The 525448-nt window shown below is 37.5% G+C and overlaps 1 protein-coding gene and 2 long non-coding RNA genes across 21 annotated transcripts; 1 reads left to right on the top strand and 2 right to left on the bottom strand.

The window, feature by feature from the left end:
• Positions 1-24944: 24944 nt before the first annotated feature.
• LOC112132016 (uncharacterized) lies at positions 24945-69260 on the bottom strand. Of its 4 annotated transcripts, none has more exons than XR_008522448.2 (6): positions 69135-69260; positions 65222-65311; positions 50087-50156; positions 48274-48454; positions 42814-42920; positions 24945-25057 (listed from the first exon to the last, which is right to left on the bottom strand). It is a non-coding gene; the product is annotated as an uncharacterized LOC112132016 (long non-coding RNA). The 4 variants fall into 4 exon arrangements; XR_008522447.1 differs by lacking the exon at positions 24945-25057 and adding an exon at positions 37569-37950; XR_008522449.2 differs by lacking the exon at positions 65222-65311 and having other exon boundaries at positions 24951-25057.
• Positions 69261-129092: 59832 nt separating this feature from the next.
• On the top strand, positions 129093-461370 carry SLC8A1 (solute carrier family 8 member A1). 16 transcript variants are annotated; one of them, XM_054545983.2, is made up of 11 exons: positions 129121-129325; positions 134531-134765; positions 150500-152331; positions 395410-395516; positions 398618-398638; positions 399038-399055; positions 403525-403593; positions 408913-409043; positions 413046-413145; positions 434144-434419; positions 457894-461370. In XM_054545983.2, exons 3-11 carry the CDS (start codon positions 150524-150526, stop codon positions 458268-458270), a joined length of 2907 nt encoding a protein of 968 aa, XP_054401958.1. In that variant the 5' UTR covers positions 129121-129325; positions 134531-134765; positions 150500-150523; the 3' UTR covers positions 458271-461370.
• A 5111-nt stretch (positions 461371-466481) lies between these two features.
• On the bottom strand, positions 466482-486607 carry LOC134759714 (uncharacterized). Its single transcript, XR_010136311.1, has 2 exons — positions 486556-486607; positions 466482-468511 (listed from the first exon to the last, which is right to left on the bottom strand). It is a non-coding gene; the product is annotated as an uncharacterized LOC134759714 (long non-coding RNA).
• Positions 486608-525448: the final 38841 nt, after the last annotated feature.

The following is a 525448-nucleotide window of genomic DNA, read 5'->3' on the forward strand; positions in this document are numbered from 1 at the left end:
GAAAAACCTTAGAGAGGTTTAATTAGGAAAAATAAATATAAATAATAAATATGAGAAATATTGATCCTAAATCCACTAAAATATAAGAATATATTATGAACAACTTTATGCCCACACATTAAGGAAGTTAGATAAAGTTTGTAAAGTACACAAGAAACATAACAAAATGACACAAGGAGAAACTGAAAAATTGATTAAACTCATAACTAATAATGAAATGTTGTTAACTAATTAAAGACTTTGTTCAATGAAAATTCGATGCCAATATAGCTTTACCAGTAAATCATCTTAAATATTTAAGGAAGAAATACGAATCTTACATAAATTCTTCCAGAAAAAAAGAAAAAATATTACCCAATTTATTTCATGTGGTCAAAATAATTTTGATGCCAAAAATTGAAAAAAGATATATAGACTAATGTCTCATGAAAATAAATGTAAAAAACATTAAAAATTTAAAAATTAAAAACTGTAACAAACTCTTATTAGAATATATTAAAAATAACAATACATCATGATCAAGGTGGGTTTATACTTGGAATGCAAGGCTCGTTTAACAACCAAATCAATCAGTATAATTTAACCATTTAAAAAAAACATTAAAAAGAGAAAAATTATGTTAACATTTTCATATAGGTAAAAAAAAATTGATACAACTCAACTTTAATGCATGAAAGCTAAGATAAAGAAGAATGTCCAGATATCTTATAAAAGAAATTGAAAAAATACTTGTAGCATATCAGCTTGAGCTACTATAACAAAATACCATAGACTGGGTGGCTTAAGCCATAAACATTTATTTCTCACAGTTCTGGAGTTTGCAAAGTCCAAGAACATGATGACAGCAGATTCAGTTTCTTGTAAGTGTCCTCTTCCAAGTTTGAAGATGACCTCCTTCTTACTGTATCTTCACATGGTAGAGAAAGAGAGAGCTCTGGTCTCTCTTCCTCTAGTAAGAACACTCATGTCATCTTGAGAATCCCACCTTCATGACCTCATCTAAGCATTACTTCCCCAAAACTCCATCTTCAAATATCATCACATTGTACATTAGGGCTTCCATCTGTGAATTTGAGGGGTATACATACATTCAATTAGTAACAGCACATCATGATTAATGGTACAAGATGGAATGATGTTTGCCTGAAATTGGGAATGAAATATAAATGCCATTATTCCCACAGCAAATCAACAATATCCTGAAGGTTCTAGTCAGTAGAGTAAGACAGGAAAAAAAATCTAAATGGCATAAGAACTGGAAAGAAAGAGATAAAAGTGCAATTATGCACAGTCAATGTGCATATGAATAATGATAAACATAAAACATATTTAGATAGCTAAAACATCTCAACTTAAAAGACAACATATTGTGAGAACGCTTTCAGGAACTTTGACAGAAATGCTACATCCTTAAATACAAAGAGTGCTAAAAATTGAGATGAAAGTCATCAATAATTAATTTGGCAAAGGATGCAAGTAGACAACTTATATGGAAAAATGAATGTGTAGTAGGTTTAATACAGCAATTAATTAAAAAATTAAACAATGTAGCTTCTCTGTTTTTCCTTTTCAAATTAATAAATATGTCTAGTTGTTGAGAGTGAGGTAAAAATGTAACCTCACAAATTAAATATAGGATTTTAAATCAGCTTAAGCTTTCTGGAAAAATACTTGATAATTTTGTCAAGAGTCTTCTAAATATTCATATATTTTGGCTAAGCTCTTTTTCTTGTAGGAATTTATCCTAAAGAAATTCTCAGTCAGATATACTGATGTGTATTTATGTATGGAGATTTTTCATCAAAGTTTTTTTATAATGTCCCAATATTAGAAATTAATTCAACAACAATAAGAAAAGTATTAAGTAAACATGAAGATGTATGCACAGGCATAGCTCAGAAATACTGAACGTTCGATTCCAGGCCACCACAATAAAACAATTTTACAAAAAAGCGAATCACACAAATTTTCTGGTTTTCCAGTGCATATAAAAGTTATGTTTACACTATAGTATAGTCTATTAAGTGTGCAACAGCATTATATCTAAAAATATATACATACCTTAATTGAAAAAATACTTTATAGTTAAAAATGCTAATAATCATTTGAGCCTTCAGTGAGTCATAATCTTTTTGCTGATGGAGGTTCTTGCCTTTACATTGATTGCCGCTGACTGATCAGGGTGGTGGTTGCTGAAGGCTGGCATAGCTGTGGAGATTTCTCAAAATAAGACGATAAAATTCTCTGCATTGATTAGCTCTTTTCTTCATGAAAAATTTGTCAGTAACATGGGATGTTGTCTGATACTATTTTACCCATAGTAGAATTTCTTTCAAAATTGGAGTCAATCCACTCAAAACCGCCATTGCTTTATCTGCTGTTGATGTAATATTCTAAATGCTTTGTTGTCATTTCAACAATGCTCATAGTCTCTTCACCAAGAGTAGATTCTACCTAAAAAAAAAAAAAAAATACTTTATTTGCTCATTCATAGGAAGCAAATCCTCCTCTGCTCAAGTTTTATCATGAGATTGCAGCAATTCAGTCACATCTACAGGCTCCACTTCTAATTCTAGTCATCTTGCTATTTCTACATCATCAGCTACTTCTTCAGCTGAAGTCTTGAACCTCTCAGTCATCCATGAAGGCTGGAATCAACTTTTTCCAAACTCCTGTTAATGTGGATGTTTTGACCACCTCCCATGAATTATGACTTCTCTTAATGGCATCTGAAATGATAAATCGTTACCAGAAGGTTCTCAATTTACTTTGCCCATATCCTTCAGAGGAATCACTGTATTTCTGAAATAGTAAGACTTGAAAGTCAAAGTTACTCCTTGATCCACGGGCTGAAGAACGGATGTTGTGTTAGCAGACCTAAAAACAACATTAGTCTCATTGTACCTCTCCATCAGAGCTCTTGAGTGACCAGGTCCATTGTCAATGAGTAGTAATAATTTAAAAGGAACCTTTTTTCTGAGCATTAGGTCTCAACAATGGGCTTAAAATATTCAGTACACCATGTTGTTAACAGATGTACTGTCATCAGGCTTTTTTTTTTTTCCATTTATAGAGCACTATAGAGTAGAATTAGCATAATCTTTGGGGCCCTAGAACTTCTAGAATGGTAAATGAGCATTGACTTCAGATTAGTTACCAGCTACATTAGCCCCTAACAAAAGAGTCAGTTTGTCATTTGAAGTTTGGAAGCCAGGAATTGACTTCTCTCTAACTATAAAAGTCCCAGATGGCTCCAATATAGGACCATTTTATCTACATTGCAAATCTGTTGTTTAGGGTAGCCACCTTCATCAATTATCTCAGCTAAATCTTCTGGATAACTTGCTGCAGCTTTTACATCAGCACTTGCTGCTTTACCTTGCATGCATGTTATACAGATGGCTTCTCTTCTTTAACCTCATGAACCAAGCTGTGCTGATGTCAGACTCTTCTCTGCAGCTTCCTCACCTCTCTCAGCCTTCATGGAATTGAAGAGTTAAAGGCTGGCTCTGGATTAGGTTTTGCTTTAAGGGAATGTTGTGGCTGGTTTGATCTTCTATCCACTAAAACTTTCTCCCTATCAGCAATAAGTTTGTTTCCCTTTCTTATTATTTGTGTGTTCACTTGAATAGTAAATTCAATTTTTGTCAAGAACTTTTCCTTTGAATTATCAACATGACTGTTTGATCCAAGATGTCTAGCTTTCAGACTACTTCAACTTTTGACATGACTTCCTCACTAAGCTTAATGATTTCTAGCTTTGTATTTAAATGAAAGACATGCAGCTCTTCCTTTCACTTGAATACATAGAAGCCATTTTAGGATTATTAATTGACCCAATTTTAATATTATTGTTCTCAGGGAATGGAGAGGCCCAAAGAGAGGGAGAGAGACGAGACAGGAATGGCCAATTGGTAGAGCAGTCAGAATACACAAAATATTCATCAATTAAGTTCAGCCATCTTAGATGGGTGTTGTTTGTGGAGCCCCAAAACAAGTACAGTAGTGACATTAAAGATCACTGATCACCAACCACCATAACAGATATAATAATGAAAAGTTTGAAATATTGTAAGACTAACAAAAATGACACAGAGACATGAAGTGAGCAAATGCTGTTGGAAAAAAATGGCATCAGTAGACTTGCTCAATGCAGGATTGCTACAATCTTTTAACTTGCAAAAAGTGCACCTGCCAAATGAAATAAAGTAAAGCACAGTAAAACCAGGTATGCCTATATAACATTTGAAGCAACTGAAACAGTGCTTCCAAGAATACATCATAACATATGAAAAAGCTCATATTTAATTAGTGGTTAAATATCAACTTAATGTAACAGGGATAACATTCCAAAATATAGAAATCATATTTGCACAGCTTGATGGATTTTCTTAAATTGAATATACCCATAGACTCAGCATTGAGATTTTTAAAAAGTTGTAAATAACTATCCTGATTTCTGATACCACAGCTTTGTTTTCTCTGATTTGAATTTAATATAAATTTACTTACACAGTATATATTCTTCTTTGGCTACTTTTATTTGATACACTATTTGTTAGATTTAGCTCTTGCTTGTTCAGTTGTCCCATTGGCATCTACAAGAGATTCATTCCAGGACCCCAGTGGATATCAAAATCCAGGGATGCTCAAGTCTCTAAATATTAGAACTTTAATATATCTGAAAGTTATGTTGCTATGTGTAGCAAAGGAAAAATAAAGTTTTTTTCCCAAAATAGCCAATTAATTAAATCCCACTAAGTAACCTTTTTTCACTGTTTTTTTGATGCAATGTCAACAATAGTCCATTTCTTACTATAATTTGTATAATTCCCCTTATGACATAGCTCTCAGTCAATTACCTAAAACAATGTTTTTATTTATTATTTTATTTTATTTTAACATACAATAAGATCAGCTTTACCCCATTAAATATTTTTTCCTAAGAGTATTTAATTGTTTTACTCATTAGATGAATTGTAGAATATTCTATGAAGTACTACCAAACATACAAGCAACCATCCAGATACCTACCGAATATCTTAAGCTATAAAAACTTATTATAACTTACTGTAATAATCTATAATAACTTATTGACATCTCAGATATCTAGTCATTTTGTTTTGTAATAAGGTGTGTTTATTATTATTTTCTTCTTTTGTAATCCTAAAAATGTTTGAGCAGTTTCTACTGTATACAACAAATACATATCTTTTTAAGGCCCTTCTAATTCAAATAATATTGATTTTTATTGTTACTAGAAATGTATGTTTTTAAATACTTTTATTTTTCTAAAATTATATTACTGATAAATAGAAAGTTATAATACCTATATCAAAGAAATCAAAATAAAACATTTAGTGTTAGTGTTTTTTGTTTTGTTTTGTTTTTGTTTTTTTTGAGACGGAGTCTTGCTCTGTCACCAGGCTGGAGTGCAGTGGCGCCATCTCGGCTCACTGCAACCTCTGACTCCCTGGTTCAAGAGATTGTCCTGCCTCAGCCTCTCCAGTAGCTGGTATTACAGGCACACACCACCATGCCCAGCTAATTTTTTGTATTTTTAGTAGAGACAGGGTTTCACCCTGTTGGCCAGGATGGTCTTGATCTCCTAACCTTGCAATCCACCCGCCTTGACCTCCCAAAGTGCTGGGATTACAGGCTTGAGCCACTGTGTCCAGCCAGTCTTAGTTTTTAAGCTTTGTTTAAAATAAACTCCCTTTTTAGGTAGGTAATCATATAAATTATAGGAGATTTTTTTTTAAAAAATCATCCCTTTGGAAATAAATTTTTGTGCTATATTCAGAGGCACTTTTGTGCTTATAAATATTTTGTGCTTATCAAATATATCATGTTGGTGAAATTTGTGAATCTTGAACTAACCTTTGTTTGAAAAGAACACTCTACCAGATGTTCATTTGAAAACCATTTAATTGTTTTATAGATGGCTTAATATATTTTAGTTAGCAATTAGATGTTCTATGCAAATACCATTCTATTTAGTAATGGAGAAAGAGAAACCAAGACTCTAAGCAAAAAAATAAATGATTGCTCTGAATTGAGGTATCACAAGGAATAATTTTGCTAAGTGTTCCTTTTTACTGCAAAGAGTAACCCACAATATTTTATTGAACTGTTACATGTATAAAGAAGACATATAACTTTCATAATCATATGCCTCTTTTCAGGAATAGTAACTATTGTCCAAAATCTCTATTATTCAAGCAATCCTTCTGTAGGCAAAGACTACCGGTACCATGTGTGAGTTGCTATTTTTAATTTTTTTGATAAGTGGTGCTTTAAAACTGTTCTTAGAACATTTGCATTTTCTTATAGCACTGGACTTCTCTTCTATCATAGTTATAGATTATTTTGTTATAAAACCATTTTATTTGGCACATATGGAGAGAAAAGTAGCAACTCTATTTATATTTTATTAAATAAAAACCACAAGTATTTTGAAAACACTAACTTGTTGTTAAAACAAGTTGTAAATATGTCAAGTGATTTTTTTCTATTTTCTATTTATAGTTTATTCGTCTTTATTTAGCTTGCTTTTCTCTCTCTCTTTTTACCATACACATTGGGTTCATTGCTGAATTTCAGGAATTCTAAATAAATTATAAATTGGGATACCTAAGCAAAAATTTTGAAAGACAATGATAGTGATGATAATAACAACTAGCATTCATTTAGTTGTTTATTTAATCCTCACAACCCTAGGAGACATAAGTTGTTACCATCCTCATTTTACAGGTGGAAACTGAGGCACAGATAATTTAAATGACTTTCAGTTCTCAAAAGTCATTTAAATTCTTAAATGACTTTAAGTTAAATGACTTTAAGTTCTCAAAGGTGGTAAAAGGCAGAGCAGGATATTAGGCCCAGGAAGCTGGGCTCCAAAGGCTGCTTATAATTTTATCTTTTGAACCAGGAAAATTTTGAGAGTAAAAGGATACATTAAAAAATAAAATTCGTCAACTGTTGACACATTTTTGACAGGAAATTAATTTCATTATATCAAAAGCCTTATAAAATGATGTAGTCAACAACTATTTTCGTTTTTTTTTTTTTTTTGAGACAGAATCTCACTCTGTTGCCCAGGCTGGAGTGCAATGGTATGATCTCAGTTCACTGAGACTTCCAGGTTCAAGTGATTCTCCTGCCTCAGCCTCCCGAGTAGCTGGGATTACAGGCACGCACCACCATGCCCAGCTAATTTTTGTATTTTTTTTTAGTAGAGATGGGGTTTCACCATGTTGGTCAGGCTGATCTCAAACTCCTGACCTCTTGATCTGCCTGCCTCGGCCTCCGAAAGTGCTGGGATTACAGGCATGAGCCACTGCCCCCAGCAACTATTTTCAAAGATAAAATTCCTTCTAAAAACCAGCACATAACAAAATACTACTTTTAATTATTAAAATATATAAGAATAATTAATAATAGCACTTAATCACAATCCTTCTAAATTGATTCCTTACTTATATCTCTACTTCACCTGTAACATTGGGACATTTTCTGAAGAATGCATTTTTTAAATATGGTTTTATTATTTATAATTTTTCATAAAATATACAATCCTCTTCTATGTTTTATTTTATAGTAACAAACATGAGATTGTTTGTTGGCATCTTCAGTTGTCTCCTCTCTAGAGAGCATATTAGTTCTTAATGTAAATCCTTTCACTGTAGGTGCTGAATACTTAGTAAGCTCAGAGCAAATTGTACTAAAAGAAGAATATTCTCAATTCAATCTTTAATTAAAATATGTAAATATTTTAGTCTAAATATTTTCACAGTTACTACCTTTTAACCTTCATGCCGAGTACGATTTTCTGACAAATATGATTAAATGTCAAAGCTCATCAAATGATTTTCACTTATTTTTGATTCATTTGAATACTTAGTCAAATGTAGTTACCGATGCTGGGGGGGAGGAGCCAAGATGGCCGAATAGGAACAGCTCCAGTCTACAGCTCCCAGCGCAAGCGACGCAGAAGACGGGTGATTTCTGCATTTCCATCTGAGGTACCGTGTTCATCTCACTAGGGAGTGCCAGACAGTGGGCGCAGGTCAGTGGGTGAGTGCACCGTGCACCAGCCGAAGCAGGGGCGAAGCATTGCCTCACTCGGGAAGCGCAAGGGGTCAGGGAGTTCCCTTTCCAGGGGTGACAGACGGCACCTGGAAAATCGGGCCACTCCCACCCGAATACTGTGCTTTTCCGACGGGCTTAGGAAACGGTGCCCCAGGAGAGTATAGCCCGCACCTGGCTCAGAGGGTCCTACGCCCACGGAGTCTCGCTGATTGCTAGCACAGCAGTCTGAGATCAAATAGCAAGTCGGCAGCGAGGCTGGGGGAGGGGCGCCCGCCATTGCCCAGGCTCGCTTAGGTAAACAAAGCAGCCTGGAAGCTTGAACTGGGTGGAGCCCACCACAGCTCAAGGAGGCCTGCCTGCCTCTGTAGGCTCCACCTCTGGGGGCAGGACACAGACAAACAAAAAGACAGCAGTAACCTCTGCAGACTTAAATGTCCCTGTCTGACACCTTTGAGGAGAGCAGTGGTTCTCCCAGCACGCAGCTGGAGATCTGAGAACGGGCTGACTGCCTCCTCAAGTGGGTCCCTGACCCCTGACCCCCAAGCAGCCTAACTGGGAGGCACCCCCCAGCAGGGGCAGACTGACACCTCACACGGCCGGCCAGGTACTCCAACAGACCTGCAGCTGAGGGTCCTGTCTGTTAGAAGGAAAACTAACAGAAAGGACATCCACACCAAAAACCCATCAGTACATCACCATCATCAAAGACCAAAAGTAGATAAAACCACAAAGATGGGGAAAAAACAGAGCAGAAAAACTGGAAACTCTAAAAAGCAGAGTACCTCTCCTCCTCCAAAGGAACGCAGTTCCTCACCAGCAACGGAACAAAGCTGGACAGAGAATGACTTTGACGAGCTGAGAGAAGAAGGCTTCAGACGATCAAATTACTCCGAGCTACGGGAGGATATTCAAACCAAAGGCAAAGAAGTTGAAAACTTTGAAAAAAATTTAGAAGAATGTATAACTAGAATAACCAATACAGAGAAGTGCTTAAAGGAGCTGATGGAGCTGAAAACCAAGGCTCGAGAACTACGTGAAGAATGCAGAAGCCTCAGGAGCCGATGCGATCAAATGGAAGAAAGGGTATCAGCCCTGGAAGATGAAATGAATGAAATGAAGTGAGAAGAGAAGTTTAGAGAAAAAAGAATAAAAAGAAACGAGCAAAGCCTCCAAGAAATGTGGGACTATGTGAAAAGCCCAAATCTACGTCTGATTGGTGTACCTGAAAGTGACGGGAGAATGGAACCAAGTTGGAAAACACTCTGCAGGATATTATCCAGGAGAACTTCCCCAATCTAGCAAGGCAGGCCAACATTCAGATTCAGGAAATACAGAGAACGCCACAGAGATACTCCTCGAGAAGAGCAACTCCAAGACACATAATTGTCAGATTCACCAAAGTTGAAATGAAGGAAAAAATGTTAAGGGCAGCCAGAAAGAAAGGTCGGGTTACCATCAAAGGGAAGCCCATCAGACCAACAGCGGATCTCTCGGCAGAAACCCTACAAGCCAGAAGAGAGTGGGGGCCAATATTCAACATTCTTAAAGAAAAGAATTTTCAACCCAGAATTTCATATCCTGCCAAACTAAGCTTCATAAGTGAAGGAGAAATAAAATACTTTACAGACAAGCAAATGCTGAGAGATTTTGTCACCACCAGGCCTGCCCTAAAAGAGCTCCTGAAGGAAGCGCTAAACATGGAAAGGCACAACTGGTACCTGCCACTGCAAAATCATACCGAAATGTAAAGACCATGGAGACTAGGAAGAGACTGCATCAACTAACGAGCAAAATAACCAGCTAACATCATAATGACAGGATCAGATTCACACATAACAATATTAACTTTAAATGTAAATGGACTAAATGCTCCAATTAAAAGACACAGACTGGCAAATTGGATAAAGACTCAAGACCCATCAGTGTGCTGTATTCAGGAAACCCATCTCATGTGCAGAGACACACATAGGCTCAGAATAAAAGGATGGAGGAAGATCTACCAAGCAAATGGAAAACAAAAAAAGGCAGGGGTTGCAATCCTAGTCTCTGATAAAACAGACTTTAAACCAACAAAGATCAAAAGAGACAAAGAAGGCCATTACATAATGGTAAAGGGATTAATTCAACAAGAAGAGCTAACTATCCTAAATATATATGCACCCAATACAGGAGCACCCAGATTCATAAAGCAAGTCCTGAGTGACCTACAAAGAGACTTAGACTCCCACACATTAATAATGGGAGACTTTAACACCCCACTGTCAACATTAGACAGATCAACGAGACAGAAAGTCAACAAGGATACCCAGGAATTGAACTCAGCTCTGCACCAAGCAGACCTAATAGACATCTACAGAACTCTCCACCCCAAATCAACAGAATATACATTTTTTTCAGCACCACACCACACCTATTCCAAAATTGACCATATACTTGGAAGTAAAGCTCTCCTCAATAAATGTAAAAGAACAGAAATTATAACAAACTATCTCTCAGATCACAGTGCAATCAAGCTAGAACTCTGGATTAAGAATCTCACTCAAAACTGCTCAACTACGTGGAAACTGAACAACCTGCTCCTGAATGACTACTGGGTACATAATGAAATGAAGGCAGAAATAAAGATGTTCTTTGAAACCAACGAGAACCAAGACACAACATACCAGAATCTCTGGGATGCATTCAAAGCAGTGTGTAGAGGGAAATTTATAGCACTAAATGCCCACAAGAGAAAGCAAGAAGATCCAAAACTGACACCCTAATATCACAATTAAAAGAACTAGAAAAGCAAGAGCAAACACATTCAAAAGCTAGCAGAAGGCAAGAAATAACTAAAATCAGAGCAGAACTGCAGGAAATAGAGACACAAAAAACCCTTCAAAAAATTAATGAATCCAGGAGCTGGTTTTTTGAAAGGATCAACAAAATTGATAGACCGCTAGCAAGATTAATAAAGAAAAAAAGAGAGAAGAATCAAATAGATGCAATAAAAAATGATAAAGGGGATATCACCACCGATCCTACAGAAATACAAACTACCATCAGAGAATATTACAAACACCTCTACGCAAATAAATTAGAAAATCTAGAAGAAATGGATAAATTCCTCAACACATACACCCTCCCAAGACTAAACCAGGAAGAAGTTGAATCTCTGAATAGACCAATAACAGGAGCTGAAATTGTGGCAATAATCAATAGCTTACCAACCAAAAAAAGTCCAGGACCAGATGGGTTCACAGCCGAATTCTACCAGAGGTACAAGGAGGAGCTGGTACCATTCCTTCTGAAACTATTCCAATCAGTAGAAAAAGAGGGAATCCTCCCTAACTCATTTTATGAGGCCAGCATCATCCTGATACCAAAGCCTGGCAGAGACACAACAAAAAAAGAGAATTTTAGACCAATATACTTGATGAACATTGATGCAAAAATCCTCAATAAAATACTGGCAAACAGAATCCAGCAGCACATCAAAAAGCTTATCCACCATGATCAAGTGGGCTTCATCCCTGGGATGCAAGGCTGGTTCAATATACACAAATCAATAAATGTAATCCAGCATATAAACAGAACCAAAGACAAAAACCACATGATTATCTCAATAGATGCACAAAAGGCCTTTGACAAAATTCAACAACCCTTCATGCTAAAAACTCTCAATAAATTAGGTATTGATGGGACGTATCTCAAAATAATAAGAGCTATTTATGACAAACCCACAGCCAATATCATACTGAATGGGCAAAAACTGGAAGCATTCCCTTTGAAAACTGGCACAAGACAGGGATGCCCTCTCTCACCACTTCTATTCAACATAGTGTTGGAAGTTCTGGCCAGGGCAATTAGGCAAGAGAAGGAAATCAAGGGTATTCAATTAGGAAAAGAGGAAGTCAAATTGTCCCTGTTTGCAGAAGACATGATAGGATATCTAGAAAACCCCATTGTCTCAGCCCAAAATCTCCTTAAGCTGATAAGCAACTTCAGCAAAGTCTCAGGATACAAAATCAAAGTACAAAAATCACAAGCATTCTTATACACCAATAACAGACAAACAGAGCCAAATCATGAGTGAACTCCCATCCACAATTGCTTCAAAGAGAATAAAATACCTAGGAATCCAACTTACTAGGGATGTGAAGGACGTCTTCAAGGAGAACTACAAACCACTGCTCAAGGAAATAAAAGAGGATACAAACAAATGGAAGAACATTCCATGCTCATGGGTAGGAAGAATCAATATCATGAAAATGGCCATCCTTCTCAAGGTAATTTACAGATTCAATGCCATCCCCATCAAGTTACCAATGACTTTCTTCACAGAATTGGAAAAAACTACTTTAAAGTTCATATGGAACCAAAAAAGAGCCCGCATCACCAAGTCAATCCTAAGCCAAAAGAACAAAGCTGGAGGCATCACACTACCTGACTTCAAACTATACTACAAGGCTACAGTAACCAAAACAGCATGGTACTGGTACCAAAACAGAGATATAGATCAATGGAACAGAACAGAGCCCTCAGAAATAATGCCACATATCTACAACTATCTGATCTTTGACAAACCTGAGAAAAACAAGCAATGGGGAAAGGATTCCCTATTTAATAAATGGTGCTGGGAAAACTGGCTAGCCATATGCAGAAAGCTAAAACTGGATCCCTTCCTTACACCTTATACAAAAATCAATTCAAGATGGATTAAAGACTTAAACGTTAGACCTAAAACCATAAAAACCCTAGAAGAAAACCTAGGCATTACCATTCAGGACATAGGCATGGGCAAGGACTTCATGTCTAAAACACCAAAAGCAATGGCAACAAAAGCCAAAATTGACAAATGGGATCTAATTAAACTAAAGAGCTTCTGCACAGAAAAGGAAACTACCATCAGAGTGAACAGGCAACCTACAAAATGGGAGAAAATGTTCGCAACCTACTCATCTGACAAAGGGCTAATAACCAGAATCTACAATGAACTCAAACAAATTTACAAGAAAAAAACAAACAACCCCATCAAAAAGTGGGTGAAGGACATGAACAGACACTTCTCAAAAGAAGACATTTATGCAGCCAAAAAACACATGAAAAAATGCTCACCATCACTGGCCATCAGAGAAATGCAAATCAAAACCACAATGAGATACTATCTCACACCAGTTAGAATGGCAATCATTAAAAAGTCAGGAAACAACAGGTGCTGGAGAGGATGCGGAGAAATAGGAACACTTTTACACTGTTGGTGGGACTGTAAACTAGTTCAACCCTTGTGGAAGTCAGTGTGGCGATTCCTCAGGGATCTACAACTAGAAATTCCATTTGACCCAGCCATCCCATTACTGGGTATATATACCCAAAGGACTATAAATCATGCTGCTATAAAGACACATGCACACGTATGTTTATTGCAGCATTATTCACAATAGCAAAGACTTGGAACCAACCCAAATGTCCAACAATGATAGACTGGATTAAGAAAATGTGGCACATATACACCATGGAATACTATGCAGCCATAAAAAATGATGAGTTCATGTCCTTTGTAGGGACATGGATGAAATTGGAAATCATCATTCTCAGTAAACTATTGCAAGAACAAAAAACCAAACACCGCATATTCTCACTCATAGGTGGGAATTGAACAATGAGAACACATGGACACAGGAAGGGGAACATCACACTTTGGGGACTGTTGTGGGGTCGGGGGAGGGGGGAGGGATAGCATTGGGAGATATACCTAATGCTAGATGACGAGTTGGTGGGTGCAGAGCACCAGCATGGCACATGTATATATATGTAACTTACCTGCATGTTGCGCATATGTACCATAGAGCCTAAAGTATAATAATAATAATAATAATAATAATAATAAAGAAATAAATAAATAAATAAATAAAAAATAAAATAAAAAATAAAATAAAAAAAGTAGTTACCACAAAAGGAAAGCTCTCCTCATAATGTACATAAATCCAATCTATATCTATAAGCTCCATTTAAAGATTTGTTTTCCAACAAGTCAAAGTATAACCAAGCACAATTACATAATTATAATATTAAATCTTACATATGGTTTGCTCTTTGTGTTTAATTTGTTCCATTCCTCCTTGCTTTTGTAGGGATTTATTTCCATATCTTCCTGTTTGCTTTATTTTCAATGAGTAAAATTCACTAAAGCTTCAAAAGCTGAAAATTTAGCACATACTCTTCATTGAATCCTTTGCTTACATGTCATCAATTAATTTCAAAACAATACAACCACAATTTATAAGTTTTGTTTTCAAAACTTAACAATTTTATCTAAAATAATTGTCAAATCTTTCACCTTTTACTAAATTAACTTCCAAAGCATTACTATGATTTTATAAATTGGATTAAAAATTAAATTATTATTGGAATTAATTAATTTTCTATTTGGAATCAGATGACACTGATAAAATATTGACATCATTTAACTCTACCAAGTTCTGTTCATGGAGTCAACATTCTAACACTTTTCATACATGCATAAGAAAACTTGAAATTAAAAATCAATGAAATTTATAAAGAACAATGTTTTTATGTAAATAAAAAGTTGTATGCAATGGTATGAACATGCACTTTCTGCAGCTCCAAGTGGTAAATTATTATTATTTTCTACAGTGTTCTGAAAATGATTATTAGCTTTTGAAATAGATGCAAATGCTTCTTAGGCAGCTTTTTGTCTTCTATTTAACGTTTACAATGACATTACCACAACCCCCATGAAAAATGATACATGTTTTGAGAAGTGTCTGTTCATGTCCTTCGCCCACTTTTTGATGGGGTTGTTTTTTTCTTGTAAATTTGTTTGAGTTCATTGTAGATTCTGGATATTAGCCCTTTGTCAGATGAGTAGGTTGCGAACATTTTCTCCCATTTTGTAGGTTGCCTGTTCACTCTGATGGTAGTTTCCTTTTCTGTGCAGAAGCTCTTTAGTTTAATTAGATCCCATTTGTCAATTTTGGCTTTTGTTGCCATTGCTTTTGGTGTTTTAGACATGAAGTCCTTGCCCATGCCTATGTCCTGAATGGTAATGCCTAGGTTTTCTTCTAGGGTTTTTATGGTTTTAGGTCTAACGTTTAAGTCTTTAATCCATCTTGAATTGATTTTTGTATAAGGTGTAAGGAAGGGATCCAGTTTCAGCTTTCTACATATGGCTAGCCAGTTTTCCCAGCACCATTTATTAAATAGGGAATCCTTTCCCCATTTCTTGTTTTTCTCAGGTTTGTCAAAGATCAGATAGTTGTAGATATGTGGCATTATTTCTGAGGGCTCTGTTCTGTTCCATTGATCTATATCTCTGTTTTGGTACCAGTACCATGCTGTTTTGGTTACTGTAGCCTTGTAGTATAGTTTGAAGTCAGGTAGTGTGATGCCTCCAGCTTTGTTCTTTTGGCTTAGGATTGACTTGGCGATGCGGGCTCTTTTTTGGTTCCATATGAACTTTAAAGTAGTTTTTTCCAATTCTGTGAAGAAAGTCATTGGTAGCTTGATGGGGATGGCATTGAATCTGTAAATTACCTTGGGCAGTATGGCCATTTTCACGATATTGATTCTTCCTACCCGTGAGCATGGAATGTTCTTCCATTTGTTTGTATCCTCTTTTATTTCCTTGAGCAGTGGTTTGTAGTTCTCCTTGAAGAGGTCCTTCACATCCCTAGTAAGTTGGATTCCTAGGTATTTTATTCTCTTTGAAGCAATTGTGAATGGGAGTTCACTCATGATTTGGCTCTCTGTTTGTCTGTTATTGGTGTATAAGAATGCTTGTGATTTTTGTACATTGATTTTGTATCCTGAGACTTTGCTGAAGTTGCTTATCAGCTTAAGGAGATTTTGGGTTTATGCAGCCAAAAAACACATGAAAAAATGCTCACCATCACTGGCCATCAGAGAAATGCAAATCAAAACCACAATGAGATACCATCTCACACCAGTTAGAATGGCAATCATTAAAAAGTCAGAAAACAACAGGTGCTGGAGAGGATGTGGAGAAATAGGAACACTTTTACACTGTTGGTGGGACTGTAAACTAGTTCAGCCCTTGTGGAAGTCAGTGTGGCGATTCCTCAGGGATCTAGAACTAGAAATTCCATTTGACCCAGCCATCCCATTACTGGGTATATACCCAAAGGACTAGAAATTATGCTGCTATAAAGACACATGCACATGTATGTTTATTGCGGCATTATTCACAATAGCAAAGACTTGGAACCAACCCAAATGTCCAACAATGATAGACTGGATTAAGAAAATGTGGCACATATACACCATGGAATACTATGCAGCCATAAAAAATGATGAGTTCACGTCCTTTGTAGGGACATGGATGAAATTGGAAATCATCATTCTCAGTAAACTATCGCAAGAACAAAAAACCAAACACCGCATATTCTCACTCATAGGTGGGAATTGAACAATGAGAACACATGGACACAGGAAGGGGAACATCACACTTTGGGGACTGTTGTGGGGTGGAGGGAAGGGGGGAGGGATAGCATTGGGAGATATACCTAATGCTAAATGACGAGTTGGTGGGTGCAGCGCACCAGCATGGCACATGTATACATATGTAACTAACTTGCACATTGCGCACATGTACCATAAAACCTAAAGTATAATAATAATAAATAAATAAATACAAATGATAAATGTTGACAAAGCATTTATTCAATTTACAATCATTATCAATTTTCTTGAGAAATTGAAATGTATTTATTTTTTATTGTACATGCACTTTCCTTTTTGAACTCATTGCTGCTTAAATGGTATCTTTCAAAAAGACAAGTAAATATTGTAGATTTATAGCACAAAACTATTATAATAAGAGATTTTAGACTTTATAAACCGTATGGCAGAACTACCTGGCCTCTATTTCCTATACATATTTCAGATGTAAGTAATCTAGAATCTCCCACATTTTCCACTGACTTACTAACTGGCTGTCTGGAGGCTTCATGCTTTTGAAACCAGCAATGTAAGCCATGGCACAACTGTCTCTAGCACCAAGTACCTGGCAGAAGCAGCAGAATTGCCCACTTTTTCCAATACAAACTAAAACCAGAAAGATACAGTACTCCCTAGCTTTCCCTGTCAATACACACTGTTTCATCAGCAAGTACCTGCTGACTAATACCTAAAAAAGAGATGTTTGTTCAATTCTGGAAAGGAGTGGTAGAGGAAAGTTGGGTTTATCGTTCATTTTCTTTAAGATTTAATGAACTATATTCTATAGAGTCCTATAGAGTGTGAACTCTATTCACTGTATATGCACCTCAAACATGCTAATAGATAAGACCATGACACAAGCTAGAAGTACAAAATGCAAGAATAAATTCATTCTGATTTATTTTAATGTAACCAGTACTAACAATGTAGTTTTAGCTTTTTAAAATGTGATAAATGCAAAATTAAACAGGATGCTGGGGATAGGGAGGTCATGAACTAGAACCACCACATGCAAAAGAGAATTTGTACAATTTGTAAAAATTTACATAATTTGTAAAGCAAAATTTTTAAAAAATGCTTCTCTCATCCATGGAAACCAACAAATACTCTCCAATTCTTTGAAAATTTAGAAAAGCATCTGGAAACTTACACTGTCCTCTAGGTTGAAGTTTAAACATCTTTTATGCGGGTCTCATTACTTCTTCCCAAGAATGGGTCAAATCATTCCATCTATGTGAGAGAAGGCAGTATCCTGATTTTACAAGAGTTTTTGGTCATTATGCCTGTGCTTGAAGCCACTGTTCCAGGTACTAAGCTAGTTCTTTAAAACAGTAGGTGTAGTTCTTTAAAACAGTAGGAACAAAAAGTTGAGTGTCCTGAGTCATATGGGTTAAGTGGTAAGATATTGGAGGGTCTCTGGTATCTTTTTCACTTAAGATATTAATATTTTTTATTTAAGAAGTTTTCTACCAAAAGTCTAGGAACCTAACAATAAAATTGTTCACTCCGCCTCCCCAATACCAACCCTCTTAGACATCAATCTTTCCTTCAGTTTCTCTTGTTACTTTATGCTCTCATCCCTCTTCTCATAGTAGAATAATGGGATCCAAGTTTGAGCTTTGGAAGTATATCTAAACTGGCCCTTGAGGCTGCTTTGCTTCTAGACCATTCAGAATGATTTGGCTTTGGTAATGGCATTCTCCATGGGATCCAATGTAGCTCCTTGGAATGTTCCAGGGGAATTGGGTAAAAAATCCCATCTGGTCATTAAGGATGACTTTGTCCTCCTTTTCTTCCTTAAAGACCTCCTTAGGAGAGGTGATTGTTCAACATCAGAATACAAATATTCCTATGTCTCTTGGTTAAATATTTCTACTACCCATCAACATCCTCAATGCCTTAGAGAGAAAATATGCTGACATTCATCAGATGAATACACTTTACATATTATCAAAACTTGATAGGATATAGTCTAAATTCCTTAACAGAATGTTCAAGCTCTTCATGGTCTGAATCTGCCCTGTACTGTCCAACACAGTGACCACTAACCTTATGTAGCTACTGAGCACTTAAAATTGAGATGTGCTGTAAATGTAGCATACATACTGAATTTTTGAAACTTAATATGAAAAAGAAGATACAAATTCTTGTAAATATTATTTATATGAATTACATGTTGAAATGGTAATATTTTAGATACATTGAGTTAAATAAAATATAAAAATTAATTCATTTTTTTTTTTGCTTTTTTAAAACATAACTACTAGGAAATTTAAAGTTTCATATGTGGATAGCATTTTATTTCTATTGGACAGCACTGGTATATGTTTTGCTCGTCAACTTGAAGTCATTTTCTGCTTATTGCCTTGGCAATGGATTTATGCTTCAGTACTTTGCAAATAGTGTTCTGAATCATGTTTTACAATTGTTCTTCCTCTTTAACTTTCACCCCATTATACCCTATTGCACAAATTGATGACCATGACATGCAATAGATCAATAGCTAAAAAGCATAGTTCATATGTCGCTTCCTTTGCAAAGTCATCTCCGTTCCCTAAGACAGTTAATTGTGCTAATCCTAGCCTTATGTCTACACTTACTGTGAATTTGTGCACTATACTGTAATTACTATGTACATGTGTGTCTGTTTACTTACCTACAAGCCCCTTGAAGTCAGGGACCATGACATATATACTTAACATAGTACATAGTTTTCAATGAATGCTTCCTAAATGGAATCAAATAGTATTCCTCTATATCCTCTGGTTAATCTGCATGAATATCAATACATAGTCTATGAACATTACATCAACATAAAGTGGTATTGAGAAGTTATGATACTGCAGAAACTAAAACATCTACTTAAAAATAATTTATATTCCCCTTTCTGTGTCAAAGTGTTCTCATTGTTCAATTCCCACCTATGAGTGGGAACATGCAGTGTTTGGTTTTTTGTCCTTGCGATAGTTTGCTGAGAATGATGGTTTCCAGCTTCATCCATGTCCCTAGGGGGAAGGGATAGCATTAGGAGATATACCTAATGTAAATGAGTTAATGGGTGCAGCACACCAACATGGCACATGTATACGTATGTAACAAACCTGCACATTGTGCACATGTACCCTAGAACTTAAAGTATGATAAAAAAATTAAATAATTTATAAACCAAAACTGAATATGGTCATCAATAATTATATAATCATCATGAACTGTAGCTGCATTTATATACAAAGCAAAATGACTACATAAAAGTAAACAAAAATTTCTGAAAGTTAGTAATTCCTGAAACTTACTGAGTACTCAATATGTGCATCTCACCATATGAAGAATATGCTATCTCATACAATGTTCATAATGTATTTTTGTCATTCCGGTGTTAGAATAAAATAGGGTAAATCTGACATTGGACAAAGGTAGTCTGACTTTAGAACTCTTGAACTTCCAATCTTTTGGAAATAAATTATAATATGGGTTTCCCAATAGGTTCAAAGACCACTAAAAATGGAATACTTTGTCACATTCAGATAGACAGGTCTATTTTTCATTATCTGAGTCAAATTCTTTGTCCTTGGTTTGGCTAAGAGTTTTATGGGCATCACAAACATCACTGGGACAGTGCTTTGTAATAAGGATGAAAGGCAGAGAGAAAAATCCCAAAATACATTATCTATCAGACTCTCAGGTCAGAATATAAACAGGAAACTGGCAGAAAGAAAAGAAGGATGCTACCTTTAAAAATAGCTGACAAAGCTCATAAGGTAGCTATCTGTTTTGTCTTGAACTGAAAATTCAAAATCACGGTTTAGAATTTTTATCTTTTCTACTTCCCTATGCTATTTTTGGTTAGTATCTATTATGCTTGTGTTATTGAATCCTTTCCTCACTGAATTTTTCTTCCCTTTCCAAAGAAATCTGAAAAATATTGCCAGATTAGTATTTCTGAAAACTGCTTCACATAAACCAATTTTAGGCACAGGACAGCAAGTCCTATGTTGTGTCTAAAATGATCAGGCAAGCAGTGGACTGGAATTGCTTCTGTAAAGCCCTTAGAGGTTCGGCACTATCTATAGAATAAAGTTCAGTGTCCACCTTCCACAGCCGGACACTGCCTCTTTCCAATGTTCCAATACCCTGCTCTCTTCCCCTATATCCATGTACTTGAATCCTCTGCTCCAAGGTTACTAACCGAAACAGCCTTCCAAACCTGTCATCTACATTCTTATTACCCTGTCCTTATTCATAGTATTCTTTCAACCTAAAATGTTATTCAGGACATTTATACAAAACTTATCTTTTCTTACTGAGACAGTTCAAGTCTACTGCTTACCTGACCATTTCAGACACAACATAGAACTTTCCCACCCTGCACCTAAAAACTGAGCTGCCTTATTGTTATTGTTGACATCGCTTTGTGTTACATTCCATACAAACAGACTTTCTTTTCTCAAATGAACAACTACTTTAGGCAAAGTCCATTGGCTATTCCCTTAATATATTTTACGACACCAAATTCAGGTCTGCTAATATAGGCAGAACTTAGTACACCTTTATTCTGTTAATAAAACTCATGATCTGAAATCAGTCCAGAATACTATATTAGTCATCTTTTTCTATCCTGAGTACGTACTAGGAAGGCATGCCATCAACTTCTCTCCAGAAAAGGAAGAATTTATTTTGGCATTTGGTCTCCCTTGGTCTATAATGTTAAAAGGTTAAATTAGTTATAATGAGGTAATATGGTTTAGATTGCTTTCAGTAGAGCTGTGATTTTCTGAACCAAAATGAAAGCTTTATAACTTCATCATTTAAAAGGAGGCAATGAAAAGCAGTGTTATATAACGAAGGAAATAAAATTTCTTAAAAGCCAAGAAATAAAAATGTTAAAATGAGCAAATTAAAATATTTTTATATTAGAAAAATCCAAATAATGATTTATTACGGTTTCACGTTCATTCAAATCTGTGTTTCGGGAAATGAGGGGAATTTTTTAATATGGAAAGGAGATAAAATAGCAAAATTACTTTAAAATTGTTCTGAGTATACATAGAAGCAAATACATAAATACTGACACAATTGGAGGAAAAAACTGAAGTGGTTAAAAATATGGCACTGCAATTTAAAATACGTGGATCCAATTTCAATTTTCCCTTTCCAGACACTCTCCTTATATCTACCTCCGCCCACTCTCCTATGCATAACCAAACATACATTATAAAAACTGTAGGTATCTAATTCAAATCTCTCCATTTTATGAGTCTTCAAACAATTTCTATAACATAATAAAAGTAATTTTGTTTCCTTTTGTATTTTTTGGACCCTAAATGTTATTAATATATTTCTGAATGAAAGGATGTCTACACATAGAGCCATTCAGTTTTTCTCTTCATGTTTTCCTCTTAACAGTCAAGGCCTCCCTCTTCAAAGCCCTAGTGGGGCGAGAGGAAAGAGGAACCATGACAATTCCGTGGGCACCCACTTTGCTTTTCAGGGATGCATTTCTGTGTAACCACTGAGCTCCTATTTGCGAAAATGCAGAGCTATGTCTAAGAACCACAATCCCTATTTTCCCTTACTTCAAATGCTAACTTCCTGATATAGACATATTTTCATTTAAAATGTTTTCAGAGGAAAGATGGGAAGTGGGAGTGAAAAAATGTAATTTATTTTATTTTGACTTTCATCCGCAGTTATATCCTAGCTAACCAAGTTCTCTACCACCTTTACCTCAATGATTTACTCCCTGTGTTCAAGGCCTTACTATGACCCCTTAGACATCCAGAGCAGAAAACTCTGGGTAATACGGTGTGTTCAGCATCTTCCAAATGCTCTTATTTCCTATCTTAATCTATGGCTTCTACCTCCAATGTCAAAATTGGCATGCTCTGTTATAGCTTTCTCAATTTGTCTTCTGTGATTTGTGATAATGGATTTCAGACCAACTATCACGTTAATCATTCCTAGAATTTACATTATCTTACTTGTGTCACAGAGGTATGTTTGTGTTTGTTTGTTTTCAGAAATCAACCCAAGGAGCCACTAGTGAGGCAAATAGGCCTTTTGATACACTGAAAGACCCTTCAGAAAGATATCTCATCTTACTTCACTCAGAAGTAACAAATGTATTATTTTTCTTTTATCACATCAGTCAGTTGTGAAACATACAGTCGAATTTTTACAGTTACAGCCAAATCAAGGTTTTCATTTAACTAGCATAAGAAAAAATGGACCTTATTGGTAGTCCCTATGTCTGAAGAAGATTTAAGAAAGTAGTACATATTAACTTAAATTTACATCATAAATATATACTTTAAGGATGTCTGTTCACAGTAAATAGTCTATATCCAGGGGTGAACAGATTGCACAAAACATAACAATGGTTCTCCATTTATTTATAACATAAAATATATGCTAATATATATAATGTTAAAGGTACTTTTACTTAAAAAAATCAGACATACACAAAAGTAGAGAGAGGAATATAGAAACACCATAGATTCATCACCTAGATGTAATAATAATTATTTAGGTTTGCTACTCTTGCCCAATCTTTCTTTTTTTCAATTTTTTTTCTTTCTCCCTAGGCCTGAAATATTTTAAAATATCCGACATCATGTCATTTCACTCCTGTGTATTTCAGTATATTTCTCTAAAATAGAGGAATATTTTCTTATATAATTACAGTGCCATTATCACAATCAACAAACATTAGCAGTAATTCCTTGACACTGTTTCATTTCTAATCCATATTCAAATTTCCCTGTATTTTTTGCAAAATGTCTTTTTGAAGCTGATTTCTTCAAATGAGGATCGAAATAAATTCTACATGTTATGTCCTTGGAATATCCTTTAATTGAGAATAGGGCCCCTCCACCTTTTTTTTCCCCTCCTTTAAAAATTTGTTGAAAACAACTGACTTAGTTGTCTTTTAAAGGGATTCACATTAAAAGTTTTCTTTTTCCTTGCAGTATCTGATAATGTGTTTCTCTATCTTCTGTATTTTTAATAAACTCAAATTTAAGTACTTTTGGATAGAACAATTTCGTAAATGGCACTATGGCTTATTTACATGGCTATCCTATGTAGCTGTGGATATTTAAACAGGTGTTTTTGTCCTTTGCAACTGACAGCCACACATTTGTAAAATGTGCCTCAAATTTTCTTGCCATTAGGAGCTTCAGGATCTCGCTTCTATCATTGTCTCCTTGAAGCTGTTTCTTCTCAAATTGCACCCTCAAGAAGTGATGTCTCTATTCTCCTGGGTGTCCTCTTTTCCTCTCTCTCTTTCTGCACCAATTATTGTGCTTTCTTTTTAATGTTTTATTTCTATTTCCTTACATTGAACAGGAAGTATAATTTCTTCCCATATTCCCTGTCCATTCATGCAAAACCCTTATTATCAAAGACAAGACCACTACGATTCATTTTGACTCAGGTTCCAAATACACATTTAACAAACATTTTTAGGTGATTATTATGTGCCAGGCTCTCTGCTAGCTTTGAGAAAATAGAGTTGAATAACTCAAAGACCATTCACTCCAGTGGCCTACAGGGGAAGATAGGCAGCCAAACACACCACACAATATGACCTCAGTGGTACAATGCCAATGCCAATGCCAATTGAGTGCTGTGGAAACAAATGCTTCTAGCCTTTGTAAGGCCCATGAGTGGGTTTATGGCTCTTTATAACACAACGTTATAGACAGCACCTGCCAATCATTTGATACAGATTTGCAAGAAAAAAGAGCCAGCACCACATTTTCTGCTCCGTTCCATCCTATGACCTTTTTTATTTGTATCTACCTTTGACCACACCCCTTGCTTTCTCCTTGTCACCACACCCTGAGTTAGATCTCCCATCATATTGCCACACTTCATATTACACAACTGGTTTTTGCTTCTCTGTCTCTTCCCCCACTGCCCCAAGAGGAGCAGGCACGTGTTAAGAGATGAAGCTAGTTTCATTTCTTTTTATTTCAATACAATAAGAAATAGGGAAAAGTAGAGATAGAAAATGGAATGTTTGTGTTTATAAATGAGTAATTAATATTTATAATTTGTTAAAAAATTAATCAAAGAAAATTTATTTTGGACTTAGATTTCCTAGCCTTATGCCCATCTACACATCAAGCTCACTTGCAGCCGTTACCAAGGAAGAAAAAGGGACTCATCATTAGCAGTTTTTCCTCTCCCCTGTCTAGTATTAGTTTGACAACCATATGGATACTGAAGAAGAGTATTTTACTGGATATCCGTATTAGGTTATTGGACCCTCATTTATAATGCTGCAAAAACCTCAAAGTTGTCCAGCATAGTCAAGGTCAATGTTCTATTGTAGAGACTACTGCATTCTATCAATAGCCCTTCTATTTAGTAAAGATTTCCCAAATGCTCACCTGAAAGTTTATTTTAAATAGATGCAGTTGGTTCCCTGGAGAGAAGTCCAGTGTCACCAGCTCTGGATAACAGTTATAGCTTCTAGTTTCATTTAGCTTCACAGGCCTTTTATCTGGAAAAAGAAATAAGAGCTAGAATGATACATAAGGAGGTGACTGCAAAACTGCTTTTCCCTGGGAAGATTTAGAAAACTGACAGGCATGATGTTAAATCTGCCATATGGATGATAACATCAACTGGAGGAAATATTGCAGATGTTGTTAATATCTGAAAAAAAATAAGACAGGAAAAAACCTTTTGTCAAAGAATATCTGTCCTACTAAAAATAGAATCTAAAGCTAGGAAAGGATTTTCCACACAGGTCCTTGTAAAGGTCATATGACCCTCCACCTTGCATTCTCTTTATAGATGAATTATATTTCTACTGTGATTTGTGCAATGACTGCTATTATCCTGTATAAGAACACATTTAAATACCATGCCAGCTCAAATTAAAATAGCTGGACTCTTTCCTACCACTTCTGTTAGAGGAAATAACTAGCATGCTATAAAACCTGCTGTTTGGCCCCGAATTTTGCATAAGGTATATAATGAGCTAAGTTGAAATCTATTATATAGTAGAGCTTAAAGATGACAAACAGCTTTTAAATCTTGGTTATGTTAAAATAAGAGCATATACATTTATTTGTGTGTGTGTGTATTTGTGTGTGTAGGAGTGAGTACCAATGGGTATGCAAAAAATTTTATAGCACTTCTTTTCTACAGTTCATTCAGGTATGTGGCAAATCACTCGACCTCCAGTGAACTCATTTATAATGGGTTGAAAATATCCAAAGATGGGAAGACTGCCGGGAAGATAGCAGGAGATGCTGTAAGTGCAGCAGTACTTCCTGCCTCATTGTTCTTTGACCTTTTCTTCATTTAAAGTGATATTGGTACCTGGAGCAAGGCTGCTAGATTAGCAACATAAGAACTATTCTCTTTTCATTCAGTGGAAATATACCTGGTATATTATACCAGGTATGTTATGTAAAGTAATGTTAATTTGCCATTTGTACTAACACTATCAGAAAAAAACTAGGGGACATAATAATGTGGTATAGAACTTACCTAGGAGTGTTCATCCTAAAATCCCAGTCACAGCTTATTTGTTTATTTGCTCTATTTTGTATTTAATGATGTTTGGCAAACCTTTAAGAGAAGAGAATTGAAATCTGCTACTCTGCCTTCAATACTTGCTTGTTGCTGTCAGGGTATAGGATTAAAGGCACTCACAGTGGGGGAACCACAAACTTCAGAATTTCTCTGGACCCAAGGGTTAGTTATAATAGTCCTGGTATTATTTTGTTTAATCTGTCAATAAACCAATGATACCTGGTTGCTTACCAATGGGGCGAAGCTGGGAAAAGACTCACTGCTACCCTCAGTGTCCAAAAAAAAAAAAAAAAAAAAATCATCACCATCATCCGAATGAGTGATCCTAGTGTGAGGCCAAGCACTTAATGACAATGGGGCACTCCTTAGTCAGCAGACACAGTCAGGAACAGTCAGAGTTAGCTCTAGTTTAGTAATAGAATCTCCATTCAGAATTCCATTCATGTGAACAGTCTCCGTGAAGAGCCAACAAAAAGTATTCCCTAACAGAAAGAGAAAACGTCACCCAAGAAGAAAGAACACAAGCATAACAGTTATGGCTGCTATACTTAGGGTCGGGGCAGATCTCGCAAACTCTCTAAGTAGACACTAGCTCATGGGAGTTTGTGGATAAATCCAGGGCACAGCAAATGACACATTATTCTCTAGACTCTGCCAGTGCTTGAGGGTCCCCACCTGCTTGCTAATACTATAGAGCACAAAGGACAACATCATCAACCATGGGCAAAGATAGAGCATGCAGGGCTGCGGGCCCATGGCATTCACCATAACGGGTCACTCTTCCCTTTCTCCCTGGTTCATTTGGCCATTCTGTCTAGAGAGCACCACAGACGCTGTGCACAACAGAGGCTTTAAGTAGCTACTTCTCCACATCCAGAGGTTTAGAGGATTGAGTAAGAATCTAACTTTATATGCTTTTAATATAGCTAATTACAAGGACATGTGTTGTTAGGGCCTCAGTTATTTGGTATATGGGATGTCTTTTTGATATATACTCCTCCAGGGCTTATCTTTCCTTTCCTACTGTTCCCACCAACTTAAGGTCAGATTTACCTGAAAGGGATTTTGGCTTATGCATCTATAAATATGCCTATTAATATTTTTTCTGTAAATACAGAAACAACACGTTAGCCTTATCAGTGAAACCTTGGGCCTCTTTACTATCAGATTTTCAGCTTGCATTAGGATCATAGTAAACTAGCTAAAGGAAGAAAAAATAAATAAACTGTCATTCTAAAGGTCAGCCTTCTTAATTAAATGAAAACTCAGGCAGCAGCATTAGAAAATGAAGTGACTGTAGCCTGTGCTCTTTGTGAGGGGACCCTACACAGTATCCAGCCCATACTGCCAAAAGCATGGCAAGCTGAATTATCCCTGGATGGATAAGAGGCTGCTGCGTCACAATGGTGGTTTTTCCTTTGCAAGCAAGTGGAATTGATTGTGTGTGTCTGTTCTTGTAACTGTTCCATTTCTAGCCCACCTCATTTTCACCTTCTCTTTGATTTACCACCACCACCTTGCCATTCCCTGGAGCTTCCTGCTTTCCCTACCACTGTCTTTCAGCTGAAGCCAATGTGGAGAAAAAAAATCAGTAACAAGGTTCTGGTTCAGGTACTTTCACATTTATAAGTTCATTACCACCTCTTTTTATAGAAAAGCAAACCAAAATTCAGAGTTGTTAATGATTTGACCTAAGATCACACAGCTAGTGAAGTATGAGAGTAGACTGATCTATCTCCAATGCCCATTCTCTTTCCCTAAGAACAAATGTTTGTATTGCTCTCCTTCCATTCTAGTTGGTCAGGAGCTCTGTGAAGTCCTCACACGAGTCAATAAAGCCAGAGGTTTTCCAAAGCAGTGAGAAAACTGCACGTTTTGAGATCGGCAGTTCATTCTAATGCCCCTCATTTCATGGTTGTATCATTTCTATCGTCCTCCAACAAAATAGCTATGAATAGTCACATCATGACATTGCCCTCCATTTCAAAAATTAAAATATTCTCAATCTGTGATTTTTTATTGGTTATACCTATATTCAGTCAAATACATTGATTATATCTTTTCTTGATAAATATAAAAACAATATGATAAAAACTATCACATAATCCTAATAAGTTAGAAAATTTTTCCAGACTCTCATTTTTTTACTATAAAGAAGGGCTTTAAGTTAATTATACTTATTAAAACTCTTGGATTTGAGGGTTTTCCAGAGGATGAATGTGTGTTTAGGCACAGCTGCCACACTGCGCAACTCCACAGTGCACTATCTGCACTATCTGCATTGAGCTCCAGGGGGAGCCATTGAGATTGTGATTGTGATGGTATCTTCCAAAGTAGAAGATAGGGAAGTGATAAGGTTTGAAAAGGTGGTGTGCGTATCTGGCTGTAATTAGAATTATCAGGGGACCTTTTAGGACTGAGTTTCACTCAAGGCAATTAAGCCAAAATCTCTAGGTGGATCTAGGCATCAGTAACATTTCAAAACCGCTGGTGTAGAGCGTGAGATCTTGGAGACGTGAAACCCAAAGTTGAATCCTAGTTTTGAAACTCTCCAAGCTTCATTTTCTTCATCTGTAATAAAATAAGGCTATGAATTGCTCTTACTTTATAGAATTGTAAATATAACCCTTAGCATTGTACTTCTAGTTAACATTTCAAGGTAATTAGTAATCACTACTGTTATTATTATGAAGAAACATATCACTACTGTTCTAATACCTCAATGTCTTTAAAAATAAAAAAGGGTAATATACTACCAATTAAGCCAACTCTCTTCTCAGAGATTCAAAGGGCATGTAAAATATAATTTATATTGGATGAGTCAGAAGATAATTCATTCAATTGAACCTGTAGAAATCCTACTAAACTGCGAAAGTGGAGAATTCTACCAAAGATAGCACCTTCTACAATATGACAATGAAAACCCTGCCATTGCAGTTTGCCTTTGGTTAATTTATCTTTTCATTCTAACCACTCTGCACTTTGTCTAGTATATCAATGTTACTTTAACTCTCTCTCAAACGCCAAGCATGAATTTATAGTGATTTGTTAATTACCCTAGTGATTTCAGGTACTTCAAAGTTAACCTCCTAAGCAAACCCCTTCACAATTTAAGCCCAACAAATAGAAAGCCCTGTCAGTTACATTTCATGAACATCTGGCAAGCATTAATCCTCTTCTCCATCTTCTCTCCAAGGCTAGGAACATCTCTTTTTTTGTACTGCTTTACCTGCTACTGATTCCTAATTAATCCTCATATGCTAGAAATAACTTCGTAAAAAACAGATATTCACAAATCGCTTCTGCTTTAAATTTCCTTTTACTGCCTTATTACCGACAGAATCAAGTCCAAAGTCCTTAGAGAATAAAAACCTTCAAGATCAGACTTTCATTAAACTTTTCAGAATCCTCCCTCCACCCACCGCTTCTTGATAAATGTCCTGATCTAACCACTCTGAATTCCACATGATCTCTGAATATGACAATGTGTCTTTGCATACAGTCACCATTTTCTTTTCCTAGCTAACTGCTAATTATCTTTCAAAGCTGAAATCATGTGTAATTTTGGGGGTGTTCTTTTATTACTCTTCTAAGCAGCATGTGTCTTTTCCTCTTCTGTATTATTATGGTACTTACTGTGCTTTAATGAAATTGATCATTTATATCCTTCTCACTCAATGGTCTGAAGGCTCCTTGAGAAGAGTCTAGGACTAACTTAGTGTTCTTAACTTTTACCTGACAGAAAGTCAAATGGATTTAGTTAAAGGTTATTTCATTAGAAATGAGACTTGCTGGACTGTGCTGAGGAACTAAAAATTCTAGTTGTAACAAGAACTCAGAACAAAGATTAATAAATGAACTGTTGGACACATGGATATTTCATTCAGTGTGGATTGGGAAAAATCCCTGTTGAAGCAGAAACATTCTACCCTCCCCGTCTACAGCTCCACATGAGCTGGAAAAGCTGGGAAGCGTCTAGAAATGATCTTGAGTTTACTGTGGAGCTAAAGGAAAGTGAAATTGTATACCACTCAGCCACTGGTATTGACACAAATACATACACTAAAGAAAGCAAGATCACACATTATTCTCTAGACTCTTTATTTTTAATCATCTGTAGTGCATAATGTTTGTGCATGAGTTTTAAATTTATACATGTTAGATCACAAGGAAAGCATGTAAACATTTACTGTACAATTTGTTCTCCAATATAACTTTGCTTTTGGACAATGGAGACTGAAGAAAGGCTTTTAAAATGATAAGACATCTCTTTCAAAAAATTTTCTTCCCTGGAATTCCAGATCAATCATGTTTTTAGAAAGCTAAATTAATTAATAGGATATGGTCTTCACTGAGACTATTATAGATGAACTATTCATAACAAAAAATGATAATGAATTAATGGTTATTGAAAAATAACCACTAAAATTTAACCAATTAATATTTTGCAAGTATTCCTCATGTATGACATTTAAAGCAAAAGCTAAGTTATGCTGTGATCATCTAGAATAGCTGGGAATCATACAAATATCTAAGCCATTTGAAAAATGATTATTGAACCAAGAATTAAAGCGAACATGGTAGAATCAGCTGGTATTACAATGGATACCCATTAGCATTGGTTTTAGACTCCCTTTCTTATCCTCAAGCAAGTATATTTTTCCCCAAAAAAGAAAATGGAAAACACACACACGCACACACACACACACACACACACACACAACTGAGAAACCCAAATAAAAAAATAAATAAATAAGATGGGAAATGAGAAAAAGGATAAAGAAAATGATGGAACAAGACAAGCAAAAAGCAAGAAACAGTCATAGTAACTTGTCATCCAGCAATAAGAAGCCTGTACAGGACTTGGACCCTGAATCAGCTCTCACGTTACTCTTCTGACATTTCACTTATCATTGCAAGGGACACTGCAGGCTGGTATGTCCACCTTAGATCCCCTTCAGAAAACTGAGGGACTATGAATAGAGCCACCGTGAAAAAGAGGAAAGGGCATATTATCACTGACCCTGAAGTAGATGCACATAAAACTTCATGACCAAAAGAAGCTTTCTTGGCAGGTTACCCAAGACCATTGATGTTACAAACCACTGTTTCTCAACTGTGGCCACAGGCTCAAATCACCTAGGGAGCATTAAAAAATATATATCCAGGCACCTCCCTCAGAGAGGGGTTTAATTGTTTTGAAATAGGATTTGCTGTTTTATTTCATTTTTAAAAATTTCTGAATGATTGTAATGTGATGTGGGACTCCATCTTTACACAAGAAAAAAATTCAGAAAATATGCTGCTGGCTTATTTATTGCTGAAACAACTAATTCGAACTATTATGAACTATGAAGTATTTATTTTCTTGAAAATCATGGGCATTTTCTGAATGCTTTGATCTCATTCACCTGACAACATAAAAACAATTTATTTAATTGTTCTGAGCACATGTTCAAGGCATCCTGCTACCCTAGTCCCTACCACTGGTAGATTCTATGCTGTTTGTACTGAATGAAATAAGCCAATATTGATCCCATAGCAATCTCATCCTTTTCTCCTGAATTCACAGAAGAAAATTTGCCTATTCTGTCAGAAACATAACTACCTACTCCTACTATTCTTCTCATGTCTGCTATGGGGGAAGCTTCTGACAGTGTTAATCACTCTGCTTTTGAGAAGATACAGTGAGGGGATACGTATCTTTGCTAAAGTTTTACATCTTATTTTAATATATTAGCTGTTAACATTCTTAGTTGTCATCATAGCAAAGCTTTAAGATTTCTCCTTTTTTCATAATCAAAGTACTTCATGAAACCCTTGCATGAATGACGGGAATTCCCAAAGACAAGTTCAGGCACTACCGATAATAGTCCCAGAATAGAGATGTTGGAATGAACTAATGGAAAGAATCCTGGAGCTGCATTTGGAAGATATAGGCTTTTAACTGGATTGGAATGTTTCCAAATTGCATGACCTTGAGCAAGTTATTTAACCCTTATGAGCCCCATTGTCTTTACCGAGGAGACGGTAAGTCCTGTCCTAGCCAGCCCACAAATGGGTATAGTGAGTATATGTAAGAGGCCATCTTTACAAGGACATTTTGTACTTTTGCAAAGCACAATGAAAATTGATTTTCTTTCATTTTCTCTCTGTCTCTTTTCTCCACTCCTTTCCATGAGGTACCTGGACTTCCCAAGCACAAACACCACAGGCAGATCTGTGGGAGCATAAGACCCCAAATAGTCAAGCAAGGCACCCAGCACAAACAGGCTGGGGCTGGAAGTAACCTGGGATAAAAGGACCGGAGAAGATCATGGTATAGTGGGGTAAAATAATCAGAGGAAGTTAATTCATACCCCTACTATGCTTTCTAGAATTTCTTTTGCAAAATACTAAAATTATTTATTTCTCATAAGGATACATGTTTGATGATACTGAATTTTTCTTTATGGAGTAGTCAATGGATTCCAGGGAAAAAAGGGACAAGGCTATTTAAAAGGCTAAATGAAAAGCTAATTTTAAAAGACTAAATTATATTGGGAGAAAAAAATCAACACTTGATCCTCAAATTCTGTAAATATCTGGCCAATTCTGACCAACAGTACAGGATCAGGAACAGAACTAAACTAAGGAAGACAGTGGTAAGAAGCCCAATGTGCTTATTGACATTTGTCAGACTAACTAAAGGAAAGAGCCTGAGGCAACATAAAATAAGTATGTTCCTCACGTGCAGTCATAAAACAGCATGAGCCCAGGGAATCTTCTTATTTGTAGCTTTAGTCTGCATATTAAATTAATCATTAAATAGTGGTTATTGTCCACTAACAAATAACTATGGGGCAAGAGCTGTTCTACCGTTATCTCAAATAATCCACTATATCTCTCAAGGTGATCACTACCCTGCCCTTTCCCCACCAGCATCTGCATATTGGGAAACTTAGACTCAGAGAGGCAAAGCACTGAAGTGTGCTGAGTCTAATGAATTATGTGTTTGTTTATTATCCATTCTTCCTTTTGGAGTCAAAGATTTGCCTTTGCTTAGTAATTAACCATAGAAGGATACACTTTTTCTTTTAATAAGCTATATTCTTCACAAATAGTAAAATCATAGATTGCAAAAATTCTATATATATGATATATAATTCTATATATATGATATATAATTCTATATATCATAATATATAAAATAGAAATATGTATATATTTATTTCTTGACAGATTTACTATAAACCAAGGAGATACATACGTATCTCCATTCTAGTAAGTTAAAATTGGGGAAACTTTATTATTTTTATAGCCCAAACTCTTTTATTGTAGGTAAGAAATTATAAAAATTAAATGTTTAATCCAACGAAGCAAATTTTAGATAAATGATGGAAATGTTTACTGTTATTAGTAAGGAAATATTTATTTATTAGGGGAAATGAACCAGCTGCATATTTAATCAATTAATATGTTAATATGTATGTTACAGAATTATTCTTTAATCCACATTTAGAGAAAGTATAATGCCTTTAACAAGAACACTTGTATTTTGCAATAAGTATAAAAATAAAAATGAAAAGGATGCTTATGTAATTTCTAATGCTAAAATAGCACTGAACTATATCATTGGTGGTATTTAAAACCCTAAGAAATCATTTAATGATAATATTAACAAATACGGCATATCTTTCAGTCAGCTTGACACTACTCTAGACACAAGCATAACTGATATTCCTTTGGTAGAATGCAGGGCAGAGTCTATGAAGGAACATCTGATGTCTATAGTAAAATTAAGGTCAAGGACTTGGCAGAATATGTTACAGATTATAACAGATGTTCCCAAATTAAATCATATTTTTATTAAAATCTATAGAGATGTTCAGTCAGTAGAACCTAGAATCACAGAATTGTAGAACAAGTGGTAATATTTAGAGGCTAGTCATCCCCATCATTTTAAAGGTGAAGAAACTGACACTCAAATAAGGTTAAGTGCTTAGCCCAAGGTCTCAGAGTTGGTTAGCAGTATTTGAATCAGAACTGAAGTCATTTCTGCTATCACAGGTTGTCTCTCATTTGCAACAAATGAAGAAATATTTTCTTTACATTTCAAAAATTTAGAATATATTATATTCTGTGGTAGTATTAGACTAAGGAATAATAACAAAATGAACCGCTGCATTATTTGGACCTTTTCTGATTCCTGCTCCTGAAAATTGCCCAGTTGTTATATTTTCTATTAAAGTCCAAATGGCAAGGAATGTTACCATTCACCAGACATTAAACAGATATCAAACTAATATTAAATCTGCAATGCACATAAAAAAAATTTAGTAGTACCAAAGATCAGCAAATATTAGCACCATGCTAGCATGTGGGTGGTACCTTTTAAAATTCAGTTAATAAGTAAACACTTTCACAGTTGAGACTTTCACAAGATTTAACATTATCCAGAGTTTGGATGCAATGCTGAACTTCCATGAATCACAATAGATTTGGCAACAAATGAGCATATTTACCCTAGCAAACTCAAAAACACCACAGTGAATTTCACATGTGTTCTTTTATGGATACATCAAGTTGACAATACAGCAATAATGCACGTAGAAATATATATATGTATATATATATACACAAACACACACAACACATATATAAATATATACACATATTTATTCTAAATATATATACATAGATATTCTAAATATATATAGATATTCTAAATATCGATATATATTCTAAAATGTCATAAATTTTTCACTTGTGATTTTTAAGACATTATCATAGACACACTGGGAATTAGAATATCCAAGTTCTTTTATAATCTGTTACATATCATGTCAGGAGGAATTCTGGCTTTAACTTTTCTTTTTTTGAGACCGAGTCTTGCTCTGTTGCCCAGGCTGGAGTGCAGTGGCGAGATCTCAGCTCACTGCAAGCTCCGCATCCCAGGTTCACGACATTCTCCTGCCTCAGCCTCCCAAGTAGCTGGGACTACAGGCGCCCACCACCACACCAGGCTAATTTTTTGTATTTTTAGTACAGACCGGGTTTCACCGTGTTAGCCAGGATAGTCTTGATCTCCTGGCCTCGTGATCCGCCCGTCGCGGCCTCCCAAAGTGCTGGGATTACAGGCGTGAGCCACCACACCCGGCCTGGCTTTAACTTTCAATGGCAAACTGAGATAGATTTTGCAGAGTCCAGACACCAAAATCTGGGGAGGATACAAGTGAGTTTCATGCCTGTCATAAAGCTGTAGGGCTAGTTATACCTCCCCACATTAGCTAATAACCTGATAGCTAAAATGTACCCCTCTGTTGTGCTCTTCTAATTTTTATTATTGAGCCAGATCAAGAGTATATCTCACCGCCTTACTTTACTTCAGGGGTCCTCAAACTTGTATGGGTTTCAGAACTTCTCGAGGAACTTGATAAAAATAAAAAGGCACAGGATCTATCCTACTTCGAGAAGGCTGGGCCTCTGTGGGCTTTATGACCTCAACCAATGATTATGATAGGCACCAAATTTGAGAAGCACTACTTTAGTGTATGCTCTTAATATTGACTTCCAGATTATTTCATTTTCTTTTCATTGGTCTGTCTGATTACAGTTTCTTTCTGCATCAACTTATTCTTCATCCAGTCAACAAATCTGAACAAGTCCAAGTTTGTTAAAAGTAATAATAGTGATAATGGTAATGACTGTTTATCACAACGTACAAAAGTCTAAATTTCCTATGGTGCATTTAAGACCCTTTCAAGACTTGCCCTTTGCAGTCTTCTCCCGTCACAGTTTCATCACTCCAAATGACTTGCACTTTCCCCTAATGCAAAATGATTTCTCAGAGTCTGAGTTTTCTTATATTCACATATTCTTTCAAAAATTATTTACTGAGCTCTTACCGCCTATACAGCACTGGATCTAACATTGAGGCTAAAGTAGTGAAGAGATGGAAATCATGCCAGTTCTCAAGAAGTGAAAAACATAAGAACAACAAACACATTTAACTTAATTAGAATTGAGATAAATACTGTAAAGAGTAACTGTCGGGTGTCATGACAGCATATAACAGGGACCACATTTGGTCTAGGAATTTTCATGGGCAGCTTTCTCAAGGAAGTAATTTTTGAGCTAATGCTTGAAGTATGGATATAAATCATCAACATAAAAGACAGGCCATTCAGATGAATATTAAAGACAGGGAATAGAATGTGCAAAGGTCTTGGAGTCAAAGAAGAATAACTTTTCAAGGAACTAAAAGTAGATTATATAAGTTAACATAAAAAAAAGAGAAGGTCAGTAGCTAGAGATAAAGTTCATGAAACGGGAAGTCTATGTAAGAACATGTTAGCCATGGTTTTTCTTTATCCTAGGGAAAATTGAGAGTGAAAAAATAGTTGTAAGCAGAGAATTTGTCTCAGATTTGCATTTTAAAGATCATTCTGACCCCAGTGTAGAGAATGGATTAGATGATGAAAAGCACAGATGATATACTACTTTATAGGAGGTTACTGCAAGCAGCCTGGAAGAAAACAGCTAGTGGTTGGATTAGACTTTACACATTAGAGCGGTAGTAAGAAAAATGATGAGGGAGGACAGATTGAACATATGCTTTTCATTCTACTCAGATAATCATGTTTTTCCCCTTCTCTCTCATGGTTTCATCCACAATGCCTAGATTAAATTCAGGGTTGCTTTAGCATTGAGTATTTACTATTGCTACATGTTAAATATCGGTTATACACCTTTCTCCTTATACTAGAATATATATATATGTGTGTGTGTGTGTCTTTCTTCTTATACTAGAATATATATATATGTGTGTGTGTGTGTGTGTGTGTGTGTGTGTGTGTAGATCTTTTTTTTTTTTTTTTTGAGATGGAGTTTCAGTCTTGTTGCCCAGGCTGAGTACGATGGTGCGATCTCGGCTCACCGCAACCTCCACCTCCTGGGTTCAAGTGATTCTCCTGCCTCAGCCTCCTGAGTAGCTGGGATTACAGGCTTGCACCACCAAGCCCAGCTAATTTTGTATTTTTAGTAGAGATGGGGTTTCTCCATGTTTGTTAGGCTGGTCTTGAACTCCCAACCTCAGGTGATCCACCCACCTTGGCCTCCCAAAGTGCTGGGATTACAGTCGTGAGCCACCACACCTGGCCTAGAATATAAATTATTAACGTGTGTGTTTTATTTATCTATTACATCCACTGCCTGACTGATTCTGTTTTAATATTTTAATGAATCAACCATGAGTTGACCAACCATGTGATCTTAGGCAAGTTAACCTCTGTGGATCTCTATTTTATCACTTAATAAGTAATCTCATCCCCTCACCCACTGTGAGCCCTTTGAGCCAAATCCTGGCAAGAAAATATCATTTTCTTGGCACGAAAAGTATACTAAAGTCGAATTGGACAGATCCCAGAAGGAAAGATTCAACTGAAAGCTATTTAATGAAGGAACTTTTTATTGATGTTGGGGCAAGGTTCAGGGACCAACAAGAATATATGAGGCACTCAGGAACTCTGATATCAGGAAACTTTTATCACCCCTACACAGAAAGAGATAAGGGCGAGGGACAGTGTTAATGAAGCCTAGTTGAAGGATGGAGTTGTGGATGTGGGCCTGTCCAAGAGTAGTTGTGGCCATAATAAGAACAGCCACTGCTAGGACCATGGCAGGTAATGAGATGAGAGTGGAAGGGATCTTGTACACCAATCTTCCTCTTTTCCCAGCTGTCAATTTCTTTCCAGCCTCTCACTGGCTGAGCACATTTGAAAGCCAAACGGCAAGGAAATCCAGGTGATTTTGCTTTTGAGGTCAATCTTCCAGGCCGCTGAGCAAAGTATAGGAAAAGGAAGGATGAATCTAGAGAGGCAAATGGGGAATAATGAGAAAGAGAGAAAAGATTCACACAACTAACTCTTCAAGAAAACCATAAGATATTGAATTGAGTGGACGAAAGAAGTGACTCTAATGAATAATAATGTGGGCCAGATATGAACAAAAATAATTCAGAACATGGAGTACTGAGACACGGGATTACAGAACCGTGGAAATAATGGCAAGGAAGGATGAAGGAACTGAGCAAAGGGAAATACAGTCTAGCCAGAGGCTCAGGCCTGACTCTTTTGCCATCTTTCACATTTATGTCCCCATCTCTATTTGAAGAGCAATAAGACCCTTTCCAGTCAAAAAATTAAGTGAACTCCATATTAACATAAGTTTATGTAATGCTATTATAACTGTAATAAGATACCTTTCTACCACAACTCAGAGACTCGGGTCTCATATACTCTATTTATTGAAAATGAAACCACCTTCACAAAATTATAACTGAGGAAATTATGACCGAAAGAAATCAGACCTAACTGACTCTGTCTTGCTTCTAACCTTTAAGCTGTCCTTGCTCATTCCTGGGCATAGGCCGAACTAACTTTGGGAAGGAATTCAGTTCATGGTTTGACTCTGAAACAAAATTGATAACAGCCCTTTCCCAAAAAGACCCCCTTCTTATCTGGGGTCAAGTCTGCCTTTGCAGGACTAACAAATTAGCTACAAGATTAGAAATTACAATTTAGGGGTCATGCAACCTCTGGCTCCAAGAGTCTGAACCTCCTTAAATTGCTCCTGGAGATAACATCACTATTGTAAAACCTAAGATCAGTGCTTGAAATATTTTGCAGACCCTGCACTCCATGGATCAGCTCACACCACCCAGACCAGTAATCTGACCCAAGAACAGAAGACATTAAGAAAACCTAACTTCAACCCCCTGTGATTCCATCTCCAACCTGACCAATCAGCACTCCCCACTTCCCAAACCCCTACCCACCAAATTATCTTTTAAATCTCTGATCCCCAAATGCTCAGGGAGACTAATTTGAGTAATAATAAAACTCCGGTGTCCCACACAGTTGGCTCTGCATGAATTACTCTTTCTCCGTTGCAGTTCCCCTGCCTTGGATATATCAGTTCTGTCTAGGCAGCAGGCAAGGTGAACCCTTCAGACAGTTACAAAAACTCTATGATCTAGAAGTATGAAACCAAATGAAATTTGGTATATCCAATATCAATTGAAAGATTCTTCATATTGATACACATAATTACTATTGATCTACTATCTACAGAGAATTTACTCTTTATTAGGGGAGATTAGAGGCTTTATAGATCTCACTGTCTCATATTATAAAAACAACACATAGATGATATTATAATGCATAACTTTCTGGAAGAGCACCTGTGGCCTAAAGAGAAACATAACACAAGTAACACACCCTACATGGCACAGATAGAAAGTGGAAAAGCCAGGGTTCACATTCAAGTCTCTGACTCAGCAGCCCTTAGTCTTTCTCCCATATATTGTAGTCTAATGAAGCAATGGAGCTGCCTATAGATTAAAGAAGTAATATTGATGAATTCTATGTTTAGCTATAAGAACACGAATGGAATTTTCTAATTACTTAGGAAAAATATCAGAAGAGATGGAAATGTTGAGCTAATTGGTTTATGGAAATGAGATAGCTTGGTTAGGCAAGAATTCATGATATCGAATGGGTGTTTATTACGGAGGGAGATAAGCCTCACCTAGAGTACTTGGGAGAGCAGGCTGGACCTGAAAAGTGTGGTTTTCACAGAATGGAAAGATTGGTGGTGAGATTGTAAAAGGAGCTATTTAGCCATGAGCAATTGTTCTTAAGAAGGTGTGCTTTGTAAGTCTGCCTTCCCAGCAAACCTCATGCAAATTCTTTGCATCATTTACCTACTTGTTTTATTGACTCATACAATTCTTTATTTAATTTAAAAAGCATTTTCTACATCCCATGCCCACTTGTAGGTTCTGGAGGATATACAGTCAAAATGACACACTCTTTCACCTTCACAGAGTGTTTATATCTAGTGAGAGACACAGAGTCATGCCCCAGCGAATGTAATCCTGTATGACAGGTGCTAGGATATTTTCTGAGGATGCCTTGGAAGTACAGATAAAAAAATATATCTTTATCATTAAAAGGTTGGGAACATTCCTTTTAAAGATCTTGAAGGATGAAAATTAACTGGGTAGAGAAAAAAAAAGTAAGATTTTAAGTAGAAAGAATGACACCTATGGAGACCATGAGGACAGAGGCAATTTTTTTTTTTTGGAAATCACTTTGCTTTATTGCAGAAACCTCAAAGACTTTTACTGAATAGCTAACAGAAGGCTATGGTATGTATACAACAGAGTCCTCTTTTCAAAGAATAGCAATCAGTTTCTATTTTCTGTTCATTCAAATAAAAGCTATGTTCCTGATGGTTTTGAAAGAACATCAATACTTTTCTGTGTGAGCTACTTTGTGTGAATGAGTATATTTAAAAAGTTTAGGCCAGGTGCGGTGGCTCATGCCTGCAATCCCAACACTTTGGGAGTCCGAGGCAGGTGGGTCACTTGAGTTCAGGAGCTTAAGACCAGCTTGGGCAACATGGTGAAAATCTGTCTCCACCAAAAATACAAAGATATCAGCAAGATGTGGTGGCACGCACTTGTGGTCCCAGCTACTTGGAAGGCTGAGGTGGGAGGATTGCCCGAGATTGGGAGGTGGAGGTTGCAGTGAGCCGAGGTCACGCCACTGTACTCCAGCCTGGGCGACAGAGTGAGACCTCATCTCAAATAATAAAATAAAATAAAATTTAAATTAAAAAAAGTTTAAATGACAAGACAAAACAGATAGCTATCTTGTATGCGATAGACCTTAAGTGTGAGATGGGGCATTCTGGTTTTTGTGTTTTTTTTGAGACAGTCTCACACTGTTACCCAGGCTGTAGTGCAGCGGCGTGATTTCTGCTCACTGCAACCTCTGCCTCCCGGGTTCAAGCAATGCTCCTGCCTCAGCCTCCAGAGTAGCTGGGATTACAGGCACCCACCACTATGTGTGGCTAGTTTTTTGTATTTTTAGTAGTGATGGGGTTTCACTATGTTGGCCAGGCTGGTCTTGAACTCTTGACCTCGTGATCCACCAGCCTCAGCTTCCCAAAGTGCTGGGATTACAGGCGTGAGCTACCGCGTCGAGCCCGGGGCATTCTTTTTTTTTTTTTTTTTTTTTTGAGATAGGTTCTCTCTCTGTCTCAGATGCTGAAATGCAATCGCATGATCATAGCTCACGGGAGCCTCAACCTCCTAGCTCAAGCAATCCTCCAACCTCAGCCTTCTGGGCAGCAGGGGCTACAGGCGCACACCATCATGCCCTGCTAATTTTTTTTTTTCTTTTTTAATGTATAAGTGGGATCTTGCTATGTTTCCTAGGCTGGTTTTGAACTCCTGGTCTCAAGCCATACTCCCACCTCAGCCTCCCAAAGTGCTGGAATTACATGCATGGGCCACCATGCCCAGCCAACAAGATTTTCTTTATGTTATGTGAACTCTAGTTTTGCAAGATTTTAATAAGTATTCCATGAAGAAAAAGAAATGCAGTCAAATAAATTTGAGAAATACTGGGTTAAACACCTGAGGTCAAGAGTTCCCTGGCCAAACCCCGTTTCTACTAAAAATGCAAAAGTAGCCAGGCGTGGTGGCATGCTCCTGTAATCCCAGCTACTCAGGAGGCTGAGGTGGGAGGCTGAGGTGGGAGAATTGCTTGAACCCGGTAGGCAGAGGCTGCAGTGAGCCAAGATCGCACCATTGTACTCCAACCTGGGTGACAGAGTGAGATAGCATCTTAAAAAATAAATAAAAATAAAAATGAATAAAGAATGAAAGACACTTGATGGCATGATACACATTACAATATATACCATAATGTTAAGTGCCATTTACCTAAGTGTGTTTCTCAGAACATTAGTTCTATATAACATCTACTGTAAAATGTTCCAAAGTTAAATATATTTGAGGAATGTTGCACCCTTACCCTTCTTTCAGAAATGTATGATAATATTAGAACATTAAAGTCTCCAACAAGTTCTGGAAGAGGCAAACATTTTGATGTGAGTGGAGAGGAAGGTGTTTATGGCACAAGGATGGAAGATAAACCCAGAGAAGCAGGCAATGCCAAATCTTGAAGGGGTTTGTATACCTTGCTCAGGAATATGACCATAACCGTGAATCTGTGGGAAGCAGCTGAATGATTTAAATCAGCAGAAAGATAAAATCAGACCCAAGCTTAGTAAAGACCACATTGGATACAATGTGAAAAGGAGCAAGGAGGACCTCCAGGCAGAAGGCCCAGAGACCAGTTGGTTAGATTGGTTCCAAACCTGAGTGATTGTGTAAGTGGTTATGATAATTACGGATATGGGAGCAGAGGAAGAAGAGCAGGCTGAATTAGAGAAAATAAGGATGTTTCAACTTAATTATTTTTCCATAAGTTCTCATCTTCTTTCCTTTAACATGTTAAGAAATAAAAAAGTTTATATATATATATATATATATATATAAAATTAATAAAGAGTATATATAATTGTGGCCAAAAATGTTAATTTTTTGGCCCTGAACCTAACATAGGCTCCTAGGGAACTGTGTTTATTTACATGCACAGAAGAGGCAGAGATGAACCAGTCTAGCCCTTAGCGACAAGAGCGGTGATAGTCACCCATTCTCACCTCTTGCTCACTGATCCCATCCCCCATGATTTCCAAAAGTAAGAAGGCACCTCTTCACACTCACTTAGTGACAATATTTGCAGGAAAAGAGACCTAAGTCTTTATTAGGAATGAATGAACTCACCAAGAATATGGTTTTTACTTGGGTACACTTACCTTTTGCCAAGTAGTGTCTGTTATGCCAAGATCCACACTAGCAGGCAGCATGCAGGAGGAAAAAGCAGCTTCTCTGCCACTTCGGAATGGCTTTCTTTCCTACATCACTGAAGATAAGAGACATTGTTGATTTTATTAGGGTAGTTCAATTAGCAGAGCAAACAGATTTCTAGACTGGAGAAAAGGCTAAATGACTTGTCCTTGATCTAGAGAAATTACCTAGGCAACCAGCACTTCACTTTCTGTCATAAATAGGCCTGGTGGTGAGTGATGTGTTATTTAAATGAATGAGTCCCAAACCTAGGTGAGTCTGATGTGGTTTGCGAACCACTGGCACAAATATAGATCATAGGAAGCTTTTTAAGTGCATGTAATTCATTTGGCCAAAAAAGGGGGGATAAACACAGCCCAGGAAAAATATGTGGAATCAAGCAAAATGTATAATATCTCAGTAAACAATGTATAGCAATTTGAAGAAAATATAATAGTATTGTAATAAACAATGCTTGATTCCAAAAATGTTTGGTTATTTTAAGGTATGACTCAAATGGGGTAACAGTACCAACCAATTATAACACTTTTTTTTTTTTTTTTTTTTACTCTTCTGTAGCAAGCAGTGTTCTTTGGCTGCAGTGTGAGAAGCAAACTCTAAGCAGAAAATAAAAATTGTGGAAAGTCATAGGGTGGTTTATAGGAATAAAGGGTAAGACAATGAGGAAGCTGAGTAGAGACATGAAACATTTAGCTTTAGAGATCTGAGTAGTGGTACCAGACAGAAGTTTCTCATAGGAGGACAGTGAGAAAAACAAGCTTCTTTTTAAGTCAAGTGACAGCTTTTATCAATGATATTCAAAGAGGAAAGAGCCTGCATGATGAAGAATAGTATTTAAGAAAGGGAAAACATGTACTTTAGAACTCCTGTAGCAGAGTTGATCAACATCCTTGCACTTTAGAACTGATTCCTTAATAAATTATACTTATTTAAAATTGGAAAGAGCCCAATGAGTATTCTATACAGAGAATATACCAGCCGGCCATGGTGGCTCACTCTTGTAATCCCAACACTTTGGGAAGCCAAGGGAGGGGATCACTTTTAAGCCAGGACTTTGAAACAAGCCTGGACAACATAGTGAGACCCCATCTCTACTAAAAAGTTAAAGCCAAGCCGGGTGCTCTGGCTCACACCTGTAATCCCAGCACTTTGGGAGGCCGAGGTGGGCAGATCACAAAGTCAGGAGATCAAGACCATCCTGGCTAACACGGTGAAACCCCATCTCTACTAAAAAAATACAAAAAAAAAAATAAAATTAGCCAGGCGTGGTGGTGGGCGCCTGTAGTCCCAGCTACTTGGGAGGCTGAGGCAGGAGAATGGTGTGAACCCAGGAGGCAGAGCTTACAGTGAGCCGAGATCATGCCACTGCACTCCAGCCTGGGCGACAGAGCAAGACTCTCTCTGGAAAAAAAAAAAAATATTAAAAATTAGCTGGGCATGGTGGCACATGCCTGTGGTCCTAGTTACTCGAGAGGCTGAGGTGGGAGAATTGTTTGGGCCCAGGATTTCAGGGCTGCAGTGAGCTATGATCACATCACTGCACTCCAGCCTAGGAAACGGCAACACCCTATCTCTGATTAAAATATAGATATAGATATAGATATAATCTTAAAAGAAGGCAGCAAGAGAAGTAATAATAATACTTTAAAAAAACCTGGATATACTACCTTTACATTAATCAAAGTGATGCAAAAAGGCAGGTAGAGTGCAATGATAAGCTTACTAAGGCTGGTAAGCTACAATAGGTGACTGGAGGAAAAATAAAAGAAGGAAACAGCTTTTAAGTGGAAAAATAAAACTTGCTTTGGTCAGAATTTAAAATAAACTCAAAATTAATTCTTTTTGATGCGTATGAAATCTTATTAAAATGAATACCCTTTACTGGATCATGAGGATACTCAACCCTAGTCAATGGATCATTTTAGTTAACTGCTATTTAGTTCAACAGAAATTTCAGACAGTAATTTGGATGATGCTTTGGTGTTGTCATAGAATTAAATCCAAAAGCCTTTATGATACAATGATAGAGTTTATAAGAGTAATTGCATGAGTAGTATGTCATTTTCCTAATACCACAGTAGGCAGAGTATTTTCATTGTGGGGCCTAGTATTCAATTATATACTTATTATCTATTTGGCTTTAAGCAGGCATTTTAGCCTTTTTGATCCTTAATCTCCTCATACACATGGAGACTAGTAAGTAATTACTAGCCCTGCCTAACTCACAGGGTTGCGAAGTAAGTCAGGCAAAATTATTGGTGGTAAAATCACTTTGCAAACTACACAGCATCCTACAAATGTAAGGGTCAATTATATTTATGTTGACATATTATTTAATAATGAGCATTAGGAGAGATGTAATGCTTTGAATTTCCTTACTAGAGATGATAAAAGCAGTATTAATAGAATTCAAGTTGTTAACAATCATTTGGAGTAATGCTTCACAAACCAAAACAACTTTTTTAAAGTTACCTTCAATGTATTAAGTATATATTGTATGTTGTTAAAAAGTAATTTGAGTCTGTGATACATGAATCTTCACAAGCAATTTCTTCTTAAGACCATGTGAAAAAACAATTTTTAAAAAAGCTGCAAGCCTGGGCAACCTAGAGACACCCTGTCTTTACAATTTTTTTTTTTTTTTAATTAACCAGGCATAGTGGCATGTGGCTGTAGCCCCAGCTACTGGGAGATTGAGATGAGAGAATCGCATAAGCCTGGCAGGTTGAGGCTGCTGTGATTTTGCCACTGCACTCCATCCTGGGCAACAGAGAAAAACCCTGTCTCAAAAGAAAAAAAATAACTGCAGTTGCAACAACACCATTGACATGACAGAGCGTGAGCATAATTAATACTGCATACAAATATAATCTCAAAATATTAGAAGCAGATTCACTGCTCAATTGTTCAGAAAATGATAGGGTATGTTTCTTTTGGGTCAAATTGCTGAGAATTTTTAAAAATTGCCCTTAAATAGAAACTGCACTGTATTTTTATCTGGAGAAAACAGTCTGTGGGAACCCCCTTCTGCCTCCTATATCTTGGCAGTGGGAACTACTGCCTCAGATTAGGACTATTTATTTACTGACACCTGTGGCAACAATGTGCTTTATCTTGCATAAATCCTAATATCATAAGAACTCCGTTGTACTTTAGTATGGTATATGATCCCAAAAACAAAAATCTTGATGTGAAATATAAATGCTTCAATAGAATATTGTTAAATAAAATATTTCTATAATGCCAGAGAGTCTTATGCAGTCTCTTCACCAGATGTCACTTTGGAATAAACCCTCTGCCATTTCTGAGTAAAAGTCACTGGACCTTTCAGTGAAGTGATTGAGTTAAAGTCATCCCCTTTAATTTGTTACTGAGTGCATTCAATAGCATATAGAAATGTCAGGGCTGGGGCTTTTAATGGTGTCCCTAGACAATGTAGCAACACTTCGTGGAGACACTGCCCAGGTGCCTCATTTCTGTAGGTTTAGGGACCATTCCCCTGTTGTTTTTCAGGCTCACAATAAGAAATTGAAGTTAGTCAAATTGCTAAAAACTTCACCTACAGTGAGACCTGATCACTTTCCAGGTTTCTTGATTTGTTAAAGCACACTGGCTAAGATTCCAAATGTCTACAAATGAAGACTAAGTTAGACCCATAAATTGCTTCGGGGTTCTGAAAAGAAAAACGCTGTATGAATACCAAGCAGTGATATTATCAGTTTATCTTATGGCAATATCTGACACTTCTCAAGCCTACAGGATTACACACATTTTAATAAAAGTAGTGTTCTATAGAACTTACTTTCATATAACTACATTATATTTTTATGTTTGGGAGAATGTAGGTGGTAGTAAAGATATTTTCTTTTGACGTCTTCCCTCCAATGTTTCAAATGCATTAATACTCAGCGGGTGAAACTGAAATACATTTTATTCTTCAGAATCATTCTCTTGTGAGATCTCAAATGATTGTTAAATCAGGGTTGAGTGAGCTGCAACTGGATGTGTCATTCATTGATTTTTTTTTTTTTTTAGTAGTGATTTGACATTTCTATGCATGTTAACACCCTCTTTTGGTAATAAAACACTTGAGGCCAACTCTTTCTCTGTTCTGTCTTGAAGACCTGCTGTTCTTTCTCATTTTTCAAGTGCTTCATGAACAAATAAAGTAACTTGACATCGTTGTTAAGAGGAGTGTTTCAATACTCTGGACTCACTGATTGTGCTCTGAATAATTTGCCTCGCTTTTTGCATTATAAAAGCAACCAGATGAAAAAGAGCCTTACATCTAAGCATAGAAGAGTTCTAACAAGTGTAAAGGCTTCCCAGGCTCCAGCTTGCCTCCCAGGATTCTAAAATAAGTGCTTAAAAAATGGCATTGTCTAGTGAGACTGCTAGTTGGGGAGGATTGGGTGAAGAAAATAAGTGGATGTTAATCTCCCGGAAGTCAAGAACTTCATCTTATTTACGGTTGTACTCCATGTTGTGATGGGCCTCATCAGTGTCTTACATAGTTATAGGAACCAAAACAGAAAAAGAAAAAAAAAAAAAAACTATTTCTGAATCATCAAGTGGTCTTTTTTGTAACATAAAGAGGAGGGAAGGTTTTCCAAATGAAAATTATACTGGTAAGAAATCCTAAATGAAGCACAAAATATGAGTTTGGGGAATACTGTTTATGTAGTTATTTGTCTGTCTGTCTTTCTGTGTCTATGATATTTGTGTGTGACATACGAGGTATGACTATAAGGAGACTTAAAAAGCACACAGTTTCGACAGTTCATATTGTGACCGTGTGGTTTAACTTAATAAGGTATGCTAAAGTGCTTTGCAAACTGTAAAGTATTATCCAAATATGACACATTGCAATTATAGTTTGTCCTACAACAAATATTTATTGAGCAGTTCCTAATGTCTATATCAATAAAATAACTACATTGGTAGGGACCAGGAAGAATACAATGACTTTACCCATAACCATACAACTACAGAAAAGAGAAAACAATGAATATAAACATTGATGACTGACCATAGAGGAAATGTGTATTAAACAATACTTAACCAGGAGGTATGCTTACCCGTCCAATATACAAGTTGGCTTTGTAATATATTGACTCTTTTATTCTCAATTGTAATATATTGAATCTTTTATTCTCAATTGTAATATATTGAATCTTTTATTCTCAATTGTAATATATTGAATCTTTTATCCTCAAAGCGCCACTTTATCATTGTAATTTCAAAGCATAATAGCTCAGAAGTTTTCATTAAGAACAAGAATAAGAATAAACAGAAGGACTTTTTCTGTCCTTCATAAACAGTATCGCAATCTGTGGATGCAGTGTAAACGCGGCTGCAAAAAGAGAAGAGACGTGAAACTTTCAAGACAGCTCTCAATAACTGCATACCTGGAGTGACTATTGATTGTGTTTCCATTTATTCTCAGCTTCAATCACTCCGTCTTGCAGTTGGACGACACCTCTCATTCAAAATAAACCTTCAGTTCTTGATTGTTCCATATCAGGTAGCTGCCATTTCCAGACATTTCTTGATCAGAACACATTGCTTTGAGTTTTTCCTCTTTACATCCTTGATACAAATGCATAAGCACAGGGATGACACACTTTGGAACACTATGAAACACCTTCCAGAACTTACCAGTGTTATTTCACTCCATAACAAGTTAAAAACAAATCACAATGACTAATGCTGTCACTGATGAGCTATAGTTGCCATTTACCTCTATCTGTGGATAAGACATTTGTTGAGTATTTTGGCCCAGAGATTCACTTCCTCTGTCAAATGTGGTTAAAATTTTACATGCAGGATGAAAAGACCAAAGAAAAGCAGAGTGATTTACTGAGCTTGCTTTCCCTCAGAAAACAGCCTCATTAGAGTAGTTTGTCGACAGTTCTAAACTCTCTCAAGATAAGCACTGGTTTGGAAAAACATATGTCTCCATGTAATGTCTGTGCATTTAAAAATAATGTACCTTTTTCCTGTGTTAATAAATAGCATAGATGTCATGTTTAATAGTTTATGGGTTTAGGTGGCTGTGATGAGTTTCCAGACATCCTAAAACATGTTTAATAACATGGCATTTTTGCAGCCTTTTATTTTCCTTTGGTACCAATGGCTGAGTGAGTACTGAGAGCTACCCTGCCTTATCAGGCTCACCATCGCTACTCAACTATCCTGAATTAGTACCAAACTAACCTATCTTATTCAAACTAGCTTTAACTAGCTTAACAGGATGCCTTCTTATTTATCAGTGCCTTTAAATCACCCTAAGAACAAAATGTTCCCTGGGGTTCATCTAGGCCACTGAGAGAGAATGCTTAGGTATTCCAGCATTTTTCCCTCCACTCACTTATCCAGCAATTCCAATCAAAATATCTTTGAATTGCCTACCTTTATTTTAGCTCATCTCTTCAAGCTCTTTCTGTTACAACTCAATGAAACAAAATGCAAAACAAAGAACTAACATGCAAAAAAAATTACTTTTCTTCATTGTACTTTATTTAGCATTAATGTCTCTGCGTGTTCTATACAGATAGGCCCATGGACATAATCAGACCTAACTAGGCTGTCTGCATAGGAAGCTAGAATAAACATTAAATGATACGTTAGTATAAGTAATTAGTAAAGGCTTTCAGCACTGATTTTTATAGTCAATATCCAATGACAATCTCATTAACTGCACAATAAGAATGAATTAAGGGAAATATCATTTCACAAATATTTATTTAGGAACTTATTTAAGAATAAGAATACTATGTTAGGTACTATAAACAGATTATAAATTTCATAATAGCTGCAGTTCCTGAGCTCAGGAATATGCTAATTCAGTTAAAAAGGAGGATCTCCAGTTCCAATAGAGAGCAGAAATAATTGAATGCTGGGGTTTTTCTGTTTTGTTTGCTTTGTTTTGATTTTTTTAAAATGAGTTATAGACTTAAATTCTTTTTGTCTTCTCCTAGAGGGAGGTGCCTTTGTACCACACAAAGGCAAAAGAGTCTCAGTGGGGCTGTCTATTCTATTGTTCAGGGGCTCATAAATAGAAGCTTGAGCAATATCCTTGCAAATAAAGAGAAAACATTTCTTGCAGATCATGGGACATGAGTTTGGAATGAAGTGGAAGCAAGAGAGCCTCTCATTTACCATGACACAAAAGGGCAAAATTAAACTCTGTGAGGCGATTTAAAAATTAGGTGAGTTTACCAAGATCATCTCCATGGTTTCTGCCAGGTCATTTAGATCCAAATTCACAATAATGACTTGATCATTTAATCTGAAATACAAAAATACATAATGCATATTATCAAATGTTTTAACAATACCAACAATACATGAATCAAATGTTTCTATTATTTAAGGCTATTAGAATGTTTTAAGAGACTCCTGGATGCTATGTCTTATGGTAACTACAAGGATTCTGGTTTCCAATGCTTTGGGCAGAATTTAAAATGCAAGTGATCATATAAGCACAACTAGCTGAAACCTGAGCACTTCATTCTGACCAGTGATTACACACCACTATATCTCTCTTCCTCCTCCTTCTCCTCTAATATGTTTCATATTAGATTGAGTAGCTAACTTGGAAAGTAAGTCGTCCCTTTAGGAAAAACAAAAATGTTAGGTATTTTCTTCCAGAGAGTACCAAGTGAGAACTCAACAGACTACTTGTCTCTGCAAACATGTGACTTTATGATTACTCCAGTATTCTGTCATCATCAAATCTCATCAACCAGGAACATTAAATCTTATAGAAAACAGCAATCTTGATAATGTCATAACCGCTTCATTTAACACACCCAAAGTCAAAGTGCTGAGCTTGCTACACGGGCACTTTGGTTTTCTACCACTCCCTTCCATTATTCTAGGCTTCAGACAAAGAGTAAACTGTTCACAATTGCCAAACAGATTCTGTACCATGTTGCTTCTTGGCTATTATTCAAACTCTTATGTCCACCTGGAATTTCTGCATTCCCTTTTACCATTCATTCACTCAGGAATTCAGGGCATGTGTGTTTGTCACTTGATCCGCACCTGTCTAAATCCTACCCCTGCTTCAAGACCTAGAAGTCTTATTCAAAACAACGAAATTACCCCATGAAATCTTCATTTATCCTTCTGATCAGAACTGGTTTATTCATCCATCCATTCACTCACTTAAATAAATATTATATTAAAAACCTACTGTTGACTGGGCTTGGTGGCTTATGCCTGTAATCCCAGCACTTTGGGAGGCCAAGGTGGGTGGATCATGAAGTCAGGAGTTTGAGACCAGCCTGGCCAACGTGGTAAAACCCTGTCTCTACTAAAAATACAAAAAATTACCTGGGCATGGTGGTGCATGCCATGTAATCCCAGATCCTCCAGAGGCTGAGCCAGGAGAATCGCCTGAACCCAGGAGGCGGAGGTTGCAGTGAGCCGAGATCCTACTGTGTACTCAGTCCTAGTCATACAAGTGATTGTATTGTATTGCATTGTATTGTATTATTTATCCAGATACTTACTGAAACTAGAAATCTATGGGGCAAACATATAACCACCCTCTCTCAATCTCTTACATTTAATGCATCAACTCTCAAATTTCTTTATTAAATATATCTAGGATCCATGGACTTCTTTTTACCTCTGCTGCCATGATCTTAAGCCATAATCAACCAAGATATCTTCAGGATTGTTCAATAAAATGCTAACCTTTCTCCTGTATCTTTCATTAAGACAACAGCATGAATGATCCTCTAAAAATGTAAATCTCATCATATTGTGCCTTTGCCTAAAATGCTTCATTGACACAATCCTAAATAAAGTAATCTAAGAAGGTTCTTCTGAGAACTTTATGTCTAAAATGAGACCCACAAGATTTACAGATGCTAGCTATTCAAAGAACTAGGGAAAAATCAGTGACATCATCAACGGAGTGAAAAAACAAGCCTCAGAATTGGAGAATGTATTTATAGCATTGGGCTTATTACAGAATTAAAATAATAGAAGGCACAATTGTCAGCTCCTCCACAACAGAGAGTTGAAGAATAACAAGTAACAAGGAACATAGCAAGATCCCAGTTTAAAGTATGCCCAATCTAAATAGAAGGATAGGATGCAGAAAAAAACATAATGCCCAGTGTTAGGATATAGGACTGGATCTCACCAAGGACCGGTGATCCAAGCAGCACCAATCAGTGGACTGAGAAGCTCAGAGTTTTAAATGTGTAAAGCTTCCATCTAAGAATGCCGGCAAAGTTGAAGGGTTCCACTTCATCCAGACACTTCAGTGCTTAATCATAGAGTAGAAGAAAATGACCTCAGAGTTTCACTAGCTAGTACGCCACTGGAATAAAATAAAACTTGTTTTCCTAAAAATGAACGCAGGTATTGGAAGATGATATATGTTGTTAGAATCAAGGCATGCAGTCATGGAAGATGAGATCACAATCTCACATATTACAAAGAAGTTACATTTTAGACCCACTCATGTTAATATATAAATGAAATGATGCTTCATTTGCCATTTTATGCCTTGTCCCTAGCTCCATGCCTGCAATCTTTAATGACTATTTTCAGGTACCCTTGCTTTTGGGTTGTTTATAAGAGCAGAATATAGATGAGGGTGTTTGTGCAGCCCTGCAAAATTAGGGCTATGGTTACATAGCCATCAATCTGTGGAGACCTCGCAGAAAATAGAAAAATGTGATTAAATGTCATTCAGTCAGTCTGAAGGAGAAAGGCCAGAGAGAAAAGCACATAGATTGACATGAGGGAAAATTGAAAGTCAGAAGAAGAATCAAAGAAAAGTTTGGAAGTTTATCTCCATAAATATTCACTGTAGACACCAGAGGCAGGAGAAGCCTACTCTCTACAACATGCTTAGATTTGTAAGAGAATGAGCCAAGTCAGGAAAGTACCAGCCTTGGAACTATATTAAATACATACAGCTTTGTCAATAGATCTGTCTTTCTCATGAAATTTTAAAAAATGGTATATTATCTACAGTCTCTGGCTGAGGAAATTTAGCAGTGAAACATGCACTGAAAATTATGTTTTAAAAAGGTTAATTGAGTTTTGGTGTTAAGGTTTAGAGGTAAAATTAATCTAATTAAAAGGGACCAAAAAGGCAATGGCTCTCAATCCTGGTGGCACAAAGAAAAATTTTGAATATCTTGACCATTTCTCCGAAATTCTGATTTAATTGGTCTAGGGAGGGTGCCTGAACATAGTCCTACTCCTCCCTTCCTTCATTTTTTACTTCCTTTCTTCTTCTCTCTCTTTCTGCAGCTATTTGGACGTGAGGCAATAAGGGCCTGAAATAGAATAGTAGCAATCAAAATGGAGAATAAATTAACATAAAGAGACATTGTTAAGGAAAAAAAATGACAGCTATCTTGACGACTAAAACCTAGCTGAACTTAGGGAAAAAATCTTTCATACATCAATGAAAACTACAGTCTTACAAGGCTAGTGGTCTATTTTTCCATTAGAGAAAAGAGAGACGATGATGGTTAACAGTAAAGTAACCAAAATATTTACTAAATTACAAATTAGTATCAATAACAACAGAAAGCCCCGCCTACCTCAAATTTTTCACTTACTTGTTTGAAAAAACCTTCTGGCTCCCCATTGGCTCTGGTAAATTCTAATCCCCTTAAGCTGTCATATAGAGCCTTTCTTTTATTTTTTATTATACTTTAAGTTCTGAGATACATATGCAGAACCTGCAGGTTTGTTATATAGGTATATAGGTAATATAGGTATATATATACCTATATATATATATATATATATATATATATATATATATATATATATACACGTGCCATGGTGATTTGCTGCACCCATCAACCCCTCATCTACATTAGGTATTTCTCCTAATGATATCCCTTCCCTTACCCCCCACCCCCCAACAGGCCCCAGTGTGTGATGTTCCCCTCCCTGTATCCATGTGTTCTCATTGTTCAATCCCACTTATGAGTGAGAACATGTGGTGTTTGGTTTTCTGTTCCTGTGTTAGTTTGCTGAGAATGATGGTTTCCAGCTTCATCCAAGTCCCTGCCAAGGGCATGAACTAATCCTTTTTTATGGCTGCATAGTATTCCATGGTGTATATGTGCCACATTTTCTTTATCCAGTCTATCATTGTTGGGCATTTAGGTTGGTTCCAAAGCTTTGCTATCATCAGAGTGAACAGGCAACCTACAAAATGGGAGAAAATTTTTGCAATCTAGCCATCTGACAAAGAACTAATATCCAGAGTCTACAAGGAATTTAAACAAATTTATAAGAAAAAAACAACCCCATCAAAAAGTGGGCAAAGAATATGAACAGATAATTCTCAAAAGAAGACATTTTTGTGGCCAACAAACATATGAAAAAAAGCTCATCATCACTGGTCATTACAGAAATGCAAGTCAAAACCATGATGAGATAGCATCTCACACCAGTTAGAATGGCAGTCATTAAAAAGTCAGGAAACAACAGATGCTGGAGAGGATATGGAGAAATAGGGACACTTTTACACTGTTGGTGGAAGTGTAAGTTAGTTCAGCCATTGTGGAATATGGTGTGGTGGTTCCTCAAGGATCTAGAACCAGAAATGCCATTTGACCCCAGCAATCCAATTACTGGTATATACCCAAAGGATTATAAATCATTCTACTATAAAGACACATAACTGGACGGAATATCAACGCAGAGGAAATTTAACCTTGGTCGAAATGTTTTTAGCAGAACAATAAATTGGAGATTTACTATTGTTGATGATGATGTCATTATGAATTCATACATTAGAAATGTAACTCAAGTGGAGAATGAACTTATATAGGATTCATTTGGAATGAATAGGAAAATATATTGAGATGAATGGGAAAATAAGCCTATATGGGATTCATTTGGAATACTTTGGAAAAATCAGAGCAGAAGCTCTTTCCAAGAAAGAGACAATGGACATCATGGGAACAGTGTTGGAAAAAAAAATTCTACTGGATTCAAGAGATATTTGTAATGAGCTTATGGAATTTGTGGTGACTTAAATGATTGGTGGGTAGAGAAGGAATGAATGTCACTGAACTTTCCAGTTTGAGAGACTGAAAGAGTGGCACCACCATTTGTAATGAATGAATCAATAAGACAATGAGAAATGGTTTGATTGGGAGAGAGTTAAGATGTTTAGATTAGGATTTGTTTTACTTGAGGTCACTGCAGTAGTTCCTGGAGAAAAGGTCAAATACAGTGAGAAATGTAGAGTACAGAAGGAAGAGTGTTGTAAAGAGAAACAAAGATTTAAAACTTCGAAGCTTATTCATTGTAGTTGTGATCATGAAAATTAATGAAATAAGGGCAGAGAAAGAAATAGAAAAGAAGCTAGAATAGATGTTGAGTTTTGTACCTGACACCTAGTTGATCTTCAAGTCAGATATTCAAATTGAAAGCACAGGCCTTTATTTTTAGAAGAAAGCCATAAGAAAGCTTGTGGACCTGTAATTTGTAGATTAACTGTATTTTTAAATAATGACATAGATTTTGCCACATTTAACAAAAAATGTTATCTAAGGAGATAATTGAAGTAAACTGACAATTCTTAACTTTCTGTGGAATTCAACCTTGAATGTTAGCATCCAAAAATGTGAGGATTAAAACATTTTATTGAAACTCTAATTAGTTTGAGGTAATTAATAAAATTTTAAGGTAATTAGTAAAAATAATAAATATAATAGTTAATAATAAATTTTAAGGTAATGAATAAAATCATTCCAGTGGAAATGATTACCAAATCCCAAGGTCTATTAAATTTTAGCTATGATAGGGTTGGTCATAATATTGATGCTTCCACAATCTTTCTGACTTGACACAAAATCTACAGCTATGTCCAGGAATTCTCGTATTTTTAATTTATTTTTATTTATTTTTTTGAGACAAGGCCTCACTCTGTTGCCAAGGCTGGCCTCCAATACCTAGGTTCAAGTGATCCTCCTACCTTAGCCTCCTGAGTAACTGGGACTACAGGTGCATGCCACAGTGCCAGGCTTCTCAATTTTTTTTTAGCCCCTGGATTGAAAATCGAAACGTAGTACAACATAATGCTAAAAAGCTAAAAAGCTTGTAAATATTTTTTTTTTGAGACAGAGTCTTGCTCTGTTGCCCAGGCTGGAGTGCAATGGCACAATCTCAGCTCACTGCAACCTCTGCCTCTCAGGTTCAAGCGATTCTTCTGCCTCAGCCTCCTGAGTAGCTGGGATTACAGGCGTGCACAACCACGCCCAGCCAATTTTTCTTTTTTTTTTTTTTTTTTTTTTTTTTTAGTAGAGATGGAGTTTCACCATGTTGGTCAGGCTGGTCTCGAACTCCTGACTTCATGATCCACCCGCCTCAGCCTCCCAAAGTGCTGGGATTACAGGTGTGAGCCACCATGCCTGGCCAATAATTTTTAACTTAAATTTCTAAATAGCTCCTATTATGCTCAAATTTATATATCATCCTTTAAAGTTGCAATCTATTTTGTTTGTTTTGTTTATATTTTCTCATTTGTCTTCTTCCTGGGAATATTTATCAAACCTAATGCTAACTAAAGGGATGAGGCATTTGATTCCCTCAGTCATAGGGCAAACACAACTAGTTTTACGTGTACTTTGTGGTAGAAAAACGAGTAAGTACTTCTGAAGACATAGGTGGTTGAAACTTCTCCTTCCAAAAAGATGGAATAGACATACTTTTCCCTGTTTCTCACACTAAGTACAACTAAAAACCCAAGACACTATACAAAAATGAACATAAAACTCTGAGAAGTAGAGAGAAGAAAGCGGGCTAGTAAGGGGGTCTTAAAACCCATAAATGACATGATAATGAGTTCCCTTTTGTCCTCTTTATATCATATATCCCCAACTTAAAGCCAGACATAAGAAGAAAAAAAAAGAAAAAGTCCTAACACAAGTCTGCTGTCTTTGGCCAAAGGACAAATAAAGGAGTTGAATGGAAAGACAGAAAAATTTTAGACAATAACTTCTTACTTCAGCTAACTAGCACCTCAACAAATGCCAGCAAAGGCCAAGTAGAACATTTAGACTTCCATCGTCCCCAGTCTGTCATGAGGGCCCCACAACATCTGCCAAGGTGCTGCCAGAGAAGACTGAGTAAGCAGTTGGGACCTTCATAGTCAGCACCTATAACCATCTCATGCCCCAGTGAAGGTCAATGGAGAGAGACCACTTGGAGAGCCTGGACTTCCACACCCATCAGGTAGTATGAGCCATCCCTACTTCTCTTCACTAGGGTGATTGTGGAGGCATAGAGAGAGGCAGAACTTTCACCATTGCCCAATGGTAATGGTGTTACTTCTCCTTCATGGTGTCATGGATACCATAGGGGAAGCATTTAGTACAATGAGTCACTATAACTTCTTCCACTAGGGAGTATCAGTGGAGGCCTAGTGGAGAGCCAACTCTCTTACCTACAATCAGCAGTAATGAAGACCCATTCCTCTGGTGTCAATGGAGGTCTAGTAGAGAACCTTGGCATTAACTCCCACTTGGTAATAATTAGCCAGCAATTCCCCATCCCCACCAGCATCGTGTCAGAGGAATCATGTTAATACAGAGATTTATGTGAGATTCAGTGTTATAATATAAAGCTCAAACTGTCCATATTTCTGTCAAAAATCACTTGTCATATCAAGAACTAGGAAGATCTCTGACTAAGTGAAGAAAAGACAATCCAAGACGCAAGCAATGAGAAGACAAATATATTAGGATAATCGACCAAATATCTAATGCAACCATATGAAAACATTTCAGTGAGCAATTACAAACATGCTTGAAACAAATGAAACCATGCAAAGTCTCAGCAAAAATATAAAAGATATAAAGAAGAAAAATGAAAAGTTTAGAGTTGAAAAATATTATAATGTAAGAAGCTCAATGGATGAGCTTAACAGCAGAATGGAGGAGGCAAAGGGAAAATTAGTAAATTAGAAGGTAATTAGAAGAAAAATATAAAAATTACCAAATTTACACAACAAAGAGAAAATAGACTGGAAAACAGTTTACCCTCATGGATATGTGGAACTATAATCTGACTTTGGGTCATTGATGACTCAGAAGGAGAGGAGAAAAAGGATGATGGGAGAAATTAGAAATAGAAGAAATAATGGCTGAAAACTGCCCAAATTTGACAAAAGATGTAAATCTACAATTCAAGAAGCTGAATGAATCCCAAACAGGATAAGCTCTCTCACACACACAAAAAGCTACATAGTGAAACTTCTGAAAACTAAAGGAAAAGAAAAAAATCTCAGTTGTGAGAAAGAAATAACACTTTTCTTTCTAAGGAAAAAACTACTTGAATGACAGTGGATTTCTCACCAGAAACTATGGAAGACAGAAAGAAGTGGCAGATAATTTTTAAAGTGATATAGAAAATAATTTCTTAAGCCAGGATCCTATACCTAGTGAAAATATCTTTCAGAAATGCACAGGAAATCAATATATATGTAGACTAAAACAAACAAACAAGCAAACAAAAAAACAGAGGCAATGCTTCCTGGTAGACGTCTCCTAAAAGAACAGCTAAATGACGTTCTTTAAACAGAAAGCAAATAGGTTTTTTTGTTTGTTTGTTTGTTTGTTTTTTTAAAAAGGAATGTTCAAATATCAGGAAAGAGGGAAGAACATGGTAAACAAAACTATAAGTAAATTAGTACAATTTTATTCTCCTCTTCTGTTTTCTAAATTATGTTTGACAATTGAAGTAAAAATTATAAAACTACCTGGTATTATTTTAAATCTATGTAGAAAAAAATATTTAAGATAATTGTAATATAAATGTGGGAGTGTAAAAAGATATAAAGAAAGGTAGAGCTTCCAAATTTCACTCAAACAAATAAAATGATGACACTGGTAGACTGTTATAAGTTATCTATATACAATATATAGTAACACCTAAAATAATCATGAAGACAACAATACCAAGAGATATATTCAAAATATTAAAGATAAATAAAAATTGAATTTTTAGAAAGTTTCATAAATGTAAAGGAAAGCAGAAAAAACAGTAAATGAAAAACAAAGAAAACAAATGGAAAACAACGAAAAAAGAGAAACTCAACCTCTAGCATATTAATACTTGCATTAATGGGGTAAACGTTCTAAATACATCAATTAAAAGCCAGAGATTGGCAGAGGTGATTAAAAGACATGATCCTGTCTACAAGAAACTCACTTCAAATGCAACAATATAGGAAAGTTAAAAGAAATGAGGGAAAAATACACATCATGCAAGCATTAGTCAAAAAAAGCAAGTGTGGCTATAATTATTTCAGATGCAGTAGGCTTCAAAGCAAAGCAAAGCAGCAGAGACAGAGAATGACAAGGGTCAATCAACCAAGAAAATATTGCAATCTGAATTGAGACAAGAAATAGACAAATCAACAACTACAGTTAGAGACTTCAACACCCGTCTCAAAAACTGATATAATAACTGGATATAATATCACCAAAGAGATAGGACTTAAAAATACCACCAAGAGTTGGTGGGTGCAGCGCACCAGCATGGCACATGTATACATATGTAACTTACCTGCACGTTGCGCACATGTACCATAGAGCCTAAAGTATAATAATAATAATAATAATAATAATAATAATAATAAAAAGAAAAAAAAATACCACCAAGAAAGAGAATCAATTCCTTGAAAAACACAAATTACCACAATTCATCTGATACAAAACAGATCACTTGAATAACTCTGTAACTACTAATAAAGTTGAATATGTAGTTTTAAAATTCCTCCCCCAAACCATCTCCAGGCACAGATGGTTTCACTGGAAAATTCAACAAAATGTTTAAAGAAAAATTCACACCGATTCTATACAATCTCTGCCATAAAATGGAAGAAGATGTAATGCTTCCAATTAATATTTTAAAGTTAATTCACCCTAAGTCTCACAACTTCTGCAAAAATTAACTCAAAATAGACCATAAACTTAAATGTAAAACATAACAATATAAAAGTTTTAGAAAAAAATACGAACAATCTTCAGGGTTTAGAGCTAGCCAAAGGTTTTTCTTAACTAAGCACCCAAAAAAAATCCATAAATGATAAAATTGATGAAGTTTTATGAAAATTTAAAACTAATCCTCTGTGAAAGTCTCTTAAATAAATAAAAAGGTAATCTATAGACAGGAGAAAATATTTACAAGTAATATACCTTTCAAAGGACTAATATCTGAAAACTCAAAATCAACAGTTTAAAAAATCTAATTAAAATATGGGCGAAAAAATTGACATTTGATCAAAGAGCATATGGCAAATAAGCACATAAAAATTTGATCAAGTATTAGCCACTGGAGGAATGCACATTAAAACCACAATGAGATATACACTAACCAGAATAGCTTATAACCAAATGATTACAAGGTTATAAGAAAACTGGATCAATCATATGTTGCTGCTTGGAATGTAAAATTATATAGGCACTCTGGAAGACAGGAAGTTTCTTGAAATATTAAACATGCTGTCACCATATGACCCAGCAACTATAATCCTGGACATTTATCCTAGAGAAATGAAAAGTTTATGTGTACATAAAAACCTTACACAAATGTCCACAGTAGTTTTATGTGTGATAGCTAGACAGTGAAAACAACTCAGATGATCTTCAGTAGGTGAATGGTTAAACAAACTATGGCATATCCCATATAATGGAATACTACCAACAACAATGTCGAAATTTCCAAAAATAAGAATTACAGCAAAAATTGAGAAGAGAATGTAACCCTATAATCTGGACAGCTGAAGGTGCTTGATAAAACATGTCTTTGGAAGCTTAAACTGGCAGAGATGTGTACGATATCCTGGAAATAGGATAATTCTTAAAAATTAGTTGTCCATTGTAAAAACGGAGGCTGATGTGATAATTGCTGCATTATTTCCCCAGGTGATCCCAAAAACAGCTCTGGGGTCTGATCATGTGTGCCTTTTTTAGTTGTTTTGTTTTTTGTTTGTTTGCTTCCTTTTTCCTTTTTTTTTTTTAATTTGTACAGATTAAAGAGTACATGTGCAGTTTTCTTACATGAATAAATCACATAGTAGTGAAGCCTGGGCCTTTAGTGCATTAATCACCCAAATAATGTACATCGTACCCATTAAGTAATTTCTTATCTCCCACCCCTTCCCACCCTCCCACCCTTCCAAATCTCCAATGTCTATCATTCCCCATTCTATGTTCATGTGTACACATTTTTTAGCTCTCACTTATAAGTGAGAATACACAGCATTTGACTTCTTGTTTCTGCATTGATTGTTTTGCTGAAAATAGTGGCCTCCAGTTTGATTCATCCTTTCTCTTCACTTGTAAAGTAGACAAATGGTAAATTTTGGCCAAAATAAATCCTTACTTAGATTGGCCTTGTCAACTAATACTTTCATCATTTTCCCTGGATTGAGCGGGATTCCTAGTTGCAACTTTCTTTAGTTAGATTATCCAAGCTTTTTTGGAACAATATAGACAAGTAAAATTTGTAGAAATACATTAGTGGACAGAGAAAAGATATGCTTAGCTTAGCAAACTCTTTAATGAAAAGCTTCTTGCTTCCAGTTTTAGGGATCTACAGCTTTCACCTGTGTACCAGATGTGTTGAGAGCCTTAGAAAACATCTCTTCCTTATAATTTTTGGACTGAGGAAGATCAAATTTCAGGCCTTGATACTTACAGCAAGGACTAATATTTCTGCTGTTTATGAAACAGATTTCTTTAACTCATGACTTATCTTAAAGACAAATGGGGAAAAAGGAAAAGTTAACAGCTATGGGAAAAAATGAGTATGCTGTCTTTTGAAAAATTCGCTGGCTTACCATATATTCATAGGTAAATCATTTTACTTCTCTGACTCTGTATTCTAACTTGCAAATGAAAATAAGATTTGGTGAAAAAATTAAACAGCAAAAATGCAACCACTCTGAAGACTTCAAAACATAAAAATAAGGACATTTATGCTTTATTTAAATATAACTCAACAAAATTTAATTGATTAGCTCATACATACCAAGGACTATCCTAAGCATTAAGATCTAATACATTTTTTATGCCTTGAGATCACACCATATATACAACCTGCTATGGGTTATAAAAGAAGTTTAGGCTAAAGACCAACTTCTGGCATGACAATATTTGGAGCTCCACTGACTCCAATGAAACCGATAAAATAATATGTTTTTAAAGTCATCTTGAAAATTGTGCTAAAGGCAGACAGCCAATGAAGAAACATCAATTCAAAGAAATTTCTAAAAATTCAGTAAGAAAGGCGAGTCCGTGGATACTTGAACAAAGAAAGTCCCATCTCTCCCTCTACCCAGCTCAGCAGGGTAGAGTCTCCATTCCAGACTTCTGGAGCCAAGAATACAGGAATTCTACCACTCCCACTCTCCATCTAGAGGGATTGATTCTTAGGAGGAGCGGTACTTCAGTGTTTCTCATCCTACCTCCAAGTGCCTATTGCTGAGGCTAAGACCTGGGTAAATACGGTCAAGAACAGCAGTTCCCTTTCTCTGCTCAATCCCCACTCATGGAATATACAGCTACCTGTTGAGAATACTGAGATCCTTATAGCCCTTGCCCCAGAAATTGAAGTGATAATTGTTCTACAACTGGAGAGCTAAACTAAGTGACCTCCGGCTGCGCAGCTCTCCCTCCCTGCATCAAGTTCTCAGTTGCTGAAACAAGAATGTCACTCAAAGAGAATCTTGTCAATGTCCCAACTCTCAGCTCTAGGGCCTTAACCCAGAGATTTTGCCTGGTAGGAGAAACAGGCCACAAAATGATGACTCTAAATTCTTCCCAAAGGAGCTGACTTTATTTTCAACAAAACATGAAGAAACTGAAGCCAAAGCACAATCTCAAAAACAGTGAAGGTTACAGTGAAAAAATATTGGGAAGAGTTTTATGATCTGATAAAGATACAGCCTAGTTTGTAGGCCAACTAGTTTGCAGGAGAAAACCGGGCAATCTGACAACTTGAAGGAATGCTCCTGAGGTCAAAACAAATACTAAACAAATCATTAAAAAGAGACAAATGAAAATTCTGGAGCAGAAAACTATAATAACTGAAATAAAACATTTATTAGAATTAATATTAGACTTGAGCTGGAGGAAGAAATAATTAGTGAACTTAAAAATAGATTGATAGAAGTTAGGCAAGCTGAAGAACAGACAGAAACAAGAATGAGGAAAAATGGATACTCAGAGAAATATGGAATACCATTAAGTGCATCAATATACATATAATGGGATTATCAGAATAAAAGAGAGAAAGGAGAAAAACATATTTAAAGATATGGTGGCTGAAACTTCTTACATTTATTGACAATAATTACAACGAACTTCAAGTAGGGTAAACACAAAGACTCAGACAAATGATGTAAAAATGCTAAAAGTGAAAGATGATGGCAACTCTTCAAAGTGATAAGAGAAAAACAGTGTGCTACTTTTTAAAAATAAGGCAAAAAAAGACTTTAACAGATAAACAGAAGGTGAGGAAATGTGTTTCTAGCAAACTCACCTGGTAAGCAATACTAAAAGAAATTCTTCAGGCTAAAAGCAATTGACACCAGATTGCCATGTGGAGTCAAAAAAACAAACAAAGAAAACCAGTAAAAGTAATTGTGCAAGTATAAAAGACACTATAAATGAATATTTTTCCTTTCTTCTCCTGATGGATTTAAAGAGAAATTGTAAAAACTTTTATATATTTTTTATATATAATGTGCTATTTATAATATATGTGTAATATATTTGCTGATAATAGCACAAAGGAGGTAGGGAGAGTAAAGCTGTAATGGGCTAAGAAAATGACTACATATGGTAGAATAATAATTATAGAAATGCATTTTGAGGTTTGTAATATTAATAGATGTAATACATAGAACACCACCACAAAAAAGAGGAAAATGAAATAAAGCTATATATCACTGGAATTAGGCTAGTTTAAATCTAAAGCTAATTTTGATCAGTTAAGATGTATATAGTATATTCTAGAGTAACCACTACAAATTAAGTCAAAAATATAGTGAAAAAAATTATTAAAGAAATTAATATGCAACATTAGAAAATGTTCACTTAAAGCTAAAGAAATCCATATGGAGGAATTGAGACTCAAAAAAGACAACAGACATATAGAAAACAAAAGTAAAATGTAAAATATAAATTCAAATATATAAATAAAAACATTAAATGTCTGTGAATTAATTCAATCAGAAGGCACAGAGTGTCAGATTTGATTTTTTTTAATAAAGAAAACACTATCCATGTGTAAGTTTAGAAAAGAAGATATACTTAAAGTATAATAATAATAAAAAAGAAGATATACTTTAGATTCAAAGACACAAATAGGCTACAAGTAAAATGATGGAAATGACATATCTTGCAAACAACAACTGTAGGAAAGCTGGAGTGGTTTTAAAAACTTAGACCAAATAGACTAAACCAGAAAATGTTACTAGAGATAAAGAAAGGCATTTTATAATTATAATGGAGGAGATATCATGACTATAAGCGTACATTGATAAATGCTTAGCTAGATTGACTAAGACAGAAAGAGAGGACTCAAATTGCAAGACTGAGCAGTGAAAGAGGGGACATTATTACAGACCTTACAGAAATAAAAAGAATTAAAACAAACACTGTAAACAACTATATGCAAACAAATTAGGTAATTTATATGAAATGGACAGATTCCTAGAAAGATACAGAGTACCTAAACTGACTCAAGAAGAAATAAACAATGTGAATAAACCTATAACAAATTAAAATATTAATTTAGTATTCAAAACCTACCTATTAAGAAAAAGCCAAGATCCACATTGCTTCACAGATGAATTTATCAAACATTTAAAAAAGAATCAATAGAAATTATTTACAAACTCTTACAATAAATATACTGAGAGAGAAGACTTCCCAATGTATTTCATTAAGCCTGTTTTACCTTGATACAAAACAGACAACAAAATCACAAGAAAACTATAGACCAATATGTTTATGAATATGAACACAAAAATCCTCAATAAGACATTGGCAAACTGAACCCAGCAATATATAAAGATAATTATACACCATGACCAAGTGGGATATATCCCAGAAATGCAAGTTTGGTTTAACATCTAAAAATCAATTAATATATTCTACCATATCAAAAAAACCCCACATGTTCATCCCAATAGATGCTAAAACAGCATTTGACAAAATTCAACACATTTTTATGATTTAAAAAAGAAGACAAAAAATCTCAACAAACTAGGAATAAAAGAAAATATCCTCAAAATAATAATGACATATAAGAAAACCTCACAGCTAATTTTATACTTACTGGTGAAAAACTGGATGCTTTCTCCCTAAGTTCAGGAACAAAATAAGGATGTCTGTTTCACCACTTGTATTCAACATTGCACTGGAGGTTCTACATAGGCCAATTAGCACAAAAAAAAAAAAAAGAAATAAAAGAGATCAAGATTGTATAGGAATAAGTAACATTAGGACTCTTTGCAGATGGCATGATTTTATGTATAGAAAATTCTAAGAAATCCACCTAAAAGTATTAGTACTAATAAATGAATGTATTAAAGTTGCAGAATACAAGATCGATACACAAAAATCAGTTTTTATTTCTTTACACTTGCAGTGAACAATCTAAATATGAAATTAAGAAAACAATTCCATTCATAACTACATCAAAAAGAATAAAATACCTGTGAATAAATTTAATAAAAAAAGTGTGAAACTTATATTCTGAAAAATACAATATATTAAGAAATCAAAGAAGATCTAAATAATGGGAAAAGACCCCATGTTCATAGATCAGAAGACTTAACATTGTTAAGATTATTCCCTAAAATCATTTACAGATTCAACATAATTTCTATCAAAATCCTCGCTGATACTATTTAGAAGTTGACAACCTGGTTCTAAAACTCATATTAAATTTCAAATAACCCCAAATAGCCAATCAAATATTGAAACAGAACCAAGTTGAAGGACTCATAGTTCCTGATTTCAAAATTTACTACAAAGCCACGGTAATCAAAACAAATGCTACTGGCATAAGGATAGACCTGCAGATCAAAGGAATAGACGTCCATTCAGAATTCCATTCCAGAAACAAACATCCAGAAATAAATTCAGCATCTAGAAATAAGCCCATACATCTGTGTTCAATTGATTTTCAACAAGGATAGCAAGTTTATTAAATGGAGAAACGAATAGTCTTCAACTAATGGCATTGGGACAACTAGATATTCATGTGCAGAAGAATGAAGTTGGATTCGTATCTCATATTAGACACAAAAACTAACCCCAAATGGATTAGAGACCTAATTGTAAGTGCTAAAATCACAAAACTCTTAGAAAAAAACATAGGAGTAAATATTCATGACCTTCCTTAGCTTTGGCAACAGATTATTGGATATGGTACCAAAAGCATGAGCAAAAGAAATAAATAATAGATAAATTGGATTTCACCAAAATTGGAATGGCTACAAGAAAAAATAAAAATAAAAATAAAAACTTTTGTTCTTCAAAGGCCAGCATCAAGAAAGTGAAAAAATAATCCACAGAGTAGAAAAAAGTATTTGTAAATCACATATCTGATAAGGGTCTTGTATCAAGACTATATAAAGACACTTATGACTCAATCATAAAAAGACAAATAACCTGATTGAAAATCGGCTAAGGATCTTAATAGACACTTCACTAAGAAAGACATACACCTGGCCGATGAGCCATAAAAAAAAGCTACTCAACATTATTAGTTATTAAAGAAATGCAAATCAAAACCACAATCAGATGCCACTTCAAAGGCACTAGGATAGCAAGTATCAAAAAGATAACAAAGTGTTGGTGAGTATGTGGAGAAATTGAACCCTCCTACACTGTTGATGTGAGTATAAAATGGTGCAGCTACTTTGGAAAATAATCTGACAGTTTCTCAAATGATTAAACATAGAGTTTCCATATAACTCAACATTTCCACTCCTAGGTATGTACCCAAAGAAATAAAAATATGTGTCCACACAAAAACTTGTACATGAATGTTTTTAGCAGCACTAGTCATAGCAGTCAATAGGCAGAAGCTACTCAGATATTCATTAACAGATGAATGGACAAACAATACAAGGTATATCTATACAACGAGATTTTATTCAGCCACAAAGAGGAATGAAGTACTGATGCATGATACAAATGAATGAACTTTGAAAACACTATGCTAAGTGATAGAATCCAGAGATTAAGTGGAAGCCTTGTTTAATCTCTTTTTTTCATTTCTAGTCTTTATATGTTCTCTTTCTGCCCTGAAAGAGAGCCCGGATGATAGATTACCTTTATCCTGGATTCAGCCTCTGAGTCATAATATTAGTAGAAATTAAAAAAGAAAAATATGCATGGAAATTTTTGCCTGAATTTTTTTCCTTATTGGTTAAATATAATTGTTTTTAATGTCAAAAGAGGGAATAAATATTTCATTACTTATTCACCTTCAAATTCTTTCAAAACTTGTCATGTGCCTTAACAAGTCTTTCATCAAAGATTCCCCCCATATTCTTAGACTAAAGGAAGAAAAAAATTAAATTGCCAAGGATTGAATATTTGTAATCTTTTAAAAGATTACAGTACTTGCCCCTCTCTTTCATACTAAAAATCTGAGTCAGATATCCACTGTAAATGATCTGTCCTAATATAATGGTCCTCTGCCTTGGATAACTGGAAACCTTAGATAATCTGCTCAGTTAAATTAGAATGATATTAATATTTTGTCACACTCTATTTTCTGTCTCCTTTTAGTTGACAGTCTTTACCCACAGGGCAGTGGGGTACTTGAGATTCTTGAGCCTTATGCAACAGGGAAAGCTGTCAGGCTAATGGTCACTAGTTGAGAGATACAACCATTTATCCATTTTTCAATCACATTTTTCAATCACTTAGCAATGAATTTAGTTCTTCAACAATCTTAAGGTTTGTTTTCTATAGGACAGACACTATAATGGATGCTGATGATACAAAAGCAAATAATAGAGCCCCTGTCCTTTGGCGCTCACAGTCCAATGGCCAAATGCAAAGAGGAGACGGGGGCAAATGTACAACAATATGCTATATATACTTCAGAATACATGATGGTGAAGTCAGTAAAGATTTCAGAAAAGAAGAGGCACTGAGCTGAATCTTAAAAGACTGAGGATATGTTCTTCCAGCAGACAAAGGTGGAGTGCATGTACAGTGGTGTACATACTCTTAGGAGGAGGTGGAGTCTATTTCATTGAAAGAATCATCCTGTAACCCACAGGAAAAGAGAATGCCCAGATGACTACATCCTTCCCCATGGAGTTAAGCAAATCAATGTCAATACATTAAATCCTGACTTCCACATTTACCAAGCTCACAGAAAATCATTTAACCTCTTTCTTTGGAGATATGATAGGTCTTTAACCTCTTTATCAGGAGATCTCTTCCTGCTCATGAACCCCACAGCATCCTCCAGAGTTGGGAATGAGTGTCCTGAGCCTTCCTGGTGGTGATAGTGGTATAGTGGTTAGCATGGCTGCTTTCCTGAGCCTTTCATTTTTCTAGGAAAAAGTAAAGCCTAGCCCAGGTGAAGCAGGAAATTGGCCCACTTCCACTGTATACCTCACCAAGAACATGCCAACTCAATCTGGCCCACCCAACATGGGCAAATACATTTTGGAATACACAAACACAAACGTCCTCTACCTTGGAAGTTCCTAACTTCAGAACAGAATTCCCAAGAAGTTTGAAATTAAGCCAGTCAAAGGAAGTGTCTGCAAATTCTTCTTTGAACGGAAAGCAGACTCCTGGGCACTGTTATATTTAACTGTGGAGTCACTGTGCATCCTATGTATCAACCACCTGGCATGTTAAATAAGCAACATCTTCCATTGATGTACTCTCTTACCATGTATGAAGATATATAACATGCATTATTTCATAGGATAACTCTAGGCTAAAGAAGTCAAGTGTTCTCTTGAGTCACAGAGGAGGGAATAGAACTCTATGACATGATCAACGTCACTCAGGTAGTATGTAACAGAGTCAGATCCAGAGCAGAGCTTTTTGGTTCCTGGGTTCATAATGTAGAATCTACTTTTTGTATTAACTATAATTTTATTTTTATCACATGACACAAAGTTTAGAGGGACAATTTAGTGTTGCTGTAGTGACTCAATAATACTGCCAAGAACTGCAGTTCTTTCTATCTGTTCCATTTACCTTACCTTGTAGGCCTTTGTCCTTGTGTTTGCCCACTCCTGGTCACCAAATGAGTGCTGCAATTTCAGCCTTCAATTCTGCTCTCTGGGAAGGAAAAAGATGGAAGGGGTGCAGGAACAAGAGGAGCAAAAGCTGAGCCTGTCCCTTTTTTTTTTTTTTTAACAAATATGAGTTTCCTGAAGTCCCACCCAGGGGACTGCTATTGACATCTGTTTGGACAATATTATGCTGCCTGGTCATCTGTAGGTGCGAGGGACAGTAGGAAAAAACATTTTGCTTTTGAACTTCTAAAGTAGAAAAAGTAAGGGAAGAGAGGATATTGAATGGCTCCTGGGTAAGAACCCATCTACCATGTCTAGCACTGAGCTGCATTAGGTTGGCTTTTTAAACATTGTATCTTAATTTCCATTAGATATAAATTATTATTACATAGAATAATTGGAGGTACCAAGGAGGAGGTTGGAATTTCAGAATATTTTGAATTAAAAAACACAATCTCATCCCTTCTTGTTCTGACCTAAATTCTTTGGCAAGAAAATTACTCAAATCTAGGAATACTCACATTTGCCATTAATACATCCGTTTTGTACTTCGTGTCTTTTTTTCACACATCTGTTTGTTGTTCTCTTTTCTCTCTTTTCCTTCAATTTTTAATACAAATTTTAAACAGACACTGATAAATAGAGATGATAATATAATGAACCCCTATGTAACTATCAACCACCTGCAAAAATGAACATTTTACCAGCCTGGCTTTGACAATTCCCTCCTTTTATCTCTCCTGAATATTTTAAGAAAACTCATTTTATTTCTGCCACACCAAAATGACTTATGTCTGTATGTATCCCTCTAATTTATTTTTGCTTCTTCAAACAGAAGAACTTAAAAGGGTTTTAACATGATTTCGAAAAAAAAAAATCAATGGAAAATTATTATTTTGAAATTCTCTCTCTTCTTTCTGTCTATATTTTGACCTCTTGTTGCACAAGATTAACAAGTTGGAAAAAATGAGAGAAATAAATGTTAAAAATGAGAAGCGAAATTTCTAAAGAACTGGGGTGTTAAGCAGAGCTTCTGCAACCCCCTAAGGGAGTACCTCTCCACCACGCAGAGCAGAATTTATCCCCCATCTAACGTTTAGGTCACAGATATCTGTCATTTAAACTATCCTTGACAATTAACAAATGTAACAATTAGTATTCTATTCATATTTACATTATTTAATTTTTAAAAAAATATTATAAATCTTAAACCATGTTCTAGAAAGTAGTTTAATGGGAACTGCCACAATACCCTATATGAGAAGCTGTTTAAAATAACAGCTTCTTCTCTCTTAGAGATATTGATAACTTTTACCCTGTGCTATCTTTTCCCTGAAGGCAAATAATCCAAAATGTTAACCACTATTCCCAGTTAAGTAAATATGTAAAGTATGTATTTTTTCATTCACATACAGTGTTATTCATCTGTTCAGCCATTCGCTTATAAATTCATTCATTCATTAAACATTTCACAGGTCCCATATGCATGCTGTCACTAGAATCTTTAAGGATGAAGACTCTAGTAAGGAACCATAATTGTCTCTGTTTCCATAAAGCTAGGCGAACCCATACCCTAAAAGCTTCATGTGGGAATCAGGTAAAAATTGGTTATGATCTAAATATTTGGAGAGTAGAAATGCCAATCTCAAAAGTGTTTTGGAAAAAAAAAAAGCATAGTGGCAGGATCATGTGGTGGGAAATGGGCCTGGCTGGAAGAATCGCTATATGTGTATTTTTATCATCCATGTGTTGGATGAAGCGGAGAGCTGCCAGATAGCTTCTTTTCGACAGCTTGGAGTTACTGTTGGGAACAGATCCATGTATGGAAGCGAAAGCCGAAAGGCACAGATAAGCTGAGATCCAGCTATGCAAACCATGTTTAGAGACACTTAAAGGACAAGCATCCCAGGTCCTTTCTTCCTGGTAAATTTAGAGAAGCCATCATACTGGGATCTTTTTTCACATCCAGCCCATGCGGACTGAGCAGCCAAAGCTTGACAGAGGTAGGTGCCGGGCTTTTGTGCTGGAACTTCTATAAAGGATCATTTGCAAATATTTCCTCCAGAGCCCTTGATGTCCTTTAAGGGAAGGTGCCAGATAATATTTTGAAAAGAAAAACAAACAAACAAAAAAAATTGGTTGGGGCTAGTGACTAAGAGGTATTTAACAGCTCTGCCTCCGCAAGACAGGGAAGCTTTGCTACGGAAGGAAAGTGACAACACAGATTTGCTGCCAAATAAAATCCCTCTGTCCTGGGTCACTTACCATTTGGAATTTTGTGGATACAAGTCTTCCTCGATATTGCCAGCACCTTTAGAAATGAGCCACAGCTTCCGCGGGGTTCTGAGACTCACTGTGTATTTTAGGCTAGGGTAGGTGGGATTTGTCTTTTTCCTTGCTTGTTCTCAAGCCAGCAAAAACTCGCATGTGTGACTAGTTCTTCCTTAGACATAGGAAGAGCTGCTTGTAAATGACATTATTTTTGGCAGCTGAAGTCATTTTTGCAATATTTCTCAGCAGATCGGAGGTTGATTACATCCTGTTCAAAGATTCTTGGGTTGTTTTCACAAACATGGGGTCTTACGCAAGTTGAAGTTGCTGAAACCAGCTGTGAGCCCTGGGCTTTTCTCAGCACCTTTAAAATTTTGTCTTCTTTCTTTTTTTTCTACTGACTGAAAACTTTAGAACTTGAGAGGAAATGTTTCCAAAGATTATTATCGTTTTGTCATCAGTGATGTTTTGAGAGTAGATTGTGGCAGAATATCAAAAATTCTGTGTCTCAGGAGTGATGCAAGGTAAAAGTGTGAATATGAACAGAGTAACAACACCAGTATCTATACGACTGTCCTGTATTTTCTAGAATACAGATAAATCCAGCCAAATCATATCAATTGCATTTTGAAATGCGACTCCAGCTAATTACCAAATTGTAGTTATTAAATTAAAGCCTATCTGTTAAAATTGTTAGCAAAGTCTGTGAACTCCTGCCAAACACAAAAGTCAAGAGAAAAAATTATAGGTCGTATGTTTAAAATATGCATGTTTTGCCAAGATTGAATTAAAAAAAAATTTACACAAGATAATGCAATTTAAACTCAAGATTTATTTTACTGAGAATAATGTGTCCATAATTCAAATAAGATTTGAACCAATTCTTTTTACTTAGCTGAGTTTTCAATCTAGAATATGAGTGGGAAAAAAGAAAAGAGAAATGGAGAAATATTGAATGTGACCTTCCTTCTCTGATGACAAATGTGACATGGAAAATTATTAATAAGCAAGTGTGAGAAAATAAAAACAATTTGTAATACTGACCAAGGAGATGTTCTCTGGATAATTTAGATGTCTGGGAAAAGCAATTCACTTAACAGATACAGATGAAATGACTACTTATGTGGTGGTTTCTTTCAAGCTCTGAATGTCCCATTACACCAAAAAAGTGGCAGAGAAAGAGGAAATGTGTTTCTATTTCAATAGTGCACTATAATTATTAAAATAATTACAATACTAAAGGATTGTTTCCATCAAATTATTCTTTTATATGTCTATTTACATTGAAAGCACATTAAAATAACACATTTCTGTATTTCTAAAATAGGCTATTTTACTTAAAAATACTAATATTCTGTATTTGTGAGAGAGTTAGAAAGAGAGAGAGAGAATAAACTATGCCTTCTTTTTTTAAACTAACAGAGACAAGCTGTCATAACTTTTGCTAAAGTGGAACAGGCCTACGAAAAGATGGCTTTAAAATACTTAATTAAACACTACATACCAGCCGGCTTCTCAAAAGAAACAGCACAGCAGGAGTCTTTGCAATTTTCAATATGTAAAAGGTTGACATAAATGGTGCCACTAGTGTTTGTGAACAGATGCAATGCATATATGATATCAGCTACTATGTTCTCATTTGCCTACTGCCAAGTGCATTTCAAGTGTGCACTCCTCATGAGAAATGTCTGCTCCTGTTTTTTCTCTTGAAAACTAATCCAAGAAGCATAATATAAGTAATAGACAATGACTTACTGCTAATTTTGTATATACTATGTCAACATTTGTGGAAGGAAATTCATGACAGTCAAGCTACTTGCCCTTTTATCTCATGACTTCTTAAGCATTTAGTGATGACTATACGTCTAGAAAATCTTAAAGAAATCATATTTTGAGAGGAAAATTAAAGGTGTTGGCGGTCTTACGTAAAAAAAAAATAAATAAATAAACAAAATGGCGGCCGGGCACGGTGGCTCACACGTGTAATCCCAGCACTTTGGGAGGCTAAGGAGGGCAGATCATGAGGTCAAGAGATCGAGACCATCCTGGCCAAAATAGTGAAACCCCATCTCCACTAAAAATACAAAAATTAGCCAGGTGTGGTGGTGCATGCCTGTAATCCCAGCTACTCGGGAGGCTGAGGCAGGAGAATCGCTTGAACCTGGGAGGCGGAGATTGCGGTGAGCCGAGATCATGCCACTGCACTCCAGCCTGGGCGACAGAGCGAGACTCCACCGAGGAAAAAAAAAAAAAAAAGGCTGTTAATGATCTGTGTTATAGTTAGCTGAGGTATGAAGCAAATTCATGGTGGTTAAGTATGATGAAAAAATTTGAAATAATTCCAAATAGCATAGAGCACAGGTTGGAGGCTTCTGTCTACATGATAAGACCTGTCTGGATAGCTGTGGGCCTGGTCTATGGTGTGACAATGACAAGAAGAGGAAGCACTTTTTAGAGGAATCGATGGGGAAGAGTATTTCTGAATGCTGGGAGAGAGTTTGCATGAAAGTAAGAGTAGGAATGTACTCTTCCAGAAGCCTGGAAAATTTTGGCCCACAGAAAAGGTCATTATGTTTCAAGGGAAAAGATATTATTGGCAATTCTTAAAGAAAAAAAAATTCCAAATCCCCTTGATCAGGTGATTAAAAGCTGGGAGACACTGAGTGGTCCCTGATAGAATAGTAAAGATTTTAAGAACGTTAAAAATGACACAAAAGGCCTGAGACTAGGCAAAGGTGCTGGTAAGGAATCTGAAGGCCAGAGAGGCTATAGGATTTCTCCAACTTCAATCATTGGAAGGTGAAGGTTTCCTAGGATCCAGTTCACCTGGTATTCTGATCAGACATGATCTGCCCATGAAGAACCGCTTTCAATTTTTTATCTTAAAGTTACATGACATTTTCAAGTCTCATGGCAAGGTATTGGAAGAAAATTGAGATATACCTAATGCTAGATGACGAGTTAGTGGGTGCAGCGCACCAGCATGGCACATGTATACATATGTAACTTACATGCACATTGCGCACATGTACCATAAAACCTAAAGTATAATAATAATAATAATAATAATAATAATAAAAGATGTCCTCCAAAAAAAAAAAAAAAGAAAATTGTATGCCAGAGAATTTTCAATGTAGTTTTAAGGTCTGTGAAGTAATACAAGGGAAACAAATTCAAGAGGCACTTGGTACTGTTGAGGAGAAAATGGCCTCTCTTATCCCATTGATTTATTTCCCTGATATGAGCCATGGTTATCAACTCTGATTGCACATGAAAATCACTTAGGGTAGGTGATGCCCACATTGCACCCCTGAGGAATTAAATATGTTAGTGGGGTCCAGACAAGGGTAATTTAAGTCCCTCCCATGAAGTTCTAATGTGAAACCAAGATTAAGAATCATTTCCTTTATGCAATTAAAGAAAAGTGGTTGCCAGTCTAATTTATTTCAGAAGAGGAGTTAACAAAACCACAGCTGAAGATTAGGAAAAAAATGTACTTTCTCCCAGAAGGATAATTTCTTTGGAAGTTTTATTGACAGTATATTCTTTGCTAACAGAGAATCCTTATTTTAAAAGTTTCGGCATGTTTAAAAGGAAGTTTTCTCTGTAATAAAGGATTGATATGTGTCTATTTGATATCTATCATACTCCTTAGCTTGAATACTATGTGAATGCTACCCACAATTATTGAAAGCTATAAAATATATATATGTGACATTATGGTTCTTAATTACAGACACTAAATGAAATTTTATATTGTTTTAGAAAATCATCAGACAGACATATTGAAAGGGCATGTTAATTTTGGATAACAACAATTTTCTAAAAAATTGGCAAATTTATTCTAAAAAAGGAAAGTCATGCTTTTTTTTGACTTTTACCTTTCTAGGAAGTGTCGAGAACTTCCTGAACTTTTAAAAATGAAATCATACCTTAACAGAAATGATGAGGATGAGGAAATGTCTTGAATCATTTTCTGAACCAGGTGTGTTTTAGGTAAATGAGAAAGAAGACTCCATTGAATATTTACTCTATTCTGAGCAATGTGTTAGATTCCAATAAATAATAATATACAATAATCGTTAGAACTCTAGTTCCTTAATTTTCCCAGCAGCTTGCCTTCTGAGAGACAAAGTGCAATTATATATGAACTGATTCTAAGAACCATTGCCAATTGCAGGCTATTGTTTAATTTAATGCAAAGAAACACAATTCTAACAAACTATTTTTAAATCTTTACTACTTTTATTGCTTCACTTATATAGATAAAATACACTCTATGAAATAAAAAGTCTTTTTGTTGTTGCAGTTAAAATCCTGAGTTCTAGATTCAGACAAATCTGTGTTCAAATCCCAACTATGCTACTTTCTGCCATGCTGGGCAAGTCACCTAAAAACTATCTTGATATGTATGAAGGTTTTACTATTTTCCAAGCACACTTCTAAGCAAATTACAGGTATTAATTTATTAATTCTGACAATTAACCCTATGAGATAGTCACGCATTTTACAGATGGAAACACTGACACACAGAAAAGTTAAATAATATGCCCAAGATCACACAACTAGTAAAAAGAGGAAGTAGGATTTGAAGCCTGCATTTAAGCTCTGTTCTACACTGCTCCACAGTCATTTCCTTGCCTTTTAAAAATGAAAGCAAATAATACAACTAATGTGTGAAAGATATTCAGTAGTGTTATGGCAAGGAGTAGAGCAAAATAATATTATTATTATTCTCAGATTACTGTCCCTTAGTTTAATAAGTAATCACTTGAAAAGTTTTTGTGAATACCAACTCTATAAAAAATAACATTAAACGCTCTTTATGAACTAACATTTTCAAAGTGTTGAGTAGACATTTTTTGAATATCAAAATTAAATTATTATTTTGTGGCCGTATTTCATCCTTTTAGTCTCCCTGCCTATCATATTAATCATGTTTCAATCAACGTATGTTGAAATGTTTAACACCCTTCCCTTCACTCTTCAACATTATGTAAGTAAAGACGATTGGAAAATGAGATAAGAATCATTTAAATGAAAGTTAGTATTATATTGAGGGACCTGTCACCCATACATGCTAAATTTCATTTAATTTTCAATTCATTAATCTAAAGTGAACAATAAGAAATCCACTCGACAATTAACTTACATTTGCTTATGAGCATACGACCTTTGGAAATTCAACATACAATTTTTACCAATTTTGTGAGTTGTGCATTTAGTTTTGTAAAAGTTATAAAGTAATAATTTTACATATAAGGTGTAGGGAAATTGGTCAGTTGTTGTACTTTTGTAAAAGGGAATGAAATGAAAGCTTACCTCTTTTTTCCTCACAGTCTATCAGACATGTGTGGAGGAATAGAGGTCATGTCCACCTTCTAACCCTATTTTCACTCTACCACACATTTAAGAACGCTTATTATATCATTTTCCCAGAGATGATTTTGCTGCCATTAATATTTAAATATTCTTTTGCTTAAAAAGATAAATATCTACTGCCCTACTACAGGCAGGGGAAAAGAAAAACAACTAATGAGATTAGAGATTTAAACACAAAATTGAATTCCTTCAGGTCCCATAAATTTATAGACCCTGATAGATTACATTTTTTAAAATTATCAACAACCATGTCAACAATAAACTAGAGTAATTTATAAAATTATACCTTCCTGAGGAATGTAAAGATTTGGAAGACAAAACAAGAACCCAATATACTGAAAACCAAATCCCAAAGTTTTGTTATAAAGAAACTAAATTTACGTAACATTTATGAATTTAGCTTATGTTCAATACATGTGTCCCTGAGCCAAGGTAAAAGTCCATGCTCTTTTGGGGAACACAGACTAAATAGATAACCATTCTAAAGAGTATATGCCCCCAAAACTTGGTTTTTCTTCTCAATAATCCATTTGGGTTACCATGCCCAAGTTACTGGATAATTGTATCTACTTTTCGAGGAAAGATACAGTGAATATTCATTAAATAGGTGAGAAACAGACCTCCAAAAATTCACCAACGTTGTAACCTTCCAAATCACAGTTTTCAAAATTTGGTTGGGAAAGAATTGTCTTTTCATATCTTTGGTGAAGTAAAGCTTTCCATGGTGAAAAAGAAAAAAGGATCTATGAAATATTGCATAAAATGTGTCTCCATCTCAGGTGTCAGAGGGCACACTAACACATGACTAGCTCTGAGAAATTCTGCAGAAGGTAATCTGAGCACAAGCTTTTTATGTTCAACGATGGTTTAGAATCCAGACGAAGAATAACTGATTTGGTGTGCTCCCTAACCTCTCAGTACTGAAATTAGGCTAACTCAAGATTAGTCATTTATCTAAGGGAATTAATTTGACATGGACCTATGGTTTTAACGTCTGGGACAAGTGATTTAACGGGTCTACATGTGAAAAGAGTGGGATGCCTAATTTACAGAATGCCTATTTCAGCTCCATTGACATCTTTAACACCAGCACTCCGAATATGTATGCATAGCGATTCTAAAAGTACAGATAAGTCTTCTGAATATTGTTATTGTTGTTGTTGTTGGGGAGTGACAATTGCACAAATCAACTGCTCTCCTTTTACTTATATTCAGCCTACTATAGAAGATGTTTGAGTATTTGTAGGTGTGTGTGCATGCACACATTTATTGTGTTTCCATAGCACCTAGAATTGAGCTCTATGAGCATTTTCCACCAATGTGATTTTTTTTACTTTTTTCTATTTTTGTAATTTTTAAAAATGTTTTGTGAGTACACAGTATATATATTTATGGGGTATATGAGATGTTTGGATACAGGCATGCAATGTGAAATAAGCACATCATAGGGAATGGGATATCCATCCCCTCAAGCATTTATCCTTTGAGTTATAAACAATCCCATTAGACTCTTTATAATACTTTAAAATGTACAATTAAATTGTTATTGACTACAGTCACCCTGATATGCTAGCAAATAGTAGGTCTTATTCATTCTTTCTAACTATTTTTGTACCCATTAGCCTTCCCCACATCCCCTAACTACTCTTGCCAGCCTCTGGTAACCATCCCTCTATTCTCTATGTCCATGAGTTCAATTCTTTTGATGTTTAGAAACATTAAAACTAAATAGTACACCATTGTGTATATGTACCACATTTTCTTTATCCATTCATCTGTTGATAGACGCTTAGGGTGCTTCCAAATCTTAGGTATTATAAGCAGTGCTGCAACAAACATGGGAGTACAGATATCACTTCCATATATTGATTTCCTTTTTTGCAGGGTATATACCCAGCAGTGGAATTGCTGGATCATATGTATCTCAATTCTTAGTTTTTTGAGGAACCTCCAAACTGTTCTCCATAGTGGTTGTACTAATTTACATTCCCACCAAGAGTGTACAAAGAGTTCCTTTACACCACATCCTCACCAGCATTTGTTATTGCCTGTCTGTTGTGTATAAGCCATTTTACCTGGAGTGAGATATCTCACTGTAGTTTTGATTTGCATTTCTCTGATGATCAGTGGTGTTGAGCACCTTTTCATATGCCTGTTTACCATTCGTATGTCTTCTTTTGAGAAATGTCTATTCAAATCTGCTGCCATTTTTAAAAATCTGATTATTAGAATGTATCTCATAGAGTTGTTTGAGCTCCTTATACATTCTGGTTATTAATCCCTTGTCAGATGGGTAATTTGCAAATATTTTTCTCTCATTCTGTGGGTTGCCTCTTCACTTTGTTGATTGTATTATTTGCTGTACAGAAGTTTTTTAAATTGATGTGATCCCATTTATCCATTTTTACTTTGGTTGCCTGTGCTTGTGGGGTGTTGCTCAAGAAATCTTTGCCCAGACCAATGTGCTGGAGATTTTCTTCAAGGTTTTCTTGTAGTAGTTTCATGGCTTGAGGTCTTAGATTTAACTCTGTAACCCATTTTTATTTGATTTTTGTATTTACCGAGAGACAGAGGTCCAGTTTCATTCTTCTACGTATGGATATTCAGTTTTCCCAGGCCTATTTACTGAAGAGACTGTCTTTTTCCCAGTGTATGTTCTTGGCAACTTTGTAAAAATGAGTTCACTATAGGTGTGTGGATTTGTTTCTGTGTTCTCTATTCTGTTCCATTGGTCTATGTGTCTGTTTTTATGCCAGTAACCTGCTGTTTTATTTACTCTAGCTCTGCAATATAATTTGAAGTCAGGTAATGTGATTCCTCCAGTTTTGTTCTTTTGCTTAGGATAGCTTCAGCTATTCCGGGTCTTTTGTAGTCTCACATAAATTTTTGGACTGTTTTTTCTATTTCGGTGAAGATGTCATCGGTATTTTGATAGGAATTGCATTGACTCTATAGATTGCTTTGGGTAATACAGATATTTTAACAATATTGGTTCTTCCAATCCATGATTATGGATTAATTTTCCATGTTTTGTTGTCGTCTTCAATTTCTTTCATCAATGTTTTATCGTTTTCATTGTAGTAATCTTTCACTTCTTTGGTTAAGTTAATTCCTAGGTATTTAATTTTATGTGTGGCTAATGTAAATGGGATTACTTTTTATTTCTTTTTTATATTGTTCACTGTTGGCATATGGAAATGCTACTAAATTCTGTGTGTTGATTTTGTATCTTGCAACTTTACTGAATTTGTTTATCAGTTTAATAGCTTTCATGTGGAGTCTTTTGATTTTTCCAAATATCAGATTGTATCATCTGCAAACAAGGACAGTTTGACTCTTTCCTGTCAAATATGGATGCCCTTTATATCCTTCTGTTGTCTGATTGCTCAAGATAGGGCTTCTAGCACTATGTTGAATAAAAAGTACACCAGTGTAATTGTGTGACTATCTCACTATACCAAGTTCATTTAGTAGCTGGAGACATGGTTCTGAAGAACTTAGAGTACGCAAAAACAGGCCGTTGCAAAGCAGTTCAGTGAGAACTATGAGATAGAGTTAATGGCACAGACCAGTAGAGACGTGGGTTGAGGGAGCAGCATATGCAAAGTCTAGAGAAAAGGGAAAATTAAGACAAATTATGGATGGGAAACTAGAAATAGTTCATTATTACAAAAGGTACTTTGTTGTTTTCTTTTGTTTACTCTTTATTGTGGTATATTACACCTACAGAAACATGTGATTATGCAGCTCAAGGAATTTTCATAAATGGAATTGACCCATATACCCATCAAATAGATCAAGAAACAGAACCATCCTCAGCACTTCAGAAGGCCACTTTATCCCTCTTCCCAGACCATTTTCCCCTCAAGGATAACCACTAGCCTAATCTCTATTAGGGTTTTGCTATTGCTCGAGATTTTAGGTATGAGATAGTCAGGAATAAGATTGAAGCGGCGATGATGAGAATCCCGTATATTGCTAATAAGTTGAAACTTTGTTCTGAAATCAGTGGCTGGAGAGTAGGAGGTAAGGGTTCTAACCAGGAATGTGATCAGATCTGTGACATCTTCCTTAGATTGCGTATGGACTGCTATTTCCTGACCCAAAGTAGATAATTAATGTTTGATGAATAATTAAGTGAATAAATGAGTATTCTTTACTTAATCTAAGTAATGTGTTTATTATTCAAAATCACATGAAAGTATTTGAATGCTCTAATAAATCTTTACAACTGTATTAAAGGAATAAAAATATTTTTAAAATGCAATTATATTCTTATTGTAAGAACCAATGAGATAAACTATACATTTAGTTTTTGTCACCTAGTAATTACTCAATAAATATTAGTTATTATTAGTCACTTAACAAGCATTTACTGGACATCTACTATCCTTCAAACACTATATTTTGGTGTATAAAATGATGGCGAAGACACAGCCCTTACCGTCAAATAATTTATTAATGAAATTTGAGAATCTAAAGAAAAGAAAATTGCAGAGGTTAAAAACTAGACAATAGTCTGTAAACCTGGGAGGGAAGATGGAAGTCTGGTTAAATGATTGTGCCTTCTTCAGTGGGTTAGATGAATGACATGAGGAAAGGGAAGCTAAATCGGGAAAATAAACCATGTGGCAATGGGGAGAAATTTTTCTAAAGAAAGTTTTGTAATGACTATAAGTTCAATAGTATTTAGATCCATTTCTAGGATTATATTCACTTTGTTTGCTTTTCTGTCTATATTCATTGGCCTATAAAGACCAAATGGAACATATCAGAATCCTATTGGAGGATTGCTATGGATGCTGGGCAAGGGGAGATTTAAATTCTTCTGAGGATGATATTAAGATGTCTAGAGATGATGAAAACAGTCTTTGATGCTTCGTGGTAAGATCTTGATTGAGGGTGCAGAGTACAGCAGAGTAGAAAGATAGAAGGAAAAGTTCCTTTGACACTTTGATTCCCTGGTTATAAGATAATCTGAGACCTGGGACACTCTGCATCCACAGGGAGATGACATATTCTTGTTGTAAAGCTTTTGTCAGGTCCCACATAAGTAGTAAATGAGATGAGGCCTTGGATTGAGATCCCTACTAGGTGGGCAAGGGGCAACTCCCAAAAGGACATGATGAAGCACAAACCAAAATAGATGTCCATCCACACATTGAAGTACATGAAAGAAACATTTATCTTCCTTAGTATATTTCCGTATCTGACCAGGAGGATGCAATGGGTGATTTCTAGAAAGCTCCTTTCCTCTAAGTTACTGATTTAGTTACAGATACATTTCCCAAAGTGAGGGTAGATTGCATCCATATTCATCAAAAGAAGCATACAGGTCAGAAGAGAGTGCTTGTGAATCAAAATATCCAGAAATAAGGAAGATAAATGAAACTTGACAACATTATTTAAAATGTCAATCTTCTAAAGTGAGCAAATATATGCAATTATTTCCTATTTTTCTAATTTACTTGAAGAACTGAAAATAGTAGAAATGTTATACAAAGAGTACATAAATACATCTTAATGAAGTTTCCAGGGTGTTAATGTCACAGGGGTGTTTTATATGTAAATCAAACAATACAGAAAACAAATACAAAGTAAAGAAGGATAAAGAGATAGAGAAGGGTAGAAAAAAGAAAGCACGTTTAGATAAGGTGATCACAGGAAATAAAATTTGAGCAGAAAACTCGATAAAGTAAGGAAACAAGTCATGTGAATAACAGGGGAGATTTCCAGACAGAGAAAATGCAGGAAAGGAAAGGCCTTGAAGTAGGAACAACTTGATATGTTCTAGGGACAGTAAGCAGCCCTGTGAGAACAGGTAGGAGAGTTTTTCGAACATTACATCAGAGATACAGCCAGCAGCTAAATCACTAGGTCTTTGAGAGCTATAGATTTGGCTGAGGGTCCTAGAAGCCATTGGAGGATTATGAGCTGAGAAATAAATGATCTAGTTTACCTTTGTAAAAGTTCTTCCTGGCTGCAGTAGGCAGGATAGACACTAGAGAGGCAAAAGCAAAAAAAAAAAAAAAAAAGTCAGATGATAATACCTTACCTTATAGGTTCAGTGTCTATGTAATTGATTATCAGAACAATTATATTTTTCAGAGTGAAACAGGGAGCTATTAATAATGACACTGGATCAACATCAATGAACTGGGAATGTCCCAAGAAAATGGAGACATATGTTTTCCCGAATTAAAAGCCTCTTTTCAAGAGTAAATGAGTACTTAGTTCAAATAAAGCCTGCTAAAATTAATAGTTCCATTTTTTCACCAAATATTAGATTTATAAGATATTGATGGACCACAGGCCAAAAATAACTTTATGAATGAACAAACTAGCAACTACTGGGTTAAACTCAGATAAATTTATTCTAGAGGAATTTATTCTGGAGGAATTATTGGGGCTTTTAATAAGTTAATCAGTCTTGGGAATATTGAAGCCACTGCTTATAGTAATGCAATGTTTCTCAAGGCCATTTGTCCATGGATTTCATTGTTTTAAGGAACAATGAAATGCAATATGAGTGGAACTCAATGTGAGAAAGGTATGGTCCATAGATAGAGTGGAAAGGATGATGAACATGATTCAAAGATCTGACCCAGAAATTTTAATTAGATTGCTGCGTAGATAACTCAGAAGTATGAGGTACTCCAAATTCTGGGGGTTTTGTTGTTGTTGTTTGTTTGTTTGTTTTTTAAAAAGTTGACCGGTAAAGATGGTATATATTTAATGTGTACAAGATGATAATTTGTTACATTTGTACACAAACCACAGTCTAGAAACGACAACACACTAATGTAGCTGCTAGTAAAATCTCAAGGTTGTTCTGATCTCAAGATAGAAAGAAACCTTTTCCCACTTTTTATAAAACATCAAATATTTGCTTTGTGCTTGTGGCTCCATGGACTTCAGTTTATACCCGAGAATACTTTAAATAAAGGCTTATTGCTTCATTGCCCTTATCCTCCAGCAAGGACTTGGGATCAGAGGCAAAGACTGTGTTCCAGAAAAACAGATTCTGACTCGGTTATTGACACAGAAGCCAGAAACATGTATGGAAAATTAAAGTATGAAGACTAGAAGATGAACTTGGCAATGACAGGAGTGCCTGAGCTGGTCCGATAACCAACCAGAAGATTGTCCTAGGTCCTGGGATGAACGCTGTTGCCTGCAGCTGGCTCCCCCATAAACTCTGATGGGGAGTGTGTGGGCAGACAGCCTCTAGGACAGTTGGGAACTGTCACCAACTCACAGACCCTGGCTTACAAATGACCAATAATTTTTTAAAAGCTCCTTGAAGCATATCTCTCTAATTCTCTTATTCCTTGGGGAAAAACTCACCTCTTGCTCCTGGTAACAGTGGAAGCTAGCACAAAAGCAATTCCTATGTACCAGACACTTTTCTCAGTGATTTACATATATTAACTCACTAAATCCTAACAATAACCTTATGAGCTGGATCCTATTATCATCCCCATTTTTAGATGAGGAAAATGAGACAGAAAAATGCTAAAGAATTCTGTCCAAGGTTACACAGCTAATTACAGTAGAGCTAGAAAAGTCTGACTCCAAAGTCAATGTTATCCTCCACTCCACTGTGAGCAAACGCAGCGCAGAGATGAACTGAGAAAGGTATCTTGTTTTTGTCCAACACCACTAGTTCCAGTCCTTATGATTATATATAACACGATTCTTCCTCCATGTGACAGTCTTTGAAGTCTCCACAGAACAACAATTATTTGTGTTTCTCTCGAATTTTCTCTGTAGCTCCAGTTTCTTTAGTCTGTCCTCTTATCATGTAAGTGGATTCTGGCTTATATCAGTGCCTGAAGGTTTTTCTTTGAATGTGCTCTCATTTCTATTTTATTATTAATTTAGTTTGTATGTTGAGCGAGTTGACAGCCCCAACTCAGCCAAGAAATAGTTTTTAGGTAATTTTGAGAGCTCAGGTGAAGGATCTTCAGATCTACCCCTATTAAATTTCCTCTATTAAGATTTCTATGGATTCTAAATGTCATCTAGCCTGCTTTCAGTCTTCAACTTTGATAACCATTGCAAATTTAGTGAAAATTGATTTTATATCTTCATCCAATAGTTTGGCAAAGTATTTGGAGAAAACCAAGGACAGAGCCTTGCAGCACATCACCCACTCACTATTCATCTAGAGTCGGCAATCTTTGAGCACAGTTGTTAGGGAGGATTACACTAAATGGTATTGTTCAGTCCCTATTTCTCCATTTGGCCTTAAGTAATTTTAGGTAGTTATGTTAAAAATCCCAGTGAAGGTCAGAAACCAACAGCATTTATCTGTCTGATAGGTTTTAGATCCCTAAAGTTTATGAAGTTAGAATGACTTTAATTTGAACATTGAAATTATACTTGCAATCTTGTGGTTCCTATTTCAACCTCTAGAGTCCCTTAAAGACTACTGATTGGTTCAATGTTCTCTTATAAAAAGGTTTCATACATTGGCATGTAATTTACTTTTGCAAAATGTCTGAACAAATTTAGAGCAGCCAGGTACTGTTTTACCATCATTTTTATCTTTGACTTTAGTTTCACTTTATTAATGTTTCTTGTTTACCCTCCAACCAATATATGCAACTGTCTATTCAGCCCATATCTGCAGAGCCTGAAGACTCAAATTTAACATGTTGTGATTTAAACTGATCGTCTTTACTATCCATCTGACTGACCTCTCTGATTTATCTAACTCTTTGGTTAACTGTAAACTAAAAATCAGCTTAGATCCCCTTTTTTACTTAAGTGTCCACAGCACATCAAATCAGTCCCAAAATCCAATAGTTCATACCTCCTGAATGTCTCTCATATCCATTACCATCTGCCTCTTATATTACATAAGTTATTGCAATAGCATGCTAAGAGATGTCCTGCCTCCACCCTGGCTGCTCCCTACTATTCCCCACGTTGTTGCCAAAGTAATTTGCTAAAACACAATTTTTATCAAGCACACCCACATGTAAAAATCTTTCAATAAATCCCTATAACTCTCAGGATAAAATTCAAATTCATTAACTTAATACCAAAGACCCTTGAAATTGTAGTTCTGCCAGTTATTATCAATTGCTAGTAGCCCTAAGTTTGTCTCTCACTGTCTCCCCATAAGCACCCTTTGTCCCAGTTATACCAAACTACTTATGATTCACTGAACTGGTCAGAGTGGCTCAGATCTCCATTTCCTAACATATTTAATACCTTCTTTCTTGAGTGCTTTTTTCCCTCCTTTTTCACTTGACGAACCCTCAATAGAGCTTTAAAGAACCGTTGTTTCTGTGAGGCTCCTCTCCCCCTTACCCAATACCGATTTATATTCTCCCTTTCTGCTCCCACTGCCCGCTGTGGATATCTCTGTAATGGTACTTAATATTGTCAACATGTATTTTTCGATCTCTTCATTAGACTCTAATCATCACTGGCCATCAGGGAAATGCAAATCAAAACCACAATGAGATACCATCTCACACCAGTTAGAATGGCAATCATTAAAAAGTCAGGAAACAACAGGTGCTGGAGAGGACGTGGAGAAATAGGAACACTTTTACACTGTTGGTGGGACTGTAAACTAGTTCAACCATTGTGGAAGTCAGTGTGGCGATTCCTCAGGGATCTAGAACTAGAAATACCATTTGACCCAGCCATCCCATTACTGGGTATATACCCAAAGCACTATAAATCATGCTGCTATAAAGACACATGCACACGTATGTTTATTGCGGCACTACTCACAATAGCAAAGACTTGGAACCAACCCAAATGTCCAACAATGATAGACTGGATTAAGAAAATGTGGCACATATACACCATGGAATACTATGCAGCCATAAAAAATGATGAGTTCATGTCCTTTGTAGGGACATGGATGAAATTGGAAATCATCATTCTCAGTAAACTATCACAAGGACAAAAAACCAAACACTGCATGTTCTCACTCATAGGTGGGAATTGAACAATGAGAACACATGGACACAGGAAGGGGAACATCACACTCTGGGGACTGTTGTGGGGTGGGGGGAGGGGGGAGGGATAGCATTAGGAGATATACTTAATGCTAAATGGCGAGTTAATGGGTGCAGCACACCAGCATGGCACATGTATACGTATGTAACTAACCTGCACATTGTGCACATGTACCTTAAAACTTAAAGTATAATAATAATTTTAAAAAGACTCTAAGTGTCTTGGGTGTATATCAATCTTACTTATCTTGATATACTCAGGACTTGACACAGTGTCTGACACACAGTGGGTATGCTTGATAAATCTTTATTGAATAACAAAGCTAATAAGTCAAAGTAATCTCATTGGATGAGACACTAGAAGAAAATGGATGCTTAGAAGTTAATTTTTTCTTTTGTATTTCACATGCCCCAAGCAGGAGGTCTTTCCCTTCTTTATTTAGCTCCATACTGTTAAACTAATTTTAATAATCCTATTTTTTCTTTACATTCTAAAGTCCACCTGACTAAATTCTAAACAGATTTTTTAAAATTACTCATGCACATTTGGAAGGATATGTAGGCTGTGGCTGAGTAACTGCAAAATATGCAGTCTATTTATTGTAAGGACTATATGAACTCATCAATCTCAAAAACTGTCAATTTTACCAGGCTCAAAGTGAGGGGACATTCACAGAAGAATAAGTAATTGGAATCTTTCTCTTTTAATTGAATACCCTGCTTGTAATGATTTCATCTTGTAATATGCACAAATATCCTTAGAATAACTTTTTAAAAGTCAAGCTCTGGTTTATCTGGTTATCAAGGGCAAAATCCACACATGGTGCCACTGAGAATCTTCCATTAGCATTTTTAGCAACATTATTCAGATCTTGATCCAACTGTTCGAAATACGTGCCATACAGCCGTGTTGTCTTTTCAGATAGTTCTGAAATCCTTTTGAATAATACTTTTCCAAATGAATTTTAATCAGATAACATCAGGCACTGCTTGATTCCTCCACCCATTTGGATCTGGAAACTTGTCCCAGTTTTCCAGTGTGCACGAGCAGACATGCCAAGTAAATCTAGCCAAGTAATCTGTTTATTTAGAGCAGTGTGAGCATCCCAAAGGTACCAGAGTCATATACTCAGATGGCATCTGAAGTTTGATTTGGGCTTTGTATTCTTGCATTTATTAGAGTCAAAATGTTTCTTGACAGTGAGCAGGCAATGATAATGAGTGGGCACCTCATAACTGCTGAAAGAATTTTCCCAAGAGCACTTCAAATGGAGCCCCTGAATGAGTCTTTTATTTATCTAAATAGATTAGACAGATATGTAAATGATTGATTGATAGATAGATAACTTTTTGTCGCCTGAGAATCACATAATTTCTGGCATCTACCAGCTGAATCATTGACAGTTCTTTATGACGAAGCCTAATCCTATCAATAAAGAAGGTAATTCTTTAAATGGGGATCACTTTCATTGCCTGGAGACTACAAGGAGAACTACCATCCTCAAAATCCTGAGTCCTGGCTACAAGTTCCAATCCTGTCACAAGACATGTAAATTCAGTCATTGATCTTCTCCATACCTCTGTTTTTCCTGTAGAGTGAGGAGATTGGGCTTTATAACCACTGGAATGACTTCTTATTATAAAGTTCACTATCAACAGTTGTGCAAGATAATAGATTGGTAGATTTTGCCACGAAGTTCTCATTGTACATGTTGATTTTTAACTCACCAACAGTTACATCTGTGACTTGCTCCTACACACATTTTTCCCTGATACTCCTTATCAATTTTACTTATATTGTCCTAGTCATTCTCATCTCATGAAAACATGAGGAGGCATAATTGAAGAAGAAGGAAAAAACACTGTAAGAGTTTGTCCTGAACTTGGATCCCTCGCTTTCCTCCTACATTTTTAATATGGGATACACTTTCCTCATAAAACACTTTTGCTTTCAGGCATAGAGAGATTAATAACAACAATAATTAGTATGACTCCATTTGTTGACCTACTACATTATAAGCAAAATAGCCAGAATTTAAATGTATCCCCTGACACTAAAATCTACACTCATTCCATGATGTCTTGTGACTCAGATAATCATCATTCATAATTATTTTTGTTATCATGAACACAAGAAATCATGCATCAACTGAGACATCTTTTAACTTTTATTTACCTGTAGGGCTTATGTTAAAAGTACACGGACTACAAAGTTGACAAACCCAGTACCAAACCTCACCTCCCAGCAGTATGATATTTTTGGGTACCAAACCTTACCTCCCAGAAGCATGATTTTTTTACTTCAATCTTAGCTTCAGTTTTTTCATTTGTAAATTTTTGATAATAATAAAAATATCACTAGGTTTAGGGTTATAGGGGCAAACAAGAGAGTAGATGAGAAAGCATATAAACATGGTACATGATAAAGTGTTGTCCCTCAGTTCCTTAGAAATATAACTAAGATCATCCAACAGGTAGAAGCACTTGCTTCAAATGCCAGCTCTGCCAATAGGTGACACAAATTACATCCATTAATGAATGATATAAATATTTCTGAGCATGAGCAAAAGAAAAAATGGAACAAAATAATATCTAGATTCCATTTGCTTTTATATATATATATGTATATATATTATACTTTAAGTTCTAGGGTACATGTGCACAACGTGCAAGTTTGTTACATATGTATACATATGTGGCGATTCCTCAGGGATCTAGAACTAGAAATACCATTTGACCCAGCCATCCCATTACTGGGTATACACCCAAAGGAATATAAATCATGCTGCTATAAAGACACATGCACACGTATGTTTATTGGGGCACTACTCACAATAGCAAAGACTTGGAACCAACCCAAATGTCCAACAATGATAGACTGGATTAAGAAAATGTGGCACATATACACCATTTGGTTTTAAATGTTTATCATTTATTTAGTCTCAAAAGCAATCTCTCATGTTTGTGTTTCCTCTTTGGAAGTCGGAGTTTATTTTTAATGATTACATTGAACAAGGTTTTCTTAAAAGCTATTGGATTGACGACAAAATAATGTCCAGGTAGCTAAAAGCAATTACAAGTGTGATAGGGGAGTCACCACATGGAAGTGGGACAGCCAGACCAGTCAGAGTTTATTATTATTATGATGATGATTATTATTACAAAATGCAAGTCAAATGATTCAAATATTTTATTGTAGTGATTGCAGAGGCCTGTAAAGGAGAGAAAGCACACACTTTCAGGTAGATTAGGAAAAAAAAAAGTTTATCCAAGTTGCATTAATATTTGAAGAAGGAAATGATGTCAAGTGAAGAAGAATGAAAGAAGAAAAGATAAAAAGGAAGGAAGGAAAGGAAAAAAGAGGAGAGGAGACGAGAGGAAAGGAAAGGAATGTTGGGGAGAGAAAAGGAAAGAGGAAAACCCATTACAAAGGTGGAACATAGCTACTGACTGGTTGTCAATAGACATAGATGGTGGCACATGCCTCTAATCCCAGCTACTCAGGAGGCTGAGGCAGGAGAATTGCTTGAATATGGGAGGCGGAGGTTGCAGTGAGTTGAGATCACGCCACTGCACTCCAGCCTGGGAAACAGAGCAAGACTCTGTCTTGGAAGAAAAAAAAAAAAAAAAAAAAAAAACTGAGGAAAGATTTCCGGATTGTAATAGAGGGAGAACTGTGGTTTAGGCTTGGTTTCCCAACTCTCAAGTTTTGTGATCTTTGTAAATTTATTTACACTTTCTGAACCTAAGCTTCTTTGACTATAAAATAAGAGCTTGAATTAGATGACTTCCTAAGGCTTTCACAACTGTTAAATTGTAGATGTAGGAGAGAAACAAGTAATGTTTTGAAATACTGGACTTTTTATAGAGAGAGAGCCACTTTCGTGTTGGTTTTAACATTCTTATGTTAAAGGAATATAAATTCCATAGAAGGTACAGTGAATGGCACGGTTAAGTTGAGATTTCAGAAAATACTGCTTGTCAATTCTTCATTATTCCTGATTTGTGGATCTTTTTATTTTGTATCTCAGTACAATGCATATGATTCTCTATAATATAATCAGCATCTTTTCCCGTATGTTCCAGCTGGATTTCAGTCATTATAAAACTTTACTGCACTTTATAATTTTTGCTTCTTTTCACTAGTGTTATTAATACCTTGTGTTCAATATATTTGCCAAGTTGACATTAGAAGTCTTTCATTTTGAGTTTTATTCTTGGACACCCCTGGTTATCCAAATAGATAGTTGTGAATCCACTACTCCTACTCATCCCCACAAATCATCTAAAAACATTGTTATATTATACTCAACTTTGCATCTTCAGCATATATGTAAAATTTTAAATGTATACAAGATTCATTTAATACCTAAAGGACGCTCACTTTTGTTTCCTCAAAACTTATTGAAATACTGGGTTCTTATCAGTCTTAATATATTTATACTTATACAAACAAACATTGTTTATGCATTCTGTATATTAGTGGAAAAGTTGGAGAAACAATTATAGCATATGAAATGAGGACTAAGTGATCTGAAAGCTATACAACAAAATTATTCTGTGCTTATTTCCTTTTGAAATACTAAAGTGTCTGTTTAAAATCCACATCAAAAATCAAAAGTTAAAACAGTAACAAGAAATTTGTCTTGCCATGCTTTTTAATGAACCACATGCTTCAAAGTCAAGTACATTGTATCTGCCCTTATAAATACGTGATTGTATATTCCAAATGATGGATGTTTAGATGATGCATAGCTTCCTTGAAAATAAGTAAGATATCCACACAATTTCACTAGTTTCATGGTGGAAGAAAATCTTACATATGCTTAATGTCATTGAAATTGTCAGGAGTGTTTTTTGATAGGAGAGGGAAAAGATAGTTTTTGGTGTTTGTTTAACACAGATTTAGTGACACAATGTAAAAATGTTAGCAGTGTATCATCAAGTGAACGTAAGGGGGCTGCCTGTCTTCACATCAGCCTGTAAAATCTGACTAATGGCTTCTTAATAAGAGGATACTGTTTTGGCTTGGGGGGATTTAGAAAAGTGTTTTATTGGCTAAGGTTTGGGGATTGTTCCTGTGGCAGCAAACCTTCTGATCCTTTCCCATGCTCAGAGACTAACCCCAGGGAATGTGGTCAAGAAGCCACTTAATGGTTCTCGATGGAGCTGAAGCCTCAAGGTTAAGTACCAAATCTGTATCAAAGGAGAGAGGTGAGTGGGCCTGTTCTTTTGTCTTCAAGCTTTCTGCTATCTTCTCTCCTTCTCCAACTAAAGTGTTCTAATCCCAAAGTGAAAGTGAAACTCTACTCTACTCCGCTTCTAATAGCATGTCACAGTCCTGTTACACCAGCCGGGAAGAGCTGCGTTGGTATCTCTAGTGAGTAACACTGAATGTCAGAAAAGTGAGAACAGACTCTCGGTGGGTGAAAAGGCACAGACCGTGACCATGGAAAGAAAAGTTCCTTTCTCTTTTTTCTGACTTGCACCCCGCTTTGTGTAGAATCCATTTTTGATATTGCACCTCGTCTATATGGCATGTTCACCTTAATACAATGCATTTGCACATATCCTTTTTGGTTTACGGGGCTCATGTAATCCCATTTAAGCCTGGCAAAATTTGAGGTAGATTATACCTTTGTTTTACAGATTGTGAAATGGAGCAGACAGACTTGATTATTAATTATGTTTCTGTTATAAATTGCTAGCAATGTGTTACCTTAGGCAGGTTTCTCTTGTTCTGTAAGCTTCAATGTGCTATCTGTAAAACAGAAACTCAGACAGCCTCCTTGGGTTGATGCAACAGTTACATGAGAGGATGTTGGTAAAGTAGTTAATGTTGTTCCTGACACAGAATAAGCACTCAATCAATGACAGTTCTTATCATTAGAGTATGATTGTTACTATAGTTAGGATTATCTTGTGGGACTCTGACACAGGTATTCTACTTCCAAATCCAACATAATTTCCTCTATCCCAGGGATGTAGTTTCATGTAGCAGTGTAAGTCTCTCTCTCTGAAGATGGACATCAGTCACAAAGCATTTCATATGCTCTCTTCACTCCTATTGAACTATTTCAATGAAGATATTCAGAATTATAAGACATAAACACAGTCCTGAAAAATCTCAGACAAGCAAAGAAATCAAATTGCATATAATACTAAAATGGCACAAAGAAAGAACTCATGTGAATTTAAATAACCTTTAAAATCCAAGACAATTTCAGGTGGGAAGAATTAGGAGATTCCTGGCTTAGTACAAAAATGTCTGTTTTTCTTTTCCTCCCCCCAACTCTTTGGTCACTTTATTTAAACACACACGGAGTTGGTTTTGCTCAAAAGCACACTGTCACATGAGACTTCCCTTTTAACAGTTAAAAGGGAACATGTTCATTTTCTCCACGTGCTAAATGGGCTTAAAATACACACACGCGCGCACACACACACACAAACTAGAAAGTGGGTAGCTTGGGAATCATGTTTCAAGAGAGTCTGCCCGCACATCTATGAAATAAGATGAGAGAGTACGAATGGGCCTGAATCTCCCAAATTATATGGCATGGTAATTCCTTGACATTTATAGGCTTTCACCAGCTTCCTCGGTGAGCTAGCAGAAAGGGAGAGGAGGATTATGCATTAAAATCCTTTACTTTTGTTTCAGTCTATTTTTTTTTTCTGTCTATAGAAGGTGTCCCCCTTGTGGTTATAGAAAATGCTGGACTGGCAGTTTATCTCATCTTGTGAAATTTCACACATGGACAAAGACCTTTAGTATTCTGTCTATCCACCTTTTAGTAGCTCTTGCTTCTAAAAGGGTAAACTTTTACTCAGATACTCATTTCTATCTGAAAGTTAATGCTAAACTCAAAGCCAGATATTCAGTCAGCTGGCTTTAAACTTTTTAACCCCACTTATGATTATGTTTAAAATTCTCTTTCCCTGTGGCTGGTGGTATCGTTTTTCCATGAAGTGGTATCAGAGATTAAATGGTGTTATCTGTCCATTAACAATTTACTTACTGGAGCATGAAAAAGTGATTAAGTATGTGTCTGTTTCAATGCCATGACTGACCATTAAGTTCTCTCAAGTATGCAACCCAGCTTGGCCTTTTCAGCAGCAGTGAGGAAACCAGTCTGAGTCAGCAGGTTCCGCAATGGGCTTCTTTCACTCCTGTTCCTGTCTCTTGGAGTCAGAGTAAACACTAAACTAGTGGGAGTGGACAGTTTTGGTTATTAAGGAAGTATCTTGGTAGAGCTGCTGTTTCTCTGTTGAGTAGGAATTAACTATTTTCCCCCCGACTACTGTGTTAATATATCCAAATATCTTTTCCAAAACTATAGGATTAGTAAAGGTTTTACATGCCACTTTGATAAAATTGCTTTCACAAAAGCAGTTTTTAAGAAGACAGTTAAGAGCTCTGAGACAATGGTTTCATAAAGGAAATCCAATTAGAGTCTGTCTTAATTGCAGAATTTTTAAAAAAGAGAACAAGAGATGTGAAATATTCCTCTCAATCATCTGTCTTCTGTAACATACAATTCTGGAATTCTTAGGAAAAATGCACATTAGATATCAAAAGTGTTAAAATGTCAAATATTAAGGAGAAAAATCTAAGTAATAGTAAATCAGCAAAGTATGGATTTCTACATCTTACCTATTTTACCTCACATGCTACCTCCTCAGAAAGGCCTAACAGTATGATTTTCACCACTGCTGACTTGGTAATCAGGCACATTTCCTATACATACATATTATAGACTGAATAATTGAAAAATGAAGTGGACATTTAAACAATACTTGGTTTATTTATACCAACTTCTGCTCAAAAGGGATTCAATGCAACTTTATTGAAGGCAGTATTACATAAAAACATATTAAGCCCCGGTGTGTGATGTTCCCCACCCTGTGTCCAAGTGTTCTCATTGTTCAATTCCCACCTATGAGTGAGAACATGCAGTGTTTGGTTTTCTGTCCTTGCAATAGTTTGCTCAGAATGATGGTTTCCAGCTTCATCCATGTCCCTACAAAGGGGTGGGGGGAGAGGGGAGGGATAGCATTAGGAGATAAACCTAATGTAAATGGTGAGTTAACAGGTGCAGCACAACAACATGGCACATGTATACATATGTAACAAACCTGCACATTGTGCACATGTACCCTAGAACTTAAAGTACAATAATAAAAAAAGAAAAGAAATTAAAAAAAAATATTAAGATACTACTAATAGGAAACCTCATTAACATGGTGTTGTTAGACATATTTTCCTTTTTCCTACACATTCTTTCTAACTTTTATTCATTGATATATTATCTGTGTGTTTTAAAAAATGTAACAATTTAAAAAATCAAATACAGAGTGTCATGTTTATAAAACACACTATGGAGTATGAAAATTATTTGTTAGAAAGAGGAATATATCTTATTGTCTAATGGCAGAATTGTGTTTCAGGGTACTTGATCTGATTAAGCATCCAGATCCAAGGGCATGCTGAAATAAGTTCTACTGTGTTTGATAGTCATACTGAAGCAGAGGATATCAGTACTCTCTTTCACAGCATATTATTTCTTTTGTATCATAAGTGTATTTTTTCAGAAGACATTAATCATGTATTAGTTTGTTCTCATGCTGTTAATAAAGACATACCAGAGAGTAAGTAATTTATAAAGGGAAGAGGTACAGCATGGCTGGGGAGACCTCAGGAAACTTAGAATCATGGCAGAAGGCAAAACGGAAGCAAGGCACCTTTTTCACAAGGCGGCAGAAAGGAGAACTGCCAAGCAAAGGGGGAAAGCCCCTTATAAAACCATCAGTTCTCATGAGAATTCACTCACTATCACGAGAACAGCGTGAAGGTAACTGCTCCCATGTTTCAATTAACTCCCACTGTGTCCTTCCCACAATATGTGGCCATTATGAGAACTACAATTCAAGATGATATTTGAGTGGGGACAAACCAAACCATATCACATCATTTTAATAAGTTTGTATAAGGGCAATTTATGTATCAATTTATTCTTTAAACAAATATTGAGTGTCCAATTTAACCAAATCATATATGGAATTTTCTACACAGTATTTTTTGAGCACTGCCAGAAAGATGCTACATATAAAATGCCCTCTCTCTTTTGCTAGAAATTCCATGATTGGTGAAGTTTCTTGTTATTAAAGTGGTCTTCTTGAGGATTTCTTTGAAGTGGTAATTACTCTAGAAGGCAAGAGTTTTATCAACGAATAAAATACTTAAGAGTATTCCATTTTTAGTGTGTGTTTTCATCTGATGGGAGAAATCAGAGCAAAATGACCACAATTATTGTTGAGATAAAGATGAATTACAGAAAAGAGGGAAATAACCAGAGTGAGGAAGAATATATCACCTGGCTCATTGTTTGCTTAAAATCCCCAGGCATTTAAAAGTAACTGGCAGTTGAGCAAGCAAGAGACATAGGGAATAGTCTTAAAAGAATAGTGGAAGGAAAAAGCATGTTGCTTTTATGATTATTTCCTATGAGTCCTGCTTGTTCAAATCAGTTATTTTTAAATGCCCACTATTCTTTTACCTAGATATAAACCTGGCCAATAAGTAGTAAAAGGTTTTTGTTAGGAGAAGTTCTACAATCACCTAAGACAACGATAGTTCCAATTTAGAAAGCAGAATGTCCGGTTCCATATAATAATCACATTAATTTGATATATAGTTAAACCCTTTTCCCTTGACCCTGTTGAGGTTGTCTGTGGCGTGAAGGTGGGGGGGATTGTTGTTCTCTCCTTGCCTGCCTGCTTCTACTCCTCCTCCTCTATTTTTGCTAATCCAAGCAGATTGAATGTGGCTGGGGAAGGGAAAGAAGGAATAGAAATAAGAAAAGGCCAGCAAGCTCTTATTCTTTAGTATGATGACTTCTTGGAATTTAGCAGATGTCAAACTCTTTTATAAAAATTTTCTTGAATTATTCAGAGACTTCATCACAGAACATTAAATTAAAAGTATAGGATACAAGCAATGCACTTCTCTCTGGCTTGCCCTTCCACCTCCAGCATCCTTCTGCTGAGATTTCATTACACATCAAGTGACCCGCATGTATAGAACCTAACACGACCCTCCACCAGCTCCTCTGTGTTAGTGGTCCACATCTAGTCCAAAAGAAGCACTTATCGCATCCTTGGAATGTGCCTGCAGTTGCTCACTTTAGTCCTAAATGCTGGCCTCAGCCCTCCTTTCCTTATTCCTTGCTAACTCAGCTGATAGTACCAATCCTCACCTTCAATGTTTCTGAAGGTAGGTCAAACACTGTTCCCCGTATTCCAGAAGATACATTTCAGCCTCTCAAATTTGAAAGCCCCTCGTGTTAGATTCGGGTGATAGCAACAGGGAGTGCTAAGGGGTGCTATTTATGCAGAATCATCAGGAAAGGCCTCCATGAAAAGGATACATAAACATAATCTATTGTAAAGATACAAGAAAGCTCACAGCATCCCTGAGAAGAGTGGAGCAGCAGGCTTGGAGCATGGGTAGAAACAAGGACAGGCAGTCAGATCACATCCATCACAGATCCCTGGGTGCTAAAGCTTGGACCACAGTTCCTCTGGCATTGGATAATGCCAGTCCTTCCAAATGGCACTATCATCACTGCAGTTAGCTGGAAATTGGATGTTGCTGCTGCTCCCACTACCACTGTCAACACAGTCTCAAAGGAAAAGCTGTAATACTCATCTGACTAATGATAGTGTGATTGGAATAATATTTTCTCCCAAAGGGACAGCCCGTGAGGGATAATTCGGATGCGTTTTAACGTATTTATTTTAAAATACATAGTCATGTTATATTAGTCACAACTATACCTTCTCTATGCAATGGAAACTTTTTAACAGAATGATGGTTGAGGTCAGCATTCTCAATAAATATTTGTATCCATTAGGACTATGTTCAGCTGCAAATGACAGAAATTCACAATAAATGCTTTCTAAACTAGATAGTGTTCTGTCTCTCTCTGATGATCACAATCTGGAGATACGCAATTCAGGGCTGATACAGTGGCTTATAATCACCAGGATTTCTTTTATCTTGATATTTTGTCATTCTTAGTGTACTGTCTCGTGGACCATGATGGCTGCTCAAGTTCCAGCCATCAGCCTGCATTCCATCCAGCAGAAAAGACAAAGAAGGAAGAGAAATAAGCAAAGGAAGTACGTCAGCCATCTTTTAAGAAGGTTTTCTGAAAATTGCCACATGAGACTTCTGTTTACTTATCAGGCAGAACCTAGTCATGTGGCCTCACTTTACCATAATATAGTCCTTATTCTGAGCAGATAAAATTGAGGGATCTGTTACCAACAAAATATTGGACTAGACAATTAGCAGTCTCTGTTAGTTTTTTCTTCTGTTTTGGCTTTGTTAACTGTAGCTATTCTCTTGTGGAGGTTAGGATTGTGCTTTCTCTCCTCTCCAAGTGCTGAAGCTTTCAAATACTTCCTCATGCTGTTTGTAAGTTTATACCTATCTCACCCACCCTCTCCCTCTACTCACATCCTTGGTGTATTAGATTATAAGCTTCTGGGGGCCAGATGTATATCTTCTTTATCTTTTAATCACATAGAGACTTCATTAATTATTTATCATATATATGTATATTTCTCAACATATATATTTTCAGTGATTGTGAATTTTACATATAGATTTTAAAATATAAAAATACATAAATACATAGGGTAATTTAATAACATTAATAATGCAAAAATGTTCAGCTAATTATTGTATATTTTTATTTATTGTCTTCAGCACTTTGGTTCATTCATTAAGAGTGCTAACTGTGGGCTGGGCACGATGGCTTACGCCTGTAATCCCAGCACTTTGGGAGCCCGAGGCAGGCGGATCACGAGGTCAGGAGATCGAGACCATCCTGGCTAACACGGTGAAACCCTGTCTCTACTAAAAGTACAAAAAAGAAAAAAAAATTAGCCGGGCGTGGTGGCGGGTGCCTGTAGTCCCAGCTACTCGGGAGGCTGAGGCAGGAGAATGGTGTGAACCCGGGAGGCAGAGCTTGCAGTGAGCCAAGATTGCGCCACGGCACTCCAGCCTGGGTGACAGAGCGAGACTCCGTCTCAAAAAAAAAAAAAAAAAAGTGCTAACAGTGGCTTCTGTCATAGAAATAAGGAAAAACATTGTCTCTCTATGGGTTTCACAAAACAGGAAGTGTCTATAAGTGGCATTACGTTGTCATGGCACAAAGAACAAAGACTGGAGACAGGCTGTCTGGATTCAAATCCCCACTCTGCCACTTACCAGCTGGGTGACCACAGGCAAGTTGCTTAAAGTCTCCATTCCTTCATTTCTTCATCCCATAAAATAGAAATAATAACAGGGATGAATTGTCATAGGTGGTACTCAGCAGTGTATATAATATGAAGCTTATGCTTCAGGGACCCTAAAGACATGAGTTCCTTCTCAGGCCCTCGGAGAAGCCCTAGCAATATGTTCACATGGCCATGTGCTTGGCAACATTTACAAATGCAAAATTTTTAAAATTTGTTTTCTTAAAGTAGGCCCCATATTGTATAAGCTTCAACCCTTACAAAACCCAAAGCCTCCCCTGGCAGTTCTGCACTGAGTCAGAGGCTATGAATGACCCCGCAATGTGTGAAAAGTTGATTAGAAAGACTTTAAGGCAGTAGTGCTCCCTCTGGAGAGTGGCCCAGCTAAACCAGAGACACTTGGGACATTTGTTTTTAAAATGTAGAAACTTGGTGTAGCTATAGTCAACAATATTTTATTGCACGCTTAAAAGTTTGTTAAGAGGATCGATTTCATATTAAGCATTCTTACCACAATAAAATATATATTTTTAAAAAATGCAGGAACTTGGGACCTTTACCTCCAGAAAGAGAATCTTTTGGGACAGGTTCTGCAAATCTCTGTTTTTATCAAGACTCTCAAATGATTGTAATGTGCCTTAAAACTTGAACTATTCTATAATAGTTCTTCCATCCCTGAAATTCAAATTTTGATCTATATAATCCTGATTCAAAAATTACCAACTAAAAGGGTATAGAAGAATTGCAGAATTTGTCCAGGGAAAGGAATATTCTGAACTGTTAAAGAGACAGAAACAATGGAGACATGAAGAACTGGGATCTCACTTTTCAGCATGTAACAACAACTTGTCTGAAAGAGTTAAGACTTAGAAATCATTAGTTTTCCATTGGTATATTTTCAGGAATAAAAAATTATGATTCTACTTTCTCCCCCTACTCACAAGCCTAGTGGTAGAGATTATGATAATTCTATTCAGTATGAGATTGTATTAGCCAGATCAAACTATGGTTCTTACAGAGAAAGAAGAAGGATCTAATAGTTGTCAGACATCCTACTAGAAGCTAAAAAAATCTGGTTGCATTCTTACAACAGTTCTGTAAGAAAAGTGATATTCTTATTTTTATAAATAAGAAAACTAAAGATCAAGCAGACTCAATAATTTTGCATAAAATCACACAGCCAACATGTGACAGGAATTTAAAGGCAGGTATGGCTGAATTCAATGTCTCTTTTGTCTTCTTTAACACTGTGCTGCTTTCAAATAAATACGGCATTAATTTGTGTGTGAGGTGATATAAAAAGCGTGAACCTTGGAAAGCTATAGTAAGATATGCCACAGAACAAATTAACCACCTTTTTTATATCCATTTCTCCCTATGGTAAACTATGTTCTTTAAAATACTATGGTGTATGAGCAAGTGTGCACATGGATGCACAAACATACACACACACACACTCTTACACATACACACACACAAGAAAATATGCTTCCTTTTGTAAAATGACTTTGTGACTGATGTCCTGTTTTTCCACACAGTTACATCTAAGGTCAAATAATACACTCCTCCCTTCTTCTCCCACATTAAAGGATATCATTATAATTAAAAGGCTGTGTTTATGATCTTTTATATTCTTAAGTATTTGTGTTTAAACAGCAGTGCGATTTTTGGCTACTACGAATCTCTTCAAAAAATAAGTTGGGCTGTGTTTGTAAGTCAGAGGCTGGCTGGTCTCAGATGATACAGTGACTCCGAATTAGCCTGTATAACGTCATGGTCTTCGTCTTGTAGCAGATTAGTGAGCTCATTCATTCCCGACAATATGTGGACTGGGAGGAGACTCATTTTCTAGAGCACTTGACACGCCCGGCACAACTTGTTAAATTATGTCCTTGAGTCCCTTCCACTCCAACAAGAATTTTTGGTCAGGATTCAACTGATACACTCAACCTCCTTAATCTAAGCAAAGATAGGACAGTGTCTTAGTCCATTTAAGATGTTATAACAAAAATCCCATAAACTGGCTGCCTGGTCAACAATCAAAACTTATTTCTCACAGTTCTAAAGCCTGGAAATCCAATATCAAAATGCCAGCAAACTCCGTATCTGATGAGAACCTGCTTTCTGGTTTGTAGAGGGTGCCTTCTCTCTGTGTCCACACATGATGCCAGGGGTGAGAGTCTCTCTGGGACTTTTTTTTATGAGGACACTAATCCCTTTAATGAAGACAGAGCCCTCATGATCTCCCAAAGTCCCACCTCCTCATACATCACCATGGGGGTTAAAATTTCAACATATGAATTTTAGAGGGAACAAATATTCAGACCATAGTAGACAGCTTCATCTTTGATGCAATAAGTAGTTCACATTTGGGGAAGAGAGCAACTTTTGCCTTCCTCTTTCAATGTTTCATGAGGTTTTGGGGTTTAGTTCTGAAGATTAAATGTTTCTGGCCTCTCTACTGGCACCAGAAAAAATCAGAATCTAATTTTTTAAAAAAACAATCAACGTGCACTGTTTTCAATTTTACAGATGTTTCTTGACCTGTGTTAATCCCATCCTGCAGTAAAATCAAGTCACTGTGGAAACCTTATCATAGGTGCTCAGTTAGTTTTCATAGCTGTATCAGCAGATTGTGGTGTCAGGAAGAAATTACCCTGGTACATTAATTACTGGCCCATGGAATGGGAGCTGAGGGTAGGCAACTGCACAGCTAGTAAGTGGATCACTATGAAGGGACAAACAATGCAAGGGATACTAACTGGGCTTATATTTTTCTCCCAATATTAATGGTTTTTTAATTGTTTTTTACAAATCCAGGAATGTTAAGATGCCAAAGTACCTTGTTGCCGAAGCTGAGATGGAAACACTCATTGTCAATACTTTGGTACTTACCTTCCCCAGTTAGAGACAAAACCAGTATTTTAACAGATAGGGGCATGAAAATTTCACTTACCACCCCTGAAATATTTTCTCTTTCTAATCAAGACAAGAAACTTCTGTGTTTCCTCATCTATAGAATATATAAATACCTACTACTATTACGTCCAAATGAGAATACCTTGAGAGAGAAAGTAATATCCAGCCAGATGACCAAGATATAAATTGTTATGAGCTTAAAAAAAAGTTATTTTTTGCCTAAACCTGAGAAAATGCATGTTCAGAAAATGAACTGCAAATCAAGAATTTGGGTTCAAGTTCTAGTAGAACAATTAATTAACTGTGACTATGCTAAAATATAAAATAATTAGACAAAGACAGTAATTTTAAATTTAGAAGTTGAAGTTACATACAAAAGATACAAATTTTGACAGCTCTTAAATATTTATTTGAAAAAGATACTAATTTAAAATTGAATTTCCACCAAAAAGCTCCAACATTCAGTCAAAAATATGTTAACTGTTTATTCAACAACAGTCACATGTCTGAATTAATGGTGTGAATTGGTGAAATTTATACGTTCTCCCGAAGTTTAAAATTAGGTGGCTGAGGCCGGGCGCGGTGGCTCACGCCTGTAGTCCCAGCACTTTGGGAGGTCGAGGCGGGCGGATCACCTGAGATCAGGAGTTTGAGACTATCCTGGCCAACATGGTGAAACCCCGTCTCTACTAAAAATACAAAAATTAGCTGGGCGTGGTGGCGGCCGCCTATAATCCTAGCTACTTGGGAGGCTGAGGCATGAGAATTGCTTGAACCTAGGAGGCGGAGGTTGCAGTGAGCTGGGACTGCGCCATTGCACTCCAGCCTGGGCAACAAGAGTGAAACTGTCTAAAAAAAAAAAAAAAAAAAAATTAGGTGGTTGAAAATGAAATGTAACATCCAGGGAAATTGATATAAATTTCCTTCAGAAAGTCTATCAAAGTATAAAAGTCAAATTAAAAACTTAGGTCTATGAGAGATTTTGGAACTCATCAGATATTGATTTTTCAGAAGGGAGAGATAAATACACTCTATATTTATAGGAGAATATTTTACTGAAAAAAAACTCAGTGAAAAAAACTACCTGAGCTTTTTACCAAAGAAAATCATAAACTTTTAAATAGATAGCACATTTGACTAGCTAACTTATGTTGCTTTAAATAGTTATTTTTTAAATATTTGGGTTTGTAGATACAAAAATGATTGCATATTGCAATTTGTTAGGACCTTTAGATCTGTAAAGGTCATACTGAGTTTAACCTGCAAACAGGACACAAAAGACACATGGTTCAGCCCAATACTCTGCTAATTAAGGCTCAAATAACAGTTGTCTCGCCATGACAGGTAGAACTGCCTTGAACAGGTAACTTGTTTGGTTTTTCAGAAAAATGGTAATAGACTCTGTCTGATTGTGTATGAGGGTGGGTGGGTGTATCAGCTTGTGTGGAGATTATCGATTAGGAAAACTGGGTGAACAAGGGTTTTATCATCCCCAGCCAAGGCATAGCTGAGTATTTTCAGAAAACAGAATAGAGATATTAGAGAACAGGAAGAAAAAGAAAAAAAGAAAGTAAAACGGCTCTTCAGAAACCGTATTACTGACTTTCACAGTTTGATGTCAAAACCCATAGCCAGAGGAGGCAGACTAGAATAATAAAAGTGCCATTTATTTGTACAGTACCTTTTTCTGAGAAGCTCTTGATACATTATGGTCATCTGGTTATTCCCTGAGCTTCAGTCCAAATAGCTCCTAAAAAGTACCAAGTCACAACTACTCTGGAAAGTAAGCCACATCAAGCTATGCTAAGAGGTGGCTGGAAACTTGGTTATTCAATGTCTTTGCGTTCATTCCCCATGTTAGTCAAATCTCCCCCTACACACACATGCACACACACATACACATAACACACTACACACAGGCACACACACTCATATAACTCACACAAACACACACTCATCTTTATTGAAATTCAGTAGTTCAACTCAAAGGAAAATTACTCATGTGGCTTACGTGTACAAAGTGGAGAAAAATGCTGTGAAGTCCAACTTCAGCCAGAGGAAGGAAAACTTTCTATGCCAAACCTCTGATTTTCTTCCTTCCGCAAAACATCAAGAGTCTTTGGCATTTGGGTGGTGCTTGAAAGTTGAGGGTTCGTATCTAAGACATTGTTTAAGTGACAACAAATTATCTTCTTTTCAACCGTGTAGGACAAAGAAATAGGGAGGGGGCTGGGAGAAGGAGCAGGTGGATCATTTTACAGACAAATAACCAGAAGCACATAGGATTGAACTGATTTACTCACATGTGTTCAGAAGGCTCTAGAAATAGGGAGCTGCAACACTTCAGCTCTCAATCCAGGACTATAACACAAGGCTTTCTCTCTTGTAAGAGAAACAATGTTTTCTTCAGATACCATGGTAGTTCAGACTACTAAAAATAAACTGAAAAAGATCACGTTGCCCAGGAAATTTATTATTTAATGGACTTTCTGTTTCTGTTTTCAGAAAATAGTATTAAATGTTTTTAAACATTTAACTTGACAAATAATGCATGACATTGTTGTGGACAGTATTATGTTTGCTATAGGAAAAATGCACCCACAAAAACAACCATTCCTGTATTTTCCAGAACATCCTCCCAAAAAAAATTAGAGACAATAATCCAATAACTCTTATTCATTGATTTACTGATTCACTCACTCTTCAAAAATATGCAGTAGGCATTAAATTTGATGCCATAAATAAAGGAGTGAACAAGACTCACTATTGAAAGTTGATTATATCAGAAAAATCTGAAAAGATGATCACTCCTCCTAGATATTCTGCCAATGGCTTTTTGCACTCTCATAAAATTGGAATGCCTTCCTATGATGTTCAAGGCTCTATATGATCTATCCCTGAGCTATGCCACCATCCTTTACTTCTGAATCTCTACCATTTATTTGTCACTAACCACACTTGCTCCCACTATTTCCTCTAAAGCGAATAGGTCAAGTTTCTTCTGACCTCAGGAAATTACTATTTTCCATGACCTCTTCCCAGACTAATCTTGCCCCATAATGGACTCTCCCTTACTTTATTCAGGTCTCTGGTCAAATGTGATCTGCTCAATGAGGCCTTCACTGAGCACCTTACCTAAACCTCCTCTCAGTCATTCTATTTCCCCAAAGCTTGCTTTTCTTTTTTATATGCTTTATTAGTATCGAACGTTAGAAATATATCTTTGTTTATTTTCAGTCTTTCCCAGCTGAAGGCTAAGACTTTATTTCTCTCTCCCTAAACGAATGAATTGCCTCCAGCAGGTATCAAGAATGCCTGATATCCAGCAGGTATGAAGAAGGGATAAAGGTCCGAGGCATCCCTGGGAAACTGAAACAGCACTGCTTTAGGCCTTGGGTCCAGAGTTTCTATAGGCTCCCCTTTGAGAAAAACAAGTGAAAATTGGTTGTTGCAAATTAGATAATATGAGGAATATATGAATATCAAAGAGTCACAGTTCTGTAATAAACTTTTACACTTGCATAGAAAAATCAAGAAGTTCCACAACTAACCTCAAAATGCTTTAATTGACTTAAAAATAATGCTTTCTATTTGTCATCATTTATTTATTTTCATGCTTTGTGCCAAAACCATACCTCTCAAAGAAAAAAATGAGTTTGGGAATCTGTTAAGGTTATTATCTTTTGAACAGAAAACTACTCAGAGCAGACAAATTCTCCCAAAATCCTTTTCTATGATGTGACGCATCATAGAAAGTTATGTTTTTGGGGGGAAAATAGTACTAAAGGTAGGAGAATCTAGGGCTTAGGTAATGATCTAAGAGAATGCCCTAGGGTTTATCTCATTTTTTTTCCTAGCCAGTCATTCTAAGATGAAAGTTCTCAAAAGTGTGATTTTGAGACCCTTCAGCAACTAAATAGCTTTATTTTGGCAAATGTAGTTATTTTTGTAAAAAATATGTATTTATATATTTCCATAAACATGTACATGTATGCATATGTACATGTCTGTGTACATGTATGTATATGTGCATGTACATATGTCATGTACATATGTATTTATGTTAATGCATAATGGGTATATTATTATTTAAAAATGAATTAAAAACTAAATATTTAATAAATTCTCAGTTTTAACTTCAAATACAATAAATACCTACAGATATTACCTATATAAGCAAAAGTTTTTTGGGTCCTCAATAATTTTTATAGCAGAAAGAAGTTCACAAGTTTTGAGAACTGCTGCTCCAAGACATTAAGATTCCAACAAATCGATTCCTAAATAATTTTTTTATAAGTTAAACTTAAAACAATGAAGACGTATTAGTAACCTCGATCACTTTAGTTATATATCTTTACCAGGACTCCAAACAAATAATGTGGTTTTTTTGCATTTGTTATGTCTTATTCTTTCAGCAAAGGTTTTTAATGTAGACTTAGATGATTACTCCAAACTATTTGCATATTCAGTTAAATAAAGCCTTACAAACATGAATTTATGGAAACCAATGAAAAGTTTCATGATCTAACATTGTAGCCATGAGCACAGGCTCCCAAACCAAACTGTCTGGATTTACTCAATATTTCTGTGCTTCCGTTTCTTTAAGTATAAAGTATGAATAATATTAGAACCTAAATCAGAGGGCTTGTAAGATTAAGTAACTTCATACTTAAGAAGTATTCAGAACAGTACTAGGCACATGAATATTTGTTAGCGACTGTCATAGCTAATTTAGTATTGTTAGCTACTGTTACCACCATTACTGAGAATAGTACCAAAATACTAGCAGGAACTCTGGAAGAAAACAGGGAAGCTGACATTAAAACCTTAGGAAGTAGTGAGGTGTCAAAAAAAATTAGAAATTGAATGGTAAAGGTAATCTTGCCATTGAGGTTTCTTTTCTGAGAAACCATTTATGTTTTTGTCCAAGAGTAAACTTCCTTTTCCGGTACTTTAACCAGTAATCATGTGATACGGCTACATTATGTAGATTAAATACATGTCCCAAAGAATACAACAAAGACTGAACTTATGAAAATTAGTATTTACAGGAAAGACAATCTGTTAATTCCTAAGTATATCATCTCCTGATGTTTCTCAAGCCAGGATGCCATATATTTAAAATCATATTCCTAGAGAACAATTGTTCTGACACAGTATCATGAGAGTCAATGAAAGCCAATCTTGTAAGGAGATAGTCTATTGAGAGAGGCAGTTCTCAACATTTGCACTGCAGAAAGGACAGCAGAGGGAATAATCTTAGATGGAATGTTCTAGATCATCTAACTTATTTTTCTACTTGCACTATGACTATGATTTGTGGACGTTACATTTTCGGCAAGTTTTTGATACTAAATGAGTTTATGTCTATATTTGTATTGAATATCAAATCATATTAAAATTAGGATCACTAAATCTACTTTTCAAAGTGGAAGAATTTGGTTCAATGTAACAATAAACTTCAAAATAGAGTTGTCTACCCAAGTTGTTTGAGGAAATGAGTTCCCCACCACTGGAGGTGTAAAAGGAAAAGTCTATATATTTCTATCAGAAAAAAATATAAGTCAGTTTAATTCTGTTTCTTACCCATCTCATTAATACCGTAATAAAAAAAGCCCAGTATCCTTTGTCTTTGACAGACAAGACTGCTCTATGTGGCAACCCATTTCATATTCTGAATAACTTTCACTCATTTGTTCAACAAATATTTATGGGCCAGACACACTTCTAGGAAGTTGAAATATAGCAATCAACAAAACATGTAAAATGTTTGTCTTTACAAGACATATTATTTGGGGAAAAAGCAGATTAATAATAAATAAGTTAACATTATGTATGTCAGAAACTGTTATGTGCTATGGAGAAAAATCAAGTAGGGGAGAGGGAAAAGGAATGTTGAGATGGAGACGGGGAGATGTTAGCTGGTTAAATAGTGAGGGATGGATATTCCCAGGAGCAATAGAAGAGGCGGGAGTGGGGATTTTAGGAAAATTTTACTTGGCCATAGATTGAAATTTGCTTTCTGGAATCATACCAAATAAGTTTAATTTAGTTATAATTAGGTATTTTTCTATGTCTTTCATCTTCCAGGTGGAATATCTTCAGTTCTTTCTTCATTTTCCATGTGCTATGATTTTTAGGTCGTCTGTATCTCAGGTCTTTTTCCCTTGGACATGCCCAGCCAGGGAACACTATACTCTGGAAACAGAGTAGAATGTGAAAATTGAGACCCTCCTGCCCCCTACCGCCATTCTGGCTTCTAACATGAGCAGCACTGCTCTCAGGTTATCCTCCTGACTTCCAAATCTGAGTTATCTGCCTCCTCTATGTATTATCTGTGCTGTATTATTCTGTATTGTAACTCACCTTAAACTTGACAGTCTTTGGGAGCATTCTAAGCCATGAGCTCCACAATAACAGTCAGTATATTCTACTTCATCATTGTTCTTGACACATAGTAGGTGCTTCTAGTAGACTTAGTTGCATGAATTATCTCTCACAAATCTAGTAATCCATAAGTTTAGATTCCGCTGATTGGTTATGTTAACTCCATGAGGACAGAAAGTTTTATTATGTTTATTGATATATTGGCAGTGCCTAGAATGGGTATGGGCCATGGTAGGTGTTGAAAGCACATTTGGGCTGGGCATGGTAGTTCCCATCAATAATCCCAATACTTTGGGAAGCCAAGGCAAAAGGACTCCTTGAAGCAAGGAGTGAGTTTGAGACCAGCCTGGGCACATAGTAAGCCCTTGTCTCTAAAAAAAAAATATTTTTTAACCAAAAATCCTACATTCATTGAAACATCTTTGTTTCATCTATGAAACAGCTAGCTGTGTGTTCAGTGACAACACATAGGGTTGTGATAATTGGCAAACAATTCTAAAAATTCAGACATGTTAATATAGTGCTTTTATATTTGATCAAGTGTTTGTCATGTGTGTTCTCATGTCATCTCCAACTCCCTGGAGTAGGGAAGATGGAATGTTTCATTTCCATCTTATAAAAGGGGCAATTTTATGAAGCTCACAGAGATTAAAGGAATACATAGAAGTTGTTAGGCTTAAATCCACATCTTCCAATTCAAGTTTTTCTTCTTTACTCCGCAATATGCGTGTGTAAGTTTACTGCAAGGTTGTCATATAAAGTGGACATTTTCTTATATGAAAATCAGAAGGTCACCTTTGGCAGCACTTGGCCTTCCATACCACTTTGATTCCTCCACTTCCATGCCCCATGTTTACAATTCCCCTGGTTCAGACATAGGTCATGTTTGTTCATAGTCAACCACAGTCTCCTCCTTTCACAAGCAGGAAGAGGTCTCTATCCTAATGTGATTGATGCCCTGCCTTTTACATCTATTAGATGATGCGTTGTAGCTGGACGAACGTATTTTAAATTTCTTACTTCTTTAAGATTTGCCAGCATGATATAGAAATATAAGTTTTGAAGTTTTGTCTTAGAAAGTTTTTATTAAAAAATGGACCTTGTCCTATCTTGCCAAAGGTAGCTGATGTTTTTACTATTTGTAATTTCAAAAAAATTGTTTCCATTTATTGCAATTGCATTAATCATTTCTGATTTCCTGTCAACTTTATTTCCTTGGGTTACATGAATAGGGTATTTCCAGACAGATGCCTGAGGTCAGTAACTTCTTATTCTAATGCGGGTTGTGCTTCCTCTATATGACTGATGGAGAAACATTATTTTTAGGCAGCAAAAGCAAGTCAGTGTGCTTAGCTTACGGTTTATTACTGTCTCAGTCCATAGGATGGGGGGTGGGAGGTAGTACACCCCTATTTCACAGGGACTGAAACTGTGCTAATGCCATGAGAGTTTAGACATTGATGGATGAGGTAATCTATTCCAACCTCATATGGTGATAGAGAATTAAGTAAGATGTTGTCTGTGTGATTGTCACACAGGCTTGTCAGGTAGGACTTCCAAGGTAGAAAAGAAGGAAATGCAGCTGAAGTGGAAAAGCAGTGGTCAAGCAGGTAAAGAACGGACATTGGAGTAAAAAAAACCTGGGTCCATGACCCTGCTTAGGAGCTGAGTGACATGAACATTTTTCTTCCCTATAAAATAAAGTTATCAATACTTACGTCACAAGGTGGTTCTAAAGATTAAATTGCATAACATGTAGTCTCCATTAGCAGTGGCAGAGGTTTGCTCTTTCAGAAACTAAGCCTCCAGTGAAAAGCTTCCAGCAGCCACTTCAGTGTAAAATCAGCAATTTCACAGATGAAAAAAAGCAGCAAGTCTTCCCATTTTAAAAGTTGGGTTGTAGAGCTCATAGTAATAGCAAAACCACTTACATGTTTGTAATCTGTACTGTGAGATTTAGGGGAAGAAGATACAGTGGTATGTGATACATTTAAGTGACAAGGATCTTTTTTATTTCCACATTGAAAATTGATTTTACTGTTTATTTGGCAATTAAACAATTGTTGATTGAAAATACTTCCCTAATTATAAAAGATAAAATTTTAATTTTATTTTTATTGTTAATTATGAAAAAATTAAGTCTTAATGAAAGTAAATAAAGTAGAAAGAAAAGATTATTCAAAAGCCACCATCCAGAAGTTGACAAACGTAGGAAACAGTTGAGGGATAGTCTTTCATTTTTTTCTATGCATATATCTATAGCTATACATATAAAATTATTCTTTTTACAAATATAGGATCTTATTATATGTAATGTTTTATAACTTGCTCTTAACACAATATGTGTTTATGTTAATATAGATCTATATTAATCAATACATCATTCTGTTCATGTCAATATAGATTTACAATCCCATTTTTAATGGGTTTCCATGGTTATCATAATGTCTTAGCCTACTGTTGGACATTTATATTGTTTTCAGTCATTTTTGCTATAATAAATAATGCCATTTTGAACTTCTTTCCCTTTATATTTGTGCATACTTTTCAATTATTTTCTTAGGATAATTTACTTCTAGTATAATTATTCTAAGGCTATGCTTATTAAAATTTTATAAAGTTTGCTAGATTGCCCTACAGAAAAACTATTTTGATTTAAACACAATGGGAAATGTTTAAGTTTTCCTAAAGTGTAGAGCTTTAATTGAAAGACACTGAGTTTTAATGCTGTTGTCCAAAGGGAAAAAGATACATTAAAATGTGGATTAGTTAAAATAAGAAGAGTATGTAGAAAAATAGGGAAAGAGTGTGCATAAGTAGAAATCCATGAAAGTAATAAAACAATGTTCAAACTGAACTTTAGGGTAACTAAATAGTCGATGAGAGAAAGTTCTTTTAAAAATCCTGGTTAATAATGATAAAGTAATTATAGTTTTAGGATATGAACATTTTGAAATCACCAAGGAAATAAAGGATTAGGCAATAATTAGCAACAGTTGCTGAAAACATTCGATGGGAAGGTTTATAATAAACGAATCAAGTTGACAATACCTGAACACATTGACAATTTTAGCAACACAGAGTGTAAGCAGACATTATTTTCTTTTTGATATGACAAAATAAAAGATATATACACAACAAAATCCATGATACATTCAATAGCTTATAAACATATATAGGAAAGACAGGGGACAGAGAAATCCATGAAAAGAAAACACAGAAATGCAATCAGCAAATTCCAGAATGTGTGAAACTTGATGGAACAAAAACTTGATTTCCTCAAACATTAAATTGCAAAAAAATAAAAATAAAAAAGATGGGGGAGTGGAATTTATAAACATTGTTTTGTGTATTATTCTGTTTTCACATTACTATTAGGAACTGCCTAAAACTGAGTAATTAATGAAGAAAAGAGGTTTAATTGACTCGCAGCTCTTCAGACTTAACAGAAAGCATGACTGGGAGGCCTCAGGAAACATACAGTCATGATGGAAGGCAAAGCAAGGACCTTCTTCACATTGTGGCATGGGAGAGAAAGTGAGGAGGGAAGTGCCACACACTTTTAAACCATCAGAACTCATTCACTATCATGACAGCAGTATGGGGAAATTCACCCCATAATCCAATCACCTCCCACCAGGCCTCTCCTCCAACATGTAGGTATTACAATTCCATATGAAATTTGGCTGGGGACACAGAGTCAAACCATATCATTATGTATGTTTAAAAAGCATTGCAAACATATTTAATGCTTTAATGCTACTTGAATCATTATTCTTTCAAACCAACTGCACACACACTGTTAATGAGACCATCAGGGATCTTTGATGAGATTATGGAATTATTATTAACTTTTTAAGTGTGGTAATATTTTTGCACTTATGAAATACAGACTTCTTTTAGAAGTATATATTGAAATATTTACTGATGAAATAATATTATATCCAGGATTGGCTTTACTTTTATTTTTGATTTTCTTTATTTATTTTAAATATAGAGATGGGGTCTTGCTGTATTGCCCAGGCTGGTATAAAACTCCTATGATTAAACAACCCTCCCACCTCAGCCTCCCTAATAGCTGGGATTATAGTCGTAAGCCATCATACCCAGCCCAGGATAGGCTTTAAAGTCGTCGAAGGTTAAAGGTGAAGAAGAGACCCAGATGTAACAAAATTGAGTACCAGTGGACAACTGGTGAAGCTAAAGATGGGTATATGGGATTTGTTCCACTATTCCTTCTACTTTGTATATGTTTGAAATTTACTATGATAAAAAAGGAGGAAAAAAGTATCTAAACATAGATTACTATATAATTAAGATTTATGCACACTGGGAATACACAAAATACAGAAAAGAAAAGTAACTTTTAATTAAGCAGAAATTAAAAATAGAAAATTTTAATAATCTAAAAATTATTCATGTTTCAGAAGGCGCTTATTTAAACTTAATGAGCAGTGCTAAGAATTATGTAGAAAGACATAAAAAGTCTTCATAATTAAAATAAACTGAGTAATTGTCAATTAGAAGAAACTGCTTAAGGCCAATAATAGTAATATGTAGAATATACATAAACACCACTAAACGCCACTTATTTTTAAATATGTAAATGCTTACTAAAGTTAGTAATATCTCAAAATTATTTTTCCAGAGAAAAATGAATGACTATACTTTGTACATGATAAAATAATTGTCAGTAGTGGAGGGAAATAATAATAATTCCATATCACCTTGTGAGTAAGGTATAATGTAGATCAAATTAAAATAAATGTGTATATTATGTGTAGGAACCATTGAAACCAAAAGATTAAACAAAGATTTTATATCATAATATCTCAATGTTTACCTGGGTAAAAGAGACTGAAATCAGTTCAACATTCTCATTTTATAGACAACCAAACTGAGATCTAGGAAGCTGAAGTGATTTGCTTAAAGTTATACCCATATTTAATAGTGAATACATTTGGCTTATTTATATGCAGTCTTATGATCATGCATGATACAATTCTTTACTCCAATTTTGTTGTCAAAAATCACTTTGTGAAGATTGCAAAGGTGGTAACCATAAAATTTAATATCACTAATGCAATAGATAAAGATGGTGAACATAGTAGTGAATGCAAAAGTGTTACAGAAAACCACCATTGTTTTCTTTGGGAAAAGAGGAAATTAATTGGGATTTAATTAAAGTGGGCAACATTCTGACAGGAATAACAAGACAGACACTATGCAGTTATTCATGAGAATGTCAAATAGAAAGACATACTATATGACCTTTAATTAAGAAAGAAATTGTCTCTAAAAGGAACAAAAAAAATCATTATTCTGTAGAAGGAACATAAAAGGAGACAATAGCAGCTGCCAATGTTTTTAATTGAGAGAAAGATAATTTAGAGAAGTGAATAAAATTGTTTTGACTTTTGTCCTCTCTCCATCTGTACTGAATAGCAGTTAATAGCACCTTCACCCCCAGCACCCCCATCAGAAGCAGCTCTATAGGGTAGCGCTTTATAGGGCAAATCATTTCACTGAGTTGCTCCTTTAGTAACAAAATTGAGTTCACACACATCAGTGCTCCAACACACTCTCAGCTGTATGCAAAAGGACAGCATTTTCAGATAGGCAGCTTGGGGTTAATAGTGGAGTCTTTGGACAGGTAAAAATTGAAGCTAAGCAACCCTTCTGGGAGTCAGATCCATATGCTAAGGGACATCACAAGCACTGTGCTCTAGCCAGCTTAGCCTCCAGCCAGCCTTGGGGATCCTCTCTGGTCCTTTCTACAGAGGCTTTAATTAACTGTCCCCCTGGTGTGCACCAGGTGGGATTTCACTCTCAAATTAATCCATCTTTTAAAGCTCTATGTCACTTCTCTTCCGTTCTCTGCACATTTTTTTTTTTTTTAGATAACTAATTCCTGTAAGGTATATAATTTACTAATCTCAATATCTAGGCACTTTTATATTTAGTGCTCTCTTGGCTATTTCTAATGAGTTGATGTCAAGTAATCATATATAGTTTTTCAGGTGTATAGATATGTGAATGAAAAAATCAAGCAGCATCTATTGGAAATATAGAGTCCAAGTCACAATTTTCAGCATCTATGCTCCTTAGGGAGAAAAAAGAGGACACATTCAACGAACCAACATGAATTATTAGGTATTATAATATGCACAGCATTGGCCTGGGTACTGTGTAATGCAAGAGGGTAAAGAATTGTATTTCCTGTCATTACAGAGCACTTTATCCTTATTGCACTACAAGATCCTCGTAATATAGAAAGCAGCAGATTAGCACCCTCAATTTGCAAGGGAAGCAAGGCTCAGAGCAGTTGTGGATTTACCAGCACCTAATTAGTAGCAGAACTGAAACTACATATTTTCTTTTCATAGACCTCAGACTTATGGCAGGCAGCTGACCATCTTATTGGATGTAAAAGCTGTAGAGGACCTTTAAGACATGTTTTAATAATATCCTCGAGTGTAGCCCCTGTGAAGCTTCTTTGCTGCCCCAGCTTCCTAACGGGTGTATCATTCCAGAAAATTTTCAGTCACTTTTGATTGAAAGAGCCCCATTTTTGAAATTGACTTAGTCCTATTTATTGTTAAATGTCAATGTCACAATCAATTCCAATTTCTTTCCCAACCCCTGCCCTTGCCACAGTGGACTATATTTCTTTAACTCTAGAGATTTATAAATGTGAGGGTATCAATTCCTTCGGACTCAATTTCCCCCTTGTTTTAGTCCATTTTGTGCTGTTATGAAAAAATACTTGATACTGGGTAACTTATAAAGAACAGACATTTATTTTCTGATAGTTATGGAGGCTGGAAAGTCCACAATCAAGGTGCTGGCATCTTGTGAGGGCCTTCTTGCTGTGTCCTCACATAGCAGAAGCCAGGAGGGCAAGAGAAGACGAATACTGTATCCTCACATGGCAGAAGGGCAGAAGAGAGAAAATCCACTCCCCAAAAGACCATTCTATATTGGTGTTAATCCATTCATGAGGGCAGGGTTCTCATGACCTAAACACTTCCAATGCAGCCCCACCTCCCAATGCTGTTGCATTGAAGATATGTTTTCCAACACATTTTATTTTAAAAATAAATTTTAGGGGACATATTCAGACCATAGTACTCCTTTTATAAAAAAATACGCTATCGCATCTTATTCTGAAATAAAATTAAGAATATAACATATTCCATGTATATATATTTAAAATTCTTTATAATGACCTAACTATAATATACAAGGGAAATAAATGGTAACATTTTATAATAAATTAATATGTTACTTAATGTATAAACACTCAGATAGAACCACATTAAAAGAGACAATGTAGTAATCAGATGCTTGTGCCATTCTGTAGAACTACCCCAAAGGCAACAGCTATAAATGCTTGCTAACCGGCAACATTGCCATCAGTGAAGTGATTTTTATCAAAATGGTGAAAAACTCTTGTTAAATTCCAAGTAAAACAAAGTACAATTTTTCTTCAATATACACAGTAGTTATATTTCTGGAAAAATCAGTGTAAATGTAAGCATGCCAAAAATACTATATATATGTAATAGGTTCCTCATCTACATGAATGCCCTGTAAAACACTTGAAAGCTATAAAGCATGAAGGAAAATTGTCTATGGTAGGAGACTGTCCCATACATTGCAAGATGTGTTGTATCCTTGGCTCTAGTCAAATAAATATCCATAACAACTTTCATATTATCATGACAACCACAAAATACCCCATGAATTTTAAAATTGCCCCTGAGGGAGTGGTACAACCCCAGTTGAGAACTTCTTCTCTAGAGATTTGGAAAGAAGAGAGATATTATCTACCCTCTCACCCACCCTTTTTCCTCTGTGCTTCTATAGTGTTCTGGCACAGCCGGGGGTGGGAGAGGAGTAAGGAGAGAATACCTCTTGTGGCAAGGTTGCAGCTCCTTCATATTGGCACCTGCTTCTGATCAATCTCATTTATTATCTAATCAGTGTGGTTGGGTCAAATACTCAACTGTCCCCACTGAATCAGGACTCTTTACTCAGCATCTCCTCCAGGCACTGGGGGAACTTACATGTAACCAGATTATTCTCATAGGTTGACCCCCACCAACTGGTGGCCTCACTCAAAATACATCCTGTGTCCTATAGTAGAGTCCTTGGCAGGTCTGCAGTTCCAATGTCATGCCCCCACCACAGCCCCACTTCTCAGACTGTTTTAAATACCTCTCCAGTGACAAACCCCACACCACTCCATTCCTCCTCTGTAGTCTTTCACCAACTCCAGGGGTATATGATACAGAAGAAAGCTGGGAGCTAAGATTGGGAATCAGATGCCAGTCTCCCCTTCTTACAATCTGTAAAGCAATTCTTTTGGAACCTCTTCCCTTTACCTCAAAGAGGAGAAACAAATGGGTCCTCTCCTTCACAACTCCTAATGGAGTGCACAGTAGACTGGGTCTAATTGTTGTTTTGCTTATATGCCACAATGGAGAAACCTTAACTGCAAACAAAGAGGTAGAAATGAAAGAATCTTTTAAAGTTATGAAATGCATTGTCTCTATGCTAGAATTGAGCCAGTGCTGTTTTTGTTTACATTGGCTACCAATATTTCTTTAGGGAATCTCTCTGAACCTATTTGGTTCAGGGAACTGCCTGAAATATATATATATATATATATATATATATATATATCCTCTTTTGGCCAGGTGCGGTGGCTTACGCCTGTAATCCCAGCACTTTGGTGGGCTGAGGTGTGGATCACCTGAAGTCAGGAATTCAAGACCAGCCTAGCCAATATGGTGAAACCTGGTCTCTACTAAAAATACAATAACTAGCCTGGCGTGGTGGCATGCACCTGTAGTCCCAGCTACTCAGAAGGCTGAGACAGGAGAATTGCTTGAACCTGAGAGGTGGAGGTTGCAGTGAGCCAAGATCACGTCACTGTATTCTAGCCTGGGAAACAGAGCAAGACACTGTCCATCTGTCTCTCTCTCTCTATATATATATATATATGTGTGTGTGTGTGTGTGTGTGTGTGTGTGTGTCCTCTTTAATCCTCCTCCCTTGTCTGTAAGTCTGAGAGTAATTTAGAATAGCATATCAAGAAGGGATATGGGCAAAAAAAGAACAAGATTCCACCAAGCAATCTGAAAAGCAATCTGGTGGATAATTCTGGTCGTTGTGGCAATTACTAATAATCATACAGGAGACCCCAGACAAGGCATAGCAATGAAAGTAAAACCATGCCTAGAAAATATGAATTAATTTGTTTCAATCTTCAGTTGTCAATTCTCCCCTTAATAATTAAATTAGAAGGAATTTCACTAAATTTTGTATCAGGGAGAGAAATGAAAAAGGCAGAAAATTTAGTTACTGTAAGGCTAATTGTTCTATAGTGGAACTAAGGCAATTCTTTAGAATGAAGCAGATACCACCTTGATCTTAGGAAAAACAAAAGCAAAAAATTAAGTCCTACAAGTTCAACATGGACTCTGCTTATCTTGCAGCCCCTGCTGACACTCCTTCCTCACTGGCTGCGTGCATTAGAACCGCTGGCCTTTCAGTTCCTCAGCTGCATCTCATCTCAGGGCCTTTGTATCCGAAGCTGCTTTTGTCCAGGGCTGTACTGAACTCACTTCACTCCCTCCTTTCCTAGCCAATGCTTAGTTATCTTTTGGAGCTTTACAGAGTCTACTAAAAAAGGTTAGCTCTCTCTCTTAGAAAACATCTAAGCCCACTGTCTGTGTCTTCTTGCTGCCACTTACCACAATGTTAATTAAAAACTGAATTGTGTAATTTGGTTAGTTTTTTCCCCATGATGAAAGCCCCATTTTTTTTCACTGATAATTCCATTATGTCTAACACAGGACCTTGCTTAGTGGTCACTCAAAAACTACTCAATAAACAAATGAGTGAATGAATGAATAATTTTTATCTATCATAACACAGCTAGCAGGCAACTACCAAAATTCAAGTTTATTCCCACAAAACTCAAGCTCATTCCTGCTGTTCTATTTTATTTGAGACTGAGTCTCACTCTATCACCCAGGCTAAGTGCAGTGGCGTAATCTGGGCTCACTGCAGCTTCAAACTCCTGGGCTAAAGCAATCCTCCCACCTCATCCTCTCAAGTAGCTGGGAATACAGGCATGCACCACCACACCCGACTAATTTTTGACTTTTTTATTGAGATGAGGTCTCACTAAGTTGCTCAGGCTGGTCTCAAACTCCTGGACTAAGCGATCCTCCCACCCAGGCTTCCCAAGGTGCTGGGATTACAGGCATGAACCACCATGCCCCGCCTGCTCTGATCTTCTCTGAGACACTGCCTCTCACAGGAAAAAAAAAAAAAAAAAAAGATTCCCAACTTATCAGGAAATTCATTAGGTGTTTTTCTAACACTAGGATTCATATATAAATAGAATGTTATTTATTTAAATAAGTTTACTTAAATTTATTTAGTTATAGTTGATTAAGAATTAAAAAGTATTAGATTTATTTAATTAAATGTAGGATTTTATGGCTGGGCACAATGACTCATGCCTGTAATCCTAGCATTTTGGGAGGCCGAGGTGGGTGAATTACCTGAGGTTAGGAGTTTGAGACCAGCCTGGCCAACATGGTGAAACCCCATCTCTACTAAAAATACAAAAATTAGCCAGGTGTGGTGGTGCATGCCTGTAATCCCAGCTTTTTGGGAGGCTCAGGCAGAATTGCTTGAACCCAGGAGGCGGAGGTTGCAGTGAGCCAAGATTGTGCCACTGCACTCCAGCCTGGGTGGCAAAGTGAGACTCTACTTCCAAAAAAAAAAAAAAGGAGGATTTTACTTTAAAATGAGAGGATAAACATCTAAAAATCTAGCATATTCTTTTCATTTTATAAATATATCTTATAATGTCAAGTACTGTTAAATCAACACTAGATTTCTTATAATGATGAATGTATACTGTTTTAGTTTGTGTCAGATTAAGACTGTCAGAAAGATGTCAAAAATACACATGAAAAATCAAACAATTTTTTTTATCTTTGGACTTGTTATCTAACAAATAAGACTGCTTTTAACAAAACAATGTTCTTCTGAATATATATGATCAAAAGACAAAAAGATTTGATTAAATGTTACAAATATATTAGATTTCCTTCACTGGTCTTGTATATTTCTGAAATAATAGTAAAATCAGTGGCAGTTAAGGGAAGTAAGAGGCTCTTTATAAAATCCATCCTTTGTCAGACTTGGCTTTCACTCACAGTAAATTTAAATGTCTGGTTGTTGTGCAGGGGCGCGGAGTGGGCAAGGGTTTTTTCACCTCCTCCTTACTTGCATGTCAGTTCTATGTCATAGAAAGAAGACCGGGTATTCTCAGATTACTGTAATCTGTTTTAGAAACACCAGCACACTAAGGGGGACAGGAGTGGGAGCAGTAAATCCACGTTGCAAAGGATCAGGGGGTGCATTGTGTGTAGAGAATTTAGACACAATAATAAAACCAATGAAGGGTCTGTCTGCTTTTTATTGCTTCCATTCATCATCTCAGTGGTGAAATATCCTCTCTGCCTGGTAGAGCAGACTAGAACCCTCCATCCCCACCTTGATATGCCAGTCTTAAAAATGATTTTTTTTCCTATAATAGTAATGACTTCATAGAAATTATACGTGTTCCACTTGAAACAATCCAGAATGATTCCTCTCAAAATGAAAACTCAGTACTTTTTTGAAAGATTGAGCTGAGAGGTAATAGGATTCTGCTAAGAACTGGGCCAAAGAGAAAAATGGCTATATTCTTCCTTTTCGCCCTCAGTAGTTGTTTAGAGTCCTTTTATGTGAGTTTCTGGTCTCTTTATCCTTGCTCATGCCCACTTTAAGCACATCTCAGACACACTGTCAAGATTTCACCTTCATAAAGTGCATATGTGGCCATAGCACTAACTTCTTCAAAAATCCTTATAGTCAGCCAGACGCGGTGGCTCACGCCTGTAATCCCAGCGCTTTGGGAGGCCGAGGTAGGCGGATCACCTGAGGTCAGGAGTTTGAGACCAGTCTGGCCAACATGGTGAAACTCCATCTCTACAAAAGATATAAAAAATTAGCTGGGCATGGCGGTGCCTGCCTGTAATCCCAGCTACTCGGGAGGCTGGGACAGAAGAATCGCTTGAACCCAGGAGGTGGAGGTTGAAGATCATGCCACTGCATTCCAGCCTGGGTGACAGGGCAAGACTGTGTCTCAAAAAAAAAAAAAATGAAAAAAATGAAAAAATACTTAGAGTCTAATTTTACCTATAAGACTAAATTCCTAGAGGCCATGGATAGTGTCTAATTCATTTTTTTAATCACTACAGAACTTAGTTCATGGCTCTTAATGGAGTAGTCCCTCCCTATTTGCAGCTGGAATGACTTAAAAATTAAACCAGTAATCTGCTACAAAATATACATGATTACCCTATAAAGTAGTATGTTCCATTAAATTGCATCATTTATTCAACATATATTTATTGATCATCTGTACAAGTGAAGTATGCACTTTGCTGTGTTGAGTAATTTTCTATCCAAACTCTGCTTTTCCTTGGGCAACATTCAGAGATTTTTATTTTTCTTTTTACAAAAGAAACAATAAGAGAAAAATTAAAAACCTTTCTTAAGATCCACGAGATACATAATACATATATCTATTTTAGGCTTCAAATCTGATATCATTCATTTCAAAAAAGCACAGTATATGAGTTGTAATCTGCTTTAGGCCCTGAGTCTCTAAGTAGACTCAAAACGAAGTATATAAGACTCTGCAAATAAAAGACCATTGAGGTTAAATAAAATTTACAAAAACAAGAGGTCAGCTATGATTTCCATGGGTATTTGCAAATTTGCAATTGGTGATTTTTCAATAATTAAATATTTGGCCATATTTACAAGCCATTTATGCGAATGAGTATGTGAGTTTGTGTAAGTGTGTGTGTGTTGTGTATAGTATAATTTCAGGTAAGAATTCAGGAAAAAGGAAAAGGAGGTATGATGGACCCATAGAAAGCAGTACTGGGACCATCATTAAGTTACACATACATGATTCCCACGGCCTCCCCCAACACCACCCACCAATGCTGTTGACTTTGTGGCAAGAGGTTCACCCACCAGGGTGAACCTTACAAAGTTGGTCATCCAGGTGCATTAATAAGATGCTATAATTTAAACCAAAGAGGCACTCAGAATTCTTGTGGCAACTGTGCCTTAGAAGGAACAGTTATTTTTATGTGCAACCCCTGGTGGCAGTCTGTCTTTTTGAAACAACTCTTGCATGTATTTAATATGAATATGCTCCAAAACACAGTGGTACAAGTGATATGGCCATGCCTCCGCTGCTGACCCTGATAAAGTCCGATGGCTTTGAGGCAGGAATTCCTACAAACAAAACAAAACTCAATACAGGGCAGAAACTAATTTTTAAAACAAAAAAATATATACTGTTCTATATTATTTTATCTGTTTGGGACTCTCAAAAAAGGTTTGGTGGTGTCAACAGGAAATCTTAATTCAAGTCTCTGCAGAACTGACCACCTAAACTAGTACTTTCCCTAAACCTTCCTATTCCATTTTTCCCACTTTATGAGTTTCATAGCAGTATCTCCATATGACACCCTACAATGTGTTAATTTGTTTATTTTGCTTGTTGCCTGTCATTTTTTCACTAGAATGTGAGTCCCAGGAGAAGAGAAACTTCCACTGATGTTTTCACTGCTGTCTCTCCAGTGTCTGAGACAGTGCCTGGCCCGCAGTCCATCCTTATAAATATTTGTTGAATAAATCCATAAAGAAATGAGTGAACAAATGAATTCATGGCTACTCTCAGCTGTGTTTTATTTTTCTCTGTTCTACCCAGTTTTTTTCCTTTAATAAGAGTTGCTTGATGACCAACGTTGGACATAATCAGGAAACTTACATATTCCTTGAATCTTGAAAAATAATAAATAAGAATACAAGAATAATGCTCATAAACCCCATGCCTAGTGAACCCTTCTTAATAGAGGAAATAAGAGATTCTCTGACTTAGTCACAAATTGGGCCAAATAAGAGCTTGTAAGTAATTCCTGAGATAACTGACAAAGGGTTAGTTTACAAACTCAAGCCTGAGGCTCGGTCAGACTGCTGTCTCTGTGTGGTTCCTCCTCCTGCAATGTCACAGACAATCTGTCTGTCAGCGCAGAGCAGGTGGCCAGGCAGAACACCAGTGTAGATACGGTGACTGTGTCAGCTAACCAGAGCCTGCACTGCAGCTACAAGGAGACCATTGCTATTAAGTTGCAATTTGCACTGGAGAGAGGCCAAAGAGTTTACCCTATCACCGGAATCCTTCTTTCCATCTATACCAGTCCCCTTACAGGGGACAATACGTGTTCTACTAATTCATGTCCCATGCACCAAAAACTGCTCTAGATGCTGAGGAATAAATGTTCAAGTAGAAGGGGGCCCCACAGTAATGGACTGGACTTTCTAGATCATATCCTCCAATCTGCCTAAGTCAGGTGAATTATATTACCTGCCCCTTAGGGACTTAAAAAGGCCCTTAAACGTTTGTAAGTCCTCTTAAATTTCCAAGAAAAGTCCTCATTTTTATATTCTATTAAACAGTGAAATTCGATAGAGCAGCAGAAAAGAAACTGAGTTGTGCCAGATGTAAAAGAGCTTTATCACTTGTCTTTGCCACAAATTAGCTATTTGACCTTAGGCCAGTGGTTTTCAGCCCTGGCTAAATCATAGAACCATCCCAAAAAACTTGAAAACAAAACAAAACAGTGCCCAGACTCAACTTCTTACCAATAGAGACAGAATGTCTAAGGGTAGGACCCAGCTTTCAGTATTTTTTAAATAACCCAGCTGATACATGCGTACAGCCAGGATTTGGCAAATCCCTTTGTACTTTCTTTCTCAGTCTGTAAAATGAGAGTAATCACAGCTGCCCCAACTAGTTCATAAGGATTTCTTACATAAAAATTAAATTGGAGGTGGCAAAAAATGTTAATGTCTATACAAACAATTTATCCTTTGTTTTGATAAAGACATTCTTAGGAATGCTGAAACAAACCCAAAGGTGACTTTTGTGTGACTGGATAATACTTTTAAAAGAATGGGAAAATAGAATGCAGTTTCTAAGTATTACTTGTTTGTGATTACTAAGGATTCTTTAGGTCACACTGTATGAGTCTACATTTTTAAAGAGACGAGAGCATACAGTTTCATTATTTCCAGACACTTCCAGTAGTAGCAGAATCAGCATCATTAAAATCATAGATTACAACACCCATAAGTTTAGTCTATTTTCCCCTTAGGTTTCATCTTCAAGGGCTACTGTCTGGGCGTTGTGGTAAGCACTAAAACAGTGGCAGCTCTCAGAAGAGTCTAATCAGTGACCAGCAATTGAAGATACAGCTAGGGAGCTATATATCATAAACGGTGCCTTGGAAAAGAGATTTATGAAAAAGGCTGAAGTGTAATCTCGTAGGGACATTGCTTCTGAACTGGATTGTAGGGAACAACTGCCTGGTACAAAGCACCCCAGGGAGCTTATCTTGAGTCCCTATTTGATGAAGAGTCCTTGAATCAATGTTGAGGAAAGTGTGTTGTGTAAACTTAGTGAAGAAGTTTATGCCCTATAGAAAAAGTTCCCAGTTAATAAAATTAATGTAATGTGATAATCAACATTTCAGTTGTAGCAGGATTTGTCTAAAATGGCTGCCTTTGAAATTCTACCCTCAGTTTATAATAGAGATAAGATCAAATTGATACCCAGACATAAGGGAACAGAATTATTGTGAAGGAGAGAATAATTCATTGCCCCTTTTAATCAATCACTAACCACACTCTGTACTTACAAAATCAGAAAGTTCACAAGCAGCTTTTTTCATTACAGAGAGGAAAAATACTCTCTTGATGTAGAAATGTATATTTTTCTGGATTATTCATTGCATAGAACTCTGTATAACAAAAACAATAGCATAATCAATATCAATAATGGGATGACCTGATTATGTAGAATCTAATTATATAGAAATTTTAAAATTTACATTGATATCATGTTTATGAAACTTCACCAATAATAATAACAGCAATATCATTTGCTGAGCAATTGCTATGATCAGGAACTATGCAAAGCATCCTATATACATTTTATCCTTCCCACAGGACCTTGAAGGAGAATTTATGATCCATGTTTTCCAAACAAAGATATTGAGATTTAAGAGGTTAAGAAGCTTCCCCAAGGTCACACAGCTGGATCTGAGAATCTAACACAGATATTCTGACTCTTAACCAATCTGCTATTATTTTCTGACCTCTAATTAACAGCTCTAGATAATGATTCTGCCATTGAGTTACCATTGATAAAGTTGCAGGATAGAGACTTGATATTTCCTTAATTTAATAAGGGGCAGAAATGGAAAACAGAAGTGTCAGGATTTTGTACAAACCCAATTCTTTTTTTTTTTTTTTTTTTTTTTTTTGAGACGGAGTCTCACTCTTTCACCCAGGCTGGAGTGCAGTGGTGTGATCTCTGCTCACTGCAAGCTCCGTCTCCCGGGTTCACGCCATTCTCCTACCTCAGCCTCCCAAGTAGCTGGGACTACAGGTGCCCACCACCACGCCCGGCTAATTTTTTGTATTTTTAGTAGAGACGGAATTTCACCATGTTAGCCAGGATGGTCTTGATCTCCTGACCTCATGATCCACCCGCCTTGGCCTCCCAAAGTGCTGGGATTACAGGCGTGAGCCACAGTGCCCAGCCCAAACCCAATTATTTAATATCAGTTGCTCAAATGTAGAATTGCAGGCCCCTGATGTCCAAAGACTGTGACAAATTCATTGGCGACTCAGAGGAAGTGGTTGACCCCACGGTAATGCAGAGAGAAGGAGAGTTGTGACTCTGAATCTGCCAGGAAGGCTGCCCCAGTGTGTGGACTGTTGTGCAGTAGCAGGGCTTACAAATGGGTGAGGTACAAGAGTGGTGTTCCATTGGTCAAAACAAAACAGAGAAGTAAAAGTTTAACTGCAGGAACAAGTCTCCAGGGAAGAGGAACAACAGCACTTAGATGTCAACAAAGAATTCTCAAAGTCATCCCCAAAGCAAAGAACCCTGGATCTACTCATCAGCAAAGAAAACGTAAAGAACAAAACTGGGAACCCAATGGTTCACTTGAGATTCTTAGGTATGGAAAAATGGCTAATTCTAAGCTCCACTCACTGGCCAGGCTAGGGGTGCTATTATATAATAACATTTTCTTATGTAGAAATCACTACGAAACTGAGCCTGTGAATGAACAGATAGGTGATTAGTGAAGACTGGCAGAGTAAGAAATGAGGTGAGGGATGACTAAGACTATATTAACATACTTCAGAAGCCCCAAGCAATGGAAGAGATAATAGAGGTACCTCTGATTTATGTAATTCAAAGTAAAAATGAAAGGAATTTAAATAGAGTATTGTGCTTGTTTTCCCTATGATGAAAACATATTGAGTGCTTTAGTAAACTATTAAATATTTTTAAAAATCTTGATAACCTGATCACATTTCTAAATTTTCTATAGACTAGATAAAAAGTAGGGCCTAATTCACAATATTTACACTTGGTCTGAAAATGAGTTTGCTGACAGATCCCCTGAAGTTTTCCTAGGAAATAGTTTGTGAACATCAGAACATCTTTCGAATATATCAAATCTTAGTGATATCCCTGTGGAGTCCCCTGAATGATTGTGTCATATTGCTTTGGTTAGATAACAGTGGAGACCCGGTGACTCTTAATTCCAAGTCCAGAGGAAAGAATGGCAATCAATGTGGAAGACTGCAATTAAGAAACATTACTGCTATTAGAATGTAAATTACCAGCTTCCTCCATTCAACATTTCTTCTTTCCAAAGCCACAGACTGCAGCAGCCTCACTTTTTCCTTTCTTAGAGCCATAGTCTTCCTCAGCCTTGTGCCTGTGATGTAGCCTTTGATAATTCTCGCAATAAAAACTCACTCATGTATGACATTTAGGAGGGAGCAAAAGGTTTGATTTGCCTTGGGGCCCTGGAACCATTATAAAAATGCCTTTAAAGAGAAATGAAAGGCAAAGAAAATTAGGGGCTCAGAAACTGACTGAACCAAAAAGGATGCCAAATCACTAGGCACTAGGCTGCCTCTTCAATAGTTCTAGATAAACAGAAGACCATTTAATATTGTTTTTTTTCCAAGAATCCAAATCAGTCAAAAAGCAGTTTCGATTGGAAAAGAGGAAGAATCAAGTGGCCGAGATGTAGCCTTTCAGTTTCAATGGTCAAAGCAAAAAAAAAAAAAAAAAAAAAAGTCTTAAGACAGACTTTGGGCATCACTGGAATATAGACATTTAAAGACCAGGGTTCTTGTCACTCCATGTCACAAACATGCCTAAAATTTCAAGAAAACCTCAGCTTTCAGTAAGTGGCCCATCATAGCAATAAAAGGCTACACTCTTTCCACAAAATCTATTCCAATGAAATATGGCCCACTCACATTTTCATTTAGCTTTCTCTTGGTTCCTTCATTTAGATGTGTTCTATTTCTTATTGAGTGGAGTCTTTAGTTATAAGCTTTCCTTAGTGTTATTTAGAAAGCAGCCACTTTTCTCTCCAAGCCCCTTTCATTGCGTGTGAGCCAAATATCTGCTACTCACACTGCCTTAAATTCAGGGACTCTAAGTAATTTTTGGTAGAGGACATATTCTAAAAGGGACAGTGACCTTCTGTCTCTCCCCACAGGTCATTCTGTTTATATCCACTAGTAAGTGCAGTCTAACCAAGTTTGTGTGGAAAGTAGCTTCCAAGGAAATTTAACTTATAGCAAGGAAAGAAAAATGTTCTTAGGCAAGAACGATTCCTGCAAATTTATAAGACATGAAGCAGCTTAGAGTGTCCTCTACAAAGCCAGTATCCATGACTGCTGGCAACAGACCCGACTAATTAAAGTGAGGTCCTCATTCAGACAGCATCAGCATCACTTCAACACTTGCCTACCCCAGGCCTACTCCAGGTCTATTGAAAAAGAATCTGCAATCCCCATGTGATTCATAGTCACATTCATGTTTGAGGAGTATTGGCCTAGAGCAGTGGTTCTCAACCTTCATTGCACATAGGAATCAACCAGGCATCTTAAAAACAAATTAAGGCTGTCTGGGGCCCACCTGCAGAGAGTCAAAGTTAATCAGTTTGGGGGTGTGGCCTAAGCACTGGGATTTTTAAAAACGGCCCAGGAGATTCTGAGGTGCAAATATGATTGAGAGCCACTGGCACAGAGGCAGAAGAGGCTATTTCTTCCATTCCGCCCCTTCTTTGTTGCGGAGGCAAACTGAGGTTCCTGGAGTCAGAATCTATCATTTGTGGTGACTGCCCTGGTTGCACTGTAAGTACGGGGGGACGTCTCCACGAAAAAAAACTTTCTGCCTGGTGCTCTATAGGTTCCTCCTTCTCCCACCTTCCCCAAGCAGCTGCTCCTGACCCCCCCTCCCCCACCCCGCCACACCTTGGCAAACGACACCAGTGGCCGATAGCAACTGGTGTTTTAAAAATACTAATTTGGAGCCCCGTTTGAGACCTACAACAGGAGAGTCTGCATCAGATTCGGCCTCAGATTCTACAGCATCTGACTACATTCCCAGGTGTGTGTGATGCGCAGCCAGGTTTGGAAGCTAGTGAACTCCACAGTAGATCTAGCCTTTCACCACGTGAAGTCATTAAGGGTTTGTAAGAATGAAGGAGCTGTCAAGAGAGGAAAGGCCTGGTGCAGTGCTCCTTTATTAATTATGGGGAAAGTGATTTATTGGCAATGATAATGCTTCTCTTGGAAAGGGCAAAGAATGGTTCATCGATTGCTGCATTAGGTCTTTCCCCACTCAACCTTAATGCTCGGCTTTTACTCCTCACTCTAGTTTAAAACCAGCACGGCTTTCACATGAAACAGACTCTGGGTCTTTATTCCCAGGTGAGCCGCATCTTTGAGGGAAATACCAACACAGAGACTCTTTCCCAGTTCTTGGCCGGGGGACACCCTCCCCCCAATATCCCTGTTTGCTTGTGTCAGCATCTAGTAGCCAACGTATAGTTGTGCATATCTGATACGTAGAAAAACACAGGGTGAAGATTAAAAAAAAAAATCATTGATATATGCCCAGATCCTTTTGCTAAAAGAAAGCTTCCTTTAGCAGAAGGGCAGGAAGTGGGGGAAGAAAGACAGTTGGATTAACAAAGTCAGAGGTGAGAAACGGGTAGGCGAATTGGGGGTCAGGGTTCTGTCTGCGGAACAGGCGAAGAGGGTTCAAAAGAAAAGTTGCAGCGCCTGTGTGCGCGTGTCATCGATGGGCTGGGTGCGGGAGACAGCGCTAGCGCGCGGCCGCAACGCACTGCGGGGCCGAGAGCCGGCAGGAAATCGAAAAAGCTGCTCGCCGGCAGAGGCTGGGAGGCTGGAAGGGCTCCCCACGCGCTCGGTGCTCCAGAAACGCGCCGGCTCTGCCCCGACGCGATCGCCCGGGGAGCCCGAGGGGCGCGCAGGGGGGTCCGGGGCGCCCGGCGGCCGCGGAGCCGAGCGCGCGTGTGAGCGAGTGCGAGGCTGCGGGCGGCGGGCGGGCGAGTGTGCGCGGGAGGGAGGGGGAGCGCGCGCGCCGCCCGGGCCCCGGCCCTCCCAGCCTCCCGGCCTCCGCGCCTGCCTCCCGCCCGCGCGCACCGCTGCCCGCTGCCGCCGCTCTCGCTCGCGCCGGCGCTGCACGGGAGTCAGCCCGCCGCCGCCGCCTGCTTTGTGCTTCCCACAGAAGATGGGAGCGACCTCTTCCTGATCGGGAGCTGTTTAAAAGGAGGGAGTGCGCCGTATTTCCTACTAGCGTGGAGGAACAGAGGAAGAATCCATTCACACTCCCCAAACCAGGTAGGATCTTATGATGGGCAGGCAGAAGGCATTTGGTCGGAGACCGAGAACTATTTTCCATTTGCTGCTCATAAGGCTACACTTCCCTCTGCTTTGGCAAACGAGCGGCTTCTAAATTCGTGTGTGTGTGATGTGGTGTGTGCGCGCCTGCACATTTTTCTGGGTGTCCGCGCTTCCCAGAGTAAAATTGCTCGGGCTGGTGCGTCTGGGCGTGAGGGTGCTTGCCTGCCAGTGCAGGCTGCCAGAGGAAGAAAGGGCTGCTAAGGAGAGATGCTGCACCCTGCACCGCGCTGGGCTCTGAGGATTCAGGGCGCGAAGAGCTAAGTCCACCCCGAATGCAGCGCTGCTGGGGATCCAGGCGTCCCCACCCACTGGACTCTTCGCCGCGGACATCCCTCCTTCCGGTAATCCCTGGGGTCTTTCCCCGAGGCCACATTTCCGAGCCCCTTGTTTTCCAGCGGGCGTTGGGTGCTCATTCACCACGGACTGCGGAGAGGAGGGAGGTGTGGCGGGGCAGAGACAAACGAGGAAGAAATGTAGGGGGTAGCAGGGAGTGGGCTGCGGGGTCCAAGTCTCTGGGCACTGTGCCGTGGTGTGCTTTGGGGATTCTGCACACACAGGCATCTTTCCCCAAGAGATTGGAAGGGAACTTTGCAGCTGCATTCTCTGCCTCTGGAGCTTTGCTGGCTCTTGGGGGAAATGGTTTGTGTTCTGAGATGTGAAGATATCCTTTTTGGCTCCTCCTTAATGAAGAAGAGGGCGGTCTTATAGCTGGACAGCCGGCCAAAGAAACCAAATCCGCCCAGGCGATGCTCTTGAAAATACAGTACGTGTGCATCCTTGATTCTTTAAATCCACCCCCTGCATCACCCCCGCCCCCTCTCTATCCCCCCCACCACCCCGTGGATTCTGTTGCTGTTTGATGAATGGCTTGGGCTGGCAATTTGTATTTCCCTCTCCAAAGTGGTAGTGGTTGAGTTGAGAACAGGGGTGATGAAATTTAACAAAGCATTTTTAGAAGAGAGCAATGTGCGTGTTGTATGCAGTCATTGGAAAGTCATGCTTTGCTCTAGGTATCCTTTTGAAGCCCCCGAACCTGGCTCTCCTGAAGCCGCTCTCTCTCTCTCCTGCTAGTCAGCTACTAGTGGTTGTGAATATAACAATACAAACTTTGTCCTGCTGGAGGTGTAAAGACTAAAAAGAGAAAAAAGGATATCAGTGGGAGGTGTAGTGGAAGAAGCTTTTTTAAAAATGACAGATGTGGTGAAGACAGTACAAGCGTCCTGATCATGGAGGAGCCTCTAGCTGAGTAGGTGGAGATTTCTGATCAGATCTGGTTAAAGGCATTGCTGGAGTATCTCCAGATATGAGCAGTTGAACATGCACAATCTGAGACTTGTGCGAAGATTTCCCAAGGGAAAGAGGGAGCCACCAGGAGAGAATTCTGAAAGTATACCTCTGTTTCCCATGCTCCCAGCAGCGCGCGCGCGCGTGCACACACACACACACACACACACACACTCACACTCACATGCTTTCTCTTTCTCTCTCAAAGCTACTCCTGCAGCGAGTCAGAAAAAAAAGGGAGGAAAATGAATCTAGATGTTTCATTCATTTCAAATAAGAAGACAAAGCCGGAAGAGGGATGATTGGTTTTAGGTTCCTCTTTCAAATCCTGTGTTACTTGGATTGAGCTCCCTGGGTTTGCTAAACTTGCTTAACTGGGAGGTTAGGCGGGTGTGAAAGCAGGAGGAAGGAAGGGAAAACTAGCTCCATCTTTGGGGCCTTGTGAGTGAGAAGGTGGGGGAGGACAAACTTATTTCGTCAAGAAGCAAGATGTGTGCTCTTAGATGGTTTTCATTTTACAAATTCTGCCTGCTTGAAGAATTCCATTTGGATCTCACAGCTCTTTAGCTAAGATTTCTCACACCTGCTGTAAAAGAAGCCCTGATTTTGTCCCCTTAAAATGGTTGTTGTCTTTAAAAAAAAAAAAAGAAATGCTTAATTCCTAGAAAAACAACAGCAACAAAAAGGACTGAACAGAGATAAACCATTATTTATTGTTGAGCTGTATAGGACTACAAAGGATGTAAGAGTGTCATGACAATCAGACTTAATCTACTGTCTCTAAAGCTTAGGGCTGAAGGAGGAGAGTAATGAACTAAAATATGAAGGCTTATTTTCTTATCTATCTACCTATATATTTATGTTATTATTATTATATAATGGTTTCTACTGTAATGTTTCAGATTAAGAACTACATAGCCCTTTTGTTGACCAGGGGAAGAAAAGAGCATGGGAGTAACAGTGCTTTGACTCCCGATAAAATTGCAAAAGGAGAGTGAGGTATAGTCAGTAACACCTATAGGACTATTTGCAGGAATTATGTTAATTGCTCTGTTAAGCTTTCTGTGTTTTGAAAAAATAAAATATATTCCAAGAGAACTTCAGCATCTGTTAAAAAGCTATGTTTAACATGCTTTTGCCAGGCAAAAATAGACTTTTATTTACTTGCAAAATAAACGCATGATTCCTCTTAGTATTCAATCTATTCCTTTGACAAAATAAATGATGAGAAAAGCTGTGCAGATCCAAGGAAGTTGCATTTCCCCTTTAAAAAGCAAGCCAAAGCATTCATTTAGCTCATAGATGGGGTTGTCTCAAGTGCATTTTGGGACATTAATGTCTGTGTTTTGTTTTTTTTTTTAATGTTGCAATTCAGTGAGACAAGTTCTTTCTTTCTGATGCCTTTTAGGTACAGGGAGGATAGTATATAGGTAAGAAGTAGACTGCCCTAAAAACATGGCAATAGACAAAATTCAAACTGAAATATAAATTAAATCTGGAAAAAGAAATGCAGCCTCTAGAAGAGGCTGTTAGAGCACATATGTTGCATGTTTTATATTTTTGTAGTATGTGTTTATGTTGCTTTCAAGTAAACATTAAATTGTCACTTTATATTTGCTAAGAATTTAGGAATCAACATGCTATTTTCTCTCTACTCTTCCTGGTCCCTTTATCTTTTTTTTTCCCCCGAGGATAAATGTGTTTTGCTAAAATATTATCCAAATATCACCCATACTTGTAGTTAAATCCTTCATCATAACCTCCCATACCTCATAGACCCCTCATCATAACCCCTACCAAATGGTCTCCCATCTGACCAAATTCTACTGCTCCCTCTTGTGGCAAACGTTCTCCCTGACTTTCTCTGGGTTCCAGAATCCTGTCTGACATCACTTACGGCTCCCTTAGCTGTCTATTACTTTGGCTCTAATTCGTGGTAGTAACGGTGGCTAACAAAACCAGTGGATTTCTGTAGTAGCTGTTTCCACTTTTCTTTTTAAACCAAGATATTTCTGTTCCCTAGAGATATAGCTGAGATTTAGTGGAAATAAATATCAGGTGTTTTCTGACCCATTGGGATGGACTAGATTCTGAGAATGTGAGCTTTCAGCATCTGCCTTTGAGATTCGGATTTGGATTCAGGACTAGTCCAGTGGGGCCTCATTAAGTGCAGTGGGATTACTTTCGGTTTTCTTTCTTCCTCTTCCAAAATCTTTTTCTCTCTCTCTCTCTCTCCCTGGCCTCCCGACTCTGTCACCTTCCATCTCCAGTCCTCCATGCACACATATACGTTACAAAATACGTTTTACACAATACATATTTTGAAGACCTAATCAATGACTAGGTTCTCAGTAGTACTTATTAATCAAACAGTCCATTTTCTGTTGTATTTTCCAGTGTATTGACTTAACTTATAAGACAGTTGCTCGTAGTCCTTGCTGCCTCAAGTGATTTTTGTAGGTTCTCTTTGCAGGGACTATATTGGACAGTAGGTGTTTTAAATGTACATTTGTGATTGTCCTTTGATCTGCCCAGCCAAGAGTGTAGACAGTAACAAGACAAAAGTTTAAGTGAATCACATTTCCACCTTACCTGAAACTTCCTAGTGAGTTTCAGTAGAAGGAGGGGAACATGTGGAAGAGGAGAAGCTCTGGCAGCTGAAGCAGAGAAAATGCTTTTGTGATCAAGGGCAAGTGCATTGCAGGCAGCAGTCTATACAGTGATTTGAGGGTGGGCAAAACATTCCCAGGTTCAAAGCATTTATTTCTTGGGCAAAATAGGATCTGAAACTTTCACAATTAGAACCAGTCATTTGAATAAAGGAATTCTATCTAATAGACCCTAATAAAATGAAATATTATCCGAGAAGGAGCTACCATTAATTCTCAAAAATCATTAGTATATGTTCATTTTTTTTTTTAACTTGGATTGGTTTATCAGGTCAACTGGCAGACAAAGTCCTGAGGGCCTGGAACACAGGAAAATACAGAGAATGTGAAAGAGGTTTAAAACTAGGTTGCTGCCCAGTTAGTGCACTCAGGGCCATTTTGGTGGGGAAGTTTGGGGGGATGTGAGTGCCCAGGAATGGGGCTGTTGATGGAGGGATAGAGAGTAGCCAGACAAAGGCAAAGATAAACTCCAAAATGTGGCTTCTAGAGCAACAAGGGTAATAAAAATTTGATACTTTCTTGAAGATTTAGCCATTTAAGTCCTCTGAGGAGTGGGCAAAATATTTTCTCTAGAGTGAAATTATATCCTTAAAATCTTGAATAGATTCAACTGTATCATTTTGCAATAAGTATTTAATGCCCGTAACCTAGAAAATGCTAGTGTGATACCAATTCAGACAAATGGTTTCTTGTACATGTAATAGATCTAGGAAACTAGATGTAAATGTTAAAGATCATCTTAATTTTTCAAAAAAGAGTAATTACTTTGTTGATGTCATTGCATGGTAACTGAGAACAATTAATAATGTCCTGGTTAGATCCAATGTGAGAGGCAAGTCAAACAAACAAGGTAGTGATTCAGCAATTTACTTCAACCAAACCATGATATTTATGGAGCACTAAGTGTATACAAGGCCCCGTGCTTGGCTTTTCAAAGAATGCAGATGATGAAGAAAAGTCAGTGACATTTGTTGAGCACTTTTTATGTGCCAGGGACTAGTCTGAATGCTTTACATACATTTTCTCATTGGATGCTTATGAGTATCCTGCAGGATAAGGAAGCATCATTATTCTGACTTAAGGATGAAGACTATGGTTCAGTGAAATAACTTGGGCCAAGGGCTAACAAGTAATGGTTAATAAGGAAGGCTCTCCAAAAGCCATGGTCTACACTGTTCTCTGTTCCCAGGGATGTCATGGTCTAGAACACCTATACTGAAGTACAAGGCTGAGCAAGAAAGATCACTTCGCTGCAACTGAGCAAAGTGCTGAAAGAGTTGAAAGGAAGAAGAGAACATTGGACGTGGCTGCACGGAGGAGGAAGCATTTTAATTTATTCAGAAAGAGTGAAAAGGATTTTGAAAGCAAATAAGGCCTAGCCACTTTTGAAACATGTCAAAGAGCCCCAGCTTATTTATGACAAGGTAACCGTGGAGAAATGTTAGGGCAGTTTCTAGACCCTTTCATTGTATTCTGTGTCCCAGTCAGGACCATGCCACAGAAACGGGATCTGAAACAAATAATAACATAAGCCATTGTACAAATGCATTTTGTACTTGAAACCAAAATGTAGGATGAACTTCCAGCATGGCCTTGGAGGAGAGAGGCTGTACCAGTCAGAGGTGAGGCAAGAGACAGACCACTTGCTAACTTGTTCCTTTATTAAAGGTGATGATTCTGTTTCCTCTACTAGGGTAGGTGGTTTTTATTTATCTGTTTAGCACCAAATGGTTATGCTGGTGCTTTTACAGTTGAGCTTCTGGAACTTCTCTAGCTTCCCATTTCTTCAACTTTCCCTTAAAGCTCAGGACCCAGGGCCACCCTTTGGTTCTCTGCTGTGCTCCATGAATAGCATCCCATCCTGGTAGCAGGTTGAGAGAATCAGACTGCTTACTCTACATCCAAGCTTTAACTTCCTCTGGGGGCTGTGTTAGAGCCCCAACTGTGGGTGGCATCGGACAGTTTGGAGAGGTACCCATCAAATGTGTCTCAGAAGTTTCAAGTCACTCTTCCAAAATGATCTTTCAAATGTTGGGGGATATGGACCCTCCAAAGCTGAAATTTGTGAGTCGGTGTTGGGCAGTCAGTGCTTCTTTCCCCGACTCCTCCCTGTCTGCGTTTCTTCCTCTGGACATGCAGCTAGCTGTCAGAAGTTCTTTTTAAGAGCTTCTCTTTATCAGTCCTTCTGTTGCTTCATACCATGGCTAGCACTGGAAGAGACATCTGACATCACCTAGTTTTGCTTTGTGTTTATTTTTATATTTTACAAATAAGCAAATGGAGGCCATATAAAATTAAGTGATTCTATAAGACTGAAATAGGAGATAGGAGAATCCAGTTCTATGACTCTGAAATCATTTCATCGAAGTTACCTCTTTTTCTTTTTCTTTTCCTGTGTATAAAGCCTCCAGAAATTTGCCTGTGTTTTCTGGGCCTCAGGAATTCCTGAACGTCTAATAAGGATTCTTCAGGATGGAAAGGGAAGTACGACTTTTCATCTAGTTTGAGAATACTGACCAACAAAATGAACCACCCTAGGGTCCTCAGACTAAAGGTCTCTGAGGTCAGCAGACATATTCATGATAGTTATAACATTCGTTTGAATTCAAAAGGTGGCATATTTGACATTGTGCTAATTACTTAGCCTTCTCCGTGTTTACTTTCCTCATCTATTAAATGGGAATAAAAATATTAAAAAGGCTTGTGGTTTTTTGTGAGGAGTAATAAATTAATATTAGTAAAATATTTGGAACAGTTTCTGACACATGGGTGCTCAGTAACTGTTAGCTCATTACTGAAGATATAAATGGTGAGAGAGAGCCTTGTTCCTGCCTGTGTGCCCCCATGTGAATACACTGATTGGTGTGGTGAAGGGGTTGCCACAGGAAGGTAAAGGAAGATAAGTACCCACAAAATGACATATACCAAAGATCAGAGAGCTGATTTTTTAAATGGCCAGATAGTCAGTATTTCCGGCTTGGTGAACTATAGGATCTGTCATAATTTATCAACTCTGCTGTTATAGCAAGAAAGCAATCATAGATGATATATAAGTGAATGGGTACGACTGTGTTCCATAAAATGTTATTTGTGGACACTGAAATTTGAATATCACATAATTTTCACATCATGAAATATTCTTTTTTTTTCCAGTAATTTTAGAAGGTAAGAAACATTTTAATTTTGTGGGCCTTACGAGAACAGGTAGCAGGTTGAATATGTCCCATTAACCATAGTTTGCCAACTCTTGACACACACAGTATAGATTATGAGAGACACAAATGCAACATTGATGGGCTTGGGGAATCCTAGCAATTGGTGTTGGTGTAGTGTGAAGAGAAATGGCCTAGAAATTCACAGAATTTGTTTTAGGGTCCAGCTCCATCACTTCTGAAATATGTGGCTTTGAAATGTCTCTTTCAGTTATCAGGCCCCAAGTTTTCTTATTGGGAAAGGTGGGGGCTAGGGAGACAGATGACTTTTTTATTTTACTTTAAGCAGGGTCTCACTCTGTCACCCAGGCTGGGGTGCAGTGGCATGATCATGGCTCACTGCTGTCTCTACCTCCTAGGCCCAAGTAATCCTCCTGGCTCAGCCTCCTGAATAGCTGGGATCACAGACATACGTCACTGTGCCTGGCTAATTTTTTAATTTTATTTTTGTAGAGATGGGGGTCTTGCTATGTTGCCCAGACTAGTCTTGAACTCCTGGGCTCAAGCAATTCTTCCTCAGCCTCCCAAAGTGCTGGGATTATAGTCATGAGCTACTGTACCTGACCTAGATGACGTTTAAGGGCCTTCCTAGCAATCAAAGTAGTTTTATAAGGGAAACTTGACATTTGAGATGGGTCATGGAAGATAACTATAAAAGCATTAGAAAGGATGATGTGGTACATATTTGGGTAATTTTCATTTAGTAGCTCAGCTGACTACTAGCTGATATATTGACTAACAGTAAACCTGCACAGATGGATAGGTGTTATATTATAGATGACCTTGAATGCCAAAGTGTAGGATTTGAATATCATAGCTGCAGACTGTTAGCAGAATTTCCCAGTTTTACAGATGATACTGAGAGAGGGAAAATGACTTCTCCAAGGACATATGACTGGTCAGTAGAGCTGAGACCAGCACTCATTTCTTTTAGTCCCTAGACCAGTGAACCTTCCGTCTACCACATTGACCCTATAAGTGTGGTACAATGCAATTAAATGCAGTTGCATGGCTCTGACCTCAGAGAGCAAAAGTCTTGTATAAATTATAGAAGCTACTTTTTGTCCCTTCCAAACATGATCTCATACCCCAGCATATCTAAGAAGGTAGGTCTGTGAATAATCCTGTTACAGAGAAGGGTAATTACAGAAGTGTCCACCTAAGACCTTACAATTCAACAACCTTTTGGCTGGTTTCCTGCAGAATGTCTTTTAAATCTCAGCTTAGATGTTATTTTTCAGCTGAACCTTCTCTAATACTCTGGTAGGTGAAGTCCTCTGTTACTTAGTTTTATAGAGTCACATTTTTACTTCCACAGCCATTTATTCGAGTTAATAATTATGGATTTCTTTTTTTACTTTAAGTTCTGGGATATATGTGCAGAGTGTTCAGGTTTGTTACATAGGTATAGATGTGCCATGGTGGTATGCTGCACCTATCAACCTGTCATCTAGGTTTTAAGCTCTGCATGCGTTAGGTATTTGTCCTAATGTTCTCCCTCCCCTTGCCCCCACCCCTCAAAAAGCCCCAGTGTGTGATGTTCCCCTCCCTGTGTCCATGTGTTCTCATTGTTCAACTCCTACTTGTGAGTGAGAACGTGTGGTGTTTGGTTTTCTGTTCCTATGTTAGTTTGCTGAGGATGATGGCTTCCAGCTTCGTCCATGTCCCTGCAAAGGACATGATCTCACTCCTTGTTATGGCTGCATAGTATTCCATGGTGTATATGTACCAAATTTTCTTTATCCAGTCTCTCATTGATGGGCATTTTGATTGGTTCCAAGTCTTTGCTACTGTAAATATTGCTGCAATACACATATGTGTACATGTGTCTTTATAATAGAATGATTTCTGTTCCTTTGGGTATTTACCCAGTAATGGGATTGCTAGGTCAAATGGTGTTTCTGGTTCTAGATCCTTCAGGAATCGCCACACTGTATTCCCCAATGGTTGAACTAATTTATAATCCAATCAACAGTATAAAAGTGATTCTGTTTGTCCACAGCCTCACCAGCATCTATTGTTTCCTGACTTTTTAATAATTGCCATTTTGACTGGTGTGAGATGGTATCTCATTGTGGTTTTGATTTGCATTTCTCTAAAGATCAGTGATGATGAGCTTTTTTTCATATGTTTGTTGGCTGCATAAATGACTTCTTTTGAGAAGTGTATGTTCATATCATATCCTTTGTCCACTCTTTGATGTTTTTTTTCTTTTTTGTAAATTTAAGTTCCTTGTAGATTCGAGATATTAGACCTTTGTCATATTGGGTAGATTGCAAAGTCTCCCGTTCTGTAGGTTCCCTGTTCACTCTGATGCTAGTTTCTTTTGCTATGCAGAAGCTCTTTGGTTTAATTTCATCCCATTTGTCAATTTTTGCTTTTGTTGCAATTGCTTTTGGTGATGTAGTCATGAAGTCTTTGCCCATACCCATGCCCTGAATGGTATTGCCTAGGTTTTCTTCTAGGGTTTTTATGGTTTTTAGTTTTACATTTAAATCTTCAGTCCATCTTGAGTTAATTTTTGTATAAGGTGTAGGGAAGGGGTCCAGTTTCAGTTTTCTGCATATGGCTAGCCAGCTTTCCCAGCAACATTTATTAAGTAGGGAATCCTTTCCCCACTGCTGGTTTTTGTCAGGTTTGTAGAAGATCAGATAGTTGTAGATGTGTAGTGTTATTTATGAGGTCTCTGTTCTGTTCTATTGGTCTATATGTCTGTTTTGGTACCAGTACCATACTGTTTTGGTTACTGTATTCTTGCAGCAGTATAGTTTGAAGTCAGGTAGCGTGATGCCCCCAACTTTGTTCTTTTTGCTTAGGATTGTCTTGGCTATACAGGCTCTTTTTTTGTTTGATATGAAACTTAAAGTAGTTCTTTCTTTTTTTTTTTTCTAATTCTGTGAAGAAAGCCAATGGTAGTTTGATGGGAATAGCATTGGATCTATAAATTACTTTCACAATATTGATTCTTCCTATCCATGAACATGGAATGTTTTTCCGTTTGTGTCCTTCCTTATTTCCTTGAGCAGTGGTTTGTAGTTCTCCTTGAAGAGGTCCCTCATGTCCCTTGTAAGGTATATTCCCAGATATTTTATTCTTTTTATAGGAATTGTGAATGGAAGTTCATTCATGATTTGGCTTTCTGCTTTTCTATTGTTGGTGTATAGGAATGCTTGGGATATTTGCACATCAATTTTGTTTCCTGAGACTGCTGAAGTTGCTTATCAGCTTAAGGAGTTTTTGGGCTGAGACACTGGGGTTTTCTAAATATAGAATTATGTCATCTGCAAACAGAGACAATTTGACTTCCTCTTTTCCTATTTGAATACCGTTTTTTACTTTCTCTTGCCTGATTGCCCTGGCCAGAACTTCCAATACAATGTTGAACAGCAGTGGTGAGAGAGGGCATACTTGTCTTGTGCTGGTTTTCAAAGGGAATGCTTCCAGCTTTTGCCCATTCAGTATGATATTGGCTATTGGTTTGCCATAAATAGCTCTTATTATTTTGAGATGTCCCATCAATACCTAGTTTATTGAGAGTTTTTAACATGAAGCGATGTTGAATTTTATCAAATGCCTTTTCTGCGTCGATTGAGATAATCATGTGGTTTTTGTCATTGGTTCTTTTTATGTGATGGACATAATTATGGATTTTGGGCAGTAATTTAAATGAACATCTGTCATCTGTCTTCCTAGCTAGATAATAAGTTCCATAAGGAGAGAGATTACGTCTGTCTATCTCATGGTTCTAGCCCCAATGCCTCACACTTTGCTATATACATAAAAGACATTTGATTTTTTTTAATGAATGAATGTTCTGTCATTAATCATTGATATTGATGAAAATAATTGTTGCATTAGCAAAGGTTTCATAGATAGAAATTATCTTCAATTGCTAATTAAATTATTAAATAGCATTTCTTCCTCCAGTGACTTTTTCCTCTACCTTTTTCAATGGCTCCTTTTAGGACCACTTTCGTGATAGATAAATTCACATCTATTATAATCCTCATCTATCACCAAAAGACAATAATCTAGCAGTGTCAGCATAGTTACTAACATTAAAACCATACCACTTAAGCCAATTTTAATAATTTTTCAAACACAGGTATATAAGATTGGTTTAAAGAACATATTCACTAGATGCCCTAGCTAGTAGAGAAAAACCGTGTATTTCTCTACTAGATTTCTGTAAGAATGTTGTGTTTTCCCATGTCACCAACACTCTCTTTAGTCCTCTAAATAATAAGATTTGACTAGTTTCTTTCTAAGGTGTTTTTCATTTTTAAAGTGTATTGTAATATGTAATATATAATATACAATATTGTAATATGTAAATAGACACTTGGTGTTAGAACCTTGTCACTGAGTATATTGTCAGGAACTTTAGAAAATTGTAGCATACAATACTGATGGAGAGTCACCCTTATGTGAGCACCCATCACCTTGACTTTTTAAAATATGTTTCTTTTTACTTTCTACTTTTCCACTCTTTTCAAGAACAGCTTATTCTTTCAAGGACTGTAATTTGAAACTATGCAGGAAAATGTAAGACTTACAAACCTCAAGTTGATAGGATTCTGTCTTCTGAAATGCTATCTACTTGAAGATGAATCCTAATGACTCATGGAAAAAGCTGATGAAATTCACCAGCCTCTGCTCACACAACCAGCATTTACCTTGTTAAAAAAGATTTAAAAAGAAAAAAATCCTGCTGGATTGACTGTCATTCAACTTGAAATTGGATTCTATATTAAACATCCCCAGTTCCAAGAGGCAGGCCAGAAAGAAGAAAGAGTGACCACAGAGATTCATTCTTGAGTTGAAATGAAGAAAGAGAGTAGGGGCTGCCCCCTAAAGAACCTGTCATTTGAGGAGCACAGCTTTCCTTACCACCCAATACTTCATTTTGGGGTTCATGTTTCTGCATGTTTTCTACCTCTACTTAGGGCTTGGGTATAGAAACTGAATAGGTCTCTGAAGATGTCCCTTTATCCTAAGTCTTTGTCATCTGCCAATGTAGTGACCTAACAATCCTTGCTTGTTTCTTCTTAGAGAAGACAAAACACCTGCAGCAACATCATGAAGTAGGAACTTTATATTACTTCCAGTGCTTTAATCTCCCTTTTGGGGCCCCTCTTATCTCCTATTAAGATCTGTCCTCCTCTGCCCTCTAGTCCCCCACTTCCTGGACACATATTCACTAAGGGGCTTCATATTTTGATCCTGCCCGGAGACCCATTCTGTGAGAGGGAAAGCACAGCTGACATATTACTTAACATCAACATCTTACGGATATTAGAACAAACACTATTTTCTGATTTTCAGGCATGCACTTCCAGTCTGTTTGCTAAACAAGCCCCATGCCCTGTGTGCCGTTACTGTGCTTCTACTGAGTTCTGCTCTTTCTGCCTTACACTTCGCAAAGGGTGGTCCAAGACCACCCACATCACAATCACCTGGGATTGTTGTTAAAATTCAAATTTGGAGATTCCTCAACTGTATCTGATGATAGAGCCCAGTTAACTGCATTTTAATTAGTTTCCCAGGTGATTCTTAGGTGAACTGAAGTTGGAGAATCATTGCTCTATGTCTTTGTCCATATCATTTCTTCCTTTTAGAATGTCCTGTCACATTCTCTAGCCGTTGTCATCCTTCCCATCCCTTCCTTTTATGGAATTTTGTCAATTCTTCCTAGTATTAATGGTCATTGGAGTAACTGTCGCTTGCAGACTGTAAATTTAGTAAGTACAGGGACCATGTGTCAATCATATTTGCAATCCCTGTAGTGTCTGTTATGGTGCTTTGCACATAGAAGCTACTCCATAGAGGCTTGATGAATAAATGAAGGGTTCATTCATTCTCTAGAACTAGAAACATAGGAAGGGCTCACTATATATACAGATTTTTAAGTTTAAATGTCAACCAGCTATTGGGGAAATACTTTTAGGTAGAAAATCCTTTTTGGTGACCTAGATATAAAAGCATGTATATGGCCTCATTCTTTTTCAGTGTGTAAGGTCAAACATCAAAGAAATGCTGCTGTTTCTCTTCAGGGTTAGTGGTGAACAATTATTATGAAAAAGAATTACCATTGTCTATCAGGAGGCTTCTGAAAGATTTACAGAGTCCAAGGCCCTGCCTCTGGGAGCTCATTATAATTGAAATCTCTAGCTTGCAGGACCACAGTCTGAGCAGTCTGAGATTTCTAGAATGCTGGGTTTATTAACTCAAGACCCAAGGTACATTAACCTGGAGACTAGGTAGTCCACTTCAGTGCTCAGTGTCACTGTTCAAATGCCTGGAAAGTCTCTTCTCTTCAGTGAATCTCTAGTAATGGAAGGGTCCTTGTTTCCACAGAAGGGACTCACTCCTTGACTCTGGCAGTGCCCCACTAGAATACAAGCTCCTTCGGAGATATGTTTTATTTATCTTTGAAACACAGTGTCTGGCATATATGAGTGGCTAAGAAAAGCTTGGCAGATAAAACCATAAACGAATGTGTTGTTTTTGCATTTCTTTGGATTACTTATCAGCTTAAATTTAAGATGTTAAAAAAAAGACCCCCAAGACAGTAAATTTTTGAGCTGCAATGAAATTCTTTTTTAAAAAATACTGAATTATTGTTATTAGAGCAAAGTGTTAACCTACTTGTTATAGCAAAATTCTGTATCATTCTCCCTGGCTTCCATTCATTATCCATTCCCCTCTTTTATTTTAGTTTTGCTTGCTTACTGCTAGGGATTCTTTCTCCATTTGCTTTTCTCCTGACCAAATGGAAAAACCTTGAGTTTACTACATGAGTTTGGAGTCATTTCAGACCTCTGTCTTCAGCTGATGATCCTCCACATGGCTCATCTTTCCATTGCTATGTGATGAATAGAAGTGCTTACAAAACTTACTTGGGGAGTGGGAAGGCATCAGGCAGGAGTGGAAACATGTGAGGCTCCTTGATGAGATAATGCAACCTACACACATTTATTCAGGTGGGAAGAAGGGGCAGCATGGGAGGTTAAGTAGCTAAATCTTGAGCTCTTTGTCCCCAGAAAACATTGTTAACTTATTGTTGCGACAATAAAAAGTTTCTGCCATTTTGGAAATCGTTATAGTTTAATGCAAAATGCCTGAATTAAAATTCTAGTTCTGTCACTTAAGTCTATATGACTCTAGCCAGCTTACTTTCATGAACCATTTATTTTTCTCATTTGTAAAATGGGAATGATAAAATCTCCTTGTAGTATCGTCAGAAAAGTCAGGGACAGTGAATACAAAGTAATTAGCACAGTACCTGGGACAAGTAGATGCTCAGTCAATGATTTCAGTCATTAATGCCATCAGTGCCCTGAGTAGGGCCCTTAAGCCCTGCTCTGTGGCTCTGGCATAATGAATTAGAGGACAAACCTGGCTAACTTCACATGGAGCCCAAGATTATCAGAGCATCTTCCTTCTGCATTCTTTTTTATTTATTTTCTATCGAAAGACTCTCTCTTTTCCAGCTTTCTTCTTTCTACCCATATTTCCATGTTAGCATGCAGATTAATATTTAAATTTAAATGCTTGGTGTTCTTTCCCTTCTGTAGGGCCTCTACAATGAAGGTGATTTTTGTTGTGTTTGAATATGTGTCTTTTAATTGTATTGGAAGGATGGGAAGATGTACTTCCTTGAGTATGTCCAAAGTGTTAGGGCCCTCTTAACAGAGCAGATAAAATAAGCAAGCCAGGGCTGATGTTGGAAGACACACACCCAGGTTGTGGGGAAAATGTCAGGGCCCGGGTGCTCTCTTTATGCTGGAGATCAGTTTTTCCAGCCCAAGGGTCTTTGCTCATGAGTCTGAATCATGTGTTTCCTCTCTTCTTAACACTGACATTGACTACAATCTGATTTTGAACTCTGCTCATGTTAGGGTGCAACCATTTCACACAGACAACATTTTTTAACTGCAAATGCTTAGGCCCGTTTCCCAGATTCTGATTTACCACTGGAGATTTGGTGAATCAGCACATGACCCTGTGAGCTTTACTTTACTCATTTAATAAGCAGATGTTGTGCATCTTCTATGTGCCAGGCTGTGCTGTAGGAACTGGGAATACATCAATGAAAAAAAGAAACGAAAATCCCTGCCCTTAGAGAGTTGCAACTTTTGGAGAGAGAAAGACAATAAATAGAACCATTGAATAAAATATATAGCATGTAAAAAGTAATAAGAGCTGGCCAGGCATGGTAGTTCATGCCTGTAATCCCAGCACTTAGGGAGGCTGAGGCAGGCGGATTACCTAAGGTCAGGTGTTCAAGACCAGCCTGGCTAACATGGTGAAACCGTGTCTCTACTAAAAATACACACACACAAAAAAACTAGCCGAGCATGGTTGGCGGGCACCTGTAATCCCAGCTACTTGGGAGGCTGAGGCAGAAGAATTGTGTGAATCCGGAAGGCAGAGGTTGCAGTGAGCCGAGTTCATACCACTGCACTCCAGCCTGGGTGACAAGAGCAAGACTCTGTCTCAAAAACAAAACCAAAAAAGTAATAAGTGCTATCTAGAAAAATAAAGCAGGGGAAAGGGCCAACAGTGCATCTCATGAGTTTTCAACAACTTCATTATTTTATATCCTAAGTCTATCTTTCCTTTTGTGACCACGTTGCCTACCTTCACCCTAGTTTCTTCCTTTCCTGGACAGTTTCAGCAGGTATTTTTGGACATAAAGTAGGGGCCTGACTTCTGTTTTGTGAGTTTCAGAGAAAGGCTTGAGCCTGTGATGTGACCACTCATAGCCCATGCCCTTCAGGACCTGTCCCAAAGTATTAAACAGCAGAGAGGAAACTCTTTCTTTGGAGGGGAATATTAGGTATTAGCAGAGAGTCTCTGTGTAAATGAGGTTTTCTTTTTTTCCTGAAGTCTGGCCATGGTCTGATAGCCTGAGGCTGGAGCCAGGGCAGTAATTTTCACTTTAGGTGAGATGGTCAGATGAGAAAAGCCTTCATCCTCTGGCATCATCTCTTTATCTAGAAGCATTTGGAAGTGCTTGCGTTGGTAGTGGATAAGGATTTATGGTTGCTTTAATGTTGCCTTAGAAACAGATTAATTGCTTAGCTTTGAGGCTTTCGGTCAGCAAGAATTACATAGAAGGGAATTCCAAGTACTGATGAAGGCCATCAAGGAGTTCCTTGGAATAACCCCAGCTGCCAATCAAGAGGATGCCATTAGGCTGACTGTCCAATATATTGGGCTGGTAGGAATGCCAGCATATGCCTTTGCTCTGAGTCACGTCCTCCTTGGTAGTCAAAACTGGCTATAGCTTCCAGCAGGGAATGGTCACTATGCTGCCAACCACTCTTCAGGCCTCTGTTCCAAAAGCTCTCCCTCATCCTTTGCAAAAGCCGTTTGATCTATCTCTTGCAGATGTGGGTTTCTATTCCTTGTAGCTGTGACCTCTTCCTCTAACACAGCTGGCTGGACTATTCACAGCTGGATATCTTTTTACCATCCTTTGTCAGTGCCATTTGGGTTTATAATCTGTAGGTGATGGGTTGTGTGTTGTTTTAAAATAAATAGTGATAAGAAGATAATTTGGGTATTCTTGATACTGTGCTGAAGTCTCATTTGGATGATGTAATGGGTATTTTAAGTTAGTACTGCTCATAGTTGTACGAGTTGATCTGAATCCACCATAAAAATCAGCCTATACTTTGTACTGGTAAATTAAGGCAGAATATAAGAAAGCCAGGCAGCAAATCAACATATCCACAGTCTCTATTCTTATCTTTCTGCTTAATTTGTATGGAAATATATATTTGAGGGAAAATGGGGAGAGTTAAGTAGAACTACTTTGAATCTGATAGAGGAAAGACCCTGAAGGAAAGGAGACAAAAGGATGAAGAAGGAACTCACATTTAGATAACACCTATTCCACATCTTCATGGGCATTTGGATTTGGCATTAATTTAATACGAAAAAGAAATTCAAGTCCAGAGAGTTCTTTCCAATTGCTTCATTGCCAATAAGCTACATCAGTGTGCTGTGTCCACTGTTCACAAATTATAATACTGCCCTCTTTTGCATATAATTGTAATGTTTTTAGTTAACACCGGAAGCCCCCTTCCTTTTTCTCTGATAATGATGATGGATTTTTACTGATCTGTCTACCTTTAGACATCTGGTGACCTTTTGGCTAAGAACATATTGTGGGATGTGGGCTAGGGAAGGGATAAAGGGCAGGGCTTTTTCTTGGCTGGCCTAGGAGATTGCCCTGACAGTGCATGCAGGAAGAGGTTGCCAGGCAATTGCTAAAAGACCAGATTGAAGGGCAGCTGTCTCTAGGAACATGCTAGCCCTCATGTTACATCACAGTTATTGATGCTTGTCTGTTTGAGTCTAATCCATAAGATGAAAGCCAGGCTACTGGAAACCTTCCACAAGACTTTTGCTAACTAGGCCCTCCTGACTCTGCATGGAAGCCAAGAGGCTTTCCAACGGGCTAGTCCAAGCCAACCCCAATAGTTCTCAAAGATTACTTCACACACTATCAGGGATGATATAATGGAGCAGTTAATTATATCAGTCTTGGAAAAAGACCAGGGGTTGAGTCTTAGTTGAGGGGTTTACTGTCTGTATGACTTTCAGCAAGTACTTAACCTATCTAAGCCTCAGTTATCCAACCTCTAAATGGGCTAATAATACCTACTATTTAGGATTATTGTTAGGGTACTGTGTATTGCACAATTCCAGGGGTGCTGTTCTCATGGACTATAATGGAAATAGCAACACTAGGCATTTTGTAACATAGCAATGCTGGCTAATGGAAATATTAAATATAATTGATATGTATAGAGAGAATTTAGCATGGTGTCTGTGACTGTTTAAGAATGGAATCTAGTATTCTCTCAGGAAATTGGTTATAATTTGGTGTTGAGCTCTTTTGAAACTTGCTTCTAAGAAGGAAAAAGCAAAATAATTTTGGATACAGAATCCAAAACTTATATCCAAGATGTAAGAAATTGTTACCTAGTTCAGGGAATGGGAATAATTTCCATATTCTGGAGCTCAAATGCCAGATCATAAAAGGTCTTAGAAAGCCTGTTGAGGGGTTTGAGCTTTGTCCTCAGGGAAGCGGGAAACCAATGAAGAGTTTTAAGGGACGTGAAGAGTGTCAGATCTGCACTTTAGGAGTTTCATTTTGGCTGAAATGTGAAGAATGGAATGATGCGATTTGGCAGTAATTTGAAGGGAGTGGTTAATTATATCAGTCTTGGAGACAGACACAGGTTTGAATCTCCCTTCAGTGTTTATGTTCAGTACTACTATTTATTACAAATATTTCACCTTTCTGATTCTTTCAGGTCCCCAAGACATTTCTTTCACCATTTTAAATGTTAGATATCTTCTGTATCATTTTGTATACCTGCCAAGTATTGGGATCACTTATAAATTAGATTTTATATAGTAAGCAAATGCTGGTCTCCTTGTTTCCACCCTTGCCCCTTCAGTCTATTCTGCACTGAACCAGCACAGAGATCCTTCTAAAAGAAAAATCAGATCATATCACCCTCTGATTAGAACCTCCCAGTGATTCTCATCTTCTACCCCATCAAAGCCCATGCCTTATGGCAATTCAGTGTTCCCTGATCCATTCTCACTCCTGAGCCCTGCCCCCTTGGTCCATTGCCCTCATGCTACATTGGTTTTCTGTGTTTCTAGACTGTGCCAAGCATGATTCCCATTAGGACCTTTGAACTTGCTAGGAATTCTTTTCCTACAGATATCCACAAGACTTGATCTTTCGTGTCCTCCAGGACTTTGCTCAAGTGTTACCTTATCAGAGAGGCCTTCCTTAACCATCTAATATGAAATCATGCATGCCATGTGTATACACACTGACACACACACACACACTCCCACACTCCTTGCCTTCTATAGATTGCTCTGCACACACATGTACCGTAGGACTTTTTAAGCTTCTGATATTTATATTTGTTTGTTTCCTCCACCATTAGAATATAAGCTCTGTGAGGACAGAGACTTTGTTTTATCACTGGTGAATTCTCAGGATCTAGAAGAGAGCCTAGCAAGTCTTTCTAAAATACATATTAAGCATGCATAAATATTGTGGATGAAATGGATACACAAGGGAGTTGGAACTAGATTTTCCAACATTCTTGCAGGATGGTTAAATTTCACTTTGTTTCAAGCAGAAATCTCAAAGCCTTTCAAAGACTGAACAAACAGACATACTGACCAGAACTTTTGCATATTTTGAAAATATGCTGCCTCTATTTTTCAGCCTTTTACTTAGTTTCAAATTCTACTGCTGTAACCCTCCTCTGGTTTTCTTCAGTATGGGAAAAATGTCAAAGAAGCTTATCTCCCTGTAGTGATGAGCTATAAAGGGCTTTAGGCTATGGTGGGATCTCTGAGGGTCTGCCAGAATGTCCTAGGCAAGGGTGTTCTCCTGGGCCCTGGTGCAGTTTGCAGTATAAGCCATCAGCAGCAAACATAAGCCAGAGAGTGTAGGCGAATGTGGGGTGGCTCTCAGCCAGCCCGAAGCTATGAAAGCCTCTAATCCAGCTCCTCTTTTAACTTTTTCCAGGACATAAGGGTATGTTCTGACTCAGGGCTTCTTCCTATTGCTGCTTTATCTGATGTCATAACTTGGTCTGTCCTGCAAGGCCTGGGAGACAGTTACCTTGACTTGGAGCAGACCTTCCTCTACTTCAGTTTCCCCTCACCTCCGTCCCAGGTTCTGGAAGCAGAGGGGATGTAAGGTCTGAGTAGAGTTTTGCTTGAGCTGGTGGGTGAACTTAAGGCCGTGGTGGTTGAGTCCACCGCTATGCCTACCAAGCTTTGTGTGCTGCTCACTGACTCTGTTGCCATGGCCCTCCTTGCCTACCGTCCTTCATCATGTGTATATTTTGTGGTCACTGTTGTCATGCCACATGAGCTAATTTAAATGGAATTATTGGTCCTGCATTTTTTGGTCACTTGAACCCTCGACAGAACTAATATGTATTTTAGAATGACCATGGAAAATATGACTGACACCGAGAAGGAACATTTTAAGGTTGGTGACGCTGATTCCACAGCCTGCCAGGCTCTTTCCCACAACTAGGCCTTGGCCTGGTTATCTTCCTTTCCAGCCTGCAGAAAAGCAGGCTCTGTACACAGATGTGAAGAGCTGTGCTTGAAGAACCAGATGCCCAGCTGCTAATGTATCAGCAGACCTGGGCTGGCTGAAAATTAGGAAGAAATGTGCTCTCATCAAAACATGCTTTTAAAAACTGTACTTAATGTGTGGGAATATTGCATTATAGCAGAATTTTTTTCTCCTCAAGAACAAATGCCATTGAGCTTTCATTTCAGGCAAGCTTGAAGTTTTGTGTTTCCAAGTAAGTGTGGAGCAATAGGACATGATTTCATGAAATACAGTGTAAGATGCTCTCTGGCATTTAAGATAATCACCAGGCCTTGTGTTGGTGTTTCAGAGTCTGATTTTCAAAGCATCAATTGTAATAAGGTGCTTTTGGCATTGAAACCATTTTTGGAAGATGATGTACCAACACAAATTTAGAAGAAAATCTGCTTTAGTCAAAAAGAGGAAATTGTTTAATGCTTCAAAATTCCTGTGTTTTTTGGCTATTAGCATGCATAAATGTGTGTTTAATAAGGCAAGGCTATATAAATTGAACTTTTCCTTTCCAATAAGTCAATTGTGTATCTTGCTCAGTGAATGGATACTACATGTAGTAAATTCACAGCAAGATTGAGTTGTAAACTTTACAAAGGATTGCTTAGTCACTGATGGAGTCTTAGAACAATCATTCACCATAGATTTTGTGATGGTCAAATATACACAAATTTTGGTAAGAGTAATAAAAATAAGTAATTAGTAATGCTTTGGATGCAGCTCTAATGACATGACTTTTTTTCTGCCCTCTCCCCCATCTTATTTTTACCAGTAGGTTGTGACAGTTGGAAGTGTCATGTACAACATGTGGCGATTAAGTCTTTCACCCACCTTTTCAATGGGATTTCATCTGTTAGTTATTGTGACTCTCTTATTTTCCCATGTGGACCGTGTAATTGCTGAGACAGAAATGGAAGGAGAAGGAAATGAAACTGGTGAATGTACTGGATCATATTACTGTAAGAAAGGGGTGATTTTGCCCATTTGGGAACCCCAAGACCCTTCTTTTGGGGACAAAATTGCTAGAGCTACTGTGTATTTTGTGGCCATGGTCTACATGTTTCTTGGAGTCTCTATCATAGCTGATCGGTTCATGTCCTCTATAGAAGTCATCACATCTCAAGAAAAAGAAATAACCATAAAGAAACCCAATGGAGAGACCACCAAGACAACTGTGAGGATCTGGAATGAGACAGTTTCTAACCTGACCTTGATGGCCCTGGGATCTTCTGCTCCTGAGATTCTCCTTTCAGTAATTGAAGTGTGCGGCCATAACTTCACTGCAGGAGACCTCGGTCCTAGCACCATCGTGGGAAGTGCTGCATTCAATATGTTCATCATTATTGCACTCTGTGTTTATGTGGTCCCTGATGGAGAGACAAGGAAGATTAAGCATTTGCGTGTGTTCTTTGTGACGGCAGCCTGGAGCATCTTTGCCTACACCTGGCTTTACATTATTTTGTCTGTCATATCTCCTGGCGTTGTGGAGGTCTGGGAAGGTTTGCTTACTTTCTTCTTCTTTCCCATCTGTGTTGTGTTCGCTTGGGTAGCGGATAGGAGACTTCTGTTTTACAAGTATGTCTACAAGAGGTATCGAGCTGGCAAGCAGAGGGGGATGATTATTGAACATGAAGGAGACAGGCCATCTTCTAAGACTGAAATTGAAATGGATGGGAAAGTGGTCAATTCTCATGTTGAAAATTTCTTAGATGGTGCTCTGGTTCTGGAGGTGGATGAGAGGGACCAAGATGATGAAGAAGCTAGGCGAGAAATGGCTAGGATTCTGAAGGAACTTAAGCAGAAACATCCAGATAAAGAAATAGAGCAATTAATAGAATTAGCTAACTACCAAGTCCTAAGTCAGCAGCAAAAAAGTAGAGCATTTTATCGCATTCAAGCTACTCGCCTCATGACTGGAGCTGGCAACATTTTAAAGAGGCATGCAGCTGACCAAGCAAGGAAGGCTGTCAGCATGCATGAGGTCAACACTGAGGTGACTGAAAATGACCCTGTTAGTAAGATCTTCTTTGAACAAGGGACATATCAGTGTCTGGAGAACTGTGGTACTGTGGCCCTTACCATTATCCGCAGAGGTGGTGATTTGACCAACACTGTGTTTGTTGACTTCAGAACAGAGGATGGCACAGCAAATGCTGGGTCTGACTATGAATTTACTGAAGGAACTGTGGTGTTTAAGCCTGGTGAGACCCAGAAGGAAATCAGAGTGGGTATCATAGATGATGATATCTTTGAGGAGGATGAAAATTTCCTTGTGCATCTCAGCAATGTCAAAGTATCTTCTGAAGCTTCAGAAGATGGCATACTGGAAGCCAATCATGTTTCTACACTTGCTTGCCTCGGATCTCCCTCCACTGCCACTGTAACTATTTTTGATGATGACCATGCAGGCATTTTTACTTTTGAGGAACCTGTGACTCATGTGAGTGAGAGCATTGGCATCATGGAGGTGAAAGTATTGAGAACATCTGGAGCTCGAGGAAATGTTATCGTTCCATATAAAACCATCGAAGGGACTGCCAGAGGTGGAGGGGAGGATTTTGAGGACACTTGTGGAGAGCTCGAATTCCAGAATGATGAAATTGTGTAAGTTCTATATTATATGTGTGTGTGTGTGTGTGTGTGGTTCAGTGTGTTTATGAATGTGAGTCTGTGCATCATTTTTTAAATTAAATAGCATACAACGAATGGAATAGCTTTTATACAAGATCTCTTTCAAGATACCAGTCTTTGCTTGGGTGCCAATTAGCAGTATGCTCTGCACACAGAGATCTGAAATTTATTTACATCAGAATTTTATTTTTACTTTTATACATTTACACATTTTAAGTACATGGTGACTATGATAAAATGAGTGATGGGACACAGTTTATCAGATGACTTAAGACAGGCTAAAAATGTGTCTTCTATTTCGAATTACACGGTATATACTCAGAAAAGGAATATTTAAAACATCACAATAGGTCTCTAACTTCATTTCTGAGTACAAATTGGGAAAACCCAAAAAGGAAACACCTCTGAAAAGAATTTCTTGGCTACCAGGGCGGGCTGAAAATATTTTTGTGGCTTTTATGTGACATTGTGCTTTGTGACAATATAAGTTAATGTTTCTGCTTAAATGCCAATGCTAAATTATGACCAATCCTGCTTCTTCAGTGTTATGCCAACATGGGAAAGGCCATCCAGCCCTTTTGTAGTTCAAGTCTGGTTTTATTTTACATCCTTATTAAACAAACCCTCTACCCTGCTGATACAGTGATGGAGAGAGAAATAAGTTTCTGTCCACATGTCTAGTTGTCAGGCAGCAGGTGAGAGAAAAGAAGGAAAAATTTATTCTTCCTCTTGGTACTTTACAGTGGCACTGTCCTCATGTAGTAATATGAAGTACCCAGTTGTTAAGTGATTCTTCCACTGAGAGATGATATTTAGAGGGCTGTTCCCCCTTTGCCTAGGAAAGTGTGTTGCACTCAGCTCACCAAAAGCACACCAGAAAATCTGACTGTATGAACAATTTCTGGGGGGGAGGGAGGGAGGCTGGCAGGGAGGCTGGCTATAATATCTGCAGTACAACAAAGGACGTTAAAATGAGTGATTATGTTGGTTGAAGCATTGGACATTTAGAAATTTCAGGGAAGAAAAATGAATATATAAATACAGTTCTAAAATAGTTAACTCTTATGATAATGGCATATGATATGCCAAATGGTGAATGCATGCTCTTTAAATATGAAATTTCTCCTACTGAAATTGAGAGAAAGAAAACAAACCAAAAAGGGGGAGGGGATGGGCAGAGAGAACAGATTTTCCTGAAAGAGCCTTCCAGTGTCTTTACATCTCTTTGTTGTTACACTATAGTGATAAGTAGTGTCGAGTACAATATCACAATGAAATCAAGCAAAGCAGGGATTATAATATCCATCTTCTGATGTGTGTAGGGAGCATAGTGTTTTGATTAATATCTGTTTTATGTTAATTATAATGTTGTTAGTGTTCCACTTATTGAGATGTGTTTTGTTGGGATACTCATTTTACTGAAAGATAGTGATCTAGTAGCAAATTAATATCCTTCATATCCAAGAAAGAATTTTTTCAATGGTCTTGCATTGGAAAGTTCATGTGTGCCCAGGTTAACACAAGTGAACTTTACTCCTTTGCTAGGAATTCTTTCCCTGTTGATTATATTTTCCCTAATGATTATGTTTTCTAATCATTTCAATTATGAACCCTTCTGTAGTAGATAGCACTTGTAATCCATGTAAAAGTGTATTGCGTGTTGTTAAAGGTATATTTCATGTTGTTAAATGAACTCATAAGGGTAGCCCTTAAAACACCTTTAATCTATGTTTTGTTTTGTTTGTTTGACTAAGCATATTTTCTTTTGAAAATTTAATCTTACCTTTTCTTAAGAATAAGGACTCTATACTGGTTTATTTGAAAAGCAGTCTTTCCCTATCTATTCTGCAGTTCAGGACTTTTACCAAACCATAAGTAACCTTCTTTTGGGTGGTACAATGCAGAAGAATAAGGAAAAGGATTTTTAAAAAGGATTGACATTGATTTGATAGAATAACTTATTCTGCCAAGTTCCATTTAAAACATTCATCCTATGCAATTAAATTGGAAGGAATATTGCCAAATTCCATCTTTAGAAATTTAGATTTCTTGTGAGAATTGGTAAACGTTGGTGGAGTTGGTGAAAATTGGCTAATAATTCATGCCATCTATATATGTATGTTCTTAGGAGTATTCAAGATCAATCGCAAGTTTCTTGCTCTATAAAATTGTTACTATACTTCATTTGCTCAATTGAAATGTGAAATTTTAGAAATGGCAAAGCATTTAATTTATAAGTGGAATGAAATTACAGCCCTACATTTTTCTTTTTTCTAGATTTTTAATTTTGAAGAGATTTCATCTTGACTTCCTAGAGTTTTATTACTGACAAGCTTTGTAGATGCTAAATAGGTCTATTGATTGTACAAATTTGTTTGGCTGGGACTTAACCTTAAATTAAGCACCAGGATTCAAACACAAGGTTTCTAGAAAAACATTATCAAAGATTTGTTGATTGCATGTCTTTGCTATTGGGAATAGTGCTGCAATGAACATACGAGTGCATGTGTCTTTATAATAGAATGATTTATATTCCTTTGGGTATATACCCAGTAATGGGGTTGCTGGGTCAAATGGAGTTGTGCTGCCCTCTTAGCAGCTTAGAAAACATTATTTTTTTATGGATCATTTTTCCTTTGGCAGTTGTCTTATTTCCATACAGTCAGATCCAAGTGAAAGAGTTTGTCATCATGCAATGGAGTCAGACTATGTAGACTAAACTCAACTTATCTTTAAGAATGAATTTATATCTCATTAAATTACATAGTTAATCTTGAAAGATGTCCTCCTTCAAAACCTACAGTACTTAAACAAGGCTGATGGTGCCACCAAGCTTTATTAAGTACTTTGGAAAAAAAAATGTTTGTTTAATGTTGTGCACAAAGCCAGACTTTACTATTCTTTCCAGAGCACCATAAAGAGATTCCTGGAAAAGCCTAAATTTAAAGGCTAATTTTAAGAAGTCCCTAACCAAGGTAGAAATAAGGTCCAATCTGATCAAAGATGGAGAATAAGAGGCAGTACAGCTTTAATGATTGTTGGATTCCAAAAACAAGATAGATTCCTAATCTTTGATCTTATTTTTAGTGTAGAAGTAGCCATTTACATTTATAATATAAAAATGTCTATACATATTTATTCATATTCTCACATAAATGAGTTGAATTATTTCAACTTGATAAGTGATGCTTGTCATTTCTAATAAAATATATTCTCAGCAAAACATTTTAAAATTACAAAGCAAAATCCCATTAAATAGATATAATTAACAGCTAGCACATGCTTTTTTATAAACTCAATCAATGACACATACTAAACCAATGCCAACTAATTTTGGCTTACAACAGGGAATTCTGTCTAATGTTAACAGCTAATAAAAAATAAATGAAGAATATGCTAATTTGATTTGTGGTTTGGTAGGTAATATCTACACATTTGAAGTGCTGTTAATGATTGTTCTTTAATGGTTCTAGTTTAATGGTAATAATTATTACAAAATATTGTTTGGTATTTCAAGGTCTAACATTAGCTTAACTGTTTTGGAAAAATGATAAGGCTAATTAACTAATGTAGATACAAATCAAATTTAATTACTTAGTTATAGCCCAGCAATAGTATTATTTTTGGAAGACAATTCAAAAGATTATGAGCATTTAGTATTATATATTTAAAATACAGAGTTGAAAAATCAGAGTATGTAAGTTAGAATATTTACTTAATATACTCCTTAGAATATCAGCTTACCAGAGGTTCCTAGTCATAGTATAACATATTAAACAACGGGCCTACCCAAACTTAATTTTGTTTTAACAACTATTATATTTTTCAGTGTAGTTGTAACTTCATTAACTTTAGGAAATAGTATGTGTAAGACATCTTAACAAATATAGCTGTCTGATGCTCAATATTTATATCACATTTTACTCTTTTTGGAAAAAAGACTAGAAAGGAAATAAAATTTCAGTATTATATGGGTTCTACGGAATTATTATTATATTCCAGGGAAAATAAATATTTTGTTTTTGCTATTTATGGGACCTGTGTTCTTTTCTTGTTCTATAGAATTCTCATTCTAGAGAATTCTATAGAATTCTCTATAGACTTAGCTATATGAGATGGCAATTCAATTCTGAAAGTAGAACAAAATACAATAAGACAGCCAGATGTAAACAAGGTGAAATGAAGATATTAAGAAAATTTGAAGTGATCAGAACAGAAGAAGAATTGTGTGGAGAAATCAGAAATGATGAAAAATATTAGAAAAAATATCACAAGAAAAGAAAGGCTGTTAGCACATACCAATTTTTGCACATAATTTAATAACTCCAACATATTCAAGCTTTACTTTATAGCAGTAGAATTTTATCTGTTACCTTTATAGCATACTATGGAGGTATGATATTTTATATTGACATATAATTTTCCTAGGTAAGATACCAATGTAAGAAATTTGTATGGAATAACTTTAGCATTTGAATGGATTTCTGCTTTAGTGGATTCTCTTTTCAGAACAGAATATTTATCTCTTTTTAGAGCCAAATCACATATAATATCATCTGCAAACCTAAATTATAACTACAAGATGTTTTTATAAATGCATGTTTTCTAAATGCATAGCTATTATAAAAAATAAGATAGGATAAGAGCCAAAAAACATTTATGAGTCTGAATTTAGTACTGCCAGGAGCCTAAATTGATTATGTGCAGAAAGGTTGTTTATGGTGTCAACCAGATTGCCATATTTGCTATTATAATCTTATTTTTCCAGCACTAATTAAAGCTTGGGGTTATAATATCATTATGTAAAGGAATTTTGTCTTAGCAATTGAGATTTCATAGTTCAGCCACATTGAAATGTTTAAATTACGGGCTCTTTTCTTAGTCATCATTCAAGGCCGTTACATAGAAGGCTGATTGCTTTACTGGGTTAGGGGCAGAGGAGAATTTATATATCGGTTAATCTGCACATACTTAATAAGCTACAGATTTGTGGCCATCAGTGGGCTACGAATTATAACGGAAATAGAGAAAATATGCTCCTTATACTCTAAAATGGGAGATAATGAGATGCATATTCTGTTAAGTAGAAATTTCATTTAAAATTTCATTTTAAAAACATTTTGTAAACTATAGGAAGCCTTGATTTTAGACAAAATATTTCCATTTGCTTTTGGAGGACAAAAGCATAATTTAAAAGAAAAATGGGATGTGCATTGTAAGATGGACTCATACCTTGGTAAATCTAAGAGTATGGGCAGTTTCAATAGACAGGACCATTATCAAAATTAGTGAAAGGCTAAGTGAAAGTACATTTTGTATAACAGGATTTTAAATCATTATGAGGGTACTTAAATCAACCTGAATACATCCTTTAAAGGATTATTATTTGTAGAACGCTTTTTGTTTGTGGAATGTGTAGAAACAAAATTTGGAAGACTAATGGTATTACTGTGTTGTTTTCCAAGCACGTTCTCAAATGCTTTTTATACATGTGATATTATAATGACCCAAGGAAGTAAGTAAGTGACCTTGCAGATGAAAAAACTGAAACTTAGAGAGATTAAGTAATTTCTTCAAAGTGCTAATAAATTATGGATCTAGGATTTGAACGCTTTTCTATTTGAAATAAAAGCTTATGTGCTTGTTCTTCCATACTGCTTTGCCTCTTGAAGGTCCTGAAGAGAAATTAACAGATTTGTAGTAGAATATTGTTAGTACTTTATTTTTCTCTTTGTTAACTAGTCCTTGGGTCTCTAGGAATGGTTCTGCTTTACTTTAATCCTATGGATATTGAGCAGCTTTTGAGGAGTCCTTAGCGATTGACAATTAGCTATTGTCACATCATTTTCTCAGAGTTATTGCTCTGCCACCATCTTGTAATCTGAGTGGATTTTACACTAAGTTGTGAAATGGGAAGAGGTTTTCTTCGCTTTACTTTCCTTAGGATACCATTAACCAAGGGAAGGAGATTTAAATATACTTAATTCTTTTGAGTAGAGCAACCTTGAGGGTCTAAGACATAGAAGAGGTTATTTGTTGTTTTGCTTCTCTGTCAGCTAACAAGGCTGAGATGTGGAAAATTGCCTATAGGCAACATTGTAATATCATGGGAACCATTGAGGTTTTCCTATAAAATATCTTCATCATATTCCCTCCATGGCTGAAATCTGACCTTGGAGATTTATTGTTTGGGGTAGAACATCGATTAGTCCCTTATTACAATATAAATGCCATGAAACTCAGAAGTTTAGCCTTGCAACGGTAGAGTTAAATGGCTCTGGGCCAGGTGGCAGGAAAGGGTGAGAAGATAGCTGAATGTACTGTGGGTAAGTGGCATATGAGATAATCTTTGTAACTGCCTTGGGTGAGCCCGCTGAGGGTCCCAGTGGAAGGTGCTGTGTGGGCAGGTAGGACTCAAGCTGCTGTCTTCCCTCAGTGCCTTGCAGTTCCTGCCCTGGATTTCTGGTGGGAAGTCCAGAAGGCCCTGGGAGGGAAAGCAGCAATTAACAATAATATGGGAAGAATTAGAGGAAATCTCCATTGCCTCCTCTCCTGGCTCGACACGCTGCCTACATAATACCCATCTATTTGCCAAAGGTTGAGCCAAGCCAGGGCCCTTTCTTTTCACAGACTTATACAGCTGTTTCACTATAGAGCCAGGCTAAATAAACAATTCTTTTTCATTTCCTGCCTTTCTCCTGAGGACTTGGTGCTGTAGATGACAATTTCTTTCTTTCCTACAGTGTCTCCACAGGGCTAAATATGGAAATAGGCATTGTGTTCTTTGGTGACAGTTGAAGATATGAAGGTAAGAACGAAAAGCAGAACCTGAGTCCCTCACCTTTCAGGCTGGTGCTCATGATAACAGGGCAACCGGGTGTTGCAGTATACTTAACAATTCACATATTAATAAAATACCCTAAGATATTTTCCAGATAGAGTTTTTTGATTTTATTTTTGCTTTTCTATGCTTACGTATGAGATATCTGGGGTCCTAGGTATTCTGAAGCCTTGTGGTGACCCTTGAAACCAAGGCCACACCATTTTTCCATGACAAATTTCCTGAGATAAAGATGGGCTTAGGAGGATCGCTAAACTTGGAAATTTGAGCTCTCTGTCCCCTACCAGCTTTGTGCCTTTCAGCCAGTTACTGAGGTTCTGAGTCAACTTTCTCACCTGTAAAATGAGGAAGATGGTCATAGTGCTGTTGGTGATGGTGATTTTGGAAATAGTGGTAATGGTGGTGGTGATGGTTGTGGTTGGAATGGTGGTGGTTCTGGATATGTTGGAGGTGGTAGTGGTGGTGATGCTGATGGTGTTGGTGGTGATAGTGTTGGAGATGATGGCGGTAGTGGTGATTATTTTTGGTGTTGGTGGTGGTAGTGGTGGTGATGATGGTGATGGCACTAAGATTTATTAAACAACAAGTTTCATGCTATTCTTAAAGTATCCGTATGACTTAATCTTTGCAACTATATCAAGTAGCTACTCTTATTATACTCATTTTACAGATGAAGAAATTGAAGCTTAGAGATTTAACTTTCTCTGGGTCACACAGCTAATAAAGGGTGGATCCAGAATTCAGCAGCACTGCTTGACTGTAATTCCCATAAAGTCTTATTCAGGACTGTTTCTTCCTTTGAATGGCTTCCATACACAAGGAGGAATATGTTTCAGGCTGTGGTGCAGTGACACTAACCTCAGCACATGCTCATGCTGCTCAGAAGATGAGAAACTAGAGCAGTCATTTATCTTTTTCTGGGATTCTAGAACGTGTATTAACCACATTGCACCCCGTGCCCCACTCTCCATTAACCTAGAAGACCGTGAATAGCTGAGTATGAGAGGCAAGGGAATGCTAAATGTTTTAGTCCCTCCGTGTAGCTGACCTACCTAGTTATTGTTGGTTTTGGTTTGTTTTCTCTCACACAATATTTATTTCCCTTTGTTCCTAGTTTTTAAAAAGAAACTTCTTTATTCCTAGTTTTCTGTCATTGCCTGCTTTGGCGCTGTACCATTTAACTTCCTTATATGGCTGAATAATGAATGCAGCTTTTCTTCGTACTTGAAATAGCAGTTTTTTGGTCTTTTTTTTTTTTAATATGTTACCAGACAATCTAAATTAATGACAACAAAGAATTAGTATCAGGGGATGCTGTTCCCTTGTGTCAGCACTAAAAAGAGGTTAAAAGATTATATTCTGTGACCCTGGAGGTGGTTAACAGTAAGAATTATTTATTAGGAGACTTTCCTAGAATAAGTGACCTGCATAGCAGTTCATCTTATAAAAAACTTAGAATTCCAACCTCCGCAGCACATAGAATTTTTAGATATATTTTTTAAATGCCCAATTCCAAGTCATTCTTACTTCTGAATTCTCTCTGGAGGACAAGAACAAACAAAAAATTCTACCTAAAATCACATGAATGTCCAGTTACATCTTGCATATACTTTATACAAAACCAATGTTCAGGTGTTTCTATAACAAATTTGTTTTTGAACAAGGTGGTTTTTTTAAATTTACCTTTTGTAGGCAAATTATTGGTCTATTTGGAGTAAGCCTGATAGCAATGTGTTTATAAATATAATTATAACCTTTAAAAGAAGCCTGCAACTGTTAGCTTTCAACAAAGAACATTTGTCTTACACACACACACATATACACACAATTATTAAGGAAAAAGTGAGAACGCAAAATTAAGTCCTATTTGCACAGGGTTTAATTCTTAGGGCACAATTAAAGAAAAAGAAAAATCCTAATGTTACAAGGACAAGTTTCCTTCTTGCACACTAACCATTACAATCTTGACACAGTTTTGAAAAATGAGCTATTCAGTTCACTGTGTATATCTGTGTTTCTGGGATTTGTATATCACAGAGAGAGAAAAAGAGAGAGGGGCAAGGATGGAGGGAGGCAGAGAAGGAGGTGGAGGCAGGGTGAGTAAGAAGGAGGGGTAGGCAGAGAAAGAAGGAGGGGACGAGAAAGGAGGCAGACAGAGGGACAGAGACAGAATATACAGTCCTGATTAGATTTCTGCTGTGACTAAAATGAACTGAAGCCTGGAATTAGTCCATACTCTTGCTCACACAAACAGAAGACAGTATGAGAGTAAGGAAATAGAAATGGGATTCACTCAAGCTGCTTCTTTATTAAAAATAGACAGCAACTTTGTCCTTGAAATCAAGTGTATGTGCCTGAGTGTGTTTGAGAAGCCAGAAGTAGCCTGTGGAATCCAGAAGGGCTGGGCCCTATTCATTGATTCCTGCTTCCAGCAAATATTCTATGAGCATCAATCCCATGCCAAGCCCCTTGCAAGATGCTGTGACAACAGTGGTAGCTAAGACATAGCCTCTGCCATAGAAAACCTCAAGCTTTACTAGAGGAGATGAATGTATGAATGTTCAGTCCTACAACAGTGTGTATGTTTAGTCACCCTAAAGCTTCTCTGTGCCTTCTTTGGCCTCCTTCTCTCAATGCCACCTGATGGGGCTCTTGCCGCTGGTGTTTAGGCTGAGAATAAATGATGATGAGCTGTCAGTGTTGTTGCTGTCCGCTCTAGGAGCAACCCACCCCCTGTGCCTGCTTTTCCCCAGAAGAAAACTACAGGGCTCTCTCTCCTCTCCTGTCCCCATCCCAGATGGCTCCTGTCACAGTTTGGCTGCCCTCTCTGATGGAGACCAGAAGAGCAGAGATTAGGAACAACTCAAATCTGATTCATTTTTCATAGCAATAATGAACTCAGAAGAATGTGAAGTAGGGAGAGAGTTTTGTCTTCTACTTCGCTTCTTAATCCTTTGCATTACTAGGGGAAGCATGTGTTACTCACACCTGAATCCTTTCTCTAAAGGGTATGAGTTTATTAAGCATAAGCAAATGAGGCTACTACAGACATTGAAACTACTTAGCCAGGAATCTGATGAGCTGAGGCTCAGTGCTTTTGGGGTCTTAGGCTCAGGTGGCCTAGTACCTCAGAATATCCTGAAATGTTGTTGAAGTAGGCCAGACAGATTACCCAGAAAAGACAAAAGATCAGACATGGGAATCTTTCTGAGCTGTTTTATTATGCAAAAAAGAACCCTATGTGGGTTGTTTCTCGGATGCTATAAGCTGATATATTCTAGGAAGTAATTTATCTGACCTACACATGGTCTAGTAAAATGGAATAATATTAATATAATGTAATATAATAAACAGTTAATATGAATATATAAGTGTAGAAGTAAACATAAAACAAATAAAATAATGTAAAGAATATTAAGTCCAGATATTTATCTGACAATATCTAGAGCTAAACTATCCTGCGGTTGTTATTTGTTTGGATAATTTAAGTGTCCTCTATAGGTTTGAATTATTTAAGGAAGGAACATCTTTCCCAATATTTCATGACTCCTATAGCTATTGTAAACTATATTCTCTTAAATCGACCTGGTTTTGATTATTTGGTTATTAATTCTATGGTCGATTCTTATATATGAAGCACTTGAAACATTTTGAAGTAGATCTGGGTCTTCGACCCTGAAGTTTTCCAGCTTACTGTTTTATGACTCTGTGTGTTTACCTTTTGTGTGTGTGTGTGCGTGTGTGTGTGTGTGTGTGTGTGTATCCATCCAAGCTATCAGTGTGCCTGACTCCAGCTATCTTCGTTTTAAACATGTTGCTTCCTAAACATGAACATGGAATAAAAGTGAATGGTAGATGTTCATTGTGGACACTGTGCCATCCAAAGGCCATTTTTGCTGGTGACATAATGACTAAAGGCACACGCTTTGGGGCCATACTAGCCTGGGTTTAAATCTTCATTTTATCTCTGTGGCTTATGCCTGCGGTCTCAGCTACTAAGGAGGCTGAGGTGGGAAGATCACTTGAGCCGGGGAGGTCTAGGTTGCAGTGAGCTGTGATCACACCACTGCACTCCAGCCTGGGTGACAGAGTGAGACCTTGTCTCAGAAAAACAAAAACCAAACAAAAGAAACAAAAACATCAAATTCTTCAGCAAAACTTATCCTAACACTTGCTTTGAGAGCCAATAAAATGTTGTAATAGATTGAATATTAAGAAACATGTCTTGATTATGTTTTTCTTGTTTAGTTTACAATTCCCAATGATGTCTCATGGACCAGCCTTCCCAAAGTTGTTGCTCTTCTTTGATATTAGGGAGAGGATCAGAAAGAAATATCTATTTGGTACTATGCATATTACCTGGGTGATAAAATAATCTGTACACCAAACCCCCATGACATGCAGTTTACCTATATAACAAACCTGCATATGTACCCCAAACCTAAAAGAAAAGTTACATAAAAAAATAAATAAAAATAACAATTGGTCATACTGAAGACAATCACAAGACTGAGAGATAGGAGAACTCTGCATAATCTTCAAAAAGCAATCAAATATCAATAGCCTAAGACATTTTAAAATGCTCATTTGCAGAGACCTCTGTACTTTGCCTCCTGAGAGAGAGGTTGGTAAATTATCATTTTTATTTTTGGTCCTTTGCTTTTTTATCTACCTTTTTCCAGTGGGAAAATGTGATGCTTAGGGCAAAGCTAGATTTTGATGAAGTTCTTCCTGATAGGAGGCTTCTATTAGGTTGGTGCAAAAGTAGTTGCTGGTTTTGTTACTACTTTTAAATTAAAACCAGCAATTACTTTTGCACCAACCTAATAAAATAGACAATATAATCCAGGAGACAGAATGGAATGCAGAATGAAACAAGTATTTAGGAGTCAGGAGTTCCAGAACCAACTTGTCTCATTAGGCTACCGGTCTGGTTAGTTGGTCGCTACCTAGACCAGCAGCTTTGGGCGAGTCATTTCATTTCTCTGCAGTGTTCTTGATAGTAAAATTAAGGCATTGAAGTAAATGATCTATGGGTTTTCTTCCATCTCAAAAATGTTTGCTGTCCTAAGAGAAAGCAAAATTTTTTTAAAAAGTGATGTAACACTGAATAAGATTGAAAGTATGAGGAAACGATATTTATTTTTTTATTTTCTAAATTAGTCTGTGCCTTACTTTTTAAAGTAATTTGCCAAAAGGAAACATTTTGAAAGACAATAAATATATAAAAATAGCTTAAATCTTTGTTTCTTAGTGAGTCTTGATAAGTTATGAACTTGTAGAATTATATATGTTAAATGGATGATCTACTAAAGTGAATTTTGTCAAATTTGTTTTAGTGTCTTATATAAGTTGACATTCCTGTCACAATGTATTTAGGATAACAATATAACTTATTGTCCAAATCAGAGCACTTTTGTGAGTAAAAGAGGGCACTATTAATAATTATGCAGATACATAATTAAGAAGTATGGCATAGTCAACCTAATTTGAACATCTCTGTGCTTGCTGTCTCAGAAAAGTGGAGAGGTTGCTTTTTTAAAAAAAAAAAAAAAAAAAAAAAAACCAGAGTCTCTCTCTCTCGTCACCCAGGCTTGAGTGCAGTGGCATGATCTTAGCTCACTGCAACCTCCGCCTCCCGGGTTCAAGCAATTCTCCTGCCTCAGCCTCCTAAGTAGCTGGGATTACAGACACCTGCCACCACGCCCAGCTAATTTGTGTGTGTGTGTGTGTACTTTTAGTAGAGATGGGGTTTCACCGTGTTGGCCACCCTGGTCTTGAACTCCGGACCTCAGGTGTGACCCACCCCTGGTCTCGAACTCTGACCTCAGGTGACCCACCCACCTCGGCCTCCCAAAGTGCTGGGATTACAGGCCACACCTGGTTGAGATTGCTTTTCTTTGGAGACATGTGGAATAAGAGAGCAATAGTCCTTTGAAATGAAAGACTTTGCATTTGATGTTTCCGTTTGTTTGCTTTACCTACCCACATCCTATCCTTTTTTGTAATACAGCTTGGCTAGTAAACATGCCTGCTGGAATGGAGACAGATAGGGGAAAGTAATTAGATTAGTGGCAATGGAAGAAGTAATCCATTATGCTTAAGCTACAACTCCAGTGGTTTGCTAGTCAAACCACATTGGCAGTTTTCTTTTTTTTTCTTTTTTTTTTTCCATATGGATTAGAACAATTGATTTTTCTTCTATGTCTTCAGGAAAATTGTAGTTACAGGTGAAGTAGATCTGTAGGATTGTGAGCAAAGTGTTGCCTCTGCAGCAGTCAAAACCATTACCAATTATGTCTTTAATTTTTCTTTTTTAATGAGAGACTCTCTGAAGTCCCCTCCAGCTTTGAAAAGCAGTTATTCAGCAACATCACCACCTCTCCAGCCCTGAGACTTCCTGACCTTGTCTTACCTTATCTTACTCTTAGACTTGGTTGTTCAAGCCTGGAGAAATAGTTGGTGCACTTCTACTATACTACTATACTGTGCCTCATAGGCTATCCTCATCAGCCTTCTTCATGTGTTCCATGAATAGTCCTTAGAGTCCTGTCCTTAAATACGCTTTCATTCTCCTTTACAACAAATTTCTGAGCCATGTATTTCATTCTCTTTGGTATCTAGATGACATAAATCTGTCTGTGGCCTTCTTTCCCAATGTTGCCAGCTGCAAAGAGTTTTCTCCAGTTGATACCTATTGTCTTATAAATATGCATCATTGTCTTCTTTATTTAACCAATAGTATTTTTTTCAAGGTGATTTTGTAGGAATAGAACAATATTGATCTCTAGGCATAAACCAATTTAATTCAAATCAAGTTAGCTATATGTTTCCATAATAAATATATTGAACTGTCATAAATGTATGGCAAATTAATCATATTTATTGATTTTTAAACAAGAGAAGAGTTATTGAAAAAGCACCTGAGCAATGAATAAACCTCCAAGGGACTAAAACAAGTCCTCATTTAAACATGACTTAATTAAAGAATTTAATATTTTAGTTAAGTGATAGATAATGAAAGATCAATCAAGGCAAGAACAGTGAAGAATTTAGCACGAGGAAAAATAAATCACGCAAGTACAGGATCAGAATTAAGCTTGAAAACATTAAGTAAAATAATTACTGAGGGCTTTAGTTATCCATACCCTCAATGATACTCAGCAGATGTACAAATAACACTGTGTGCTGGTCCCAATGTGCTAGGGACACATCAGACACACTGTCTCATTGAAACACACCTTGTTGCTAAGTCTCATGAGGGACCTCATATATGGCTGCAGATGTGTACAGATGTTTGCTTCCCCATGGTCTAGCTGTCTTAGTGGCCAGAATCTCAACAGTTCCAAGAGTTTTGGTCTTAAGATACTGTTTTCCAACAAAATCAACACTGAAAATAAGAGACAGCAAATAATACAATTTCACTCGTTAGTTGTTCTGTAATGACTTTGATTCATGTTTCATTTCATAAAATGCTTGAAGAGCATGAATAATACATTTATATTAGAGAAACCAAGGTATTGACTTTCTGTTTCTAAATTGTTCATGCCATTATGATGCCATTAAATGTTAGGTCATTCTCTTACATAATTCTTACAAATTTTCTTTTTTAATTAGTATAAAATATGATGCTCAACAAATTAATTTTCTTAACTGTTGGTTGGCAAATCAATCTGTTTTACTACATGCACACCTAGTGAGACACATCATCATGTGCTTGCAATGGATCAACCCATAGTTTAAGAGAACATAATGCTTCTTTTTCTATGTATTTATGTTATACTTGTATTTATCCACAGAGTAGTAAATATAAAAATTTGCCTTATTAACAAAGGAAATTTAAATGAAACTTCTTGGCATGTCTTATACTTCTGTATGCCTTTGAGCTCCCTCTTAAAGACATTAATTTGTATCATGCTGTGCAGTGATATTATATGTAGTAAAGTCTCAAGCTACAGGACATGAATATTTTCACTTGCATTTGAAATAAGACTTTCATATAATTTGGAGGGAAGATAAGTATAGGATGTAAAGCAGACCGGTGTTATTAACTTCTGAATTCCACCTTTATTAAGAAAAAAGGGCTCTGCTTATAAAGATTCTTAAATAGATCATTTTAAAAATCAGCAATGGTTCCCAGCTTCATCCATGTCCCTACAAAGGACATGAACTCATCATTTTTTATGGCTGCATAGTATTCCATGGTGTATATGTGCCACATTTTCTTAATCCAGTCTATCATTGTTGGACATTTGGATTGGTTCCAAGTCTTTGCTATTGTGTATAGTGCCGCAATAAACATACGTGTGCATGTGTCTTTATAGCAGCATGATTTATAAACCTTTGGGTATATACCCAGTAATGGGATGGCTGGGCCAAATGGTATTTCTAGTTCTAGATCCCTGAGGAATCACCACACCGACTTCCACAATGGCTGAACTAGTTTACAGTCCCACCAATAGTGTAAAAGTGTTCCTATTTCTCCACATCCTCTCCAGCACCTGTTGTTTCCTGACTTTTTAATGATCACCATTCTAACTGGTGTGAGGTGAGAGGGGGGAGGGATAGCATTAGGTGATATACCTAATGCTAAATGATGAGTTAATGGGTGCAGCACACCAACATGGCATATGTATACATATGTAACAAACCTGCACGTTGTGCACATGTACCCTAAAACTTAAAGTATAATGAAAAAAAATCAGCAATGATAACCAGAAAAAAATACCTAGATTACACTCCAACATTTCAGAGGGCATTTAGATGGAATCAATAATACCAAAAATATCCATCAATAGCTTTCATCCATAGTAAAATGAGGTTGATGTCTTCCTAGTTGAGCTTATCATGATAATATTCTAAATTATTATCATGACTGACTCATGCCTTCACTGTGGTTTTGTGGACATAATTTTAGCCAGTGAATTTAGCAGGAATTTCTGAAGTCAATAACATTACCTGTGCTGTCTTTGATCTATATAGTCAGTAGTGCCTAAGAAGCATATTCTAGCAGGGAAACAATCTGAATCTCTTTGCTCGTAAGGTAGTGCCTCCATTCCCATGGTCAAGAATCTGTTTCGGTTAAAACCGTATGCCCACTCCAAGGTAGTGTTAAATTTATGGCAATGAATTCTATAGCTTGCTAGTTATTTCCAGTTTTTAATCCAGTGCCTAATATACCATAAATGGTTGTAAATATATGATTACAAAATAGATGTAATATCCCTCTATGTAAAACAGCTTTTGTATTCTTGGGAAGGAGAAGTAACACATTCATGAAGACTAGTTATATGTGAGTTAAGCTAAGTACACTTAATACACCATCAGTCCATCTCACCAAAAAGGTTATAACATTTTATAGATGTGGTCGCAGTTGCATGAGATCACTTTCCCCTTGACATTAATATATTCTGACATATTGCTAAGCAGCCTGTGTAATATGAACAGTATAGCAATGCCATGAAGAACATGAGTTCTGGAATCAGGCCATTTGGTTCAAGACCCAGGTCAAATATTTATTTGGAAAGTAATATTGGGCTAGTTATTTAATATCTCCCTGCCTGTTTCCACATATAAAAACAAGATAAATTGTTCTATATCAATGGTGTTTATGAAAAGTAAATTACATAGTATGTACAAAAAGATTAGAACTATGCCTGACACATGCTAAAAATTTAATTTTGACTGTTGAGTTATTGATTATAAAATAACTTAGATGTCTGTGTAAAAATAGGATACCCAATATAAGAAATTTTTAAACGACAAGGAGAAAATTGTAATTTCACAAACCAGAGATGGCTACTTTTTACATTTTAGTGTGTACGGGTATAATCTTTGTTTTACTCTTGCTGTTTTGTGAAGGTTTGCGTTAGAAGTTTTCATTATGTGAATAAAATTCTTTAAAGTCTTAATATCTAAGTATTATTTCATTAAATGAATACAATTTATTTAATGAGGCACCTATTGTTGGTTTTTGTTTTGACATTGTTTTTGTTTTTTCAGGTTTTTTTTAAAGAAATGTTTATACATAAATAATATCATAGTAAACATTTTTGAGAAAGCAAAAAAATCATGGCTCACATTTTAGATTAGTTCTTTAGGCTAAATTCTCAAATTGGAATAAATAGACCAAAATGTATAGACATGGTAAGGCTTATAATAACTTTCACAAAGCTATTTAAAGAGAATCTGCCTGAATTTGCATTCCTAATGGGCATGTGTAATTTTCTGATGAGACTGGTTGTTAGAAAACCTTACCAGTGCTTATATATGGAAGTACTTTAAGGTTTTTTGCTAATATTTACTGAGTGTATGCTGTGTGCAAAGTGTTATGCTAGCTATTATTAACTTTAAATCAGTTACCTTTGAAATGTGTCTAGATTTGAATAATAACTATTATTGTTCAAAACCCTTCTTAAAATGCTCTTTGAAATTATCTTCAGAGCCATAGATAATACCTGTTTTTCAGAGTTCCTAATGGCATTATCTTACCTGATCATTTATTTCATACGAAAGTCTTAGTGCCAAACAACTTTAGGCTGGCCCCAAAATCAAATCCAATCTAAAAAAGTTTAATTATTTTTCAAAATCATTTATCAAGCCTGCAGCTGTATTGCAGTACTATAGAAAGAGCATATTCTTGGGGTCAAAAAATCCCATTTTGAATCCCATTTGCTGGTATTATGTGCATGGCTAATTTAGTTATATATTCTTGAACTTAGTTTTCTTTTCTGATAAATGGTGAAAAGAATTCTCAAAGTGCTATAAGTATCACAAGATAAGGTATGTGAAAATGCTTTTTTAATAAGAAAATGACATGCAATTGTATCATCAAATTTTGAAGAGAACTTATACATGAGCTCACAGAGTGGGAAGATATGTTTAAATAGCAAGTCACCACAAAAAATGATAACTGTGAGGTAATGCATAGGTTAATTAGCTGGATGTAACTATAGTGTACATATACTTCAAAATATGTTATACATGTAAAACGTTTTTTTCTAATTTTTAAAAAGTAAATACATTTTAAAAATAATTATAATTACTATATTTTCATCATAGGAAAATCTTATAATTTTGTTTTTCCCCTGAAATATTTGCAAATAGATTATCTCTAAAGTTTTCTTCTTTCCTGTAGTACTCATATACATTAAACTATAGATAGAATATATGGGCTTCTTTTACCAATCACCATCTGGAAAGTTTTTAATGAAAATCAAATGAAATTATTTTCAATGTGATCTCTAGCACTGGATGTTATTTTCCTCCTAATTTGGCCAGTAACAGGTCATATTGAAAGATTTTGCTGGTATTTCTGGTAAGTCAGGATAATTTAGTGTTCTGATGGCCTGATTTTTTTCATTACATCCTTTCATTGCCCTCAGAGGGGTACTGTAATAATCAAACAACCCATTTCCAAGATTTATTGTCTAAAACTTTAAAGAGTCATGTGTTCTATCCCTTGCCCCATGATTTATTAAAAAGTTAAAACATAAAGTTTTTATTTCATAGGTTTTCTTTAGTATTTGCTTCCAGAAGTTGCCCCCTTTTTTCCCTGTATTCCTTCTCCCCTCCCCCTTTTTTTCCCTTCTCACTCTTAGTCCATGGTTGCTCCTATTCACTAGGTTATTTTAAACTAGCTCACAGAACTCCAATTTTGGTGGGACAGGGGTGCCAGATATGCAATAGCACCACTAATAAGTTTTCAGATTAATTGGTTGGTTGGCAGACAGTAGTGAAATTGAAGGCAAAGCAGGATCAACGGGACCACACATAAATGACTACATTCTCACTGCCATTTCTGTGTTTTAGATGGATAATGGTGGATGATGTGGCACTGGAATGCATAAATCCCACTATATTTTGAGCAAGATGATTTCTACTGTAATCATTTCCAAAACCTTGAGCATGCTATTGCTCTTATTCCTTCCCACTCTCCAGCCTCATTATATGCCACCATCTCCAGCACTTTTTCTATTCAGCAAGCTATACAGTAGATGCACGTTGGGCTGTAAGAATTAAAGAGTATTCTCAAGGAATGACTGCATACCTGCTCTTGATAAATGGAAGCTCTGATGTGGTGTTATGTGTGAATGTTTCTGATTATTTGTGAATTTAAGAATCTTTGGGGGTTCAAATTTATTTCTGTCCAGAAGCTTGCTCTGGACAATTCTAAAGTAGGAAGTTCTTGACAAAGAGCCTAAGAATCCATTATCTTTTGGGCATAATGCAGGGCAGAAATCCTGATTTTTCTCTTTACTCCAACTATATTCCTGAAGGCTGAATCTACAGATTTGTTTTTTCCTGTAGGAAAAAAATTAGAATATACCCTAGTAACAAAATATGATTGGGAACTTACAGGGGTATTTTAGTCAATTAATAGGTTCTTTTACATGAATACCAGAAGCTGTACCGATGTGACTATTGCAGGGAAATTTGTTCTGAGAAAAGGACCTTGTATTCTTGGCTCATTGTCTCAAAATACAAATGACTACAGAAAAAGCAGCATTTTACAGGTCTGTCTTGAATTGGTATATTTGTAATGTCAAAAACAATATTTACATATAATCATTGACTCTTATTTAAAACGCTATATAATTACAACTTTTTTTCATTCCTATGTAGTTATAGTTACCAAGAAAATTTTGTTTTTTTCTCTTTCTTTTGTTCCATTTTTCTATGGTTCTTATGGCTATAATTTTTTTCTATTTCAATGTCTTTGGATTCAATACTTAAGTTGAAATGTGCTCAAATGCTCTATCTTTCAGCATAACAGAATTAGTCAAGTGCAAGGGATAATACATTTGTATGACTAAATCTTGACCATACTCGTGAGTTTTAAATATCTAACTGGGGGCCCTTCAAAATACAGGTCTTTCATGCTGTTTTACCACTGTTGTGTGTGTGAAGGCATGCTTCTCTGTGTAGAAACTTGTTCATTAGAAGCTGTTATTGTAGTTTCAGTTCCCACAGTTGGGCCACCTACTTGTTACTCTCTTATTTTTCCAAAGCTATCCTAATTGCTGTCTCCCTTCACCCAGATTCAAGCAGTTGAATTATGTTTTACTGTGTCCCTTGTGTAAAAGGCATGTCCAAAGTGCCAAAATTTCCTGTGGTTTTAGGAGGAGAACGGAGAAAATGAAACAGGAGAGAATCTCTTCACTTAGTGCTTCCAAATTGGCCTTTGTTTGTGTGAATCTGCAGAGGTGTGCTGCGGTGAGGATATCCACAGTCTAAGCTAATTTATCAAACTGTTGATAAGTTAAGCCTGGGAGGATTATTTGAGTACCTGTGTATCTCACAGAGAACAACATAAAGACTTTTGAAGGTATAAGTTTAGATCAGGCGTATCTGGTTCAACTCTGAAGAAACTTTTGGCAAAAAATGTATTGAACTATATTTGATGCCCCAAACTACATTAGGAGTTGGGTGATAGGGAAGAAAGGGTAGAAAAGAAACTAGAGATTGTAGAAGAATATATAGGGCTGTTTCTGTGGCTAAACTCACATTCTGGCATGCTGGAGGATTATTAACTTGTTATGGGGGTAACATATTTGTGACTTTATCATTTATGGGATATACTCTGTGATACCTAACACGGTTGTATATGTGTCCCTGCATTTGTGAGTGAATAAATGCAAACTGGTTAGTAGTTACAGTCACCAGTGAAGATCCACAGGATAGAAAAGTCACCTCAGAAGAGATTGAACAGGAGGCTGGCTCCTTAAGAGAGTTGGCCAGAAAAGCAAAGTGCAACTCCTCTTGACCATCTCCTTTACCTGAAGGGTGCCTCCAAGAAAAGGTTAGGAAGGTCAAGTATTTAAAATATATTCACTGAATATTCACAAAGTGCCAGGAAGTTGGGGACATAAGGGTAAACAAGGTAGAGGAGGTCTTTTTGGAAAGAAGTTGACAGTTTATGCAGCACAGCAATCAAAATGCAGTGCACCAAGAGCTGTGGGAGCTCCGATATAGAGCTGTGATATTCTTTCAGGACAGAGGACCTGTCGGTATGGAAGGAAAGGCTTCACTGAGGTGGAGGATTAAAAATTCGTAAAATGAAAATGGAAAAATGGACACAGGCAAAAGGCAGGAAGACAGAAAACTACCAATAAAAAAGAAACCACTGACGTTTGAAGAAGTAAAGGAAGTATAGATAGCATCTAATAAATCATCTCATGTTTACAGATAAGGAGCCAGTCCATGAGAAATCTGGTGAGTAAGGTGTGGTGGCTCATGCCTGTAGTCCCAGCACTGTGGGAGGCCAAGGCGGGCAGATCACTGGAGGTCAGGAGTTCAAGACCAGCCTGGCCAACATGGTGAAACCCTGTCTCTACTAAAAATACAAAAATTAGCCATGCCTGGTGGTGGGCACCTATAATCCCAGATACTCAGGAGGCTGAGCAGGAGAATCTGTTGAACCTAGGAGGCAGAGGTTACAGTGAGCTGGGATCGCACCACTGTACTCCAGCCTGGACGACAGAGTGAGACTCCCTCTCTCTCTCTCACACACACACACACAAATCTGCTGAGTGACATACTAAGATCACATAGTTAGAAAGGGGCAGACCTGGGCCTAGAACCTGGTAATCCTAGTCCTCAGTCCACTCTTTGCATTGTAATCATGAAGTAAAAAAAAATTGTGGAGAAGGAATTGAGAGAACACAACACAGAGGATTGCCTTGTTACTATGCTATGTATATGCATGTGACGTAGATAGGGGGAATGCGTATCATATATGGTTTCAATCCAAAGTGGCAAGTTTGAGAAGTTAGGTCCCTCTGAGCATTGCTTTTACGTGAAACAAATGGGATGAGCTGACAATGGTTAGATTGTAGGCTTGGATGGAAATGCAGGATCACGTTGCTTTCTCCGTGGCTGACCTCTCAGCACTGCACACACAGCCTTGAGTAACAGAGGGCCTTGGGTTCCCACAGCTCTGCCACACTGATCTTATCAGTCCACCTGGGAAGATATTCCCCTCTTCTAGCTTACTAGTATACCGTCTGCCCTTAGCCTTCACCTTAGACCGTGTGTTGGCACATTTTCCTACCCTCACTTGTCTGATAGTGAAAAGCTGCAGACTTTGATAGCTCAATAACCCATTTAGAAGTTTTACAATTTTCTGACATTTATTTATTATACATCCATTATACAATAAATAAGTAATCATGTTTATTATATAGTTAATAATAGAACTATTAAAATGGCCTGGGGAATCTTCTAGCATCTTGGAAAAATAACTATGCATTCATGAAGAATTACAAAGTCTAGGAATCCACAAAGCTCCAAGAACAGTGATATATTCTCTTATTTTTACATTGCCTAACAAAAAGAAAATGTTCTATAGGGAGATCATATTTTGCATAATCTTTGGCATATATGTTTAAATTTTTGAGAAAATGCAGAATTTAAAACCCGGAGCCTGTGTCCATGTGCATTTGAATATGTGTATATTTTGTAAAGGTGACTGACAACAAATGAATCCAATATTAACTGCATTTTTCCATGAGTGGAAACAATTTGGAATTTCAGTGCTATAGAAAGAGGATGTTGTATGTATAGAATACAGTGATGGACGACATATTACATAAAATGATTTTGTGAAGATTATAGTAGTCTTTGAAGACTCAGCTAACAGATTTTTCAAAGTCATGCTAATCATTTTCAAAACAGCAAATTTATGGAAAGGTAAGTTAGATTTCAGTTAGATACTAACCTGATTTCAGGTCAAAGCTTATTCATACCATCAGAATAATTTACAGCTGGAGTGTTGCATGGATTGCCCAGAATAGGAGGACAAGGGAAGAAAGAATAGCCAAGGAAAAAAATAAGGCACCTGTTAGCTCAAGCATAAACATTGGAACTCATTAAAATCATTAAAGATTGAGTCAGTTGAAGAATTACCTCATTTTTCCCATTCTAACATTTCTAAAAAAGAAACACACACAAACCAACCATAAACCACCATGCAAGTAAGTGCTGGAATGCAAAAGTAAAAATGTGAATTGCATTCTCTTTGTTAGAAATTGGAAAATGAATTGTGGCATGGGATCTCCCAAGAATTCTAGTTAGTTGGATGTGCTGGAAAAGGGGACAACTGTTAGATCATGACGCATCCATTGTATTTTAAAGACAAGCTCTTTTAAAATACCATTTTTGAGGTATGGAAACATTCATGCACTTTTCTTGAGCACTATATATTTAAGACCTTCCTTGGATTTGATCCATAATGTTTCCCATATTTATTTAAATTTTTCTTGCAGAAATTGCTTTAGCAAGTGTAGGTATATGTCTCCTTCTAACTCTAAGCCACTAGTCTTGCCCTAGCATCTTCTCCACTCGGTAATAAGAATGGGATTCATTTATGCTCTGAAATTTGGCACTCTGTCCAATAATTGGGGTATTTCTTATGGGAACTAAGAAGTATGTTCCCCTGACACTTTTCCCCTTCTGCCTTATAAGGACTGCTTCATTTACATCATTGTCTCCAATCCTCTGTTGAAATGAATTACATCCTATGGGGCTGGGGAGGGGGAGTAGCATGGACCTGCTCAGTGGTTCAGTAAATTACAGAATTTTCATGGGATTATAAATCCACTTCTGGATACAAGTATTTGACAAACAGAAATAATTGCTGTTACCCGTAAGCTTTCATGGGCTTTGAAAAGAAAGGAAAATTAGTCTTTGTCAATTGCTTGGATGTAGCTTGTCTATAAAACAAAAAAATCACTGTGGCACCCTACTTTTCAGCATTCATTTGAACAGCATTGGGGCCTTTTTGGATAGCCTGTTTAACTGCTCAACAACTAGCTTTCTGGTTAATTATGCATTTCAAGCTAGGAAGCAACGCACTCGTGCCAACTTGAAACTGCTGAAATGCTCTAGTTTTGCTTTCAGATCATGAAAATGCAAGAAATGGCACCCTAAGTCAGACCAATGGTCTTTAGAGCCCATATTCTCTCTCTTAATAAATATAGTACATGGAAGACCAGTGAGAGAATGATGATTCATTAGTTTAATTAAATATTTCTCGGATTTCTTTCCTCAACATGCACAAACTCTTGGGATATTGAATTTTACATATTTGGTAGGTGTTGCATAAAATCATATATTTAAATGTGTTCTTTTCAAATTACCATATCTATTGCAAAAAATGTATTGTCATAATTACTGAAGGCATCAGCAAAATTGATGAATTACAGAGGAAATGTAGAATGGTTCTTAGTGTTTGCAAGTGAGAATAAAAATGTTAATAGTCCAAAGTTTGACCATCATAGGCATACACAACTAAAGAAAAAAAGATATGTTGTCAGATATGTGTACAAAGAAGCCTTTCTTCCATTAAAGTTGGACAAGTGTAAAAGCTATAGAGAATTATGCTAGGCTGGGTGCAGTGGCTGAAGCCTGTAATCCCAGTACTTTGGAGGCTGAGGTGTAGGATCACTTGAGCCCAGAATCTCAAAACCAACCTGGTCAACATAGTGAGACCATATGGCTTAAAAAAAAAAAAAAAAAAAAAAAAAAAAAAAAGAGAAATATGCTGAAATTCATGGATTTGTTAATATTCTCTATTAGATACCAGTGTATCCGCAAATCCATGGATTTGTTAATATTCTCTATTAGATACCAGTGTATCTGCAAATCCATGATAATCCTAAGTTAATGAAAAGTTACATAATGAAATAATGACAACTAATATTCAGAAAAAAAGCTTTTTACTTATTTCCTTTAGGGTACATACGGCACTGTCAGGAGTTTATTTTTACTTCATAGCTGTATTTTTGTGCTCTTGCCTTCGGAGACAATGCTATTATTATTCATTATTAGTTACACATATGTTTTGGATGCCAAAATGCTTTCTAAGTTCTGTACCTTATGAATCTTGCACAATAAATGTTCTTCAGCTAGTCTAAAGCTCATGTTGAAATTCAAGTTAGCTGAGTGTTAATAGAGGAATGACAGAGGGAAGAAATTATAACTGCAAGGTCTTCCAGACTACTGACAAGGCTGCCTGGAATATTTAATGAGTCAGATGGTCCATGACTTGACTGTTTCAGAATTATAGGGTTCTACTGAATTTACTCCTGCAGGGAAAGTGTGGGCAAATACCTAAGCTCTCCCATTGTGGTCAGTAGTGTCTTTTTTGGTATGGATAAAGACATCAGCTCCTGTTGTGTAGAAAGAGGGTGGGGGATGGGGAATGGGGAATAGAGGCTGGGACTCTTGAAACAGGAGCCATTGAGAAAGCTCCCTGGATTGTTTACATTGATAACCTGCTAAGCATGAAGCAAGAGCATTTCCTCCTTAACTAATTAAGATTTTATTTCTTCTTAATGCCTGGGTTTAATGGGAGAATTTTTGCTTTGCAAAAGGTTTGCTTTTGAATAAAGTGAATTGACATGCTGTACTGAATAATGCCAAATTGCTTGGTATTTTTAAGCTTGCCTTTTTAATGTTTCATATTCAATGAGGATTAACTTTAAATACCAATTTAATCTAAATTTAAATTCCAAAATGGTTTCATGTGGTGTTTGTTATGTGTATTGTGCATATAGCCTACATCTTATACATTTGAGTGTCATTTGTATGTAAGTGTCATTATGGAAAGCACAAATGTCTAATTAGGGGAAAAATTCATGACTTTAATTTTTGTTAACTGTGGATCAGCTCTGGAACAGTAAGTCACAAATACAAAATCAAATGGCACAATTGTGTTGGTAGCTAATAGCAATGGCTTTCATCTGAGAGAGACAGTTTACTGAGCACAAAGTTAAAGGAGTAAGTGATGATGGTCGAGTCAAGTTGAGTAGTTGAATGATGACTACAGACACTTGCAAGCTTTCCTTTTACTTTCCTGTGATGGAAAACAAGATTGGGTGGAAACTCTGCAGAAAGACGTGGTGAAGAGTTTTTCTTTTGCACTGGAAAAGATGATGGCCATAATTAGGGAAAATATGGAGATTTATCCAGGCCATGACAAAAAAATCAAAGGAAATTTGAAGTTCTGTTTATCACCTATGTTTCAATCAATAAAAGCCTACAGTTGTGTTACTGGAAAGGGGTGCCAATCCAGACCCCAAGAGAGGGTTCTTGGACCTTGTGCAAGAAAGAATTCGGGGCAAATACATAAAGTGAAAGCAAGTTTATTAAGAAAATAAAGGAACAAAAGAATGGCTACTCTCTACTCAGAGCAGCAGCATGGGCTGCTCAACTGATTATACTTACAGTTACTTCTTAATCATATGCCAAGGGGTGAATTATTCCTGAGTTTTTTGGCAAAGGGGCGGGCAATTCTTGGAACTGAGGGTTCTCCCTGTTTAGACCATACACGTTAACTTCCTGATGTTGCCGTGGTATTTGTAAACTGTCATGGCGCTAGTGGGAGTGTCTTTTAGCATGCTAATACATTATAATTAGCATATAATGAGCAGTGAGGAAGGCCAGAAGTCACTTTCACCACCATCTTGGTTTTGGTGGGTTTTGACCAGCTTCTTTACCACATCCTTTCACCAGCAAGGCCTTTGACCTGTATCGCATCCTGTGACTAAGAATGCCTCACCACTTGAGAATGCAGCTCTGTAGGTCTCAGCCTTACTTTACCCAGCCCCTATTCATGATGGAGTTGCTCTGCTTCAAATGCCTCTGACAATTGTACACTTAAAGTTAGAAAATTAGATATGGGGCAATCTGTATATGTATTTTTTAGTACCCAATTACAGTTTTTTATGTGTACTAACTTCTGTACTTAGACACATGACCCATACACTCAAAAAATCATTAAGAGCCTTTACTCATTTTAATAAATTCACCTCATAACCACACACCCAAAATGTAAGATCAATATATAAAAATAAGTATAGATAGTTCCCTCATAAACTTGGGATATAGTATTCAGTTAGCAAAATCTTACACTAAACGTAAATAGAATCTGCTTTGGTTTCATGACTTTGGGGAACTTTTTTTTTTTTTTCACTTAATGTGACAAAAAATACATATTAAGAACTCTCAAAGCTTTCTTTTCTTTCTTTTTTTTTTTTTTTTTTTTTGACTGGCCTATTCATTCAAAACTAATTTCCTTACTATGCAAGGAGCTTTACTAGGCAGTAAAATGAATACAAAGTTAAATTTAGTATGGGAGAAGAAATGTTTGTAAATATCTGTAATACAAAGAATCATGTTAAAAAAATAGCATAGAAGAAAAACAGGTAACATGGAGATTTAGACCTTGAAAGGTTTGGGCAACATTCTAACAGTCCAAGTTGGGTACAGAAGTTTAAGCGGTAGAAATAGTATGAACAAATACATAGAGGCAGGAAAACTTGTAGCATGTTTGAAGAATGGTACAAGTACAGTTTCTCTGAGGTGTAGGGTTCTGAAAGTAGATGGTGTTTGGAAGATAACACTGCAAAGTGCAGGCATGCCGCAGAGAAATGTCTTAGATGTAGTAGAAAGAACAGACCCACATAAGAAGACTTGCAATCAGGTTTTTCCCTTATTTCTGGGTGATAATTCCTCAACTGGAAAATAGTGTTAACTGTGCCTACCTCACAGTGACCTATGATGGTGTCTGTGTTTTCTAAACTGTAAAATACCATGCAAATACAAGATATAGATGTCCTCCTCCTCATGGCACCAAAATTCTGTGTGGCTTCCTTTTTCTCCTCCTCTCTCCCAAGTTTTTCAAATGTGGCTTTTCCCACTGAGTTTACTGCTCCCTGCCCATTTCCTGCCTTTCCTTATTACAAGGAGAACTGACTCTCTGGGCAGTGCTCCCTATGCCAGTTGGCAGACAAAGTCCTTAGAAGGCAGATGCTCCAATTCTGACATCACCACCAAAATCTCTTCTAGTTTTCTGAGAAGAGCCCTCTCCTGCCCCCATCTTGCAAGGGAACTGGCACCTTTCTTTCCGTGGCTCTCTGTCCCTCCCACCTCATTTTCCCTCTGAAGGAGGTAGTTCATTCCCCACTGAGTTTGCCAGCAGGAACACCCTCTCATTTCCTCCCTGTCTGCCTGCCTCTCCTTCTCCCCTTTCCTCCTCATCTGATCCATGAAAGTTTTACAAAGGACTTTGACTCAGGCCAAGAGAAAACAAAAGATTAGAAAAGAAGAGTCTAGTGAATGCATGGTTTGATTTGAAATACATTTGCCATGTTGCCAGGAACATTTTGACTACACAGCTTCTAGTTTCCTTTGTGAATTCTCAGATAGCCCCGTCTGACTCATTTTCTTTTTCTTTCCTGGGTAAGTCTTCCCTTCAATTATGTACCCTCATCTTTCGGTTCTAGGATCGGCCTTCAGCCTCTGACACCATTCTCCCTAAACTTAAAGTATCCATTTGTTTAATGGAAATGAATGTAGTGATGAATGATGCAAGTTGTTATGTAGCAGGACAAGCCGCAGACAAAACTCCTCAGACAATGAGTTAAAGAAGGAAGGGGTTTATTCGGCCGGGGGCATCAGCAAGACTCCTGTCTCAAGAGCCGCGCTCCCCGATTGAGCAATTCCTGTCCCTTTTAAGGGCTCACAACTCTAAGGGGGTGCACGTGAGAAGGTCGTGATCCATTGAGCAAGCAGGGGGTACGTGACTGGGGGCTGCATGCACCGTTAATACAATGTCTGTAATCTATAGATAACATAACTGATTAGGTCAGGGGTCGATCTTTAATGACCAGGCCCAGGGTGTGGTGCCGGGCGGTCTGCTTATGGATTTCATTTCTGCCTTTTAGATTTTACTTTTTCTTTCTTTGGAGGCAGAAATAGGGCATAAGACAATATGAGGGGTGGTCTCCTCCCTTAGTTAATTGGCTAAGGAATTTAGAAAGATGGTGGTTTTCATTATGTCAGTTTCAGCAACTTAAGATGGTTTCAGTTATTCATCAGTGATTTTTTTCCCCCAAATGTCGTTGGTAAAAATGACAGGGGCTATTTACTTAATATTAGTATTTCCCACAGCATAGCATTTTTGGTAACATAACAATTTAAGGCCCCTAGGGAGCATTTAGATGGTTTTTCATTCTGGTAAGAGTCAGATTAAAAATTGCAGTCTTTTTATTTTTTGGATCTAGACCTCTAGAGACGAGACCATTCCAGACCTGCATAAAATTCCTTCAGCCAACTTCTCCTTCAAGGATTTTGAGAAGGTCATCCTAAGAGCCTAGCCTAAGCTGCAGCAAGGTTACAGTGGCCATAACCTACCTGGCATGTTGTTTCTGTTGATTTTTCCCCAAACCTCTCTGATCCTAGTGTGGGGTATGTGAAAAAGGGGAGACAAGGGGTAGAGGAGGCCCTCACAAGATAGTGTCAGTGAATCTCGTGTTTGGTTTCCCGAAGGCATCTTGTTAGCTGCAGACTGCTGTCTAGATTTCTTGCTGGGAAGCTAAATCTAATAGAAAAATCTTTCAGCATTTCTGCAGTTCTGTTCTAAATCAATGGGAATCAGATGATACTTTGGCTGTTTTACCTGTTCTTTCCTCTTATATGACCATGAAAATGTTAAAATAATAGGTACCCCTGACTGATGAATCTCTGACAGATGCTTTCTCACTTGGGACCCTGGGCTGTTTGTGCCTTCACATTCCTTATTTAGTTTTTAAAAGTCATTTTTCAAAATGTTTTGTCAAATATATAGATGATAGATAGATAGATAGATAGAGTCTATTTCTTGATAAGCCACATTGACAGATTTTGCAAACATCAGAATCTGTTGCTTCTTCCTAGACCAAGGGAAGTGTGTCATTTATCAATCAAACTGGGTAGTAGCAGTTGACGAAGAGCTTTAACTGTCATCCTAGCATAGTTTCTAACAGCAGAATATTCAAAACAAGCTAAATATTTATCAATATGGGGATGGTTATGAAAATCACAAGGAAATACTATACAGCCATTTTAAAAGAATGTTTCAAATGAATAATTATTTACAAAAAGATGTTCACATTTTATTTCATAAAAGGGACTTTTTAAAATCATATTGACTATTCTATGATTGCATTTTTATAAAAATAAAAAGAATATGTGCATAGGAAATTTATTTGAAAGTTGTGTTAGTTGGTAACCTTAATGGTATGATAGTGGATATCATTTTCTTCTTTCTGTTTATCCATATGTTCTGCTTTTTATAATGAAATTGTATTGCTATTGTAATTGTTTATTTAAAATTTAACAACATACAGTAGAAAAACAAATATACCACCAATAACCAGGAACAAGACAGTAACATGACATATGGTGAGGAGTGGATCTAGATATGATACACGTGTTAGTGACATAGGTCAAAAAACTCCTGTGCTGGTAGTGCTGAGAGACTCCTCTAAAAAGCCAGCCAAACTGGAGGCCAGATCAGCAAGAGGAATTGAAGAAGCTGACCAAGACTAGGGAGAAGGCACCAAGGCACATTGTACTTCTCTTGAGCCTGGAATCAGGTTTGTATTGAAAATAAGCTGGAAAAGAAAAAGTGGCTCCATATTTTAAGAGCCAGAAGACTGTGGGTACTTTTGGGTTACTTTCTTTCAATAACTGCAGAAGAAATGCTGTTTTTCCAAGCTGGCACTGGTGTCAAATGAACAGAGGGTCTCCCCATTCTGTTATTTTCCTGGCAGTTGAAACATCCGTTGGCTCAGCTGTTTAATGTGTAAGTTCAGTGTCCCACAGGCCATTCTCCATAAGGCAGCAGCTACCCAACCATGATAAATTTAGTGTCAGGTCTGCATTCAGAGCACACTGTGTCCCACTTTAAGAAATTGCCCTGGGTCATGTAGCTAGTTGTAGAAATCTGCGCAAATGCTGGTGATTCCCAGGGAAGAAAGATAATATTTTTCTTTGACCTGGATCTCTCTTTCTGTTGATTCACAGAGTGGTTCTCCTGATGAGAATCCTTTCCACTTCTGAATGCTTTGTGCCACTTGTCTCAGGGTAGGGCCTGAGTATTGTCATATTTATGAAAGTATACATATGTGGTTCTGATATGCAGCTAGTGTTCAGAAGACTGATCTGGAATGGTCAGGCTCGGCAAATGTATGTGGATAAATAGTAATGATAACATGAAAACTTTCAAGTGCATAGATGGTGTCACACCCACAATCAGTTGACAATGCTTCTTGTGTTGATTACCCACCTGTGAAAATGGATTTGCAGCAATTCCTCTTCCCTAGTCCTCATTGTGAGCAATGGAAAACTTAGTTGAGATGAGCTTTGACTATGGAATGAGACAAGCCAATTATTCCATGTTGGAACTGCCTCTGAATGTTATTATCCATAATACTTGTTTTTATCAACTTAGAAAACTGACCTGAAAGTCATAAGCGAAACCATCAATGGGCGCATTAGCTCATGACATGTATACACTAGCACATAACAGTGGAATACAATTCAGAAAGAGAGGAAGGGAAGGGGTGGAGTCAGACACCTTCTTGGAAATCTACTGTGTGCCAGGAATTACTTTAAACACTGTGTATCTGTTCTCAATCAATCCCTACAACAATACTTCACCTTTTTTCTGTTCAATAAAATTAACCAATCCATGGATCCACTCTTTGCAAGCACTGAAATATTCTCATCAACAACTTTCAGTTAAGCAATATTTAGACATTACTTTTCCAGGGCCATAGAAATTGCAGATTTAAACCCTAAAACCTGTCAAACCTTGTGCAAACTGACAAAGCCCACCTCCCCTAACACCATCCTGAGCAGTGGATCCCTGTGGACTAGCTAGAAGACCAACCCAAAAAGTCAGGTCATTATCACTGGAATAATTGTCATTGACACAGCAACCTACAGTTTCTCTTGCTGGTTTGCTTCTTTAACTTCTCTTCTTGTTTTATTTAGTTATTAGAGATGATGGGGGTTAAAAGGGTGCTGCTTAACAAAGATAAAAGCTCACTTAGACTAGTAACCATTTTTTCTTTTTAAAGAAACATAAGGTTACAGAAAAATTTAATGAATTAATAAGGTACTTCTCAACACAGTTTTTTTCATTGCCAACTAGTTTTTCCAGGTTATGTACATAATTGAAAAAGTGTTGTGTTGCGTGTTATGCTTTGATGCAGTCTTGTTTTGTAATCCATTGCTTTCAAATTTCTATCATCTTCTAACGATCTTAAATTTGCACTGCGCTACTAGAATAGACTGATGGTATTATTACTGTTATCATTGGCAGCAGAATTGAAATCTGGAGTATAAGTGGTTTGCAGACCATTCATAGATTTATGTAACTATAGAGATTCGTGGTTGAGTAGTTGAGCACCTGACTTCTATGGGAAAAGCGGTGCTCTTCAAGTTGCTGCCTAATTAACAAACACACTCCATGGATTGAGGATTTAAAGGGGAAGAATGGTTATGCTTAGTACAATTGAATGCATATTTGCTACTAATTACATATACCTCACATTTTCTCTTAGAGACCGACTGCTTTAAAAATATTTTATTGAGTGTTTTTGTTATCCTAACAGAGATACATTCCTTTAAGGGTGTTTTCAGCAAAACATTCAAGGTTTCAGGAAGTATTATCTTTCTTTCCTTTTACCCCTTTCCCATTTCCATGAAGTTAAAAGGAAATGCATAGCCAAGTCTTTGTTCCCAGAAGAAAATAATAAGAAATATGCTGATTTTGCAGAACAATATGAACAGTTATAAGGGTCTATGTAAAAGGCAGCATGTGTTCATTCTCCATGCATATATTAGTAGAAATGAATGGACTTTCTCCTCATCTGTTTTTATTTAGAGCAGGACCTTCTTGCATTGAATTTGCTATGTAAGCTGTGTTCTAATTCTGTAAAGCCTTTGGTTAAGGAACAGCTTTGACTCTATATACCTATCTTTTCCTTTCCCATGTCTTAATTTTGAGTTCTTATCACTCTGGTAATAAGCAGACATTTCTGAAAATCAAAAATCCTGCAGTTCCACTTTAGTTTTTCTTTCTCTTCCATTACCTTTCTTCTCTTAGAACAGTAAATATGTCAGACGGGAACCTAAAGTCAACCTTTGTGCTGTCTTGCTCTGACTTAAATGCTCTCATCCAAGTAGGTGGCATTTCTCATGAGGGGCCAGACATATTTATGGAACACCACAAGCAGGGCAGCCTTCGGATTTGACTTGAGAAATTAGGAAGAATCTGGTGGTCCTGACTAAGAGAGCCAGTGATAAAAATCCAGGTGAGCACAGACCATTGTCATAAGACAGGCCTGCACGCAGTTCTGGATATGTATGTTTACAGGAGTTCATGGTCTGAATAGCAGGGCTAGATCAGATGTGAGATCTGATTTACCTAATACTAGAAAGAATGTAGTCAATCAGGAGACTCAGGCAGGACTTTTTATTTGATAAAGAAATGAAACTTGATTTTGGTTTCTTCAGTAGGATTTCTCTACTTCTCTTAGACTTCTCAAAAGGTTTTTGTTTCTTTAGTTGTTGCTTTTGTTGTTGTTCCCCTACCCTCAGAAGTAAGTAGATTAAGGTAAACTTTTGTCTTAAAGAGCACTGTGTAGTTAGTCCCTGTTTTCTGGACATCAGTGGTCTGTTAAATCTATAATCAGTAGGTGAATTTGTTTAGACAGACATGAGCATTTGTGCACATCTCTTGTGGGACTTTGCAGAAAAGAAGAGAGACCTTACCTCCTTAGCTCCAGAATCTTTTACTTCAGTGTCTCATTTCCTCTCTGGGATTGGGGTAGAGTTCTTGGCACAGAAGATGCTAACAACTGACTTTCTGGGAGTCTTTGCACAAATGACAACCTCTGTGGCCTTCAACTTCCACAAGCTAGCATGATGGGTAGATTAATATGTTCCTTTTTGGCAGGAATGGGAACTAATTTTTTTTTAAAGAAGGAGGGAAAAAAAACATGTTGTGCTAAATCAGTGATTACTATGGCAACAGGCACTCTATACATGTTAGAAAAAAAGAAGAAAAATGCAATCACAGTTCTCTAAAGAGGAAGATAGCAGAAATCGGTTCACAAATTTTTTTTTCAAAAATCAATAAATATGTAGTAGGCATCCACTATATGCTCTGTATAATCTTATCGAAATGTCTAACAGAAACTTGATGATAAAACCAAATCTGCCATTTGCTTGCTACGTTTCTGTTTCAGAAATTCATTCACACACCACACACACACACACACTCTCACAGAAAAACCACAAAGAAAGAGTATGTACCATATTTTAAATAAAATAGTTAAATTTCAGTGCCCTGATGAATCCAGGTTAGAAAAAGCAAATATCTTACTAGCTTATTGGGCAGAAGTACCCAAGTTAGAACAAATTACTCTCCTTAGAATGGCTGTATTCACCCCCCACCCCACAAAATGCAGGTATTTGCATAACATGTTGCAACTGTGTTGGACACATAGTTCTTAATGTTAGTGCAGGGTTTCTCAACTTAAGCTCACTTAGACTAGTAACATTTTTAAGCTCCGTTGACATTTTAGCCCAGGTCATTCTTCTTTGTGGGGGCTGTCCTGTGCGCTACTGTAGGATGTTTAGCGGCATTCCTGAGCCCTACCCAAGATGTCAGTAGCATTCCCCAAACTGTCACAAGCAAAACTGTCTTCAGACATTGACACATGTCACCTAGGGGGCAAGTCACCACTGGTTTAGAGCTACTGGTTTCAAGTCACCCAGCTGTGTTCTCAGGGCTTGTGGTGGGATATTTGAAATAACCCATTGCCGTGAAAAGGGTAATAGGCATAAAAATAAAAGCTGAACTTTATAATATTTTGGCTGATTGGGTGATTTAGGTTATGACTATTGGTGATTTTGCCAGTTTGGCTCTTTTGTGACAGATCCTATTATATACATAAAATCACTAATTTTCCAACCGTAGTATCTAACTGTTACAAGCTGAATTCTGGCAAATCAAAAAACACAAGGATAATATTCCAAATCTTTATTTTTTCACATTACACAGTTATCCCCCTAATTAGTTTTGCTGGGAGCACCCTCATATGGGTTTATATGGAATTGGAAATGATGTTGGTAAATTAGAGAGTACATTCAAAATTATGACTACACAGTGGAAATAAGAATGTAATAATCTTTTACAGCAAATGGCTGTACAGATTGTTTTAAAGGATTAAAGAAACAGTGAACTAAGGGATGACAGAAAATCATTTGGAACATAGCAATTCCTCCCTTGAACCTGTAAATATCACATTATAAATTTTATATGTGAGATTTTCATTGTATTATACTACCAGGTAAAGCAACCGTAAACATAGATTGCTAGGTTTCTTAATGCACATGCTTTGAGAAATGACCTCAAAGCACAACCGGATAGCTGTTGGGATTTTTTTCCTAAGTAATACAGAGCTGTGAGGTTTGAAGTGTGTTCTAATCATTGCACTTTCGGAATTTTCAGAAAAAAAATAGAGGTGATGCTAACTTGTATGTTTTGGATTTTGTAACTTTGTTCTTGACATGTTATAACTCTGTAAAACAGAGCTATAAAATAGATTAGACAGTTTACATATTTTTAAAAATCTGAATGAGTTCATACAGTTCAGCTAAAGATGAAACACTGATAAAATTCAGTCAGTATCACCACTGATTTGACAACATATTTCTCCTGCTCCTGTTTTGTCTGCTGACTCGTGCCAGCAAAAGAAAGTAGATTTACTAGTACATTGTAATCTTTAGAGTTCTTACAAGGCACAAACAGTAAGTATTTAACTCTATGCAGAGTAAGAATAAGCGAAGCGGGTAAAAAGTAGTGTAATCTGTCCCACTTTAACATAAACATTAATGTAAATATTAATGCTGAAAGCCCTCCTTTGCTCCACAAATCATAACCATGATTTTTTATTGTCCTCTTCTTCATTTTCTTTTTTCCAGTACTGTGATCATTGGCATTTCATTACTAACAAACAAGAGGGAATGTGAGGAAGGCAATTTAAAGGTTATATCCAGGAATACAAAATCTTGGAAGGCTGTGGAACTTTCAAAGATACTTTTAGTAAAAGCACACAGCAAATTTGGTAGATCTTCAGCAATTAGCACTTACCTACGACAATTGATGCCAGCCTGTTATGTCAAGCTGCTTGTGATACCACATAGTGTTACTAAGATGCACAGGATGATTTCATTTTGCCCACTTTCATCAATAAATGAGCCTAAACATTTATGTTTCCTAAACTTCCGGAGATGTTTCTCTTCCTTTCTTGAAAATCTTTAGGAATAGAGGAAATTCCTAGCTATTGGTTCTCTGTTGAGTAATGCCTAGTGGGAACGGGTAGATAAGATGGCCTCTTGAGATTTACTCTTATTTGAATGTGATGATAAAGATCTTTAGGTTTTCTTGCTTGCTTGCTTGCTTTCTGTTCCTTTCTTCTTTCTTTCTCTTTTTTCTTTTTCTTTTCTTTCTTCCTCTCTTCCTTTTTTTCTTTCTTTTCTTTTTCATTCTTTCTTCTGTTTGTTCATTTGTTCACTCTTTGTTTGTTCTTGCTTTCTTTTTTATTTTTCTCCTTCCTTCCTTCTTCTTTTGTTTGTTTGTTTGTTTTTTTAAGAGAAGGCAGCCAGCATTTTGCTGTTTCCACTTAAGGACTGAATGAGAAGAAATAAGTCAAATTTGATCATTGATACTTTAGTTTAGTTCTGCATAAATACATTCTAGTGACAAAGGACATTTAGTCACTAGTGTGATATTGGTAGAAATGAAGCCTAGTGACATGAGGCTGAGGGTTCTGCCTGAAAATGTGGAGCTCTGGGTTTTGGTCTTTGCATGATGTGGATAAGACTTTTTGTCTACCTGATTTATTTTGTCATCTGACATGTGAAGGTATTTGGTTTCAGTGCCCCCTAAATTTTTCTTCAGGTTCTATAATTTGAGGGTCTGGGACTAAGAGTTCCATGGTGTGGATATGGAAGCAGAATGATTGCTCTAGGGGCTCTTCTAATCTCAGAAGACTTTGAAGTAAAGACTCTAGGAAAGAAAGAGCATGAAAGTCATAATGCTCTTATAAATTTTTAAGGATTTACAGGAGAAGTATTTATGGTTCGTGTCAAATTCCTTATGGCTCTATGACTACCTCACATTGAATGGAGGGAGAGAAATTTGGCTGTAATCTCCTAGTTTGCCATTAGCCAGAACAATTGGATTTTCTTCAAATAGGAGATTAGAGCTTCCAGAAAGTATTTATAGTTCCATATGCTGCTTTTTTTTTAAAGGACACTTATTCCTATTTATTCAAATCCCTTTATGTCCCACGAGCATCACCTTCCCTTTCTGAGTAGCAAATAAACTGCTTTTCTTCAAAGCCTTTCTCCCAGAATGGAATTACTTAAATATTTGTGAGTGTGCATATGTGTATATGTACACACACACATACACACAGACATATGTGTGTATATATATACACACACACATCTACATATATATTTTATATATATATATATTTTTTAAGGAGAATAGAATGCTCAACAGGAAGGATTAGTAGAGAAGCATACTTTAAGAGCAATATTTTTCAAGTTAGAAAAAATCCAAAGGTAATAAAAGCAACTTTCATAAAATGGTCGATCTTGTCAGTAATCTGTCTAGAAACATCTCCACAGCATGTTAAACTGCCTCCAAATAAATCTACAAAGAGCCATGCGGTAGCTCCCATACTTATTGTTTGCCCTTTCAGGCAATTTGCTACCTGAGAATAGAAATGCCAAAATAAGATAAAATGTCTATCAAATGGGGTACACAGATCTTTTTAAAAATTTACTCTACATTTTCTTAGGCTCACTTGGAGTGATTGGACAAAAGTGTTCAGATTGAAATGGATGCAGTCCCCTGATGTTAAAATGTTGCTGGGACAAAAGTTACGTATCAGGTTGTTAAAAAATGTGGCGGAAGCCTCAGTGGACTATGTATATGTGAAAATGGCACACTTCAACAGCATGATCTGTGTATAGGACAAGATGGTGGTTCTTCAAGTTGAGGGGACATCAGAATAACCTGGAGGTTTGTTAAAATACAGATTGCTGAACCTCATCCTCAGAGTTTATGACTTAGTAGACCTAGATGGTATGTAAGAATTGACATTCTAGTAAATTCTCAGGTATTTCTGAAATTGGTGGTCCAGGGGCCCTACCTGGAGAACCACTTGAATCATAATTATGTTTCTATAACTGTTTAGAATAATTAGCAGGAAGCATGTGAGAAATTGCCACAGACTTTGGAGCTGAGGTGAATCAGCCTCATTTAATAAACGTTTTATCCACAATTGAAAGTTAAAAAAAAAGTGGTGAATAATTATATGATTCCAAGCCAAGTGACAATTGCAAGCTGAACAGAACCAGCCCCTTAAGGAATATGGTGAAGAGTACAGGAAACGATAGGTGAATCTGTCACTTCTAAAAGCTTCTAAAACAATTACACTTTCTACTAATGCTCTTACTTTACTACAGTGACTAGGCGCTATGTAATCCAGATTTTCTAGTAAAATGTTTCTTCCATTGCAATTGCCTAATAATACATTACAATATATCTATATTATGGAATATTATACAGCCATTAGAAAAAGGAAGATTGAGGAACTTTCAATGAGGAGGGAAAATGTTTATAACATGTTAGTTGGTAGAATACCAAATTCACTGTGTGTGTGTGTGTGTCTATAAATTGGAAGAAAATATTAGCTTTGGTGATTTGGGGAGACTGGCTGATTATAACATTGATTTTATTTGATATATATATATATATATATTTCCCCAAATTTTTAAGTGTCCATCATAAAAAAAAAGTATGTGAAAACAATTTCTCATAATTTAAACTTTCTTTTGCCTCCCCACACCTAAGTATGAGACCCACAACTGACATGGGAATTGGAAAGGGAGTAACATGAGAGTGGGGGTAATTTTCGTGGCTCATTCAGTTGGATGGTCTGGGGTCATAGTTTTCACTGGTGGGACACAAAAGTAGCCTAAGTGGTAGACTTGGGATTTTTGGTAACTGACACAATGATTTTTGTAACCACCTTTTGTCTCAGTGTAGTAATTTTATTTGCTAAAACTTAGGATTAATGGTACATATTTTAAAATGTCTGTTTTATCTTTCAGAGTGAGGAAAATCCTGGAAGCTTAGATTAGATTGTAAATATGAAATATTGCAAACTGATGGCTTAAGGCTGGCACCAAAGGGTTTGAGAGTTGAATGTTCATATCACCCTCTACTAAATATATAGGACACTTACCATGAGACTGGGGATTAGGAATTCACAACATTATAAAGGGTAAAAAAAAAAATCCTTTCTATAACAGCCAACTATTGATCTCTACAAATTGTCCATATAGCCTCTTTGTTAAATAGGCCTATAAATAGGATCAAATTTGAAATAGAAATATTTTAGGTTAAGCTTCAGGCCATCCCTGTGAACATTATTTACACACACACACTCAAATATATATATATAAAAACCTGCAAAAAATATATATCCACATTTGTGTAAATATAAATATATATACACACATATATACATATGTATTTATATACACATTTCTAAGACAGTGTGATTGGTGAACACTTAGGTTTCCTAAACTTTAGCTTCATTATGTTATCCTTTGTTCCCTAGATTCACTAAATATTTAATAGTAGGCTCAAGGTCTTAAGCAATTTTCTTATCTGATTTTATTCGTATTTAATAAATCACACCCATTATTTGGATATTTGGATTCTACATGCTTCTCGATTTATTTACTTTCCTTTCTAAGTCATGTTGTTTATTAAAATTAACAAAATGTTTTAGAGTTCTCTTTGTTTTGCACGTCACCAAAAGAGCGTTGTTCACTTTGGGTTATTTGATTTGGTCCAAGCTTCTGAATAAAAGAGGAAATTTATAAACAGAAAATTTCCAACAAAATTGTCAGAAACCAGTGTATTTAACAAGAACATTTACCCAAAGGACATAAATTAGTGATGACACTACATACTGTTGCTTAGATGCATAGAGTGATTTTCTTTGGTCCACTCTCATCAGTAAATGAGCCTAACGTTTTAAATGGGTCCTTCTCATGGTTTAGAAGCTTGAAGTTAGTATCAAAGGAGATGCTCTTCGGTATTTTCTCTATCATTAGTCACTTTTTGCAATGCTGTAGAATGAAAAGTAAGATATTGGTTAGGTGAACGTCATCTTCTAGGAAGCGTGCTGTCAGAACTCATTATGCAACAACAAATATATATCTTACGTTTCATGGGGACACACACACATTAATGTGATCCATAAAACATTTCCAAATGGCTTGTATATTTTGTAGCAATTCAAGTTTAAGCACTTTTATGCATTTAATTATACTCTCAAATGTTCTGCCCTAATCCGTAAAGCAGGTTTTGATGATTTCTAAGGGGCACTACTCATCAGTGGCGTAAACATTTGTTTATTTGGCTTAAGAGGGAACATTTTTCACCATAACTTGCTTTGAAAAGGGATTATATACTTTTCAGTCTCAATTTAGAGATGCCAATTTGAGATACAAAGTAGCTAAATTGATTAACTGGTATGAGAGATTCCCTTAGTAGCCCATCCGTCTCAACTAATTCTTTTTTTTTTTTTTTTTTTTTGAGACAGTCTCTCACTCTGTAGCCCAGACTGGAGTTCGGTGGCATGATTTCGGCTCACTGCAGCCTCCACCTCCCAGGTTCAGGCAATTTTCGTGTCTCAGGCTCCAAAGTAGCTGGGATTACAGGCACATGCCACCACACCTGCTAATTTTTGTATTTTTAGTAGAGACAGGGTTTCACCATGTTGGCCAGGCTGGTTTCAAACTCCTGACCTCAAGTGATCCACCACACTAGGCTTCTCAATGTTTTGGGATTACAGGCATGAGCCACCACAACTAATTCTTAATTACCCCAAGTTAATATCCTCCTGATAAGTCTAGTTCAACATAATTAGCATAGATAGTTTATTATAAAAATATAGCTATAAGGTCTAGGATGCCCGTTTCTTCAGATAAATAACAGTGAGAACAATGCAGAAGGAATAATCAAGGTACTCTTAGGTAGTTTGTCTGCAAAGTTTTGTATCTGGTTTCAATTAGCTTTGCAAAAATTATGGAAAAAAAATTTGAATTTTGGAAACTTTAGCCAGTTCATTAAAAGTTTGTATCTTCCCATCCTACCCCTGTGTGAATAGAATATACCAATTTCTTTCTTGTCTCGTTTGCTTCTCTTCTACCTGCCGCAGTAATGGGAAGCTAAAATAAGGTGGTGATCCATACTTGCAGCATTTCTCTAGAGAGAAGGCACACAAAGAGGAACAAAATATCCAAGTAAGGACGTAGAGGCTGGAAATGCAATTACTACAGAATAAACCTAAATAAAATACAAGGAAAGAAAGACAGATGGAGGTTGAATTCTGAGGTCCAATGCTCTGTGAGGTCAGCCTTTGGAACATACTTGTTTCCAATGAATCATTCATTCTTTGGATCTTCATAAAGGTTGTTATGCTCATGTACAATTTCATCTCTGTGAATTTTAGGATCCAAGTTACTTAAGATATTCTAGTTTCTCTTTATTCAAGTGTACACCATTGGAGAGTTTAAAGATAATATTTGGGGTGAAGTGATCTCCTATAGTAGAACCACCACATATTGAAGATAGACAAGGAAGACAAAATGGTGGTTTGCTGTCATTCATGGTATTTTAGGGATACATTATTTATGTCAAGGGGCAAAACTCACAAAGCCACAAAAGAAGAAAACTGGCCTGCTTGCTTATTAAACCTCCAGCAATGAGGAGTAACCAATGCTCATCAATCATGGGTTCTGTTTCCATACATGAATATATGGACTTACTGACTTTTCCTACAATTATTTATTAACAATATAGTTAGAAACTTAACTGCATTGTTTTCCCTTTATTTTTTTCTTTTGATTTTTAAATTTCATCAAGTAATTAGACCCAACACCTTGCTTTGTATATCATAAAAGTGTAGTCCCATTATTCATTTTTATCTCTTTTTTCATTTGCTTAATGTTAAATAAAAATCCTGATCTAAAATACCTTATAGGCTTTATGTTTCATGCATTCATTCTTTGGTGAGATTAAACAATGTAAAAGCCTTATATTATTTCTCAGACCTTTGTCCCAAGGTCTGAGAAGAAGCCTCAGGTTTGAGCCAAGGAAAGGAATTCCGCTACATTGACCTTTATTGCTCTGTTATACACACACACACACACACACACACATTTACCATTTAAAAGTAAAATAGACTCATTATAAAATTCTGGAAAATATCTAAACTAAAATAAAATAATAGAAATTATCTCCAGCTCTATTAATAACAGGTAGTCATTTAAGATTTCCATGTATTTCCTAACAGTCCTTTTTGTTTTTGTCCATGGACATATGTTAACTTATATTTCAAAATTAAAATTATACTTTATATCTTGATTATATTGTAAGCATACTCCATGCTATCAGATATTCTTTTAAAACATATGGTAACATTTATTTGGAGCTCAAAAGCAATACCAGTTCAATAAAGAAAACTCGGAGAATTTAAAAATTTATAAATATAAAAATGAAAATCACCTATTATAATTCAGAAGGTTTACATTTTTGTGAATGTTCTTTCTACCTCTCAGATCTTTGTAGTGGTGGAATAATATTCTATCATCAAGTGGATTATCATTTTGTGTCCAATTTTTTTTTATTTGGACATTTTATTATTTCCAGGACTATTTTAATTTTAAAAACCATTGTCATTACATATTTTACACTTATATTTGCCAGGCTTCTGTTTTAAAATAGATTCGTTTAAGGGGATTTACTGAATCAAAAAGCATAAAATTTAAAACTTTTTAGTACAGTTTAGCAAACTACTCTCCAGAAAGACATTTGAAAGGTGGTACATTAAGTGTTCAGAAGTTTCCTTGGCTTCAGCGTGCCAAAGTTTAAACTGTCTATTTTATGTTGTTCCCCATAGTACATTTTTTTCCTTGTTGATACGATAACTTTTATATTAATGTTATTATTATCATTATCCCATATTTATCTCTATTATAAATCTCCTCACCTATATTTATACTTCTGTCTTTTCTTAGTTATTGATACAGAGTTTCCAAAGAGACAGATACTTTGAAAAATGGTGATTTGAGAGAGATTAAAAGAGAAAGGCAGGAAAAACTAAATGAATGTTTTAAATACAATATTCAAGACAACTTTGTTTAAGCGTGGCTGATCACTGAAGGAGAAGGCGAAAAGCCCAGAGTTACAGCAGTATATCTCAAAAACTGTTACTTATAAAACTTGATTAGAAAAAAGGAGTTTCCTCCTTGACACTAGGATGATTCCTACTGCATCTTCTATTTGCAGAAACAGTTAAGAACATACTCGCTCTTAAGAAGGTGATAGCAATTAATGACCGTACTATTTGCAATTTTCATCACTACAGGATCAAAAGTACTATAGGAGTTGAATTTTTGAGTACTATAGGAATTGAATAGTGGCATGTCATTTATGATTATTTTAGAAATATATTTTACGAGAAAGTACTAAATCACTTAGATTTAGAAGAACTCTATATACTTAAGGAGAAGTGGTGGCAGGCATTAGGAAAGAGATTTGACCTTGATTACACAACCCTTGTGAAATTACAAGTGCTATTTTAAGTAACAGTTGTTAATCTACACAAGTAAAGCCTTGACTAATCTGACCACAGAAAAGACGATAATTGCAATAGAAGATAAAATGCCGGGAAAAAATTGTAAAAGCTAATACATTTTTAAATGCCCAAATGTGAAAGTAATGAGAAATTAGGTTTTTAAATATTTTTTGGTTTCAAAAGACTTTCATCCAGTCCTTGAAATTTTTTAACAAAACCTCTCTGATACATAATTAAAAAGTATAAAATATTCCACCAACGATCATGAGAAAATACAACTATAATGTCATGAAGAAATGAGCATAGTAGAAACCAATAGGTGGTGAAATGATGGCCAAGTGAGTCCATTTCTTATTTATAGAAGAATTTAGTTCTGTCTTCTATATTCTTTTTGAATGATGATGATGTTGATGTATAGTGTACCTTCTTTCAAAAATAGAGACTCTTGCCTTCTATACCCCTGATTCATGATGCAAGGTTCTGTTCTGCTTGAGACTGTCTCATTGTATTTTCATCAAATTTCAACCATCTACAAAAGACTGTGCTCAATAACATACAGAGTGAATCAAGAAAGTTTCTAGTTAATACAATAAATAACAGTTTAATAATGCTTAACATTTTTTAAAATGTTATTTATTTATTTTAGAGACAGGGTCTTGCTCTGTCTCCTAGACTAAAGTGCAGTGGCACATTCTTAGCTCACTGCAGTCTCCAACTCCTGGGATTCACACGATCTTCATGCGTCAGCCTCCTGAGTAGCTGGGACTACAGGCCCACCATGTCTAGCTATTAAAAAAAAAAAATTGTGGAGATGGGCTCTTGCTGTGTTGTCTCAGCTGGTGTAAAACTCCTGCCTCAAGCAATCTTCCCATTTCAACCTCCCAAAATGTTGAGATTACAGGTGTGAGTCACTGCACCTGGCCAGTGCTTACCATTTATTACTTTATAGTGAATTGTAAAGTTCGCAGATGCCCTGTTACCAGATCTGTGAATGACTGAAGGTTGACTCTTGGATATAGGACTACATTGTATCTCTAAAATTTCTGTTAAGGATAATGTTTACAGATGCTATTAATTATGACAATTTCCCTACCATACGTATGCATCTCATATACCATAGTCTGTGACTTCTGTGGATCTGTACCTTTGTTAAATAGTGTCTTGCCAAATAAATTGACAAAATCCATCAAATGGATTTAAGTGACAACTACTTAATATTTAATACTTGTTTATGTATTAAGTATTACTTAATTAGTTGGTGTGACCTTGAGCAAATATTTTTATCTAAGATTTAATTTTTTTCTCTGTTAGTACCTACTTCTCTAGTGAGTACTATCATAGTTGTAAATCTAGAAAGAGATAATTTAAGTATTTAACACAGGCCTGTCACATGGCAAATATGGTCATTGTTATTATTTTTATTACTGAACTTGAGTGATGCTCTCTACCAAAATATGAAGCAGAATGACAGTCACCAAATGTCTTTGGGATGGTTCCTGTGTCAAATGTTTCTTATAAACATGGCGAAAGATAAGAGCAATTCTAAAATATAATGTTTGTTATTTTGTTGTTCAACTAAGGACAAAAAACATATATCACATTTGTTCCGGTATGTAAAAGTTATTAAGTGACAAGTGAGATATACGAACAATACCCTCTCCAAAGTTGAAAAAAATGTTAAAAATTTATGAAACATTGCTCCATGATTTATATTTATTATCTACAACATGTCTGTAATCTTTAATTTGCCATTTTTTGAATACAAGGATGTGTCAAAAGAGAACATATCATTAAAAAACAAAATCAAAGTAGGGATAATAGGTCCAGATTCATTTAGTGTTTAATCATTGGGTACCTAATTTGCCAAGCACTATGTGCCACATTTATATGTCAACAATAAATGGCGTCAGACAGGTTGTGTATTAAATAATATAAAAGCAAATATAGTATTCATCAAGTGTTTATTCAGGTGAACTAATGAATGGATCACCCAAGAAAGACATAAAATAATTATAATAGAATCCCTCTTATATTCCTGGTAGTTAATCAAAATGTCAATTAAAGTAGGAATTTTAAATAATTTTAAAATAGACATTCTATTAACTAGAACATATAAATGTACATTTATTCCCTTCTATTTTAGTAGAACAATTAAAGCTTTTCTTTAAGCAAAGGTCTACCAGTTGTAAATTTGTGTTTTCTTATTTGCTTAAACCATACCTATAATATATGATTTTCAATTTTAGTTTAAGATGGTTGCAAGGCAATCTAATTGCAGAGTTCATACATATTTTGCCCTCTTTTATAATTGTCTTCTTTACATCAAATCAGGCAGTCAAAAGAAAATAATACTAGTCTTTACTGAGTGTTTATTAGTATTTACAAGGCATTCTGCTTGTTTCTTACAGGGATAACTGTTTTAAAACACTCATATTTTATTGATTCGAATAATATTTAATCAAATTATGGAAATTACGGTAACAAAAGTGATGTAAACAGGTTACGGAATAAAAATACTGACCCTTGGCAACTGTGCAGTTCTACCATCTGGATGTACCTGAAGACAGCCTACTAGGTGTATGTACTCACTGTGCTACGGAGAATGTTCAGTTCACCAATAAGTCATCATTAAGTAGAGATTGGTTAGGAGAACTTCTACTGTCATGCCTTTCTGAGCTATAATATGCTAGACTCTGTGACAGGTCATTAAGCTTGGCCTCTTTGGATGAATTCACAGTCTAGTGAAGAAGATATGTAAAGTAATAATTAAACTAATTACAATATTAGTGCTACAGTAGAGAAATGTGTGTTACTGAAATGCCAGGGGTTCTGGTTAGGTCCTACTGCTTGTTACACAGAAAATCGATCACTGAGACAATGATTATTGTCAGAGAAGAAAGCTTTATTGGGTGCTGCAGCCGAGGAGATAGCAGATCAGTCTCAAATCCATCCTCCTGACTGACTAAAATCAGGGGTATGTAGAGCAGGGAAGAAATGTAACTACATGAGGAGAACAGGAATTAGGGAGGGGTAAGGAAGAGGAGTTGGTCAACAGGAAGCAGGTGGTCAGTTAGGCAGTCATGATAGGTGAGGGGTGTGGCTTCTCTTTGTCCAGATGGTGATCTGGAAAGTTTCAGTTCCTTGATACTGTCTAGGAGGCCCAATGGTTGGTTTCCTGAAAAAGGAACTCAGATAAGACAAATGTAACTTTCTCAAGTTTTAAGACCGGGAGAGTCAGCTTCTATGTTTATTTAAAAGAAACCATAAACATCTGTTCTATAGGACAGCTGGGTCCATTTCATAGTTATCAGAGATCATGAAGGAAGGTTTGACTAACTTTATGGAGATGGGAAGAATGGGTCCAGGTAAAAGACATTTGACCTGAATTCTGTGAGATTAATAGAATTTTGACAAAGTGAAGAGAAAGAAATCTGTTCTAGAGATATGAATTGAAGGTTCGTAAACTCATGGAGAGATGTAATAAGAGAAAGGAGTTGTGAAGTTTGTCCCACAGGAATCTCTAAGATACTAGGAATCCTGTTACACTTACTTTAAGAGAAGTAGACAAGGAGTGTTGTGGAAGGACAGGGAAATGGAAAAGTTAATTTCAGCCAAGCCTGTGGGTTGGTGGGTGGAGCATGTGGTGGATTGGGAAAGGCTTCCTGGAAGAGGTGACATTTCAGCATTCATCATGCAGTAAACCATTTCAAGCAGGGCTGGTGGTATTGCTGAGTGCAGCCAACCCCCGATTTTGATGTTTGGAGCAACCAGCTGAGGTTGTTGATGTGGGTATACAATCTAGAAAATTTGGCTCACCTGGTTGGTGGAAATTTTTCTTTAATCACATTCTGCCATAGGAAATGAAGAGGTTTGGGAAATTGACCAATCCTAAGTTTCTTCAGTCTAAGAAAAACTTCAAACTCAGACACTGAAAGGTGTGGAAAATCAGTGAGTCAGAGAGAGGAGAAGAATCTGGCATGTCACAGAAAGCGAGACATTTTTACTGCCCTACTTTGGATCCCATACGCAGGGTGATTTGTTGAAAAGTAGCACATTCCCTGAAGAAGTAGAACACCTGGTAACCCTCATTTTATTAGGGAGGCCAGATCTAGCTGTAGCCAGGTTAGTAAGTATTTTCTCCTTTTCCTTTGTGAAAAGCCCCCTCAGATCCAGTGTGGACCCTCATTGCTCAGGAAATTCTGTTAAGTTTAATCTTTGAAATAGCAGTAAGTGTAGCAATAACATAATTAAGCACTCATCACTTGCCATAAGCTACTTTATTTTGCTTTAGAATGATGAAGTGTTCTTCAAGTGCAGCTGGTGGAACCCACTTGTGCTGAAGAATTAGTAATGATTTCAGTCAATCTTCAACCAACAAATCAAAAATTATTTTGCATCTATCTCATAGTCCTTGGTGTTAAAAAAATATGAGATAAAACAGATAAGTTTGTCTTTTTTTCTAGTGAAAGTTCCTTGTGAAGACTATAGAGATTCATGAAGAAATTGAATAGGCTGTACATCCATTGCACATTAATGCCTATGCTAAAGGCATTTCATAGCAATTCTTAGGATTGATTTATTATTCTTCCAGGCTGTTTTGTAAATAGACTGTGAAGGCAAGGGCCTTGCATCCTTGGCATATGTATGAGTGTGACTCTTGCTGTCTATCAGCATGGCCTGGGGGCAAGCCCTTGACCTCTTCAAGCCTCAGCTTTGTTATACGGAAAATGAGTACGAGGATACTCGTTCGGTTTACCTCTTGGCATTGCTATTGAGATAGAACAACAAAGAGTGCTTGTAAACTGCAAAGCACTGATCAAGCTAAATGTAGTAAGTCAAAATTTTCCATGATTTTCATTGTAGACATTATGATATAATTATAATGTCAGAAAACATGCTGACATGTGGTATCAAGTGACATAAATAAGACTTGAAGTATTTTATTAATTTTCACATCTCTAACAGTATGAGACCTACTAGAGCTCTTTCCTAATGGCTCCATATTGGCAAAATATTTGAGTGAGCCATTAAGTTTTTACTGTGAGTATATGTTTTACATGAAGTTTAGCCTGAAAACTTTAATAGATTTTTAAAAAGACTTCAGGAGACTTCAGTGGCAAGTTTTGAAGATGCTGCCCCAAGGAAAATGTGGCTCTGGGAAACTGGGCAAAGAAGAGAAGCCTCTTAGAGCACCAGTGCTGACATAAAGGCACAGGGTCCCAAAGGTGATGGTGATGCAGTAAACAGACACATTCTCTGCAGGGAAAAAAAAAAAAAGGCAAAATCATGAAGGCTGTGGAAACATTAGTCTGGAATGAGATTCAGTGAAATGACTGCACGACATAGTCAAGCTAAGGACAGGCAAGGGGGCGACTTGGGTTAGGTGACCAGAGGGTTCATGGGGGACCCTTTTGAGAAGCACCATTTGCCATGCTTCTAAGTGGGATGGATAAGCCTGTATTTATAGATCTCCTTGTTAAGACAAAATTTAAGTATCATCTTATTATGGTTGAAGGAAGAAAACAAAAATCATGTGAAAAAATGAAGAAAAAAGAATTCAAGTCATCTACATTAGCAAAAACTTCTTAATTGTAACAGAAACTAGCGAGGTATAGAACAGTAGTTTTCAAAGTGTGGCCCATGGATCAGTAGCAAGGACATGACCTGGAAACTTAGAGATTCAAATGATTAAGCACCACCTCAAAACTGAATCAGAAATTCTCAAGAGAGGGTCCAGTAATTCATGTTTTAACAAGCTTTCCAAGTGGAGTAAATAACAATAGGGATTTTAGGTATTTGCATAACTAAAAAGTTATTAAAATGGCATCTATTATGAGCCAGATGCTATTCTGGAAACTGGTGGTAAAACAGTGACAAAGATGGACAAAGAGCCTGTTCTCATGGAGTGAACATTCCAGTCTGGGAACAAAACAGCGAACAAATAAATAGTGCATTGTAAAGTGGTGATAAATGCCTAGCATGAATACAAGTTAGGCAGGATAAGGAGATAGAGTGTTTGACACTGCTACTTTAGAATATGATCAGAGAAGCCCTCTCTAGGAGGTGGCATTGAGCTCAACCTCAGCAAAATGAGGGGCAAGGCCATTTTAAAGAGAGAAGTGAGTTCACTGGGCCAAAATAGGAATTTAACAGGAACAGGAGCATGTGTGTGATACCTGGCTGAATTCTTTCTTGCTTCTGACCTCTACTTCTCTTCATGTGTCTGACTCATTCCTCTTTCTCTGCAGATGACGGGCAGCTTTCTCTTCCACAGGAAAGGTACAAACTACTATCAGCTATACGAACACTCTGACTTGGTTCTAGTTTAAAACTCCCAAGAAATAATGCTGATTTTCCCAGACACTCCTCTGCTCAAAACTCTCCACTAGCTTTGCACTTCATTGAGAGTAAAAACTCCACAAAGCCTGGCCTCCTGTTACCTGTCAGACCCATTCTCCCCATCACATACTCTACTTCAGCCATCTGGGCTTCCTTCAGTTTTTCTAGGTCTTGTACTGCAAGGTTTCTACTCATACATAACCTTTGCATTTCTTCATCCTTCTGCCTGGAACAATTTTCTTCCAAATATCCGCTTAACTCACTCCCTTCTTATCTTCAGGCTGTTACTCATATGGCACTTTTCTACAAGAGATCGTCCTGAAATCTAGGAAATTGCGGCTCCCATGTCCTTCCATATACTGCTTTTCCCCTGAGCACTTATCAATATCAAATATACTAGGCATTTCAGTGGTTTTGCTTATTGCTTATTTCCCTTTCCCCAGAATTTAAACTCTATAAAGACATGGATTTTTATCTGTTCTGTTCAGTGATTTATCACCAGCTCCTAGAACAACACATTGCATACAGCAGGTGATTAAGGTGATTAATAAATATTTGATGAATGAATGAATGGATGACAAAGAGTATAGGATAATTTTCTTTAAAACCTGTGAAATGAAGTTGGAGTTTATGGTAGAAATTATAAGACAATAAGAAGACTTTGTTACAACAGGGTGAAATAAAAACATTGTGAATTGATGACCATAGGACACAAGATTTCAGTCTTATTCTGCAACTGAATGGCCTTGAGGAAGCCACAGAAACTTTGTAGGGCTCTACTTTGTCATCTATAATAGGGAGAAGGTAGTAGAAGTAGACCTGATTGGAGAGGCAGGAGAAGACTAAACAATATCTGCAGTGCTTCCAGCTCCCACTCATACTCGATGATGTTGAATCTAGAGACTAAGACCAGGTATGTGGACCAGAGTTTTTTATTATCTATGGTGGAAGTCTATTTTAAATTACTTGAGAAGAAAACAGGTGGTGCATGTGTGTGTAGATTCACTTTGAGCTCTGCTCTAGGGCTGTGAGTTAGCATCCAAAGCGCACAATTCAGAAGTGAGACTTCAAGCACTTTTATATTTTATATAATATTTTTATATTAGCTTTTTGTTGGTGCATGGAAAATTACCAGAAATATAGTGACTTAAAACAACATACATTTGTTATCTCAGTTTCCATGGATTAGAAAACCATGCAGTGTTTAACTGGGCTCCCTGCTCAGGGTCTCACAAGCCTGCAGTCAAGGTATTGGCCAAGGCTGAGGTTCTATCTGATACATGGGGTCCTCTTCAAAACTCATGTGGTTTTTGGCAAAATTCACTTTCTCGAATCCATAGACTTCATGGTGGCTTGCTTATTCAAAGCCAACGGAGAATCTCTTTGAGTTTCTTCTTTCAGTGAAGCCCTGGACCCTCTTTTTAATGGGTTACCTGATTAGGCCAGGCTCACTCAGGATAAACTCTTGATTAACTTAAAGTCAAATAATGAAGGACCTTAATTACATATGCATGCTTTCGTCACTTTTGCCATACGAAATAGCCAAAATAGTCTTAGGAGTGACATCCCCTCACCTTTGCCATATTCTATTGATAAGAAGCAAGTTGTATGTATTGTTCCCACTCAAGAGAAGGGAATTACATACATGGTCATGGTTCATGGGGGTCATCTTAGAATTCTACCTATTGCATAATAGAGGGCATGGTAATTATAATAGACATATGGAATAAGTTTCCATTTTGGAAATTACAAGTATTCAGATTATTTAGTTGACAGGAGAGATTTTATAAGCTCTACTCCCCCTGCATTAAGGACATACAGAATCTGCTAGCCCAGCTGCTCAATACCTTTGAGGAAGTTAATACAGAGTCAAAGCATCATCGGTCCTTGTCTCCCATTTCACTGGGGCCTCCACTGGCTAAGTGACTGTATGGTTGCCTGGTCCTGTTGTTGGTTGGTTGCATCTGCCACAGCGTGAACTTTCCTTTCCTTTTCCTTTTCCCTTTCCCTTTTCCTTTCTTTTCTTTTCACCATTTTTGAACTTGAGTGAAATGCATGAACATTTCTTATGAGGTAAATGTCAGAGTGACTGACAACAGAGAGTGAGACCTCCTCAGATTCACAATGTCTATTTTGTGCCTGTTTGTAAACAAATATGGAAAGTTCAGCAGAATTTAGTCTGAGACTTGCTTTTATAGAACAGAACATTTGATAGTGAAATTGTAGGCGAACAGACCATAGCTACTGTCTATCTCTAATCCCAGGTGACCATGATTATTTACCAAAATATTGACAAGCAAAATTGGCTTAGGTTAGCTTATCTGAGACAGAAACCATTGAGGTACAATGTAAATTGTACATTGTTAGATGCTTAAGGTTGGCCACAAATACTAGACTGCTAGGTTAACAGTTAAATCACAAACTTATATTGCAATCAGTGAAACTTAAGAGGAATGACAAAGATGTTGGAAAAAAATATATTCTGGAAGAAAATTTTAGGTTTGAGAGTCTACCTCTTTATTCAGCATTCTAAATATACTGTTGAAAAAGTCAACCTACAAATTATAACTTTTTTTTTTTTTTTTGAGACAGGGTCTTGCTCTGTCACCCAAGCTGGAGTGTAGTGGTGCTGTCTCAGCTCACTGTAGCCTCTGCCTCCTGAGCTCAAGCGATTCTCCCGTGTCAGCCTCTGAGTAGCTGGAACTACAGGTGTGCACCACCGCGCCCAGCTAATTTTTGTATTTTTAAAGAGGCAGGGTTTCCCTGTGTTGCCTGGGCTGGTCTTCAACTTTTGAGCTCAAGTGATCTGCCCGCCTTGATCTTCCAAAGTGCTGGGATTACAGGCGTGAGCCATCACTCCCAGCATAAGCATGTAACTTGATATAGTTGTCAAGTGATTAACTTGCTTCAGTTTCTTCAGGAGTGGGTCTTAACTCACCTGAAATCCTTAATGTCTTTTAGGAGAATAATTGACTAGACCACTGTTAGCCAATTTTACTTAATTCTATCTGCGGTAATTATCCTGGAGTCATATACATAAAAGTTCAATGAGGACTTTATGGTATTTGATACCATGTTGAAAATGAAACATAAAATTCTTCTAATAAAACTATCCAGTTAAGATGCTTATTTTTTTAAAATGAGCTGCACTTTACTAATTGGATATATTGTAAGTAAGTTTGTTAGGAAAATTCACCCTGCTCCAGAATCCACTGGCTTAAAATTCCCTAATTGGATTGGAAAATAAACCAAACAAACCAACAGGAAGATAAATATTACCCATATTTTGAGTCAGTTCTGTCTTGAATTCATCAAAGCCAAAGGTACTAATATCTGTGTTTATGCTGTTCTTAGGGTTTCTGTTTTTTGTTTGTTGTGTTTTGTGGTTGTTAATTGACTGAGCATTCCTTCAATCTCTAAATTTCTTAAAAATATCAAGTGTGTCTTGTGGCCACCATCAGCTGCAAACACAGCATCAATTAACTTACCAAAACAGAGTCTTTGGTGATTAATCCATAATGACAGGGCTGTTCTCCCGACTGATTAAATTCATTATCAAGCAGCCAGAGGTAGAGAGCTCTCCATGGAAGATTTATTACTCCAGAATTACCTTTCTAGTTTATACTGATGAAGCTAGCTTTGGTAAATAAGGAAGATGAAAATATAAGGGGCTCCTTTTTAGTGGATAATGATGAGTACTTTTAAAAATGGCTAGTCTGTATTTTCAGTGTCTCAATTCTTAAAAAAAGTCCTTAAACATATGTCATCTTTGGTCATTCACAAAGCAGTTGAAATGGTTTATTATCACCATATGGGATCAGCCTCTAGAAGAATCTTGTGTGTATCAGGCCAGGCTGGGAAAGTTATTGTTCTTATTCTGTCTGCTACCATCACCTTGGTTCACTTTATCACCAACAAAGCTGGATTTGGGTAATAACTTACTAAATGGTTTCTTTACCTAGTTCTTTCCTTTACAAGCCTATTCACGGGCAGGTTAATTTCCCTTGCTGTAATCAAGTCACCCCAATGTAAAATGTACAGTATATAATTCCAAATACATACATATATATACACACACACACACACACCTGAATAGCCTGAAGTCCTTTCCATATATAAATTATTCATTCCACCTTTTCTTTTTTTTAGATTTTGTTTTTGTTTTTAATATAAATATAGAGACAGGGTCTCCCCATATTGCCCGGGCTGGTCTGGAACTCCTGGGCTCAAGGAACCCACCTGCCTTGGCCTTCCAAAGTGCTGTGATTACAGAGATGAGCCACTGTGCCTGGCCTTATTTCATCTTTTCTTTAAAGTTTTCCTGTTCACCTGAGCACAAAGTGACTTCCCTCTCCTCATGAGCTGTATGACTTTTGGCTTTAAAGAGCTCTTTCTGTAACTTAACATTTTTTTCCTGGATGTGTGGTTTTAATCCTCAGTGGATTTGTGGGTGCTCTGAGGGTGGAAAAGTCCAAACTTTACCTCATTGCGTCCTGTGTTTCACACTGGGTCAGGCAAGGAGTGTATCTGATACCTCGTCTCAGATTTCTTGAGAAGAGCACATGAATTTATTTGCTCTATCAAGTTGCCTTCTAGTCCATTTTATGCACACTTGTTTGGAAGATATGTGAAAGAGAGTATCTAAACCTATTGTTTTAGGTGCACTGTCAGGGAATATGGAGCACAAATGGCAAAAGATGGGGGAATGGAGGGTGCAGATACATACAATGAAATTCAGTACTCTCATGCCACCTGCCATTAAGCCTTACATGAATATTTTGTTTATCTACTGTTTGTTTGTAGGAAGGAAAAAGTGGGAATTCTGAGCCTCAGATCCGACTGTGCTATTTGGTTAAGTTCTCTCAGCCTTCATTTCCTTATGTGTAAATTAGATAAATTAGTACTATTCCACTGGATTGTTCGGCAGGCTAAATAGGGTTATGTAAGTAAAAAAAACTTGAAAAATGCCTAGCTTAAAATAGGTACTCAAGAGATCTTAGTCCCCACCTCCCACAACTGTAAATTAGTCTTGGGGTCATTTTAGGGGAAGGGGAAAGAGAGTGACTATAACTTTTTATTTGTCATTATTCATATCGGCATTGAATTATAGGCTGTACATTTTGAACATGGGAGATTTAATCACAACTGTGATGATCTATTTTTGAAGAGTCATGCTTCTGCTGAGATTGACCCTGGCAGAGGACCCGTGGGTGGAAAGTAGGTGTAAATCATTCAAGACAGTTTTGTATATTAGTAAAGAGATAAATTTACCCAGAGATAAATTTAATTTTGCAATTGACATTCACTCTTTTATAAGTCACTTTTAATATTACAACAACACAAAACCTGGTAAGAACAGCCTTTTAAAGAGACATCCTTCAAGGCAAAAAATACTAATTTTGATGATTGTAAACATTTTAACATTTCTGGACTTCTTTCTTCAATTTATGGCTAGGGACATAGCGTGATTTTTTTTCCCCCCTTAAGTTGGTTGGGTACATTTTGATGGGGATTGCAAGACTGCTCTTGGTATTTTGTAAGAATTTATTTTTTTCCTTTGTATTCCCATAATACCTCTCTTGATAAACCATCAGGGATTTCTCTTCCATTCATTCACTGGTAGAGTGAGGCAATTTGCTATCCCTTCCTATGTTAAGACCAAAGCCAGAGATAATGACTTTCCACTGTTACACTGGAGACATGAGTCAAACAACAAAATACCACGGTATAAGCGATGGCTTATTAACTACAGGGGAGGAAGTATCTTCTGCAAGATTCCCTAGAACTCAAACTTAGTCTGGAAGTGTCTTCAACATGGAAAGAATGCAGGAAAATGTTGCAATTTCCAAGAATAGTTGAATACTTTCAAGAAACAGTCTTTCTAGCCTAAAGGCCAAAAGAAGTAGAGAAAGGAGAAAAAAAGGAAGAAGTCAACCACAAGAAAAGTTAATATCGCTTGCCTTCATGGGGCGGTCAAGCCCACAGTATATGGAATCCAGTTATTTTTTATTTTTGCCGTGGTAGTATTATCTATGAAGAAAAATCCTCAGCATGACAAACAGTGAGATTTCCCAAAGGGAGAGGAGTTTGTGGCTTCCACTTAAAAAGGAAAGTGTCACGTGTACTTGTGTAAAGTTGGTTAATGCTTCTTACTTGTAAATTTTGCCAAGGTTAACAGATCTCTGTGGTAGAACACACACACAAATTTAAGAGACACAGCAACTGGGTGTTTGTTTGTTTGTTTCTCCCCCTCTTCTTTTCTTTTTCTTCCCCTTAGGATTTCTGTGACCATATATAGACATGGCATCAGTTTACATTCTGGAGGATTAAAGTTTTCTGTTTAGATTCTTAGAGGAAAGTCTAGGGTTGAATGTGATTATTATAAATATTTCTTAATTTCTGGTAGCAAGCTATCTAATCTTGCCTGCATTAAGAGGGGTTTATCATAATTTTCTTCTTTTCAAATTACTTGGCCTTTGCAGCTGTTCCTTGGAAAAGCATTTCATTTGCTCCAAAGAGAATAAACAATGCTTATAAATTAAGACATGGGTAGGATATTACATCCCAATTCCATGTATGAATATAGTCCTGGTTTTTTGTCTCAGTGCCTGGCCCAGGAGACCAACTGGGGACCTGGTTCTGTTGTAAAACCGTGTTGTCTGGCTGCAGGGCTGCTGCCACAGCAACAAGAATCAGTGATGTCACAGCCTCAGAATCTGCCTGCCAGAGATCGGGTTTCCAGAGGATATGATCAACTCTGTCTGCTGGGAGACAATTTTGCACATCCCATCTCAAAGACAGTTTAAACCTTTGTTCTCTCTTGTTTCCTCTTTAAACATATATGTCTCTGTTCTATCTCCAAAATCAGATAAAATCTCATAATATAATAGCAAGAGCTAGGATTTATTGAGCATTCACTATGTGCAAATTGACTATGTATTGTGCTTTACCTTCATTAGCCTATTCAGTCCTCACAAAAACCCTAAGAGGTAGAAGATATTAACATCTTCTGTGTTTTAAGAGTGAGGACCCTGAGCCTTGGTAACATTGTAGTCAAACTTTGCTACACATCAAAGCCTATGTTCACAATGAGAAACTACTGATTTTCCCTGTCAGATCCATGAGAGTCAAGAGGACTGCCCCTGGCCTCTGCCTAACACCATTTTCTCCCCTCTTCTTACCTAAAGTCCACCCTATTTCTGAAGCTGTAATGTACATTTGAAAGGCAACAATGAAGGAATTTAACTTGAACAATTTTCTTCTACTTTATCAAAATCTCAACCCCTACACTGAAAGGAAAATGTGAGCCTGTACTAAATCTAGAGTTTCCTGTGAAGACCTGAAATGAAGGCTCATGGGGATCATTCCAGGGGCTGGGCCAGGGACCACCAATATCATACTAAGAAATCCTTGAACCTTAGGCGTAATTTTGCTAGAAAAGATCCCTTCTAGTTTTTGTCCCCATGTGGAAAAACCTTTCTGAAAGTAAGAGAGACAGCCTCTTAGGTACCCCAAGTCAGAAAATGAAATGTAGGTGGTCTTTATAGAAATGAATGTCTAGGGGTACCTTCAAATAGCAACTAGTGTACTAAGTCATGCTAAATAAAATGCACTGACTTTGGCATCATGAGCTTTGGGGTTTACTTTCTCAGTGTCTCCAGTTCCTTCAATAAACCTTCAATTTCCTTATTTGTAAAATGGAAATGATAATAGTAATACAGTATTAGTAATGCTGATAAGTAAGAATACAGGTATGAAAGTGCTTTGTAAATTGTAAAATACTGGAGTTGGTATTCGTTTCATGAGATACTGACTCAAGAATACAGTAGAGGCTCTCTTTGCTTTTTTTGTAATATATTTATTGAATTAGTGTCATTTGTCAATTTAACATATTTTATAATTCATTATTCAAGTTAAACATAGTTTTGGCAGAAAGCTCAAGTCATTCTGATAAGAATAAGATATCTAAGAAATGCAGTTTTTTCCAGGATGTTTTGTTAGACGCAAGGATAGTTTAGCCTGTCAATTACATGAGAAAAAGTAAAGTCACTTTACAACAACACTGGGAAAGTGAGGCCAACACACAAGTCTGAGGCAAGATGAAGGGGAAAAGAGAAAAGAGGCACCAGAGAGCCTTCGCTATATAAGAAGTTGGGGAGAAGGTGGTGTGGGTGCTGGAAGAAAAGTTGGAAATGTAAATTGATTCCCTAGGGATCTGGTATCCGGTACCCTGTTTAGTTTCTAGAAAAATGTCAGCTCTCAGAACTCACCAACTGGGGTTATGGTTCTACAAGAAATTCTGTAAGGGTGATCACTCCTGCCCAGGCAATGAATGACTCACCAACAAACGTACAGAAATGAGACCTTTTTCCTTAATTTTAACTGGTATTCTGTGTTGAATCTGTTACCTAGATTATCTAGAATTTACACATGTGAAGCTATAAAAATGCCATGTCTCCCTGTATTGTGTTTGCTAAGACTAACAGCAACACATAAGATTTTACAGTTATCTCAACTTCTCTCAACTTCTCTCCATCTTCTGTCATCTTTATTTTATAGATCTTTATCTTTACAGAAATATTACAAAGATATTAAAAACAAAGAATAAATTTTGAATTATGTCTTCAGTGTCTTTTAAGCAGTTGTTTTTGGTCTTTTTTCTTTTCTACACCAGCAGTGGTCATAGGAAATTCTTTTTCGTGATGTTCAGCTCTCAGAATTGGCTGTCAGGCCCAACCACAGATGATTCCTTAATTGGCTCTGGCCAATGGCTCAACAATTTAACTGGAAACACTTTTACAAGATATGCTAAAGAAAATCCAGCTTACCTGCCAGAATGTTGTTCCCTGCATACTCCATGGTATTGGTGCTAACAAGTATTGAAATGGCTGATAGACATAGATGGACAGGACATTATAGCTGGCTAATCCACAACCCAATAAGCGTTACTTAAACAACTAAGATTTGACTGGAGTACAGTAAAACATCCAGAGACAACTGGTGGATGAAAAACAGACAGAACTCAACATTAGCAATGTTAAGTCTATTCATTTTCTCTTAGAGTGGAATTCTTGAAGTTCATGCATGTTAACGAGAGATTCTGCACTGAGACTTGTTTCCAACTTAATGCTTTATGCATTCCGCTAATGGTTTTCATATCCCTTAACACTGAGGTTGCAGACACACTAGAAACAACCAGCTCAGATGATGATGAGGTGAAAGTGGTAAGAAATGCAATAATAGTTTGCAAAAATTTTCTCCTATTCTGTAGGTTGTCTCTTTACTCTGTTGATAGTTTCTTTTGCCTTGCAGAAGCTCTTTAGTTTAATTAGATCCCATTTGTAAATTTTTGCTTTTGTTGGAATTGCTTTTGGCATCTTTGTCATTATATCTTTGCCCCAGCCTATGTCCTTAATGTTGTTGCCTAGGTTGTCTCCTAAAGTTTTTATAGTTTGTGGTTTTCCATTTAAGTCTTTAATCCATCTTGAGTTAGTTTTTATGTATGGTGAAAGAAAGGGGTCCAGTTTCTGTCTCCTGCATATGGCTAGCCAGTTATCCCAGCACAACTGATTGAGTAGGGAATCATTTTCTCACTGCTTTTTTTGTCAGGTTTATCAAAGGTCAGATGGTTGTAGGTGTGCGGTCTTATTTCTGGGTTCTCTATTCTGTTTTATTGGTCTTTATGTCTATTTTTGTACCAGTACCATGCTGTTTTGGTTACTGTCACCCTGTAGTATAATTTGAAGTCAGGCACACAGAGGGGAACAACACATATTAGGTGAGAGGAAAGAGAGGATCAGAAAAAAATAACTAACGGGTACTAGGCTTAACCTGGGTTTTGAAATAATCTGTACAACAAACCCCCATGACACAAGTTTACCTGTGTAACAAACCTACACTTGTACCACTGAACTTAAAAGTTTTAAAAAAACACAGTAATTGAAAATATTTACCAATTTTAATAATAGGAAGATAATTCTGTTTTTTTCAATAAAATTAATAAATCCCAATTCTTGTAAATAAAAAGTGGTAAATCCAAGTTCTTCCCAATAAAATTTACATACAAAACATTAAACAGGTAACTGAAAGACTTAGGGGTTCAGAAGAAACTAAAATAGGTTTGTTAAAACTCCATGTTAAAATGAATTTATTTATTTATTTATTTTTTAATTATTATTATACTTTAGGTTTTAATGAATTTATTTTTATTTTTGGTAGGGTTACTAAAGAAATAACTTTGTTTAAAAATTTAATTTTTGCAAAAGCGTTGAGAAAATCTTTTATGATATTATTGTAAATAAAAAGGGAGCCTATGGCCTAGATGTTGAAATGAATTTTCTGTAGTTAGACATCCACAAAAAGTTTTGATAACTGGCTCACCATCAAACCATGAGTGGTCCTTAGAAAGTGTTAGGGATTTATCCTTAGTGTCTTCAACGTTTTTATCAATGATTAAAAGAAGCAACAAGATAACTGCTTAATCAGAGCTACAGATCACAAAAAGTTGGGAGGAATATGTAAATGTGCATGGTAGATTAAAAATTCAACATGTTCTTAACAGGCTGAAACATTTGACCTAAACCAAAGGTTTAAGATTCCGTGGGGAGAAATATGAAGGACTGAATTTAAGTTTTTGAAAAATACCAAGTGTCCTGTAAAGATATGGAAGACCTGGCATGCTACCAGTTTTTGTGAACAAGATGTGGGGGGTTGTGTTGTCTTCAGGCTTCATGTGAATCAGTGGTGTTATGTGGCTGTGAACAAAGCTAGTGTGATGCTAGACTACATTTTAACAGAAGGGGTGTATTCAGATCCTGAGATGTTATTGTCTCACTACACGTTGTACTGGATAGGCCACAGCTTGAGTATTAGATTCCATTTTGGACCCACATGTTCAGATTTCATTGACAGTCTGGTGGCATCTAGATGAGATGGCGAACAATTATGGCGGAGCAGCACACACTGATAACAATGTACGTTTGTCTCACTTGAGAGTGGGTTGTCGGTTTTCAATAGGGCAAGGAAAAGACTTACTGTATAGTTTGGTACATTGTGTTTCTATTGGAAGAAACAGTTTACCAATACTTATTATAAAAGAGCAGAGGAGGAACAAATATAGGTAACTCAGTCAGGGAAAAAAGGGATGTGTGGATACCATGGATGCAGAGGGTGCAGCACAGATCAGTGAAGTGTTAGAGTATCATAGCAGAATGGATGAAAAGGTGTCAGTCAGTCAGTGTCAGGGAATTCCAGGTTGACTAGAGAACACAGGCAGAAGAAGATTCTGAACTATAGACTCAGTATTTGATGTCTAGGAGACAAATGGAAGCAGAGACTAGGAGGCAGAACAAGGATGCCATCTGCCTGATTAAGCAAGAGTTAGTATGAATCCTTTGCAAAGTGACAGCTTGTCTTTGGGGATCAGCACACTGGCAGGTTGGGGGCTGGCCTCTCTAGGAAGATCTTATGACTCTGGTTTTTATGAAAAATCCCTATGAAATCACCCAGAACCTCAGTAATTCATTTTTTTGACAACCACACCCTCAAAACTTTAAAAATCAGATGCTGAAGGTTAATCTCAGGTGGAATTTTAAGATGCTTGCTTTTAATATACCGAACCTAAAACTAAAAGATGAAATCCTGTTCAGAGGATGTTGGATTGATTCAACTTGTTAGTTTCTGCCATGGGATTGCTGCCACATTCTCTTTTTTTAATTTCTTGGCGATGGCAAAATATCCATAAAATGTAAAGTATATTTTCATCAACATTTTCAAATGGAATTTGTGAAAAAAAAGCATAAGAATACTCAGAAATAACATTGTAGGGAGATCATATCTCTGTATGGAACAGAGATCGGAAAGAAGATACTGGAGTCAAAGGGACAAAAAGAGACCAAATTTTTGGTCTGTGTTTTCCTCCAAACCATCTAAATGACCTTGAGCAAGTTATATAATTCTCTTTAAGCCTGTTGCCTCCTCTATAAAATGAGGGTAATTGCATCTCCAGAACAGCCTGTTTGTGAGGATAAAGTTAGAGAACAAACATGGTAATTAGCATTTATTTCACACCTTATAATTTATAAAGCATTTCTGACATATTATTCCATTTGTTCCTCACGGTAGCCTTGTCAGGCAGCTATTATTATTGTGGGTTTTATATTCTTATTTTTCTGGTGAAGCAACTTCTTCCAAGATCACACATTGGCAAAACTGAGATTCATTTAACATGTGCCACACTAACACTTATTTTGTGATTACCATGTGTCAGCACTATTTTAGCAAGCACTAGCAACTGTAACATAATAAAACTTAATAATGTTAAAAAGTTAACATTGTTGAGTGCATACTATATGTTGCTCTAAGTACTCATGTGTATTAGCCCATTTGACAGTGCCCTTATGAGTTGGGTGCTCTTATTATCCCCATTTTACAAATAGAGAACGTAGAGATAAAGGAAGCATATTCATCACCAGTTTTCAGGTAGCTCATAATGTACAGAAGAAGAATGAAGCCCTAGTTCTCTGGATCCAAATTTTTTTATTCTTAATCTTAAAAATGATTTTTTTTTTCAGACAGGGTCTTTCTTTGTCACACAGGTTAGAGTGCAGTGGTGCCATTATAGCTCATTGAGGCTTTGAACTGCTGGGCTTAATCAATCCTGCCTCAGCCTCCCTAGTAGCTGGGACTACAGGCATGCACCATCATGCATATATATATTTAATTTTTTGTAGAGATGGGATCTTACTGTATTGCCCAGTTTGGTCTTGAACTCCTGGCCTCAAGCGATCCTCCCACTTCAGTTTCCCAAAGTGCTTAGATTATTGGTGTTCCAACTACATGTGGCCAAATAAGCAAGTTTTAGACTGACAAGTTAAATGCAAATGAATGACATGTTTGTGTGTGTAAATGTAGGTATAGACAGGTCATCAACCAAACAGAAAACCTGACCCATGCCTTCTGCATAAGAAGGAATATTTCTGAAGAAAGCTTCCAAATGGGATTCAGAGCCCCTCACCTTGCCCCCAACCATAGTGATTCTTGAGCAGTGCTGTTACTTCTAAGAGTACAGAAGGTATAGATTGTTAGGTGAAAAGTGAAATGGGCAGTTAATTATTTCTCTGTTATGCGTGAATACCAAATATTCGGATAATTGTAAACACATAAATCGCTGATTTTATTTTCCACAGGTCATTTAGATGTTTGGATGTGTAAAGATATAGCCCTGAAGCAAATGCACAATAAATTAACTATAAAAATATGATATGTCAATGTATAGCTGATAGAAGGACCACCAGATTCTATGGTAGAAAGTCTGAATTCTTGTCCCAGTTTCATTTTTTTTTTTTGGTTTAGTCATATGTAAAATGTGGGTATAATATCTTTCCTGTCTACCCTCTGGTTTTCAGAGGTTCAAATAAGGTAAAGCATTTATATACACTCTAAAAATGGTAAAGTACCATAAATAATTCATGGAGAACATGGCCAGTGTGGGCCAGTCCCAGAGAGGCATCAGGGTTCAAAGAATACATGCCATGCAATACAATAATACCATAAAATAACTCAGTTCTTTACTTGATTTCTTGATTAGAGAGACATGTGCCCCAGCAACAAATCTTAAAATCCCTCTTTTTGTCTTCCATCTGTTATCTGCACACACTCCAAAGCTGTTCCCTGTCATTTCTCAAAAAAAAAAAAAAAGAAAAAAAAATTGCAGCACTTTCACTTTCTTATCCTCATCACTGTATTCTTTTCTCCTAACTTTCTGTTTAAAAATAATTCAAGAACTGGGCTGGCAAGTAAGGGCTTTCCAAGAGGGCAGGCTTCTCTTTAATGGGCAGAGGGAAAGAAAGGCTGAAAATGGAGTTAAATTTTTTCTCATTAAATATTAGTAAATGAATGGATATAGTAGTACTAACAGCTGGTACATTTCTCATCTGCCAAACAAAAGGAATCTGTTTATCTGAGGGTGGAAAAATAAAATTGAAAGTATTTTGTGAAGACATGTGAACAGAACAAAATAATTGCCTAGGGACAAAACAACAAAAAAGGGATTCAATTTTATTAGATTGTAAAGTTTTCATAGAAATCTTCTAATTGTTTTTTTGTTTTACTTGCCATACTTTCCAGCTTACTGTATTTACATTTTTAATGAATCAATAAAGTGTATTACCCTAAACATACACACACACACACACACACACACACACACACACACAAATTCGTAGTGATTGCATAATTCCAGTGAGTTTGAAATGTTTGAAACTTGATGGCTTAAGAGCTATTTTTCTTCTAAATTGTTTTGTTTCTCTATGTTCCCATCAGTTAATTCATATACTGAGCATTGAGAAAATGATATCAGCTGATATGTTTTGGTATGTTTTGTTTTAATTATCTGATACTTCTTTAAAAATATCTGAAAAGTGTGCTATACTAAGAGCAAATACTTATCAGGCAGTTGCACATTTTTACTATTCTATTGAAAGAAAATAAAAGCTTTTTAATTAAAAATTGGCTATAGTGATATGAGTACAGAGGTAACATGGTGAAAAAACATCCAGGGTTATTCTGATTAGCCCTGTTTTTAGACCACTTACATTGTGCTTTCATTTTTTTCTCCCTGAAGTCACAGGCACACGTGTAAATGCCACTAAATAAATAAATAAATTAACCTCCCTTGGAAAAACGTCTTGCGTAACTCAACAAGCAAATAATGTGACTGTCCAGAGTCAATCAGCCTTAAAGAAATGAATGTTATAACTCAGGGCCCAAATACAATACTGTATTTGCGTCAGTAGGCAGAGTCCTCATAACAACTGGTTATTAATCATCTAAGCGAGGCGATGTCATTATTACCTGCCACAAAGGGGTAAATTTAAAGGAAGTCTTTTGCTCTGATGGGCTTATTTGCATGCATATTTTAAGAAACATATTGTCTGTGGTATAAATAAATAACTACTGAACAACTGACATAATGGTAAGGCATGGTTTTTTGAGTTATTGCTTCAGGGTAGCTTGGGATTTAATAATAATGATAGTTTTTGTTTTTAATCATTTACCATGTGCCAGTTTATTTCTCATTGATCATCTCTAATCTTCACAAGTGCTCCACAAGTGAGTTCGGAGGTCTGTTTTGTAGCTTACTTGCATTTACAGCACATAGTTTAGTAGTGGCACAAAATAACTGTTTAAGTAAATGTTAGTGCTATCATCATCATCATCATCATCCCTGCAGTGGTTCTTTTAGAAACCACTTCAGAAAAAGGGAAAGGAGGCACTTTTTATTATCAGTTGTTTCTTAGTCTTTTGTCAATGAGCTTTAACTTTAAATTAAAAAAATAAAGCATGTTGAATGAAGCTTGTCTCTGAGCTTAACTTATATGGAGAAAAATGATTATAAGACTCATCTAATACCAACCTTTAGTAGTAAAACCTATTTCTTTCCTGTAGATCAGATGTACAAATTTGATACAAAAGAGTTGTAATCTGTAGTCCTGAATGAAAGCAGAACCTTCTAGGGGTGGTGGGGAAATGATTATGGATATTTATGGGGACATGTTATGGTCACACTAGGGACTGAGGAGGAACAGAAGGGACATTTAATCAGAACTAAGGGGCTAGATAAACTGTATTGCATGGGGTAGTCTCAAATAACAAAAAATTTCTTTGAGTTCTAGGTCACTCTGAGCATTCCCAAGAAATCCAAAGAAGTACAAGTTCAGTTCATAATTATGAGAACACAGAATTTAACTTGTACAAAAAAGATATAGTTTTTACAATGTTTTAATTTGTACTGAATGTTTGAGGGATGCAACTATCATGTAAATTGAGGAAAGATTATACTTTATTTGGTTTATAAATTTACCAAAATTTATTCACAATTTTGGAATATTATACCCACCCAAGACAACATTTCCTGATATTTCAGTCACCAAGACAACACCTCTGTATTGATTTGCAACTGTAATTGTCACATGAAGATATATCATTTTATTAACATAGTGTATTATTAATGATTAAATGGTAAGATGTGTAGCATTTTAAAATATTTTGAATTTGCTCCCCTATATATTAAAAAAATAGTAGCACAATGATAAATTCTTTCTTCCTTTCTTTATTTTGATAGTTGGTAATTTGTCTTGCAAGTGTTATTCCTACTTTAAATTGAGATTATTTACCTGTATACCTTTTTAAGTACAAATAAATCTGGGCTGTCATTATTTATGCTAACACTGGTTTTGTTTCCCTGGAATCTATCTATCTAAGTTTTTTTTTTCTTTTTTTCTTTTTCCATTTTCCAGTGCCTATTAGACAGAATGGCTTTCAATTTTTTCTCTTACTTCCAAACTTAGTCATTATAAGAAGATGTAGACCAGGCGCAGTGGCTCATTACTGTAATCCCAGCACTATGGGAGCCTGAGGCAAGTGGATTACTTGAGTCCAGGAGTTCAAGACCAGCCTGGCCAACATGGTGAAACCCCGTCTCTACTAAAAATACAAAGATTAGCTGGGCGTGGTGGTGCATGCCTGTAATCCCAGCTACTCAGGAGGCTGAGTCAGGAGAATCACTTGAACCCGGAGGCAGAGGTTGCAGACAGATTGTGCCACTGCACTCCAGCCTGGGAAACAGAGCAAGACTCTGTCTCAAAAAAAAAAAAAAAAAAAAAAAAAAAGGAAAGAAAAGATATAAACATCTGACTATCTAGCATAATTATTATTGAAAAATTATGCATTTCAGTGCATAATAATCTCTTGTAAATGAATTTATTTCTCATTTATATTAGAATTTGGGCAGAGGCAGTCCTTTCTACCCATTATGTGTGGCCACTTACCACATAGGGCATTTGGTCTACCTCCGTGTGTTCCCAGTGACTGCAGATGACAGCACTCAGTAGAGAAGCATCATGCTGCTCTTAGTTTACAGGCAGTGAGGTACCCTACAGATTAGATCACCTCATAATGAGGTCTTGATTGCACTTCAGATTGTCTTGATGGGGCACTAGATGAGGTCCCTTTGTATGAAATGGCCAGATACTGAACATGTTCTCAAGTGTTTACAATAATATTAAGACTATTCCAAAAAAAAAAAAAAAAAAAAGGTTCCTTCAGGAACTCTACTAATGTGCATAACAATTTTAAAGTGTTGGAAGAAGTGAAGTGTTCATATATAGACCCACATGTGCCCAACTGATCTTCCAAATCATAGCAATAAGCCCTCTTACATATCACAATTGAAAACTTGTAAGTAATTTGACACTTGAAGTAACCGGCACACATCAAATGCGTGGATGTCTGGTTGTAACCATCCCATTCATTATGTGAACTCCTAGCAAGCACTTATTGCCTAGTGTGCTTAGAGAGTATCTTAGCCATTAAACTCCATTCGTGAACAAGGATCTCTTGAATTCACTGTTAACACCCGACTGCCATGGTTTCTGCTGTTGGGAAATCTTCAACTTACTAAGTCCCTTGCTTCACCTCTTTTCTCTACTCTATTTGATGTCACCATAGACAAATGATAGCTTCCTGCTAGTGGACATTTAAAGACTCAGGGTAAATGTGCTCTTTTCATGGAATGAGATCCACACGAGATCCACAGGCTCTTTTTGTGCTCATTTTACTCTGACTCTCCAAATGTCTGACCACAATTTATCCTTGAATGATTTCCTATATTTACAAGGAGGTGCCCTGATAAACCACAACACTGTGTGGCCCCAGGAGAGGGTGTTGGACCAATGGCAAGAGGGCAGACCTTGCCCTAATACTAGGGAGATCTTTGTAAGAACTAGAGTCTCATGGAGTAGTGGGCTCCGTCTCATAGTGGTTGAGAGTGTGATGCACATTATAAAATTAGGTTCCTTGGGTTTGATGCCTTTACAGCTATGCGACCTTGGGCAAGTGACTCAACCTCTGTATGCCTCAGCTCTGTGTACCTCAGTTTCCCAATCTCTCAAATGAGAGAAATCATAGTATCTATCTTGTAGGGTTGCTGAGAATGAGGCATAAATAATACAAGCAAAGTGCTTAGAACAGGCTGGCACACAGTACGTTCTCAGGAAGTGTTAACTGTTCTTGTTATTCAATAAGGTAGAGGATAACCACCTGTCACAGATAAAGGGCTCTTATATAAATACCTGTTAGCCTAACCACATATAAATATATAAACTATGCCTAATTCTATTTTTAAAAAGCTTGAACTTAAATGTACTTGCTATCCAATATATTAAAAAACAAATGGTAGCATGATGATACCAAATTTAGATAAGCAAGGTTGGCACTTGGCTCTACCTCTTGTGAGTTGTTTTAACCTTTATTTACAGAGTGCCTAGCATATGCTGGACAGTGTGCTGGGCATTAGGAATAGAGTGGAGGGGCAAAATAAAAATGGTTCCTGTCTTCATGGAACTTCAATCAATTTTGAGCCTCATTTTACTTACCTCTAAAATGGGGATAGTAACATGACCTTGTAAGGTTTTTGGGATGATTACGTAAATTAAACACATAAAACTTATGGCACATGCTAGTGGGCACTAAAGAAACGTTCTCTTTCTTTTCCGTTTCAAGAGCAGCCCTACCACAGACTCTTCTTGCACAGTCGTTACTCATTATGTATCTTTTTTTTTTTTTTTTAAGTTACACTCTGGGTAAAAGATATTTAAAACCAGAATGCAGATTTTTGATGAGATGTTGATTTTTAATGAAGCCTACCTTAAAAGCTGCAGCAGCAATATTTTATCCTATGTAAAGCACACACTTGCTTCTTACTTTGTACCCCTACTGCACTGAATCCATCCCTCTAGTATAGGACTTACATTGTATATTTCCATATACTGTGTATCTTTGTTTTCCCAGTGCAATTTCTGCCCTTTGGGGTTTCTCAGTAACATACTCAATTCATTACTAGAGCCTGTTGATGTGTTTCTTCCTAAATATCTCTCAAATCCTTCCACTCCTCTTATCTCAACTTCTTGACCCTAAACCAAACTGTTATAATGCAGTACACAGATGATTTTTCTCCATCGCCTCCAGGTGCCTTTTAATCTCTTTTCTACCCAGAAGCTGCAAAGATCCCATCATCTCTCTTCATAAAGCTTCCCAATGTTTCTCATTGCATTCAGGACAAAAACTCTTTTTCAGACTTAAAAGGCTCTGCATGTACTTACTACCAGCACTGTCCAAGAAAAATATGAGTCGTGTATGTACCTTTACAAATTCTAGGAGTCGTCTTAAAAAAGTGAAAATAAATAGGTGAAATTAATTTTAATAATGTATTTTTTCAAACCCAAAATATCCAAAATGTCATTTCAATATGTAATCAATGTATAAAATTGAGAGAGTTTCATTTTTTCACAGTCTTCAAAATGAAGTGTGTATTTTACATTTACAGCCCACATATTTTGAACTAGCCCCATTTCAAGTGCTCAATAGCTGGGTATGTGCTAGACACCCCTTCCCCACCTTCAGCTTCACTTTCACTTCTTTCCTGCCCAGCTTTGTATGTTGACCTTCTTTCCGTTCCTCCAGTCACCGTGCTGTCTCCTGTTCTGAGGTTTTTGCACAAGCCGTTCCACCCCCATCCACCCCCACACCTTCTCCCAGTAAGCTCTCGTTTTCCTCTCAGGTACAAAGCGTCTCCTGCTCAGTAAAGTCCTTCCTACATTCCTGTTTTTGTGTGGTTCTTTGATCAGTCTTGTAGAAGCATATCCCTCCTTCAGAGTGCACACTTCAGTGTGTCATTATAAATTCATTAGTGTTGTTGTTTATCAGCCCCTGGCTGTTTAATAGACAAAAAACCTTATGAGAGTAGGAGTCTTGCCTGTTTCTTCTCAAATTTATAATCCTAGCAGCACCTCGGACTGTACCTAGGCCATTGTAAAGGTTGTTGAATGAGTGAATTAATGAATCAGTCAATTGAATGGGTGAATGACTACAAGCAAGAACCAAATGGTTATGCTTGCATTAATTTAATTGATCCTCAGTTCAGCTCCACAAAATAAAGAGAATAAATAGGATTAGACTGGATTAGGTTTGAAAATTAAGATGTTCTTACTCCAAATCCCTTATTCTTTCCTTGATGCTTCAATGAACTAAAAAACAAAATTTGAGAGATTTCTGATATATTCATTGCCTTTTATGTTCCTAAGTACCTGAAACGATAGTACTGTTCTTTTGCTGTCAAGATGTCTATGAAAATGTCTATGTGGGCTGCAGATGTTTCTACAACGACATTTTTTAGAACATATTTAAATATAGGCACAATGTGGTGGGTCTTTTTTTTTTGTCTTAATCTGTCCAGATTAATTTTAAAAATTATATGCATTTGAGAAATTATCTAAAAACCTTAAATAGCTACTGAATTTTTTTCTTGAATGAATAATGAATGAATGGGTGCATGAGTGGATGGATAAATGCTTTTCTTAGCCTTTCTTCAGTTTCCCATTCATAACAGGAATGAGGGCTAGGTCACCACCAGCACCCCCACCTTTTTTTTTTTTTTTTTTTTTTTTTTTTGCTTCAGTTGCATGTATTGTTTGGTATTCACTGAGCAAAAATAATTTTGTGACGGATTTCCCTTTATCCCTTTTTATACAAACACATCAGGATAAAATATCTGGCAGCACAGAGGAACCATGCAACTCAAAAACAATGATCTGTCTTCCTAGCAGCTTACGTCTCCCTAAAGTTAGGAAACAGGAAAGATGAAAAGGGAGAGAGAAGCCATCAACTGTACTCTCCTTAGACAGGGTGATGTGCACTAAAGGAATGTCATATAAGCTAGGGCTTTTAATCCATTTGATTAGCATCCAGTGATGTAGCTCAGCATTCTATATGCTGGTTATTAATGAGAGGAGGTTACTTTTTTAAAAATTATACTTTAAGTTCTGGGATACATGTGCAGAACGTGCAGGTTTGTTACATAGGTTTGTTACACATGCCATAGTGGTTTACTGCACCCATCAACCTGTCATCTACATTAGATATTTCTGTGAGAAGATTACTTCTACACTGAGCACAGAAATATTACTGTTTACATCTTGTGTGTGTGTGTGTTTTTTTTAAAGACAGGGTCTGGCTCTGTTGCCCAGGCTGGCATGCAGTGGCATGATCATAGCACACTGCAGCCTTGACCTCCTGGGCTCAAGCAATCCTCCTACCTCTGCCTCCTAAGTAGTCAGACTACAGGCACCCACCACTACATTTGGCTAATTAAAAAAAAATGTTTTGTAGAGACAGGGTCTCACTATGTTGCCCAGTCTGGTCTCAAACTCCTGGGCTCAAGGGATCCTCCTGCTTCGGCCTCCCAAAGTGCTGATATTAGAGGTACGAGTCAGCTGACCTGTTTACATTCTTTAAGGAAAAATAAATATATTTTTGAATGTTTTTTCCATGGTATGTGACTATTATCAAAATACACTCTGCAGGTTGTGTGCTCTGATGAAGCTGGAACTCTCTTTCATGTCCCTCCTACCCTACTATACCTACATTCGTAAAAGTTCTTCTTGCTGTGTTCTGCAGATGTAACTGGCAGACTGAGAGAAGTTTATTATAATTAGACTCTGAATACTCATGGTGTGTTCTTGTTTATAATAGGGCAAGATGGTTGGTGACAAGAAGCAGAGAAAACATGGCATGTGCCTTGTCATTTTTTTTTTTTTATAATTGAGGCTTAAGCACATGTAAGGTTTGTGTTTCTGTAATTAAACTGGAAATATGACTGCTATAGTCTCACATTGGTTTCTCCTCACATTAACAAGGCATGTGGAAGCTGCAGAGTTGGGAGAGTTGACAGCCTGAAAAAGCAGGCCAATTTAAGTAGAAATAAGTGCTTGTCTCTCTTAGCTGTGTTTTAGTCTTTCCTACATCTGGGCCCTTCTCTGCATGGGGCCATAAGTGATTTTGAAACCAACATCTTAACATTATCCAATATCTTTGACAGGCAGTTTCTTTTTTTTCTTGGTATCTTGGACCATAAGTGATTTTGGAACCAACATTTTAACATTATCCAATATCTTTGAAAGGCAGTTTTTTTTTCTTGATGTCTTCTAATGAAAGGCAAATTTGAAAATGTATTTATAATTCAAAAATATTTGGAAGTATTCATTCAGTTTTTATTTAAAGCATCATAAATGCATTATAAATTGTTTTATAGCCATGTAGAAAAGTTGAACTAGATTCTCTGTGGTCTTTCAGAGCAGGAATTGGTTTTTCATACCTTGATTCAGTCAGTCAATCAGTCATAAATCTGAGTACTTCCTATGTGGCAGTCACTACAATTGATGCTGAGGAAATGAAGATTAAGGAATTAGCCTTCGCCCTTGAGGAGTAGAGATACCCTCAAGGAGGGAAGCACGCATGCAGGAATATAAGGGTAATGTTTGATATCTGTTGAAGGAACTGTTTAACTGGGGATGGGTAGGACACATAATCCAGACTGAGAGGAGGTGAAACTCAGTAAGGCTTCCTGGAGGAAGAGGCATCTTAGCTCATTTTTGTGGAAAGTGTGGCAGAGCATGCAGAAAGAACAGCATGTGTGTAACCATCAGTGACTCTACCTCTAGTCCTCGGTAGGTGCTTGGCATGTTGTAGGTTCAATCCATGTTCATGCCTGAAGGGGCCAAGGGGCAAAGCAGAGCATCAACCTTTCCAGCAAATCCCACTTAATGGGGTTTGTAGAATACCCCAGGAAATGTTAATAATTGAGTGACATTGACAGATCAGGATCTCTATTGTTGTAAAATGACACATAATACCAGAAAAAGCAAATGCCAAAGAAACAGAACTCTTGGGACCACTGGTGAGTTTATACTGACATTCGAATGATGACCTGGAGCAGTGGACCAGTGTTTGTTACGTGCATGGACTACAAATTAAAGCGAGCTGGATTTTGACTGTCTTAGTGACCTGGCCTCAGGGTGAACCACTCCCTAGATGGGTCAGTTTGTGGTAATCAGTAAGAGTGTGGGCTCAACATCTGTAGACATAATGAGGATTCATGTCAAGGTCTGTATTATATTTTATAAGAGAAAACCCCTGATCTTTCTCAGGATATTTATCTTGGCATGATAGAAGTACTGTCTCTCCCACCCCTCCAACAGTGCCCTTGAAATGGACCAAGAAAGCCACTGGCTGAGCTAACAGGAAGACCTGTCTTCTGCAGGACACCCCTCCTTATAGGTCAAAGTAAAAATGGAAAGTGACCTTTTAGAGTACCCCACTTTACAGATGAGTAACCTGAGCACTGAGAGGCTTTGTGACTGAGAATATCATGCATGTTGTTGTCAGAATCAAAAAATCATCGGAATCACCTTGTTAGATGCTTTTCCCTCTGCATCAGCATTTTCCGACATTATCACAGTACCAGACTCTTGATTGCTTTGGGGAGAGAAGGGGTTTCTGCAGCCAAATTATGGTGGGAGACACTGATTACTTTAACTCCTCCCCATAGTAAAGGCTTTTTGAGTTCTTGCAATACAAGAGCTTGCTTATCTTTATTTCATCCAGCATTTCCCATACGTATTTGAGAACAGAACACTTTTTAAAGTACTTATTAACAGTTAATAGAAATTTTATGTCAAACACTCTTCAAAAAGCATTTCTCTATGCGTGTTCGTTATGCCACAATTGCCTCATCTTAAAGTTTCCTAGGGATATTTCTAGAGGTAATCTGAAAGGGAGGGGTGCATTATCAAGGTCCTTATTATTACACATTTGTAAAAAAAATAAACACTACCACTTCGATGTAATAAGATGTGCCTAGAAATAGTTCTATAAATCACATTGTCAAATGTGAGAACTTTTTACTAGCATTCCCTTTCTTTTCTCCCTTTTTCTTAAGATTTATACAACTTAAAACACTCTGAATATTATATGTTAGAGGAGAAGACAAGTCATCCAGGCAATATCCCAAAATAGCATGAGATGTAAACTTACAGAAGAAGCAACCCCTCCTTACTACTGTGCTCTGTAGAGTCACCTTCACACACTTCATTCAGCTTCTGCCAAGCCATTAACTAAAGACTGACTGTGTGAATTATGATGCCTTCTAGGTCCTTTGCTCCATTGACACAAATGCCACAACCACCCCCATTTAGTCCCAAAACATGTGTAAGCAGCATTGACCTCTTACATAGGTCAGCAGATGGGTGGGCCGTGCATAGAGTGTGACTTGAAGGTAAAAAAAATAGTTCTTTGGATTACAAAATGCCTTCTGCCAAATGCAAAAATTTAAGGGAGAATACAGATGGCCCTTAAACATATGATCACCTCAGTTATAATAATGCAAATTCAAATCACACTAAGAAACAATTTCTCTTTCATGAGATTAAAACAATCCAGCAGCTTAAAATCATACTTCATTGCAAAGTTGGGAGAAAACAAAGGCACTCATACATTCTAGGGAGAGTGCAAAGTGGTATGGCGCATATGGAGGGAGATCTGAAAATATTTAACCTAATTACATGTGGATTTATTATTTGACTTGCAACCCCATTTCTGGGACTCTTTCCTATAAAAACATCTACACAAGAATAAAATGACTTGTGTATAATGTTCAACCTGGCATTGTGTTGATTTGATCAACCACTTATTGTGTGCCTTGTAGGTAAAATAGTACGCTTATTCAATATCTACTTCCCTTTTCCTTTTCCAAGGAAGACAGACCGGGCAGTGAGGAAGTAGATTCTAATCTGGTGCCTCCCTCTTCTTAAGAGGTTTACCTCTATTGAAGGGTGTGCAGGTAGCAGGATGGTAGAGCCCTTCACCGCCATCGTGGATGGACTGGGCAAATGAAAATGGGACACAAGTTTCTAAAAGGATATGCAGAAGATGACTTTGGGAGAAAGAGTACAAAGGCATGTAGGCAGCATAAAGAAGGGGGCATATGTGAATTACATTTCTTTTGTTATCTCTTAGTTTTCAGGCCTAGAATTATAGCATGCTTAAAATTTACCACAGTCGACCGTTCTCACAGTTCACAGTCTCAGATCATTTTTTTTTTTTTTTCTGCTTGTAATATTAGAATGTTGGGCTTGATGTTAGCGATGTTGTAATGAGGCATGGGAGGAGGGAGGTTAAGGTGGAAATTGCTTAATAATGGGTCAGAGCCATTTTCCTTAATGAAAAATCAACAGGCCTTGGAGAGCCTGTGGAGAACAGGAGAGGGTCACAGATGAGGCCAAGTTTTTAAGGTTGAATGATGCAGAAGGGTGGGGCCCCCAGCAGTGAGGGCTGTAGGAAGATTGCTCTCTTTGCTCCATTTTTTTCTTTAGCTGTCAAGAGTTGGCTCCTAAGGAGGCTCAGAGACATAGTTATGACAGCAAGCACATATTTGAGGAACAAAATTTGAGCAGGCAGGAGAATGCTTCCAGAAAAAGTTCTCATTCTCAAAAATTTCTTTATCCCGTGCTGAAAACAATTTACCCCTTTGATTCCCAAGTAATTTCAGTTGACAATAGAAAGTTATAGGTGCACAAGGAGTAAGTCAGAAGTTGAACATGAAAGCAAGGCTGTGAGAGCTCCACCCCTTCAGGAAATCAAAGATAAGGCCTTAAAAATAAGGCTGGGGTGTGGACCTTCCGTAAATGAGCTTTATGCCCTGCCAGCTTTTAAAACCCTCCCTGGTTTCTCGTAGATGTGTTAGATAAGCCACAAAGAGTTGGAAAGCTCTTACTGGATACAGAAGTGACTGGAGAACGGGGAGCAGCCCACCTGGATGCAACAGACATATAGAGGCCTCTCCTTAGTAACGTAGAATCCTGGTGTTAATTTAAAGCAACATCCTACTTCTGAAAGCAGTCAACTTGTTTGGAAAAAAATCATTTTACTGACTAAAATGTGACTGCCTCAGTAATACTTTTCAAAAGAGGCAGAGTAGGCCAAATCTTGGAGGCTAAATCCTAAGTACACATAGAAGTCCTCTTCAAAGGTCACTTAAGCCACTCTTTGCCTATAGCCAAAATTACATCCAGAGTTTTACAGACCAAAGATATGTGCTATATTTTTCCTAATCTCTAGGAAATTAAATTTCACACTCAGTTTTGGAAATGAGTTTTGATGACTCACAGGCTTCTTTGAATTCCTGAGGATTATAGAAAGAGAACTCAACAAGCCTTTGAACAATGAATAGAACATCCATTTCCCAATAAAATGAATAACACGGGAAGCATAAGGTAACCATTTGAGACATTGGTTGAAATCAAACACTTTTCAATAAACATAATGGCATATTTTTAGCTTTGGAAAATGTTATTTCAGAGATAATGTTCTTAATTTTCTGGGCTAAATTTAACTTCTGCTTTTTTAATTCCCTAAATGAGTGTATTCCTAAATTGAATTGTTCACATGACACACTGGCTCCAAATTGCAATACAACTGCAAGTTCCTTCTCTATGAACTCCTATGAATGAATTTTTAAACAAGAAAACTGGATAAATATGAAGCATTAATCTATTTATTTCCATAGGAAATAGCTTGTTACAATTTCTAGGCATAGTTATTATCTAGATTGACTTAAGCAATGTCCATTGGTTTTAGAAACCTTTTCACATTTCCTTATTTTAGCTTTTTGCTTCTTTTGGATAAGATTTGGATTCTTTATGAATGCACATATACCCTGTTTTAAATAATATAGGAGTGGTCTGCTCGGAAAACCATTTAATTTGAAATTGTTGTACATCACCTTAGGATCAGTACTGCTTATTAGTCTAGGTCATGGGGAGTCCCTTCAATTTGTTGGTTTGAATCTTTCATTCCTACCATCTCTACAACCTCAAATACTTAGGCAAGCTATTGTCTGTAATACATAGAGCTCTTTACTGTCTTTGTTCAAGCTCTTTCCCCTATCACTGCCTTTCTTCAGTTTATTTAGAAAGGGGCAGATTTTAGTGCATGCATGCAAAAAGTTGTTTGTGAGTTCTTGATCTGTCTTGGTTGGAAACTGAACATTCTAGTTTTCCAGCTTTTTTTTTTGGATGCAACATTCAGTATGCCAATCTACTTGACTCTAGTGCATTGATAAGGACAGATGTTAGATTTGGAGATTAGAATACTGGAGGCATCACAGGAGGGGCAGAAAAGGAAGTCTCTGTGGAAAAAGTAGTAGTATGATGAAGTCCTAGTGATTGGTATGTTCTCCCTTTTTCAGGATATCTCACTGCAAACACTGTCTCCACATTCCCCATCCCTTGAACTCAATCTTAACCATGGAGATGGGAAAGTAGGCGAGGAGTGGAAGAGGTGAGGTGTCAGGAATCATGTATCATCCACAGCATGTTTCAAATCTGTAGTATTTGTTTATTTATTCAGTGAGAGTTTAGATGTCTGCTCTGTACAGAAATAAAATTCACACTCAATCTCTGTGTTAGGTAAAATATGGTTCTTAATATAAATAACTGACATACAAATGTTATAAAATATGACACAAAGTATGATGGGTGATCCCATTCCCAGATAAAATCCACTTATAATGCTTTACCTGAGATTGTCTAAAGTTTATTGGATGTTACTTAGAATAATAATTTAATCTTGCATTATAGGCAATGGGATAAGAATGAGAATGTGAAGTTTAGACAGAGCTGCCGTCATTTCTCAGCTCTGCCATATACTAGCCTCATGCCCTTTGACAAGTCACACAACCTCTTAAAGCCCCAATTTTCTTATCTATGAAATGGCAACATTAATAATATTCTTTACATGATTATTTTGAGAATTATAGATAATTTATATAGAGTGCCTACTACACATTCTGGCTCATTGTAGGTACTCAAAAAATGGCAGCTTATACTCCATAGATTAGTGACGTGCCAGGCAGTTTTTGTGCTTTTATAATTTATAACATCTTTTAGCTTTTACAATAAGAGATATACTTGTATAAGGTTAATGTTAAGACAAATTTACATATAGAGTAATAATTCAGCCATACACGGAAATGCTTTTTTTTTTTTTTTTTTTTTTTTTTGCTTGTCTGGGTGCATGAGAAGTAATGCTCGCTTGGGGCTATTTTAAATGCACAGAAAATTATTTGTAATTTGATAAATGCCATTTGATAAATGGCATTTTTTTAGGGGGACAGAGTTTAACTCTGTCACCCAGGCTGGACCGCAGTGGCACAATCATAGTTCATTGCAGCCTCAACCTTCTGTGCTCAAGTGATCCTCCCACCTCAGCCTCCTGAGTAGCTGGGACTACAGGTCTACACCAACACAGTCAGCTAATATTTAAATTTTTGTAGAGACAGAGTCTCCGTTTGCTGCCCAGGTTGGTCTTGAACTCCTGGGCTCAAGCTATCCTTCCCACTCAATCTCCCAAAGTGCTGGGATTGTAGGCATGAGCCACCATACCCAGCTGATAAATGGCATCGTTGATAGTTTTAAGAGAATTCTGAGTTGTTTAGATCAAATGGATTTTAAAACATCATATAAATATGAGATGCAACATATAAACACAAACATCCAAGTAAGAAAAACAACAAAAAATTAATAAAAGGGTGGCTAAGCTATGAATTTAGGAAAATGCATAGTCTAGAGCAAAGCTCAGAAGTTCTAATCTCTGATTTTTAATGATCTCTGGAAATGAATACTTTCCATTAATTTGGAGCTCCATTTTAATATTAATATTACTGCTTATATTCCCCTCTTAGGGAAATAGAAACAATGTTATATTTATGAATAAATATCATATTTCTCTTTTTGTCTTTCTTCAAGCTTTTTTGATTTGTGAATTAATCTTAAGTTTTTCAGAATTATGTATAATTCTAATATTAAAAGGATGATATTTTTTCTAAATTGGTTAGTTTTCAAATCCTTTTTAAGGCTGGCACTTTTGCAGATAGTACCATCTTAAGTAGGCCATAGCTTTGATTCTTGATGAATACCTCACTTACTGAACACTTCTTACATGCCAGGCACTGTGCTAAATGCTTTTCAGCTATTAGCTCCTTCAAGCCTCACAATAACCCTGTGAGGTAGATACTCTTATTAACCCCATTTCACAGAGAAAACAGCTGAGGTGCAGAGAGGAACTTACCCAAGGTCAATTAGCTGCTATGAGGAAGGAGCAGGATTCATATTTGTGTCTCTCTGACTTCACTGGTGAGTGTAAAGTCTTTTATTCTGCTTCCCTTTAACCTCAGAGGTATTTTTTTGAAATAACATTTTCCACAGAAATCCTTAAATCATTCCTTTTCCTTGCCTCTTTCTCTTTCTGCCCACTCTGTCTTTCCTCAACGACCATGATTCAAAGTGTTGACTGTAACCAATGAGCAGGGCACCATGCTGCTGAGACTACGAATTTGATTCAGACGTGGCTTCGGTTTTTTTCAGACTTGACATATTTGATAGAAAAACAGGCTTATACCACATTTGTGATGTGCTCAAATTGTGTCTATTTTCATAAACACTTAATTTTCCTTCATTTAGATGAAGGATTCTTACCCTGTTAGCCCCTGAAGAATGAGAATGGGCATGAAGGAGTCTAGGAAGCCCTTGAAGCTGTGTGCACAATTTTGTGCTTATGTGTATTTTGTGGGAGAAGAAGAGCCACATTCCTCAGATTCTCAAAAAAGCCCACGGCACCATGAAATTAAGAAATCATTTATTAGTGGGAAGATTCATTTATTTTGAGTCATTTTTCTCTTCATTAGGTCAATGTGTAACAACAACATGAAGGCCTGTTCCTGACAGATGAAAGCATAAGAGGACTGTGATGCATGTGTTATGACTGTGGGGAGACTGACCCACTTCTTTCCTGCAGACCGAATACCGCTTCCCTCTGTCTTTCTGGTGAAACCACCAAGAGTCATTAAGCGCAAGGCATGGCTCTCTTCATGTCCTCACTCTTTCTGGTCACATTTCAGCACTAGCTGCCCTGAGACCCCGGAGTGCAGAGGTTCTGCAAGAGCCATTCCCATACTTCTGAGAACACAGCCAACCCTGGCTCAGCCTAAATCTCTAATAAAAGTGACCACTAAGGATGGAACATATGCTGATAAAATGCATTATATTTGTGTTATATGTTTCTTGGGCAGATTTATCTTTTTCTTGAAGTTATACATTTTAAAAACCAGAGTTCAGAAAAAAAGCTTTTTTATTAGATGTATGGGTTTGGCATTTAAAATGTCTGAAACAATAGATAGGTTCTTTGATGGGATAGGAGATCTGATCTTCTCTTTTTGGAGTCACTGTGATCTTCCCTAACAATTCTCAAGACCAGCAAAATATAAAGCTGGAAGGAGCCGTGCAGTCAGCTAAGCCAACCCCTCATTTTGAGAGGAGGTGGTTATGTCTTCAGAGCAATTAAAATGACTTGCCCTGTGGATTCCAGCTGGTGGGAACTGCAGTTTGAACTCCGATTTCTTCATGTGCAGTTCAACCTTCTCTCTGCACACCACGTTGTCTTCCTGTCACCACGCCATCTTCCAGCCCTTGAAAACATTTCAGCCCATGTAAAAATTAAGAAGGAAACACACTTCAGCTTCTCTGTGACTCCCAAATTACTGACCTCCTTCCTTCAGTAAATATAGAAGCACTGGAGCAAATACAGCTGATTTTTAAAAAATTGAGAATATGTTTTTAAAATTCTAATTTAAATTGCTTATAATTTCAAGTGGGCCATCTTAGACAGAAAAGAATGTGTGCACTGTAAGCCATTGTTTTGTTTTATCTTCTTATCTTTGTTATTAATGATATGGTTGATTTCAAGGTGCAAATATATGGACATTGAAATTAGAGAAATCTTGCTTTAAATTCAGGATTAATCACTAAAGATCTCTTTTTTTGGCCAATAAAACTTGGACTTTGTTTCAGGTGTCATAAATACACAATATTTTGAAAGTATTTCATTACTTTTATTTTAAAATTGTTAGTATAACATTCGATTAAAGCCAGTAGATGTTATAGACAATTAGAAGTCTTAGTATCACTAAAGGTAAATTATGGATTTTCTCATGGAATATTCCCAACACCTCTGCGAAATGGGTATTATGATTATTTTGCAGATATGGGAACTGAGGGTCAGAGAGGATAACTGAGTAACTTGTATGTCATGTACACAGCAAGGCTGAAGCCAGGCATTGAGCCCAAGCTGTCTGGCTCTGAAGCCTGGATTCTCTTCTTTCTTTGCTGACTTCTATGATAGTACATGCAAAGGCCCTGTGACGGGAAGGAGCATGGCATATGAGGTTCTCAAAGGGAGTCTGCCTTTTACATGGTTAGGTTGATAGTTTAGAAGAAGCAAGGGGCCCAGGATGGTGCTTCACCCTTGTAATCCTAGCACTTTGGGAGGCCAAAGTGGGAATCATCGTTTGAGGCCAGTAGTTTGAGGCTGCAGTGAGCTATGATTGCACCACTGCACTCTAGCCTGGGCAACAGGCTACAGAGAGTAAGTCACCACCTTTCAAATAGCCAGTAAGTAGCAAAGCCAAAATTTTGAACCTAGGCATAGAAGACACACCAACCTTCTATACAAAGTGCCATCTATTGCCTTGGTGCTGTGGAAGCATTCCTGTCACATGCTGTACTTTGATGTATATACAAAAGGAGGTGTGGGAAACAGAAAATGAAATAAGCGGGTTTTATTTTATTTTATTTTTTTCATTCCTAACCTGCTTGTGTGTGGGCTGATTACCCAGGGGAGTAAAAGTCAGACTGAAACTAAGTGGAACACAGACAGATGCTGGCTGAAAATATGCTCAGATTATTGCTCAATTTAAAATTATTCCAAACTAGAAAGATCATTGAGCTACAAGACTTTTTTTCCCTTTCCCTTAGTTTATTCTCTGTAAATTTTGGTGCCTTTAGACAGGATGCAGACAAAACAATTTAGCCATAGAGGTCATTCTTCTCTGTTTGGCACTCAGACTTTTTCCCCTCTCTGCCTTCCTGTGTCTTGCATTCCATTTTTGGGACTGTACTTGAAAGGCCAGACTTGTAAATTCCATTAGAGAACAAGCTCTTGTGGAATAGAGTAAAACCTTGACTTAGGCTTGCTCTCTTCCCAGAGAGGGTCAAAATAACTCTGACGGCAGCATGGTCCTAGGAGGAATGGTGCTGTAGCCATAAAGCAGCGCTGGTCACAACACTGAATGTTGAGTCCTGTGCCCAGAGATACTAATTTCACTAAGTATGAGGTAGAGCCCTAGCATATATATTTCTAACAAGTCCCAGGGATGCCAGTCCACTTTGAGTAGCATGGATTCAAGTCCATTTTCTCATTATATGGTAAGAAATTGCCCATTCCAACTCTACGAAGGCAAGAAAAGCTTAGGAAAGGGGAGTCTCAGTCATCTCGTCACTCCTCCTATCAACTTCTTACTGTGTGCAATAAAGGAAATCAACCCTAAATATAGAGATGTACAGCCAGGCTTTCTAAGACGTGAATCCATTCAAAGTCTTAAACTCTTTTTGGTTCTGAGCGGTGTGGTGAGGGGACCACAGGAAACTTGAGGGTTTTCTTTTTCTTTCTTTTTTTTTTTCTGTTAATGTTGATGAGTGTGTTTATTTTATTTATTTTAATTTTACTTTAAGTTCTGGGAATACATGTGCAGAATGTGTAGGTTTGTTTCGTAGATATACATGTGCCATGGCGGTTTGCTGCACCTATCAACCTGTAATCTAGGTTTTAAGCCCCGCGTGCATTAGGTATTTGTCCTAATGCTCTCCCTCCCCTTGCCCTCCACCGCCTGACAGGGCCCAGTGTGTGATGTTCCCCTCACTGTGTCCATGTGTCCTCATTGTTCACCTCTCACTTATGACTGAGAACGTGCAGTGTTTGGTTTTCTGTTCCTGTGTTAGTTGGCTGAGAATGATGGTTTCCAGCTTCATCCATGTCCCTGCAAATGACATGAACTTATTCTTTTCTATGGCTGCATAGAGGGTTTTCAAAATGCAGATTTTTTTATCATTATAAAGCATATTGGCTCAGAGTCAGGGATACTTTACCACAAATTTGCTGTTTCTTTTTTTTATTCATTTATTAACAACTCTGGGAATAAATCAGTGGCCCTGTCCATCTCAGAGTTGAAAGGTAGAATCTTTCATGTTCTTAATGGTATGATTTTTTTTGTTCTGACAATCTCCTTGGGCTATGTTGCTCACATGAATCTTCTGACTGCTTCCCTACATGTGGTATAAAACATGTTTTATACCTTATCACACTTCAATTTTCTTTGCAAATAAATGGAAATGTGATTTATGAAGCACTTTAACATTTTCCTAACATGTTTATTACTAAATACAGATGTTGTTATTGATGAGGTAGGAGTGTAGTGAGAGGAGCAGCAGGGCCCCTAGTGAAATTTCTTGCTATGCTTTGATTGTGGCCACAGGAGACGGAGTGTCAAAACATCTACCCTTCACTCCTATCATAAGCAACCACCATGTACAGAGTTTCTTGACTCTGGAGTAGTAAATTGGACTGGAAAAATGAAAATGAAGACTCTTGGCATTCCAAGCTTGGACTTAATCAGTTACAAAATTAGAAAATCCATGGCTTATAACCTCTTGTCACTTTTTGAAAACAAACAAACAAAATACGGAAGATGATTCCCAGAGTCCTCTAGAATTTGTCTATCCTGACCTGTGCAATATGTTCCTAACGTGGGTGTGAGAGGAAGAGAGATTGGGTGGGGAAGTATATGTACCCTGTGATCTCATGTGATTACCATGCTGAATGTTCAGTTTTGAGTATCAGGTCCATGAATTCTTAAGATTAGTCTGGGAATTCAGATGCTGCTAAGTACAGGACCTGATGCCAATTCTGAGTGAGACTTTCCTAGGAGGGCTGTCCTCAACATTTTAAACTTGTGTACACAGGAATAGATTGATGAAGACTAAGGGCAATGGGAGCCCTGAAGCTCTGTGAATTTTTTTTCACAGCATTTAAATATTACTTCATAGGACTGGTTATTCTCAACAGATGCTTTTTGAGTATACTTCTCCCAGACATTTTTCTCTCTAATAGTTTACATTAAAATAAACAGTGAGTCTGGGTGTCTTACTCAAAGATGAACTTTCCCAGAACCAAAGCCACTATTGTATGTTTGTAGTACACACCTGGGGTAATCTTGTTTCTTGTCCCTTTCTTTTTGTGTCTATAGGGACAGTGGGTGGGTTAGATAGAAGTCCTTTACAAGTTTAGGCTAAATCTCTCCCTCCAAAGCATGTTCCTTCATCTACATTGTCATAGGCCCAGTGCTTGACACCTTACAAGAATCATGCAAAAAAATCCTAGACAAATAGTGCATGAAATCAGCAGAGCCTCCTTCTTTGCATTGTCTCAGGAAAAAGGAGTTAACTTAGATACTTTGCTGTTGACATCTTGATATTTTAAATAGTTCTAGTGGAATATGTTTTTCATGCCATGCCCTCAGCTGACCTCCTTCTTACTCAAAAAATGACTTCTCTATGGCCTCACTTATTTTCCCTGGAAGCTTTCCTTGACCATCTCTCTTGTCATCTGGCTGCCATACTGCTGATTCATTATATTGCCATTGTACACACTCTCTTTCTCATAAAGCTGTGAACTTTCTGAGACCTCTATCCCTGTACCTGACACGGGTACTGGCATGTAGTTTGACCTTTAATTGATTATTGAATGGATTTGTACATTATAGTCACTTAAAAATTCTATTATAAAAAATGGAAAAGGGTATTTGTGAGAGTCATCCAGTCATTAGCAGAAGTTTAGAGTTAGCCTTTGATTCCAAATTACAAGTACAGTAGTTTGAAAATAAATACATTTCCCAATGTAATTTTCAAATTATGTTTCCCATTCCTATTTTTCTCAATCTTTCGTGAACAGCTTTATCCTTTACACTACAGAACTTATGATATGTCTATATTTAATTTATAATAATCTGTGCTTTAAAAAAATTGTAGCCACATTTGCATAATTACCAGGAACAATTTTGTATGGCACAGATATTTAATCTTACGGACCCTAATAAATACAAGGCTGACATTCATGAGCTCCAGCACTGTCACCTGATCTCAATAGGTTGACACTTTTAAGTGAATAGAACAGTACCTTACAAATAGTAAGTGCTAAGTAAATTTAGGGTAATTTGTGATGTTAGCCAAGTGATAATAGGATGTTAGGATTCCAAATGACCTCAGAGATGATTAATCCAGAAGTTCCCAAAGAGTTACTGACAACTTGAGTTTTAAGTTCATGGTGACATTCATAGACATGTTTGCAGGTGATGGGCAAGAAAAGACGGGGTGGAAGTGAGTTATCCTATGGCCAAATAAGATTGAGAAAATGCATAATTAAACAGAGTTTAAAAGAGGTATTCACAGCAAAAACTCTTAGAGGCTGTACTGTATGTTACTCTGCTTCCCTTTTTAAGTAATTGTTGCCCAAGTTTTACATTGAATCATTTATCTTTTGTCTTCCTTTTTTTGTATAGAATATCACCCGAGAAAGAAGAAAATAATTTATTCCAATATCCTCATTTTACTCATAATGAAAATGAGATTCTGAAAGTTTAAGTTTATGCTTATGCAACAATTTCAGATTATGACTGGAATCGTGGTTACCATCTCTTATTGTACACTGTGAGGGACCTCTGTGCAGATACATTTTACCCAGTTATAAATCTTTTTTTTTTTCTTTTACCTTCATTTATTTCTACTGGCACTCTTCATTTCTTTATGTAAATCCAAACTTCACAAAGTGGTTCACCATCGCCATAGGTCAGTTTTAGAATATTTTTATCCCTCCAATAAAATCCCTCATGCCTATTTACGTAAATTACTGTTTCCACCTTTAGGTGATAACTAATCTTAAAGTGATCAGTACATTTAACACAGTATCAAGAACCCCGAATACTCTATTTTGGTTCACGTTTGTTCATATTTGCAGTGAGTGATCTCTTTAGTAACAAGCAAGATTCCCTGGGTCTCCATCATTTGAGATATAAAGTGTAAGTAAATGGCAATGCACCTTGAAGTTTATTCTGTGAGACTTTAGTATCATTGAATACAATTGCAATAGTGTATATTCCGATTATTAGAAGGATCCACTTTTTAAATAAGTTCCCTAACTTCCTTGTCATCATAAACTATCTAACAGCATGTTGACCCCTGGGGGAAATAGAAAGAAAGCAAATTTTAACACTGTTAATTTAAAATTTCCAGAAACTCTTTGTTTCTAACTACTTACTCATCCATCTTTCTTCCCACTTACTTTTTACTACTATTCTTTTCAATATCAGAATATATTCTACCATCTAACAAATCCCACTCTAATTATCTCTACAACAACAAAATTTCTGTATCACTGTTAATATGGTTTTTAAAACATTAAAAATATGATTTGCCTACATCAAATGAGCACACGTCAAATAGCTTATTCATTTATTAGTTAGAGATCCAGTAAGAATGGTAAGGCCAGTTTAAAGAGCATTTGCAGAGCTAAGTATATATAGGCCATTTAGTAAATCTTAGAATAAGATTGCAGTGTTAGATATGAGTAGTTAATATCTACAGGGCCATAAACTAAAACCCTTGGGTTTATCTTTTCAACTGGACAAAAATTATTTGTATCTCTACCAGGCAAATTTCACTAGGTTAACAAGAAACTTTACTAACTCTTGGACCTTTATCAATAATAAAGTGAATCAAACAAAATACACCTTCTCTAAGTAACTAAATAACCTTTGATTAGGTCTATAGCTCCCATATGATGCTGAAAGGACATGCTACCTACTTTTTAATAAGATTTTAAATACTTTCTCTTAATATTCTAAGCAGTATCCATGCTCCAGGCAGATAGAATACATAATTTTGGAAGGATTTGCTTAAAGGTAAATCTGCTTCAAGAACAAGAATTAATGGACCTTGATGGTCCATGCAATGGAATTTGACCCATTATCACTATCATCTTGTGAATGTTAGAAGTCCTGCAAAAAAACAATATAACTAATAATAGCTTTTGCAGAGCCCCAGAGTTTAAAAGCATGCATTCATACACATTTATATAATCTTGAAAACAACCTTGAGAAGCAGGTACATTAATCGCAATTTTTACATTGAAAGAAGTGAGGCTTAGGGTAATTAAGAAACTTTCCAAAGAGCATGATTTGTTTCATATTTTGAAAACAATAAAACATTTTTGCTAGCAAAAGATCCTTAATTCATAGAAGACAGGCCAAGGAAAGACCTTGCAAAATCAACAAAGCCACAGAAGGAACTCTTTCATTTTATAGAGTAACCTGCAAGGATGCCCAGAACTACTATCTCATTTACTTGATTTAGACTCCACAATAGTTTCAATGAGTCATGGTGTTATGATTCTAACTAGAAGTTAGTCAGGGCCAAGTAAGAAGACAGCTGTTTTTAGCCACTACCATTTGCTTTATTTATTTACTTATTTACTTACTTATCCAAATTCGAGACATATATTTGAAAATGCTCATTAGTGCTCTTTGAGATTTTTTTCTGAAGATGAATTGACTTGTTTCACGAAGCCAACTAATTTTCAGTCTCACACTCCCCGTATGTAAAAAAAAATAAGGCACAGAGAGCCAGGGAGTACACAAAGCAAAGCTAGTACACACCAAACAAGGCAATAGGGTGAGTTACTTTCTGGTTGGGAAACAAAACCCCTCTTCTCTCTACTACTCCATTCCTTTCTACTCTTAAGCATCTGTTCCTTCAAATGCTTTCTCCACTATGGATCTCATAAAGCAATTCATAGTAGGATATGAAATCATCAATAAAAGCTCAAAGGTTAAATCTCTCATGGGAATGTATATTTGTGTAGGAATCAAAGCCTTTAGTACAATTCTCCAGTGTATTTGGGTAGAGAGAGGGGTGCGTGCTATCTCATTGTCTCTGAAATAACTCCTTCAAACTTTTTCTTACCCTCAGGCCTCTAAGGCTTACCTGCATGATGAATTTCCATTTTCCTTACTCTCACACCCAGCTTTCAATTTAGCAAGAATTGGATTTGCCCAGGCCAGACTCAAGAATTAAACTCTGAAAATCCTGAGCCTTGTGGGGTTCTCCTGATAAGAGAGTTCTGTATCAAAAATCCTAACCCTAAACCTGGGAAGGACATGGGTAACTGTGTTTGATATGCCTAGTCCCCCAACTCCCTTTCTCCCTTCTTCTTCTTTTTAAGGAGTCTCACTCTGTTGCCCAGGCTGGAGTGCAGTGGCATGATCTCAGCTCACTGCAAGCTCCACCTCCCGGGTTCAAGCGATTCTCCTGACTCAGCCTCCTGAGTAGCTGGGATTACAGATGCCTGCCACCATGCCCAGCTAATTTTTGTATTGTTAGTAGAGATGAGTGTTGACCATGTTGGCCAGGCTGGTCTCAAACTCCTGACCTCAAGTGATCCACCTGCCTCGGCCTCCCAAAGTGCTGGAATTACAGGCACCTGGCCTTGACTCCTTTCTTGACCAGCTTGCCAAATCAACTCACAGAAATAGGACCAGAAGTTTGAAATAGACATGTTTCTTATGGTTTTCAGAGGTTCCATGGTGATCAGAATCAGAAACCATCATTTTTAATCTCCAAGAGCATACAATATATCTTGACTTAAAAGAAAAAGGGTCAAATTTTAATAAGGATATGAGCTACAATGACCATTGAGAGTTTTTGGGTTTTTTTTTGCGTATGAACATTTGTATTCTGCCTCATATGACTACTTATAGTCAGTGGACATCCACAGTACACATTAAAAGCTCTGAAAAGTCATGCAGTGATGAAATACATTGTGCTTGATTGACCTAGCTTTGTCACCTGAATTTGTGAAAGTATACACAACAGGTATGCAATAGGATACATTGCATTTTGAATATTTGTTTTCTGCATAATGATGTATGTTCATGATTTTTATAGTTACAAAGTAACATCTGTCTGTCTTTCTATCCATCCATCTATTTAGATACATCTTAGAAATTGAAAGTATTTCACAATGCCCAACTCATACTCCCCTACCTCAATTCATCACTAAGAACTGGGAACTTAATCAAATTTTCCTATGCATGTGTCAGACATTCATTGGTGATATTCACAATGGAATCATAAATTGCGTTCTATTTCATAACCTGTATTAGTTAATATTTACTGAGCAGTTTTTCATACATGTATATACTTATTTACTTTGTACTTCAGTTACTATCTTTTCACAATCTGGTACAGTGAAAATGGTAAAATATATGTTTCTAGAACAAGTTCTAAAACCAAGTGTACATAAAAATGGTAAAGTGAATTCTGGCACTGCTTCACTTTAGAGAGCCCTCAACTTCTCTGTAACTGGATTGCCACAGCTCATGAGAGAGGCTCATAGTGCTGCTGCCTTCTGATATCCTTTCCTCCTGCCGCTGTGTAGATGAGATGTAATGAGAGAAGGCACATCACCTTTATCTAATCACTGGTCATCTTTAAACAGAATACTCTGATCTGACATGAAGCATGTGCAGGCTGCAAGACAGTGGTTGCTACAGATAATGACATCTTAGGAATGAATAACCTATCATTTCAATGCTTACTGAGAACTAAAAGAAACATGAGAGAAGAAGCCAGAGGCGCATAGTGGGTATTTGTTTAGTAATATCAATCATCTTGGTTCTTGAAAATCAGACAGATCCTAGGTTTATGTGATCTGAGTTGTGGGTTGTCTTATTTTTATTGACACAATAGCACAGAGCAGCCCATCATCTGAGGCCAACACTTTGCTTTCCAGGGAAGTTCACTGTCTCTGGCTTGGAGAGACTCTAGTAGATCATAAGCTAATTGATAACTTAAATTTTAATTTCTGATTTTTAGTTATTCTCACACATATAAGATACAGCATGCTGTTTTCAAATATTTCGAGTCACAGCTATGTGTAATTAACGTAGCATTTTACTGAATTCCTGTAATACATATGATACCTTTCAGGATCTATTAGGAAATTTCTAAAAGAAGAAAATCCAATTATGGAAGATAATTGCCATCTAATTTCAAAGGAAGAATCATCCCTAGTGTCTTAACTTGTTTTGTTGTTACTTATGGATGAAAAACATACCTATAGTCTTGTTGATTTTGCTTAGTCTCAGTAATCATTGACTTATATTTGTTGAATGATTTCAGTAGGGTCTGATGCCATATAAGGATGTTTACAGAGCAGAAATAAAATGAAAGACGATGGTTTGTGGGCCAGGAGGGTTGACTTGTGCTGCATTTTACCTCAGAGTAATCTTCCATCAGCAGGCTCAGAGTTCTCAGAATAGCTGGTATTCATTCCCTATTACCCAGTTATAGAAAAGAAGCTTTAATTCATACATACACAGTGATACACATGTATGTATACATGCACACATATATACACACACACACACTGTTGTTTGTTTGTGTTTACAGGTTAGTAAAACCAGTGCCAAATTTATTTTGATATATGTCAAGACTTGCCTTGCAGGCAGGATATCCAGGCTTCTCTTGCTATGAATCCTTGAATATGTCTGTCTTCTGAAAAAGATGCATGATGCTACCCCACTAAGATTATCTACTGGCTGAATTGCAGCCTTATTGGATAGAGGGAGAGAGAGAGGGAGAGGGAGAAGAGGGATATGGAGGGGAGAGAGAGAGAGAGAGAGAGAGAAACTTAAGACAGAGCCCTTTCAGACCCTCATTATTTCCTAAGTTCAGATGCTGGCTTTGCTTCCTGAGCTGGGTGATGTTGTCCATATTGCTGTCTCTCTCTCTGCCTCAACACCCTTTCCTCTACATTCATACCTCAAAATGACTTTTTGAACTAAATACTGGTAAGACATCTAACTTACATGATTTAATATATTAAATAGTAGGTAGAACTGACAGTGAAAAAGAAGAATCAAGGAAAGTAATGTTTATCGTGGACTTTGGAAGACGTACAATAACTGAAATAAGAAAACTTCCTAGAATCATCAGGATAGTATATTTCTCCATGAATAGAAGGAATTATTTTGCATTTTCCTAGGGACATAAGTAGGAATACAGGAGTATAACTCACAAGAAAAATAAATGGAATGGAAACCTAGGCGGAAAGGTTTAGGAGATTGTGGTTAAAGTATACAGAGAAAAGCAAAACAGAAAATAAAGAGATTAATCCATACCAAGTAATACCATTGAGTGCCACTGAGTATCTGGTAACTGGATCTGCTAACTACCATTGCATTGCTAAGTGCACTATGGAGGTGAGTAGTTTGTTGTTTTTCTTGCTTTTTTACCTGACTTCCTTCATGGGTTCCCTGTAGAATCAGGTACTTCCTTAAAGTTTATAGAATTTAGGGTCATCGGGTGAGAAAATAAAACTATTCTGTATGATTGAGCTGTCTTGAGTAGTAGTATGATATTTACAAAACAATATCATTGTTTATGATGATGCATAAACATACCTAAAATTTTATACCTAAGAAAATACTACAATTGATGTATAAATACCAAAATACCATTTCAAAACAGTGCATTTATTTACTTCCCCCATTCTTAAAAAATGTGTTTGACATTTTTGAACTTACACAGCAGCTGTAAACTATGGTCAGCACATTAGTTAAAACGCTTACACAATTATCATGCTTATATGTAAAAAGAAGCAACATTTGCCTTGTTTCCAACCATGTTGAGAAAAATTGGTTGGCTTCTAGAAGTGCATTACAAAAAGGTTCATATTTTCTTAGGCATCTTTAAGGATGCTAGTTATTAAATATCAATTTGGTGCATTATGCCAGGTGCATCTTATTTTATATTCACCACCCCTATAAAGTAAGCATTATTATCCCCATTTTCCAGGTTAGGAAACTCTGGCTTAGGGAGTTAATTCACCCAGAGTTAAACAGAAAGTGGCAGAGTCAAGATTCCATCTGACATCTCTGACACCACAATCTATAATATTACCATGGACTTTATTATTTTTTTCATGAAAAAAGAAAACATGAATAAAAATATTAAGGTATCCTAAAACGGAACATGCTGGCAGTACACAGGGATTCATGCCTGTATTTTTGTGAACAAAAGTGAACTTAACAGTCTGTATCTATGATAGGCTATCATAGCATCTTCAGAAATAAAGCCTAGACCAATGACTGGAGGATTCCCAGGGGAAAGGGTCAGTTTAGATAACCTCCCTAAGGGATGTGACACTATTTTTTCAGAAAAGAGCAGTATGGTTAAATAAGATTTATCTGGAACTCTTGAGGAGCCCTCTGTACTAGTTTAGGCCTCTCAGGAGTACCCAGGCCTGACCATGTATAAAATGGATATTCTGAGATTTTTAGTGGACAGTAATTACAATGAATTGCAGACAACAGAGGCCCCTGCAAGGCCTTTGTTGTCTTGGTTAAATCCTTATCATTCATTGATTTGTTTACTCATTTGAGTGTATAAGATATACTGGACATTGGTACAGTGTGATATAAATATGTTTCCCACCTTCAAGTGAAGGACGGACAATTACAATGCAATATGATAGTTGCTGTACCAGTGATGCTCAGATGTCTTTAAGGTTCCACATGAAGTGGAATTAGGATGGCCAAAGTCATCCTTGAGATTGGAGGGGAATGGAGCATTGTAGAGAACAGCCATTTACTCTTCACCACTGGCAGGGATTTCCTTTTTAAGCCGTGGCATGACATCATAAGGAACTATGCCACCCTATCTTGTCTGCCTTGTAAATCCCAACTTGTTTGAGGTGTAGTTCTAGCATTACCCACTTCATAGACTTTTCCTTTCTCCCCACTCACTTTCTAGTACTTGGTTCATATACCAACTAGTAGTGTAGTGTTTTCTAAACTTAATTCACTTATCTCTTTCTTGAATTTCTCCGATAGGCTCATTCCACTGATATAAATTGGATTAGGTTCCCAAAGAGCCTGTATTCACATAGAGCCAGGTAATCATGACAAAGACAGCCTCAAAACACATTCATTTCCTGTTAATAAAAGGATTACCTTATTTCAATCACTTGTCAGTTTCATGACCTATGTAGTTTGTAGCAAAGGGCTGTTCCTAGACTGGCCCTGTGGGCCATGGAAAACACCCATTTCTGTTCTTTTAGGGCTGTCATAACATAGATATTTTTGTATTATTCACATGATTCTTAAAAATACAATTAAGGGAAAGGAAGCTATGTTCATTGTATTTCTTAAAAGAAGTTAGTTTATTAAGTCAGTCATTCCCATCCAATTTTCCTGGTTATACACAGTATTCACAGTTTTAACCTGACAACACAATATAAATTTAATTATGGTTATAGACTAACCACTTTTGTTTAATTACAGGGAGTGTGCCTTCCAGATGAAGCCATATCTGAATTTGAAATACGTCACTATATGGTAGATGTTACTTCTTTCAGTGCTTCTTTATATTTTGATATTCTAGGAAATTAGAAAAATACATGAGCACATTGCTAAACTTTATGGCATACGTCTATTTGCTTTGTCTTTACAATATTTAAATTTCTAAAATAATAGAAAAGAAAGCCAGTTGTAGGATGATAATTATACAGATATTATCGATCTATATTACATCCACATCCAAAAGTATTTCTCTATATCTATTTATCTTAACAGGAAATTCATTTGGAATTCAGAATATGGCTGTTTACAAAATGGGAGCACTAATGACCTCTTTGGAGAATGAGATCCATGAGTTGATATCAGTAGAGTTTTTGGCTTTTTGGCTAAAGGAGGGATGACCAAATTTACTGAAGGCCTTGGTACAGGTTAGGGGGAAGACAAGCACAGTGGTAGGTGACACGAAGCCTACTGCTCCCCCCTCACCCCCTAAAGGCTGAGGGACTAGTTTTAGGCTGAGAATGAGAAAGCAGTATGGCCGAGGGACTGGCTCAACTGTTCTTCTTTAATATATTTATTTTAAATGTCCCAGATGCAAATTAGGTTTCTCTTTGCTTTGCTATTATGGTATTGCCTGCCTGAAAATAGGACGTCATTTGATCTGATAATTTTGCCATTAGTGCGTAACCCTCAACTTTGGTTATTCATATTTATGGCTGAAAAAAATGTTTTCAGGACATTTTAAGGGCATGATTCCTGCCCTTTTAGTGCATTGCAGGACATACCCTCCTTCCTTCTCCATGGTAGAATCACAGATAATGATTTTATTACTGGTACCAATAAAAAAAGCTTTTAAGAATTTTAATGCACATATATATTATCTAAATTGTATTAATACATTTCATTTTCTAGTATGATTTCAAAAATATGCATTGGCTATAAAAAATATTGTCATTGTCCAGATATATGGCCTTAAACTACACTTAAGTCATGTATATATAAAACTGAAATGGTTATGCCTTTGATATTAAATCGCTGAGTATTTGACTGGGCTAAAAGTCATCAAAAGCCTAATACAATATTCAGTACATGGTACTTTTTCTTTCCTCCATTGATAACATCACATTGGACTGGAATGCAGAGAAAATCACTAACTTCTCTAAACCTCATTGTATTTACTTCAGAAACAAGGCAGGTGGATAGTCTCTAAGGCTCCTTTTAACTAATTCTAACACTTGTGTTTCTATAGATATGTTGATGATGTTGCAACAACATGGATATACATGATAATGCATATTGATTTTTGTTGTTGTTTTTGAGATGGAGTTGCTCTCTTGTTGCACAGACTGAAGCACAATGGTGCCATCTCCGCTCACTGCAACCTCTGCCTCCCAGGTTCAAATGATTCTCCTGCCTCAGCCTCCCAAGTAGCTGAGATTACAGGTGTGCACCACCATGTCCGGCTAATTTTGTATTTTTAGTACAGACACGGTTTCACCATGTTGGTCCGGCTGGTCTCAAACTCCTGACCTCAAGTGATCCACCCGCCTTAGCTCCCAAAGTGCTGGGATTACAGGCAGGAGCTACTGTGCCTGGCCCATATTGATATTTTTTGTGTGATGATTATTGACTCCAAGCTAATAGGGGACAAGTGATGGTATGTTACAGTAATGATAAGGAGACTCTTAAAATTGAAATTGTTCTGTTTATTCTTGTTTATACTATTAAGAAGATATTAGAGACAGAAAAATGTATATATTTTCCACCACAAAGTAGAATAAGCTCAGTGGGATACCTAGGTCTTGAATAAAATGAATAGACTTCAGATTACCTCAACATTCTTATGCTAGCTTGGAAATAAAAGACTTTTTTCTTTTTTTTTTTTTTTTTTTTTTTTTTTGAGACAGAGTCTCACTCTGTTGCACAGGCTGGAGTGCAGTGGTGCGATCTCTGCCCACTGCAACCTCTGCCTCCCAGGTTCAAGCAATTCTCCTGCCTCAACCTCCCGAGTAACTGGGACTACAGGCACGTGCCACCACACCTGGTAAAAATTTTTCGTATTTTTAGTAGAGACGAAGTTTCACTGTGTTAGCCAGGATAGTCTTGATCTCCTGACCTCATGATCTGCCCGCCTTGGACTCCCAAAGTGCTGGGATTACAGGCGTGAGCCACCGCACCCGGCCTAAAAGACAGTTTTGAGTGCAGCAAGTATTTTCGATAAGAGATTTTTTTTCATAATTTACCATTCTGCTGAACCAATTTTTAATCCAGTTGGAAGCTCTAAAATTCTAACATAATTCAGAAGCATTAAAAAAGAAGACCAAGGAAGAGAAAGCTACATATTTATTTCAGCTTGTATTGTATTGTGCAGAAAGAAAAATAGTCTAGCTAATTTACTTTTTCTATGAAAAACCTTAGGAGGTCCAGAGGGCATCTTTTAAGCATTTTGTGCTCCACCATGCCATTTGGGTCAAAAGGATTTACTTGAAATATATTGGTTTGTTTATCTGATAACACATAACTCTGGAAAAGCTAATCAATCTACTTTATTCACGGAAATATTAAAATGATTCAGCTGGATGGTTAATTTTGGTAGTCAGGGATTATAAACTCACTTCACAGGATTTTTAAACAGGTTTGACATTCCTTTCCCATAAGAAAGCCTGTATATATTTGACCTTTGGATTTCAGCCAACCCTGTCATTTATTTTCTGCAGCTTGGTAGAGAATTATGTTCCTAAGCCATTTTTGGCTCACCAGCCTTTTTTCTCCCTGGAGTCACTACTTAGTACTAGAGCACAAGGTCAGAATAAGGAAGTTGAAGGAAGACTGGAATTCTTTCATTAAAATGAACTCACTGGATAAAGATACATAAGTAAGGGGAAACACCGCCCCCCGCCCCCACCCTCCCCCCACACACATGTTGCCGAAAGAGGATATCATTTGGCTGTTTGAATTGAATTATGTAGTGAAGTAAAGGGTAAATCCAGAGTCAGGACTTGCAGTCTCAGAGTTCAAAGCCACTTAATGAAAAACAGAGCTCTCCACCATCCTCAAAAAGCATTTTCTAAACAGCCAACTGCATGTGGTGCTGTAAAGGGAATTACATAGACCTAGCCTGTGACCTTTAGAAAGGCATTCAAAGTTTAGAAATAAAATACTTACTAGTGTTGCCAAGTCACTACACAAGCCTTTTAGTAAATCTCTATTTAGAAAACTCACTGCCAGGCACTATGGGTGATGCCTAGAGTCCCAACACTTTGGGAGGCTGAGGTGGGAGGATCACTTGAGCCAAGGAGTTTGAGGTTACAGTGAGCTGTGATCATACCACTGCACTCCAGACAGTGTGATCATAGCTCACTGTAACCTCAAACTGTCTCAAAATAAATAAATACATGGAAAGAAAAAATTATCATAGATGAAAATATTTAGAAAAGCCATCCTAGGCCGGTCACAGTGGCTTATGCCTGTAATCCCAGCACTTTGGGAGGCCAAGGCTGGTGGATCACCTGAGGTCAGGAGTTCAAAACCAGCCTGGCCAACATGGTGAAACCCCATCTCTACTAAAAATACAAAAATTAGCTGGGCTTATTGGTGGCCGCCTGTAATCCCAGCTACTTGGTAGGCTAAGGCAGGAGAATCGCTTGAACCGGGGAGGCGGAGGTTGCAGTGAGCCAAGATCGCACCATTGCACTCTAGTCTGGGCGACAGAGCGAGACTCCGTCTCAAAAAAAAATAAAAAAAATAAAAAAATAAAAAGCCACCCTAATGAAAAATAATTGATGAGTTTTAGTACAAAACTCATCCTATTTAATGCAGTTAGCTCACATAAAATTTTGCTAACATAAAGGACACTTTTTTATTCTCCCGGGAGGGTTCTTTACTATAGGGTTGCATATACATTAAAATGGGTCATAGAAGTGAATCAGACAAGTACCAAATATAGTAGGCATTATGTGTGTGTGTTTTATGATTCTATGAATATTCTGTAGAAAATGAAGTTAAAAGCATTAGTTAGACTTTTCACTTTTTAGCCTCTCACTAGTGGTAATAAATAATGACAATAGTAATGATAAGACACATTTATTGATAATGTATTATGTGCCAGACACTAAGCTTAGCACACTATATGGCAATTACTGAATTATCTCAATAAATTCTTATAACAATCTCATACCATAGATAATATCACCCTCATTTTCCTAGGGAGGAATCAGAGGCTTAGAGCCAAGATTTGAACCCTTGTCTGCAGGCCTGCAAAGCCGATGCTCCTAGCATCTACGTGTACTCCTCAGAACCTATCATAAGATTTTTATTTCATTTGGAAAAGAGAAAGTATTTATTGTCTTTTGAGACATTTTTATTCATTCAATTTTGTATGTGGCTCTGGTTTGCAGGTAACTTGATTGTATTAGATTAGATATTTATCTGTAGTTACAACAAGTTATATTTAGCAAATGCCGTAGATTCCAGAGGCAGTAAATCTTGCCATTTGTCATTTTTCCAGAATGCCTCAATTTAGTTGATTAATCATGATCAGTCAATTATTTAGCAGTCTGTGCAAACAAGAGAATATATTTTAACTTTATTTTTCCTTTATGAGCTGGTAATTGGTAAAATGATGAGAATTTCCACATTTACCTTTGCAACTATAAGCAACTAGTAGTATATTTATTTTGTATATAGACAATTACCTCTCTTTATAATTGTAATTTATTGATGGGTGTGTGTGTGTCCCTGCTTGGAATAATGGACTGATGTGTAAATTCAGGGAAAACATCAGAAATGACTAATTAGAAAACATAAAGGAATACTACTCTTGTATTTCTAGTTTTCCACTTTATTTTAATATATCAAATGTAGTCAGCCTTAGACGTTGCCTTTATTATTCATTGGTTGGTTTTATTCTTTTCTTACATTTAGTCCGACAACACACATAGTTTTCAAAGAGGTAAAACTAAATTTTATGGGAATTCAGCTTAAAGGATGGCAGAAAGGACTGGCCTTGATGACACATGATCATTTATCCTCATCATTTTAATGTGTTTCCTTTAATAGTCTCACTTTAGGCAAAAACATATACTATCATCCTGCCTCTACTATGCAAATGGAAAAATATGGTACCTTCTAATGATCAGAAGTTAGAACGGGTCTTGGGAATAACCCTTAGTCCTAATAAATAGGGTAGGATAGTCCATTCAAAAATATTATTCAAAATTCATTTTTATTAAGATATGCATCTAGCATCTACTTTTTGAAAAGTTTTAAGCTCCACACCCTTTTTTAGTTGGAAACATTAGTTTATGCTTCTGAAGTTTCAGCTCCTGCTCTTTAAATAGCTTGGCTGTCTTTTTTTTTTTTTTTCCCCCTTTTTATTACATAGTACTTTCCCAGGGTAAGTGATAAATAAAGCTGGAGGGTTGGTCATAAATTCCCTTCCTCTCTTTCCCCTCTATCCTACCTCAGGTTATTTTTATGCTAGGATCTGTGACAGTGTGCCAGGACTCCAGTCAGCATCACATGCAGTGGGATGGGATTGAGGAATACTTGCAACCTGGGAGTCTTCCCTGCTTAAAGCTCTCACTTTAAGCCTAAGCAAGGGCCTGGGATGAGAGCAAGAGCCTAAAACAAGAAATTGAATGTGCAGCACCCTATCCTTGCTAAGGGACTCGTCATGACAAGTGATGAGAATTCTTGGCCTGGTTTTGAAGATACATCATAGGGCTGATTGGAAAGAAAAATCATTAGTAACTTAAATCCTTTTCTCTTTCCGTCTCTTACTCTTCCTCACATCTGTGAATGAGGATTCTGTTGAACATCTTAAACACTTTCAGGTTTAGCAAGAGATCTTCCAATAGCCATTTAACAAACAGCAAGAGGAAGTTCAGCCCTTGGCCAAAGAGATTAAAAAATTTAAACACACTTGGATGTATTGAATTTATTAACTTGGCCTCCAGAAAGGGAACATTGTAGTTGCACAGGCAGCAAGAAAATTAACTACTCAGTGCCGTAAAATACAGGAAGTTAATAGTACTTCAGATTGTGGAGACAGAGGTCTGGGAAGGATTGTTGGAACTGATAACATTTGGTTGGACCTAACAGTTGCATAAGGTTTCAATGGGCCAAAGAATATGAGAGTATTCATTCAATGGAAACTGCAGGAATAAAGGTTGGCTGAGTGAAAGTTTATGTCTGTTTTCAGTGAATTTTAAATAGTCTAATGTGTGTGTGTGTGTGTGTGTGTGTGTGTGTAAGTGTGTAAGGTTGTAGTGTAAGGAGATGAAAATAGAGAAGTAGCGTGAGTTGAAACCATAAGAGACCAGGAGAGACACATTAATGTGTCTGGATTGGGGTTTGCTGGTTTTCTAGAGTTGCTGGAAGTCCTTGGGCAGACAAGTGACATAATCTACTCTGTGCTCTTAAAAGGCAACTGGTAATGGTGTAGAGCACAGATTGAAGGGTCTGAAGCTGGAGGCAAGCAGATCAGATGGGAGCCCTTGCAATAGTCCAGGTGGGAGATTTTGATCACCTACAATAGAGGGAAATTGGAAGTCACTGGGAAGCTGGGACCAAATTTGGAAACTGATTCAATGTGAGCTATGAAGATGAAAGAGACCTGAAAGATGACACGCTTGCAAACTGTGGTGCTTTCAGATTATCTAGAGACCACAGAAAGAGTTCAGTTTTGGATGTCTAGTTTAAACTGCTGTCAGAGGCAGTGGAAAATGTATGTATGAGACCAAAAATGAGAATTGAGAGCTGAAAATAGAGATTGGGGGGTTTGCAGCAAGAAGTAATGACAAGAGCTAAGTCATCAGGTGACATTACCTACAGAAATATATAAAGAAGAAGAAAACTGCAGGAGAACTTTGAGAAATGTTCTCATAGTGGTGGTTGGAGGAAGATGAATTTAAAAGAAAGAAGATAAGAACTGATTAGAGGCAGAGGAGATAAACCTCCACAGTATCACATCAAATGGAACAGGGGAAGTCGATGTTTCAAGGACAAAGGTGAAAGAATAACTATTACTAATAATGGAATGATCCTTCGGGAGTCTATATGGACCAGGATAATATGTTAAATTTAATCGCGTAGTGCTTTTAAGTCACAGAAAATTCCTTGGAATGGTTAATTTCTTTTCTTATTACTCTATTTATCAACCTGAATAGTTTCTACCTCAACTCATCCAAACCTAAGAATATCCCAAAAGTCTAACTCTTTACCCTCTTCTGCTAAATATGATCTTTTTCCTTCTTCCCTGAATTCCTGTGGTTGGAATAGTTAGTTCTCTTTTCACATGTGTATGTCTTATTTCCCCAACTGTATTGTATTATATGATTTTCAGGGCAAAAATACTGCATTTTTTTTCAGTTTTATATCTGCATGTATTTATTTATTTACTTATTTATGAAATAATTTCAGCTTTTATTTTAGATTCATGGGATACATGTGCAGGTTTGTTACATGGGTATATTGCATGATGCTGAGGTTTGGGGTATGACTGATCCCATCACCCAAGTAGTGACCATAGTATCCAATAGGTAGTTGTTCAGCCCTTTTCTCCCTCCCTCCTTTTGGAGTCCCCAGTGTCTGTTATTCTCATCTTTATGTCCATGTGTACCCAATGTTTAGCTCCTACTTATAAGTGAGAACATGCAGTATTTGATTTTCTGTTCCTGCATTAATTCACTGAAGATAATGAACTCCAGCTGCATCCATGTTGCTGCAAAGGACATGATTTTTTTTATGGTTGCATAGTATTCCATGGTGAAACACTGTATTTTAAACTCATTCATTTGTTCCTCACAGTCTAGCAAAGTGATTTGCAGAAAGAACATGCTCAAAACGTTTTTTAAAAAGCTATGCTGTGAAATTTGGCAACATGTATTAAGTGTCATGAAACAGTTATTTCCTTTGACACATAATGCCTCTTTTGGGACTTTATTCTACAGGAATAATGTGAAATGTTAAAATGTCATATGCACAAACGTACTTCACAGAGTTCTTTCAAAACAATTCAAAGGTCCAGTATTGTAACAGTGGAATGTTCATGTGAATTGTATTAAGTATGTCATTCAATGGAATCATGCAACTTTTAATAACTATGACAACTCTCAAATTAGAAATGTAATTACCATTTAAGAAGAAGCAGGGCATACAATTATTTGTGCATTATAGGTTTCAAATGTATAACATGCATTTGAGAAATATTGAAAGGGAATAAATTAAAATTATAAATTTTAAGACAGTAGTAGGATTGCAAGTAGTTTCTTTTCTTTTTAAAATAGCTATATTATATTACTATTATTGTTACAAGTTGTTTTACACAAAAGTAATGTTTTGTTTCCTATGGAGGACCTAATATTGTGCAAGTGAGCTTGGAAGATTACTTGGACCATTAGAGATTTCTACTAATGAGCCCTGACTTTGGGATCAATACCTCTGCAGTCTGGTTAGGATCCTTCTCTTGTTTCTACACAATCATCTTTAAATTTACATCGTTAGTTTAAATGGATCAAATAGATTAGATTAAGAGAATACTTAAAACACAGGCCCTCCTGGAGGTGACTGAACGGAGTCCTCTTTAAATATGCCAGTCATTACTAGGCTGTCAAGAACCGTTAGTAGCCCGTAGTAGTGATGACCATAACCATTGATCAATACCAGAAATTTGTTTCATCTCTTAATTTTGGACAAGGGGACCACCTTGTCCTTTGACTCTTGGCAGTTCGAAAGTTAAAAGAGAAAGACAGGAAGAGGATAGTTAAGAAGGAAGGTGGTGAAGCAAAATGAGTGGGCTGTGACAAGAAAAGACCAAGGCAGAGAAGAAAGGTTTTTAACAGTAAGATAACTCTCTGATGTTCCCTTTGTTCACCTTTTGTTTTTTTTTATCTCTTCCCTGCTGCTCATTGGAGCCTTTCAAATAGAAGCACTGTGGTTTCAAAAGCTATGACTATTTTTGATCTTTCCTCTAATCTATATTATGAGGTGGTCTTGGCCAGGAGATCTGTTCTCTTGATTTACATAGTACACTGTACCAAAAGTAGGAGGTTTAGCAGCACAGGTAAAGACAAGTACAAAATAAGGGATAAACAGAATACAGAGAGTATGGGCAGGCACCCCAGTAGTCTTTTCCACGCTGCGGACCCTAGCTCTGAGTTCGAAGAGGCTGGTGCAAATGAGTGAGTCCTATAGCTTTGCTACCTAGGCCTGTCTCAGAAATCCAGACAAGATATCCTCAATTTCACCACTGTACAGATTGCGCAGCTGCTGATAGAAGATGCAGTACATCTGCTTGTCAATCAGCTCAGGACAGGTGAGTTGCTGACTTTCCCTGTGGGCGAGTGAAGAAGGCAGCTCATGCTTCTTGACATTATGGAGGCCCAGCAGTGAACTCTCATGTGTACATTAATGTGCATTTTACCTTTTTACCCATTCTAGGTAACCTATAAAGGACAGTGAAACTTAAAGAAATATCGAATATCAGTCCCAAGTAGCTGGGACTACAGGTGCCTGCCACCACACCCGGCTACTTTTTTTGTTTTTTTTGGTTTGTTTGTTTGTTTGTTTGTTTGTTTGTTTGTATTTTTAGTAGAGAGGGGGTTTCACCATGTTAGCCAGGATGGTCTCCATCTCCTGACCTTGTGATCCACCCGTCTCGGCCTCCCAAAGTGCTGAGATTACAGGCGTGCACCTGGCCCAAGAGACGCTTATTTTTTATAACTGAAATCAAACACCTATTATATAGATGCAGGTTTTAAGACTGGATCTGAAAGAAACTGACCCAATTTTTTAATGGTATTATAACATGTAATATAACAATGAAATATAAAATATGAAAAGGTGCAGCCTTCTCATATGTTTAGGTTGCTCATAAATTGAATAATGAGTTTCTAGAAAATGTAGTCATTATGCCTCGCCTTTCTCAGGGTTATCATTAGCCCAGTTATTTATCTGCTCCACTGGTTTGCAAGGGAAAAGCAGCATCCCTGGGCCAGGCTAGGACTTCTTCCTGGTTCCAGGGGCCTGGCAGCCCTCTCAAGAAACATTCTCTTCCTGCTCTACCTCAAAAGGTCAAGTATTTTCATGGCACTTACTAGGGCTGGCAGAGTTGTTCTCTTTCTACATCATTGAGCATCAATCTGAAGCCTCACAAGGAAAACTGTCTGCTATTTTTCTGGTCATAAAAGAGAAAATACAAGTTGTTTTCTCTATAAGGAATTAATTGTAGCTTTTTTTCTTCTCCACAGACTCTGTCTGTGGGGAGGAAGTGGGCCTTCACATAAATAAATTGGATCATTATTAAGGAAAGAGTGAGAAGGGATGTGGTGGGGATTCCTTGGAGAAGAGAGTGTGGAAGTACTGTTAGGATACAGAAGGGCTCATGGAGAGGAGAGATCCAGGGCCATATCTCAGCCACATCATCTTTGCAGTCATTTGGTTGTTGCACTGCAAGGAGGTCATCTGGAAACAACTGCACCATCAGAAGATGTTCTTTTCCTCCAGGTGTACTTTAATAGCAAAACATGCTACTGCGACATTTCTAGTTCAACCAAGAACTTGTCAAGATGCAACCTTTGTGGGCAATCAAAAGTAGTATGTTTCTGATAAACTTTAGATTTGAGACGTTGATGCCTCTGAATAAAAGAGAGAGAGAAAGACAGGGAGGGAAGAAGGAAGGGAAGGGAAAGTAAGGGAGAGAGGGAGAGAAACTAATAACTTAATTCTCTCCAGTGGGTGAACAAAATGGCCACTTTGTGGAGACTAAAACCCTACATTTTTAATAAACAAATGAGCTACTTCACTTTGAATCATATTTAGAACAGGGATCTATGACATTTCCCTTCATAGTGATAACAAGGGGAAGAATACTTCTGAGTTAGGAAAGAAATGGAATGTTTGATCCTATTTAAGTGTACAACAGGAAATTTAAATAATCTTGCCATGTAGGTTTAGGAAGTGCCTCTGAAATAGCGCCATCTTTATTTGAACCCCATTTTATAGTTGTCTGTTCAAAATCAGATGTAATTCCCACTCCTTGACTTTTCTGAGCATTTCTTCTCTTTAAAAATGTAAGCCCTTCTTACCTTTTCACTTAGAGTATCAATTCATGCTACCTCTACTTTTAACCCAGTATCGATCTAAAAGTTAAAAGCTCTGCACTAATTCTTTTTAGCTCATCATATTTCAATTCCGTGAATTTCTGTTTAGAATATCTCCATCACCTTTTTACATAAATGTATTTATAAATAGGGCAACTATATTCCGCATTTTTCATGAGACAATCTTGGTTTACACATATTATAATTGTTAACAGTCCCCCCCCAACCCTTTAACTTGCTAAGCATTGCAATTTGGAATATAAATGGCATAGTAACTCTATTTATAAGTTAGGTATGCATGGAAATGAGCAAAATTTTGTACAGACTTTAAAAAAATTCTTATGATTTTTTTTAAATTAAACTCCTGAAACACCTTTCTCATACTATTTTCCTATCTATTCATAAGTGAAATATATGCCTTGATAAGAGACTGGGTTTTCTGGCATCACTTCACATCACTTAAACATTTAAAAATATTTCTAAATCTCAGCAATGGATTTAGGATCTAGTTAAACACTCTCGGAAGCTGTTTGGGTAGGAGGGTTTGTTCTTGTTGTATTTCCCCCTTTAAAAACTGGGCATTGGGACAGATAATCATTGAGTTGCAGCTGTTTTGGTCATATTTCTTTATAGTGCCACTCTGTTAATTTTGCATTATGCTGTTTCCTGGTACTTGAATTTTGCCAGACAAATATTTATGGAATGAGTGTTAATAGAAATTTAAATTGGGGATTGAAAAAAGAAGTTAGGATGGGCAAGTAAGTCAGAATCCCGATTTGTTTTATGTTGACTAGATTAATCACTCAGAGTTATTTTTAGCTAAGGAAATTGACCTTTTTTAAAAACCAGGTGAAGAAGTAATTTGAGACTCAGACATGACAATTCTATTTGCAAGACCTGTGAGCTTTTTATGGACAGTAATAGTGTCTTAAAGTCTTAAGTTACATCCATTTGTATATCAAATTATGAAAGGGAAATATTGATAAAATCCAGGATGATTATTTATCAAGGAAACACTGCAATGGATGTCAGTCTTCACAGCCATTAAAGAGAAATTATTATCAATCTTGTAATTTTTCTATGATAACGACACTGGAAGCTTGAGAACAAAAACATTATAGTTGCCTATATGATGTTGCTTTACAAATAAGAATATTTCTGTAAATACTCCTACCTTCTGTCAGTAATCTCTGTCCATCGTTAGTTTAAGTGTTATATAATCCTTGAATTTTAAATTATAGAAATTATTGAACTAAAATTTTAGCAACAATGAAATGGAATGTGCCTCTTCTTTTCTGAACAATGCTAAATATGTCTCTATTTATCTTTAAATATGAATTATAAAACCTACTAGAGAGAGTTGCTCTAAGGATTAAATGAGATTCTGTGTGGTGTATGTGTGTGTGTGTGTGTGTGTGTGTGTTACCCAATAAATGGTGGTAGGCACTATATAGGTTGCATTTATTATAATCATCTTATTTCTTATTAAATTGATAGTGTTCAAACTTGGTTTTATAGATACTTGTGAAGGCATTATTATTTTTGTTATTATCATTATTATTATTTTTAGAGATAGGGTCTTGGTCTGTCACCCAGGCTGAAATGCAGTGATGTGATCACAGCTCACTTGCAGCCTCAGACTCCTGAGCTCAAGTGACCCTCCTGCCTCAGCCTCCTGACTTGCTGGCACTAAAGGTGTGCACCACCATGCCCATCTAATTTTTTTTTTTAACCTTTTATAGAGATGAGGTCTCTCTATGTAGCCCAGCTGGCCTTGAACTCCTGGCCTCAAGCAGTCCTCCTACCATGGCTTCCCAAAGCACTGGGATTACAGGTGTGAACCACACTGCCCAGCTTGTGAAGGCATTAAATGTGAGAAAATTATGGTGTCCTTTTTCTTCAAAAATTATATATGGATTACCTACTGAGTTGAAGATATTGGGGTAGTTCCTTGGAACGAAGAAAAAAAGGTGAATAAATTAGTTTTCTGATTCAAGAAGTTTAGCTGATGAACCCAGGGATACCTGGAAAACCTGTTTCTTATTACGCAAAACCACACAGCAGCCTTCCTAAAATTATTACTGATACAATCTTTTCTTAAACTCATCCAGTGCAGTGTAATATGGGTAAAAAAGGTCAAAGAAACTGACTTACTGCTAAAAATATGTGAACTTTGTGAATAATTGCTATGTCAATTCTAGAGAGAGTCATCATAGGCCTTTCCATTTGCTTAGAGATTCACCAGCATACCCTAAGGTGACTAATGAGTGACAGCAGAATTTCTTAGTTGAATCAGACAGTAGAGGTTTAATAAATGCTTATGAATTGATTAAATGAGTGGAAAATACTTTACATACTAGTATCTCAGGTGATTTGTTACATGGATGGTGATATGGCTTGGCTGTGTTCCCACCCAAATCTTATCTTGAATTGTAGTTCCCATAGTCCCCACGTGTCATGGGAGGGACTTGGTGGGAGGTAATTGAATCGTGGGGGTGGCTACCTCCATGCTGTTCTTGTGATAGTGAGTTCTCACAAGATCTGATGGTTTTATAAGGGGCTTTTCCCCCTTTTACTCGGCACTTCTCCTTTATGCCACCATGTGAAGAAGGATGTATTTGCGTCCCTTTCTGCCATGATTGTAAGTTTCCTAAGGCCTCCACGGCCCTGCAGAACTGTGAGTCAATTAAACCTCTTTTCTTTGTAAATTACCCAGTCTCGGGTATGTCTTTATTAGTAGCATGAGAACAGACTAATACAGATGGTAAGGACCCACAGACCCTATGCGTTACTGAGAGCCTTCTGGTCTGTTTTTAGATCACTGTCTGCCTTAGCATGCAAATCTTGAGGTTCAGTTTCTTTTCTGAAAAATATAATCCCAGTTAGAAATGATATACAAGGTTATACTGGTTATAAATGTCTTAATTTACTTGTGTAAACCATACACCAAGATTTCAGAAAAAACAATTACATTCCTTAACGGATGTTTTTCCATGAGATGTTAAAGTCATTATTTGAAAAGGAAAATATACAGCTGTTGGATTTGTATGACAGAAACACTTTGCAAATAAAGACGTCTCATATCCCCTTTAATTTGTAGATGAGGAAATTGATTCATTGGCATCATAAGTAGATGTATGATCTTGAAAAATATACAGAGCCAAATCGAACAAAGGGTTTTTAGCTCCCAATTCAGGGAGTTTACAGCCTTTTCCCTGTGGCTTGCACGGCTCTTTCTCACACATAATCCCCCGCCTGCATGGTTAGAGTGGGCAGTCCAGGGATCCAGGCTATTGGAGTGAAGGGATAAAAATTGTTGGTAACTCACAGCCAAATTGGCTAATTTGTTCTGAGTAGTGACTGATAGAGTGTTCTGAGGCCACAAGGAAAGAAGAGGTCAGCCACATTTTATTTTAATGCATTTCCATTAAAGAGTTCATAAATTGCTCTTTTGAGAAGACTCTTAAGAGATCAAGTTCAGGAAATATTGAAAATGGAGGAAAACCTCCATTTTAAATATGATCTCCTGTGTTACATGATCCATTTAACATCAAACCATTCTTCACTTGTCTTAACACTTTTCTTAACAATGAGACACACATCAAAGTGAATTCAAAACAGTGTTAAGAGTTTTAAGATACCTAATATAGCTGAAAGCTATTTCCTTGTTATTTAATAAACCTCTGATCTTAGGCAAATCCCATTCTTACTTATTTTTTGACATCAAATTGTAGTTTGACATTTATTTGTTTAGGGTTATCCACAACATGAAACGCACACAACTTGTCAAAAAAGTAAATTATATTTTCAGAAATCCATCAGCTAATCCCGGGTAAACTGGACCAGTAACTAAGGGCAGTGGACATAATGGTTTGGAGAATAATGTCATGTTGGAGGACAAGGTTGACCCCTGTTCCCTGGCTAATATTTAATCTATATTTTAATGAAGACATTGGATGTTTATTTTTGCATTGAAAAAAAAGAATAAGTATTGAAATTTTTCTGAAAGGGAAAGAACAATGTATGTGTATTTACAAATGTAGTATGTGGCACTTACATTAAATAAAAAACACCTGCAACTATACAGGCTGTGAGAGACTTAGGTAATATGAAGACGATGGTAATAGTAATGATGATAATGATGACACAAGACAAATACCAATATTTATTGAGTCCCATCTCTTAAACTGTTGTGCCCTTGGCATTTGACCATCATTCTATTTCCATGTAACAGCTTTAAAAGGGAGGTGCCATAATCCCTATTTAGGATGGAGAACCATCCACTTGTTCACATCAGCAATATTGTGTTCAGTTTTTAGTGCCACTTTTTAATAACGACATTGGCGAGCTCTCTCCACAGAAGGAGGAGCAAAATTGTGATATATCTAGAAGTCATATTATTTAAGAAATTGGTAAGAATGTGGAAGAATAATTAGGACTTGGGAGTTCATAATAACTTCTTTCAGCTACTAAAATGGTTGTCCTTGGGAAGCATTGTTTGGAGAGCTCTCCAAAGGCAGAATGATGGCTAATGGAGGAAAGTCAAATGAAGATTTCATGTTACTGTCATGCCTAACATAAGGAGGAGCTTTGCGACAGGCAGAATTGCTCATATATAATATATGGGAGTATGAGATGTGCTGCTTAGTGAGGCATATACTCTTTCATTCACTTAATCATTTGTTCAGGAAACGCGTTTTGAACATCTCTGATAAAGAACACATGGTCTAGAGAGGAATTCAGTACTATCAAAGCTGGATCAACCAGGTGACAAAGGAAGCTCCAAGAATTAATTGACTAGGAACTGCAAAAATCCATGCTTCAGAAAACCAGTGAGAAGACTAAAAACCCTGATGATATTAAGTGAGGCATAGTGGGTCCCTTAGTCCTGTACCTCCAAGCATAGTGAAAGAAAGCAAAATTAAAGAGAGTCAGTGTTGAGCTATGTGTGTTGCATTTAAAATGGTGTGACCTGCTAGAAGCTTCACGAACACTTGCTAAGTGTTCTGTTCAGGAAACTGGAAATTCTCATTGTGATCACAGGCATCTCATAAAACAATTCATCACTTGGATTTCTCTCAGAGGTGAAATAAAGCCATTCCCACATTGCCTGTTAACAGAAATATGCCAGGAATTAAGGCTTTCTCATTGTGTCTACCTAAATTACCTTCTCAGCTGGGTATTCCTGTCTTACTTTCCAAATCCTGTTTCCTGGGAGTTGAAAGCTTTCCAGTTGGTGTGTTTATAGCAGTGGCAAATCCATAGAATCATTGTTCACATTCTAGTAACAGTAACATCTGCAGAAATTCTTTGCCCCAGACAGCAATTTTACCTCAAACATTGTATTGAAAAGTTGAGGGGAAAAAAAAGAACAACTTCCAGAGAATAACTTTCCTAAGCGTTGCACATAGTAGGCACTTGATATAGCTTGTAGGCTTTCGTCTGATAGAGCCTTGTGTAACTTCTGGAGTCCTAAAGACTGAATTTCAATGCATATATTTTCCTCATCAATTGCAGTTAGTAAATAAAAATAGCAGCACTATTTTGGGACTGAATTTTATAAATATCTCTAGGTGCTACTTAGACAGCAATGGTCTACATTTATACGGGGCACTATACTCCATATGGTTGGAGGCAGTTTGTATAAGAATTAAGTGTGTGATTTGAAGTCAGGTGATTCTGGTTTCATCACTTACTGGTCACATGGCTTTGGAAACGTTGTAAAGTTTTTTTTTTCTTTTCTGTAAAATAGATATAAAAATAATACCTAAATCCTAGAATTGTAGGATCATTAGTTAATGTAGTACATAGAAATGATTTAGTATGATCCTTGGTACGTAGTAAGTATGAGTCAAAACTAACAGCTCTTGAGTAGTGTTGAGTAGAACAATACCCTGGAATGAGGTTTTTAAAAGACAGATGCCCAGCCTCTTTCAGGAGAGGCTCTAATTAGGTAGTTTTGAGATGAGGCTCAGATAATCGTATTTTGAACCATTTCTCTAGGAAATTCTGATGCACACCAGAATTTTAAAAATCACTGGATGATTATGACTTTTTGTTTTTACCACTCCTAAACTTAGCCCGGTTCCAGCAAGTTAGCTTTGCCTGCTTAAGATGTAAAGAGACAAAGAAAAATAATTAAGTGTTCCATGTGATAGTACTTGTTGCCATGAATCCATATTTAGGGCCTTCTTTCAAATCAAAGCTTGCACTGGTCTCTTGTTATATACTTCAGTGTTGCTCTCCAATCTTCTCAGCCCTGACCCACCAGGAAATCTGCACTGTTAGTACATACTGAATATCCACAGCAATGACCTCACAGAACTCTACATACCACATCGAGGAGTGAAGCAAAGGTCAGCATCAGGTTTTCAGTATGATGAAAATAAAATGCAAATTTCAAAAATTGGGGACATAACACAAATTTACTGTTTTCTTTAAACATTGCCATAATTTTTAGATAAGAATAAATTTTTTAAGTAAGGGCAACTTAAGGTAATAGACTTACAGAGTTTGGAGAATTGTGTGTCCTAATTACAAATTGAGCTTGCTTCATTTTTAAATAGCTTTTATCTTTAAAAAAGCACAATGCAGTACAACATTTTAAATAAATATTCCTATTTTTCTAGTTATATATTCTGTTGTTTAGTTGTTGACATATAGTCATTTTTTTAAAAAGTATTTTTGTTTTAAAGAAGACCGAGTGAGCCTATAATTAATCAGTGTTTGTGTAGAGTTGTTGCAAGTTTTCTCTAATAAAACTTGCTTTAAGCTTTTTATTTCTATCAGTGCTTGCCTTGTCAGTGATTTGTTGACATGAGTCAGAATTTTTCTCCAGCTTAAACCAAAACAACTATTTTCCCTAATTCAGAAAAATATGATTCATAAAACCAATATGATTACATGATGTATGTAGCTTATTTTATTACCACTGCCTTGCATCAGTCTGAGAAGTGATGGATACTGTCTGTCTCCAGTAATAAATAACAGAGGGGAGTTAGTCGAACAAGAGAATTGAGAAAACAATATCTCTGCTTGAGTCAGAGAGAACTAACCTTGTCTCTGCCAAGGATACCTTCAAAGAAGCCAAACTATTCAGTAACATATTATGCAATCTTAATTCTAGAAGATGTATTTTTAATGCTACTAATCCTACTAAAACTGAATGCTATTAGTTTAACACAATTTTTGAGCACTTACTGCATGCCAGTGAACAAAGCAGAAAAATTCCCACCCTTCAGGTGTGCTATTTGAGTGGAAGGCTATTTATAAATAAATATATGAGCCAGATGACGACATAAAGCATGGTAATACGGGGAGAGGGACTTTCAGGGAAGATTAATGCCCTGAGGTATGGTTGTTTTCCTTTATCCCTATGAGACTGAGATTACATGTTGGGCACTCTGAGATGCTGGACCACCAAGGGTAATGTATTGAGATAAAACACAAATTGGGGGAGGGAGGTATTTTGGACAGCCAGGTTAGGGCCCTGCATATAAATCAAGATTTGCATTAGGAAATAAGCTCAGAGAAGATCTGAGAAAAAGCAGGAGTGATGAGGTTTGTATGAAAATACTATCATGCAAAATCTGCAGGAGGGCAATAGACCCTGACCTAATACGTTATTGTGTTGTGAAAAGTTGTTTTGTGAAAACTCATGATCTCAGCTAAAGCTTTATCAGGCTTAAACAAAGAAAACATGTTCCTAATTTTAATATTTATAATGAACCAAGTGGACTTTTTAATACCAAACTTATCTATCAATATTTAACCAAATTTTGTGTTCATATACAACATTCAAATTAATAGGAAAAAATCCTTCAGTAAGCTTTTTGAGTGTATTTAGGTCTTTTCCAGTAGAGAGAACATACTGCTTTTTGGAGGTAGTAAAAGTTATTCAAGTGGTGTTCCTTTCAATAAATTTCTTTTCAACATCCAAGTTGCAAGCCTACTCTTCAGTTTTCTTACGTCCTTGAACCACAAAGGACAGTTGAGTCCAGAATGATATCAGTGTCATTGGATCCAGGCTTATAGACCAAATAGGTTTTTACTGATCATGATCACAACTAATTGACACTTTCTTTTTCACCACATATACTACGTCAATGAGGTACCCACAGAGGTTGTCTTATCAACAGACATTCAGGTCCTTCTTGGGGAACAAAAGACTTTCATATTACGTTTTTTGCATGTGATGCTTGTATGCACAACCTATGGACTATTTTCTACATAGTAGGTCTATAGTACACAATTTAAATTGGCCTGAGACCAGCGTAATTACTTAACTTGGTTGCACGCCCAGGTCCGTTTCATGACACAGACCAGTGACAAATGTTCTCATTGCAAGAAGCTTTTGAGTGTTTTCCCCCTTTTGTTTCTTAATGCATTATAACCATGTGCCAAAGGCTATAAAGAACTTAGATAACATTTAGATAAATTTCTATTTCTGGTACATGTTACTGGAAAATAAGTCTCCAAGATGATTGCACTTTAGCTACATGAAAAGACTTCAGATAAATATTCCTGAAGGTTGATTTCAGACAAGAGAGTGACATTAAAGAGCATGTGATCCATTTTTATTTATTTTGACCAATTCTTCAAGCAGGGATCATGATTTGGGGTCACATTTTAAGTTACATACCAACTTTAAAATTCACTGTTCTTTTTCCTTTTTTGAATGCTAGTTCAGTACTAACCCAGTTGGATCTAGCAAATATAGATACAAAAGCAGTTGTAGCAGGGATAGCCAACTGAAATTCCAAAAAAAAAAACATTCTTAGGAAGGAAAATGGTTATTTACCTTACTCACTCTAATCTAGTATCATTGAGGCACAACTTTGACTAACCTTCCATTTTTCTAGAAATTATTATGTCTTGGAATTCAGCATTAATACTAATAAAATGTTAACCGTATTACTGTATTGATAACCACCATACTGACGAACTAAAAAAGGGAAAATACATGATCATCTCAATAGATATTGAAAAGGCAATCAACTAAACCCAACATCTGTCCCTGATATTAAGAACTCTCAGAAATATTAGGAATAGTGGGAAGTTCTTCAACCTAATAAAGGACATATATGAAAAAACTAAAATTAACATCATGCTTAACAATGAAAGACTGAATGCTTTTCTCCTAATATTGGGAATAAAGCAAGGATGTTTTGGCTGTCACCACTTTTATTCAACATTGTACTAGAGGTGCTAGCCAGTGCAATAAAGCAAGAAAAAAAATTACATCCAGATTGGAAAGGCAGAAATAAACCTCTGTATTCATAGACAACATGATTATTTATATAAAAATCTGATAAAAATCTATAAAACCACTAAAACTAGTAAGGGAGTTTAACAAGTTTGCAGGGTACAAGATTAATATGCAGAAATTAATTGTATTTCTAAATACTAGAAACAAATGCAAACTGATATTAGAAAAACAATACCATTTACAATGTCATCAAAAATATAAAATACTTAGGGATAAATCTGAGCAAAAGATGGGCAAGACTTGTACACTGAAAATTAAAAACATTCCTGAGAGTAATTAAAGAAAACCTAAATAAATGGAGAGATATGCCTTTCACAGGTCAGAAAACATCATATTTTTAAGATAATAATTCTTCCCAAATTGATCTAGAGATTCAATATAATTCCAGTGAAAATCCCAGTAAGCATTTTTTTTTTTGGTGTAAATTTTTCAAGCTCTTTCTAAAGTTCATGTAGAAATACAGAGGACCTAAAATAGCTAAAATACCACTGGGAAAAAAAGAACAAACGGATAAAACTACTTGATTTCAAGATTTATTTTATTGTTTCATGTACCAAGCTAGTGTGGTAGTGACATAAAAATAGAAATAAGTGATTAGAATGGAATAAACTATGGAAATAGATCCGCACATATATGAATAAACTGGTTTTGGGTTTTGTTGTTGTTATTCTAACAAAAATACAAGGCAATTCTGTGCAAAACAAATGCTTCCAGAAATATTGTATATTCAGCAAATAAAAAATGAATTTTGATCTATTACTTCACACTATATGCACAAATTCCAAATATATCTGAAACCTAATAAAAAACCTAAATTATATTTTTTTCAAAAAACGGTGAAGAAAGTCTTTGAGAACTTAGGTTAGGCAAAGATTTATTAGATTCTTTATCCAAAACATTATCTATTTTTAAAAATTGATAACATTTAAAACTTTCACTCTGAAATATGTTGTTCAGCGAAGGAAAAGACAGGCTAGACTGAAAGAAAATATTGGCAAATAGTATGTCTAACAAAATATTTATATCAGAATGTTTAATTAATACTCAAAATTTAACAATTAAGAAAACATACCAAAAAACTGATCAAATATTTGAGCAGATATTTCACTAAAGAAAATAAATGTTAACAAATAAGCACATGGAAATACGCTCAACATCATTTAGTCACTAGGGAAATGTAAATTAACCCCAATGAAATAGTAATGCACACTGAATAGATTAGCTACAATTAAAAATTGACCATATCCGGGTACTGTGACTCACACCTGTAATCCCAACATTTTGGGAGGCCGAGGTGGGAGGTTTGCTTGAACCCAGCAGTTCAAGACCAGTCTGGGCAATATAGGAAGAACCTGTCTCATTAAAAAAAAAATTGAACATACCAAATATTTATAAATACATGGAGGAACCCAAACTCGACTACACTGCTGGTTGGAATGTAAAATGGTACGACTAGCTTAGGAGACAGTGTTTTTAAAAGTTAAACATACGCTTACCATATAATCCAGCCATTCTACGCGTTGGTGTCTACCCAACAGAAAAGAAAGCATATAGCTATACAAAGACTCATACAACTCAAAACAACCTAGATATCTATTAGCAAGTGAATAGGTAATCAAATTGTAGCATTTCCATACACAGCAATACTACTCAGCAATAAAAAGGAATGAACTATTTATATATCACACAACATGGATGACTCTTAAAATAATTAGGCTGAGTGAAAGCCTGACTCTCCTCCTTCCCCTCCCCAAAGTACATAATGGATTATTCTATTTGTGTAAAATTATTGGAGATTCATACTAATCCACAGTGACAATAAGATTATTGATTACTTGGAGAGGGAATAGGTAGAGAAGAGAACTTTGGGGGGTAATGGATATGTTTATTATCTTGATTATGGCAGTGGTACATATATATGTGTGTGTATATATACATAGTATATGCAGTGTATGTATACATATACTTCATACACACATATACATATGTGTGTATATATTTCAAAACCCATTAGATTTATCACATTGAACATTTTATGTTCAGTTTATTATATGTCATTGAGACATCAAATAAAGCTGTTAAAAAACTGGAACAATAGATCTCTAGAACATGGGAGTAATTGTGAAAAGAATATACAATGTAAAACTAATCTATAGTTTTCTACAGTTGATAAAGTTTGGCATTATATCTGGCACACTATGATTCCAAATCTAAAAGTAGGAGCTTCTGCTTCTATTTATGTGATTAACTTGGTATCCAATCTTATCTTGTATTTTCCAATGTATGTGATCTGTTAGTTTAGAATCAGAAGTCCATCCTTATAGAAACTTATGAAATATACAGGATATATAGAAAAATTTGCTTCCATATACAAATTTATACCTATATATTTTATTTATATTTATACTTGTACTTATCTAAAACCCTTTATACTTTTATAATTTGTGGAGAAAATGCCCTTCAGAGTCAAATACTGAATATAAAAACAGAATTTGATTAAAATGTTACAGGGTGAAGTTTCCTGGACCACTGTTAGCGGATGTGTGATGAGCAAAGTGGCACAATTAATATAACCTATGATGAAAATAGTACCCCTCACAGTTGCGCATCATGATGACCCTGATAGTTTGTTTTATTGGAAAATAATCATGATCTATTGTAGCTTTCAACTTCATGAATAAACAAAGAAGGTGATTCAAAGTCCTTTACTAATAGGGCTTTCCTATGAGGTAAAGATGGATAACAATAAGCTCAGCAAGTGTGCTTATTGAGGTGATGTTCCTGTAAACTTTGCAACAAGACAGAGATGACTTGCTTGTTTCAAATACAATGTAGTCAGCCTGAAGCTTGAGGGTAAATCCTAACCATGAATTTTTTGTCTAGCCTAGGGAGAAGATGGTGATTTAATAAATCAAAAGGAGTGAGAATGAGCTGTATCTCTTTGAGATGCAAGGGAGGAGGGAAGGGGAGTAGGTCAAGTCCCCAAACATTTGTTTCCTTTCACAAGTGCCTCTTTGTACTGGTTTATATTTGATGTAGAACTATTTTCTGAGTTTGTGGAGATGATAAGGACAACTTGCTTTTATTTTTGTTATCGATTCTAAAATGATATTTGTTGTAGAAACTGATAATGAACCAGTCTTGCAAACACAATATTCAAAACAAAGTCTATTTTTAATATTTTAATTATGCAAGTAATCCATGTTCATTCCAGAAAAAAATAGAAGATAAAGAGAACAAAACAACAAAAAATTGTAGAAACTAAATCCTTATATAATTCCACTACTTGGGGATACAATTGTCAGTACTTTATGGATGTCCTTCCAGATATATTCTTTGTATATACACCCAAATATAAATAAACACACTTGTAAGATATATAAAGACATCAAATTTTAAATGTTCTTCTATAGTTTTTATTTCACTCAACATGTTACTAAACTTTTGAGTTCAGTAAATATACATCATACCACCATATTAATGCCTTCGATTTTCTCATATGAATGCATCAAAATTTTTTGACTACTCTGAAGGCTATTTTTAAAATTTATTTATTTTTAATTTTCTTTTTTTTTCTGAAGAAAAAATGATTTTTTTCTATACAATGATGCCAGAAGAAACTGATTTAAAAGTTGCAGCTTTGAATGTTAAATGATGAAGGGTTTTGGAGTCATTCCTTTTGACCTACTAATTTTACAATTCTGTTGAACACCAAGTGTTTTTTAGTGGTCATTACATGATATTTATATGCATATTTTGGGCATCACTGTTCTAATTCCCATTGACTGACGTGTTGGGGACCTCATTCATTTCTTTCAGTTCTTAAACCTATAGATTGATACTAATCTATTAAATGTACTTAAAATGTAAAGGAACCCCAGATGTTTAGAAAACTAACCAATAAAAATTATTTCTCTCAGTTTCTAAACCTATAGATTGATACTATTAAATTTATTTAAAATGTAAAGGAACTCCAGGTATTTAGACAATTAAACCAATAAAAATTAGGTCAAAGAACATCAAACTTTTCTTTTAAGCTAATATAAAAATATCTAAGACATTCTGCTGATTGTCACATAGCATAAGGGTATGTGAGTAAATGGTTGCTAAACTGCATTTTGGCACTAACATATGACCAGATCCATCTGTTGGGATCCCATGCCATGGTCCTGTGGCAGTGAGCTATGGTGGAAAATGTATTCTACTGAGAGGAGGGAGATGAAGGAAGTGATCACTAAGGTTTGTGAGCTTGAGGGGAGGTCTCTTAGCCCCTCCAGAGCTCAGATTGTTCATCTTCAAAACCATGGTGCTAAAGAATATAGCTCTAAATTTTTCTCCAGTGCAAATATTCTATGCTTCTGTGACAGAGAACTCTGAAGTCACATGGCCTGAGTCAGAGCAGCTGCTACAGACCCAAATACTACAGATCATTGGCTGCTTGGTGTACATCCCTGGCCACTGACCTCTTCTCACCCACTGTTCTTTCTCTCTTAATTGATTCTGTCCTGACCCAGGACTCAGATCTTAACTGTGTATCTGAACACCTTCTTTGGCTTGCACTTTCTTTCCTCAATTCTCAGTTATGACCTGTTTCTTGCTTGTGTTCTGGGCAGTTTTCCATGTCTCACTGGGTTAACCCAACTACTTGGGGTTCCCATAACCCTTAGGGCTACACCGTAAATGTGCTGTCTGTGACCATGGCATCCAAGGCTTGTCATAAGGCTGGACTGGGTCTGCACCAACTCCATACATCTGGAAGAAAAGAAAAGCTTCAACACCTCATTGCCTTGGACACAGTAATTACTTGGAAGATGTTATTACAGATACATGTATGACATGAATAAACTTAAAACCATTCTGCTAGGTGAAAGAAGCCAAACACAAAAGGTGACATATTGTATGATTCCATTTATATGAAATAATCAGAAATAAAAAGTAGCCTAGTGATTGCCAGGGGCTGAGGGGAAGGGAAAGCAGGAGTGAATGGTTATTGGTACAGGGTTTCTTTTGGGGCTGAATACAATGTTCTGAAATTAGAGAATGGTGATGGTTGCACAACCTTATGAAAATACTGAAAACCACTGAATTATACACTTTTAATATGTTGGATTTTATTATGTGTAAATTATATATCAATAAAAAATGGTTAGGACGGGAACGATGGCTCACGCCTGTAATCCCAGCACTTTGGGAGGCTGAGGCAGGCAGATCATGAGGTCAAGAGTTTGAGACCAGCCTGGCCAACATAGTGAAACCCTGTCTCTACTGAAAATAGAAAAATTAGCTGGGCATGGTGGCACGCACCTGTAGTCCCAGCTACTTGGGAGGCTGAGGCAGGAGAATCTCTTGAACCTGGGAGGCGGAAATTATGGTCAGCTGAGATTGCACTTTTGCACTCCAGCCTGGGCAACAGAGCAAGACTCTGTCTCAAAAAAAAAAAAAAAAAAGTAAAATATTCAGGTGACCATTCATTTACACAATATGGCCTGCTTAGACATTTGAGAATATTTCAGTAACCAATTTTAGGGAGATAATAGAATCAGGTAGCTCCAGCCAAAAACACGTATCCTTTTTATCTGTGCGCCTTCCAAAGCCTGAAGCACTCTTTCCCTAGGGAAGAAGCTACGATGATTACTGTAGAGATAGCAGCAACAGGGAGCTGCAGTAAATATCTACAAACATTATTCCTGTGTTGAAAATGTAGCTCTTGCCTAAAATATTAGAAATACCTCTTGAATAAGAAGATAAATAAGGAATAAACAAAATTTACCTAAAGCACTGTCACCTTGGTATGTGTCCCCTCAAAAGCTAAATGCAGTAAAAATAATGAAACATCAACAGTAACAACACGGTTTGATTTCACTGGTGAGGCTTTTTTTTTCACTGCAAAATAATTGGTTTTACTAGTTATTTCACCAGGTCTAAGCATTTTAGGTTGCACGAATGCAATTTCAACATCTCCAGTTAACTATGGAGACCAACTGTCCACAGGACCCAGTCCCCCAAATATTTTGGAAGGTTATTTCTTCCACTCCTCCCCCGGAAGATTTATACTCTGTCTTCTCTAATTGCTGAAAGCAAGTCCTATTTTTAAAAGCCTCTGGAGAAGATGCTTCTACAAAGAGATGGGATGACAAAGTTTTGCCCTTTGCAGCATTCCCGGTGGAGCTAATCAGCCAGGTGTCTGATCTCCATGGCGTCTTCCTGACTCCCTTTCCCCCATAGGACTGAGCCCCTATCGGAAATAATTGTGAGCCCAGTATACCTTTAGAGGTTTGTTTTTATTTTGTTTGATTTTTTTTTCCCAACAGAGAAATTCCTTCTGCTTACTGAGTAAAGCATAGCGCTAGGATATTGGTGGTGATTCCCAGAAGTCTTGGTAGCTCAGAGCCTTAAACATCACTTAAGAGAAAACCTTCCAAGCTTCTTCCTGACATTTACTGCCTAGCAGAAATGGCCCAGGTTCCCTCAAACCACGAAGTCTTTGGTTACTTTCTGTAGCATGTTGTATCAGCATATCCAGTGACCTTTTTACTGCACCTTTGCTGTCCCTCGAATCAGATCTGAAAAATGTCTACCTTTGCAGAAAAAACAAATGAAGCACAGTTTTGCCCAGGATAACCCAGTAAAGTAGTGATTGGCTGAGAATGCAGATCTGAAGGTTCTAGCCTATTAAGTTTATATCATTCCAATTTGATTCAAGGTTTTTTATTCATAATAGGAAAGATAATGGCACTGCCATGAATCATGAGGCACCTTCTCCTCAGAAATTAGCAAAACGCAGATGCCACACTAAGCACTTGGTGCTTTAAGGACCAGAAATTCTCTAGTAGTCTGGATATTGGGCCAAAATGGGGTTTCTTAGGCTTGAGAAAGAAAACTTGCTTGAAAAGTGTTTGTTTACTTTTATTTATATTATTTTATTTCATTCCATTTCATATTATCTCAGTATTTCATTTATTTACTTATTTTTCTGACTCTTTTAGCAGGTCTTCTGCTCCTGCTCTTCATGATGCAGAACTGGCAATTATTTTCAGTTGTGGCTGTTTAGAATGTTACAGGATCAAAAATCAGTGCTTCCTATATAGGGCAGCCTACATAGAATGAAGTACTAACTATCCATTTCCCCCCTGGAAGGTTCTGATGCCCTTGCTGCTATCCTATGCCACTGAAAGGCACAAACTTCATAGAATGGGGGACATTTGCACACTTGGTTCGTTTCTGTGAACAAAGTGTGTTACTGACCAGACACACCTCTGGTAACTAGGAGGTTGGCTACTTATGCAAAGAAATCTCATCAGACACTGTACCCCTTTAGCCGAATTCTAATGCTAAAACCAAAATGGGATGTTATTTTGAGGCTTTTGTTTCCTTTTGCTGAATTATTTCTATCTTTTTAAAAACTTTATTGTAGTAAAAAATATAAAATTTACTATCCTGACCATCTTAAGTGTACAGTTCAATAGTGTTAAGTATATTCACATCGTTGGGAAACGGATCTCCAGAACTTTTTTGTCTTACAAAATTAAAACACTGTACCCATTAAACAACTCCCCCTTTCCCCTTCTCTCAGCCCCTGATAACTACCGTTTTGCTTTCTATTAATTTTACTACTTCAGATACTTCATATCATGCAATCATATTTGCCTTTATGTGACTACTATATTTCACTTAGCACAATGTCCCCAAAGTTCAACCATGTTCCATGTGACAGGGTTTTCTTCCTTTTTTAAGGCTGAATAATATTCTGTTATATTGTATGTGTGTGTGTATGTATGTGTGTGTGTGTGTGTGTGTATATGTGTGTGTGTATATATACGTATATATATGTATATATATGTATATATGTATATATGTATATATGTGTATATATACACATATATGTATATATGTATATATATACATATATATGTATATATATACATGTATATATATATGTGTATATATATGTATATATATATGTATATATATATATCACATTTTGTTTACCCAGTCATCTGTTTACTGACACTTGTTTGCTTTCACCTCTTGGCTATTGTGGACAGTGCTGCTATGAACATGGATGAGCAAATATCTCTTGAAGACCTTTCTTGTGAATATTTTGGATATATGAATTCTATATATTGATTTTTTTCAACTTATGGACTAAAACAGAACAAGCCTTTACTATAGTAAATGCAGTGATACTCTTCATTAAGCAAACAAAAAAAATCAGATATTTATTCTCTGACTCATCACAATATTCCTTCAGCATAGATTGGTGGAAAGTATTACCTTCCCCATTCCCTGGATAGGAAAATTGGAGCAGAAATGTTCCTTCACCTAGCCAACCAGCCATGGAGCCTGGCCTTGACTTCAGATCTGCTGATTTCTACTTGTGTGCAGTAATTGACATTGGGGCTTAATTAAGAAACTGTGTTCCAAACAGAAAGGTTTGCCATTATTTGGGCAAAGGCTTGTTGACTCTGGCACGAGAACCAAGTGTCACACTTTCCTTTGGCAACTGTGAATATTCTTGTCCAGTTGGTATATATTTCCAAGAATGTTTCCCATTGGCCTATTTTGGATTCCATTTATAAAATGTTAAGGGATAATAACATTTACCAAGTACATGTCTGAAAGTTTGCACTGAAATATTCCACGCTCTGCCCCCCCACAACCATTCCTTTTTTTATTTATCCTTAAATGCCCTTACACCTTCAGTATTCTCACAGCCCTTTTGTTCTGCCTCAAAGTCAGACCCTTCTCAATTCCTGCCTCTATATTAAGATAAATAACCAAAAAATCTTCAACTTGCCATCTTGTTATGTAAGTCCAATGCTGACATTATTTCTTTTCTCAGCCCTGCCATTTGAGGCTGAGATTTCGAGCTGCTGCTCAAAATGAGCATTCTTCATCTCCTTTCCATTTCATAAATGTGGATGCTCACTGGTTTTCCTCTTATTTGGGTTCCCCAAGCTCATCTGCTTACTGGTTTGCCTTTCTATTTATGCGTGGTCGGATGTCAAATGCATCTGTATAAGAGCATGAGCATCCCAGAATAGACAGTTCCTTGGAAATACATTCATCCTCCCAAAACCTGTAAGGGAAAAGAAACAGCTGCTTAGGAGCATGCATTTAAGATGTGCCAAGCAACAAAATGCACCATCCTGCTTGAATTCATTTACCAAGTAATATGTACAATGCTTCTCTTAGTTGTTGTCTGATAGGAACATGTATATAATGTCAAAAAAGCAGTACAAACTGCCTGTTTGTTTTATAAAATATATTTAAGTGTCTTGTTTTCTTACAAATGTCTATACTCTATCTGCATTATCCTAAAAAATAAGCGTGCTTCTTTCTCTTGTAATACACTTGGCAAACATGACCATGAAAGTGAATTATGTCAGTAAAGTAGATGCTAATCTTTGGAATGTAAAACTATCTTTTCTATTAGACAGTCAGAAAGGTAAACTGTTATAGGAAGTGTGGGGACATCACAGTGCATTTGTGTATCTAACAAACTTATTGAGCACATACTGTGTGTCAAATGCTTATCACAACCTCTGAAATATTAATAATCCCTTTTCCTGAATAGTGTATACATAGCTTCTATAACTTGATCCATCCTCTCATTTATTAATTTATATACTTGTCTCACTCCCTATACCAGTGATTCTTAACTATCTGGCAATGTCTAGAGACATTTTTGATTGTCAAAACTAGGAAGATGCTATTGATATCTAGTGGGTAGAGGTTAGGGATGCTGCTAAATAACCTACATTTCACATGACTTCCCTCACAACTAAAAATTATCAGCCCTCAACATCCAGTGCTGAATGAAAACTGCTCCAGGCTATGAACCCTGGGGAGCAGGGACTGTGTCACGGTCATCCTTCTATCTTCACTGCTTCACACGTAGAAGGGGCTTCCCAAATGGTGGCAGTGAAACTGCTGTGGAAATTTCAGGCCTGCAAAGATGAATAGGACAAGGCTGTTTCCTAGAGCCTTGCTACTCAAATGCAATCCATGGACCAGCAGAATGGCTATCACCTGGGAAGTTGTTAGAAATGCAGAATTTGAAGCCCCACACCAGACCTACTGAGTCAGAATTCTCATTTTAACAAAAGTCTTAAGTGATGCAGATGCACTTTAAAGTTTAGAAGCACTGACCTAAACGTGTTAGCGTCAAATGGATGGGGTGGGTAGGCTGAAGATTCTCAAAAGCAGAAGTCCATGTTCACCTGACAGAAATAGGCAAAGGAATTCCACCTGGATTCATCTCTGGCGGGTGCATGAGGTCTAGGTGAGCATAGATGAGCCCAGAAAACAGCTAGCGTTGGAGATCTCAGAGCTCCAGTTGCAAACCCAGGTAAAACAATGCAGCACCAACAGATTAGAAGACAGTGGAGGTGATCAATGAGCAGACACGGCAGCACACGAGGCAGTGGCTGGGTCAAGAAAAGGGGCACGATGAGACTCTAGGCAGTTCATGTTGAAGAGGATGCCAAACCGCGCTGAAAAGGAGGCTGACAATGGGAAAGGACAGGCCATGTGCCAAACCCAGGAGAGGCCAAAGCTCTGAGACTGCGGGGGTGAGAGGCAGCAGCCCAGACTGGCTACAGGCTGTTCATTCCATCGTCTGGGTGGCTCAGGTTCATTAGGAGAATCAAGTTACTCAGAATCCTTATACAATAGTCCTTCCAGGACTTGATAATGTGGTAATTAACATGGGGATTCCAGAAATGCCTTGGATTTGAGTTCTGTCTATAACAGGGCGATGTGTCTGGAATCTGGATATTGAAAATTGCTATTCCAACAGCTTCCTTATTTCCTTCAAGAAGGATCAAGTGGATTAAAAATCTAATCAAAAGGGCAAATATGGACCACATGGAAGGACATCTCTGAAGGGCCAGTTATTATAGCATTTGTCAGATTTTCCAGGGGCTCTTCTGTAGTTACCATTAAAACACTACCATGTGTTTGAATATTATCACATTATTAAAGTTTATGAGAGATTTTAAATGATTCAAATATTGTGCTTCTGTTATTTTGCATTTATTCAACAGCTCCTGGAGCCCTTTCGTAAGGAGATGTTGACCTCCAGCTTATCTTGGTAAATGACGTCTTGTTGATCTGGGTGCCTGTCACAACCTAAACATGACGTAGAACATTTTACTTGCTCTGAAAGAAAAAGGAGAATTGTCAGCTGCCCATATTGTGGTTAGAGGAAAACACAAGCTTCTTTAATAGAGCAACTGGCCTTCCTTTTCCTGCTTCACGTTACCTTCAGCAATTGTGTATGTCTCAGGCTTTATCTCAGACCTGAACAAAGTGAGGTCTGGAAAACCCAGAATCACCCTCGTATTGAAAAGAGGACAAGTGGCTCAGTCTTCTGGGAAATCACCAAGGTTTCCTCCGAGTCCATTTTTATAGCAAATTTTACATCTGGATTGTACCTAAAACTTTATTTCAGCTTATAACTAGGCCTTGCAAGTCAACTCATTGCCATATGTTTTTCTCTTCCCCTAGCGCCTTTAGGAGCACACAGGAACATATGCAATCAGATACCTAGAGGTTCCCCAAATTTGAGATGGTCCAAGAAAGACAAAGTCAAGTTAGTGAGTATTTTGTCTTTAACATGGGCTGTACTTGCCAGAACTCAGTGTGTTGTGCCCGTGCAGTGCATTTTGTAGCAAAGCTATCAATGGGTGCCTAAAATATATCTCTTCCTTCCACTTTCCCCAGCCAGTGCTGGCCCCCTGAGAACTCTAGCCACCAATCAGACTCAGAATGTGATGAGTGTGTGTGCAACTAAGCGGATAATAACTCTTGAAGTAAAATCTCCTCCTCTTTGGGAAAGCTTCTTTCCTGCTACAGGGGTGTGGCAGGGCAGGGTGAGGGACTTCAAAACCTAGAATGGCTCAAGGTTTTTAAATTGAATGAACATAGTAGTGTATGGTCAGCTGAAAATTGTACTTCTGGAAATCATCTCTTATCCAAAATAAATCAGATTTTGGCAATGTGTAGTAACTGTATACAGATTCAATTCATTTTGCTAGTGCTTACAGTCTACAAGAAAGGAAGAAATGAAAATGTCTCATTGGTTTTCCCTCTTCTAAATGTTTAGATCTCCATGGGCTCCCAGGGCTTGCTTGACAGACTTATAAGATCCTATGGCCTAGTTTTAGAATGTTGTGGATAAGGCCATTCTTGTAGGAGTAAGGTGGTATCACATTGTGGTTTTAAAGGGAATACTTCTTCACTGCTGGGGGGAATGTAAACGAGTACAACCACTATGGAAAACAGTGTGGAGATTCCTTAAATAACTAAAAGTAGAACTACCATTTGATCCAGTAATTCCGCTCCTGGGTATTTTCCCAGAGGAAAAGAAGTCATTACAGAAAAAAGATACTTGCACATGCATGTTTATAGCAGCACAATTTGCAACTGCAAAAAATATAGAATCAGCTCAAATGCCCTCAGTCAACAAGTGCATAAAGAAATTGTTTTTTATATATATCATATATATGTATATATGATATATATGTTATGTAGGTATATATACATATATATGATATGTATGTGTATATATGATATGTATGTTATATACACAAACACACACACACACACACACACAATGGAATACTACCCAGCCATAAAAAGGAATGAATTAATGGCATTTGCAGCAACCTGGAGGGAACTGGAGACTATTATTCTAAGGGAAGTAACTCAAGAACAGAAAACCAAAGATCATATGTTCTCACCCATAAATGGGAGCTAAGCTATGAGGATGCAAAGGCATAAAAATGATACAATGGATTTTGGGGACTTGGAGGGAAAGGTGGGAGGGAAGTGAGGGATAAAAGACTACAAATTGGGGCTGGGTGCAGTGGCTTACACCTGTAATCCACCGGGAGACTAAGGCAGGTGGATCACTTGAGATCAGGAGTTCAACACTAGCCTGGCCATCATGGTGAAACCCCTTCTCTACTAAACACACACACACACACACGCAGATTAGCCCGGTGTGGTGGCAGGTGCCTGTAATACCAGCTACTTGGCAGGCTGAGGCAGGAGAATTGCTTGAACCCAGGAGTCAGAGGTTGCAGTGAGCTGAGATAGTGCCACTGCACTCCAGCCTGGGCAATAGAGCAAGACTCCATCTCAAAAAAAAAACTGGGGTTCAGTATATATACTGCTTGGGTGATGGGTGCACCAAAATCTCACAAATCACCACTAAAGAACTTACTCATGAAACCAAGTACCACCTGTTTCCCCCAAAACCTATGGGAATGAAAAATTTTTTTAAAAAATTTAAAAAAGATTTTTATGGATAAGGAACTTTCCATATCTGGACCTCAAGTGATCCACCTGCCTTAGCCTCCCAATGTGCTGGGATTACAGGTGTAAGCCACTGCACCCAGCCCCAATTTGTAGTCTTTTATCCCTCACTTTCCTCCCACCCTTCCCTCCAAGTCCCCAAAATCCATTGTATCATTTTTATGCCTTTGCATCCTCATAGCTTAGCTCTCATTTATGAGTGAGAACGTGTAATCTTTGGTTTTCTATTCCTGAGTTACTTCCCTTAGAATAATAGCCTCCAGTTCCCTCCAGGCTTTTCAAAACCTGAAACTTTGAAGACAGTTATAGCCTGAAGGTAATCAGTTCGGATTCAGTTGGGATAAGTTTTGGATTCTTATTTATGTTCTAATACTAACTTAGCCACTAACAGCTCTGTGGCCTTGGACAAGTTATCACAACTTCAACTTCAGTTTCTTTATGTCTAAGATGGGACTTATAACATCCAGTTTATAGTGTTGTTTTAAATCTTAAAGGAAATAATACATATAGAGCAGTTAGCAAATTCTCAGCACATAGAATTCAGTGAATGAAGGTTATTATCACTATTTTTATCATTGTTATTATCCCAGGTCATGGAGCTAGTTAGTGCAAAAATCAAGATGCAAAGCTGAAGACCACCTATCTTCAGCCCTCTGAACTTCCTTGACCGTTTTTCTTCCTCTGTATCCAAAAAACTGTAGGGATCAACCACATTTTCTTACCTCTTTTCACCTTGAAATATCCCTATCCTCAAAAAAGGACAATTACATATAGATTATTACTAAATATCAAGTAAATCGTCTTAATCTACTAGTGTGAGAAATGTGTTGGTAACTCATCACAGTTCTTTGCTCTACATATTTGGTTAAATACTTTGTCCTGGATTTTTAAGATCATTCTGCAAAAAAAGATACCCTGTAAAGCAAAATGACTGCTGCAGCTGGATTAATTTCTCAACGGCTGCTGGTGTCTTCACCCTTTTCCTGACTTTGCTCCTGGGGAGGCTTGTCATTCTTAAGGCCAGAAGGGCTAGGTTTCTGGTCTCCAAAATCTGAGCTCAAGTTCTAGTCTGTGGTGAAATTGAAGCCTCAGAGCATGAGTCTGAGGTTTGAACTGTGGAGAATTCCTGGGGTCAGAAGGGCACAGTGGGGCTCAAGAAACTAGTTTACCATCCATGTCTTGTTTCAGACGTATGCTGAGGCTCTAAACAATACTTTGTTTTTATGGGCCAGCCTAGGAAACAAATAAGAAACGTAGAATGTCTTTTTTTATGGAATGGAACATTCTGGATTTTAAACACTCGAACTTCTAAAGCAGTGAAGCACATCCTGGCTCCACAGTTTGCTAGTCACATGACCTTGTATTAGTTATGTGACCTGTCTAGATCTGCTTTCTCATCTGTCAGATGGGTGTGATAACAAGAATGACTTTATAGGATTGCAGTAAGAATGGTACGAGATAATACTTAGCATTGTACTTAACATATACTTAGTATATACTTGGCGTATATTTAATATGGGGAATGAAGCCCCAACTGCTATTTTTTATTTTTATTTTTGTCACCAAAGCAAGCAGCATAGATCTTCATGGGCCCTCAGGGCTGGGTTGGCAGACTTAGAAGATCCTGTGGCCCAGTTTCAGAATTTTATGGATAAGGAACCTGAAACTTTGAGGACAGTGATAGCCTGAAGGTCTAAATACTTTGGAAGTATTGGTGCTGTATGCTCACTTCCTTTCCCAAAAGCCAGGAATGTGATAGAGGTATCTATGCATGCATGGGATGCAGGAGTTTGGGAGGCTCAGGGAGGCTCATAGGGAGATTCTTCTGGAGATTTTGCCACTATTTTGTCAGCACAACTCTAAACCGATTAGTAGGGAGAGAGGTCTGCTCCTTGGCCATTCACTTTGTTTCTGTCGTAAGCATAGAAAAAGGCCCAGGGATTATTATGCTAAAACTCTCTTTCACCGAACTGCATTTCCACTTTGGAGGCTATTTGGGCAGAGGCAGATGGGAAGCTGTTGCAGGTGTAGCATAGAGCAATGGGATTGAAGGTGGGGGAGGATGTAGGCAAAGAGCCCAGTCCCCAAATTCCTGGATCATCACCCTTACAAGTCCAAATGTTTGCAAATCACCTCTGCAGTACCTCTTCCTGAGAACTGAGCCAGCAATTTGTCACTTTCTTACATCTCCTTTGCCTTCCTCACGTCATATCCCGTTTCAGAACAGATTTTCCAGGGCTCCTTCAACTCAAGACAAATAATCCAAGTAGGAGATGAGTTCAGCCACAATTCTATTAGAGCATGAGGGAAAGAAAAGTCAAGAAAGGAGGAGAGTCTGACTGCTGACAGTGCAATCTTGTGACTAAACCTATCTTTAATAAGTTTTTCTCCACTCTGTAGAATGCAGGCAGATCACTGAGGCAATCAACTCCCTTCATGGATAATGAGTGTGGACATCTTTCCTGGATCCTGATGCCAGGAGATGTAGAAATAAATTGTTTGTGACACAGAGTCACAGAGCCATTAGCTGGTAGGTGCAGCCCAACGGCCTCACATGGCTCTGCCACCCAGAAAGGTGGGGTGTGCAACACTTGCCAACCTCAAATCCAGGTCACTTGGTGAGAAATACCCCAAGTAACTGTGTTGCTTGAGAATCAGGAGCCTGGAACATTGTGTTTTTCTTACTCTTTGAATAGCCGAGGCCTCCTCCCGAAGTAGATCCGGGTTCATTGCCCCTCTCTTTACTCCCAGTATGTGGCCACTTTTGGGGGGAGTTAGATTAAAGGGGTGGGGTCAGCAAGGAGGGGAAGGAGAAGTGATAAGGCCAAGGCCAGAGTGTGAACATCTAAATTGTTTATTCTATGTAGTCTTCAGAAACATCCATAAGTTCTAAATAAAGGAACATCTATTTTATTTCACCATCAGTAATTACTATACAATTATATTTAAAATCCTGTAAGCTTTTACAGTTTTCTGCATGCTTTCCTTTACCATCTCTTATGTCATCCTTACAGCAGTATTCCAGAGCACGTATGTTACCATTTTACAAGTTAGCGAAAACTTGAACATAATGTTGAAACCATAGCCTTCTAATTTCTTTCAAAATATATTAAATGGTAGGATTTATCTGGAACTAATTGAGAAGATTAATTCATCAGCTTGAGGGACAGAAAAATATTTGTGAATATTTTGTTACGTATTATTTTTCCTGAAATGAGTACTCCCCTGTGTGCCTCATTCTCCTACCCCCAAAATCCCTTAACTAATTACCTTTTTTATAGGAAAATATAAAGACTGTCTTCATAAAACCCATTACGTTTAATCTGTTGAAAACAAAGTATACCCGGTTTTCCAATTCTATAACCAAATCCATTTAGGGAAAGAAGAGAGCCAAGTAGTCAGTGTAATGCGATTCCTAGCCGGAGCTTTGGTGGAAGCAGTTTGCTGGACAAAGTAGCCAATTTGTGTTTGATATGTGTGCCCAGTTTTTATCACCCACACTAATTAGCCTCAGTCAGCAGAAAGAACACTGGGGTTTTTTAGAATGTACAGACCAGGCATGGTGGCTCACACCTGTAATCCCAACACTTTGGGAGGCCGAGGTGGGTGAATCATCTAAGTTCAGGAGTTTGAGACCAGCCTGGCCAAGATGGTGAAATTCTGTCTCTACTAAAAATCACAAAAAAAATTGTCAGGAGTGGTGGTGCACACCTGTAATCCTAGCTACTCAGGAGGCTGAGGCAGAAGAATAGTTTGAACCCGGGAGATGGAGGTTGCAGTGAGCCGAGATCGCACCACTGCACTCCAGCCTGGGCAACAGAGTGAGACTTTATTTCAAAAAAACAAAAACCAGAATGTTAAATCATGTATCTTCATCTTGGTTGTGTTTGGAATTTTTCAGCTTAACATTTTACAATAGTAGCCCCTCCTCTTGAATTGAAGATGAGTCATTAAAGTTTCATTCATTTCTTGAGACTGTTACTCTACCAATGCTAAAATCACTGCACTTTCAATAAGGCATTTTAGGATTTCTAAGTTTATGTATGGTAAACAGCTGGATGAAAAATTCAATTGCATTGTTTTTCCAAACTTACAGATGATTGGTATAAAGAAGATTAAGTCTTTAGATAAGTAATGAAAATGTTTGCTTTACACAAAGTAGAGACTATACAATGTTTTATCTCAGGATGTATTGATGTACTGAAAAAATGCATTTTAAATTTTTTCCAGAAAACTACCGAGTCACAAAAAATGGGTCATTGTCCCACTTTGTTACACAGTGGAAATGACAAATCTAGGTAGAATTGTTTGCCTGAAAGAGAATCTTAAAATGTTTCAGCACATTTTTGTTTCAGATTTAGAACTCAGGTTCTTGGAGACTATGAAATGTGTCCAGAGTCACAGAGCAAGAAAGTGGCATAGCTAGGACTACAAAACAACTTTTTCAAAATCCTGAGACTCTCCCAATAGTTTATGAACATGTATTTATGTATTACATATTTATTATTGAACATGTATTTCTATGTCTTGCAGTCACTGGTTTTGAAACAGAATTAGGGGATGAGTAGGATATAATGTCTGCTCTCAAGGAACCCAGTTTCAGTTTCTATGTCTTTTGACACAGTGCCTAGTGGTCAGGTCAGGAGAATACCATGAGTATCTTGTGCCTTCACTTCACCAAGACGTGTAAGAAAAAAAATTAATTATAGTCACATGACCAAGATGTAGAAATATGAGGTCAAGGAGGGCTGGATTATGTAGCTCATTACCAAACAATGTGTATGGCTTGATGTCAGCCTGGTCTCGAGGGAGTTTCTAGTGGAGAGCCATAGAACAGTCCTTGGCTAGGCGCATCCAATGCTTTGTCAACTACCTGGGTGAAAATATAGGGTAATTGGTGAACTTGATGATGACATAAGTGAAGGAGACAGAGCAAAGATAGCTCATGGCAATTTCAGCATCAACAAACATTTCCCACAGAATGGGGGATTAGCCAAACATAAAATAAATAAAATATAACAAGAGTAAACATAAAATACTAGCATGACAACAAATATAATTTATTAAATGATTTAATTTTTATTTACATTGAAAATTTTAGCAGAGTTCTGTCTTTAACTTTGTTTTATTTGGTATAAAGAAAAATTTAAAACTAATCAGAAGTAGGATTTAGGAAAATTGTACCATAAATTGGATTACAAATAAAAAAGTGAAAATTTTGACTTTAGGAACTTCAATTATGCCCAGTTCCCTATGACTTACTTCATTTCTTAAAGGTGTTTTTAGCATTCTATATAGAGGCAAATTTTCACTTTTTTCTGTTTGCCCTAAAGCAGCAGCCTGAATTTTGTACATTGAATAATGAATCCCTTATATTCCATTGGTCTGTAGCACCTTCAAGTTGCTCAGAAGAAGGAAATGTCATTCCTAGCAATTTTGAGACCTTGTCATTTTGCCCTTGGGGTCTCCTAGTTAAGGAAAAAGTAACCGAAGCACTTTCTAGCGTATATTTTTTCTAGAGTCATTTTTAATATGTTTCAGTTGCTACAGAGGGAGTACTAACATACATTGCAAATCAGATCCAACTAAATGAATTAAGGAGAGTGAATTAAGGCCCATTTCTTATTTTCTTGAAAAACTGAGTAAATTATTAGGTTTTTTAGCCAAAAACCCAAGAGCAATAACAAGTTCTATAGACAATAAAGGCAATTCTCAAATTCTCACTGTGGTGCCTGGGCACTAGAAATGCCTTTCTCTCTATACTACCAATACCCTCCTTTCCTTGGGTACACTGTCTCTCTTCCCTTCCCCTCCTGCTCACAAAGGCAAGCTCTTTCAGAAGTAGGCAGAGAGGGTGATTTTGGCCTTCAGTTTTAATGATAGCTATCTTTAGACATAATGAATTCTAAATGTAGACTATTCATGGATGGTCTGAGAGTCAAGTTTTTGTGTTAGTAGGGGCTTGTTAAATATATTTCCTTTATAGGATTCATAATCTTTCAATCACATTATCACTATATAGGAGTTAATAAAATCCAGCGTCAATATTTCATGATTCACAGGTGTTTCTTGTGCCTCATTTCATTCTATCATCAATATCTGCTGGACTGTAATCCTCCCTTTTAGCATCCATCACATAAATGACTTTCTGTATGATGCTAATTAAGTAAAATGAATTTCAGGACAAAGAATTTTCCCACTTCTTTACTAATGTTTATAGATAGATATTTAGAAGGAAATGCATAAACTATTTTAGAATGACATAGTATATACCAAATCATTACAACTTTTATTATGATTTTTACATTCAATATGTTACGTTTTTGGCCGGACACGGTGGCTCAATCCTATAATCTCAACACTGTGGGAGGCTGAGGCAGAAGGATCTGTTGAGCCCAGGAGTTTGAAACTAGCCTGGGAAACATAGCAAGACCCAGGCTCTGCAAAATAATTTTTAAAAATTAGCTGGGCATGGTGGCACATGCCTGTAGTCCCAGCTACTCGAGAGGCTGAGACTGGAGGATCACTTGAGCCCAGGAGTTTGAGACTGCAGTGAGCCATGATTGCACCACTGCACTCCAGCCTGGGTGACAGAGTGAGACCTTGCATCAAAAAAATAATAATTGTTTCTTAAATAACTTTTCAATCCATTCTTTATTAAACAACTTTATAGATTCTCTGTAGTTATCATTTTTCTCATGTATTATGCTGTGTGTCTAAAGATATTTGGGAAAAGTTCTGAACTTACCATAGTATAACTTTTTTCTGTTCGTTTTTTCACCCCAGTGGAAGCCATCTATTCAGAACTTTATATGTGCTACATACAGATTACACGTACATGTGACTATAGACCATATTAAATTGAATTCCTTAATAACATGTTTTAATTGTTAGGAAACAAAATTATGAACAGTAAGTGCTATACCTTTATAGTTGTTTTTAAGGTGGGGGTGAAATTGCATTTAACTTTATTTTATAAAACCAGGCGTACATAACTTTTTAACATTTAAAAATATAAAATTAAAACAATTGAGACGTTTTTTAAAGAGTAAAAGGGGATAGTTCTCTTCAAGCGTCTGCTTATAAGCAAGAGGTGACTGCGCTTGGTTGAACAGATTCTTCTAGACCTTCGTAAGGCATGTATCTCTCCCTCTCTCTCTCTCTCTCTCTCTCCATATATATATATGCACCTTGCTTTTATTCAACCTAAAAATATGTCCTAGGTGTTTTAATCAGTAAGTTTGGGTCTACTTCATTTTTTAATGGCTGTCTGAATTCAAACCCTAGCTTAGCCACTAAATACCTCTGTGGTCCCCTACAAGTTACTTTACCTCATCTTTAAAGTAGGGAAAGTAACTGAAGATTGTTGTTGTTTTGAAGACAAATTGAGTTATTATATGAAAAGTGCTTTAAAACAATTTCTGGCAGATAGCAAATAATCAATATGATAGGAAAAAAGAAACCTCAAATGATGGACATTAAGTTGTTTCCAACTTTAAAAAAATGATGCTGCATTAAAAATCTTTATGCACTTGTGAAACTTTATCTGTAAGATAAACTCTTAAAAGTAGCATTGCTAGATCAAAGAATACACATAATAGTCTCCTTGTCCATTTTGAGCATAAAGATATCTCGGTGCAGTTTGAGGTGAATGAGCAGCAAATTCTAGTTGGTTTCCCTCTTATCATTCAGTGCTTTATTGAAAACTTAAAACTGGTTGCTATGGATTCTGTTGATCTCAACAATTTCTATACTCCAGACTCACTAAAGCTGCCATATACACCTTGATCTTTGCACCCAATCAATGCTGTTTCTAAAATAACATCTGGATACTCATTTTACGACTGACTCAGTAATGTTACAAGTTTGATTTTTTTGTTTTTTATGACAGAAAATTATGTAAATGAATATACCATAGATAAGTCTGCATAACCTACTCCATCTATATGCCTCTGCACTGATAGCAGTAGAATAGTCACTAACAAATTGCACCTAATCGAGGACTTTTCAATTGCCTTGAAGTAACCAGAGAGAAACTAGGTCAAAAGCTTAATAGAATTGCTTTCTCTGCCCTTCACTTAGCATCAGTAGAGTGATTTTCCTTGCTCTTACAAAGCCCTGTAAAGCTAGATATTAAGTCTCTCATATTAAGGGAAGAGAGCAATGTTTAAATTTTACCTAAAGGATATGCTCCTGTTTAGAAAAATGTGATTTAAAACATGAATGATTGAAACTTCCAGTGACTAGTATACAAACTCTAAAGCTCCAAGTTTAGATTAAGGTTTATTTAACTGAACACAGTAGCATCAATACAACTTTATTTACAATCCAGAGTTATGGCTGTCAATTTTTTGCAGAGTCTTCATTTATTTACTCTTATTTTTTTAAAATTCTTTAATATGACAAATATTTATGTAGCTCCTACTTCATGTTAGCATCCATGTTCCCTGTCTTTGTGAGGCTTTCATGCCTTTGTGAGACTTTTAGATGAACCAAAAGTACAAATGCAGATTGTGAGAAAATGCTATAAAAAATTAATGAGGTCAATAGACATTGAATAAGAGAATCCTGAGTTAAATTAGGTGTTCAGGCAAATGAACAGTGGAGGAAAAGCATTCCAAGGAAGAAGAAACAGCATGTGTAAAGATTATCTGGCAGAAAACAACAACAACAAAATAAGGTCTACTCTAAGAAGGAAAAGAAGGCCTCTGAAATGAGGAGTAGAGTGATCGAGAGTTAAGATGGAAAGGCACACAGGTCCTCTTTTCCTGTGATCTGTGGTTTCTCAAAGGCAGTTGAGATCAATTTCCAAATGCGTATTCTGTGTGCCCTACCTGACAGTTCACTAGATGAAGGAATAGATGCTGTTATTACAGAGTTTGGTAAGAGAATAGACAGCATAATAGAACTTTCTTTTTCTATTCTGTTAGCACTATTCGAAGTCTTAAATCTCCCAGTCCAGCAGCCTTTTCCTCAGGGTGACTTAACAAAAGACAAATAAAAAAGTACAGTGGTGTGTTGAGAGGGGAACCATTATTTTCTGAAGTCAATTGACAGAAGGCTTCCAAGGTCTTACTGATTTAATAGATCACAGTCACTCCTGTGGGTGCACTTCTCTCCATTAGGTCTTCAAGCCACACTGTATTATATTCTGAAATGAGCCTTCCTGGGATAGATTTGTACCCATGATGGATAATCATGTAAATCCTGGCAGGTGACCAAGTATGTCTCTAGAGGGGTGACTCTGGAAGCAGCTGTTCCGCAGCAGCATAACCCAAAATCTAGCTTAGACACTGGAGACAAAGCCCAAAGCTCTATGTGCGAGTCCCTGTTTGTTTGGCAGTTTCATTGTCCGCCCCTCCAAAAGGCCATCAAATTATGAGGCAGGGGAAATCATGACAGACAGGATGCATCAGTAGTCTGACTTATCAGCAGTAGGCTTTCGACGGCTTCTCTTGTGTACATTAGCATCAGAGGTACAAAAGTTCTGAAAAATATATTTTCTTTTGTCAATGCCCTAATGAGAGCGCATATGTCATAGAAAGAGAAGAACCCTGTATATTGGTCTCATGGTTTAGTTTTTCCTCCCTCTTTTTAAAATTTCTTTCCACTGTACCACATGTAAAACTCTTTATGTGGTTTCTATTTAACTGACCATGTACTTGTAAAGACTAGAAATAAAATAATAATTAGCTACCTAAATGTGCTAGAAATTAATATGATGTTAGATCTCTGACATACATTGATTATAAAGGTGCTTTTAATGGTTTGTATCTTGTAAGGATTTAGAGCTCGTGGTGCTAAAAAAAAAAAAAAAAAGCAAAGATGTCTTGTCCAGCAATCAGGGTGTTGTGACTGAATATGACTTCAACCTCGCAGTGAAATTTAAGAGTACATCCATTTCAGCTCATCTAATGAAAACATGATAAAAATGTTTATATTAACTGAAAAATCCAATGGATAAATACACTAACATAAAATAATAAAAGGTGCATTGAGAGACATTGGAAGTTATTCTTTAAATATTTGAGGTCATGTGGTTCTTTCAGAGGTGATTTTAGTAGTACTTCTCTGGACTGGCAGGTGGGCAAAGTTGCTCATGTGGCATTTTCAAAATGCACATTCAAATTATGCCATTTATAGGAGTCCACTCCTCTTTCCAAAAACCCCTGCCTCTTTGAGTAAAACTATCCTAGTGACTCATTTACAAATGGGAGTGGATCACATCACGCTGTTGGTGCTCTGGGCTTTTTCAAGGAACTCCCAGCTTGAAACCTAGGAAACTTTGGGAATTTGAGCAAGGGAACTTATCTTTCTACTGCTAATGCAGAGCATTGATTTACTTTTTAAATTTTTTATTTTATGAACACAGTGAGAAACTCAGCTATAAAGCTATGTCATCATACCAGTAACTTCCATAAACTCAAAATCACTGATTGAACACTTTGGACAAGCCTTCTCGATATTCATCTGTGGCTTGACATTTTAGACTGGAAAGTTTGTTTGAGAAAATATTCCTAATAATCAACAGCACAAAGCTTCATCATGACTGAAAAGAAGGGTCTCCTTAGAAAGATTGTGATAAAAATACTGGAAGAAGTTGCCTACATCCAGTTCCCTTCCTTATAAATAAAACTATAGTTTGTACTATCATCACTAAACACCTACCAGAGATTCCAATCCTGTTGTTCAATTGACATAAAATTTACCTGCTGTAGATTACATTAAATTTTATGTCTAGAAAGTTTGCCCACTGATGAGACTTTTCTGTCATAGGCATAAACCTTTTCATCAAAGTTGCCAGGGGAATCAATTAGAATTTAACCAATTTGCTTGAAACTTTCTGTTTAGTTTTTTAACTGGTATGTATGAAAAGGGAAGACAGGGATATACCTATATAGACTGAAATATCCATATGGGATATGCATATAGGACTTTCAAACATCTAAGAAATAAAGAGAAGAAAGTTGTTACTACTCATTATTATAGCTATAGTAATGGGTATTTTAGGATCCTTCAAATCCTGTTGACTAACACATAAAATTATCTCTGGCAACTAAAATACTTTTTGTTTTCTGGATCCAAAAACAGGTACCATTGTTTTTCAAATATCCATTTTTCTTCGCTATAATTCTATTTTTGAGTATTTAACATGGACTCATGGATAGTTAACCAGGCAAATGTGAGAGCAGCAAGATCTCCCAGGACGTACATTATGGTAAATCTAGCCCAGATTCTGCTGCCGTCTTTTTCTTTGAGACAATGCATCTGCTTCTATAGAAGCATATATTCTATAGAAGGGGATGAAGAAATTGTTGTGCAAAGAAAATAAAGTTTAAAATCTAACGCTATCTCCAAACTTTGTGAGAATCAGTGCTATATATGGGTCAACTAGACGATGTAGAATTTGCCTGAATCTACTAAACCAAGATAAAAACAAAGAAACCTTTTTTTTTTCAGCTGCAGTTCTTTGCCTTTCGTACTGTGTTTCCCATTCTTTCACTTTCATTTCATCCAGGCACCTTGCAAGGCACAGTAATGAAGAGGATATGGGGTCTCCTCGACTTAATGGAACCAACAGTTTAGGTGGCAGTCCAACCTGAGACTAAATAATAAGCAAAAACTCCTCCTCCCTCCTTTCCCTGCCAAATTGACTTATGTCATTTTAAGTTCACTATTACAGGCCTTTTAATTCTCCAATAAAACACTTGCTCAAGACTTCTCCTAGCACCAACTACCTAAAAAATATGTTTGTCCTCTAATCTACTTCCTCATCTCCCATTCCTCTCTGCTAATCTGATCATTTTTCCTCTTTATTTTTTAATTTAATTTAATTTAATTTTTTTTTATTTTTGAGACTGAGTCGCACTCTGTCGCCTAGGCTGGAATGCAGTGGCACGATCTCAGCTCACTGCAACCTCCACCTCCCAAGTTCAAGCAATTCTCCCTTCCTCCCCTCCTGAGTAGCTGGGATTACGGGCATGCACAACCAAGCACCACCAAGCCCCTCTAATTTTTATATTTTTAGTAGAGACAGGGTTTCACCATGTTGGCGAGGCTGGTCTCCAACTCCCGACCTCAAGTGATCTGCCCACCTCAGCCTCCCAAAGTGCTGGGATTACAGGCATGAGCCACTGCACTGGTCTGTTTCCTCTTTTTTTAATAACTTTTTTTTTGTTACCTTTCTAGGGAACCAATATATATTTAATGGGATTGTCTGGAGACAGTAGCTCAATTCCAATGACTGGCTACAAAATAAGGCATTTAGGGATTCAAAGCAGTCTGGCAAGAAAGTTGTTAAGGTTTCTTTTCGTTTCTCTCACAACTCCCAAATGTGAAATCACATTTGTAACCTGAATAGAGAAGTTGGATTTTTTCCCTTTGCATTGTACTATAAACTAATAAATTTTCTAACCAGACCAGAAACATTATTACAAATAGTTCAACAATATTTTTCAGCAGACTCTGTCAAAGTAACTTATTTTTTTTAAAAAACAGGATTTGGTTAATCTATCTACTTTCTTATCCTTTTGTAGCTTATATCCCTCTACTTTCCCCAAAGGGGGAAAATGATATTGTGTAAAAGTTTTATAATACATTTAACTGAAAAAAAAAAGAATCAATCATTGTATTTTAGCATTACATTTAGTTCTGAAACTAATATGGTTTATAGAACATATGATAATATTGTCCAGTCAAAAGATATGGTCATTTTGGCACAGTGGCTCACGCCTAATCCCAGCATACTGACATTTTGGGAGGCCAAGTTGGGAGGATCACTTGAGGCCAGGAGTTTGAGACCAGCACAGGCAACAAAATGAGATCCCATCTCTACCAAAAAAAAAAAAAAAATATATATATATATATATATATATATATATATATATATATATATATATGATTACTTAGTAGAGACATTTTCGAAGTAAAGTATTTTTTAAGATTCTGTGGGATCAAAAAAGTATTTGTTCACTTTTACCCAGTGGTGTGCTGATAAACTAGCTCCAAACATCCATCCCCAAAGAAAAGTCTTGATTTGTAGCATTTGCCTATACCCATGATGTAAAGACTATGTGGATGATTTCTAGCCACCAACATGAAGTCACTAAACACGGAACTGGGGAGAGGTATACATAACTGACTCCCAGGATGAACTGGCTGCAGCACAACACAGGAGTTATTCTCCCTGTGAAGTTTTCCTTGGCTTGGGTGTTTCAGCTGAGGTAGAAGTGGAGGGGAGAGGAGTAGGGGCTGGGGAGAATATTAGCCAAGCCATGATCAGCAAGAATATCTCACACTAATGAGGTTGTACTGAAGCCAGATCATCCCTGGTGGAACTCCTACCATTTCGCTTTTCCTTTAGCTGAGCATATATTCCCTCTGAAGCCTATTGTAAAACCTTATCTCTGTTTCAGATTTTTAAATAGCAAATGATTAGCTTTCCTAAAATGTTATTCTGTTAAATAAAAACAGCAGGTGAAAAGCTGATTTTTTAAAGTTTCATGTCATATGTGTGAAATCCTAGGAACAATTCTTGAGGGGTCTATTATTTGTTTTTTGATGAAAATTCATGAAAACACTATCATGAATGCAAACCCCAAGGCACTTTTATTACCAGAACAGACCCTCTTGCCTGAAGCAGTATGCAAGGTTTGCAGAGTCTGCAGGGAAGCAGCGAGGATCAGGACAGCAGAAGGGGAAGGCAGAAGTGGTTTCCAAGCCAAAGGACCAGGAACTGCTTAAACACTAAAATTTACTTCTTTTTATTTCCCTGGTTGCTTCAGGACAATACCCATCAAAGTCTCATAACGTGTGTGTTCTTCTTCTTTCCAGAATCCCTACAGGAACCCTGATCAGAGCTGGGATTTGGTGAGGCAGGGTGTTGTGAGTGACAAGCAGCAGAGCAAAGGGAAAAATGCCTTCAGTTCCCACACTTCCTCTCTGCCCTCTAGGACCAGGATGTCTCTTCATTATCACTGCTTACAGAGCCCCATGCCAGTTTCCCATCCTCGAGTCCCTATCACTCATCCTCCCCTGTTCCTCACTCCAGCCTTCATGGCCCTGTCCTCCCAGTATAGTAAGCTTGAGCTAAGATGCCCCCTTGTCCCTGCATGCACACACACACACACACACATCATTCCTCTGCCAAATCAGCTGAGAGAATGAGGAATAGCATTGCCTTCTGCAGGGAGCTTTGGGCAGGTGTATGTCTGGCATCCCAGATATTATTCTTATTGGAACGATAGAACATCATGAGTTTGTATGCTGAAGTCTATGATTCAGGGTCATTATGGATAATGTCAGCTTCTGTGAGTGCCTGACTCCTATTACATCACTGAGAGCACGTATAGACTGCTGCCAACATATTTTGGAAACACAGCTGTTTTCTAAGCTCTTGATTCACTGACATCTCAACCAGCCACTGAATTCTACACCTAAACTTGCTTGTATTGCTCTCTAATTATTATATTTGTGTTTGTCTTTTCTACTAATTTAGACATCAAATACTGAATATTATACTTTTGTCTCAAAGTGGTAAATATTTACTGACAGACTGGTAACATGATGAGTCTTACATATTTTTTAGTGTTCTCTGCCAGACAGACAAGCTCAGTGTAACATTGCTTACTGAGTTCCAAATTGTTTTAAATTCCTTTGATGGGAGGTAGATGACCTGTTACTCCTATGAAAGAGGGTGGACATTACTTGAGAACCCTCAAAGTCATTCTTAAAGCCTAACTCCATGTCTCAAATTGCACTCAGATGGCCCAAAGGCCTGATTCCAGCCTGTCGTGGTTGCATCACCTTTCACTTGAACGTGCAAGGAAGAATACAGGTGCAGAGCTGGTTCAATCATAACTTTGATCAGACCAATCAAGCACATGTGATGTGTAAGACAACATGATCCACAGAGCAATGGTATTATTGGTTGCTCCATGTGTCACACAGTAGGTCCCTGGTTGTTTGGTTGCAGCTGAAAATTACTTTCAGAACGGTTGTGAGGAGTGTGTGTGAATATAGTTGTCCATCAGCTCCGGACCATGGAGAAAGTCATCAGTGGAACAGAAACACCAGTGTAAGGGGTTTGCTTTGTTTCTTAGGCTGGCCTTTAGTCCATTTGCCTTAGAACTTAAACTTCCCATCTTACAGACCAGTCATTAAAGTGAAGCCAAGTCTTTTCTCTTTGTCCATCAAAGGCTGATCCACAGAGTTCACTGGTCACAAAACTGTCTTCTCCAATCAGGGATTGCACTTTAAATAAAATTCATGTAGTAGTCTTAACATAAGCATGTTTCAAGCATGGTTACCTCTCAAAATAAATGGTCTTAAGGCAATGGCAACCTAGAGGGGGTGCCCTCTCTCTTTCATATCCTGGTCTGATTTGTTGTATAGATGACAGTATGGAAGCTTGAATAAGAAACAGCTGAACAGAAGATGCCTTCCTGTGAACCTGGGGTTATCCCTATAGTGAAGCCTCTTCTCTTGAAGATAAAATGGAGTAAAAATAGTTTGAATGAAAGAGTCCACCTCCAGAAGCTGCAGAAGGCACCAGAGTAGGGAATTATATTCATTGACTGGACAGATATCTATTGGCTACTATGGTCTGTCATGTACCAGACACTATTCTAGGCACTGGGTACTGAGCAGTAACTAGCACAGAGAACCAGCCCAGAGTTCTGAACTCTGGCTCCTAGAGAGCACTTCCCCTGGTCCTAACATTTTCCTCTTAAGAGTTTTCTGCCATACTACTTGCATTTCAAACATTATTTTGGCAGTTATTCTCTAATCAGAAGATCATATAAGGAACTTCAGGCAAAATATTCTGTTATTAAACAACATGAAAGAAAGAAATAGACAATACAAAGTTCTATCTAATATATATTTTTTATGCACAGGGACCAGTGTGATTTTCATTTCTATCTCAATTAACTATTTTGTTGTTAAAAACCACATTATGAATGACTAGTGAAGAGAAATGAACAAAACCAAAAGCACTGCAAGTTTCCTTACCTTGTATGAGCAAAATACCTTGTTTAACTGAGAGAGTAATTAACTTGGCACACAAGGCTTAGCAGAAAAGCCAAATTATCTCATGTGTAAACACTGCTATCTTCTTCTTGTCTGTCTATGGTAATGGGCCACTCTACCATTGTTATAGACTTGGATGAATCACACTCAGCATTTGTGGGGTGTCATATATAAAGCTTAATATTTAGAACAATTGTTACTATACTACGGGAGAAAGAGAGAGAGAATGTGAAAGAACCAAACAACAAAAAAACACTAGAAATTGGCTGCCTAAATCAGCCCCATAGTTTATGATGCTGTTATCTTTTACACAGTGTTTACTACTGAAAACATGGGTCTGTCCTTACATAGAACCCTTATCTTATAGTCTTGAAAGGGTTAAAGAGAACGTCTGTCAGATGTATATTGTAGTGATCAAAAAATAAAGGCTTTGGAATCAGCCCTAGGTTAAAGATCCCACTTTGTCTGTCTCTAACTGCGATCTTCTCAGGTTTCTATTTCCTCACCTGTAAAATGAGGACAATAATACCCAATTCACAGAGTTGCTACCAGAAGCTTAATAAATGTCTCTTGAAGGAAACAATGCTGCCATCTCTCTGTTCCTGGAGTCCAGCTGACCATTTTTCAAAGATGATTGTGTGAGAGGCTGTATTCTATGGCTTATAAGGCTTATAATCATGTTATTGACTCTGACATTCTCTGGTTATAAAACTAGAGTATCAAAATGCATGAGAGTGCCTGCTCAGATAACCATCAGATGAACATGAAGCTTGCTCATCCCTGGGAGTACAGAGATCAGCTCCTTTTACCTCTTGAAGAAGTGGATACAGCATCCTCTACTGCTCAATTGCATAAACCAGCACTTGTCCTTGGTGAGCAGTTGTTTGCAAGGATGACATTTCTAAGACAAACTTCATGGGAAAAGAGATTATAGTGGCAGACTACACTTAGGAATTTAGAATAAGACCAAGCAACAAAAAATGAGAAATGGTATATATATATATATTTATTTATTTATTTATTTATTTATATTTTTCCCCAAAAGCTTTCAATTTAATTTATATATAATGTAATAACAAAATATCTATATATAGATATATAACAATATCTATAACAACATATATATAAATAGAGATGTTATAGATATTGTTGGCTATATATAGAGATCTATATATCTATAAATATATGTATCTATAGATATATATTTATATATAGATATATAGATCTTTCTATATATTTATATATAGATATATAGATCTTTCTATATATGTATATGTATATATCTATATATATTTATATAGAGAGATCTATATATATGTCAATATAACATATTTCTCTAAATATATAGCGAGATCAGAGATGTCTCTATATATTTATATAGAGAGAGAAATATGTTATAGATATTGGCATATAGATATAAACAACTTATAGAGATATATTTTTATAGATAGCTATATCTATATACACAGATATCTAGAGAGAGAGAGAGAAAGCACACTTTTGGAGAAAATGGAAACAATGTAATTCGTGTGCAAGACTTTATACAGATAAGAAATAGTTTTTTTAAATTAACCTCCTTAGGGTCTGAGCTATATTTGCAGAGTCATTCCATAATATGGCCAAGCCCACTGCTTCTCCTAAACCACTAGAACTACATTAACAATTACAAGCCTACTTTTTCTGGACTCTGCCAAAATACAGCTTTGCTTTTCAGAAAAATAAAAGGTGGGGGGTAGTAGATATGCCAGACCACTGACTGTTCCAGTTTTTATTTTTCTTCTGCCTGATCACAGTTCTCTATTCTCCAGCCTTTCTTGTCAATGAAAGTCTAACCGTGTTCTATCTTTGGTGTCTATTGTTAAGAACGCTGTCAAGGATATAGTGGGCATTCAGATTCTTCTAGAGAATGGAGTTGTTTTGCATTTGGCAGAACGGAGAGCTGCAGTGAGCTGTGATAAAGAGCATAGAGCTCTGACTTTGATGCGTTTCAAGCACTGGGTGCAAGAAAAAATTAAGCAATGTTCATTTTTCCTCTTTGTGCTTTGCCTTTGTTTTTGTTTTCTTTCGTAATTTTGGAAAGGGCTGTCACAAAAACAGTGCTGGGTATGTGAAAATCTTCCTCAGTGCTATTGGCAGCTGATGACTCTTGTGTAGGTGTCTTTGAGAGGGAGGCTCTGACAAACACCTTTAAAGTGATCCCTGATGAACCATCTGGGTCTTAATACTCTTCAAATAACTGTTTGTTATTCTCTTTTATAAGCCATTGTCTGTCAAAGATCCAGATGTTTTACCATTTGTTGAACTTGTTTTTCAGGTTTATCAAAAAATCAGAGATAATAATAGCATCAGGCTCTTATTATGACACCAGCATAGCTGGAAGAGAAGTCATGAAATCATTGGAAACACTAGCCTTACTGTATCTTCACTTTCACATCCTCTTCCTCTCATTAGAGAACAAAAAGGAAAACATTTAATGTTTTTGGATTTTATTTTATTTTAACAGAGTGGACTAGTTGTTCTCATATCATGTTACAACCTCAATAGCTTCTAAATCGTCTTGGAATCTAGTAAAACAGTTAACTAAGTAAAATTTGTGGCTTGATAAAGAATAAATGCTTATTTGAGAATAAGTTGTGGTGAACTAATAAAAATCATGTCTTTTCAGGAAGAACCTTTAATAAGTCAGGATCATTTGGGCATTAGCACAGGCCATCACTATACAGACGAATAAATGATAAGGCTAACCCCAGGGTCTTCAAGATTCACTGGGAGTCCGGGGTATGGGATGGGAAGGATGTCTGCATCTGATTGGGCTTATAGTGGTTCAGAGTTCAACTTCCCCTTGCAGCCAGCATTTGGATACTTTTAATAGCTGTTCTCTGTTACTGGGCAGGACTGGACACAGAGAAAATGATGACCCTTTTTAAAATTCCTGGCAATTATTTCCTGCAAGAATGAGATTCCACCCCGGTCCCAAAAGCTACGTCATGTTTTTATTTCAGTACTAAACAGAGCAAAGGAGCATGCAAAAATGAAACTGATGCATCTCACCTAGCATTGCAGTTAATAGAAAGGAAATCTCTTGAGAGCAAAGTCTATTTTTTGTTTTTAATCTTGGGTAATAATAAAGGTGGCAGTCTATATATGCCTGAGTGCGTAAACAAATGTACATAGGCAAACTTTCAAACTAGACATCCTTTGTGTCAATAAGATGGATGCTCAATGTCTTGGGTAATACAGAGATACAGAAGAGACAGTCTTTACCCTTGCTGAGTGTGAAAAGATCCTTCGTTTAGTAACTGTAACAACCATTCTTTTTATTGTCTTTTGTGTCTGGGGTGAGCAAGCTGAATTCTGGATTTTATTCCAGATCAGAAATTACTCCTTATTACTAATCCAGTCTTAAGGATTTACAGAATGTTTTTCTTTCAGATTTAGTTAAATTTCCCAGCATGCCTCTGAATGAGGTAAGAAACATACAATTTGGATAAAATGGAATAATCCTTTGAAAAATAAAAATAACACACAATGAAAAAAAAAAAAAAGAAAGAAACATACATGTCCTAGAAGAAAAAAAAAGTCAGAAAAAGTGGCATTTTACTGCATTTCAATTATTTTGTTATTAGAAGGAGAGGACAAAATTTGATAACACCAGCATCAGTCATAAAAGGTACACTCTTGTCTGGGGGAGCTGTGCTGAAGGGATAGAAGCCAGTAGCTAATCCACTGTTATACTTTTTTAGAAGAATAAACAGACTCCTGTGAACTACCAACTTTGAGTATTAGATTAGGATAAATCCAGGAGGGCTTTATTCCACCCAAAATTCAAGTGAAGACAAAGTCTCAAAAAGCCCCAGGATGAAGAATCACTTCCTGAGAATCAGGGAACATTTACCTTTATTAACCATCATTAGCTGATTCCGGCTTACAGAAATTCCCCTGAGAATGGGTGTTGAAATAATCACTGCTCTCTGCTCTACTTCCTTAAAAAGAAATCAGTTTTAAATGACGGGTCTTCACTCTTTCCAGACATTCCCAGCTCCATAGACTTAACAGCTTTTCTTTGTAAGTTGCCTGAAGGGAGCAGGGCTTGAAATCAAACTCATTCTCCATTAGACTTGCCAAGGCCCCAGGCGGTGCTGGGGAAAGGTAGATCCCTTTGGAGCATAACTTTCACGAGTGCAAGTTGGGACTCAAGTCCTGAGACAGCTCACAAGCCCTGGCTGATTTAACTTGCCACTTTGTAGCTATTCTTGGCACACAGCCTGCATAGATTTGGCCTATGAGACTTTTCTCTGTTTATAGCACCTTTCAACTCAGGGACTGAGAATGCTGACCAACAGTGTTGCTTTTTTTGTTCTTATTGCCCTTTCCAGAAACTATGTAAAATGAAAAACAGTTCCCATTTCTCTCATTCCAGCTGTGCCATCTGGGAGCACATTTCTCAGAGCACCCCCCCCAACCCTTTTTTTTTTTTTTAATACATGACCACAAAAATGTCTCAGGAATGAAATTCTTTGAAAAGCTTAGACTTTCTTCTGCCCCATCCCTGGTAAACTCTGTTTGTTAATGAGTGGTACCATGGGTGCTTTGGTGAAGTATGTTTCACAGGTGATTCTTGTGAAATCTTACTGTCATGCATTGGCTCATTCCATCAAAACTATGCAGGCAAGTTATAAGGGCAAGACAAATGGGAGGTACAAAGATGTATCAGCCTGCTTCTAGTAGGCTACAGTCCACCAGGAAAGATGAGCAATAAAAATTCATTCTATTCATGCTAACAGAAGTACAGACAACATGCTGAGTTACTGTATAAAGAGATTGATTAATTCTATTTGAGAAAACTGAAGTAATGTTTTACCCATCTCTGCTTTTGCACAAAACATTCTTCCTGCCTAGAGCACCTTTGCCTGGCTATTGTTACAGGGTCTTCAAAGACTCCATTCAGATGTCACCTCTTCTTAGGAGTCTTTCTTGAAACTTTTGGTCTGGATTCATTGTCTCTTTTTACTTCATTTCTGTATTTATATCTGTGACATCATATATTAATTATTGATGTGTGACCTCTTTGCTGAAGTGTAAGACCCCAGAAGGCAGGGATTCAATCTTTTATTTCAGCATTCCCAGTGCCTGAATGTCACTCTGCTTTCAAAGAAAATGATTAATAAATGAATTAGTCAATTTAGCATGATGGTATTGCAATTTGTGTGCTTATCAGAGTTTCATGATTGAAGGCAAATGCGATATTTGTATGTTTTGACCACCAGTGTTTTACATCAAGACAGAATAGTTATCCAAAAATGGAATAGATATTTCCATCTACTCATGTGAAAAATTATCTGTGGGGTTTTTCAGAAAATGGGCTTTTGTTATTTTTCCATTAGGACAGATGTTTTATCCTGTGACAGAATGGTAAAATTAAATTTCAGGACTTTTAAGGAAGAGAAAATAACCTGTTTTTTTTTTTTAGTGTCTATTTCCTCAGGTTTTATCATTAGATTCTTTTATAATGGCAGACATTCATATTTTAGAGTCATATTTTAGTCAGGTTTACACTATCAATATTCATGTCTGTTTTTGCAATCCAGAGATAATCTTTAAAAGCAGAAATCTATCTAAAAGGCTAGGGTTTAAAGTTCTTTTCATTTTCACTAACTGCTTAATATGGTATTCAGTGTACTCCATAGCTTGCAGTTCACAAATGCTGTATCTACATGGTCTGCCAATACAGATGCAATTGTATATTAATCAGAATTTTTAAAATCAGAATGGAAAAGAGGCAGGGAACAATTTTTAAAAGTCTAATAGATAAAGAAACAAAGAAAATGTAGGAGAGCTGAAGACTAAATAACAAATGCACACAATAGGAGATTGGTGAGCTAGAGATTTTTAGTGAAGCGTGCATGTTGGGGGCACGTTAGAGCTCACCTCCCCTCAAAAAAACAGAATGTACCAACTTTTCACCCTAGTAACAGATTTTACTTTGCATGCCAGTGTACTTTACAAGGCTGATGTAATGACTTCTTCCCCTAAAAGAAGGACTGAAATAGGATTTCCAGAGCACACTTGGGAAGAGATATGCCAGACCCTATCAAACGTGGAATCAAATATAGCACCTCCGAAATTATGTCCCTGTGCAATGAAAGTTGGTTAGTTTGCCTTAATAGGTCTTGCTTTCTTCCTCAAGAACAATTAGGAATTGTTCCATTATGTTTCAGATGTCACAGTGCCCCAAATTGATATTATTCTAATCACTTCTCCTTATACTAAAGATCCTAGTTTAAGGAATTTTTTCTCAGTTTCTGGCACCCACTGTTGTATTCAAGAGCCACTTTCTGTTTTAGCAGCATTTGAATAAATCGCTTCTTTCAAAAACCTGTATTATAGAATATTGCTAAATTGTCCAAGTGCCCTGTGCCTGCTTGAATGCTGTGAGGCTACAATGTAGTATAAGGGAGCCAGAAAATTGCTAGTTGAAGGAAAAGCTGTCTAAAGTGAAAGTGATATTAATAGCAGTCCCAGGAGGATCAGATCGGCTCCTGGATTCTCCATGGTCTTGGGCACAAAGAGACAACAGCTGTAAACTACTCATAAATAGCTATGGACCACACATTTCAAAATGTCTTCATCAATGGGAAAACAGTTTTGATTCTTAAAATTGCAGACTTGAATCAGGGTTTTGGCCTTGTAAAATAATCAAGCTGTCACATCTTAAAAATCTGAGATCAAATTTAAAATTCCATGGCTCTGGAATAACCATTAAAACCCAAAGTAACCAATATTTAAGCATCTGGGCTTTGAAATTTTAGGGTAAATCATTACCAAATAAGAATTTTAAAAAAACTTTTTAATAAGTAATATTGATGTAAATTTTACATGTTTTTAAAGAGTTTCGATGTGAAGTGGGGGTTTCTGTTTTTTTATTGTGGCATTGGTAGAAGAATAAGGGCAAGGTATGCAGAAAGAAAAGCGAAGTGAAGTGCCATCTTGTCCTAAGTCCACGTACCCCATCAGTGTGCCTCATAAGAGAAAATGAAGGAGAGACCAGAATGCCCTTAGCCTCCAGCACTTACTCTCTCACACTGAGGTATGTCACTTTGCCCACATTTGGCATTAGATCCTTTTATTTGCACATGTGAATGAATAATATGCAAAGTTACTCTACTCTCCCCTTACCATTTTGTGATGCATTTTCTTTCTTTTTTTTTTTTTTTTTTTGGTTTTTTTTGAGACAGAGTCTCGCTCTGTCGCCAGGCTGGAGTGCAGTGGTGCAATCTTAGCTCACTGCCACCTCTGCTTCACAGGGTCAAGCAATTCTCCCACCTCAGCCTCCCAAGTAGCTGGGACTACAAGTGCGCACCACCATGCCCAGCTAATTTTTGTATTTTTAGTAGAGATGGGGTTCCACCATGTTGGCCAGGATGGTCTTGATCTCTTGACCTCATGATCCACCCGCCTCGGCCTCCCAAAGTGCTGGGATTACAGGCGTGAGCCCCTGCACCCAGCCTGTGATGCCGTTTTTTAGAGATACAGGTAAATAAATTATAGAGTTAATGGCTACAAAAATAACCATTGTATATTAAAAGTATAAAAACCAGTGATGTGATAAACAAGGTTATAAAAACAAAAAAATTATTCAGTCACTTCAGGAAATACTGAGATACCTACAGATAACCTGGTCAAATCCTAGTTCTATCATGTAGACTTACATAAGTTACTTTGCCTTGGTTTCTCTGTATGTAAAATGGGGATAACAACATATTTACATTATGATGTTGGTGTTAAAATTAAATACATTTTAGATGTAATGCTTTTATATCCTTAGGACAGTGCCCTGCACATAGTAAGCAACTATATGTTACAAATATATATATATATATATATATATATATATATATTTATACATATGTGTATGTATATATGTATGTATATTGCTGTTCCTAGTTTTTGGTTTATTTATGTAGTCAAATGATAAGTATTATTGATTTTATTACAACCATTATTTGTTGACTGTTTATGACATTTCAGATGCTGGGCTAAGGTCTTTGCAGTGATTATTTCACCTAAGTTTTATGAAAACCTTATAAGGTAGCTACTTTTGCTATTATTTTATTATTATCTTTTTTGGTTTTTTTTCTTGAGACAGAGTCTCACTCTGTTGCCCAGGCTGGAGTGCAGTGGTCCTATCTCAGCTCACTGCAACCTCTGCCTCCCAGGTTCAAGTGATTCTCCTGCCTCAGCCTCCTGAATAGCTGGGATTACAGGCACCCACCACCACGCCTGGCTAATTTTTGTATTTTTAGTGGAGACAATTGTTCACCAGGTTGGCCAGGCTGGTCTCAAACTCCTGGCCCCAAGTGATCGCCCGCCTTGGCCTCCCAAAGTGCTGGGATTACAGGCGTGAGCTACCGTGCCCAGCACTATCTCTATTTTAAAAATAAAAGAAACTGAGGCATAGAGAGGGCAAGTAACTCATCAGAGTGACAAACTGACAAAGCAAGTGGTATAACCATACCATGTAAATATGTGTTATTATAAGTATAAACCATATATTATGGTTTTTATTATAGTAACTTTCTCTTCCTCTATTCTTGCACCTTGAACTGTGATATTCATGCAGCAGGATTCCATCATTGTTTTTAATTTACATATGGCATATTTTTCAGATGAATATCTTTAGGCTAATACATAGAATCTCATTGTCCTTCTATTTAGACTTTCTAACCTTGGTCATTTGACTCAAGCCTTGATCTCTTGATGGTCTCGAACCATCATAAAAGGTGAAGTTTTTTCCACAAAATTCTCATAGAATGTAAGTTGGGCCTTGTCAGCGTCCACAACAAATGTAGATCATTTTGGCCATGGACAATGTCAAGTATAGATTTTTAAAAGCAGAGAAATAAAGAATTCTTGCAACCTAAAATAAAAATGTCCAATAAGAAGAATGGCCTCTTTAAAAATGTATTTTGAAAGATTAAAGAAGTGATAGCTTCCTGAAACCATAAACACACCAAATAAGTCAAAGAAAGAAGAGTACTGCCCTTGACTGCAACCTCCCTGAATATTTGTATCATCTACTTTGCTGGCTTTGATGTAAGTAGAAGTCACTCAGTTGCTTTGATAGATGAGAGTCTCTGTCCTTTAAACCTGTAGTTTCCATGAAGAAGGAATAAGCTGGGCACTTTCTTGTGTTGGCTAGAGAATAATGCATTAGGAATAGACATTCTCTGAAATGAGGAAAATATACCAAATCTATTTAACACCCTTTGGGGCTTGCTTGTTGTTCTCATTAAGCCTGTGAGATATGAATGCTAACAATCTCAGTGCTTGTTTTCTCAGTCCGTCACCACATACTTCAACAATACTTCCTTTATGAAGACACTCAATTAAGGAACATGTAGTCACCAAAAGAAGCCAGTGGAGATCAGGCAGCACATCAGAAGGTCCTCTGTCTTGTCTTCTTGCCCTGGCTTTGTAACAGGGGAAAGAAGAAGGCAAAGCAGCTGATCATTAGATCTCAAATTCCAGTTTTCCCAAATGATTGCCCAATTTTCCAGTCTTCTCAAAAGCTTGCCAAATATGCCAATCAAACTGGCAAAATTTAGATAGACAGTAGATTTCACATGTTTCATTTTTACAAGTAGCTGCATACCTCTTTTTGAAAGTTAGAATATAAACATCTTTGGTGTTTAGTCAACTCTACTGATAGAGTACTCAGGAGCTGTGGCAAATGAATCTTTCAAGGAGACTAAGTGAAGTCTGTGGGTACAGGGGTCCCACGTGCAGGAGAGTCAGCCCTCAAGCCTGGAATAGGAAGCCACCATGCCCCACTTCACCAACAACATCCATCCAGCCTGACCTCCAGCAGAGCATTCAGCCTCAAGAGTCAGTGCTGCCTTGTGCCCTGCCTCATTATAGTATTTTTCAGTTTACAAAGCACCTTTCACATAATTATCCCATGTGATGCTCACAACAGCTCTGCCAGGTAGACAGGACGAGGATCATTTTTAAATGATCTTCATTTTAAAGCCAGGGGAACTCAGACTACAGAGAGGCCTGTGGGTTACTCAAGCTCATGTAAAACCAAGGTAAAGAAAAAACATCATCAGACCCAACCCTTTCAGCTTTCAACCCAGAGTTCCTCCCGGACAACCTGCTAATGTGATGAGCACAGGCTTTACCCTAAGGACCACACAATATGTTTCTCTTTGCTTTTGGAGATAAACCTCAGAGTTGTTCCTCATAGGTAGAGCAGTTTGTTTGAAAAAAAGTAATGTACTCATTTAAGGTTCAAGTGACACTTGTAGTTAACAGCTAACTCTTTGGATCCTTAACATAAGTTAAGGATAAGTTAAGAACATAAGTTCTCTCCTTTGGTCAGATAATAACAAAAATTTGAGTCTTATGGCCTCTCTGTCCTGTAGGTCCTCATGGTCATAATTAGTTACTTACCTGCAAAGGTATATACAGATTACTCAGTCATCTGTCTATACTTCTGTTGCTTGTTCCATAATAATAAAAACTGCAATACAACAGCTTCAACTCAATTATAAAATGTGAGCATATAATTCTATTCACTTCAAATTAAATAGGAAAATTTAACCGTTTGTCAATTATTTTAATACTAATTTGATTAGCTTTGCATTTTAAATAAAAATGCTTCAACTTTGATGCACTTTTGCAGTAAATAACTTAAATTTTCCTAGTCAACCTACTGCTGGTAGGAAATGGGCAGTCTGTGTCATTATAATTTTGTATCTATATATAGCTTCCATTTAATATAAAGAATAAACAACATGAGTGATACACGACACAGCTTCAATCCTTATCCATTTACAGAGAGAGACCTTCTGACAAGCCGCCTCCACTTGTAACAACCAGATTATATGTAGGAGCACTTGGAAATTTTAGAAATGTTTACTGTTCTTTCTCTAGGGGAGATATATAACTTCTTGTCACTTATATTTACAGAAGTGGCAATGTAGAATTTTGATTTACTATCAGCAGTTAAATGAATTTTCTAAAGAAAATAACAACCATCCTCATTTCTGGGTTCCCTACAGTAAAAACGGAAGCCTGTTGATATGCTTGTATCATCATCTGATCTTTTGCAAAATGTCTATTAACGAGCATTTAGATCAAATGATCAAAAGAGTTGCATAAGTGTACACAGGCAGATCCCCATCCTACACACAAGCATTAAACAGTTTCTCTGGCATGCTCATTTTCCAGAGACAGTCCCATTCCATGGCTTTTCATCTGATACTGCTGGAAAATTTTAGAGCACAACTTCCATTGCCCTTGAGTGTGGGGCTGGACAGCCTAGTTTTGCTGTTATTAGATTATTTTTAATCCCAGAAATTATGTGTTTATTTACAAAATAAGCAAGTTCAGATTACTCAATACATTTATGTGGGGCTACAAATATGATAAGATGCTGTGCCCAGGTTTCCTTGGTAGAAATCTAGTATGCGAATGTGATCATGGAGAACAAACAGCTAGAAAGCAACAGTGCCCAGTCTATTCCATCCACAAGGGCTGTTCCACATCTTCTGGGGGCCCTCTGACTCCAGACTCTTCAGCCAAGGAAATTAGAAAATATGATGAAATGATCTAAAAGCAGTGCTTGATGCCTTCTTTATAAGGGGACAGACAGGCTGCAGCTGGGGCTGTGGAGAGAGGGGCACAGTCCCTTGCCTAAACACTGACATGCAGCAGCTTTGGGGGACAGAGCCCCCTGGTGAAGTAGAAGCACCTCTCTCTGGTCAAGAGAGAGGCTGACAGCACATCTCAACTAAAATGAAAAAAAAAAATGACTTGGCATATTAACTATGTTTTCCTCCTTCCTGCTTCTCCTCTTTATCGTGCAGGTGCCCCTTAGTGAGTGCCTTATCAGGAATTTCACTCTATCTCAGGCATTAAGCCAGAAAGAGGACAAAATCAGTCTGACCTAGAATTACTGTAGTGTCATTTAACAACCTTATTTTAGTTAATTGCTGATTAATGGGCCACACTTTTAAAATGTGGAGAGGTATGAGTTTCAGTTTTAAAAGCCCTATTATACCTAATAAATAGCATCTAATCTTGGACATCCTATAAAGTACTTTGGGGCTTTCCATACTGCTTGTCCTTCAAATCAAGCTCCTCACATCAAGCTTTTTTCTCCCAAATTAATGAGCAGCACTAGGATATGTGAACTTTGTGTAGCTTTTTCTTGACTCATCCATTTGTAGGAAGCTTCATCTTAGACTTCTTAATTTATTAGGAGTATTTGGGGCTGGGCATGGTGGTTCGTGCCTGTAATCCCAGCACTTTGGGAGGCCGAGGCGGGTGGATCACGTAAGGTCAGGAGTTGGAGACCAGCCTGACCAACATGAAGAAACCCCGTCTCTACTAAAAATACAAAAAAAAAAAAGAGTATTTAGAGGGCCAGGCATGGTGGTTCATGCCTGTAATCCCGGCACTTTAGGAGGCCAAGACAGGTGGATCATGAGGTCAGGAGTTCGAGACCAGCCTGACCAACATGGTGAAACCCCGTCTCTACTAAAAATCCAAAAATTAGCCGGACGTGGTGGCGTGCGCCTGTAATCCCAGCTACTCAGGAGGCTGAGGCAGGAGAATCACTTGAACCTGGGAGGTGGAGCTTGCAGTGAGCCTAGATCCTGCCAATGCACTCCAGCCTGGGTGACAGAGTGAGACTCCATCTCAAAAACAAAACAAAAGAATATTTGGAGTGTGTACATGTCCCTACATATAGCCCAAACTAACTTTGCATAAGACATCTTGTCATGTACACAGGCCATGTGTCAGTGCTCCAAATCGTACTTGCCAGAGTCTGTGGCAGCAGAGTGAGCTCAAGGCTGAAATTAGCTCAGGCTAATTTAGAACCATTTATTTAGCATATCTTCTTTAAGTAAAACATAGAATTGCAAGAACAATGGTGAACAAGAAGTGAAAAATGTTAAAAGGGCATTGCCTGATGCACTGCCAGCTCAGCCTGCCTGGGAACTCGAACTGTGTGCTTGTTGTGACTTGGTTAGTGGTGAGCTCATGAGAGCTTCTCAACAGATATGGCAGGCTCTGCACAGGTGCAGGGACCTGACCCAGTCCTCAGAGCACAGGCTCTGCAATGTTAGCCCCCTATGGACTCCTAGATTACTGAAATCTTTTGTTTACCTAAGGAGCTTCTGTTATTACTCTAAGGGGCTTTCATCCTTGTCTGCAAATGAATTCAGATGAAAAAAAAGAGGTCTTTAGGGTAGGAGGGAGAGAGTAGTGGGAGTGTGGGTAGAACCTTTCTCCCTCCTTATCTCCCTTCACGTAATGGCCACCAGGAAAAGAACCCTCCCAAACTGATCATGTTCTTGTTTTAGGGACTGTGATCTATTATGGACCTAGCTTAAGTTCTCAATAAGCATGTGTTGAATAGATTAATGAATAAATGAATAAGAACAAAGGGGAGACATGAATTTAAAAATAAGTTTTGGCCAGGTACAGTGGCTCATATTGTAATCTCAGCACTTTGGGAGGCTGAGGTGGGAGGAACATTTGCAACCAGGAGTTCCAGGCCAGCCAGGGCAACACAGTGAGACCCCATCTCTATAAATAATACCAAAAAAATAGCCAGGCATGGTGGTACATGCCTGTAGTCCCAGCTACTCAGCAGGCTAAGGTGGGAGGATTGCTTGAGCCCAGGAGATCGAGGCTGCAGTGAGCTATGACAGTTCCACTGCATTCCAGCCCGGGCAACAGAGTGAGACCCTGACCCTAAAAGACATAAATAAATAAAATAATAAAAATAAACTTTGGTCATCAGTAAAAGTTGACTCTGGAAAGAAAATGAGTCAATCCGTGGGACACTGGGGAAAGAAGGGTAGACCATGTCTGTCTTTTCACTGTTTATATCACGGTGTCTTTCATGTAAAAGGGCTCATCAAATATGCATTGAATTTATTCATTCAACAGTTATTTGAATACCTCCAATGTGCAAGTCACTGTTCTTGGCTCCCAAGGAGTTCCTTGCCCTCAAGAAACTTTTTCTTCTGCATTCTAGTGGCAGAGACAAATAATCAATGTGGAAAATAGGCAAACAAATCAATGTATAATGTAATGTCAGGTCGTGGTAAGGACTGTGAAAAATAGGTTCAGTGAGGGGGTAGAGAGTGAAAGAAAGGGTTGGTATTTTAGTGAGCGTGGTCAGAGAAATTCTCTGAGGAGGTGGTATTTCATCTGGGCCTGGAAAGAAGGGAAGAAATTAACCATGCAAAGATCTGGGGTCAACCCTTCCATGCAGAGGGAGAAACAGGAGCCGAGACACAAGCTGGCTTGGAGAGTTTGAGAAACAGCAAGGGGGGCCATGTGGCTGGAGCCGGATAACACCTGGGAGAGGAGTGGGAGGGGAAGTGAGAGAGGAGTCATGAGCCAGATCATGTCACTCTCTGTCAGCCATGATTATGGGGGCTTGGGGGTCTTGTTCTAAGTGATAGAAAGCCATTAGAGAGTTTTGAATATGGGAGTGGCATACTGTGATTGTGTTTTTAAGGATAACTCTGGCTACTGTGTGGAAAATAGCCTGAGGAGAAGCAATTTAGTACATGAGACCACAGGGGACCAGTGAGGAGGATTAGGGTATAGGCCAGGATGAGGATGGTGGCAGTGAAGGTGATAAAATGAAAGAGGGTGTTAGAAAAACCAGCCAGAACTCCCTCAAGGGTCCTGGAAAGATAGCTCTAGCCTGAAGCCTCACTCCCTCCTGCTGCCAGCTTCTTATCTTAGATCTTTTCAATCTCTGGAAACCTCCCTTCTCACTACCTCTTACCAGCTGTGGTAGGTGGAATAATGATCCCACCCAAGATGTCCTTGTTCTCATTCCCAGAGCCTGTGTATCTGTCACCTGACTTGGCAAAGGGGACTTTTAAGGTGTGATTAAGTTAAAGTCCTTGAGATGAGGAGATTGTTCTGGATTTTTCAGTGGTTCCAATCTAATCACACGGGTCCTTAAAAGCAGAATGCTTTTCCTGGGTCGAGTCAGAGGGAGATGCAACTATGGAAGGACAGTCAGAGAGATGCAATGTTGCTGACTGTGAAGATAGAGGAAAGGGCCAAAGGCCAGGGAATGCAGGTGATCTGTAGAAAGTGGAAAAGGCAAAGAAACAGACTCTCCTCTAGATTGTCCAAAAAGGAACACAGCCCTGCCAGCACCTCAATGTTAGCCTAGTAAGACCTGTGTCAGACTTCTGATATACAAACTATAAGATGATAAATTTGCATTGTTTTGCACCAATTGTGAAAATTTGTTACAGCAGCATTAGAAAAGGAATAGACCTTCCTACACCATCCTCCTTGGTAGTGCTTCTGGCACCACTGTGGATCTGAAGCTAGGGCTGGAAGGTCCCTGATCCTATGATGGAGAAATTGAACGTATCCTGGCATAAAAAACTGGACTTTTGAATTGTCTCATAGACACAGTGGTAGTCATTCTGGGGCTTTGCGCCCTTCCTTATGCCTCAGGGATAGCATAGCTTACATGAGAGCTAGCTTGAAGACCTACTGACCATTTACTGTAAGAATTTTGTACAGTCGCCCACTCTAGACTAGGGATTTTGATTATCTTAATTAAGGAGCTATCAGGATCTCAGACATACCAAAAAGCAAATAGTGTAAAATATGCCATTCACCCTGCATGCCACATGCCCTTGAAGACTTTAGTTCTCCGCCTTTCTATTCCTCTGCTTACTTTGTGCTATAAAAACAGCAACAGTCAAAGTGATCCACGAGAAAGGCAACACAGCGATGGGGAGTAACAAGGTGAAATGCTGCTGAGCACAGTGACCACCTCTGTGTGGTCACTTCATGCTCCCTTAGAATCAGTGGCTTCCTCCTCCAAGATGTGACCAAGGTTCAAATCCAGATTAAGCCTGATAAATCCTCTTCTTGTTTTAAGATTCATCATGTAATCTTCCATCCTATGTAATCTTCAGGTCATGAACCTATGGGAAATAAAGCGTTCTGCTATATTAATGGATCTTTCTGATCAGTTTTATTATCTGCCCACCTCTGCCAACTTTTTTGCTACCTTTCCATTGACCTTTGCTCAGAGAATTTTTAGTTTTTTTCTAAGTCAAAGAGCAACAGAAAAGTCCATTTTCTTCAAAGTGGAAGGTACATTCACAGGGTGTTTTATTTCTAATAAGCAGTGTACTGTAAGGTAGTACAAAAGCATTGGCCTTAATACCATAAGACCTGAGTTTGAATGCTAGATCTTAATAGTTTTTCATCTTTGGAAAGTCAGAATAAGCTATGTTATTATAAAGTTAGAATAAGCTAACAGTCCTATAATTTCTATAATAAAGACAAAAACCTGGATTGATTGATGAAGTAAAGTTCTTAGTCTATAATAGAGTTGAGTTCTGGAAGCCTTATGAACACTCATTACTTTTTAACACCAGATTATCTGACTCTCTCAGGTCTCATAGACCCATGATCCTCGTGGTTTTCATAGGAGCATGAGTGCCTGTAAAACCCTTGGACATCATGAGTTCATATTTGGAGTCCTTATGTTCTCTGAATTGTGTTCCTTAATTTCATGCTGCTCTCCAAGCTGCAACTGAGGTTACTCTGGAGTAGAAATGTGTTATTTTGAGAGGTTAATAGCTTTTAACAAGTTTATTCCACACTTTGTCCTTTGGGAATAATTTGTTTTATGTGTTTTATTGTGATTGAAACTTTTTTTCCTTAAATGTTGGACTTTCTCTGACCTCTCTTAGTTCTTGGGCTGCCACTCACTGAGAGCCAGGAGAGCAGGAGCGCTTTCAGGACTTTGGAGTTTGCTGATACAATGGAATAATTCCCAGAAAGTAGCCTACCAACTGTGACCTATTTTCTGCCCTTATACACGTACATAGGAATCCAGATGGTTGATTAAATACAGCCTCTCCTGGTTCTAAAGGGAACACTTTTCAGCATGGAGTATAGAGAATGATCCACATGATTCCTGTTAACATTAATGGGGGGTACCAAGGCATTCCCCATATCCTGAGCTGCAAATGCCCCACCAGTGCTTGGTACAGGGAGATTTCTTCCATTTGTAGACCATCTGGATCCTAGTATTATCCAAGTGCATGAAAAATGTTAGAGGCAACTGTACCTAGTTCAGTGTTTCTCAAACTTTACTTTGCATTAGACCCACCTAGTGAATCATTGAAAATGGAGATTCATAGAGCCATTTTCAAGAATTTCACTTTAGTGAGTATGGCGTAGGGACCAGGAATCACCTGGTCCCTGCCATTATCAAGCATTCTAAATTTTTAGTTGTACTACACTCAAAGGACACTGGAGGGGAAAGAAACACACAAACACACACACAATGGAGTGGAATTGGAATTCTGGCTCTTCACTGTGGAAAAAGTCACTTTATATCTCCTAACTTTTGATTACTGATTTTATTATAAGAATTATGTCAGCATCAGAGATTTCTTTTCACGATTAAATGTGATAAAATGTGTAAAATGCCCATCATAATTCAACAATTGTGTTTTCCTTCTTCTTCTCATCCCACTGTGCAAGAGATAAGTGCTCAACAGAAAAGGCTGGCTGTCAGCAAATCTCCCTCATGTCATCCTGCGTACTCAATGAGGGAGATACTCAAGGAAATATGTGGGAAAGGCCTTGACTGTCACAGAGAAGGGACTCTCTGCAAAACAGTTCCTTGTGTGCTGGATGCACACCTGAAACTCACTGAAGCTCTTTATTCTCCTATAATGTCAGGAAAATAATATCTACCTTGTAGAATTACGAGGATTCAAAAATATGGTTAGTGAAACACTTAGCACAACCCTCAACCTGTCATACTTTGTAGTAGGGGATTAATAAATGACAGAATTTATAATTTTTTCCCGTTCACTCATTCCACAAATAGTTACTGCATACCAGGCATGGCAATGGTTGCTGGGATAGACAGTCAATACACATATTTCCCGCTTTCACAAAGCTTACAACTGAGTTGAGGCAAACAAGCAATTAAATACTCCGTTGAGTAATTAGCGTCTTTCCCAGGACTGGCATTCTTAGAGGCAACTACAGGACTCAAGAAGAAAAGCATAGTACACAGAATAGTGGCATGACAGGAAAATATTAATGAAAAAATTGGTCAGTCGTGTGTGTTACAAGCTTACTCACTAAGTATGTTACTAACTTTCTAGGATATTGGTCCATATTTTCCCAGCACAGGTCCCTCTGTTACTTAGAAATGATAAGGGTTGTGACTGAAGTTATCCAGAGACACAAGACTCATCCAGATGACTCAGGCAAGTAAGGATCCAGGATCCTGCTAATACATCAACAAACACCTTGTTACTTTGTTTTCTTGTTTATACTCTAGTTAATGAAATTGCTTCACCATTATTGTGGTACCAGCCCTCTTTTATTCCTACTCTATTTTGAACAGCTTTGCCTACTCTTTTGTCCAAGAAACTTAATAAACTGGGCTTCACAAGTTTGCTGATGAACCCCACATACAAACTACAAACAGAAGGGAAAGCCCTCACCCCCTCATTTACCTGTACATCCAGTTCTATGGGACCTAACAAATAACCTGTATTGACAAGATGTTTCATCCTCAGTCATACCAGTTCAAGCTATTTCCTAATAAGCCAGTCATGCCTGTTAAATAATCCAACTTAGGGTGGAAGCAGAGTACCAATTTTATTCACAACCCACTTGAGGGATGTGGCCATGTTTAATGATACAGAAAATAGTGGTCCATAGTCATCAGCCTACAGTTTAACCAATATCATTAGCCCAGTAAAGAGAAAGTGAACAATGATCCATGGAGAAGGATGAAGTATACAATGTGCATATGAGTAGTCTCCAGTATGGAGTGGGTAACTGACCAGTCTGGCTCTCTTAACTGTTTCCTTGGGAAAATTTGTCCTAGAAAATGATAGGAGAGAAAATAGCAGGCATCATCATGCATCATTCTCCACAGCCGTCTAACATTCTAGTGTCTAGAAGCAATGGGCAGAGCTCATTCCAGTGGTCTGAGAATAGTGTCTACTCTATCTCCTTGACATCCAAGGTCTTTACCCCAACCTTAATGATCACAAGATGCAAGGCACATGGAAATTTACCTGTCCTTATCAAATTATTGTGGGCCCTAAACTAGGGGCTTCAGAGTGATATAGCTGGTCATAAAAATGTGAACTTTACCCTGGGTGAAATTGTTCCTTAGATGTGATTGGACCTATTAGGCTCAGTCTGGCAAGCTGGAGAATAGGAGGCCTGAGAATATAGTACTTCTGTAGTTTTAAAAGAAAGAAATGTCTACATATGGTGGCCCAGAAAAGGCATCCTTATAGCAATTTTTAAAAATGCACACATATTTCAACTTAAGTTGAAGTAAGCTATGTGCACCAATTTCTAGAAAATTTTTAAACTCAGTCTTCTGGGGGAACAAAAACCTAAGAATTCTAAATTCTTCATTCTCCCATTGTTGAAGTCAGGAGTTAGTATGATTTGATAGAAGAATGGCTCCCCTTGGGAAATTAATGTGGCTGTTTTATGTTAAGTGGGTCAAACTGAATAGATTGGAAGCATTTGGCCTTGGAAGGTTTTCACAGTGGTTATTTCAGTGTATGTCCAGATATCCTTGGCTGCTAGTAGATTTTTTTTTCTTTATGCCTGGAACTTCCTTCAGCAAATAATTGCATGCTATAGAAGTGTTGCACTCTCAAATCTTGTTTCCAGTAATATATGAAGGGAGCCATGCTGTAAATAAAAATTAATCATTTTTCAACATCTAAGCAGCAGCTCCAAGTGCCACATGGGAAATGAATTACTGCTCTTTTGGTCCTGAACAACGTCACATAAATCATTTAAAAATTGATTTTGTAGCCACAGAATTGCAGGCTTTTGATAAGGGCCTCCCTCCATCCTATGTAATCTTCAGGTCATGAACCTATGGGAAATAAAGCGTTCTGCTAAATTAATGGATCTTTCTGATCAGTTTTATTATCTGCCCACCTCTACCAACTTTTTCGCTACCTTTCCATTGACCTTTGCTCAGAGAATTTTTAATTTTTTTCTAAATCAAAGAGCAACAGAAAAGTCCATTTTCTTCGAAGTGGAAGGTACATTCACAGGGTGTTTTATTTCTAATAAGCAGTGTACTGTAAGGTAGTACAAAAGCATTGGCCTTAATACCATAAGACCTGAGTTTGAATGCTAGATCTTAATAGTTTTTCATCTTTGGAAAGTTAGAATAAGCTATGTTACACTGCTGTAATGGACAACTGTAAACATTGCAGTGACCTAAAATAATAAAGATCTATTTCTTACTCATGCTGCATGCCCATCATCTACTCTACATTGTCCTTAATTCAGGATACAGGATCCTGGACAATCCTCCTTCTGAAACATAATTCATTGTGGCACAGTGAAGAGAAGATGACTTAAAGACTTTCACCAAGAAGCAACACATTCCTCTGTCATTTACATTTCATTAGCCAAAGCAAATCATGGCAACACAATAACTTCAAGAGAAAGGTGAAGTGTATCTTCCCCTGCGCTCATAAACACCCTCTAAGCCTCAGTTTTCTTACCTGCAAAATGATACAGTACTGCTGTCCTCTGGGTGTTGCTATAATTAATGGTCATTAATGACATGTGTGCTCTATTTTTTTTTAATATACTTTAAGTTTTAGGGTACATGTGCACAATGTGCAGGTTTGTTACGTATGTATATATGTGCCGTGTTGGTGTGCTGCACCCATTAACTCGTCATTTAACATTAGGTATATCTCCTAATGCTATCCCTCCCCCTCCCCCCACCCCACAACAGTCCCCGGTGTGTGATGTTCCCCTTCCTGTATCCATGTGTTGTCATTGTTCAATTCCCACCTATGAGTGAGAACATGCGGTGTTTGGTTTTTTGTCCTTGCAATAGTTTGCTCAGAATGATGGTTTCCAGCTTCAGCCATGTCCCTACAAAGGACATGAACTCATCCTTTTTTATGGCTACATAGTATTCCATGGTGTATGTGTACCACATTTTCTTAATCCAGTCTATCATTGTTGGACATTTGGGTTGGTTCCAAGTCTTTGCTATTGTGAATAATGCTGCAATAAACATACGTGTGCATGTGTCTTTATAGCAGCATGATTTATAATCCTTTGGGTATATACCAAGTAATGGAATGGCTGGGTCAAGTGGTATTTCTAGTTCTAGATCCCTGAGGAATGGCCACATTGACTTCCACAATGGTTGAACTAGTTTACAGTCCCACCAACAGTGTAAAAGTGTTCCTATTTCTCCACATCCTCTCCAGCACCTGTTGTTTCCTGACTTTTTAATGATTGCCATTCTAACTGGTGTGAGATGGTATCTCATTGTGGTTTTGATTTGCATTTCTCTGATGGCCAGTGATGATGAGCATTTTTTCATGTGTCTTCTGGCTGCATAAATGTCGTCTTTCAAGAAGTGTCTGTTCATATCCTTCACCTACTTTTTGATGGGGTTGTTTGTTTTTTTCTTGTAAATTTGTTGGAGTTCATTATAGATTCTGGATATTACCCCTCTGTCAGATGAGTAGATTGCCAAAATTTTCTCCCATTCTGTAGGTTGCCTGTTCACTCTGATGGTAGTTTCCTTTGCTGTGCAGAAGCTCTTTAGTTTAATTAGATCCCATTTGTCAATTTTGGCTTTTGTTGTCATTGCTTTTGGTGTTTTAGACATGAAGTCCTTGCCCATGCCTATGTCCTGAATGCTATTGCCTGGGTTTTCTTCTAGGGTTTTTATGGTTTTAGGTCTTTAATCCATCTTGAATTAACTTTTGTATAAGGTGTCAGGAAGGGATCCAGTTTCAGCTTTCTACATATGGCTAGCCAGTTTTCCCAGCACCATTTATTAAATAGGGAATCCTTTCCCCATTTCTTGTTTTTGTCAGGTTTGTCAAAGATCAGATGGTTGTAGATATGTGGCATTATTTCTGAGGGCTCTGTTCTGTTCCATTGGTCTATATCTCTGTTTTGGTACCAGTACCATGCTGTTTTGGTTACTGTAGCCTTGTAGCATAGTTTGAAGTCAGGTAGCGTGATGCCTCCAGCTTTGTTCTTTTGGCTTAGGATTGACTTGGCAATGCGGGCTCCTTTTTGGTTCCATATGAACTTTAAAGTAGTTTTTTCCAATTGAATTACAGCTAGCACTGGGTTGCTATTATATGTTATGTATCATGCTAACAATACACTGCATTATTTTTGTATTCACAACAACTCTACAAGTTGGCCATTATTATTGCCATTCTGCAGGTGAAGCTGAGGCTTGGAAAGGTTAAGTGACTTCTTGAATCAACCAGCAAATGGTGGAGCATGGCTTAAGTCATCCTCATCAACTGACTCCTCAGCCCATGCTTTCGACTCTGCTCTGTAGGTTTTTCAAAATTTAAGTCGTTCACTGAAGGACTGTTTACATGATGAAACCATTTTAGAGTTGGCATAGCCATGTCATGAAGTTATTTCAATGCTAAAATATTTTACCTTCTTAGGAATTACAGGAGGGCCATTTGCTAAGGACAGTGTTACTGTACTGATTCTTAGGTACCTCTGTGGCCACTTCATCCTATGTTCCCACATTTCTCCCTAAACTTAGTAAGTGGTTGAAAGAGGTGGGAGGAGAGCTAAATATGATCAAAATTTTAGCAAGTCTCTCATATAATATCTGTATCATTTGTTTAGGGCAAGCTGGCCTAGAATTGCTATTTTGGACTCCGTGCCCACCAGTTCCAACCATATATGCATTACTAGAGCAAAATCTCCATGAACAACCTGTCTGTCACATTCTATCATGAATCAAGAACAGTTCCTAGTGCAATTAGGGACTCAAGAAATGTTTCTTGAATGAATAAATGCATACCCTTATGTTTTATTTTTATAAAAATACAGAGTTAGTGTTTCTATATCATGGCTTCAAGATGGTTTACAAACCAATAGGTCAAATATACTAGAAATGTTAGAATTCCACTCATTTGTTGTTTAAGTTAGATATTGCTGGATTTTCCAATGGATCAAAGACTATATTTACCAGCTGATCTTATTCAGTCCACCACTGGGTTTAGTTATGATAAAGCCTCATAAAAATCTATACTAACCTCTCACCTGGAGAAGAATGGAAAGCATTGGTTTAAAGAGACAAACTACTTACTCATTGTTTCTTGCAGTAAACCAAAAGCTATCATAAATTTTGGCAATATAATAGTGAAGAGAGGGCCGGGCGCAGTGGCTCATGCCTGTAATCCCAGCACTTTGGGAGGCTGAGGTGGGCAGATCACAAGGTCAGGAGATCAAGACAATCCTGGCCAACATGGTGAAACCCCATCTCTACTAAAAATACAAAAATTAGCTGGGCGTGGTGGCGCGTGCCTGTAGTCCCAGCTACTAAGGAGGCTGAGACAGGAGAATTGTTTGAACCCAGGAGGCAGTGGTTGCAGTGAGCCAAGATCACGCCACTGCACTCCGGCCTGGCCACAGAGTGAGATTCTGTCTCAAATAAAAAAAAAAAAAAAAAAAAAAAAAAAAAAGTGAAGAGAGAAGACACATTTCATGTCTTCAAGGAGCTTATAATTGTGGAACAAATATTACACAGGTACTACACAAAGGAAGACAAAATAGTAAATTTTGATGAGAATAGTAGAAAAGTAATCTTCTCTTACCCAAAATCCTTCCCATCATCATTTTCTCTTTCTCTTAAAAAGACATGAGAAGGAAAATGTTCACACTTACTGGAAAACACAGTGCAAAGACTGTGAGTGGCACTTATGCAGTACCCACTCGCACATTTTTCTCTTTAAATAATTCATTCACACCTGTGTGCAAATAAAGGCATAGTATTTTGTCATACAGAGTAGCATGGGCTCTTTCTCCACTGAATGGCTGACATAGAGCTACCTCATTTTTAGGATCTACCAGACCTCCCATCTGAAACTAACATTGCCTAAATCTCTGAAAGAAGGAACTCAAGTCAGCCAAGCAAGACCTTGGGATTGAAGTCACCCAAAACAACCTAAAATTTTCATCACATATTGTTTGAGATTTTCAACCTCAGTAGAACTCCAGCAAAATCTCAGTCGAGCAGTTTCTAATAAATTCTGTTAGGTTGGTGCCCCTGCTTGGTACAAAAGAGAAACCTTTTTAGCCAAGAGGAAAAAATAACCAAGAAAGAGAATCTGAAAGGAGCTGAAAAATGATTGCCTCTGCAAGCACAGGCTGTTAGTGTGTGTGCAGAATACTGATGGCCTGGGCTTCCCCAGTTTCTTATGGAAGAGACTCCACAGGGACTTGTGGATAATTGATCTCCACACATCCAGCAAGCACGCCCCAGACTGGCCTTCCAGTTAGTGTGATAGAATGACCTGCCTTTCTACTACAGAAGATTCTCACAGTCAGGATTTTTCAAAACACAGCAAGTGCCATTTTGACCTGGCTCCATTGCTTCCATCATGCATTTAACATATTTAGATTGTAAAGAAAAACTGTAGGAGTCCTTCTGTCTCTCTTCCTTCCTGTTCTTCACTAAACTGTATTCCCAGCTGTGGCTACATTGAGTAATTCCATCTCTTTTAATCTGTGGATGGAAATAAGATGAAAAGTTCTTGAAAGAAACTTAGAATTCTACAAAGTTTGCCACATACTCTTAGGTCGGACTATGAGGAAGGGAAAATTGCATGCCTCACTTTCTTCAGATATGTAAAATAAGCCACCTTGTTTTAGAGATTGTGGTTACATGTAGGAAATCTAAATTTAAAAAAAAACCACATACACATTTTCTTATCTTTGAAAGGAAAGGTCAATAATTCAGCAGACTATATCACAACTAGAGTTGAAAGACACCTCTTTTTCTCATTTCCTCTTTTTCTTTACTAGAAGCTTGAATTCCTATTACCTCTCCTCCAGTGACTGTGGGTATAACTGACATTAATTTAAATGTCTTTGAACTTATTTAATCATCAGCTTTGGCAAGAAGGAAGACTTATAAAAGGAAGTTCACTTATTTTAGATGTTACTGTTAAAGCTTTTGTTTCTGATCAGCCTAAGTCAGTCAGAGTAGGTTGGAAGCCTATGGGACAAAAAGGTATTAAAAGTCGATTTGGTGAGGTTGGTCAAGAAGCTGTTATTTATATTCCAAGTTGAGACCACAGACCTATCTTCTATGGGCTAAGGACCTCTGTAGCTGATCTGGAATTTCAGTGAACTCTGAACAGCCCTTCCCTGGTTCCCTTTTGTGGTTTGTCCTTGAGGAATAGCTTGACAGAGTTAAATGAACAGGTTGTGAGGATAATTCACATTTGTCTATTAAAAGGAATGAAAGAGAGAGAAAAAAGGAGGGGGGTGGTGGGAGAGAGAATCAAGCCTCTGTTCACTTTCTTGGACTAAGGAAATGAGTCATTGTTAATATGTAAATGTCTTAGGTTGCAATATATTTAAAGTGTTCAGGTATAAGTCGTTCACACTGTACTTGTAATCAGCCAATTGAGTTCACTATCAACTTTCTTAGGAATGAGACATAGAACACATATAATTTTGGTCAGAAAAATGGTTGAAAAATATCCTAAATGCCATCTAGTGAGAGGTGCCTGGGCAGCCAGCAGTAAACATGGAAGCATTGAGGGTCTTATGCAGAAACTAATAGAAGGTACATGGCCAAGAGAAAATTAAAGCTTATTTACTTGGTATACTAGCCCAAATTCTTTGCCAAAGTTTGAGTAAAAAGACTATTGTTTTAAAAAATCAAAATAAACCTAAGGAAAATAAAGATTTGCTATATTGGCAATAGTAAATCAACCTCTGAACCCTAAGAAAAGAGGCTTCTAAGAAAAGGTTCTCTTATGGATATAAAGATTGAGATGGGGTTAGCCGGGCGTGGTGGCACATGCTTGTAGTCCTAGCTGAGGCCAGAGGATTATTCGAGCCCAAGAGTTCAAGGTTGTGGTGAGCTTGGTTGCATCACTGTGCTCCAGCCTGGGCACAGAATGAGACTCTATTTTTAAAAATTAAAAAAGAAAAAAAGATTGTGAAGAAAGTGAAGAAAGCAATGGGAAAGAGCTCTGACAATGGGATGGAAAGAAATGGGATTAAAAGATATTACCTTTTCAAATAAGGCAATATCTAGAGGGTAGGACTTCTGTTAAGTGGATCTCTATGTTGGACAGGTGTGGAAGGGGCTGTTGAAAACAGTGAAGACTCAAACGTTTAGGTCTTTCAGCAGCCATGTATTTGTAATGGAAGGCTTCTATTATCTCCATCCTTGGAAGTGGTCCAGCTCAGAACATCAGCTAGGAATATCACAGACAGAATTTCTCTCATTACTTGAAAAGATTGATTCTATTACCTCTAGGGTCCATTTAAACTCTGAGCCATCCAGAAATCTACGTTAGAGACTGCCCATGGACTTTCTCCAAAGTAATAATAGTAACACCTCACACCTGTCTCATTGGCTCAGCATCTCTGAGGTCTCTTTATAATATGTCTCACAATTTATAATAATTAATCTATAGAACTGTGCTAAACTCTAAAGAAACTGGATGAGAAAAGTATTTTTTTTTTTTCTTTCTGGTTCAATTACAACCATTGGGGGATATCATCAGGAAGATTGTTTTTTTTGTTGTTTTTTGTTTGTTTTTTGTTTTTTTAAGATGGAGTCTCACTCTGTTGCCCAGGCTGGTGTGCAGTGGAGCAATGTCGCCTCACTGCAACCTCTGCCTCCAGGGTTCAAGTGATTCTCCTGCGTCATCCTTTCATGTAGCTAGGGTTACAGGTGCCTGCCGCCACACCCGGCTAATTTTTATATTTTTAGTAGAGACGGGGTTTCACCATGTTGGCCAGGCTGGTCTCAAACTCCTGGCCTCAAGTGATCCACTGTCTTCAGCCTCCCAAAATGCTGGGATTGCAGGTGTGAGCCACCAGTGCCCGGCCAGTAAGACTGATTTTATACCAACAAGATCAAAGCCCTTACACTTTAGCCAAGTCCGGAACCCCAAGCAAGGTTTTGGGTGGAGAGGGAGGAAGAAATGACAGGTAGGAGCCTTGGTGCAAGAGATCATATTTCAAGTTTTAGGACCAATCTGAGAAGGAAATATGAATGTCAGTTACTTTCTTTCATTTTGACGTCTGAAGGTAAGTGGCTTCCCACACGTTGGGAAGTACTTTGTTCTTGCTCTTGGCATGCCAGCACTCACAGTGGCTAGAACCCATCCCAGAGACATGCTCACTTAATGAAGGAACAAATTGCTGAGCACTACATCCAACCATGGAGATGTCAGTCTGTAGGCAGTCAGGGAAGCCAAGGGTTGTAATTTGAACAAAATGTCACTGTTTAGAGATTTTTCTTTATGTGCTTTTTCTGTGATGATAAATTACAGGCCTGTGCAGGGGATAATAACACAAAATGTTTGACAGCTTTTCTTACAATTGTTTGGCATTCTGTTTGCCTAATTATTGTCAGCATCACCCACGCTGGTATATTGTTGAAGGGAACTGTAGTGCCTGTCAGAGCAGGCACCCGCCATTCTCCTTTCCTCCTCACTCTACTCCTGTCGTTGTGATTACAGTTTAGGTATTATCTATCTTTGCTGTGGGAAATGCTTTATTAATCTTGCAGTCCTGTGTCCATGTGGAGATGTGGTTCTGCCATCCAACCAGATAGGAAGACAGAGCAGAAAAAGTTACTGGAGAATTTCATGAAGGTCAAATTTAGACAAAGGACAATTTGGTTCAGTTGGGTCCTTTGCACACTGAGGAACATGCAGAGAAATCCCTTGCTTTATGGGTTTGGATTGGGAAATTATCTATTTATGTCATCACACTGCTTTGAAAGGGAAGGGAATTAATTGCTTTAATTAACTCCAGTAAAGACTAGATTGTCACAGGGGGAGTGTTGATATAATGTGCTTTGAGTGATCTGATACGCTCTTGGAAATAGTGGCTGGAAATAGTAGCTATCTCTGTAATCATTTTCCTTTCTCTGGGACCTCACTGATGATGTTCCTGCCATAAACTAGGCTGCCTAGAGGGTCAAAAAAAAAAGAAGGAAAGGTCAAAAAAAAAAAAAAAAAGGTGGTAAATAGCTCATTTCCATAATCGCCATTGATTTTTTCAGGAGTTTCATTATCATGTCTTCGGTTTCCTCTGATTTGGGACCATCTAATTTTCCACCAGTAGCCGATTGCAAGTGAGTGGGACATGGGAAGTATGCTTGCGTGTTAGGAAGGCACTAGAGTACACCAGTGAGCTAAGATCTTCTTATTTATTTTTTATCTTTACTTTTTTCCAATGAGCTAAGATCTGAAAATGACTTTCATCATGCATTTAGCTAAAGCCCAATTAAAAAGATTGTAGTAGACTGTATATTTAGATTCAGGCTGAGAATTACGATAATATATAATAAATACACAGATATGTATATTTGTTATGATCCATTTTAATTTTATTTATTTATTTATTTATTTACTTGATGGGCTCAATCTTATAATTTGTCAGATGAGACTGCAGAGACTTTTGGGGCTGAGTTGCTGATGGGCTCACCTACTGTTTTAAAGGGAAGCAACATTCTCCCCTCTCAAGTTTCAGAAAAGGGAAGGCAGCCAGAGAGTGATGCAAAAGGCTGTCCCAGGTGGCAGAATAGAGGGGTTGCACTCAGCATCCCCAACCCTGTGGATGCAGGAAGTACCCTTGGCCCCAGGCATCCTGTAGGCCTAAAGTGTGTTCTGGGGAAAGCCAAGCTCAAAATCGGGTGATAGGCCTACAGCCTTCTCTAAAGACTTTTTTTTTTTTTTTTCCTGCCCTCCATTGCCTGGCTTAGCATTGGGAAAGGTTGAGTGATTTAAAAAACAACAACAACAAAATAAAGCTACTTAGCATTATTTATGGAGCAATAATGTGTCCAAAAGGGAGTGAATAATTTAAGACGGAGGAAACAAGAACATTAAATGCATCCAGTAGAACACTTTAGACGTAAAGATAAAATCACTCCCATTATGCACCCTTTGAAAAGAGGACTGTCATTTACATGCCTTCTGGCATTTTTTGTCATGTAAATGAATTTATGAAAGTATATCTTGGCCAGTGAGCCTTGGTCTTAAAACACATTAGAGTAACCCCATTAGAACCCAGGCAGCCGTCTCAAAAAAAGGAATTTTATATTCCACACCTCTCCTACCCTCTTCCACAGAGTGTGTGATGTGTCCTTAAGAGTGTGTTGACGTCATTCAGTTAGGAGTGGGAAGGACCAATATCACCGGATGTTCATTTTAGGACTCAAGTAAAAATGCAGTGTGTGTTATGGTTTTAGAAATTTCTTGCAAGATTATGCAGATATTGCCAGGTCACAGTCTCATTGTCGTTACCGATCCTGTGGCTTCAGTTAGATTTCTGAGTTCCCATACAGCACTAGGAACAGTCCCAGGGCCTATCAGCATTGCTCTTCTAGTCTGCAGACTGACACCTCTGTACCATGGCCCTAAATTCAGTTCTAAATACATTTGGACTCAAGGATGGTGCCAGAGAGCACGAAACGTAGTCTTTCCTTCCATCTTTTTAGTGGAAGTTTCTTGAGCTCAGGGTAATCACATTTTCTTGACTAATTGACGTGACAAGTATATCATTTTGCTTCCTTTTCTGCCCCAAGCCTTGCCTCATAGATATGTTTGAAGGATACCGTGATAGTCTACTCTTAACATAGTTTGTCAATGAAGGCAGAGGAGATACCCTCAAACTCTTTTCATTATTCTCTTAATTCTGCACGTATTTTCCACAATAAAATTATGAGATGCTAAAGCTGGAGGCCTTCACTGTACAAATAAGAAAAATAAACTCCAGAGAGGTGAAGTAACAGAACCAGTCTCATAATTGCAAGAGAACCTGAAGCACTGAGGTTTCCTGACACTTAGTCCAGAACACTTTCTCCCTACTCCACATCAGCCTCTTTTTGATGATAGTGGAGATCTTCTCTGTACAAAATAGTTTAGAAGAAATGTTGTACATTTTCCCCCTGAATATACATGATGAGAGATAGTCCAATAGCTGGGTGGCATTGTGAGCTTCTAGGACCTCCCAGAAGCTGAGGATCTGTATCCCTGCCATGGGCTGCATCTCCAGCTGGTTTTCTGCCCACTCACAGCCTGCAAGTGTGCAGATGGTAAGGATATCATCATTTCCACCATGGGGGGTGGGGGAGAGTAGGGGGAGAAAACACACTGTTTCATTTAAGTTTATTTCAAATTCCTTGTTGTTTGTCATGTTAACATTCTCTCACATTTGCAGACATTAACCAACAACTAGGAGGAAAAAATTCTTGTTTTAAGCGCACACATAGAGAAATGGCATCTAAGAAAAGGACTGTCATTTATGGAGAGGGAATGAAGGAGAAAGGAATAAAAAGCAGAGAATGAAGACAGTCAAGGAAGAAATAGAGAAATAAATTAGAAACAGGAGAGATAGAAGGAATGGAAGACTCAATGACAGGGCTCAATCCTATACTGTTTTATAATTAAATAGTGCCTTGCACATCAGCCCAGTGTTCACTCTTTGATATAATTGCCTGCTCATCAACATATGCAAAATTACAATTGCACAGTGTGAGTGCTCAAAGGAAGATGTTAATATTGCCGTAATGAGTCTGTCAGTCTTGTGAAAATGAACAGAAACCAATATGCTGGCAGAAGTTAATCTCCAGAGAGTTTGGTGGATCTGATAATTTACCAGTTATTCAGATCAACTAGACAGCATTAGAGTGGCATTACCTTGGAGTGTATGTGTTGTAGGTTAAAACTCACAATTTTCTGAAGGAAAATTTGAAATAATAAAAAAGAAATTTTTAAACCATTTCTATAAGAAAATGATATTTTCAAGAGTTCAAGACAGTAATTCTTTACTGCATTTAGCTTCATGTTTTCTGATGAGCTTTCTGAGGAAGCTGAGGAAGCTGTCTGATGCAGGATCTAAATAGCCTGAAAAAAAACAAAAAAGCATGATTTACAACTTAAGAGCATTTTGATAGAAAAGGGATATGTTATTAATTCAATATGCCAGCTCTGAAACTGAGTTTTGCATGCTGTCTTACAAAGTGTAGCATTCATTTTGACTGTTAATGTAAGGAAATTACTTAAATTAAAAATAGAAATGAGATTGGGGTCTTATCAATGACTTAGCAGTTGGAATTAGCTTTTATTTTCTTTTTTATTAATTTTTTATTGACATAATGATTATAAATATTTCTGGAGTATGTGTGATGTTTTGATACATGCATAAAATGTGTAATGATCAAATCAGGGTAATTAGAATATCCATCATCTCAAACAAACATTTACCATTTCTTTGTGTTGGGAACATTCAGAAGTTTTCTTCTAGCTATTTTGAAATATAAAATCAGTTATTATTAACTGTAGTCACCTATTGTGCTATCAAACATTAGAACTTATTCTTTTTAGCTAACTGTATTCTCGTACCATAAACCAACGTTTCTTTATCCCCCCTCCCGCTGTCCTTCCTAGCCTTTTTTTTTTTTTTTTTTTTTTTTTTTGGAGACAGAGTTTTGCTCTGTTGCACAGGCTGGAGTGCAATGGCATGATCTCGGCTCACTGCAACCTCCACCTCCTGGCTTTAAGTGATCCTCCTGCCTCAGCCTCCCAAGTAGCTGGGATTATAGGCGACCACCACCATGCCTGGCTACTTTTTGTATTTTTTAGTAGAGAGAGGGTTTCACCATGTTGGTCAGGCTGGCCTCAAACTCCTGACCTCAGGTGATCCACCTGCCTCGGCCTCCCAAAGTGCTGGGATTACAGGCTTGCGCCACCACGCCAGGCCCTCTAGCCTTTTTAAAGTACCATTCTACTCTGTACCTCCATGAAATCCACTTTTTTGTCTCCCACATATGAGTGAGAACATATAATACTTGTCTTTCTGTGCCTTGCTTATTTCAAATTAGCATATGTCCTCCAGTTCCATCCATGTTGCTGCAAATGACAGGATTTTATTTTCTATGGCTGGACAATATTCCATTTTGTGTGTGTGTGTGTGTATATATATATACACACATATATATGTATATACACATATATACATATATACATGTACATATATACATATACAGATATATATGTATGTATATGTATATATACAGATATATATGTATGTATATGTATATATACAGATATATATGTATGTATATGTATATATACATATATGTATATATACAGATATATATGTATGTATATGTATATATACATATATGTATATACACATATATGTATATATACACACACATATATATACACACTTGATTCAAATAATATATATTTTGAGCCAAATTTTATATATATGTACATATATACACACACACATATATATATGTGCTAACATTCACCTTCTGATTAAATTGAAACTCTCCAATAAAAGAAGAGCTGGTTTGCATCTTATTTTATCCCCCTTCTAAGCAAGCAACTTCTATGATGACAGGTCTGAAGAGAAACATTTAAAAATGCACTATCTTGGCTGGGCGTGATTGCTCACACCTGTCATCCCAGCACTTTGGGAGGCCAAGGCAGGTGGATCACTTGAAGTCAGGAGTTTGAGACCATCCTGGCCAACATGGTGAAACCCTGTCTCTACTAAAAGCACAAAAAATTAGTTGGGCTTGGTGGCGGGTGCCTGTCATCCCAGTTACTTGGGAGGCTGGGGCAGGAGAATCAGTTGAACTCAGTAGGCAGAGGTTGCATTGAGCCGAGATCATGCCACTGCACTCCAGCCTGGGTGACAGAGCAAGACTCCATCTCAATCAATCGATCAAAATACAAATGTACTATCTAAAAAAAAAAAAAACTGCAAATATATTTGCAAATGCAGAAAGAGCTGCTTTATATTTTGTCAAGCTTCACTGGCTTATCTCAAACTCTGTAAAAGAATAAACCACGAAGTCCAACATCTGAACCCAGATTCACTTCAGTAACCTATAAATTCTCTCTATATGAATAAATTCATACAACCACATTATAGAAAATTTGGAGATGAAAATTAAAAGACGAAAAAATAATTCATAGTTTGCTCATCCATCAACACTTATTAACTATTCATTTATTGTTTGCCCAACAATTTAGCAGATTTGTAATCATATTGCATATATGGTTATATAAAAACAAACTTTTCTCTCACTAAACTTTATAATAGCATTTTTTGGTATTATACACTCTAAATATTTTAGGGAACTGAGACTACTTGTATCTACACGGAATTTATTCATAATACCCGACGTATATTGAATGAATGAAAATGTTGAAGGAGAAATAATTGCATTTGTATATATGGTTGGATTAGACAAACTTCTAAAAGAATAGAGAGATGAAAGTCATATGAGGCTTACTGTGCATGTATTTACTTATTAAATGGTGGCCTCTATCAGGCTGAGATTCAGCTGTTGACCCTCTCTCCCAGCTTCCAGTCACTGCCCTTGCCTGAGAAGCACAAAACAAACAAGTTGAACGTCTGAATGAAAAGATCCCCTGTGAGACTACCTTGCACAGCTTATCAAAGTGCAAGGGTTAAAATATTATTAATAAAAGAATCATGAGACAATGCACAGGCCTTACAAGCTTTATTTACGGTGATTTACTAAGATGTGAGCCCTGGTCTGCCAGGTTTCTCTCTCAGGGTCACAGATGGCCCTTTTTGGAAGAACGACTCTTCCATTCTTGTTATTTCTCCCTCTCTGCCTGCCACCTTTTCCTGCTCTTCTGAGATGAAGCATGCCACACAACAATGAGGAGATTTTCCACATTAGCAGTATTGCCAGCCAGCCACTTCTCTTTGTGTAAGTCTGTTTACACAGTCTCCTTGGCAACATAACGTAGAGGTTGATTTTTTCTTTTTTATATCTCTGACTAGCAGGTTTGGTTTTTCCCTTTGTCTGAAGCTTATCTACCTCACACACTGAATTATTTCTATTGAGTTTTTTTTTAATTCAAAAAAGAGAATCATTTTCACACCTTAGTATTTTAGTATTTTTGCAATATCCCTTGCAGAAATCCAGTATTTTCAGGGGCTCTTAAAAAATTCTTTAAAGTAATTACTGAATAAAACATTTCTTCTTGATTGGAACTTGCTACTCTTTAACTCTCCCGAGTTCTATAGACTGTATATATTCTCCCACCTGATACCTTCATTTGATAGCTGGTGGGAGTTTGGGGCCACCCAAAAAGCCAGAGTAATCATCAAATTCTGACCCTCCTTAGTTTTGTGATCCAATCATTGGAACTACAGAACAGTTACAGGCACTTTTTTTGCATATACATATATAATTTCACCTATTTTGCATATACATATATGATTTCACCTATATTGTGCTAAAGTACACTGGGAAAACATCCCATTTGCCTTTCCCAAAAACCCAAATTCTAAACCAGTGGAACACGAGGCACATTTAAGATAACTCATGGGTAAATGTGGGTTATTGAGAGACTCACACCCTTGGCTAGGAGAAAGTTTCTTTAGTAGCAGATCACTACAATATGACCAAATTATGTTCCATAAGTACGTCTATTGAAAAGATTAACTCGAAGAGTCACTCTTCACAGCGATAGGCATCAGAATTATAAACACACGAGTCTCTTGACACCCCCCCATGCTTGCACTTACATTTTCCTGTCATGATATCAGAGCATGTATTTGTTGAAAATTTATTCAGATCATTTCTGTTGTAAAGTGCCAGCTAATGACCATTAATTTTAATAATATTGGAATTAAGTTGGATAATCTATTATTTGCCAAGGTCTCAGATTGTTTTCTCCAGTTAGTACTTGTAATCTCTTTGTAATGCATATATTATTCCCAACTTGTAGATAAAAAACTGAAATTCAAACATGTTAAGTAATTTGTCTATTGCCCAGAGCAAGAATTTTAACTTAGCTTAATTCCAAAATCCTATTCTCTTTACTCTGTATTGAATTTCTTTCCCCCAAATTATAAAATAGTGTTTACTTATTTCCAGACAACTTTTATTCTGCTAACGTGTTTTATTTATTTGTCATCACAATGTCCCCTTTAACAATTTAAGCTAAGGAATTGTTTTGTAGCTTGTTAAGTCAGGTTACAGAACAATGGCTTGGTTAGAATTACTTTAAAATATCTCACACATACATACACCCTGAAGGTTTTGAGTATAGACCTGGACCAATAGATTTGGATGTTTACTTTTTAATATAATGTCAATATCTTTCTTTGAAACAAGTACTGCTACTTATCAAAATATATTTTTTTCAATTAAAATCTCCAAATTGAACATCAATTAGTCATTTTGGTTAAGTCTTCACCCTTCCTGTTTTAAGTAAGATCTAGGCAGATAATACAGAGTAGAGACACATTTTGAGCCAAGTAATAAATTATAGCTTGTCAATACTCTCAGTATTTAAGTTATTCCTTGGCAATTTTTACTACTTGCAACATGAGAAATACATTGCACTTATTCAAATTGATGGTAAACTACCTGCAACATGAGAAATACATTGCACTTATTCAAATTGATGGTAATAGTCACACTGATTTTAAGTACAATTTACAAAAAACAAAGCCAAGATCCTAAAAGCTTGAATATTTTTAAAGGAATCATCTAGAATAGTGCTTCTAAATATGGTGTGAATTGGGAGAAGAGAAACACCTCCTCTCCCTTGACACCTTGTTGGAGACTGTGGCACAGGCCTCTCCACCCATTTAAGCACTAAGGGTTATGAAAATATTACAGAAAGTGGAAAATTATGCGAATGAAAGTACAGAGACTAAATTTTGAAAAATGCTGATGTAATGGGACACATTGCTTTGTTTCTATCCTTTTTTTAAAGTAAAAATACCTAAAAGTTTTGCAACCAGTGTTCTCTTTATTTCAAAAGGTTTTGAGAGTATATACCTCAAAAATGGATAGGCATTTCTAGATCAAAACCCTGTTTTTTTTACTTGATAGACATCATAACAGAGACATTTTTAATCAGTTAATTTCAGCTCTGAGAGATATAACATCAAACTTTTTTTGTTCTATTTAAGATTTCGACAAAGTAGTGCAGATCTTAGCTTAATCAATGAACTTGATGAACTTCAAAAGTCATTGAGTTCTTTCCAAAAAAAGTAAAATTTGACTGCTTATATTTGACTCCTTATAACATCATGAAGAAAATTGGAAGGAGCCATAATTCTATCTCCAGAGCAATGGAATTTTGTGGAAGTTGGTTTTCTCATTGTGTTTGTTTCCTAGAAGATATTGCAGCAGGACACAAAGGACCCAGGGACAATTGGCAAGCTGATCACATCTGAAACTCAGCAAGTCATCCTGTTCTCAATGAATGTCCCTAGAAATAAAAATTATTCTGCCCCTGGTGATGTGGAATCAAATTAAAAGACATCACCAGGTGAAGATTCTTTGTTTGTTCTGAAATTGTTTATGATCACAAGGTTACTTCACTATGCATAGATAAATAATACAACTCCTTCCAACCAGAAACGAACCTAAATCCCTGAAGATCAGAATTAGATCTTGGCTATCAATAGCTAGTAGTCCCACCTTCAATCTTTCTCCTGGCTACCATCATCTTAATTTGGATACACATGACAGTCTATTTATGCCCATACTATAGATCATGGAAAGGGGAATTGAATATAGGTTGTTAAACCTAGAAAAAAATGACATATTTTATTACCTCCCCCAACAAAGCCTCAATAGATATCTTAGTTCATTTGGACTGCTATAACAAAGAACCATAGACTAGGTGGCTTATAACAACAGAAATGTATTTCCCACAGTTCCAGAGGCTAGAAAGCCCAAGGTCTAGGCTCTGGCAGAGTCAGTGTCTGGTGAAGTACGATTTCCTGATTCATAGATAGCCATCTTTTCGCTGTGCCTTCAGGTGGTGTGGTGGTAGGGCGAGGAAGATCTCCAGGGCCTCTTTTATAAGGGCACTAACCTCACTCTTAAGAGTGACCTAATCACTTCCCAAAGGTCCCCACCTTCTCATCCCATCACCTTGGGAGTTAGGATTTCAACATCTGAGTTTGGAGTTGGGAAAACATAAACATTCAGCCATTAGCAATAGGGAAACTTTAAAATCAATTTCAAATAACTGTAGAAAACTGACCCGTCTAATTGGTACTTTATTTTTAATCCATAGTTGAGAACATTCAGGCCTCTTAACATATCTTAATGTCATCAAAAATGTAGAAATTGGTACTTATTCCATGGAGTGCAGTTTTTAAAAAATCCAGAAACAATTTTTGGTGTAATAGAGAACATACCTTAAATAAATCAAGCAATCTGTTTCAAGGGACTCAGAATCACTACCTAACATCACATTTGAGTTCAGGGAACACACACTTATAAAATATTGCTCTGCCACTTTATTGAGCATTGAGTATAGCTGACATAAGTTTATTTTTGCCTCCAAGTCTATTTCAGGTAATAGTGAACATAGCATTGAACGTGGAGTACTGTTCTATAATTAATTACCTGCAAGACCTTTCAGAAAGTCACTTAACTTCTGTGCATATTGGGTTTCTGCTGGGTCTCACCTTTGAAATGAGGGCTGCCAGGGATAATCCCTAAGTCCCTTTCCTCTTGTAAGTTATTTATACATTTTTATTGGAGTTCTATGTATACATAAGCAGTTACTGTTAATGTATTAACAAAAAATTTAAAATAGAGTTATAAACTGCAATGATTAAAATGTTTATTATTTGAACGTAGGCCAATACAGCTAATGTGACACGTGACTTATATGCCCTGAGCCTTTTTCCTCATTTTTGTAGCACCATCTGGTGCTCTAGCATAAGGAAGGGTTTATTTAAATAATAACATTAGTAAAATCCATGCCTCGGATTCTCTCCCTCTCTCTACACACACACACACATATATATGCTGTTTTCTAAAGTTGCTTTGCTAAGGCTTCTGCCATATTCTGAGATTAAGCCTTCTCAAACATGTGGCAAGTGAAATAAAACAAGATACTTCTGGATTTGGCTTAACCTAGAGCCTGTGTTCAGGACCATGGTAGAACTAAGCCAAGCTGAGCACTGCCTGCACCCATGACAGCTCTCTGGGGATAGGGATCACTCCATTCCAGGCTGCAGAAAGCTAATGCCCTGTGGTTGGAAAACTCACCAAGGCTCAAAGCCTTCACATGGCTAAGAGTTGATTCCAAGGTGCCAACTCCTTGCTTCTGCCCAGGAAAATGGCCAAACTCTCCTATAATACTAATCTGTAAGAAATATGCTGGCCTTTCCACCCCAGCATGATTTCACACTAAAATGGCTATTTCTCACTCTTCAGATATTATATTTCTTAACATGTAAGAAAAGATGAAAGAATCCAAGGCAATAATGGAAAATATTCTTTTTTTTTTTTTTTTTTTAGCAGAAATCTGTTAGAGTACAAGCTTTGCCAGGCACTGGTAGCTACTGTGTTTGCACAGCCCTAGTCACATCTAACCATTTTCCTTTAACGTGATAGACTTAAATAAAAAAATTTCTCTGAGGTGTCATAATAGAATTCTATGAAAAAGTAGCCAGAATTTAAAAACTTTTATGTTTCAGAGAGTTCTAGCTTCCGATAAACAGCCTGAGTCTGAAAGCATATCAAAGCAATATGACTTCACCATCCATCTTCTGGAATTAATGAAGTAGCAGTGACTTTTCCTTATGAAAGGTCTGTTTGGAGGGCATTGTTGGAAACACAGTGCACTCAACTGGCAGACCTTGAAAGCAAGATGTGCAGAAGAATTGACTGCACAGGAATCAGTCCTGAGCAGACTGATTACCCCACAGTGTCTGGCTAAGCTGCTGTTATCCAAGGTTCTGCCGAATAAAACTCATAGAAGAACAAATGGACAAAGTCTGTCTGCAGAACTAGTTGGAAGCATTTACAGTGAACCATACCAAGTAAAACTCAAGAAAAAAATTTAGTTGCCGTATTTGACTCTGGCCAAAAGTTGCATGATTGCAGGGTAAACCCAATAAAAGCAGACGTTTTGAAGTGGGAATCAGGACCACAGTTTGCATATTTCAAGTTTCCCCTGTTGAGAATGTATTTATAAAGTAAAACTGAGATAGATGTGTACCACATGCTTGTAGTGTGTGTGTAACCACCCATATCCAAGATGTGCAACTATAAAACCTACATCTGGAATACATTTTTTCATTTCATCTTCTATGTGCACAGTTTAAAAATTAAGTATTGCCTAAGCAGAAAAAGAAGGAATTAAATAAAACCTATGAACACTTTTAAAAGAAGAGAGGTTAATTGAAAAGCTATTTTTTTAAACTAGTCCAAGACAGGTCATATGGCATAATGATTAAAATCATAGGTTGCTGAGATGGACCTGTAGGGTCCTAGCTCAGCTTCTTATAACTATGTAACCTTGGTCAAGTTCCTTGAATTATGTAAACATCAATTTCCTCATCCATGAAATGAGTCTCGAATGAAAGTAATGTATATAAAGCAGTCAACAGTCTCATATAAACCTCTTACCATTCTACGAGATTTAATTGTAGCGTAGAAACTGAATATGATGTCTATCTTGAGATACCTGTCTTGGTTTTAAAATGTGTTTTTCACAATATACATCACAGGAGAGCAGCAGATAGTCCAGAGAAGGAATGATTTAAAAAAAAAAAAAAAGGTTTGACTTTTTAAGTAATATAAAACAAAATGACAATATTAATGCAAAGTCATGTCTGGTTTTGCCTGGTTTATTTTGCTAAATTCAGTGGTTCAAATGGATCTTGTATATTACTAGTTATTTTCAAAGCAGAAGCAAACAGGTACATACAGCACAGAGTCAGAGCGTCCAAAAGTTTTACCCTGTCAAATTCCAGGATTGCTATGTTGTCCTCCCACACACTCTGTCCTGAGAAAATGCCAGTAACCCACTTTAGATTTGCACATTATTCTTCTAGTGGACACTTGGCCTTTCACTTTGAATTTTGTCATAAGGAAAATAGCGACTTGAACATATTTAACAGTCAGTCAGTGTGACTACATAGTATATGTTGAGAGCTGGAGAGGGATATCAGAGAGATCTGGTATAGGCTCCCAAACTAAAGAGCTGGGTTTCACTAGGGAGACAGAAACCTGTACATGAACAGCACAAATCATAGAATCCCAAGCTTCTCCTATGTGCCACTTCCATAAGACTGAGTCCACTGAAGTGGGAATGATTCTTAATTGATACTGAATTCTTCTTTTGATTATTTTCATGGCTATCACATATGGTACATATCCTAGGCCATTTCAGGTTGCTCAATTGTATTGGCTGCCTGTTTTTAACATAACCATTTATATAACTCAAGAGCCAGGAAGCTACCTTTGAACACTGTAAATTGTCAAATGGTTTTTGATTTCCTAGGTTCCTTATCACTTGGCAAATATGTACAGCAGACCTTTTCCAGAGAATGAGTGCACTGGGACTTATACCCCAGACATTCCTTCTCTTTGTTAAACCCACATTTTCAGGCAGGGACTCCAGCAACCCCTTCCTTGGGAGGAAGAAGCCTCTAGATTTCAGGAGTGCCCTCCAGTGGCTGCTCTGCTGTCTAACTAATCCTCTACTGATTTCCCCAAGGCTGACTGGGGCAGCACTTCTTGCAGAGCTAAAGCCCAGCTGAAAACTGAGGTAGGATCTTCTCACTTAGAAATATCCAGCAGTAGGAAAAGGCCTCGATCATTGCATAGACAGGCTAAAATTGACAAGTGCTTTGTGTCAGAAAGTTTGTGGAGTTTGGTGCTTTTTTTTTGGTTTTTCATATCATGCACACCACTTGCCTACTCAGCTCCAAAAACAACATTCTCTCACAGCAACTGCCAGGGAAAAACATGAGGTGGAAAAATCAGAGTAACGTCTTCCCCTGGGGTGAGATTATACAGGAAAAGTTATCGGACAACTCCCAGGCTGGCCTTCATAGGTCAGCAGGAAAGGCTGTCATTACCTTAGCGTTGTTGGGAAATTTAAAAAGATAATAGATGTGGAAAAGCTCAGAAGGAGACTCACGTAGTAGATGCTCAGTAAATGATGGCTGTTAACCTGTGGGTTTCTTCATGTGCACTGATGCTTTCCTAATGTATCTCCCACCACTAAACCAAGAGTCCAGTGTATTTACTTACTTCCTAACCCGCTAGTGAAGAGATACCAGGAAAGCTTCAAAATTTCTACATAGGAAAGCTTAGAGGAGGTGATCTGGTAAGAATGTAAGGCTTGCAGCTGTGTTTTCACAGCACTTTCCATTAAATTGCTCAGATGTTCATTTTTTTTAATAACAAAAGGGCTGCTGATGGAGCGTTGTCCCCTAGACCCTAGACCCCTCAGTAATTACTCAGAAATGTCACAGTCTGCCTAGAAGCTATCCATTCTACCCACTTTTCCTCTTACGTTGCTCCAGTTTCAAGTATTCCCCTTGAGGTTTTAGAAATAATGTTTGTTTATCCAGCACTTAGACTCATCAGAGGGAGGGAGGCACTAGAGCGTTCACATGGAATTCCTCCCCCACTTGAATATTTGTCAGGAAAAAAATAGATTCAACTATAAATGTACAGCAGAGTTGGTGCCTTCCCACTGTGAATGTATTTTCAAGTGCACAGACCAATCCACCACAAAGGAAAAATGCAATATCCTTCCAAAAATATACAGTGCTGATGTGATGTTGCATTCCTTTGTTCATTTTCCCAGAGCCAGGTTACAGGGCCATAGGCTCCATTTGAATGGATTTCTTAGTCTAAAACAGAGGTAAAATCAAGCTCAAAGCCATGATGTTACTTTTTTTTTTTTTTTTTTAAATACTGAACTTAGACTTGAGAAATCTTTCTTTTCTTTTTCTCTTTTTTGAGCTTTGTCACCAAGGTTGGAGTACAGTGGAGTGATCTTGGTCACTATAACATCTACCTCCTAGGCTCAAGTGATCCTCCCATCTCAGCTCTCAAGTAGGTGGGACCACAGACACTACCATGCCCAGTTTGTTTGTTTGTTTGTTTGTTTATTTATTTATTTGTATTTTTGGTAGAGACAGGGTTTTATCATGTTGCCCAGGCTGGTCTTGAACTCCTGAGGTTCAAGCAATCCACCCACTTTGGCCTCCCAAAGTGCTGGGATTACACACCTGGCCTTTATTTTCATGAATTGAAAATAGCTCTAGTAAGTTGTGAATTAACTCAGTTAAAGATTTAGGGGTTTCCTTAATATTCCATGCATCACAGCTATGATACGTAGAAACTAAGGGCAATGAAATGAGCCTTCAATGTCTGTATTCCTGCTTTTACTGGACATTCAGTAGGCACTCGTATCCACGTTTGGTGAATGAATGAATGAATGATTTGGCAGAACTACCTTGTATATCTCTGCAATGATCTCAGATTTAGGAAAATAATCTTAATAACTATGGAATAAAGATCAAAGCCTCATTAACTTTGCTTTTATTAAAATGGAGATAGCAAAAAGTATACCTTGCATGTGAAGTTTCTCTTTCTCGTCTGGCTAACTTTGCCCAGAGACAAAAATTTAGTCTCTTTTTTTCCTAAGCAAGTCTAGAAAGTCTTGAAACACAAGGCATGGTTGTATTTGTATTCCTTTTTGGTTTCTTGTTGTTTCTTATAATTACAGATACCATATTTTAAAATCTCTGGATTTTGGTTTGCTTCCACCTAGATGAGTAAATGTTGAAAGAGATGCCTAATGCAAAGAAGTGGTGGCAGCTGTTTTTATGACATTTGTAGACCTTTGACATTCAAAACGGTATCCATGTAGAGCTTCACAAAGGGAGAGTGGAGTTGCTGGATGCAACCATTGTTCTTGTTAGTGGATGGAGATTTATAATTATACCCTTGTCTGCCCAGAGCACATGCCATAGGGAGAAGCAACATAAACACAGGCAGCATGGCAGGCAATCCAGGACAACAATGAGGTTACAAATTACACAAAGCGATTTCACCATTCATGAAATAAGCCTTATTTGCAAATATGAAATGAAATGTGGACCTTTTATCTTTATGTTTTAGTTTGTTTTCCAAAATTACATTCACAAAGAACTAAACAGGCTTTACTTAAACATCTTTGATGTTTTCAGTCTGGCATGTGGTAAAATTCTAGTGGACACATTTCTCCTAAGTATTGTAATATTCATATTCATATTCATATTCATATTCTCTCTGTCTCTCACACACACACGCACACACACATCCTTCTCACACTTAAATTGTAAGGCATTACCACTTTATATAACAACATGTTTAGTCAAAATTGAGACATCATAGCCCCATCATATTTATTTTCTGGAGATCTGCCCCAAAGTTAGTAGCAAACTATAGGAAATAGATCAAATTACTGAGTGGAACACTTCTTGGATTAGGAATTAGGAATAATTAATATTTTCTATATTTTATCCCAGTAGTCAACAACATAAACATACTGTTTTTAGAATAAGAAAAAAACTGATATCTATTTTTCTGTCAATCAATCTGATCTTACTAGATTGGAACAAATAGACAATGCTTATGGTGAAAAAGCTCATAGTCCTTAGGGGCTATGACAAGTGACAGGTCACTCTCAAAGCCTGTGGGGTTCTTTTCTAAAGTAGAGGATTCAGTATGGGTGTCTGTCGCAGGCTCTGAATTGGGATTAGATGGACCACCTTCACACTCTTCCTTCCCTATTCTGTTGTGGTCTTCAGAATTTGAAAAGGCAGGAAGGTGAATCACACCTCAAGGGTTAGGGGAGGGCAAAGAAGAGGTCAAAGGGGGACAGGTATTTATGGTCACATATCAGGTACTTTACTCACATTGTGCTTTTTAATACCTGTGAGGAAGGAATTTATGTATTATTTATTTTTAAATTTCAACTTTTATTTTTGATGGAGGGGGCACATGTGCGGGTTTATTGTGTGATGCTGAGGTTTGGGGTGTAGATCTTGTCATTCAGGTACTGAGTACAGTACTGATAAAGTAGTTTTTCAACCCATGCCCCCTATTCCAGGTAGTCCAGAGTATCTATTATACCCACGTTTATGTCCGTGTATGCTCAGTGATTATCTCCCATTTCTAAGTGAGAACATGTGGTATTTGGTTTTCTGTTGCTGTGTTAATTCGCTGAGGATTATGGCCTCCAGCTGCATCCATATCACTGCAAAAAACATGATTTTGTTCTTTTTTTTTTTGGCTGTGTAATATTCCATGGTGTATATATACCACATTAGCTTTATCCAATCCACTGTTGATGGGCACCTGACTTGATTCCATGCCTTTGCTATTGTGAATGGCACAGTGATGAACGTGCAAGTCCATGTGCCTTTTTGGTAGAATGATTTATTTTCCTTTGGGTATATACCTAATAATGGGATTGCTGGGTTGAATAGTACCTCTGTTTTAAGTTCTTTAAAAATCAAGGAAGAAATTTATTTTCTCTATTTTAAAAGTGACAAATACGCATGTGGGTCACTTTTTTTTGAGTCAGGGTATCATTCTGTCATCCAGGCAGGAGTGCAATGGCATGATCATGGTTCACTGCAGCCTTGAACTCCTGGGTTCATGCAGTCCTCCTGCCTCAGCATCCTAAGTAGCTGGGAGTGCAGGCAGGAGCTGCCACGCCCGACTTCACTTTTAAACTAGAAAAATGTGCTTGGTATATAGTGAATGCTCAAAAAATATGTATGGAATGAATTATTCTAGTAATACAGATTTATATGGCTTTGCATAGCTTATATATCTGTATATTTATACAAAAAAGTGTCCATAAATGCACATTCATGTCCAAACATGTGAACAATAGAGAGACAGCCCCTCTGGGACTTTTTGGATATAGCAGGAATTTTTTTATTTCTCTAATAGTACAGTGGAGTTTGCTTCAAAAACTCCTCTTAACCAATCCAAATAATGTCATTTCCCAGCTGTGGTGTTGCATTGGGTCCAGTTCAAGTGCCAAAAGCTCAGCCGAGAGGAATCCAAAACAATCACATCCTGAACGGTTAGAGTATTTTCTACCCATCATCACTGTATGACACACTGTCTCAGGGGCCTTCTAGAGCCTGGGGAGTCCTCCACTCCGCCAGAGACTTGACTCGGCACAGAGCCTGCCATGTCGTCAGCCCTTAACAACAGTTACATAATAAGTACTCTCTGTATCTAGGGATAATCATTTCCCACTCATATTTTATAACTGTGAAGGCTTCCTTTCCCCCAAATATTATGCCATAACTGTGTGCACAAAATGATATACTGGAGTCCCAATTCATCATCAGATAGTTTTAAGCTAAGCTCCATAGATGTTTCCCAGGCTCTAGACTTCGAGGTAAGCACTGGTTTCACAGTTGGCTTCATTATGAGCCTGGGACGTTTGATTCACATGACTTCAGATTACAGAAGAGGTGAAGCAATGGTTACAAATCGAGAAAATTACTCCTCTTACATTAAGATATTAGTTCGGTTTCCATGGGTAAAAGAAGTAATCTACATGCAATCAACATATTTAGTGAGGAGATACATACACTAAGGAGGATACTGAAATTTTATTTCATTGAGCAAATTTTACTTCATTCCTGTAACAATGTAAGTGGGGAATAGAAGTTCAGATATTCACATTCAGAATTTGATTTCTTTCCTTTATGAAAGAATGCACCAGTTTTAACTGGCAGCAGAGAAGGCTGTATTTCACGAGGCAGCACAGTGACTGTGCATGGGAGGAGGAGAGTCAGAAACCCAACCTCTAATGCAGCCCTGCCACATTTACTTGTGTACCTCAGACAAATCACCTAACTTTTTTAGGCATTGGTTCCCTAATCTGTAATGCAATGGGTTGAAATCGAGGTCCTTTAGGTCTCTTAGCTCTTAAAACATTCTAGCCCTAAATCTATTCACCTCATGTCAATAGAAAGCCCAAAGATGACAGAAATTAGGAAAAAAATCCAGATAACTCAGTGATCTTGGTGTGTGCCATTCAGACAGCTAATGGTCAAATATACTTCCATCAACAATAGGCGTAGTGATTGGGCAATATTAAAGATAAACACTAAAAAGCTAGAATTGGGGTACTGTGTTCACTTTTTAAATAAACCTACTTTATGCCCCTTTTTGCATGCTTGACATTTGCTGACTGTTGTTTCCTTTTTAGATGAAGATTACTATGGTATGATGTAGTCAGATTCTAGCTGGCAAACTTTACTAAATAATTTAGAAGCCTCCATAAAATTCTTTTTTTTTTCTGCTGCAATTTCATTAAAATTCATTTGGGGAACTATACTGCCTCAGTAATAGAATTGTATCTCATGTTTTGGAACTGTTTCCATGACAACAATAACAGGTGCAAGTTCTCATATATGCATATGTTCATTTAAAAGGTTACTGCAATTATCCCTGTAAAGGTAAATTTCACTGCAAGTAACATCCAAGTGCCTACATTGTTACTTTTAGGAGAAAATGGCTTCTATATATAATGATATACATTAATTTCCTCCAGATGAAAAAAGAATTTATAAAATCTCTGAACAATACTTGAGTTAATTTATATAATAGAAACTCATACTTAACTTTATAATAGACTATACAGATTTAAGGAATATAGAAGACTGATTGCATAGCTCTAGCTTGGGGAATATTGCCAGTAAGAAACAGAAGACAAAGTTGGACAGTAATGGAAAATTATTAGGACTGCTTCCACAAAGGCCATTCAATGTGAGGATGTAAGGTTAAATTCCCTTCCCTATCCTCCCCTAATCCCCAATCTCTTTGTGTAAATAGAGGCCATCCGAAAGGCACACCACTCTGTATAAACCTTGTTATCCCTTGAAAAAAAAAACTAAAGACAAAAAAAAACTTGCACCGTATTCACATGCCCCATCTCTTTTAAAATAGTACAATCTGTCTGTAATCAGAACATCTATGTGCCAACCAAAAGATGACACACCTACCTGTATGCCCCTGATTTCTTCTGCCTTCTGTTACATCCCTACAATCTAGGTGCCCAGAGTTAAGAGTTTAAAAGAAGGCAGAGCACAAATGTCTTTTTGAAATGTTCAAGGTCTCCTAAGGTTTTCCGTTTCCAAAGCCTCTTAACTAGATCCTGATCCTTTGTGCTTTGACCTTCAGTGATCTACTGCCTCTCCCAAGCCTTACTTGATTTTTTGAATTGGACCCATTGCCTGCTAAAATCTTCCTGGCCTGCTTCATCTTAGGACACAGCCCCATTCTATTAGATTTTATTAGATTCTTCATCTCAGAAACTTTATCTTATTCCTATTTGCTCTCACACCTCCAGTTCCTAGTCGAGTACTTCCTATATTATAGGTATCCCAGGTCAGTCCAGGGACAGCCAATCTTGGTTCCAGTGTCCCTAACCTAGGCTAGATTCATTCAAATGAGAATGCTAAAATAAGAAAATAGGTTCCCAAAGTAAGTTGCTTATATAGGTGATGGTAAAGGTGGACGCTGTTGATGTGGGTGTTGCTAGTTCTTAATGAAAAATACACACACCAGACGGCAGCTTAACCTGAGGAGTTTGTCTTCCAAGTGAGATTTATGTGAAAGAGATGAGAGAATATAACTGTCCAAAGCTCAGGGGAGGAGATCAGTGTGAGGAGATCTGCAGAAGAATTAATTGTAAGACAAAGGTGAGAACACTCGACTCATGATAGATGGAAAACCCATTTGAAGTGAGTTCTGGAAGACAAGAATGAATAGTTCAACCGAGACTCAAAGAAAATAAGAGAGTGTGAAAAGAGGGGGACTAGATACAGCCATTTTGAGAGAAATGGGCAGCCACCCTCCAAAGTATCACCTGTAAAGATTAAATGGGAAGATTTGAAATCCTGAGCAACCCTAAAGACTTGTAGATGTGGATCAAGTATATCCCCAATTAGATGTGAATGCCAAAAGTCCAATGAACATTTTCTATTTCTTACATATGCACATTTTCCATGTCTAATGTATGTGCATACATATATTACACTCTTCAGAATTTAACTCCATTAGTAGCTCTATACTTGTCATGGCACTTTTTTCAGCTCAGAAAATAACTGTGCCAAGAACCAGCACCTGTCTTGTAGAAGTGGCATTTCTCAGTCTTCTGTAAACTGAGCATTCCTTATCTTATGCCCTAAGACAAAGCAGGCCAGGAAGAATGTAGAAGCAATGAGTCCAGTTCAGAGAATCAAGCAAGGCCTAGGAGACGTGGCAGGTCACTAAAAATTGGGCTTCATTTCCAACTTACCACTTGGTTTGATGATAAAGTCTGGACACTTGACGATTTGTGCATCACACAAAACAGACTTGTTTCAAACCACACCCACTATTTCTGCTTTCCACATAGATGGCAGCAGACATCTGTATGTGAAGAACTCCCTCCCATATGAGGCAAGTTTTCAAAAAATGACAAAGTGGCTCTTTTAAATGTAGAGTGAACAGAACCATCATAGTAATCTGTTTATGAAAGTACGTTTATTTTTTGTTCTTGCAAGCTGTAAGTAAATATGGTATAGAGCAGAACTTGATTTGCTTACAACGTTTTGCATTAAATTTTATATGAATATCTATATATGTTCATTAATTCTAAATGATAGTCAATTAATTACAGTTTTAAAGAAAAACTGATCACATAGTAGCATTTTTATTCTTTGAACCATTTCTAATTTGCACACGCCTATCATGTGTATCCTTTATAGTGATTAAGAGTTGATGTAGAAAGTCATAATTGTCTCATTTGTTGAATGAAGATTGTGAAACAGGTGAAGGCAAGTGTTTATTTTGTTTTACCTTGTGGATCTAAGCAGCATTTCTCACTTGAGCCAAGGTGCAATGTGTGGCTGTTATAATGAAAGCCATCCTGTGGGCTGCTTATAAAGAAGCACTGATGGAATTAGAATGAGGTAGTAAAGGTCACAGCATTCTAGGAAGTGTGTTAAAGGGATGAAAAAAGTGGTAACAGCAAGAAGCTTATGTGTCACAGGCTTTGTTTGGAGCCAAGGATTTCTATAAACAGAAGTAGGGGAAGACAAGACACACCTAGCAAAACTAGAATCTTTAGAGGAATCTATAATGTTTCTGGACTAGCGGGACCTTCTTATAATCCAGTACTTATCATCATAGGATGGCTTGTCTTTCAGCCTGGAGTGAAAAAGCTCCAAAGTGGGGATCTAGAGATGGATTGCAGCCCTAGCTCTGATGATGCCAGCTCTGGAACTTGTAACCAATCAGTTCTTCTTTCTGGACTTCAGTTTCAAATTTGAATAATAAGAGTTTTGGTTTAGTTGATCTCTAAGATTTTTCACAGAACAACAACAACATAAAAGATATGTGATTCGATCAAAAAAGATATGAACTTATTTAGCTTTTGCTATTGCTATAATCATCAGTAACTAGACTTAGGTGTACATATCTTTAACCTACATACTTTGGCCTAATACTTTTTTTACATGTGCATAACTCTTTTTTAAAGAACCAAACATACAATGCAAGGAGGCAAAAAGTAAGATATAAGATACAGCACCCAAATTTTGCCAGGCTAGTTCCAGAAGCATCTCTAGAAAAGTATAGTTGTTAGGTTATGTTTGGAGGATCATAATGACCCTTTTCAGGAAAGGATGGAACGTGGAGATGATGCGCATTAATGACACTGATGTGGTGTTGTGAAAATATGAAGAGCTATAAGGACTTATTTAGGATATTTGCCATTGGAGAGTCTCGCAAACAATATCAACTTTTGACTGACTGAATGAATGAATAAAGTTTTGCAGCTGCACAGATAACACAGAAGAGAGTTTAATGCAAGGACAAGTTCTATTCAGCTTTGAAAAGAATTAAGGAGATTCTCTAACAACAGATTTTTTCGAAGTGTTTTCTCTGTTTAATTAATTCCCAAGTTGTGATTGGTATCTGTAATTACAAACATATTTATTTATAGGAAAATATATTTCTGTTGAACAGTGGCATTTTCATTTTTTAATTTTTTATCATTACAATTGTGAAAATAGTATTCTTGCAACTTAGTAGGGTCATGGGCCATTCAGTTTCTCTAATTGATACCTTTTCCACTCAATTTTCATCCCTTTTTTAAGGAACCAATTCAATTTACATGTGATCAGCAGCCAGGTAAACAGCTTTTAGGGAGATGGTCAAAATGAAAGCTAGAAATCATTTCAGCTTTATGGTTATGGTTATTAGATTATGTATAAAATAAATATAATTTGCTAGCATGTGAACATTTTGGCACTGCATGTAAACCATTATGAAATTAACCATAATGATGGCTTGAGTATATGAAAAGATTATGCTTGCTTTTCCTTTCTTATGGTTAATAAAAGGAGACAATTTAGTAAAATACGTAATTTGCAAAAGGAACTGTAAAGTGAATACCTTCCATATAATCAAAACATTCTGCAAATTTCTCTAACAATAAGTATGGCTTGATTCCACCCTCCTCCACCCCTGACACTTCACCTTGGATTGGTGATAAAGTCTAGTTACTTGACTATTTGTGCATCAAAACAGGTTGATTTTAAACTGCTTTGAGGCTCACCCACCATTTCTGCGTTCAACATAGATGGCAGCAGATACCTGCATGGAAAAGCTCCCTGCCACCCAAACCTTTAATGAGGACTAGAATATGGCAATAATGGAGTTGGCCCAGAGTGAAGACCTAGGGGTCTTTCATTAAATGAAGTTCAGTGATGCCAACACATGACTGCCAATGCCAGGTCCCACAGCAGGGCTTTTTCCACTGTGGGATTTTGGCTGCAGCCGTTGGCTTCTGCTGTTGAATTCCCCAGCTTTGTTTCGTAGACAGCTGCAGCTGCCTCCAGTTGGATTTAATTCCAATGTCATGCCAATGTAGACAGCAGCATTTCCGCAGCCTTTTCCACATCACGTAGCCATAAACATGGAAACTAAATCTACCTATACTGCTTTAAGTATAAGAATTCTCACGTAAGCATATTTGATTCTTGTGGTGTGTATGTGATCTTTGCATAAGCATACTTACAGCTAATGTCTGCTGCAGGCAGGGAAAAATATTATGTATATGATGTCAAAGCTTGGGTAACCTTTACACTGCGATGAAAATATATGGGATGACTGCCTTTCATAATTCTGTATTCCATAGCAGTGAACAGGAATTTGTCAACACTTGCACTGATGAAAGGCAGTCGTCAAGACAAATGGTTTTTTAATTAAATAAATAATTGCATTAGAAAAGAGAAAAGTACATTTAAGCCCACATTATGAATATTCTCATTACATTTCCACTTGTGGGTATTCATTCATCAGCACGATCTGAATTTTACGTATGTAAAACATGGGTAATAACCATTTCTAGACTTGAAGCCCTTTGAAGACAGGGAGTAGCTCATTGTTCTCTGAGTTTCTCCTAAGATACAGGAACAAACTGAATCTAAACAATACAACTAACTTGTTGGTCATAATATATAGCACCGCACTGTCATTGTTCAGTGCCTTAGTCATGGGCATATGATTAGAGACAAAAAGGCACACAACCCCTAATTCCAAAGAACCTCATTAGGAGATTTATTGTTATTATTATTATTAAACTTTTAAGTTGAGGGGTACAAATCCAGGTTTGTTACGTAGATAAACTTGTGTCATGGGGGTTTGTTGTACAGATTATTTCATCACCTAGATATTAAGCCTAGTATCAATTTTTTTCCTGATGCTCTCCCTCTTCCCACCCTCCAAAAGACCCCAGTGTGTGTTGTTTCCCTCTGTGTTCATGTGTTCTCATCATTTAGCTCCCACTTATAAGTCAAAACATGTCATATTTGGTTTTCGGTTCCTGTGTCAGTTTGCTAAGGATAATGACCTCCAGCTCTCCCGTGTCCCTGCAAAGGATGTGGTTATTTGCATATGCTATGACTAGGGTATAAAGAAAGGAAAACAGAACACTCTGTGAGATCACAGAGTATGGTACTCATTCAAGCTCAAGCTGGAGTGGTGAGAAAGAAAAACATTAGGGAAGATATTCTGTTACAGATAGGGCCCCTGTTTTCAGGTTGGAAATAATTTTGCTGTGGAGACTATATTAACCCACAAAACAAAGAACCATAAAGAAGTACAAACTTAAATGTTGAATTTTAAATATGAGTTCCTTGTTATATAAAGAGTTCTAAGAAAAGATCAGAACTTTTGGCACCCAGCCAGAATAATCAAGAAAATCCCCTGGAGAAAGAGGGTACGGAAGTATTACTGTCCACTACCCCATTTAAAACTTGATGGTGAGCCCCATCAAGTAATGTCCCTGTTGTTAAAATGTCTCTTAGTTGTGATCATTTTCTAGCTCTGTGATTTTCAAGAGAGCTATTTTGACATAGAACAGTATTAGATGTGTTTTGTCCACGTTTTATTATAGCTCCAGGCCATTACATTAGCAGTGTTACTACACTTGCCTTCTATTAATAGATGCTCATTAGTGGCACTTGCATTAACTAATTTCAGGATTATACTAAAAGCTACCAAGTAATCTTTTAGATCATTCATTAGCAGTTGGATGCCTGCATTTGCTTCTCTTATGGACATTCAAGTGCGTACACATTAGTCAAAGATGCTTCCACTTCATCTCTGAAGGAAATGAAATGTAAGTCTGTCTAATACCTACACTGTTGGCTCTTCTCTTCTGCCCCTAGAGTGGAGGGGAGCAAGGTGGAAGAATCCAGACCCTTTGCAGAATCCTGAGTGACTGTAGTTGACTCCTTTGTAGAGCAAGGATTTAGAGGCAAGATCTGTGTATAGAAACCAGATTATTCTCAAGTGCATTGGCATTCTAGACTTTCCCTGTGCCTTGGCAGATGCATGATTCCTGCATGCAGTCTATACATTTCCAAGCCTTCATTATAATTTATTATGGACCACAATGCCTACCCTAGAAGTCATGGAAGTTTGCAGCACAATGAATATATGTGCCATGCAATGCATCCAAACCTCCAGCCTCTCTTGAGCCTTGGATCATCATTATGTAATTACAGAGAAGTTGCACAAATCCAGCAAGGCTAAGTTTGAGTAATTACATTGCAATAATGGAACCAGACCAATTTGCCGTCCTTTGCCCTTCCCATTGCCCAGCAGGCTCCCCTGTGCTTGTGAAGTAGCTGTCACAGCAAGGCCCGACTTTTAGAGGGAAAGCAATAAAACCAACTGTCATCTCATGTAATGTAAAACAGGTAAGTTATCCAGACTAATTGCAAGCAAAGCTGGCTTGAGAATTCATCACAAGCCTGTGCAGAAAAAAGAGTATTGTTTACCATCTTATTTACTTGCTTGCTAAGCTAGTGGAGCTCACCAATTATGTAAAAGCATCAGGATTGTCTGCAAAGCAATGTATAAATAGAGCAACTCTAACGCTGAAGCTTGCCATTCAAGTGATAAACATACTTGTCTGTGTCTGGCAGCTCACAAAATTACACCAGAGGAATCTGTTTATCCAAGTGAGGCCAAGGTAAAGTGTGATGCTTAAGTTGTGGTGTCACCAAAAGGCAACTTTGGGAGGGGCTTTCACCTCCCCATCTGTCTCCATCAGCCACCCCAACCCCCTCTGGAACACTGTCTAAGGAAAAATAAAGGATTTAACAGACATAGGCAAGCGCAGCTTTAAGATTAAGTTCCTTGTTTTAACCTGATTTCCATCGTGAGCCCTTTACACAGAAATTAGGCATCTTTTACTGGGTGAAAGAGAGATTCTGCAAGATTCATTATAGTCTTTAACTCCATCCCACCTCTAGTGCCTTCTCCCCAGTCACCACATTCTTTTGTTTAAAGAAAAAAAGGAAGAAGAGAATAGGACAAATGCCGTTGTCTAGCCAAGAGAAAACTATTAGTAGCCATTAATATGGTAACAAGAACTAGCACATAGATGGGTACCCACTGTGTGCCAAATACTATTGTAAATACCTTATGTATACTTCCTTATTGAATATTCAAATTAAATTTGAGATACTGTTTATCATTCCCACTATACAAATAGGGAAATGAAAGCTTAGCAAGGTAGTATGCCCACAGTCACACAACTAGCCATAATTAAAGCCACTGGTATGTGAATTCCTATGCTGTTTTCTGTATACCCTGCTGACAGTAAGTAGATTCCTTGTTTTCTTTTGGACTAATCACTCAGAGGATGAAGTGGGATACAGTTGGAAGTCCTATAGTTATCTACTCAAAACCTAAGACTTCAAACCTTCAGGGAAGCTGTTGTGTTAAATGGAAAAACCAAGAAACCAGAAATGATAGGCCCAAGTTCTAGCTGTCCGTCAGTCAAACATGAACTTTACTCTCGCCTTCTGCAGAAGATGAGTCAGTTATTCCTACTTCAGGAGTTGTAAAAATTAAGCAAATCTCAAGCCTGATAAGAAGTTTCTGTTCATATTCTTCGCCCACTTTTTGATGGGGTTGTTTTTTCCTTGTAAATTTGTTTAAGTTGTTTGTAGATTCTGGATATTAGCCCTTTGTCAGATGGATAGATTGCAACCATCTTCTGCAGCAGATGGGGCAACATTCCTGCTTGAGGAGTTGTAAAAACTAAGCAAATTTTATGCCTGATAATAATTCAGAATCACTTGTGCAGCTTTAAAAATATCACTTGCCTAGCTCTAACTCAAAGCCTAAGCAATCAGTTTGTCTAGTGGGTGATGGGTTGAAACAGGTAGGCAATTATGTATTTTTTTCATTTCCATGAACTGCACAGCCATGGTAACCACGGATCAGATGAGGTATGTGAACCTCAAGCCACTTAGCACAGTGCCAAGAACACATTAAATCATTCTTATTCTCCAGCTATGACGTCTGTGTTATCTCCCTGGTATTCTGCCTCTTTTCTCACAAAATGATGGAAATGTATCTCTTGGGAACCTCCAGTTCTAAATAGGGGCTTTTAGGGTTGAGCAGATTCCAAGCAAATCTTACGAGAGACAAAGTACACTGTTGGCCTCTCTGACTCTGCCTCTTGAAGCCTTTTAATCGGGCCTCTGTCTTTTCAAACCTCCCCAGGACGCCAACCCATGCTAGACAGCCTCATCTCATCCCAAACCTATACCTTTGCTATTCAATTAAAAGAGTATGGGGCTAAGTGATTGGCTAAAGTAATCCACCGCACTAGACAATTAGCTATCATTTCCCTGCCAAACAACATCATGCATGAGTCCCTACGACATGAAAATTCCAGGCCTTTTAATACAGCTGTGGTGGATGTATTTATGGCTATACCATGCTGGGCCCACATCACTTAAATAGCTACTTATGTCATTTTAGGGCAAGGTCTGCTCTAATTTTTGGAGGCTCCTCCTGCTTTGTCTCTGATGGTTAAGAAACAGGGCAAACCTCTTGCTCATCCTCCCCAACTTCTCCTATTATAAATTAGAACATGCTCACTTCTAATACACTGACAATCCAACAGATTAGGGAAAAAGCAGTTCTTGTGATTTAAAAAAAAATAGTTACTTAATTGAAGTGAATCAGATATTTGTCATTTATATGTGTAACTTACTGCTTTCTGTTTGCTGTCTTGAGCCCAACATCTAGTATTGTGATATTGTGACATAGTTTTCAACAGAGCATGAGAGCCTAGTTGCAAATTGGTCTTTTTTACCCACTAGTGATTTCCAAAACCTAGGGAGAAAGAAAAGGAATAGAGGGGCACAAGAGAGTTTTAATATTTTCCCTGGAAAAGAAACCATCCAAATAGCAATGACTAATACTTAAGACACTCAGACTTTTTTTAAATATATACTTTAAGTTCTGGGATACATGTGCAGAAAGTGCAAGTTCATTACATAGGAATACACGTGCCATGGCGGTTTGCTGTGCCCATCAACCCATCATCTGCATTAGGTATTCCTCCTACTGCTATCCCTCCCTTAGCTCCCCACCCCCTGACAGGCCCTGGTGTGAGATGTTCCCCTCCCTGTGTCCATGTGTTCTCATTGTTCAACTCCCACTTATGAGTGAGAACATGTGGTGTTTGGTTTTCTGTTCCTGTGTTAGTTTGCTGAGAATGGTGGTTTCCAACTTCATCCATGTCCCTGCAAAGGACATAAACTCATCCTTTTTTATGGCTGCATAGTATTCCATGGTGTATATGTGCCACATTTTCTTTATCCAGTCTATCATTGATGGGCATTTGGGTTCATTCCAACTCTGCTATTGTGAATAGTGCCGCAGTAAACATACATGCACATGTGTCTTTATAGTAGCATGATTTATAATCCTTTGGATATATAACCAGTAATGGGATTGCTAGGTCAAATGGCATTTCTAGTTCTAGATCCTTGAGGAATTGCCACACTTTCTTCCACACTGGTTGAACTAATTTATACTCCCAACAAAAGTGTGAAAGGGTTCCTATTTCTCCACATCCTCTCTAGCATCTGTTGTTCCCTGACTTTTTAATGATCACCATTCTAACTGACATGAGATGGTATCTCATTGTGGCTTTGATTTGCATTTCTCTCATGACAAGTGATGATTAGCTTTTTTTCATATGGTTATTGGCCACATAAATGTTTTCTTTAAGAGGTGTCTGTTCATATCCTTTGCCCACTTTTTGATGGGGCTGTTTTTTTCTTGTAAATTTGTTAAAGTTCTTTGTAGATTCTGGATATTAGACCTTTGTCAGATGGATAGATTGCAGTTATTTTTCCCATTGTCTAGGTTGCCTGTTCACTCTGATAGTTTCTTTTGCTGTGCAGAAGCTTTTCAGTTTAATCAGATCGCATTTGTCAATTTTGGCTTTTGTTGCCATCGCTTTTAGTGTTTTAGTCATGAAGCCTTTGCCCATGCCTATGTTCTGAATGGTATTGCCTAGGTTTTCTTCTAGGGTTTTTATGGTTTTAGGTCTTATGTTGAAGTCTTTAATCCATCTTGAGTTAATTTTTGTATAAGGTATAAGGAAGTGGTCCAGTTTCAGTTTTCTGCATATGGCTAGCCAGTTTTCCCAACACCATTTATTAAATAGGGAGTCATTTCCCCATTGCTTGTTTTGGTCAGGTTTGCCAAAGATCAGATGGTTGTAGATGTGTGGTATTATTTCTGAGGCCTCTGTTGTATTCCATTGGTATATATATCTGATTTGGTACCAGTACCATGCTGTTTTTGTTACTGTAGCCTTGTACTATAGTTTGAAATCAGGTAGCGTGATACCTCCAGCTTTGTTCTTTCTGCTTAGGATTGTCTTGGCTACACGGGCTCTTTTTTAGTTCCATATGAAATTTACAGTAGTTTTTTTTCTAATTCTGTGATGAAAGTCAATGGTAGCTTGATGGGGATAGCATGGAATCTGTAAATTACTTTGCGCAGTATGGCCATTTAAATGATATTGATTCTTCCTATCCATGAGCATGGAATGTGTTTCCATTTGTTTGTGTCCTCTCTTATTTCCTTGAGCAGTGGAGTTCTCCTTGAAGAGGTCCTTCACATCCCTTGTAAGTTGTATTTCTAGGTATTTTATTCTCTTTGTAGCAATTGTGAATGGGAGTTCACTCATGATTTGGCTCTCTGATTGTCTATTATTGCTGTATAGGAAGGCTTGTGATTTTTGCACATTGATTTTGTATCCAGAGACTTTGCTGAAGTTGCTTATCAGCTTAAGGAGATGAAACGATGGGGTTTTCTAAATATACAATCATGTCATCTGCAAACAGAGACAAACTGACTTCCTCTCTTCCTATTTGAATACCCTTTATTTCTTTCTCTTGCCTGATTTCCCTGGCCAGAACTTCCAGTACTATGTTGAATAGGAGTGGTGAGAGAGGGCATCCTTGTCTTGTGCCACTTTTCAAAGGGAATGCTTCCAGGTTTTGCCCATTCAGTATGATATTGGCTGTGGGTTTGTCATAAATAGCTCTTATGATTTTGAGATACGTTCTATCAATACCTAGTTTATTGAAAGGTTTTAGCATGAAGGGGTGTTGAATTTTACTGAAGGCCTTTTCTGCATCCATTGAGATAATCATGTGGTTTTTGCCATTGGTTCTGTTTATGTGTTGTATTATGTTTATTGATTTGCATATGTTGAACCACCCTTGCATCCCAGGGATGAAGCTGATTTGATCATGGTGGATAAGGTTTTTGATGTGCTGCTGGATTCGGGTTGCCAGTATTTTATTGAGGATTTTCGCATCGATGTTCATCAGGGATGAACATTGGCCTGAAGTTTTCTTTTTTGTTGTTGTTGTGTCTCTGCTGGGTTTTGGTATCAGGATGATGCTGGCCTCATAAAATGAGTTAGGGAGAAGTTCCTCTTTTTCTATTGTTTGGAATAGTTTCAGAAGTGATGGTACCAGTTCCTCTTTGTACCTCTGGCAGAATTCAGCTATGAATCTGTCTGGTCCTGGGCTTTTTTTGGTTGATAGGACTTTCTTTTTTTTTTTAAGAAAAAAAAATTCAACTATTAAGAAGTGGGCTTTCACTAAGCTCTTTCTCTTCCTCATCTAATCTGAACCTGTTACAATCTTGCATCATTCTGTAAGCATCAAGCAGCCTGTCAGGAAAAAGGATGAACAAAAAAGAACTAGAAAGAGCGAGACAAATACGGAGAGCTCCAAGCCAAGAAGACTTTTCACTGCCACCACATCCATGCCCTAAAATAGACATAAAACTGCACATTCTTATAATTCATTGGCCACGTTAGGAGTTAGCAGAAATTAATAGCTGAGTGCTTTTTTTCTTAATGGAACGACTGCTTTGTCAGGAAAATAAAACACAAAAACTGCAAAATTAAACTAGTCTCCAGATCAGCTAGCCAGCAAGTGGCAAACAAAGTGCACAGAGATCTGTGCCCAAAGGCCGCTCAATTTAGGACCTTCCCAACAAGCACCCAAATGGCGATGATGGCTAAGCATTGAGCTTAAACATGACTCACTAATGACCCCTTTAAAAATAGTGCTGTTCCTCCCTTGCACAAGAGGTGAAAGAGCCAAGTCAGAGATGTCTCAGCTGTCAGAGCTGGCACTCCCATGGAAGCCCAGATAGCTGTAATTTATTTTTTCTCTTTTTGCTTCTTCCTCTCTTGTCTTTCTCCTTTTCCTTTGTCTCTTTCTCTTTCTTCTTTTTCTTCAAAAAAAAAAAAAGCCTATTTTGTTTCAGCAACAATTATTCTCCTTTTCATGTGGATTGCTAGCCAGTTGAAAGGTCACAGGTTCAAAGATATAACAAGAGCCAAAAAACTTTGGGCTCATTGGCCTGAGATAAAAAATTATACATAAGAAATAGAGATCTATCAATCTCAGATAAGAAAAAAATCTTATTTACTTGGTACAATTTCAGTCAAATTTTGCCCTAACCAAATTTTGACAGAAAGATATATTGATTTAAAAAAAAAAATCCTATAGTAGGGAGGCTCTGTTGGAGCTAAATCACATTTTTCAAGCAATCTCATGCATAGCAAACAAAGCACATCTCTCTCATCAACTAGGATGTGCTAATTAAGATACTGATTTGATTCTTTTCTATTTCTCAAACTTAAAAATCATAATTGCTATAAACTGAAGTATTTTAAAACACCTTTGCTTGTTTGATTGGCTAACAATTTATTAGAATAAAAGCCTGAAGAAAAGAAAATAACTTACAATTGTAATGCCTGAGGCCTTTTAAAAAATGTTGGTAAGTTTTCTTATATACCAGATAGTATCACTGAAGGAAACTACATGGGTATATTTCAACTTCATTTCTATTTCTCTTGCCCTGAAATTGAGTTGGGCACAAAATATCTAATGTCTTCAATGAGCTCTTAAAGGTTGATAAGAAATTGAAGAAAATGTGACAATATTTTGAACTGTTTTGAAAGAACTCCCTGCAATTCTGTCCATAGCAAACTTTGCCATGTGCTGACAGTAGGGATGAGGCAATTGCCACAATTACTCCTTGTAAACCTCGGCCAGTTTCGGAATTTTAATTCCATGTAAAAAGCCTGCAAGGTCACACAAGAGCTGTGCTTCTCCACTTTTCCTTTCTCCTTGTGCTCAATGGTTTCTCCTCTGTGAACACACACCTCTAAAGATTAATCTCCATGACCCAACTCCGCTCCAGCATCCCAATTGAAAGGGGCACATAAATTGGGTTCCCCCAAATAAGGAGAATCCTACATGTAGTCTTCCCTGCTTAACTTCTCCAACAAAGATCTTTATGATTATGGAGATTATATCAGACGAAGGAGGCCAATCAAGGGTTGCAGGTAGAAATAGGATTTGACTTTGAGTGTTACAGAGGGAAAGCCCAGGTTCCTGTGAAGCACTAGCTGATCTTGCTTTCTAAGTCAAAACTTTAGTGTAAGTTAAAAAAAGCACTCAGGGGTAACTCCCTGCCACAAACGTTGGGCACACAGCCAGGGCACTGTGTTATTAGCCTCGGGGTGAGCCAAGATTCACAGAACATACGAGTCAGCATTTTTCATCCAACGATAGGGGTGTCCTGCTGAAATCTAAAACAGAAGAAACAGGTCTACCAATCTCTGCAAACAAGGAAGTTAATTAGTTTTTTTTTTCCCCCCAGAAGAATGTTTTCATCTTTCATAAAGCATTATGGTCACTAGATAAATGTAATCATTTATAATCATAAAGTGCATAAGCTAAGGTCTATGATTTGCCTCCTTTTTTTTCCCTTTGCTTTATATACAGAAAATTCAATATACGATAATATTAGGTTGGTGCAAAATTAATTGCAGTTTTTGCCATTAAAAGTGGGCTGTATTAAAAGTAATGGCAAAATATTAAAAGCAGTGGCAAAATGTTAAAAAGTAATTGTAAAAACCACAATTAATTTTGTACCAATCAAATATGTAATGGTAATTTTAACCTACTTGGTCATATCAAATTTTTTGTCATTTAGAAACAGTCTTTCTAGCTGTCTAGTTTTATTCAAAAATGCTGTGCCTAATTTATTGCCACTCCCTTCTTCACAATACAGTAATTACATGCAATTTGTAATGAGTTTATCAAAGCAAAGCACAGCTAGCAACAGGAAATGGGACATTTTTATGTAAGCCTAGCAGTTCAGGTGCCCTAATAGGTAGCAGGAAGAATAAATACTGATAAAGTGAAACTTAGATCTAATTCATTCTTAGCTGAAACTTTCATTAATAACAATGCCAGTCTTACAGTTAGATTTACAAACTAACTGTAAGAAGTTGAAATATAACCTCCCATAGTATTCTGAAGGCTCTGTCTCTTTACTACCCCACTGAGACAAATTAATTGTTCCCTTTCTCTTAATATTGGTCCTGTAGGCCTGGATGCAAATGCATGCCTTCACACAATCTGTTTACCACAGCTATTTTATCTCAGAATACAGAAATGTCTGCTGCCACATCAAATCTAAGAGAAGTATATGGTTACTTAACAATATTTTTCACTTTCTAACCCTAGTTCTGTTGCCATGCAGGTATGATTTAGATTGACTTATCAATTAAGTTATGTAACTGCTTGAAATTAACATTATGTGTGTCAATGTTGTGATTACAATCTTCAAACTAGTGGTTTCACAGACTGACAGATGGGATAATTTTAGCAAAGCCTCACCTTCTTATTCTATTGAATATGGTTCCTACTCATTGTCTAGGGTAGAGGTTGACATTACAGTTCACTCTAAAGTAGGAATCCTCTGAGCTCACAAGAACACCAAAAGCAGCATTAGGAAGCCTCCCAAAAGATGACATCTGTTGTGTTGCCTACACAACAACAACAAAAAGAAAACCTTGAGTGTAGAGAAGAGAAGCATCCAAGAAACTATACAGGACAAATGAAAAGCCTAATAAAAACTGAAGCCCAAAGGAAAGATTCAGGTCAAGAAATAACATGCACCTGACTTCAAATTATACTACAAGCCTACAGTAATCAAAACAGCATGGTACTGGTACCAAAAGAGATATATAAACCAATGGAACAAAACAGAGACCTCAGAAATAACACCACACATCTACAACCATCAGATCTTTGACAAACCTGACAGAAACAAGCAATGGGGAAATGATCTCCTATTCAATAAATGGTAGCAGAAAAACTGGTTAGCCATATGCAGAAAACTGAAACTGGACCACTTCCTTACACCTTATACAAAAATTAACTCAAGATGGATTCAAGACTTTAATGTAAAACCCCAAACCATAAAAACCCTAAAAGAAAACCTAGGCAATATGTAGGCATGGGCAAAGACTTCATGATGAAAACACCAAAAGCAATGGCAACAAAAGCCAAAATTGACAAATGGGATCTAATTAAACTAAAAAGCTTCAGCATAGCAAAAGAAACTATCCTCAGAGTGAACAGGCAACCTACAGAATGGGAGAAAATTTTTGCGATCCATCCATCTAACAAAGATCTAATATCCAGAATCTACAAAGTTACAAGAAAAAAATAACCCCATCAAAAAGTGGGCAAAGGATCTGAACAGACACTTCTCTAAAGAAGACATTCATGCAGCCAACAAAAATATGAAAAGAAGCTCAACATCACTGGTCATTAGAGAAATGCAAATCAAAACCACAGTGAGATTCCATCTCATGCTAGTCAGAATGGCAATTATTAAAAAGTCAAAAACAATAGAGACTGGCGACGCAATGGAGAAATAGGAATGCATTTACACTGTTGATGGGAATTTAAATTAGTTCAGCCATTGTGGAAGACAGTGTGGCGATTCCTCATAGATCTAGAATCAGAAATACCATTTGATCAATCTCATTACAGGGTATACACTCAAAGGAATATAAATCATTCTACTATAAAGACACATGCACATGTACGTTTATTGAAGTGCTATTTCCAATAGCAGTCATGGAGCCAACACAAATGCCCATCAATGATAGATAAAGAAAATGTGGTACATATACGCCATGGAATGCTCTGCAGCCATGAAAAGAATGAGATCATGTCCTTTGCAAGGACATGGATGAAGCTGGAAGCCATCATCTTCAGCAAACTAACTCAGGAACAGAAAACCAAACACCACATGTTCTCACTCATAAGTGGGAGTTGAACATTGAGAACACATGGACACAGGGAGGGGGAACACCACACACCAGGGCCTGTTGGTGGGTGGGGGTTGAGGGGAGGAAACTTAGAGGATGGGTCAATAGGTGAAGCAAACCACCATGGCACACGTATACCTATGCAACAAACCTGCACGTTCTGCACATATATCCCAGAATTTAAAGTAAAATTTTTAAAAAATTTTTAAAAAAGCGTACACTGGGAAGGCTTATATGTCAACCCATGATCACCCATTGGCAATGAATTCTGGGTATTTTGTCAGATATGACACCAATGCAGAGGAGTTTGGTAGGATTATGAAAAAACAAATCTCCACTGGTTTTGGAGCTGAGAACTGTGGAATGATTGGAATAGATTTTCAGGTAGATGGCTTTAGCAATTATAAGGTAGTAATAATAATAGTAGCTAACATTGGCCAAGCACAGTGGCTCAGACCTGTAATGCCAACACTACATTGAGACAGGAGGATTGCTTGAAGCCAGGAGTTCAAGATCAGCCTGGGCAACAAAGCAAGACCTTGTCTTTACATAACATTTTTTAAAAAATTAGTTGGGCATAGCAGTGTGTACCTTTAGACCCGGCTACTAGGAAAGCTGAAGCAGGAAGATAGCTTGAGTCCAGGAGTTCAAGGTTGCAGTGAGCCGTGAACATACCACTTCACCCCAACCTGAGACAGAGTAAGACCCTGTCTCTAAAGATAATAATATTAATAATAATAATTAGCATATATTGAGCTCTTTCTCTGTGTGACAACTCATACATACTTTAGCAGAGAAAAGAAACTATTAAATTACACATATAATAAATACATAGCACAAAAAGAACTAGCAAATATAAAACTCATAAGTTTCTGTTTGACTTTACAGTGTTCCTGAAATTGAAAGTAGGGACCGTCACAAACTAGTCCACTGCTCCATGGGAATTGATCCGGTAAAATCATTGACATATCCATAGAAAGGAAAATCCAGAGTAAAGAACTAAGGTAGTAGTTTGGGATGAGACAGCCCTCAAATATCCCTTCCTTTATCCATTAATTGCTTAAAATGCCCACCATATGTTATTCTTCTGAATGTTGGCCTGGAAATTCTCAAAAAAATACTGATCCATTATATGAGTTAAGATAATATACAAATAGGCCAGATGCAGTGGCTCATGCCTGTAATCTCAGCACTTTGGGAGGCCGAGGCAGGCGGATCAGGAAGTCAGGAGTTCGAGACCAGCCTGGCGAAACCCTGTGTCTACTACAAATACAAAAAAAAAAAATTAGCCAGGTGTGGTGTTGGGCACCTGTAATCCCAGCTACTCGGGAGGCTGAGGCAGGAGAATACTTGAACCTAGGAGGCGGAGGTTGCAGTGAGCCGAGATTGCGCCATTGCACTCCAGCCCAGGAGACAGTGTAAGACTCCATCTCAGAAAAGAGGGAAAAAAAAAAAAAAAAAAAAAAAGATAGTGTACAAAGAAATGATCTGCTAACTTCTGAACACGGGGCCTGGAAAGCATAAAAAGAGCAGATATATTTGGGGAGAGTTGCAGGGTTGAGGGCAACTCTCCAGCATGGCTTACTGACCTGGGAAGGAAGTCTGCTTTTCTGTGGGCAAAGCAGACTCCAGAGACTGTGAGGAAAACTTCACCTGATTCATAGCTGAAGAGGCTATAATTCATTTTGTTAATATCCAGCAATATGTTTTGGTCTTGAACATGTGAGGCTTCACATGTGCATATGTGTGCATATTCATACATGGAAAATGTACAGGGAGAAACAAATGTGGAGGCAGACACAGATGCCAGATTCCTAGCCCTCATCAAATGGGGCTTCTTGAGCCACACAGTCATCATTTCTACCGCTGGCTACACGCTTAGGTTTTCTGAGGATTTCTGAATATCCGTGATCATCTGTGGCTGTTCATTTTCCATGACCCATTTAATTGAAAGGTGGTGTGGTTACTGTTTTTCTTTTAGGAAAGCAGAGATTATTGTCCTGAAGTCTCTGGAAATTAGCCACAGCTTGCACATTTGGAACACCCAAAGCAAGCTTGATGAATTATCCCCAGTGTAATATCCCCAGCGCTTCTGCCAAAAGAAAGGCTTGGCAGTACGAGAGAATTGATGCAGCTCTAGTTTCTGTTGTACTAGCTGCAAAGTGGACTTCGCCCCTTCTACCAAAACAGAGTAAAATGATCACTTTTGAAAAAATATTTGAGATGAAGGGGGAAAAAATGTGCTTGGGATTGTTTGTCAGATGCTGGGCTGGTTGGTGTTAAGCATAATTGTGAGGAAATGAAGGGACTTTGGTTAAGTACCCCAAGTTTCCTCAGTATCTTAGTGCTTTGCTACTGCTAGTGCCCCATTCAGTTATTCATTCATCCATGAGTAACTGTCACACATGACATTCACCTGCCGAAGATGCACCTTAAGCTCAAGATTTAGTTGTTGGTGATGGCATTGTCCCTTTTTGATAGAATACTGAAAGACAACAGCATTGATTAAGCAGGTTCTGGGTGGTTAGTTAGTGGTTCTGGGATCCACTTACTCCATCTACTGGTCAAATATAGCCAGTCTAGAAAAGGCTATTTCCTTTCGCTGTGGACAGTGGATGCAGCTCTAAATAAACATCTTCAATGGTAGGTTTCATTCCTGGGTCACTCTGTGATCTTACCAGTGAATTATCTATGGGTACTGATATCACTGGGAACAGGAATTTGAGGCCTGGAAATTTGACATGAAATGTGTGATCATTTCTGAAGTCATCTAACTTAAAGTAGAGACCTATAGGGAGGAGACAACTTAGTCATCTTTAAATTATGAAGACTTAAAGCTATGGCATAGTACTTAAATTCTAGTCAGTATTGATCTGCAGCTAATGATGATGTCACCTCCACAAATCAGACATGGGTGCTTTACAGAGCTGCTTATAGGCAACTTCTGGCCCTGACTTAGCCTTAGCTGTCTTGCCCAACCCCCCTACATACACACACACACACACACACACACACACACACACACACTTTGTTGCCCTAAATTTATGAATCTACACATAGGACTCTTCAACTAAGTCTACATGTGGCTGATGGCAGAAGGCAGCACTGTTGCATACAGAGGAACTCTGAGTTCAAGCTATACTCTGCCCAAGAATTTGAAATTTTTGATGCAGGAAGACAAAAGAGCAAGCAAGAAGAAAGAAAAGAAAAGAAGACGAGTCTTCACTTCTTAATGCTCCATCTTGCTTTCTTTGAGGTGCTCCTAATGTCTTCAGAAGGCAGAAGATTTATAGATCTGAAGAAAAACAGGATCCCTGATGCCTTCAAGATACTGCATCTCGGCCAGACATGGTGGCTCACACCTGTAATCCCAGCAGTTTGGGAGGACCAGGCAGACAGATTGCAAGGTCAGGAGATACAGACCATCCTGGCCAACATGGCAAAGCCCTGTCTCTACTAAAAATACAAAAATTAGCTGGGTATGGTGGCACACACCTGTAGTCCGAGCTACATGGGAGGCTGAGGCAGGAGAATCACTTGAACCCGGGAGGCAGAGGTTGCAGTGAGCCAAGATCGTACCGCTGCACTCCAGCCTGTCGACAGAGCAAGACTTGTCTCAGGGGAAAAAAAAAAAAAAGATATTGCATCTCTTCTGTTTAGCACCTGGCAATAAGTAACAGATAAGTCACCAGAATGAGGAATTATGACTTAAAAGTCTTCCCTTAGATTAACTAGGATTTATGTCCCTTTCTCTCTCTCTCTCTCTCTCTGGGCCATATTAAAATCCTTTTCCTCCTCTTCCTCTCTTCATTGGTTATTTAAATTACATAAAATCTTTATGGATTTTTAAAACCAAGACAAATACAGTGCATTAGAGAATATATTATGAACAATTGAAAATGTTTTATTTATGCTATAAATATATTTTGTTCATCAAATTTGGATTAGGTATAGAATTATGATATGTGGGCATTAACTAGTGATGCTGTTCCCTATTTTATTCATGCATCATCTTTTATGTTTTTAGTGTGTTACACATCACTTCACTGTTCACATCTTCAGAAAACTTATTTTGCTTTATTTCTAAGACTAACACTCCTCCACTTGTACCCAGATTGTGTATCACTCCCATGAAATAAAAGAGGACCCTAGAACCTGGGTTTTTCACCTGCCTCTTTGCTGAATCCAGCCTCTTAAGGATGACTGATTTTGTCCAAGTCCAGATTTCCAGAAGTTCTTTTTTGACCCTGATAGTCCAAACCATTTGAAATACCTTCGGGATCTATTCATTTCACTTCCATAACTTTAGAGGGTCTGCTGCTCAGCTTTTCTCATTGCCCCTGAGGGATTCTCTTCTGGCTTATGTTTCTCTTCCCACCACCTAAACATGAAAATCTTCCAAGATGCCTTTTTCAACCACTTAGTATGCCTCCAAGTATCTTTCCTTTGCTAAATTTACACATAATGACTATCACTTCAGCATTGATGACTTTCCCATCTATACCTTTAGCTCTAATCATTTTTGTAAACTTCAGGTCTACATTTTTAGCTGTCTATTGGAAAAGCCCAACATTTTAAAGTCCTACTGGCTTCTCAAAAAGACAAATAAAATGTCAAAAACTGAATTTAAAAGTTCCACTATCATTAGAAAACTTTATAGGAAGAACTAGTGTAGTTATGTTAAAGGTGCCAACCTACATGAGTTTCAGATCTCATGAGTATGCACAGTAAAATAATTAAAAGGAAGAGATGAGCAAGGTTGTTGTGAGATGACTGGAGAGATGCCCACTAGCTCCATGCCCCACAGTGGGTCCTCAGCCAGTGGCAGCCATTCATTTTATCATTGAACTTGACATAATAATTATTTCTAGACTGGAAAGACAAAGACCTACTTCAGAATGGCCAGGCTTTTCCAAAGGTGATATACCACTAGAAAATGAGGGTCTTGATAAAATCTAGCAAGGACTATGTCCTGTGTAAGTTATCCCTCATCTTCTTGTATAATTGCATGTAGCCTTATGATGTTAATGATACCTTATATACATAACCATTCTGTATTCTGTACATGACAAAAAGGTAAAGGTCAACAGGCCTTCCAAGAAGTAAACTGAGTGGGAGTGAGAGCAAAGAGAGAGCTGATGAGAAGCAATTCAGAAGAGTAGGGAATCTAAAGGTCGAAAACCATTTCCCAGTGTGGGTACAGAAATGACAATAAGTGCTTGGATTACTCAGCATTCATTAGATAATACTGAATTTCTGGTGAAACAGGAAATTCATTTGCATTTCAGATTTACCCCTTCTCCACCTTTCATTTTACAGCAAGAGCCCTTTTAAGATGACTTAATGGGCCATTTTCCCCCCTTAAAATTCCGAAGAAAGCATATACACTACATTCAGTAGTGACTAACACTTTCTTAATTATCCCTTCAATTTCTTGAAATCAAATGTGATTTGGTTGGGTCCTGTTTAAAAGTCATGCCAGTCTATTCAGAAGACAAGCACTGGATGATCTCCTTGAAACCTTTAGAAATCGAAGTCAGTACTTGTAGAAGATTAAGACCTTGAGCCCAAATGCAAAGAGCTATGAGTTCAGTGAAAATCCAGCCAGTAGGTATCCTCTTCCTGCTGTGTTAATAAAGCTCTTGTTTCAGGCAGTCATCTGCAGCTCTTCATACCCTCCTTTTATAGCATAAATTCTCAAGAGCATTAGTTATCAGGCCCTCTTGTTACATGATATTTAAATAGGTACTGTGCATGTTTTCCTTACTGGAGCCATAGCTGATTGGTAATTCGTAATTTAAACCCTCCCCAAAGATAGATAGATGTTTAAAAGGCACTGTCTAGGCCTCAGTTTACTAAAGCAGAATCAGATTAGATCAGAACTAGCAAATATACATTCTCTCACCTGCCAACTCATCAGCCAACTCAGATCAATCAAAAGAGGAGATTTGAGAGCTGTGGATACAGAGGCAATATTAAGTAGTAGGCACTTGATGATGTCATAAGTCAATCTGTATTTCCCTAGTCCATTTCCTCTGCCACTGTCTTAGCTATTTCAGTCAAGCCTTCTTCTCCCCATTCAGACGTCCAGTGCCTCCCCTCCTCTGTCTTACTGTCAGCTGATGATCTTGCTTTGCTTCCTGTCTCCCTGAGAAAATAGAAGCAATCAGAAGAGACTTTCTGCAGACTCCCATGACCCCATCTACCCATGGGCCGGCATCTATCACTCTACACTATGCCTTCCTAAGTGTTGCTATCCTGTCCTGAGGCACCATCATCCTTTGCCTGGAACCACAGTAGCCTCCCTGGTAGCACCCTTATCTCTACAATCTATTCTCCACAGAGTAGCTAGAGTGATCCTGTAAAGCATAAGTCAAATTATATCCCTTCTCTACTCAAAATCCTCCAGTGGCTCCCTATTTCGCTCAGAAGTCCTTTCAAGAGTCTGCATGGCCCACGTGATCTGGCCCCACCAACCACTTCCCCTCACTCTACTCTTACCTCTCACCTTTTCTCCAGGATCATTTTTCTCCAGCCATACAAATGTCCTTAAACCTTACACAGGTGAGGCACTCCTGTCTTAGCACATATGTGTACTGTCTGGACTGTCTTCGCCCCTGCCTCCCCTTCAAATAATCCAGATGGCTAACTTGCTCATTTCCTTGCAGTCTTTTCTCAAATGTCACATTCTCAGAAAGGCCTACCTTGATGATCCTATTTCAGATTTCAACTGCCATCTCTCACCTCATTACTCCTCATCTCCCTAGCTTTCCTTTACTCTTTCCGTAGCACATCTAGCATACTAAATACTTTAATTATTTATTATATATTGCATGCACCTGTCTCATCTCAAGGACAGGACAAGGATTTTTTTTTCTTCTTTTGTTTCACTGATCTATAGCCAGTTCTCAGAACAGTGTCTGGCATATAATTGGTATTTGTAAGTAATTACTAAATGAATGATGTCTGACATCTGGACTAAACCATCTCAAAGGCCTCCAAATTTGACATTCTTCGATTCTTTTCACTTGAAAAGTAAGCATTTATTGGTGCTCAGTGTTCTGAATTCTTTAAAGTGCATTAAAGCCTAAATGGATACATGAGAGGAGAAAGAAAAAAAGGACACTAATTGCCCTCTGGTTTCTCATTTCAACTCTTGTTTGCTTTGCATTGTGGTAAGAAGAGGAGACTGCTGAGAGCCCCAAGGATTCCTCTGGTGCCCAAATTTGTCAACTCTTTCCTGTTTATAGGATCATAGAGCAGAGTTGATTGATGTGCCAAAGAGAAAACCATTACCCTCTATATAATTTTACCTCCAAGTATTGTAACCAGAATCTCTGGACGATGCCTAGAAAAAAAGGAGTTCCTGTTGGATTCTCAGACAAGCTGCCCTGCCTCTGACACACACGGCCCAGAATCTCTCTCCATTCCCTCCCTTTCCTGCCCAGTGATACCTGAAAAACTAATATTCAGGGAGCATTCATTTGACTTCAGATTGACTCTCCAGTGATTTACAAGTACCTAGTGATTCCTAAGAGAAATTCAAGCAGTTATCTGTCATGTGTATATCTGAGATTTTAGATCTGTTTTTGCAAAAAGGATTTGATGAGGAGAGGAGGTAGGCCTTTGGAACTTTGACTATAGAAAGAGAGCTGGAACTAGAAAGCAGGAGGCCCAGAGAGAAACTTGAGGAATTTTCTTCAGTGCTCACTGGACGGAGGCATAATTTGACTTCTTTCTACAAGCTGGACACTACTAACACCCTTTATTGTTCCTGCACCTAACTTCTTCCTTCATGTTCTCATCTCATTCCTTGGCTGTGGGTGTCAGAGGTGAATACACATGTATGTAACAGTTATCTTCAATAGCTTGGATTACAAGGAGAGAGGAAGCTCTTGCAGTGCTATGGCAGTGAAGGAGGTCTGGTTCATGGGCCCTAAGGTTACTTCAATCTGCCCAACTTCCCAGAGCTGTAGCATACTTTGAAAGGAGCCCTAGCACATATTTTGGTGCCTTATTTTAGAAAACACTCTAAGTAAAACAGATTCCAAACTGGTGGGAGCCCCAAAGGGTAACACTCTAGAAATACTAAAAAAAAGGGAAAGGGTAGTTGTTTCACCAGCTTAACACATTTTCTAGCTCTGGCACTACACACTGTTAAACCAAACATTCCAGAGGACATGATTCCCATTATATGACTTAGAAACTTGGAGCCAGAATCTATAATATGGGGACATTATGCCCATATTTTTTGAGCAATCATTTTATATTATTTTCATCTTCTTAATGTGGATTTGTTTAATATAAAAATATATTTTGTGTAGCATTTAAAGTCATTTCGAGTAGTTATGTTGAAAACCCAAGATTAAAAACATATTTTGTGATACCTTGGATCACTTTTTTTATGAAACTGTAATCATGACTTCTGTAGAACTTATTCAAGAAATAGAACCCAACATTTGTATAGGAAAAATGAGAAAGTTATAGATAAGACCATCCAATATCTTGCCATTCAGAGAGCCAGCATCTTTGTCATTCTCCCTAAGGGCATTGTTCATGTAAAAGGATAAAATCACACAGCTTCAGGGATAATAGGAAGGTATCTGGCCAGCTGAAAATTGTTCCCAGTGGATGGAACATATCACTTGGAAAAAAAGGCCCTAGGAAATAAAGTAGATGTGGGAGTCACATCATCTTTAATTGAACCTAAGGGAGCATTGATTGTATATACCATTATTTTATGTATCACTAACCAAGAAAAAATGCCCATAAGTAACTATGACACAATGCTTTCTTATCACATACAAATTTTATTTTAAACCTACAGAGATGTTTTTGGTCTTAATTAAATAGATTTTTATCTTATCATTCTTTTTCATACATCATAAGGAAAATACTTTGCAGTAAATTAGTTAAGGCTTCTTCCTTTCAGAATCCAGCTCTTCTGTATTACTTTGCAATTCAGAATCATTAATGCCTGTTTTTTCCACATGAATTCACATTTTGTGCCATTATGATCATTTACAATGTGGCACCTCTTAAAAGAATCTAAGAAAAAAATGAAAACATTAGCGCTGAGCTCTTAAGAAGATATTGCAATTATAAAACTGGTTTTTGAGTCCTGGTTCAGAAACATATCTGATTCTTCACTTCCTTCAAACCCCCTCAACCATGTAGATCATAGGGGTGAAAATAGTATACCAATTTTATCTCTGACATTTTGTTCCCAGGCCTAACACTCATTCTGCTGGTTCTGATTCTTGTGTTTTAAGATAAGCAAAGGAAGTATTTGGATCATTTGATGGGTCTTGTTTTTAATTTTTATTAAAACCCTCAGGCCTTCTCTGAATTTCTGCAGCCTAGATATGTTGTTATGATAAACTACAGTATACAATTCCTAAAATTAAAAAGAAGGAAGAATCCTTAAGGTTATCCTTCATTTTGGCTGCCTGAAAACTTTCATTTAATAAGCACTGAAATCAAGAAATGAGTAAGGAGTGAATAATGCAATCACTCTTTGAGTTAATAGGATTTTGTGACAATAGCTTGATCAAATAATTACATTCAGGACAGATTAAAATAAATGTTCCAAGTTGATGAAGTGACACCTTTTGATTCTAGAAGTTGAGGAAAGTACCCTGATTTTAAGACTAAAATTCAATAATTGTCTACAGTTCTGATATTTGTCATGGCACAGGCTTATTCCCACTAGCATTCCAGAAATTAGGTAAGGACACAACCTAATTGGTTCTTCATAGCTTCTATCCATTTGTTGATTCAATTATAATTGTGAAGTAGAACTTTAGTGTTTATTCACCCTAAGTTTGTTGAATTCTCTGAAAACAACCTCGTTTTCTGTAACTTTATTTTTTCCAATCAAATGTTTTCATTAAATATATTTTATTTTCATGCCTCAATGAGAATTTTTGTGTCACCAAATCATACAAGGACAAATAATTCCTTTGTAAGATCACGTTTCCCTTTCTAGGTAGGAAAACATGATCACTGCACCCATGGGCCAGTTATACACAGCTCAACTGAAACAGAATGTTGCCTAAATTTAGGAAAATACTTTTTCTTTTCTTTTTTTTTTCCAAGTTATTTTTTCAACTTTTAAGTTCAGATGTACAAGTGCAGGTTTGTTACATAGGTAAACTTGTGTCATGGATATTTGTTGTACAGATTATCTCATCACCCAGGTATTAAGCCTAGTACCCATTAGTTATTTTTCTTCATCCTCTCTCTCCTCCCACCTTCCACCATTTGAAAGGCCCCAGTGTGTGTTGTTCCCCTCTCTGTGTCCATGTGTTCTCATCAAAGTGAGAACCTGCGGTGTTTGGTTTTCTGTTCCTTTGTTAGTCTGCTACCAATAATGGCGTCCAGCTCCATCCATGCCCCTGCAAAGTCAGTGATAGACTGGATAAAGAAAATGTGGTACATATACACCATGGAATACTATGCAGTCATAAAAAAGAACGAGAGAAGACTTTTTCAAACTCAAGCTGTCACATCATACCTTAAGTTCCTTGAAGCATTCCACAGTTGTAATCATGTACTTCAAAATGGGTCAATGGGCTAGAGAGAGGGCCTTATTTTGCCCCTAGCACTTTTTAGACTTATAAATGATGTTTTTATTTTTATTTTTAAATTGATAAAAACTATATGTTTATGATGTACAACATGTTTTCAAATAGGTATACCTTATGGAAAGGCAAAATGGAGCTATTAATAATTATACATTACCTCACATACTTCTGCATGTTGTATTTTTAACTAGAGAGAGTTTTTCTTAAGAGGAAATAAGCTGGCCACTGTTCTTTCATCTTCAGGTTAATTCACAATTTAAAATGACTATATGCCCAGCTGATACGCTCGTATGAAAAGTGAAGCACTGAACTCCTGAAATAGAGTGTGAACAATGGAAAGAAGATGGAATGGCACATCTCACCACTCAATCCTGTACCATTCAATATGGTAGCCACTAGTCATACGTAGCTGTTAAATCATTGACATGTGGCTAACCCACATTAAGAAGTGCAGTAACCATAAATACCAGATTTCAAAGATTTAGTATAAAAAAATAAAATATCTTAAAATTTATATTAATTATATGTTAAGATTATGATATGTTGGATATATTGAGTAAATAAAGGTTATTATTAAATTTTCACCTTTATCTTTTTGCATATATATGTGGCTTGCATTGTATTTCTGTTGTACTAACCTGTCTGACCTATTCAAAGTAAGTCAAGTTTCTCTAGTCTGCTCTGAAACAAGACAACATTAGCTCCCCCAAAGGGATAGAGTCATTAGAATGGGGCTAATCCATGTTCTCTTACTGGTTGGGCTTTGTAAATTTAATTAGCTAATGGAGCGCTGGCTAAGAACAAGGTCCATATGGTTGTTTTTCTTTCAGCTAAGGGCAGAAATGTGTAGTCATTTCTGCTGCAAATTGCAGTACATAGTTGTCATTGTGGTTACTCTCAACTGGGGTGGAAACATAATCTGAAAACCCATAGTTGATTTTCTTAAAGGATCATAGGAAAAATGCTACAATTAAAATGCTCTTAATGGGCTTATAGGAATTTTCTGACCTTTGAATTTTTTATAAACATACACCTAGAGTAATCTCACAATTCTTATAAAGTAAGTAGCAGTCTAAAGCAATCTTAAAAGACAGAACGATGTATCCCAAATTTAAGATGTTTTCTGAACAGACATTTAAGCATACCTCCTGAAGAGTAACTGCAACAAATGGCTTTTAAAAGCATGTGTGCGTTTTTCAAATGTCATCTGAAGAACACACGGATCTTTCTACATGTTTTTCTTCCTCCCTTAAATGTGGTTTGTAAAACTGTTTTCAACCCTCACCAGCTGGGCACGGTGGCTCACACCTATAATCCCAGCACTTTGGGAGGCCAAGGCGAGATGATCACTTGAGCCCAAGAGTTTGAGACCAGCTTGAGCAACATAGTGAAACCTCATCTCTACAAAAAAAAATTTTTTAATTAAAAAATTAGCCAGGTGTGGTAGTTCATGCCTGTAGTCCCAGCTACTGTAGAGGATGAGGTGAGAGGATCATTTGAGCCCAGAAGGTTGAGGCTGCAGTGAGCCACGGTCATGCCACTGCACTCTAGCATGGGTGACAAAACAAGACCCTGTCTCAAAATAAAATAACCCTCAGAATATTAGAATGCAGGCATTTGATTAAAGTAATCTCCACAACCTTTAGCAGCACTTTAACGGTTAATCTTTTGTAAATTATTGTATTGGTTTTCTCCATATGTCAGAATTATATATTTTTGGCTAAGACTCCTCTAAGCTATTCTTGCATTTCTCTTGGGAAACTAATGGAAGTGTTAGCAGTAGGCATATTACAGAATGGCATTTTTTTCAGACCAATGATTTGGGAGTAGTTTACGGATGTAAAACATTTTCTGTTTAGGTTTTGCTGGCAATCAAATCCAGTAAATGGAAAGCACCAATATTAGCACAGTGTTATTGGGGAACAGAATGCCTGATTTCTAAATATACCACAACAAAGTTCTTTAGCTGTTTGCTCCAATCTTCTATGCTCTTTAATTTGTTTGTCTCTGGATATACTTTGAGTCACTACTCATTAGCTGATGAAAGCTGTGTCTCCAGGATTATTACCTCCAGAATCAGGAATGCAGAGTTTCTAGTAAGTGACATTTGGAAGGAATTGCAAGTAAACATGCTTAAGGAGGCCTGAGCAAAGCAGCACTAGCATTAGCCAGTTGGTGAGAATAGGGAAAGGCTGTCAAAAGTTTAATCCCTTTGTTTTATCGACTGTGAGCGATTGGTTTAAAAACAACAATCCCATGTTGTTGTCTGAGTGGGCTCCAAGCCTAGCATGGTTGTAGAGTCACTGAGTTCCTCAACATAGTCTGTCATTTCTTGTGGCTTATCACAGGGACACTTTTTAAAGCATGCCTCAAGTTGCTTATGTAGGTGCCATTCTATTTGGCATTAGTTTCCCCTGGAAAAGCCAGCAATATATTCTACCTGGGCCTAGAGAAAATTTCTTAGCTATGAACACATGCTTGCAGGCCAGATAGTAATTGCAGTTCATGAAAACTGACTTCTAAATTAAATGACATATTGGCTCTTTAGAGCTGTAACTTCATTGACACCAGGAAGTAGGTCTCTCCCTGTTTGTGTGGGTATCCACAGTTTAGCTCTTGTGTACTTTTAAACTTTGCTAATGTTATGCTGTCACATCACCCTTGGTGATTTCTGCATATGCCTTTTAAGAGTGGGAGAAATGCTATTAGCTTAGAAAAAAAAGATAAAATATATGGCCACCATTATATATTTTGATTCAGTAAATATTTCTTGATTGTTTCCCCTTCTATTCAGAAATGCAAAGTTGAAGCAGACAGGGATTTTGTTCTGAAGATGTTTATAGTTCACTATTAACAATCAGGTAGAAACATAATCACCATACAAGTCAGGAAGTAACATATGCCATGTGAATTTACAGAAAAAAAAATCTGATGGTAAATTCAGAAAACAGGTAATTCTGAGTGATAAATCACAGATAGCTTTGTGAAGGGGTGGCCTAACAGCTATATCTAAAAGGATTGAGCAAGATTTGGACGTGCAAGGACGTGGAAGTAGGACATTTGAGGTGGAGAGGATAGCATAAAAAATTGTTCATAGATCCCAATGAGAATTTTAAACATTTTGACCTACTCTTCTTACTGTATCAAGCTGTTAACACTGGATTAATTTTCATTCCTTGCACTTTGCTCCATGGTGCTGATCCAATCTTTGGAAACACATCCTCTAAGGATAGTGTAGCAAAAAAGGTCTAGGGTGCACACACCTGCATGTGTACACACACCAGCATGCATGCATATACACATGCTCTTATATATCAAATGTTCAAATGTTCAGTGTTGAAATCCTCCATGTGCTACAAAGAGGCACATAGATAGGTAGGTTGTAAGCCAGCTAGAGAATGCTCTGAGAAAATCTTAACTCCTCCAATAGTTTGTGTTATGACCTCCTCACCCCCTTATCATTGCTGCTTTCCCATTGACTTCATTACCTCTATGGCCTTGATGGTAAGTTTGGGGACCAAGAACTCGTGCAAATGCTAATAAGAAGTCTTCTTCAGGGGACTCTACTGGTAAGCTGTTTCTATGACCATACAGCCTTCCATGTTTCCAGTTTTATGACTCTCTGCCATGGTTTACATGACTCATTTCAGCATAAGTTCTTCAAGCCAGAATATTCAAGAACCCTTCTGTGTGTACTTACAAAGGCAAAGCTTAGTAAAATACCATGTAGTCATTCAGGGAAAGTGGAAACGTACTATACCTTCAATCTAGACCAGTGTTTCCTAACTGGAGATAATTTTGCTGTGGTTGATCATCAAGATCAAGCTTAATTCTCATTTCTCCCCAAAATAAACATTAGCATTAAAATCTCTGGTTTGGAGTAATAGACAGTCTAAAATTTACCACAAAAATAATATATTTGTAAATTGAATTTTGGTTTTAGAGCCAAATAGTGTTGAATGAGTAGAAAAATATTGATTAGACCCCAACCAGTCATACCTTTGACAAGTCATAAGAAATTGAAAACATAAGAAATTGAAAAACAGAAAATCATAAGACTTCTTAGATTAAGTAGCATGAGGAGAAAATGGTGGCGTTTATCTTACATAACCTAGTAATCTTGAAGGAGAAGTACATTATTTATGGATAACTTTTTTCTTTTTTTTTTTTTTTTGAGGGAGTGGGGGTCTCCATTCAAGATTTGAATGATGTTCCTGAGTATTTTGGCATTATAATTCTCACCTTTACTTTGAGTCTTTTTTATTTTGCTTAAAGGCAAAAAGAGAAGAGAATAAAAGAAGAGAAGAGAGTGTTGTGTGGAAATAAAGAAATGTTAGCATTCTTGGTAATATTAAACATATTAACTTGTTTTATAATCTCACTCATACTCACCAGTTTTATCATATATAAATATTTAAGTGGGTTGTTTTTTACAATATAAACCGACTATATAAAAATGAATATTGTGAGTAATAAGAAGCATGAAGTCAATTAAGGACAAAGTCTCTAAAGCTAAAAGAAAAAAATTCCTTCTTCTGGCTCACGGCAATAGTTTAAGAGTTATGGTGACTTGGTCAGCAGGGAATGTCTTCATTTGGCATTTTACTATTAGAATCCCCTGAAGATGACTTCTTGTTGGCATTTTCAGGAGTTCTCAGTTCCCAAACTTGCCATCAAGGCCACAGAGGTGATGTAGTAATCGGGAATGCAGCAATGATAAGGGGGCTAAGAGGGACTAAGCTTCGAAAATTATGGTTTACATGTGCTGAGCCCATATGGATTCTGACCCTTGATTTGGAATTTTTACCTTCCAAGTTCCAGATGTTACGTGGGAAAAATAGCACACATAAAACTCTTAAGCATTGGAATCATAAATTAATTTAAGGTCACCATGACCTGAGAGGAAAGGACAAAGAAAATAAGCAACAAAAAAGCTCTAGCCAATGAAATCTCTAGCTTTCAACCTACCTGAAGAACAAGTACCTGTAATTTCTTCCAAGTATCAGAAATTACTAAAAAAGGTTTATATATACATATATATACTCACATATATATGTATATATATGTATATATATGTGTGTGTATATATATGTGTATATATGTATATATATGTGTATATATATATATATGTATATATCTCAATGACTTGAAATCCTCTATGTGCTGCAGAGACATATAGATATGCAGGTTGTAAGCCAGCTAGTGAATGCCTTGAGAAAATCTTAACTCTTCCTATAGTTTGTGCTTGGCAAGTCCTCTGGAAAGATCTAACTCACCCTCCTCATAACAGTATACAAAAGAGCATTAGTGTGATCTCTTGAAGAGTAATATAAGCTGACTTTGTTATGAAAACAATGTAATTTTAACATTGGAATAACATCTGGTCTGTGTCACATCTCTATCAGGATGAATGAATGGGGGGAAGAGAGTCTTGCCTTTGCCAAATATGGCCACTGATGAGTAATCTTTCTTTCTTTCCTGGTTCCCCTGTTAAAACTAAAACTAAGAACAAGAGCCTAATGTAAGTCCTGTCAGTTTTGAAGTGATCAGTTATCATGTAGAATCAGCAACATGTCAAACTGCAAACTCTGTGGCTGAGTTTTTGTAATTGTGTTTTTCTAAATGAGGAGAGGAATTTTGAGGACATAGATTCCTGGCAAATAGTATAGCAGAATTTGTTCTGCTTGATTCCGAATCTTAATACCTATAGTCCTACACATACAAAGAGGGATCTTTGCCACAAACACTTTTGTGTAATTTTTAAAGCCTTCCTTTTTGATCTAGTATTGTTTTGGAGTAGTGTCTGTCCTCTAGAAAATAAATCCTATTGGTTGCCAGAGTTTTGATCACCTGCAGTACAGTACAGACAAACAATATTTATGGTCCTTACGGAGGTCTATTCTCTGTAGTATGATTATGATGGAATAAGAGTATCATGTGTTGGTCTAGAGGAGTGCCACTTCAGGAAGACCACGCCTGCCAAGCTTCATCCATTGCAAGCCAGTGATACAACATTGATTCATTCAAGGCTCACAAGGTGAGCAGTGTCCATTTCCACCACTACGATAGATCTGAGTAATGCAAATTTTATTATTTAATTCCTCTGTCTACTAGGATTCCAAGTAGGCCCCATCACACTCTAAATTCCACAACTAAAAACATGGACATCTTTTTAGCTTCACTTTGAAATGGGATCAGATTAATTTTTGGAGTCTTGAACTTGAACAATTTTCTATTATATCAGCTGGCATTTTCTGTATTTATTAATTGTATTACCATAGGATTTTAAAATATAATGCCTTCCATCAAGAAACTTACAATAGAACGTTCATGTTATGGTCCCTAGAGCAAATCCTAGTTCAACTTCTTTTTTTTTTTTTTTTTTTTTTTTCCTTAAATTAGCTTTCCATTAAGCTGCAAAATCTCTCTGAAAGCTCAAAGAATTGATCACCAAGCCAACCCTTCAACCCTGTATCAGCAGGGAAAGGGTCTGACAATTGAGTTAACGTGAAATTTGTCATAGTAATGAGTGGGAAACCACATTTTGGAGTCACTCTCCAGAGTAGTTAGTGCCTTAAAGAGGGAACCTACCCAGTATCATGCCAGTGTTCTCATGAGCATGCTCAAACCGTGCATTCCAAACAACTGGAGATAATCAAATATCAAGGTCTCTGACTTTGGGTTTTATTCTCCTTGTTATCTGTATTACTGTGGAATTCATTTCTCACTGCAGGTTTCATTCTGTATTTATACTCTGGGTCAGTTTTACCAACTGCAGTCTTTTTTAAAAAAGAAATCAATAAATATTTTTCTTATAGCAACTGAAATTAAATACCTGAAATATTTTATAGAAACAATATGAATTAATTAAATATGTCACCAAGTGTTTGGGGCATCTCAGAGAGCACACTAAATAAATATATAATGGTGATACTTATATATCATCTTTCTAGGCTTGGGAAATGCAAACAAGAACTCTGGTTAGTAGCATTCCATGTAAGAATGTCCAGTCAATTAGACCAGTGTGTATGTGATTTCAAACACAATTGTTTTGAGGTTTTTTGCTACCATTATCTTCCAAAACACTAATCCCTCCTTTACTTCTAATCCCTATATTTTACCCATGTTCACATGTTCCCTTCCTATATCTTTCATTTAATCTAACACACATTCATTTTAGAAAAATAAGATATTCATATAATGACTTTTTCAACTGACCAGAGTTGGCAAGTCCTTCTAGAAGTTTAGAGCTGCCCTGAATCTTATGTTCCTCTGCTGTTCCTCATCTGGTCCATTCTGATATGCACTCCTGTCCTTCTGATCTATATTCACTTTGGCGCTATAGGGAGCTGCCAGAACTAAAGATGTGGGGTGGAGGCACTGTTTCTTTCCACAAAAGCTATTCCCAAGGAGCATTTTTGGACAGTCATTCTTCCCTGAAGCTTTGTCAGTAGATCCTATCTTGAACCTCACAGATACTACCACTCTCTTAGTTCCATAGAAAGTGGAGAAAAGGTATAGCAAGATGGGGAAAATTTCAACAGGAAAATGTCTTGGAGACAAGCAGTTTCACGTGGAATAACCAGTCAGTTTCCTCTCATTCTAAGAATACTGAATTTCCTTTAGAGTCCTTATAAGGGTTTGGAAAATGGAAGCAGACCTACCAGAGAGTGAGGCTGCAAGCCAGAAGAGGGTATGAAAGAGAGATCTTTTGCTAAAGGGGGAAAGCACCTAATTTTATCGTAACTGTCTGCTTAATTAAATGAATTTCCTAGGCTGTTTTATTCATACAAGTCAGCGTGTATGTTAGGGACTAACTAATTGCTCCGAAATTGGCAAGTACTTCCTAAGGAACATTTTCCTTTATGATGTGTTTGGCATTTGTGGTTTGCTAGTTCCACTTCCAGCCATAGACACTGCACCATAAAATTATGGCTCCATCCCGAGGCACCAGCTGTCACTTCTGCCAATGATCTCTGAGCTCAGGGAAAATAGCAGTTACATGCATGCATAGAAAGTGGATCCCTCAGTAAATGCTAAATTTATCAGGAGGGATATCACTATTGAAATGCACTCAAAATAATTTCATCTGGCCCCCAAATGGGAACTGGGGCAAATGGCTTGGCATGGAATAGTATCAGACAAACCTGGTCCAGTTCTACAGTAATAAGTGACAGGCTTCATTTGATTTGCAGCCACTGATGTGTGGGATATGAACAGGAGCATTTCCATGACATCTCCTAATGGAAAATTATACAGGTTATAGAACAAATCGATCTACCATAAAGAACAACCCCTCTGCAGAATATGCTACAGACTTAGTAATTCTGTGAGATAATAAATGGACTTTGACCACTAATGAATGCGCTGAGAGTACACTTGATAGAAATTTTTTCTCTTAAAATATAGTGTGAAGAATCCACAAGAGCCACAAAGAACTACCTTTTGCTTTCATCCCCTGAATATGACACCTGATCAATCTAAGAAAGCGTCATGGAAAAGTGTAAATTTCATGAGCGGTTTAAATGTGGGGAGTAAGACAGATAATGAAAGAAAAGGGTTATTTTTTTAAGGCCCTTAATGATATTTGCTGTTAAGCCTCTTAACCTGGGAGTAGGAGCAGGTCTAGTAGAATATTTCCCTAACACCAATTGATGGATCATTGCATTAGATATATTAGGGGAGCTTTTCAGCACTATAGATTCCCCCTGCTCACCTTTCATCTACACATGCAGAGGCTCTGATTCGATGGTAAGGACAAGGAATCTTTGTTTCTAAAGCTTCACAGGAAATTCAAGTGGCCAGCTGGATCTCAGGACCCACTGGTCCAATATTATGTTCCTTCCGTAAAACTGAGGACCTCACAAGGTCAGAGGCTCATTTCTCAAGGTGAAATGAGCCTTGTATTTACTGAGAATTCACTTCTTAAGTTTTAATGCATGCTTGAGTTTTCTCAGGACACCTTCTCTGGAAAGTCACCACTCACTACAACTGCCCCCACCATGTGTCATTTCATTCACCTCCTCTTTTGTATTAAAACTCTTTAAGCATACCACCACCAACATTAGAACTTGAAAATTTTTCTTTGTCCCCCCTCAAATCACAACACAAGTCAGCTCTTTGGTTTTATTTCTAATAGTCTCCTCTCAGCCCAAACTGTGACCCTTTTTCCCCCCCATAAAGTTGTTAGTCTCCTGATTTTTAAATATTAGCACTTCCTCCTTCAAGTTGAAAGACATCCTACCCTACGCTCCAAGGACCCTAGCATTTCTCAGCCTTCCTGCAACTCATCCCTCTCGGTCTCCCTTTCTCCCTGCCTCCCTTTACTCTTTTACACTCTTACCAGTGATATTATTACAGTATTGGATTTCACATTTCTTTGATTTTTCTTTTAAGGTCACTCCTTTGGAAAAAAGTCTATTAGCTCACATCAATGCCTTCAATTACTACTTCAGAATGCATGACAAATATACAGAAAGTCTTGCCATCCAGATACTTCATCTTCACTCCAGATCTGTTATGTACAAATATGCTATTAATATACATTCTATAAGACATTTCCCATCATGACTTGGATTAAATATATCAAGATAAGAATTTATTATCTTCTCTCTACAAGATTCCTTAACCTCCCATATTATTATCTTTCTCCCATGTTCAGACCCTTGCAAACACTATTTACTTAAAGATATAGTCATACAGAAGAGATTTGAGAGGAAGCAGGTAGAAAGTTTCCATTTTTCTCCAAATTCTTTCTCAGCTTCATTCCTTTCCTCCAGTTATCCGCAAGTCTGGACTGATCCCAACCAATTTTCTCAGCCCCACTCCACCGTGACCTTAAGCAGGAGGAACTTCACAAGCCCGAGCCTAGCTCTCCTCTGAGCCTCAGCATCCCAATAAGCTTGATCATCGGTCTCTGAACTATTCTCCAGTTCCAAAAGTCCAGTCTTTCATTTACCAGATACTTTACTATCAAATTTCTGCATATCACACGTGTTCTTCCAGATACTCAGAAACAAAAGCAGTAAACTACTAGATTCCTGAAATCTGCCTGAAAGTCGTATTTTATTTTCTAACTGATTTCTGCTTCCCTGTGTTGATTTCAAGACTTCAGTTCATCCTAAATGAAGGCACAGTCTTCTTGTGATCAGTCCCTTTGGAGAACAGATGACAGAACTCTGCTACATGATGCTACGAGCAGCCCTCTGTCCTGTTTTATCCTCCATTCTACATCACTCAGCTCCATGCTTTCTTGCCCATCTCACCCAGTGGTTTACCTGGCTTCTGTATAATCTAGATTTCCATATTTTCTGGGTTCTGTGTTTTGTTTCTTCGGAATGGACCTTCCATCTTTGGTGGCTTTGTACAGACTCCCTGATATCCTACTCCCTGCACTACTCCAGCGGGCAGGTTGAGTTCCAGTCTTGGCCTCTTCCAGTCTGTTTCATCCCATTGTGTGGTCCTAGGCCTGGCCCTAGGATATGACATAACTGCTGCTACCAAACCCTTGCTATCACCTTTGCCTTCAACCTCTCACTGCTCCTATCTGCTTAACACAAAGAAGGGCAAGGAACTGGTGTTATTAATTTTATTAATGCCTCCAATCTTTTTAGACCTCATTTGCCTCCAATATTAAGTGGCTGTTTCTCATCATAAAACTCAAGACATTTTATTCTATCTCTATCTTTCAATTTCTCTTTCCTTCTCCCTCTCGTTTTCTTTGCACACACACACACATCACTTACTGAGTAACCTGAGTCATTTTTCTTAGTGATTGCTCAGTGTTATCAGAAGAATGATATCCTTTTACCCTTTCCCACAACTCAACTTGTAAATTTTCATTTCATTATATCATCTTGGTTGTAATTCTCTCACCAGTCCTCCTGCCAATACTGTAGAAGGTAATGTAATGTGGTAGCAATTTTCCATGTAAATCATTAACCTGAGACCTTAGTTTTTGATAATTTCCTTTAAAAACTTAACATACATGCCCAGATATCATTTTGTCATAAGGTTTGCCAAACCTACTCATGGTTGATAAAAATAAAATGAAATATGTGCTCAGATCTGAATTTATGGTAGATAGATTTTCTTTTCATGAAAATCAGGTCAGTTTTACAATCTCATGATGTTTTCTCTAGCAGAATTCATATTTTACTATCTCCATCGTGCTACAAGAAATTGATCTTGGCAGAGGAACTCAGAGAAAGCATTTCATGCAATTTCAACTAGTTTTCTCTAACCCACAGACAAGTTTTCAGGAAGGAGAAATTTCAGAAAAGAAATTAAAGCAACTTTTCTTTATTTATTCAGCTTTGACAGATCTAGACTGGAGATAGGGGGCCAGACACTTCTTTAAAGTATGCTGCTGGAGGGGTACCTGGCTAATTATTCAGGCAGGGACTTTAGGCTCTGCCAGTCCAGGAGATAATACCTTCTCCACATCTGCTTCCCTGCCCTCTCTTCTTCACTACAATACAAGCTTTATTCTAGAGTTAGTGATTGTACTAAAAGTTAAATTGGATAATAGCAGTCCATAATCAAAAAGGCCCATTGGCTCCTTCTTACAAAATTATGCCCACATGATTTAGCATTTCTCCTGTCTCCAAGCTCTCTTTCTTGACTCATGTCCCATCAACCCTCTACCACTTACATGTGCACACCATAAACATAAGTCAGATAGAACCTGATGCTTCTTAAACATGCCATGCCTTTCCAAGTCTCTGTTTATTTCCCCACCCACTGTGCTCACACAGCATAGAGCCCATACTTACAATTAACACACATGGAGGTGCATAATCTTTGGTTTACATGCCTATCCCTTCTCTAAGCTGTGAATTCGTACTCCTCTTTTTATCCCCAATGCCTAATGTGGGCCTGCCACAAAAATTGGATACTCAGTAAAGGTTTGTGGAATGGCTGAATGGAACAACATATTGCAGGAATCTAAAACGTGGCTGATAAATTCATCTTGCCCTTCCTCATGATGTCCAAGTCATGAGCTTGAATCACCTACACACCATTCATTTTGCTTACTGTCATGGTGAGATCAACATTAAGAACCCTATCTTTTTATCTAAAACATGTGAGCTGCCTTTTACTAAGAAATGAAAGATACCTTGATCGACTGGCACAAACTCAAGTACAGACAGTGAGTCAACCAAAACCATTTATTACACAAACACTATGTGCCAGCACTGTGCTCACTGTCACAGAGAATGCACACATACTTCATGCTGTCCTATCCCGTGGCGGCATGGTTACTGTTGAATACAGACAGTACTGCCTGAAGAGTTGACATTCTTAGGGGGTCTGAAGACCCAGGACTGTATTTCCATGGATTCTCTTCTGTTCCATTACCAGTCTCACCAACCTCTGAATCTCTATCTCAGGAAGTCTAACTTTGTGAAAGCAATTTAATTAAATCTATTAAGAGGATTTTGATGATTCTACAAACTCGAAGATAACTCAATAAAAAAAAATTCAGGACCAACAAATATTACACCAAGACAGCAAGTTAATATGTAGGGGAAAATCCATAATAATCTTCTAAGGGTTTCCTGGTCTAAATAATACAAAAACTAAAACTGTATATTTTATTGAATAGGATTTATTCATTATACATATACCCACCCTTGAGATGCCCTGCAAAGCTTTCCCATATTTCTCCATTTGCTTTAGTGTTCTATATAAGTTAAACTTAATTCTACCATGATTAAAGTTAATATAAATGTTAAAATTCAATAAGAAATTATCATAAATATTTAATAAAGTATTTGTTCATGTTCTAGCAGTCAGTTGTATCTGCTGCTACAATTTCAAAAGTCTTTAGTTATATAAATGTAAAAAAACCTCTAAAAGGAGATCCATGGATAGGTGTCAGAAATCATTGCTTTTTCATTCACACAGAAAACTCTTATTTTCCACAATGAATATTATAATATTCATATTAATGCCCCATATATATTTTCGAATTACAGCTGAGGAAGCTTTAGCTTACTAGAAAGATTGTTGGAATCAAGAAATCTAAGTTTGCTCAGTTGCAAGAATGAGATTAAGTTAGATAATAATAATGAAAGCACATGTGAAAATGCTTGAAGTGTGAAAAAAAAATCTCATATAAATTATTTTCTTTGTTTTCCATATTAACCTTGTGGGTTACATATAATTTGTCTTATTTTATATTTAAATTGAAATATGAAGTGACTAAACAATGCCACTAAAAGCTATAACTCTATTGCAAATGCAAATCTAGATCCCACAGGTCCTCTCTACCTACATGATTCTCTGAACAAAAGCACAGACTTCCTATAAAATTTACAAACTAATAAAAATCCTCAAAACAACAACCTTTCCCTATAAGATTATGTCTGGGTCAAAAGCTGAAATAGGGGTGAAGATTTGCTTTTTTGAGCCCTAACTGAACTACACATCATCCATAATAAAATTTTAAAAAATTTTCAAAGCTTACTTACAGATTTTCCTCTACAGTCAATCAATGTGCACATTAAATGTAGCTCATCAGAAGCCTGTAATTAATCCAGGAATTGCTCACCAAGTACTTTCTCACTGTTTGGTCCAGTGGTTCAATTTTGTCAAACAGTGTCATTATTTGCATTTTGTAAACCTGTTCTGGTTCTATAAAGTCTAACTGGGGAAACTTCCATCACAAACAAGAAACAAAAAAGGGAAAGAAAGCAATACACACTTTTAGTTTAAACCCAATGAAGTCTGTTCTGGTTTTGGTTAATTTTGATTTTAAGCTTTAAATTGCAAGTACCAGTAAATAGCTAAATTGTCTTGCTGATTTTATCTTGTAATGCTTACCTATAAAGTGTTTGGATCCCTTCTATCAAGAATATGAGCTCCAAAATGATAACTGATGTGTTTTTAAGCCAAATGGAATACCCAGAAAAGATTTAAACATTCAAATAAGTGCTATAGTGAAAAGTTCGGTGAGAGTCCACAGTTAGTGGGTACATCACTGGAACTTGCAAGGAGTAGAAAGTAGCAACAGAAAGCAGAAAACAGGAGGCGTATTGATGCCCTTGATATTTTGTTGGTAGTGACTTTTACTTTGTAGTTTATACTATATTTAATTTTTACTTGTTTGGGATTAGACATTTAAGGAGTATTTCACCATACAGAGGCACACTACTCACTATGCCTACAAGCTTACCACGTTGTTGTAAAGCCAGGTCTTTTCACAATTACCCCCTTTTGAATTAGAAAATGAATATTCCTTTAAAAGTGCAAATAGGTTTTCTAAGGGGAAAACACACACACACCCCCACACACAGTTATTGACCACGTCTAGTGGTAGAGAGGGGCTGCATACCATGACCATGTTTGAAGAAGGAAGAAAAGTGGAGAGATGGGCAACTGCTAAGTGTGATGCCCAGAAGACTTGGAAATAATAATAAGACTAGGGGTTGATTTTGATTGACTATTATTTTACCTGTACACTTTATGTAGTGTTTCTGTGGATGTTGTAGTTTTGTTTCAGGTCAAAGATCTTTCAGGCCATGATTCAACACAGCCATCCTTACTAAAGGAAGTATTTGTTTCCATTGCGTGAGCCATTGAATTTATAAGGCATCCCTCAGCGTGACGGACAATGATGAAATGGTACTGAGTTACCAAAGAAAATCATGCATTTCTTTCTGTTATCAGCATCAGTTTTTACTTAATTAAAAAGAGAGGAGAAAAAGAAAAGTTTTCTATGAAGAGTGGTGAATTAGATTTTAGCAGCATTGAGAAGAAAAACACTAGGATAATGGCAGAATAAACAAATAACAGATGTGGATTCGGAGTCTGAAGATGAGTTTTAATCCTAATTCTGGCAGCCACTAGCTCTGAGGCATTGGTTAATTTCACTGAGTCTCAGTTTGCATATGTGTATAATGAGAAGTGAACAGGGAGATTTCTGTGATTAAGGATTGAGAGATTGTACTTCTAGATTGAAAAGTGGAGGACTTGAGAAGATTAGGGCTGAAGTTGTGTGGAAAATAACTAGTGCTATTTTGATGACAAACTTGGGAATGGGTGATTAGCAGAAGGGCGCTAAGCAGCATGGCATTTGTGAGTGACTTAGCATGAAGAATTTTTTGTTACAGAACAAACAAGACGCTTAGCAAGGTAGCCAGAATGGCCTTCTAGGGAAACAACATTGGCAGATGAATCTTGAAAACTTTTCCAGCAAAACCAGCCAAAAGGTTAGTAATGACCGAGGAGAGAATTTCTCCTTCTAAAAATGTATGTGAAAATTTTCCATATGGCAGAATTCAGACAAGAACTTCCATACAAGCCAATAGAAAGAGAAGATAGAGAACGTTACCTTCTACATTAAGAGTCCAGGATAGGGCCCAAGCATGTGAGGAGGATTGTAGGGAAAATAAACTTTGGCCTCTAAAAGAGCTAAGCCCAAGTAGCTCATCCATAGAAAAACATCAAAAATTCATAATATCCTTGGCAATTTCATTAAAAGCTAAAACCAAACATTTTAAAATGTTAATTTCTAGCGATAGGATTATGGGTGACTTTTTCTTCATTTCTGCATTTCTCAAATTTCCAACAATTAGCAAGTATTACTTTAATATGCAGGAAAATGGGCCAGGCACGGGGGCTCACGCCTGTAATCCCAGCACTTTGGGAGGCTGAGGTGGGTGGGATTACCTGAGGTCAGGAGTTTGAGACCAGCCTGGCCAACATGGTGAAACACTGTCTCTACTAAAAATACAAAAATTATTTGGGCACGGTAGCATGCATCTGTAGTCCCAGCTACTCAGGAGGCTGAGGCAGGAGAATCGCTTGAACCTGAGAGGCAGAGGTTACAGTGAGCCGAGATCGCACCACTGCACTACAGACTGGGTGACAGAGCGAGACTCTGTCTTGATAATAAAAATAATAGTAATATGCACGAAAATGCTTTAAAAGAATATACATTATCCTAAAGCAATCCACATTATTTTAATTGTATTTAGCAAGAAAGAACCCATGGAATATAAACTTGCTAATATGGACCATTATTCCTTCTGGCAATTTATGATGTTTCATATAAACAAGGACAGAACTCTATTTAGAATCAAGTTTAAGTTTTATCCAGTTTATCAGGAAAAGCAACAGCCAAAGGGATACATCAAAAATTTGATTTAAAAAAAGAAATCTGTTATTGATTTCTACTAGTCTACCCGTTGACATGAGTAAATTAGCTTTACTAATACCTAAGGTCCTATTCTCTTGTCTCCTAATCTAATGTGAAAAAGCAATAAAATATTAGACATAAAATGTGAAATTTAAAAATCAGCACCAATTCACTAGTTATTGGTTTCTTTTAGCCATGTCCAAGAAAATATTTGGCATCCATCTTTAAGAATATTTTACAAGAGTACATGCAGACAGAGATTGATTTGCTACTGTGTATTTTGTGGCCAGGAACACGGAGAGGGAAGGAGGGAAAACAGAGAAAGAGAATATGAATTTTAAAACTTAAGAAAGCCCAGCTTGTTTCCTAGTGTTCTTATTTTAAAGCTGACCTCTTTCTGACAGAGTTGCTGTCAGCATATTCTAGCTGCTCTCCTGTAACATTCCAGGAGTGAAGTCCTTCCATTGTTTTCCTTGACACTTTTTACTTTGAAAAAAGAAACGTAACATAGGAAGAAAGACCAAAGGTAGAAATCATCTCTGGAACGAGTCTGATGACCTTCCAGGAATGTTTAAAATGTTCCGGATGAAGAGAGCTTTTGAAAAGGATGGGCAACCAGCAGTCTGAAATCCAGCAGCATCAATTTCATTGTCATTCTAAATTCTCATAATAGGCAGTGGCAAATGGAGAACTGATCTTTCTAAAACTGAACCAAACAAAGATGTTGATGTGTTTCATTTCTAGAAAAGATGCTCTTTGCCACAAATCATTTTGAACGTTACCTTAAACTTTGAACATTTTGTTATAATATTATTTTCTAGAAAATCTGCATTCAAGGAGTACAGTTAAGATCTCAGATTATAGAAAAATATGTAGTCTTATAAGAATGTTAACTAATAAGTTTTGCAATGCCAAGAATCTGCCATCATTTTGTTAAATGTGACCCTCTCATAGAATTTGCACAATGCCAATATTTTTAAACAATAAAAATCAATTTGCATCTATTTTGCCATATTTCAACATGGTACCCTATGCTTGATCCACTTTAATTTTCACTGAGCAGAGAAATGGTCTCAGCAGGCATGTGTAGGTAACAGACCCCAGGTCCTTCTTGCTTTACCCTCCTTAAGGCTGAAGTTTATCAACTGCAGAAGAGTGAGGCAATGGTAAGGTATACATTTTATATATCACAAAATTATGGTCAATTTTTAATACACCCATGTAATTTTGTCTTAGCAAATTTACTCACCTGATCTTCTCTGAAACCTACCATAATAGCATAGAACATTGTGGGGATACTAGACTGACTAGCCTATTATTTATTAAAAACAATAACTATGGATCCCTGTAGTATCTCTTTCAAGTGGTCAACCAGAATGTCTTCTAGGGACAGAAAAGTAGCTCATATATTTGTTTTTTTTTGGAGATTAACACTGACAATTGATTGCTAAAAACATAAAGACTAAAAAATTAAATTTATTCTTATTTTGTATTTGGCAAAATGAATTGGTTGCCGTTAACTTTCCATAGTGGGCAGAGGAAAATAAAATAGGGCAAGGTTATGTTAGAAAACCCCAACTCCAGAGCTCTCTAAAGCTCCCTTGGTCTCTCTGGGAACAACAGGATTTTAGCTGTCGCTGTCTCTTGCTCTGCTTGAAGCAATGATTTCAATAACCATTTGACAATACCAAAAGATCAGGCCACGGACGACAAGGCCTCCTGGAGAATTACTTTGGTTTAGCTACTTTAGCAGCTCTTGTCCTTGGAGTCTATTTAAATCACAGAATAGCACCGCCACCGTTTGTCAGGCTAGGCTTCATAGCAGGAGCTCCAGGAAAAGCATGACTTCAGATCCCTGTGCGTATCCAGCTAGTGGTGAGTGAGAACCTGGCAGAGCTGTGCTCCTTGCGTTCTTGAGTTTCGGATTCTGGACTTGGATGCCCCATTATATGGGATTTGATCCAAAGTTATATATGAGAGTGGATTTGAGGGTATTGCTTATTACTCCATTGAATATTTCCTGACCCACAACTCTACCATCTGCCAATTGCTCCTTTTAGTAACTGGGTAAACAGGCAGGTAAGAACTGCAAAACGAGCCACTCCTTTTCAACTAATAAGAATAACAGTACCTAACATTTCATTAGCTCTTTACAAAATAATTTTTGCATGCAATATATTATTTAATCTTTGTAATAACCTGTGAATTTCATTATCCATATTTGACAAATGATGATAACCATTATTTGAGCATCACAACACTGTGAACATCATAATCACTGTGAAGTAAGTTCTACTATCCTCATTTGATAGATTACAACATTGATGTTTAGAAAGATGCCAGAAGTGACCCAAATACCTTGGCTAGAAAGTAGCAGAGCCAAGTTACAAACCTGGGTAATGTGAGTTCTGGATTAATTCTCTCAAGATTTCGAGAAAGGAAACAATAGATTTAAGTCATGATTCAGTCCTGTTTCTATGACTGTTCCCCCAAATGAATCCATGCCCAAAATATCTCACCAGTAATCTAAAAATGATATAAAAATATTAGTAGAAATAATATGAATAGCAACCTGTCTTTATTCCATTTGAAATGTTTACTAGATGGAGGAGTTGGTTTGGGTCACTTACAGAAAATGATAATATATGCATGGATCTTCTCTGACTGCTCCTTCATTTCCCTAACCTCAAATCACTAAGCAACTCACCAATCAACTTTTGAAAGGAAAAAAGGCTTAAAAATGCACCAGGAATATAAACCAAGTGATACAAAGGCAACCCATGGCAAGCTCATCCTCTCCTGTAGGTAGGAAGAAAGAAATGCCAACAAAAGAACTAGAGAATGCCCAAGGTGATATGAACAGAGCTATTGACTTTGCAAAGGCAGCAGGCCTCCTTATGATTATAATCATTTCCTTTGCTTTTACAGTAAACACAATGCAAGAAAAGCTGCTTCTGACATTTTCATAATACCTTATATTTTGGGGAAAAGAAAGGAGCCAAGGAAGCCAGCCTGAGGTAACAGCCACCAGAACTGCTTAGTGTGTCAAAGTACACCTTAGTTCTTGATCCTGGAGGGGGCAACCAGCATTCTGTGCAAAATCCTGAGGAAAGGAATAGGGTACAGACAGTCACAGCAGTGGTGCTTAGCTTTCATGTAAATGAAAACTGTGTAAACCACAGTTTTCTATTTGGCTGTACTAGCAAAATTTGAAACTCCTTACTGAAAACTCCAAACATTCTGACAACCTTTTCTCACCCAACGAAACAGCCTTTTCTGAAGACTAGAATTTAGCCTAAAGCTTGTTTTTTTTAAATACTAGCTTTATTAAGACATAATTTACATAACATAGGATTCAACCATTTAAAATATACAATTAATTGGGTTTTTGTATGTCCTCAGAATTGTGCAACCATCACTACAATCAATTTTAGAACATTTTCATTATTCCAAAATGAAATCCCATACCCAACAGCAGTCACCAACTCCCTCCACCCCACCCAGCCTTTTATCTCCAAGTCTCCAGCTCGAGGCAATCACTAATCTGCTTTCTGTCTCTGGATTTGCCTATTCTGGACTTTTCCTATAAATGTAATCACACAACATGTAACCTTTTGTGTCTGGGTTCTTTCACTTAGAATGATGTTCTCAGGGTTCATCCATGTTGTAGCATGTATCACTACATCATTCCTTTTTATTGCAAAATAATATTCCCCTGTGTGGATACACCACATATTATTTATCCATTTATCAGTCGATGAACGTAAGTTGTTTCCACTTCTTGGCTATTATGAATAATGCTGCGATGAAAATTTGTGCACAAGTTTTTGTGTGAATACATGTTTTTAATTCTCTTTGGCATACAGTAGAATTGCTGGTTCACGTGGTAATTCTATTTTTAAACTTTTGAGGGCTTCTCCAAAGTGGCTGCATTATTTTACATTCCTACTAGCAGTGTATGAGGGTTCCAATTTCTCTACATTGTCACCAAGACTTGTTATTGTCTGTCTTTTTTATCGTAGTCATCCTAGTGGGTATGACATGGTATCTCCCGGATGCTTTGATTTGCATTTCTCTGATAGCTAATTATGTGGACCATGTTTTTATGTACTTATTGGCCATTTGTTTATCTTCTGTGGAGAAATGCCATTCAGATCCTTTGCCCATCTTTTTTTCTTTCTTTTCCTTTTTTTTTTTTTTTTGGTTAGTTTGTCTTTGTAAGCTGTAAGAGGAGTTTCTCCTGAAGCTTTTAACATCAAGTGTACTGTGGATTAAATTTCAAACTCCTTGTGATCAAAGAAGTTGCCAGGTTCATGTGTGGTCAGTCCTGGGTCAGGTCTTTCTGGAGTCTGGGAGTGTGATGGCTTACATGTGGCAAAGTTCCAGTTCCCGACATGGCCCTTCATTGACATGGCTCAGAGTCTCTGTGGCAGGGACATGAGGCATTACTGTTTTCTGCGGCAATTGAAATGCTTAGTTTGTCTACTTTCCAGATATAATCACTGTTGTGTAAAAACATATCACCAGAGCTCCCATCACTTTCTTGAGAAGGAAATCACTGTGCATGAGTGTAAACGCTGATGCCTGAATACTAAAGGTGTTTTTCTCACCTATGCTATTAAGGTTGCCTGCAGAGACCGTCATTTCCTGAGAGGGGAAAACAACTTTAAGTACATTTTATGATCCAGAAAAGAGCAGGAGTAAAAGACAAAACAAAATGATTTTCCTATGTTTCCACCTACCTTGCTAATTAGAACTAAAATTTAGTTTTGACTATTACTGTCTCACAATTCTATATATTCTTTATTTTATATATATTATTATTTAATGTATTCTTTTAAAGCAAGCCCTGGCTGCATATTAGAAGCACCTAAAAAACTTTTAATGTTTAAACATTTTTATTGATTGATTGATTGATTGATTGAGACAGTGTCTCACTCTGTCTCGCAGTTCTGGAGTGCAGTGGCATGATCACATCTCACTGCAGCCTCAACTTCCTGGGCTCAAGCCATCCTCCCACCTCAGCCTCCCATGTAGCCGGGGTGCAGGCAAGAACTACCACACCCATCTGGTTTTTTTTGCATGTGTGTTGTTTTTTTGATTTTTCGTAGAAACAGGATCTCACTTTATTGCCCAGGCTGCTCTAAAACTCCTGGACTCAAGCTATCCTCCCACCTCGATCTCTCAAAGTGCTAGGATTACGAGCATGAGCCACTGCACTTATCCAGAAATTTTTAAATCTATATTCATGCTGGGCTCCCACAAGCAGAATTTGATTTAACTGATCTGGAGTGGGTTTAGGCATTTCTAGTTTGCAAAACCCCACGGTGATTCTAATATGCAGCTGGGTCCAAAACACAAGCCCAACTATTACCAGCCTATTGGTTTATCATCCAACTTAATAACAAGAACCCATTGTCCACTCTAGATTGGTGCCTGTCAGACTTCAACATACATAAGAGTCATCTGGGGATCTTGTTAAAATGCAGATTCTGTGGGCCTGGATGGAGCCTATGATTCTGCAATTCTAACAAGTCCCCCACTTTAGGTGAGGCTGATGCTGAGACTGCTGGTTGGCTATTCAGAGTCCTCAGAGTTGGTGAGCCATTGCATGCTCATGGCTCTTTTTAATTAAACCTTTATCTCCTCAATGATTTAACTTTTTAAAGCAGCCATCATGGAATATAACGTGCTGCAGTCCTTTTAAAAACAGAATTGAAATTCTATCATTGTTCATACAGTCATTCTTTGTTAATGTAAAGATGAAACAATAAAACTCGATATTAAAGTAATGATCTAGATCCTTTAAAGTGGCCATAAAAATACTGCACAGTCAAATGAATAAGGGACCTAGTGGCTGGCTGATTTTGAGTCATATGATTGAAAGGTTTTGGTTCCTGAAGCCAGTCACAGGAGACTCACTTTGTGACCTTGGAAGTTACCAACTTCTCTGAGAGTCATTGTTTTCCCTGTCAATCGCAGGTAGTAGGAATTACTTCTAGGGCTGTTATGAAGATCTGTGAATTAAGAAATGCAAAGAGCCTGTCATTCCACTGGCCTCTGAGTATGTCTAAGGAGAGGGTAAATCTTAAAAGACAAAAAGCAACGGTAAGCATCTAAATATGTGAAATCCTCACTAAATCTTTTGTGTAAGGATCTAAAATGGAGGAGTCTCTTCTCTTTAATCCTCCATTTCATCCTTTCCTGATCTTCTCCCAACATCAAGGGCAGTCTTAAAGAAAAGAAAACAGAGAAGGACAAATTGAGGCTTAAGTTGAAAAAGAGATTGTGGTACCACTTTGGCTTAACAATGAGAAACTAAAATAAATTTTGAAGAGACTTTCTTTTTCCACCCTCATTAATAAAGCCACATCTTTCTTTCTTTTCTGACTGCCTGAGTCAAAACCAGATATAAGAACTCCTTGGTAGTCTGTTTGAAGATGTTCAGGTCCTTTGAGACACATCAGATAAGAGAGAGAGAGACTGGGAAGTAAAGTATAGATGTTGGTTTGGTATCATCAAATAAAAGGCACTGCATACTTCAAAAGGAATGATCTGTATTTTTCCACTGAATAAATTGATCTTTCCTAACCGAATGTTTTTTTCTTTTTCTTTTTTTTAGAAATAGAACCAAAATGTACTTCCATAAAAATTTTGGCCATATTAAGAAATATTTTAATGCTATCGTAAGATTTGTAACTGCTTTGCTAGTTTCCAGAAACTAGTTTTTATAGTATACTGCTCAAATTTGAAAAGTTGTAAAAAACAAGTGAGTTTTCCTGTCTTTATAATAATTATAATAGTTGAAAGTTGCGTGATACCAGTTTTTCTATTTGTTCTTTATCAGTGCAGTAAAAATGCAAGAATTATATTTGGATGAAGGACTGTGTCTACCCAACAGTTCCAGTCTTGTTTTTGTTAACCTGTCTATTTAAAGAAAAGAAGTAGCAACAGCTATGTTTCCCGTTGGTAAACAGAACAGAACAGCCAAAATGGATGTGTGTTCTCAGGGAGCTGGAGTCCTTGTGACAGTGCAAAAGTCCTGTGGACATGGGATTGGTGTGGCAATGGGGCCAACTGGAGGACATTCAAGGTTCCGTCAGTCCTTGAGATTCTTTCTACTGCAGGACTGTGAGGAACATGCTTCTGCTGATTATCAAGCCAAAATAACTGACATCTTCACCAAACCAACCCCATCTCACATACTATCCTCTGTGAAGGAAGAAGTGGTAGCAATATCTTTCATGCATTAGGCTCTGGAAAGTGAAAAGGAGACATCCCAAGGATGTGTTCCTTTAAAAATTACATTGGTTTATTTCACCTCAGCTACCTTTGCTAAGGGGAGAAATTGTTCTGTTCTGAAGCAAAAGGCGAACATTACCAGTGCCTTCTGATTTTTCCCTCTGTTGATTTAAAGGGCTAATTCATAAGGACTGACTTCATCCTGCCACTTTAGATCCACTGAAATGTCCTTTAATAATCAAGTTTCCTATTAATAACTTTACTGTGTAAGAGGAGTGAAGTCAATATATAATTTAGTGGCTCTTCCTGTCAGGAGCATTATTGATTCTATTACTAATGATTTTGAAATGATATGCCATTATGCAAATTCCGTCTGTTTTAGATGTCTTTGCCAGGCACCTACAAAAGTACTTTTTTCTTTTTCTTCATCTTTGATTTTTCCAGTATCATAGTTATCAAGCACTTCAAAATTTTCTAAGAATTGTGATCCTATGAATAGGGATATGCTGGTGATAAATCATAAATGCTTATTTTATATGTGTGGAGCTATATAACTAACTGTGTTTCCCACACTCATCAGCTACTTAGAGTATAGAAAATAGGCCGGATGTGGTGGCTCACCCCTGTAATCCCAGCACCTTGGGGAGGCCAAGGCGAGTGGATCGCCTGAGGTCAGGAGTTCCAGACCAGCCTGGCCAACATGGTGAAACCCTGTCTCTACTAAAAATACAAAAATTAGCTGGGCATGGTGGTGGGCATCTGTAATGCCAGCTACTCAGGAGGTTGAGGCAGGGGAATCACTTGAACCTGGGAGGCGGAGGTTGCAGTAAGCTGAGATCACACCATTGCACTGTAGCCTGGGCAACAAGAGCGAGACTCCATCTCAACAAAAAAAAGAAAAAGAAAGAAAATAAAGCCATTAGAGGATTTAAATATTTATGATATTCACCAAGGTTTAGAAACAATAGGTTGTTTGGTGATTTATTTATTTGTGAATAAGTTGCTTTGTGAACATGAAACAGGTACGTTTTCTACACAAACATTCACCCTATTAGCAAGGCTACTTCTACCATCTCCACTCTGCTTTATTTCTATAATCCAATAAAATATGTGATGAGATGCAGGGTGGGTTGCAAATACAAGATGGAGAAATATAACGTCAGATGTTTTTAAGTAATGCTAACGAGAATATTGCAACATGACTCTCACAACGAGTGGTTTCAGTTTGATGTACCCTACAATGAAGCATCTTCATAATGGACGTTGGGCCATCAAGTCCAGAGAACAGTAGTGTGGCCCTATTATTGTCCATCAGCACTTTCCTACCCTTGGTCTCACCATGCTGTTTGTTTTTGTAGAAATGTATGACTAAAATTTAAGATTGCAAGACTGTGAGATGGAAATTAATACCCAAAATGCATAAGTTTTGTTGACAAAGAAGACAGACATTTGGCGGTTTTGTTTAGGGCAAATTTAATCTATTTTACAACATCAAATTCAGTTCTAATTATCAAATAATCATTCCTTACATCCATCCTCCTGTGCCTTCTCTAATATTTTATGTTTTTTGGATATTAGGGAAAAATTAAACATTCTAGTTTAGTCACAGCAGAATAATTTTTTATACTAAAGATGCAAATTTAAAAAATAATTCTAAAAGGAAGGAGCTGTTTACAGTATACATGCAACTGGACATTATCATACTGTTGGTAGTTTTGTAAATATCTAACCACTCTTTAAAAGATGATTGTGGCTTTAGTCACTTATAGCTGTTCATCTAGTGTGTTCATATTTCAGTATTTGAGGACAGAAATGAGATAGAAAGGAGTTTCATGAGCTGCAGCTTTTTAAGAGTGAGAAATTGGAATGTGAGTATCATTCAAGAATGTTCTTTAGCTGAGGAACAGAGAGTATGTTATTGGGTTTCAGGAAACCAGAACCAATCATTTGGTCTCAGGTCTACAATGCTAAGCCAAAAAGCAAGACTTAAGCATTTGGCATTAGGTGCTGGGAAATTCAGGGAATTAAAAGTAACTTCTACCTATGACTCCTTCATATTAGGAAAGAAGACTAATATTCTTTAGTATGCATAGATCTAATGAGACTTAATGTCTTGGATAAATAAAATAAAGACAAGATTATAAACCAATTTCCTTGCAGAAGACCTAAAAATCTCCACCAAAATTAAAAAATGGCCATGCTGTTAAAATTCCATGTCTACAAACACTCATTGTTTCAGAAACATTGATCAGAATTGTTCTTGGCCAATGTTACTGGAAACATTTTTTCAAGACAAATCAGTGTTTAAGAGGCTTCTAATAAGTTGTAGTATATGAAGTGTTTAAGCCCTTATTAATTAAAAGGTAACATTAGGTTGGTTTATTTTCAGTCATCAAGAATGCTTATGGAAAGTTGAGATTTACATAATATTTGCATTTGTCCTACCTGCCTGTCAGTCACTCATAGCCATAGCACCATAAGGCAAGAACTGTTAAAGGTTGGATTACAGGAAGAAGAATTCTAATGAAAACACCTTGGTGTGTTGGTGACGTTTGAAAGTAGTGTAAATGGCATGTTTCATAGAAAGTTAAAACTCAACTTTGGAAGAATGAAAATAACTACAACATCATGACTCCCACCTGCTGCCACCCCACTTTCAAAACAGCTGTTGTGAAGCCACAGCTTCCATCTTTAGAAAGACAAACAAAACATGAACAACTTCCTGCTGTGGTCTAGCTGGAGAATCTGACTAACCTGAATAAGAGTTTGATTCTAAGACATTGGGCGGGGTGAAATAACTTGACTATATTTTCTTTGTGATATTTTTATTCATTTATTATTTTAGTAACAATTTATGATAAAAATACTATATTTGGAACTATAATAAAGCACAATGAAGGAAAAAAATGACCTGTAAGCCCATTGCTCAGAGATAACCTCTATTAATATCTTGATGGGATTTTTTGACTTGTTCTAAAGGAGTGAGTTCCAGGGCAGAGCTTAGACAATCCAATGGTTAAGGCATTTACTAAATTAATGTGTTTTTCTTTTCTTATTATTGTGATCTGTGTTTTTATGCTTTTCCTCCTTATGATGATGACAAACCTATTAGTACTGAATGCTATATTTTGCCTAAAATAATTCTGTGGCCCTGGGCAGGGGAGCTATGCATTGGGTGAAATCTCCGATCTTTCATACCTATCTGATACCCATTCTTGAAGAAAAAACTCACAGTACAGAAGTTTCTCGATTACTGCTTGTCTGAAAGTGCAGCTGGTTAACCTTGCTTTCCTCTTCTCTATGTTCCTTCTCTTCTCTTTCCTCTTCCCCTTGTTCGTCAATTTCTATTCTCTGTTTCAGCAAAACAATATCAGTCAAGGTAATTGATGATGAGGAGTATGAGAAAAACAAGACCTTCTTCCTTGAGATTGGAGAGCCCCGCCTGGTGGAGATGAGTGAGAAGAAAGGTGGGGGAGCTGCTCCAGGGCTGAGCCCAACAGCTTCTGCTGGCCTGTGCCACCCCTGGATGCCTGCACTCTTCAGAACATGACTTACAATGCACACATCCCTCCACCTATGTAACAGGGCACAGATCTCATGCTGAGCCACAGTGGACGGGCCTGTAGCTACATCAGCCAGTGTTAGTTGCGCTGCACATTAATGTCTGAGAGATCAATTTTCAGGGCAGTCAATCAAGCGTCCATTTCTGGGAAAGTTGCTGCAGATGCCATGCAATGCCATGCCAAAATACCCCAAAATGGGGTATCTACTGACTGCTAACTGAAGCGGGAATAATTCCTGAAAGTGATAAATTAGCAAAGAAAACTTAATGGGGGCCAGCCAAGAGTACCCAAGATGCCCTTTTACATACTTCAGGAGGCCCATGTGCTGCCAGTTCTCTCTCCATAACATCACAGTAACATTCAGCTTGGTGGACACCAAGAGCATGAGCGTGTGACTCCAACCATTTGTTTTGCCTTTGTCTTGTGTTCCCACAGGAAGATCATTACCATTAGAATATTTGACCGTGAGGAATATGAGAAAGAGTGCAGTTTCTCCCTTGTGCTTGAGGAACCAAAATGGATAAGAAGAGGAATGAAAGGTGTGAGAGTAAACAAAGACATACCAGCGAGAAATTGTACTCTTCTCTCTCCGTGTCTCCCTACTCTCACACTTAACTCTCTCCTCTTCCTCGGCTTCCAAGTACTATACTTCATTGCCTTTAAAGCTTTAGCAATTTCATTTCCCTTCCCTAATTCACAAGTGCAACAGGCAACGCCCACTCTCTTCAGGAAATGCCAACTAACCTTGATTGCAACCAGATTTAATAACACTGAAAGGGATTTCTGTAATTCAGAAATGATTATATAAAAGAATGTGTTTAGTTTTTCACTACTCACGGTTTATTCTAAAATGTCACTCCAATTATTAAATCTCCCCTAAAATTTTAGTGATAAAGACTACTTAATACCTCATCAATCATACCTCAATAAAGCTGGAAAAAAGAAACTGCTTAATACCTGTTAGTAGATGACCCTAATGGCAACTAACAGGAAACTTCAGAATTCAAATAATTAGGCTTCTTTAGAGAACACAGTTTAAAAATATTTAATAAGAACAAAGATCCTTAAAGAGTAGTATTTTCAATATTCTAGTGCTCATTTTAGCATATTTTTATATCAAATACATTTAAAAGGCACCATACCTATGAAACCAAAGCCTACCTAGCTTTATGCTCCAAAATCTCTTGATACTTACAGAATTAGTAAATTATTAACATATATAATAAAAAGAAAAAATAAAAGTAGTGTCCATTATAACTAGATTTTGCTGACTTTGCTGATTATTAATATATGGCATTTATTTCATAGGAAAGACAGCAATCTTGTATCAGCTTTTCAGAGGATTTTTTATTCTGAATTGTTCATAGGGCTTCATATAATTATCCTCTAATAGTGGCCATTTTAAAAGGAATTCTGGTGATTTACTTGTTGTGTAAAATGAGCAGACCACATATTAATAGCTTTTATTAATTGCATACAAACAATTGGTGAGAGCAGTATGATATAATGAGATGGGCCACTTTGTAAGAAATGTATGCTTTTACAAGTAGAGGGAAAAATAAAATATATAGGACTAACTGCTATGTAGACATATAGGAAAATTTATCCCACGTTCGTCCCACGTTTGTGGCCTCACAGTCCATTGGTGGGAAAAAACACATATGTTTCTGTGTTAATCAAGTTCAAGATGGCAACAGGAGTCTTTGGAGTGATGGGAAAAGGAGCACTCAAGACCTGTTTTAATGTAGCCTATTTAATATGCTCCATAGATGGTAGACGGAAGAAAAAGAGACCAGAAAATTATGCTGATTTCTTACAAAGATGGGATCCAAAATGCCTCATTAACATACAGGAGAAAGCACTTTCCTCTAAATGTATTCCTCCAAAGAACTTTATCTCAAGGAGGAGCATCTTGGATTCTGCTCTTTCAATTGCCATTTTAGTAAAATATGCTCTCATGTAACAGCAAATTAAAATTCCTTAATAGCACTATCCAGTTTCACACCCGCCAAGTGAATTCTTGTCACTATTAATAAATTACTGACTTTTTTTTAGAAAGTATCCTCTAATGCCACTATCATTAGAGAGAAAACTGGGCCCAAAAAAGTAACCGTAACATTCCCGTCTTCAACTCAGGAAATAATTTGATATATTTAGCAAGGTTGCTTTTACTAAAATAAAGTGCTACAGTACATTCTGGCTTAAAGCACATAACCTGAAAGACAAATTATATATCCCCCTCCCCCCAACCCAATGCCCTGTCAGTTTCCTGGGATGATATGTCCACTAGAAGGATTCTGGTTATCTAATAATGTACAGAATTCACAGATAAGGACACAAATAGGTGTTAATTCCTGGGACTATTAAGCTTTAAGGATTTTAAAACATAAGCAATTCTCGGTGGACAAAATATCATCCAAATAGAACATCCCAAGATAGTGCTTTACCTTGGGCTAAACTTTCCTTCCAGGCAGGGAACCCAAAATGGAATTTCCCAGGATGTTTCACCTGTACTTACTGAATAAAAGGTGTGATACCTGAGTTCCTGGGTTATTTAAGACTTCCATATGTTGGATTGACCAAATCCCAGGCAATGTTTAATGAGGAAGCCTCACTCATATCAACTTAAGAAAGAATTTCATACAATGTTTCTACTGTATTTGGTAAACTAGATTTATATACTAGGTATAAACATATATACTAGAAATGTCTTATTAAATGTAAAGAAATTATATATAAGGTGAAATATATATACACACACACACACACATACACACATATATACGTATGTATTCAATCACACACATTTTCAGAAATTTCAGTTGGGATTTTTTATTCAGAAATATTCCCATCACTATATTTCTTTGGGGTATACACATTTTTAGCAGTGGCTCCCTACCACTGTAATCAGATCTGCCTGGATTTCTTTCTGCTGATATTCCTCTTACTTTCATTATTCATCTGGTCTCTTATTCTGTGTTTGTCTTTGTCTGTTTCCTTCACAGCCCTGTTATTGAATGAGCTTGGTAAGCATTTCATTTCTTGCATTTCCTTTCCATTTTTCTAGATTATTTTCCATTTCCGTCAGGTGATATAGTAGCTCTGTGACTTTTATTTCTCTTGACTTGCTAGCAAGATTGTTGTTTAGGGCCATTGACCTCATTTTGTCAAGGTCAAATAGTTTATATTGCATTTGTAATTTAGTACAACCTTTTAAAAAATCGGTGATTTAATTTGTGCATTAAATCTCATAATCTTAAAAGAATGATTAGTGATTCAGTCATGAATGTTTTCCTAGTCTTCTTGATTGTAAATATAATTTGGCAAGTACCTTGGGTGGGTTGTCAGGCAGTCTGATTTCACTGGTATTTGTTATGTAGAGTGTCAAATTATAACATTTGTTGTTGTTTTTTTTTCTTTTTTAGGTGGCTTCACAATAACAGGTATGAATTTTTCAAGTCTAATGCTATCTAACTTTTACTGTCTGTTCTCACCAGATGTTATTACATTAAAAAAAATTCTCATTTTTATTTGCTTTTAATGAAGGAAAATACCTGTTTGGTAAGACAATTTTTTTAATGTTCATTATTTTTCCCCAAATACCCTTAACCGTCAATCCAAACCCACATCTTATGTAACTTGCATTAATATTTAACTGTGGCACATGGTGTGCTCTTGCTGGTTTTACACATTTAACGTTTTACAAATTAATAATGTGTGTGTGTTGTGTTTATAAGCTGTTCATATGGAAAAACTGTAACTGTTCATATTTTGACACTGATCAATTTACAAATGTTCACATAGTGCTAATGATGTACAGTTCCCTGATAGAGGCTCCAAAGAGCACTAGAATAAGGTGACACAATTGCTAGCCTCAGAGAAACATAGAAGCCGACATCCAAGACAGATCCGTGGTCCAAGCTCAGGATCTTAATAACACATAAATGCCATATTGAGAAAATACATAAAAATACGTGTTGAGGAAATACGTAAAAATACATCATTTTAACACATAATTTTTAATTCATAAATTATGTATGTAAATACATAATTTATAATACATAATATAATACCATGTTGAGCAGAGCCTTCCCCTCATCCCACCACACCAATCTGAGGGTCTCCCTGGGGACTTAGGTTTTAGTATTAATAACATGGTAATGAGTAATATTTCTGCCACTTGAAGTATATTACAAAGTATTCTATAAAAACTCAAAATGTCAAAATTAAAAGTTTCAAGCATTTAAATTTAGAATGGTACTCAGCCTGTGTTGATTGCATTATTTAGCACAACTCTAAAACTATATTCTTGTGTACAAAACAAAGATATTTCCTTACAGCATCCTCTGTTGTCTCCAAATATCTCCTCAGCCTTTTAGAGTCATCTGTGCACATTTAGAGAGAGAGATAAATATTTAAACAGTAGGTCTGTCTGAAGCTGTAGGTTGACGATTTCTTTAATGACCTACATTCTACATCAGTATGTGACATCTTCCAATATATTGTGCCAATATCAAAATTTTCCAATATATTGTGCAGATATCAAAATTTTGAAATCAGAGATCTGAACAAAAATATTTAGAAGGAAATATACTTCAAATTTCTGATCACGAAAATACTATGTCTGGAACTGGGATGAACCTAATCCACTGTTAGTGCAAACTCATGAACAAGCAATTCCAAAGTGATTCTGTCCGAAGTAGAATTTTCTAAATGTGTGCAGTTTCATGTGGGCCGTTCCCCATGGGCTGTTGCTCTCCACTGCTTCTCTCTAGACATGGCATTTAATGACCAAATGATTCATAGACTCTGAGAGACACAGAAGTTGAAAGGGATAAAAATGTTAAACAGGACAAGTCTTTGTGTTGGATTTCTTAAATCTGATTCATCTGAAGCTCTTTTGGGTCAGATCTCCCCAGTTGTGTACTACTAAAGGTTATTTTTTAAATCAAGTGCAGGAATTTATACTCCTTTTTTTAAACTTTTATCTCCTTTTTCTCATTCCATCATTTTAACTGCTTGAAGTCCCGTTGTAAACACTCTAATTCTGTCACCCAAGGATAAATTAGTTATCCCTGGGAGATTTGAAGAAGGTGTAAATTTAGCAAGCCAGTCTTCATGACTGAATTGAAGTAATAATGTTTTTAAGTCAATCATTATAGAAATAGTGTACTATCCAACAGCACCTTCCATCCTGTGAAATCTGATAAATAGACCTTAACTAAAAACCTGTGGCTACTAGGATCCTCTGTTAAAACACATTGACGTGTTTGAATATCTTTCTGTTTTCTTTATTATTGAATGTGTCAGGATTTTTTTTTTTTTTTTTGAGATGGAGTCTCGCTCTATTGCCAGGCTGGAGTACAGTGGCACGATCTCGGCTCACTGCAACCTCCATCTCCAGGGTTCAAGCGATTCTCCTGCCTCAGCCTCCTGAGTGTCTGGGACTACAGGCACGTGCCACCACGCCTAGCTAATTTTTTGTATTTTTAGTAGAGACAAGGTTTCACCACGTTGGCCAGGATAGTCTCAATCTCCTGACCTCGTGATCCACCCACCTCCGCCTCCCAAAGTGCTGGGATTACAGGCGTGAGCCACCACACCTGGCCCAAATTTTGTTTTAAGGGCCTTCCTTCTATGTCATTTGAACTATCCTCCCTTTTAATATCTCAGGTAATGGGATCCTAGTTTTCTTTTCTCAGAACTTCTTTGCATCAAATTCTATAATATCTGTCTGATAATATCCAACTTTTCCTGCCTTGGTCACAACTGGCATCCAAGATGACAGAATCACCTCCTACAAAGGTTTCTATCATTTCATGTAGTTCATTAAGTTCTTCCTATGGCTGAAACTCTAATCTGAAATGGCAGTTTCCTATTACCATCACCTCTTCCCAAGACTTGAAATTAATGCAGTTAGAACAAGAGAATGTTCCAAAACTCTGGGAATTTTCTACACTGGCCTGTCCATTCCTACTTTCTAAGAAATCGTCTCACTTTACATGACCCATCTTTTCCTAAATCAAACCAGAATGCCTAGGATCCACTCTCTACTGATGCCCCTGAGGACAGTTCTAAAACTTAGGTCTACAGCGAAAAGCAGCTTTAAGCCCTAAAGAATTTTTCTTTGAAGTCAGTTGGAGGCTTTGAAGTCAAGGCTTTGAGATGCAGGGGCAGTAAGAAGAATTAATCTAGCCCTGGGACTGTGCCTGCAGCTTTTACATGGACTTGCACAGCTGAGTGTGAAAATCTAAATTTGAAGCAGAATATATGGAAATTGAAAAAAATCGTCTGATCCACAGCCTAATACCAATATTTCAGAGATCTCATTAGTGGTGGACATTAAGTGTTGGAGGTGCTTTTGGAATCTGCAGATCTTTACCTATTGTTCCCAGACCTTGCCTCATTAAAAGGCCCTTGTTTGGGCCTATGATCTCATTCCCCCTTGACCTTCCAGTCATGTGACAAGGTAACACTCTAAATATTATAACTCATTAGAGTTTGTAAAGATTTCTTTTTCATCATATCACTTTATCACCAACCTTATAGAGTAAGACATTGTTCTCACATATAGGGGAGGAAATGAAGGTTTAAATAAATTAATGATGACTGTTCTAATCCCAGCACTGTCCTGTTTCCTCTCCTCTAGCTTATTTCTACCTGCATCTTGAAATTATACATCGAACCCCTTTTTTACTCAAAACCCACATCTATCTAATAAATTCCATCATTATGACTTTCAGTTAAATGAAAAATGAGAAGTACCACAGAAGGGGGAAACTGGACCATATAAACATGAATAGTTTAATAAATTAAGTATTCTGGCTCACTATGGAGAGAAGAATGTATGTTTGATCCCCAAAACTTCTAAGATATAGTTCTCTAATTAAAAATCAGTCAGTATACCTATTTAATATTACTCCTCTAATCATATTATGCTTAGTACATAATAGGCTTAATAAGACACAAGACTTTTTAAGGAAGCCAAACTATGAAAATTCTGACAGTTGAAAATGTTTTCATCACTTCAATATGTAGGCTGGAGGAACAAAGCCTGTTAAATTCAGCTTCACTTTATAACTGAGAAGCCTGAGAGTCAGAGAAAGGAAAGCCCTTGCCTAAGTTTAGATGACAAGCATATGGCAGAGGTGGCACTGAATCCCAAATCTCATGACTCCCAGGTCAGTTATGGGTAGCTTTTGGTAGAGGCAAATAGCAAGTGAATCTGGAAGTCAGTTGAACCAGGAGTTCAATGAGAACCCCCTAGGCCTAGGTTAACCCTAGGTTATCCAAACAGTTGCTGTGATGATGGCCTACCTTTGCAAAAAACCTACAGGCGTACATAACATTCTCCCCTTCAGACTGCTCAGGAAATAAATGTAGTAAGCATATCCCCAGGTGTTGTGTTACTTGACCCTCCAAAAAACCTGTAACATAGACAGAGCAGGTACTATTGTCACCATTTTACATGGGGAGAAACTGGAAAAATGGCCTACTCAAGGCTATATTGTTGGGACTAATAGGCTTCCCAACCACAACACCTGCCACTATACCTTTTGTTGTTCCATGATGCTTCTGGAAGCGGTACCTTGAAGGACCTTGACACATCATTTAAGATACCTGTAGGAATCTGGCTGTACTCACTACCATGGGGCTTGTGGTTTGTTGACACAGTCTTGTTTGGCTCATGAAATACTCGCTCATCTCTGAGCAGTGATCTCCATCAGTAACCTCCACCAGAGCTCCCTTCTGTGACCTACCTAGGGGTGACCTATGACCATTTAATCCCCAAACTAACATTGCTTGTGATGTGTGCATCTGGGTGTGATGTTTAGCTTACTAATTCCACAAAGCTCTGATAGCAAATCAATGCAATCCATTCTGCTGATTTTTCTGCCTGTCCTTTTGCTAGGCCAACCTGTCTTCAGGAAGGTTCATGCTAGAGAACATCCGATTCTCTCTACTGTAATCACCATTGCAGGTACTCATTTCCTCATGATCCTTGAAAACCACAGCCTCCCAAAGTTCTTTAATCTTAGAGACATTAGAGTCATGGATTTTAGCCCCTCTCCTCTCTAAAACATTGCTAAGTAATGCTGCGGCTTCTCTGGCAGCCAGTGGTATGGTGGATTACAACAAAACACAAGCACGTGAGGGCAGAAAAGGAGCACTGAGGAGGGGCCAGCCCAGCCTGCAGAGAAGACTGATCCCATGGCCACTCTCTCCTGAGTTTCAATGTATTCCAGATTTCTTGCAAATATTTCTTCTCACACATCAGTTTTTATCCCAAGTATAATGAAGTTTCTTTATTTTATTTGAGATGGGGATTCTCTCTGTCACTCAAGCTGGAGTGCAATGGTGGAATCAATCACAGCTCACTGCAGCTTCAACCTCCTGGGCCCAAGGGATCCTCGCACCTCAGCCTCCTGAGTAGCTAGGACTATAGGTGTGTACCACCATGCCCAGCTACTTTTTGTACTTTTTGTAGAGACGGGGTCTCACCATGTGGCCCAGGCTGGTCTGGAACTCCTGGGCTCAAGCAATCCACCCGCCTCTGCCTCACCAAGTGTTAGGATTACCGGAATGAGTCACGGTGCCCAACCATGAAGTTTCTTTTAAAGCTGAGCTGTATTTCTTCCCAGAGCCTGCCCTTGCTGCCCCCAGGCAACATAATGTTAGCTAGATATGCACAGATGATAGTACATCTGTGGGGTTTCTCCGCAGGGGAAATAAATGACATTGACAGGGTGACTAGAGGATTACACAGCTATCCCAGATCTAATATAGGTTTAGAGCCCAAATATCATCTCTAATGATATTTGGGTCTATATCAGTCACTTTAGCCTCCAATCAGAGGCCAGCCACATGCTAAAAATTGTCAAGAGAGACCTCTGCTTTCTGACTTGTCAGCATAGTTCTGAGTGGAGGATCAAAATGATCTGGAGCAAATTGTCCCACCACTGGCCTTGTCCGCCTCTCCAAATTCTACATTGTTTGTACAGTTTTAAAATGTGACTACATTAAAGACTCCCAACAGTGTCCCCTGAGGTAGAGATCTTGATAATGAGATGGACCTTATGGGTTGTATTGTTCTCCCACTCTCAGCACTTCACCTCTTACACTGACTCTGCTTCAAAATACAGCTTGAACCAGAGAGCATTAGAAACAGCTTTCTCAAAATGCTGCTTTCCCCAGATGCCAGGTACCTATTAGCTTTTATTATTTGCTATTGCTCGCAAAATCAATTACTCAGGAGAAGGGAGATTCCCCACTGGTGATTCTATTCCAGGATTGTTTTATGTCCTGTCAATATTGATTTTAACAGTGGCTGTTAATTATGCATTTGATCTTTAAGTTGTTTGGATTGGTTAAGACTATGATGTTATATAATTTATTCCCAACTTCTCAATAAAAGATGGTGAATTTTAAAAGTGTGCATGTGCGCTCAGGAGGAGAAAGAGTATATTTTCCATCTGAGAGAACTAAAACCACAGCATGTTATCTCACTCTGCAGAAGTAAAGAAATGAAAGTGACCCCAACCATAGTAAAATAATCTGCTTTTGATCCAATGCTCCAAGAGAAAAGGAAACAAAATAGATGATTAAAATTTTTAAAATGCTGTTAAACCATTTCCCTATTCAACAGAAAGTATCTAAAGGCAGAAAACAGTTTTGCTAAAAACTAGACTTGGCTCTCATTTTTGCCAGTCAAAAATCTAGACCATAAATGTGAATTTATCAGTATAACTGTAGAGCAATAATAGAATCTATACAGCTGCCATTTCTCAGTTACATATAAATAAAAGTTTATGATACTTAAGTCAAAACGGCCCTGACCCTTCCATAACCCTGTACTTTTGTATTTTGATTTCTCTCTGCCTGGAATGAACTTCCGCATTCCACCACCTCCTAGCCATCCTTACCATCACCTTCACCGGGCAATCTTCTATATGTGCTTCAAGGCTGACTTCAAATAGCTCCTCTTTCCTGAAGCTTCCCTCAGAAAAGGAAGGCTTCCTTCCCTGACTCCCTTTAGGCCAACTGAGTTGTTCCCCAACCCTGGTCCCCTAGTCCTTATCATGCCTAGAAGTTGTCCGTTGTATATTCCTGTCCCCATTACATCATAAGTTCCTGGAAAGTAGAGGAGGAAGTGCTGACATGGTATGGAGTACAATGACATGTGCTCAATGAAAAAAATGATCCGTTTTTTATGGGTTGAGCAACTAAGAGGCTTTATTAACAGTGAGTTGGAGAGTCACACAGCAAATACTTATTGAGCACCTACTATATTCCATATATTGTAATAGGTGCCAGAGGATACAAGGATGGTTCAAAGCACAATGAAACTTATTATTCTATCTCGGTGAGTTTATGTGCTGGATATTTATATGTAAAGATAATTAAAAACTTAAAAAACAGTCTATGAAAATGTCCATGGTCTATACACACAACGAATATTAAGGAATTAATATAAGGTTAGAGTGGTAGTTCTTAAATCTCCTCACTCATCAATAGGGAGTTATTTCATGCCAGAAGAGGTGGGGTTTTGAAAGATAAGATTTAACCAAATGAGAATTGTGAAGCTTGTCCAGGTGAATACACAAAGGGATAAAAGTGTGGAATTAAGAAATCTAAGTCCCTTTGAAGCAAGAGTGGAGCAAATGATAGAAACAGTGTGCCTTACTGTTTTTTAGGTTAATATGAAATAAGTTAACACTATATTTCTTAATTTTTGTCATTCCCATACCGCTTTGGTTGCATACCAACTATGCTATTTACTTAATGTAATTTTTGAAATTGCCTCATGTTTATACTTTATTAAGTTTGTTTTTAAAAGAAAACTTTAAGTCACTAACACAGGAAAACTAGTATCGTTTGCCACAAATAGTAAAATTTAAAAATTTTTACAATGGAAAAAAGTTATTAAATTCTAGCTAGATGATGACAAGTGCTCTATACCTGAGAACTATTTTGACTATCTATCTTAAAAGGTACAAGTCGAGATGTTAGGAACTAGTTACAGACCTAACAGCACCAAATTAAGCATTTCTTCCTGATCAGAAGGACTGAAGGATTTTTGGAAAAGAAAGAACCTTTTCACTCATTGTATGATTTGACTTCATTTACTTAATCCATGTCCAGTTATTTAATACCATGATCAAAACCAGTTTAATTTTGTGAAATGCTGCACTTAACAATGCTACCACATCACCTTTGTTTTGTAATTTCTCATTTTTTTCTAGGTAGATTGCCTTGAGTCCCATTAAAAGCAACTTGTCATTTATAAGTAAACTACAAAAAAGAAGGCCATAATAAATATTCTCCCCCAATATCTTCACAGTTTAAATAGATGTCCAAGTTGTAATATTCCTTCTTCTGAGAAAACCATTCTTGTTCTGTGTAAGTCTTCAACTCATCCATGTTCAGCTAAAGTTTCAAACAGTGTATAAACTACAATGTAGTTTAAACTACAAAGTAGCATAAACTACTGCTATGAAAACTACCAATAACATTATCCTGGGTTCAAGGATCACAAAGCAGTAGTAATCAAAATTATTAATTTCAGTGCTGGATAAATTGTACTTCATGTATCTCAGCCACCTCTCTTGACTAGACACACATAATTTTGCAAGGACAAATCTTGGAGAACCAGAACCCTTTGCCTTCCCTTGGGTCATAACTTCCCAATCCTACTATAAAAAATATTACCACTTTTATAGTTAAAATTAATCTCCTTGCCCCTCTCCTTTGCCTCTGCTAACATTCAGCAGCTTCTGACCAGTCCAAAATCATTTATTTTTAGTCTTCATCTAATTTATTTGGTGCCCTGTAATCTCTGAGGCTAAGAAAGCAGATTTTAAAATGGGCTTTTAGGAAGACACTATAAAATGTATACTAAAGAATTAATAAATATGCTACATTCTGCTTTTGCCTTTTGTTGGTTTCACCCTTGAAATATTAAATGCTGGCAGTGCCTCTAGCCCATTCACTCCTTGCCCTCACAATGAGCAGCTAGCCTAGGAACCATTCCCTGCAACAGTTGCCAAAGCAACAACGGAGCCACCATGGCATGGGTCCCTCAGCAGAAGGGAGGCCATGGGTCTTTGGAGGTAATGGGAGGTATGGACTTCTACAGAAGCTAATGTTTAAGTGTACCAGGCAGGAAGCCAGGACCAAACATCCCTTTCATTGGATGTCTTTTTAGTCAACAGCCCCCTGTTGGAGGCACTTTGTCCAGAGGTCCTAGAAATGAGGCCATCAGGGCTGAGGTCTTTCCATATCACTGATACTGTTTCATTGGAGACAATGTTCATTCCACTTAAATCTGAGAAGTAGCAGCTTGTCTTGTTTCAGCATTCTGGGCCTAAAGGATGAGGGTAATTATAGGACCAGTGTTTGTCCTTCTTATGTGCATGGCCTTTTCAGTCTGGGATTTATCCTAATGACCTTCACACAGAGAGAGCCAACATAATAATGTGAGCTTCCCCTCATTAATGGGCTCTTGGATCCATTAACATTTCCTCAGCACCCACCATCCTCTCCTGGACTGTAAGCTACATGGTGGTTCTGGAAATAATTGGGCTCATATGGTGAGTGAGTATTTTAACTCCCGAAAGGCCTCACCCTCGCCCTCCCTGTTTACTTTAAGATTAACATGGCCAAGGTTTTCCTAACAAATTTTGGCTTTGCACCAGATTGAAGCAGCACTGGAGCCCAGGCATCTCACAGAAATATGGAATGGATGTTTTGCTGTTTAACTTGCAACAGGGTCTCTTGGCAAGAGAGAGGCTAAAGTCAGAATTTCCTGTTTCCCCTCTCTTTGGGCCTCAGGCATTTTCTATTGCCCCTAGAAAGTGGAGAGGAAGAGGCCAGACTCTGCCATCTCTCAGGGTCACTCTAGCACTTTCAGTTGTGTTTCCCTTTGGTCACGTGCTGAAAGATTGTGTACAAACAGCCAACTGAGCCAGCGTCACAGGGAATAGCTGCGTGACTCCCTTAACATAGGCAATGTACAGGCAGAGTCTTTTCGCAGTGATATGCCCCATACATTACTTTTCCTCAACTGAACTTTTGCATGAGCTTAGATTGTGAGATGTTATAATCACTTGCTGTCACAGTGATATGCTGCCTTACATGCCAAGTGTCTGTCTGGCTCTTCCCTCCAGCATCGTGATCTCACCCAGGGGGCTTTAGTAGGTCATTAGGGCTTCCTTCCTCCTTAGCTTTCTTATGGCAGGATCCAGGGATTTCCAAACGAAACAGAACACAGTGCTCACTCTCTGATACTTCCGTTTCACAGATGAATATGATGACAAGCAGCCACTGACCAGCAAAGAGGAAGAGGAGAGGCGCATTGCAGAAATGGGGCGCCCCATCCTGGGAGAGCACACCAAGTTGGAAGTGATCATTGAAGAATCCTATGAATTCAAGGTACGCTCACCAACACTGCCCACCAGGAGCCAGGCTCACCTTGGGACAGAAACTGTTCATAGGGTTGGCCAAAGCTGTCAGATCCACCTGGAAAGAGTAGTAGATGTAATTTCAGGAACTGGCTTGTGAATTGAGAGCCTTTGGGGCCACATTGGAATGATAAAGTTAGGAACCAAGGAGTCCTTTAAACCAAACAGCATCAGAACCAGGGCCCAGCAGGAGGCATCCATGACTGCACAAGGTCAGAGGTGCCCCAAAGGGAAGGTTTAATCTGAGGAGATAGCAAGGAAGATGCAAAGGTGGATCCTAAGAGATTGTTATGTGTGGGAGAAACCAAGTTCTATTTGAAAATGCTAATAAACCTGTCAGAGCAAGGCATTCACACTGCTGAAAATTAGGGGGCTTTTGTTTTGGAGGGGGATAGTAATGTCTCCCTATGGTACATCCCATTGACAAGCTCTCATTTATATTTAATCACCCTCTTCAGATCCAAGGACATTTTACTACAGTCAATATACAGAACGTAGAGTGCCTGCAACCCGAGTTTACAGTTGAGCTTATAAAATTGGATTCCCAGTTCTCTAGATGATAAAAGTCATTTTTGCAGAAGTTGAATGTGTGGGCCTCGGGATGGAGCTTAAGACTTTGAAGTGAAATTTCCTGTTGATCCTTAGCTGCTCCCTCTGTCCCTATGTCCCCTCCCATCCCTTCTGCCCTGCGTGGTTCTAGCATCTGGGAAGACCACAGGGGAAGAAACACTTCAGTTCTGCACTGGGATATGAAAGGTGCATCCCCTCTCTTGCTTTCCAGAATTACAAACCCAGAGCACAGCAGTATTTTACCTGCTTACTTTTCAAAAGCAGACACTGTTCCTGTTTGAAACACCAGAATGAAGGTTTCAAAAGAGAGAATCAGATCACCAATTTAGAAGTTTCAGATTTTATCTGGACTTCTCATAATAGTCCCCTCTTTTCCTTTAGCTGGATCCATTAATTATTTTTTAATTTAGTTCACAAATGGAGGTGCTTGATAGGAGACAGGTGGAAAACAAAATGTCTTTGAAATTAAAGTGGAATATTTTAAGATAAAAATGCAATTAAACTTTTTCCTTCAAGCCACTGAAAATCTGTCTGTTAACTCTTCTTTCACACATTTCCATAGGAGGAGGGGGTCAGGGGGTAAACACTGGAACCAATGCTTTCTAGGCAGACCCCGATCATTAGACCCCCATTGTATGACACAGAACTTGGCTTGTTGCACAACCATGCCTGGAATGTGCACAAGTTCCCTGTAATTCCAGAAGTCGGGGAATGTCAGACTGTCCATTTCTGGTGACCCATCTACTCATCTTTTCTCCATGTGTGTTCAACCTCACTCTTCCTCATTCACCCTCTTTTCATTTGGAATCAGAGAGCCTCGTGCCATTTTCTGCAGCAGAGAGTCTATGGGTTGGTATTCCTGAAGCAAGCTTGCCCCTGCCCTTTGCCTGGGTTCTCCAGGGGAATTGTGTGTTCTCTCCTTTATGGGATAATCCCCAACCTTCCCCTTCCATGCACCCATGACAGGAAGAGCAATCATAGTAACTTCCCATAAGAAGCATTAAGTTAAATAAGGCCGGGCACAGTCTTCCAGGCAGCAAAGCTTTCTTGGTCCAAAGCCCTTTCTGGTAACCACTATAATGATCTGACCATTTGAAAGTGCCCCAAGTCTCTACATGAAACTAGTTGTTTGGGGTACTTATCTTTGTAGGATAGCTTCCATAGACTATTTCCTGTCATCTCTTCAAAGTTCATCCGTATAGTTACCATTAATATCTATAGGGCACGTTAGGGGCATGTTTTAGAACTGCCCTTAAGTATCAGCTTTGATTTTTTATTATTTAACAAATTTCTTCTACTAGAACATAGGGATCTTAAAGAACTTATTCAGAGCTCCCAGAACTGTACCAGACACCCAAATCTGGGTGATACCTTTCAATGGCCCACACTCTGCTTTACCCACTGAGCTCTTGTTTACTATGGTGTGACTGAGGACCTGGTTTTACTAACACCCATTGCTGAGGGTGAGGTTTTCACAAGCCTTTGAAAATCTAGTGCAGTGAAAAACTGATCACTACCATTTAGGAACCTCCTAGGTAAATACAGACAACAGTGTCCAAGTTCAGGTGTCTGAACTATATCTTTATTCACTCCCATTTTTCCCATAGGTCAAGGAAGGATACATATGCAAATTAAGTCCTAGGAAGAACTCTGGCTATACTATAATCCCCCAGGATTAACATGAACTACAGTTTAAAATCTACCCTGAGTTTTACACATAGAAGTTTAGTTTATCTTAAACATTTGTTCTTTAGCAGCTATTTCTTGAGGAAAGTCTGTGCTCAATGTTAGAGAAGTTTATCTGTTCAATTGTTTATTTCCCAGGTGATGGGATACCCCGTCATGGATTCAGCACAGAGTGCCTCTTTGGAGAGAACTGTCCCAAGTTTCCACTACATTAGGAAAAATTGAGGTCATTTCTTATTACATTCTACAAGGCACTTTGAATTTGTAGCAGTGAGGATGGTCAGAGTACTTGATGAGATGTGGCTGAGTTGAGAGAGGAAAGATGGATGCTGGTCATGTGCTTCAAGTTATGGTGGCCAACAGCAGTGATGGTTACAGCTGTTATCAGGGGCACCAGCAGTTCTAGACACAAAGCTAGAAGCTGAAAGGTCATCACCCTAAGGACATACAATTCAGCCAAGAATAATGTCATGAATACGGAGTGAGCCAGTTGGAGATGGGCCCTTTCATGCTTATTATCTTCTCAATGTTTCAAGTCTGTTCCAATGACTCTTCTTGAGCAAACATGCTTGATATTATGATTTGGCTTTGGCCTTTAATACAAGCCCTTTAGATAGCATTTTGCTTACTCCCAGTTAGCTGGAAATGTGCTCTCTTAAACCATAGTCAATTCAGGTACATTGCATAAAACATATACAGATTTCAACCTATGACAAATAATGTGTTTTCTGCCTCTTTGCAATTAGTGGAAATTTGAGGATGCTCTGACAGTAAGTGTGGATGTTTGGTAGACTAGTCACTGTGGTAGTTTCTTGGGAAGAGCAGCCTTAGTGTCTTGGAAATGACTTTTCTCCCTGTAGTTGCCATGACTTGTGGTAGTGCTTTCAGTCCATCTGCTTGCTTAGTTTCCTCGTGAACGTTTGGCTGCTCCTGTTGTTACGTTAACTGAATTTAGAAAGCTAGAGAGTACTGATTGTACAAAACAAGGTGCTTAAAAAGTTCCAAAGAAAAATAAGGGGTTTGCAGCACAGTGCCAGTAAAGCAGGGGAGATTTAGGGCAAGGTAAACTGCAACATGCCCTAAACCGTAAGAACTGACCTTTTCTTGTCTTTTTGTCTATTCTTGTTTGCAATAGGAATAGGGTGAGCATGGGATTCTCTAACAGGCAAGAGGCTGACAAAATAGTACCCAGAGAAAAATCCATTTATTGATGATCATGCAGCAGGCAACCTGGAGACTCCATTATCTGGCTACATTTCATTAATAAACAAAAACCAGTAGCAATATTTTTTGGTTCCATAATCTGTTTGTCACTTCCGGCTATTTGCGGATATGTAGTGCTGAATAAGGCATATGTTAATTCACTTGCAGACGAAACACTACAGATGAAACCAGTAGAGAAGCAAGTTGGTAAAGCATTCGGGGGATGGATGGGCTTTTGCAGCATTTGCTATTCTAAACACTGAGGCTATTCTTCATTAGTCAGTGAAGGAGACTTGTATTTGCTACAAAGAAGTTTCCATTTCAGAATGTTTCCAACTAAGGACCATGCTTGTTTGCATAATCATAACAGTGTTTGATGTCAATACTGTTGTTCTGAGCCTAACATCTGCTACCCTTTATATAACTCTGGAGTTTCAAAATCAACAAGGTCTTGGATTTCCTGAGGCCTTAGCAAACCCAGCATTTATTATATTTTTCTTTTCAACCTTTCTAGAGTACTGTGGACAAACTCATTAAGAAGACAAACCTGGCCCTTGTGGTTGGGACAAACAGCTGGAGAGAACAGTTCATTGAAGCTATCACTGTCAGTGCTGGTGAGTGCCTTTCTCTGCATAATATAAATTAGAATTGCCCAATCTGAGCTGAGTTTTCCTACTGTGGCTACTTGGTCTATGGCAAAGCACCAAAGGGCTTCCATGGCAAAATTAAGGGAGAAATAAGTTGATTTGTTAATGTATGCACATTTTAAAGACGAAATTGACTATCTAGATGAAGCAAATGTCTTCAAACATGACATTTTTCTCCATCTATATTGCATCTTTCTGGAAATAGACAAGATAAATTTAAAGCGTTTTGTGTCTCTAATTCACGAATAGCCAATCACTAGGCTTTGTCTGAAAAATTCCCTGTAAGCAGCACAAAGGTAGCCAAGTGAAGGTCAAGAAAAAAGCAGCAAAATCCTAGGTGGAAAGGGAAGACATTAAGACACTTGACCACAACCATCTGCATCATTTTACACTCTCTTCAACAATATTCAACAAATATGTGTTTGCACTGTCTCTAGAAATAGAAATAGAATTACATTCTGTTTCTTCTTGCACAAGCAAAGTACAGAGTTTTATTTAGGAAGTTCCTACAAAATGAAGTGTTTTTCAAACTCAAGGAGTCAGAAACCTGAGGGAATTAAATACAGAGAGAAGTGTCCTCTTCCTGTATTGTCAAACCCTGTCCATTCTTTGTGTGATTGTATAACGATAGAGGAAAGTCCCTCTTAAAGATTCATGAAAGCAACACTGTCCTTGGATTTTTTTTTTTTTCCTGTTCTTCTGCTTCATCTACACTGGCTCTCTTTAAAGATCCCTGCAGGCTCATCTTCTACAGTTGCAACGAATTAACAAAGGTAGAGTTTCCTAAATACCTAGTGATTCCCAAGCTGTAAAATTTGGAAACTGTGTCACTAGCAGTTGGGCCATGATTTCTACCCCAAATCCCTTTTTCCAGTCCGCCACAGGGTAATTTGACACATCTCCCAAGTGCTGTGAGAACAGAGGGTGGTAAAAATTTTATGCCTGTTTATTATTAGTGTGTTTATAATCTTGCTTTGGTTTCTTGCAATTGAATATATAGTGGGAATTTATGAACATTAAATGGTGGGTAACTGCTCAGGAGAGTGGATTTGGAATTTGCATATAAGCTCTAATAGAAGGAGGGGTAAACTCCTATTTCTTATGTTTTTCTATAAATCTAAGATTAATATATGAGGCATGAGCTATACTCCCTCTTCACAGACACAACTAAGCAGACAAAAATTGCTAGAATGAGAAACTGCTGACAAAGCCAATAGTAGAAAATATTAAAAATGAACAAACTCCTCTATGGGCATTGACATATTAGAATTGAAACATTCAAAGCATCCTAAGCCTTATAGTGAACCATTTCTAATCATTTCTGTTTTCTTAGCTGCAGGTATATGAACATTTGTATAACAACCATAAGCTGGCCATCATTCCTTCGTTTTTCTATGTCAATTATTGTTCTCGGTGCAAGGCATATGACAGCGAATGAAACAAATACCCCTGCCCAAGTGGAGCTTACAGTCTAATGGAGGATACAGTAAATCAGACAGATACATTAAAATAAAGTGTATTTATGATGATAAGTTTGTCATGGAGGAAAGCAAAACTGCGGAGGGGAATAGGAAATACGTGTAGGGTCTGCAATTTCAGAGAGATGGCCGAGATGACTCCATCAATAGACCTATTAAGGCCAAATTTGCTTTTCTAGAAGTGGAGTGGTTTACGTTGGTTCACTCACATAGTTTTATGACTCTCAAGAACAAGGAAACATTTTATGACCAGTCTATGGCAATAGGAAAGGGCAGCTTTAAACAGTGAGTGGGATGATGCTGCCAACAAGGCCAGTGTCATGTATTTGATTCTGGTGAGAATAGGTATACAGAGAAACAACTATAAAGATGTTAATACTGCCTTACTTAAAAGAGGTGGATTTTGACTTGCAAACACTTTCATATGTTGTGTTTAATATTATAATTATTGTTATCTTACTGAGGAAGAATCTGAGTCTGAGAGAGGCAACATGTCTTTAAAACATAGCTTAGATCCTATATCTAATGAAGACTACTCCAGTGTGCTATCTATCTACTGCCCTTTAGAAGAAGGAAATTCCAAAATGAGGAAAATTGCTCACTACTCTCACAGAGAAACTGGCTGCGTCACATTACCTGTGGCCATGGTGTCATCATTTCATGATGGAACTAACTCCTGCCTAGAGCTTTTGAAAAATTGTTAATAACTGAGGTGTGAAACCGCTCAAGTCTTCTTGTTGTACAATATATTGTGCTTTATGTTTCTAAATGACTGCTTGGAAATAAGGCACAACTACTTAGAAATTCACAGGCTGCTGGGTAAATCGACCTTATTTACAATTTTGAGAGACAACATAGCAGAAAAGCAAACCCATGTTTTAAAAGCACCAAATTATACTCAATTACATGAAGGGCAGTTTTAAAAGTTGAGTATTTGTCTTCATGATTAAATTTAACTGTCTAAAGAATGTCAGTATTCTTAGGCTGTTACACAGTCAATAAAATTTGTAAAGCAGCATTTATTGAAGTCAGACTTTCATTGGATTTTAAAATTTCATGGCTAAGTAGTTGAGAGTCAGTACAATTTGCCTTATTACAAATATTAAATTGCTTTTAAAGGGCTCTACTGAGAGGTTTCTTTGCTATGCAATTTTCTGTGCAAAATTAACTCAATATATCTCGCTAAACAAAAATAATAATTTTGTAAATAGGGATTTGCTTTTCTTTCTCAGTAACTGTATTCAAACTGGTTTCAAAGTCAACCCTGTGGCAATCTTCTTGTCCCTCTGCTTTTTCTGAATTTCATAGCTCAGTACTTGGGCCTCCTGTGACCATAATGATTCTGCAATCCTAGTTCTTTTAATTCCATATTTGAAGAATTAAAGGATTTATGAGAATCCAGAGATTAGAAAGGGATTAAGTAGTTACATCCTGGCAGTTCTCCTTCCGTTTCTTCCTGGGTTGAACACTGGGAGCAGTGGGTTCTGCAGTTCAATGGCTGTCAAAACTTGCAAGGCAAGTCCAGTACCACAAGGTGCTGTTAAGATGTGCCAGCATATGCCCTTCTCCATGAAGCCGGCATTCACTGTCCAGTTTGAATTTTTCCCGAATCTCTCTCCTTCTACCACGGCAGAATGGTGACTTGACTCTAAAAAATCGTGTGCCAGCTGAGGTATCAAGGGAAATAAGTGTGTCAGAGAAGAGGGCAAACATTAGCTGGATAAAGGGAACCAGGATGCCAGTGCCAGTTCCACAACCACCATATTGTTCTTCACAACAGCTTTGGGCAGAGGCGAGGCAAAGGAGAGAATGACTGCAAGGCTGGCTTTGGAGACAGATGTGGGTTTGTGTCCCCGCCTTCCAAAACCTCCCTGGGTGACTCCAGGAAGATTACTACACCTCAAGATCTCAGTTTGCTCACACCTCAGAATCTCAGTTTGCTCATATGTAAAGTAGAGATAACTGCTTTATTCATAGAGCTGCCATAAGAATTAATTTAAACCATGTGCATTTTCACAAAGGCCATCTGTACATGAAAATACCAAAGTTGGTTGGAAGGCAATTCTATTATAGAACCTATAATAAAATATGATCAAATTTTGTGCAAATGCAGTTAATTCAATTTAATTAATAAAATGGCTATGGGACTAAAAACACACTGGTTAACTTTCTTTCATGGTATTATGCATATCATTTTATAGATAAGAAAACTGAGGTTGGGAAAAACAATGTAACTACTTGCTCAAGAAGCAAAACTGTTAAGGGGCAGTGCCAGGGAACAAATCAGCCCAACAGTCTCTCCAGCATGAAGGGTGCACTTGCTTGCTGTGCATGAGGCCTGAGTGAACACACATGTAGAACACACGTATACACAGGTACACAGACATGCATGCATTGTGCAAACACACATGAACACAGAGACACACAAATCATCAGGTATGCACGTACACAGAGGCATACACACATACAAATCAGGTATGCACGTACACAGAGGCATACACACATACAAAGACACAGATACACAAAACATGCATACATAGACGTGCACATTATATAGTAGGTATTTGTTTGGACATTGGAGCTGCAGCTTGAAATAGAAATGGTTTTTTTTTCCTTAATATTTGTTAGGTCTCCTTATAGTCCAGTGCATAAGTTCCTTGGGGAGGATGCTAGTCAATTCCCTAAAGAACAAAGGGAAGAATTTGTTTTCCTAGGTGCACCCATAGGCTTCTCCTGCCTAGTAATTTGTGACATTCTTTGAAGTCAACACACTCCTCCCTCTTTTACCTAATATTAAATATCCAGCATTAAAGAGTTTCCCGAAATTGTTTTACTTTTGACATATCCATTTGCATATCAGACATAGTATGTATTGGCATCTTTATAATGAAAGAATACTCAAAAGTGACCCCCCAAAAAAAAACTCCAGCAGTTTTGGTTCTGTCTCTTACCAACTGTATAACCTTGGCAAAGAATTTAACACTTCTGATTTTTGGTTTCATCGTCAGGAAAAGGAGAGAGTTGGGCTAGGCTAGCTCTAAGATACCATCCAATACTGAAACGTGGGAGCTCTGTCAATGGCCATTATAGTCCTACAGTAGCCTTGACGGGGATTTTGCTTCATGGCCCTTCGGATTTTGACAATGGAAAAGCATATCTTGCCCATCCCCTGGCTTGTCTAAACTAAATATTCAGCACAATAGCAGCATACACTTCACTTCTGTTCTTCGAGAAGGAAGGGGATTAGAGGAGAGTTGAAGTTTAGCCTCAAAGAAAGACAAGTGAGATGATGATTCAGAAGTACCTATCTTCCTGTTATATAATTGGAACTCAGGAATGCCAGTGGAATCTTCTACAGTACAAGTGAAGACATTCTACATGAGGCCCAGCTGGTGCATGTTGCTGACCTGTCCACACTTACTACACTTCACAGCAAATTAAAGTGACCCGGTTCTAGCTAAACAAATAAGTAGAGAGCATGTCACCTTAGCCCACCAGTCCAATATGGACACTAGTTCAGTTTAAAGGATGCTTCTGTCATCAGTCCATCCATGCATGCTCTGTGGATTAATATCCTCAATTATTTAATACAAAATACTGCCAACTCAGTGGTCCCTTGGACAATAATTCACTTGACTGTCAGCCTGAAGGCTAATCTACTCTAAAAGTCTTAATAAAAATGGTACCTCAAATGAGTTTCAAGGGATTGCCATGAAATCTGGTCTAAGCAGGAGTCTTTTCAGCATCTCGTCTGTTATTGAACATCATTACTATGGGGAAATTCTCATTACTTAACCCTTGTGATAGCCTTAGGTCATCTGAAAATCTAATTTAAGCAGTTAAAAATTCTGCTAGGGCCAGGCACAGTGGCTCATGCCTGTAATCCCAGCACTTTGGGAGGCCGAGGCAGGTGGATCACAAGGTCAGGAGATGGAGACCATCCTGGCTAACAAGGTGAAACCTCCTCTCTACTAAAAATACAAAAAATTAGCCAGGCGTGGTGGCAGGTGCCTCTAGTCCCAGCTACTAGGAAGGCTGAGGCAGGAGAATGGCGTGAACCCGGGAGGCAGAGCTTGCAGTGAGCAGAGATCGTGCCACTGCACTCCAGCCTGGGTGACAGAGCAAGACTCCATCTCAAAAAAAAAAAAAAAAAAAAAAAATTCTGCTGTGTCAGATTTGACATAGCCTCAGTGTGACTAGAAGACAACCCAAAAAAGGAGGAGGGTGTTACCAATGGGATTTCTCATTTTGCCCTGTTTCTTATGTGATATCAACATTCATAATTTTCCTTTGTCTAAAATCATATGTTGACTGAGGTTCATGAAGAAGGATGCTAGTCTCATGAGAAAAAGTAGGTAGAACTGTCCTAAGAAAGTTTCTCACTTGAGCCAAGGAGTTCAAAACCAGCCTATGCAACATAGCGAAACCCCATCTCTACAAAAAAAATAAAAAATTAGCCGAGTGTGATAGTGCTTGCCTGTAGTCTCAGCTACTCAGGAGGCTGAGGCAGTAGGATCACCTGAGCCCAGGAGTTCAAGGCTGCAGTGAGCTGTGATTGCACCACTAGACTGCCTAGGCTACAGAGTAAGACCCTAACTCCAAAAACAAAAAAGAAATGTTTGTCAAAGACATATGAGTGTGAAATTGTGGCCCACTTTGGCCGGGTGCGGTGGCTTACGCCTGTAATCCCAACACTTTGGGAGTCTGAGGCAGGCGGATCACGAGGTCAGAAGATCAAGACCATCCTGGCTAACATGGTGAAACCCCACCTCTACTAAAAATACAAAAAAAAAAAATTAGCCGGGCGTGGTGGCAGGTGCCTGTAGTCCCAGTTACTCGGGAACCCGAGAGGCAGAGCTTGCAGTGAGCTGAGATCTCACCACTGCACTCCAGCCTGGGTGACAAAGCGAGACTCCGTCTCAAAAAAAAAAAAAAAAAAAAAAGAATAAATAAATTAAAAATTGTGGCCCACTGTTTGTTTAATGTTACCATTTGGCTTCTGTGACATGGCTGGTACTTTGTAGGCATTACTTCTGTTCTTCACCTATATTCTGATCCATGTCATTTTTCCCAAAGTTTACAACTATGGATCCTGAGGCCCAGAGTGGTTACGTAACTTGTGTAGGGTCACACAACTAGCAAGTGATTAGCTGGAATATGAAACCCCATCATTGTGAGTCTAATTCCAGTAGGCTTTCAGCTCGATCCTAGGTGTTCCTCCTACAACTTTAGTTTAGGTTTCAAGTGCTCCCATTTCAGATGAGTTAATTCAGGACAAAAGGGATGAAGTTAACAAGTCTTTTAATCTCAGTTACACATGGGGAAGGTAAGGGTTTGGAAGTGAGTGTGCAAGCCTGGGACAGAAGTGCAGAAGAACCAGGAAGAATAGAATCAGTCCTAGAAAGTAGGCAGGATCAGTTACTGGATTTCCTAGAAAGTCCAGACTAAATCCCATCATAAGGAATGCAGAGGGACTTCCAAATTGTTTTTGTGGTGTAGGAATTGTATTTATATCTGGAGCTAGAAATTGTGTCAGGTCTTATGAAACAAAATGGAATCAATGCCCAGCCTTTTCTCCAAGCTCATGGTCTTTCTCTGTGATATTATTAGTTGTCTAGGTAGGTTGTTTCATGCTTAGAATCACTGGCATGCTTGAAAAAAATAGGAACAAAGGTCAAATAGCAATTATTTGAAACCAACAGGAGATATGAACAACACTGTTGCCATCTAACTTAGCTCTTATTCCTTGTTTCAGTGTAGAGCTAAAAGATTCACATTCTCTGTGATAGAGAGTGCATATAACATGGATGACAAAGTGTTTAAATTCTTTATTTGTTGGAATCTTTGGCTTCTCTAGATACTTGCGTTCAATGGTCAAAAAGCCACCAATGAGATATGGGGCTCTGGACGAGACCTGTAACCTCCCCTGTGAGTTAATAGGATTAGAAGAGATGACCTTGTGAGTTGTCTTTAGGACATGGAAATACTAAAGGGTCTCTTAAAGGACCCTTCATTTTCATAAATGCCAACTTACTTTCCATGAAACTGCTATTTGAAATTTAGAGTTCTAATTTATCACACAAATTACTACTAATTTTACTTCACAGGTATCTTTAAATTATCCAATCCATCCTTGTAAGTGATAATTTTTTTTTTAAATGTAAGCTAGTTCATTACATTTAGGACATTTTCTCGGTTTGAAATGTACTGACAAAATTGAATTTGGAAATTTGAAATCTCAGTTATAGTCTCTCTTCTATTTTTTTAAAAAGGATGGGGTCTCCTCCATTGCTCAGGCTGGACTGCAGTGGCACATCATAGTGGCATGTCATAGCTCACTGTACCCTTGAACCCCTGGGCTCAAGTGATCCTCTAGTGTCACCCTCCTGAGTAGCTGGGACTACAGGCAGGCACCACCATGCCTGGCTTCTATTTAATTATTACACATCCAGGTCTTGCTGAGTGTCCCACCCAAGCTGCCATCCTGCTCTTCTTGGTAGACCCATCTTATTCAAAACTGCAGAGGAGGTCAGGTGCAGTGGCTCACACTTGTAATCCCAGCACTTTGGGAGGCCAAGGCTGGTGGATCACGTGAGGCCAGGAGTTCGAGACCAGCCTGGTCAACACAGCGAAACCCTGTCTCTACTAAAAATACAAAAAAAAAAAAACAAAATTAGCCAGGTGTGGTGGTGCACACCTGAAATCCCAGCTACTAGGGAGGCTGAAGCACAAGAATCACTTGAACCTGGAAGGCGGAGGCTGCAGTGAGCTGAAATCATGCGACTGCACTCCAGCCTGGGCAATGGAGCAAGACTCCGTCTCAAAACAAAAAACTGCAGAGGTAGTATCCAAACTACAGGTCTCATGCCTGTTCTTCTGCCTCACATTAACTCTATTTATCTGTTGTTTTACTATGTTGGAGGTTTTTCTAACCTGTATTCATTGCACATAAACAACTATGTATTGGAAGGTTGTTTGCTGCACCAGAATTTATGTAAGAGGGTGATACAAAAGATTCAAGTACCTTTCAAGAAATATATGCTTTCTGTTCATGTCTTGCCCCCAATAAAGAATTTCCTTTTTATTAATAAAAAGAAAGAAATTTAGGGCTCTAACTTTAATCAAGATGCAATACCTACCTTAGAATACATGTTAAAGTGTGTAATTACACTGACTTCACAATATGTCACTTAAGACATTTGATGCTTAAAATACACTGTTTAATGGTCACATTAAGTGAATTCAGTAGCCATTCATCCTTGATGAGAATTGGATATCACAAAGTAAATCTTAAAGTTCTTATCAGAGCCTCTTTTAAAACTGCCCTCATTGGAGTATAACTTATCTGTAATTTTAATTTTTATCTTTAATGTATGACATTTGAAAACTAGTATTTTATCTTTTATAAAACCTCACAATGCCACTCACTAAACTTTAAAGAAAACATGATAAATTCCTAATCTAAAGAGAAGCTTTTTTCCCTAGAAAATTAATTTTTGTCACCTTGCAACTGGAAGATCATAACTATATAATTCAATGGTTTCTAAATTGCTTTGGCCGTTGGAAAGCACAGTCTTCTTTTAATCTACGTGTTCAAAATTCAGTCAGCTCAAGTGACTAAAAGCATCCTTTATTTCTGCTTCAGATATTTTTTGTCCTATTTTTGTCTTAAAATATCTTATGCTCTATTAATAGGTACAGATCTGCTCAAGTCCTTTTAGAAGTAGGAAGAATCTAAATTAAAAAAAAAAGCAACAACAGCAAATCTGCCCTGTTCATCGCTATTTCTCTAACACCTGAGACAGTGCTTGGCAATAAGACAGCGCTTGGTAGTGCTAAGTCTTTGTTTTATAAAGAATGAGTACATTTATTTGTGAATTAAAGTTTTCCAATCCCTATATAACTGGATTAAAAGACATCATCATACTGTGTCTGATCTAGAAAACAATCTATATAAATACATACACACACCCACACAAGCCATACACACGCCATGTTTCAAAAGGAATTTGAGACATTTGTTTTCTCTATGTCAAACTTCATATCACTTGACATGGAGATGTGAACATTCATGTATTTGTACACATAAGATATATTTATCTGTGTATGTGCAAATTGGACATGCAAATATAAAATGACATTTTCTGTCATTGTTCTTAAGTATTCTTAGTAAAATTTCACTGTTATGTAGCTGATAATTATGATCCTAAGAGGAAAAGCAGAGGGCATGAGTAAGAAGAAAAATAGAGTAAGTTCCAGAGATAAACTATTTATGGGAGATATTCTAGGGACATACTAGTAAGTGAGCAAAGCAAATTTAGGATATCTGTCAATCTAAAAATGCAGCAGTAGCAGGAGAAAATGTTGAATCAGGTAGCTACAGGTTCTACTTCCAGAACAAGGCAGGCCAGAAACACAGGTGGAAGTATGAGAGGGTGGGAGAAAAAAAGCAATTATTTTCTGGCCCCTGGATATGCTTTAGCTGATGTTTCTGAAAAGAATATTGGCTCGTTGGGCTGTTCTTCTCTTAAATTGCATACTATAAAATCTTGAGGAAAACACCGTATTGAAGGGCTCTAGAATGATTCAGCACTCTTATTTGTAAGCCTGAAGTCGTGTCTCTAATGCAGCTTTGTCTGGGATGGCAGCAGCTCCGCTCTGCAAACAATGTGCCATCACTGGGTCCAAGAGCTCTTTTGTTGGCATGGGCTGCTGCAATGTGAATACAGTTTTAGTTGTTGCTTGCAAATCAATGTATGAGGCATGAGGGACTTTTCATCCCCAGTCGGGAGCCTTTGTATACTGTTTTCAGTAGGGGAAACATTGCAGCCTAATCCAAATAAGTGGAAGGGGGAGAAACCATAGTCACCCTCCACCACACACAAACACTCTCCATAGGCAGAGAGGAGCCACATAAAAGTGACTGGCAGCATTACTTCTTGCTGTTCACAGCCTGCTCTCTTGATAAAGACCTTGTCTTTCCAACTCCTGCAATGAAAAGCCACTCGCCTGAACCAGCCTTGGCACATACATCCCACCCCATGCTTCTCCCTTGCCTTGCCTTTGCCTGGTCAGGTCTGGCTGGGTGTTGTGTCTTATGGCTTGTTAGATAGAGCATCTTAGAATCCTGGCCCCGAGCTGGAAAGGAGCAGTGATTCTAACCTCCCCTTGCCTTTTTTTTTTTTTTTTTTTTAACAAATAAGAACCTGAGAACAGAGAGAGGGAGTCTCCTCCAAGATGGCAGAGAGACTGTTTTAGAACCCAAGGCTCCTGCTGCACCATAAAGCATTGCTCATTTTTCTTCTGGGTTATAGAACCAACACCTTAACCATCAGACACTCCATGTCTGCACCCTGATGTTACCTACTGACCAGTGGGCTTCTTGGTGATGTGATGCCTTAGGATTAGACAAAGCAAAAACTGAAGCTTTCTTGGCCAATGCCTTAGCAGCACTGAGTGACCGAATGGTTTCCCAATTGGTGAATAGTTGTTTTATACCCACACAAGCCCCACAGCAGCCTCGTGCAGTAGCTACTCATGAACCCATTTACAAGAAATGGAGAAACTGAAGTTGGAATTCCCACCCTGACCCACAAGTTCTGATTCCCAAGTCAATCCTCTTTCCATCTTGTCACACTTGCCTCCCAAAGCTTAATGCCAGTAGGACACAGGCATATTTCTGTTCTCTACACAGTTGTGCATGAGCTATTTTCTCTGCATGGAATACTTTCCCTCCATATCCAATTATTTCTCCTCACTAAAGTCTTAGCTCACATGTCAACTGCTCAGAGGGGTTTCTCGGCCTCCCAGTCACCGGACTTCATTGTATTCATAACTCATATCAGTATCTGAAATTATTATATTTGTTATTTGTTTTCTTTGATTACTATCTCCCCTTGCCAGAATGGAAATTCTGTGAGATCGGGGATCTTATTTTTCTGCACTTGCAGTGCCTAGAACTGTGCCTGACACATAAGTTAACAATAAATACTTTCTAAAGAAATGAGTGGCACTAATAAAGTCAGTCTTCCAACCACCCCATTCCCTTTGAAGATTTCCTAGAGGTCCAGGTTAGGGGTTCAGCCTGGGCTTGAGGTACAAAACAGTGACCCAAAATATTTTAGAGTTCAAACCTACAGACTTAATAGAATATGCACCAAGCATTGACCAAATAAAAAAGGCCACTGACTTATTGACAATAGGAGGGAAAGAGAGATTTTCCAGATGGTTGATATTGAAGAAAAACATCACAACATCATGATGCATGGTTACTATTTATGAGAGACAAGAAAGCCATGGCAGACAGACAAACAAGATTGTCAGCACCCACCTTAGCCTACCTACCCAATAATAGAAGTGTTCAGGAGCAGTGAGGGAAGGAGATGCTCCATCTGAATTCCACCAATCAGCTAATTTCCCTCAAGCCAAAACTAAGTTTACTATATGTAAGCATATAACTTCTCTTAAAAATCTTGTTTATACCTTTCCAATAGCACAAAAGAGAAAGTTGGTTTTGACTATGCCCATTTTCCAGAAGGAGAAACTGAGGCACACAGAATCTGTGAGATGGCCAAGAGCAAGTAAATCATGGTACCTTATGGTCAGTGGAGGGCCCTGTTTACTGAGATCTCATTAAAAAATCACAACAGAAAGAAGGAAAGAGGAACAGGCAGATGAGGGGCTGCCTTGAGCGACTGCCATTACTTTGTATTGTGCAAACCGAGGCCATCATTAGACTGTTACTCAATTTGCATCACCACTTTGATCGAACATCAACTTTCAAACCCTATGTTCAGAACAGAGTCCATTCAGGAGATCTTGAGATCAGGAAAAGGGTTATGAGAGTGTTATTGTCATTGTTGAAGAGCCAGAGTCCTTACCATTTGCTCCCCAGAGAGACAGATGTTTGCCACCAAAATGAGGAGAATCCCACTTCCCAATGGGGCTGAAATAAACCACGAATAGAGGATTTGCATAAAGATGCATTTTTTAAAATAAAATTCTAGGAAGAATAAAATTGAGCCAGCCATTCATTCTCTGAAAGAGCAATATAATATTTTGTGTATTATATCATATCCAGAGAGTTAATTTAAGGAGGAGAGATATTTCCCAATTACACTTTTCATAAAACAATGCTAAATGAGCTTACATTTTATCAGAATGAATTTTTGCTGTACAAACCACAGAGATTTTTCTCTATGGAAACCATGGGTCATGTAATTGTAGCGAGGTGATAGTTTTAGATCTCATAAGCAAGTCATTTAAATTCTCTGAGCCTCAGATTCTTCATCTCTAAAACAGAGAAAATAATACCTACTGCAGCAGGCTCCTGGGAGGATGAAGACTAAGTGGGATGTACACTTTTACCTACATGCATAAAAGTAGCTCTCAGTAAGTGAACCTGCATTCATAGATGAATCACAGCAGCATCTTAAGAGGCTCTGGGTGGTGTTTATGCCCCTCTGCATGTGGAGCAGCCTTGGGTATATATCTACCCTTTATATACATGTTAACATTCTCTAGGACATAACATTGATATGTTTGTTGAAAATTACAGGGTTATCACTGCCCAAACAGTTGCTTCACGACTCAGCTTCCCACACTACAGGAGGCCAATTTAGACACAGCTGCTGATATTTACAAAGTGTTATCAGAGTCCTCAGGCCAGTCTTAGAACCTGGTGTGCCCACATACTACCCACTGTAACTAAACCATCTAAACTAGCAGGAGGTATCTACACTTGCTGAGTACCAATTCTACTTGACAAAGCCTTATTTCTTAGGTATTCAAGTCTACAGGGAATGTTTCCCTATTTCAGCAGCTTGGAATTCTGTCAATCCTACAATTAGTAAAGGGTAAGAGAACACTCTGAATTTCAAGAGTCTTACCCTGACTTGGAGTTATTTTATAAACAACCAAGCTTGGGGCAAAAACACACATGACTAATTACATTAAACTGTAATTTAGGAACACTCAATTCATACAGCGGGATTTTTTTAGGAACGAGACACTAAAGCAATCAATTTTAAGCTTTAAACAGATTTGTTTTGGTAATAATCGAACTTGCATGGAGCTAGAACTCCTTAGTGAATCCGTTTTTCATTTTGACAGTGGCTACATTTGCTGAGAAATATTTCTGTCACATTAAATATTTCTTGTGCTATGTTAACCATCCCAACAAAGACCATAATGGCTTAAGCTGGCAAGCATTCTGTTCTTTGTGGATGATTTCATCTAGATGTTCATTCATTTCAGCCAGGTTTGAAAGTTATTAACAGAGAGTGAGTTGCCTTCTTGAGGCCCTTTACAATACTGTCGCACATCACCTGGCCCAAACCTCTTAAGTACTAGCGCTGGTCCCGTGGGACAGGATGGCCCACAGATTAGCTGTGGCTTGGAAGAAGCAGGTAGGGATGTCTAATGGGGCCTGTATAGTGTCTTCTCCATCCAAGAACAGTCCAGTAGTCCAAGTTACAAATATATAGCAAACTTGAACTCAAATTTTATGTACAATAGTATTGATATCCAATGCAAGGGATCTAGGTTGTGCATTCCTTATGAGACTCTAATGCCTGATGATCTTTCACTGTCTCCCACCCCCCAAAGATGGGACCATCTAGTTGCAAGAAAATAAGCTCAGGGTTCCCACTGATTCCACATTATGGTGAGTACATAACAATAATAGAAATAAAGTGTAAAATAAATGTAATGCGCTTGAATCATCCCGAAACCATCAAAATTGTCTTCCAGAAAACCAGTCACTGGTGCCAAAAGGTTTGGAGACCACTGGCCTAGAGAATGGGGCCTGGACAAATGAGTAGAACCTAACAGCCTGAGCTGACTGCCAGAGACTCTAAACCTGGATTGTGAGATTATGAGTTCCCTAATAGCTGAAACTCAGAAGTGGCACAAGTAACCATTTGGCAGAGAAATTTTAAAGCAATTCACATTAAGCAGGGGTTGAACTTGGCACACTCCAAAACCCTCCTAAAGCTTTAAGCTCAGGTGTTTTCTAAGACCCACGTTTCAATTGGTAGAAGAAAATGCCTACATTTTCTTCTGTGCACTGGCAACTCATAGATCTAGGAATTCGAACCAATTGTTTTCTGAGCTATCTTTGATAGGAAGTGTCTTTCAATATACTTAGAAGAAAAGTTGTTGATATCATCTACTTTGCATCAGAGAATATTTTAAGTAATTCCCACCAATTAAGGTATAGAGAAATGTTTATTGCACATCTCCAAAATACAAAAAAAAAAAAAAAGAGATCAACTCATGTTTGGGAATAAATCTTTGGGTTACTGAATTTAGTGGCAGAGGCCATTAAGAGTGGGAAGAGATAAGGTGTCACTAGACATAAGGTAAAAGCATATAAAAGGGAAAAGAAAGAAAAGAAGTTTCAGATCATTTTATGAGCAAGACAGTAAAAACCGCTGGCCCTTATGGCATCACATACACATGCATACACACTTTCTCACACATACACAAACAGATATACACAGATGCAAACTAGGGAACAAAAACGTATCAATTGAATCACCATTCTGTTTTATTTTTCTTAGCTGATTGCTAAGGTCTTTCATCTTTTATTCTTTATGATTCTCTCAGAACCTTTAAAGAAAAGAGAAACAGAAATACGTAACAGGAGAGTAGAATTTGATTTGTAATTACTGTATGTCAGGTTGCAAAAAAGTCATAATTCTGGAGGAGAAAGCCTATTGAGTGCCTGGAAAGAATCGAAAGTCAGACACATCCGCAGATGAACAGCAGCATACATTTTCCAGACCGCTTTACATACAAACTTGTGATGATTCAGGCCACTTTCCCAAATTCAAGGGTAATGAGCTAGAGGCAAACCAGGATGTTTGATTCAGAACTGAATGGTTGACCTTTGGCAACCAGAAATGGAAATAAGAACTTGTCACACTCTAAAGGAGAGATTCCTTATGATTCAACCTTAAGAAAGGAGATTCTGCCACTTGCCACAACATGGATGAGCCTGGAGGACATTATGCTAAGTGAAAGAAGCCAGACAGAGAAAGAAAAATATTGCATGGTCTCACTTATATGTGGAAAATACATATGTTTGAAAAGAGCTCAAATACACCGAGATAGGAATGAAGCAGTGGTTACCATCTTACTATGGCCAGGGGTTGGGGGAGGCAATGGGAGACATAGGTCGAAGGATACAAAATAGCAGATAGGAAGGATGAACATGTTTAGAGATCGAATGGACCACATGGGGACTAAAGCTAATGAAATTGTATTAGAAATGTTTGTTAAATAAGTAGACTTCAACTGCTCTTGTCACAGGAAAAAGTAACTAGATGAGATGATAGATGTTAATTTGCCTCCCTATAATAATTTTACTATCTAAATATATCCTATAACATGACATTGTTAATCTCAAATGTATATGATAAAATTTTTAACAAATGTTTAAATAGAAAAAATGGAGATTCCAAAAGAGTCACGCCATGATCCCCTGCTTTTACCTGATTGTTTTATTTCCCATGTTTTCTTGGTCCCCACGGGTTTGAGAAAGAGCTTATGGCTGGCTCTGCCAAAGAAATAAACAACCCAAAAGTCATATCTAGAAAGTATTAGAATACAAATATTAATTATGGCACCTCAATATTTTCACATTCCTAAAAAAAAGGTACCACTGTATCTATATAGCACTAGGCATTAAAAAAATTCTGACTCAAGCTTTGAATCAATATGTGATACTGAACTCCTCTACTTTCTTCCATAAGGCATTTTCTATAGTAAAATGTTTCCTGGACTGTTAGATCAAATCCCAACTCAGTCACTTAAATTCTGTGTGAGATTATTTTAGCAAGTCACTTAAATTCTCTGAACTTCAGGATCTTCATATGTATAATGCCCACTTTTCAGGGTTATTTTACGGATGAAATAAGATCAGGTATGTGAAAGAATTTAGCTCAGTGCCTGTCACTTAAGAGACACCCCACCAGGTTCCCTTCCTGTTTCTTTCTTTTCTTAAAAGCAAGCAGCTTGGGGAAATATAATGGCTCATTCAAACAGAATATATACTCAGTGAAATCAAGATGCTCACATTGTATTGATTTACTGCCTTCCTTCAGACAAGTAACAATAATGGAATATGGCACATTTGTCTATAAAAAAGCATACGGTTTTATAAAGGACTTGAGCATTTCTTCTTCCAGTGCCCACAACAGGTCTGAGAGATGGGAAGTTAGGAAACTCATTTGACAGGTGAGCAACTGAGGCTCTGGAAATTTAAGTGTCTTGCCCCAAAACAAGCTGTCACAACTATAAAGTGGCTTAAGTCTTCTGACCCAAGTGTCCATTACCTTCCAGCAGTCCCTTTTTCTGGTTCTCAGAGCTCTCCCTGAGTCCAAGCCCTGAGCAGGTAGAGAGAGATGTAAAGAAACACCTGTTTACTTTAAAAGATATGTTACCTACTTTAAAAGATATATGCAAAGCCAAGGGGTTTGTCTTTCACAGTCAGTCATGCTGATGATGCTCTTGCTCTCATGCTTCCGAGCAGGAACGGTGCAAGTGCTGTTACATCAATAGCTGAACTGACACCCTGGGCACTATCTGCAGTTTTAAGGATTTGGTTACTTTTGTAGTTATATTTAGGTAGTCCAATGTGTATCAGGGAAGCCATTTAAAAGGCTATAGGAGAGTTTAATCAAATACAGGTTATTTTCCATTAGCGGAAAAGAATGATTCTGAGATAAGAGGAATTTACTTGGGATTCTATAAAAGCAAACCCACCAACCTGTCTTTCTCTTCGAACACAGAGAAAAGACTTGAAAGAATTACGTAGCCTCCAGGAACCCTAGGCTGGTGAACATATAGAACCACAGAACAGGCATACTACCATCATTTTTGCTGTCACATAAAAGATGCTCCTAGGATTTTTTAATGTTTCACTACTCTTCGCAAAGAAAGAACAGACTTTTAAGTGTAGTCTAGATGGTGATGGATGAACATGATATTTCTTTGTCCTTTCCCAAGACAGGGTAATTGTGCATCATGCATGGCAGTCCGTGGTCATTTTTAATATTTAAGTGATGTCTGAGTTGGAGATAAAAATTTATAAAGAGCAGTGAGATCCCAGAGAAAAGGATGGGAGGCCACTTTTCCTTTCAAATGTTATAAAAGCAGATGGGCCTCCCATTCCAGACTTATGCATTAAAACATTTAAGATTCTTTGTGATATTGGAAGCCTACAGAAAGAACAGTCTCTCTCTCTATCACACACACACATTTTGCATTAATTGATCATGAAGGTAATTTCAGAGGACAACCTTAGGACCTAGCATGTTGACTAAACAAATAATGATGGAGAAACACAGTAACAATCTTGAATGGAGGGAAATAATGATAACTACCATGATAATCATTACCTTGAAATATTCTCAGACACTTTACAAACATGATCTAATTATTCCTGTGTACATCTCTCACAGGAAAGGTGTTATTTCCATCTTGAAGACAAATATAATGTCTACTCTCAATTTATAAGTGGCATTTCTTCTGAGAAGCTTCACCATTTGTTTTCTTGTTCGTCTTCAAAATAAGAGATTTAGATGCCCCAAATTAAGTAATTTTGTAGAGAAAAGGCAGCATAGTTCATGTTTCTATGAATGATTGATTAAAATGTTTTCCAAAGCATTTTATTCATATGCCCTGTGAAATTATAAAATGTTCACAAATATAGAAATTAAAAAGGATAGGATCCAAAATAAATATAACTAGAAAACCTAGTGCTTTTTCTCAACTTTTCTGAGTATGTGCACCCTTCCCAGCCCCGGTTGGAATGGGGAGTGGGTAAGAGGAGAGCCTGGGAATGGGAATGTATTAATGTGACTTTCTTCTTCCTTCCTCCTTCAAATAAACCCTGAGAATTGCATCTCTAACATGGAGTTCTACCTGGAGCTAAAGTGTAGGGTAAAAGAGAAGTGGGAAGAAAAGTAAAAGAAAGAAAAAGGAAGAAATGTTTAAAGAAACAAACAAAAAAGAGTAGGTAATAGAAACACTGAGTAGTTGTTCCTACATTTCCATGTCATGATATAGAGAGGCTTCTGAAGGGCTGCTGTAGTTTGCTAGGGCTGCTGTAATAAATACCACAGACTGGGTGGTTTGAATAACAGAAATTTCTTTTCTGGCACTTCTGGGAACTGAACATCTGAGATCAAGGTGTTGGCAGGTTCGGCTTCTCCTGAGGCCAATCTCCTTGGCTTATAAATGTCTGTCTTCTCACTGGATACTCATATGGTCTTTCCTCTGTGCACACACATCCCTGGTGTCTCTCTGTGCATCCCAATTTCCTATTATAAGGACACCAGTCATATTGGATTAGAACTCACCCTAATGGCTCCGTTTTCACTTAATTACCTTTTTAAAGGCCCTATTTCCAAATAAGGTCACACTCTGAGGTGCTGACAGAGCTTTAACATATGAATTTTGAGGAGACACAGTGCAGCCCATACCAGGTGTTTTTATTAAAAAGTATCTTCTGCTTCCAGGCAAAGTTGATATAATAAATACTGTATGAACAGCAGAGGGAACAGTCAGCAATGCTTTTTCACTCACAAACATTCTGATTAGCTGACCTGACTCAAGCTCCTCACTGGGGAGTTCTCCAAAGGCAATTCCACCCATCTGCGATGGCTTCTCCCAGCAGTTTATCCAAAGCCTCAAAGATGAGGCTGCTTTCTTCACAGACCCCCAAAGTGTATTCATATAATTCCAACCATGTGCTCACGGAAGAGCAGGCCATTGCCTCTTCTCTTTTCCTGTAAAATGACAGAGGACAAATCCAGACATTCCTCCTTAGATGTTTTCTGAGAGGTGTTTTTCCCTCAAATCTCTTGTGCTTTCAGAGAGTTTTCTCAATCATCATCTGCACCCGATGGCTTGCCTACCACAGAGTGTCTCACAAAGACCACACACGTGTGCTCCATGCTGGCCATCTCAGGTCATGTGGTTCAGCTGGAAAATTGCAGCCCCACCTACTGCCAGCTGCACTACTGGAATCATGTAAAGTAGCACCCTGATGACAAGGTTGGAACAGGTCAACAAAGACTTCAAGGAGATGTTCTTCTTTCCAAAATGGCCACATAACACATGTATTTGCCACCACTGCAAGAAAAGTTGACATTCAATATCCTCATTTTAAAACATGTCAATGGGCTTTATTTTCACATAAGTGAAATCTCCATTTTAGAATACTATTATTGATTTCCTGGTTCCTTTCAATAGCATGCTTTGTGCATTTCTTTGTACACTGATAATATGACTTAATTGGCAAAATTGTGATATATATATTATGTAATTGCATAGTTATATAAAGTCAATAGAAATTTCTGCATGCACTCCTTCATTTAATACATACTTAACCACCTCAGTTCACATGCTGGAGATGGTACCAAACACCAGGGACACAAAGATGCATGAATTCCTGCCCTGGAAGGGTTCTCAGTTAACTGGAGAAGAGAAGAACATGAACATGCACAATTTAGAAAAGCAGTTCTCAAACTTGACCATGCATCAGTGTTACATGGAGGGCTTGTTCAAGCCCAGCTTGCTATCCACCCCCTCCCCAATTTCTGATTCAGTGGGACTGATAATTTGAATTTCTAACAAGTTCTCTGTGCCACCTGCTCAGGAAGCACACTCTGAGAACCACTGATCCAGAGTTACAAGTGTTGGGAAGCTCCTCTGGAAGGAGTTCCCAGCATGGGTTTGGGGGGAGGTCAGACAGTGCATCACAGAGGAAGTGAGTCTTAAAGGATGGGTGAGGAAGGATAAGGGTGGAGTGATTAGGATATGCCAAGCACATTTAGTTCTAAAGAACAAAAGTAGGAGAAAGTGTGTCTGGTTTGGAATAATGCAAATAAATTTCATTTTTTGGCATATAATTATTTGGCAAGTAATTCCAAGGCTTGAGTTTGAAATAGTTGCAGGAGATGACGCTGGAGAAATATGCAAGGCTCAGAGCCATGATTAACGGCCCTGTGTGAACATTATCCTGTAGGGTTATTATATAACCCAGAGTTGGACTTCAAGTTGCAAGAAAAGAACCCTAGTGGAACTCCATCTATAGTTGTCTTTCTTCAAAAGAGGGTTCTTTCTCAGGCTGACACAGGGCTTGCCAACCTTTTGGAATAAATCATTTTCACTTCTCTGAAGTGACAAGTCTCACCAGATGTGAAAGTAGAAAGGGTGTGTTGATTGCATGGACGCAGAACTGGGTAGTTAAGTTTTTGCCATTGACCAATGAGCCACAGGTAAGGGGCATTTCAGTGTCTTGATAATTAATTCATTAGTTATGATTAACTCTTGGAAAACCCTAAACTTCACCCACCTCTCATGGCCTCCTGTCACATAGAGTGGAGGGATGACCGGCCTAGACAGGAGAGATTGAGAGAGAGGAAGACCTGGTAGCACAGGTTGTGATGAAATGTGCTTCCTTCCATTCTCTCTAGGGGAAGATGATGATGACGATGAATGTGGGGAAGAGAAGCTGCCCTCCTGTTTCGATTACGTGATGCACTTTCTGACTGTGTTCTGGAAGGTCCTCTTTGCCTTCGTCCCCCCTACTGAATACTGGAATGGCTGGGCGTGTTTCATTGTCTCCATCCTCATGATTGGCCTACTGACAGCTTTCATTGGAGACCTGGCTTCCCACTTTGGCTGCACCATCGGCCTGAAAGATTCTGTGACTGCAGTTGTGTTCGTCGCACTTGGAACATCAGTGCCAGGTAGAAATTACATTCATGTATAATTCTCCCAGTAGCAGAAGTTCATTTGCCTTCTTGACGCTTTCTTTCCTACAATTTCAAGGGCTGTGATAACAAACCACGACCTATGAAAGACGAGAGCCCAGAGGTATAAATAATGTAACTGCCAGAACACTGTCATGGCCCTTCTCAAGGTTCAAAAGCCGGTCAGTGTCATTGCAATGACAGGAAAGCATCCCAGATCCCCAGAGGGTCTCCATGGCCTGTAAGAGACCAGATTGGTTTGATGGATAGATTTTCAGATCAGCTTCCCATTGCAATAAGCACTTTTGAAAAAACAAAACAAAAATATAGAGTCAGCCTTAAGAACCAAATTTCTGTCTTTTATATACTTGGTAACATTTTAATGATCTCTATGAAACTGTATTCATTTAGGTAACTAGGAAAATGTACTTACTGGAGACCTGATAAAATATTCTCTTGACCCAAATATTAATGAGAGGAAAGAGAAAGTAGAGATTGATCAAGACAGGAAAAAAGTAATCCTGACAAAAGTGGACTGGCCAAATGTATATTTCATGAACATCCCTTCATGCATTCCTTACAAGCTGAATTTTTCGTCTGACCTACAACTATACTTTACTATGTTTACTCATATTTCTGAGTAAGACATCATCTTCCCAAACAACACTGATAGCAATAATTTTCAAACTTTGGTGGGGATCAGAATTACCTGAGAGCTTGTTAAGAAATACAAATCCCTGAGAACCATCAACAACCTCTGGAAGATCTAGGAGTGACAGGGCCCAGGAATGTGGGTTGTAAAGCTCACAAGTGACTCTGGTATACACCAGAGCTTATTGTAACTGAAACTCTGGATCTACTCTCCAGCACTAATTAGCATCTTGACAGATATATAGCCTTTACTTTGAGCAACAATACCCACGTTCTTAACCAAATATCAAGCCAAGGACAAGCATTACAGTAGCCTTGGTAAAAGGCAGGACTAGAAGCAAATACAGCTGTGCTAATGGTGCTATTCACTGTCCACTTTCCCTATTTCCCACAGTCCTGACATAGTCACTTTGTTTTCTACTAAAGTTTGCCATAGTTGTCAAGCCTGACTTTTGGTTTGAGTCTGAAAACAACTACAGTTTAAATCATGTATTTCTTTCTACTCAAATTCATCAGTTATTCTTCTTCAGGCAGCTATTTATCGTCCAGTGACTGTGGCCAAGTTACTTAACCTCTCTGAGCCTCAGTTTCTTCATTTACAAAATAGGGATAATCATACTTAACATGCAGAATTACGGTCAAGATTGGAAAAAAATACCTGCAAATTATGCATCTAGTAAAGCACCTGGGACATAGAAAAAAATTTAATAAAATTGTATTTCTGGTGATTATTGTTTATATTGAATAATTTAGGATGATCTGAACAGTATAAATCTGGACACTTCATTCATTAACCATGGATGAAGTATCCAGATTTATACCGGTCAGCCATAAGGCATGGTGTTATGCAACTCACTGCCTGCCTGGGGGTTCTGATTAAAGACTCCACATGCTTCTGGTAACCAACTGAGGGAATGGAGGAGCTAGGGGACCTAGAGGGTTCTCTTACTTTCACCTTAGCAAGCAGGGCTGTTTGAAATCGTTCAGTTGACCATTGATCCTTAGAGAAGAACAGAGTCCCTCTCAATCCCAACTACGTTCCAGCAGTTCCATATTGGTCATTTTCTTTGCATCTTTTTCCAGAGTTACCAGAAATTTACCAAGCAAAAGGAAAAACTTAAGATATTCTTAAGGTGTTTTGATTAGAGACTACATATAAAACCAAAGGAATAAACGTTGTGGTTGTCTGTTGCTTCTATCTGAGGTAATTATAGGAAAATATGTTGGAGTCCACTTTTCCTACGGTTTAAGTCACTGAATCACATTGTGTCCAAGTTAGCACACACTGTTGGTCATGGGTTTAGTTCCTGAGGAGAATATGTGCAAATAATGATCATAAAGGCAAAAATTAGGTCTGTTATAGCAATTGTCCAAAATCAGCAGTTTATCCGACCAAATACATCCCTTGTTTTCAAAAGGATTTAAAAAATGCTTTTCCTATCTGAAATCCTTGTTCCTGAAAGTGTTTTTATGCCCCAATACCTCTTATCCAATATACCCTCAAGCTGGCTTTTTCTAAATGTCAGTCTTCCAAAAGGCCTCTGTGTGTCTCTTGTTTTAAGAAACTCTTGAAACTTGTGGCAGCCTTATAATTAAAATTTATTTTTCCCTATAACATGAGTTATGGATTACAGCAAACCTTCATGTTTAGAGGAGTCACTTGTTCTGCCACTTAAAACTAACTCAGAACCCAGGTGGAGACATCAAGAGGTAAGAAAATCTGTTTGGGGAAGGAAAATACAACAGAATCATTTGTTGTTGAAACAGTTTCCCTACACTGCCATAAATGCTTTCCATCGGGACACAGATCTCTTTGCTGTGTTATTGAGAGAATTCCATAATTTGCTGCAATATTAACTGTGCAGCAAGCTCCCCAAACAATATATTCAGAGGTAATCTTAGATAATCTTATCTATATAAAGACATTTTTTCCAAAAACTGTGAAAATTGAAGAGGCTGTTGGATGAACATCATATTTCTGACTTTATTTTTCGACCCTGCTGATTCAGAGCAATGTTTTATTATACATCCTGACTCCTAAGAAAAATGATGCTATTGTTTCTAGATGACAAAGCCCAGTTGCTACAGGCAGAAGAATAAAGAAAAATAATTCCCTTCACTTATAGCCTACTATTTAGTCAGCAGCAGTCCTGGGGCCCAGCGTTTTCTCTAGGCCCATGTTTTGGCACTTTTCCTGAAACAGAAGGGCCCCTTCCTAGTGTCTGATATTCTGCTGCTTCTTTCTAGGTTAGACTTTTGGATTCTTAGATTCTAAAGGCCAGACGGACATTGAAAACTTTCCCGTTAGTCCTCCTGCCTCAAGGCAGGAAGTAATATCTATATATCTCATCAAAAGTGTTTTTACCTTACTATTCAAAGTGTATGGGGAAAAGCTTATACATTTTCAAGTGAGACAAAGCTTCTTCCTTGTACCAGCTGGTAGCAAATGCTCATACTCTACTGGCAGAGAAGGATTCATAGAGGTCTTCACTTACCCTCAATGTTAGGTGTTTCGGCAAGAGCTTGAAGACCCGTGCCTGTGAATAGAGAAAGGGCCTCCTCTTCCCGAATCACCATTTTTCAGACTTCTCTCTCTGGAGAAAGAGGCTTCCCAAGTAGCCTCTTCCCACCTTTAAATGTTGGAGTAAGCCCAAGACCGGTCTTCATCCTTCTTCTCATCTTGGTCCATGCTCACTTCCTGGACATCAGTCTCCATGGTGTAAATGACATCTATCTGCCAATGACTGCTGAATGTATATCCCCAGCCTCAATTTTCCTCTAAGTGCTAGATTCATATACTAGCTGTCTTCCCTATATTGATGCTAGACATGTAATTTGCAGCTCAGAATTACTGTATCTAAAACAGAACTGTTGATTTCTACTGCCCAATGGCCTTATCCTTTAACCAAACCTACTCTTTCCACGTCTTGCCTTTCTCAGGAGAACAAGTCATCATCCATCCAGGTATCCTTGATTCCTTTTTCTCCTCCCCATGGTCAAAGGTCCTGCAGATCTTTATTTTTTAATTTTATTTATGTTTAAGATGGAGACTGGCTCTGTCGCCCAGGCTGGAGTGCAGTGGCACGATCTTGGCTCACTGCAACCTCCGCCTCTCGGGTTCAAGCAAGCCTCCTGCCTCAGCCTCCCGAGTAGCTGGGACTACAGGCACATGCCACCGTGCCTAGCTAATTTTTGTATTTTTAGTAGAGAGAGGGTTTCACCATATTGGTCAGGCTGGTCTCAAGCTCTTGACCTTAGGTGATCCCCCCCACCCCTCCCCTGCCGCCCCCAACCCCCGCCTCAGCCTCCCAAAGTGCTGGAATTATAGGAGTGAGCCACCGCACCTGGCTGACCTTTCCTTTAAAGTGTGTCTTGATTGAGCCCATCTAGCTATCTCTCCACCACCACCATCCTAGTCTACACAGCTGTCCTCTCTCACCCATATCTCTGCAGTAGCCTCCTATCTGTCTCCCTGCTTCTGCTAGAGATCATTTCAAGCGGTAAATCAGGCCAGACTACAGCTTATAGTCTTCCAATGGCTTCTTATTTAACTTAGGATAAATTCTGAAAAGCATCACTCTGTCTTACCAAGACCAACATGATTTGGCCCCTGCCTATCTTTCCAGTCTGTTCTCTTCCTTGCCTGCTGTTCTTTGGGCCCATGGGCCTTTTTTTCTATCCACACACCAAGCTCATTCCTTTCTTTGGATTGCACTAGCTGTCTCATATCCCCTTCATTTACACAAGACTGGCTGTTTGTCTTCAATTACATTTCATCTTAAATGATATCTTTAAAGAGCCCTTTTATAATCACCAACTGTGAAGTAGTCAACCAGTTCTTTTGTATTATTTCACTCTATTTTCTATATTTATTACATTCCGGATTTTTTTAGTTTACTTATTTTTGAATGTTATTTTCTAACTCTGTCCACTAAAATGTAAGCTTCATTAGAAGAGAAACCTCTTGTTCTTTTCTCTAGTGCCTAGGATGGTGCCTAGCTGACACAGAAGTAATGCAATTGTGTATCTGTGTGTTTGTCTTTGGGTTGTATATGTAAATACATGTACAAATCAGTCATTTACACATTAGTACAAGTTGGTTCAATCAGATTGCTTTCTTTCTAATATCTTCTAGCGACAGTTAAGAATTGAAATTATTGAGGGAGGTAAGTAGATGATTTTTTAGTGTTGCTTATTCTTGAATAGGACATATCTGAGAAGGTTATTGTAGTAAGAAGGGACAAAAGTTAAGAGCACTGAGGACCTCAGAACAAACATTTTTCCTCTTTCATAATTTTGGCTATGGTGGGAACTGTGATGAGGAGCAAGGTTCTTTTTTTGGTCTTTTCTTCATTCTTTTCTCTCCTAGGATCCCTTCTCGCAAGACCCAGACCTCAGGCCAGTACTTTTAAAACTTTAGGTAGACCAGGTGCGGTACCTCACGCCTGTAATCCCAGCACTTTGGGAGGCTGAGGCAGGCAGGAGTTCAAGACCAACCTGGCCAACATGGTGAAACCTTGTCTCTACTAAAAATACAAAAATTAGCCGGGCGTGGTGGTGGGCACCTGTAATCCCAGCTACTCGGGAGGCTGAGACAGGAGAATGGCTTGAACCCAGGAGGCGGAGGTTGCAGTGAGCTGAGATTGCACCACTGCACTCCAGCCTGGGCAACAGAGCAAGACTCCATCTCAAAAAAAAAACAAAAACAAAAACAAAAAACACAAAAAAAAACTTTAGGTATACTCTGGAGTGCTGAATTTTGCACTAACACAAGTTAGTGCAATTTTGCCTAACACAAGTGTATAACTATGTTATGTATCACATTATTTCTATGGAAAAACAAGTTCAAAATAAAGGGGAAAAAATTAAGAAGGAGCATTTGGAACCCAGCCTTTTTTTGGACTAAGGGCCACCTAGTCATTGGACATTCTTTTAGCTTACAGTTATTTACTTGGATAAGCCTTGGGTATATTGGGCCAGGACATTCCAGCTTATATCCCAGATTCAAAATACGGACTTTCCTTTCATCTCTTGTTCCTATTGGATTCAAATAAATAGAAGTAAGCATCCTCCTTTAACTGCAGGGAGAACTCTGAGATACTGATGAGTGGGGGGGGGGGGGGGGCGGGGATTTTTGCCCCATTAAGTCTTGCCTTCATCTTTCTCTGCATGTCTTGGTGGGGGTTGTGCCTGATGCTTGCTGATTTCTCCCACTAGTTCCCGTTACCAGCTGGTTGCTCCCGGGCCAGAAAAGCTTAAAAATTGGGTATGCTAGGCTGTCCTTTAGTCTCTGGCATTGTATGATTTTCTGTGTCCTTCCTATGTTTAGAATATTATTTTATCCCTTGGATTCTGTCAAATATGAATTATTTCCCTCTAAGGATTTTAAGGCTGAAGGAGAAGGAAATAGACAGTTTTGGTTTCCACCACCACCCCTAATTTTGTATATAGAACCTTTTTAATAAAATAAAACCTTATGTTGGGGAAAATTTATGTCATTTTTAAATTACAACACTTTTAGACTTCTGAATTCCATAGGAAGAACTTGATATATAAAACTGGTTATCCTGGTTGTTCACCATGTTCTCTTAGCATGGTGTTAATGACTGTGCACCAATAGGGTAGAGGGACAAGAGCTTTAGAGCTGAATTCAGGAACCTGGACTTCTAACCCTTACTTACTGCATGGCTTTAACCAATTTTTTAACTCTCTGAGCCTCAATTTTCTTGCCTGTAAAATCAGCCTAATGATACATGGCAATTCAAACAAAGTTTTCAAGAAGATTAAGTAACAGCATGGATCTCAGAGAATGTATCAACTGAAAATTGGTATAAAATACAGGAAACTATTATCATTATTTACACTGAGATCAACTCTAAAAAAAAATGTCAAAAGGAATAGAAAACACCAGAAAATGAGAATAAATGGGAAAAGTTTTGAGCAGAGAAGGAACATTTTTAAAATTTGCCACAAAGCTCCACTATATGCTAGGCATAAGCACTGTGTATACTTTATTTATTATCTTACTTAGGTTATGTCATTAAGTGATGTGAACTGATTTTGCCTACTTTCAACCTTTATTTTTTTTGACGCTTAGATCCTTCCCCTGAAAATGATATTTTTTTCTGTTTGTTCAGCACTCTGCTACAAAACATTATATTATTTTTAGTAATTGAGAAAAACAGCTATTGACAGCTAACTCTTTTTCAGTTTTTAATTTTCTGGCTTCTAATAACTCTCAAAACTAAGATATTCTATAGAATACTTAAACAGCAACTGCTTTACAATTTACTGTGTCCTGTTGCTTTACTTCTTAGTGGACCCTCAAAGTAACTTGTACGGTTGTGCAGGTTGTATGCTGCATAATCCAAGAGGCCCCATAATCTGAGTGACCCTCCTGGAGATGTATAGGGTACAACATGCCTATTTTAGATGGTGGCCCTGTCTAAAATCACTTAATAGCTTATAGGAGAGTGAATACAAGTATCCTCATGTTACCTGAAGAAACTAAAACTCATAGAGAATAAATGACTTGGCCATATTTAGCCAAAGTTTGTATGGATGGTAAACTGTGGAATCCATGTTATCTCTCGTTTTTATAATCTGGTACTTAGCTACTCTATCGTGCCATCTTGGACTTATTTTTAAAGTATTGCGTATGCTCTTTTCCATATGCCTTACAAATGTTTTAAGAAATTTTTAAATTTCTCTCTTTACCTCAATTTATTATTTTTTACTTTTAAGGCATGCAACAGTAGGATTACATTTAAACTCTTTAAGGTCAGGAACTATTATTCTATTTGGCATGAAAAACACCTAATGGAGTCCATGCTTTCAAAAAAATTCAGAAATGAATCAAGATCCAGTTCTATACCTGTAAACTATTAGCATTTCCTGTATGTAAAAATTTAATCACTAAGACAACTGAAAGATGTTCAGTTCTGACCCAGCTGGCAAAAAAAAATAATAATAATAGAATACCAAGATAATCCTCATCAGCACAGCCATGTGCCACTAATAAATCTGAACACAAAGAGAGATTTGGTCTTCCCAAGCTAGACCAAACACAGCTGTGATACACAGCCACCCAGGTGCCGGTCAGTGGGGCCCAGGAAGGGCACGTTGAGGACACCCTCCTAGCAGTCATGTTCTGCCCAGGCTTACTGGCAGCTTTGGAAATTACGTTCCAGTGTTCTAGATCTCTGAGCAGAAGTAGGAGCGGGAACCATAGAGGTTAATATTCCAAGGTCTCACCAGTAAACACACTCAGTCTACTCTTCACTTAACAGCAGAGAGGTGGTCAGGAGCGAACACAAAAATGCCCACTCATCACAAACATGTTCCCCTTGGGAAACTGTACCCAGTCATTCTGAATTCTGAGCTCCCTTGAAGGACAGCAGGGAATCAGATTAATTCCATCATTTCTTCTCATCCCATCCTACTTCAAATAGATGTGTTGTTCTCAGTGCAAACTCACAGATGGATTGACAGTTAACAGCCTCTGTCTCAGAGAAGTTATGCAAAGTCTTAGCACAATGACTACGTGCTGAGGGGTTATAAAAGAACATGAGCTTTAGAGAGGCAGGTAGACCTGTGTTCAAACCCAACCCTCCCTCCTCTACTTACTAGATGTATGACATCCCCAGAGACAAATTGCTTAACTCCTCTAAGCCAGAATAATAGGAACATGAAAATCCATCTCACAGAGTTGTAGTGAGGATTACATGAGAGTGAATTTATAAAGTACCCAACACAGAGCCTCGCATATAGTAGACCCTCAAAAATGTTGGATTTCCTTTACTTTCTATTTCAATGCACTGATAAACAAGTTAGGCCTCCTAGGGTATTTACCTTAGCTGCATTGCAGCAATTGAAAACTGAAAAACTAAGTAAATTTTCAGCCTATCTTCATTTTTCCCTATGTTAGGAATTCTAGTGAGGTAGACATGTCCAAATGTGCTTCTGTTTCCTGCAATTTCACTGACCATGAGCTTTCTCCTCTCAACATTGACATTTCAAATCAGACAGCCAGTATCAAGAGGTGCCATTGTAACAGTGTGCATACGTATTTAATTGGACAGCTACATTTCACATTAGCTTAAATGGAAATGAAAACAGAGTTACTTTACCCTAAGCCAGTATTTCCCAGTGGCTATGGTGTCAGTTTCCCCAAGAGGCTCCTAAAGGGCAAGTATATTTTGTTTTCACATACTCTAATAAGCAACAAGTTTCTTTACTACCAAAAAAGTTCAGTACTGTTGAATGGACCCTCAGATCTGTAGTCAGGCCAAGAGGCAAGGCCAACCAGGAACACTGCCAGAGGGGCAGCACAGGACAGCCCTAATCACTCAAATGGCTTTCCACAGGACCTTATCTTAACCTCACTCCAGCAAGCAGCAGTCTGGAGTTTAAATGCTTTGTACTTTCCAGCACACTTTCCCATGAATAGATGATGTCATTAGAGTTAAAGGAAGCCTGCAAAGGCAAACATTTTTGAGGAGAGAATGAAACAAAAGAAGGCTAGAAGCCAGAATTTACAAGATTTTCTCTATAAATGGCACCATAACTGCCTGTTATCGTATACTAAAAAACAGTGGGGAATAGGCTGCATGCAGCCGACCCAAAGCATCTGTAAAAGCCTGGGAAAGATCCATTTCAAAGCCCTTTGCATCTTTTATTCTCTCTCCTCAAAGGAAGAGTTTTTTATTAAATACTTTTAAGGGTTTTTTGTTGGTAGTTATACTCCTTATTTCTCTCAAAGAGCAGTACTGCATGGGCACCTGGCATTGAGTACAAAGCTGGAGGGGAATCAGGATGATAACAATGATGTCATCTACCAGGAGGTGGTCCAGGGAGCAGGGATGCTCAGCATGTGTCTTGCCCAATCTGAAGTCCTGCAGAGCCTTTGGATTAGTGCCCCAACCCCATACCAGCCAACTTTGCTCAGTCCCATAAAAGTCACAGTGTAAGAAAAGAGAGCTAAAAATATTTTATTCTATTCTATCTAGGCCTTCTTACATACTCTAGGTTGGCCAGAGCAAGGGCACTTGGTAGAAACATCATGCTGTACAGGTGTGCGTTCGTGTGTTTTGTATTTGGAGGGTTGGTGCTGTGCATGTGTTATGTGAATGAGTGTAAATTTCCCTTTCTTTTCAGGCTCAGGGTGTATTGCAAAGGGAATAAGCATCGAGTGTAGCAAAAGCATTCACAGGAGTGTCAGTCTCTAAGGAATGATTTGTAAATAATGTTGAGTTGATGACTTATTTCTCCCTTTTCACATTTGAAATGAAGGTGGCCAGGCGTGCTGGCTAACGTCTGTAATCCCCGCACTTCAGGAGGCCAAGGCAGGAGGATTACTTGAGTCCAGGAGTTTGAGACGAGCCTGGGCAACATAGAGAGACTCTGTCTCTACAAAAAAAAAGTTTTAAATTAGCTGGGCATGGTGGTATGCACCTGTTGTCCCAGCTACTCAGGAGGCTGAGATGGGAGGATCACTTGAGCCCAGGAGGCCAAGGCTGCAGTGAGCCATGATCATGCCATCACACTCAGCCTCAGTGACAGAGTGAGACACTGTCTTAAAAAAAAAAAAAAAGGTGAAACATCTCAATGACCACTGTTTTCTGGTGGGTTGTTTTCATTTTAATGCTGTCTCAGTCCGCATCTTTTAACAGCTTTATGGTGGTGTCACTTACATACCATAAAATGCATCCATTTGTAGTACATACAATTTCAAGATTTTTAGTAAATTCACTGAGTCTTGCTACCATTACCCTAATCCAGTTTTAGAACATTTCATCACCCCAGTAAGATGCCTCACGGCCATTTACAGGTAATCCTCATCTCCACCCTCTGCCCCAGGCAACCACTGATGTACTTTCTGACCCAATAGGTTTGTCTTTTCTCTATTTTTCACAGGGACCAATTCTAATATAAAAATGTCATGGATTCTCTACATGATAGTGTCAGAATTTACCATGGATTCTGTAAGATTTTGAAATTATTTTATTTTATTCATCACAGAATCTCTCTATATATATTTGTAAATTACATGAGATATTTTTTGTTCTTCATTGTTTTGTGTGTATATGGATTTGTCCACCCTTTTAAAACAATTCCACTACCCTGCCCCCAAGAGTAATCTTGGTTCATACATTGTAAATTGCTGGGGGGTGGGGATCACACAGTGGCACTTAGAATTAGCACTGTGACTCTTAGGGCAGTACCTGATGTTTCATGATACATAAATGCCAAATGTCCGTACCAGTTCAGTTAGTTGATCACAACACAGTGCTAAGGAGGCAACTCTCACAAATGGAGCTTCTTACTCTCATTCATGGCCACAGCACGTCATACTGTAGGTGCTGACTGCTGGCTCCTAAATCAATTCAAATCCATCACAACCATTAGGAAGAGAGTACAGAGACCAAGGCACAAAGAATGACACATTGTTGCTAAATGCAAGAGAAGAAAATAGGGGCTATAAGAAAGCAAAACTTCATTGCCATGTCTGGTCCCTGCATGAGAAACAAATGAATTTAAGCCCATTGGTGTTTTTAGAAAAGAGAACAAATAAAATGCTAACTCAATTTAAAAGGCAAAGCTTACATGTGGCCATAAAAAATTTTAATATCTGTTTGGGGTAGTGCATATTATAGATATGAAATCATGCTGCTTGGCATTTATGCATAGCGCCAGCTGGAATCCCATCACTGCTCCTCGGCACACAGACCTCACATCCTGCCTTTTCTCAGGAATGAAACATAAGCTCTGTATTACTTGTTTATACTCTGATTCATTCCAGAAAAGGATTTCAATCCATCAGATGCTTTGCATTGTTCACCCATCTTTTCTAGCACATGATCTAAAAACACTACCTCCGTTAGTGCCCGTATTTTATAACCTTGTTCAGCTCAGCATCTATAAATCCTGTATTTTGTACTCAAGGGGAAAACAGTTTATTTTGGTTGTATTAGTTACAATCAAGAAATTATGTGTTGTATTTGTTTTATCTCCCTGGCTTGCTCCCCACCCCATCCTGCCTCTCTGGAGCCCAGGGGACTTTTTGGCATAGTCCTCCATAAATTATAAGCTATTATTAGGTCATCATTGTAAAAAAATCCTGGGTCAAGATAACAAGAAAGGCTTGCTGTAGCTCCAGACTAAAATGATCCCCATTGGGGTCCACAGAGGGGCCCACCAGAGGATTAATCATAGCCTGTGATTCCTGAGTTATAGTTGCAAAACAACAGGTAACCACAGCGATGCCAACTGATCATGAAAATGTCCTTCTGTGAAGGATTCTGTGTATGATGAGCCTTCAGATGGTTGAAATATGGCAAATCAGAACCCCAAAACTAACCCACTTGTCACATTAGAGGACTGCAGTTCTGGTCGCTCAAGGGGAACCAGCACTTGGTATGAGGCTGCACTGGAAGTGGTTGGATGTGCTTCCTGCCCTTTAGTCTGTGCTTTGGGGGAGAAATGGGGCAAACCACATAGAAGAACCTGACAATAACTTTCTGCTACGTCAAGTATTCTTATCCTGAGAGTAAAGATTAAGCTCTCTCATCTATAGCTTCTATAACTGAACTGAGTCTACAGTGGAATACTAGTGACAAGAAATATTCACAAGGAAACACTGTATTTTGACAATGCCAATAGCTAACTAGGAAGCCCAAACTGAGTCTCTGAAGCAATGTGGCATTCTTGATCATCAAATTTTCAAGTGGGTTTTCCTCTACACCATTCATAAAGTCATTAAAAAAGAGATAAATACCATTTAAAAAATTAAAACAAACGAAGCAATATGACCCAGTGGCAAAGCATAGGCTTTCAAGCCATTCTGCATTTCTTTTCATTCATTCTCAGATACTTAAGGAGCCCCCACTGTGTACCGGCCAGTGTTGGGCATGGCGGAGGTGGGGGATAAACAAGACAGATGATATGTCTACTCCCATGGAGTAAGACTGGTACTTATAAACAGATGATAAACTTTAAGGTAGCACAGAAGATGAACATTGTTGAGAAGAAAATTAAACGAGATCATGGAGCCATAGAATGGAGAGTGTTTATGTGAGGGAGGGGGTATTTTAATAGGAAACTTTGACTGTGTACACTACGAATCTCTAACAAATCACACTTCAAACCTCTAATCCGTGTCCCCACCCCCACCCCCACCCCCAGATTTACTCAAGCAGGTCTAGTCTCAGAAACTGAAAAGTTATTTTCTTTCCACTTCAAATAATGGCTTTGAATTATTTTTCCTTCTCAATCCAGCACCTGGTACTCTCATATGAGCCCCCCTACCACCTCTGTTCTCAGCAGATGGTACCCCACTGCCCTGGATTCTTCTCCCACAGACCCTCCATTCTAAATATTTTGGATTAGTTATGACTTTGGAATATCCAACAAATGATCACAGTAAGATCCCAATGGTTAATGATGGTTTCAGGAAGGCAGACCCCTTGCATTTAACACACACACACAAAAATGCTTTCATAGTAACTACATTTGTATAGCTTCATCATTTTAAAAGTATGTTTTTATAATTCATCTCTTTGATACCCACAGCAGCCCTGAGAGTTAGTCAGCGTAGATGTGTTATCATGTTCAGAGCATGGAGTTGTTATCTGGCAAATTGATGAAGGATCCTGGAATTGGACTGGCAGCATGAGGACCTGAACACCAGAAATTACAGGATGTGGGTTCTAATCCCACCTTGTGCCCTCACATTCATCTGACCCCTAAGGAGCTTCCATTTCCTCTCCTGACAAAATGAAACTAAGGGTAACTGTTCCCACCCATCTTCCTCCTCAGAAATGTCAGGCACAGCAGATAGTATAACATTCATGGACGTGCTCTGAAAATTACAAGAATCTATAAAAATAAGAGATATTTAACAAAAGCTATTTGTTAAGTATCCACAAGAAGCTGTCCTACGTCCCTGAGAGAGAGACAAAGGAGAACATTTTGAGAGATCAGGCTCATGGCATATTCTTAGCAGCTTAGGTAGAGCTCTATGCCTTTTTTCTTTTCTTTTTTTTTCATTATACGTTACGTATCTAGTAAGAGCCCAAGTACAAATGATGAAAGATGGGCATTGCAACCCCTTCCCAAACATCTCAAGGACATGACATGAATCTCTTAACAAGCTTGTAAAAAAGTATTTGTCAGGTTAAGTGAATATGCAAAGCAATTTTGTGGGTTGAAGTCACTAAAACATACCGTTAGTAAATAAAATAGAAGTATTTGTAGCACAAAATATAAAATTAGGAGAGAAGATTTTGGTGCTGCTCTGCAGTTCTTCAACGCTTAACACGAGTAGTTGGGGGAAAATGAAGACACAAACACATCTTCCCTTCACAGCTGGTGGTGGGCAAACTTTCATAGTGGGTGAAGTTGCTTTCTAGGATTCTTGTTCCATATCGTGGACTGTCCTAGGCACCCTCCTGACACTGGATCCCAGGCCAGATCCTGATGTCAAGGCTATCTCCTCTTCTATTCAATTCCTTCCTCCTCCCCACTACTGGATCCTGACACTGGATCCTGGGCCAGATCCTGATGTCAAGGTTATCTCCTCTTCTTCTATTCCACTCCTTCCTCCTCCCCGCTACACCCTTCGAGATGCACCTGCTCTGTGTGTAGTATGTAGGATGCTTTTCATCCAAGGATTTGTCTAACATAATTATGAATGCTGAATTAACCAAAAGGACCAGGAAAAAGCTGAAATTCAGTCATTCACTTCTTCCCAGAGAGACTCTGTATTTAAACGTCTATTTTTAACCTATATTTGTTTTTAGTAGCACAAGCAGTAAACAATACATGCTCTTTGTAATAGAAAATGTTAATAAGCAAGCAACAAAAAGAAATCCTGCCATCTCACCACCATTTACATTCAGCCATTTACACCTTTAAAATTGTGAAATCCTGGGACATTTAAATAAATTGCACAAAAAATGTGTATACAGATATATAGCAAATATTTACGCATACTTTTTTATGGACTGATAGTAGGCATAGTTACATAACCTACTTTCTCACATAGCAGTGTGTCATGAATGTTTTTGTTAGTGTACTTTAACAGTTGCACAATATCATGTTATATGAAGTTGCAATTTATTTTTTCTAAAATGATAGACAATTGTTTCTAATTTTTCTCTAACATAGAAACTCTGCTCCAATCCCCGATATAAATTTGTGTGTTTGTAAAATTGCTTCTAGAGCCTCAGAAGCAGAGAATCGCTGGGCCAAATAGTTTGTAGACTTTTCAGGCTTTTGATAGGCACATATGCTTTTTTGTATCCTATGACTAATCTGTAGGAATGAGTTAATGGAGGAAATTTTACACCAAATCGCAGCAAGGTGAAAGGCAAAATAGGTGAATTATCGGAAATTTTCAGAACCCATTCAAGTCTCACCTGTCCTCAAGTGTCACCTGCTGCCTCTTGTGCTGGATTGAGGTTACATGCAGTGGTCTACTTTTAATAGTGTTCATATTTTTGTGAACTGATAATGCACAAAGCAGCCCCTTCAGAAAAGTATCTCTGGAATAAGTAACTAGGTAGATATCCATTGGGGAAAGGCACATTTTGGGCATCTTCGGTGTATTGTCTAGATCCATACACTTAGAATCACACCAGTATAATCCAGCTGACAACGAAGTTTCCTGATAACCCATTAAGGCTACCTGCAGGTGAGAAGGAAGGTTTCTGTTTTCTTTATATTTCTCTTCAAGTTAGAGTACAGTTTCTCTATCTGATCCTTCTGAGCTAGCTCTAGCAAGACAGGAGAACCTATGTCTTTACTATCTCTAAAATAGGAGAGAAGAGAATTTGAGGAGATTTGGATAAGAGATGGATGTTCCAGAAATAGAACAAAGCATAGAAGAAAGAACTAGGCTTCAAATGCAAAGAGGATTAACCGAAAGAGAGAGATTATTGGGAAGGGAAGAGAAGCGAGTCAGAGGACACCGATCTGTGCAGGGCAGCCCCAGATTGTGTTTAAGCAGGAAGTTAGTTTCAGTTATATCTATATAATAACAAACCATCTGGCTTGGAAAAATGACAATTAATTCAGCTATTTGTTTTTAGCTTCAAAATTGCCCTTGCTTTTTTCCTTTTCAAAATTAGCTAAATGTTGCTTAAGTAAATCTTAGGATTTTTTTTTTGCCCTCATAGACTTTGCATTATTAAAATAAGGGTTATTATGAAAGTAATAGAATCATGGCTCAAAACTGAAAATATCAAAAACTTGATGCTATTTTAAAAGCAGGTTCATTCCAGCCCATTTTAAAGTACTATGAAGACAGCCTAAATGTAATGCCAGGAGAAGCCAAGAATTTAAGGAATCGAAAAAAATTATTCATCATTTGGAAGCCAAATGAGGATTCTTTTTACATGAACCAGTGAAGTGTGTGTATGTGAGTGGCAGAGTGTAATTTTCTTTATCAGAGAATTATCTCCATTAATGGTATTAAAGAATAAGGAGTCTTTCATGAAAATAGCTCCTTCTTAATCTGTTTCTGATCCATGTTTGCTAAAGGAGTCAGCCCGATGTTTCTATATGGAATAATTGTATTTATTTTCTTTCAAATGATCAGCTGCTTTACTATTGTGTAGTCACAGTCGGAGTTGAACATGATGAAGCTTCTTGATATTTTCCTTGGACTCTCTGTCCGTTGTCAAATGTATCAGTTATCTAGACCTTGTCAGCACCCCTTGGATCCTCTCTTGGACACCTGTGAACATCACACTGAAAAATAATCCTATTCTAGGTGTGTGTAGTGGAGTCTTATCATTTCCTTTTGAGAACATGACTCAAATTACAGTTTGGAAAGCAGATCAAATAGTGCTGCGCTGCTGGTTTGTATCCTTTCACTTGTCTGTTTTGTGTTCCCTGAAAAATAAACCTCCATTTTTTCTCTCCTTTAATTAGAATAAATTTCTTTCTTTGAACATAAAATATAGCAGGATATCAGATACAAAGTAGGAAAACTAAGCCCAGGGCACTTCCATAAAGTGCAAACATTCAAGTTAACATGCAAAAATGAAAAATAGCTAATTTGTTCAATAACAAAAATGGTTACTTTAAAAACAAATCTATGTGTCACTCATTCCATACATCATTACCTCAGTTAATCCAAGGGAGGCATCATTGTCCTCCTTACAGGGACAAAGAAACCAGGGCTGTGAGTGGTCAGTTAGTGGAGCTCAATCTGCTTGGGGAAACTTTGATAAATACCAATGCTCCAGCCACATCTCAGGCCGATTAAGCAGAAACTCAAGGTGGGGCTAGCAAGTTCGTGTTTTCAAAAGTTGTCCTGCTGACTCTCATTGGTAGCTGGGGACAAAAGTGACTAGAAGCAGGTGCCCTGATCCTGCCAATATAGGTCCTCTTGAACTTTTTACTTATCTCTACTTCCTTCTCTTCTAAAAGTAGGTCATGTCACTGTCTCCATTTCTTCTTTACCCTCTTCAGGGACAACTTTTATGGGCAGAAATTTTCAGTGTGTTTCCTTTTTTCAACTCCTTGTCTACCTGGTTATTAATCAATCAAACATCAGCAATTCCCTTACCTCTTGAACTTCATTTGGAAGCCAAATGATGATTCTTTTCACATGAACCAGTGAAGTGTGTGTGTGTGAGTGAGAGAGAGAGAGAGGCAGAGAGAGAGAGAGAGAGGTTTTCTATTTACTTGGGTAAATAAATATCACAACCAAAGACAAATGCTTGTTTAAGGTCTTTAGTGACAGCAGAAGAACAAGTACATAAGTAAACAATATCTCTCTCTTAATTCTAAAAGAGCAAGACAGTTGAGGGTATAGAAGGCAAGAAAGAAAAAAGAGAGGAATATAAACACTGTTTAAGCAAAGACATCTACCTTACAGCCATTAGTAAGATTTGGGCTTTAAACCAAAAGAGCTCTAATGTCTTTTAATGACTTTGGTTGTATGAAATTTTCAAAGTAAAATAATTAAGAATTTTAAGCTCTATCACACTTTTAAATGCAAAGGATTGTCAAGTTAATAATTTTTAAAGGGTGTTATAACTCCTTAAAAGTACAGAATCATTGGCAATAGTCGGAATTCCCTACCATGTATGGATTCTGTGGGGATCTGGCTCTGTTGTATTATAAAAATAGCTAATAATACTGAACACCCATTAAGTGCCAGGCCCTATTCTATTCATGTTAACTCATTTCCTTCAAAACCCTATGAAGTAGGTAAGTTTCCAACCTGGCAAACAGAGCAGCAGAATTCAATCAATTTAGGTAATTCCTCCTCATTTGGCCTTTTAGGGTAGCTGGAATAGGGTTTAAAAAAAATAGGAGAACAACCATATTGTGAGTGGAAGACGCTACAATTAAGCAGCCCCCAGCATCTCCATGACGCCTACCCACGTTTTATCAGCAAAATAACCACTATAGCCAAGGGCATCCATGTTTCTAAGAGAAACCAGCTTCTTTCTTCTTCCTGATTAGCTGCTTCCCTGAAACTCAAACATCTATTACTCGCAGGAAGGCCCCCAAAACTGTGGGCACTTGGAGTGGTATCTCCCCTTCCCATATCTTACAACTGTGGTTCTCAAGCCTTGATATAAATAAGAACAACCTAAGCCACCTATTAAAAGCTATATTTCTGTATCCTGTCCTCAGAGAGTCTGATTAAGTGGATCTAGCAGGGATGTCCAAGAGAGAGAATACAGTCATGGCTTCTTAGTTTCTGTTTCTGGCTGGGCCAGTAAAGCCCCTTCGACATCCCTCTTGTCTGCTTATCACTAGAGACAGAAACTAAAAACCACGGCTTCAGGCTGCCAAAAGCCTAAAACAAAATAAAACAGAACAACAACAACAACAAAATAAGGCAGGGTGGACAGGCTTGGGGGTGAAGCCCCAAACCTACATTTTTTAAGCAAAGCTCTCCAGGCACTTCTGACTTTATTAACAGTAGACACAGCCTTTGAAACATGGTCATCTGTCTGCCACCTTGGCTTCACTCGTATCAATGAATGGCCAGTCAGAGTGATTTGAAGTTGATAATTTTGCCAACATTTCTTACCTAATTTTAAAAGGTAAATGACTGTGCCATGTAGTTTAATTACATAAATATTGTCGCAGTTTGATCAAAGGTAGTATCTTCAGGTTTTGAGATCTTCCTAAGATTTTCAAATATTTAAGTCATTTATTCTTCACAATGATAAGATAGTTTAATCATCAGTTAATTATTGTGAAGAGTGGTTATGTACAAACTCCTATCAAAAAACCCAGCAAAATCATACATTGCATATAAATTTAGTATTTTAGTGTATTCTGTGCACCACCCAAACAGTAAAGTTAGAAAGAGTCTTAGAGATACTCTAATTAAATGAGGAAACTGCAATCTAAAAAAGTAAAGTGACTTGCCGAGAGTCTCTTTGATGAGGCTTCTTCCACTACTACACCATGAAGATCTGTACACCTTGGCTGCCTCTTTGTCAGTGAATGAATACGTCAAGGTCTGGTTGCTGGGAGAAGCAAGCAGACCTTCATAACCAGGATGGACTCCAATTAAAACCACTGCCAGTGTCAGTTCCTGGGCATGAAGCATTGGAGAGCTGAACAGCTGGTCCCCAAAGAACACTAAGAGCCAAGAATAAGATGAACCATCTGGGGCGAAACCCTTGCTCCAGATAATACATTATCCCTGCGTCCATCCTGCAAGACTGTGAGAATGACCTTTTTTACAGAAGACATGTTTAAGGCTTAGCCTATAAGTAGCAATAAAGTTTGAGAAATTTAGGTAAAGAATAATTGCAGAAGGAAAGGGAGAGTATTGGCCTATTTTTGCATGTTGACCAGATGACTTGGGCAAGGTTATATACCATGAACTTGAGGCAGGTCTGCAAAGAACAATTACGTCCTGACTTTATGATGTGTAGTTTAATTCCAGCCATGCTGTCTCCTCGACAGTCTTCCTTCTTATTGATTTATAGTCGTATATATCAAGGAGACAGGACTAAAAGTCTAAAACTGTATGACTGATCTAAAATTAATTAGAATTCAAGGTGGGAGTTAATAGCAAAAACTATTAAAAACCTAGCCAGGGACACATATGAAGGAAAAAATACGTATGTTATTATCAACATATTTTGTGTCAATCGCATTGGAAATCTGATCCATATATAAGTTTTTATCTAATGGGCCAACCTCTGAATATTATTATATCCCCTTCAAGCCAAAGGCAGTAGTTATTTCTTGGATTTTATTTTAGGATATGGCATTTGGCTGGTTTAACCATAGGCAGGTTACAGGCTTAGTGTTCAAAGTAGGGCTTGGCAGCACCTAACATATGGTATGTGATGTATTGCCCTATGTGTTGAGCAGCAAAGCGGCAATAAAAGGTAATTTGGGGAGAATCCATCGCACTTCATTTGGAAAACAGAGTTCTCTCTGTTGTAGCTAAGGTTAGTGGTTTGGATTTGCATGTGTTCCTACATTTTTTTTTTACATTGCTTTTGAATTGAAAATAAAAACAGACAAAAGGCCTGATTGTCTAACCCAAGTAAATAAAACCTGTGAGACACAAAGTAGCCAAAAACATGTTTTACTTATGTGACAAGCTAGTCACTTTGACTATTAACTTTTAGGAAATTCAAAGAAAGACATTTGAAAATAGGAACCTATTATTATTACAAGTAAGAATCTTCATGCAACATTCACATTAACAGGCTACTGATAAATGGCTTGAGGGAGAGGAAATCACTGCATACCCAGGTGTGCCCTCCATGTCAGCCTAAAGGACTGGTTTGGGTGCTTTGAGTCCCCAGACCCAGGAGTCTTTGATTTTAAATTTCCTTTCATTCTGGTGCAGCAGCAAAGATGCCATCCAGAAAGCCCAGAGTTTCTGAGTACATATGGGGTACCCAGGAAGTCCAGTGTGCAATGTACCAGGTGCCAGGGGAGGTAAGCAGGTGTGTGCTATGGAGTAGCACCAGGTCACCTGTCCCTGTAGCATACAGAGGGAATTACCACCCCCGCAACTGCCCCACCTAACGTGGCCATCTGTTCACCACCAGCCAGTGCTACCAGCCATTTCAGCTTAGAATAACATCTCAGATGTTTCTCAGCTGTAGCTGAGCTGGAAGCTGCTTTCTCCTGCCTCAGACTCTTGTTCCTTTACTTTCCATGTTCCACTGCCTGACCTTAAAAAAAAAAAAAAAAAAAAAAAAAAAAAAGCAACTTCCTTTTTTTTCTTTTTGAGGCTGCTGCTGCCGTTTCTATTAACTTTTAATAATGAAGTACAAGAAACCATTAAGATTTGTCTCGCTTTGCTTTTACTCACCAGTCTCTGTGATAGTTGATTGGGCTGCATGAATGTGTGATCATGAATGCACAAAGCAGCACAAATCCAGGAGTCTGGATTCACACACTGCCCATACCTCCTTCAATCTTTGTTCTCCTGATACAGGAAAGAGCATTTGGTAAGAACGCGCTTCAAAGTTTCTGAGTGAAAGGAACAGGGGCCACCTGAAACGAACTAAGAGGAAAGACAGACTTCAGGCTTCCTGGAAGGGGCAATGTGGTGTGGACTGAGACTGGGCTCTGAAATCAGACTTTGGTTTAAAAATTCACATTTTGCTAAGACCCTATCCAAGAGACATAATATCACAATGTCACAGTTTCTCATATCATGAAAGGGGAGTAATGACATCTAGCCCATAATGCTTGTGAGAGGGTTGAATGAGAATATACACGTTGCCTGTGTAACATAGTGCCTAGCATGGAATAAGCAGGGTTTGCCTACTTCTTTAATTATGAAACAATAATCAGATCCGCTTTTCATCACAGGCAGAGGGCAGAATTGATGATAGGCCTTCAGAATTGACCAACTCCCTTTCAGAAAGAATGTGATACTGCAGATGCAGTAGCCTTTGAGTAGCCTAAAAAACCTTCTTATCCATTATAAAGCAGGAGAATCCATGGGCTGATCTAAATTTATATGCTGTACATATCTTCCCCACTGGAAGTTTACTGAGGAAGGATGGTGGCAATAGCATAACAACAGAGGGGAGAGACTAGTCCAGGTATCGTACAACTACATACATGCTCAGAGCATGCCCAGGACCTCAGGAGGACCAGAGCAGATAACACAACACCTTGCAGTCATTTAATGCTTGCTGTTACTGGCTTTGGCAATAAGTTCAATTTGACAGTTATTAATATCTGCTATAAACCTACTGTGCAAGGTAGCTGAAAGGACTTCACTTGATTTTATTTTATTTTATTTTTTTTGAGATGGAGTCTCACTCTGTTGCCCAGGCTGGAGTGTAGTGGCATAACGGGTCACTGCAACCTCCACCTCCCGGGTTCAAGCAATTCTCATGCTTCAGCCTCCCAAGTAGCTGGGATTACAGGTGTGTACCACCATGCCTGGCTTTTTTTTTGTGTGTGTGTGTGTTTAGTATATAGACAGGATTTCACCATGTTGGCCAAACTGGTCTCGAACTCCTAACCTCAAGTGATCCGCCCATCTCGGCCTCCCAAAGTACTGGGATTATAGGCATGAGCTACCGTGCCCAGCCAGGACTCTGATGTAAAGTAAGCATAATATGGACAAGAAATTTAGTATCTTGCAAGTTCTGTTCACATGCTCAATACAGGAAGCTATTTCAGATCCTACCTCAACTTTTAAATTGATCTAGCCTGCTTGGTTTATATTATGTTTCCAAAACAACAAAAACAGCCTCTCCTACTTTGTGCCAAAAAGCATCAAAAGCATTTTATTTACATGTAATATTTCAGCTTACCAACAGCACTCTGAAGTGAGCAGTACTATCCCCATTTAACAGATTCGGAAATTGAGGCCCAGAGAAGTTAAGTAATCCGGAGTCACAGTCAGCTGCAAAGGCAGGATTTGAAGTCCCCCAGTTCAAATGTGCTCCAAACCCCTGTGTTCTACCCATCAAGAAGTTTAAGTCACCGTTTTTCAACCTTCTGAGTGAACCAAGATTTTCCTATCATCACAAAAAGATACACTCAGGATTATGAGTAAATAAAGGGCTTTGAACATGGTCATTGGTGCCCACAGCACAGTGAAAGGTAGGAAAGTGCCATGAGTAAGCATTTGCCTTGAAGACATGAGGCAGGAGCTGTAGCCCTAACATGTTTTTTTCCTAGTTGTGATATTGCATCCACTACTTGTCATCTCTAAGCCTCGTTCCCTCACCTCATAAAATTACCATCACAATCAATGCAGTAATATAGCTGAATCTGCTTTTTTATTCTTAGGGCTCTAAGCAAATGTCAGCTACACTATTATAGTTCAATTGTTTTCAATTCCACTATTGGCTTGCTCTTGAATCTTGAAAAATCTCTCCCGACATCTTAACTTTCCCATCTATAAACTAGAGCTGCTGATACAGCATCTTTTAGTAATACCCTCCAGCAGCTTTTAGTGACCTAGAATCTTTTAGGATACTGTTAAAATGGATTCCCGGGCCGCTGTCATTATGACCAGCACAGCTGCATGGCACCTTGCAATACTCACTCTTTGAAAGGACCCCACTTGATTCTGATGTAGGTGAGCTGTGACTACTTTCTGAAAAAAATGCTGCCCTGCAAGCTCAATATTACAAAGAACTGCCAGCACTGAACGCTTAACGCCCAATATCTAGATCCTGTTCTTTCCACCCCATGAATCTGACTCAAAGGAACATCAAAGCCATCTCTTGGTCACTGGGTTTATATTAAGGGTTGGGTCCTAGAGCACACAGCTGAAGCGTGCAGGACTCCAAAGACATCTCTAAAAGATTGAGTGTCATTGACTTTCTCTTCTTCCTCTGCAGACACATTTGCCAGCAAAGTGGCAGCCACCCAGGACCAGTATGCAGACGCCTCCATAGGTAACGTCACGGGCAGCAACGCGGTGAACGTCTTCCTGGGAATCGGTGTGGCCTGGTCCATTGCTGCCATCTACCACGCAGCCAACGGGGAACAGTTCAAAGTGTCCCCTGGCACACTAGCTTTCTCTGTCACTCTCTTCACCATTTTTGCTTTCATCAATGTGGGGGTGCTGCTGTATCGGCGGAGGCCAGAAATCGGAGGTGAGCTGGGTGGGCCCCGGACTGCCAAGCTCCTCACATCCTGCCTCTTTGTGCTCCTATGGCTCTTGTACATTTTCTTCTCCTCCCTGGAGGCCTACTGCCACATAAAAGGCTTCTAAAGGAACTATCAGATATAGTAAATTTATATATATATACATATATATACATAAAAATTATGTATAACGGACAGAGGAAACTGACATTTGTCATGTTCACTTATCTGCTGATGGAATCCAGCTTCAAGAGCATACTCCGTACTAGGGCCGAAGTAAAAAACCATCACCTCCCATTCCCAGGGGCATCGTCATGTTCAACAAGGCATGGAGGCAGGGCCATCTTCGCAGCTCAGTCTAGAAGGGCTGCACTCTCTCCAGGTTCATAAATCCTTAAGGCTTTGATTTGTTTTCTTGTTTTTGATTTTGTTTTCAGTGGGGCTGGGGAGGCAGTTAATGTTTGACTTTATTTTTGTTATTTTGTTTTGTTTTGTTGGGAGGGTCAGGGTTGTTGCTTTTCTTTGTGGAAAGTGAAACCATCCAAATGTAAATGGGTTTTGGTAAAAATTTAAATCATTAATATTCCCCCTCACCTCCCCCAATCACTTTAAAACTTATTTTGGATTAAGAAAAAATCTGGGCATGGAAGAAGAAAGAAGCATGTCTTCATCGTATTACCAAAGTTCATGCTTATCTCCGGAATGTGAGCAGAGGTGAAGCTGCCTCCAAGAAGAAGCATAAGAGTGGAATGGAGCCAGGAAATCCAATGGTTCTAGATATAGTCTGTTATTTAAACATGTGATACCTGGCAGTCTCATTTAACAGGTACAAGGAAAACGTGCCTAGATTCCCAGGAACATGCAAAATCCTTTCTTTCTTATCTCTTTAGCTCTGGACTGTGATTAGCAAGGTCCTTCTTCCAGCATTCAGCCCAGCTAAGCCCCCAGGTGCCCCATCCCAACCCTGTTCCTCCTGTCCACCTGCCATCCCCTATGCAAACAGTAAGAATAACCCCATTCAAAAAGCACATCATCGTTTTCCATTTGCATTAACATGTGTCTCAGTCCCATGTTGCCGTTGCTTGGGATTGTCTGTCAGTTTTATTTTCAAAGGCATCCATGGCTTGCACAATCCTGTTCCAGTCATGACTGAACATTTGCTCCTTCTTCATGTGCCTGTTCGGAAATGTTGTTGTGATACCTGTTACACAGTGCATGGTGAAAAACAAATAAAACAAAACAAAGAGTATCTGTATATAGTAGAGTATAGTACATACTGTTCTCCCATTTGGCAATGTTGATTGGACATTGAAGACATAAGTGAGTTTTCTTTTCACCTGAGTTGTTACTTTTGTGTTGTTATTGAGTTTGATTAATTACTAGGGATAAAAGGAGAAAATGGCTTATTGTTCATGGTTCTGCACATTCATTTCTAAGAAGCAATAACTGTCATGTGGGGAGAAGTTAAAGTTATTGAGAGGATAGCAGGCAAACTACAAAGATCTTCATGGAAAATTAGCCATGTGGAACACATCAGAGGCCTCTAAAAATCACCCATTAATTCAGGAAGGCCAAGGAGAAAGGCCTTATAGAGACGTTGATATGTTGGATGTGCCTAGGCTTTCAGAGCCACCCTTTCCACAACACACCTCCCTGCAAAGTATTTATTTCACATCTGCACTGTCTAGCACAGATGGTAGATAGTGCTGGTTTGTTCATTTTATTTTTTTACGTAAAAGGCTATTTTGAGCCCTGTTTCTTTCACTGTCCAGTCTAGTCCCCTTTGACTGTATCAGTAGTTCCTGAGTAAGAAAGAAGCCAGGGTGACCAATGGGCCTTTAAAAGTGTGTCTCCTCTACTTATGCTGAAAGAGAAGGCAATTAAATAAGACTAGTACCTCCCAGGAGGATTGGACTGGGATGTTTTTAACCCTTTAAAAAGAATAGCTGTTTCTATGTTAAAATACCAAAGAACATGGATAAACCCAACATTCCAAAGTAGTGAGTCCACTAATGAGAAAAAAAAATAGAATGACTTTGGTCACCTCTCGGAGACTTCTGTGTCTATAAGGAATCCCAGGCTGGAGACATCCCTAGCCCTCTGTATTGATTCAAAAATACTTACTGAATAAATTAAAGCTGTTGAGACTTATTTTTTCTTCCGTCACTCAGTAACCATGATCCTTCATCATTTAATAAACATTTGGTGACTGAATAAGTAATTAAATGCTGGTTACCCACTTAATGTGCCAGGTAGTATGATACTTTCTGGGGACTAAGCCATGAACAAAACAATCTAGAATCCTTGCCCTCAGAAGGGTGTTTATGTGATTACTATTTTCATGAGTAAAAGTGAAGAAAGCCATATGGAAAGATTTTTATTTTGCAAGAAAAAACAATTATGAAACTCTTTTAACATAAACACACTGAAACTGTATCAAAGCAATTGTCCAAATTGTATTTATACCCAAGATTTTCTTTAACTAAGCATAAAGCATATGTTTGGAAAACCACCCTCTTTATCTTTGACCAACTTGCAGATAAATATATCTCTCCATTTTAAACCAAGAAGGGCAATCATGTTGGTGATCCAGATCACTGAGAAAGCCCAATGTATCCCATCTTTTATCTTTGTTGGCAATAGAACTTTTCTATGGCCCGCACTTTACAATTCTTTGTCATTCTAACCCATCCTTCCCATCCTTTTTTTTTTTTTTTTGAGAATTGCTAAATGGAAAGCTAGCCTAGAAGCACCAAGTAAATATATTCAAGGAATATAAGTTGTTTAAACATTAGAAAAATTCTTGCACTCATTGTTTAGCTGTATTAGGAATGTCAATAATCCTGTAGCAAATTTTCACAGAGAACTTTAAGAAATTCTCGCATTGGTCAATTTCAATTTGAAAGCTTTTTGGTTTGTTTGCTTTTTAAATTTTCATGTTCTAGGAAACTATGATTCTGGTTGTTCAGGATTGTTACTATAGTTGCGTAAAATTATTTTATTTTGTGTGTATTGTGCACAGCTTGGGGGGGGCGGGAAATGCACTAATTGTGCTCTTCCTTATAAATGGTACATATTAACTGACACAGACAAATAAAGTTTCTAATTGTTTCTGATTTAATCACTAGTGATACAGCATATTCTGTATGAAATGTTTTCTCTTTTCTCATTGTCATCTACTTCATTTTTTGTTTTCATGTTTTGAAGAAATAAAAACCAAAATGGTATTATTGTGCAACTGGTATCATCATCCAAAGAAAAAAAGTAGACACCAAGTATTCAAACTCTTGCAAACATCAACCCTTCAGTCATGCAATGTTCTCTTTTTAATGTCCCAAGAGAACACAGTGTCAGAATATTTGTCTGTCCTACAGTGCTGAGATATATGTTGGACATTCCTCCATTTCACTGATTTTTTTACATTGCTTAGTATGACTATATCTACATCCTTTCCTGCATCCAGGATCATGAGCCCATAAACAGTTACATGTCAGACAACTTTTTAGCATGCAGAGTATTTTATCAAATCAGTCGATCCCCAAAAATTCCAATCCCAAAATTGATGGTAGTACAGTTTCTTTCCAAGGGGATGCTTAAGTAAATTGCTCTTTTAGTTTCATATGTTATATTCCTCTTGGTTTGTAGAACTTCTGCCTTGCATTAATAATTTCTGTCTATATGTTATTGACTTCATGTATCATATAGTCAAAAGAGTATAGAAGGAAGTGATGTCAGAAATGGAATAAGCATCTGTGGGGAAAAAATGTGACCTCTAAGGTTTGTGTACTTATTTGAAGTTGACATATTAGTGGACTTCTTACTATAATAGAATCTGTCCACATGTACAAGTAAATGCTACTTTATTCATCTGATCATCTTTAAAATTTTCTTTAGTATTCCTCATTATATTCTTATATGGTCATATATGGTATACTTTCATGTATGAATGAAGGCATTATTTAAATATTTTATTGTATCAAACTGTCAATATGTCTCTTGAGTACCAGTCTTTGGTTTAACACAAAATGAGCAGCCAATATATATTTCTTTATATAGCAAAAAGATTAATTCAATGACCAGAGCTCCTTGACCATCTAACAACCTTTCAGAAAAATTGTGTGACCTGATAATTATCAATTTCTTATAAGCAAATTTTAATGGGTTCAAATTTTCTGATTCCATCCTTCAACCAGTGAGGGTTTTATTAAATTTTGCTTTTTGTAGTTCATAGCCTAATAGCACTAAGTTTTGTTGCTTCTCAAACATAAAATTGTTACAAAATATTGTTTTAGAAACCCTGCAAAGATTCTGATGCATGACTTTCCCCTGTGGCCTCACTATTAATGAAAGCTTACCACTCACATTGCATTTTCCACAGGGGTCTTGATTCATTGGTGATTCCACAGCAAAAGACCCCTGATCCTAAACTGTCAAAATAAAGTGAGACTGATGTACATCTGATAACTTTGTGGAAGCAATTAGAAAATTTTCTCTGGTAGATGATGATGCCCTCCATCCTCTAATAGTGGCAGAACTTTGCCTTCTCAAGAGTATAAATCAGCCCCTTTAAGACTTCTTTTAATATTTTTGGGCTCAGGGTATGGAGTCTGTCTGTTGATTCTGACTTTCTGACTATGATTTTGGGCAGTTGCATCCAGAGAAAGTTCTGAGTGTAGTTTCATAACTTCAAGAACGTTTGGCCATTTTATGATTGACAACATGTAATATTGGATCTCACCTGACCTACAACTGGCATTCAGCTTTTATCACTGTAATCACTTCACTTGGCCAAGGCAGTTGGTAAAACTGAGCAAAGTTAAATATAAATTCCCATCATTAAATTGGTGAGTGCATTATGCAGAAGATACAGAATCCTATTTCAGAAAAAGAAACATGCTATTGTAAGTGGATTCCTTAGATTTTGTTCAGATCTACCTACGGAGTTTTGCTAATAGAATGCAGTTCTGCTATTCCTTTTTACGATTATGTACTTACCACTTCTAACCATCTTGTTGTCTTCCCATCACGCAGTACATTTCAAAATGCTGGGTGGTCCCGATGGTATTACACCCACAAGGACAGCATGGGAAGGGTAAACAATTGAAGTAGATATTTCATGCTGGGAGCTTAATTAGGCCATTGATTAATAGTCTCTCAAAGCAGAGACTGTCTTATCTATAAAAGGAGCAATCACTGAGAGGTGGAACTCCCAAGGGAAAGCACTGCAGGTTTCCAGCCCACAAGAAATGGTAAGTATTTCACTTTCTTTGACTTTTTCCCTGCCCGTCAAGATGTCCAAATGTACTCAGAGGCTGTCCACATTTTCAGTTTTGTCAAAGGTTCTCTGATTCAATTTTGTAAGAAACATTTAAATCAGTGGTTATGTAAATTATTGTTTGTTTTATTTTTAGGAAACAGCATTACTGTATAACTTCAAAAAGCAATATGACTTAGTAGTTAAAATTATGACCCATATTTTTTCAGGAAGACTTGCTTGCCCAAAATTGTCTTGTCTATCTGTTATCAGTGCAGTCATTCATAGCTGCCTCAGTGGTTCACATTTTTTAGAATCACGCTTCCCTAGCATTTTTTCAAAGAGTTGGAGAGTTTTCCCCTTGGGAATAAGCAGTTTTAATCTTTCCTTTCCCTAATTTCAGCCTTTGCAGTTCTTTGGTGGCTACTCCCATTATATCCAACTACGCTTAGTGATGCTCACTATTACCTCTTGGCAATAGGGAAAGGGCTTATGCTATAAAGTGAATGCTCAGGACATGTTTTTCTGAAAGTGAACTTATCATAGGAGAAATCAAATATAATGACATTCCACCTAGATAAGTCACTAGGACATAGTATGGAATCTTTATAAATGAGCGGGACAGATTATACCTACAGTTACACACTATAATAGTGTTGTTTATTTTATACCTCTTGAATCATATTTATTATGCTTCAGTGCCCATCGACCTAGCCTTTTATTCTATCAATATGTAGGTGTGGATTGGGAATGAGAACCAACATTCACATCCCTGATGCTCATGAGAGTTTCTACAAAGGTAGGGTATGTAAACATAGAAAAACATAATATATAGCTTCCATGCCTCTAAGAAATATGAGTGGGTCAAATGCTTCTCTGTGGGTACTATTTTTCTGCTATGCAAATGGTAGAAAAGTTCACATTAATAGCCAAACAGACCAAGAGAGAAATTAGCTAACTTCACTGTTAATCTGTCTACTTTGACAGTTAATATATAGCCCAGCCCTCCTAATTTGTTGACTGCAAAGACAGATATACCTAGTTAAATCCAAGAATGTACTGGGGGACAGGGGGGATAAATTTACTAGAATAATTATACAACCCTCCGTACTAAGATTGCTTATTCACCAAGAAGAATCCTGCCCAGAGATTTTCAGAGACATTTCCTTACATTCCCAAACTTCTTTTAATTTACACAACTTTTTAATTAGACCCCTTGAAGCCACATAGTAAAACAAGAGATGAATTATCTAAGGAGAACTTGGCCCTCCCTCTAATGTGAAGATCAGATACTTGACTCTATTTCCCATTCTTTCCAAATGGAAAGAACAGTTCAATTAAGTAACCAACTATGTAACCACTTTTTGACATAATTCCACCTAAAAAACAAAGAGTAAACTAAATTGTACAAACATTTGATACAAACATATCAAACCTAACAGTGATATGACCAGATGGCTAATTTTGAAAAAAATAATATTTTCTGTAGATAACTTGCTCTCCCTTCCTGTACTCATCCTAATGCTCAAGTTTGAGAAATACTCCAAGGAAGAACTCTTGAAAGATTGTACATTCAAATAATGCTCATGTAATTGAGTAATATGGCCTTTGGGATGAGAATGTTCTGTGTTGTTGATAAGAGCATATTTAAAAACAAGAGAATTGGCACAAAAATGTGTTAACTAGGATTTTATTACAAATTGCCCTAAGATATTTGAAAGTTATTATATTTAAGTGAAATAAATCCCAGTTTCCAGAAACAACAGTCCAATTTAAATTTATATTCTCAGGTTTTATATGAAAATCAAAGTTGGGCATACATACCTTTTGGCTTTGGCAACCAAAGAAAAGCATGTTTTTGGCACACGTTTCCAAATTATTGAGTTATTTGTAGAATACATTGGACCTATACAGGTATCTCATTAAAATTACCTTCAATAATTTCCCTTTCTTCCTTTAAGCCATCAAGTTTCTAAATTTTACAACTTGACAGTTTAGCAATTTCATTTATGAAAGGCTGATTCCATTTTGATGTTGATTTTTACATTTCAGAATTTTTCATATGTAAATATTTGATACATTAGATGGGATACTGAGCTTGAGTCTGGCCCAAATGAACCACAAGGCCCAGACTGATCTATCAGTAGTTAGAAGGTTTATAATACACTGGCTTTTTAATGCACAGCAAATACTAGTGTTGTTTTCAATATTCTTTGACTAAAAGTTTCCATTCCAACTGGTGAAAAAATTTTAAAAAATATTTATAATGATAGTTAGAAAACTGTTTATATGAGGATCAGGCATTGTTTCAGCACTGGATCTTCTCTATCCCCTCTCTTGCTACAGCATACAGCCCAGAGACACACATGTAAAAGTAGGTGATCTCTAAACTTCAGCTGCATTTTTGTATGTCTAGGAGTGTCCTAGTGTCAGATATTTTTTGAGAAAGAGTTGGAGAGGCATGGAAGGAAGCATATTCCTGATTCCCCCCCTTTTTAGCTAAAGATACAAATTCAGAGCTGGTTGAAAATGGCTTAGAATAATATTAATTAAACATATTCTATAATACAAAGAGAAGTACTTCTTTTAAATAAATTTATTTTTCTTTCTTTTTTAGCAATCATTTCTGACAGAAAATCTTTAGGGCCAATTAGAGTTTCTTTCTGACTTTTAATTGCCCTCTGCCTTTTGGAAAAGTGTTGAAAAAAGCTCTTGAAAAAAATATGCTGGTCAAGGTCAAACCCTGGGGAATTAAAAACATGAGATTTTTATATTTTCCCTCCAAACATAGCACTGAGCAGGCAGGTTCCCATGCCTGTTGTTAATCGGCATTTTCTAAACATGTGTTTTGGTGTGCTGGGAGCAGAGAAATAGGAGGCCCACCCAGTCCCACCACACATACCGGGACATCTTTGACCACATGATCCTCTGCCGTTCACAGTTTAGCTTAGATGTTCTTAACTGAACTAACTCCCAATTTTCATATACACTGATCATCTTGTCCCTAGCATTTTCCCTCCAAGATCCTGCTAACAGGAAAACTAGCCCTTTCAAACAGTTGGTACCTGAGATTTTTCAGAGCACTTTTATCAGAGTAAGGAGTGAGATTGCAGAAGGGGCAGTAATGTCAATACCAAGTTATTGGAAACTACTTAACCAGCCACTGCATTACATACTGGAGCCCGTCTAGGACACTTACCCTTGGAAATAGTGGAAAGATAAAATTTTATTTGTTTTATTTCTATTTCATCAAGAGAACTTTTGTAGCATTGAATCTAAGCAAAGGATAACATCATATTATAATGGAAAGTTATTTTTAACTACAACTGTTATTGTTAAATTTAGAAGAAAATATTCTTTGAAGTTTCAATCCAAAACTCTAAGGAGAACAAGGTTTTTACTGCCATCAGTAATCCTGTGAGAAATTTGACACTCCAGATCTTATTTGAGACAGATAAGTCTATGATAAATATATGTATGAGACTTAAAATATTCTCGATATTCTCAGGTTGTTCTCACAAATTCTGCATAGATTTAGTTGTTTTTTTTTAATGAGAACCTTTCTTATCAAAAAGGATTGAAAATTTTTCCAATAACTGGTTGTTAAATGAGTCTAGCACCCAAAGAAGCTGTGAGCAGTTGGTTCTATCAGTGACTCTTCTAGGAGCTCTTTCCAGGTAGGTCTCGAACTCCTGACCTCAGGTGATCCGCCTGCCCCGGCTTCCCAAAGTGCTGGCATTACAGGCATGAGCCACTTTGCCCAGCCTGGTAGTTCTGACTCAATCCCTAGACACATTCTTCAGAAACAACTGTACGTGGTGAGAGAAAAGTCAAAAGGAAAAAAGTTTTCCTTCCTTCAAAATACACTAAATTTGCTTATCACCTTTAAAATTTGGACTGAATGTTTAAAGTTTAAACACAAAGCAAAGGGAGATGCTCTTAAATGTCAAATCTGAAGCAAAGATTGCATTTTTGCAAAGCTATCCAGAAGATGTGTTAATTATTGAGACATGGGATTCATTAACACATCAGCACCCAACCACTGCCTCTCCTGCCCCATTCACACATTATTGACAATCAAATAAGCAGCTAAGCAGGGGAAACCTATCACTGTTAATGTCATAATCACATCACCACTGAATTACCAGATGTGGTCACGAACTAGGCAAAGTAGGTGGGACCAATCCCAGGACTCGGGCCATACCACAACCTCAGCTCAGCCCCTTGTTGGATACGGTTTATGAATTTAGAACAATGCCAGAAGTATTTTTTTTCTTTCAGCTGTGAACCAGCCTGTTTTCTTTGACAAGCCTTTCCAGATTCATGCAGCTCGATCACATGCTTGTTGCCAGTTTGAGAGTGAACCTATTATTTCAAACTTGTTGCCATGACCAATTTTTACAAAACTGAAAGTAGCACTGTGAGGTGGATTGGACCTAGTGATGAGGTGTCTACACTTGCATCCTTTTCTTCCAAGAGAATATTCTGACACTCCAACTCTAGAAGTCATATCATTAGTAAAATGAAAATAATAATTGCTTAATCACCGTTTAGAATTAGTTCATACTTCTTCAGAGCTTGAAGCCTCCATGACTCAACATCAGATCCATGGATAGTATTATTATACCTTTACCCAAAGACTGGATTTATTTTGTAAAAATGTCAGAATGGGTCTGGGTCCCTTTAAAGCAACTGACAAGGTATTTAATAACATTTTAAAACAATGAAGAAAGGATGATTCTGCAGAGGCTGCTGGGTTACAGAGAAGGGCAGAGCTTTTGTCAGACTCTCTTGATGTTTTGCTCTTCCTGGTAAGTTTTTAATCTGTCATGGTTCCCAGTGGAATATTCTCCATACACATTCTGTGGGAGGATATTGACATGGCTGTAGACTCTGCCTTTCATTTTCTAATTCTCCTTGGGGAATTAGAACAGGCATTCCAGAACTTGTAATATAGAGGGGAAAAAAGAAAAAATGGCAGATGCCTCACTGATGGATCCACAAGTTTTGTACAAAAGCACACACGATTCTGATTGTCTCTATATTGACATTGTACTCACCAAACAGCTTTCTTAAGGTGACTGGAACCAGATAAATATCAACTGGATAATTACCTAAGGAAAAAGAATAAAAAAGAAATCAAACCAAACAAAAAGCAAAAAATTGGTCAGTTTAGCAAGTGTGTTTTCCAGGATCATAGGCTCATAAACTATACAGTCAAGAGAGTGAAACAATTTTAAAATCAAAAGTTAGAGCCTTTTATATTTCTTCAGATATACAATTTCATAAATCAAGCATTTATTTTGTGCAAAGTATTATATTAGGTACCCTAAGATGGTATATAAAGAATTCAAAACAGAGTAATTTAAGAAAATTAACACTAGTCCTTGATTTAGTCAGGAAGAGTCCAGTTAAGGCATTCTAATGAAATTAACCTTCCATTTCGGTCTACATTTTGTCAGTTTGAGATTGCTTAATGGGGCCATTTTGAAACCTATCAAGAAACTTTCCTCTAATAGAAATAGAAATATTAATTTTCTTAATTTCACATTCTGTCTTCCACTAATAAGATAAATGGATTCAGACCCAACACACACATCCAGAGATTACCATGAGCCAAGACCTGTGTAAGTTTGATATACGGTCTTTTATTCAACATTTCAAGTTGGGAAAATCTTATTACAAAGATCATTTGCCTCACCATTGCTGAATTCTTTTACTAGGTGTTGATGCTAATTCATCACTGGATTTTCTTAACTCTGCCTGTTGCTCTTTTGGACTTTGAGGCATGTGGTTCTATTTCAGTGAGTTACAACTCCAGCTCTCATCTTTTAACAGCAAACTAGAGAAGACCTCACTCTTCATCTCTGAGGACACAGTGTTCTCTTCATTTTAACATCAAAAAGTCGCCAGAGAGAAGACCCAAAGGCTTTTCTCTTTGGAAAAGGAATCTTTAATTGTTTCAGAGGGTGATGAATCTTCGGCTCTCTCTGGACTTGATTTTCCTCATCATTAAATGGGAGGACTTTACCTTTAGCTTGATTTTCCAGAACACATCAAGCCCTGTATGATCAGTGTTTCCCTGTTATCATCCACTTATGTGCATGGGTTGAAGGTACTTTAAGTTGTGAGCCAGCTGCTGCCCATATTGGGTCACCAATGCACTTGTCAAGCCCATGTAACCACATGAAGTCTGATAGAAATATAAACATTTATTTTGAAATAATTCCATGTGCATGGTTGGAAAAACAGTCTCCCTTCCCTGAGAGGAATGAGTAATTTCTCCCTTTTCAAGAAGTGTACAGTAGAAAATGTAATGAGATTGGAATGGATTCCAAATCAGTGACCTTTTTAAGGCTGAAACCACTATTTTAAATGAAAACTTTAAGTTCATACAGTTTCTTATAGTAATTCTACTTTTATTTTTTAGTCATTGTGCTTAATCTTTTAGGAAAAAAAACTAACCAGTTATTTTTTACTAAAGTATGTGAATTACAGACAGGATGTGCAATGACCAGGCAGAAAGATATTTAAAGGTGTAATTATTCTACAGGAAGATGAGAAAAAATTCATCTGCTACAGATTCAACTGTCTTGTAAATGCCTCCCTTGTCATGGAGTAAATGACTACTCAAAAGGATTTCACAAAAGACTTAAATCTCACCCTTAGCAATCAACCGGTCGGCCACAGCTCAAATGCCTCATTAGCAAAATGAAATTGCACAACAGACAAAACATAGCAAGAGAATGTAAACATTTCCATGGGGGGAAGAAAAGAGAAAGAAAAAGCAACCATAGTGAACTCTGCTTGCATAAACAAAGAATGTTTTAGTGAAATAAATGTAAGCTTTCTCTTGAAGGAATCCCAGTTAGAATGTCATTGGAAACGGCAAAACTATTTCAGCTTCATAGCAGTAATATATTCCAACTTTATTACCACTGAGGCACAAAGCTAAATTTGTCAGGGGGAAAGGTAAGCAAAAATTACTGACATTGCAACAGATAAAATGATCTTGTGAGACTCAATATTGAGAAAGAAAATTAAAATAGCTAATATTTCTGTTATAATTCCAGTGATTACTAAGACTTCTGCCAAGGGATAAAATTACTTTTCCTTCTCTCATTATAAATTTCTATATAGAGCTATTTTAATGCGGTAAGGATTGTATTTTCATATTTTAATAAATCCCTCACGTTGAATTTGCCCATTTCAGATTTGATTAGGAAATACTAAATTGAGAAGGCAGGTTTTTCCATCTTTTTAAAAACGAGTATGCACCATAAACATTTTCAGCTGATGTCTGCCTTAAGCAATCTTGGTAGAGCTGTCAATCAGTGGCAGGTGCTTGTTTAAGGAAGAGAACCTGTGAATAGATTTAGCCTTTCTTCCTCACAGACAGCTGCTCATTCATACACGCTCATCTCTTCTTCCTCAATTTCTTGCACCAATCCCGCCTCTTGGATTGACCCACATCCACCTAGCAGTTGAACAGACTGCAGATTCTAATTACATGTCCCGACAGCTTGCTCAACTTAATTTTTCACCAACTGAATTTCATGCATTGCCCCTCGATGCTCCTTCCCTCTGTTCACTCTTTTATATAAGTCCTTGCATTTGATATACTTTAAAATGGATTCGACTAGGAAAAAAAAAAAAACCAAGTCAGCAAACCCTTGTGTTCATTCAAGAAATTGTGAACAAATTTAGCTGTTATGGTAATAATCCTGAGGTGAGAGAGAAAATATCACCTATGTGACAAGAGATCATTTTAACGCTATTACTAAAATAGTATTCTATGAACAGAGGCCATGGAATTTTCTACAAATAGACTTGTAGGGACTCACATTTTGAATCACATTTTACTTATAGGTTTGCTCTATATGCTGATAAACTTCTGAACCTAAAGATTCTCTATAATTAAACTAGCACAAATAGAATCTTCCCTTACCCACATTGTAAGAATGTCTGGTGGGGGAAATCCAATATTGACCTTCACATTCCACATGGAAAAGTTTTGTCCCCAGAGTGCAATTAGGGTGATTAAAAATAAGCAGCTTTGGTGAGTCTCAAGTTTGGTCCCCAAACAAGCAGCATCAGCAACTGGAAATTTGTTAGACATGCAAATTATCCAGTCCCACCTGAGACTTCAGCCCAGATCTATGCATCAAAAATTTTGGAGTGACCCTGGCAATATGGGCTTTAATAAGCCCTGAGGATGGTTCTGATGCATGCTCAAATTTGAGAATCATTGATCTATGACACAGCATTCTGAGTGGCCAAGAATGAACAATGTCACCCACTGTTTAATTATGCTTTCCCTTAAGAAAAGGTTTAAATGCTTAAAAGGTAGGTTCTTTATAGAGACAATGCGTTCAGATATATGGAAGATATGTCCACCATTCAGACTTAAAATATAATTTTAAGGGACATTAATCCTTATGTCTTTTTCTGGCATAACTGAGTTTGAGGCAGCCTCTCCAATCAGAGAGATTTCTAATCAGCTTATCTAGTTCTTTTAAAACCCCACAGCTGATCTACTTTGCCTGACTTCCCTGGGGCCTAGAAAATGACCCTGGACACCTTTCTCTAATTGATTAGCTCTGGCTGATTTGCCTTAATGCTAAACCACTGTGTAACAGTACTAAGTTATACTTAATGACACAGTCTACTGTTTTGAAGAGTGCGGTGTATGACTGACTGAGCTAAAAGGATTACTGGCTATGAGTGAGTTTTCGTTTTAGAATTCATTTTCAAAGACTCACAAGGCTCAAGAAGCTTGAAAACCACAGATAATGTATACAGTAGCCGGCATCCCCTGGAGGCTCATTTCTAGGGTCTCTCATTTGAATTGGTGCAGAACTGAAGCAGAGAGTCAGAAAGTAACTTTGCTTATAAAAATGGCTTAGGAGAAATTGTAATTGTTGAAGCTGGATGATAGGTATATGGGGATTCATTTTACTAGTCTAATTTTGTATATGTTTGCGATTTTCCATAAGATAAAGTTTTGTAAAGTGGTTTAAAAAAAAAATGGCTTAGGAAAAGGAACTTAAGATTGTGGGTTATATGTGTGTATGTGTGCACACACATGCATGTTTCCTTAATTCTAACCTGAAAAATCACATTTGTGGATACTTAAAATACTCATATGTATTTTGATACAGAAAAGCAATTCAAAGTATGTAAAAGGAGGCTGGAAATGTAAGCTTAACAGTGATATTCTGGAGAAAAATGTTGTAACTGTCACTCCAGGCCTCCCTTTGGAGAAACCAAACTTGTCAGATATTTTGGAATGGTTGCTCTTTTTCAGGAATTAGAATAACTGAAGTATGATACTGTGTTCTGTGTGCTTTAAAATCTGTGACCCTCCCCTGTTGCTGGTCATAGCTTCAGCATTTGAGTGTCCATTGTCTGTCGCTGAGGACATTTTCTCATTGGCTCTTTTCCCCATTGTCCCATTCCTCTCACTCACACCTGATTACCAAATAGCTCCAACGAAATCACAGTCACTCCTTCCTGTGTTTCCACCATTGTGTACATCTTCATTTGCACACCCTATTTTTTAATCAAAGTTAAAGCCTCACCAACAAGGTACCTCTTAGAACAATCACCCACTTCTGGCCACTTCGTGATGGGAAATACATCTTTGCAGGGGAAGGAGCTGGATCAGACTGACAGGGTTTCACTCAGACTATTTCAAACAATACAGAGCCTTGACCTCATTCCCGACTTTTGCCGTCCATAGTGGTTGGTTTCTTGTTTTCTCTTCTCTCTTTTTTTTAACAGAAACTCTTAAGCTCAAGGCTAAATTACAGTGGGGACTTGCCTTTGTCTACAGTCCATGGTTTCTGTATTGGCTCAAGTCTTGAAATCTTGAAACAAGCCTAAATTAAAATTTTCTCTTAGCTTAAGAAAAAAAGTTACATATTATCAAGACCCTTATGTGTGTGGTCCATTAAAAAGGTCTTGATATTGGAAGATAACAGCAAATTGTTTCGTATCCCACAACAGCTTTGCCTTTCAGTGTCCTTTGTGGTGGTTTTCATAGGTCAGTGGTACAATTCAACACTCTTCCAATAAGCCATAATAATAATTGTTGGCACAACTGTTATTACAACAGGACTTGCCTGGGTTCCATCTATTAATTTTTATAGACAGTAGGAAACTCGCACTGAGGAGACATTGGTAGCTTCCTGGACAAGGGCAAAGGAAGGAACTAGCATACTGTACATACTGTGTACGTGCACAAAACACTGGTCTGTGCCTCTGGGGTGTTCTCAGAGGGGCAAGGCCAGAAGGGAGGATTCAGGTCGGAAACAAATCTAGGACTTCTCTTGCCTTTGATGGTTACTGATGGCAATTGTGTTTCCCACTGAATAACTTGGTGGACAATTTTGATAGTAAATTGAACTCATATCGAGCAAGCACAACAGTCAATCCATAAAGAAAAGGGTGGCATATCATAATGCCAGAAACCTTCTCTCCCTAAGAGGTGATCATGAATTTCCTATACAGGGCAAAAAAGGGAAGAATAGCCTATTCATATTCTGTATTCACAGTCTGAAGGACCCATCACAAACGACCTTCAAAGACTGACGGGGCGGGTAGAAGGGAGGCAAAAATGCAGAGAAAAAGATGTTACCTTGAAAAATGAAGTAAGAAATCCTAATATTCCCGTAGTTGATCCTAAAGTTTGTTTCCATGTCTACAATTATTTTTAAATAACTTCACTACACTTTGAAATTCCTCAGTGGTGGTTTATCGGTAATACTTAACTGAATTTTTCCATTTCTATTCTTCGCTGCCAATGAATGTAATCTCCACGACTTGCCATTTGAGTGCACGCACAGACACACACACATAATGGTATATGCATCATATATTACTCATTTTGTGGGAAACACAATGTATTATAATCAAAAAGATTCCAGCACATTCTTTCAGTGTGTTTCAGTGATAAAATTTTGTGGGGGAATAGAGGTACACATACCCTCTTTGCTGACCATATTGTTGAAATTATGATCTTAAGCAACACTGTTAGGAATGCTTGCATAAAGTATCTTCTCTAGTATTAATGAATTGATTCACTTTGAATTTAAGGTTCAAAAAAATGCACTAAACAAATATTTTTATATCTGTGGTATTTTCCTATTAACTACTCTTAGTGAACATGTGACCATATACCTGATATCATTAAAAAGGAAAATGGCCTAAATGAAACATTAAAAGTGGAGGTATTTATAAAGTCTTCTGCCAAAGACCATTGTTTAATGATCTGCAAAATGTAGATTATCTTCTTTTATTATGAATGTGATTGTTAGAAACACTCACCCTAACATTCTCTATCTTTTGAAAATGAATATTTTGTATTTCTAAGGACCAAGGTAAATATTTTTTAAGCCAATGTAGTACACAGAAGCCTTGTAAATGAGAGGTACAATGACTTGGATCAACTGCATAATGCTAGATTAGAATTCCAACATTTGATGATAAATTTCTCAATCTTTCCTATAATTCTTATACTGCACTAAATTACATTTTGGAAATTTCAGCTAATCTTTTCAAATTAAAGGCACCAACATTAATGACAGGCCTTGTCTAATATGAAAAGCATCAAAACATTCCCTTTCAAGCACTTTGAATGGATGAAAATTGCCATATAATTTTCCCACCTACCTAACCATTCCATGTGAGTTAACTCAGCGGTCTAACAATGTTGTACAGAAGGTTGGCAGACTATGTGCACCAAGAATATTTAAGTTGTGCAGTTAGCAAGAACTAGCCATTTCAAAATATACTCAAATGTTTTGTAAATAAAAATTTTGGCTCCTATAGTTTTGTTCAAACTGCTGTCTTTTAAAATAATTAGATTTTATTTGAATTTTAAAAGTAATCTGTTATAAATTAGATGTTACTTTGTTGACTCTGTGATTCAATGTACACTCAGCCATATTCCTGTGGGGAAATATCAATCTTATTGACTTTCAGGCATGAGCCAGAGATTCATAGTTTCTTTTAGGACTATAAGTATGAAGACAGAACACACCAAAATGAAATGCTAGTGAAGAAATTAGAAACCTATTGTATAAAATGTATTTTTAAAATCTTAAGATATATGTGATTTACACTGCCTGTTAATCTAGTCTCTTTGTGATAAAAAAAAAAATTTGTTAAGACTCAAACACCAAATATTTGTGATGTTTGTATAGCACCATTGTTATATGTGATTTCAAAGGGTAAGCATCTCTGTTGTAATCATGTGAGCCCACAGAAGAATAAATTCCTGCTGTTATGTACAACCAACTCTCAGAATTCAGACTTCCTGCAGCTGCCGTATCACCAATAAATGAGAATTGTGAAAAACAATTCTTAAAGAATTGAGTTTATGATCACTGTGCATTTTGTTAATGAATGATTTCAGAGTTTTATTTTTACCAGAAATACTCTCAGCCAGTAAACACAACTGCTGATTTCAACCATACTATCATTTCAATGGTTTCTATATTCTTGATCTAACTACCAAAAACTGGAAGCTTGTTGCAAGGTGTGTCCTAACAAACATACAATAAATGACTCTTCCTGCATGCTGCCTGAGATATGTTGTAATTTGAAATGTCTTATCAAAAAATTATATATGTTATAACCCAAAGTTGAACTGGCAATATTTTTCATGTGTAAAATTGATGGTATGTTAATATCAAAAGCAGACGCATTGTTTGTCATACATGTATGTTATACGTGATGTTTAATCTTGTAAAACTGTAATCTGTGAAGTTTTCATTGCCTGAACTAGTCAATTCTGTATAAATCATTGTCTTAATTGTTTTCCTAATCTTACCATATTTCCTAACACTGAAATATAAATGTTTGTCAATTAGCCATTCATACTGTATTGATCTTTATAAACTTTAGTGTGACTCCATTAAACTAATGTAAAGAAAGGAAAATCAAAGCTTTCCCTGTCATAGGCTCAGGGACATTTTACTTACAGCCAAAATCATTTATTCATTGAATCAACAAGTATTTATTGAGTATCTACTGTGAATCAGGCTCTGTACCAAATATTGGGAGAATGCTTAAGAACCAGAGAAATCAAAACCCTGTATTCCCCAGTGAGAATTTTTGAACTCTACCTAAAGTATTCTTCTGTAACTTCCACTGAGTTAAGAAATTATTTTGTTTCTCCTATGTTATAACAAAGATTAAAGTTATCCACAAGAGTCTTAAATTAAAATATGGCACATTCAGTCCAGGGAAATGCCACTATCACTCACCAAAGCATTGAGTCTCAAAGTCCAGCTTTAAAATAAGTTAACATAAAACTCAATTTAAGAGATTTGACTGTAACTCTGGAAATAACACTTCAAAGTCCCTCTCTTGAAAATTGTATATTGTGTCTATTTTAAATCGTTATTCTAAAGTTCTTTGCTGCACATAAAATGCAGCACCAGACCACACTTTTTCAAACGGTGCCCCAGCAGGTGATCAAGGATGTCTGTAAAAGAAGAGGAAAATGGCTGAAAGGATAATATGTATCCACAGAACACCATAGAGAGAAGAGGGAAAAACATCCAGGATGTTTTCTCAATGACTCATATACTTACATATGCCAAACCTGTTATCACTGTTTAAAAGTGCTTGTGCACACACACACTCACAGCCAGACTCACATCTCCAAGAACATTTCCATTTTTCTTATTCAAGGATATGCCTCCATTGTCTTTCAAGGTGAATTGTGGCCATAACAAAGATAAATGAGTCTCAGATTCATACAAGTCAAAAGCAGACGACCAGCACCTGGAAATACTAAAGCCCTGAGCTCCAAGGCAATTCGATAATTTGAAAGAAGCATGAAACCTTCTAGTTTCTGCCATTATGGTACTCGGGGTAATGAGATTGAAAAGTGGTTTGTGCCTTGATCTTGGTATTGTAAGTTAATTTTTGCAGCACTTAAATATTCCTCTGAACCTATTGAAAGCTGTTGTAACTTGCCATTCTTACAAGTATTCATTAATTCATTCACTGTAAATATTTGCTAAACACTGAAGGTGAGATTACATCTATCCATACAACCGTATGTGTGCAAGACAGAACAGTGTACATCAATGCTGGTTAATAAAATCAGAAAACTCTGGATTTAAATTCTAGCTTTGTCAGTCTACCTGGGTAGTCTACCTGGGTAGTCTACCTGGGTAGCTCTTTCACCATTCTGAACCTCAATTTCCCTGTTTGTAAAATTAGACTGATAGTACCTGCTCTTTAGTGTTGTTGAAAGCATGGAATAAAACAATTAACATTTGCTAAGTGTTTGATACAGTGCCTGATACTCATAAGGTACTCAATAAATGTTAGTTGGTGTTTATGTCCTATATGGTATATATGTCCCTTATGCCAGTGACAAAGACTCTCTACTTGACCAAACTTGAGTCAGGCTCCTCTGAGCCCTCTTCTCTCTACCAGGCCTTGAACTTGGGCTCCTTGTCAACTTAGCCTAGTTTTAGCAAGAATCCTTCTGGGTCAGTTTAGCAAAAATCTCCCATTCTTGATAGCTAATCAAATTCTTCATTCCCCACCTTTTCTATCTTATCATCCTGGCCTTTATTCAACAAGAATACAGTTGAGTCAGTCTAGCAAGAATCCCCGTATAGACTTGCTGTTTCCTCTTAATAATTTTCTATCCACTGATCCCCACTCTCCTCCTTGGTGATAAATTTCCATTTGTCCTTTATTCAGAGTTGAGCTGAGTATCTTCTCCCTACTGCAAAACCCCACTGCAGTCAGTAATCCCCTTGTTGAATAAAATCTTCATACTGTCTTTAGCAAACGTCTTTAGCAAACGAATAAATTTTTCGTTAACACCAGCACCATCTTTCATGCTGAAAGACGAAAAGACCAGATAAGCTTAGTTCTAACTGTCTTCATTATAGTCACTTTAGCCAACATTTATTGAATCCTTGCTAACAAACAGGCAATGACTAAGCCCTTTACTTGGGTTATATCCTCGATCCTAATAAAACCCTTCTAAAAGAACTATAATTTCTACTTCATTTTACATGTAAGAACTTGAATCTTAGAGAACTTAAGTACTTGCCAAAAATCACACTAAGAGGCAGAAACAGAATTTGAATTTAAGTCTATCTGACTCCAAAGCTCAAGCTTATAATCATTTTGCAATTCTGTCTTTATAAAACTTGAAAACATCTGCTTGGTTTAAGGAAACTCCCAAAGTGACATGAAGTGATAAAATGATAGCAAATATCCTCCAATAGACACAACCTAGACAATCACCATGTACATCATGTCAGTCAAAAAAATTCCATCTAGATTTGATGTACCACTCCATAGTAACAATCATCCTATATATTATCATAGAACTTATTATTTGTGATAATAGATTGTGCAGAATATCATATCAGTAGAGAGACTTTAAATAGTATCCCCCAGTTCAAGGAAAGCACTCCAAAAAGTGTTTCATGCTTCATCAAGTCACCTTGGAAACAGTTCATCCAACGTCACTTTCAATATTTTCAGATAACCATGGAGAATGGATATATTTATTTCTTGCTGTTTTGGTCTGTCTCATCTATAGACATCTGATTTGGGAATAAAAATAAATCTGATTTCACTCACAAATTTACAATATAATTCTTTTCTTTTAACAAAGCAAGTTACAAGATTATCCAGAACAACAGCAACAACAAAAAGGACGTTGGCTGTGGTAGATAATCTAAGAGTGGCAACAATTACCAGTCCAAAAATGAGATTGGGCACACAAGGAATTTTCTCTTATTCCAAATGACCATTCTGTTTTAAGATTTCCCATGACATTAGCTATGTTGCAGCACTATTTTTATCATCTGTCAACAGCGGTGATTCTCCAATCATGCCTAGTCTCCGTGCTTAATGGCTACAGGAAAAGATAATACAATAAAATTGAGAGATTCCCAGTAAATTCTTGATTTTTATTTAGATCCTAATAACGAACATATTTAAATGTAGGCTCCCAGGATCCAACAACTTTACATGCTTATTCATGTGGAACCATAAGGAGCTCTTTCTAGAATCTGTGCCCAGCCATTCAGTGGCAGATGAAACTTCATTTCAAGGAATAATGGTGAACACACTGCAAATATACAACTAGTAAAATTTTACATTTGACCACTGGTACCTAAGCCAGATCCTTTTTAAGTAACTGACTCCATATCTCATCTGACTGAAAATATAATGTAACTAAATATTTTCAGAAACTGAGATGATAAATCTGTAACATGTGAAGGTAACCTAAATGGTCCCAGGCATGTTTTATCTATATGAGCCATATATAACACTGGCTTTCATTACCAAGGATCTTATATTGTAGGAATATCTTTATTATCTGATAGCAATGCCACATTACTAAATAGGCTACATGCAAAAAAAAAAATGCCCTTTAGGTTCTTTTTCTTACTACATGTCACTAAAAACAAGGTTCAATGTAATAAGAGCTCATCAACAGAAAACAGAAAAATACAGCAAAAGGTCAAGCCTTTATCAAACAGCTGCAACTGTCTGACAGCTCTGCTGATTTTACTTGGTGAGAAAAAAGTGTTAACAACCTTCTTTGGTTACCATGAGAACTAGAAGACAAACAATCAAGCAAGTTTCTAAGAGAGAGAGAAAAAAAAAAAAAAAGCATGTGACCATCTGTTTTAAAACTCTAGCCAACAAATTCCAAGTGTATATAAGCCCCAGCCCAAAAGAAGCCAGGACCTAAAGACGCAAATGAAAAAATCTTGCTCGTAATTAATGAGGGCACTCTGTTTGGGTACAACGTGAAAAGAAATCAGGCAAAAATCGTGCTTCCTGCTGTTAGTGATTACAGAAAATCAGTATGTTCGTGAATGAGGCTACCACATGCTTCATTCCTTACACTTTGGTGGGGGTGCCACAAGCCAGGGTTCCATAAGTTCCAAAAGAATGAACTCAAAATTCCTAACTCATCTCCTGTGGACAAACAAGAACATAGCGATTTCTCACAAACATCCTTTCCCAAAGGTTTTTCAGTTCAATAAGAGCAGATTGCCAGAGTGCCTGTGTCTTTCTGAAGATGATTTAAAGCCAAGTACAGACATTGGTTCTGTTCATCAAGAAACTCACCAGTATCAAAATGATTTTTTAAAAACTACACACACACAACATGGCTAAAAAGAACAAAGAAAATATGAGGGCCTTCTAGAATTGATGAAGGATGAAACAGAACAAAACCATAGGCAAAATGTCAGACCCTTTCAGGTCAGTTGACCACGGCTCTCCATTTTACTGGAGACAAACGAAACCTGGGATAGAGAAACTTTTTTTTTTAAGTTCAGGGGTATGTGTGCAAGTTTAAGTTCAGGTAAACTTGTATCATGGGGGTTTGTTGTACAAAATATTTCATCACCCAAATATTAAACCTAATACTCATTTGTTATTTTTGCTGATTCTCTCTCTCCGCCCACCCTCCAGCCTCTGAAAGGGCCCAGTGTGTGTTGTTCCCCTCTATGTGACCATGTGTCCTCATCATTTAACTCTCACTTATAAGTGAGAATACGCAGTGTTTTTCTGTTCCTTTGTTAGTTTGCTAAGGATAATGGCCTCCAGCTCCATCCATGTTCCTGCAACCTGTTTTATAGTCATAGGAAGCACTGATGCTCAACCTGCTGTGACCTTTGAAAAATCATGATACCTGAGTTTTCACTCTGTAGGGTGAATCCTATGAGTCTAAGCATCACTGTATTGCAGTTTTCTAACTCCTAATATTTCTCCAAAGGGGCAGTATACAGTAATGGTTAAGGGCATATATTCTGGAGCCAGACTACTTTAGTTCACATCCTGCCTCTGCTATGCTGTGTGATCATGATCAAATTGTTTACTTTCTCTGTGCCTCAGTTTTCTAATCAGTAAAATGGGGAGAATGACAGCACCTATCTCATGGTGTTCTTGCAAAGATGAAATGGGTTAATATGCCCAGATCCCTTAGGAAAGTGCCTGGCATGTAGTGAACGTTATATAAGTGCTGCATACTATCATTGCTGACTAGAAGATCAGAGCTGTGATAGTGAAGTTTCACTTCTCACTGTATGTTTAAGAAAACAGAGAAAAACCACGATAAACAGAAGCCACTGAGATGCAACTGGGAGGATACAAAAGTAAAACAAAGTGGTGACATGGAAATGGTCACTGAAGGGGTTCATTTTAATATAGAAAAAGAAAAGAATTAAGACTTTTCTTAAGGGAGGGAGTATGTAAGGAAATTTGATGGGTTAAATTACTGATATAAACAATTAGTAATTTATGCTAAGGTACTCCAGTAACTTTTGCTTTATTACTGTATCATAAACAATACTGATATCAATAGTTCACCTTAATTCAGTACTAGCCACTGCTAGACACGTGACACGCATTAACTCCTTCAACTCTCATTAAAAAAAATAAAAATTAAAAATAAAATTAAAAAAAAAACCATGGCCGGGCACAGTGGCTCATGCCTGTAATCCCAGCACGTTGGGAGACCGAGGCAGGCAGATTACAAGGTCAGAAGTTCGAGACCAGCCTGACCAACATAGTGAAACCCCATTTCTACTAAAAATACAAAAATTAGCCAGGTGTGGTGGTGGTCGTCTGTAGTCCCAGCTACTCAGGAGGCTGAGGTGGGAGAATTGCTTGAACCCAGGAGGCGGAGGTTGCAGTGAGCCAAGATCATGCCATTGCACTCCAGCCTGGGTGACAAAGTGAGACTCCATCTCAAAAACAAACAAACAAACAAACAACAACAACAACAACAAAAAACACCATGAGTCAGACATTATTATCCCTATATTTCAAATGGAAAAACTTGAGAAATAAAGAGGGTCCCTACTTTGTGAGGCTTATGTGACCAGTCAATACAGAGCCAGCGGGAGGACCTAACTGACCCTAGAGGCTGCACACCACCCACTGAGCTCAACCACTCCCATGCAGGTATCAGGACACAGGTGCAATTCTGAAAACATCCAAGAGTTGAACTGATGAAAACAGTAACAGCTATAAAGAGAACTGCTCCTGAAATTTTCTCTTGTGTTCTTCTCCTTGCAGATTTTTGTGTGTGTTATAGTGATAATTTTATATTGTATAACTCCACCACTAGCAACAACCTCTAACTCTACGATAGTCTTAATGAATCTCTGGATTTGTTATCATTGCTATTGCATTTATGCAAAAAACTAGTATACTATTTCAGAAAGCTGCATAATTGCAGGACTAGTGTTCTGGCATAAATAGAATAAAAGTCATCCTCACATTATGGGTCTATTTTTTTTTTTAAAGTTCCACCTGTCAAAATATTATAAATCAAGCCTAATTTTCCCAAATGGGGGAATATGTGAAAAATGAAAGATTAGGTTCATAACCACAAACTCTTTTTAAATTTTTAATTTTTGTGAGTACATAGTAGGTGTGCATATATTTATAAACTCATATGTGATAAACTATTATGTTCTGAAATATATCAAGTTTTCTAAGCTGAAATGCATAAAGTCTTCTAAAATGCATATAAATCTTTTCCAAAAGGTGACCAACTAATTGCAGGAAATTATATTGAAGTTGACATTGCGTTATAGAATACTTGACAAAGTTCTTAAGAATTCTTTTACAGTCCCTTCAGTATTTTTACTGCAACAGATTAGAAAGTGAAAGAACATGCTTATTGTGATCATAAAATTTACAAATTATTGTTTTTGGGGAAAATTTTACATAAACCTGTGAAGAGTCCCTCGGAAAGATGTAGAGTTGCTTAATCATCCAAGCAAAATCGTATGTTGTCATCTTCATTCCATTGTAATAACACTGTAGCACTGTATCTATGGTAGGCACAAGACAGCCAGTCATTATTCAAGGTTGGGATTAATTTCTTCCCACTGGCAAGATGACAAATGACCACTTACACACTGCATAGGAGAATCTCTTATAAATAACATGTGTCTAATTGGCAAAGTGCTTTAAGGGTAATTACTTTCCATCAAAGACTGCCCATATGAATTTAAGACTAAATCTACTATGACCAAGATAGAGCATTTCCATTTGATTTACTTATCATTGGAAACATTTAATAAGCTACTGTCTTTAAGTAATTAATTAAATGGAATTAAAACTGAGATGGAAGGTTGTAGAACCTATAGAAGTCATGATTTTGTTTTTTTCTCCTCTGCCAAAATGCAGAAGTTTTTCTTGACTTCTAAGGAGGGTTAATTTTACTAAACTGCTATATTATTTCATATAGAATATGTGCAGGAAATTAACCCAAAGCCTCAAAAGCCATATACCTGACTTAGTGTTGGCACTAATGTATTTAATGAATGGATGGATGAACAGATAAATAAATAGCCAGGGATAGTCAGGATCTAGAGTGGATGGGACCACTGTGGTGAATCTGGTATGTGGGGTATATTTCAGTCCAATTAGAGCAATTAGAACAGTGGTTTTAATCCTGGCCACACATTAATAGTACCTAGGGAGTGTTTACCATAAATACTTGGCTCAGGACCCACCATAGGCAAATCAAATAAAAATCTTTGCACATGACAGTAGGTGGTGGAGCTTAAGAATGGGTCTTTTTCAAATGTTTCCCAAGTAGAGTTGCTAGATTCTATAAAGAAAAATACAAAATGTCCAATTAAATTTGAATTTCAGATAAACAACAAATTTTTTAGTATGTCCCAAATATTGCATGAGACATACTAAAAAAATTATTTATTGCTTTTCTGAAATTTAAACTTAACTGGGAGATCTTATTCTATCTGGAAACCCTGCCTCTCCATTATTTTACTGTATAGTATTGAGAACCATTGCATTTCACTAAGATGAGATAAGTGGGTGCGGCATGACATTAAGAAAATATAATAGCAGCAAACTAGGATCTCAAAGACACCCAGCACGTGGCAACCAATGGTGGAGACATAGATTCAGAAACGGCAATGGATTCTGGAAAAACTAATGGACTTAAAGTAAATCACCAGTTTTAGAGAAACTGGGCCATGAAATAAGCGCCTGGGCAGAAACTCAAGTTTAAGGAAACAAAGTCAGAGACTTAATGGTTTAATACGATATACTATGGGTTTTGATGGTGAGAGCACTGTTCTGTGGACTGAGTTAAAAGGTGAGTATGGAATTAACAAATAGGCAAGATGCTCCACTCTGGCACCAAATTATGCATCCAGAAGGCCTTAATACTACCTTCACTAAGGAATGAACTCATTCCAGGGCAGAGGCTATATAATTTCAAGAGAGTTCTGAAATGGCCTTAGTTTTGTGATTAGAAGCCTTTTGAGGTAAAGAGCCAGACATTTCATTACAGCATAATCAGCTAACAAGCGAACATTGACATTGATAACTCTTAAAAGTATCTCTATTGACCAGCACTTATGTCAAGGTAACAACTCAAAAGAGAACAGTGTTAAGAGCTTAATCCTTAAACAAGATAAATGTTGGTCACTACCTGTAAGAGTTTTCTTTTGTGAACTGAAAATGGCAAAATAAAAGTAGATTTTGACATTAATGGAACTATCAAAGAAAGAAAGATTTGAGGAGTTTTTATCTTCCTGTAAAAATCCAAAGGTATCCCAGTAAAAACCATTAGAAAATATAATGGTAGACTATATCTCACTTGAAATGGCAATGAAAAAATATAGGAGCTTCCTCATTCGAAGGGAGGCAGGGCAAGATAGCAGAATAGAAAGCTCCACCAATCGTCCTCCCTGAAGTAACCAAATTAAACAACAATTAAACAAAGAACTAAAAATCAGATGAGAGATCACAGTACCTGGTTTTAACTTCTTATCACTGAAAGAGACACTCAAGAGAGTAGGAAAGAGTCTTGAATTGCCAACACCACTCCTCCCTCATCCCCCCAGCAGTGGAACCGTGGCATGGGAAGAGAATCTATGCACTTGCGGGAAGGAAAGTGCAGTGACGGTGGGACTTTGCATTGGAACTCAGTGCTGCCCTATCACAGCAGAAAGCAACACTGGGCAGAGCTCAGCTGATGCACATGGAGGAAGATTTTAGACCATTCCCAGCCACAGAGGAATTGCCCTTCCCAGTTTGGCAAGGCTCATCTTGTGGGCTAACATGCCCTAGGTTCTAAATAAACTTGAAAGGCAACCTAGGCCACAAGGACTTCAACTACTAGGCAAGTCCTGGCGCTGAGCTGGACTCAAAGCCAGTGGACTTGAGAGGCACACAACCTACTGAGACACCAGCCAGCGCAGCCAAGGGAATGCTTGCACCAGCCCTCCCTCAATCCCAAGTAGCACAGCTCACAGCTCGAGGACAGACTTCTTCCCTCTACTTGAGGAGAAGAGATGAAAGGTTAAAGAAGAGTTGGTTACCAGCTCAGCTACAGTAGGATAGGGCACTCAGCAGAGTCCTAAGTCCTCTATTTCAGGCTCTAGTAGCCAGATGACATTGCTAGACAACACCCTTGGCCAGAGGAAAGCTGCTGCCTTGAATAGAAAGACCCAGTCTTGGTAGAATTCATCACCTGCTGACTAAAGAGCCCTTGGGCCCTGAATAAACAGCAGTAGTAGCCAGGCAGCTCACTGTGGGCCTTAGATGAGACTCAGAGCTGTGCTGACTTCAGGTGTGACCCAGCACACTCCCACCTGTTGTGGCTATGGGGTGAGAACCCTCCTGTTTGAGGAAAGGAGAGGAAAGAGTAAAGGGAACTTTGTCTTTCGCCTTTAAGCACTACCTTGGTAACAGTGGAGTAGAGCACCAAGTAGGCTTTTAGGGTCACCAATTTCAGGTGTTGGCCCTTGGACAGCATTTCTGGACATGCCCTGAACCATAGGTGAGCCCACTACCCTGAAGGGAGGGTCCTAGGCCTGGCAGCATTCACAACAAGCTGAAAGAAGAGCCCTTGGGCCTTGAGTGAACATTGTCAGTACCCAGGCAGTATTCCTGCAGGCCTGAGACAGTGATGGCCACAAGGAGAGACTGCCTCTGCTTGTGGAAAGGGGAAGGGAGGGAAGGACTTTGTCTTGTGGGTTGGATGCCAGCTCAGCCAGAGTAAAATAGAGCACCAGGTAGATTCCTAACATTTCTGACTCCAGGCCCTGGCTCTCAGACAGCATCTCTAGATGCACCTGGGGTGGGGGATCTAACTCACCACCCTGAAGGGAAGGACAGAAGTCAGGCTGACTTCACCACCTGATGATTCTAGAACCCTAGAGCTTTGAGCAAATAGAGGCAGTAGCCAGACTATGGTTACCACAGGCCTTGGGTGAGACCCAGCACTATGCTGACTTCAGGTCTGACCAAGCACAGCCCCATTGGTGGTGGCCACAGGGGTGTTTGTTTCACACACCCCCCACCCCCACCCAGATCCAGGCAGCTTAGCACAGAGAAAAACTGTTTGGGAGAAACTAAGGGAAAAGAACAAGAATCTCTGCCTGGTAACCCAGAGAATTTATCCAGATCTTATCCAAGACCACCAAGTTGGTATCTCTATGAGTCTGCAAGAGCCACAGTGTACCACAGTATTACTGGGCTTGAGGTGTCCCCTAACCTAATGCAGATACAGTTTCAGTGACCAAATCTTAGATCACAACACCCAAGTGCCTTTGAATGCCTTCATAAGAAGGATGGGTACAAAAAAGCCCAGACTGCAAAGACTACAATATATACTTAACTCTTCAATACCCAAACACTAATGAACATTAAGACAATCCGGGAAAGCAAGATCTCACCAAATGAGCTAAATAAGGCACCAGGGACCAATCCTGGGGAGAGAGAGAAATGACCTTTTAGACAGAGAATTCAAAATAGCTATTTTTAGGAAACTCAGTGAAGTTCAAGATAACACAGAGAAGGAATTCAGAATCCTATCAGATAAATTTAATAGTGAGATTAAAGTAATTTTTAAAAAATCAAGCAGAAATTCTAGAGTTGAAAAATGCAACTGACATACTGAAGAATGCAGCAGAGTCTCCTACCAGTAGAATTAATGAAGCAGAAGAAAGAATTAGTGAGCTTAAAGACAGGCTATTTGGAAATACACACAAGAAACAAACAAATAAAAGAATAAAAAAGGGTGGGGGCAGTGGCTCATGCCTATAATCCAGCACTTTGGGAGGCCAAGGTGGGTGGATTTCTTGAGTCCAGGAATTCAAGAGCAGCCTGGGTGGCATGGGGAAACCCCATCTCCACAAAAAGTATAAATATTAGCCTGGCATGGTGGTGCATGCCTATAGTGCTAGCTACTTGGGAGGCTGAGGTGAGAAGTTCAAGTGAGCCTGGGAGGCAGAGGTTGCAGTGAGCCAAGATCGTGCCACTGGATTCCAGCCTAAGTGACAGTGAGATACCATCTAAAACATAAAATAAAAGAATAAAAAAGAATGAAGCTCACATATAAGATCTAGAAAATAGCCTTAAGAAGGGAAACCTAAGAGTTTAATCCAAGGCCTTAAAGAGATGGGAGAGAGAGATATAGAGTAGAAAAGTTTATTCAAAGGGATAATAAAAGGGAATTCCCCAAACCTAGAGAAAGTATCAATATTAAAGTACAAGAAGGGTATAGAATGCCAAGCAGATTTAACCCAAATAAGACTACCTCAAGACATTTAAGAATCAAACTCCCAAAGGTCAAAGATAAAGGACCCTAAAAGTAGCAAGAGAAAATAAACAAAATATAATAGAGCTCCACTATGCCTGGCAGCCAACTTTTGAGTGGAAACCTTACAAGCCAGGAGAAAGTGAAATGACATATTTACAGTGCTGAAGGAAAAAAAAATTCTAGAACAGTATATCCAGTGAAAACATCATTCAAACATCAAGGAGAAATAAAGACTTCTCCAGACAAACAAAAGCTGAGGGATTTCAACACTAAGCTTATCCTAGAAGAAATGTTAAAGGGAATTCTTCAGTCTTAAAAGAGGACTAAGATCATCTGACAACACAAAACTCATCAGTAATAGTAAATACACACAAAAAAACCCCACAGAATATTATAACACTGAAATTGTGGTGTGTAAACTATTCATATCTTGAGTAGAAAGACTAAGAGATGATCCAATCAAAAATAATAACTACAACAACTTTTCAAGACATACACAGTGCAATAAGATATAGAGACAATAAAAAGTTAAAAAGCTCAGGCATGAAATTAAATTGTAGAATTTTATTAGTTTTCTCTTTGTTGTTTATTAGTTTGTTTATGCAATCACTTTTAGGTTGTGATTAGCATAAAATATATTATTTGCAAGCTTCATGGTAACCACAAATCAAAAAACATACAACACATACACAATAAATAAAAAGTAAGAAACTAAAACATACCACCAGAGAAAATCACCTTCACTAAAAGGAAGACAGAAAGAAAGGAAAACACGACCACAAAACAACCGGTAAACAAATAACAAAATGACAGGAATAAATTCCTACTTATCAATAATAATGTTGAATGTAAATGGACTAAATTCTCCAACCAAAAGATGCAGAGTGGCTGAACAGATTGGAAAAAAAAAAAAAAAAAAAAGGCCCAGTAATCTGTTGCCTACAGATCATTTATAAAGGCACACACAGACTGTAAATAAAGGAGTGAGAAAAGATTTTCCATGCAAACAAAAACCAAAAAATAACAGGAGTAATTATATCAGACAAAATAGATTTCAAGATGGCAAAAACTACAAAAGGGACAAAGAAAGTCATTATATAATGACAAAAGGGTCAAGTCAGCAAAAGAATATAACAATTGTAAATATATATACAGCCAATACTGTAGCACTCAGATATATAAATCAAATGTTATTAGAGCTAAAGAGAGAGGTAGACCCCAGTACAATAACAGCTGAAAACATCAACATCTCATTTTCAGCATTGGACAGATCATTCAGGTGGAAAAATCAACAAAGAAACATCGGATTTAATCTGCACTACAGATTAAATGGATCTATTAGATATTTACAGAACATTTCATCCAATGGCTGAAGAATACACATTATTTTCCTCAGCATATGGATCATTCTCATAGGTAGACCATATATTAGGCCAAAAAATAAGTCTTAAAATTTTTTTAAATTGAAATTATATCAACATCTTCTCTGACCACAATGGAATAAAACTAGAAATCAATAACAGGAATTTTAGAAACTATACAAACACATAGGAAATACAAACAATATGCTCCAGAATAATGAGTGGGTCAATAAGGAAATTAGGAAGGAAATTGAAAAGTGTCTTGAAACATGATAATGGGAATGCAACACAACAAACCAATAGGAAACAGTGAATGCAGTACTAAGAGGGAAGTTCATAGCTTTAAGTGCCTATAGCAGAAAAGAAAAATTTCAAACAACCAACCAAACAGTAAAATCCTTAAAGAATTAGAAAAGCAAGAGCAAACCAAATTCAAAATTAGAAGAAATAATAAAAATCAGAGCAGAAATAAATGAAAAGGAAGAAAGCAGTACAAAAGATCAACAAAATGAAAAGTGGCTTTTTGAAAAGAACCTTAGCCAGACAAAAAAAAAAAAAAAAAAAAAAAAAAGACAGAGCGGACCCAAATAAGTAAAATCAGAGATGAAAAAGAAGGCATTACAAGTGATACTGCAGAAATTAAAAGGATCATTAGAGGCTACTATGAGGAAGTATATGCCAATAAATTGGAAAATCCAGAAGAAATGGATAAATTCCTAGACACACACTACCTATCAAGATTAAACTATGAAGAAATCTAAAACTGAAACAAACCAATAGTAAGTAAAAGATTGAAGTGATAATAAAAAGTCTTCCAGAAAAAAAAAAATGCCAGGGACCTGATGGCTTCACTGCTGAATTTTGTCAAACATTTAAAGAATTAATGCCAATCCCACTCAAACTATTCCAAAAAATAGAGGAGGGGGAAATACTTTCAAACTATTTTTATGAGGTCAGCATTATCCTGATACCAAAATCAGACAAAGACACATCAAAAAGGGAAATAAAGACCAATATCTCTGATGAGCATTGAAGCAAAAATACTCCACAAAACACTAGTGGATCAAATTCAACAACACATTAAGATCATTCATCGCAGCCAAGTGGGAATTATCCCTGGGATGCATAAATGGTCCAACAGATGCAAATCAACTATTGTGATAAATCATACCAACAGAATGAAGGAAAAAAAACTATATGATCATTTCAATTGGTGTTAAAAAAAAAGCATTTGATAAAATTTAACAACCTTTCATGATAAATACCCTCAAAAAACTGGGGATAGGAGGAACATACTTCCACAGAATAAAAGACATGTATGACAGATGCACAGCTAGTATACTACCATAAGAAAAATTGAAAGCCTTTCATCTAAGATCTGAAACACAACAAGGATGCCCACTTTCACCACTGTTATTCAACATAATACTGATATCCTAGCTAGAGCAATCAGACACGAGAAAGAAATAAAGGGCATTCAAATTGGAAAGGAAAAAGCCAACTTATTGTTGCCTACAGATGATATGATCTTATATTTAGGAAAAAACCTAAAGACTCCACCACAAAACTATTTGAACTAATAAACAAATTCAGCAAAGTTTCAGGATACAAATCAACATACAAAAATAGTAGCATTTTTATATGCCAACAGTGAACAATCTGAAAAAAGAAACCAGGAAAGTAATTCCATTTATAATAGCTATGAATAAAATTAAACACCTAGGAATTATCTTAACCATAGAGGTGAAAGACCTCTACAATGAAAACTATAAAATATTGATGAAAGAAACTGAAAAGGACACAAAAAATGAAAAGATATTCCATTTTCATGGATTGCTAGAATCAATCTTTTTTTAATGTCCATACAACCCAAAGCAATATACATATTTAATGCAATCACTATCAAAATACCAATGACATTATCCACAGAAGCATAAAAAAATCCTAAAGTTTATGTCAAAAAAAGACCCAACATAGCCAAAGCTATCCTAAGCAAAAGGAACAAACCTGGAGGAACCACATTACCTAACTTCAGATTACACTACAAAACTATAGTAACCAAAACATCATGATACCTCGATGAAAAAAGATACATAACCAATGACATAAAATAAAGAACCCAGAAACAATTCCATACATCTACAGTGAATGCATTTTCAACAGCAGTGACAATAACATACACTGGGAAAAGGACAGTCTCTTCAAAAAATATTGCTGGTAGAACTAGATATCCCTGTGCGGAAGGATGAAACTAGACTCCTATCTCTCACTGAATACAAAAATCAAATCAAAATGGAATAAAGACTTCAATCTCAGACCTCAAACTATGAAACTACTACAAGAAAACTTTGAGGAAACTCTCCAGGACATTGCATTTGGTAAAGATTTCTTGAGTAACACCCCATAATCACAGGCAACCAAACTAAAAATGGACAAATGGGATCACAACAATTTAAAAACTTCTGCACCACAAAGTGAATCCACATAGGGAAAACACAGCTTACAGAACGGAAGAAAATAGTTGCAAACTATCCATCTGACAAGGGTTTAAAAACCAGAATACATAAAGAGCTCAAACACCTCTACAGGAAAAAATCTAATATCTGATGAAAAAGTGGGCAAAAGATCTAAAAAGACATTTCTTAAAAGAAGACATACAAATGGCAAACACGTGCCTGTATAAGAGTGTTTAACATCATTGTTATCAGAGAAATACAAATCAAAACTACAATGAGATATTATCTCACCCCAGTTAAAATGGCTTTTATTCAAAAGACAGGCAAGAACAAATGCTGAGGAGAATGTGGAGATTGGTGGGAATGTAAATTAGTACAACCACTATGGAAAACAGCTTGGAGGTTCCCCCAAAAAAACTAAAAATAGAGCCACCATATGATCTAACAATCCCACTGCTAGGTATATACCCAAAAGAAAGGAAATTAGTATATTGAAGAGATAATCTGCACTGTCATGTTTATTGCAGCACTATTCATAATAGCAAAGGTTTAGAAGCAACCTAAGTGTCCATCAATGAATGAATTGATAAAGAAAATGGGGCACATATATACAATGGAGTATTATTCAGCCATAAAAAAGAAGGAAATTCTGTCATTTGCTGCAACATGGAAGGAACTGGAGTCATTATGTTCAGTGAAATAAGCCAGGCATACAAAGATGAACACTGCCTAAAATGAGTAATTTTTTTTTTATTATTGAGACAGAGTCTTACTCTGTTGCCCAGGCTGGAGTGCAGTGGTGTAATCCCAGCTCGCTGCAACATCACCTCCTGGGTTCAAGTGATTCTCCTGCCTCAGCCTTCCTAGTAGCTGGAATTACAGGCACCCACCATCACACCTGGCTAATTTTTGTAGTTTTAGTAGAGACAGTGTTTCACCATGTTGGCCAGGCTGGTCTCAAACCCCTGACTGCAAGTGATTTACCTGCCTCGGCCTCCCAAAGTGCTAGGATTACAGGCGTCAGCCACTACACCGGCCGGCATTGACTTCTTGATAGAGCATTTATACTGCTAGATTTTTTCTGCAAGAGGTATGTCTACTTATTCACATAGACTTATAAAACATATTTGATTCAGCATTGTTACAGAATAAAAGTTCATCAATAATTATGTCAGGTCTACTTAATGAAAGGCTACATATCCTCTAAAAAGAAAAATTTGTGAAAAAAATATATATAGTCAGGAGGAATAAACAACAATGTGCACGGATATATAGAGAGTTTCTTCAAAAGCATTCACAAGAAAAGTGTTTTGAGAATTACCTTCTGGGACAGGAACAGAAAGATAAAGAGTCAGGAGCACATAAAACAAAACTATGTATTTTTTTTCTTTTTTTTTGTTTTATTATTATTATTATGCTTTAAGTTTTAGGGTACATTTTAACTATAACCTTTTGTACTATTTGAAATCTGTTCCACATTTATATCTGACTAAACCAACAGCAGCAACATAATGCACTGACTTTTAAATGCATTGACTTTTTGATACAGCATTTACACTGCTAGATAATAACCCTCTTGCCTGCAAAACAATACACCTGTTTCTGAATCTCATTGAGTTTTACAGTCTCACCATTTTCTCACAAAGCAGAATACAAATTCTTCCTAGCAGCTAGACTACCTTGACTCTGCTAAGCAAAAAGGTAAGAAAAATGACGTGGTTCTTATTTGGATGCCACGTCATGTAATTGTATTAGAACCCTCAGCTTCAGAGGGAGTATCATCAGGGAAGTCAAGCATCCTTTGAGCTCTTTTCACTGAGATAGATTCAAGCACTTAACCACTCCATACCTCTGTTCTGTGTTCATCTGAAAAAATAAGAATTATGGTAATGCCTGCCTACTTCACAGGTTTGTATGATCAAATGAAATCATATTCATGAAAGTGCTTAATCAATAAATATTATTATCAGGTGTATTATTCATTTTGGTCCCTGAAAAACACTTGTCAAAAACATTAGTTGAGTTTTACATATTAGTAATAATGTTTTCTGATAGAGGAGTCACAGAACTATTTTCTCTTCTTGTGGAAATAAACCAAGAAAAGTACAGCTCATCACTCTCTTATTTTATGTTAAATATGACATGAGTTTTAACAATCTTAACTTTCAGACATAGCAGGCATTTGAGGATGATAATATCTCATCCCGTATCTACCTACTGAGCAATTTTATACAGCCTCTCAGAAAAGAAAGTTGATTATTCAACATATTACTTATATTCACTATTCATCTGCCTCTGAGTTTTTCCCCGTGATAGTTATAACAGTTTTCAGATCATTTCAGATTTGAAATACGACAGTTTATGAATAGCAAGGTGTCCTAGAGAAAGGACTTGTAATTTGTTAGTACTGAAGCTAACTGAGGTGCAACAGGTGATTTATCGTTTTGCTTTCACTCTATGCAGAAATATCCTAAAACATATCCTGCCTTCCTTTTCCTTTAATTCATGCCCAGAACTATCTTTTCCAGATGACAGTGGTCCCTCCTAGGCTTCTTCTGGCTTGATATAAACGATGCCCGCTTTTGTACTAGAGCCTCAGGCAGGACACCCATGGCTAATTCTCTACTGTAATTACCACCACCACCCCCACCACTTCTCTGCCTCTCCTCTACTGTGTGTAGTTTAAAAAGTTGGCTTTAATCAGCTGTTCCCCTTGCCTCTCTAGCCACCATAAATATTAAGGTGAAGGTTTTTCCCCAAAAATTATCCCTCAGTAAAGAGGGAATCACATTTATCCATATCCTTACAAAACCTTTTTAAAGAAATGATTGCTATCTATACAACTTTATTTGAAATAACAAAGTATCTTTTGAGTTAGACCCCTTAGCCTGAAATGCCCACAGTCAATGTTCATTTGGATGTTTATATAGGTCACATGATGAATTAGGTTGTGGACAACAAGAAAACAAGAAATCTAATAAAGATGTAGTAGTTATTCCTAGGGTATGACCTCATCACAGTGAGTGCTGGATATCATCATAGAGAGCCTTTAAAAGATCATTTGAAAAATAAACATAACAAGTTATGTTGTGGCTATCACAAACACACACTCCCAAAATGAATAAAAATCAAGCATACTAATGTTTTTTAAGGATATCTGTGACTAGGGATAATAAATGCCAGTAAAGGCATCTGTATCATATATAGATTCCAAAGGACTATTGCTCAAAAAACCTTAGGTGGAAATGAAAACGACATTCTCTGGAAAACTGTTAGATGATTCAAAAGCAGCTTTATCACTGAGGATGTTAATGCAGAATATTTATGTGTTTAAAATATTATGAAACATGAGAGTAGAAAATGCTATATTACTAATTCTTTCTGAAATATGCTATTTTAATATGTCCATATAAATAAAAAATGAATACTTTTTTATCTTTTTGGATGCTTAAAAGTTAACATATTGTATCAAGTGAATCTGTTTTGTGTGCCTGTTTACTTTCTATTGGGGAAAAATGGGAGATACCTTATGTGGAGTCTCCTTGCTCGGGTCTTGTGTATTAGTCATTTGAGTCCTTTCCCATCTTCTGTATTTATACAATAAACAGAACAGAAACCCAGAGATAACGTTACAGTTACAACTTACACAAAGTGGTTAATGGCAGAGATTGGACTAGAACCCAGCTCTGTACTTAGGGTCCATGTTCAGAAAGGAGGAAGCCATTTCAACCAGAGAGGGAATCCCAACAACACTACCGAGGCAGGAGTAAGTGTTGTGGGAGTAGAAAGTAATGAGGATAGTAAAGTGAGAGGCTCTATGAGTTGGTGAGAAGAGACCAGGAAAGTCAGAAGACTATTTTCTTCCTAAAATAACTGTATTCTATTCTACTGTAAAAATAATAAATGTCATGGTAGAAATGTGGTTTGGTTTCCTTTCTTTTGTGGACTAATTCTTCCTCTACTCCACAAAGTATTCCCAGGGGTGTCTAACATAGAGTTATATGTGGTTGCGTCTGTGAGGGTCCCTCTCTCCTGAACAAAGTTATGCATCTACATGGGTCATGTGATTCAAAGGAGCAATTAGATTCATACTGGAGAAATTCTTTTTCCTGGGGTTATGAAGTAAAAAAATGACAACTAGTGTGATTGGCCATGTTTTCTGGCCACATGAAAGAAAATCATCATCCGTGAGGGAAAATGAAGCCAACATTCAGAGAAATGCAGTCAAGAAACCGAATGAAGAAGAGCATCCTGCTTTGAGCCTGCTGCTCTGGCTGTTCCTGAACACTTTCCCAAGACTTTCCAGTCATATACCACCAAATTTCCCTTTTTATTCAAAGCAACCAACAGTGTTCTAAGCATATTGAGGAAAATATAGACAATCAGAAAGAAGAAAATAGAAATCCACCACAGTCACCACTCAAGAATAAACACACATACACACACACACAATTGTATGTGTAAATATACTGCTTAATAAAAGCATCTTTACTAACAATATAATGCAAATATATTTTCACAGATGATTTTACTGCCTATATCAACTCTAATATTAACCAGCTATGTGACACTAACTCATCTTTTAAAATCTCTGGTTATCAGTTTTTATATCTGTCAAGCAATGTTTGAAATTAGATCATTAGGATACCACAGCCAACATCACACTGAATGGTCAGAAGTTGGAAGCATTTCCCTTGAGAACCGAAATAATACAAGGCTTTCTCACCACTCCTGTACAAGATAGTACTAAAAGTCCTAGTCAGAGCTACCAGGCAAGAAAAATAAAAGGCATCCAGATAGAAAAAGAAGAATTGCTGGAAAACCCTAAAGGTTGTCTCAAAGGTTTCCCAGATCTGACAAACAACTTCAGTAAAGTTAGAGAATACAAAAGCAATGTACAAAAGTCAGTAGCATTTCTATGCACCAATAACATTTAAGTTGAGAGCCAAATCAAGAACACAATCCCATTTACAATAGCCACCCCCCACCAAAAAAAAAAAAAAAAAAAAACCTAGGAATACATCTAACCAAGATCGAACTCTACAAGGAGAACTACAAAACACTGCTAGAAGAAATAATCGATGCAAATATCCTCAATATAATACTGGCAAACCGAATCCAGCAGCACATCAAAAAGCTTATCCACCACAATCAAGTCGGCTTCATCACTAAGATGCAAGCTGGTTCAACATATGCAAATCAATAAACATAATCCAACACATAAACAGAACCAATGACAAAAACCACATGATTATCTCAATAGATGCAGAAAAGGCCTTCAATAAAATTCAACACCCCTTCATGCTAAAAACTCTCAATAAACTAGGTATTGACAGAATGTATCTCAAAATAATAAGAGCTATTTATGATAAACCCACAGCCAGTATCACACTGAATGCACAAAAGCTGGAAGCATTCCCTTTGAAAACTGGCACAAGACAAGGATGTCCTCTCTCACCACTCCTATTCAACATAGTATTGGAAGCTCTGGCCAGGGCAATCAGGCAAGAGAAAGAAATAAAGGGTATTCAAATGGAAAAGAGGAAGTCAAATTGTCTCTGTTTGCAGATGACATGATTGTATATTTAGAAAACCCCACCGTTTCAGCCTAAAATCTCCTCAAGCTGATAAGCAACTTCAGCAAAGTCTCAGGATACAAAATCAATGTGCAAAAATCACAAACATTCCTATACACCAATAATAGACAAACAGAGAGCCAAATCATGAGCGAACTCCCATTTCCAATTGCTGCAAAGAGAATAAAATAGCTAGGAACACAATTTACAAGGGATGTGAAGGACCACTTCAAGGAGAACTACAAACCACTGCTCAAGGAAATAAGAGAGGACAAAAACAAGTGGAAAAGCATTCCATGCTCATGGATAAGAAGAATCAATATTGTGAAAATGGCCATACTGCCCAAGGTAATTTAAACATTCAGTGCTATCCTTATCAAGCTTCCATTGACTTTCTCCACAGAATTAGAAAAAACTACTTTAAATTTCATATTGAACCAAAAAAGAGCCCAATCCTAAGCAAAAAGAACAAAGCTGGAGTCATCATGCTGACTTCAAACTATACTAGAAGGCTACAGTAACCATAACAGCATGATCCTGGTACCAAAACAGATATATAGACCAGTGGAACAGAACAGGGGCCTCAGAAATAACACCACACATCTACAACCATCTGATCTTTGACAAACCTGACACAAACAAGCAATGGGGAAAGGATTCCCTATTTAATAAATGGAGTTGGGAAAACTGGCTAGCCATATGCAGAAGACTGAAACTGGGCCCCTTCCTTACACCTTATACAAATATTAACTCAAGATGGACTAAAGACTTTAAAGTAAGACCTAAAACCATAAAAACCATAGAAGAAAACCTAGGCAATAACATTCAGGACATAGGCATGGGCAAAGACTTCATGACGAAAACACCAAAAGCAATGGCAACAAAAGCCAAAATTGACAAATGGGATCTAATTAAAATAAAGAGCTTCTGCACAACAAAAGAAACTATCATCAGAGTGAACAGGCAACCTACAGAATGGGAGAAATTTTTTGCCATCTATCCATCTGACAAAGGGCTAATATCCAGAATGTATAAGGAACTTAAATTTACAAGAAAAAAACAAATAACCCGATCAAAAAGTGGGCAAAGGATATGAAAAGACACTTCTCAAAAGAAGACATTTATGTGGCCAACAAACATATGAAAAAAAGCTCATCACCACGGATCATTAGAGAAATGCAAATCAAAATCACAATGAGATACCATCTCACACCAGTTAGAATGGCAGTCATTAAAAAGTCAGGAAACAACAGATTCTGGAAAGAATGTGGAGAAATAGGAAGGCTTTTACACTGTTGGTGGGAGTGTAAATTCGTTCAACCATTGTGAAAGACAGTGCGGCGATTCCTCAAGGATCTAGATCCAGAAATACCATTTGACCCAGCCATCCCATTACTGGGTATATGCCCAAAGGATTATATATCATTCTACTGTAAAGACACATGCACACATACGTTTATTGCAGCACTATTCACAATAGCAAAGACTTAGAACCCACCCAAATGCTCATCAATGATAGACTGGATAAAGAAAATGTGGTACAAATACACCATGGAATACTATGCAGCCATAAAAAAGATGAGTTCATGTCCTTTGCAGGGACATGGATGAAGCAGGAAACCATCAATCTCAGCAAACTAACACAGGAACGGAAAACCAAACACGACACGTTCTCACTCACAAGTGGGAGTTGAACAATGAGAACACATGGACACAGGGAGGGGAACATCACACACCAGGGCCTATGGAGGGTGTGGGGCTAGGGGAGGGATAGCATTAGGAGAAATACCTAATGTAGATGACAGGTTGATGGGTGTAGCAAACCACCATGGCACGTGTATACCTAGGTAACAAACCTGCATGTTCTGCACATGTACCCCAGAACTTAAAGTATAAAAAAAAAGAAAAAGAGAAAAAAATCATAGATGACACAAACAAATGGAAAAACATTCCATGCTCATAAATTGGAAGAATCAATATTGTTAAAATGGCCATTCTGCCCAAAGTAATCTACAGATTCAACACTATTTCTACCAATCTATCAATGTCACTTTTCACAGAATTAGAAAAAACTGTTCTAAAATTCTTATGGCATTATAGAAGAGTTCAAACAGCTAAAACAATCTTAAGCACAAGAAACAAAGCCGGAGGCATCACATTACCCAACTTCAAACTATATTAAAAGGCTACAGTAACCAAAACTGCATGATACTGGCACAAAAACAGATACATAGACCAACTGAAAATAATAGAGATCCCAGAAATAAAGTGGCACAGCTACAGCCATCTGATCTTTGACAAAGTTGACAAAAATAAACAATAGAGAAAGGTCTCTGTCTTCAATATATGGTGCAGATAGTTAGCTAGCTATATGCAGAAGTATGAAGCTGGACCCTTACCTTTCACTATATACAAAAATTAACTCATGATGGATTCAACATTTAAACGTAGGATATGAAAACTATAAACATCCTAGGGGAAAAAAAAAAAACTAGGAGATACCCTTCTGGATATTAGCCTTGGCAAAGAATTTGTGATTAAGTTCTCATAAACAATTGCAACAAAAATAAAGAAGTAAAGAGACAACCTAAAGTATGGCAGAAAATATTCACAAACTATGCATCAGACAAAGGTCTAATGTTCAGAATCTATAAGAAACTTAATTCAAAAAACAAAAAACAAATAACCCTATTAAAAAGTGGACAAAGGACATGAACAGACACTTCTCAAAAGAAAACATACAAGTGGCCAACAAACATATGAAAAAATGCTCAGTGTCACCAATCATCAGAGAAATGCATGTTAAAACCACAATGAGATTCCATTCTACACCAATTTGAATGAATATTATTAAAAAGTCAAAATATAACATATTGATGAGGCTATGGAGAAAGGGAATGCTTATACACTGTTGGTAGGAATGTTAATTAGTTCAGGCACTGTGGAAAGCAGGTTGGAGATTTTTCAGAGAACTAAAAATAGAACTACCATTCTTCCCATCAATACCATTACTGGGTATATACCTATAGGAAAAAAAAACATTCTACCAAAAAGACACATGTGCCCATATGTTTACCACAGCACTGTTTATAATAGCAAAGACATGGAATCAACCTAGGTACCCATCAGTGGTTTACTGGATAAATAAAATATGATACATATACACATGGAATACTATGTTGCCATAAAAAAGAAGGAAATCATGTCAGCGGGGCCAAGATAGCTGACTAGAAGCAACTACAGTGTGTGGCTATCCTGGAGAGAAATTAAAGGGGTGAGTAAACACAGCACCTTCAACTGAAACATCCAAGTACTCACATTGGGGCTGATCAGGGAAACAGCTCGACCCACAGAGAATGGAGAAAAGCAGATCAGGGCGACGACCCACCCAGGAGAAACACAGAGCTAAGGGAACCTCCCCTACCCAGGAAAACAGTGAGTGAATGTGTGACTCCAGGAAACCATGCTTCTCCCATGGATCTTTGCAATCCTCCGGTCAGGAGATCCCCTCATGAATACACTACACCAGCGCCTTCAGTCTGACAAACAGAGCTGCATGGAATCTTGGCAGAGTAGCCACTCAGGCATGTGCAGAGACACAGGAGCTTTATGCTCTGGGCTTCCTGGCAAAAGTGACTGTAACTCTGGCAAGGCAGGAGGTTGGACCTCCATACATACCCTTAGGAAGGGGGCTGAATCCACGGTGCTGAGCACTGACAGTCTGTGGGCCCCACTTCTACAGCACCTAACAGGATAAGACACACTGGGTTGGAATTCCGGCCAGCCACCAGCAACAGTGTTGAACCTACCTAGGGTGGAGTTCCTGCACGGAGGGTTGGGCTGCCATCTTTGCTGTTTACGTGACTCAGCCATTCCAGTCTGTGGGCTTTAGAGAGTCCAAACTGACTGGGGGCAGAAGCAATCCCTCAGCACAGTATAGCTGCTCTATGAAAGCATAGCCAGACTGCTTTTTTAAGCATGTCCCTGATTCTGTTCCTCTTGACTGGATGAGAGCTCCCAACTACGGTCTCCAGCCATCTCCTACAGGTGTGTTCAAATCAGCAACAGGTACGTGCCTCCCTGGGATAGAGCTCCCAGAGAAAGGGGCAGGCTGCCATCTTTGCTGTTTCACAACCTTCATTGGTGATACCTCCAAGTACTGGAAAATCCGAGGCAACTAGAGACTGGAGTGGACCCCCAGCGAATCGCAACAGCCCTACAGAAAAGGGGTCAGACTATTAAAAGGAGAAAGAAAAAAAAATCTAAAGGTCAGCAACCTCAAAGATTAAAGGTAGATAAGCCCACAAACATAAGAAGGAATCCATGCAAGAATGCTGTAAACTCAAAAAGCCAAAGTGCCCTCTTTCCTCCAAATCACCACATCAGCTCTCCAGGAAGGGTTGAGAACCAGGCTGAGGCTGGTATTCACTGAGATGACAGAAGTAGAATTCAGAATGTGGATAAAAACGACCTTTGCCAAGCTAAAGGGGCACATTGTAACCCAATGAAAGGAAGCTAAAAATCATGATAAAACACTGTAGGAGCTGGCAGACAAAATAGCCAGTACAGAGAAGAACGTAACTGATCTGATAGAGCTGGAAAACACACTATAAAAATTTCATAATGCAATCACAAGTATTAATAGCAGAGTAGACTAAGTAAAGAAAAGAACCTCAGAGCTTGAAGACTTTCTCAAATAAGATAGGCATAAAGAATAGAGAAAAAAGAATGAAAAGAAATGAACAAAACCTCCAAGAAATATGGGAGTATGTAAAGAGACTGAATCTATTATTGATTGGTGTACCTGAAAAAGATAGGTGAATGGAAATATATTTGTAAAATATATTTTAGGATATCATCTATGACAACTTCCCCAACCTAGTTAGACAGGCCAACATTCAAATTCACAAAATGCAGAGAACCCCAGTAAGATACTCCACAAGAAGATCATCCCCAAGATACATAATCATTAAATTCTCCAATGTCAAAATGAAAGAAAAAATGTTAAGGACAGCTGGAGAGAAAGGCCAGGTTACTTACAAAGGGAAGTCCATCACACTAACAGCAGAACTCTCTGTGGAAACCCTACCAGAGGTTGGGGGCCAATATTTAACATTCTTTTTGGGGTTTTTTTTGATACAGAGTCTCACTTTTTTGTTCTGTTGTCCAGGCTGGAGTGCAGTGGCATGATCTCAGCTTACTGCAAACTCCACCTCCTGGGTTCAAGTGATTCTCCTGCCTCAGCCTTCCTAGTAGCTGGGATTACAGGTGCCCAACACCATGTGCTGCTAATTTTTATATTTTTAGTAGAGACGCAGTTTTGCCATGTTGGCCAGGCTGGTCTTGAATTCCTGACTTCAGGTGATCCACCTGCCTCAGCCTCCCAAAGTGTTGTGATTACAGGTGTGAGCCACCCCACCCAGCCCAATATTCAACATTCTTAAAGAAAAGAATTTCCAACCCAGAATTTCATATCTGGCCAAACTAAGCTTCATAGGCAAAGGAGAAATAAAAGCTTTTTCAGACAAGCAAATGCTGAGGGAATTCATTACCACCAGACCTGCCTTACAAAAGCTTCTGAAGGAAGCACTAAATATGCAAATGAAAGACCATTATCAGACGCTACAAAAACACACTGAAGTACACAAACGAGTGATACTATAAAGCAATCACACAAACAAGTCTATAAAATAACCAGCTAACATCATGATGACAGGATCAAATCCATACATATCAATACTAACCTTAATTAGTAAATCATCTAAATGCCTCAATTAAAAGACACAGAGTAGCAAGCTGGATAAAAGAACTAAGACCCATTGGTATACTGTCTTCAAAATGTTTCCCATCCCACATGCAATGACACACGTGGTCTCAAAATAAAGGGATAGAGGAAAATCCCCAAGCAAATAGAAAACAGAAAAAAGCAGAGGTTGAAATCCTAGTTTCTGGCAAACAGACTTTAAACCAACCAAGATCAAAGAAGACAAATATGGGCCGTACATAATGGTGAAGGGTTCAATTCAACGAGAAGAGCTAACTATCCTAAATATATATGCACCCAACACAGGGGGACCCAGATTCATAAAGCAAGTTCTTAGAAACCTTTAAAGAGACTTAGACTCCCACAGAATAATAGTGGGAGACTTTAATACCCCACTGACAACATTAGACAGATCATTGAGACAAAAAATTAACAAAGATATTCAGGATCTGAATTCAGCTCTGGATTAAATAGATCTGATAGATATCTGCAGATCTCTCCACACAAAAACAACAGAATATGCATTCTTCTCATTGCCACACGGCACTTACTCTAAAATTAATCACATAATCAAAACTAAAGCACTCAACAAATGCAAAAGAACTGAAATCATAACAAACAGTCTCTTAGACCACAGAACAATCAAATTAGAACTCAAGACTAAGAAATTCACTCAAAACCATACAATTACATGGAAACCAAATAACCTGCTCCTGAATGACTTTTGGGTAAATAATAAAATTAAGGCAGAAATCAAGAAGTTCTTTGAAACTAATGAGAACAAAGATACAACACACCGGAATCTGGGGCACAGCTAAGGCAGTGTTAAGAGGGAAATTTATAGCACTAAATGTCTACATCAAAAAGTTAGAAAGATCTCAAGTTAACAACCTAACATCACAACTATAAGAACTAAAGAACCAAGAACAAACAAATCTCAAAGCTAGCAGAAGACAAGAAATAACCCAAATTAGAGCTGAACTGACGGAGGTAGAGACACAACAACCATTTCAAAAGATCAACGAATCCAGGAGCTGTTTTTTTTTTTGAAAAAATAAAATAAAATAGATCACTAGCTAGACGAATAAAGAAGAAAAAAGATTCTAATACATGCGTTTAGAATAAGGGGGGATATTACCACTGACCCCACAGAAATATGAACAACCATCAGAAAATATTATAAACACTTCTATGCACATAAGCTAGAAAATCTAAAAGAAATGAATAAATTCATGGACACATACACCCTCCCAGGTCTGAACCAGGAAGAAACTGAATCCCTGAACAGACCAATAACAAGTTCTGAAATTGAGCCAGTAATAAATAGCCTACCAACCAAAATGGACCCAGAACCAGATGGATTCACAGCTGAATTCTACCAGATGTACAAAGAAGAGCTGGTGCCATTCCTACTGAAAACATTCTAAGAAATTGAAAAGGAGGGAATCCTCACTAACTCATTCTATGAGGCCAGCATCATCCTGATACTATAACCTGGCAGAGATTTAAAAAAAAAAAAAAAGAAAGAAAGAAATATCTTTCATGAACATCAGTGCAAAAATCCTCAACAAAATACTGGCAAACTGAATCCAGCAGCACATCAGAATGCTTATCCACCAAAATCAAGTAGGCTTCATCTCCAGGATGCAAGGTTAGTTCAACATATGCAAATCAATAAATGTGACTCATCACATAAACAGAACCAAAGGCAAAAACCACATAATAATCTCATCAACAGATGCAGAAAAGGCTTTCAATAAAATTCAACATCCCTTCATGTTGAAAACTCTCAGTAAACTAGGTATTGAAGGAAAATATCTCAAAATAATAAGAGCCATCTATGACAAATCCACAGCCAACATCATACTGAATGGGCAAAAGCTGAAGGCATTCCTTTTGAAAACTGTCCCAATAAAAGGATGTCCTCTCTCACCACTCCTTTTCAACATAATATTGGAAGTTCTGACCAAAGAAATCAGACAAGAGAAATAAAGGCATTCAAATAGGAAGAGAGGAAGTCAAACTATCCTTGTTTGTAGATGACATAATTGTATATTTAGAAAACCCCATTTTCTCAGCCCAAAAGCTTCTTAAGCTGATAAGCAATTTCAGCACTCAGGATACAAAATCAATGTGCAAAATTTGTTAGCATTCCTATACAGCAACAATAGTTAAGCCGAGAGCCAAATCATGAACAAACTCCCATTCAAAATTGCCACAAGAAAGAATAAAATACCTAGGAATACAGCTAACTAGGGAGGTGAAAGATCTCTACAAGGAGAACTACAAAACACTGCTCAAAGAAACCAGAGGACACAAATGGAAAAACATTTCATGTTCATGGATAGGAAAAATCAGTATCATGAAAATGGCCATACTGCCCAAAGCAATTTATAGATTCAATGCTATTCCTATTAAACTACCACTGACATTCGTCACAGAACTAGGAAAAAAAACTATTTTAAAATTCATATGGAACCAAAAAGGGGCCTGAATAGCCAAGACAATCCTAACGAAAAAGAACAAAGCTGGAGGCATCATGCTACCCAATTTCGAACTATACTACAGGGCTGCAGGAGCCAAAACAGCAAGGTACTGGTTCAAAAATGCACACATAGACAAACGGGACAGGATAGGGAACCCAGAAATAAGACTGCACACCTGCAACTATCTGACCTTTGACAAACCTGACAAAAATGAGCAAGGGGGAAAGAATTCCATATTCAATAATTGGTGCTGCGATAACTGGCTAGCCATATGCAGAAGACTGAAACTTGACCCCTTCCTTACAACTTATACAAAAATTAACTCAAGATAGATTAAAGACTTAAATGTAAAACTCAAAACTATAAAAACCCTGGAAGACAACCTGGGCAAAACAATTCAAAACATAGGCATGGGCAAAGATTTCATGATGAAGATATGAAAAGCAATTGCGACAAAAGCAAAAATTAACAAATGGGATCTAATTAAACTAAAGAGCTTCTGCACAGCAAAAGAAACTATCTACAAAATAAACAGACAACCAACAGAATGGGAGAAAACTTTTGTGAACTATGCATCTGACAAAGTTCTAATATCTAGCATCTATAAGGAACTTAAATAAATTTGCAAGACTCAAACAAACAATCCCATTAAAAAGCAGTCAAATAACATGAATAGTCGCTTCTCAAAAGAAGGCATACATGTGGTCAGCAATCATCTGAAAAAAAGCTCAATGCTACTGATTATTAGAGAAATGCAAATAAAAACCACAATGAAATACCATTTCACACCACTCACAATGGCTATATTAACAAGTCAAAAAATAACAGATACTAGTGAGTTTGTAAAGAAAAAGAAATGCTATACACTACTGATTGGAGTGTAAATTAGTTCAACCATTGTGGAAGACAGTGTGGCAATTCATCAAAGACCTAAAGACAGACATACCATTCGACCCAGCTATCCCATTACTGGCTATATACCCAAATGAATATAAATTATTCTATTATAAAGACACATGCACACATATGTTCATTGCAGCACTATTCACAATAGCAACGACATGGAAGCAACCAAAATGCCCATTAATGATAGAATGGATAAAGAAAATGTGGTACACAAATGCCATGAAGTATTATGCAGCCATATAAAAGAACAAGATCATGTCCTTTGCAGTGGCTCAGATGGTGTTAGAGGCCATTATCCTTAGAAAATTAATGCAGTAACAGAAAACCAAATACCACATATTCTCATTTATAAGCGTGGACACACAGAGGGGAACAACACACACTAGGGTCAATCAGAAGGTGAAGGGTGGGAGTTGGGAGAGGACCAGGAAAAATAATAAATGGGTACTAGGCTTATGACATGGTTTGGCTGTGTCACCACCCAAATCTTATCTTGAACTGTAGTTCCCATAATCCCCACAAGCAGTGGGAGGGACCCAGTGGGAGGTAAATGAATCATGGGGGTGGTTACCTCCATGCTGTTCTCATGATAGTGAGTTCTCACAAGATCTGATGGTTTTATAAGGGGCTTTGCCCCCGCTTCACTCCGCACTTCTTGCTGCCACCATGTGAAGGACATGTTTGCTTCCCCTTCTGCCATGATTGTAAATTTCCTGAGGCCTCCCCAGCCATGCTGAACTGTGAGTCAATTAAACCCCTTTCCTTTACAGATTGCTTAGTCTTGGGTATGTCTTTATTAGCAGCATGAGAACAGACTAATATAGCCTAATACCTGGGTGATGAAATAATCTGTACAACAAATCCTCATGACAAAAATTTGCCTATGTAACAAACCTGCACATGTACCCTGAACTTAAAAGTTTAAAAAAAAAAAAAATCATACTTTTTGCAGCAACGTGGATGCAGCTAGAAGCTATTATCTTAAGCAAATTAACATAGAAACAGAAAACCAAATACAACATGATCTCACTTATGATGAATGGGAGCTAAACATTGGGTACACGGGGACATAAAGATCCAAACAATAGACACTGGGGAACCCTGGAGGGAGAAGGGAGGGAGGGGGGAAAGGGCTGAAAAACTACCTATTGGGCACTATGCTCACTACCTGGATAACGGGTTCTATTGTATCCTAAACCTCAGCATCACTCAATATACCCATGTAACGAACCTGCACATGTACTCCTTGAATCTAAAATAAAAGTTAAAATAAAATTAAAAATCCAGCAAAGTTGGATAGGTAAAACGAGACCTGCGAATGGAAGATTTTAAATGCCTGGTAGAGAAGTTTGGGCAGCAGTAAACGATGGATGCCTCCTAAGCCAGAGAGTCTTCACAATTTCATTATTCTATATTCTTCTATTTTTTTCCTCTTATGGCACTATTGAAACTTTAAGATAGTCCCTCAAACACAATTAACCTTATTTTTTTCTTAGTTTCCTAAACTTTCCTGAAAATAAATTTTTATTTCTCTTATTATGTAAAATCAGCTTTGTTATACATACGCCATGGTTGAGGCCCTGGCCTCTGAAAATTAGAAGTTTTGAAAACTCGCTATTCCTCCCAATCTCGTGGCCTTAGCTTCACGCTCTTATTTAAAATCCTCTCCTTAATCTGAGTGTAATTGGTAGTACCTCAGCAGCTAATATTAGCCTAGCTTCACCTCTCATCTATTAATAGCCTATATCTGGATTTCCTTCCAGATATTTCTAAATTTGATTCTCCTTCCTTTCAGCCAGCAAGCAACCCCAGAGTGAAGTCAAAGTAGGATATAGACTTTCATGACTCCTGGGAATTCTAGAAGCCTGAGAAGGGATTCTCTCCAGAAAGGACCCTTCAGTAAAAAAGATCTCACTGCAGGGAGATGAGTAGAACCATTCATCTGCTGTGTGACGTGTGTTCCTTCTTACGGTAAATTCCTGTAGGGACAGGACTTCTAACAGCTCTTCCTGGAATTGTTGGATGCTGTAATGTATAATACACAACCTGGGAAGAATGATGCCGGACACAAAGCCCAGGTCTGCAGACAGAGGAGACCTCGTATGCCTCTGTCATCATCTCCCCTCCCACACTGTGTGGCATGATTCTACTTTGTCAAACACCCCATTTCCCAACACAAAGGGTTTCAACTGAGTTAACCTTTAATGTTTCACCCCCTTCAGTGATAGCTAGTCATTACCCTCAGACTAGTGGCTTTTAAACATGATTTCTTAGTACTGGTACCCTCTTTGAAAATGAAATCTGCAGGAGCAGAGGACTGTGAGAGAAGGTGAGAAGGGTGAGAGTTCCCCATGCTCTAGTGCACCTGGTCTCCTGGTCATCACCAGCGCTGAGATGTGAGGTGTTCCTGAACACTAACTGGCTGTCACGTAGGAAAAGCGAGAAAAGGGCCAGTATCTTGAGTTCCTTCTGAGTGCACAACCAATCTGCTTGGCATTTGTCTCTATTATGTTATTATATTATTATTATTATTATAACCACCCACCATACAAATATTATCCCTTTATTTATTTTTAACAAATAAATGATGTTTCAGACAGGTGATCTTTTGCTTACATATCACCACGCAACATAGTAAATAAAAGAGCTAGAATTGAAGGCCTTCCTAGATTAGATCAAATTATTTAAACCTTGAATTTGGAGAAATTCCTAGAGGTGAAAGGAGAACAGAGACTAGGATTGTTATTTTTTCAGAGTGGGTCGGTCACAGTTGATGATGATTCACAGTTTTTTCTTGACTAATTTTTGACACTTTTGCTAGAGGCCCATTGTGAAGGATGAGATAAATTGAGGTAGGGGTGAAGGACTAGCAGGGAATTTGGGAGCCACATTTGAGCTTCTTCTAAGCAGTGGTAAATTCTTCTGACTTATACAATCTAGAGACCACTACTAAGGTTTTCTTTATTTCTTCTCCTAATATATTTAAAGACAGGGCTACTTATCTGAGCCAAACAGCTCTTGCAAGGAAAGGAGAGCTGTGGTTTCACAAAAATGCCACATGGGTGACAAAGAGAGAAAAGAAGGAAGATAACAGCAAGGTTATTCAGTGGAGATTGCCAATTATTCACAGTACAAATGTCAGCTTGCCCATGTTAGCTCTGTGGGGTGGGTGGCCACATCAAGATGCCAGGCAGAGGTGTGGCCAGATGAAGGCCATTATTTATGGGGGCAGGAAAGCAAAAGATTAGTTTCAAATTCTTGCCATTATCCTTCAATCTCCTACCCCCACCACACACACAAGCATCATACACACACAGAGACACACACACACACTGACACAAGCTCGATATTTTGTCTTCGGAATTCACAGAATTCCATGTCAACCTTGCCCTGTGTGCTCATAAAAACAGCTCCATAAGTGGAAAAAGGTCCTGGCTTTTAGGCTTCAAGAAAGAATGGGAAGGTTATCTAGCAGACAATAATTCTATATGGTGTTTCCCTGCCTTCAGCTCCTTGGATGATGTAGGTAATCTTAATTTCATACTATTTCCCTGTCCGCTCATGATACCCAGTGAGACTGTAATGGTGGGAGCCAGCCACACCTAGTCCCTGCTGCCTAAATGGAGACTTAAGCTGCAGTACTGCTCCCTGTCTCATTTATTGGGATTAATAGAGAAATTGTGTCACACAATAATATCAGTGAAAAAGATTGATCTGAAGGGTGATCTATGATACAAACATAGATAATCAAATTTATCTAGTGGGAATTGAGTGAATTCGTAAAGTCAGAATAAAATGTGTAGAAAATCTTGAGAAGGGAAGTAAAAACTGAAGGAAACTTACAGAATTATAAACCAGTTTAATCACAACAGTGAGGATAAACAAGAATGCTGAGTGAATCAAACCAAGTAGACTTAAGACCCAGTTAAAGCTGCACTGTGTGCATACTGCTCTGCCAGTCATAACTTCACTTCATCCTACCTGGATTTCAATAAGAAAAAAACTGCATGCAAATAAAAGAGATTGTAATGAGGGAGCAGAGTAGCATGTATTCTGATTTGCTTCATCTCAAAGGGAATTCTGGAGAAGCAGTTCTTGGAGAAGTTTACAACACAAACCAAGATTATAAAAAGGGGTTAACTCACACTCCAGAAGGAAATAAAGAGAGGCGGATCCCTCAATACTAGAGATCTATTGGTCCTGCTGTTCTGGTAGAAGGCATGTAATAATGTCGGTTTTCGCCATCTTGCCTAGCTTAAACAGCCTAATACTGCCTTGTAGCTGGTGATCAGCACTGGGAGAATGCAGCTGCTCACCCTAACTTGTCACTCAAATTCCTTGTCCTGCCCTTTTCCTTGCTATTTTGCAGACAAGGAGTCAACAGCTAGAACTGACCAATGGTCGTATGGCCAAAAGCAGCTTCAAGGTCTGCAGATCCTTTGAAAATGACCCTTACAAGCAGACTGGTTGCATTTCCAGGGGACAGAGACGCCTCTCAAGAAAAACAGCAGCCTGAGCTTTTGTTCTGGCTGGCGCAGGGCTGGGGAGAAAAGCCATTTTAGCAGCTGGGGCCTTAACTGTGGGCTGATGATTATAATAGTCCTACAGCACATAACAAGGTAAGAACCAGACCTCAACAACTGAGATAATTGCACCAGCTGTAGCCAAGGCTGACTTTAAATAGTTATCACCAAATTACTATAAAACACCATGTGAGTCATTTTACATGTACATTTTAATCCTCAAAATTACTCCATAAAGTAGACACTATTGTCACTTTAGGAATTTCAGATTGCTTTCTCAGACAGCTTAAGTAATTTATGTAAAGTCACACAGCTACCAATTAAGAGTCAAGATTTAAACTCAGGATTCCAAAGTCAGATGCTATTCCCCTGCCATGTCTCCTACTAAAAACAGCTACACCCTCACTCCAGCCTGCATGACCCCAGAGGTCAGTATAAGGTTCACCTTAGAAATTGAAAACTAGCTGCAAACAAGATGGAAGAAAAATGGCGCAGGGTGGCAGCAGTAGGGAAGGTAATGGGTGGTGGAAGGAGAGGGGCAAATATTAGCTTAACAGGCCTCACTGATCTCTGGTGTGGCCTCAGGCAGGCTGGCTAGCTGGCCAGTACTGAGAAGTGACTGCCCCGGTCAAATGGGCCTGGAATTTTAGAGGCAGCTAAATCATGCCACCATCAAGTGGTAAAAGGGTTCAGTGCCTGAAGGCTGCTGCAATAAAATCTAAGACCCTAGGGAAAATGTAATAGCTAAATCCTGCAAAAAGAAAGGCATCAAGGAGGCTTGAATTTTATATATAAAAGAGGCAGTTCACTGTGAAAGCTGATTTTCTCTCCATAAAGGACAAAGTGAAACAAGGGGCTAGATCAGGGATGTCCAATCTTTTGGCTTCCCTAGGCCACATTACAGGAAAAAGAATTATCTTGGGCCGCACATAAAATACACTAAGACTAATGATAGCTGATGAGCTTTTAAAAAATTGCAAAAAAAATCATGTTTTAAGAAAGTTTACAAATTTGTACTGGGTTGCTTTAAAACCGTCCTGAGCCTCATGTGGCCTGTGGGCCATGGGTTAGACAAGCTTGGTCTAGATGCATCTAGAAGGGTCTAGAAGGCAATCAGAAAGGTACAGGTCTCCAAGGAAAAGGAAACATTGGTGATTCAGCAAATTTTATTCTTCTAGCCTCCCTATAATTTGGTTAACTCTCCATAGCTTCTCAAGAATTCTAGAAGCGGCTGGAAAAATTGTCACTGTGGTGCAGCCATCCTGCTCCACCTATGTATATGTGCACTATATAGTATGCTTTAATATAAGGCCTCAATATCCCTTAAAATCCCCCATGGCATGTGAGGAGGAGGATTGAGGATGGATGAAAAGCTTGTTTGACCTGCAGTCTTTGACACTTCTGTGTGACGGAGTTCCTTATGGAGTTTACCAGGAGCAAAACTCACAATTCAACAGATAGTTTCCATAATATCTCGAGAGGTAGGGTAGGTATTATTCTCTTTCTACAGAAGAGATAACTGAGACTTACAGGGTAATACGTCCACTTGATATTTTAAAGTAATTATATTATTTATAAATTAAATTAAAATTATATGTAAATTATTATATTTGTTCCTAATGCAGTGTTCTCTGTACTCCATGGAAGGGGGAATATGGTACCTGGTGTGAGCTGATCTAGAATGTGTAGCATCTAAATGTGGCAGGAAAAGTACAGAAAGGGTCACCAAAAGCTCCAAACACCTGCTCATTTGGGAGCTATTAACAGCTGGAGGAAGGACACTTTGCCTCATATTTGGAGTCAGATGAGGAGCACCAATCATCTCACTCTGGTTTTCTGAGCTATGTCCACCAAGGACCACTCGACCCCCTGCCTTCTGTCTCAACCCCATGGTCTCCTCATACAGGCACTGTTATGGGTTAAATTGTGTTTCCCTCCCCCAACTCCACCAAAAAGAAGATATGTTTAAGTCCTTACCTCCAGTACTTCAGAATGTGACTTTATTTGGAAAATGAGTCTTCAGGGGTATTCAAATTAAAATGAGCTCATGAGGATGGGTCTTAATTCAATATGACTGGTATCCTCATAAAGAGGGGAAATTTGGACTCAGAGGCTGATGCACACAGAAGGAAGATGACATGCAGACACACGGGGAGAATTCCATGTAAAAATAGAGGATTGGGAAGATGCACCCAGAAGTCAAGGAACTCCTAAGACTACCAGAAGCAAAAAGAGAGGCATGGGGCAGTTCCTTCCCTAGAGGCTTCCGAGGGAGTATAAACATGCTGACACCTTGATTTCAGATTTCTGGCCTCCAGAATGGTGAGACATAAATCCATGTTGTTTAAGACAGCCAATTTGTGGTACATTATTATGAGAGGAAACTAATAAAGCTGCCTTTTCCTACCATATGCTCCCTCCCTTCCCCAAACTTGGGTAACTCGGGTGAGATGTCAGACTTGTTCTTTTCCACGAGGATACCACAGAGAGGTCAATCCTTTGTATTTTACTGCTGTTAAGGCTTTTTCTACCTCCTAACTTTGACTTCTAATGTCTCTTCCTGGACTTTTACATCTAATGTTTTGCATTTCAAAAAATGTTTCCTGCCAGTAGATCCAGGCCTAGCTGTGTTCTTGTTGATCCACCCTTCTCAGCACAGTGTGTGGTTAATTAGAGGACACGTTCCACTTCGTTGAGTACATCCACAGAGATAGTCATTTGAAAACTTGAATGTAGGTCAGAATCACCTCGAGGGCAGATGTATGTACGTGGATTGCTGGGCTCTAGCCCCAAACTTTCTGATTTAGTAGATCTGGGCAGACCCCAAGAATGTTCATTTTTAACAAGTTTCCAGGTGCTGCTGGTCTGGAGACCTTGCTTTGAGAATCATAACACTGAGATACTCATGTTTGGTGAAGGGTGAGGGGAGAGCACAGTTAACATGTGCAGGAGAGGTTGGAAGGGAAAGAAAATTCAGGCTGCAGAATTTCAAACTGCCTGGAATATCTAGTGCCCATTTTTAATATGTTTGCCGTACAACACTGAAACAACCATGACAGATTCTTTTTTTAATTTGACTTTTATTTTAAGTTCATGGCTATGTGGGCAGGTTTGTTATATAGGTAAATTTGTGTCATGGGAATTTGTTGTTCAGATTATTTCGTCATCCAGGTATTAAGCCTAGTACTCATTTGTTATTTTTCCTGATCCTCTCCCGCCTTGCACCCTCCACCCTCCCATAGGCCCCAGTATGTATATGTTATTCCCCTCTTTGTGACCATGTGTTCTCATCATTTAGCTCCCACTTCTAAGTAAGAACATACAGTATATGGTTTTCTGTTCCTGCATTAGTTCGCCAAGTATAATGGCCTCCACCTCCATTCATGTTCCTAAAAAGGACATGATCTTGTTAGTTTTTATGGCTTCATAGTATTCCATAGTGTACGTGTACCACATTTTCTTTTTCCAGTCTACCATTAATGGGCATTTTGGTTGATTCCATGTCTTTGCTATTGTGAGTAGTGCTGAAATGAACTTATGTGTGCATGTGTCTTTATGATAGTGTGATATACATTTTTGGGGGTATATATTCAGTAATCAGTATATAATATACCCAATATTCTATCATAAATGGTATTCTTGAAACAAGTAGATTTGTGTCTGGACACTTAAAAGGGAAAAAATGTGTGTATCTTTTTATCTTATGAATCGATCCCACATGAAAGTGGAGTAATTCTCCCACCTACTCATCCACCAGATTTTATAGTTCAAGAGCCCTGAAGGGTTGTTTTGCAGCTCCCAATTTTCTGCAATAATTGCATAACCATCTGAAATGGTTGTTTCTCTTCCTTCCCATGAGAGTCGTTCTTTAAAACTAAGCTATCCTAGGAAGTAACACTTAAATGCAAACACTTCGAGAGGGTGGTAAGTCAGTAAGAGGCAATAAGCATGGTGGTTAAGAGTGTAGCCTTTAGAGTTAGATGGTCTCAATTGCAATTTCTATTCTGCAATGTACAAGCCCTACGACCAAGTCACTCCACCTCTCTGTACCTAAGTTCCATCTTTCAAATGAGGAAAATAATACTATCTCCTTCCAGAGTGGTTATGAGAATATAAGAAGCGAATCTGGTTTATGACATGTAGTAATCTCTCAATAAAGTCTTGTTAGTTTCACCCCAATATTTTCCATGAACATCTTAGCATAAATTCCTTTGTTAGATAAACAGTCTGCCAATAAGTAAAGCAAAGTTTACTTCTTCATATGTGAATTGTATTCAAGATCATGAGGTTGGAACACTACTTCAGGACAGCAGGGCATGCAAGAGGTGTGTGCGCACACACACACACGCACCCAAAAAGCATAAATAATAATGAAGTAGGAGATGCAGGGATAAAGGTTAGATACTTGTGTCACCATGTTGCCTATGGCTGGACGAGAGGGCTCCTATGTTACAAATTAGCCTAATGGTCCTGGTATTTGTTATGCTTTTTCTTTATAGAATTGAAGATTAATCTGTATTAACTAAATCCACAGGAAAGAGTCCTTGGATTTCTTTCTCTCCAAATAACATTTAGATGAGTTCAGTATAAATGAATATAAAACAGATGCATTACATTGTCACCTAAGTATACACGAGGTTGAGGAGCAAATGGAAAAGACAGCTAACAAAATACACTCAGTTCACTGAACTTCAAACACTTGTAAAGGTATCTGAAGGTGGAATGCATCCAGAATGCAGTACTCCTCTGTCTCCTCCATCTGGGACTTCCCAGAGTTCCCGTCTTATACCCATCTCCCTCTGCTTTCACCAGAAGCTACATAAACAAGCAGCAAAGCTTCAATTTTTTTTTATTATTATTAAAGTTCTAGGGTACATGTGCACAATGTGCAGGTTTGTTACATATATATACATGTGCCATGCTGGTGTGCTGCACCCATTAACTCATTTACATTAGGTATATCTTCTAATGTTATCCCTCCCCCCTCCCCCCACCCCACGACAGGCCCTGGGTGTGTGATGTTCCCCTTCCTGTGTCCAAGTGTTGTCATTGTTCAATTCCCACCTATGAGTGAGAACATGCAGTGTTTGGTTTTTTGTCCTTGCGATAGTTTGCTCAGAATGATGGTTTCCAGCTTCTTCCATGTCCCCACAAAGGACATGAACTCATCATTTTTTATGGCTGCATAGTATTCCATGGTGTATATGTGCCACATTTTCTTAATCCAGTCTATCATTGATGGACATTTGGGTTGGTTCCAAGTCTTTACTATTATGAATAGTGCCGCAGTAAACATATGTGTGCATGTGTCTTTATGGCAGCATGATTTATAATCCTTTGGGTATATACTCAGTAATGGGATGGCTGGTCAAATGGTATTTCTGGTTCTAGATCCTTGAGGAATCACCACACTGTCTTCCACACTGGTTGAAGTAGTTTACAGTCCCACCAATAGCATAGAAGTGTTCCTATTTCTCCACATCTTCTCCAGCACCTGTTGTTTCCTGACTTTTTAATGATCACCATTCTAACTGGTGTGAGATGGTATCTCATTGTGGTTTTGATTTGCATTTCTCTGATGGCCAGTGATGATGAGCATTTTTCCATGTGTCTGTTGGCTGCATAAATGTCTTCTTTTGAGAAGTGTTCGTTCATATCCTTCACCCACTTTTTGATGGGGTTGGTTTTTTCTTGTAAGTTTGTTTGAGTTATTTGTAGATTCTGGATATTAGCCCTTTGTCAGATGAGTAGATTGCAAAAATTTTCTCCCATTCTGTAGGTTGCCTGTTCACTCTGATGGTAGTTTCTTTTGCTGTGCAGAAGCTCTTTAGTTTAATTAGATCAGTTAGCGTGTGGTACTTATACAGCAAATCTTCATTTTTATCACGAAAACACATTCCAATGATAATATTATACTTTAACAGTGAAACTGCTCTAAAAATTCTCTACTTTGAAACTGGCCTTCAAGACTAACATGTATTTTTTGCCCCCAAAAGGTTAAATAATAGGAGATGAAGGTTAATGACCATATCATCTTAAATCCATCACTACTATATTTACTCATGTTACTGGCAGGAATGTATCTAGCTACCACAATGTGTGTTAAATGAATAAATGAATGTGCAAATATTGTGTCTTAACTCGAGCAATAATGGACACTAGGATGAGTGATGTGCCTTCAAAGACATTACCCTTCAGAGAGGGAAATAAAACACATATACAAAGATCAGGATAAAAAGAATGAGATAGTTCCACATTTGTGGGCAAAGAGTTATACAAGTTTAGCAAGCAGAACCCCCAAGAGAAGCAAAGAGGAAATTATGAAAGAGATTTAAATTCTTACCCTGTCTTTACCACTCACTAGTTATTCCCGCCAGCAAGGCATTCTGGGCTGCAGTTGAGCTATCTATGGATGGGTAGACTAAGCTAGTCTCCTAGCACAATATCTTTTTTATATTTTGTAAATAAAATCTTAGATTTCAATAGACATTTGTCTAAGGAAGATATCCAAATAGCCAACAGGTATATGAAAAGATGCTCAATCTCACTAAGCATATGGAAAATGTAAATCAAAGCCACAATGAGATATCACTTCACAACTATTAGGATGGTTACTATCAAAAAGTCAAGAGTTACCAAGTGTTGGTGAGGATGTGGAGAAAGTGGAATTCTTACATAATGTTGGTGAGAATGCAAAACGGTGCAGCTGCCATGGAAAACAGTAAGGATATTCCTCAAAAAATTAAAAGTAGAATTACCATATGATACAGCAATCCTATTTCTGGATATTTATCCAAAGATATGAAATCAGGATCCCAAAGAGATATTAGTACGACTCCAATATTCATTACAGCACTGTAAACAAGATGTAGAAACAATCTAAATGTCCACTGAAGGATAAATGGGTAAAGGAAATGTGGTATATACATACAATGGAATACTATTCAGCTAAAGAAGAAGAACAAGACAACAAGGACGAAAAAGAGGAAGAAGAGGAAGAAGCAGCTTCTGCTGCTCCTGCTATATGACTACATGGGATGGGCCTTCAATAATTAAGTGAAATAAGCCAGTCACAGAGGGACAAACACTGTGTGATTCCACTTATATGATGTATCTGAAAGAGTCAAACTCATAAAATAAGGGAATAGAATGGTGATTGCCAGAAGGTATAAGAAAGGAGAAATAGGGAGGTGCCAATAAATGAGCATATAGTCTCAATTATGCAAGATGCATAAGTTCTAGAAATCTGCTGTACAATGTGGTTCCTATAATTAACAATACTATACACTTAGAAATCTGCTAAGAGGATAGATCTCATATTAAATATTCTTACAATGAAATAAATGTTCTCTTTAGGAAAGAAATCCTAACAGAAAATTCCAATACATTAAGTAGGTAAAAACAGAGCTTTTCCAGGAGACATTACGTAGAGACCCCCTAAATACCATGTTACCCAAATCACACAAGAGAGGTGGAAAACTCTGAACTAGATGCTTGAAAGTATCGTCAGGTCTGAAACTCATAAGCCTGAAAAATCACTCCTAGATAAAATGAGCAAAAAATAGTTTCAAAGGAGAAGCAAAAAAAAAAAAAAAAAAAAAAGGATAAATACAAAGGAATTTAAGGAAAGGATACTTCCTCATGGTCTAGGGATCTTTAAGCAGCCACAAGCACCCTGCAATAATGAACTTGTCCACTCTCCTGGAGCAAGATGAACACAAAGGTCATTGACTTTGGAGTCATATAATTGCATTTAAATCTTAATTCTTCTGTGAACATAGCTGGGTAACTTTGAACCAAGCCCTTTATTTCTCTGAACCTCATTTCTACACTTTTTTCCCCCCTAGGCTGTAGTGCAGTGGTATGATCTCGGCTCACTGCAACCTCCACTTCCCAGATTCAAGCAATTCTCCTGCCTCTGCCACCCCCACTCCCGAGTGGCTGGGATTACCGGCACCCACCACCACACCTGACTAATTTTTGTATTTTTAGTAGAGAAGGGGTTTCACCATGTTGGCCAGCCTGGTCTCGAACTCCTACCCTCAGGTGATCCACCCACCTCGGCCTCCCAAAGTGCTGGGATTACAGGTAAGCCACCACTCCTGGCCCATTTCTACACTTTTAACATGATTTAAATAATGTCCATCCCCACAGAGTTGTACATTTTAAGTAAATAATGTGTGCGTGTATTCATTTTTAATTGTGGTTTAAAAACACACAACATAAAAAAATTATCGTTTTAACTGTTTTAAGTGTACCATTTAGTAACGTTAGGTGTATTCATATTGTTGTAAAACAGCTCCAGAATTTTTTCATCTTCAAATCTGAAACTCTATGCCCATTAAACAACAGCTCCCCTTTTCTCCCTCCCTGTACTCCTGGTAACTAACATTCTACTTTCTGTTTTATGAGTTTTACTACTTTAGTTACCTCATATAAGTAAAATCATATGGTAGTTGACTTTTTGTGACTTATTTCACTAGGATAATGTCCTCAAGGTTCACCCATGTTGTAGCATGTAACAGGATTTCCTTCGTTTTTGAGGCTAATGTTCCATTGTAAACATATATCACATTTTATTTATCCATTATCCATTGATGGAAAATGGGTTCCTTCTACCTCTTAGCTATAGTGAATAGTGCTGGTAAGTGAATAGTATATTTTGACAAGCCTGATTTCTCCCCAAATATTATCTTTGTATTTGATGTGGTTTTTGCTTTTTAGAAAAAAAATTACATGCCTTGTCATTTGTATTTAACAAAATTTTCTGTTCTATCAACACTATAATATCCATTTTTCTTGTAATCAATAATACTCATTTATGACTAACAGGCCAGGACAAATATGTGATGAATGGGCTTATAATAAAGCATAAAAATCTAATGTGTCTGGTTAGGTATTGTCTTAGTGTTTTTTGTGCTGCTACAGTAGAATGCCACAGATGGGTAATTAATGAGGAACGTAAATGTATTTTCTCACAATTCTGGAGGCTGGAAGTCCAAGATTAAAATACTAGCATTAAGCATCTGGTGAAGGTCTTGATGCAGCCTCACATGGCAGAAGGTGAAATGGCAAGCTAGCCAAATGATACAGGAAGCCTCTTTTTAAAAGGTCTTAATCCCATTAATGAGGAAGCAGCCCCTGTGGCCTAATCACTTCTTAAAGGCCCAACCTCCTAACACGATCACACTTGCAACACCTGAATTTTGGAGGAGACACATTCAACCCATAGCAGGTATTGAACCCACAACAATGACATCATGATACGATGATTCAATTGAAATCAGCAGATATCGTCTTCTACTACAATATTGCCTTCTCCTGACCTAGAGCAGCAAATCAAAACTGAACAGATCATTGTGAATTTTCATTAAAACACTCTGGTATTTTGTATTTCCTCCATTTTTTTTGTATTCAAAGTTTTCAGGGAAAGTCCCAACTAGCTAGCATGCATCTTGGTACTGGACAGATCTTGTCCCTGAACTCTTATCTCCTTTTCTAATCTGTTGGCTGGATGAAACAATCCACAAATGAACCTAAAATTACCTTCACTGCTTTGTTGTGAGTTAAAACATTCCAGGCAAATTGTGCTCTTATATGAAAAATGCTCATCCACCAATGACACTACTATCAGTATCAGCCAAGATAGAATTACTTTAGTGATCATCTTTAAGACTATCAGCCTAGCACTCCTTTTCTGCCCCGTTCAGTGTAGTTTTCCTCCTTACTTCTACATAATCTGTAATGGTATTTTTCATATCAGGACATTGTTTTTGACCACAATTTCTTCAAACATTTTGTTGCCTCATTTCTAAGAATCCAATTTTAATGTATGTTTGATCACAAAATATTATGCCACAGTCAAGGACTCTGTTCATATTTATAACAGCTCTTTTAAAATTCTCGTTTGCTAATTCTATAGACATATAAAATAATTCTATCATATCTAATTTCTGAGTCTGTTTCTAGAGATTGATTTATTTCCTTGTTATTGGTCATATTTTCCTGTTTCTTCACCTAATGATTTATTATTGGATGCTGGACAATGTCAATATATTTTGAGTATCCAGATTTTGTTGTTTTTCTTTAAATACTATTAGTCTTTGTTCTATCTGGCAATAAGTTTGCTTGTAGATCATCAAGCCCTTTAAGACCATTTATAAAACTTTGTTAGGATGACTCTGGGAATTATTCAGTTTATCAGCTCTTTCATAATTTGTTCTTTCCCTAGAAGTTGTTTGTTGCCTAGGTGGTCTTGTGGATTTCACCTTCAGATGTGCAGATGTGTATTTGTCCAAGGAACTGAGGAGACCCCTATGCAGATTCCATAGCTCTTTCTCTGGATAGCCTTCTCCTCTCTAACATCCTGCACCACAAATTGTAGCAGCCCTAGTCCCACCAAATTCTGATCTCTGTAGTCTCAGCTCAGCAAGACCACTTTTCCCTGCTTGGGTTCCCTCTCTCTGTGCATAGTCCAGAAACTGCCTCCAGGCTGCAAGCTGGGATTGTCATACTGCTTGCCTTGTTGTTTGGCTTCTGTCAGGATCCACAGTCCTATGTCCTGCCAATGGTAAATGATGGAAATAGTTGTTTCCTGTGTTTGGTACACTTTGCAGATTTTTTATACTGGGTGGACTATCCAGGTATCAATGACTCTGTCATGGCCAGAAGAAGACCAACAGTCATTGTTTTTGATATCCTATTATACACCATTGGTTTTATGTTCATTATCTCAATTCCTTACAACCACTGCTGAATAGTTGGTGTTTTCATTTGACATATGAAAGACCATAAATTCTGAGAGGTAATATCATTTGCTCAAGATTACACAGCCACTAAATTAGGTCTATCTTATTTCAAAGACAACTTGAAGCAATTAGTAGATCATTTCCTTTTTAATGCCTATTATAGCTTTTCTTGTTTTATAATTCTATTTTTTCTCATTTCAGAATATTTATTCACTGATATTTTAAGATGATATCCTTTCAAACAGACAAAACAGTAGCCATTCAGTTATGACAAAAGAAAAATAGGTACAAAATCCTGAAACTTAAATTTTATATTAAGTGCTTTAAAACTTTAAACATATATTGTGTGTATGTGTGCGTGTATATATATACACACATATATATGTGTATATATACATATGTGTATATGTGTATGTATACACTACATATGTATGTATACATGTACATATGTATGTATACGTGTGTATATGTATATATGTGTATATGTATATACACGTGTATATATGTATATATGTGTATATGTACATACACGTGTATATGTACATATACACATGCACACACACACACACACATTCTACCCATATATGAGTAGAATTCATAATCAACAAGAATATTTAAGATACAATTGAAGACTTTACAGAAATTTTTTTTGCCATGAGGCTGCTTTGGCCTATACCCCTAAAATCCCAGAAGTATAACTCCACTTTCCTTTATTAGGGGCACTCATTGAAAATGTCATGAAGCACATAGGCCTAAGGATATGTACAGAGCCTTAGAGTTGAAGGAAAGATAAGAATGCAGGTAAGAGGGGTTGGGAATAAAAAGTTATCTCTCTTCTATCAGAGGATGGAATACAGTTTCACCTCTCAATATATTCTGGTCTCTAATGGTTTTATTTATTTTGAATGAATGCTGGTTGCATTTATAAAGGAACACTTTATCTCATCATCCTTCCCTCTCTCTACTAGAGTGGCATTTAAACTTAGGTGTCCGTAAGACTCACTGATGGAACTTTTTGAACATCCAGACTCCTGAACCCTACTTCCAAAGGGTTGGATTCTGTAGTCTTAAATAGGGCCAAGCAATCTGCATTCCCATCAATCCCCCAGGTAATTCTGATTGTTTTCTGACCACACAGAACCACCATTCTATTGCATATCACCTGTGCTTCCTAAGCATGGAGAGAATATGAAACCTACCAATATTTCTTAGTGCTTAATTAACTACAGGAAAATAGTAACAACTGTTTAATACAAACTTAGTTCAATCATATTTCTAACCCCAATTTTTTTAGTTAACCAAGCAAAAATCAGTTCATTAATGCTACAAACTTTCACTGAATGGCTCATAAACTGGAAGCTTAGGCTTCAAAATAAGGACCACATATTCTCTAAACTCAAGCTGCTCACTGTTAGTTGAAAAGACAGATGTGTGAGCAGCTAAATTACAGCATAAATCTGGTAAGTACTGTTCCAGAGATTGGAAGTGGGAAAATGGAGTATAAAACAGCTAACTACTCAGGGGCAGTCCATAAAAGCCACATTAAGTCAGTGACATTTAGGCCAGGAGCTGAAGGATAAGTACACATTTTCAGCAAAACAGGGGGTAAGGACCATGTGCAAAGTGCCCAATCTGACCCTTCTATCCTGACCATTGAATGGCCAGAAATTCAGCATGGCAGAAGACTGGGTGATGAGATGTAGGGAGAAAAATCCATCACTTCAAACCAGAACAGGTGGGCCTGACCAGGAGTTGAAGGAAGGGCATTATGTGGCAAGGTGTGGAAAGGGGTAAGGATAAACAGCAAGGAGGTTGATTAAATTCAGTCAAGATGCAGCCTGGGGCATACTCTATGCATCTCCAGAGCCAGATAGTTGTTTAAATGCCCAGAAAATTGGGCCCAGATGTTTTGACATGAGGACCTTATTTCCCATGAAGTCAATTAAAGGCATTTATTGCTTATACATAGGGCTCTAGTCTCTGCCAGATTCTTATGCGCCCCAAGGGGCTGTGTTGTTCAACCCTGTCGTGTCTCTGCAGTTTAATTGTCCTGTATGTGTCTGGAGCTAATTGATGCTTGCTTGCTATTTAATAATTAGTCAGGTGGTGATAATAAACTCTGAACAGAAAAAAAAAAACTGGGCTAAATTTCATCTAATGACTCTTTGGATAATGAAAATTAATAGCAGAAGAGTGCAAGCACAACCTGCTTCGACCTTGTGTGCCGCAGTGGAGGAGGGCTGAGGCAGTTCTGCCCACGATTCTCTCAGCAGTGTCTCCCACCAGTTATGGGGAGACAGAAATGATGCTGGGTGTAGTTTGACATTGTTTCAGTTCCCTAGAGAAAGATGGTAAGTAATTATCAATGAAGCAAACAAAATCTTACTTTAGAACATTCCTTTTCCCACTCCCAACACTTCTTCCTTCCAAGTACTTTCATGTTGTCCCATTTTGCCAACTTCCCTATTGCAGAACTGCACAAGTCCTATCCAGCCAGAAGGATACTCCAACTACCACCTTGATTTACTATGGCCAATAGGAAATGTTAATGGTGATTTCAGTAAATGTACTATAGACAGTTCTACCAAAGGCACAGAAACCTCTGAAATAAAGGTGTAGATTGTCTTATCAGACATAGAAATCCAATCAGTTGAAGCTTTGGCTAGAGGCAAAAAAGAACATAGAATGAATGTCAGAGGAAATTCATTAATATCAGTGATAGCCTTAGAAGTAGTTGGGGATTATTTTATCTTCTACATATATTTTTCTCGCTTGCTGTTTCATATTTACCACTCAAACATAGACCTTTCTAGTGCACACTCCTATACCCAGCTGATTTCTTGACAACTGCCCTTACAGGTTTAATAGACATCTTAAACTTCACACATGTAGAAATGGACTGTTTATTGGTGCCAGTCTTCTCCATCTCAATAAGTGGAAACTTCCAACTTTCCATTTGCTCTGGTTTGAAACTGGTATCATTCTTTATTCTTTTTCTCAGGCTTCACATAATCCATTAGCAAATACAGTTGGCATTCTACCTTCTATGTAAGTCCAGAGCCTGATTGTTTCTCATCACCTCCACCACTAGGTCCCTGGCCCAAGTCACCATTGTCTTTCCACTGGCCAGAGTTTTCCCATTGGCAGCTCCTGAAAGCTTTCTACACTCAAGCTGAGGGATTGCTTTCATTGTGTTATAAATAGCTCTTGCTATGTGCCATCCACTGTACTAAGCATTTCATGAGTATTAACTCATCTGATCCTCACCACAACTTCATAAAGTCAGCACTATATCTCCAAGTCTCGAAATAAGGAAACTGAGGAATAGGGAGGTAATCATCTTGCCTAAGTTTCCAGACTTGCCCTAGTTTCTGTCCTTAAGGCCTGACTGGTTGCCTCTTCCTCTGATGGTGGGTGCCATCAATCTCCTTCCAATAATTTATTATTAATATAGATGACTTGATTTTGCTTACATCCAAAGAACTGCTGTATGCTGGTCTCACCAATCAGAATGCCCCTTCCTGCATTTCTTTCCCTTAAGGATAGGTATTTGGCTAACTAGTGTTAATATCTGGTAAGTGGTATACATGTATTTGTGTCTGAGAGAGAGAGAGAGAGAGCTTATAC

The sequence above is a fragment of the Pongo abelii genome, chromosome 12 (assembly GCF_028885655.2).
Source record: "Pongo abelii isolate AG06213 chromosome 12, NHGRI_mPonAbe1-v2.0_pri, whole genome shotgun sequence".
Taxonomy (NCBI): domain Eukaryota; kingdom Metazoa; phylum Chordata; class Mammalia; order Primates; family Hominidae; genus Pongo; species Pongo abelii.

Coding starts and splice junctions, on each gene's coding strand:
- SLC8A1 (XM_054545980.2), top strand. CDS start 150,524: ATGTACAACATGTGGCGATTAAGTCTTTCACCCACCTTTTCAATGGGA. Junction 152,332..395,409: donor TTCCAGAATGATGAAATTGT/GTAAGTTCTATA, acceptor TCTCTGTTTCAG/CAAAACAATATCAGTCAAGG. Junction 403,594..408,912: donor TACTGTAATCACCATTGCAG/GTACTCATTTCC, acceptor TCCGTTTCACAG/ATGAATATGATGACAAGCAG.